Genomic DNA, 576,716 nt, shown 5'->3' with positions numbered 1-576,716 from the left:
TGAGTGGATTTAGGGACGATGACTCTAAGTGAAGTAAGTCACACAGAAAAGGACACTTATCCTAAGATATCACTTATAGAGGGAATGTCAAAATCGCTACACCTGAACTGAATTCCAAAACACAACAGAGTCACACATTTAGAAAACACACTATGGCTGCTTAACGGGAAAGGTGAGGTGGGGCGATGCATAAAACAAGGGTTTGAAATTAGCTCAGATACCGTTCCACAAGCCAAATATGTAATAGACAAGACCTACTCCCTGCTCAGTGAACTGGACTCAACACCCCCTATTCACCACCCAAGAATATATCTGACTAGGAAGAGTCTTAAAACCTATGTATTGATATCTCTCTGGAAGTGAATCAAGAGGGTGTAAAGCGGCATAAACACAGCAAGGAAAAGAAGCTAAACCCCCTTATAAAAATTGACTACTTAAAAAAAAAACCCATAAAACAAAGACAGTGAAAGAGAGAGAAATTCTTACAAAATCCGTTCAGGGGCTCTGATGCAACCTGGATTGACCATATCTAGACCCACAGCTGGATGAGACATAAGGCTGGACACTCTTGGGGCTCAGAGGATTGGTGAGGTTGGGCGAGCAAACGCAGACCCTTTGAAGTAATACTGCGTGGTACCCATCCCATGGGTCCCAAATCTCCAGGTGCAACGGCATCTTCCTACATCGAAAACATGCATGGGAAACCCAGAAGATGGTACACCGTGTGATCGGGAAAGGTTTCTAAAACGCACCTCATTTCTCCTCTCCTTGTGCTCGGGTTCGCCATTCCAGCCGCTTCACTAACAATCTCCCTACTTGGAGAATCAGCACCGTTGACCTCCTGTTTCGTACAGGTCGCAATTTGTCCTGAGGATGAACGGGAAGAGGGGGAACCAATGAGAGACTAGCTCTAGGTGTTGGGACAGGCACAGGTCACTCTATTTTCCCATCAGGAAGAAGAATGAACCACAGGCTCAGCCTGCCCCCCGGAACCAGAATAGGGCCTGAAGCAATCCTGCGCTTTTGCGGCCAGCTCCCAAAAAAGCGAGTTGACAAATGGAGCTCAGGGGCACTGCAATTCACAAACCTGCAGAGTTGTAAATGATAACTCTCGTCCACAAATATATTGAGGGAAGGCAACGAAGAGGATTTGAAAGCAAGGCAGAATTGCAGGAAACCGGTTTCAGGAGGTAGATTCCACTCGCCTTGAAAGCACATGAAAAGCGGCAAAGCGTTGACAATGATGCCCTTGGCCAAAAAGGGCGTATGCGTTTTTTCCTGAATATATTCAGGAAAAAACGCATACGCCCTTTTTGGCCAACCAAGCAAGCCGGAAATGCAAATCGGCGCTACAAAGAAGTCTGGCTTGCCAGCGGTCAAAAGGGCCATGCTGAAAAAAGTGTAAAAACCGGAAATGCAGGACAGGCCATGGAGACATGGGAGCCTTGCTACGCTGATGGGCGGGGTGGAAATTGCCAACAGCCACTCTGGAGAAGTGTACGCTGCGTCCGGAAACATGTAATAAACACAACTTAGAGAGCATAGGGCACTTCCACTCATGGGCGTAGAAATCGGGAAACCTAAAAATCAACAAGACACAGGCACCCCAAAGTTTAGGGCTGCTCTGTTTCCAAGAACTTCCACTTCGGTACACCTTAAATATCCCAGGAAAGAGAAAAATGGATAAAGAAGTTGTGGTACTTATGCACAATGGAATATCACTCAGCCATGAAATCAGTGTCATAAGGCTAGTAGCAGCATGATGAGTGGATTTAGGGACGATGACTCTAAGTGAAGTAAGTCACACAGAAAAGGACACTTATCCTAAGATATCACTTATAGAGGGAATGTCAAAATCGCTACACCTGAACTGAATTCCAAAACACAACAGAGTCACACATTTAGAAAACACACTATGGCTGCTTAACGGGAAAGGTGAGGTGGGGCGATGCATAAAACAAGGGTTTGAAATTAGCTCAGATACCGTTCCACAAGCCAAATATGTAATAGACAAGACCTACTCCCTGCTCAGTGAACTGGACTCAACACCCCCTATTCACCACCCAAGAATATATCTGACTAGGAAGAGTCTTAAAACCTATGTATTGATATCTCTCTGGAAGTGAATCAAGAGGGTGTAAAGCGGCATAAACACAGCAAGGAAAAGAAGCTAAACCCCCTTATAAAAATTGACTACTTAAAAAAAAAACCCATAAAACAAAGACAGTGAAAGAGAGAGAAATTCTTACAAAATCCGTTCAGGGGCTCTGATGCAACCTGGATTGACCATATCTAGACCCACAGCTGGATGAGACATAAGGCTGCACACTCTTGGGGCTCAGAGGATTGGTGAGGTTGGGCGAGCAAACGCAGACCCTTTGAAGTAATACTGCGTGGTACCCATCCCATGGGTCCCAAATCTCCAGGTGCAACGGCATCTTCCTACATCGAAAACATGCATGGGAAACCCAGAAGATGGTACAATGTGTGATCGGGAAAGGTTTCTAAAACGCACCTCATTTCTCCTCTCCTTGTGCTCGGGTTCGCCATTCCAGCCGCTTTACTAACAATCTCCCTACTTGGAGAATCAGCACCGTTAACCTCCTGTTTCGTACAGGTTGCAATTTGTCCTGAGGATGAACGGGAAGAGGGGGAACCAATGAGAGACTAGCTCTAGATGTTGGGACAGGCACAGGTCACTCTATTTTCCCATCAGGAAGAAGAATGAACCACAGGCTCAGCCTATCCCCCCGGAACCAGAATAGGGCCTGAAGCAATCCTGCGCTTTTGCGGCCAGCTCCCAAAAAAGCGAGTTGACAAATGGAGCTCAGGGGCACTGCAATTCACAAACCTGCAGAGTTGTAAATGATAACTCTCGTCCACAAATATATTGAGGGAAGGCAACGAAGAGGATTTGAAAGCAAGGCAGAATTGCAGGAAACCGGTTTCAGGATGTAGATTCGACTCGCCTTGAAAGCACATGAAAAGCGGCAAAGCGTTGACAATGATGCCCTTGGCCAAAAAGGGCGTATGCGTTTTTTCCTGAATATATTCAGGAAAAAACGCATACGCCCTTTTTGGCCAACCAAGCAAGCCGGAAATGCAAATCGGCGCTACAAAGAAGTCTGGCTTGCCAGCGGTCAAAAGGGCCATGCTGAAAAAAGTGTAAAAACCGGAAATGCAGGACAGGCCATGGAGACATGGGAGCCTTGCTACGCTGATGGGCGGGGTGGAAATTGCCAACAGCCACTCTGGAGAAGTGTACGCTGCGTCCTGAAACATGTAATAAACACAACTTAGAGAGCATAGGGCACTTCCACTCATGGGCGTAGAAATCGGGAAACCTAAAAATCAACAAGACACAGGCACCCCAAAGTTTAGGGCTGCTCTGTTTCCAAGAACCTCCACTTCGGTACACCTTAAATATCCCAGGAAAGAGAAAAATGGATAAAGAAGTTGTGGTACTTATGCACAATGGAATATCACTCAGCCATGAAATCAGTGTCATAAGGCTAGTAGCAGCATGATGAGTGGATTTAGGGACGATGACTCTAAGTGAAGTAAGTCACACAGAAAAGGACACTTATCCTAAGATATCACTTATAGAGGGAATGTCAAAATCGCTACACCTGAACTGAATTCCAAAACACAACAGAGTCACACATTTAGAAAACACACTATGGCTGCTTAACGGGAAAGGTGAGGTGGGGCGATGCATAAAACAAGGGTTTGAAATTAGCTCAGATACCGTTCCACAAGCCAAATATGTAATAGACAAGACCTACTCCCTGCTCAGTGAACTGGACTCAACACCCCCTGTTCACCACCCAAGAATATATCTGACTAGGAAGAGTCTTAAAACCTATGTATTGATATCTCTCTGGAAGTGAATCAAGAGGGTGTAAAGCGGCATAAACACAGCAAGGAAAAGAAGCTAAACCCCCTTATAAAAATTGACTACTTAAAAAAAAAACCCATAAAACAAAGACAGTGAAAGAGAGAGAAATTCTTACAAAATCCGTTCAGGGGCTCTGATGCAACCTGGATTGACCATATCTAGACCCACAGCTGGATGAGACATAAGGCTGGACACTCTTGGGGCTCAGAGGATTGGTGAGGTTGGGCGAGCAAACGCAGACCCTTTGAAGTAATACTGCGTGGTACCCATCCCATGGGTCCCAAATCTCCAGGTGCAACGGCATCTTCCTACATCGAAAACATGCATGGGAAACCCAGAAGATGGTACAATGTGTGATCGGGAAAGGTTTCTAAAACGCACCTCATTTCTCCTCTCCTTGTGCTCGGGTTCGCCATTCCAGCCGCTTTACTAACAATCTCCCTACTTGGAGAATCAGCACCGTTAACCTCCTGTTTCGTACAGGTTGCAATTTGTCCTGAGGATGAACGGGAAGAGGGGGAACCAATGAGAGACTAGCTCTAGATGTTGGGACAGGCACAGGTCACTCTATTTTCCCATCAGGAAGAAGAATGAACCACAGGCTCAGCCTATCCCCCCGGAACCAGAATAGGGCCTGAAGCAATCCTGCGCTTTTGCGGCCAGCTCCCAAAAAAGCGAGTTGACAAATGGAGCTCAGGGGCACTGCAATTCACAAACCTGCAGAGTTGTAAATGATAACTCTCGTCCACAAATATATTGAGGGAAGGCAACGAAGAGGATTTGAAAGCAAGGCAGAATTGCAGGAAACCGGTTTCAGGAGGTAGATTCCACTCGCCTTGAAAGCACATGAAAAGCGGCAAAGCGTTGACAATGATGCCCTTGGCCAAAAAGGGCGTATGCGTTTTTTCCTGAATATATTCAGGAAAAAACGCATACGCCCTTTTTGGCCAACCAAGCAAGCCGGAAATGCAAATCGGCGCTACAAAGAAGTCTGGCTTGCCAGCGGTCAAAAGGGCCATGCTGAAAAAAGTGTAAAAACCGGAAATGCAGGACAGGCCATGGAGACATGGGAGCCTTGCTACGCTGATGGGCGGGGTGGAAATTGCCAACAGCCACTCTGGAGAAGTGTACGCTGCGTCCTGAAACATGTAATAAACACAACTTAGAGAGCATAGGGCACTTCCACTCATGGGCGTAGAAATCGGGAAACCTAAAAATCAACAAGACACAGGCACCCCAAAGTTTAGGGCTGCTCTGTTTCCAAGAACCTCCACTTCGGTACACCTTAAATATCCCAGGAAAGAGAAAAATGGATAAAGAAGTTGTGGTACTTATGCACAATGGAATATCACTCAGCCATGAAATCAGTGTCATAAGGCTAGTAGCAGCATGATGAGTGGATTTAGGGACGATGACTCTAAGTGAAGTAAGTCACACAGAAAAGGACACTTATCCTAAGATATCACTTATAGAGGGAATGTCAAAATCGCTACACCTGAACTGAATTCCAAAACACAACAGAGTCACACATTTAGAAAACACACTATGGCTGCTTAACGGGAAAGCTGAGGTGGGGCGATGCATAAAACAAGGGTTTGAAATTAGTTCAGATACCGTTCCACAAGCCAAATATGTAATAGACAAGACCTACTCCCTGCTCAGTGAACTGGACTCAACACCCCCTATTCACCGCCCAAGAATATATCTGACTAGGAAGAGTCTTAAAACCTATTTATTGATATCTCTCTGGAATTGAATCAAGAGGGTGTAAAGCGGCATAAACACAGCAGGGAAAAGCAGCTAAATCCCGTTATAAAAATAAGCTACTTAAAAAAAAAAACCCATAAAACAAAGACAGTGAAAGAGAGAGAAATTCTTACAAAATCCGTTCAGGGGCTCTGATGCAACCTGGATTGACCATATCTAGACCCACAGCTGGATGAGACATAAGGCTGGACACTCTTGGGGCTGAGAGGATTGGTGAGGTTGGGTGAGCAAACGCAGACCCTTTAAAGTAATACTGCGTGGTACCCATGCCATGGGTCCCAAATCTCCAGGTTCAAGGGCATCTTCCTACATCGAAAACATGCCTGGGAAACCCAGAAGATGGTACACCGTGTGATCGGGAAAGGTTTCTAAAACGCACCTCATTTCTCCTCTCCTTGTGCTCGGGTTCGCCATTCCAGCCGCTTCACTAACAATCTCCCTACGTGGAGAATCAGCACCGTTGACCTCCTGTTTCGTACAGGTCGCAATTTGTCCCGAGGATGAACGGGAAGAGGGGGAACCAATGAGAGACTAGCTCTAGGTGTTGGGACAGGCACAGGTCACTCTATTTTCCCATCAGGAAGAAGAATGAACCACAGGCTCAGCCTGCCCCCCGGAACCAGAATAGGGCCTGAAGCAATCCTGCGCTTTTGCGGCCAGCTCCCAAAAAAGCGAGTTGACAAATGGAGCTCAGGGGCACTGCAATTCACAAACCTGCAGAGTTGTAAATGATAACTCTCGTCCACAAATATATTGAGGGAAGGCAACGAAGAGGATTTGAAAGCAAGGCAGAATTGCAGGAAACCGGTTTCAGGAGGTAGATTCGACTCGCCTTGAAAGCACATGAAAAGCGGCAAAGCGTTGACAATGATGCCCTTGGCCAAAAAGGGCGTATGCGTTTTTTCCTGAATATATTCAGGAAAAAACGCATACGCCCTTTTTGGCCAACCAAGCAAGCCGGAAATGCAAATCGGCGCTACAAAGAAGTCTGGCTTGCCAGCGGTCAAAAGGGCCATGCTGAAAAAAGTGTAAAAACCGGAAATGCAGGACAGGCCATGGAGACATGGGAGCCTTGCTACGCTGATGGGCGGGGTGGAAATTGCCAACAGCCACTCTGGAGAAGTGTACGCTGCGTCCTGAAACATGTAATAAACACAACTTAGAGAGCATAGGGCACTTCCACTCATGGGCGTAGAAATCGGGAAACCTAAAAATCAACAAGACACAGGCACCCCAAAGTTTAGGGCTGCTCTGTTTCCAAGAACCTCCACTTCGGTACACCTTAAATATCCCAGGAAAGAGAAAAATGGATAAAGAAGTTGTGGTACTTATGCACAATGGAATATCACTCAGCCATGAAATCAGTGTCATAAGGCTAGTAGCAGCATGATGAGTGGATTTAGGGACGATGACTCTAAGTGAAGTAAGTCACACAGAAAAGGACACTTATCCTAAGATATCACTTATAGAGGGAATGTCAAAATCGCTACACCTGAACTGAATTCCAAAACACAACAGAGTCACACATTTAGAAAACACACTATGGCTGCTTAACGGGAAAGGTGAGGTGGGGCGATGCATAAAACAAGGGTTTGAAATTAGCTCAGATACCGTTCCACAAGCCAAATATGTAATAGACAAGACCTACTCCCTGCTCAGTGAACTGGACTCAACACCCCCTATTCACCACCCAAGAATATATCTGACTAGGAAGAGTCTTAAAACCTATGTATTGATATCTCTCTGGAAGTGAATCAAGAGGGTGTAAAGCGGCATAAACACAGCAAGGAAAAGAAGCTAAACCCCCTTATAAAAATTGACTACTTAAAAAAAACCCCATAAAACAAAGACAGTGAAAGAGAGAGAAATTCTTACAAAATCCGTTCAGGGGCTCTGATGCAACCTGGATTGACCATATCTAGACCCACAGCTGGATGAGACATAAGGCTGGACACTCTTGGGGCTGAGAGGATTGGTGAGGTTGGGTGAGCAAACGCAGACCCTTTAAAGTAATACTGCGTGGTACCCATGCCATGGGTCCCAAATCTCCAGGTTCAAGGGCATCTTCCTACATCGAAAACATGCCTGGGAAACCCAGAAGATGGTACACCGTGTGATCGGGAAAGGTTTCTAAAACGCACCTCATTTCTCCTCTCCTTGTGCTCGGGTTCGCCATTCCAGCCGCTTCACTAACAATCTCCCTACGTGGAGAATCAGCACCGTTGACCTCCTGTTTCGTACAGGTCGCAATTTGTCCCGAGGATGAACGGGAAGAGGGGGAACCAATGAGAGACTAGCTCTAGGTGTTGGGACAGGCACAGGTCACTCTATTTTCCCATCAGGAAGAAGAATGAACCACAGGCTCAGCCTGCCCCCCGGAACCAGAATAGGGCCTGAAGCAATCCTGCGCTTTTGCGGCCAGCTCCCAAAAAAGCGAGTTGACAAATGGAGCTCAGGGGCACTGCAATTCACAAACCTGCAGAGTTGTAAATGATAACTCTCGTCCACAAATATATTGAGGGAAGGCAACGAAGAGGATTTGAAAGCAAGGCAGAATTGCAGGAAACCGGTTTCAGGAGGTAGATTCGACTCGCCTTGAAAGCACATGAAAAGCGGCAAAGCGTTGACAATGATGCCCTTGGCCAAAAAGGGCGTATGCGTTTTTTCCTGAATATATTCAGGAAAAAACGCATACGCCCTTTTTGGCCAACCAAGCAAGCCGGAAATGCAAATCGGCGCTACAAAGAAGTCTGGCTTGCCAGCGGTCAAAAGGGCCATGCTGAAAAAAGTGTAAAAACCGGAAATGCAGGACAGGCCATGGAGACATGGGAGCCTTGCTACGCTGATGGGCGGGGTGGAAATTGCCAACAGCCACTCTGGAGAAGTGTATGCTGCGTCCTGAAACATGTAATAAACACAACTTAGAGAGCATAGGGCACTTCCACTCATGGGCGTAGAAATCGGGAAACCTAAAAATCAACAAGACACAGGCACCCCAAAGTTTAGGGCTGCTCTGTTTCCAAGAACCTCCACTTCGGTACACCTTAAATATCCCAGGAAAGAGAAAAATGGATAAAGAAGTTGTGGTACTTATGCACAATGGAATATCACTCAGCCATGAAATCAGTGTCATAAGGTTAGTAGCAGCATGATGAGTGGATTTAGGGACGATGACTCTAAGTGAAGTAAGTCACACAGAAAAGGACACTTATCCTAAGATATCACTTATAGAGGGAATGTCAAAATCGCTACACCTGAACTGAATTCCAAAACACAACAGAGTCACACATTTAGAAAACACACTATGGCTGCTTAAAGGGAAAGGTGAGGTGGGGCGATGCATAAAACAAGGGTTTGAAATTAGCTCAGATACCGTTCCACAAGCTAAATATGTAATAGACAAGACCTACTCCCTGCTCAGTGAACTGGACTCAACACCCCCTATTCACCACCCAAGAATATATCTGACTAGGAAGAGTCTTAAAACCTATGTATTTATATCTCTCTGGAAGTGAATCAAGAGGGTGTAAAGCGGCATAAACACAGCAGGGAAAAGCAGCTAAATCCCGTTATAAAAATAAGCTACTTAAAAAAAAAAACCCATAAAACAAAGACAGTGAAAGAGAGAGAAATTCTTACAAAATCCGTTCAGGGGCTCTGATGCAACCTGGATTGACCATATCTAGACCCACAGCTGGATGAGACATAAGGCTGGACACTCTTGGGGCTGAGAGGATTGGTGAGGTTGGGTGAGCAAACGCAGACCCTTTAAAGTAATACTGCGTGGTACCCATGCCATGGGTCCCAAATCTCCAGGTTCAAGGGCATCTTCCTACATCGAAAACATGCCTGGGAAACCCAGAAGATGGTACACCGTGTGATCGGGAAAGGTTTCTAAAACGCACCTCATTTCTCCTCTCCTTGTGCTCGGGTTCGCCATTCCAGCCGCTTCACTAACAATCTCCCTACGTGGAGAATCAGCACCGTTGACCTCCTGTTTCGTACAGGTCGCAATTTGTCCCGAGGATGAACGGGAAGAGGGGGAACCAATGAGAGACTAGCTCTAGGTGTTGGGACAGGCACAGGTCACCCTATTTTCCCATCAGGAAGAAGAATGAACCACAGGCTCAGCCTGCCCCCCGGAACCAGAATAAGGCCTGAAGCAATCCTGCGCTTTTGCGGCCAGCTCCCAAAAAAGCGAGTTGACAAATGGAGCTCAGGGGCACTGCAATTCACAAACCTGCAGAGTTGTAAATGATAACTCTCGTCCACAAATATATTGAGGGAAGGCAACAAAGAGGATTTGAAAGCAAGGCAGAATTGCAGGAAACCGGTTTCAGGAGGTAGATTCGACTCGCCTTGAAAGCACATGAAAAGCGGCAAAGCGTTGACAATGATGCCCTTGGCCAAAAAGGGCGTATGCGTTTTTTCCTGAATATATTCAGGAAAAAACGCATACGCCCTTTTTGGCCAACCAAGCAAGCCGGAAAGGCAAATCGGCGCTACAAAGAAGTCTGGCTTGCCAGAGGTCAAAAGGGCCATGCTGAAAAAAGTGTAAAAACCGGAAATGCAGGACAGGCCATGGAGACATGGGAGCCTTGCTACGCTGATGGGCGGGATGGAAATTGCCAACAGCCACTCTGGAGAAGTGTACGCTGCGTCCTGAAACATGGAATAAACACAGCTTAGAGAGCATAGGGCACTTCCACTCATGGGCGTAGAAATCGGGAAACCTAAAAATCAACAAGACACAGGCACCCCAAAGTTTAGGGCTGCTCTGTTTCCAAGAACCTCCACTTCGGTACACCTTAAATATCCCAGGAAAGAGAAAAATGGATAAAGAAGTTGTGGTACTTATGCACAATGGAATATCACTCAGCCATAAATCAGTGTCATAAGGCTAGTAGCAGCATGATGAGTGGATTTAGGGACGATGACTCTAAGTGAAGTAAGTCACACAGAAAAGGACACTTATCCTAAGATATCACTTATAGAGGGAATGTCAAAATCGCTACACCTGAACTGAATTCCAAAACACAACAGAGTCACACATTTAGAAAACACACTATGGCTGCTTAACGGGAAAGGTGAGGTGGGGCGATGCATAAAACAAGGGTTTGAAATTAGCTCAGATACCGTTCCACAAGCCAAATATGTAATAGACAAGACCTACTCCCTGCTCAGTGAACTGGACTCAACACCCCCTATTCACCACCCAAGAATATATCTGACTAGGAAGAGTCTTAAAACCTATGTATTGATATCTCTCTGGAAGTGAATCAAGAGGGTGTAAAGCGGCATAAACACAGCAAGGAAAAGAAGCTAAACCCCCTTATAAAAATTGACTACTTAAAAAAAAAAACCCATAAAACAAAGACAGTGAAAGAGAGAGAAATTCTTACAAAATCCGTTCAGGGGCTCTGATGCAACCTGGATTGACCATATCTAGACCCACAGCTGGATGAGACATAAGGCTGGACACTCTTGGGGCTCAGAGGATTGGTGAGGTTGGGCGAGCAAACGCAGACCCTTTGAAGTAATACTGCGTGGTACCCATCCCATGGGTCCCAAATCTCCAGGTGCAACGGCATCTTCCTACATCGAAAACATGCATGGGAAACCCAGAAGATGGTACAATGTGTGATCGGGAAAGGTTTCTAAAACGCACCTCATTTCTCCTCTCCTTGTGCTCGGGTTCGCCATTCCAGCCGCTTTACTAACAATCTCCCTACTTGGAGAATCAGCACCGTTAACCTCCTGTTTCGTACAGGTTGCAATTTGTCCTGAGGATGAACGGGAAGAGGGGGAACCAATGAGAGACTAGCTCTAGATGTTGGGACAGGCACAGGTCACTCTATTTTCCCATCAGGAAGAAGAATGAACCACAGGCTCAGCCTACCCCCCCGGAACCAGAATAGGGCCTGAAGCAATCCTGCGCTTTTGCGGCCAGCTCCCAAAAAAGCGAGTTGACAAATGGAGCTCAGGGGCACTGCAATTCACAAACCTGCAGAGTTGTAAATGATAACTCTCGTCCACAAATATACTGAGGGAAGGCAACGAAGAGGATTTGAAAGCAAGGCAGAATTGCAGGAAACCGGTTTCAGGATGTAGATTCGACTCGCCTTGAAAGCACATGAAAAGCGGCAAAGCGTTGACAATGATGCCCTTGGCCAAAAAGGGCGTATGCGTTTTTTCCTGAATATATTCAGGAAAAAACGCATACGCCCTTTTTGGCCAACCAAGCAAGCCGGAAAGGCAAATCGGCGCTACAAAGAAGTCTGGCTTGCCAGAGGTCAAAAGGGCCATGCTGAAAAAAGTGTAAAAACCGGAAATGCAGGACAGGCCATGGAGACATGGGAGCCTTGCTACGCTGATGGGCGGGATGGAAATTGCCAACAGCCACTCTGGAGAAGTGTACGCTGCGTCCTGAAACATGGAATAAACACAGCTTAGAGAGCATAGGGCACTTCCACTCATGGGCGTAGAAATCGGGAAACCTAAAAATCAACAAGACACAGGCACCCCAAAGTTTAGGGCTGCTCTGTTTCCAAGAACCTCCACTTCGGTACACCTTAAATATCCCAGGAAAGAGAAAAATGGATAAAGAAGTTGTGGTACTTATGCACAATGGAATATCACTCAGCCATAAATCAGTGTCATAAGGCTAGTAGCAGCATGATGAGTGGATTTAGGGACGATGACTCTAAGTGAAGTAAGTCACACAGAAAAGGACACTTATCCTAAGATATCACTTATAGAGGGAATGTCAAAATCGCTACACCTGAACTGAATTCCAAAACACAACAGAGTCACACATTTAGAAAACACACTATGGCTGCTTAACGGGAAAGGTGAGGTGGGGCGATGCATAAAACAAGGGTTTGAAATTAGCTCAGATAGCGTTCCACAAGCCAAATATGTAATAGACAAGACGTACTCCCTGCTCAGTGAACTGGACTCAACACCCCCTATTCACCACCGAAGAATATATCTGACTAGGAAGAGTCTTAAAACCTATGTATTGATATCTCTCTGGAAGTGAACCAAGAGGGTGTAAAGCGGCATAAACACAGCAAGGAAATGAAGCTAAACCCCCTTATAAAAATTGACTACTTAAAAAAAAAAACCCATAAAACAAAGACAGTGAAAGAGAGAGAAATTCTTACAAAATCCGTTCAGGGGCTCTGATGCAACCTGGATTGACCATATCTAGACCCACAGCTGGATGAGACATAAGGCTGGACACTCTTGGGGCTGAGAGGATTGGTGAGGTTGGGTGAGCAAACGCAGACCCTTTAAAGTAATACTGCGTGGTACCCATGCCATGGGTCCCAAATCTCCAGGTTCAAGGGCATCTTCCTACATCGAAAACATGCCTGGGAAACCCAGAAGATGGTACAACGTGTGATCGGGAAAGGTTTCTAAAACGCACCTCATTTCTCCTCTCCTTGTGCTCGGGTTCGCCATTCCAGCCGCTTCACTAACAATCTCCCTACGTGGAGAATCAGCACCGTTGACCTCCTGTTTCGTACAGGTCGCAATTTGTCCCGAGGATGAACGGGAAGAGGGGGAACCAATTAGAGACTAGCTCTAGGTGTTGGGACAGGCACAGGTCACCCTATTTTCCCATCAGGAAGAAGAATGAACCACAGGCTCAGCCTGCCCCCCGGAACCAGTATAAGGCCTGAAGCAATCCTGCGCTTTTGCGGCCAGCTCCCAAAAAAGCGAGTTGACAAATGGAGCTCAGGGGCACTGCAATTCACAAACCTGCAGAGTTGTAAATGATAACTCTCGTCCACAAATATATTGAGGGAAGGCAACAAAGAGGATTTGAAAGCAAGGCAGAATTGCAGGAAACCGGTTTCAGGAGGTAGATTCGACTCGCCTTGAAAGCACATGAAAAGCGGCAAAGCGTTGACAATGATGCCCTTGGCCAAAAAGGGCGTATGCGTTTTTTCCTGAATATATTCAGGAAAAAACGCATACGCCCTTTTTGGCCAACCAAGCAAGCCGGAAAGGCAAATCGGCGCTACAAAGAAGTCTGGCTTGCCAGAGGTCAAAAGGGCCATGCTGAAAAAAGTGTAAAAACCGGAAATGCAGGACAGGCCATGGAGACATGGGAGCCTTGCTACGCTGATGGGCGGGATGGAAATTGCCAACAGCCACTCTGGAGAAGTGTACGCTGCGTCCTGAAACATGGAATAAACACAGCTTAGAGAGCATAGGGCACTTCCACTCATGGGCGTAGAAATCGGGAAACCTAAAAATCAACAAGACACAGGCACCCCAAAGTTTAGGGCTGCTCTGTTTCCAAGAACCTCCACTTCGGTACACCTTAAATATCCCAGGAAAGAGAAAAATGGATAAAGAAGTTGTGGTACTTATGCACAATGGAATATCACTCAGCCATAAATCAGTGTCATAAGGCTAGTAGCAGCATGATGAGTGGATTTAGGGACGATGACTCTAAGTGAAGTAAGTCACACAGAAAAGGACACTTATCCTAAGATATCACTTATAGAGGGAATGTCAAAATCGCTACACCTGAACTGAATTCCAAAACACAACAGAGTCACACATTTAGAAAACACACTATGGCTGCTTAACGGGAAAGGTGAGGTGGGGCGATGCATAAAACAAGGGTTTGAAATTAGCTCAGATACCGTTCCACAAGCCAAATATGTAATAGACAAGACCTACTCCCTGCTCAGTGAACTGGACTCAACACCCCCTATTCACCACCCAAGAATATATCTGACTAGGAAGAGTCTTAAAACCTATGTATTGATATCTCTCTGGAAGTGAATCAAGAGGGTGTAAAGCGGCATAAACACAGCAAGGAAAAGAAGCTAAACCCCCTTATAAAAATTGACTACTTAAAAAAAAAACCCATAAAACAAAGACAGTGAAAGAGAGAGAAATTCTTACAAAATCCGTTCAGGGGCTCTGATGCAACCTGGATTGACCATATCTAGACCCACAGCTGGATGAGACATAAGGCTGGACACTCTTGGGGCTCAGAGGATTGGTGAGGTTGGGCGAGCAAACGCAGACCCTTTGAAGTAATACTGCGTGGTACCCATCCCATGGGTCCCAAATCTCCAGGTGCAACGGCATCTTCCTACATCGAAAACATGCATGGGAAACCCAGAAGATGGTACAATGTGTGATCGGGAAAGGTTTCTAAAACGCACCTCATTTCTCCTCTCCTTGTGCTCGGGTTCGCCATTCCAGCCGCTTTACTAACAATCTCCCTACTTGGAGAATCAGCACCGTTAACCTCCTGTTTCGTACAGGTTGCAATTTGTCCTGAGGATGAACGGGAAGAGGGGGAACCAATGAGAGACTAGCTCTAGATGTTGGGACAGGCACAGGTCACTCTATTTTCCCATCAGGAAGAAGAATGAACCACAGGCTCAGCCTACCCCCCCGGAACCAGAATAGGGCCTGAAGCAATCCTGCGCTTTTGCGGCCAGCTCCCAAAAAAGCGAGTTGACAAATGGAGCTCAGGGGCACTGCAATTCACAAACCTGCAGAGTTGTAAATGATAACTCTCGTCCACAAATATATTGAGGGAAGGCAACGAAGAGGATTTGAAAGCAAGGCAGAATTGCAGGAAACCGGTTTCAGGAGGTAGATTCGACTCGCCTTGAAAGCACATGAAAAGCGGCAAAGCGTTGACAATGATGCCCTTGGCCAAAAAGGGCGTATGCGTTTTCTCCTGAATATATTCAGGAAAAAACGCATACGCCCTTTTTGGCCAACCAAGCAAGCCGGAAAGGCAAATCGGCGCTACAAAGAAGTCTGGCTTGCCAGAGGTCAAAAGGGCCATGCTGAAAAAAGTGTAAAAACCGGAAATGCAGGACAGGCCATGGAGACATGGGAGCCTTGCTACGCTGATGGGCGGGATGGAAATTGCCAACAGCCACTCTGGAGAAGTGTACGCTGCGTCCTGAAACATGGAATAAACACAGCTTAGAGAGCATAGGGCACTTCCACTCATGGGCGTAGAAATCGGGAAACCTAAAAATCAACAAGACACAGGCACCCCAAAGTTTAGGGCTGCTCTGTTTCCAAGAACCTCCACTTCGGTACACCTTAAATATCCCAGGAAAGAGAAAAATGGATAAAGAAGTTGTGGTACTTATGCACAATGGAATATCACTCAGCCATAAATCAGTGTCATAAGGCTAGTAGCAGCATGATGAGTGGATTTAGGGACGATGACTCTAAGTGAAGTAAGTCACACAGAAAAGGACACTTATCCTAAAATATCACTTATAGAGGGAATGTCAAAATCGCTACACCTGAACTGAATTCCAAAACACAACAGAGTCACACATTTAGAAAACACACTATGGCTGCTTAAAGGGAAAGGTGAGGTGGGGCGATGCATAAAACAAGGGTTTGAAATTAGCTCAGATACCGTTCCACAAGCCAAATATGTAATAGACAAGACCTACTCCCTGCTCAGTGAACTGGACTCAACACCCCCTATTCACCACCCAAGAATATATCTGACTAGGAAGAGTCTTAAAACCTATGTATTGATATCTCTCTGGAAGTGAATCAAGAGGGTGTAAAGCGGCATAAACACAGCAAGGAAAAGAAGCTAAACCCCCTTATAAAAATTGACTACTTAAAAAAAAAAACCCATAAAACAAAGACAGTGAAAGAGAGAGAAATTCTTACAAAATCCGTTCAGGGGCTCTGATGCAACCTGGATTGACCATATCTAGACCCACAGCTGGATGAGACATAAGGCTGGACACTCTTGGGGCTGAGAGGATTGGTGAGGTTGGGTGAGCAAACGCAGACCCTTTAAAGTAATACTGCGTGGTACCCATGCCATGGGTCCCAAATCTCCAGGTTCAAGGGCATCTTCCTACATCGAAAACATGCCTGGGAAACCCAGAAGATGGTACACCGTGTGATCGGGAAAGGTTTCTAAAACGCACCTCATTTCTCCTCTCCTTGTGCTCGGGTTCGCCATTCCAGCCGCTTCACTAACAATCTCCCTACTTGGAGAATCAGCACCGTTGACCTCCTGTTTCGTACAGGTCGCAATTTGTCCTGAGGATGAACGGGAAGAGGGGGAACCAATGAGAGACTAGCTCTAGGTGTTGGGACAGGCACAGGTCACTCTATTTTCCCATCAGGAAGAAGAATGAACCACAGGCTCAGCCTGCCCCCCGGAACCAGAATAGGGCCTGAAGCAATCCTGCGCTTTTGCGGCCAGCTCCCAAAAAAGCGAGTTGACAAATGGAGCTCAGGGGCACTGCAATTCACAAACCTGCAGAGTTGTAAATGATAACTCTCGTCCACAAATATATTGAGGGAAGGCAACGAAGAGGATTTGAAAGCAAGGCAGAATTGCAGGAAACCGGTTTCAGGAGGTAGATTCCACTCGCCTTGAAAGCACATGAAAAGCGGCAAAGCGTTGACAATGATGCCCTTGGCCAAAAAGGGCGTATGCGTTTTTTCCTGAATATATTCAGGAAAAAACGCATACGCCCTTTTTGGCCAACCAAGCAAGCCGGAAATGCAAATCGGCGCTACAAAGAAGTCTGGCTTGCCAGCGGTCAAAAGGGCCATGCTGAAAAAAGTGTAAAAACCGGAAATGCAGGACAGGCCATGGAGACATGGGAGCCTTGCTACGCTGATGGGCGGGGTGGAAATTGCCAACAGCCACTCTGGAGAAGTGTACGCTGCGTCCGGAAACATGTAATAAACACAACTTAGAGAGCATAGGGCACTTCCACTCATGGGCGTAGAAATCGGGAAACCTAAAAATCAACAAGACACAGGCACCCCAAAGTTTAGGGCTGCTCTGTTTCCAAGAACCTCCACTTCGGTACACCTTAAATATCCCAGGAAAGAGAAAAATGGATAAAGAAGTTGTGGTACTTATGCACAATGGAATATCACTCAGCCATGAAATCAGTGTCATAAGGCTAGTAGCAGCATGATGAGTGGATTTAGGGACGATGACTCTAAGTGAAGTAAGTCACACAGAAAAGGACACTTATCCTAAGATATCACTTATAGAGGGAATGTCAAAATCGCTACACCTGAACTGAATTCCAAAACACAACAGAGTCACACATTTAGAAAACACACTATGGCTGCTTAACGGGAAAGGTGAGGTGGGGCGATGCATAAAACAAGGGTTTGAAATTAGCTCAGATACCGTTCCACAAGCCAAATATGTAATAGACAAGACCTACTCCCTGCTCAGTGAACTGGACTCAACACCCCCTATTCACCACCCAAGAATATATCTGACTAGGAAGAGTCTTAAAACCTATGTATTGATATCTCTCTGGAAGTGAATCAAGAGGGTGTAAAGCGGCATAAACACAGCAAGGAAAAGAAGCTAAACCCCCTTATAAAAATTGACTACTTAAAAAAAAAACCCATAAAACAAAGACAGTGAAAGAGAGAGAAATTCTTACAAAATCCGTTCAGGGGCTCTGATGCAACCTGGATTGACCATATCTAGACCCACAGCTGGATGAGACATAAGGCTGGACACTCTTGGGGCTCAGAGGATTGGTGAGGTTGGGCGAGCAAACGCAGACCCTTTGAAGTAATACTGCGTGGTACCCATCCCATGGGTCCCAAATCTCCAGGTGCAACGGCATCTTCCTACATCGAAAACATGCATGGGAAACCCAGAAGATGGTACAATGTGTGATCGGGAAAGGTTTCTAAAACGCACCTCATTTCTCCTCTCCTTGTGCTCGGGTTCGCCATTCCAGCCGCTTTACTAACAATCTCCCTACTTGGAGAATCAGCACCGTTAACCTCCTGTTTCGTACAGGTTGCAATTTGTCCTGAGGATGAACGGGAAGAGGGGGAACCAATGAGAGACTAGCTCTAGATGTTGGGACAGGCACAGGTCACTCTATTTTCCCATCAGGAAGAAGAATGAACCACAGGCTCAGCCTATCCCCCCGGAACCAGAATAGGGCCTGAAGCAATCCTGCGCTTTTGCGGCCAGCTCCCAAAAAAGCGAGTTGACAAATGGAGCTCAGGGGCACTGCAATTCACAAACCTGCAGAGTTGTAAATGATAACTCTCGTCCACAAATATATTGAGGGAAGGCAACGAAGAGGATTTGAAAGCAAGGCAGAATTGCAGGAAACCGGTTTCAGGAGGTAGATTCCACTCGCCTTGAAAGCACATGAAAAGCGGCAAAGCGTTGACAATGATGCCCTTGGCCAAAAAGGGCGTATGCGTTTTTTCCTGAATATATTCAGGAAAAAACGCATACGCCCTTTTTGGCCAACCAAGCAAGCCGGAAATGCAAATCGGCGCTACAAAGAAGTCTGGCTTGCCAGCGGTCAAAAGGGCCATGCTGAAAAAAGTGTAAAAACCGGAAATGCAGGACAGGCCATGGAGACATGGGAGCCTTGCTACGCTGATGGGCGGGGTGGAAATTGCCAACAGCCACTCTGGAGAAGTGTACGCTGCGTCCTGAAACATGTAATAAACACAACTTAGAGAGCATAGGGCACTTCCACTCATGGGCGTAGAAATCGGGAAACCTAAAAATCAACAAGACACAGGCACCCCAAAGTTTAGGGCTGCTCTGTTTCCAAGAACCTCCACTTCGGTACACCTTAAATATCCCAGGAAAGAGAAAAATGGATAAAGAAGTTGTGGTACTTATGCACAATGGAATATCACTCAGCCATGAAATCAGTGTCATAAGGCTAGTAGCAGCATGATGAGTGGATTTAGGGACGATGACTCTAAGTGAAGTAAGTCACACAGAAAAGGACACTTATCCTAAGATATCACTTATAGAGGGAATGTCAAAATCGCTACACCTGAACTGAATTCCAAAACACAACAGAGTCACACATTTAGAAAACACACTATGGCTGCTTAACGGGAAAGCTGAGGTGGGGCGATGCATAAAACAAGGGTTTGAAATTAGTTCAGATACCGTTCCACAAGCCAAATATGTAATAGACAAGACCTACTCCCTGCTCAGTGAACTGGACTCAACACCCCCTATTCACCGCCCAAGAATATATCTGACTAGGAAGAGTCTTAAAACCTATTTATTGATATCTCTCTGGAATTGAATCAAGAGGGTGTAAAGCGGCATAAACACAGCAGGGAAAAGCAGCTAAATCCCGTTATAAAAATAAGCTACTTAAAAAAAAAAACCCATAAAACAAAGACAGTGAAAGAGAGAGAAATTCTTACAAAATCCGTTCAGGGGCTCTGATGCAACCTGGATTGACCATATCTAGACCCACAGCTGTATGAGACATAAGGCTGGACACTCTTGGGGCTGAGAGGATTGGTGAGGTTGGGTGAGCAAACGCAGACCCTTTAAAGTAATACTGCGTGGTACCCATGCCATGGGTCCCAAATCTCCAGGTTCAAGGGCATCTTCCTACATCGAAAACATGCCTGGGAAACCCAGAAGATGGTACACCGTGTGATCGGGAAAGGTTTCTAAAACGCACCTCATTTCTCCTCTCCTTGTGCTCGGGTTCGCCATTCCAGCCGCTTCACTAACAATCTCCCTACGTGGAGAATCAGCACCGTTGACCTCCTGTTTCGTACAGGTCGCAATTTGTCCCGAGGATGAACGGGAAGAGGGGGAACCAATGAGAGACTAGCTCTAGGTGTTGGGACAGGCACAGGTCACTCTATTTTCCCATCAGGAAGAAGAATGAACCACAGGCTCAGCCTGCCCCCCGGAACCAGAATAGGGCCTGAAGCAATCCTGCGCTTTTGCGGCCAGCTCCCAAAAAAGCGAGTTGACAAATGGAGCTCAGGGGCACTGCAATTCACAAACCTGCAGAGTTGTAAATGATAACTCTCGTCCACAAATATATTGAGGGAAGGCAACGAAGAGGATTTGAAAGCAAGGCAGAATTGCAGGAAACCGGTTTCAGGAGGTAGATTCGACTCGCCTTGAAAGCACATGAAAAGCGGCAAAGCGTTGACAATGATGCCCTTGGCCAAAAAGGGCGTATGCGTTTTTTCCTGAATATATTCAGGAAAAAACGCATACGCCCTTTTTGGCCAACCAAGCAAGCCGGAAATGCAAATCGGCGCTACAAAGAAGTCTGGCTTGCCAGCGGTCAAAAGGGCCATGCTGAAAAAAGTGTAAAAACCGGAAATGCAGGACAGGCCATGGAGACATGGGAGCCTTGCTACGCTGATGGGCGGGGTGGAAATTGCCAACAGCCACTCTGGAGAAGTGTACGCTGCGTCCTGAAACATGTAATAAACACAACTTAGAGAGCATAGGGCACTTCCACTCATGGGCGTAGAAATCGGGAAACCTAAAAATCAACAAGACACAGGCACCCCAAAGTTTAGGGCTGCTCTGTTTCCAAGAACCTCCACTTCGGTACACCTTAAATATCCCAGGAAAGAGAAAAATGGATAAAGAAGTTGTGGTACTTATGCACAATGGAATATCACTCAGCCATGAAATCAGTGTCATAAGGCTAGTAGCAGCATGATGAGTGGATTTAGGGACGATGACTCTAAGTGAAGTAAGTCACACAGAAAAGGACACTTATCCTAAGATATCACTTATAGAGGGAATGTCAAAATCGCTACACCTGAACTGAATTCCAAAACACAACAGAGTCACACATTTAGAAAACACACTATGGCTGCTTAACGGGAAAGGTGAGGTGGGGCGATGCATAAAACAAGGGTTTGAAATTAGCTCAGATACCGTTCCACAAGCCAAATATGTAATAGACAAGACCTACTCCCTGCTCAGTGAACTGGACTCAACACCCCCTATTCACCACCCAAGAATATATCTGACTAGGAAGAGTCTTAAAACCTATGTATTGATATCTCTCTGGAAGTGAATCAAGAGGGTGTAAAGCGGCATAAACACAGCAAGGAAATGAAGCTAAACCCCCTTATAAAAATTGACTACTTAAAAAAAAAAACCCATAAAACAAAGACAGTGAAAGAGAGAGAAATTCTTACAAAATCCGTTCAGGGGCTCTGATGCAACCTGGATTGACCATATCTAGACCCACAGCTGGATGAGACATAAGGCTGGACACTCTTGGGGCTGAGAGGATTGGTGAGGTTGGGTGAGCAAACGCAGACCCTTTAAAGTAATACTGCGTGGTACCCATGCCATGGGTCCCAAATCTCCAGGTTCAAGGGCATCTTCCTACATCGAAAACATGCCTGGGAAACCCAGAAGATGGTACACCGTGTGATCGGGAAAGGTTTCTAAAACGCACCTCATTTCTCCTCTCCTTGTGCTCGGGTTCGCCATTCCAGCCGCTTCACTAACAATCTCCCTACGTGGAGAATCAGCACCGTTGACCTCCTGTTTCGTACAGGTCGCAATTTGTCCCGAGGATGAACGGGAAGAGGGGGAACCAATTAGAGACTAGCTCTAGGTGTTGGGACAGGCACAGGTCACCCTATTTTCCCATCAGGAAGAAGAATGAACCACAGGCTCAGCCTGCCCCCCGGAACCAGTATAAGGCCTGAAGCAATCCTGCGCTTTTGCGGCCAGCTCCCAAAAAAGCGAGTTGACAAATGGAGCTCAGGGGCACTGCAATTCACAAACCTGCAGAGTTGTAAATGATAACTCTCGTCCACAAATATATTGAGGGAAGGCAACAAAGAGGATTTGAAAGCAAGGCAGAATTGCAGGAAACCGGTTTCAGGAGGTAGATTCGACTCGCCTTGAAAGCACATGAAAAGCGGCAAAGCGTTGACAATGATGCCCTTGGCCAAAAAGGGCGTATGCGTTTTTTCCTGAATATATTCAGGAAAAAACGCATACGCCCTTTTTGGCCAACCAAGCAAGCCGGAAAGGCAAATCGGCGCTACAAAGAAGTCTGGCTTGCCAGAGGTCAAAAGGGCCATGCTGAAAAAAGTGTAAAAACCGGAAATGCAGGACAGGCCATGGAGACATGGGAGCCTTGCTACGCTGATGGGCGGGATGGAAATTGCCAACAGCCACTCTGGAGAAGTGTACGCTGCGTCCTGAAACATGGAATAAACACAGCTTAGAGAGCATAGGGCACTTCCACTCATGGGCGTAGAAATCGGGAAACCTAAAAATCAACAAGACACAGGCACCCCAAAGTTTAGGGCTGCTCTGTTTCCAAGAACCTCCACTTCGGTACACCTTAAATATCCCAGGAAAGAGAAAAATGGATAAAGAAGTTGTGGTACTTATGCACAATGGAATATCACTCAGCCATAAATCAGTGTCATAAGGCTAGTAGCAGCATGATGAGTGGATTTAGGGACGATGACTCTAAGTGAAGTAAGTCACACAGAAAAGGACACTTATCCTAAGATATCACTTATAGAGGGAATGTCAAAATCGCTACACCTGAACTGAATTCCAAAACACAACAGAGTCACACATTTAGAAAACACACTATGGCTGCTTAACGGGAAAGGTGAGGTGGGGCGATGCATAAAACAAGGGTTTGAAATTAGTTCAGATACCGTTCCACAAGCCAAATATGTAATAGACAAGACCTACTCCCTGCTCAGTGAACTGGACTCAACACCCCCTATTCACCGCCCAAGAATATATCTGACTAGGAAGAGTCTTAAAACCTATTTATTGATATCTCTCTGGAATTGAATCAAGAGGGTGTAAAGCGGCATAAACACAGCAGGGAAAAGCAGCTAAATCCCGTTATAAAAATAAGCTACTTAAAAAAAAAAACCCATAAAACAAAGACAGTGAAAGAGAGAGAAATTCTTACAAAATCCGTTCAGGGGCTCTGATGCAACCTGGATTGACCATATCTAGACCCACAGCTGGATGAGACATAAGGCTGGACACTCTTGGGGCTCAGAGGATTGGTGAGGTTGGGTGAGCAAACGCAGACCCTTTAAAGTAATACTGCGTGGTACCCATGCCATGGGTCCCAAATCTCCAGGTTCAAGGGCATCTTCCTACATCGAAAACATGCCTGGGAAACCCAGAAGATGGTACAACGTGTGATCGGGAAAGGTTTCTAAAACGCACCTCATTTCTCCTCTCCTTGTGCTCGGGTTCGCCATTCCAGCCGCTTCACTAACAATCTCCCTACGTGGAGAATCAGCACCGTTGACCTCCTGTTTCGTACAGGTCGCAATTTGTCCCGAGGATGAACGGGAAGAGGGGGAACCAATTAGAGACTAGCTCTAGGTGTTGGGACAGGCACAGGTCACCCTATTTTCCCATCAGGAAGAAGAATGAACCACAGGCTCAGCCTGTCCCCCGGAACCAGTATAAGGCCTGAAGCAATCCTGCGCTTTTGCGGCCAGCTCCCAAAAAAGCGAGTTGACAAATGGAGCTCAGGGGCACTGCAATTCACAAACCTGCAGAGTTGTAAATGATAACTCTCGTCCACAAATATATTGAGGGAAGGCAACAAAGAGGATTTGAAAGCAAGGCAGAATTGCAGGAAACCGGTTTCAGGAGGTAGATTCGACTCGCCTTGAAAGCACATGAAAAGCGGCAAAGCGTTGACAATGATGCCCTTGGCCAAAAAGGGCGTATGCGTTTTTTCCTGAATATATTCAGGAAAAAACGCATACGCCCTTTTTGGCCAACCAAGCAAGCCGGAAAGGCAAATCGGCGCTACAAAGAAGTCTGGCTTGCCAGAGGTCAAAAGGGCCATGCTGAAAAAAGTGTAAAAACCGGAAATGCAGGACAGGCCATGGAGACATGGGAGCCTTGCTACGCTGATGGGCGGGATGGAAATTGCCAACAGCCACTCTGGAGAAGTGTACGCTGCGTCCTGAAACATGGAATAAACACAGCTTAGAGAGCATAGGGCACTTCCACTCATGGGCGTAGAAATCGGGAAACCTAAAAATCAACAAGACACAGGCACCCCAAAGTTTAGGGCTGCTCTGTTTCCAAGAACCTCCACTTCGGTACACCTTAAATATCCCAGGAAAGAGAAAAATGGATAAAGAAGTTGTGGTACTTATGCACAATGGAATATCACTCAGCCATAAATCAGTGTCATAAGGCTAGTAGCAGCATGATGAGTGGATTTAGGGACGATGACTCTAAGTGAAGTAAGTCACACAGAAAAGGACACTTATCCTAAGATATCACTTATAGAGGGAATGTCAAAATCGCTACACCTGAACTGAATTCCAAAACACAACAGAGTCACACATTTAGAAAACACACTATGGCTGCTTAACGGGAAAGGTGAGGTGGGGCGATGCATAAAACAAGGGTTTGAAATTAGCTCAGATACCGTTCCACAAGCCAAATATGTAATAGACAAGACCTACTCCCTGTTCAGTGAACTGGACTCAACACCCCCTATTCACCACCCAAGAATATATCTGACTAGGAAGAGTCTTAAAACCTATGTATTGATATCTCTCTGGAAGTGAATCAAGAGGGTGTAAAGCGGCATAAACACAGCAAGGAAAAGAAGCTAAACCCCCTTATAAAAATTGACTACTTAAAAAAAAACCCATAAAACAAAGACAGTGAAAGAGAGAGAAATTCTTACAAAATCCGTTCAGGGGCTCTGATGCAACCTGGATTGACCATATCTAGACCCACAGCTGGATGAGACATAAGGCTGGACACTCTTGGGGCTCAGAGGATTGGTGAGGTTGGGCGAGCAAACGCAGACCCTTTGAAGTAATACTGCGTGGTACCCATCCCATGGGTCCCAAATCTCCAGGTGCAACGGCATCTTCCTACATCGAAAACATGCATGGGAAACCCAGAAGATGGTACAATGTGTGATCGGGAAAGGTTTCTAAAACGCACCTCATTTCTCCTCTCCTTGTGCTCGGGTTCGCCATTCCAGCCGCTTTACTAACAATCTCCCTACTTGGAGAATCAGCACCGTTAACCTCCTGTTTCGTACAGGTTGCAATTTGTCCTGAGGATGAACGGGAAGAGGGGGAACCAATGAGAGACTAGCTCTAGATGTTGGGACAGGCACAGGTCACTCTATTTTCCCATCAGGAAGAAGAATGAACCACAGGCTCAGCCTACCCCCCCGGAACCAGAATAGGGCCTGAAGCAATCCTGCGCTTTTGCGGCCAGCTCCCAAAAAAGCGAGTTGACAAATGGAGCTCAGGGGCACTGCAATTCACAAACCTGCAGAGTTGTAAATGATAACTCTCGTCCACAAATATATTGAGGGAAGGCAACGAAGAGGATTTGAAAGCAAGGCAGAATTGCAGGAAACCGGTTTCAGGAGGTAGATTCGACTCGCCTTGAAAGCACATGAAAAGCGGCAAAGCGTTGACAATGATGCCCTTGGCCAAAAAGGGCGTATGCGTTTTCTCCTGAATATATTCAGGAAAAAACGCATACGCCCTTTTTGGCCAACCAAGCAAGCCGGAAAGGCAAATCGGCGCTACAAAGAAGTCTGGCTTGCCAGAGGTCAAAAGGGCCATGCTGAAAAAAGTGTAAAAACCGGAAATGCAGGACAGGCCATGGAGACATGGGAGCCTTGCTACGCTGATGGGCGGGATGGAAATTGCCAACAGCCACTCTGGAGAAGTGTACGCTGCGTCCTGAAACATGGAATAAACACAGCTTAGAGAGCATAGGGCACTTCCACTCATGGGCGTAGAAATCGGGAAACCTAAAAATCAACAAGACACAGGCACCCCAAAGTTTAGGGCTGCTCTGTTTCCAAGAACCTCCACTTCGGTACACCTTAAATATCCCAGGAAAGAGAAAAATGGATAAAGAAGTTGTGGTACTTATGCACAATGGAATATCACTCAGCCATAAATCAGTGTCATAAGGCTAGTAGCAGCATGATGAGTGGATTTAGGGACGATGACTCTAAGTGAAGTAAGTCACACAGAAAAGGACACTTATCCTAAAATATCACTTATAGAGGGAATGTCAAAATCGCTACACCTGAACTGAATTCCAAAACACAACAGAGTCACACATTTAGAAAACACACTATGGCTGCTTAAAGGGAAAGGTGAGGTGGGGCGATGCATAAAACAAGGGTTTGAAATTAGCTCAGATACCGTTCCACAAGCCAAATATGTAATAGACAAGACCTACTCCCTGCTCAGTGAACTGGACTCAACACCCCCTATTCACCACCCAAGAATATATCTGACTAGGAAGAGTCTTAAAACCTATGTATTGATATCTCTCTGGAAGTGAATCAAGAGGGTGTAAAGCGGCATAAACACAGCAAGGAAAAGAAGCTAAACCCCCTTATAAAAATTGACTACTTAAAAAAAAAAACCCATAAAACAAAGACAGTGAAAGAGAGAGAAATTCTTACAAAATCCGTTCAGGGGCTCTGATGCAACCTGGATTGACCATATCTAGACCCACAGCTGGATGAGACATAAGGCTGGACACTCTTGGGGCTGAGAGGATTGGTGAGGTTGGGTGAGCAAACGCAGACCCTTTAAAGTAATACTGCGTGGTACCCATGCCATGGGTCCCAAATCTCCAGGTTCAAGGGCATCTTCCTACATCGAAAACATGCCTGGGAAACCCAGAAGATGGTACACCGTGTGATCGGGAAAGGTTTCTAAAACGCACCTCATTTCTCCTCTCCTTGTGCTCGGGTTCGCCATTCCAGCCGCTTCACTAACAATCTCCCTACTTGGAGAATCAGCACCGTTAACCTCCTGTTTCGTACAGGTCGCAATTTGTCCTGAGGATGAACGGGAAGAGGGGGAACCAATGAGAGACTAGCTCTAGGTGTTGGGACAGGCACAGGTCACTCTATTTTCCCATCAGGAAGAAGAATGAACCACAGGCTCAGCCTGCCCCCCGGAACCAGAATAGGGCCTGAAGCAATCCTGCGCTTTTGCGGCCAGCTCCCAAAAAAGCGAGTTGACAAATGGAGCTCAGGGGCACTGCAATTCACAAACCTGCAGAGTTGTAAATGATAACTCTCGTCCACAAATATATTGAGGGAAGGCAACGAAGAGGATTTGAAAGCAAGGCAGAATTGCAGGAAACCGGTTTCAGGAGGTAGATTCGACTCGCCTTGAAAGCACATGAAAAGCGGCAAAGCGTTGACAATGATGCCCTTGGCCAAAAAGGGCGTATGCGTTTTTTCCTGAATATATTCAGGAAAAAACGCATACGCCCTTTTTGGCCAACCAAGCAAGCCGGAAATGCAAATCGGCGCTACAAAGAAGTCTGGCTTGCCAGCGGTCAAAAGGGCCATGCTGAAAAAAGTGTAAAAACCGGAAATGCAGGACAGGCCATGGAGACATGGGAGCCTTGCTACGCTGATGGGCGGGGTGGAAATTGCCAACAGCCACTCTGGAGAAGTGTACGCTGCGTCCTGAAACATGTAATAAACACAACTTAGAGAGCATAGGGCACTTCCACTCATGGGCGTAGAAATCGGGAAACCTAAAAATCAACAAGCCACAGGCACCCCAAAGTTTAGGGCTGCTCTGTTTCCAAGAACCTCCACTTCGGTACACCTTAAATATCCCAGGAAAGAGAAAAATGGATAAAGAAGTTGTGGTACTTATGCACAATGGAATATCACTCAGCCATGAAATCAGTGTCATAAGGCTAGTAGCAGCATGATGAGTGGATTTAGGGACGATGACTCTAAGTGAAGTAAGTCACACAGAAAAGGACACTTATCCTAAGATATCACTTATAGAGGGAATGTCAAAATCGCTACACCTGAACTGAATTCCAAAACACAACAGAGTCACACATTTAGAAAACACACTATGGCTGCTTAACGGGAAAGGTGAGGTGGGGCGATGCATAAAACAAGGGTTTGAAATTAGCTCAGATACCGTTCCACAAGCCAAATATGTAATAGACAAGACCTACTCCCTGCTCAGTGAACTGGACTCAACACCCCCTATTCACCACCCAAGAATATATCTGACTAGGAAGAGTCTTAAAACCTATGTATTGATATCTCTCTGGAAGTGAATCAAGAGGGTGTAAAGCGGCATAAACACAGCAAGGAAAAGAAGCTAAACCCCCTTATAAAAATTGACTACTTAAAAAAAAAACCCATAAAACAAAGACAGTGAAAGAGAGAGAAATTCTTACAAAATCCGTTCAGGGGCTCTGATGCAACCTGGATTGACCATATCTAGACCCACAGCTGGATGAGACATAAGGCTGGACACTCTTGGGGCTCAGAGGATTGGTGAGGTTGGGCGAGCAAACGCAGACCCTTTGAAGTAATACTGCGTGGTACCCATCCCATGGGTCCCAAATCTCCAGGTGCAACGGCATCTTCCTACATCGAAAACATGCATGGGAAACCCAGAAGATGGTACAATGTGTGATCGGGAAAGGTTTCTAAAACGCACCTCATTTCTCCTCTCCTTGTGCTCGGGTTCGCCATTCCAGCCGCTTTACTAACAATCTCCCTACTTGGAGAATCAGCACCGTTAACCTCCTGTTTCGTACAGGTTGCAATTTGTCCTGAGGATGAACGGGAAGAGGGGGAACCAATGAGAGACTAGCTCTAGATGTTGGGACAGGCACAGGTCACTCTATTTTCCCATCAGGAAGAAGAATGAACCACAGGCTCAGCCTATCCCCCCGGAACCAGAATAGGGCCTGAAGCAATCCTGCGCTTTTGCGGCCAGCTCCCAAAAAAGCGAGTTGACAAATGGAGCTCAGGGGCACTGCAATTCACAAACCTGCAGAGTTGTAAATGATAACTCTCGTCCACAAATATATTGAGGGAAGGCAACGAAGAGGATTTGAAAGCAAGGCAGAATTGCAGGAAACCGGTTTCAGGAGGTAGATTCGACTCGCCTTGAAAGCACATGAAAAGCGGCAAAGCGTTGACAATGATGCCCTTGGCCAAAAAGGGCGTATGCGTTTTTTCCTGAATATATTCAGGAAAAAACGCATACGCCCTTTTTGGCCAACCAAGCAAGCCGGAAATGCAAATCGGCGCTACAAAGAAGTCTGGCTTGCCAGCGGTCAAAAGGGCCATGCTGAAAAAAGTGTAAAAACCGGAAATGCAGGACAGGCCATGGAGACATGGGAGCCTTGCTACGCTGATGGGCGGGGTGGAAATTGCCAACAGCCACTCTGGAGAAGTGTACGCTGCGTCCTGAAACATGTAATAAACACAACTTAGAGAGCATAGGGCACTTCCACTCATGGGCGTAGAAATCGGGAAACCTAAAAATCAACAAGACACAGGCACCCCAAAGTTTAGGGCTGCTCTGTTTCCAAGAACCTCCACTTCGGTACACCTTAAATATCCCAGGAAAGAGAAAAATGGATAAAGAAGTTGTGGTACTTATGCACAATGGAATATCACTCAGCCATGAAATCAGTGTCATAAGGCTAGTAGCAGCATGATGAGTGGATTTAGGGACGATGACTCTAAGTGAAGTAAGTCACACAGAAAAGGACACTTATCCTAAGATATCACTTATAGAGGGAATGTCAAAATCGCTACACCTGAACTGAATTCCAAAACACAACAGAGTCACACATTTAGAAAACACACTATGGCTGCTTAACGGGAAAGCTGAGGTGGGGCGATGCATAAAACAAGGGTTTGAAATTAGTTCAGATACCGTTCCACAAGCCAAATATGTAATAGACAAGACCTACTCCCTGCTCAGTGAACTGGACTCAACACCCCCTATTCACCGCCCAAGAATATATCTGACTAGGAAGAGTCTTAAAACCTATTTATTGATATCTCTCTGGAATTGAATCAAGAGGGTGTAAAGCGGCATAAACACAGCAGGGAAAAGCAGCTAAATCCCGTTATAAAAATAAGCTACTTAAAAAAAAAAACCCATAAAACAAAGACAGTGAAAGAGAGAGAAATTCTTACAAAATCCGTTCAGGGGCTCTGATGCAACCTGGATTGACCATATCTAGACCCACAGCTGGATGAGACATAAGGCTGGACACTCTTGGGGCTGAGAGGATTGGTGAGGTTGGGTGAGCAAACGCAGACCCTTTAAAGTAATACTGCGTGGTACCCATGCCATGGGTCCCAAATCTCCAGGTTCAAGGGCATCTTCCTACATCGAAAACATGCCTGGGAAACCCAGAAGATGGTACACCGTGTGATCGGGAAAGGTTTCTAAAACGCACCTCATTTCTCCTCTCCTTGTGCTCGGGTTCGCCATTCCAGCCGCTTCACTAACAATCTCCCTACGTGGAGAATCAGCACCGTTGACCTCCTGTTTCGTACAGGTCGCAATTTGTCCCGAGGATGAACGGGAAGAGGGGGAACCAATGAGAGACTAGCTCTAGGTGTTGGGACAGGCACAGGTCACTCTATTTTCCCATCAGGAAGAAGAATGAACCACAGGCTCAGCCTGCCCCCCGGAACCAGAATAGGGCCTGAAGCAATCCTGCGCTTTTGCGGCCAGCTCCCAAAAAAGCGAGTTGACAAATGGAGCTCAGGGGCACTGCAATTCACAAACCTGCAGAGTTGTAAATGATAACTCTCGTCCACAAATATATTGAGGGAAGGCAACGAAGAGGATTTGAAAGCAAGGCAGAATTGCAGGAAACCGGTTTCAGGAGGTAGATTCGACTCGCCTTGAAAGCACATGAAAAGCGGCAAAGCGTTGACAATGATGCCCTTGGCCAAAAAGGGCGTATGCGTTTTTTCCTGAATATATTCAGGAAAAAACGCATACGCCCTTTTTGGCCAACCAAGCAAGCCGGAAATGCAAATCGGCGCTACAAAGAAGTCTGGCTTGCCAGCGGTCAAAAGGGCCATGCTGAAAAAAGTGTAAAAACCGGAAATGCAGGACAGGCCATGGAGACATGGGAGCCTTGCTACGCTGATGGGCGGGGTGGAAATTGCCAACAGCCACTCTGGAGAAGTGTACGCTGCGTCCTGAAACATGTAATAAACACAACTTAGAGAGCATAGGGCACTTCCACTCATGGGCGTAGAAATCGGGAAACCTAAAAATCAACAAGACACAGGCACCCCAAAGTTTAGGGCTGCTCTGTTTCCAAGAACCTCCACTTCGGTACACCTTAAATATCCCAGGAAAGAGAAAAATGGATAAAGAAGTTGTGGTACTTATGCACAATGGAATATCACTCAGCCATGAAATCAGTGTCATAAGGCTAGTAGCAGCATGATGAGTGGATTTAGGGACGATGACTCTAAGTGAAGTAAGTCACACAGAAAAGGACACTTATCCTAAGATATCACTTATAGAGGGAATGTCAAAATCGCTACACCTGAACTGAATTCCAAAACACAACAGAGTCACACATTTAGAAAACACACTATGGCTGCTTAACGGGAAAGGTGAGGTGGGGCGATGCATAAAACAAGGGTTTGAAATTAGCTCAGATACCGTTCCACAAGCCAAATATGTAATAGACAAGACCTACTCCCTGCTCAGTGAACTGGACTCAACACCCCCTATTCACCACCCAAGAATATATCTGACTAGGAAGAGTCTTAAAACCTATGTATTGATATCTCTCTGGAAGTGAATCAAGAGGGTGTAAAGCGGCATAAACACAGCAAGGAAAAGAAGCTAAACCCCCTTATAAAAATTGACTACTTAAAAAAAAAACCCATAAAACAAAGACAGTGAAAGAGAGAGAAATTCTTACAAAATCCGTTCAGGGGCTCTGATGCAACCTGGATTGACCATATCTAGACCCACAGCTGGATGAGACATAAGGCTGGACACTCTTGGGGCTCAGAGGATTGGTGAGGTTGGGCGAGCAAACGCAGACCCTTTGAAGTAATACTGCGTGGTACCCATCCCATGGGTCCCAAATCTCCAGGTGCAACGGCATCTTCCTACATCGAAAACATGCATGGGAAACCCAGAAGATGGTACAATGTGTGATCGGGAAAGGTTTCTAAAACGCACCTCATTTCTCCTCTCCTTGTGCTCGGGTTCGCCATTCCAGCCGCTTTACTAACAATCTCCCTACTTGGAGAATCAGCACCGTTAACCTCCTGTTTCGTACAGGTTGCAATTTGTCCTGAGGATGAACGGGAAGAGGGGGAACCAATGAGAGACTAGCTCTAGATGTTGGGACAGGCACAGGTCACTCTATTTTCCCATCAGGAAGAAGAATGAACCACAGGCTCAGCCTATCCCCCCGGAACCAGAATAGGGCCTGAAGCAATCCTGCGCTTTTGCGGCCAGCTCCCAAAAAAGCGAGTTGACAAATGGAGCTCAGGGGCACTGCAATTCACAAACCTGCAGAGTTGTAAATGATAACTCTCGTCCACAAATATATTGAGGGAAGGCAACGAAGAGGATTTGAAAGCAAGGCAGAATTGCAGGAAACCGGTTTCAGGAGGTAGATTCGACTCGCCTTGAAAGCACATGAAAAGCGGCAAAGCGTTGACAATGATGCCCTTGGCCAAAAAGGGCGTATGCGTTTTTTCCTGAATATATTCAGGAAAAAACGCATACGCCCTTTTTGGCCAACCAAGCAAGCCGGAAATGCAAATCGGCGCTACAAAGAAGTCTGGCTTGCCAGCGGTCAAAAGGGCCATGCTGAAAAAAGTGTAAAAACCGGAAATGCAGGACAGGCCATGGAGACATGGGAGCCTTGCTACGCTGATGGGCGGGGTGGAAATTGCCAACAGCCACTCTGGAGAAGTGTACGCTGCGTCCTGAAACATGTAATAAACACAACTTAGAGAGCATAGGGCACTTCCACTCATGGGCGTAGAAATCGGGAAACCTAAAAATCAACAAGACACAGGCACCCCAAAGTTTAGGGCTGCTCTGTTTCCAAGAACCTCCACTTCGGTACACCTTAAATATCCCAGGAAAGAGAAAAATGGATAAAGAAGTTGTGGTACTTATGCACAATGGAATATCACTCAGCCATGAAATCAGTGTCATAAGGCTAGTAGCAGCATGATGAGTGGATTTAGGGACGATGACTCTAAGTGAAGTAAGTCACACAGAAAAGGACACTTATCCTAAGATATCACTTATAGAGGGAATGTCAAAATCGCTACACCTGAACTGAATTCCAAAACACAACAGAGTCACACATTTAGAAAACACACTATGGCTGCTTAACGGGAAAGGTGAGGTGGGGCGATGCATAAAACAAGGGTTTGAAATTAGTTCAGATACCGTTCCACAAGCCAAATATGTAATAGACAAGACCTACTCCCTGCTCAGTGAACTGGACTCAACACCCCCTATTCACCACCCAAGAATATATCTGACTAGGAAGAGTCTTAAAACCTATTTATTGATATCTCTCTGGAATTGAATCAAGAGGGTGTAAAGCGGCATAAACACAGCAGGGAAAAGCAGCTAAATCCCGTTATAAAAATAAGCTACTTAAAAAAAAAACCCATAAAACAAAGACAGTGAAAGAGAGAGAAATTCTTACAAAATCCGTTCAGGGGCTCTGATGCAACCTGGATTGACCATATCTAGACCCACAGCTGGATGAGACATAAGGCTGGACACTCTTGGGGCTGAGAGGATTGGTGAGGTTGGGTGAGCAAACGCAGACCCTTTAAAGTAATACTGCGTGGTACCCATGCCATGGGTCCCAAATCTCCAGGTTCAAGGGCATCTTCCTACATCGAAAACATGCCTGGGAAACCCAGAAGATGGTACACCGTGTGATCGGGAAAGGTTTCTAAAACGCACCTCATTTCTCCTCTCCTTGTGCTCGGGTTCGCCATTCCAGCCGCTTCACTAACAATCTCCCTACGTGGAGAATCAGCACCGTTGACCTCCTGTTTCGTACAGGTCGCAATTTGTCCCGAGGATGAACGGGAAGAGGGGGAACCAATGAGAGACTAGCTCTAGGTGTTGGGACAGGCACAGGTCACTCTATTTTCCCATCAGGAAGAAGAATGAACCACAGGCTCAGCCTGCCCCCCGGAACCAGAATAGGGCCTGAAGCAATCCTGCGCTTTTGCGGCCAGCTCCCAAAAAAGCGAGTTGACAAATGGAGCTCAGGGGCACTGCAATTCACAAACCTGCAGAGTTGTAAATGATAACTCTCGTCCACAAATATATTGAGGGAAGGCAACGAAGAGGATTTGAAAGCAAGGCAGAATTGCAGGAAACCGGTATCAGGAGGTAGATTCGACTCGCCTTGAAAGCACATGAAAAGCGGCAAAGCGTTGACAATGATGCCCTTGGCCAAAAAGGGCGTATGCGTTTTTTCCTGAATATATTCAGGAAAAAACGCATACGCCCTTTTTGGCCAAGCAAGCAAGCCGGAAATGCAAATCGGCGCTACAAAGAAGTCTGGCTTGCCAGCGGTCAAAAGGGCCATGCTGAAAAAAGTGTAAAAACCGGAAATGCAGGACAGGCCATGGAGACATGGGAGCCTTGCTACGCTGATGGGCGGGGTGGAAATTGCCAACAGCCACTCTGGAGAAGTGTACGCTGCGTCCTGAAACATGTAATAAACACAACTTAGAGAGCATAGGGCACTTCCACTCATGGGCGTAGAAATCGGGAAACCTAAAAATCAACAAGACACAGGCACCCCAAAGTTTAGGGCTGCTCTGTTTCCAAGAACCTCCACTTCGGTACACCTTAAATATCCCAGGAAAGAGAAAAATGGATAAAGAAGTTGTGGTACTTATGCACAATGGAATATCACTCAGCCATGAAATCAGTGTCATAAGGCTAGTAGCAGCATGATGAGTGGATTTAGGGACGATGACTCTAAGTGAAGTAAGTCACACAGAAAAGGACACTTATCCTAAGATATCACTTATAGAGGGAATGTCAAAATCGCTACACCTGAACTGAATTCCAAAACACAACAGAGTCACACATTTAGAAAACACACTATGGCTGCTTAACGGGAAAGCTGAGGTGGGGCGATGCATAAAACAAGGGTTTGAAATTAGTTCAGATACCGTTCCACAAGCCAAATATGTAATAGACAAGACCTACTCCCTGCTCAGTGAACTGGACTCAACACCCCCTATTCACCGCCCAAGAATATATCTGACTAGGAAAAGTCTTAAAACCTATTTATTGATATCTCTCTGGAATTGAATCAAGAGGGTGTAAAGCGGCATAAACACAGCAGGGAAAAGCAGCTAAATCCCGTTATAAAAATAAGCTACTTAAAAAAAAAAACCCATAAAACAAAGACAGTGAAAGAGAGAGAAATTCTTACAAAATCCGTTCAGGGGCTCTGATGCAACCTGGATTGACCATATCTAGACCCACAGCTGGATGAGACATAAGGCTGGACACTCTTGGGGCTGAGAGGATTGGTGAGGTTGGGTGAGCAAACGCAGACCCTTTAAAGTAATACTGCGTGGTACCCATGCCATGGGTCCCAAATCTCCAGGTTCAAGGGCATCTTCCTACATCGAAAACATGCCTGGGAAACCCAGAAGATGGTACACCGTGTGATCGGGAAAGGTTTCTAAAACGCACCTCATTTCTCCTCTCCTTGTGCTCGGGTTCGCCATTCCAGCCGCTTCACTAACAATCTCCCTACGTGGAGAATCAGCACCGTTGACCTCCTGTTTCGTACAGGTCGCAATTATTCCCGAGGATGAACGGGAAGAGGGGGAACCAATTAGAGACTAGCTCTAGGTGTTGGGACAGGCACAGGTCACCCTATTTTCCCATCAGGAAGAAGAATGAACCACAGGCTCAGCCTGCCCCCCGGAACCAGAATAAGGCCTGAAGCAATCCTGCGCTTTTGCGGCCAGCTCCCAAAAAAGCGAGTTGACAAATGGAGCTCAGGGGCACTGCAATTCACAAAACTGCAGAGTTGTAAATGATAACTCTCGTCCACAAATATATTGAGGGAAGGCAACAAAGAGGATTTGAAAGCAAGGCAGAATTGCAGGAAACCGGTTTCAGGAGGTAGATTCGACTCGCCTTGAAAGCACATGAAAAGCGGCAAAGCGTTGACAATGATGCCCTTGGCCAAAAAGGGCGTATGCGTTTTTTCCTGAATATATTCAGGAAAAAACGCATACGCCCTTTTTGGCCAACCAAGCAAGCCGGAAAGGCAAATCGGCGCTACAAAGAAGTCTGGCTTGCCAGAGGTCAAAAGGGCCATGCTGAAAAAAGTGTAAAAACCGGAAATGCAGGACAGGCCATGGAGACATGGGAGCCTTGCTACGCTGATGGGCGGGATGGAAATTGCCAACAGCCACTCTGGAGAAGTGTACGCTGCGTCCTGAAACATGGAATAAACACAGCTTAGAGAGCATAGGGCACTTCCACTCATGGGCGTAGAAATCGGGAAACCTAAAAATCAACAAGACACAGGCACCCCAAAGTTTAGGGCTGCTCTGTTTCCAAGAACCTCCACTTCGGTACACCTTAAATATCCCAGGAAAGAGAAAAATGGATAAAGAAGTTGTGGTACTTATGCACAATGGAATATCACTCAGCCATAAATCAGTGTCATAAGGCTAGTAGCAGCATGATGAGTGGATTTAGGGACGATGACTCTAAGTGAAGTAAGTCACACAGAAAAGGACACTTATCCTAAGATATCACCTATAGAGGGAATGTCAAAATCGCTACACCTGAACTGAATTCCAAAACACAACAGAGTCACACATTTAGAAAACACACTATGGCTGCTTAACGGGAAAGGTGAGGTGGGGCGATGCATAAAACAAGGGTTTGAAATTAGCTCAGATACCGTTCCACAAGCCAAATATGTAATAGACAAGACCTACTCCCTGCTCAGTGAACTGGACTCAACACCCCCTATTCACCACCGAAGAATATATCTGACTAGGAAGAGTCTTAAAACCTATGTATTGATATCTCTCTGGAAGTGAATCAAGAGGGTGTAAAGCGGCATAAACACAGCAAGGAAAAGAAGCTAAACCCCCTTATAAAAATTGACTACTTAAAAAAAAAAACCCATAAAACAAAGACAGTGAAAGAGAGAGAAATTCTTACAAAATCCGTTCAGGGGCTCTGATGCAACCTGGATTGACCATATCTAGACCCACAGCTGGATGAGACATAAGGCTGGACACTCTTGGGGCTCAGAGGATTGGTGAGGTTGGGCGAGCAAACGCAGACCCTTTGAAGTAATACTGCGTGGTACCCATCCCATGGGTCCCAAATCTCCAGGTGCAACGGCATCTTCCTACATCGAAAACATGCATGGGAAACCCAGAAGATGGTACAATGTGTGATCGGGAAAGGTTTCTAAAACGCACCTCATTTCTCCTCTCCTTGTGCTCGGGTTCGCCATTCCAGCCGCTTTACTAACAATCTCCCTACTTGGAGAATCAGCACCGTTAACCTCCTGTTTCGTACAGGTTGCAATTTGTCCTGAGGATGAACGGGAAGAGGGGGAACCAATGAGAGACTAGCTCTAGATGTTGGGACAGGCACAGGTCACTCTATTTTCCCATCAGGAAGAAGAATGAACCACAGGCTCAGCCTACCCCCCCGGAACCAGAATAGGGCCTGAAGCAATCCTGCGCTTTTGCGGCCAGCTCCCAAAAAAGCGAGTTGACAAATGGAGCTCAGGGGCACTGCAATTCACAAACCTGCAGAGTTGTAAATGATAACTCTCGTCCACAAATATATTGAGGGAAGGCAACGAAGAGGATTTGAAAGCAAGGCAGAATTGCAGGAAACCGGTTTCAGGATGTAGATTCGACTCGCCTTGAAAGCACATGAAAAGCGGCAAAGCGTTGACAATGATGCCCTTGGCCAAAAAGGGCGTATGCGTTTTTTCCTGAATATATTCAGGAAAAAACGCATACGCCCTTTTTGGCCAACCAAGCAAGCCGGAAAGGCAAATCGGCGCTACAAAGAAGTCTGGCTTGCCAGAGGTCAAAAGGGCCATGCTGAAAAAAGTGTAAAAACCGGAAATGCAGGACAGGCCATGGAGACATGGGAGCCTTGCTACGCTGATGGGCGGGATGGAAATTGCCAACAGCCACTCTGGAGAAGTGTACGCTGCGTCCTGAAACATGGAATAAACACAGCTTAGAGAGCATAGGGCACTTCCACTCATGGGCGTAGAAATCGGGAAACCTAAAAATCAACAAGACACAGGCACCCCAAAGTTTAGGGCTGCTCTGTTTCCAAGAACCTCCACTTCGGTACACCTTAAATATCCCAGGAAAGAGAAAAATGGATAAAGAAGTTGTGGTACTTATGCACAATGGAATATCACTCAGCCATAAATCAGTGTCATAAGGCTAGTAGCAGCATGATGAGTGGATTTAGGGACGATGACTCTAAGTGAAGTAAGTCACACAGAAAAGGACACTTATCCTAAGATATCACTTATAGAGGGAATGTCAAAATCGCTACACCTGAACTGAATTCCAAAACACAACAGAGTCACACATTTAGAAAACACACTATGGCTGCTTAACGGGAAAGGTGAGGTGGGGCGATGCATAAAACAAGGGTTTGAAATTAGCTCAGATACCGTTCCACAAGCCAAATATGTAATAGACAAGACCTACTCCCTGCTCAGTGAACTGGACTCAACACCCCCTATTCACCACCGAAGAATATATCTGACTAGGAAGAGTCTTAAAACCTATGTATTGATATCTCTCTGGAAGTGAATCAAGAGGGTGTAAAGCGGCATAAACACAGCAAGGAAAAGAAGCTAAACCCCCTTATAAAAATTGACTACTTAAAAAAAAAAACCCATAAAACAAAGACAGTGAAAGAGAGAGAAATTCTTACAAAATCCGTTCAGGGGCTCTGATGCAACCTGGATTGACCATATCTAGACCCACAGCTGGATGAGACATAAGGCTGGACACTCTTGGGGCTCAGAGGATTGGTGAGGTTGGGCGAGCAAACGCAGACCCTTTGAAGTAATACTGCGTGGTACCCATCCCATGGGTCCCAAATCTCCAGGTGCAACGGCATCTTCCTACATCGAAAACATGCATGGGAAACCCAGAAGATGGTACAATGTGTGATCGGGAAAGGTTTCTAAAACGCACCTCATTTCTCCTCTCCTTGTGCTCGGGTTCGCCATTCCAGCCGCTTTACTAACAATCTCCCTACTTGGAGAATCAGCACCGTTAACCTCCTGTTTCGTACAGGTTGCAATTTGTCCTGAGGATGAACGGGAAGAGGGGGAACCAATGAGAGACTAGCTCTAGATGTTGGGACAGGCACAGGTCACTCTATTTTCCCATCAGGAAGAAGAATGAACCACAGGCTCAGCCTACCCCCCCGGAACCAGAATAGGGCCTGAAGCAATCCTGCGCTTTTGCGGCCAGCTCCCAAAAAAGCGAGTTGACAAATGGAGCTCAGGGGCACTGCAATTCACAAACCTGCAGAGTTGTAAATGATAACTCTCGTCCACAAATATATTGAGGGAAGGCAACGAAGAGGATTTGAAAGCAAGGCAGAATTGCAGGAAACCGGTTTCAGGATGTAGATTCGACTCGCCTTGAAAGCACATGAAAAGCGGCAAAGCGTTGACAATGATGCCCTTGGCCAAAAAGGGCGTATGCGTTTTTTCCTGAATATATTCAGGAAAAAACGCATACGCCCTTTTTGGCCAACCAAGCAAGCCGGAAAGGCAAATCGGCGCTACAAAGAAGTCTGGCTTGCCAGAGGTCAAAAGGGCCATGCTGAAAAAAGTGTAAAAACCGGAAATGCAGGACAGGCCATGGAGACATGGGAGCCTTGCTACGCTGATGGGCGGGATGGAAATTGCCAACAGCCACTCTGGAGAAGTGTACGCTGCGTCCTGAAACATGGAATAAACACAGCTTAGAGAGCATAGGGCACTTCCACTCATGGGCGTAGAAATCGGGAAACCTAAAAATCAACAAGACACAGGCACCCCAAAGTTTAGGGCTGCTCTGTTTCCAAGAACCTCCACTTCGGTACACCTTAAATATCCCAGGAAAGAGAAAAATGGATAAAGAAGTTGTGGTACTTATGCACAATGGAATATCACTCAGCCATAAATCAGTGTCATAAGGCTAGTAGCAGCATGATGAGTGGATTTAGGGACGATGACTCTAAGTGAAGTAAGTCACACAGAAAAGGACACTTATCCTAAGATATCACTTATAGAGGGAATGTCAAAATCGCTACACCTGAAATGAATTCCAAAACACAACAGAGTCACACATTTAGAAAACACACTATGGCTGCTTAACGGGAAAGGTGAGGTGGGGCGATGCATAAAACAAGGGTTTGAAATTAGCTCAGATACCGTTCCACAAGCCAAATATGTAATAGACAAGACCTACTCCCTGCTCAGTGAACTGGACTCAACACCCCCTATTCACCACCGAAGAATATATCTGACTAGGAAGAGTCTTAAAACCTATGTATTGATATCTCTCTGGAAGTGAATCAAGAGGGTGTAAAGCGGCATAAACACAGCAAGGAAAAGAAGCTAAACCCCCTTATAAAAATTGACTACTTAAAAAAAAAAACCCATAAAACAAAGACAGTGAAAGAGAGAGAAATTCTTACAAAATCCGTTCAGGGGCTCTGATGCAACCTGGATTGACCATATCTAGACCCACAGCTGGATGAGACATAAGGCTGGACACTCTTGGGGCTCAGAGGATTGGTGAGGTTGGGCGAGCAAACGCAGACCCTTTGAAGTAATACTGCGTGGTACCCATCCCATGGGTCCCAAATCTCCAGGTGCAACGGCATCTTCCTACATCGAAAACATGCATGGGAAACCCAGAAGATGGTACAATGTGTGATCGGGAAAGGTTTCTAAAATGCACCTCATTTCTCCTCTCCTTGTGCTCGGGTTCGCCATTCCAGCCGCTTTACTAACAATCTCCCTACTTGGAGAATCAGCACCGTTAACCTCCTGTTTCGTACAGGTTGCAATTTGTCCTGAGGATGAACGGGAAGAGGGGGAACCAATGAGAGACTAGCTCTAGATGTTGGGACAGGCACAGGTCACTCTATTTTCCCATCAGGAAGAAGAATGAACCACAGGCTCAGCCTACCCCCCCGGAACCAGAATAGGGCCTGAAGCAATCCTGCGCTTTTGCGGCCAGCTCCCAAAAAAGCGAGTTGACAAATGGAGCTCAGGGGCACTGCAATTCACAAACCTGCAGAGTTGTAAATGATAACTCTCGTCCACAAATATATTGAGGGAAGGCAACGAAGAGGATTTGAAAGCAAGGCAGAATTGCAGGAAACCGGTTTCAGGATGTAGATTCGACTCGCCTTGAAAGCACATGAAAAGCGGCAAAGCGTTGACAATGATGCCCTTGGCCAAAAAGGGCGTATGCGTTTTTTCCTGAATATATTCAGGAAAAAACGCATACGCCCTTTTTGGCCAACCAAGCAAGCCGGAAAGGCAAATCGGCGCTACAAAGAAGTCTGGCTTGCCAGAGGTCAAAAGGGCCATGCTGAAAAAAGTGTAAAAACCGGAAATGCAGGACAGGCCATGGAGACATGGGAGCCTTGCTACGCTGATGGGCGGGATGGAAATTGCCAACAGCCACTCTGGAGAAGTGTACGCTGCGTCCTGAAACATGGAATAAACACAGCTTAGAGAGCATAGGGCACTTCCACTCATGGGCGTAGAAATCGGGAAACCTAAAAATCAACAAGACACAGGCACCCCAAAGTTTAGGGCTGCTCTGTTTCCAAGAACCTCCACTTCGGTACACCTTAAATATCCCAGAAAAGAGAAAAATGGATAAAGAAGTTGTGGTACTTATGCACAATGGAATATCACTCAGCCATAAATCAGTGTCATAAGGCTAGTAGCAGCATGATGAGTGGATTTAGGGACGATGACTCTAAGTGAAGTAAGTCACACAGAAAAGGACACTTATCCTAAGATATCACTTATAGAGGGAATGTCAAAATCGCTACACCTGAACTGAATTCCAAAACACAACAGAGTCACACATTTAGAAAACACACTATGGCTGCTTAAAGGGAAAGGTGAGGTGGGGCGATGCATAAAACAAGGGTTTGAAATTAGCTCAGATACCGTTCCACAAGCCAAATATGTAATAGACAAGACGTACTCCCTGCTCAGTGAACTGGACTCAACACCCCCTATTCACCACCCAAGAATATATCTGACTAGGAAGAGTCTTAAAACCTATGTATTGATATCTCTCTGGAAGTGAATCAAGAGGGTGTAAAGCGGCATAAACACAGCAAGGAAAAGAAGCTAAACCCCCTTATAAAAATTGACTACTTAAAAAAAAAAAAACCCATAAAACAAAGACAGTGAAAGAGAGAGAAATTCTTACAAAATCCGTTCAGGGGCTCTGATGCAACCTGGATTGACCATATCTAGACCCACAGCTGGATGAGACATAAGGCTGGACACTCTTGGGGCTGAGAGGATTGGTGAGGTTGGGTGAGCAAACGCAGACCCTTTAAAGTAATACTGCGTGGTACCCATGCCATGGGTCCCAAATCTCCAGGTTCAAGGGCATCTTCCTACATCGAAAACATGCCTGGGAAACCCAGAAGATGGTACACCGTGTGATCGGGAAAGGTTTCTAAAACGCACCTCATTTCTCCTCTCCTTGTGCTCGGGTTCGCCATTCCAGCCGCTTCACTAACAATCTCCCTACGTGGAGAATCAGCACCGTTGACCTCCTGTTTCGTACAGGTCGCAATTTGTCCCGAGGATGAACGGGAAGAGGGGGAACCAATGAGAGACTAGCTCTAGGTGTTGGGACAGGCACAGGTCACTCTATTTTCCCATCAGGAAGAAGAATGAACCACAGGCTCAGCCTGCCCCCCGGAACCAGAATAGGGCCTGAAGCAATCCTGCGCTTTTGCGGCCAGCTCCCAAAAAAGCGAGTTGACAAATGGAGCTCAGGGGCACTGCAATTCACAAACCTGCAGAGTTGTAAATGATAACTCTCGTCCACAAATATATTGAGGGAAGGCAACGAAGAGGATTTGAAAGCAAGGCAGAATTGCAGGAAACCGGTTTCAGGAGGTAGATTCGACTCGCCTTGAAAGCACATGAAAAGCGGCAAAGCGTTGACAATGATGCCCTTGGCCAAAAAGGGCGTATGCGTTTTTTCCTGAATATATTCAGGAAAAAACGCATACGCCCTTTTTGGCCAAGCAAGCAAGCCGGAAATGCAAATCGGCGCTACAAAGAAGTCTGGCTTGCCAGCGGTCAAAAGGGCCATGCTGAAAAAAGTGTAAAAACCGGAAATGCAGGACAGGCCATGGAGACATGGGAGCCTTGCTACGCTGATGGGCAGGGTGGAAATTGCCAACAGCCACTCTGGAGAAGTGTACGCTGCGTCCTGAAACATGTAATAAACACAACTTAGAGAGCATAGGGCACTTCCACTCATGGCCGTAGAAATCGGGAAACCTAAAAATCAACAAGACACAGGCACCCCAAAGTTTAGGGCTGCTCTGTTTCCAAGAACCTCCACTTCGGTACACCTTAAATATCCCAGGAAAGAGAAAAATGGATAAAGAAGTTGTGGTACTTATGCACAATGGAATATCACTCAGCCATGAAATCAGTGTCATAAGGCTAGTAGCAGCATGATGAGTGGATTTAGGGACGATGACTCTAAGTGAAGTAAGTCACACAGAAAAGGACACTTATCCTAAGATATCACTTATAGAGGGAATGTCAAAATCGCTACACCTGAACTGAATTCCAAAACACAACAGAGTCACACATTTAGAAAACACACTATGGCTGCTTAACGGGAAAGGTGAGGTGGGGCGATGCATAAAACAAGGGTTTGAAATTAGTTCAGATACCGTTCCACAAGCCAAATATGTAATAGACAAGACCTACTCCCTGCTCAGTGAACTGGACTCAACACCCCCTATTCACCGCCCAAGAATATATCTGACTAGGAAGAGTCTTAAAACCTATTTATTGATATCTCTCTGGAATTGAATCAAGAGGGTGTAAAGCGGCATAAACACAGCAGGGAAAAGCAGCTAAATCCCGTTATAAAAATAAGCTACTTAAAAAAAAAAACCCATAAAACAAAGACAGTGAAAGAGAGAGAAATTCTTACAAAATCCGTTCAGGGGCTCTGATGCAACCTGGATTGACCATATCTAGACCCACAGCTGGATGAGACATAAGGCTGGACACTCTTGGGGCTCAGAGGATTGGTGAGGTTGGGTGAGCAAACGCAGACCCTTTAAAGTAATACTGCGTGGTACCCATGCCATGGGTCCCAAATCTCCAGGTTCAAGGGCATCTTCCTACATCGAAAACATGCCTGGGAAACCCAGAAGATGGTACAACGTGTGATCGGGAAAGGTTTCTAAAACGCACCTCATTTCTCCTCTCCTTGTGCTCGGGTTCGCCATTCCAGCCGCTTCACTAACAATCTCCCTACGTGGAGAATCAGCACCGTTGACCTCCTGTTTCGTACAGGTCGCAATTTGTCCCGAGGATGAACGGGAAGAGGGGGAACCAATTAGAGACTAGCTCTAGGTGTTGGGACAGGCACAGGTCACCCTATTTTCCCATCAGGAAGAAGAATGAACCACAGGCTCAGCCTGCCCCCCGGAACCAGTATAAGGCCTGAAGCAATCCTGCGCTTTTGCGGCCAGCTCCCAAAAAAGCGAGTTGACAAATGGAGCTCAGGGGCACTGCAATTCACAAACCTGCAGAGTTGTAAATGATAACTCTCGTCCACAAATATATTGAGGGAAGGCAACGAAGAGGATTTGAAAGCAAGGCAGAATTGCAGGAAACCGGTTTCAGGATGTAGATTCGACTCGCCTTGAAAGCACATGAAAAGCGGCAAAGCGTTGACAATGATGCCCTTGGCCAAAAAGGGCGTATGCGTTTTTTCCTGAATATATTCAGGAAAAAACGCATACGCCCTTTTTGGCCAACCAAGCAAGCCGGAAAGGCAAATCGGCGCTACAAAGAAGTCTGGCTTGCCAGAGGTCAAAAGGGCCATGCTGAAAAAAGTGTAAAAACCGGAAATGCAGGACAGGCCATGGAGACATGGGAGCCTTGCTACGCTGATGGGCGGGATGGAAATTGCCAACAGCCACTCTGGAGAAGTGTACGCTGCGTCCTGAAACATGGAATAAACACAGCTTAGAGAGCATAGGGCACTTCCACTCATGGGCGTAGAAATCGGGAAACCTAAAAATCAACAAGACACAGGCACCCCAAAGTTTAGGGCTGCTCTGTTTCCAAGAACCTCCACTTCGGTACACCTTAAATATCCCAGGAAAGAGAAAAATGGATAAAGAAGTTGTGGTACTTATGCACAATGGAATATCACTCAGCCATAAATCAGTGTCATAAGGCTAGTAGCAGCATGATGAGTGGATTTAGGGACGATGACTCTAAGTGAAGTAAGTCACACAGAAAAGGACACTTATCCTAAGATATCACTTATAGAGGGAATGTCAAAATCGCTACACCTGAACTGAATTCCAAAACACAACAGAGTCACACATTTAGAAAACACACTATGGCTGCTTAAAGGGAAAGGTGAGGTGGGGCGATGCATAAAACAAGGGTTTGAAATTAGCTCAGATACCGTTCCACAAGCCAAATATGTAATAGACAAGACCAACTCCCTGCTCAGTGAACTGGACTCAACACCCCCTATTCACCACCCAAGAATATATCTGACTAGGAAGAGTCTTAAAACCTATGTATTGATATCTCTCTGGAAGTGAATCAAGAGGGTGTAAAGCGGCATAAACACAGCAAGGAAAAGAAGCTAAACCCCCTTATAAAAATTGACTACTTAAAAAAAAAAAAACCCATAAAACAAAGACAGTGAAAGAGAGAGAAATTCTTACAAAATCCGTTCAGGGGCTCTGATGCAACCTGGATTGACCATATCTAGACCCACAGCTGGATGAGACATAAGGCTGGACACTCTTGGGGCTGAGAGGATTGGTGAGGTTGGGTGAGCAAACGCAGACCCTTTAAAGTAATACTGCGTGGTACCCATGCCATGGGTCCCAAATCTCCAGGTTCAAGGGCATCTTCCTACATCGAAAACATGCCTGGGAAACCCAGAAGATGGTACACCGTGTGATCGGGAAAGGTTTCTAAAACGCACCTCATTTCTCCTCTCCTTGTGCTCGGGTTCGCCATTCCAGCCGCTTCACTAACAATCTCCCTACGTGGAGAATCAGCACCGTTGACCTCCTGTTTCGTACAGGTCGCAATTTGTCCCGAGGATGAACGGGAAGAGGGGGAACCAATGAGAGACTAGCTCTAGGTGTTGGGACAGGCACAGGTCACTCTATTTTCCCATCAGGAAGAAGAATGAACCACAGGCTCAGCCTGCCCCCCGGAACCAGAATAGGGCCTGAAGCAATCCTGCGCTTTTGCGGCCAGCTCCCAAAAAAGCGAGTTGACAAATGGAGCTCAGGGGCACTGCAATTCACAAACCTGCAGAGTTGTAAATGATAACTCTCGTCCACAAATATATTGAGGGAAGGCAACGAAGAGGATTTGAAAGCAAGGCAGAATTGCAGGAAACCGGTTTCAGGAGGTAGATTCGACTCGCCTTGAAAGCACATGAAAAGCGGCAAAGCGTTGACAATGATGCCCTTGGCCAAAAAGGGCGTATGCGTTTTTTCCTGAATATATTCAGGAAAAAACGCATACGCCCTTTTTGGCCAAGCAAGCAAGCCGGAAATGCAAATCGGCGCTACAAAGAAGTCTGGCTTGCCAGCGGTCAAAAGGGCCATGCTGAAAAAAGTGTAAAAACCGGAAATGCAGGACAGGCCATGGAGACATGGGAGCCTTGCTACGCTGATGGGCGGGGTGGAAATTGCCAACAGCCACTCTGGAGAAGTGTACGCTGCGTCCTGAAACATGTAATAAACACAACTTAGAGAGCATAGGGCACTTCCACTCATGGGCGTAGAAATCGGGAAACCTAAAAATCAACAAGACACAGGCACCCCAAAGTTTAGGGCTGCTCTGTTTCCAAGAACCTCCACTTCGGTACACCTTAAATATCCCAGGAAAGAGAAAAATGGATAAAGAAGTTGTGGTACTTATGCACAATGGAATATCACTCAGCCATGAAATCAGTGTCATAAGGCTAGTAGCAGCATGATGAGTGGATTTAGGGACGATGACTCTAAGTGAAGTAAGTCACACAGAAAAGGACACTTATCCTAAGATATCACTTATAGAGGGAATGTCAAAATCGCTACACCTGAACTGAATTCCAAAACACAACAGAGTCACACATTTAGAAAACACACTATGGCTGCTTAAAGGGAAAGGTGAGGTGGGGCGATGCATAAAACAAGGGTTTGAAATTAGTTCAGATACCGTTCCACAAGCCAAATATGTAATAGACAAGACCTACTCCCTGCTCAGTGAACTGGACTCAACACCCCCTATTCACCGCCCAAGAATATATCTGACTAGGAAGAGTCTTAAAACCTATGTATTGATATCTCTCTGGAATTGAATCAAGAGGGTGTAAAGCGGCATAAACACAGCAGGGAAAAGCAGCTAAATCCCGTTATAAAAATAAGCTACTTAAAAAAAAAAACCCATAAAACAAAGACAGTGAAAGAGAGAGAAATTCTTACAAAATCCGTTCAGGGGCTCTGATGCAACCTGGATTGACCATATCTAGACCCACAGCTGGATGAGACATAAGGCTGGACACTCTTGGGGCTGAGAGGATTGGTGAGGTTGGGTGAGCAAACGCAGACCCTTTAAAGTAATACTGCGTGTTACCCATGCCATGGGTCCCAAATCTCCAGGTTCAAGGGCATCTTCCTACATCGAAAACATGCCTGGGAAACCCAGAAGATGGTACACCGTGTGATCGGGAAAGGTTTCTAAAACGCACCTCATTTCTCCTCTCCTTGTGCTCGGGTTCGCCATTCCAGCCGCTTCACTAACAATCTCCCTACGTGGAGAATCAGCACCGTTGACCTCCTGTTTCGTACAGGTCGCAATTTGTCCCGAGGATGAACGGAAAGAGGGGGAACCAATGAGAGACTAGCTCTAGGTGTTGGGACAGGCACAGGTCACCCTATTTTCCCATCAGGAAGAAGAATGAACCACAGGCTCAGCCTGCCCCCCGGAACCAGAATAAGGCCTGAAGCAATCCTGCGCTTTTGCGGCCAGCTCCCAAAAAAGCGAGTTGACAAATGGAGCTCAGGGGCACTGCAATTCACAAACCTGCAGAGTTGTAAATGATAACTCTCGTCCACAAATATATTGAGGGAAGGCAACTAAGAGGATTTGAAAGCAAGGCAGAATTGCAGGAAACCGGTTTCAGGAGGTAGATTCGACTCGCCTTGAAAGCACATGAAAAGCGGCAAAGCGTTGACAATGATGCCCTTGGCCAAAAAGGGCGTATGCGTTTTTTCCTGAATATATTCAGGAAAAAACGCATACGCCCTTTTTGGCCAACCAAGCAAGCCGGAAAGGCAAATCGGCGCTACAAAGAAGTCTGGCTTGCCAGAGGTCAAAAGGGCCATGCTGAAAAAAGTGTAAAAACCGGAAATGCAGGACAGGCCATGGAGACATGGGAGCCTTGCTACGCTGATGGGCGGGATGGAAATTGCCAACAGCCACTCTGGAGAAGTGTACGCTGCGTCCTGAAACATGGAATAAACACAGCTTAGAGAGCATAGGGCACTTCCACTCATGGGCGTAGAAATCGGGAAACCTAAAAATCAGCAAGACACAGGCACCCCAAAGTTTAGGGCTGCTCTGTTTCCAAGAACCTCCACTTCGGTACACCTTAAATATCCCAGGAAAGAGAAAAATGGATAAAGAAGTTGTGGTACTTATGCACAATGGAATATCACTCAGCCATAAATCAGTGTCATAAGGCTAGTAGCAGCATGATGAGTGGATTTAGGGACGATGACTCTAAGTGAAGTAAGTCACACAGAAAAGGACACTTATCCTAAGATATCACTTATAGAGGGAATGTCAAAATCGCTACACCTGAACTGAATTCCAAAACACAACAGAGTCACACATTTAGAAAACACACTATGGCTGCTTAACGGGAAAGGTGAGGTGTGGCGATGCATAAAACAAGGGTTTGAAATTAGCTCAGATACCGTTCCACAAGCCAAATATGTAATAGACAAGACCAACTCCCTGCTCAGTGAACTGGACTCAACACCCCCTATTCACCACCCAAGAATATATCTGACTAGGAAGAGTCTTAAAACCTATGTATTGATATCTCTCTGGAAGTGAATCAAGAGGGTGTAAAGCGGCATAAACACAGCAGGGAAAAGCAGCTAAATCCCGTTATAAAAATAAGCTACTTAAAAAAAAAAACCCATAAAACAAAGACAGTGAAAGAGAGAGAAATTCTTACAAAATCCGTTCAGGGGCTCTGATGCAACCTGGATTGACCATATCTAGACCCACAGCTGGATGAGACATAAGGCTGGACACTCTTGGGGCTCAGAGGATTGGTGAGGTTGGGCGAGCAAACGCAGACCCTTTGAAGTAATACTGCGTGGTACCCATCCCATGGGTCCCAAATCTCCAGGTGCAACGGCATCTTCCTACATCGAAAACATGCATGGGAAACCCAGAAGATGGTACAATGTGTGATCGGGAAAGGTTTCTAAAACGCACCTCATTTCTCCTCTCCTTGTGCTCGGGTTCGCCATTCCAGCCGCTTTACTAACAATCTCCCTACTTGGAGAATCAGCACCGTTAACCTCCTGTTTCGTACAGGTTGCAATTTGTCCTGAGGATGAACGGGAAGAGGGGGAACCAATGAGAGACTAGCTCTAGATGTTGGGACAGGCACAGGTCACTCTATTTTCCCATCAGGAAGAAGAATGAACCACAGGCTCAGCCTACCCCCCCGGAACCAGAATAGGGCCAGAAGCAATCCTGCGCTTTTGCGGCCAGCTCCCAAAAAAGCGAGTTGACAAATGGAGCTCAGGGGCACTGCAATTCACAAACCTGCAGAGTTGTAAATGATAACTCTCGTCCACAAATATATTGAGGGAAGGCAACGAAGAGGATTTGAAAGCAAGGCAGAATTGCAGGAAACCGGTTTCAGGATGTAGATTCGACTCGCCTTGAAAGCACATGAAAAGCGGCAAAGCGTTGACAATGATGCCCTTGGCCAAAAAGGGCGTATGCGTTTTCTCCTGAATATATTCAGGAAAAAACGCATACGCCCTTTTTGGCCAACCAGGCAAGCCGGAAAGGCAAATCGGCGCTACAAAGAAGTCTGGCTTGCCAGAGGTCAAAAGGGCCATGCTGAAAAAAGTGTAAAAACCGGAAATGCAGGACAGGCCATGGAGACATGGGAGCCTTGCTACGCTGATGGGCGGGGTGGAAATTGCCAACAGCCACTCTGGAGAAGTGTACGCTGCGTCCTGAAACATGGAATAAACACAGCTTAGAGAGCATAGGGCACTTCCACTCATGGGCGTAGAAATCGGGAAACCTAAAAATCAACAAGACACAGGCACCCCAAAGTTTAGGGCTGCTCTGTTTCCAAGAACCTCCACTTCGGTACACCTTAAATATCCCAGGAAAGAGAAAAATGGATAAAGAAGTTGTGGTACTTATGCACAATGGAATATCACTCAGCCATAAATCAGTGTCATAAGGCTAGTAGCAGCATGATGAGTGGATTTAGGGACGATGACTCTAAGTGAAGTAAGTCACACAGAAAAGGACACTTATCCTAAAATATCACTTATAGAGGGAATGTCAAAATCGCTACACCTGAACTGAATTCCAAAACACAACAGAGTCACACATTTAGAAAACACACTATGGCTGCTTAAAGGGAAAGGTGAGGTGGGGCGATGCATAAAACAAGGGTTTGAAATTAGCTCAGATACCGTTCCACAAGCCAAATATGTAATAGACAAGACCTACTCCCTGCTCAGTGAACTGGACTCAACACCCCCTATTCACCACCCAAGAATATATCTGACTAGGAAGAGTCTTAAAACCTATGTATTGATATCTCTCTGGAAGTGAATCAAGAGGGTGTAAAGCGGCATAAACACAGCAAGGAAAAGAAGCTAAACCCCCTTATAAAAATTGACTACTTAAAAAAAAAAACCCATAAAACAAAGACAGTGAAAGAGAGAGAAATTCTTACAAAATCCGTTCAGGGGCTCTGATGCAACCTGGATTGACCATATCTAGACCCACAGCTGGATGAGACATAAGGCTGGACACTCTTGGGGCTGAGAGGATTGGTGAGGTTGGGTGAGCAAACGCAGACCCTTTAAAGTAATACTGCGTGGTACCCATGCCATGGGTCCCAAATCTCCAGGTTCAAGGGCATCTTCCTACATCGAAAACATGCCTGGGAAACCCAGAAGATGGTACACCGTGTGATCGGGAAAGGTTTCTAAAACGCACCTCATTTCTCCTCTCCTTGTGCTCGGGTTCGCCATTCCAGCCGCTTCACTAACAATCTCCCTACGTGGAGAATCAGCACCGTTGACCTCCTGTTTCGTACAGGTCGCAATTTGTCCCGAGGATGAACGGGAAGAGGGGGAACCAATGAGAGACTAGCTCTAGGTGTTGGGACAGGCACAGGTCACTCTATTTTCCCATCAGGAAGAAGAATGAACCACAGGCTCAGCCTGCCCCCCGGAACCAGAATAGGGCCTGAAGCAATCCTGCGCTTTTGCGGCCAGCTCCCAAAAAAGCGAGTTGACAAATGGAGCTCAGGGGCACTGCAATTCACAAACCTGCAGAGTTGTAAATGATAACTCTCGTCCACAAATATATTGAGGGAAGGCAACGAAGAGGATTTGAAAGCAAGGCAGAATTGCAGGAAACCGGTTTCAGGAGGTAGATTCGACTCGCCTTGAAAGCACATGAAAAGCGGCAAAGCGTTGACAATGATGCCCTTGGCCAAAAAGGGCGTATGCGTTTTCTCCTGAATATATTCAGGAAAAAACGCATACGCCCTTTTTGGCCAACCAAGCAAGCCGGAAAGGCAAATCGGTGCTACAAAGAAGTCTGGCTTGCCAGAGGTCAAAAGGGCCATGCTGAAAAAAGTGTAAAAACCGGAAATGCAGGACAGGCCATGGAGACATGGGAGCCTTGCTACGCTGATGGGCAGGATGGAAATTGCCAACAGCCACTCTGGAGAAGTGTACGCTGCGTCCTGAAACATGGAATAAACACAGCTTAGAGAGCATAGGGCACTTCCACTCATGGGCGTAGAAATCGGGAAACCTAAAATTCAACAAGACACAGGCACCCCAAAGTTTAGGGCTGCTCTGTTTCCAAGAACCTCCACTTCGGTACACCTTAAATATCCCAGGAAAGAGAAAAATGGATAAAGAAGTTGTGGTACTTATGCACAATGGAATATCACTCAGCCATAAATCAGTGTCATAAGGCTAGTAGCAACATGATGAGTGGATTTAGGGACGATGCTCTAAGTGAAGTAAGTCACACAGAAAAGGACACTTATCCTAAGATATCACTTATAGAGGGAATGTCAAAATCGCTACACCTGAACTGAATTCCAAAACAGAACAGAGTCACACATTTAGAAAACACACTATGGCTGCTTAACGGGAAAGCTGAGGTGGGGCGATGCATAAAACAAGGGTTTGAAATTAGCTCAGATACCGTTCCACAAGCCAAATATGTAATAGACAAGACCTACTCCCTGCTCAGTGAACTGGACTCAACACCCCCTATTCACCGCCCAAGAATATATCTGACTAGGAAGAGTCTTAAAACCTATGTATTGATATCTCTCTGGAAGTGAATCAAGAGGGTGTAAAGCGGCATAAACACAGCAGGGAAAAGCAGCTAAATCCCGATATAAAAATAAGCTACTTAAAAAAAAAAACCCATAAAACAAAGACAGTGAAAGAGAGAGAAATTCTTACAAAATCCGTTCAGGGGCTCTGATGCAACCTGGATTGACCATATCTAGACCCACAGCTGGATGAGACATAAGGCTGGACACTCTTGGGGCTCAGAGGATTGGTGAGGTTGGGCGAGCAAACGCAGACCTTTTGAAGTAATACTGCGTGGTACCCATCCCATGGGTCCCAAATCTCCAGGTGCAACGGCATCTTCCTACATCGAAAACATGCATGGGAAACCCAGAAGATGGTACAATGTGTGATCGGGAAAGGTTTCTAAAACGCACCTCATTTCTCCTCTCCTTGTGCTCGGGTTCGCCATTCCAGCCGCTTTACTAACAATCTCCCTACTTGGAGAATCAGCACCGTTAACCTCCTGTTTCGTACAGGTTGCAATTTGTCCTGAGGATGAACGGGAAGAGGGGGAACCAATGAGAGACTAGCTCTAGATGTTGGGACAGGCACAGGTCACTCTATTTTCCCATCAGGAAGAAGAATGAACCACAGGCTCAGCCTACCCCCCCGGAACCAGAATAGGGCCTGAAGCAATCCTGCGCTTTTGCGGCCAGCTCCCAAAAAAGCGAGTTGACAAATGGAGCTCAGGGGCACTGCAATTCACAAACCTGCAGAGTTGTAAATGATAACTCTCGTCCACAAATATATTGAGGGAAGGCAACGAAGAGGATTTGAAAGCAAGGCAGAATTGCAGGAAACCGGTTTCAGGAGGTAGATTCGACTCGCCTTGAAAGCACATGAAAAGCGGCAAAGCGTTGACAATGATGCCCTTGGCCAAAAAGGGCGTATGCGTTTTCTCCTGAATATATTCAGGAAAAAACGCATACGCCCTTTTTGGCCAACCAAGCAAGCCGGAAAGGCAAATCGGCGCTACAAAGAAGTCTGGCTTGCCAGAGGTCAAAAGGGCCATGCTGAAAAAAGTGTAAAAACCGGAAATGCAGGACAGGCCATGGAGACATGGGAGCCTTGCTACGCTGATGGGCGGGATGGAAATTGCCAACAGCCACTCTGGAGAAGTGTACGTTGCGTCCTGAAACATGGAATAAACACAGCTTAGAGAGCATAGGGCACTTCCACTCATGGGCGTAGAAATCGGGAAACCTAAAAATCAACAAGACACAGGCACCCCAAAGTTTAGGGCTGCTCTGTTTCCAAGAACCTCCACTTCGGTACACCTTAAATATCCCAGGAAAGAGAAAAATGGATAAAGAAGTTGTGGTACTTATGCACAATGGAATATCACTCAGCCATAAATCAGTGTCATAAGGCTAGTAGCAGCATGATGAGTGGATTTAGGGACGATGACTCTAAGTGAAGTAAGTCACACAGAAAAGGACACTTATCCTAAAATATCACTTATAGAGGGAATGTCAAAATCGCTACACCTGAACTGAATTCCAAAACACAACAGAGTCACACATTTAGAAAACACACTATGGCTGCTTAAAGGGAAAGGTGAGGTGGGGCGATGCATAAAACAAGGGTTTGAAATTAGCTCAGATACCGTTCCACAAGCCAAATATGTAATAGACAAGACCTACTCCCTGCTCAGTGAACTGGACTCAACACCCCCTATTCACCACCCAAGAATATATCTGACTAGGAAGAGTCTTAAAACCTATGTATAGATATCTCTCTGGAAGTGAATCAAGAGGGTGTAAAGCGGCATAAACACAGCAAGGAAAAGAAGCTAAACCCCCTTATAAAAATTGACTACTTAAAAAAAAAAACCCATAAAACAAAGACAGTGAAAGAGAGAGAAATTCTTACAAAATCCGTTCAGGGGCTCTGATGCAACCTGGATTGACCATATCTAGACCCACAGCTGGATGAGACATAAGGCTGGACACTCTTGGGGCTGAGAGGATTGGTGAGGTTGGGTGAGCAAACGCAGACCCTTTAAAGTAATACTGCGTGGTACCCATGCCATGGGTCCCAAATCTCCAGGTTCAAGGGCATCTTCCTACATCGAAAACATGCCTGGGAAACCCAGAAGATGGTACACCGTGTGATCGGGAAAGGTTTCTAAAACGCACCTCATTTCTCCTCTCCTTGTGCTCGGGTTCGCCATTCCAGCCGCTTCACTAACAATCTCCCTACGTGGAGAATCAGCACCGTTGACCTCCTGTTTCGTACAGGTCGCAATTTGTCCCGAGGATGAACGGGAAGAGGGGGAACCAATGAGAGACTAGCTCTAGGTGTTGGGACAGGCACAGGTCACTCTATTTTCCCATCAGGAAGAAGAATGAACCACAGGCTCAGCCTGCCCCCCGGAACCAGAATAGGGCCTGAAGCAATCCTGCGCATTTGCGGCCAGCTCCCAAAAAAGCGAGTTGACAAATGGAGCTCAGGGGCACTGCAATTCACAAACCTGCAGAGTTGTAAATGATAACTCTCGTCCACAAATATATTGAGGGAAGGCAACGAAGAGGATTTGAAAGCAAGGCAGAATTGCAGGAAACCGGTTTCAGGAGGTAGATTCGACTCGCCTTGAAAGCACATGAAAAGCGGCAAAGCGTTGACAATGATGCCCTTGGCCAAAAAGGGCGTATGCGTTTTTTCCTGAATATATTCAGGAAAAAACGCATACGCCCTTTTTGGCCAACCAAGCAAGCCGGAAATGCAAATCGGCGGTACAAAGAAGTCTGGCTTGCCAGCGGTCAAAAGGGCCATGCTGAAAAAAGTGTAAAAACCGGAAATGCAGGACAGGCCATGGAGACATGGGAGCCTTGCTACGCTGATGGGCGGGGTGGAAATTGCCAACAGCCACTCTGGAGAAGTGTACGCTGCGTCCTGAAACATGTAATAAACACAACTTAGAGAGCATAGGGCACTTCCACTCATGGGCGTAGAAATCGGGAAACCTAAAAATCAACAAGACACAGGCACCCCAAAGTTTAGGGCTGCTCTGTTTCCAAGAACCTCCACTTCGGTACACCTTAAATATCCCAGGAAAGGGAAAAATGGATAAAGAAGTTGTGGTACTTATGCACAATGGAATATCACTCAGCCATGAAATCAGTGTCATAAGGCTAGTAGCAGCATGATGAGTGGATTTAGGGACGATGACTCTAAGTGAAGTAAGTCACACAGAAAAGGACACTTATCCTAAGATATCACTTATAGAGGGAATGTCAAAATCGCTACACCTGAACTGAATTCCAAAACACAACAGAGTCACACATTTAGAAAACACACTATGGCTGCTTAACGGGAAAGGTGAGGTGGGGCGATGCATAAAACAAGGGTTTGAAATTAGTTCAGATACCGTTCCACAAGCCAAATATGTAATAGACAAGACCTACTCCCTGCTCAGTGAACTGGACTCAACACCCCCTATTCACCACCCAAGAATATATCTGACTAGGAAGAGTCTTAAAACCTATGTATTGATATCTCTCTGGAAGTGAATCAAGAGGGTGTAAAGCGGCATAAACACAGCAGGGAAAAGCAGCTAAACCCCCTTATAAAAATTGACTACTTAAAAAAAAAAACCCATAAAACAAAGACAGTGAAAGAGAGAGAAATTCTTACAAAATCCGTTCAGGGGCTCTGATGCAACCTGGATTGACCATATCTAGACCCACAGCTGGATGAGACATAAGGCTGGACACTCTTGGGGCTGAGAGGATTGGTGAGGTTGGGTGAGCAAACGCAGACCGTTTAAAGTAATACTGCGTGGTACCCATGCCATGGGTCCCAAATCTCCAGGTTCAAGGGCATCTTCCTACATCGAAAACATGCCTGGGAAACCCAGAAGATGGTACACCGTGTGATCGGGAAAGGTTTCTAAAACGCACCTCATTTCTCCTCTCCTTGTGCTCGGGTTCGCCATTCCAGCCGCTTCACTAACAATCTCCCTACGTGGAGAATCAGCACCGTTGACCTCCTGTTTCGTAAAGGTCGCAATTTGTCCCGAGGATGAACGGGAAGAGGGGGAACCAATTAGAGACTAGCTCTAGGTGTTGGGACAGGCACAGGTCACCCTATTTTCCCATCAGGAAGAAGAATGAACCACAGGCTCAGCCTGCCCCCCGGAACCAGAATAAGGCCTGAAGCAATCCTGCGCTTTTGCGGCCAGCTCCCAAAAAAGCGAGTTGACAAATGGAGCTCAGGGGCACTGCAATTCACAAACCTGCAGAGTTGTAAATGATAACTCTCGTCCACAAATATACTGAGGGAAGGCAACAAAGAGGATTTGAAAGCAAGGCAGAATTGCAGGAAACCGGTTTCAGGAGGTAGATTCGACTCGCCTTGAAAGCACATGAAAAGCGGCAAAGCGTTGACAATGATGCCCTTGGCCAAAAAGGGCGTATGCGTTTTTTCCTGAATATATTCAGGAAAAAACGCATACGCCCTTTTTGGCCAACCAAGCAAGCCGGAAAGGCAAATCGGCGCTACAAAGAAGTCTGGCTTGCCAGAGGTCAAAAGGGCCATGCTGAAAAAAGTGTAAAAACCGGAAATGCAGGACAGGCCATGGAGACATGGGAGCCTTGCTACGCTGATGGGCGGGATGGAAATTGCCAACAGCCACTCTGGAGAAGTGTACGCTGCGTCCTGAAACATGGAATAAACACAGCTTAGAGAGCATAGGGCACTTCCACTCATGGGCGTAGAAATCGGGAAACCTAAAAATCAACAAGACACAGGCACCCCAATGTTTAGGGCTGCTCTGTTTCCAAGAACCTCCACTTCGGTAAACCTTAAATATCCCAGGAAAGAGAAAAATGGATAAAGAAGTTGTGGTACTTATGCACAATGGAATATCACTCAGCCATAAATCAGTGTCATAAGGCTAGTAGCAGCATGATGAGTGGATTTAGGGACGATGACTCTAAGTGAAGTAAGTCACACAGAAGAGGACACTTATCCTAAGATATCACTTATAGAGGGAATGTCAAAATCGCTACACCTGAACTGAATTCCAAAACACAACAGAGTCACACATTTAGAAAACACACTATGGCTGCTTAACGGGAAAGGTGAGGTGGGGCGATGCATAAAACAAGGGTTTGAAATTAGCTCAGATAGCGTTCCACAAGCCAAATATGTAATAGACAAGACGTACTCCCTGCTCAGTGAACTGGACTCAACACCCCCTATTCACCACCGAAGAATATATCTGACTAGGAAGAGTCTTAAAACCTATGTATTGATATCTCTCTGGAAGTGAATCAAGAGGGTGTAAAGCGGCATAAACACAGCAAGGAAAAGAAGCTAAACCCCCTTATAAAAATTGACTACTTAAAAAAAAAACCCATAAAACAAAGACAGTGAAAGAGAGAGAAATTCTTACAAAATCCGTTCAGGGGCTCTGATGCAACCTGGATTGACCATATCTAGACCCACAGCTGGATGAGACATAAGGCTGGACACTCTTGGGGCTCAGAGGATTGGTGAGGTTGGGCGAGCAAACGCAGACCCTTTGAAGTAATACTGCGTGGTACCCATCCCATGGGTCCCAAATCTCCAGGTGCAACGGCATCTTCCTACATCGAAAACATGCCTGGGAAACCCAGAAGATGGTACACCGTGTGATCGGGAAAGGTTTCTAAAACGCACCTCATTTCTCCTCTCCTTGTGCTCGGGTTCGCCATTCCAGCCGCTTCACTAACAATCTCCCTACGTGGAGAATCAGCACCGTTGACCTCCTGTTTCGTACAGGTCGCAATTTGTCCCGAGGATGAACGGGAAGAGGGGGAACCAATGAGAGACTAGCTCTAGGTGTTGGGACAGGCACAGGTCACTCTATTTTCCCATCAGGAAGAAGAATGAACCACAGGCTCAGCCTGCCCCCCGGAACCAGAATAGGGCCTGAAGCAATCCTGCGCTTTTGCGGCCAGCTCCCAAAAAAGCGAGTTGACAAATGGAGCTCAGGGGCACTGCAATTCACAAACCTGCAGAGTTGTAAATGATAACTCTCGTCCACAAATATATTGAGGGAAGGCAACGAAGAGGATTTGAAAGCAAGGCAGAATTGCAGGAAACCGGTTTCAGGAGGTAGATTCGACTCGCCTTGAAAGCACATGAAAAGCGGCAAAGCGTTGACAATGATGCCCTTGGCCAAAAAGGGCGTATGCGTTTTTTCCTGAATATATTCAGGAAAAAACGCATACGCCCTTTTTGGCCAACCAAGCAAGCCGGAAATGCAAATCGGCGCTACAAAGAAGTCTGGCTTGCCAGCGGTCAAAAGGGCCATGCTGAAAAAAGTGTAAAAACCGGAAATGCAGGACAGGCCATGGAGACATGGGAGCCTTGCTACGCTGATGGGCGGGGTGGAAATTGCCAACAGCACTCTGGAGAAGTGTACGCTGCGTCCTGAAACATGTAATAAACACAACTTAGAGAGCATAGGGCACTTCCACTCATGGGCGTAGAAATCGGGAAACCTAAAAATCAACAAGACACAGGCACCCCAAAGTTTAGGGCTGCTCTGTTTCCAAGAACCTCCACTTCGGTACACCTTAAATATCCCAGGAAAGAGAAAAATGGATAAAGAAGTTGTGGTACTTATGCACAATGGAATATCACTCAGCCATGAAATCAGTGTCATAAGGCTAGTAGCAGCATGATGAGTGGATTTAGGGACGATGACTCTAAGTGAAGTAAGTCACACAGAAAAGGACACTTATCCTAAGATATCACTTATAGAGGGAATGTCAAAATCGCTACACCTGAACTGAATTCCAAAACACAACAGAGTCACACATTTAGAAAACACACTATGGCTGCTTAACGGGAAAGGTGAGGTGGGGCGATGCATAAAACAAGGGTTTGAAATTAGTTCAGATACCGTTCCACAAGCCAAATATGTAATAGACAAGACCTACTCCCTGCTCAGTGAACTGGACTCAACACCCCCTATTCACCGCCCAAGAATATATCTGACTAGGAAGAGTCTTAAAACCTATGTATTGATATCTCTCTGGAATTGAATCAAGAGGGTGTAAAGCGGCATAAACACAGCAGGGAAAAGCAGCTAAATCCCGTTATAAAAATAAGCTACTTAAAAAAAAAAACCCATAAAACAAAGACAGTGAAAGAGAGAGAAATTCTTACAAAATCCGTTCAGGGGCTCTGATGCAACCTGGATTGACCATATCTAGACCCACAGCTGGATGAGACATAAGGCTGGACACTCTTGGGGCTGAGAGGATTGGTGAGGTTGGGTGAGCAAACGCAGACCCTTTAAAGTAATACTGCGTGTTACCCATGCCATGGGTCCCAAATCTCCAGGTTCAAGGGCATCTTCCTACATCGAAAACATGCCTGGGAAACCCAGAAGATGGTACACCGTGTGATCGGGAAAGGTTTCTAAAACGCACCTCATTTCTCCTCTCCTTGTGCTCGGGTTCGCCATTCCAGCCGCTTCACTAACAATCTCCCTACGTGGAGAATCAGCACCGTTGACCTCCTGTTTCGTACAGGTCGCAATTTGTCCCGAGGATGAACGGGAAGAGGGGGAACCAATGAGAGACTAGCTCTAGGTGTTGGGACAGGCACAGGTCACCCTATTTTCCCATCAGGAAGAAGAATGAACCACAGGCTCAGCCTGCCCCCCGGAACCAGAATAAGGCCTGAAGCAATCCTGCGCTTTTGCGGCCAGCTCCCAAAAAAGCGAGTTGACAAATGGAGCTCAGGGGCACTGCAATTCACAAACCTGCAGAGTTGTAAATGATAACTCTCGTCCACAAATATATTGAGGGAAGGCAACAAAGAGGATTTGAAAGCAAGGCAGAATTGCAGGAAACCGGTTTCAGGAGGTAGATTCGACTCGCCTTGAAAGCACATGAAAAGCGGCAAAGCGTTGACAATGATGCCCTTGGCCAAAAAGGGCGTATGCGTTTTTTCCTGAATATATTCAGGAAAAAACGCATACGCCCTTTTTGGCCAACCAAGCAAGCCGGAAAGGCAAATCGGCGCTACAAAAAGTCTGGCTTGCCAGAGGTCAAAAGGGCCATGCTGAAAAAAGTGTAAAAACCGGAAATGCAGGACAGGCCATGGAGACATGGGAGCCTTGCTACGCTGATGGGCGGGATGGAAATTGCCAACAGCCACTCTGGAGAAGTGTACGCTGCGTCCTGAAACATGGAATAAACACAGCTTAGAGAGCATAGGGCACTTCCACTCATGGGCGTAGAAATCGGGAAACCTAAAAATCAGCAAGACACAGGCACCCCAAAGTTTAGGGCTGCTCTGTTTCCAAGAACCTCCACTTCGGTACACCTTAAATATCCCAGGAAAGAGAAAAATGGATAAAGAAGTTGTGGTACTTATGCACAATGGAATATCACTCAGCCATAAATCAGTGTCATAAGGCTAGTAGCAGCATGATGAGTGGATTTAGGGACGATGACTCTAAGTGAAGTTAGTCACACAGAAAAGGACACTTATCCTAAGATATCACTTATAGAGGGAATGTCAAAATCGCTACACCTGAACTGAATTCCAAAACACAACAGAGTCACACATTTAGAAAACACACTATGGCTGCTTAACGGGAAAGGTGAGGTGTGGCGATGCATAAAACAAGGGTTTGAAATTAGCTCAGATACCGTTCCACAAGCCAAATATGTAATAGACAAGACCAACTCCCTGCTCAGTGAACTGGACTCAACACCCCCTATTCACCACCCAAGAATATATCTGACTAGGAAGAGTCTTAAAACCTATGTATTGATATCTCTCTGGAAGTGAATCAAGAGGGTGTAAAGCGGCATAAACACAGCAAGGAAAAGAAGCTAAACCCCCTTATAAAAATTGACTACTTAAAAAAAAAAAAACCCATAAAACAAAGACAGTGAAAGAGAGAGAAATTCTTACAAAATCCGTTCAGGGGCTCTGATGCAACCTGGATTGACCATATCTAGACCCACAGCTGGATGAGACATAAGGCTGGACACTCTTGGGGCTGAGAGGATTGGTGAGGTTGGGTGAGCAAACGCAGACCCTTTAAAGTAATACTGCGTGGTACCCATGCCATGGGTCCCAAATCTCCAGGTTCAAGGGCATCTTCCTACATCGAAAACATGCCTGGGAAACCCAGAAGATGGTACACCGTGTGATCGGGAAAGGTTTCTAAAACGCACCTCATTTCTCCTCTCCTTGTGCTCGGGTTCGCCATTCCAGCCGCTTCACTAACAATCTCCCTACGTGGAGAATCAGCACCGTTGACCTCCTGTTTCGTACAGGTCGCAATTTGTCCCGAGGATGAACGGGAAGAGGGGGAACCAATGAGAGACTAGCTCTAGGTGTTGGGACAGGCACAGGTCACTCTATTTTCCCATCAGGAAGAAGAATGAACCACAGGCTCAGCCTGCCCCCCGGAACCAGAATAGGGCCTGAAGCAATCCTGCGCTTTTGCGGCCAGCTCCCAAAAAAGCGAGTTGACAAATGGAGCTCAGGGGCACTGCAATTCACAAACCTGCAGAGTTGTAAATGATAACTCTCGTCCACAAATATATTGAGGGAAGGCAACGAAGAGGATTTGAAAGCAAGGCAGAATTGCAGGAAACCGGTTTCAGGAGGTAGATTCGACTCGCCTTGAAAGCACATGAAAAGCGGCAAAGCGTTGACAATGATGCCCTTGGCCAAAAAGGGCGTATGCGTTTTTTCCTGAATATATTCAGGAAAAAACGCATACGCCCTTTTTGGCCAACCAAGCAAGCCGGAAATGCAAATCGGCGCTACAAAGAAGTCTGGCTTGCCAGCGGTCAAAAGGGCCATGCTGAAAAAAGTGTAAAAACCGGAAATGCAGGACAGGCCATGGAGACATGGGAGCCTTGCTACGCTGATGGGCGGGGTGGAAACTGCCAACAGCCACTCTGGAGAAGTGTACGCTGCGTCCTGAAACATGTAATAAACACAACTTAGAGAGCATAGGGCACTTCCACTCATGGGCGTAGAAATCGGGAAACCTAAAAATCAACAAGACACAGGCACCCCAAAGTTTAGGGCTGCTCTGTTTCCAAGAACCTCCACTTCGGTACACCTTAAATATCCCAGGAAAGAGAAAAATGGATAAAGAAGTTGTGGTACTTATGCACAATGGAATATCACTCAGCCATGAAATCAGTGTCATAAGGCTAGTAGCAGCATGATGAGTGGATTTAGGGACGATGACTCTAAGTGAAGTAAGTCACACAGAAAAGGACACTTATCCTAAGATATCACTTATAGAGGGAATGTCAAAATCGCTACACCTGAACTGAATTCCAAAACACAACAGAGTCACACATTTAGAAAACACACTATGGCTGCTTAACGGGAAAGGTGAGGTGGGGCGATGCATAAAACAAGGGTTTGAAATTAGTTCAGATACCGTTCCACAAGCCAAATATGTAATAGACAAGACCTACTCCCTGCTCAGTGAACTGGACTCAACACCCCCTATTCACCGCCCAAGAATATATCTGACTAGGAAGAGTCTTAAAACCTATGTATTGATATCTCTCTGGAATTGAATCAAGAGGGTGTAAAGCGGCATAAACACAGCAGGGAAAAGCAGCTAAATCCCGTTATAAAAATAAGCTACTTAAAAAAAAAAACCCATAAAACAAAGACAGTGAAAGAGAGAGAAATTCTTACAAAATCCGTTCAGGGGCTCTGATGCAACCTGGATTGACCATATCTAGACCCACAGCTGGATGAGACATAAGGCTGGACACTCTTGGGGCTGAGAGGATTGGTGAGGTTGGGTGAGCAAACGCAGACCCTTTAAAGTAATACTGCGTGGTACCCATGCCATGGGTCCCAAATCTCCAGGTTCAAGGGCATCTTCCTACATCGAAAACATGCCTGGGAAACCCAGAAGATGGTACACCGTGTGATCGGGAAAGGTTTCTAAAACGCACCTCATTTCTCCTCTCCTTGTGCTCGGGTTCGCCATTCCAGCCGCTTCACTAACAATCTCCCTACGTGGAGAATCAGCACCGTTGACCTCCTGTTTCGTACAGGTCGCAATTTGTCCCGAGGATGAACGGGAAGAGGGGGAACCAATGAGAGACTAGCTCTAGGTGTTGGGACAGGCACAGGTCACTCTATTTTCCCATCAGGAAGAAGAATGAACCACAGGCTCAGCCTGCCCCCCGGAACCAGAATAGGGCCTGAAGCAATCCTGCGCTTTTGCGGCCAGCTCCCAAAAAAGCGAGTTGACAAATGGAGCTCAGGGGCACTGCAATTCACAAACCTGCAGAGTTGTAAATGATAACTCTCGTCCACAAATATATTGAGGGAAGGCAACGAAGAGGATTTGAAAGCAAGGCAGAATTGCAGGAAACCGGTTTCAGGAGGTAGATTCGACTCGCCTTGAAAGCACATGAAAAGCGGCAAAGCGTTGACAATGATGCCCTTGGCCAAAAAGGGCGTATGCGTTTTTTCCTGAATATATTCAGGAAAAAACGCATACGCCCTTTTTGGCCAACCAAGCAAGCCGGAAATGCAAATCGGCGCTACAAAGAAGTCTGGCTTGCCAGCGGTCAAAAGGGCCATGCTGAAAAAAGTGTAAAAACCGGAAATGCAGGACAGGCCATGGAGACATGGGAGCCTTGCTACGCTGATGGGCGGGGTGGAAATTGCCAACAGCCACTCTGGAGAAGTGTACGCTGCGTCCTGAAACATGTAATAAACACAACTTAGAGAGCATAGGGCACTTCCACTCACGGGCGTAGAAATCGGGAAACCTAAAAATCAACAAGACACAGGCACCCCAAAGTTTAGGGCTGCTCTGTTTCCAAGAACCTCCACTTCGGTACACCTTAAATATCCCAGGAAAGAGAAAAATGGATAAAGAAGTTGTGGTACTTATGCACAATGGAATATCACTCAGCCATGAAATCAGTGTCATAAGGCTAGTAGCAGCATGATGAGTGGATTTAGGGACGATGACTCTAAGTGAAGTAAGTCACACAGAAAAGGACACTTATCCTAAGATATCACTTATAGAGGGAATGTCAAAATCGCTACACCTGAACTGAATTCCAAAACACAACAGAGTCACACATTTAGAAAACACACTATGGCTGCTTAACGGGAAAGGTGAGGTGGGGCGATGCATAAAACAAGGGTTTGAAATTAGTTCAGATACCGTTCCACAAGCCAAATATGTAATAGACAAGACCTACTCCCTGCTCAGTGAACTGGACTCAACACCCCCTATTCACCACCCAAGAATATATCTGACTAGGAAGAGTCTTAAAACCTATGTATTGATATCTCTCTGGAAGTGAATCAAGAGGGTGTAAAGCGGCATAAACACAGCAGGGAAAAGCAGCTAAATCCCGTTATAAAAATAAGCTACTTAAAAAAAAAACCCATAAAACAAAGACAGTGAAAGAGAGAGAAATTCTTACAAAATCCGTTCAGGGGCTCTGATGCAACCTGGATTGACCATATCTAGACCCACAGCTGGATGAGACATAAGGCTGGACACTCTTGGGGCTGAGAGGATTGGTGAGGTTGGGTGAGCAAACGCAGACCCTTTAAAGTAATACTGCGTGGTACCCATGCCATGGGTCCCAAATCTCCAGGTTCAAGGGCATCTTCCTACATCGAAAACATGCCTGGGAAACCCAGAAGATGGTACACCGTGTGATCGGGAAAGGTTTCTAAAACGCACCTCATTTCTCCTCTCCTTGTGCTCGGGTTCGCCATTCCAGCCGCTTCACTAACAATCTCCCTACGTGGAGAATCAGCACCGTTGACCTCCTGTTTCGTACAGGTCGCAATTTGTCCCGAGGATGAACGGGAAGAGGGGGAACCAATGAGAGACTAGCTCTAGGTGTTGGGACAGGCACAGGTCACTCTATTTTCCCATCAGGAAGAAGAATGAACCACAGGCTCAGCCTGCCCCCCGGAACCAGAATAGGGCCTGAAGCAATCCTGCGCTTTTGCGGCCAGCTCCCAAAAAAGCGAGTTGACAAATGGAGCTCAGGGGCACTGCAATTCACAAACCTGCAGAGTTGTAAATGATAACTCTCGTCCACAAATATATTGAGGGAAGGCAACGAAGAGGATTTGAAAGCAAGGCAGAATTGCAGGAAACCGGTTTCAGGAGGTAGATTCGACTCGCCTTGAAAGCACATGAAAAGCGGCAAAGCGTTGACAATGATGCCCTTGGCCAAAAAGGGCGTATGCGTTTTTTCCTGAATATATTCAGGAAAAAACGCATACGCCCTTTTTGGCCAACCAAGCAAGCCGGAAATGCAAATCGGCGCTACAAAGAAGTCTGGCTTGCCAGCGGTCAAAAGGGCCATGCTGAAAAAAGTGTAAAAACCGGAAATGCAGGACAGGCCATGGAGACATGGGAGCCTTGCTACGCTGATGGGCGGGGTGGAAATTGCCAACAGCCACTCTGGAGAAGTGTACGCTGCGTCCTGAAACATGTAATAAACACAACTTAGAGAGCATAGGGCACTTCCACTCATGGGCGTAGAAATCGGGAAACCTAAAAATCAACAAGACACAGGCACCCCAAAGTTTAGGGCTGCTCTGTTTCCAAGAACCTCCACTTCGGTACACCTTAAATATCCCAGGAAAGAGAAAAATGGATAAAGAAGTTGTGGTACTTATGCACAATGGAATATCACTCAGCCATGAAATCAGTGTCATAAGGCTAGTAGCAGCATGATGAGTGGATTTAGGGACGATGACTCTAAGTGAAGTAAGTCACACAGAAAAGGACACTTATCCTAAGATATCACTTATAGAGGGAATGTCAAAATCGCTACACCTGAACTGAATTCCAAAACACAACAGAGTCACACATTTAGAAAACACACTATGGCTGCTTAACGGGAAAGGTGAGGTGGGGCGATGCATAAAACAAGGGTTTGAAATTAGTTCAGATACCGTTCCACAAGCCAAATATGTAATAGACAAGACCTACTCCCTGCTCAGTGAACTGGACTCAACACCCCCTATTCACCGCCCAAGAATATATCTGACTAGGAAGAGTCTTAAAACCTATGTATTGATATCTCTCTGGAATTGAATCAAGAGGGTGTAAAGCGGCATAAACACAGCAGGGAAAAGCAGCTAAATCCCGTTATAAAAATAAGCTACTTAAAAAAAAAAACCCATAAAACAAAGACAGTGAAAGAGAGAGAAATTCTTACAAAATCCGTTCAGGGGCTCTGATGCAACCTGGATTGACCATATCTAGACCCACAGCTGGATGAGACATAAGGCTGGACACTCTTGGGGCTGAGAGGATTGGTGAGGTTGGGTGAGCAAACGCAGACCCTTTAAAGTAATACTGCGTGGTACCCATGCCATGGGTCCCAAATCTCCAGGTTCAAGGGCATCTTCCTACATCGAAAACATGCCTGGGAAACCCAGAAGATGGTACACCGTGTGATCGGGAAAGGTTTCTAAAACGCACCTCATTTCTCCTCTCCTTGTGCTCGGGTTCGCCATTCCAGCCGCTTCACTAACAATCTCCCTACGTGGAGAATCAGCACCGTTGACCTCCTGTTTCGTACAGGTCGCAATTTGTCCCGAGGATGAACGGGAAGAGGGGGAACCAATGAGAGACTAGCTCTAGGTGTTGGGACAGGCACAGGTCACTCTATTTTCCCATCAGGAAGAAGAATGAACCACAGGCTCAGCCTGCCCCCCGGAACCAGAATAGGGCCTGAAGCAATCCTGCGCTTTTGCGGCCAGCTCCCAAAAAAGCGAGTTGACAAATGGAGCTCAGGGGCACTGCAATTCACAAACCTGCAGAGTTGTAAATGATAACTCTCGTCCACAAATATATTGAGGGAAGGCAACGAAGAGGATTTGAAAGCAAGGCAGAATTGCAGGAAACCGGTTTCAGGATGTAGATTCGACTCTCCTTGAAAGCACATGAAAAGCGGCAAAGCGTTGACAATGATGCCCTTGGCCAAAAAGGGCGTATGCGTTTTCTCCTGAATATATTCAGGAAAAAACGCATACGCCCTTTTTGGCCAACCAAGCAAGCCGGAAAGGCAAATCGGTGCTACAAAGAAGTCTGGCTTGCCAGAGGTCAAAAGGGCCATGCTGAAAAAAGTGTAAAAACCGGAAATGCAGGACAGGCCATGGAGACATGGGAGCCTTGCTACGCTGATGGGCGGGATGGAAATTGCCAACAGCCACTCTGGAGAAGTGTACGCTGCGTCCTGAAACATGGAATAAACACAGCTTAGAGAGCATAGGGCACTTCCACTCATGGGCGTAGAAATCGGGAAACCTAAAATTCAACAAGACACAGGCACCCCAAAGTTTAGGGCTGCTCTGTTTCCAAGAACCTCCACTTCGGTACACCTTAAATATCCCAGGAAAGAGAAAAATGGATAAAGAAGTTGTGGTACTTATGCACAATGGAATATCACTCAGCCATAAATCAGTGTCATAAGGCTAGTAGCAACATGATGAGTGGATTTAGGGACGATGACTCTAAGTGAAGTAAGTCACACAGAAAAGGACACTTATCCTAAGATATCACTTATAGAGGGAATGTCAAAATCGCTACACCTGAACTGAATTCCAAAACAGAACAGAGTCACACATTTAGAAAACACACTATGGCTGCTTAACGGGAAAGCTGAGGTGGGGCGATGCATAAAACAAGGGTTTGAAATTAGCTCAGATACCGTTCCACAAGCCAAATATGTAATAGACAAGACCTACTCCCTGCTCAGTGAACTGGACTCAACACCCCCTATTCACCGCCCAAGAATATATCTGACTAGGAAGAGTCTTAAAACCTATGTATTGATATCTCTCTGGAAGTGAATCAAGAGGGTGTAAAGCGGCATAAACACAGCAGGGAAAAGCAGCTAAATCCCGATATAAAAATAAGCTACTTAAAAAAAAAACCCATAAAACAAAGACAGTGAAAGAGAGAGAAATTCTTACAAAATCCGTTCAGGGGCTCTGATGCAACCTGGATTGACCATATCTAGACCCACAGCTGGATGAGACATAAGGCTGGACACTCTTGGGGCTCAGAGGATTGGTGAGGTTGGGCGAGCAAACGCAGACCTTTTGAAGTAATACTGCGTGGTACCCATCCCATGGGTCCCAAATCTCCAGGTGCAACGGCATCTTCCTACATCGAAAACATGCATGGGAAACCCAGAAGATGGTACAATGTGTGATCGGGAAAGGTTTCTAAAACGCACCTCATTTCTCCTCTCCTTGTGCTCGGGTTCGCCATTCCAGCCGCTTTACTAACAATCTCCCTACTTGGAGAATCAGCACCGTTAACCTCCTGTTTCGTACAGGTTGCAATTTGTCCTGAGGATGAACGGGAAGAGGGGGAACCAGTGAGAGACTAGCTCTAGATGTTGGGACAGGCACAGGTCACTCTATTTTCCCATCAGGAAGAAGAATGAACCACAGGCTCAGCCTACCCCCCCGGAACCAGAATAGGGCCTGAAGCAATCCTGCGCTTTTGCGGCCAGCTCCCAAAAAAGCGAGTTGACAAATGGAGCTCAGGGGCACTGCAATTCACAAACCTGCAGAGTTGTAAATGATAACTCTCGTCCACAAATATATTGAGGGAAGGCAACGAAGAGGATTTGAAAGCAAGGCAGAATTGCAGGAAACCGGTTTCAGGATGTAGATTCGACTCGCCTTGAAAGCACATGAAAAGCGGCAAAGCGTTGACAATGATGCCCTTGGCCAAAAAGGGCGTATGCGTTTTTTCCTGAATATATTCAGGAAAAAACGCATACGCCCTTTTTGGCCAACCAAGCAAGCCGGAAATGCAAATCGGCGCTACAAAGAAGTCTGGCTTGCCAGCGGTCAAAAGGGCCATGCTGAAAAAAGTGTAAAAACCGGAAATGCAGGACAGGCCATGGAGACATGGGAGCCTTGCTACGCTGATGGGCGGGGTGGAAATTGCCAACAGCCACTCTGGAGAAGTGTACGCTGCGTCCTGAAACATGTAATAAACACAACTTAGAGAGCATAGGGCACTTCCACTCATGGGCGTAGAAATCGGGAAACCTAAAAATCAACAAGACACAGGCACCCCAAAGTTTAGGGCTGCTCTGTTTCCAAGAACCTCCACTTCGGTACACCTTAAATATCCCAGGAAAGGGAAAAATGGATAAAGAAGTTGTGGTACTTATGCACAATGGAATATCACTCAGCCATGAAATCAGTGTCATAAGGCTAGTAGCAGCATGATGAGTGGATTTAGGGACGATGACTCTAAGTGAAGTAAGTCACACAGAAAAGGACACTTATCCTAAGATATCACTTATAGAGGGAATGTCAAAATCGCTACACCTGAACTGAATTCCAAAACACAACAGAGTCACACATTTAGAAAACACACTATGGCTGCTTAACGGGAAAGGTGAGGTGGGGCGATGCATAAAACAAGGGTTTGAAATTAGTTCAGATACCGTTCCACAAGCCAAATATGTAATAGACAAGACCTACTCCCTGCTCAGTGAACTGGACTCAACACCCCCTATTCACCGCCCAAGAATATATCTGACTAGGAAGAGTCTTAAAACCTATGTATTGATATCTCTCTGGAAGTGAATCAAGAGGGTGTAAAGCGGCATAAACACAGCAGGGAAAAGCAGCTAAATCCCGTTATAAAAATAAGCTACTTAAAAAAAAAACCCATAAAACAAAGACAGTGAAAGAGAGAGAAATTCTTACAAAATCCGTTCAGGGGCTCTGATGCAACCTGGATTGACCATATCTAGACCCACAGCTGGATGAGACATAAGGCTGGACACTCTTGGGGCTGAGAGGATTGGTGAGGTTGGGTGAGCAAACGCAGACCCTTTAAAGTAATACTGCGTGGTACCCATGCCATGGGTCCCAAATCTCCAGGTTCAAGGGCATCTTCCTACATCGAAAACATGCCTGGGAAACCCAGAAGATGGTACACCGTGTGATCGGGAAAGGTTTCTAAAACGCACCTCATTTCTCCTCTCCTTGTGCTCGGGTTCGCCATTCCAGCCGCTTCACTAACAATCTCCCTACGTGGAGAATCAGCACCGTTGACCTCCTGTTTCGTACAGGTCGCAATTTGTCCCGAGGATGAACGGGAAGAGGGGGAACCAATTAGAGACTAGCTCTAGGTGTTGGGACAGGCACAGGTCACCCTATTTTCCCATCAGGAAGAAGAATGAACCACAGGCTCAGCCTGCCCCCCGGAACCAGAATAAGGCCTGAAGCAATCCTGCGCTTTTGCGGCCAGCTCCCAAAAAAGCGAGTTGACAAATGGAGCTCAGGGGCACTGCAATTCACAAACCTGCAGAGTTGTAAATGATAACTCTCGTCCACAAATATATTGAGGGAAGGCAACAAAGAGGATTTGAAAGCAAGGCAGAATTGCAGGAAACCGGTTTCAGGAGGTAGATTCGACTCGCCTTGAAAGCACATGAAAAGCGGCAAAGCGTTGACAATGATGCCCTTGGCCAAAAAGGGCGTATGCGTTTTTTCCTGAATATATTCAGGAAAAAACGCATACGCCCTTTTTGGCCAACCAAGCATGCCGGAAAGGCAAATCGGCGCTACAAAGAAGTCTGGCTTGCCAGAGGTCAAAAGGGCCATGCTGAAAAAAGTGTAAAAACCGGAAATGCAGGACAGGCCATGGAGACATGGGAGCCTTGCTACGCTGATGGGCGGGATGGAAATTGCCAACAGCCACTCTGGAGAAGTGTACGCTGCGTCCTGAAACATGGAATAAACACAGCTTAGAGAGCATAGGGCACTTCCACTCATGGGCGTAGAAATCGGGAAACCTAAAAATCAACAAGACACAGGCACCCCAATGTTTAGGGCTGCTCTGTTTCCAAGAACCTCCACTTCGGTAAACCTTAAATATCCCAGGAAAGAGAAAAATGGATAAAGAAGTTGTGGTACTTATGCACAATGGAATATCACTCAGCCATAAATCAGTGTCATAAGGCTAGTAGCAGCATGATGAGTGGATTTAGGGACGATGACTCTAAGTGAAGTAAGTCACACAGAAGAGGACACTTATCCTAAGATATCACTTATAGAGGGAATGTCAAAATCGCTACACCTGAACTGAATTCCAAAACACAACAGAGTCACACATTTAGAAAACACACTATGGCTGCTTAACGGGAAAGGTGAGGTGGGGCGATGCATAAAACAAGGGTTTGAAATTAGCTCAGATAGCGTTCCACAAGCCAAATATGTAATAGACAAGACGTACTCCCTGCTCAGTGAACTGGACTCAACACCCCCTATTCACCACCGAAGAATATATCTGACTAGGAAGAGTCTTAAAACCTATGTATTGATATCTCTCTGGAAGTGAATCAAGAGGGTGTAAAGCGGCATAAACACAGCAAGGAAAAGAAGCTAAACCCCCTTATAAAAATTGACTACTTAAAAAAAAAACCCATAAAACAAAGACAGTGAAAGAGAGAGAAATTCTTACAAAATCCGTTCAGGGGCACTGATGCAACCTGGATTGACCATATCTAGACCCACAGCTGGATGAGACATAAGGCTGGACACTCTTGGGGCTCAGAGGATTGGTGAGGTTGGGCGAGCAAACGCAGACCCTTTGAAGTAATACTGCGTGGTACCCATCCCATGGGTCCCAAATCTCCAGGTGCAACGGCATCTTCCTACATCGAAAACATGCCTGGGAAACCCAGAAGACGGTACACCGTGTGATCGGGAAAGGTTTCTAAAACGCACCTCATTTCTCCTCTCCTTGTGCTCGGGTTCGCCATTCCAGCCGCTTCACTAACAATCTCCCTACGTGGAGAATCAGCACCGTTGACCTCCTGTTTCGTACAGGTCGCAATTTGTCCCGAGGATGAACGGGAAGAGGGGGAACCAATGAGAGACTAGCTCTAGGTGTTGGGACAGGCACAGGTCACTCTATTTTCCCATCAGGAAGAAGAATGAACCACAGGCTCAGCCTGCCCCCCGGAACCAGAATAGGGCCTGAAGCAATCCTGCGCTTTTGCGGCCAGCTCCCAAAAAAGCGAGTTGACAAATGGAGCTCAGGGGCACTGCAATTCACAAACCTGCAGAGTTGTAAATGATAACTCTCGTCCACAAATATATTGAGGGAAGGCAACGAAGAGGATTTGAAAGCAAGGCAGAATTGCAGGAAACCGGTTTCAGGAGGTAGATTCGACTCGCCTTGAAAGCACATGAAAAGCGGCAAAGCGTTGACAATGATGCCCTTGGCCAAAAAGGGCGTATGCGTTTTTTCCTGAATATATTCAGGAAAAAACGCATACGCCCTTTTTGGCCAACCAAGCAAGCCGGAAATGCAAATCGGCGCTACAAAGAAGTCTGGCTTGCCAGCGGTCAAAAGGGCCATGCTGAAAAAAGTGTAAAAACCGGAAATGCAGGACAGGCCATGGAGACATGGGAGCCTTGCTACGCTGATGGGCGGGGTGGAAATTGCCAACAGCACTCTGGAGAAGTGTACGCTGCGTCCTGAAACATGTAATAAACACAACTTAGAGAGCATAGGGCACTTCCACTCATGGGCGTAGAAATCGGGAAACCTAAAAATCAACAAGACACAGGCACCCCAAAGTTTAGGGCTGCTCTGCTTCCAAGAACCTCCACTTCGGTACACCTTAAATATCCCAGGAAAGAGAAAAATGGATAAAGAAGTTGTGGTACTTATGCACAATGGAATATCACTCAGCCATGAAATCAGTGTCATAAGGCTAGTAGCAGCATGATGAGTGGATTTAGGGACGATGACTCTAAGTGAAGTAAGTCACACAGAAAAGGACACTTATCCTAAGATATCACTTATAGAGGGAATGTCAAAATCGCTACACCTGAACTGAATTCCAAAACAGAACAGAGTCACACATTTAGAAAACACACTATGGCTGCTTAACGGGAAAGGTGAGGTGTGGCGATGCATAAAACAAGGGTTTGAAATTAGCTCAGATACCGTTCCACAAGCCAAATATGTAATAGACAAGACCAACTCCCTGCTCAGTGAACTGGACTCAACACCCCCTATTCACCACCCAAGAATATATCTGACTAGGAAGAGTCTTAAAACCTATGTATTGATATCTCTCTGGAAGTGAATCAAGAGGGTGTAAAGCGGCATAAACACAGCAAGGAAAAGAAGCTAAACCCCCTTATAAAAATTGACTACTTAAAAAAAAAAAACCCATAAAACAAAGACAGTGAAAGAGAGAGAATTTCTTACAAAATCCGTTCAGGGGCTCTGATGCAACCTGGATTGACCATATCTAGACCCACAGCTGGATGAGACATAAGGCTGGACACTCTTGGGGCTGAGAGGATTGGTGAGGTTGGGTGAGCAAACGCAGACCCTTTAAAGTAATACTGCGTGGTACCCATGCCATGGGTCCCAAATCTCCAGGTTCAAGGGCATCTTCCTACATCGAAAACATGCCTGGGAAACCCAGAAGACGGTACACCGTGTGATCGGGAAAGGTTTCTAAAACGCACCTCATTTCTCCTCTCCTTGTGCTCGGGTTCGCCATTCCAGCCGCTTCACTAACAATCTCCCTACGTGGAGAATCAGCACCGTTGACCTCCTGTTTCGTACAGGTCGCAATTTGTCCCGAGGATGAACGGGAAGAGGGGGAACCAATGAGAGACTAGCTCTAGGTGTTGGGACAGGCACAGGTCACTCTATTTTCCCATCAGGAAGAAGAATGAACCACAGGCTCAGCCTGCCCCCCGGAACCAGAATAGGGCCTGAAGCAATCCTGCGCTTTTGCGGCCAGCTCCCAAAAAAGCGAGTTGACAAATGGAGCTCAGGGGCACTGCAATTCACAAACCTGCAGAGTTGTAAATGATAACTCTCGTCCACAAATATATTGAGGGAAGGCAACGAAGAGGATTTGAAAGCAAGGCAGAATTGCAGGAAACCGGTTTCAGGAGGTAGATTCGACTCGCCTTGAAAGCACATGAAAAGCGGCAAAGCGTTGACAATGATGCCCTTGGCCAAAAAGGGCGTATGCGTTTTTTCCTGAATATATTCAGGAAAAAACGCATACGCCCTTTTTGGCCAACCAAGCAAGCCGGAAATGCAAATCGGCGCTACAAAGAAGTCTGGCTTGCCAGCGGTCAAAAGGGCCATGCTGAAAAAAGTGTAAAAACCGGAAATGCAGGACAGGCCATGGAGACATGGGAGCCTTGCTACGCTGATGGGCGGGGTGGAAATTGCCTACAGCCACTCTCGAGAAGTGTACGCTGCGTCCTGAAACATGTAATAAACACAACTTAGAGAGCATAGGGCACTTCCACTCATGGGCGTAGAAATCGGGAAACCTAAAAATCAACAAGACACAGGCACCCCAAAGTTTAGGGCTGCTCTGTTTCCAAGAACCTCCACTTCGGTACACCTTAAATATCCCAGGAAAGAGAAAAATGGATAAAGAAGTTGTGGTACTTATGCACAATGGAATATCACTCAGACATGAAATCAGTGTCATAAGGCTAGTAGCAGCATGATGAGTGGATTTAGGGACGATGACTCTAAGTGAAGTAAGTCACACAGAAAAGGACACTTATCCTAAGATATCACTTATAGAGGGAATGTCAAAATCGCTACACCTGAACTGAATTCCAAAACACAACAGAGTCACACATTTAGAAAACACACTATGGCTGCTTAACGGGAAAGGTGAGGTGGGGCGATGCATAAAACAAGGGTTTGAAATTAGTTCAGATACCGTTCCACAAGCCAAATATGTAATAGACAAGACCTACTCCCTGCTCAGTGAACTGGACTCAACACCCCCTATTCACCGCCCAAGAATATATCTGACTAGGAAGAGTCTTAAAACCTATGTATTGATATCTCTCTGGAATTGAATCAAGAGGGTGTAAAGCGGCATAAACACAGCAGGGAAAAGCAGCTAAATCCCGTTATAAAAATAAGCTACTTAAAAAAAAAACCCATAAAACAAAGACAGTGAAAGAGAGAGAAATTCTTACAAAATCCGTTCAGGGGCTCTGATGCAACCTGGATTGACCATATCTAGACCCACAGCTGGATGAGACATAAGGCTGGACACTCTTGGGGCTGAGAGGATTGGTGAGGTTGGGTGAGCAAACGCAGACCCTTTAAAGTAATACTGCGTGGTACCCATGCCATGGGTCCCAAATCTCCAGGTTCAAGGGCATCTTCCTACATCGAAAACATGCCTGGGAAACCCAGAAGATGGTACACCGTGTGATCGGGAAAGGTTTCTAAAACGCACCTCATTTCTCCTCTCCTTGTGCTCGGGTTCGCCATTCCAGCCGCTTCACTAACAATCTCCCTACGTGGAGAATCAGCACCGTTGACCTCCTGTTTCGTACAGGTCGCAATTTGTCCCGAGGATGAACGGGAAGAGGGGGAACCAATGAGAGACTATCTCTAGGTGTTGGGACAGGCACAGGTCACTCTATTTTCCCATCAGGAAGAAGAATGAACCACAGGCTCAGCCTGCCCCCCGGAACCAGAATAGGGCCTGAAGCAATCCTGCGCTTTTGCGGCCAGCTCCCAAAAAAGCGAGTTGACAAATGGAGCTCAGGGGCACTGCAATTCACAAACCTGCAGAGTTGTAAATGATAACTCTCGTCCACAAATATATTGAGGGAAGGCAACGAAGAGGATTTGAAAGCAAGGCAGAATTGCAGGAAACCGGTTTCAGGAGGTAGATTCGACTCGCCTTGAAAGCACATGAAAAGCGGCAAAGCGTTGACAATGATGCCCTTGGCCAAAAAGGGCGTATGCGTTTTTTCCTGAATATATTCAGGAAAAAACGCATACGCCCTTTTTGGCCAACCAAGCAAGCCGGAAATGCAAATCGGCGCTACAAAGAAGTCTGGCTTGCCAGCGGTCAAAAGGGCCATGCTGAAAAAAGTGTAAAAACCGGAAATGCAGGACAGGCCATGGAGACATGGGAGCCTTGCTACGCTGATGGGCGGGGTGGAAATTGCCTACAGCCACTCTGGAGAAGTGTACGCTGCGTCCTGAAACATGTAATAAACACAACTTAGAGAGCATAGGGCACTTCCACTCACGGGCGTAGAAATCGGGAAACCTAAAAATCAACAAGACACAGGCACCCCAAAGTTTAGGGCTGCTCTGTTTCCAAGAACCTCCACTTCGGTACACCTTAAATATCCCAGGAAAGAGAAAAATGGATAAAGAAGTTGTGGTACTTATGCACAATGGAATATCACTCAGCCATAAATCAGTGTCATAAGGCTAGTAGCAGCATGATGAGTGGATTTAGGGACGATGACTCTAAGTGAAGTAAGTCACACAGAAAAGGACACTTATCCTAAGATATCACTTATAGAGGGAATGTCAAAATCGCTACACCTGAACTGAATTCCAAAACACAACAGAGTCACACATTTAGAAAACACACTATGGCTGCTTAACGGGAAAGGTGAGGTGGGGCGATGCATAAAACAAGGGTTTGAAATTAGTTCAGATACCGTTCCACAAGCCAAATATGTAATAGACAAGACCTACTCCCTGCTCAGTGAACTGGACTCAACACCCCCTATTCACCGCCCAAGAATATATCTGACTAGGAAGAGTCTTAAAACCTATGTATTGATATCTCTCTGGAAGTGAATCAAGAGGGTGTAAAGCGGCATAAACACAGCAGGGAAAAGCAGCTAAATCCCGTTATAAAAATAAGCTACTTAAAAAAAAAAACCCATAAAACAAAGACAGTGAAAGAGAGAGAAATTCTTACAAAATCCGTTCAGGGGCTCTGATGCAACCTGGATTGACCATATCTAGACCCACAGCTGGATGAGACATAAGGCTGGACACTCTTGGGGCTGAGAGGATTGGTGAGGTTGGGTGAGCAAACGCAGACCCTTTAAAGTAATACTGCGTGGTACCCATGCCATGGGTCCCAAATCTCCAGGTTCAAGGGCATCTTCCTACATCGAAAACATGCCTGGGAAACCCAGAAGATGGTACACCGTGTGATCGGGAAAGGTTTCTAAAACGCACCTCATTTCTCCTCTCCTTGTGCTCGGGTTCGCCATTCCAGCCGCTTCACTAACAATCTCCCTACGTGGAGAATCAGCACCGTTGACCTCTTGTTTCGTACAGGTCGCAATTTGTCCCGAGGATGAACGGGAAGAGGGGGAACCAATTAGAGACTAGCTCTAGGTGTTGGGACAGGCACAGGTCACCCTATTTTCCCATCAGGAAGAAGAATGAACCACAGGCTCAGCCTGCCCCCCGGAACCAGAATAAAGCCTGAAGCAATCCTGCGCTTTTGCGGCCAGCTCCCAAAAAAGCGAGTTGACAAATGGAGCTCAGGGGCACTGCAATTCACAAAACTGCAGAGTTGTAAATGATAACTCTCGTCCACAAATATATTGAGGGAAGGCAACAAAGAGGATTTGAAAGCAAGGCAGAATTGCAGGAAACCGGTTTCAGGAGGTAGATTCGACTCGCCTTGAAAGCACATGAAAAGCGGCAAAGCGTTGACAATGATGCCCTTGGCCAAAAAGGGCGTATGCGTTTTTTCCTGAATATATTCAGGAAAAAACGCATACGCCCTTTTTGGCCAACCAAGCAAGCCGGAAAGGCAAATCGGCGCTACAACGAAGTCTGGCTTGCCAGAGGTCAAAAGGGCCATGCTGAAAAAAGTGTAAAAACCGGAAATGCAGGACAGGCCATGGAGACATGGGAGCCTTGCTACGCTGATGGACGGGATGGAAATTGCCAACAGCCACTCTGGAGAAGTGTACGCTGCGTCCTGAAACATGGAATAAACACAGCTTAGAGAGCATAGGGCACTTCCACTCATGGGCGTAGAAATCGGGAAACCTAAAAATCAGCAAGACACAGGCACCCCAAAGTTTAGGGCTGCTCTGTTTCCAAGAACCTCCACTTCGGTACACCTTAAATATCCCAGGAAAGAGAAAAATGGATAAAGAAGTTGTGGTACTTATGCACAATGGAATATCACTCAGCCATAAATCAGTGTCATAAGGCTAGTAGCAGCATGATGAGTGGATTTAGGGACGATGACTCTAAGTGAAGTAAGTCACACAGAAAAGGACACTTATCCTAAGATATCACTTATAGAGGGAATGTCAAAATCGCTACACCTGAACTGAATTCCAAAACACAACAGAGTCACACATTTAGAAAACACACTATGGCTGCTTAACGGGAAAGGTGAGGTGTGGCGATGCATAAAACAAGGGTTTGAAATTAGCTCAGATACCGTTCCACAAGCCAAATATGTAATAGACAAGACCTACTCCCTGCTCAGTGAACTGGACTCAACACCCCCTATTCACCACCGAAGAATATATCTGACTAGGAAGAGTCTTAAAACCTATGTATTGATATCTCTCTGGAAGTGAATCAAGAGGGTGTAAAGCGGCATAAACACAGCAAGGAAAAGAAGCTAAACCCCCTTATAAAAATTGACTACTTAAAAAAAAAAAACCCATAAAACAAAGACAGTGAAAGAGAGAGAAATTCTTACAAAATCCGTTCAGGGGCTCTGATGCAACCTGGATTGACCATATCTAGACCCACAGATGGATGAGACATAAGGCTGGACACTCTTGGGGCTGAGAGGATTGGTGAGGTTGGGTGAGCAAACGCAGACCCTTTAAAGTAATACTGCGTGGTACCCATGCCATGGGTCCCAAATCTCCAGGTTCAAGGGCATCTTCCTACATCGAAAACATGCCTGGGAAACCCAGAAGATGGTACACCGTGTGATCGGGAAAGGTTTCTAAAACGCACCTCATTTCTCCTCTCCTTGTGCTCGGGTTCGCCATTCCAGCCGCTTCACTAACAATCTCCCTACGTGGAGAATCAGCACCGTTGACCTCCTGTTTCGTACAGGTCGCAATTTGTCCCGAGGATGAACGGGAAGAGGGGGAACCAATGAGAGACTAGCTCTAGGTGTTGGGACAGGCACAGGTCACTCTATTTTCCCATCAGGAAGAAGAATGAACCACAGGCTCAGCCTGCCCCCCGGAACCAGAATAGGGCCTGAAGCAATCCTGCGCTTTTGCGGCCAGCTCCCAAAAAAGCGAGTTGACAAATGGAGCTCAGGGGCACTGCAATTCACAAACCTGCAGAGTTGTAAATGATAACTCTCGTCCACAAATATATTGAGGGAAGGCAACGAAGAGGATTTGAAAGCAAGGCAGAATTGCAGGAAACCGGTTTCAGGAGGTAGATTCCACTCGCCTTGAAAGCACATGAAAAGCGGCAAAGCGTTGACAATGATGCCCTTGGCCAAAAAGGGCGTATGCGTTTTTTCCTGAATATATTCAGGAAAAAACGCATACGCCCTTTTTGGCCAACCAAGCAAGCCGGAAATGCAAATCGGCGCTACAAAGAAGTCTGGCTTGCCAGCGGTCAAAAGGGCCATGCTGAAAAAAGTGTAAAAACCGGAAATGCAGGACAGGCCATGGAGACATGGGAGCCTTGCTACGCTGATGGGCGGGGTGGAAATTGCCAACAGCACTCTGGAGAAGTGTACGCTGCGTCCTGAAACATGTAATAAACACAACTTAGAGAGCATAGGGCACTTCCACTCATGGGCGTAGAAATCGGGAAACCTAAAAATCAACAAGACACAGGCACCCCAAAGTTTAGGGCTGCTCTGTTTCCAAGAACCTCCACTTCGGTACACCTTAAATATCCCAGGAAAGAGAAAAATGGATAAAGAAGTTGTGGTACTTATGCACAATGGAATATCACTCAGCCATGAAATCAGTGTCATAAGGCTAGTAGCAGCATGATGAATGGATTTAGGGACAATGACTCTAAGTGAAGTAAGTCACACAGAAAAGGAAACTTATCCTAGGTTATCACTTGTAGAGGGAATGTCAAAATCGCTACACCTGAACTGAATTCTAAAACAGAACAGAGTCACACATTTAGAAAACACACTATGGCTGCTTAACGGGAAAGCTGAGGTGGGGCGATGCATAAAACAAGGGTTTGAAATTAGTTCAGATACCGTTCCACAAGCCAAATATGTAATAGACAAGACCTACTCCCTGCTCAGTGAACTGGACTCAACACCCCCTATTCACCGCCCAAGAATATATCTGACTAGGAAGAGTCTTAAAACCTATGTATTGATATCTCTCTGGAAGTGAATCAAGAGGGTGTAAAGCGGCATAAACACAGCAGGGAAAAGCAGCTAAATCCCGTTATAAAAATAAGCTACTTAAAAAAAAAAACCCATAAAACAAAGACAGTGAAAGAGAGAGAAATTCTTACAAAATCCGTTCAGGGACTCTGATGCAACCTGGATTGACCATATCTAGACCCACAGCTGGATGAGACATAAGGCTGGACACTCTTGGGGCTGAGAGGATTGGTGAGGTTGGGTGAGCAAACGCAGACCCTTTAAAGTAATACTGCGTGGTACCCATGCCATGGGTCCCAAATCTCCAGGTTCAAGGGCATCTTCCTACATCGAAAACATGCCTGGGAAACCCAGAAGATGGTACACCGTGTGATCGGGAAAGGTTTCTAAAACGCACCTCATTTCTCCTCTCCTTGTGCTCGGGTTCGCCATTCCAGCCGCTTCACTAACAATCTCCCTACGTGGAGAATCAGCACCGTTGACCTCCTGTTTCGTACAGGTCGCAATTTGTCCCGAGGATGAACGGGAAGAGGGGGAACCAATTAGAGACTAGCTCTAGGTGTTGGGACAGGCACAGGTCACCCTATTTTCCCATCAGGAAGAAGAATTAACCACAGGCTCAGCCTGCCCCCCGGAACCAGAATAAGGCCTGAAGCAATCCTGCGCTTTTGCGGCCAGCTCCCAAAAAAGCGAGTTGACAAATGGAGCTCAGGGGCACTGCAATTCACAAACCTGCAGAGTTGTAAATGATAACTCTCGTCCACAAATATATTGAGGGAAGGCAACAAAGAGGATTTGAAAGCAAGGCAGAATTGCAGGAAACCGGTTTCAGGAGGTAGATTCGACTCGCCTTGAAAGCACATGAAAAGCGGCAAAGCGTTGACAATGATGCCCTTGGCCAAAAAGGGCGTATGCGTTTTTTCCTGAATATATTCAGGAAAAAACGCATACGCCCTTTTTGGCCAACCAAGCATGCCGGAAAGGCAAATCGGCGCTACAAAGAAGTCTGGCTTGCCAGAGGTCAAAAGGGCCATGCTGAAAAAAGTGTAAAAACCGGAAATGCAGGACAGGCCATGGAGACATGGGAGCCTTGCTACGCTGATGGGCGGGATGGAAATTGCCAACAGCCACTCTGGAGAAGTGTACGCTGCGTCCTGAAACATGGAATAAACACAGCTTAGAGAGCATAGGGCACTTCCACTCATGGGCGTAGAAATCGGGAAACCTAAAAATCAACAAGACACAGGCACCCCAATGTTTAGGGCTGCTCTGTTTCCAAGAACCTCCACTTCGGTAAACCTTAAATATCCCAGGAAAGAGAAAAATGGATAAAGAAGTTGTGGTACTTATGCACAATGGAATATCACTCAGCCATAAATCAGTGTCATAAGGCTAGTAGCAGCATGATGAGTGGATTTAGGGACGATGACTCTAAGTGAAGTAAGTCACACAGAAGAGGAAACTTATCCTAAGATATCACTTATAGAGGGAATGTCAAAATCGCTACACCTGAACTGAATTCCAAAACACAACAGAGTCACACATTTAGAAAACACACTATGGCTGCTTAACGGGAAAGGTGAGGTGGGGCGATGCATAAAACAAGGGTTTGAAATTAGCTCAGATAGCGTTCCACAAGCCAAATATGTAATAGACAAGACGTACTCCCTGCTCAGTGAACTGGACTCAACACCCCCTATTCACCACCGAAGAATATATCTGACTAGGAAGAGTCTTAAAACCTATGTATTGATATCTCTCTGGAAGTGAATCAAGAGGGTGTAAAGCGGCATAAACACAGCAAGGAAAAGAAGCTAAACCCCCTTATAAAAATTGACTACTTAAAAAAAAAAAACCCATAAAACAAAGACAGTGAAAGAGAGAGAATTTCTTACAAAATCCGTTCAGGGGCTCTGATGCAACCTGGATTGACCATATCTAGACCCACAGCTGGATGAGACATAAGGCTGGACACTCTTGGGGCTGAGAGGATTGGTGAGGTTGGGTGAGCAAACGCAGACCCTTTAAAGTAATACTGCGTGGTACCCATGCCATGGGTCCCAAATCTCCAGGTTCAAGGGCATCTTCCTACATCGAAAACATGCCTGGGAAACCCAGAAGATGGTACACCGTGTGATCGGGAAAGGTTTCTAAAACGCACCTCATTTCTCCTCTCCTTGTGCTCGGGTTCGCCATTCCAGCCGCTTCACTAACAATCTCCCTACGTGGAGAATCAGCACCGTTGACCTCCTGTTTCGTACAGGTCGCAATTTGTCCCGAGGATGAACGGGAAGAGGGGGAACCAATGAGAGACTAGCTCTAGGTGTTGGGACAGGCACAGGTCACTCTATTTTCCCATCAGGAAGAAGAATGAACCACAGGCTCAGCCTGCCCCCCGGAACCAGAATAGGGCCTGAAGCAATCCTGCGCTTTTGCGGCCAGCTCCCAAAAAAGCGAGTTGACAAATGGAGCTCAGGGGCACTGCAATTCACAAACCTGCAGAGTTGTAAATGATAACTCTCGTCCACAAATATATTGAGGGAAGGCAACGAAGAGGATTTGAAAGCAAGGCAGAATTGCAGGAAACCGGTTTCAGGAGGTAGATTCGACTCGCCTTGAAAGCACATGAAAAGCGGCAAAGCGTTGACAATGATGCCCTTGGCCAAAAAGGGCGTATGCGTTTTTTCCTGAATATATTCAGGAAAAAACGCATACGCCCTTTTTGGCCAACCAAGCAAGCCGGAAATGCAAATCGGCGCTACAAAGAAGTCTGGCTTGCCAGCGGTCAAAAGGGCCATGCTGAAAAAAGTGTAAAAACCGGAAATGCAGGACAGGCCATGGAGACATGGGAGCCTTGCTACGCTGATGGGCGGGGTGGAAATTGCCTACAGCCACTCTCGAGAAGTGTACGCTGCGTCCTGAAACATGTAATAAACACAACTTAGAGAGCATAGGGCACTTCCACTCATGGGCGTAGAAATCGGGAAACCTAAAAATCAACAAGACACAGGCACCCCAAAGTTTAGGGCTGCTCTGTTTCCAAGAACCTCCACTTCGGTACACCTTAAATATCCCAGGAAAGAGAAAAATGGATAAAGAAGTTGTGGTACTTATGCACAATGGAATATCACTCAGACATGAAATCAGTGTCATAAGGCTAGTAGCAGCATGATGAGTGGATTTAGGGACGATGACTCTAAGTGAAGTAAGTCACACAGAAAAGGACACTTATCCTAAGATATCACTTATAGAGGGAATGTCAAAATCGCTACACCTGAACTGAATTCCAAAACACAACAGAGTCACACATTTAGAAAACACACTATGGCTGCTTAACGGGAAAGGTGAGGTGGGGCGATGCATAAAACAAGGGTTTGAAATTAGTTCAGATACCGTTCCACAAGCCAAATATGTAATAGACAAGACCTACTCCCTGCTCAGTGAACTGGACTCAACACCCCCTATTCACCGCCCAAGAATATATCTGACTAGGAAGAGTCTTAAAACCTATGTATTGATATCTCTCTGGAATTGAATCAAGAGGGTGTAAAGCGGCATAAACACAGCAGGGAAAAGCAGCTAAATCCCGTTATAAAAATAAGCTACTTAAAAAAAAAACCCATAAAACAAAGACAGTGAAAGAGAGAGAAATTCTTACAAAATCCGTTCAGGGGCTCTGATGCAACCTGGATTGACCATATCTAGACCCACAGCTGGATGAGACATAAGGCTGGACACTCTTGGGGCTGAGAGGATTGGTGAGGTTGGGTGAGCAAACGCAGACCCTTTAAAGTAATACTGCGTGGTACCCATGCCATGGGTCCCAAATCTCCAGGTTCAAGGGCATCTTCCTACATCGAAAACATGCCTGGGAAACCCAGAAGATGGTACACCGTGTGATCGGGAAAGGTTTCTAAAACGCACCTCATTTCTCCTCTCCTTGTGCTCGGGTTCGCCATTCCAGCCGCTTCACTAACAATCTCCCTACGTGGAGAATCAGCACCGTTGACCTCCTGTTTCGTACAGGTCGCAATTTGTCCCGAGGATGAACGGGAAGAGGGGGAACCAATGAGAGACTAGCTCTAGGTGTTGGGACAGGCACAGGTCACTCTATTTTCCCATCAGGAAGAAGAATGAACCACAGGCTCAGCCTGCCCCCCGGAACCAGAATAGGGCCTGAAGCAATCCTGCGCTTTTGCGGCCAGCTCCCAAAAAAGCGAGTTGACAAATGGAGCTCAGGGGCACTGCAATTCACAAACCTGCAGAGTTGTAAATGATAACTCTCGTCCACAAATATATTGAGGGAAGGCAACGAAGAGGATTTGAAAGCAAGGCAGAATTGCAGGAAACCGGTTTCAGGAGGTAGATTCGACTCGCCTTGAAAGCACATGAAAAGCGGCAAAGCGTTGACAATGATGCCCTTGGCCAAAAAGGGCGTATGTGTTTTTTCCTGAATATATTCAGGAAAAAACGCATACGCCCTTTTTGGCCAACCAAGCAAGCCGGAAATGCAAATCGGCGCTACAAAGAAGTCTGGCTTGCCAGCGGTCAAAAGGGCCATGCTGAAAAAAGTGTAAAAACCGGAAATGCAGGACAGGCCATGGAGACATGGGAGCCTTGCTACGCTGATGGGCGGGGTGGAAATTGCCTACAGCCACTCTGGAGAAGTGTACGCTGCGTCCTGAAACATGTAATAAACACAACTTAGAGAGCATAGGGCACTTCCACTCACGGGCGTAGAAATCGGGAAACCTAAAAATCAACAAGACACAGGCACCCCAAAGTTTAGGGCTGCTCTGTTTCCAAGAACCTCCACTTCGGTACACCTTAAATATCCCAGGAAAGAGAAAAATGGATAAAGAAGTTGTGGTACTTATGCACAATGGAATATCACTCAGCCATAAATCAGTGTCATAAGGCTAGTAGCAGCATGATGAGTGGATTTAGGGACGATGACTCTAAGTGAAGTAAGTCACACAGAAAAGGACACTTATCCTAAGATATCACTTATAGAGGGAATGTCAAAATCGCTACACCTGAACTGAATTCCAAAACACAACAGAGTCACACATTTAGAAAACACACTATGGCTGCTTAACGGGAAAGGTGAGGTGGGGCGATGCATAAAACAAGGGTTTGAAATTAGTTCAGATACCGTTCCACAAGCCAAATATGTAATAGACAAGACCTACTCCCTGCTCAGTGAACTGGACTCAACACCCCCTATTCACCGCCCAAGAATATATCTGACTAGGAAGAGTCTTAAAACCTATGTATTGATATCTCTCTGGAAGTGAATCAAGAGGGTGTAAAGCGGCATAAACACAGCAGGGAAAAGCAGCTAAATCCCGTTATAAAAATAAGCTACTTAAAAAAAAAACCCATAAAACAAAGACAGTGAAAGAGAGAGAAATTCTTACAAAATCCGTTCAGGGGCTCTGATGCAACCTGGATTGACCATATCTAGACCCACAGCTGGATGAGACATAAGGCTGGACACTCTTGGGGCTGAGAGGATTGGTGAGGTTGGGTGAGCAAACGCAGACCCTTTAAAGTAATACTGCGTGGTACCCATGCCATGGGTCCCAAATCTCCAGGTTCAAGGGCATCTTCCTACATCGAAAACATGCCTGGGAAACCCAGAAGATGGTACACCGTGTGATCGGGAAAGGTTTCTAAAACGCACCTCATTTCTCCTCTCCTTGTGCTCGGGTTCGCCATTCCAGCCGCTTCACTAACAATCTCCCTACGTGGAGAATCAGCACCGTTGACCTCTTGTTTCGTACAGGTCGCAATTTGTCCCGAGGATGAACGGGAAGAGGGGGAACCAATTAGAGACTAGCTCTAGGTGTTGGGACAGGCACAGGTCACCCTATTTTCCCATCAGGAAGAAGAATGAACCACAGGCTCAGCCTGCCCCCCGGAACCAGAATAAGGCCTGAAGCAATCCTGCGCTTTTGCGGCCAGCTCCCAAAAAAGCGAGTTGACAAATGGAGCTCAGGGGCACTGCAATTCACAAAACTGCAGAGTTGTAAATGATAACTCTCGTCCACAAATATATTGAGGGAAGGCAACAAAGAGGATTTGAAAGCAAGGCAGAATTGCAGGAAACCGGTTTCAGGAGGTAGATTCGACTCGCCTTGAAAGCACATGAAAAGCGGCAAAGCGTTGACAATGATGCCCTTGGCCAAAAAGGGCGTATGCGTTTTTTCCTGAATATATTCAGGAAAAAACGCATACGCCCTTTTTGGCCAACCAAGCAAGCCGGAAAGGCAAATCGGCGCTACAACGAAGTCTGGCTTGCCAGAGGTCAAAAGGGCCATGCTGAAAAAAGTGTAAAAACCGGAAATGCAGGACAGGCCATGGAGACATGGGAGCCTTGCTACGCTGATGGGCGGGATGGAAATTGCCAACAGCCACTCTGGAGAAGTGTACGCTGCGTCCTGAAACATGGAATAAACACAGCTTAGAGAGCATAGGGCACTTCCACTCATGGGCGTAGAAATCGGGAAACCTAAAAATCAGCAAGACACAGGCACCCCAAAGTTTAGGGCTGCTCTGTTTCCAAGAACCTCCACTTCGGTACACCTTAAATATCCCAGGAAAGAGAAAAATGGATAAAGAAGTTGTGGTACTTATGCACAATGGAATATCACTCAGCCATAAATCAGTGTCATAAGGCTAGTAGCAGCATGATGAGTGGATTTAGGGACGATGACTCTAAGTGAAGTAAGTCACACAGAAAAGGACACTTATCCTAAGATATCACTTATAGAGGGAATGTCAAAATCGCTACACCTGAACTGAATTCCAAAACACAACAGAGTCACACATTTAGAAAACACACTATGGCTGCTTAACGGGAAAGGTGAGGTGTGGCGATGCATAAAACAAGGGTTTGAAATTAGCTCAGATACCGTTCCACAAGCCAAATATGTAATAGACAAGACCTACTCCCTGCTCAGTGAACTGGACTCAACACCCCCTATTCACCACCGAAGAATATATCTGACTAGGAAGAGTCTTAAAACCTATGTATTGATATCTCTCTGGAAGTGAATCAAGAGGGTGTAAAGCGGCATAAACACAGCAAGGAAAAGAAGCTAAACCCCCTTATAAAAATTGACTACTTAAAAAAAAAAAACCCATAAAACAAAGACAGTGAAAGAGAGAGAAATTCTTACAAAATCCGTTCAGGGGCTCTGATGCAACCTGGATTGACCATATCTAGACCCACAGATGGATGAGACATAAGGCTGGACACTCTTGGGGCTGAGAGGATTGGTGAGGTTGGGTGAGCAAACGCAGACCCTTTAAAGTAATACTGCGTGGTACCCATGCCATGGGTCCCAAATCTCCAGGTTCAAGGGCATCTTCCTACATCGAAAACATGCCTGGGAAACCCAGAAGATGGTACACCGTGTGATCGGGAAAGGTTTCTAAAACGCACCTCATTTCTCCTCTCCTTGTGCTCGGGTTCGCCATTCCAGCCGCTTCACTAACAATCTCCCTACGTGGAGAATCAGCACCGTTGACCTCCTGTTTCGTACAGGTCGCAATTTGTCCCGAGGATGAACGGGAAGAGGGGGAACCAATGAGAGACTAGCTCTAGGTGTTGGGACAGGCACAGGTCACTCTATTTTCCCATCAGGAAGAAGAATGAACCACAGGCTCAGCCTGCCCCCCGGAACCAGAATAGGGCCTGAAGCAATCCTGCGCTTTTGCGGCCAGCTCCCAAAAAAGCGAGTTGACAAATGGAGCTCAGGGGCACTGCAATTCACAAACCTGCAGAGTTGTAAATGATAACTCTCGTCCACAAATATATTGAGGGAAGGCAACGAAGAGGATTTGAAAGCAAGGCAGAATTGCAGGAAACCGGTTTCAGGAGGTAGATTCGACTCGCCTTGAAAGCACATGAAAAGCGGCAAAGCGTTGACAATGATGCCCTTGGCCAAAAAGGGCGTATGCGTTTTTTCCTGAATATATTCAGGAAAAAACGCATACGCCCTTTTTGGCCAACCAAGCAAGCCGGAAATGCAAATCGGCGCTACAAAGAAGTCTGGCTTGCCAGCGGTCAAAAGGGCCATGCTGAAAAAAGTGTAAAAACCGGAAATGCAGGACAGGCCATGGAGACATGGGAGCCTTGCTACGCTGATGGGCGGGGTGGAAATTGCCAACAGCACTCTGGAGAAGTGTACGCTGCGTCCTGAAACATGTAATAAACACAACTTAGAGAGCATAGGGCACTTCCACTCATGGGCGTAGAAATCGGGAAACCTAAAAATCAACAAGACACAGGCACCCCAAAGTTTAGGGCTGCTCTGTTTCCAAGAACCTCCACTTCGGTACACCTTAAATATCCCAGGAAAGAGAAAAATGGATAAAGAAGTTGTGGTACTTATGCACAATGGAATATCACTCAGCCATGAAATCAGTGTCATAAGGCTAGTAGCAGCATGATGAATGGATTTAGGGACAATGACTCTAAGTGAAGTAAGTCACACAGAAAAGGAAACTTATCCTAGGTTATCACTTGTAGAGGGAATGTCAAAATCGCTACACCTGAACTGAATTCTAAAACAGAACAGAGTCACACATTTAGAAAACACACTATGGCTGCTTAACGGGAAAGCTGAGGTGGGGCGATGCATAAAACAAGGGTTTGAAATTAGCTCAGATACCGTTCCACAAGCCAAATATTTAATAGACAAGACCTACTCCCTGCTCAGTGAACTGGACTCAACACCCCCTATTCACCGCCCAAGAATATATCTGACTAAGAAGAGTCTTAAAACCTATGTATTGATATCTCTCTGGAAGTGAATCAAGAGGGTGTAAAGCGGCATAAACACAGCAGGGAAAAGCAGCTAAACCCCATTATAAAAATAGACTACTTAAAAAAAAAACCCCCATAAAACAAAGACAGTGAAAGAGAGAGAAATTCTTACAAAATCCGTTCAGGGGCTCTGATGCAACCTGGATTGACCATATCTAGACCCACAGCTGGATGAGACATAAGGCTGGACACTCTTGGGGCTGAGAGGATTGGTGAGGTTGGGTGAGCAAACGCAGACCCTTTAAAGTAATACTGCGTGGTACCCATGCCATGGGTCCCAAATCTCCAGGTTCAAGGGCATCTTCCTACATCGAAAACATGCCTGGGAAACCCAGAAGATGGTACACCGTGTGATCGGGAAAGGTTTCTAAAACGCACCTCATTTCTCCTCTCCTTGTGCTCGGGTTCGCCATTCCAGCCGCTTCACTAACAATCTCCCTACGTGGAGAATCAGCACCGTTGACCTCCTGTTTCCTACAGGTCGCAATTTGTCCCGAGGATGAACGGGAAGAGGGGGAACCAATGAGAGACTAGCTCTAGGTGTTGGGACAGGCACAGGTCACTCTATTTTCCCATCAGGAAGAAGAATGAACCACAGGCTCAGCCTGCCCCCCGGAACCAGAATAGGGCCTGAAGCAATCCTGCGCTTTTGAGGCCAGCTCCCAAAAAAGCGAGTTGACAAATGGAGCTCAGGGGCACTGCAATTCACAAACCTGCAGAGTTGTAAATGATAACTCTTGTCCACAAATATATTGAGGGAAGGCAACGAAGAGGATTTGAAAGCAAGGCAGAATTGCAGGAAACCGGTTTCAGGAGGTAGATTCGACTCGCCGTGAAAGCACATGAAAAGCGGCAAAGCGTTGACAATGATGCCCTTGGCCAAAAAGGGCGTATGTGTTTTTTCCTGAATATATTCAGGAAAAAACGCATACGCCCTTTTTGGCCAACCAAGCAAGCCGGAAAGGCAAATCGGCGCTACAAAGAAGTCTGGCTTGCCAGCGGTCAAAAGGGCCATGCTGAAAAATGTGTAAAAACCAGAAATGCAGGACAGGCAATGGAGACATGGGAGCCTTGCTACGCTGATGGGCGGGGTGGAAATTGCCAACAGCCACTCTGGAGAAGTGTACGCTGCGTCCTGAAACATGGAATAAACACAGCTTAGAGAGCATAGGGCACTTCCACTCATGGGCGTAGAAATCGGGAAACCTAAAATTCAACAAGACACAGGCACCCCAAAGTTTAGGGCTGCTCTGTTTCCAAGAACCTCCACTTCGGTACACCTTAAATATCCCAGGAAAGAGAAAAATGGATAAAGAAGTTGTGGTACTTATGCACAATGGAATATCACTCAGCCATAAATCAGTGTCATAAGGCTAGTAGCAACATGATGAGTGGATTTAGGGACGATGACTCTAAGTGAAGTAAGTCACACAGAAAAGGACACTTATCCTAAGATATCACTTATAGAGGGAATGTCAAAATCGCTACACCTGAACTGAATTCCAAAACAGAACAGAGTCACACATTTAGAAAACACACTATGGCTGCTTAACGGGAAAGCTGAGGTGGGGCGATGCATAAAACAAGGGTTTGAAATTAGCTCAGATACCGTTCCACAAGCCAAATATTTAATAGACAAGACCTACTCCCTGCTCAGTGAACTGGACTCAACACCCCCTATTCACCGCCCAAGAATATATCTGACTAAGAAGAGTCTTAAAACCTATGTATTGATATCTCTCTGGAAGTGAATCAAGAGGGTGTAAAGCGGCATAAACACAGCAGGGAAAAGCAGCTAAACCCCATTATAAAAATAGACTACTTAAAAAAAAACCCCCATAAAACAAAGACAGTGAAAGAGAGAGAAATTCTTACAAAATCCGTTCAGGGGCTCTGATGCAACCTGGATTGACCATATCTAGACCCACAGCTGGATGAGACATAAGGCTGGACACTCTTGGGGCTGAGAGGATTGGTGAGGTTGGGTGAGCAAACGCAGACCCTTTAAAGTAATACTGCGTGGTACCCATGCCATGGGTCCCAAATCTCCAGGTTCAAGGGCATCTTCCTACATCGAAAACATGCCTGGGAAACCCAGAAGATGGTACACCGTGTGATCGGGAAAGGTTTCTAAAACGCACCTCATTTCTCCTCTCCTTGTGCTCGGGTTCGCCATTCCAGCCGCTTCACTAACAATCTCCCTACGTGGAGAATCAGCACCGTTGACCTCCTGTTTCGTACAGGTCGCAATTTGTCCCGAGGATGAACGGGAAGAGGGGGAACCAATTAGAGACTAGCTCTAGGTGTTGGGACAGGCACAGGTCACCCTATTTTCCCATCAGGAAGAAGAATGAACCACAGGCTCAGCCTGCCCCCCGGAACCAGAATAAGGCCTGAAGCAATCCTGCGCTTTTGCGGCCAGCTCCCAAAAAAGCGAGTTGACAAATGGAGCTCAGGGGCACTGCAATTCACAAAACTGCAGAGTTGTAAATGATAACTCTCGTCCACAAATATATTGAGGGAAGGCAACAAAGAGGATTTGAAAGCAAGGCAGAATTGCAGGAAACCGGTTTCAGGAGGTAGATTCGACTCGCCTTGAAAGCACATGAAAAGCGGCAAAGCGTTGACAATGATGCCCTTGGCCAAAAAGGGCGTATGCGTTTTTTCCTGAATATATTCAGGAAAAAACGCATACGCCCTTTTTGGCCAACCAAGCAAGCCGGAAAGGCAAATCGGCGCTACAAAGAAGTCTGGCTTGCCAGAGGTCAAAAGGGCCATGCTGAAAAAAGTGTAAAAACCGGAAATGCAGGACAGGCCATGGAGACATGGGAGCCTTGCTACGCTGATGGGCGGGGTGGAAATTGCCAACAGCACTCTGGAGAAGTGTACGCTGCGTCCTGAAACATGTAATAAACACAACTTAGAGAGCATAGGGCACTTCCACTCATGGGCGTAGAAATCGGGAAACCTAAAAATCAACAAGACACAGGCACCCCAAAGTTTAGGGCTGCTCTGTTTCCAAGAACCTCCACTTCGGTACACCTTAAATATCCCAGGAAAGAGAAAAATGGATAAAGAAGTTGTGGTACTTATGCACAATGGAATATCACTCAGCCATGAAATCAGTGTCATAAGGCTAGTAGCAGCATGATGAATGGATTTAGGGACAATGACTCTAAGTGAAGTAAGTCACACAGAAAAGGAAACTTATCCTAGGTTATCACTTGTAGAGGGAATGTCAAAATCGCTACACCTGAACTGAATTCTAAAACAGAACAGAGTCACACATTTAGAAAACACACTATGGCTGCTTAACGGGAAAGCTGAGGTGGGGCGATGCATAAAACAAGGGTTTGAAATTAGCTCAGATACCGTTCCACAAGCCAAATATTTAATAGACAAGACCTACTCCCTGCTCAGTGAACTGGACTCAACACCCCCTATTCACCGCCCAAGAATATATCTGACTAAGAAGAGTCTTAAAACCTATGTATTGATATATCTCTGGAAGTGAATCAAGAGGGTGTAAAGCGGCATAAACACAGCAGGGAAAAGCAGCTAAACCCCATTATAAAAATAGACTACTTAAAAAAAAAACCCCATAAAACAAAGACAGTGAAAGAGAGAGAAATTCTTACAAAATCCGTTCAGGGGCTCTGATGCAACCTGGATTGACCATATCTAGACCCACAGCTGGATGAGACATAAGGCTGGACACTCTTGGGGCTCAGAGGATTGGTGAGGTTGGGTGAGCAAACGCAGACCCTTTAAAGTAATACTGCGTGGTACCCATGCCATGGGTCCCAAATCTCCAGGTTCAAGGGCATCTTCCTACATCGAAAACATGCCTGGGAAACCCAGAAGATGGTACACCGTGTGATCGGGAAAGGTTGCTAAAACGCACCTCATTTCTCCTCTCCTTGTGCTCGGGTTCGCCATTCCAGCCGCTTCACTAACAATCTCCCTACTTGGAGAATCAGCACCGTTGACCTCCTGTTTCGTACAGGTTGCAATTTGTCCTGAGGATGAACGGGAAGAGGGGGAACCAATGAGAGACTAGCTCTAGATGTTGGGACAGGCACAGGTCACTCTATTTTCCCATCAGGAAGAAGAATGAACCACAGGCTCAGCCTGCCCCCCCGGAACCAGAATAGGGCCTGAAGCAATCCTGCGCTTTTGCGGCCAGCTCCCAAAAAAGCGAGTTGACAAATGGAGCTCAGGGGCACTGCAATTCACAAACCTGCAGAGTTGTAAATGATAACTCTCGTCCACAAATATATTGAGGGAAGGCAACGAAGAGGATTTGAAAGCAAGGCAGAATTGCAGGAAACCGGTTTCAGGATGGAGATTCGACTCGCCTTGAAAGCACATGAAAAGCGGCAAAGCGTTGACAATGATGCCCTTGGCCAAAAAGGGCGTATGCGTTTTTTCCTGAATATATTCAGGAAAAAACGCATACGCCCTTTTTGGCCAACCAAGCAAGCCGGAAAGGCAAATCGGCGCTACAAAGAAGTCTGGCTTGCCAGAGGTCAAAAGGGCCATGCTGAAAAAAGTGTAAAAACCGGAAATGCAGGACAGGCCATGGAGACATGGGAGCCTTGCTACGCTGATGGGCGGGATGGAAATTGCCAACAGCCACTCTGGAGAAGTGTACGCTGCGTCCTGAAACATGGAATAAACACAGCTTAGAGAGCATAGGGCACTTCCACTCATGGGCGTAGAAATCGGGAAACCTAAAAATCAACAAGACACAGGCACCCCAAAGTTTAGGGCTGCTCTGTTTCCAAGAACCTCCACTTCGGTACACCTTAAATATCCCAGGAAAGAGAAAAATGGATAAAGAAGTTGTGGTACTTATGCACAATGGAATATCACTCAGCCATAAATCAGTGTCATAAGGCTAGTAGCAGCATGATGAGTGGATTTAGGGACGATGACTCTAAGTGAAGTAAGTCACACAGAAAAGGACACTTATCCTAAGATATCACTTATAGAGGGAATGTCAAAATCGCTACACCTGAACTGAATTCCAAAACACAACAGAGTCACACATTTAGAAAACACACTATGGCTGCTTAACGGGAAAGGTGAGGTGTGGCGATGCATAAAACAAGGGTTTGAAATTAGCTCAGATACCGTTCCACAAGCCAAATATGTAATAGACAAGACCTACTCCCTGCTCAGTGAACTGGACTCAACACCCCCTATTCACCACCGAAGAATATATCTGACTAGGAAGAGTCTTAAAACCTATGTATTGATATCTCTCTGGAAGTGAATCAAGAGGGTGTAAAGCGGCATAAACACAGCAAGGAAAAGAAGCTAAACCCCCTTATAAAAATTGACTACTTAAAAAAAAAAAACCCATAAAACAAAGACAGTGAAAGAGAGAGAAATTCTTACAAAATCCGTTCAGGGGCTCTGATGCAACCTGGATTGACCATATCTAGACCAACAGCTGGATGAGACATAAGGCTGGACACTCTTGGGGCTGAGAGGATTGGTGAGGTTGGGTGAGCAAACGCAGACCCTTTAAAGTAATACTGCGTGGTACCCATGCCATGGGTCCCAAATCTCCAGGTTCAAGGGCATCTTCCTACATCGAAAACATGCCTGGGAAACCCAGAAGATGGTACACCGTGTGATCGGGAAAGGTTTCTAAAACGCACCTCATTTCTCCTCTCCTTGTGCTCGGGTTCGCCATTCCAGCCGCTTCACTAACAATCTCCCTACGTGGAGAATCAGCACCGTTGACCTCCTGTTTCGTACAGGTCGCAATTTGTCCCGAGGATGAACGGGAAGAGGGGGAACCAATGAGAGACTAGCTCTAGGTGTTGGGACAGGCACAGGTCACTCTATTTTCCCATCAGGAAGAAGAATGAACCACAGGCTCAGCCTGCCCCCCGGAACCAGAATAGGGCCTGAAGCAATCCTGCGCTTTTGCGGCCAGCTCCCAAAAAAGCGAGTTGACAAATGGAGCTCAGGGGCACTGCAATTCACAAACCTGCAGAGTTGTAAATGATAACTCTCGTCCACAAATATATTGAGGGAAGGCAACGAAGAGGATTTGAAAGCAAGGCAGAATTGCAGGAAACCGGTTTCAGGAGGTAGATTCGACTCGCCTTGAAAGCACATGAAAAGCGGCAAAGCGTTGACAATGATGCCCTTGGCCAAAAAGGGCGTATGCGTTTTTTCCTGAATATATTCAGGAAAAAACGCATACGCCCTTTTTGGCCAACCAAGCAAGCCGGAAATGCAAATCGGCGCTACAAAGAAGTCTGGCTTGCCAGCGGTCAAAAGGGCCATGCTGAAAAAAGTGTAAAAACCGGAAATGCAGGACAGGCCATGGAGACATGGGAGCCTTGCTACGCTGATGGGCGGGGTGGAAATTGCCAACAGCACTCTGGAGAAGTGTACGCTGCGTCCTGAAACATGTAATAAACACAACTTAGAGAGCATAGGGCACTTCCACTCACGGGCGTAGAAATCGGGAAACCTAAAAATCAACAAGACACAGGCACCCCAAAGTTTAGGGCTGCTCTGTTTCCAAGAACCTCCACTTCGGTACACCTTAAATATCCCAGGAAAGAGAAAAATGGATAAAGAAGTTGTGGTACTTATGCACAATGGAATATCACTCAGCCATGAAATCAGTGTCATAAGGCTAGTAGCAGCATGATGAATGGATTTAGGGACAATGACTCTAAGTGAAGTAAGTCACACAGAAAAGGAAACTTATCCTAAGTTATCACTTGTAGAGGGAATGTCAAAATCGCTACACCTGAACTGAATTCCAAAACAGAACAGAGTCACACATTTAGAAAACACACTATGGCTGCTTAACGGGAAAGCTGAGGTGGGGCGATGCATAAAACAAGGGTTTGAAATTAGCTCAGATACCGTTCCACAAGCCAAATATTTAATAGACAAGACCTACTCCCTGCTCAGTGAACTGGACTCAACACCCCCTATTCACCGCCCAAGAATATATCTGACTAAGAAGAGTCTTAAAACCTATGTATTGATATATCTCTGGAAGTGAATCAAGAGGGTGTAAAGCGGCATAAACACAGCAGGGAAAAGCAGCTAAATCCCGATATAAAAATAAGCTACTTAAAAAAAAAACCCATAAAACAAAGACAGTGAAAGAGAGAGAAATTCTTACAAAATCCGTTCAGGGGCTCTGATGCAACCTGGATTGACCATATCTAGACCCACAGCTGGATGAGACATAAGGCTGGACACTCTTGGGGCTGAGAGGATTGGTGAGGTTGGGTGAGCAAACGCAGACCCTTTAAAGTAATACTGCGTGGTACCCATGCCATGGGTCCCAAATCTCCAGGTTCAAGGGCATCTTCCTACATCGAAAACATGCCTGGGAAACCCAGAAGATGGTACACCGTGTGATCGGGAAAGGTTTCTAAAACGCACCTCATTTCTCCTCTCCTTGTGCTCGGGTTCGCCATTCCAGCCGCTTCACTAACAATCTCCCTACGTGGAGAATCAGCACCGTTGACCTCCTGTTTCGTACAGGTCGCAATTTGTCCCGAGGATGAACGGGAAGAGGGGGAACCAATGAGAGACTAGCTCTAGGTGTTGGGACAGGCACAGGTCACCCTATTTTCCCATCAGGAAGAAGAATGAACCACAGGCTCAGCCTGCCCCCCGGAACCAGAATAAGGCCTGAAGCAATCCTGCGCTTTTGCGGCCAGCTCCCAAAAAAGCGAGTTGACAAATGGAGCTCAGGGGCACTGCAATTCACAAACCTGCAGAGTTGTAAATGATAACTCTCGTCCACAAATATATTGAGGGAAGGCAACAAAGAGGATTTGAAAGCAAGGCAGAATTGCAGGAAACCGGTTTCAGGAGGTAGATTCGACTCGCCTTGAAAGCACATGAAAAGCGGCAAAGCGTTGACAATGATGCCCTTGGCCAAAAAGGGCGTATGCGTTTTTTCCTGAATATATTCAGGAAAAAACGCATACGCCCTTTTTGGCCAACCAAGCAAGCCGGAAAGGCAAATCGGCGCTACAAAGAAGTCTGGCTTGCCAGAGGTCAAAAGGGCCATGCTGAAAAAAGTGTAAAAACCGGAAATGCAGGACAGGCCATGGAGACATGGGAGCCTTGCTACGCTGATGGGCGGGATGGAAATTGCCAACAGCCACTCTGGAGAAGTGTACGCTGCGTCCTGAAACATGGAATAAACACAGCTTAGAGAGCATAGGGCACTTCCACTCATGGGCGTAGAAATCGGGAAACCTAAAAATCAGCAAGACACAGGCACCCCAAAGTTTAGGGCTGCTCTGTTTCCAAGAACCTCCACTTCGGTACACCTTAAATATCCCAGGAAAGAGAAAAATGGATAAAGAAGTTGTGGTACTTATGCACAATGGAATATCACTCAGCCATAAATCAGTGTCATAAGGCTAGTAGCAGCATGATGAGTGGATTTAGGGACGATGACTCTAAGTGAAGTAAGTCACACAGAAAAGGACACTTATCCTAAGATATCACTTATAGAGGGAATGTCAAAATCGCTACACCTGAACTGAATTCCAAAACACAACAGAGTCACACATTTAGAAAACACACTATGGCTGCTTAACGGGAAAGGTGAGGTGTGGCGATGCATAAAACAAGGGTTTGAAATTAGCTCAGATACCGTTCCACAAGCCAAATATGTAATAGACAAGACCTACTCCCTGCTCAGTGAACTGGACTCAACACCCCCTATTCACCACCGAAGAATATATCTGACTAGGAAGAGTCTTAAAACCTATGTATTGATATCTCTCTGGAAGTGAATCAAGAGGGTGTAAAGCGGCATAAACACAGCAAGGAAAAGAAGCTAAACCCCCTTATAAAAATTGACTACTTAAAAAAAAAAACCCATAAAACAAAGACAGTGAAAGAGAGAGAAATTCTTACAAAATCCGTTCAGGGGCTCTGATGCAACCTGGATTGACCATATCTAGACCCACAGATGGATGAGACATAAGGCTGGACACTCTTGGGGCTGAGAGGATTGGTGAGGTTGGGTGAGCAAACGCAGACCCTTTAAAGTAATACTGCGTGGTACCCATGCCATGGGTCCCAAATCTCCAGGTTCAAGGGCATCTTCCTACATCGAAAACATGCCTGGGAAACCCAGAAGATGGTACACCGTGTGATCGGGAAAGGTTTCTAAAACGCACCTCATTTCTCCTCTCCTTGTGCTCGGGTTCGCCATTCCAGCCGCTTCACTAACAATCTCCCTACGTGGAGAATCAGCACCGTTGACCTCCTGTTTCGTACAGGTCGCAATTTGTCCCGAGGATGAACGGGAAGAGGGGGAACCAATTAGAGACTAGCTCTAGGTGTTGGGACAGGCACAGGTCACCCTATTTTCCCATCAGGAAGAAGAATGAACCACAGGCTCAGCCTGCCCCCCGGAACCAGAATAAGGCCTGAAGCAATCCTGCGCTTTTGCGGCCAGCTCCCAAAAAAGCGAGTTGACAAATGGAGCTCAGGGGCACTGCAATTCACAAAACTGCAGAGTTGTAAATGATAACTCTCGTCCACAAATATATTGAGGGAAGGCAACAAAGAGGATTTGAAAGCAAGGCAGAATTGCAGGAAACCGGTTTCAGGAGGTAGATTCGACTCGCCTTGAAAGCACATGAAAAGCGGCAAAGCGTTGACAATGATGCCCTTGGCCAAAAAGGGCGTATGCGTTTTTTCCTGAATATATTCAGGAAAAAACGCATACGCCCTTTTTGGCCAACCAAGCAAGCCGGAAAGGCAAATCGGCGCTACAAAGAAGTCTGGCTTGCCAGAGGTCAAAAGGGCCATGCTGAAAAAAGTGTAAAAACCGGAAATGCAGGACAGGCCATGGAGACATGGGAGCCTTGCTACGCTGATGGGCGGGATGGAAATTGCCAACAGCCACTCTGGAGAAGTGTACGCTGCGTCCTGAAACATGGAATAAACACAGCTTAGAGAGCATAGGGCACTTCCACTCATGGGCGTAGAAATCGGGAAACCTAAAAATCAGCAAGACACAGGCACCCCAAAGTTTAGGGCTGCTCTGTTTCCAAGAACCTCCACTTCGGTACACCTTAAATATCCCAGGAAAGAGAAAAATGGATAAAGAAGTTGTGGTACTTATGCACAATGGAATATCACTCAGCCATAAATCAGTGTCATAAGGCTAGTAGCAGCATGATGAGTGGATTTAGGGACGATGACTCTAAGTGAAGTAAGTCACACAGAAAAGGACACTTATCCTAAGATATCACTTATAGAGGGAATGTCAAAATCGCTACACCTGAACTGAATTCCAAAACACAACAGAGTCACACATTTAGAAAACACACTATGGCTGCTTAACGGGAAAGGTGAGGTGTGGCGATGCATAAAACAAGGGTTTGAAATTAGCTCAGATACCGTTCCACAAGCCAAATATGTAATAGACAAGACCTACTCCCTGCTCAGTGAACTGGACTCAACACCCCCTATTCACCACCGAAGAATATATCTGACTAGGAAGAGTCTTAAAACCTATGTATTGATATCTCTCTGGAAGTGAATCAAGAGGGTGTAAAGCGGCATAAACACAGCAAGGAAAAGAAGCTAAACCCCCTTATAAAAATTGACTACTTAAAAAAAAAAAACCCATAAAACAAAGACAGTGAAAGAGAGAGAAATTCTTACAAAATCCGTTCAGGGGCTCTGATGCAACCTGGATTGACCATATCTAGACCCACAGATGGATGAGACATAAGGCTGGACACTCTTGGGGCTGAGAGGATTGGTGAGGTTGGGTGAGCAAACGCAGACCCTTTAAAGTAATACTGCGTGGTACCCATGCCATGGGTCCCAAATCTCCAGGTTCAAGGGCATCTTCCTACATCGAAAACATGCCTGGGAAACCCAGAAGATGGTACACCGTGTGATCGGGAAAGGTTTCTAAAACGCACCTCATTTCTCCTCTCCTTGTGCTCGGGTTCGCCATTCCAGCCGCTTCACTAACAATCTCCCTACGTGGAGAATCAGCACCGTTGACCTCCTGTTTCGTACAGGTCGCAATTTGTCCCGAGGATGAACGGGAAGAGGGGGAACCAATGAGAGACTAGCTCTAGGTGTTGGGACAGGCACAGGTCACCCTATTTTCCCATCAGGAAGAAGAATGAACCACAGGCTCAGCCTGCCCCCCGGAACCAGAATAAGGCCTGAAGCAATCCTGCGCTTTTGCGGCCAGCTCCCAAAAAAGCGAGTTGACAAATGGAGCTCAGGGGCACTGCAATTCACAAACCTGCAGAGTTGTAAATGATAACTCTCGTCCACAAATATATTGAGGGAAGGCAACAAAGAGGATTTGAAAGCAAGGCAGAATTGCAGGAAACCGGTTTCAGGAGGTAGATTCGACTCGCCTTGAAAGCACATGAAAAGCGGCAAAGCGTTGACAATGATGCCCTTGGCCAAAAAGGGCGTATGCGTTTTTTCCTGAATATATTCAGGAAAAAACGCATACGCCCTTTTTGGCCAACCAAGCAAGCCGGAAAGGCAAATCGGCGCTACAAAGAAGTCTGGCTTGCCAGAGGTCAAAAGGGCCATGCTGAAAAAAGTGTAAAAACCGGAAATGCAGGACAGGCCATGGAGACATGGGAGCCTTGCTACGCTGATGGGCGGGATGGAAATTGCCAACAGCCACTCTGGAGAAGTGTACGCTGCGTCCTGAAACATGGAATAAACACAGCTTAGAGAGCATAGGGCACTTCCACTCATGGGCGTAGAAATCGGGAAACCTAAAAATCAGCAAGACACAGGCACCCCAAAGTTTAGGGCTGCTCTGTTTCCAAGAACCTCCACTTCGGTACACCTTAAATATCCCAGGAAAGAGAAAAATGGATAAAGAAGTTGTGGTACTTATGCACAATGGAATATCACTCAGCCATAAATCAGTGTCATAAGGCTAGTAGCAGCATGATGAGTGGATTTAGGGACGATGACTCTAAGTGAAGTAAGTCACACAGAAAAGGACACTTATCCTAAGATATCACTTATAGAGGGAATGTCAAAATCGCTACACCTGAACTGAATTCCAAAACACAACAGAGTCACACATTTAGAAAACACACTATGGCTGCTTAACGGGAAAGGTGAGGTGTGGCGATGCATAAAACAAGGGTTTGAAATTAGCTCAGATACCGTTCCACAAGCCAAATATGTAATAGACAAGACCTACTCCCTGCTCAGTGAACTGGACTCAACACCCCCTATTCACCACCGAAGAATATATCTGACTAGGAAGAGTCTTAAAACCTATGTATTGATATCTCTCTGGAAGTGAATCAAGAGGGTGTAAAGCGGCATAAACACAGCAAGGAAAAGAAGCTAAACCCCCTTATAAAAATTGACTACTTAAAAAAAAAAAACCCATAAAACAAAGACAGTGAAAGAGAGAGAAATTCTTACAAAATCCGTTCAGGGGCTCTGATGCAAACTGGATTGACCATATCTAGACCCACAGATGGATGAGACATAAGGCTGGACACTCTTGGGGCTGAGAGGATTGGTGAGGTTGGGTGAGCAAACGCAGACCCTTTAAAGTAATACTGCGTGGTACCCATGCCATGGGTCCCAAATCTCCAGGTTCAAGGGCATCTTCCTACATCGAAAACATGCCTGGGAAACCCAGAAGATGGTACACCGTGTGATCGGGAAAGGTTTCTAAAACGCACCTCATTTCTCCTCTCCTTGTGCTCGGGTTCGCCATTCCAGCCGCTTCACTAACAATCTCCCTACGTGGAGAATCAGCACCGTTGACCTCCTGTTTCGTACAGGTCGCAATTTGTCCCGAGGATGAACGGGAAGAGGGGGAACCAATGAGAGACTAGCTCTAGGTGTTGGGACAGGCACAGGTCACTCTATTTTCCCATCAGGAAGAAGAATGAACCACAGGCTCAGCCTGCCCCCCGGAACCAGAATAGGGCCTGAAGCAATCCTGCGCTTTTGCGGCCAGCTCCCAAAAAAGCGAGTTGACAAATGGAGCTCAGGGGCACTGCAATTCACAAACCTGCAGAGTTGTAAATGATAACTCTTGTCCACAAATATATTGAGGGAAGGCAACGAAGAGGATTTGAAAGCAAGGCAGAATTGCAGGAAACCGGTTTCAGGAGGTAGATTCGACTCGCCTTGAAAGCACATGAAAAGCGGCAAAGCGTTGACAATGATGCCCTTGGCCAAAAAGGGCGTATGCGTTTTTTCCTGAATATATTCAGGAAAAAACGCATACGCCCTTTTTGGCCAACCAAGCAAGCCGGAAAGGCAAATCGGCGCTACAAAGAAGTCTGGCTTGCCAGCGGTCAAAAGGGCCATGCTGAAAAATGTGTAAAAACCAGAAATGCAGGACAGGCCATGGAGACATGGGAGCCTTGCTACGCTGATGGGCGGGGTGGAAATTGCCAAGAGCCACTCTGGAGAAGTGTACGCTGCGTCCTGAAACATGGAATAAACACAGCTTAGAGAGCATAGGGCACTTCCACTCATGGGCGTAGAAATCGGGAAACCTAAAATTCAACAAGACACAGGCACCCCAAAGTTTAGGGCTGCTCTGTTTCCAAGAACCTCCACTTCGGTACACCTTAAATATCCCAGGAAAGAGAAAAATGGATAAAGAAGTTGTGGTACTTATGCACAATGCAATATCACTCAGCCATAAATCAGTGTCATAAGGCTAGTAGCAACATGATGAGTGGATTTAGGGACGATGACTCTAAGTGAAGTAAGTCACACAGAAAAGGACACTTATCCTAAGATATCACTTATAGAGGGAATGTCAAAATCGCTACACCTGAACTGAATTCCAAAACAGAACAGAGTCACACATTTAGAAAACACACTATGGCTGCTTAACGGGAAAGCTGAGGTGGGGCGATGCATAAAAAAAGGGTTTGAAATTAGCTCAGATACCGTTCCACAAGCCAAATATGTAATAGACAAGACCTACTCCCTGCTCAGTGAACTGGACTCAACACCCCCTATTCACCGCCCAAGAATATATCTGACTAGGAAGAGTCTTAAAACCTATGTATTGATATCTCTCTGGAAGTGAATCAAGAGGGTGTAAAGCGGCATAAACACAGCAGGGAAAAGCAGCTAAATCCCGATATAAAAATAAGCTACTTAAAAAAAAAAACCCATAAAACAAAGACAGTGAAAGAGAGAGAAATTCTTACAAAATCCGTTCAGGGGCTCTGATGCAACCTGGATTGACCATATCTAGACCCACAGCTGGATGAGACATAAGGCTGGACACTCTTGGGGCTGAGAGGATTGGTGAGGTTGGGTGAGCAAACGCAGACCCTTTAAAGTAATACTGCGTGGTACCCATGCCATGGGTCCCAAATCTCCAGGTTCAAGGGCATCTTCCTACATCAAAAACATGCCTGGGAAACCCAGAAGATGGTACACCGTGTGATCGGGAAAGGTTTCTAAAACGCACCTCATTTCTCCTCTCCTTGTGCTCGGGTTCGCCATTCCAGCCGCTTCACTAACAATCTCCCTACGTGGAGAATCAGCACCGTTGACCTCCTGTTTCGTACAGGTCGCAATTTGTCCCGAGGATGAACGGGAAGAGGGGGAACCAATGAGAGACTAGCTCTAGGTGTTGGGACAGGCACAGGTCACTCTATTTTCCCATCAGGAAGAAGAATGAACCACAGGCTCAGCCTGCCCCCCGGAACCAGAATAGGGCCTGAAGCAATCCTGCGCTTTTGCGGCCAGCTCCCAAAAAAGCGAGTTGACAAATGGAGCTCAGGGGCACTGCAATTCACAAACCTGCAGAGTTGTAAATGATAACTCTCGTCCACAAATATATTGAGGGAAGGCAACGAAGAGGATTTGAAAGCAAGGCAGAATTGCAGGAAACCGGTTTCAGGAGGTAGATTCGACTCGCCTTGAAAGCACATGAAAAGCGGCAAAGCGTTGACAATGATGCCCTTGGCCAAAAAGGGCGTATGCGTTTTTTCCTGAATATATTCAGGAAAAAACGCATACGCCCTTTTTGGCCAACCAAGCAAGCCGGAAATGCAAATCGGCGCTACAAAGAAGTCTGGCTTGCCAGCGGTCAAAAGGGCCATGCTGAAAAAAGTGTAAAAACCGGAAATGCAGGACAGGCCATGGAGACATGGGAGCCTTGCTACGCTGATGGGCGGGGTGGAAATTGCCAACAGCACTCTGGAGAAGTGTACGCTGCGTCCTGAAACATGTAATAAACACAACTTAGAGAGCATAGGGCACTTCCACTCACGGGCGTAGAAATCGGGAAACCTAAAAATCAACAAGACACAGGCACCCCAAAGTTTAGGGCTGCTCTGTTTCCAAGAACCTCCACTTCGGTACACCTTAAATATCCCAGGAAAGAGAAAAATGGATAAAGAAGTTGTGGTACTTATGCACAATGGAATATCACTCAGCCATGAAATCAGTGTCATAAGGCTAGTAGCAGCATGATGAATGGATTTAGGGACAATGACTCTAAGTGAAGTAAGTCACACAGAAAAGGAAACTTATCCTAAGTTATCACTTGTAGAGGGAATGTCAAAATCGCTACACCTGAACTGAATTCTAAAACAGAACAGAGTCACACATTTAGAAAACACACTATGGCTGCTTAACGGGAAAGCTGAGGTGGGGCGATGCATAAAACAAGGGTTTGAAATTAGCTCAGATACCGTTCCACAAGCCAAATATTTAATAGACAAGACCTACTCCCTGCTCAGTGAACTGGACTCAACACCCCCTATTCACCGCCCAAGAATATATCTGACTAAGAAGAGTCTTAAAACCTATGTATTGATATCTCTCTGGAAGTGAATCAAGAGGGTGTAAAGCGGCATAAACACAGCAGGGAAAAGCAGCTAAACCCCATTATAAAAATAGACTACTTAAAAAAAAAACCCCATAAAACAAAGACAGTGAAAGAGAGAGAAATTCTTACAAAATCCGTTCAGGGGCTCTGATGCAACCTGGATTGACCATATCTAGACCCACAGCTGGATGAGACATAAGGCTGGACACTCTTGGGGCTGAGAGGATTGGTGAGGTTGGGTGAGCAAACGCAGACCCTTTAAAGTAATACTGCGTGGTACCCATGCCATGGGTCCCAAATCTCCAGGTTCAAGGGCATCTTCCTACATCGAAAACATGCCTGGGAAACCCAGAAGATGGTACACCGTGTGATCGGGAAAGGTTTCTAAAACGCACCTCATTTCTCCTCTCCTTGTGCTCGGGTTCGCCATTCCAGCCGCTTCACTAACAATCTCCCTACGTGGAGAATCAGCACCGTTGACCTCCTGTTTCGTACAGGTCGCAATTTGTCCCGAGGATGAACGGGAAGAGGGGGAACCAATGAGAGACTAGCTCTAGGTGTTGGGACAGGCACAGGTCACTCTATTTTCCCATCAGGAAGAAGAATGAACCACAGGCTCAGCCTGCCCCCCGGAACCAGAATAGGGCCTGAAGCAATCCTGCGCTTTTGCGGCCAGCTCCCAAAAAAGCGAGTTGACAAATGGAGCTCAGGGGCACTGCAATTCACAAACCTGCAGAGTTGTAAATGATAACTCTTGTCCACAAATATATTGAGGGAAGGCAACGAAGAGGATTTGAAAGCAAGGCAGAATTGCAGGAAACCGGTTTCAGGAGGTAGATTCGACTCGCCTTGAAAGCACATGAAAAGCGGCAAAGCGTTGACAATGATGCCCTTGGCCAAAAAGGGCGTATGCGTTTTTTCCTGAATATATTCAGGAAAAAACGCATACGCCCTTTTTGGCCAACCAAGCAAGCCGGAAAGGCAAATCGGCGCTACAAAGAAGTCTGGCTTGCCAGCGGTCAAAAGGGCCATGCTGAAAAATGTGTAAAAACCAGAAATGCAGGACAGGCCATGGAGACATGGGAGCCTTGCTACGCTGATGGGCGGGGTGGAAATTGCCAAGAGCCACTCTGGAGAAGTGTACGCTGCGTCCTGAAACATGGAATAAACACAGCTTAGAGAGCATAGGGCACTTCCACTCATGGGCGTAGAAATCGGGAAACCTAAAATTCAACAAGACACAGGCACCCCAAAGTTTAGGGCTGCTCTGTTTCCAAGAACCTCCACTTCGGTACACCTTAAATATCCCAGGAAAGAGAAAAATGGATAAAGAAGTTGTGGTACTTATGCACAATGCAATATCACTCAGCCATAAATCAGTGTCATAAGGCTAGTAGCAACATGATGAGTGGATTTAGGGACGATGACTCTAAGTGAAGTAAGTCACACAGAAAAGGACACTTATCCTAAGATATCACTTATAGAGGGAATGTCAAAATCGCTACACCTGAACTGAATTCCAAAACAGAACAGAGTCACACATTTAGAAAACACACTATGGCTGCTTAACGGGAAAGCTGAGGTGGGGCGATGCATAAAAAAAGGGTTTGAAATTAGCTCAGATACCGTTCCACAAGCCAAATATGTAATAGACAAGACCTACTCCCTGCTCAGTGAACTGGACTCAACACCCCCTATTCACCGCCCAAGAATATATCTGACTAGGAAGAGTCTTAAAACCTATGTATTGATATCTCTCTGGAAGTGAATCAAGAGGGTGTAAAGCAGCATAAACACAGCAGGGAAAAGCAGCTAAATCCCGATATAAAAATAAGCTACTTAAAAAAAAAAACCCATAAAACAAAGACAGTGAAAGAGAGAGAAATTCTTACAAAATCCGTTCAGGGGCTCTGATGCAACCTGGATTGACCATATCTAGACCCACAGCTGGATGAGACATAAGGCTGGACACTCTTGGGGCTGAGAGGATTGGTGAGGTTGGGTGAGCAAACGCAGACCCTTTAAAGTAATACTGCGTGGTACCCATGCCATGGGTCCCAAATCTCCAGGTTCAAGGGCATCTTCCTACATCAAAAACATGCCTGGGAAACCCAGAAGATGGTACACCGTGTGATCGGGAAAGGTTTCTAAAACACACCTCATTTCTCCTCTCCTTGTGCTCGGGTTCGCCATTCCAGCCGCTTCACTAACAATCTCCCTACGTGGAGAATCAGCACCGTTGACCTCCTGTTTCGTACAGGTCGCAATTTGTCCCGAGGATGAACGGGAAGAGGGGGAACCAATGAGAGACTAGCTCTAGGTGTTGGGACAGGCACAGGTCACTCTATTTTCCCATCAGGAAGAAGAATGAACCACAGGCTCAGCCTGCCCCCCGGAACCAGAATAGGGCCTGAAGCAATCCTGCGCTTTTGCGGCCAGCTCCCAAAAAAGCGAGTTGACAAATGGAGCTCAGGGGCACTGCAATTCACAAACCTGCAGAGTTGTAAATGATAACTCTCGTCCACAAATATATTGAGGGAAGGCAACGAAGAGGATTTGAAAGCAAGGCAGAATTGCAGGAAACCGGTTTCAGGAGGTAGATTCGACTCGCCTTGAAAGCACATGAAAAGCGGCAAAGCGTTGACAATGATGCCCTTGGCCAAAAAGGGCGTATGCGTTTTTTCCTGAATATATTCAGGAAAAAACGCATACGCCCTTTTTGGCCAACCAAGCAAGCCGGAAATGCAAATCGGCGCTACAAAGAAGTCTGGCTTGCCAGCGGTCAAAAGGGCCATGCTGAAAAAAGTGTAAAAACCGGAAATGCAGGACAGGCCATGGAGACATGGGAGCCTTGCTACGCTGATGGGCGGGGTGGAAATTGCCAACAGCACTCTGGAGAAGTGTACGCTGCGTCCTGAAACATGTAATAAACACAACTTAGAGAGCATAGGGCACTTCCACTCACGGGCGTAGAAATCGGGAAACCTAAAAATCAACAAGACACAGGCACCCCAAAGTTTAGGGCTGCTCTGTTTCCAAGAACCTCCACTTCGGTACACCTTAAATATCCCAGGAAAGAGAAAAATGGATAAAGAAGTTGTGGTACTTATGCACAATGGAATATCACTCAGCCATGAAATCAGTGTCATAAGGCTAGTAGCAGCATGATGAATGGATTTAGGGACAATGACTCTAAGTGAAGTAAGTCACACAGAAAAGGAAACTTATCCTAAGTTATCACTTGTAGAGGGAATGTCAAAATCGCTACACCTGAACTGAATTCTAAAACAGAACAGAGTCACACATTTAGAAAACACACTATGGCTGCTTAACGGGAAAGCTGAGGTGGGGCGATGCATAAAACAAGGGTTTGAAATTAGCTCAGATACCGTTCCACAAGCCAAATATTTAATAGACAAGACCTACTCCCTGCTCAGTGAACTGGACTCAACACCCCCTATTCACCGCCCAAGAATATATCTGACTAAGAAGAGTCTTAAAACCTATGTATTGATATCTCTCTGGAAGTGAATCAAGAGGGTGTAAAGCGGCATAAACACAGCAGGGAAAGCAGCTAAACCCCATTATAAAAATAGACTACTTAAAAAAAAAAACCCATAAAACAAAGACAGTGAAAGAGAGAAATTCTTACAAAATCCGTTCAGGGGCTCTGATGCAACCTGGATTGACCATATCTAGACCCACAGCTGGATGAGACATAAGGCTGGACACTCTTGGGGCTGAGAGGATTGGTGAGGTTGGGTGAGCAAACGCAGACCCTTTAAAGTAATACTGCGTGGTACCCATGCCATGGGTCCCAAATCTCCAGGTTCAAGGGCATCTTCCTACATCGAAAACATGCCTGGGAAACCCAGAAGATGGTACACCGTGTGATCGGGAAAGGTTTCTAAAACGCACCTCATTTCTCCTCTCCTTGTGCTCGGGTTCGCCATTCCAGCCGCTTCACTAACAATCTCCCTACGTGGAGAATCAGCACCGTTGACCTCCTGTTTCGTACAGGTCGCAATTTGTCCCGAGGATGAACGGGAAGAGGGGGAACCAATGAGAGACTAGCTCTAGGTGATGGGACAGGCACAGGTCACTCTATTTTCCCATCAGGAAGAAGAATGAACCACAGGCTCAGCCTGCCCCCCGGAACCAGAATAGGGCCTGAAGCAATCCTGCGCTTTTGCGGCCAGCTCCCAAAAAAGCGAGTTGACAAATGGAGCTCAGGGGCACTGCAATTCACAAACCTGCAGAGTTGTAAATGATAACTCTCGTCCACAAATATATTGAGGGAAGGCAACGAAGAGGATTTGAAAGCAAGGCAGAATTGCAGGAAACCGGTTTCAGGAGGTAGATTCGACTCGCCTTGAAAGCACATGAAAAGCGGCAAAGCGTTGACAATGATGCCCTTGGCCAAAAAGGGCGTATGCGTTTTTTCCTGAATATATTCAGGAAAAAACGCATACGCCCTTTTTGGCCAACCAAGCAAGCCGGAAAGGCAAATCGGCGCTACAAAGAAGTCTGGCTTGCCAGCGGTCAAAAGGGCCATGCTGAAAAATGTGTAAAAACCAGAAATGCAGGACAGGCCATGGAGACATGGGAGCCTTGCTACGCTGATGGGCGGGGTGGAAATTGCCAACAGCCACTCTGGAGAAGTGTACGCTGCGTCCTGAAACATGGAATAAACACAGCTTAGAGAGCATAGGGCACTTCCACTCACGGGCGTAGAAATCGGGAAACCTAAAATTCAACAAGACACAGGCACCCCAAAGTTTAGGGCTGCTCTGTTTCCAAGAACCTCCACTTCGGTACACCTTAAATATCCCAGGAAAGGGAAAAATGGATAAAGAAGTTGTGGTACTTATGCACAATGGAATATCACTCAGCCATAAATCAGTGTCATAAGGCTAGTAGAAACATGATGAGTGGATTTAGGGACGATGACTCTAAGTGAAGTAAGTCACACAGAAAAGGACACTTATCCTAAGATATCACTTATAGAGGGAATGTCAAAATCGCTACACCTGAACTGAATTCCAAAACAGAACAGAGTCACACATTTAGAAAACACACTATGGCTGCTTAACGGGAAAGGTGAGGTGGGGCGATGCATAAAACAAGGGTTTGAAATTAGCTCAGATACCGTTCCACAAGCCAAATATGTAATAGACAAGACCTACTCCCTGCTCAGTGAACTGGACTCAACACCCCCTATTCACCGCCCAAGAATATATCTGACTAGGAAGAGTCTTAAAACCTATGTATTGATATCTCTCTGGAAGTGAATCAAGAGGGTGTACAGCGGCATAAACACAGCAGGGAAAAGCAGCTAAATCCCGATATAAAAATAAGCTACTTAAAAAAAAAAACCCATAAAACAAAGACAGTGAAAGAGAGAGAAATTCTTACAAAATCCGTTCAGGGGCTCTGATGCAACCTGGATTGACCATATCTAGACCCACAGCTGGATGAGACATAAGGCTGGACACTCTTGGGGCTGAGAGGATTGGTGAGGTTGGGTGAGCAAACGCAGACCCTTTAAAGTAATACTGCGTGGTACCCATGCCATGGGTCCCAAATCTCCAGGTTCAAGGGCATCTTCCTACATCGAAAACATGCCTGGGAAACCCAGAAGATGGTACACCGTGTGATCGGGAAAGGTTTCTAAAACACACCTCATTTCTCCTCTCCTTGTGCTCGGGTTCGCCATTCCAGCCGCTTCACTAACAATCTCCCTACGTGGAGAATCAGCACCGTTGACCTCCTGTTTCGTACAGGTCGCAATTTGTCCCGAGGATGAACGGGAAGAGGGGGAACCAATGAGAGACTAGCTCTAGGTGATGGGACAGGCACAGGTCACTCTATTTTCCCATCAGGAAGAAGAATGAACCACAGGCTCAGCCTGCCCCCCGGAACCAGAATAGGGCCTGAAGCAATCCTGCGCTTTTGAGGCCAGCTCCCAAAAAAGCGAGTTGACAAATGGAGCTCAGGGGCACTGCAATTCACAAACCTGCAGAGTTGTAAATGATAACTCTTGTCCACAAATATATTGAGGGAAGGCAACGAAGAGGATTTGAAAGCAAGGCAGAATTGCAGGAAACCGGTTTCAGGAGGTAGATTCGACTCGCCTTGAAAGCACATGAAAAGCGGCAAAGCGTTGACAATGATGCCCTTGGCCAAAAAGGGCGTATGCGTTTTTTCCTGAATATATTCAGGAAAAAACGCATACGCCCTTTTTGGCCAACCAAGCAAGCCGGAAAGGCAAATCGGCGCTACAAAGAAGTCTGGCTTGCCAGCGGTCAAAAGGGCCATGCTGAAAAATGTGTAAAAACCAGAAATGCAGGACAGGCCATGGAGACATGGGAGCCTTGCTACGCTGATGGGCGGGGTGGAAATTGCCAACAGCCACTCTGGAGAAGTGTACGCTGCGTCCTGAAACATGGAATAAACACAGCTTAGAGAGCATAGGGCACTTCCACTCATGGGCGTAGAAATCGGGAAACCTAAAATTCAACAAGACACAGGCACCCCAAAGTTTAGGGCTGCTCTGTTTCCAAGAACCTCCACTTCGGTACACCTTAAATATCCCAGGAAAGGGAAAAATGGATAAAGAAGTTGTGGTACTTATGCACAATGGAATATCACTCAGCCATAAATCAGTGTCATAAGGCTAGTAGAAACATGATGAGTGGATTTAGGGACGATGACTCTAAGTGAAGTAAGTCACACAGAAAAGGACACTTATCCTAAGATATCACTTATAGAGGGAATGTCAAAATCGCTACACCTGAACTGAATTCCAAAACAGAACAGAGTCACACATTTAGAAAACACACTATGGCTGCTTAACGGGAAAGGTGAGGTGGGGCGATGCATAAAACAAGGGTTTGAAATTAGCTCAGATACCGTTCCACAAGCCAAATATGTAATAGACAAGACCTACTCCCTGCTCAGTGAACTGGACTCAACACCCCCTATTCACCGCCCAAGAATATATCTGACTAGGAAGAGTCTTAAAACCTATGTATTGATATCTCTCTGGAAGTGAATCAAGAGGGTGTACAGCGGCATAAACACAGCAGGGAAAAGCAGCTAAATCCCGATATAAAAATAAGCTACTTAAAAAAAAAAACCCATAAAACAAAGACAGTGAAAGAGAGAGAAATTCTTACAAAATCCGTTCAGGGGCTCTGATGCAACCTGGATTGACCATATCTAGACCCACAGCTGGATGAGACATAAGGCTGGACACTCTTGGGGCTGAGAGGATTGGTGAGGTTGGGTGAGCAAACGCAGACCCTTTAAAGTAATACTGCGTGGTACCCATGCCATGGGTCCCAAATCTCCAGGTTCAAGGGCATCTTCCTACATCGAAAACATGCCTGGGAAACCCAGAAGATGGTACACCGTGTGATCGGGAAAGGTTTCTAAAACGCACCTCATTTCTCCTCTCCTTCTGCTCGGGTTCGCCATTCCAGCCGCTTCACTAACAATCTCCCTACGTGGAGAATCAGCACCGTTGACCTCCTGTTTCGTACAGGTCGCAATTTGTCCCGAGGATGAACGGGAAGAGGGGGAACCAATGAGAGACTAGCTCTAGGTGTTGGGACAGGCACAGGTCACTCTATTTTCCCATCAGGAAGAAGAATGAACCACAGGCTCAGCCTGCCCCCCGGAACCAGAATAGGGCCTGAAGCAATCCTGCGCTTTTGCGGCCAGCTCCCAAAAAAGCGAGTTGACAAATGGAGCTCAGGGGCACTGCAATTCACAAACCTGCAGAGTTGTAAATGATAACTCTCGTCCACAAATATATTGAGGGAAGGCAACGAAGAGGATTTGAAAGCAAGGCAGAATTGCAGGAAACCGGTTTCAGGAGGTAGATTCGACTCGCCTTGAAAGCACATGAAAAGCGGCAAAGCGTTGACAATGATGCCCTTGGCCAAAAAGGGCGTATGCGTTTTTTCCTGAATATATTCAGGAAAAAACGCATACGCCCTTTTTGGCCAACCAAGCAAGCCGGAAAGGCAAATCGGCGCTACAAAGAAGTCTGGCTTGCCAGCGGTCAAAAGGGCCATGCTGAAAAATGTGTAAAAACCAGAAATGCAGGACAGGCCATGGAGACATGGGAGCCTTGCTACGCTGATGGGCGGGGTGGAAATTGCCAAGAGCCACTCTGGAGAAGTGTACGCTGCGTCCTGAAACATGGAATAAACACAGCTTAGAGAGCATAGGGCACTTCCACTCATGGGCGTAGAAATCGGGAAACCTAAAATTCAACAAGACACAGGCACCCCAAAGTTTAGGGCTGCTCTGTTTCCAAGAACCTCCACTTCGGTACACCTTAAATATCCCAGGAAAGAGAAAAATGGATAAAGAAGTTGTGGTACTTATGCACAATGCAATATCACTCAGCCATAAATCAGTGTCATAAGGCTAGTAGCAACATGATGAGTGGATTTAGGGACGATGACTCTAAGTGAAGTAAGTCACACAGAAAAGGACACTTATCCTAAGATATCACTTATAGAGGGAATGTCAAAATCGCTACACCTGAACTGAATTCCAAAACAGAACAGAGTCACACATTTAGAAAACACACTATGGCTGCTTAACGGGAAAGCTGAGGTGGGGCGATGCATAAAACAAGGGTTTGAAATTAGCTCAGATACCGTTCCACAAGCCAAATATGTAATAGACAAGACCTACTCCCTGCTCAGTGAACTGGACTCAACACCCCCTATTCACCGCCCAAGAATATATCTGACTAAGAAGAGTCTTAAAACCTATGTATTGATATCTCTCTGGAAGTGAATCAAGAGGGTGTAAAGCAGCATAAACACAGCAGGGAAAAGCAGCTAAATCCCGATATAAAAATAGACTACTTAAAAAAAAAAACCCATAAAACAAAGACAGTGAAAGAGAGAGAAATTCTTACAAAATCCGTTCAGGGGCTCTGATGCAACCTGGATTGACCATATCTAGACCCACAGCTGGATGAGACATAAGGCTGGACACTCTTGGGGCTGAGAGGATTGGTGAGGTTGGGTGAGCAAACGCAGACCCTTTAAAGTAATACTGCGTGGTACCCATGCCATGGGTCCCAAATCTCCAGGTTCAAGGGCATCTTCCTACATCAAAAACATGCCTGGGAAACCCAGAAGATGGTACACCGTGTGATCGGGAAAGGTTTCTAAAACACACCTCATTTCTCCTCTCCTTGTGCTCGGGTTCGCCATTCCAGCCGCTTCACTAACAATCTCCCTACGTGGAGAATCAGCACCGTTGACCTCCTGTTTCGTACAGGTCGCAATTTGTCCCGAGGATGAACGGGAAGAGGGGGAACCAATGAGAGACTAGCTCTAGGTGTTGGGACAGGCACAGGTCACTCTATTTTCCCATCAGGAAGAAGAATGAACCACAGGCTCAGCCTGCCCCCCGGAACCAGAATAGGGCCTGAAGCAATCCTGCGCTTTTGCGGCCAGCTCCCAAAAAAGCGAGTTGACAAATGGAGCTCAGGGGCACTGCAATTCACAAACCTGCAGAGTTGTAAATGATAACTCTCGTCCACAAATATATTGAGGGAAGGCAACGAAGAGGATTTGAAAGCAAGGCAGAATTGCAGGAAACCGGTTTCAGGAGGTAGATTCGACTCGCCTTGAAAGCACATGAAAAGCGGCAAAGCGTTGACAATGATGCCCTTGGCCAAAAAGGGCGTATGCGTTTTTTCCTGAATATATTCAGGAAAAAACGCATACGCCCTTTGTGGCCAACCAAGCAAGCCGGAAATGCAAATCGGCGCTACAAAGAAGTCTGGCTTGCCAGCGGTCAAAAGGGCCATGCTGAAAAAAGTGTAAAAACCGGAAATGCAGGACAGGCCATGGAGACATGGGAGCCTTGCTACGCTGATGGGCGGGGTGGAAATTGCCAACAGCACTCTGGAGAAGTGTACGCTGCGTCCTGAAACATGTAATAAACACAACTTAGAGAGCATAGGGCACTTCCACTCATGGGCGTAGAAATCGGGAAACCTAAAAATCAACAAGACACAGGCACCCCAAAGTTTAGGGCTGCTCTGTTTCCAAGAACCTCCACTTCGGTACACCTTAAATATCCCAGGAAAGAGAAAAATGGATAAAGAAGTTGTGGTACTTATGCACAATGGAATATCACTCAGCCATGAAATTAGTGTCATAAGGCTAGTAGCAGCATGATGAATGGATTTAGGGACAATGACTCTAAGTGAAGTAAGTCACACAGAAAAGGAAACTTATCCTAAGTTATCACTTGTAGAGGGAATGTCAAAATCGCTACACCTGAACTGAATTCTAAAACAGAACAGAGTCACACATTTAGAAAACACACTATGGCTGCTTAACGGGAAAGCTGAGGTGGGGCGATGCATAAAACAAGGGTTTGAAATTAGCTCAGATACCGTTCCACAAGCCAAATATTTAATAGACAAGACCTACTCCCTGCTCAGTGAACTGGACTCAACACCCCCTATTCACCGCCCAAGAATATATCTGACTAAGAAGAGTCTTAAAACCTATGTATTGATATCTCTCTGGAAGTGAATCAAGAGGGTGTAAAGCGGCATAAACACAGCAGGGAAAAGCAGCTAAACCCCATTATAAAAATAGACTACTTAAAAAAAAAACCCCATAAAACAAAGACAGTGAAAGAGAGAAATTCTTACAAAATCCGTTCAGGGGCTCTGATGCAACCTGGATTGACCATATCTAGACCCACAGCTGGATGAGACATAAGGCTGGACACTCTTGGGGCTGAGAGGATTGGTGAGGTTGGGTGAGCAAACGCAGACCCTTTAAAGTAATACTGCGTGGTACCCATGCCATGGGTCCCAAATCTCCAGGTTCAAGGGCATCTTCCTACATCGAAAACATGCCTGGGAAACCCAGAAGATGGTACACCGTGTGATCGGGAAAGGTTTCTAAAACGCACCTCATTTCTCCTCTCCTTGTGCTCGGGTTCGCCATTCCAGCCGCTTCACTAACAATCTCCCTACGTGGAGAATCAGCACCGTTGACCTCCTGTTTCGTACAGGTCGCAATTTGTCCCGAGGATGAACGGGAAGAGGGGGAACCAATGAGAGACTAGCTCTAGGTGATGGGACAGGCACAGGTCACTCTATTTTCCCATCAGGAAGAAGAATGAACCACAGGCTCAGCCTGCCCCCCGGAACCAGAATAGGGCCTGAAGCAATCCTGCGCTTTTGCGGCCAGCTCCCAAAAAAGCGAGTTGACAAATGGAGCTCAGGGGCACTGCAATTCACAAACCTGCAGAGTTGTAAATGATAACTCTCGTCCACAAATATATTGAGGGAAGGCAACGAAGAGGATTTGAAAGCAAGGCAGAATTGCAGGAAACCGGTTTCAGGAGGTAGATTCGACTCGCCTTGAAAGCACATGAAAAGCGGCAAAGCGTTGACAATGATGCCCTTGGCCAAAAAGGGCGTATGCGTTTTTTCCTGAATATATTCAGGAAAAAACGCATACGCCCTTTTTGGCCAACCAAGCAAGCCGGAAAGGCAAATCGGCGCTACAAAGAAGTCTGGCTTGCCAGCGGTCAAAAGGGCCATGCTGAAAAATGTGTAAAAACCAGAAATGCAGGACAGGCCATGGAGACATGGGAGCCTTGCTACGCTGATGGGCGGGGTGGAAATTGCCAACAGCCACTCTGGAGAAGTGTACGCTGCGTCCTGAAACATGGAATAAACACAGCTTAGAGAGCATAGGGCACTTCCACTCACGGGCGTAGAAATCGGGAAACCTAAAATTCAACAAGACACAGGCACTCCAAAGTTTAGGGCTGCTCTGTTTCCAAGAACCTCCACTTCGGTACACCTTAAATATCCCAGGAAAGGGAAAAATGGATAAAGAAGTTGTGGTACTTATGCACAATGGAATATCACTCAGCCATAAATCAGTGTCATAAGGCTAGTAGAAACATGATGAGTGGATTTAGGGACGATGACTCTAAGTGAAGTAAGTCACACAGAAAAGGACACTTATCCTAAGATATCACTTATAGAGGGAATGTCAAAATCGCTACACCTGAACTGAATTCCAAAACAGAACAGAGTCACACATTTAGAAAACACACTATGGCTGCTTAACGGGAAAGGTGAGGTGGGGCGATGCATAAAACAAGGGTTTGAAATTAGCTCAGATACCGTTCCACAAGCCAAATATGTAATAGACAAGACCTACTCCCTGCTCAGTGAACTGGACTCAACACCCCCTATTCACCGCCCAAGAATATATCTGACTAAGAAGAGTCTTAAAACCTATGTATTGATATCTCTCTGGAAGTGAATCAAGAGGGTGTAAAGCGGCATAAACACAGCAGGGAAAAGCAGCTAAATCCCGTTATAAAAATAAGCTATTTAAAAAAAAAAACCCATAAAACAAAGACAGTGAAAGAGAGAGAAATTCTTACAAAATCCGTTCAGGGGCTCTGATGCAACCTGGATTGACCATATCTAGACCCACAGCTGGATGAGACATAAGGCTGGACACTCTTAGGGCTGAGAGGATTGGTGAGGTTGGGTGAGCAAACGCAGACCCTTTAAAGTAATACTGCGTGGTACCCATGCCATGGGTCCCAAATCTCCAGGTTCAAGGGCATCTTCCTACATCGAAAACATGCCTGGGAAACCCAGAAGATGGTACACCGTGTGATCGGGAAAGGTTTCTAAAACGCACCTCATTTCTCCTCTCCTTGTGCTCGGGTTCGCCATTCCAGCCGCTTCACTAACAATCTCCCTACGTGGAGAATCAGCACCGTTGACCTCCTGTTTCGTACAGGTCGCAATTTGTCCCGAGGATGAACGGGAAGAGGGGGAACCAATTAGAGACTAGCTCTAGGTGTTGGGACAGGCACAGGTCACCCTATTTTCCCATCAGGAAGAAGAATGAACCACAGGCTCAGCCTGCCCCCCGGAACCAGAATAAGGCCTGAAGCAATCCTGCGCTTTTGCGGCCAGCTCCCAAAAAAGCGAGTTGACAAATGGAGCTCAGGGGCACTGCAATTCACAAAACTGCAGAGTTGTAAATGATAACTCTCGTCCACAAATATATTGAGGGAAGGCAACAAAGAGGATTTGAAAGCAAGGCAGAATTGCAGGAAACCGGTTTCAGGAGGTAGATTCGACTCGCCTTGAAAGCACATGAAAAGCGGCAAAGCGTTGACAATGATGCCCTTGGCCAAAAAGGGCGTATGCGTTTTTTCCTGAATATATTCAGGAAAAAACGCATACGCCCTTTTTGGCCAACCAAGCAAGCCGGAAAGGCAAATCGGCGCTACAAAGAAGTCTGGCTTGCCAGAGGTCAAAAGGGCCATGCTGAAAAAAGTGTAAAAACCGGAAATGCAGGACAGGCCATGGAGACATGGGAGCCTTGCTACGCTGATGGGCGGGATGGAAATTGCCAACAGCCACTCTGGAGAAGTGTACGCTGCGTCCTGAAACATGGAATAAACACAGCTTAGAGAGCATAGGGCACTTCCACTCATGGGCGTAGAAATCGGGAAACCTAAAAATCAGCAAGACACAGGCACCCCAAAGTTTAGGGCTGCTCTGTTTCCAAGAACCTCCACTTCGGTACACCTTAAATATCCCAGGAAAGAGAAAAATGGATAAAGAAGTTGTGGTACTTATGCACAATGGAATATCACTCAGCCATAAATCAGTGTCATAAGGCTAGTAGCAGCATGATGAGTGGATTTAGGGACGATGACTCTAAGTGAAGTAAGTCACACAGAAAAGGACACTTATCCTAAGATATCACTTATAGAGGGAATGTCAAAATCGCTACACCTGAACTGAATTCCAAAACACAACAGAGTCACACATTTAGAAAACACACTATGGCTGCTTAACGGGAAAGCTGAGGTGGGGCGATGCATAAAACAAGGGTTTGAAATTAGCTCAGATACCGTTCCACAAGCCAAATATGTAATAGACAAGACCTACTCCCTGCTCAGTGAACTGGACTCAACACCCCCTATTCACCGCCCAAGAATATATCTGACTAAGAAGAGTCTTAAAACCTATGTATTGATATCTCTCTGGAAGTGAATCAAGAGGGTGTAAAGCAGCATAAACACAGCAGGGAAAAGCAGCTAAATCCCGATATAAAAATAGACTACTTAAAAAAAAAAACCCATAAAACAAAGACAGTGAAAGAGAGAGAAATTCTTACAAAATCCGTTCAGGGGCTCTGATGCAACCTGGATTGACCATATCTAGACCCACAGCTGGATGAGACATAAGGCTGGACACTCTTGGGGCTGAGAGGATTGGTGAGGTTGGGTGAGCAAACGCAGACCCTTTAAAGTAATACTGCGTGGTACCCATGCCATGGGTCCCAAATCTCCAGGTTCAAGGGCATCTTCCTACATCAAAAACATGCCTGGGAAACCCAGAAGATGGTACACCGTGTGATCGGGAAAGGTTTCTAAAACACACCTCATTTCTCCTCTCCTTGTGCTCGGGTTCGCCATTCCAGCCGCTTCACTAACAATCTCCCTACGTGGAGAATCAGCACCGTTGACCTCCTGTTTCGTACAGGTCGCAATTTGTCCCGAGGATGAACGGGAAGAGGGGGAACCAATGAGAGACTAGCTCTAGGTGTTGGGACAGGCACAGGTCACTCTATTTTCCCATCAGGAAGAAGAATGAACCACAGGCTCAGCCTGCCCCCCGGAACCAGAATAGGGCCTGAAGCAATCCTGCGCTTTTGCGGCCAGCTCCCAAAAAAGCGAGTTGACAAATGGAGCTCAGGGGCACTGCAATTCACAAACCTGCAGAGTTGTAAATGATAACTCTCGTCCACAAATATATTGAGGGAAGGCAACGAAGAGGATTTGAAAGCAAGGCAGAATTGCAGGAAACCGGTTTCAGGAGGTAGATTCGACTCGCCTTGAAAGCACATGAAAAGCGGCAAAGCGTTGACAATGATGCCCTTGGCCAAAAAGGGCGTATGCGTTTTTTCCTGAATATATTCAGGAAAAAACGCATACGCCCTTTGTGGCCAACCAAGCAAGCCGGAAATGCAAATCGGCGCTACAAAGAAGTCTGGCTTGCCAGCGGTCAAAAGGGCCATGCTGAAAAAAGTGTAAAAACCGGAAATGCAGGACAGGCCATGGAGACATGGGAGCCTTGCTACGCTGATGGGCGGGGTGGAAATTGCCAACAGCACTCTGGAGAAGTGTACGCTGCGTCCTGAAACATGTAATAAACACAACTTAGAGAGCATAGGGCACTTCCACTCATGGGCGTAGAAATCGGGAAACCTAAAAATCAACAAGACACAGGCACCCCAAAGTTTAGGGCTGCTCTGTTTCCAAGAACCTCCACTTCGGTACACCTTAAATATCCCAGGAAAGAGAAAAATGGATAAAGAAGTTGTGGTACTTATGCACAATGGAATATCACTCAGCCATGAAATTAGTGTCATAAGGCTAGTAGCAGCATGATGAATGGATTTAGGGACAATGACTCTAAGTGAAGTAAGTCACACAGAAAAGGAAACTTATCCTAAGTTATCACTTGTAGAGGGAATGTCAAAATCGCTACACCTGAACTGAATTCTAAAACAGAACAGAGTCACACATTTAGAAAACACACTATGGCTGCTTAACGGGAAAGCTGAGGTGGGGCGATGCATAAAACAAGGGTTTGAAATTAGCTCAGATACCGTTCCACAAGCCAAATATTTAATAGACAAGACCTACTCCCTGCTCAGTGAACTGGACTCAACACCCCCTATTCACCGCCCAAGAATATATCTGACTAAGAAGAGTCTTAAAACCTATGTATTGATATCTCTCTGGAAGTGAATCAAGAGGGTGTAAAGCGGCATAAACACAGCAGGGAAAAGCAGCTAAACCCCATTATAAAAATAGACTACTTAAAAAAAAAACCCCATAAAACAAAGACAGTGAAAGAGAGAAATTCTTACAAAATCCGTTCAGGGGCTCTGATGCAACCTGGATTGACCATATCTAGACCCACAGCTGGATGAGACATAAGGCTGGACACTCTTGGGGCTGAGAGGATTGGTGAGGTTGGGTGAGCAAACGCAGACCCTTTAAAGTAATACTGCGTGGTACCCATGCCATGGGTCCCAAATCTCCAGGTTCAAGGGCATCTTCCTACATCGAAAACATGCCTGGGAAACCCAGAAGATGGTACACCGTGTGATCGGGAAAGGTTTCTAAAACGCACCTCATTTCTCCTCTCCTTGTGCTCGGGTTCGCCATTCCAGCCGCTTCACTAACAATCTCCCTACGTGGAGAATCAGCACCGTTGACCTCCTGTTTCGTACAGGTCGCAATTTGTCCCGAGGATGAACGGGAAGAGGGGGAACCAATGAGAGACTAGCTCTAGGTGATGGGACAGGCACAGGTCACTCTATTTTCCCATCAGGAAGAAGAATGAACCACAGGCTCAGCCTGCCCCCCGGAACCAGAATAGGGCCTGAAGCAATCCTGCGCTTTTGCGGCCAGCTCCCAAAAAAGCGAGTTGACAAATGGAGCTCAGGGGCACTGCAATTCACAAACCTGCAGAGTTGTAAATGATAACTCTCGTCCACAAATATATTGAGGGAAGGCAACGAAGAGGATTTGAAAGCAAGGCAGAATTGCAGGAAACCGGTTTCAGGAGGTAGATTCGACTCGCCTTGAAAGCACATGAAAAGCGGCAAAGCGTTGACAATGATGCCCTTGGCCAAAAAGGGCGTATGCGTTTTTTCCTGAATATATTCAGGAAAAAACGCATACGCCCTTTTTGGCCAACCAAGCAAGCCGGAAAGGCAAATCGGCGCTACAAAGAAGTCTGGCTTGCCAGCGGTCAAAAGGGCCATGCTGAAAAATGTGTAAAAACCAGAAATGCAGGACAGGCCATGGAGACATGGGAGCCTTGCTACGCTGATGGGCGGGGTGGAAATTGCCAACAGCCACTCTGGAGAAGTGTACGCTGCGTCCTGAAACATGGAATAAACACAGCTTAGAGAGCATAGGGCACTTCCACTCACGGGCGTAGAAATCGGGAAACCTAAAATTCAACAAGACACAGGCACTCCAAAGTTTAGGGCTGCTCTGTTTCCAAGAACCTCCACTTCGGTACACCTTAAATATCCCAGGAAAGGGAAAAATGGATAAAGAAGTTGTGGTACTTATGCACAATGGAATATCACTCAGCCATAAATCAGTGTCATAAGGCTAGTAGAAACATGATGAGTGGATTTAGGGACGATGACTCTAAGTGAAGTAAGTCACACAGAAAAGGACACTTATCCTAAGATATCACTTATAGAGGGAATGTCAAAATCGCTACACCTGAACTGAATTCCAAAACAGAACAGAGTCACACATTTAGAAAACACACTATGGCTGCTTAACGGGAAAGGTGAGGTGGGGCGATGCATAAAACAAGGGTTTGAAATTAGCTCAGATACCGTTCCACAAGCCAAATATGTAATAGACAAGACCTACTCCCTGCTCAGTGAACTGGACTCAACACCCCCTATTCACCGCCCAAGAATATATCTGACTAAGAAGAGTCTTAAAACCTATGTATTGATATCTCTCTGGAAGTGAATCAAGAGGGTGTAAAGCGGCATAAACACAGCAGGGAAAAGCAGCTAAATCCCGTTATAAAAATAAGCTATTTAAAAAAAAAAACCCATAAAACAAAGACAGTGAAAGAGAGAGAAATTCTTACAAAATCCGTTCAGGGGCTCTGATGCAACCTGGATTGACCATATCTAGACCCACAGCTGGATGAGACATAAGGCTGGACACTCTTAGGGCTGAGAGGATTGGTGAGGTTGGGTGAGCAAACGCAGACCCTTTAAAGTAATACTGCGTGGTACCCATGCCATGGGTCCCAAATCTCCAGGTTCAAGGGCATCTTCCTACATCGAAAACATGCCTGGGAAACCCAGAAGATGGTACACCGTGTGATCGGGAAAGGTTTCTAAAACGCACCTCATTTCTCCTCTCCTTGTGCTCGGGTTCGCCATTCCAGCCGCTTCACTAACAATCTCCCTACGTGGAGAATCAGCACCGTTGACCTCCTGTTTCGTACAGGTCGCAATTTGTCCCGAGGATGAACGGGAAGAGGGGGAACCAATTAGAGACTAGCTCTAGGTGTTGGGACAGGCACAGGTCACCCTATTTTCCCATCAGGAAGAAGAATGAACCACAGGCTCAGCCTGCCCCCCGGAACCAGAATAAGGCCTGAAGCAATCCTGCGCTTTTGCGGCCAGCTCCCAAAAAAGCGAGTTGACAAATGGAGCTCAGGGGCACTGCAATTCACAAAACTGCAGAGTTGTAAATGATAACTCTCGTCCACAAATATATTGAGGGAAGGCAACAAAGAGGATTTGAAAGCAAGGCAGAATTGCAGGAAACCGGTTTCAGGAGGTAGATTCGACTCGCCTTGAAAGCACATGAAAAGCGGCAAAGCGTTGACAATGATGCCCTTGGCCAAAAAGGGCGTATGCGTTTTTTCCTGAATATATTCAGGAAAAAACGCATACGCCCTTTTTGGCCAACCAAGCAAGCCGGAAAGGCAAATCGGCGCTACAAAGAAGTCTGGCTTGCCAGAGGTCAAAAGGGCCATGCTGAAAAAAGTGTAAAAACCGGAAATGCAGGACAGGCCATGGAGACATGGGAGCCTTGCTACGCTGATGGGCGGGATGGAAATTGCCAACAGCCACTCTGGAGAAGTGTACGCTGCGTCCTGAAACATGGAATAAACACAGCTTAGAGAGCATAGGGCACTTCCACTCATGGGCGTAGAAATCGGGAAACCTAAAAATCAGCAAGACACAGGCACCCCAAAGTTTAGGGCTGCTCTGTTTCCAAGAACCTCCACTTCGGTACACCTTAAATATCCCAGGAAAGAGAAAAATGGATAAAGAAGTTGTGGTACTTATGCACAATGGAATATCACTCAGCCATAAATCAGTGTCATAAGGCTAGTAGCAGCATGATGAGTGGATTTAGGGACGATGACTCTAAGTGAAGTAAGTCACACAGAAAAGGACACTTATCCTAAGATATCACTTATAGAGGGAATGTCAAAATCGCTACACCTGAACTGAATTCCAAAACACAACAGAGTCACACATTTAGAAAACACACTATGGCTGCTTAACGGGAAAGGTGAGGTGGGGCGATGCATAAAACAAGGGTTTGAAATTAGTTCAGATACCGTTCCACAAGCCAAATATGTAACAGACAAGACCTACTCCCTGCTCAGTGAACTGGACTCAACACCCCCTATTCACCACCCAAGAATATATCTGACTAGGAAGAGTCTTAAAACCTATGTATTGATATCTCTCTGGAAGTGAATCAAGAGGGCGTAAAGCGGCATAAACACAGCAAGGAAAAGAAGCTAAACCCCCTTATAAAAATTGACTACTTAAGAAAAAAAACCCCTTAAAACAAAGACAGTGAAAGAGAGAGAAATTCTTACAAAATCCGTTCAGGGGCTCTGATGCAACCTGGATTGACCATATCTAGACCCACAGCTGGATGAGACATAAGGCTGGACACTCTTGGGGCTGAGAGGATTGGTGAGGTTGGGTGAGCAAACGCAGACCCTTTAAAGTAATACTGCGTGGTACCCATGCCATGGGTCCCAAATCTCCAGGTTCAAGGGCATCTTCCTACATCGAAAACATGCCTGGGAAACCCAGAAGATGGTACACCGTGTGATCGGGAAAGGTTTCTAAAACGCACCTCATTTCTCCTCTCCTTGTGCTCGGGTTCGCCATTCCAGCCGCTTCACTAACAATCTCCCTACGTGGAGAATCAGCACCGTTGACCTCCTGTTTCGTACAGGTCGCAATTTGTCCCGAGGATGAACGGGAAGAGGGGGAACCAATGAGAGACTAGCTCTAGGTGTTGGGACAGGCACAGGTCACTCTATTTTCCCATCAGGAAGAAGAATGAACCACAGGCTCAGCCTGCCCCCCGGAACCAGAATAGGGCCTGAAGCAATCCTAAGCTTTTGCGGCCAGCTCCCAAAAAAGCGAGTTGACAAATGGAGCTCAGGGGCACTGCAATTCACAAACCTGCAGAGTTGTAAATGATAACTCTCGTCCACAAATATATTGAGGGAAGGCAACGAAGAGGATTTGAAAGCAAGGCAGAATTGCAGGAAACCGGTTTCAGGAGGTAGATTCGACTCGCCTTGAAAGCACATGAAAAGCGGCAAAGCGTTGACAATGATGCCCTTGGCCAAAAAGGGCGTATGCGTTTTTTCCTGAATATATTCAGGAAAAAACGCATACGCCCTTTTTGGCCAACCAAGCAAGCCGGAAATGCAAATCGGCGCTACAAAGAAGTCTGGCTTGCCAGCGGTCAAAAGGGCCATGCTGAAAAAAGTATAAAAACCGGAAATGCAGGACAGGCCATGGAGACATGGGAGCCTTGCTACGCTGATGGGCGGGGTGGAAATTGCCAACAGCACTCTGGAGAAGTGTACGCTGCGTCCTGAAACATGTAATAAACACAACTTAGAGAGCATAGGGCACTTCCACTCACGGGCGTAGAAATCGGGAAACCTAAAAATCAACAAGACACAGGCACCCCAAAGTTTAGGGCTGCTCTGTTTCCAAGAACCTCCACTTCGGTACACCTTAAATATCCCAGGAAAGAGAAAAATGGATAAAGAAGTTGTGGTACTTATGCACAATGGAATATCACTCAGCCATGAAATCAGTGTCATAAGGCTAGTAGCAGCATGATGAATGGATTTAGGGACAATGACTCTAAGTGAAGTAAGTCACACAGAAAAGGAAACTTATCCTAAGTTATCACTTGTAGAGGGAATGTCAAAATCGCTACACCTGAACTGAATTCTAAAACAGAACAGAGTCACACATTTAGAAAACACACTATGGCTGCTTAACGGGAAAGCTGAGGTGGGGCGATGCATAAAACAAGGGTTTGAAATTAGCTCAGATACCGTTCCACAAGCCAAATATTTAATAGACAAGACCTACTCCCTGCTCAGTGAACTGGACTCAACACCCCCTATTCACCGCCCAAGAATATATCTGACTAAGAAGAGTCTTAAAACCTATGTATTGATATCTCTCTGGAAGTGAATCAAGAGGGTGTAAAGCGGCATAAACACAGCAGGGAAAAGCAGCTAAACCCCATTATAAAAATAGACTACTTAAAAAAAAAAACCCCATAAAACAAAGACAGTGAAAGAGAGAGAAATTCTTACAAAATCCGTTCAGGGGCTCTGATGCAACCTGGATTGACCATATCTAGACCCACAGCTGGATGAGACATAAGGCTGGACACTCTTGGGGCTGAGAGGATTGGTGAGGTTGGGTGAGCAAACGCAGACCCTTTAAAGTAATACTGCGTGGTACCCATGCCATGGGTCCCAAATCTCCAGGTTCAAGGGCATCTTCCTACATCGAAAACATGCCTGGGAAACCCAGAAGATGGTACACCGTGTGATCGGGAAAGGTTTCTAAAACGCACCTCATTTCTCCTCTCCTTGTGCTCGGGTTCGCCATTCCAGCCGCTTCACTAACAATCTCCCTACGTGGAGAATCAGCACCGTTGACCTCCTGTTTCGTACAGGTCGCAATTTGTCCCGAGGATGAACGGGAAGAGGGGGAACCAATGAGAGACTAGCTCTAGGTGTTGGGACAGGCACAGGTCACTCTATTTTCCCATCAGGAAGAAGAATGAACCACAGGCTCAGCCTGCCCCCCGGAACCAGAATAGGGCCTGAAGCAATCCTGCGCTTTTGCGGCCAGCTCCCAAAAAAGCGAGTTGACAAATGGAGCTCAGGGGCACTGCAATTCACAAACCTGCAGAGTTGTAAATGATAACTCTTGTCCACAAATATATTGAGGGAAGGCAACGAAGAGGATTTGAAAGCAAGGCAGAATTGCAGGAAACCGGTTTCAGGAGGTAGATTCGACTCGCCTTGAAAGCACATGAAAAGCGGCAAAGCGTTGACAATGATGCCCTTGGCCAAAAAGGGCGTATGCGTTTTTTCCTGAATATATTCAGGAAAAAACGCATACGCCCTTTTTGGCCAACCAAGCAAGCCGGAAAGGCAAATCGGCACTACAAAGAAGTCTGGCTTGCCAGCGGTCAAAAGGGCCATGCTGAAAAATGTGTAAAAACCAGAAATGCAGGACAGGCCATGGAGACATGGGAGCCTTGCTACGCTGATGGGCGGGGTGGAAATTGCCAAGAGCCACTCTGGAGAAGTGTACGCTGCGTCCTGAAACATGGAATAAACACAGCTTAGAGAGCATAGGGCACTTCCACTCATGGGCGTAGAAATCGGGAAACCTAAAATTCAACAAGACACAGGCACCCCAAAGTTTAGGGCTGCTCTGTTTCCAAGAACCTCCACTTCGGTACACCTTAAATATCCCAGGAAAGAGAAAAATGGATAAAGAAGTTGTGGTACTTATGCACAATGCAATATCACTCAGCCATAAATCAGTGTCATAAGGCTAGTAGCAACATGATGAGTGGATTTAGGGACGATGACTCTAAGTGAAGTAAGTCACACAGAAAAGGACACTTATCCTAAGATATCACTTATAGAGGGAATGTCAAAATCGCTACACCTGAACTGAATTCCAAAACAGAACAGAGTCACACATTTAGAAAACACACTATGGCTGCTTAACGGGAAAGCTGAGGTGGGGCGATGCATAAAACAAGGGTTTGAAATTAGCTCAGATACCGTTCCACAAGCCAAATATGTAATAGACAAGACCTACTCCCTGCTCAGTGAACTGGACTCAACACCCCCTATTCACCGCCCAAGAATATATCTGACTAGGAAGAGTCTTAAAACCTATGTATTGATATCTCTCTGGAAGTGAATCAAGAGGGTGTAAAGCAGCATAAACACAGCAGGGAAAAGCAGCTAAATCCCGATATAAAAATAAGCTACTTAAAAAAAAAAACCCATAAAACAAAGACAGTGAAAGAGAGAGAAATTCTTACAAAATCCGTTCAGGGGCTCTGATGCAACCTGGATTGACCATATCTAGACCCACAGCTGGATGAGACATAAGGCTGGACACTCTTGGGGCTGAGAGGATTGGTGAGGTTGGGTGAGCAAACGCAGACCCTTTAAAGTAATACTGCGTGGTACCCATGCCATGGGTCCCAAATCTCCAGGTTCAAGGGCATCTTCCTACATCAAAAACATGCCTGGGAAACCCAGAAGATGGTACACCGTGTGATCGGGAAAGGTTTCTAAAACACACCTCATTTCTCCTCTCCTTGTGCTCGGGTTCGCCATTCCAGCCGCTTCACTAACAATCTCCCTACGTGGAGAATCAGCACCGTTGACCTCCTGTTTCGTACAGGTCGCAATTTGTCCCGAGGATGAACGGGAAGAGGGGGAACCAATGAGAGACTAGCTCTAGGTGTTGGGACAGGCACAGGTCACTCTATTTTCCCATCAGGAAGAAGAATGAACCACAGGCTCAGCCTGCCCCCCGGAACCAGAATAGGGCCTGAAGCAATCCTGCGCTTTTGCGGCCAGCTCCCAAAAAAGCGAGTTGACAAATGGAGCTCAGGGGCACTGCAATTCACAAACCTGCAGAGTTGTAAATGATAACTCTCGTCCACAAATATATTGAGGGAAGGCAACGAAGAGGATTTGAAAGCAAGGCAGAATTGCAGGAAACCGGTTTCAGGAGGTAGATTCGACTCGCCTTGAAAGCACATGAAAAGCGGCAAAGCGTTGACAATGATGCCCTTGGCCAAAAAGGGCGTATGCGTTTTTTCCTGAATATATTCAGGAAAAAACGCATACGCCCTTTGTGGCCAACCAAGCAAGCCGGAAATGCAAATCGGCGCTACAAAGAAGTCTGGCTTGCCAGCGGTCAAAAGGGCCATGCTGAAAAAAGTGTAAAAACCGGAAATGCAGGACAGGCCATGGAGACATGGGAGCCTTGCTACGCTGATGGGCGGGGTGGAAATTGCCAACAGCACTCTGGAGAAGTGTACGCTGCGTCCTGAAACATGTAATAAACACAACTTAGAGAGCATAGGGCACTTCCACTCATGGGCGTAGAAATCGGGAAACCTAAAAATCAACAAGACACAGGCACCCCAAAGTTTAGGGCTGCTCTGTTTCCAAGAACCTCCACTTCGGTACACCTTAAATATCCCAGGAAAGAGAAAAATGGATAAAGAAGTTGTGGTACTTATGCACAATGGAATATCACTCAGCCATGAAATTAGTGTCATAAGGCTAGTAGCAGCATGATGAATGGATTTAGGGACAATGACTCTAAGTGAAGTAAGTCACACAGAAAAGGAAACTTATCCTAAGTTATCACTTGTAGAGGGAATGTCAAAATCGCTACACCTGAACTGAATTCTAAAACAGAACAGAGTCACACATTTAGAAAACACACTATGGCTGCTTAACGGGAAAGCTGAGGTGGGGCGATGCATAAAACAAGGGTTTGAAATTAGCTCAGATACCGTTCCACAAGCCAAATATTTAATAGACAAGACCTACTCCCTGCTCAGTGAACTGGACTCAACACCCCCTATTCACCGCCCAAGAATATATCTGACTAAGAAGAGTCTTAAAACCTATGTATTGATATCTCTCTGGAAGTGAATCAAGAGGGTGTAAAGCGGCATAAACACAGCAGGGAAAAGCAGCTAAACCCCATTATAAAAATAGACTACTTAAAAAAAAACCCCATAAAACAAAGACAGTGAAAGAGAGAGAAATTCTTACAAAATCCGTTCAGGGGCTCTGATGCAACCTGGATTGACCATATCTAGACCCACAGCTGGATGAGACATAAGGCTGGACACTCTTGGGGCTGAGAGGATTGGTGAGGTTGGGTGAGCAAACGCAGACCCTTTAAAGTAATACTGCGTGGTACCCATGCCATGGGTCCCAAATCTCCAGGTTCAAGGGCATCTTCCTACATCGAAAACATGCCTGCGAAACCCAGAAGATGGTACACCGTGTGATCGGGAAAGGTTGCTAAAACGCACCTCATTTCTCCTCTCCTTGTGCTCGGGTTCGCCATTCCAGCCGCTTCACTAACAATCTCCCTACGTGGAGAATCAGCACCGTTGACCTCCTGTTTCGTACAGGTCGCAATTTGTCCCGAGGATGAACGGGAAGAGGGGGAACCAATTAGAGACTAGCTCTAGGTGTTGGGACAGGCACAGGTCACCCTATTTTCCCATCAGGAAGAAGAATGAACCACAGGCTCAGCCTGCCCCCCGGAACCAGAATAAGGCCTGAAGCAATCCTGCGCTTTTGCGGCCAGCTCCCAAAAAAGCGAGTTGACAAATGGAGCTCAGGGGCACTGCAATTCACAAAACTGCAGAGTTGTAAATGATAACTCTCGTCCACAAATATATTGAGGGAAGGCAACAAAGAGGATTTGAAAGCAAGGCAGAATTGCAGGAAACCGGTTTCAGGAGGTAGATTCGACTCGCCTTGAAAGCACATGAAAAGCGGCAAAGCGTTGACAATGATGCCCTTGGCCAAAAAGGGCGTATGCGTTTTTTCCTGAATATATTCAGGAAAAAACGCATACGCCCTTTTTGGCCAACCAAGCAAGCCGGAAAGGCAAATCGGCGCTACAAAGAAGTCTGGCTTGCCAGAGGTCAAAAGGGCCATGCTGAAAAAAGTGTAAAAACCGGAAATGCAGGACAGGCCATGGAGACATGGGAGCCTTGCTACGCTGATGGGCGGGATGGAAATTGCCAACAGCCACTCTGGAGAAGTGTACGCTGCGTCCTGAAACATGGAATAAACACAGCTTAGAGAGCATAGGGCACTTCCACTCATGGGCGTAGAAATCGGGAAACCTAAAAATCAGCAAGACACAGGCACCCCAAAGTTTAGGGCTGCTCTGTTTCCAAGAACCTCCACTTCGGTACACCTTAAATATCCCAGGAAAGAGAAAAATGGATAAAGAAGTTGTGGTACTTATGCACAATGGAATATCACTCAGCCATAAATCAGTGTCATAAGGCTAGTAGCAGCATGATGAGTGGATTTAGGGACGATGACTCTAAGTGAAGTAAGTCACACAGAAAAGGACACTTATCCTAAGATATCACTTATAGAGGGAATGTCAAAATCGCTACACCTGAACTGAATTCCAAAACACAACAGAGTCACACATTTAGAAAACACACTATGGCTGCTTAACGGGAAAGGTGAGGTGTGGCGATGCATAAAACAAGGGTTTGAAATTAGCTCAGATACCGTTCCACAAGCCAAATATGTAATAGACAAGACCTACTCCCTGCTCAGTGAACTGGACTCAACACCCCCTATTCACCACCGAAGAATATATCTGACTAGGAAGAGTCTTAAAACCTATGTATTGATATCTCTCTGGAAGTGAATCAAGAGGGTGTAAAGCGGCATAAACACAGCAAGGAAAAGAAGCTAAACCCCCTTATAAAAATTGACTACTTAAAAAAAAAAAACCCATAAAACAAAGACAGTGAAAGAGAGAGAAATTCTTACAAAATCCGTTCAGGGGCTCTGATGCAACCTGGATTGACCATATCTAGACCCACAGATGGATGAGACATAAGGCTGGACACTCTTGGGGCTGAGAGGATTGGTGAGGTTGGGTGAGCAAACGCAGACCCTTTAAAGTAATACTGCGTGGTACCCATGCCATGGGTCCCAAATCTCCAGGTTCAAGGGCATCTTCCTACATCGAAAACATGCCTGGGAAACCCAGAAGATGGTACACCGTGTGATCGGGAAAGGTTTCTAAAACGCACCTCATTTCTCCTCTCCTTGTGCTCGGGTTCGCCATTCCAGCCGCTTCACTAACAATCTCCCTACGTGGAGAATCAGCACCGTTGACCTCCTGTTTCGTACAGGTCGCAATTTGTCCCGAGGATGAACGGGAAGAGGGGGAACCAATTAGAGACTAGCTCTAGGTGTTGGGACAGGCACAGGTCACCCTATTTTCCCATCAGGAAGAAGAATGAACCACAGGCTCAGCCTGCCCCCCGGAACCAGAATAAGGCCTGAAGCAATCCTGCGCTTTTGCGGCCAGCTCCCAAAAAAGCGAGTTGACAAATGGAGCTCAGGGGCACTGCAATTCACAAACCTGCAGAGTTGTAAATGATAACTCTCGTCCACAAATATATTGAGGGAAGGCAACAAAGAGGATTTGAAAGCAAGGCAGAATTGCAGGAAACCGGTTTCAGGAGGTAGATTCGACTCGCCTTGAAAGCACATGAAAAGCGGCAAAGCGTTGACAATGATGCCCTTGGCCAAAAAGGGCGTATGCGTTTTTTCCTGAATATATTCAGGAAAAAACGCATACGCCCTTTTTGGCCAACCAAGCAAGCCGGAAAGGCAAATCGGCGCTACAAAGAAGTCTGGCTTGCCAGAGGTCAAAAGGGCCATGCTGAAAAAAGTGTAAAAACCGGAAATGCAGGACAGGCCATGGAGACATGGGAGCCTTGCTACGCTGATGGGCGGGATGGAAATTGCCAACAGCCACTCTGGAGAAGTGTACGCTGCGTCCTGAAACATGGAATAAACACAGCTTAGAGAGCATAGGGCACTTCCACTCATGGGCGTAGAAATCGGGAAACCTAAAAATCAGCAAGACACAGGCACCCCAAAGTTTAGGGCTGCTCTGTTTCCAAGAACCTCCACTTCGGTACACCTTAAATATCCCAGGAAAGAGAAAAATGGATAAAGAAGTTGTGGTACTTATGCACAATGGAATATCACTCAGCCATAAATCAGTGTCATAAGGCTAGTAGCAGCATGATGAGTGGATTTAGGGACGATGACTCTAAGTGAAGTAAGTCACACAGAAAAGGACACTTATCCTAAGATATCACTTATAGAGGGAATGTCAAAATCGCTACACCTGAACTGAATTCCAAAACACAACAGAGTCACACATTTAGAAAACACACTATGGCTGCTTAACGGGAAAGGTGAGGTGTGGCGATGCATAAAACAAGGGTTTGAAATTAGCTCAGATACCGTTCCACAAGCCAAATATGTAATAGACAAGACCTACTCCCTGCTCAGTGAACTGGACTCAACACCCCCTATTCACCACCGAAGAATATATCTGACTAGGAAGAGTCTTAAAACCTATGTATTGATATCTCTCTGGAAGTGAATCAAGAGGGTGTAAAGCGGCATAAACACAGCAAGGAAAAGAAGCTAAACCCCCTTATAAAAATTGACTACTTAAAAAAAAAAAACCCATAAAACAAAGACAGTGAAAGAGAGAGAAATTCTTACAAAATCCGTTCAGGGGCTCTGATGCAACCTGGATTGACCATATCTAGACCCACAGATGGATGAGACATAAGGCTGGACACTCTTGGGGCTGAGAGGATTGGTGAGGTTGGGTGAGCAAACGCAGACCCTTTAAAGTAATACTGCGTGGTACCCATGCCATGGGTCCCAAATCTCCAGGTTCAAGGGCATCTTCCTACATCGAAAACATGCCTGGGAAACCCAGAAGATGGTACACCGTGTGATCGGGAAAGGTTTCTAAAACGCACCTCATTTCTCCTCTCCTTGTGCTCGGGTTCGCCATTCCAGCCGCTTCACTAACAATCTCCCTACGTGGAGAATCAGCACCGTTGACCTCCTGTTTCGTACAGGTCGCAATTTGTCCCGAGGATGAACGGGAAGAGGGGGAACCAATTAGAGACTAGCTCTAGGTGTTGGGACAGGCACAGGTCACCCTATTTTCCCATCAGGAAGAAGAATGAACCACAGGCTCAGCCTGCCCCCCGGAACCAGAATAAGGCCTGAAGCAATCCTGCGCTTTTGCGGCCAGCTCCCAAAAAAGCGAGTTGACAAATGGAGCTCAGGGGCACTGCAATTCACAAACCTGCAGAGTTGTAAATGATAACTCTCGTCCACAAATATATTGAGGGAAGGCAACAAAGAGGATTTGAAAGCAAGGCAGAATTGCAGGAAACCGGTTTCAGGAGGTAGATTCGACTCGCCTTGAAAGCACATGAAAAGCGGCAAAGCGTTGACAATGATGCCCTTGGCCAAAAAGGGCGTATGCGTTTTTTCCTGAATATATTCAGGAAAAAACGCATACGCCCTTTTTGGCCAACCAAGCAAGCCGGAAAGGCAAATCGGCGCTACAAAGAAGTCTGGCTTGCCAGAGGTCAAAAGGGCCATGCTGAAAAAAGTGTAAAAACCGGAAATGCAGGACAGGCCATGGAGACATGGGAGCCTTGCTACGCTGATGGGCGGGATGGAAATTGCCAACAGCCACTCTGGAGAAGTGTACGCTGCGTCCTGAAACATGGAATAAACACAGCTTAGAGAGCATAGGGCACTTCCACTCATGGGCGTAGAAATCGGGAAACCTAAAAATCAGCAAGACACAGGCACCCCAAAGTTTAGGGCTGCTCTGTTTCCAAGAACCTCCACTTCGGTACACCTTAAATATCCCAGGAAAGAGAAAAATGGATAAAGAAGTTGTGGTACTTATGCACAATGGAATATCACTCAGCCATAAATCAGTGTCATAAGGCTAGTAGCAGCATGATGAGTGGATTTAGGGACGATGACTCTAAGTGAAGTAAGTCACACAGAAAAGGACACTTATCCTAAGATATCACTTATAGAGGGAATGTCAAAATCGCTACACCTGAACTGAATTCCAAAACACAACAGAGTCACACATTTAGAAAACACACTATGGCTGCTTAACGGGAAAGGTGAGGTGTGGCGATGCATAAAACAAGGGTTTGAAATTAGCTCAGATACCGTTCCACAAGCCAAATATGTAATAGACAAGACCTACTCCCTGCTCAGTGAACTGGACTCAACACCCCCTATTCACCACCGAAGAATATATCTGACTAGGAAGAGTCTTAAAACCTATGTATTGATATCTCTCTGGAAGTGAATCAAGAGGGTGTAAAGCGGCATAAACACAGCAAGGAAAAGAAGCTAAACCCCCTTATAAAAATTGACTACTTAAAAAAAAAAAACCCATAAAACAAAGACAGTGAAAGAGAGAGAAATTCTTACAAAATCCGTTCAGGGGCTCTGATGCAAACTGGATTGACCATATCTAGACCCACAGATGGATGAGACATAAGGCTGGACACTCTTGGGGCTGAGAGGATTGGTGAGGTTGGGTGAGCAAACGCAGACCCTTTAAAGTAATACTGCGTGGTACCCATGCCATGGGTCCCAAATCTCCAGGTTCAAGGGCATCTTCCTACATCGAAAACATGCCTGGGAAACCCAGAAGATGGTACACCGTGTGATCGGGAAAGGTTTCTAAAACGCACCTCATTTCTCCTCTCCTTGTGCTCGGGTTCGCCATTCCAGCCGCTTCACTAACAATCTCCCTACGTGGAGAATCAGCACCGTTGACCTCCTGTTTCGTACAGGTCGCAATTTGTCCCGAGGATGAACGGGAAGAGGGGGAACCAATGAGAGACTAGCTCTAGGTGTTGGGACAGGCACAGGTCACTCTATTTTCCCATCAGGAAGAAGAATGAACCACAGGCTCAGCCTGCCCCCCGGAACCAGAATAGGGCCTGAAGCAATCCTGCGCTTTTGCGGCCAGCTCCCAAAAAAGCGAGTTGACAAATGGAGCTCAGGGGCACTGCAATTCACAAACCTGCAGAGTTGTAAATGATAACTCTCGTCCACAAATATATTGAGGGAAGGCAACGAAGAGGATTTGAAAGCAAGGCAGAATTGCAGGAAACCGGTTTCAGGAGGTAGATTCGACTCGCCTTGAAAGCACACGAAAAGCGGCAAAGCGTTGACAATGATGCCCTTGGCCAAAAAGGGCGTATGCGTTTTTTCCTGAATATATTCAGGAAAAAACGCATACGCCCTTTTTGGCCAACCAAGCAAGCCGGAAAGGCAAATCGGCGCTACAAAGAAGTCTGGCTTGCCAGCGGTCAAAAGGGCCATGCTGAAAAATGTGTAAAAACCAGAAATGCAGGACAGGCCATGGAGACATGGGAGCCTTGCTACGCTGATGGGCGGGGTGGAAATTGCCAAGAGCCACTCTGGAGAAGTGTACGCTGCGTCCTGAAACATGGAATAAACACAGCTTAGAGAGCATAGGGCACTTCCACTCATGGGCGTAGAAATCGGGAAACCTAAAATTCAACAAGACACAGGCACCCCAAAGTTTAGGGCTGCTCTGTTTCCAAGAACCTCCACTTCGGTACACCTTAAATATCCCAGGAAAGAGAAAAATGGATAAAGAAGTTGTGGTACTTATGCACAATGGAATATCACTCAGCCATAAATCAGTGTCATAAGGCTAGTAGCAACATGATGAGTGGATTTAGGGACGATGACTCTAAGTGAAGTAAGTCACACAGAAAAGGACACTTATCCTAAGATATCACTTATAGAGGGAATGTCAAAATCGCTACACCTGAACTGAATTCCAAAACAGAACAGAGTCACACATTTAGAAAACATACTATGGCTGCTTAACGGGAAAGCTGAGGTGGGGCGATGCATAAAACAAGGGTTTGAAATTAGCTCAGATACCGTTCCACAAGCCAAATATGTAATAGACAAGACCTACTCCCTGCTCAGTGAACTGGACTCAACACCCCCTATTCACCGCCCAAGAATATATCTGACTAGGAAGAGTCTTAAAACCTATGTATTGATATCTCTCTGGAAGTGAATCAAGAGGGTGTAAAGCGGCATAAACACAGCAGGGAAAAGCAGCTAAATCCCGATATAAAAATAAGCTACTTAAAAAAAAAACCCATAAAACAAAGACAGTGAAAGAGAGAGAAATTCTTACAAAATCCGTTCAGGGGCTCTGATGCAACCTGGATTGACCATATCTAGACCCACAGCTGGATGAGACATAAGGCTGGACACTCTTGGGGCTGAGAGGATTGGTGAGGTTGGGTGAGCAAACGCAGACCCTTTAAAGTAATACTGCGTGGTACCCATGCCATGGGTCCCAAATCTCCAGGTTCAAGGGCATCTTCCTACATCAAAAACATGCCTGGGAAACCCAGAAGATGGTACACCGTGTGATCGGGAAAGGTTTCTAAAACGCACCTCATTTCTCCTCTCCTTGTGCTCGGGTTCGCCATTCCAGCCGCTTCACTAACAATCTCCCTACGTGGAGAATCAGCACCGTTGACCTCCTGTTTCGTACAGGTCGCAATTTGTCCCGAGGATGAACGGGAAGAGGGGGAACCAATGAGAGACTAGCTCTAGGTGTTGGGACAGGCACAGGTCACTCTATTTTCCCATCAGGAAGAAGAATGAACCACAGGCTCAGCCTGCCCCCCGGAACCAGAATAGGGCCTGAAGCAATCCTAAGCTTTTGCGGCCAGCTCCCAAAAAAGCGAGTTGACAAATGGAGCTCAGGGGCACTGCAATTCACAAACCTGCAGAGTTGTAAATGATAACTCTCGTCCACAAATATATTGAGGGAAGGCAACGAAGAGGATTTGAAAGCAAGGCAGAATTGCAGGAAACCGGTTTCAGGAGGTAGATTCGACTCGCCTTGAAAGCACATGAAAAGCGGCAAAGCGTTGACAATGATGCCCTTGGCCAAAAAGGGCGTATGCGTTTTTTCCTGAATATATTCAGGAAAAAACGCATACGCCCTTTTTGGCCAACCAAGCAAGCCGGAAATGCAAATCGGCGCTACAAAGAAGTCTGGCTTGCCAGCGGTCAAAAGGGCCATGCTGAAAAAAGTATAAAAACCGGAAATGCAGGACAGGCCATGGAGACATGGGAGCCTTGCTACGCTGATGGGCGGGGTGGAAATTGCCAACAGCACTCTGGACAAGTGTACGCTGCGTCCTGAAACATGTAATAAACACAACTTAGAGAGCATAGGGCACTTCCACTCACGGGCGTAGAAATCGGGAAACCTAAAAATCAACAAGACACAGGCACCCCAAAGTTTAGGGCTGCTCTGTTTCCAAGAACCTCCACTTCGGTACACCTTAAATATCCCAGGAAAGAGAAAAATGGATAAAGAAGTTGTGGTACTTATGCACAATGGAATATCACTCAGCCATGAAATCAGTGTCATAAGGCTAGTAGCAGCATGATGAATGGATTTAGGGACAATGACTCTAAGTGAAGTAAGTCACACAGAAAAGGAAACTTATCCTAAGTTATCACTTGTAGAGGGAATGTCAAAATCGCTACACCTGAACTGAATTCTAAAACAGAACAGAGTCACACATTTAGAAAACACACTATGGCTGCTTAACGGGAAAGCTGAGGTGGGGCGATGCATAAAACAAGGGTTTGAAATTAGCTCAGATACCGTTCCACAAGCCAAATATTTAATAGACAAGACCTACTCCCTGCTCAGTGAACTGGACTCAACACCCCCTATTCACCGCCCAAGAATATATCTGACTAAGAAGAGTCTTAAAACCTATGTATTGATATCTCTCTGGAAGTGAATCAACAGGGTGTAAAGCGGCATAAACACAGCAGGGAAAAGCAGCTAAACCCCATTATAAAAATAGACTACTTAAAAAAAAACCCCATAAAACAAAGACAGTGAAAGAGAGAGAAATTCTTACAAAATCCGTTCAGGGGCTCTGATGCAACCTGGATTGACCATATCTAGACCCACAGCTGGATGAGACATAAGGCTGGACACTCTTGGGGCTGAGAGGATTGGTGAGGTTGGGTGAGCAAACGCAGACCCTTTAAAGTAATACTGCGTGGTACCCATGCCATGGGTCCCAAATCTCCAGGTTCAAGGGCATCTTCCTACATCGAAAACATGCCTGCGAAACCCAGAAGATGGTACACCGTGTGATCGGGAAAGGTTGCTAAAACGCACCTCATTTCTCCTCTCCTTGTGCTCGGGTTCGCCATTCCAGCCGCTTCACTAACAATCTCCCTACGTGGAGAATCAGCACCGTTGACCTCCTGTTTCGTACAGGTCGCAATTTGTCCCGAGGATGAACGGGAAGAGGGGGAACCAATTAGAGACTAGCTCTAGGTGTTGGGACAGGCACAGGTCACTCTATTTTCCCATCAGGAAGAAGAATGAACCACAGGCTCAGCCTGCCCCCCGGAACCAGAATAAGGCCTGAAGCAATCCTGCGCTTTTGCGGCCAGCTCCCAAAAAAGCGAGTTGACAAATGGAGCTCAGGGGCACTGCAATTCACAAAACTGCAGAGTTGTAAATGATAACTCTCGTCCACAAATATATTGAGGGAAGGCAACAAAGAGGATTTGAAAGCAAGGCAGAATTGCAGGAAACCGGTTTCAGGAGGTAGATTCGACTCGCCTTGAAAGCACATGAAAAGCGGCAAAGCGTTGACAATGATGCCCTTGGCCAAAAAGGGCGTATGCGTTTTTTCCTGAATATATTCAGGAAAAAACGCATACGCCCTTTTTGGCCAACCAAGCAAGCCGGAAAGGCAAATCGGCGCTACAAAGAAGTCTGGCTTGCCAGAGGTCAAAAGGGCCATGCTGAAAAAAGTGTAAAAACCGGAAATGCAGGACAGGCCATGGAGACATGGGAGCCTTGCTACGCTGATGGGCGGGATGGAAATTGCCAACAGCCACTCTGGAGAAGTGTACGCTGCGTCCTGAAACATGGAATAAACACAGCTTAGAGAGCATAGGGCACTTCCACTCATGGGCGTAGAAATCGGGAAACCTAAAAATCAGCAAGACACAGGCACCCCAAAGTTTAGGGCTGCTCTGTTTCCAAGAACCTCCACTTCGGTACACCTTAAATATCCCAGGAAAGAGAAAAATGGATAAAGAAGTTGTGGTACTTATGCACAATGGAATATCACTCAGCCATAAATCAGTGTCATAAGGCTAGTAGCAGCATGATGAGTGGATTTAGGGACGATGACTCTAAGTGAAGTAAGTCACACAGAAAAGGACACTTATCCTAAGATATCACTTATAGAGGGAATGTCAAAATCGCTACACCTGAACTGAATTCCAAAACACAACAGAGTCACACATTTAGAAAACACACTATGGCTGCTTAACGGGAAAGGTGAGGTGTGGCGATGCATAAAACAAGGGTTTGAAATTAGCTCAGATACCGTTCCACAAGCCAAATATGTAATAGACAAGACCTACTCCCTGCTCAGTGAACTGGACTCAACACCCCCTATTCACCACCGAAGAATATATCTGACTAGGAAGAGTCTTAAAACCTATGTATTGATATCTCTCTGGAAGTGAATCAAGAGGGTGTAAAGCGGCATAAACACAGCAAGGAAAAGAAGCTAAACCCCCTTATAAAAATTGACTACTTAAAAAAAAAAAACCCATAAAACAAAGACAGTGAAAGAGAGAGAAATTCTTACAAAATCCGTTCAGGGGCTCTGATGCAACCTGGATTGACCATATCTAGACCCACAGATGGATGAGACATAAGGCTGGACACTCTTGGGGCTGAGAGGATTGGTGAGGTTGGGTGAGCAAACGCAGACCCTTTAAAGTAATACTGCGTGGTACCCATGCCATGGGTCCCAAATCTCCAGGTTCAAGGGCATCTTCCTACATCGAAAACATGCCTGGGAAACCCAGAAGATGGTACACCGTGTGATCGGGAAAGGTTTCTAAAACGCACCTCATTTCTCCTCTCCTTGTGCTCGGGTTCGCCATTCCAGCCGCTTCACTAACAATCTCCCTACGTGGAGAATCAGCACCGTTGACCTCCTGTTTCGTACAGGTCGCAATTTGTCCCGAGGATGAACGGGAAGAGGGGGAACCAATTAGAGACTAGCTCTAGGTGTTGGGACAGGCACAGGTCACCCTATTTTCCCATCAGGAAGAAGAATGAACCACAGGCTCAGCCTGCCCCCCGGAACCAGAATAAGGCCTGAAGCAATCCTGCGCTTTTGCGGCCAGCTCCCAAAAAAGCGAGTTGACAAATGGAGCTCAGGGGCACTGCAATTCACAAACCTGCAGAGTTGTAAATGATAACTCTCGTCCACAAATATATTGAGGGAAGGCAACAAAGAGGATTTGAAAGCAAGGCAGAATTGCAGGAAACCGGTTTCAGGAGGTAGATTCGACTCGCCTTGAAAGCACATGAAAAGCGGCAAAGCGTTGACAATGATGCCCTTGGCCAAAAAGGGCGTATGCGTTTTTTCCTGAATATATTCAGGAAAAAACGCATACGCCCTTTTTGGCCAACCAAGCAAGCCGGAAAGGCAAATCGGCGCTACAAAGAAGTCTGGCTTGCCAGAGGTCAAAAGGGCCATGCTGAAAAAAGTGTAAAAACCGGAAATGCAGGACAGGCCATGGAGACATGGGAGCCTTGCTACGCTGATGGGCGGGATGGAAATTGCCAACAGCCACTCTGGAGAAGTGTACGCTGCGTCCTGAAACATGGAATAAACACAGCTTAGAGAGCATAGGGCACTTCCACTCATGGGCGTAGAAATCGGGAAACCTAAAAATCAGCAAGACACAGGCACCCCAAAGTTTAGGGCTGCTCTGTTTCCAAGAACCTCCACTTCGGTACACCTTAAATATCCCAGGAAAGAGAAAAATGGATAAAGAAGTTGTGGTACTTATGCACAATGGAATATCACTCAGCCATAAATCAGTGTCATAAGGCTAGTAGCAGCATGATGAGTGGATTTAGGGACGATGACTCTAAGTGAAGTAAGTCACACAGAAAAGGACACTTATCCTAAGATATCACTTATAGAGGGAATGTCAAAATCGCTACACCTGAACTGAATTCCAAAACACAACAGAGTCACACATTTAGAAAACACACTATGGCTGCTTAACGGGAAAGGTGAGGTGTGGCGATGCATAAAACAAGGGTTTGAAATTAGCTCAGATACCGTTCCACAAGCCAAATATGTAATAGACAAGACCTACTCCCTGCTCAGTGAACTGGACTCAACACCCCCTATTCACCACCGAAGAATATATCTGACTAGGAAGAGTCTTAAAACCTATGTATTGATATCTCTCTGGAAGTGAATCAAGAGGGTGTAAAGCGGCATAAACACAGCAAGGAAAAGAAGCTAAACCCCCTTATAAAAATTGACTACTTAAAAAAAAAAAACCCATAAAACAAAGACAGTGAAAGAGAGAGAAATTCTTACAAAATCCGTTCAGGGGCTCTGATGCAACCTGGATTGACCATATCTAGACCCACAGATGGATGAGACATAAGGCTGGACACTCTTGGGGCTGAGAGGATTGGTGAGGTTGGGTGAGCAAACGCAGACCCTTTAAAGTAATACTGCGTGGTACCCATGCCATGGGTCCCAAATCTCCAGGTTCAAGGGCATCTTCCTACATCGAAAACATGCCTGGGAAACCCAGAAGATGGTACACCGTGTGATCGGGAAAGGTTTCTAAAACGCACCTCATTTCTCCTCTCCTTGTGCTCGGGTTCGCCATTCCAGCCGCTTCACTAACAATCTCCCTACGTGGAGAATCAGCACCGTTGACCTCCTGTTTCGTACAGGTCGCAATTTGTCCCGAGGATGAACGGGAAGAGGGGGAACCAATGAGAGACTAGCTCTAGGTGTTGGGACAGGCACAGGTCACTCTATTTTCCCATCAGGAAGAAGAATGAACCACAGGCTCAGCCTGCCCCCCGGAACCAGAATAGGGCCTGAAGCAATCCTGCGCTTTTGCGGCCAGCTCCCAAAAAAGCGAGTTGACAAATGGAGCTCAGGGGCACTGCAATTCACAAACCTGCAGAGTTGTAAATGATAACTCTCGTCCACAAATATATTGAGGGAAGGCAACGAAGAGGATTTGAAAGCAAGGCAGAATTGCAGGAAACCGGTTTCAGGAGGTAGATTCGACTCGCCTTGAAAGCACACGAAAAGCGGCAAAGCGTTGACAATGATGCCCTTGGCCAAAAAGGGCGTATGCGTTTTTTCCTGAATATATTCAGGAAAAAACGCATACGCCCTTTTTGGCCAACCAAGCAAGCCGGAAAGGCAAATCGGCGCTACAAAGAAGTCTGGCTTGCCAGCGGTCAAAAGGGCCATGCTGAAAAATGTGTAAAAACCAGAAATGCAGGACAGGCCATGGAGACATGGGAGCCTTGCTACGCTGATGGGCGGGGTGGAAATTGCCAAGAGCCACTCTGGAGAAGTGTACGCTGCGTCCTGAAACATGGAATAAACACAGCTTAGAGAGCATAGGGCACTTCCACTCATGGGCGTAGAAATCGGGAAACCTAAAATTCAACAAGACACAGGCACCCCAAAGTTTAGGGCTGCTCTGTTTCCAAGAACCTCCACTTCGGTACACCTTAAATATCCCAGGAAAGAGAAAAATGGATAAAGAAGTTGTGGTACTTATGCACAATGGAATATCACTCAGCCATAAATCAGTGTCATAAGGCTAGTAGCAACATGATGAGTGGATTTAGGGACGATGACTCTAAGTGAAGTAAGTCACACAGAAAAGGACACTTATCCTAAGATATCACTTATAGAGGGAATGTCAAAATCGCTACACCTGAACTGAATTCCAAAACAGAACAGAGTCACACATTTAGAAAACATACTATGGCTGCTTAACGGGAAAGCTGAGGTGGGGCGATGCATAAAACAAGGGTTTGAAATTAGCTCAGATACCGTTCCACAAGCCAAATATGTAATAGACAAGACCTACTCCCTGCTCAGTGAACTGGACTCAACACCCCCTATTCACCGCCCAAGAATATATCTGACTAGGAAGAGTCTTAAAACCTATGTATTGATATCTCTCTGGAAGTGAATCAAGAGGGTGTAAAGCGGCATAAACACAGCAGGGAAAAGCAGCTAAATCCCGATATAAAAATAAGCTACTTAAAAAAAAAACCCATAAAACAAAGACAGTGAAAGAGAGAGAAATTCTTACAAAATCCGTTCAGGGGCTCTGATGCAACCTGGATTGACCATATCTAGACCCACAGCTGGATGAGACATAAGGCTGGACACTCTTGGGGCTGAGAGGATTGGTGAGGTTGGGTGAGCAAACGCAGACCCTTTAAAGTAATACTGCGTGGTACCCATGCCATGGGTCCCAAATCTCCAGGTTCAAGGGCATCTTCCTACATCAAAAACATGCCTGGGAAACCCAGAAGATGGTACACCGTGTGATCGGGAAAGGTTTCTAAAACGCACCTCATTTCTCCTCTCCTTGTGCTCGGGTTCGCCATTCCAGCCGCTTCACTAACAATCTCCCTACGTGGAGAATCAGCACCGTTGACCTCCTGTTTCGTACAGGTCGCAATTTGTCCCGAGGATGAACGGGAAGAGGGGGAACCAATGAGAGACTAGCTCTAGGTGTTGGGACAGGCACAGGTCACTCTATTTTCCCATCAGGAAGAAGAATGAACCACAGGCTCAGCCTGCCCCCCGGAACCAGAATAGGGCCTGAAGCAATCCTAAGCTTTTGCGGCCAGCTCCCAAAAAAGCGAGTTGACAAATGGAGCTCAGGGGCACTGCAATTCACAAACCTGCAGAGTTGTAAATGATAACTCTCGTCCACAAATATATTGAGGGAAGGCAACGAAGAGGATTTGAAAGCAAGGCAGAATTGCAGGAAACCGGTTTCAGGAGGTAGATTCGACTCGCCTTGAAAGCACATGAAAAGCGGCAAAGCGTTGACAATGATGCCCTTGGCCAAAAAGGGCGTATGCGTTTTTTCCTGAATATATTCAGGAAAAAACGCATACGCCCTTTTTGGCCAACCAAGCAAGCCGGAAATGCAAATCGGCGCTACAAAGAAGTCTGGCTTGCCAGCGGTCAAAAGGGCCATGCTGAAAAAAGTATAAAAACCGGAAATGCAGGACAGGCCATGGAGACATGGGAGCCTTGCTACGCTGATGGGCGGGGTGGAAATTGCCAACAGCACTCTGGAGAAGTGTACGCTGCGTCCTGAAACATGTAATAAACACAACTTAGAGAGCATAGGGCACTTCCACTCACGGGCGTAGAAATCGGGAAACCTAAAAATCAACAAGACACAGGCACCCCAAAGTTTAGGGCTGCTCTGTTTCCAAGAACCTCCACTTCGGTACACCTTAAATATCCCAGGAAAGAGAAAAATGGATAAAGAAGTTGTGGTACTTATGCACAATGGAATATCACTCAGCCATGAAATCAGTGTCATAAGGCTAGTAGCAGCATGATGAATGGATTTAGGGACAATGACTCTAAGTGAAGTAAGTCACACAGAAAAGGAAACTTATCCTAAGTTATCACTTGTAGAGGGAATGTCAAAATCGCTACACCTGAACTGAATTCTAAAACAGAACAGAGTCACACATTTAGAAAACACACTATGGCTGCTTAACGGGAAAGCTGAGGTGGGGCGATGCATAAAACAAGGGTTTGAAATTAGCTCAGATACCGTTCCACAAGCCAAATATTTAATAGACAAGACCTACTCCCTGCTCAGTGAACTGGACTCAACACCCCCTATTCACCGCCCAAGAATATATCTGACTAAGAAGAGTCTTAAAACCTATGTATTGATATCTCTCTGGAAGTGAATCAAGAGGGTGTAAAGCGGCATAAACACAGCAGGGAAAAGCAGCTAAACCCCATTATAAAAATAGACTACTTAAAAAAAAAACCCCATAAAACAAAGACAGTGAAAGAGAGAGAAATTCTTACAAAATCCGTTCAGGGGCTCTGATGCAACCTGGATTGACCATATCTAGACCCACAGCTGGATGAGACATAAGGCTGGACACTCTTGGGGCTGAGAGGATTGGTGAGGTTGGGTGAGCAAACGCAGACCCTTTAAAGTAATACTGCGTGGTACCCATGCCATGGGTCCCAAATCTCCAGGTTCAAGGGCATCTTCCTACATCGAAAACATGCCTGGGAAACCCAGAAGATGGTACACCGTGTGATCGGGAAAGGTTTCTAAAACGCACCTCATTTCTCCTCTCCTTGTGCTCGGGTTCGCCATTCCAGCCGCTTCACTAACAATCTCCCTACGTGGAGAATCAGCACCGTTGACCTCCTGTTTCGTACAGGTCGCAATTTGTCCCGAGGATGAACGGGAAGAGGGGGAACCAATGAGAGACTAGCTCTAGGTGTTGGGACAGGCACAGGTCACTCTATTTTCCCATCAGGAAGAAGAATGAACCACAGGCTCAGCCTGCCCCCCGGAACCAGAATAGGGCCTGAAGCAATCCTGCGCTTTTGCGGCCAGCTCCCAAAAAAGCGAGTTGACAAATGGAGCTCAGGGGCACTGCAATTCACAAACCTGCAGAGTTGTAAATGATAACTCTTGTCCACAAATATATTGAGGGAAGGCAACGAAGAGGATTTGAAAGCAAGGCAGAATTGCAGGAAACCGGTTTCAGGAGGTAGATTCGACTCGCCTTGAAAGCACATGAAAAGCGGCAAAGCGTTGACAATGATGCCCTTGGCCAAAAAGGGCGTATGCGTTTTTTCCTGAATATATTCAGGAAAAAACGCATACGCCCTTTTTGGCCAACCAAGCAAGCCGGAAAGGCAAATCGGCGCTACAAAGAAGTCTGGCTTGCCAGCGGTCAAAAGGGCCATGCTGAAAAATGTGTAAAAACCAGAAATGCAGGACAGGCCATGGAGACATGGGAGCCTTGCTACGCTGATGGGCGGGGTGGAAATTGCCAAGAGCCACTCTGGAGAAGTGTACGCTGCGTCCTGAAACATGGAATAAACACAGCTTAGAGAGCATAGGGCACTTCCACTCATGGGCGTAGAAATCGGGAAACCTAAAATTCAACAAGACACAGGCACCCCAAAGTTTAGGGCTGCTCTGTTTCCAAGAACCTCCACTTCGGTACACCTTAAATATCCCAGGAAAGAGAAAAATGGATAAAGAAGTTGTGGTACTTATGCACAATGCAATATCACTCAGCCATAAATCAGTGTCATAAGGCTAGTAGCAACATGATGAGTGGATTTAGGGACGATGACTCTAAGTGAAGTAAGTCACACAGAAAAGGACACTTATCCTAAGATATCACTTATAGAGGGAATGTCAAAATCGCTACACCTGAACTGAATTCCAAAACAGAACAGAGTCACACATTTAGAAAACACACTATGGCTGCTTAACGGGAAAGCTGAGGTGGGGCGATGCATAAAACAAGGGTTTGAAATTAGCTCAGATACCGTTCCACAAGCCAAATATGTAATAGACAAGACCTACTCCCTGCTCAGTGAACTGGACTCAACACCCCCTATTCACCGCCCAAGAATATATCTGACTAGGAAGAGTCTTAAAACCTATGTATTGATATCTCTCTGGAAGTGAATCAAGAGGGTGTAAAGCAGCATAAACACAGCAGGGAAAAGCAGCTAAATCCCGATATAAAAATAAGCTACTTAAAAAAAAAACCCCATAAAACAAAGACAGTGAAAGAGAGAGAAATTCTTACAAAATCCGTTCAGGGGCTCTGATGCAACCTGGATTGACCATATCTAGACCCACAGCTGGATGAGACATAAGGCTGGACACTCTTGGGGCTGAGAGGATTGGTGAGGTTGGGTGAGCAAACGCAGACCCTTTAAAGTAATACTGCGTGGTACCCATGCCATGGGTCCCAAATCTCCAGGTTCAAGGGCATCTTCCTACATCAAAAACATGCCTGGGAAACCCAGAAGATGGTACACCGTGTGATCGGGAAAGGTTTCTAAAACACACCTCATTTCTCCTCTCCTTGTGCTCGGGTTCGCCATTCCAGCCGCTTCACTAACAATCTCCCTACGTGGAGAATCAGCACCGTTGACCTCCTGTTTCGTACAGGTCGCAATTTGTCCCGAGGATGAACGGGAAGAGGGGGAACCAATGAGAGACTAGCTCTAGGTGTTGGGACAGGCACAGGTCACTCTATTTTCCCATCAGGAAGAAGAATGAACCACAGGCTCAGCCTGCCCCCCGGAACCAGAATAGGGCCTGAAGCAATCCTGCGCTTTTGCGGCCAGCTCCCAAAAAAGCGAGTTGACAAATGGAGCTCAGGGGCACTGCAATTCACAAACCTGCAGAGTTGTAAATGATAACTCTCGTCCACAAATATATTGAGGGAAGGCAACGAAGAGGATTTGAAAGCAAGGCAGAATTGCAGGAAACCGGTTTCAGGAGGTAGATTCGACTCGCCTTGAAAGCACATGAAAAGCGGCAAAGCGTTGACAATGATGCCCTTGGCCAAAAAGGGCGTATGCGTTTTTTCCTGAATATATTCAGGAAAAAACGCATACGCCCTTTTTGGCCAACCAAGCAAGCCGGAAAGGCAAATCGGCGCTACAAAGAAGTCTGGCTTGCCAGCGGTCAAAAGGGCCATGCTGAAAAAAGTGTAAAAACCGGAAATGCAGGACAGGCCATGGAGACATGGGAGCCTTGCTACGCTGATGGGCGGGGTGGAAATTGCCAACAGCACTCTGGAGAAGTGTACGCTGCGTCCTGAAACATGTAATAAACACAACTTAGAGAGCATAGGGCACTTCCACTCACGGGCGTAGAAATCGGGAAACCTAAAAATCAACAAGACACAGGCACCCCAAAGTTTAGGGCTGCTCTGTTTCCAAGAACCTCCACTTCGGTACACCTTAAATATCCCAGGAAAGAGAAAAATGGATAAAGAAGTTGTGGTACTTATGCACAATGGAATATCACTCAGCCATGAAATCAGTGTCATAAGGCTAGTAGCAGCATGATGAATGGATTTAGGGACAATGACTCTAAGTGAAGTAAGTCACACAGAAAAGGAAACTTATCCTAAGTTATCACTTGTAGAGGGAATGTCAAAATCGCTACACCTGAACTGAATTCTAAAACAGAACAGAGTCACACATTTAGAAAACACACTATGGCTGCTTAACGGGAAAGCTGAGGTGGGGCGATGCATAAAACAAGGGTTTGAAATTAGCTCAGATACCGTTCCACAAGCCAAATATTTAATAGACAAGACCTACTCCCTGCTCAGTGAACTGGACTCAACACCCCCTATTCACCGCCCAAGAATATATCTGACTAAGAAGAGTCTTAAAACCTATGTATTGATATCTCTCTGGAAGTGAATCAAGAGGGTGTAAAGCGGCATAAACACAGCAGGGAAAAGCAGCTAAACCCCATTATAAAAATAGACTACTTAAAAAAAAAACCCCATAAAACAAAGACAGTGAAAGAGAGAAATTCTTACAAAATCCGTTCAGGGGCTCTGATGCAACCTGGATTGACCATATCTAGACCCACAGCTGGATGAGACATAAGGCTGGACACTCTTGGGGCTGAGAGGATTGGTGAGGTTGGGTGAGCAAACGCAGACCCTTTAAAGTAATACTGCGTGGTACCCATGCCATGGGTCCCAAATCTCCAGGTTCAAGGGCATCTTCCTACATCGAAAACATGCCTGGGAAACCCAGAAGATGGTACACCGTGTGATCGGGAAAGGTTTCTAAAACGCACCTCATTTCTCCTCTCCTTGTGCTCGGGTTCGCCATTCCAGCCGCTTCACTAACAATCTCCCTACGTGGAGAATCAGCACCGTTGACCTCCTGTTTCGTACAGGTCGCAATTTGTCCCGAGGATGAACGGGAAGAGGGGGAACCAATGAGAGACTAGCTCTAGGTGATGGGACAGGCACAGGTCACTCTATTTTCCCATCAGGAAGAAGAATGAACCACAGGCTCAGCCTGCCCCCCGGAACCAGAATAGGGCCTGAAGCAATCCTGCGCTTTTGCGGCCAGCTCCCAAAAAAGCGAGTTGACAAATGGAGCTCAGGGGCACTGCAATTCACAAACCTGCAGAGTTGTAAATGATAACTCTCGTCCACAAATATATTGAGGGAAGGCAACGAAGAGGATTTGAAAGCAAGGCAGAATTGCAGGAAACCGGTTTCAGGAGGTAGATTCGACTCGCCTTGAAAGCACATGAAAAGCGGCAAAGCGTTGACAATGATGCCCTTGGCCAAAAAGGGCGTATGCGTTTTTTCCTGAATATATTCAGGAAAAAACGCATACGCCCTTTTTGGCCAACCAAGCAAGCCGGAAAGGCAAATCGGCGCTACAAAGAAGTCTGGCTTGCCAGCGGTCAAAAGGGCCATGCTGAAAAATGTGTAAAAACCAGAAATGCAGGACAGGCCATGGAGACATGGGAGCCTTGCTACGCTGATGGGCGGGGTGGAAATTGCCAACAGCCACTCTGGAGAAGTGTACGCTGCGTCCTGAAACATGGAATAAACACAGCTTAGAGAGCATAGGGCACTTCCACTCACGGGCGTAGAAATCGGGAAACCTAAAATTCAACAAGACACAGGCACCCCAAAGTTTAGGGCTGCTCTGTTTCCAAGAACCTCCACTTCGGTACACCTTAAATATCCCAGGAAAGGGAAAAATGGATAAAGAAGTTGTGGTACTTATGCACAATGGAATATCACTCAGCCATAAATCAGTGTCATAAGGCTAGTAGAAACATGATGAGTGGATTTAGGGACGATGACTCTAAGTGAAGTAAGTCACACAGAAAAGGACACTTATCCTAAGATATCACTTATAGAGGGAATGTCAAAATCGCTACACCTGAACTGAATTCCAAAACAGAACAGAGTCACACATTTAGAAAACACACTATGGCTGCTTAACGGGAAAGGTGAGGTGGGGCGATGCATAAAACAAGGGTTTGAAATTAGCTCAGATACCGTTCCACAAGCCAAATATGTAATAGACAAGACCTACTCCCTGCTCAGTGAACTGGACTCAACACCCCCTATTCACCGCCCAAGAATATATCTGACTAGGAAGAGTCTTAAAACCTATGTATTGATATCTCTCTGGAAGTGAATCAAGAGGGTGTACAGCGGCATAAACACAGCAGGGAAAAGCAGCTAAATCCCGATATAAAAATAAGCTACTTAAAAAAAAAAACCCATAAAACAAAGACAGTGAAAGAGAGAGAAATTCTTACAAAATCCGTTCAGGGGCTCTGATGCAACCTGGATTGACCATATCTAGACCCACAGCTGGATGAGACATAAGGCTGGACACTCTTGGGGCTGAGAGGATTGGTGAGGTTGGGTGAGCAAACGCAGACCCTTTAAAGTAATACTGCGTGGTACCCATGCCATGGGTCCCAAATCTCCAGGTTCAAGGGCATCTTCCTACATCGAAAACATGCCTGGGAAACCCAGAAGATGGTACACCGTGTGATCGGGAAAGGTTTCTAAAACGCACCTCATTTCTCCTCTCCTTGTGCTCGGGTTCGCCATTCCAGCCGCTTCACTAACAATCTCCCTACGTGGAGAATCAGCACCGTTGACCTCCTGTTTCGTACAGGTCGCAATTTGTCCCGAGGATGAACGGGAAGAGGGGGAACCAATGAGAGACTAGCTCTAGGTGATGGGACAGGCACAGGTCACTCTATTTTCCCATCAGGAAGAAGAATGAACCACAGGCTCAGCCTGCCCCCCGGAACCAGAATAGGGCCTGAAGCAATCCTGCGCTTTTGAGGCCAGCTCCCAAAAAAGCGAGTTGACAAATGGAGCTCAGGGGCACTGCAATTCACAAACCTGCAGAGTTGTAAATGATAACTCTTGTCCACAAATATATTGAGGGAAGGCAACGAAGAGGATTTGAAAGCAAGGCAGAATTGCAGGAAACCGGTTTCAGGAGGTAGATTCGACTCGCCTTGAAAGCACATGAAAAGCGGCAAAGCGTTGACAATGATGCCCTTGGCCAAAAAGGGCGTATGCGTTTTTTCCTGAATATATTCAGGAAAAAACGCATACGCCCTTTTTGGCCAACCAAGCAAGCCGGAAAGGCAAATCGGCGCTACAAAGAAGTCTGGCTTGCCAGCGGTCAAAAGGGCCATGCTGAAAAAAGTGTAAAAACCGGAAATGCAGGACAGGCCATGGAGACATGGGAGCCTTGCTACGCTGATGGGCGGGGTGGAAATTGCCAACAGCACTCTGGAGAAGTGTACGCTGCGTCCTGAAACATGTAATAAACACAACTTAGAGAGCATAGGGCACTTCCACTCATGGGCGTAGAAATCGGGAAACCTAAAAATCAACAAGACACAGGCACCCCAAAGTTTAGGGCTGCTCTGTTTCCAAGAACCTCCACTTCGGTACACCTTAAATATCCCAGGAAAGAGAAAAATGGATAAAGAAGTTGTGGTACTTATGCACAATGGAATATCACTCAGCCATGAAATTAGTGTCATAAGGCTAGTAGCAGCATGATGAATGGATTTAGGGACAATGACTCTAAGTGAAGTAAGTCACACAGAAAAGGAAACTTATCCTAAGTTATCACTTGTAGAGGGAATGTCAAAATCGCTACACCTGAACTGAATTCTAAAACAGAACAGAGTCACACATTTAGAAAACACACTATGGCTGCTTAACGGGAAAGCTGAGGTGGGGCGATGCATAAAACAAGGGTTTGAAATTAGCTCAGATACCGTTCCACAAGCCAAATATGTAATAGACAAGACCTACTCCCTGCTCAGTGAACTGGACTCAACACCCCCTATTCACCGCCCAAGAATATATCTGACTAAGAAGAGTCTTAAAACCTATGTATTGATATCTCTCTGGAAGTGAATCAAGAGGGTGTAAAGCGGCATAAACACAGCAGGGAAAAGCAGCTAAACCCCATTATAAAAATAGACTACTTAAAAAAAAACCCCATAAAACAAAGACAGTGAAAGAGAGAGAAATTCTTACAAAATCCGTTCAGGGGCTCTGATGCAACCTGGATTGACCATATCTAGACCCACAGCTGGATGAGACATAAGGCTGGACACTCTTGGGGCTGAGAGGATTGGTGAGGTTGGGTGAGCAAACGCAGACCCTTTAAAGTAATACTGCGTGGTACCCATGCCATGGGTCCCAAATCTCCAGGTTCAAGGGCATCTTCCTACATCGAAAACATGCCTGGGAAACCCAGAAGATGGTACACCGTGTGATCGGGAAAGGTTTCTAAAACGCACCTCATTTCTCCTCTCCTTGTGCTCGGGTTCGCCATTCCAGCCGCTTCACTAACAATCTCCCTACGTGGAGAATCAGCACCGTTGACCTCCTGTTTCGTACAGGTCGCAATTTGTCCCGAGGATGAACGGGAAGAGGGGGAACCAATGAGAGACTAGCTCTAGGTGTTGGGACAGGCACAGGTCACTCTATTTTCCCATCAGGAAGAAGAATGAACCACAGGCTCAGCCTGCCCCCCGGAACCAGAATAGGGCCTGAAGCAATCCTGCGCTTTTGCGGCCAGCTCCCAAAAAAGCGAGTTGACAAATGGAGCTCAGGGGCACTGCAATTCACAAACCTGCAGAGTTGTAAATGATAACTCTCGTCCACAAATATATTGAGGGAAGGCAACAAAGAGGATTTGAAAGCAAGGCAGAATTGCAGGAAACCGGTTTCAGGAGGTAGATTCGACTCGCCTTGAAAGCACATGAAAAGCGGCAAAGCGTTGACAATGATGCCCTTGGCCAAAAAGGGCGTATGCGTTTTTTCCTGAATATATTCAGGAAAAAACGCATACGCCCTTTGTGGCCAACCAAGCAAGCCGGAAATGCAAATCGGCGCTACAAAGAAGTCTGGCTTGCCAGCGGTCAAAAGGGCCATGCTGAAAAAAGTGTAAAAACCGGAAATGCAGGACAGGCCATGGAGACATGGGAGCCTTGCTACGCTGATGGGCGGGGTGGAAATTGCCAACAGCACTCTGGAGAAGTGTACGCTGCGTCCTGAAACATGTAATAAACACAACTTAGAGAGCATAGGGCACTTCCACTCATGGGCGTAGAAATCGGGAAACCTAAAAATCAACAAGACACAGGCACCCCAAAGTTTAGGGCTGCTCTGTTTCCAAGAACCTCCACTTCGGTACACCTTAAATATCCCAGGAAAGAGAAAAATGGATAAAGAAGTTGTGGTACTTATGCACAATGGAATATCACTCAGCCATGAAATTAGTGTCATAAGGCTAGTAGCAGCATGATGAATGGATTTAGGGACAATGACTCTAAGTGAAGTAAGTCACACAGAAAAGGAAACTTATCCTAAGTTATCACTTGTAGAGGGAATGTCAAAATCGCTACACCTGAACTGAATTCTAAAACAGAACAGAGTCACACATTTAGAAAACACACTATGGCTGCTTAACGGGAAAGCTGAGGTGGGGCGATGCATAAAACAAGGGTTTGAAATTAGCTCAGATACCGTTCCACAAGCCAAATATTTAATAGACAAGACCTACTCCCTGCTCAGTGAACTGGACTCAACACCCCCTATTCACCGCCCAAGAATATATCTGACTAAGAAGAGTCTTAAAACCTATGTATTGATATCTCTCTGGAAGTGAATCAAGAGGGTGTAAAGCGGCATAAACACAGCAGGGAAAAGCAGCTAAACCCCATTATAAAAATAGACTACTTAAAAAAAAAACCCCATAAAACAAAGACAGTGAAAGAGAGAGAAATTCTTACAAAATCCGTTCAGGGGCTCTGATGCAACCTGGATTGACCATATCTAGACCCACAGCTGGATGAGACATAAGGCTGGACACTCTTGGGGCTGAGAGGATTGGTGAGGTTGGGTGAGCAAACGCAGACCCTTTAAAGTAATACTGCGTGGTACCCATGCCATGGGTCCCAAATCTCCAGGTTCAAGGGCATCTTCCTACATCGAAAACATGCCTGGGAAACCCAGAAGATGGTACACCGTGTGATCGGGAAAGGTTTCTAAAACGCACCTCATTTCTCCTCTCCTTGTGCTCGGGTTCGCCATTCCAGCCGCTTCACTAACAATCTCCCTACGTGGAGAATCAGCACCGTTGACCTCCTGTTTCGTACAGGTCGCAATTTGTCCCGAGGATGAACGGGAAGAGGGGGAACCAATGAGAGACTAGCTCTAGGTGTTGGGACAGGCACAGGTCACTCTATTTTCCCATCAGGAAGAAGAATGAACCACAGGCTCAGCCTGCCCCCCGGAACCAGAATAGGGCCTGAAGCAATCCTGCGCTTTTGAGGCCAGCTCCCAAAAAAGCGAGTTGACAAATGGAGCTCAGGGGCACTGCAATTCACAAACCTGCAGAGTTGTAAATGATAACTCTCGTCCACAAATATATTGAGGGAAGGCAACAAAGAGGATTTGAAAGCAAGGCAGAATTGCAGGAAACCGGTTTCAGGAGGTAGATTCGAGTCGCCTTGAAAGCACATGAAAAGCGGCAAAGCGTTGACAATGATGCCCTTGGCCAAAAAGGGCGTATGCGTTTTTTCCTGAATATATTCAGGAAAAAACGCATACGCCCTTTTTGGCCAACCAAGCAAGCCGGAAAGGCAAATCGGCGCTACAAAGAAGTCTGGCTTGCCAGAGGTCAAAAGGGCCATGCTGAAAAAAGTGTAAAAACCGGAAATGCAGGACAGGCCATGGAGACATGGGAGCCTTGCTACGCTGATGGGCGGGATGGAAATTGCCAACAGCCACTCTGGAGAAGTGTACGCTGCGTCCTGAAACATGGAATAAACACAGCTTAGAGAGCATAGGGCACTTCCACTCATGGGCGTAGAAATCGGGAAACCTAAAAATCAACAAGACACAGGCACCCCAAAGTTTAGGGCTCCTCTGTTTCCAAGAACCTCCACTTCGGTACACCTTAAATATCCCAGGAAAGAGAAAAATGGATAAAGAAGTTGTGGTACTTATGCACAATGGAATATCACTCAGCCATAAATCAGTGTCATAAGGCTAGTAGCAGCATGATGAGTGGATTTAGGGACGATGACTCTAAGTGAAGTAAGTCACACAGAAAAGGACACTTATCCTAAGATATCACTTATAGAGGGAATGTCAAAATCGCTACACCTGAACTGAATTCCAAAACACAACAGAGTCACACATTTAGAAAACACACTATGGCTGCTTAACGGGAAAGGTGAGGTGGGGCGATGCATAAAACAAGGGTTTGAAATTAGCTCAGATACCGTTCCACAAGTCAAATATGTAATAGACAAGACCTACTCCCTGCTCAGTGAACTGGACTCAACACCCCCTATTCACCACCGAAGAATATATCTGACTAGGAAGAGTCTTAAAACCTATGTATTGATATCTCTCTGGAAGTGAATCAAGAGGGTGTAAAGTGGCATAAACACAGCAAGGAAAAGAAGCTAAACCCCCTTATAAAAATTGACTACTTAAAAAAAAAACCCATAAAACAAAGACAGTGAAAGAGAGAGAAATTCTTACAAAATCCGTTCAGGGGCTCTGATGCAACCTGGATTGACCATATCTAGACCCACAGCTGGATGAGACATAAGGCTGGACACTCTTGGGGCTGAGAGGATTGGTGAGGTTGGGTGAGCAAACGCAGACCCTTTAAAGTAATACTGCGTGGTACCCATGCCATGGGTCCCAAATCTCCAGGTTCAAGGGCATCTTCCTACATCGAAAACATGCCTGGGAAACCCAGAAGATGGTACACCGTGTGATCGGGAAAGGTTTCTAAAACGCACCTCATTTCTCCTCTCCTTGTGCTCGGGTTCGCCATTCCAGCCGCTTCACTAACAATCTCCCTACGTGGAGAATCAGCACCGTTGACCTCCTGTTTCGTACAGGTCGCAATTTGTCCCGAGGATGAACGGGAAGAGGGGGAACCAATGAGAGACTAGCTCTAGGTGTTGGGACAGGCACAGGTCACTCTATTTTCCCATCAGGAAGAAGAATGAACCACAGGCTCAGCCTGCCCCCCGGAACCAGAATAGGGCCTGAAGCAATCCTGCGCTTTTGCGGCCAGCTCCCAAAAAAGCGAGTTGACAAATGGAGCTCAGGGGCACTGCAATTCACAAACCTGCAGAGTTGTAAATGATAACTCTCGTCCACAAATATATTGAGGGAAGGCAACGAAGAGGATTTGAAAGCAAGGCAGAATTGCAGGAAACCGGTTTCAGGAGGTAGATTCGACTCGCCTTGAAAGCACATGAAAAGCGGCAAAGCGTTGACAATGATGCCCTTGGCCAAAAAGGGCGTATGCGTTTTTTCCTGAATATATTCAGGAAAAAACGCATACGCCCTTTTTGGCCAACCAAGCAAGCCGGAAAGGCAAATCGGCGCTACAAAGAAGTCTGGCTTGCCAGCGGTCAAAAGGGCCATGCTGAAAAAAGTGTAAAACCCGGAAATGCAGGACAGGCCATGGAGACATGGGAGCCTTGCTACGCTGATGGGCGGGGTGGAAATTGCCAACAGCACTCTGGAGAAGTGTACGCTGCGTCCTGAAACGTATAATAAACACAGCTTAGAGAGCATAGGGCACTTCCACTCACGGGCGTAGAAATCGGGAAACCTAAAAATCAACAAGATACAGGCACCCCAAAGTTTAGGGCAGCTCTGTTTCCAAGAACCTCCACTTCGGTACACCTTAAATATCCCAGGAAAGAGAAAAATGGATAAAGAAGTTGTGGTACTTATGCACAATGCAATATCACTCAGCCATAAATCAGTGTCATAAGGCTAGTAGCAACATGATGAGTGGATTTAGGGACGATGACTCTAAGTGAAGTAAGTCACACAGAAAAGGACACTTATCCTAAGATATCACTTATAGAGGGAATGTCAAAATCGCTACACCTGAACTGAATTCCAAAACAGAACAGAGTCACACATTTAGAAAACACACTATGGCTGCTTAACGGGAAAGCTGAGGTGGGGCGATGCATAAAACAAGGGTTTGAAATTAGCTCAGATACCGTTCCACAAGCCAAATATATAATAGACAAGACCTACTCCCTGCTCAGTGAACTGGACTCAACACCCCCTATTCACCGCCCAAGAATATATCTGACTAGGAAGAGTCTTAAAACCTATGTGTTGATATCTCTCTGGAAGTGAATCAAGAGGGTGTAAAGCAGCATAAACACAGCAGGGAAAAGCAGCTAAATCCCGATATAAAAATAAGCTACTTAAAAAAAAAAACCCATAAAACAAAGACAGTGAAAGAGAGAGAAATTCTTACAAAATCCGTTCAGGGGCTCTGATGCAACCTGGATTGACCATATCTAGACCCACAGCTGGATGAGACATAAGGCTGGACACTCTTGGGGCTGAGAGGATTGGTGAGGTTGGGTGAGCAAACGCAGACCCTTTAAAGTAATACTGCGTGGTACCCATGCCATGGGTCCCAAATCTCCAGGTTCAAGGGCATCTTCCTACATCAAAAACATGCCTGGGAAACCCAGAAGATGGTACACCGTGTGATCGGGAAAGGTTTCTAAAACACACCTCATTTCTCCTCTCCTTGTGCTCGGGTTCGCCATTCCAGCCGCTTCACTAACAATCTCCCTACGTGGAGAATCAGCACCGTTGACCTCCTGTTTCGTACAGGTCGCAATTTGTCCCGAGGATGAACGGGAAGAGGGGGAACCAATGAGAGACTAGCTCTAGGTGTTGGGACAGGCACAGGTCACTCTATTTTCCCATCAGGAAGAAGAATGAACCACAGGCTCAGCCTGCCCCCCGGAACCAGAATAGGGCCTGAAGCAATCCTGCGCTTTTGCGGCCAGCTCCCAAAAAAGCGAGTTGACAAATGGAGCTCAGGGGCACTGCAATTCACAAACCTGCAGAGTTGTAAATGATAACTCTCGTCCACAAATATATTGAGGGAAGGCAACGAAGAGGATTTGAAAGCAAGGCAGAATTGCAGGAAACCGGTTTCAGGAGGTAGATTCGACTCGCCTTGAAAGCACATGAAAAGCGGCAAAGCGTTGACAATGATGCCCTTGGCCAAAAAGGGCGTATGCGTTTTTTCCTGAATATATTCAGGAAAAAACGCATACGCCCTTTTTGGCCAACCAAGCAAGCCGGAAATGCAAATCGGCGCTACAAAGAAGTCTGGCTTGCCAGCGGTCAAAAGGGCCATGCTGAAAAAAGTGTAAAAACCGGAAATGCAGGACAGGCCATGGAGACATGGGAGCCTTGCTACGCTGATGGGCGGGGTGGAAATTGCCAACAGCACTCTGGAGAAGTGTACGCTGCGTCCTGAAACATGTAATAAACACAACTTAGAGAGCATAGGGCACTTCCACTCACGGGCGTAGAAATCGGGAAACCTAAAAATCAACAAGACACAGGCACCCCAAAGTTTAGGGCTGCTCTGTTTCCAAGAACCTCCACTTCGGTACACCTTAAATATCCCAGGAAAGAGAAAAATGGATAAAGAAGTTGTGGTACTTATGCACAATGGAATATCACTCAGCCATGAAATTAGTGTCATAAGGCTAGTAGCAGCATGATGAATGGATTTAGGGACAATGACTCTAAGTGAAGTAAGTCACACAGAAAAGGAAACTTATCCTAAGTTATCACTTGTAGAGGGAATGTCAAAATCGCTACACCTGAACTGAATTCTAAAACAGAACAGAGTCACACATTTAGAAAACACACTATGGCTGCTTAACGGGAAAGCTGAGGTGGGGCGATGCATAAAACAAGGGTTTGAAATTAGCTCAGATACCGTTCCACAAGCCAAATATTTAATAGACAAGACCTACTCCCTGCTCAGTGAACTGGACTCAACACCCCCTATTCACCGCCCAAGAATATATCTGACTAAGAAGAGTCTTAAAACCTATGTATTGATATCTCTCTGGAAGTGAATCAAGAGGGTGTAAAGCGGCATAAACACAGCAGGGAAAAGCAGCTAAACCCCATTATAAAAATAGACTACTTAAAAAAAAAACCCCATAAAACAAAGACAGTGAAAGAGAGAAATTCTTACAAAATCCGTTCAGGGGCTCTGATGCAACCTGGATTGACCATATCTAGACCCACAGCTGGATGAGACATAAGGCTGGACACTCTTGGGGCTGAGAGGATTGGTGAGGTTGGGTGAGCAAACGCAGACCCTTTAAAGTAATACTGCGTGGTACCCATGCCATGGGTCCCAAATCTCCAGGTTCAAGGGCATCTTCCTACATCGAAAACATGCCTGGGAAACCCAGAAGATGGTACACCGTGTGATCGGGAAAGGTTTCTAAAACGCACCTCATTTCTCCTCTCCTTGTGCTCGGGTTCGCCATTCCAGCCGCTTCACTAACAATCTCCCTACGTGGAGAATCAGCACCGTTGACCTCCTGTTTCGTACAGGTCGCAATTTGTCCCGAGGATGAACGGGAAGAGGGGGAACCAATGAGAGACTAGCTCTAGGTGATGGGACAGGCACAGGTCACTCTATTTTCCCATCAGGAAGAAGAATGAACCACAGGCTCAGCCTGCCCCCCGGAACCAGAATAGGGCCTGAAGCAATCCTGCGCTTTTGCGGCCAGCTCCCAAAAAAGCGAGTTGACAAATGGAGCTCAGGGGCACTGCAATTCACAAACCTGCAGAGTTGTAAATGATAACTCTCGTCCACAAATATATTGAGGGAAGGCAACGAAGAGGATTTGAAAGCAAGGCAGAATTGCAGGAAACCGGTTTCAGGAGGTAGATTCGACTCGCCTTGAAAGCACATGAAAAGCGGCAAAGCGTTGACAATGATGCCCTTGGCCAAAAAGGGCGTATGCGTTTTTTCCTGAATATATTCAGGAAAAAACGCATACGCCCTTTTTGGCCAACCAAGCAAGCCGGAAAGGCAAATCGGCGCTACAAAGAAGTCTGGCTTGCCAGCGGTCAAAAGGGCCATGCTGAAAAATGTGTAAAAACCAGAAATGCAGGACAGGCCATGGAGACATGGGAGCCTTGCTACGCTGATGGGCGGGGTGGAAATTGCCAACAGCCACTCTGGAGAAGTGTACGCTGCGTCCTGAAACATGGAATAAACACAGCTTAGAGAGCATAGGGCACTTCCACTCACGGGCGTAGAAATCGGGAAACCTAAAATTCAACAAGACACAGGCACCCCAAAGTTTAGGGCTGCTCTGTTTCCAAGAACCTCCACTTCGGTACACCTTAAATATCCCAGGAAAGGGAAAAATGGATAAAGAAGTTGTGGTACTTATGCACAATGGAATATCACTCAGCCATAAATCAGTGTCATAAGGCTAGTAGAAACATGATGAGTGGATTTAGGGACGATGACTCTAAGTGAAGTAAGTCACACAGAAAAGGACACTTATCCTAAGATATCACTTATAGAGGGAATGTCAAAATCGCTACACCTGAACTGAATTCCAAAACAGAACAGAGTCACACATTTAGAAAACACACTATGGCTGCTTAACGGGAAAGGTGAGGTGGGGCGATGCATAAAACAAGGGTTTGAAATTAGCTCAGATACCGTTCCACAAGCCAAATATGTAATAGACAAGACCTACTCCCTGCTCAGTGAACTGGACTCAACACCCCCTATTCACCGCCCAAGAATATATCTGACTAGGAAGAGTCTTAAAACCTATGTATTGATATCTCTCTGGAAGTGAATCAAGAGGGTGTACAGCGGCATAAACACAGCAGGGAAAAGCAGCTAAATCCCGATATAAAAATAAGCTACTTAAAAAAAAAAACCCATAAAACAAAGACAGTGAAAGAGAGAGAAATTCTTACAAAATCCGTTCAGGGGCTCTGATGCAACCTGGATTGACCATATCTAGACCCACAGCTGGATGAGACATAAGGCTGGACACTCTTGGGGCTGAGAGGATTGGTGAGGTTGGGTGAGCAAACGCAGACCCTTTAAAGTAATACTGCGTGGTACCCATGCCATGGGTCCCAAATCTCCAGGTTCAAGGGCATCTTCCTACATCGAAAACATGCCTGGGAAACCCAGAAGATGGTACACCGTGTGATCGGGAAAGGTTTCTAAAACGCACCTCATTTCTCCTCTCCTTGTGCTCGGGTTCGCCATTCCAGCCGCTTCACTAACAATCTCCCTACGTGGAGAATCAGCACCGTTGACCTCCTGTTTCGTACAGGTCGCAATTTGTCCCGAGGATGAACGGGAAGAGGGGGAACCAATGAGAGACTAGCTCTAGGTGATGGGACAGGCACAGGTCACTCTATTTTCCCATCAGGAAGAAGAATGAACCACAGGCTCAGCCTGCCCCCCGGAACCAGAATAGGGCCTGAAGCAATCCTGCGCTTTTGAGGCCAGCTCCCAAAAAAGCGAGTTGACAAATGGAGCTCAGGGGCACTGCAATTCACAAACCTGCAGAGTTGTAAATGATAACTCTTGTCCACAAATATATTGAGGGAAGGCAACGAAGAGGATTTGAAAGCAAGGCAGAATTGCAGGAAACCGGTTTCAGGAGGTAGATTCGACTCGCCTTGAAAGCACATGAAAAGCGGCAAAGCGTTGACAATGATGCCCTTGGCCAAAAAGGGCGTATGCGTTTTTTCCTGAATATATTCAGGAAAAAACGCATACGCCCTTTTTGGCCAACCAAGCAAGCCGGAAAGGCAAATCGGCGCTACAAAGAAGTCTGGCTTGCCAGCGGTCAAAAGGGCCATGCTGAAAAATGTGTAAAAACCAGAAATGCAGGACAGGCCATGGAGACATGGGAGCCTTGCTACGCTGATGGGCGGGGTGGAAATTGCCAACAGCCACTCTGGAGAAGTGTACGCTGCGTCCTGAAACATGGAATAAACACAGCTTAGAGAGCATAGGGCACTTCCACTCATGGGCGTAGAAATCGGGAAACCTAAAATTCAACAAGACACAGGCACCCCAAAGTTTAGGGCTGCTCTGTTTCCAAGAACCTCCACTTCGGTACACCTTAAATATCCCAGGAAAGGGAAAAATGGATAAAGAAGTTGTGGTACTTATGCACAATGGAATATCACTCAGCCATAAATCAGTGTCATAAGGCTAGTAGAAACATGATGAGTGGATTTAGGGACGATGACTCTAAGTGAAGTAAGTCACACAGAAAAGGACACTTATCCTAAGATATCACTTATAGAGGGAATGTCAAAATCGCTACACCTGAACTGAATTCCAAAACAGAACAGAGTCACACATTTAGAAAACACACTATGGCTGCTTAACGGGAAAGGTGAGGTGGGGCGATGCATAAAACAAGGGTTTGAAATTAGCTCAGATACCGTTCCACAAGCCAAATATGTAATAGACAAGACCTACTCCCTGCTCAGTGAACTGGACTCAACACCCCCTATTCACCGCCCAAGAATATATCTGACTAGGAAGAGTCTTAAAACCTATGTATTGATATCTCTCTGGAAGTGAATCAAGAGGGTGTACAGCGGCATAAACACAGCAGGGAAAAGCAGCTAAATCCCGATATAAAAATAAGCTACTTAAAAAAAAAAACCCATAAAACAAAGACAGTGAAAGAGAGAGAAATTCTTACAAAATCCGTTCAGGGGCTCTGATGCAACCTGGATTGACCATATCTAGACCCACAGCTGGATGAGACATAAGGCTGGACACTCTTGGGGCTGAGAGGATTGGTGAGGTTGGGTGAGCAAACGCAGACCCTTTAAAGTAATACTGCGTGGTACCCATGCCATGGGTCCCAAATCTCCAGGTTCAAGGGCATCTTCCTACATCGAAAACATGCCTGGGAAACCCAGAAGATGGTACACCGTGTGATCGGGAAAGGTTTCTAAAACGCACCTCATTTCTCCTCTCCTTCTGCTCGGGTTCGCCATTCCAGCCGCTTCACTAACAATCTCCCTACGTGGAGAATCAGCACCGTTGACCTCCTGTTTCGTACAGGTCGCAATTTGTCCCGAGGATGAACGGGAAGAGGGGGAACCAATGAGAGACTAGCTCTAGGTGTTGGGACAGGCACAGGTCACTCTATTTTCCCATCAGGAAGAAGAATGAACCACAGGCTCAGCCTGCCCCCCGGAACCAGAATAGGGCCTGAAGCAATCCTGCGCTTTTGCGGCCAGCTCCCAAAAAAGCGAGTTGACAAATGGAGCTCAGGGGCACTGCAATTCACAAACCTGCAGAGTTGTAAATGATAACTCTCGTCCACAAATATATTGAGGGAAGGCAACGAAGAGGATTTGAAAGCAAGGCAGAATTGCAGGAAACCGGTTTCAGGAGGTAGATTCGACTCGCCTTGAAAGCACATGAAAAGCGGCAAAGCGTTGACAATGATGCCCTTGGCCAAAAAGGGCGTATGCGTTTTTTCCTGAATATATTCAGGAAAAAACGCATACGCCCTTTGTGGCCAACCAAGCAAGCCGGAAATGCAAATCGGCGCTACAAAGAAGTCTGGCTTGCCAGCGGTCAAAAGGGCCATGCTGAAAAAAGTGTAAAAACCGGAAATGCAGGACAGGCCATGGAGACATGGGAGCCTTGCTACGCTGATGGGCGGGGTGGAAATTGCCAACAGCACTCTGGAGAAGTGTACGCTGCGTCCTGAAACATGTAATAAACACAACTTAGAGAGCATAGGGCACTTCCACTCATGGGCGTAGAAATCGGGAAACCTAAAAATCAACAAGACACAGGCACCCCAAAGTTTAGGGCTGCTCTGTTTCCAAGAACCTCCACTTCGGTACACCTTAAATATCCCAGGAAAGAGAAAAATGGATAAAGAAGTTGTGGTACTTATGCACAATGGAATATCACTCAGCCATGAAATTAGTGTCATAAGGCTAGTAGCAGCATGATGAATGGATTTAGGGACAATGACTCTAAGTGAAGTAAGTCACACAGAAAAGGAAACTTATCCTAAGTTATCACTTGTAGAGGGAATGTCAAAATCGCTACACCTGAACTGAATTCTAAAACAGAACAGAGTCACACATTTAGAAAACACACTATGGCTGCTTAACGGGAAAGCTGAGGTGGGGCGATGCATAAAACAAGGGTTTGAAATTAGCTCAGATACCGTTCCACAAGCCAAATATGTAATAGACAAGACCTACTCCCTGCTCAGTGAACTGGACTCAACACCCCCTATTCACCGCCCAAGAATATATCTGACTAAGAAGAGTCTTAAAACCTATGTATTGATATCTCTCTGGAAGTGAATCAAGAGGGTGTAAAGCGGCATAAACACAGCAGGGAAAAGCAGCTAAACCCCATTATAAAAATAGACTACTTAAAAAAAAACCCCATAAAACAAAGACAGTGAAAGAGAGAGAAATTCTTACAAAATCCGTTCAGGGGCTCTGATGCAACCTGGATTGACCATATCTAGACCCACAGCTGGATGAGACATAAGGCTGGACACTCTTGGGGCTGAGAGGATTGGTGAGGTTGGGTGAGCAAACGCAGACCCTTTAAAGTAATACTGCGTGGTACCCATGCCATGGGTCCCAAATCTCCAGGTTCAAGGGCATCTTCCTACATCGAAAACATGCCTGGGAAACCCAGAAGATGGTACACCGTGTGATCGGGAAAGGTTTCTAAAACGCACCTCATTTCTCCTCTCCTTGTGCTCGGGTTCGCCATTCCAGCCGCTTCACTAACAATCTCCCTACGTGGAGAATCAGCACCGTTGACCTCCTGTTTCGTACAGGTCGCAATTTGTCCCGAGGATGAACGGGAAGAGGGGGAACCAATGAGAGACTAGCTCTAGGTGTTGGGACAGGCACAGGTCACTCTATTTTCCCATCAGGAAGAAGAATGAACCACAGGCTCAGCCTGCCCCCCGGAACCAGAATAGGGCCTGAAGCAATCCTGCGCTTTTGCGGCCAGCTCCCAAAAAAGCGAGTTGACAAATGGAGCTCAGGGGCACTGCAATTCACAAACCTGCAGAGTTGTAAATGATAACTCTCGTCCACAAATATATTGAGGGAAGGCAACAAAGAGGATTTGAAAGCAAGGCAGAATTGCAGGAAACCGGTTTCAGGAGGTAGATTCGACTCGCCTTGAAAGCACATGAAAAGCGGCAAAGCGTTGACAATGATGCCCTTGGCCAAAAAGGGCGTATGCGTTTTTTCCTGAATATATTCAGGAAAAAACGCATACGCCCTTTGTGGCCAACCAAGCAAGCCGGAAATGCAAATCGGCGCTACAAAGAAGTCTGGCTTGCCAGCGGTCAAAAGGGCCATGCTGAAAAAAGTGTAAAAACCGGAAATGCAGGACAGGCCATGGAGACATGGGAGCCTTGCTACGCTGATGGGCGGGGTGGAAATTGCCAACAGCACTCTGGAGAAGTGTACGCTGCGTCCTGAAACATGTAATAAACACAACTTAGAGAGCATAGGGCACTTCCACTCATGGGCGTAGAAATCGGGAAACCTAAAAATCAACAAGACACAGGCACCCCAAAGTTTAGGGCTGCTCTGTTTCCAAGAACCTCCACTTCGGTACACCTTAAATATCCCAGGAAAGAGAAAAATGGATAAAGAAGTTGTGGTACTTATGCACAATGGAATATCACTCAGCCATGAAATTAGTGTCATAAGGCTAGTAGCAGCATGATGAATGGATTTAGGGACAATGACTCTAAGTGAAGTAAGTCACACAGAAAAGGAAACTTATCCTAAGTTATCACTTGTAGAGGGAATGTCAAAATCGCTACACCTGAACTGAATTCTAAAACAGAACAGAGTCACACATTTAGAAAACACACTATGGCTGCTTAACGGGAAAGCTGAGGTGGGGCGATGCATAAAACAAGGGTTTGAAATTAGCTCAGATACCGTTCCACAAGCCAAATATTTAATAGACAAGACCTACTCCCTGCTCAGTGAACTGGACTCAACACCCCCTATTCACCGCCCAAGAATATATCTGACTAAGAAGAGTCTTAAAACCTATGTATTGATATCTCTCTGGAAGTGAATCAAGAGGGTGTAAAGCGGCATAAACACAGCAGGGAAAAGCAGCTAAACCCCATTATAAAAATAGACTACTTAAAAAAAAAACCCCATAAAACAAAGACAGTGAAAGAGAGAGAAATTCTTACAAAATCCGTTCAGGGGCTCTGATGCAACCTGGATTGACCATATCTAGACCCACAGCTGGATGAGACATAAGGCTGGACACTCTTGGGGCTGAGAGGATTGGTGAGGTTGGGTGAGCAAACGCAGACCCTTTAAAGTAATACTGCGTGGTACCCATGCCATGGGTCCCAAATCTCCAGGTTCAAGGGCATCTTCCTACATCGAAAACATGCCTGGGAAACCCAGAAGATGGTACACCGTGTGATCGGGAAAGGTTTCTAAAACGCACCTCATTTCTCCTCTCCTTGTGCTCGGGTTCGCCATTCCAGCCGCTTCACTAACAATCTCCCTACGTGGAGAATCAGCACCGTTGACCTCCTGTTTCGTACAGGTCGCAATTTGTCCCGAGGATGAACGGGAAGAGGGGGAACCAATGAGAGACTAGCTCTAGGTGTTGGGACAGGCACAGGTCACTCTATTTTCCCATCAGGAAGAAGAATGAACCACAGGCTCAGCCTGCCCCCCGGAACCAGAATAGGGCCTGAAGCAATCCTGCGCTTTTGCGTCCAGCTCCCAAAAAAGCGAGTTGACAAATGGAGCTCAGGGGCACTGCAATTCACAAACCTGCAGAGTTGTAAATGATAACTCTCGTCCACAAATATATTGAGGGAAGGCAACAAAGAGGATTTGAAAGCAAGGCAGAATTGCAGGAAACCGGTTTCAGGAGGTAGATTCGAGTCGCCTTGAAAGCACATGAAAAGCGGCAAAGCGTTGACAATGATGCCCTTGGCCAAAAAGGGCGTATGCGTTTTTTCCTGAATATATTCAGGAAAAAACGCATACGCCCTTTTTGGCCAACCAAGCAAGCCGGAAAGGCAAATCGGCGCTACAAAGAAGTCTGGCTTGCCAGAGGTCAAAAGGGCCATGCTGAAAAAAGTGTAAAAACCGGAAATGCAGGACAGGCCATGGAGACATGGGAGCCTTGCTACGCTGATGGGCGGGATGGAAATTGCCAACAGCCACTCTGGAGAAGTGTACGCTGCGTCCTGAAACATGGAATAAACATAGCTTAGAGAGCATAGGGCACTTCCACTCATGGGCGTAGAAATCGGGAAACCTAAAAATCAACAAGACACAGGCACCCCAAAGTTTAGGGCTCCTCTGTTTCCAAGAACCTCCACTTCGGTACACCTTAAATATCCCAGGAAAGAGAAAAATGGATAAAGAAGTTGTGGTACTTATGCACAATGGAATATCACTCAGCCATAAATCAGTGTCATAAGGCTAGTAGCAGCATGATGAGTGGATTTAGGGACGATGACTCTAAGTGAAGTAAGTCACACAGAAAAGGACACTTATCCTAAGATATCACTTATAGAGGGAATGTCAAAATCGCTACACCTGAACTGAATTCCAAAACACAACAGAGTCACACATTTAGAAAACACACTATGGCTGCTTAACGGGAAAGGTGAGGTGGGGCGATGCATAAAACAAGGGTTTGAAATTAGCTCAGATACCGTTCCACAAGTCAAATATGTAATAGACAAGACCTACTCCCTGCTCAGTGAACTGGACTCAACACCCCCTATTCACCACCGAAGAATATATCTGACTAGGAAGAGTCTTAAAACCTATGTATTGATATCTCTCTGGAAGTGAATCAAGAGGGTGTAAAGTGGCATAAACACAGCAAGGAAAAGAAGCTAAACCCCCTTATAAAAATTGACTACTTAAAAAAAAAACCCATAAAACAAAGACAGTGAAAGAGAGAGAAATTCTTACAAAATCCGTTCAGGGGCTCTGATGCAACCTGGATTGACCATATCTAGACCCACAGCTGGATGAGACATAAGGCTGGACACTCTTGGGGCTGAGAGGATTGGTGAGGTTGGGTGAGCAAACGCAGACCCTTTAAAGTAATACTGCGTGGTACCCATGCCATGGGTCCCAAATCTCCAGGTTCAAGGGCATCTTCCTACATCGAAAACATGCCTGGGAAACCCAGAAGATGGTACACCGTGTGATCGGGAAAGGTTTCTAAAACGCACCTCATTTCTCCTCTCCTTGTGCTCGGGTTCGCCATTCCAGCCGCTTCACTAACAATCTCCCTACGTGGAGAATCAGCACCGTTGACCTCCTGTTTCGTACAGGTCGCAATTTGTCCCGAGGATGAACGGGAAGAGGGGGAACCAATGAGAGACTAGCTCTAGGTGTTGGGACAGGCACAGGTCACTCTATTTTCCCATCAGGAAGAAGAATGAACCACAGGCTCAGCCTGCCCCCCGGAACCAGAATAGGGCCTGAAGCAATCCTGCGCTTTTGCGGCCAGCTCCCAAAAAAGCGAGTTGACAAATGGAGCTCAGGGGCACTGCAATTCACAAACCTGCAGAGTTGTAAATGATAACTCTCGTCCACAAATATATTGAGGGAAGGCAACGAAGAGGATTTGAAAGCAAGGCAGAATTGCAGGAAACCGGTTTCAGGAGGTAGATTCGACTCGCCTTGAAAGCACATGAAAAGCGGCAAAGCGTTGACAATGATGCCCTTGGCCAAAAAGGGCGTATGCGTTTTTTCCTGAATATATTCAGGAAAAAACGCATACGCCCTTTTTGGCCAACCAAGCAAGCCGGAAAGGCAAATCGGCGCTACAAAGAAGTCTGGCTTGCCAGCGGTCAAAAGGGCCATGCTGAAAAAAGTGTAAAACCCGGAAATGCAGGACAGGCCATGGAGACATGGGAGCCTTGCTACGCTGATGGGCGGGGTGGAAATTGCCAACAGCACTCTGGAGAAGTGTACGCTGCGTCCTGAAACGTATAATAAACACAGCTTAGAGAGCATAGGGCACTTCCACTCACGGGCGTAGAAATCGGGAAACCTAAAAATCAACAAGATACAGGCACCCCAAAGTTTAGGGCTGCTCTGTTTCCAAGAACCTCCACTTCGGTACACCTTAAATATCCCAGGAAAGAGAAAAATGGATAAAGAAGTTGTGGTACTTATGCACAATGGAATATCACTCAGCCATGAAATCAGTGTCATAAGGCTAGTAGCAGCATGATGAATGGATTTAGGGACAATGACTCTAAGTGAAGTAAGTCACACAGAAAAGGAAACTTATCCTAAGTTATCACTTGTAGAGGGAATGTCAAAATCGCTACACCTGAACTGAATTCTAAAACAGAACAGAGTCACACATTTAGAAAACACACTATGGCTGCTTAACGGGAAAGCTGAGGTGGGGCGATGCATAAAACAAGGGTTTGAAATTAGCTCAGATACCGTTCCACAAGCCAAATATTTAATAGACAAGACCTACTCCCTGCTCAGTGAACTGGACTCAACACCCCCTATTCACCGCCCAAGAATATATCTGACTAAGAAGAGTCTTAAAACCTATGTATTGATATCTCTCTGGAAGTGAATCAAGAGGGTGTAAAGCGGCATAAACACAGCAGGGAAAAGCAGCTAAACCCCATTATAAAAATAGACTACTTAAAAAAAAAACCCCATAAAACAAAGACAGTGAAAGAGAGAGAAATTCTTACAAAATCCGTTCAGGGGCTCTGATGCAACCTGGATTGACCATATCTAGACCCACAGCTGGATGAGACATAAGGCTGGACACTCTTGGGGCTGAGAGGATTGGTGAGGTTGGGTGAGCAAACGCAGACCCTTTAAAGTAATACTGTGTGGTACCCATGCCATGGGTCCCAAATCTCCAGGTTCAAGGGCATCTTCCTACATCGAAAACATGCCTGCGAATCCCAGAAGATGGTACACCGTGTGATCGGGAAAGGTTGCTAAAACGCACCTCATTTCTCCTCTCCTTGTGCTCGGGTTCGCCATTCCAGCCGCTTCACTAACAATCTCCCTACGTGGAGAATCAGCACCGTTGACCTCCTGTTTCGTACAGGTCGCAATTTGTCCCGAGGATGAACGGGAAGAGGGGGAACCAATTAGAGACTAGCTCTAGGTGTTGGGACAGGCACAGGTCACCCTATTTTCCCATCAGGAAGAAGAATGAACCACAGGCTCAGCCTGCCCCCCGGAACCAGAATAAGGCCTGAAGCAATCCTGCGCTTTTGCGGCCAGCTCCCAAAAAAGCGAGTTGACAAATGGAGCTCAGGGGCACTGCAATTCACAAACCTGCAGAGTTGTAAATGATAACTCTCGTCCACAAATATATTGAGGGAAGGCAACAAAGAGGATTTGAAAGCAAGGCAGAATTGCAGGAAACCGGTTTCAGGAGGTAGATTCGACTCGCCTTGAAAGCACATGAAAAGCGGCAAAGCGTTGACAATGATGCCCTTGGCCAAAAAGGGCGTATGCGTTTTTTCCTGAATATATTCAGGAAAAAACGCATACGCCCTTTTTGGCCAACCAAGCAAGCCGGAAAGGCAAATCGGCGCTACAAAGAAGTCTGGCTTGCCAGAGGTCAAAAGGGCCATGCTGAAAAAAGTGTAAAAACCGGAAATGCAGGACAGGCCATGGAGACATGGGAGCCTTGCTACGCTGATGGGCGGGATGGAAATTGCCAACAGCCACTCTGGAGAAGTGTACGCTGCGTCCTGAAACATGGAATAAACACAGCTTAGAGAGCATAGGGCACTTCCACTCATGGGCGTAGAAATCGGGAAACCTAAAAATCAACAAGACACAGGCACCCCAAAGTTTAGGGCTGCTCTGTTTCCAAGAACCTCCACTTCGGTACACCTTAAATATCCCAGGAAAGAGAAAAATGGATAAAGAAGTTGTGGTACTTATGCACAATGGAATATCACTCAGCCATAAATCAGTGTCATAAGGCTAGTAGCAGCATGATGAGTGGATTTAGGGACGATGACTCTAAGTGAAGTAAGTCACACAGAAAAGGACACTTATCCTAAGATATCACTTATAGAGGGAATGTCAAAATCGCTACACATGAACTGAATTCCAAAACACAACAGAGTCACACATTTAGAAAACACACTATGGCTGCTTAACGGGAAAGGTGAGGTGGGGCGATGCATAAAACAAGGGTTTGAAATTAGCTCAGATACCGTTCCACAAGCCAAATATGTAATAGACAAGACCTACTCCCTGTTCAGTGAACTGGACTCAACACCCCCTATTCACCACCGAAGAATATATCTGACTAGGAAGAGTCTTAAAACCTATGTATTGATATCTCTCTGGAAGTGAATCAAGAGGGTGTAAAGCGGCATAAACACAGCAAGGAAAAGAAGCTAAACCCCCTTATAAAAATTGACTACTTAAAAAAAAAACCCATAAAACAAAGACAGTGAAAGAGAGAGAAATTCTTACAAAATCCGTTCAGGGGCTCTGATGCAACCTGGATTGACCATATCTAGACCCACAGCTGGATGAGACATAAGGCTGGACACTCTTGGGGCTGAGAGGATTGGTGAGGTTGGGTGAGCAAACGCAGACCCTTTAAAGTAATACTGCGTGGTACCCATGCCATGGGTCCCAAATCTCCAGGTTCAAGGGCATCTTCCTACATCGAAAACATGCCTGGGAAACCCAGAAGATGGTACACCGTGTGATCGGGAAAGGTTTCTAAAACGCACCTCATTTCTCCTCTCCTTGTGCTCGGGTTCGCCATTCCAGCCGCTTCACTAACAATCTCCCTACGTGGAGAATCAGCACCGTTGACCTCCTGTTTCGTACAGGTCGCAATTTGTCCCGAGGATGAACGGGAAGAGGGGGAACCAATGAGAGACTAGCTCTAGGTGTTGGGACAGGCACAGGTCACTCTATTTTCCCATCAGGAAGAAGAATGAACCACAGGCTCAGCCTGCCCCCCGGAACCAGAATAGGGCCTGAAGCAATCCTGCGCTTTTGCGGCCAGCTCCCAAAAAAGCGAGTTGACAAATGGAGCTCAGGGGCACTGCAATTCACAAACCTGCAGAGTTGTAAATGATAACTCTCGTCCACAAATATATTGAGGGAAGGCAACGAAGAGGATTTGAAAGCAAGGCAGAATTGCAGGAAACCGGTTTCAGGAGGTAGATTCGACTCGCCTTGAAAGCACATGAAAAGCGGCAAAGCGTTGACAATGATGCCCTTGGCCAAAAAGGGCGTATGCGTTTTTTCCTGAATATATTCAGGAAAAAACGCATACGCCCTTTTTGGCCAACCAAGCAAGCCGGAAAGGCAAATCGGCGCTACAAAGAAGTCTGGCTTGCCAGCGGTCAAAAGGGCCATGCTGAAAAAAGTGTAAAACCCGGAAATGCAGGACAGGCCATGGAGACATGGGAGCCTTGCTACGCTGATGGGCGGGGTGGAAATTGCCAACAGCACTCTGGAGAAGTGTACGCTGCGTCCTGAAACGTATAATAAACACAGCTTAGAGAGCATAGGGCACTTCCACTCACGGGCGTAGAAATCGGGAAACCTAAAAATCAACAAGATACAGGCACCCCAAAGTTTAGGGCTGCTCTGTTTCCAAGAACCTCCACTTCGGTACACCTTAAATATCCCAGGAAAGAGAAAAATGGATAAAGAAGTTGTGGTACTTATGCACAATGGAATATCACTCAGCCATGAAATCAGTGTCATAAGGCTAGTAGCAGCATGATGAATGGATTTAGGGACAATGACTCTAAGTGAAGTAAGTCACACAGAAAAGGAAACTTATCCTAAGTTATCACTTGTAGAGGGAATGTCAAAATCGCTACACCTGAACTGAATTCTAAAACAGAACAGAGTCACACATTTAGAAAACACACTATGGCTGCTTAACGGGAAAGCTGAGGTGGGGCGATGCATAAAACAAGGGTTTGAAATTAGCTCAGATACCGTTCCACAAGCCAAATATTTAATAGACAAGACCTACTCCCTGCTCAGTGAACTGGACTCAACACCCCCTATTCACCGCCCAAGAATATATCTGACTAAGAAGAGTCTTAAAACCTATGTATTGATATCTCTCTGGAAGTGAATCAAGAGGGTGTAAAGCGGCATAAACACAGCAGGGAAAAGCAGCTAAACCCCATTATAAAAATAGACTACTTAAAAAAAAAACCCCATAAAACAAAGACAGTGAAAGAGAGAGAAATTCTTACAAAATCCGTTCAGGGGCTCTGATGCAACCTGGATTGACCATATCTAGACCCACAGCTGGATGAGACATAAGGCTGGACACTCTTGGGGCTGAGAGGATTGGTGAGGTTGGGTGAGCAAACGCAGACCCTTTAAAGTAATACTGTGTGGTACCCATGCCATGGGTCCCAAATCTCCAGGTTCAAGGGCATCTTCCTACATCGAAAACATGCCTGCGAAACCCAGAAGATGGTACACCGTGTGATCGGGAAAGGTTGCTAAAACGCACCTCATTTCTCCTCTCCTTGTGCTCGGGTTCGCCATTCCAGCCGCTTCACTAACAATCTCCCTACGTGGAGAATCAGCACCGTTGACCTCCTGTTTCGTACAGGTCGCAATTTGTCCCGAGGATGAACGGGAAGAGGGGGAACCAATTAGAGACTAGCTCTAGGTGTTGGGACAGGCACAGGTCACCCTATTTTCCCATCAGGAAGAAGAATGAACCACAGGCTCAGCCTGCCCCCCGGAACCAGAATAAGGCCTGAAGCAATCCTGCGCTTTTGCGGCCAGCTCCCAAAAAAGCGAGTTGACAAATGGAGCTCAGGGGCACTGCAATTCACAAACCTGCAGAGTTGTAAATGATAACTCTCGTCCACAAATATATTGAGGGAAGGCAACAAAGAGGATTTGAAAGCAAGGCAGAATTGCAGGAAACCGGTTTCAGGAGGTAGATTCGACTCGCCTTGAAAGCACATGAAAAGCGGCAAAGCGTTGACAATGATGCCCTTGGCCAAAAAGGGCGTATGCGTTTTTTCCTGAATATATTCAGGAAAAAACGCATACGCCCTTTTTGGCCAACCAAGCAAGCCGGAAAGGCAAATCGGCGCTACAAAGAAGTCTGGCTTGCCAGAGGTCAAAAGGGCCATGCTGAAAAAAGTGTAAAAACCGGAAATGCAGGACAGGCCATGGAGACATGGGAGCCTTGCTACGCTGATGGGCGGGATGGAAATTGCCAACAGCCACTCTGGAGAAGTGTACGCTGCGTCCTGAAACATGGAATAAACACAGCTTAGAGAGCATAGGGCACTTCCACTCATGGGCGTAGAAATCGGGAAACCTAAAAATCAACAAGACACAGGCACCCCAAAGTTTAGGGCTGCTCTGTTTCCAAGAACCTCCACTTCGGTACACCTTAAATATCCCAGGAAAGAGAAAAATGGATAAAGAAGTTGTGGTACTTATGCACAATGGAATATCACTCAGCCATAAATCAGTGTCATAAGGCTAGTAGCAGCATGATGAGTGGATTTAGGGACGATGACTCTAAGTGAAGTAAGTCACACAGAAAAGGACACTTATCCTAAGATATCACTTATAGAGGGAATGTCAAAATCGCTACACATGAACTGAATTCCAAAACACAACAGAGTCACACATTTAGAAAACACACTATGGCTGCTTAACGGGAAAGGTGAGGTGGGGCGATGCATAAAACAAGGGTTTGAAATTAGCTCAGATACCGTTCCACAAGCCAAATATGTAATAGACAAGACCTACTCCCTGCTCAGTGAACTGGACTCAACACCCCCTATTCACCACCGAAGAATATATCTGACTAGGAAGAGTCTTAAAACCTATGTATTGATATCTCTCTGGAAGTGAATCAAGAGGGTGTAAAGCGGCATAAACACAGCAAGGAAAAGAAGCTAAACCCCCTTATAAAAATTGACTACTTAAAAAAAAAACCCATAAAACAAAGACAGTGAAAGAGAGAGAAATTCTTACAAAATCCGTTCAGGGGCTCTGATGCAACCTGGATTGACCATATCTAGACCCACAGCTGGATGAGACATAAGGCTGGACACTCTTGGGGCTGAGAGGATTGGTGAGGTTGGGTGAGCAAACGCAGACCCTTTAAAGTAATACTGCGTGGTACCCATGCCATGGGTCCCAAATCTCCAGGTTCAAGGGCATCTTCCTACATCGAAAACATGCCTGGGAAACCCAGAAGATGGTACACCGTGTGATCGGGAAAGGTTTCTAAAACGCACCTCATTTCTCCTCTCCTTGTGCTCGGGTTCGCCATTCCAGCCGCTTCACTAACAATCTCCCTACGTGGAGAATCAGCACCGTTGACCTCCTGTTTCGTACAGGTCGCAATTTGTCCCGAGGATGAACGGGAAGAGGGGGAACCAATGAGAGACTAGCTCTAGGTGTTGGGACAGGCACAGGTCACTCTATTTTCCCATCAGGAAGAAGAATGAACCACAGGCTCAGCCTGCCCCCCGGAACCAGAATAGGGCCTGAAGCAATCCTGCGCTTTTGCGGCCAGCTCCCAAAAAAGCGAGTTGACAAATGGAGCTCAGGGGCACTGCAATTCACAAACCTGCAGAGTTGTAAATGATAACTCTCGTCCACAAATATATTGAGGGAAGGCAACGAAGAGGATTTGAAAGCAAGGCAGAATTGCAGGAAACCGGTTTCAGGAGGTAGATTCGACTCGCCTTGAAAGCACATGAAAAGCGGCAAAGCGTTGACAATGATGCCCTTGGCCAAAAAGGGCGTATGCGTTTTTTCCTGAATATATTCAGGAAAAAACGCATACGCCCTTTTTGGCCAACCAAGCAAGCCGGAAATGCAAATCGGCGCTACAAAGAAGTCTGGCTTGCCAGCGGTCAAAAGGGCCATGCTGAAAAAAGTGTAAAAACCGGAAATGCAGGACAGGCCATGGAGACATGGGAGCCTTGCTACGCTGATGGGCGGGGTGGAAATTGCCAACAGCACTCTGGAGAAGTGTACGCTGCGTCCTGAAACATGTAATAAACACAACTTAGAGAGCATAGGGCACTTCCACTCATGGGCGTAGAAATCGGGAAACCTAAAAATCAACAAGACACAGGCACCCCAAAGTTTAGGGCTGCTCTGTTTCCAAGAACCTCCACTTCGGTACACCTTAAATATCCCAGGAAAGAGAAAAATGGATAAAGAAGTTGTGGTACTTATGCACAATGGAATATCACTCAGCCATGAAATTAGTGTCATAAGGCTAGTAGCAGCATGATGAATGGATTTAGGGACAATGACTCTAAGTGAAGTAAGTCACACAGAAAAGGAAACTTATCCTAAGTTATCACTTGTAGAGGGAATGTCAAAATCGCTACACCTGAACTGAATTCTAAAACAGAACAGAGTCACACATTTAGAAAACACACTATGGCTGCTTAACGGGAAAGCTGAGGTGGGGCGATGCATAAAACAAGGGTTTGAAATTAGCTCAGATACCGTTCCACAAGCCAAATATTTAATAGACAAGACCTACTCCCTGCTCAGTGAACTGGACTCAACACCCCCTATTCACCGCCCAAGAATATATCTGACTAAGAAGAGTCTTAAAACCTATGTATTGATATCTCTCTGGAAGTGAATCAAGAGGGTGTAAAGCGGCATAAACACAGCAGGGAAAAGCAGCTAAACCCCATTATAAAAATAGACTACTTAAAAAAAAAACCCCATAAAACAAAGACAGTGAAAGAGAGAGAAATTCTTACAAAATCCGTTCAGGGGCTCTGATGCAACCTGGATTGACCATATCTAGACCCACAGCTGGATGAGACATAAGGCTGGACACTCTTGGGGCTGAGAGGATTGGTGAGGTTGGGTGAGCAAACGCAGACCCTTTAAAGTAATACTGCGTGGTACCCATGCCATGGGTCCCAAATCTCCAGGTTCAAGGGCATCTTCCTACATCGAAAACATGCCTGGGAAACCCAGAAGATGGTACACCGTGTGATCGGGAAAGGTTTCTAAAACGCACCTCATTTCTCCTCTCCTTGTGCTCGGGTTCGCCATTCCAGCCGCTTCACTAACAATCTCCCTACATGGAGAATCAGCACCGTTGACCTCCTGTTTCGTACAGGTCGCAATTTGTCCCGAGGATGAACGGGAAGAGGGGGAACCAATGAGAGACTAGCTCTAGGTGTTGGGACAGGCACAGGTCACTCTATTTTCCCATCAGGAAGAAGAATGAACCACAGGCTCAGCCTGCCCCCTGGAACCAGAATAGGGCCTGAAGCAATCCTGCGCTTTTGCGGCCAGCTCCCAAAAAAGCGAGTTGACAAATGGAGCTCAGGGGCACTGCAATTCACAAACCTGCAGAGTTGTAAATGATAACTCTCGTCCACAAATATATTGAGGGAAGGCAACGAAGAGGATTTGAAAGCAAGGCAGAATTGCAGGAAACCGGTTTCAGGAGGTAGATTCGACTCGCCTTGAAAGCACATGAAAAGCGGCAAAGCGTTGACAATGATGCCCTTGGCCAAAAAGGGCGTATGCGTTTTTTCCTGAATATATTCAGGAAAAAACGCATACGCCCTTTTTGGCCAACCAAGCAAGCCGGAAATGCAAATCGGCGCTACAAAGAAGTCTGGCTTGCCAGCGGTCAAAAGGGCCATGCTGAAAAAAGTGTAAAAACCGGAAATGCAGGACAGGCCATGGAGACATGGGAGCCTTGCTACGCTGATGGGCGGGGTGGAAATTGCCAACAGCCACTCTGGAGAAGTGTACGCTGCGTCCTGAAACATGGAATAAACACAGCTTAGAGAGCATAGGGCACTTCCACTCATGGGCGTAGAAATCGGGAAACCTAAAAATCAACAAGACACAGGCACCCCAAAGTTTAGGGCTGCTCTGTTTCCAAGAATCTCCACTTCGGTACACCTTAAATATCCCAGGAAAGAGAAAAATGGATAAAGAAGTTGTGGTACTTATGCACAATGGAATATCACTCAGCCATGAAATCAGTGTCATAAGGCTAGTAGCAGCATGATGAGTGGATTTAGGGACGATGACTCTAAGTGAAGTAAGTCACACAGAAAAGGACACTTATCCTAAGATATGACTTATAGAGGGAATGTCAAAATCGCTACACCTGAACTGAATTCCAAAACAGAACAGAGTCACACATTTAGAAAACACACTATGGCTGCTTAAAGGGAAAGGTGAGGTGGGGCGATGCATAAAACAAGGGTTTGAAATTAGCTCAGATACCGTTCCACAAGCCAAATATGTAACAGACAAGACCTACTCCCTGCTCAGTGAACTGGACTCAACACCCCCTATTCACCACCCAAGAATATATCTGACTAGGAAGAGTCTTAAAACCTATGTATTGATATCTCTCTGGAAGTGAATCAAGAGGGCGTAAAGCGGCATAAACACAGCAAGGAAAAGAAGCTAAACCCCCTTATAAAAATTGACTACTTAAGAAAAAAAACCCCATAAAACAAAGACAGTGAAAGAGAGAGAAATTCTTACAAAATCCGTTCAGGGGCTCTGATGCAACCTGGATTGACCATATCTAGACCCACAGCTGGATGAGACATAAGGCTGGACACTCTTGGGGCTGAGAGGATTGGTGAGGTTGGGTGAGCAAACGCAGACCCTTTAAAGTAATACTGCGTGGTACCCATGCCATGGGTCCCAAATCTCCAGGTTCAAGGGCATCCTCCTACATCGAAAACATGCCTGGGAAACCCAGAAGATGGTACACCGTGTGATCGGGAAAGGTTTCTAAAACGCACCTCATTTCTCCTCTCCTTGTGCTCGGGTTCGCCATTCCAGCCGCTTCACTAACAATCTCCCTACGTGGAGAATCAGCACCGTTGACCTCCTGTTTCGTACAGGTCGCAATTTGTCCCGAGGATGAACGGGAAGAGGGGGAACCAATGAGAGACTAGCTCTAGGTGTTGGGACAGGCACAGGTCACTCTATTTTCCCATCAGGAAGAAGAATGAACCACAGGCTCAGCCTGCCCCCCGGAACCAGAATAGGGCCTGAAGCAATCCTGCGCTTTTGCGGCCAGCTCCCAAAAAAGCGAGTTGACAAATGGAGCTCAGGGGCACTGCAATTCACAAACCTGCAGAGTTGTAAATGATAACTCTCGTCCACAAATATATTGAGGGAAGGCAACGAAGAGGATTTGAAAGCAAGGCAGAATTGCAGGAAACCGGTTTCAGGAGGTAGATTCGACTCGCCTTGAAAGCACATGAAAAGCGGCAAAGCGTTGACAATGATGCCCTTGGCCAAAAAGGGCGTATGCGTTTTTTCCTGAATATATTCAGGAAAAAACGCATACGCCCTTTTTGGCCAACCAAGCAAGCCGGAAAGGCAAATCGGCGCTACAAAGAAGTCTGGCTTGCCAGCGGTCAAAAGGGCCATGCTGAAAAAAGTGTAAAAACCGGAAATGCAGGACAGCCCATGGAGACATGGGAGCCTTGCTACGCTGATGGGCGGGATAGAAATTGCCAACAGCCACTCTGGAGAAGTGTACGCTGCGTCCTGAAACATGGAATAAACACAGCTTAGAGAGCATAGGGCACTTCCACTCATGGGCGTAGAAATCGGGAAACCTAAAAATCAACAAGACACAGGCACCCCAAAGTTTAGGGCTGCTCTGTTTCCAAGAACCTCCACTTCGGTACACCTTAAATATCCCAGGAAAGAGAAAAATGGATAAAGAAGTTGTGGTACTTATGCACAATGGAATATCACTCAGCCATGAAATCAGTGTCATAAGGCTAGTAGCAGCATGATGAGTGGATTTAGGGACGATGACTCTAAGTGAAGTAAGTCACACAGAAAAGGACACTTATCCTAAGATATGACTTATAGAGGGAATGTCAAAATCGCTACACCTGAACTGAATTCCAAAACAGAACAGAGTCACACATTTAGAAAACACACTATGGCTGCTTAAAGGGAAAGGTGAGGTGGGGCGATGCATAAAACAAGGGTTTGAAATTAGCTCAGATACCGTTCCACAAGCCAAATATGTAACAGACAAGACCTACTCCCTGCTCAGTGAACTGGACTCAACACCCCCTATTCACCACCCAAGAATATATCTGACTAGGAAGAGTCTTAAAACCTATGTATTGATATCTCTCTGGAAGTGAATCAAGAGGGCGTAAAGCGGCATAAACACAGCAAGGAAAAGAAGCTAAACCCCCTTATAAAAATTGACTACTTAAGAAAAAAAACCCCATAAAACAAAGACAGTGAAAGAGAGAGAAATTCTTACAAAATCCGTTCAGGGGCTCTGATGCAACCTGGATTGACCATATCTAGACCCACAGCTGGATGAGACATAAGGCTGGACACTCTTGGGGCTGAGAGGATTGGTGAGGTTGGGTGAGCAAACGCAGACCCTTTAAAGTAATACTGCGTGGTACCCATGCCATGGGTCCCAAATCTCCAGGTTCAAGGGCATCTTCCTACATCGAAAACATGCCTGGGAAACCCAGAAGATGGTACACCGTGTGATCGGGAAAGGTTTCTAAAACGCACCTCATTTCTCCTCTCCTTGTGCTCGGGTTCGCCATTCCAGCCGCTTCACTAACAATCTCCCTACGTGGAGAATCAGCACCGTTGACCTCCTGTTTCGTACAGGTCGCAATTTGTCCCGAGGATGAACGGGAAGAGGGGGAACCAATGAGAGACTAGCTCTAGGTGTTGGGACAGGCACAGGTCACTCTATTTTCCCATCAGGAAGAAGAATGAACCACAGGCTCAGCCTGCCCCCCGGAACCAGAATAGGGCCTGAAGCAATCCTGCGCTTTTGCGGCCAGCTCCCAAAAAAGCGAGTTGACACATGGAGCTCAGGGGCACTGCAATTCACAAACCTGCAGAGTTATAAATGATAACTCTCGTCCACAAATATATTGAGGGAAGGCAACGAAGAGGATTTGAAAGCAAGGCAGAATTGCAGGAAACCGATTTCAGGAGGTAGATTCGACTCGCCTTGAAAGCACATGAAAAGCGGCAAAGCGTTGACAATGATGCCCTTGGCCAAAAAGGGCGTATGCGTTTTTTCCTGAATATATTCAGGAAAAAACGCATACGCCCTTTTTGGCCAACCAAGCAAGCCGGAAAGGCAAATCGGCGCTACAAAGAAGTCTCGCTTGCCAGCGGTCAAAAGGGCCATGCTGAAAAATGTGTAAAAACCAGAAATGCAGGACAGGCCATGGAGACATGGGAGCCTTGTTACGCTGATGGGCGGGGTGGAAATTGCCAACAGCCACTCTGGAGAAGTGTACGCTGCGTCCTGAAACATGGAATAAACACAGCTTAGAGAGCATAGGGCACTTCCACTCATGGGCGTAGAAATCGGGAAACCTAAAAATCAACAAGACACAGGCACCCCAAAGTTTAGGGCTGCTTTGTTTCCAAGAACCTCCACTTCGGTACACCTTAAATATCCCAGGAAAGAGAAAAATGGATAAAGAAGTTGTGGTACTTATGCACAATGGAATATCACTCAGCCATGAAATCAGTGTCATAAGGCTAGTAGCAGCATGATGAATGGATTTAGGGACAATGACTCTAAGTGAAGTAAGTCACACAGAAAAGGAAACTTATCCTAAGTTATCACTTGTAGAGGGAATGTCAAAATCGCTACACCTGAATTGAATTGCAAAACAGAACAGAGTCACACATTTAGAAAACACACTATGGCTGCTTAACGGGAAAGCTGAGGTGGGGCGATGCATAAAACAAGGGTTTGAAATTAGCTCAGATACCGTTCCACAAGCCAAATATTTAATAGACAAGACCTACTCCCTGCTCAGTGAACTGGACTCAACACCCCCTATTCACCGCCCAAGAATATATCTGACTAGGAAGAGTCTTAAAACCTATGTATTGATATCTCTCTGGAAGTGAATCAAGAGGGTGTAAAGCGGCATAAACACAGCAAGGAAAAGAAGCTAAACCCCCTTATAAAAATTGACTACTTAAAAAAAATAACCATAAAACAAAGACAGTGAAAGAGAGAGAAATTCTTACAAAATCCGTTCAGGGGCTCTGATGCAAACTGCATTGACCATATCTAGACCCACAGCTGGATGAGACATAAGGCTGGACACTCTTGGGGCTGAGAGGATTGGTGAGGTTGGGTGAGCAAACGCAGACCCTTTAAAGTAATACTGTGTGGTACCCATGCCATGGGTCCCAAATCTCCAGGTTCAAGGGCATCTTCCTACATCGAAAACATGCCTGGGAAACCCAGAAGATGGTACACCGTGTGATCGGGAAAGGTTTCTAAAACGCACCTCATTTCTCCTCTCCTTGTGCTCGGGTTCGCCATTCCAGCCGCTTCACTAACAATCTCCCTACGTGGAGAATCAGCACCGTTGACCTCCTGTTTCGTACAGGTCGCAATTTGTCCCGAGGATGAACGGGAAGAGGGGGAACCAATTAGAGACTAGCTCTAGGTGTTGGGACAGGCACAGGTCACCCTATTTTCCCATCAGGAAGAAGAATGAACCACAGGCTCAGCCTGCCCCCCGGAACCAGAATAAGGCCTGAAGCAATCCTGCGCTTTTGCGGCCAGCTCCCAAAAAAGCGAGTTGACAAATGGAGCTCAGGGGCACTGCAATTCACAAACCTGCAGAGTTGTAAATGATAACTCTCGTCCACAAATATATTGAGGGAAGGCAACAAAGAGGATTTGAAAGCAAGGCAGAATTGCAGGAAACCGGTTTCAGGAGGTAGATTCGACTCGCCTTGAAAGCACATGAAAAGCGGCAAAGCGTTGACAATGATGCCCTTGGCCAAAAAGGGCGTATGCGTTTTTTCCTGAATATATTCAGGAAAAAACGCATACGCCCTTTTTGGCCAACCAAGCAAGCCGGAAAGGCAAATCGGCGCTACAAAGAAGTCTGGCTTGCCAGAGGTCAAAAGGGCCATGCTGAAAAAAGTGTAAAAACCGGAAATGCAGGACAGGCCATGGAGACATGGGAGCCTTGCTACGCTGATGGGCGGGATGGAAATTGCCAACAGCCACTCTGGAGAAGTGTACGCTGCGTCCTGAAACATGGAATAAACACAGCTTAGAGAGCATAGGGCACTTCCACTCATGGGCGTAGAAATCGGGAAACCTAAAAATCAACAAGACACAGGCACCCCAAAGTTTAGGGCTGCTCTGTTTCCAAGAACCTCCACTTCGGTACACCTTAAATATCCCAGGAAAGAGAAAAATGGATAAAGAAGTTGTGGTACTTATGCACAATGGAATATCACTCAGCCATAAATCAGTGTCATAAGGCTAGTAGCAGCATGATGAGTGGATTTAGGGACGATGACTCTAAGTGAAGTAAGTCACACAGAAAAGGACACTTATCCTAAGATATCACTTATAGAGGGAATGTCAAAATCGCTACACCTGAACTGAATTCCAAAACACAACAGAGTCACACATTTAGAAAACACACTATGGCTGCTTAACAGGAAAGGTGAGGTGGGGCGATGCATAAAACAAGGGTTTGAAATTAGCTCAGATACCGTTCCACAAGCCAAATATGTAATAGACAAGACCTACTCCCTGTTCAGTGAACTGGACTCAACACCCCCTATTCACCACCGAAGAATATATCTGACTAGGAAGAGTCTTAAAACCTATGTATTGATATCTCTCTGGAAGTGAATCAAGAGGGTGTAAAGCGGCATAAACACAGCAAGGAAAAGAAGCTAAACCCCCTTATAAAAATTGACTACTTAAAAAAAAAAACCCATAAAACAAAGACAGTGAAAGAGAGAGAAATTCTTACAAAATCCGTTCAGGGGCTCTGATGCAACCTGGATTGACCATATCTAGACCCACAGCTGGATGAGACATAAGGCTGGACACTCTTGGGGCTGAGAGGATTGGTGAGGTTGGGTGAGCAAACGCAGACCCTTTAAAGTAATACTGCGTGGTACCCATGCCATGGGTCCCAAATCTCCAGGTTCAAGGGCATCTTCCTACATCGAAAACATGCCTGGGAAACCCAGAAGATGGTACACCGTGTGATCGGGAAAGGTTTCTAAAACGCACCTCATTTCTCCTCTCCTTGTGCTCGGGTTCGCCATTCCAGCCGCTTCACTAACAATCTCCCTACGTGGAGAATCAGCACCGTTGACCTCCTGTTTCGTACAGGTCGCAATTTGTCCCGAGGATGAACGGGAAGAGGGGGAACCAATGAGAGACTAGCTCTAGGTGTTGGGACAGGCACAGGTCACTTTATTTTCCCATCAGGAAGAAGAATGAACCACAGGCTCAGCCTGCCCCCCGGAACCAGAATAGGGCCTGAAGCAATCCTGCGCTTTTGCGGCCAGCTCCCAAAAAAGCGAGTTGACAAATGGAGCTCAGGGGCACTGCAATTCACAAACCTGCAGAGTTGTAAATGATAACTCTCGTCCACAAATATATTGAGGGAAGGCAACGAAGAGGATTTGAAAGCAAGGCAGAATTGCAGGAAACCGGTTTCAGGAGGTAGATTCGACTCGCCTTGAAAGCACATGAAAAGCGGCAAAGCGTTGACAATGATGCCCTTGGCCAAAAAGGGCGTATGCGTTTTTTCCTGAATATATTCAGGAAAAAACGCATACGCCCTTTTTGGCCAACCAAGCAAGCCGGAAATGCAAATCGGCGCTACAAAGAAGTCTGGCTTGCCAGCGGTCAAAAGGGCCATGCTGAAAAAAGTGTAAAAACCGGAAATGCAGGACAGGCCATGGAGACATGGGAGCCTTGCTACGCTGATGGGCGGGGTGGAAATTGCCAACAGCACTCTGGAGAAGTGTACGCTGCGTCCTGAAACATGTAATAAACACAACTTAGAGAGCATAGGGCACTTCCACTCATGGCCGTAGAAATCGGGAAACCTAAAAATCAACAAGACACAGGCACCCCAAAGTTTAGGGCTGCTCTGTTTCCAAGAACCTCCACTTCGGTACACCTTAAATATCCCAGGAAAGAGAAAAATGGATAAAGAAGTTGTGGTACTTATGCACAATGCAATATCACTCAGCCATAAATCAGTGTCATAAGGCTAGTAGCAACATGATGAGTGGATTTAGGGACGATGACTCTAAGTGAAGTAAGTCACACAGAAAAGGACACTTATCCTAAGATATCACTTATAGAGGGAATGTCAAAATCGCTACACCTGAACTGAATTCCAAAACAGAACAGAGTCACACATTTAGAAAACACACTATGGCTGCTTAACGGGAAAGCTGAGGTGGGGCGATGCATAAAACAAGGGTTTGAAATTAGCTCAGATACCGTTCCACAAGCCAAATATGTAATAGACAAGACCTACTCCCTGCTCAGTGAACTGGACTCAACACCCCCTATTCACCGCCCAAGAATATATCTGACTAGGAAGAGTCTTAAAACCTATGTATTGATATCTCTCTGGAAGTGAATCAAGAGGGTGTAAAGCGGCATAAACACAGCAGGCAGAAGCAGCTAAATCCCGATATAAAAATAAGCTACTTAAAAAAAAAAAACCCATAAAACAAAGACAGTGAAAGAGAGAGAAATTCTTACAAAATCCGTTCAGGGGCTCTGATGCAACCTGGATTGACCATATCTAGACCCACAGCTGGATGAGACATAAGGCTGGACACTCTTGGAGCTGAGAGGATTGGTGAGGTTGGGTGAGCAAACGCAGACCCTTTAAAGTAATACTGAGTGGTACCCATGCCATGGGTCCCAAATCTCCAGGTTCAAGGGCATCTTCCTACATCAAAAACATGCCTGGGAAACCCAGAAGATGGTACACCGTGTGATCGGGAAAGGTTTCTAAAACACACCTCATTTCTCCTCTCCTTGTGCTCGGGTTCGCCATTCCAGCCGCTTCACTAACAATCTCCCTACGTGGAGAATCAGCACCGTTGACCTCCTGTTTCGTACAGGTCGCAATTTGTCCCGAGGATGAACGGGAAGAGGGGGAACCAATGAGAGACTAGCTCTAGGTGTTGGGACAGGCACAGGTCACTCTATTTTCCCATCAGGAAGAAGAATGAACCACAGGCTCAGCCTGCCCCCCGGAACCAGAATAGGGCCTGAAGCAATCCTGCGCTTTTGCGGCCAGCTCCCAAAAAAGCGAGTTGACAAATGGAGCTCAGGGGCACTGCAATTCACAAACCTGCAGAGTTGTAAATGATAACTCTCGTCCACAAATATATTGAGGGAAGGCAACGAAGAGGATTTGAAAGCAAGGCAGAATTGCAGGAAACCGGTTTCAGGAGGTAGATTCGACTCGCCTTGAAAGCACATGAAAAGCGGCAAAGCGTTGACAATGATGCCCTTGGCCAAAAAGGGCGTATGCGTTTTTTCCTGAATATATTCAGGAAAAAACGCATACGCCCTTTTTGGCCAACCAAGCAAGCCGGAAAGGCAAATCGGCGCTACAAAGAAGTCTGGCTTGCCAGCGGTCAAAAGGGCCATGCTGAAAAAAGTGTAAAAACCGGAAATGCAGGACAGCCCATGGAGACATGGGAGCCTTGCTACGCTGATGGGCGGGATGGAAATTGCCAACAGCCACTCTGGAGAAGTGTACGCTGCGTCCTGAAACATGGAATAAACACAGCTTAGAGAGCATAGGGCACTTCCACTCATGGGCGTAGAAATCGGGAAACCTAAAAATCAACAAGACACAGGCACCCCAAAGTTTAGGGCTGCTCTGTTTCCAAGAACCTCCACTTCGGTACACCTTAAATATCCCAGGAAAGAGAAAAATGGATAAAGAAGTTGTGGTACTTATGCACAATGGAATATCACTCAGCCATGAAATCAGTGTCATAAGGCTAGTAGCAGCATGATGAGTGGATTTAGGGACGATGACTCTAAGTGAAGTAAGTCACACAGAAAAGGACACTTATCCTAAGATATGACTTATAGAGGGAATGTCAAAATCGCTACACCTGAACTGAATTCCAAAACAGAACAGAGTCACACATTTAGAAAACACACTATGGCTGCTTAAAGGGAAAGGTGAGGTGGGGCGATGCATAAAACAAGGGTTTGAAATTAGCTCAGATACCGTTCCACAAGCCAAATATGTAACAGACAAGACCTACTCCCTGCTCAGTGAACTGGACTCAACACCCCCTATTCACCACCCAAGAATATATCTGACTAGGAAGAGTCTTAAAACCTATGTATTGATATCTCTCTGGAAGTGAATCAAGAGGGCGTAAAGCGGCATAAACACAGCAAGGAAAAGAAGCTAAACCCCCTTATAAAAATTGACTACTTAAGAAAAAAAACCCCATAAAACAAAGACAGTGAAAGAGAGAGAAATTCTTACAAAATCCGTTCAGGGGCTCTGATGCAACCTGGATTGACCATATCTAGACCCACAGCTGGATGAGACATAAGGCTGGACACTCTTGGGGCTGAGAGGATTGGTGAGGTTGGGTGAGCAAACGCAGACCCTTTAAAGTAATACTGCGTGGTACCCATGCCATGGGTCCCAAATCTCCAGGTTCAAGGGCATCTTCCTACATCGAAAACATGCCTGGGAAACCCAGAAGATGGTACACCGTGTGATCGGGAAAGGTTTCTAAAACGCACCTCATTTCTCCTCTCCTTGTGCTCGGGTTCGCCATTCCAGCCGCTTCACTAACAATCTCCCTACGTGGAGAATCAGCACCGTTGACCTCCTGTTTCGTACAGGTCGCAATTTGTCCCGAGGATGAACGGGAAGAGGGGGAACCAATGAGAGACTAGCTCTAGGTGTTGGGACAGGCACAGGTCACTCTATTTTCCCATCAGGAAGAAGAATGAACCACAGGCTCAGCCTGCCCCCCGGAACCAGAATAGGGCCTGAAGCAATCCTGCGCTTTTGCGGCCAGCTCCCAAAAAAGCGAGTTGGCACATGGAGCTCAGGGGCACTGCAATTCACAAACCTGCAGAGTTATAAATGATAACTCTCGTCCACAAATATATTGAGGGAAGGCAACGAAGAGGATTTGAAAGCAAGGCAGAATTGCAGGAAACCGATTTCAGGAGGTAGATTCGACTCGCCTTGAAAGCACATGAAAAGCGGCAAAGCGTTGACAATGATGCCCTTGGCCAAAAAGGGCGTATGCGTTTTTTCCTGAATATATTCAGGAAAAAACGCATACGCCCTTTTTGGCCAACCAAGCAAGCCGGAAAGGCAAATCGGCGCTACAAAGAAGTCTCGCTTGCCAGCGGTCAAAAGGGCCATGCTGAAAAATGTGTAAAAACCAGAAATGCAGGACAGGCCATGGAGACATGGGAGCCTTGCTACGCTGATGGGCGGGGTGGAAATTGCCAACAGCCACTCTGGAGAAGTGTACGCTGCGTCCTGAAACATGGAATAAACACAGCTTAGAGAGCATAGGGCACTTCCACTCACGGGCGTAGAAATCGGGAAACCTAAAATTCAACAAGACACAGGCATCCCAAAGTTTGGGGCTGCTCTGTTTCCAAGAACCTCCACTTCGGTACACCTTAAATATCCCAGGAAAGGGAAAAATGGATAAAGAATTTGTGGTACTTATGCACAATGGAATATCACTCAGCCATAAATCAGTGTCATAAGGCTAGTAGAAACATGATGAGTGGATTTAGGGACGATGACTCTAAGTGAAGTAAGTCACACAGAAAAGGACACTTATCCTAAGATATCACTTATAGAGGGAATGTCAAAATCGCTACACCTGAACTGAATTCCAAAACAGAACAGAGTCACACATTTAGAAAACACACTATGGCTGCTTAACGGGAAAGGTGAGGTGGGGCGATGCATAAAACAAGGGTTTGAAATTAGCTCAGATACCGTTCCACAAGCCAAATATGTAATAGACAAGACCTACTCCCTGCTCAGTGAACTGGACTCAACACCCCCTATTCACCGCCCAAGAATATATCTGACTAGGAAGAGTCTTAAAACCTATGTATTGATATCTCTCTGGAAGTGAATCAAGAGGGTGTACAGCGGCATAAACACAGCAGGGAAAAGCAGCTAAATCCCGATATAAAAATAAGCTACTTAAAAAAAAAAACCCATAAAACAAAGACAGTGAAAGAGAGAGAAATTCTTACAAAATCCGTTCAGGGGCTCTGATGCAACCTGGATTGACCATATCTAGACCCACAGCTGGATGAGACATAAGGCTGGACACTCTTGGGGCTGAGAGGATTGGTGAGGTTGGGTGAGCAAACGCAGACCCTTTAAAGTAATACTGCGTGGTACCCATGCCATGGGTCCCAAATCTCCAGGTTCAAGGGCATCTTCCTACATCGAAAACATGCCTGGGAAACCCAGAAGATGGTACACCGTGTGATCGGGAAAGGTTTCTAAAACGCACCTCATTTCTCCTCTCCTTGTGCTCGGGTTCGCCATTCCAGCCGCTTCACTAACAATCTCCCTACGTGGAGAATCAGCACCGTTGACCTCCTGTTTCGTACAGGTCGCAATTTGTCCCGAGGATGAACGGGAAGAGGGGGAACCAATGAGAGACTAGCTCTAGGTGTTGGGACAGGCACAGGTCACTCTATTTTCCCATCAGGAAGAAGAATGAACCACAGGCTCAGCCTGCCCCCCGGAACCAGAATAGGGCCTGAAGCAATCCTGCGCTTTTGAGGCCAGCTCCCAAAAAAGCGAGTTGACAAATGGAGCTCAGGGGCACTGCAATTCACAAACCTGCAGAGTTGTAAATGATAACTCTTGTCCACAAATATATTGAGGGAAGGCAACGAAGAGGATTTGAAAGCAAGGCAGAATTGCAGGAAACCGGTTTCAGGAGGTAGATTCGACTCGCCTTGAAAGCACATGAAAAGCGGCAAAGCGTTGACAATGATGCCCTTGGCCAAAAAGGGCGTATGCGTTTTTTCCTGAATATATTCAGGAAAAAACGCATACGCCCTTTTTGGCCAACCAAGCAAGCCGGAAAGGCAAATCGGCGCTACAAAGAAGTCTGGCTTGCCAGCGGTCAAAAGGGCCATGCTGAAAAATGTGTAAAAACCAGAAATGCAGGACAGGCCATGGAGACATGGGAGCCTTGCTACGCTGATGGGCGGGGTGGAAATTGCCAACAGCCACTCTGGAGAAGTGTACGCTGCGTCCTGAAACATGGAATAAACACAGCTTAGAGAGCATAGGGCACTTCCACTCATGGGCGTAGAAATCGGGAAACCTAAAATTCAACAAGACACAGGCACCCCAAAGTTTAGGGCTGCTCTGTTTCCAAGAACCTCCACTTCGGTACACCTTAAATATCCCAGGAAAGAGAAAAATGGATAAAGAAGTTGTGGTACTTATGCACAATGGAATATCACTCAGCCATAAATCAGTGTCATAAGGCTAGTAGAAACATGATGAGTGGATTTAGGGACGATGACTCTAAGTGAAGTAAGTCACACAGAAAAGGACACTTATCCTAAGATATCACTTATAGAGGGAATGTCAAAATCGCTACACCTGAACTGAATTCCAAAACAGAACAGAGTCACACATTTAGAAAACACACTATGGCTGCTTAACGGGAAAGGTGAGGTGGGGCGATGCATAAAACAAGGGTTTGAAATTAGCTCAGATACCGTTCCACAAGCCAAATATGTAATAGACAAGACCTACTCCCTGCTCAGTGAACTGGACTCAACACCCCCTATTCACCGCCCAAGAATATATCTGACTAGGAAGAGTCTTAAAACCTATGTATTGATATCTCTCTGGAAGTGAATCAAGAGGGTGTACAGCGGCATAAACACAGCAGGGAAAAGCAGCTAAATCCCGATATAAAAATAAGCTACTTAAAAAAAAAAACCCATAAAACAAAGACAGTGAAAGAGAGAGAAATTCTTACAAAATCCGTTCAGGGGCTCTGATGCAACCTGGATTGACCATATCTAGACCCACAGCTGGATGAGACATAAGGCTGGACACTCTTGGGGCTGAGAGGATTGGTGAGGTTGGGTGAGCAAACGCAGACCCTTTAAAGTAATACTGCGTGGTACCCATGCCATGGGTCCCAAATCTCCAGGTTCAAGGGCATCTTCCTACATCGAAAACATGCCTGGGAAACCCAGAAGATGGTACACCGTGTGATCGGGAAAGGTTTCTAAAACGCACCTCATTTCTCCTCTCCTTCTGCTCGGGTTCGCCATTCCAGCCGCTTCACTAACAATCTCCCTACGTGGAGAATCAGCACCGTTGACCTCCTGTTTCGTACAGGTCGCAATTTGTCCCGAGGATGAACGGGAAGAGGGGGAACCAATGAGAGACTAGCTCTAGGTGTTGGGACAGGCACAGGTCACTCTATTTTCCCATCAGGAAGAAGAATGAACCACAGGCTCAGCCTGCCCCCCGGAACCAGAATAGGGCCTGAAGCAATCCTGCGCTTTTGCGGCCAGCTCCCAAAAAAGCGAGTTGACAAATGGAGCTCAGGGGCACTGCAATTCACAAACCTGCAGAGTTGTAAATGATAACTCTCGTCCACAAATATATTGAGGGAAGGCAACGAAGAGGATTTGAAAGCAAGGCAGAATTGCAGGAAACCGGTTTCAGGAGGTAGATTCGACTCGCCTTGAAAGCACATGAAAAGCGGCAAAGCGTTGACAATGATGCCCTTGGCCAAAAAGGGCGTATGCGTTTTTTCCTGAATATATTCAGGAAAAAACGCATACGCCCTTTTTGGCCAACCAAGCAAGCCGGAAATGCAAATCGGCGCTACAAAGAAGTCTGGCTTGCCAGCGGTCAAAAGGGCCATGCTGAAAAAAGTGTAAAAACCGGAAATGCAGGACAGGCCATGGAGACATGGGAGCCTTGCTACGCTGATGGGCGGGGTGGAAATTGCCAACAGCACTCTGGAGAAGTGTACGCTGCGTCCTGAAACATGTAATAAACACAACTTAGAGAGCATAGGGCACTTCCACTCACGGGCGTAGAAATCGGGAAACCTAAAAATCAACAAGACACAGGCACCCCAAAGTTTAGGGCTGCTCTGTTTCCAAGAACCTCCACTTCGGTACACCTTAAATATCCCAGGAAAGAGAAAAATGGATAAAGAAGTTGTGGTACTTATGCACAATGGAATATCACTCAGCCATGAAATCAGTGTCATAAGGCTAGTAGCAGCATGATGAATGGATTTAGGGACAATGACTCTAAGTGAAGTAAGTCACACAGAAAAGGAAACTTATCCTAAGTTATCACTTGTAGAGGGAATGTCAAAATCGCTACACCTGAACTGAATTCTAAAACAGAACAGAGTCACACATTTAGAAAACACACTATGGCTGCTTAACGGGAAAGGTGAGGTGGGGCGATGCATAAAACAAGGGTTTGAAATTAGCTCAGATACCGTTCCACAAGCCAAATATGTAATAGACAAGACCTACTCCCTGCTCAGTGAACTGGACTCAACACCCCCTATTCACCGCCCAAGAATATATCTGACTAAGAAGAGTCTTAAAACCTATGTATTGATATCTCTCTGGAAGTGAATCAAGAGGGTGTAAAGCGGCATAAACACAGCAGGGAAAAGCAGCTAAACCCCATTATAAAAATAGACTACTTAAAAAAAAAACCCATAAAACAAAGACAGTGAAAGAGAGAGAAATTCTTACAAAATCCGTTCAGGGGCTCTGATGCAACCTGGATTGACCATATCTAGACCCACAGCTGGATGAGACATAAGGCTGGACACTCTTGGGGCTGAGAGGATTGGTGAGGTTGGGTGAGCAAACGCAGACCCTTTAAAGTAATACTGCGTGGTACCCATGCCATGGGTCCCAAATCTCCAGGTTCAAGGGCATCTTCCTACATCGAAAACATGCCTGGGAAACCCAGAAGATGGTACACCGTGTGATCGGGAAAGGTTTCTAAAACGCACCTCATTTCTCCTCTCCTTGTGCTCGGGTTCGCCATTCCAGCCGCTTCACTAACAATCTCCCTACGTGGAGAATCAGCACCGTTGACCTCCTGTTTCGTACAGGTCGCAATTTGTCCCGAGGATGAACGGGAAGAGGGGGAACCAATGAGAGACTAGCTCTAGGTGTTGGGACAGGCACAGGTCACTCTATTTTCCCATCAGGAAGAAGAATGAACCACAGGCTCAGCCTGCCCCCCGGAACCAGAATAGGGCCTGAAGCAATCCTGCGCTTTTGCGGCCAGCTCCCAAAAAAGCGAGTTGACAAATGGAGCTCAGGGGCACTGCAATTCACAAACCTGCAGAGTTGTAAATGATAACTCTCGTCCACAAATATATTGAGGGAAGGCAACGAAGAGGATTTGAAAGCAAGGCAGAATTGCAGGAAACCGGTTTCAGGAGGTAGATTCGACTCGCCTTGAAAGCACATGAAAAGCGGCAAAGCGTTGACAATGATGCCCTTGGCCAAAAAGGGCGTATGCGTTTTTTCCTGAATATATTCAGGAAAAAACGCATACGCCCTTTGTGGCCAACCAAGCAAGCCGGAAATGCAAATCGGCGCTACAAAGAAGTCTGGCTTGCCAGCGGTCAAAAGGGCCATGCTGAAAAAAGTGTAAAAACCGGAAATGCAGGACAGGCCATGGAGACATGGGAGCCTTGCTACGCTGATGGGCGGGGTGGAAATTGCCAACAGCACTCTGGAGAAGTGTACGCTGCGTCCTGAAACATGTAATAAACACAACTTAGAGAGCATAGGGCACTTCCACTCATGGGCGTAGAAATCGGGAAACCTAAAAATCAACAAGACACAGGCACCCCAAAGTTTAGGGCTGCTCTGTTTCCAAGAACCTCCACTTCGGTACACCTTAAATATCCCAGGAAAGAGAAAAATGGATAAAGAAGTTGTGGTACTTATGCACAATGGAATATCACTCAGCCATGAAATCAGTGTCATAAGGCTAGTAGCAGCATGATGAATGGATTTAGGGACAATGACTCTAAGTGAAGTAAGTCACACAGAAAAGGAAACTTATCCTAAGTTATCACTTGTAGAGGGAATGTCAAAATCGCTACACCTGAACTGAATTCTAAAACAGAACAGAGTCACACATTTAGAAAACACACTATGGCTGCTTAACGGGAAAGCTGAGGTGGGGCGATGCATAAAACAAGGGTTTGAAATTAGCTCAGATACCGTTCCACAAGCCAAATATTTAATAGACAAGACCTACTCCCTGCTCAGTGAACTGGACTCAACACCCCCTATTCACCACCCAAGAATATATCTGACTAAGAAGAGTCTTAAAACCTATGTATTGATATCTCTCTGGAAGTGAATCAAGAGGGTGTAAAGCGGCATAAACACAGCAGGGAAAAGCAGCTAAACCCCATTATAAAAATAGACTACTTAAAAAAAAAACCCCATAAAACAAAGACAGTGAAAGAGAGAGAAATTCTTACAAAATCCGTTCAGGGGCTCTGATGCAACCTGGATTGACCATATCTAGACCCACAGCTGGATGAGACATAAGGCTGGACACTCTTGGGGCTGAGAGGATTGGTGAGGTTGGGTGAGCAAACGCAGACCCTTTAAAGTAATACTGCGTGGTACCCATGCCATGGGTCCCAAATCTCCAGGTTCAAGGGCATCTTCCTACATCGAAAACATGCCTGCGAAACCCAGAAGATGGTACACCGTGTGATCGGGAAAGGTTGCTAAAACGCACCTCATTTCTCCTCTCCTTGTGCTCGGGTTCGCCATTCCAGCCGCTTCACTAACAATCTCCCTACGTGGAGAATCAGCACCGTTGACCTCCTGTTTCGTACAGGTCGCAATTTGTCCCGAGGATGAACGGGAAGAGGGGGAACCAATGAGAGACTAGCTCTAGGTGTTGGGACAGGCACAGGTCACTCTATTTTCCCATCAGGAAGAAGAATGAACCACAGGCTCAGCCTGCCCCCCGGAACCAGAATAGGGCCTGAAGCAATCCTGCGCTTTTGCGGCCAGCTCCCAAAAAAGCGAGTTGACAAATGGAGCTCAGGGGCACTGCAATTCACAAACCTGCAGAGTTGTAAATGATAACTCTCGTCCACAAATATATTGAGGGAAGGCAACGAAGAGGATTTGAAAGCAAGGCAGAATTGCAGGAAACCGGTTTCAGGAGGTAGATTCGACTCGCCTTGAAAGCACATGAAAAGCGGCAAAGCGTTGACAATGATGCCCTTGGCCAAAAAGGGCGTATGCGTTTTTTCCTGAATATATTCAGGAAAAAACGCATACGCCCTTTTTGGCCAACCAAGCAAGCCGGAAATGCAAATCGGCGCTACAAAGAAGTCTGGCTTGCCAGCGGTCAAAAGGGCCATGCTGAAAAAAGTGTAAAAACCGGAAATGCAGGACAGGCCATGGAGACATGGGAGCCTTGCTACGCTGATGGACGGGGTGGAAATTGCCAACAGCACTCTGGAGAAGTGTACGCTGCGTCCTGAAACATGTAATAAACACAACTTAGAGAGCATAGGGCACTTCCACTCACGCGCGTAGAAATCGGGAAACCTAAAAATCAACAAGATACAGGCACTCCAAAGTTTAGGGCTGCTCTGTTTCCAAGAACCTCCACTTCGGTACACCTTAAATATCCCAGGAAAGAGAAAAATGGATAAAGAAGTTGTGGTACTTATGCACAATGGAATATCACTCAGCCATGAAATCAGTGTCATAAGGCTAGTAGCAGCATGAAGAATGGATTTAGGGACAATGACTCTAAGTGAAGTAAGTCACACAGAAAAGGAAACTTATCCTAAGTTATCACTTGTAGAGGGAATGTCAAAATCGCTACACCTGAACTGAATTCTAAAACAGAACAGAGTCACACATTTAGAAAACACACTATGGCTGCTTAACGGGAAAGCTGAGGTGGGGCGATGCATAAAACAAGGGTTTGAAATTAGCTCAGATACCGTTCCACAAGCCAAATATTTAATAGACAAGACCTACTCCCTGCTCAGTGAACTGGACTCAACACCCCCTATTCACCGCCCAAGAATATATCTGACTAAGAAGAGTCTTCAAACCTATGTATTGATATCTCTCTGGAAGTGAATCAAGAGGGTGTAAAGCGGCATAAACACAGCAGGGAAAAGCAGCTAAACCCCATTATAAAAATAGACTACTTAAAAAAAAAACCCCATAAAACAAAGACAGTGAAAGAGAGAGAAATTCTTACAAAATCCGTTCAGGGGCTCTGATGCAACCTGGATTGACCATATCTAGACCCACAGCTGGATGAGACATAAGGCTGGACACTCTTGGGGCTGAGAGGATTGGTGAGGTTGGGTGAGCAAACGCAGACCCTTTAAAGTAATACTGCGTGGTACCCATGCCATGGGTCCCAAATCTCCAGGTTCAAGGGCATCTTCCTACATCGAAAACATGCCTGGGAAACCCAGAAGATGGTACACCGTGTGATCGGGAAAGGTTTCTAAAACGCACCTCATTTCTCCTCTCCTTCTGCTCGGGTTCGCCATTCCAGCCGCTTCACTAACAATCTCCCTACGTGGAGAATCAGCACCGTTGACCTCCTGTTTCGTACAGGTCGCAATTTGTCCCGAGGATGAACGGGAAGAGGGGGAACCAATGAGAGACTAGCTCTAGGTGTTGGGACAGGCACAGGTCACTCTATTTTCCCATCAGGAAGAAGAATGAACCACAGGCTCAGCCTGCCCCCCGGAACCAGAATAGGGCCTGAAGCAATCCTGCGCTTTTGCGGCCAGCTCCCAAAAAAGCGAGTTGACAAATGGAGCTCAGGGGCACTGCAATTCACAAACCTGCAGAGTTGTAAATGATAACTCTCGTCCACAAATATATTGAGGGAAGGCAACGAAGAGGATTTGAAAGCAAGGCAGAATTGCAGGAAACCGGTTTCAGGAGGTAGATTCGACTCGCCTTGAAAGCACATGAAAAGCGGCAAAGCGTTGACAATGATGCCCTTGGCCAAAAAGGGCGTATGCGTTTTTTCCTGAATATATTCAGGAAAAAACGCATACGCCCTTTTTGGCCAACCAAGCAAGCCGGAAATGCAAATCGGCGCTACAAAGAAGTCTGGCTTGCCAGCGGTCAAAAGGGCCATGCTGAAAAAAGTGTAAAAACCGGAAATGCAGGACAGGCCATGGAGACATGGGAGCCTTGCTACGCTGATGGGCGGGGTGGAAATTGCCAACAGCACTCTGGAGAAGTGTACGCTGCGTCCTGAAACATGTAATAAACACAACTTAGAGAGCATAGGGCACTTCCACTCACGGGCGTAGAAATCGGGAAACCTAAAAATCAACAAGACACAGGCACCCCAAAGTTTAGGGCTGCTCTGTTTCCAAGAACCTCCACTTCGGTACACCTTAAATATCCCAGGAAAGAGAAAAATGGATAAAGAAGTTGTGGTACTTATGCACAATGGAATATCACTCAGCCATGAAATCAGTGTCATAAGGCTAGTAGCAGCATGATGAATGGATTTAGGGACAATGACTCTAAGTGAAGTAAGTCACACAGAAAAGGAAACTTATCCTAAGTTATCACTTGTAGAGGGAATGTCAAAATCGCTACACCTGAACTGAATTCTAAAACAGAACAGAGTCACACATTTAGAAAACACACTATGGCTGCTTAACGGGAAAGGTGAGGTGGGGCGATGCATAAAACAAGGGTTTGAAATTAGCTCAGATACCGTTCCACAAGCCAAATATGTAATAGACAAGACCTACTCCCTGCTCAGTGAACTGGACTCAACACCCCCTATTCACCGCCCAAGAATATATCTGACTAAGAAGAGTCTTAAAACCTATGTATTGATATCTCTCTGGAAGTGAATCAAGAGGGTGTAAAGCGGCATAAACACAGCAGGGAAAAGCAGCTAAACCCCATTATAAAAATAGACTACTTAAAAAAAAAACCCATAAAACAAAGACAGTGAAAGAGAGAGAAATTCTTACAAAATCCGTTCAGGGGCTCTGATGCAACCTGGATTGACCATATCTAGACCCACAGCTGGATGAGACATAAGGCTGGACACTCTTGGGGCTGAGAGGATTGGTGAGGTTGGGTGAGCAAACGCAGACCCTTTAAAGTAATACTGCGTGGTACCCATGCCATGGGTCCCAAATCTCCAGGTTCAAGGGCATCTTCCTACATCGAAAACATGCCTGGGAAACCCAGAAGATGGTACACCGTGTGATCGGGAAAGGTTTCTAAAACGCACCTCATTTCTCCTCTCCTTGTGCTCGGGTTCGCCATTCCAGCCGCTTCACTAACAATCTCCCTACGTGGAGAATCAGCACCGTTGACCTCCTGTTTCGTACAGGTCGCAATTTGTCCCGAGGATGAACGGGAAGAGGGGGAACCAATGAGAGACTAGCTCTAGGTGTTGGGACAGGCACAGGTCACTCTATTTTCCCATCAGGAAGAAGAATGAACCACAGGCTCAGCCTGCCCCCCGGAACCAGAATAGGGCCTGAAGCAATCCTGCGCTTTTGCGGCCAGCTCCCAAAAAAGCGAGTTGACAAATGGAGCTCAGGGGCACTGCAATTCACAAACCTGCAGAGTTGTAAATGATAACTCTCGTCCACAAATATATTGAGGGAAGGCAACGAAGAGGATTTGAAAGCAAGGCAGAATTGCAGGAAACCGGTTTCAGGAGGTAGATTCGACTCGCCTTGAAAGCACATGAAAAGCGGCAAAGCGTTGACAATGATGCCCTTGGCCAAAAAGGGCGTATGCGTTTTTTCCTGAATATATTCAGGAAAAAACGCATACGCCCTTTGTGGCCAACCAAGCAAGCCGGAAATGCAAATCGGCGCTACAAAGAAGTCTGGCTTGCCAGCGGTCAAAAGGGCCATGCTGAAAAAAGTGTAAAAACCGGAAATGCAGGACAGGCCATGGAGACATGGGAGCCTTGCTACGCTGATGGGCGGGGTGGAAATTGCCAACAGCACTCTGGAGAAGTGTACGCTGCGTCCTGAAACATGTAATAAACACAACTTAGAGAGCATAGGGCACTTCCACTCATGGGCGTAGAAATCGGGAAACCTAAAAATCAACAAGACACAGGCACCCCAAAGTTTAGGGCTGCTCTGTTTCCAAGAACCTCCACTTCGGTACACCTTAAATATCCCAGGAAAGAGAAAAATGGATAAAGAAGTTGTGGTACTTATGCACAATGGAATATCACTCAGCCATGAAATCAGTGTCATAAGGCTAGTAGCAGCATGATGAATGGATTTAGGGACAATGACTCTAAGTGAAGTAAGTCACACAGAAAAGGAAACTTATCCTAAGTTATCACTTGTAGAGGGAATGTCAAAATCGCTACACCTGAACTGAATTCTAAAACAGAACAGAGTCACACATTTAGAAAACACACTATGGCTGCTTAACGGGAAAGCTGAGGTGGGGCGATGCATAAAACAAGGGTTTGAAATTAGCTCAGATACCGTTCCACAAGCCAAATATTTAATAGACAAGACCTACTCCCTGCTCAGTGAACTGGACTCAACACCCCCTATTCACCACCCAAGAATATATCTGACTAAGAAGAGTCTTAAAACCTATGTATTGATATCTCTCTGGAAGTGAATCAAGAGGGTGTAAAGCGGCATAAACACAGCAGGGAAAAGCAGCTAAACCCCATTATAAAAATAGACTACTTAAAAAAAAAACCCCATAAAACAAAGACAGTGAAAGAGAGAGAAATTCTTACAAAATCCGTTCAGGGGCTCTGATGCAACCTGGATTGACCATATCTAGACCCACAGCTGGATGAGACATAAGGCTGGACACTCTTGGGGCTGAGAGGATTGGTGAGGTTGGGTGAGCAAACGCAGACCCTTTAAAGTAATACTGCGTGGTACCCATGCCATGGGTCCCAAATCTCCAGGTTCAAGGGCATCTTCCTACATCGAAAACATGCCTGCGAAACCCAGAAGATGGTACACCGTGTGATCGGGAAAGGTTGCTAAAACGCACCTCATTTCTCCTCTCCTTGTGCTCGGGTTCGCCATTCCAGCCGCTTCACTAACAATCTCCCTACGTGGAGAATCAGCACCGTTGACCTCCTGTTTCGTACAGGTCGCAATTTGTCCCGAGGATGAACGGGAAGAGGGGGAACCAATGAGAGACTAGCTCTAGGTGTTGGGACAGGCACAGGTCACTCTATTTTCCCATCAGGAAGAAGAATGAACCACAGGCTCAGCCTGCCCCCCGGAACCAGAATAGGGCCTGAAGCAATCCTGCGCTTTTGCGGCCAGCTCCCAAAAAAGCGAGTTGACAAATGGAGCTCAGGGGCACTGCAATTCACAAACCTGCAGAGTTGTAAATGATAACTCTCGTCCACAAATATATTGAGGGAAGGCAACGAAGAGGATTTGAAAGCAAGGCAGAATTGCAGGAAACCGGTTTCAGGAGGTAGATTCGACTCGCCTTGAAAGCACATGAAAAGCGGCAAAGCGTTGACAATGATGCCCTTGGCCAAAAAGGGCGTATGCGTTTTTTCCTGAATATATTCAGGAAAAAACGCATACGCCCTTTTTGGCCAACCAAGCAAGCCGGAAATGCAAATCGGCGCTACAAAGAAGTCTGGCTTGCCAGCGGTCAAAAGGGCCATGCTGAAAAAAGTGTAAAAACCGGAAATGCAGGACAGGCCATGGAGACATGGGAGCCTTGCTACGCTGATGGACGGGGTGGAAATTGCCAACAGCACTCTGGAGAAGTGTACGCTGCGTCCTGAAACATGTAATAAACACAACTTAGAGAGCATAGGGCACTTCCACTCACGCGCGTAGAAATCGGGAAACCTAAAAATCAACAAGATACAGGCACTCCAAAGTTTAGGGCTGCTCTGTTTCCAAGAACCTCCACTTCGGTACACCTTAAATATCCCAGGAAAGAGAAAAATGGATAAAGAAGTTGTGGTACTTATGCACAATGGAATATCACTCAGCCATGAAATCAGTGTCATAAGGCTAGTAGCAGCATGAAGAATGGATTTAGGGACAATGACTCTAAGTGAAGTAAGTCACACAGAAAAGGAAACTTATCCTAAGTTATCACTTGTAGAGGGAATGTCAAAATCGCTACACCTGAACTGAATTCTAAAACAGAACAGAGTCACACATTTAGAAAACACACTATGGCTGCTTAACGGGAAAGCTGAGGTGGGGCGATGCATAAAACAAGGGTTTGAAATTAGCTCAGATACCGTTCCACAAGCCAAATATTTAATAGACAAGACCTACTCCCTGCTCAGTGAACTGGACTCAACACCCCCTATTCACCGCCCAAGAATATATCTGACTAAGAAGAGTCTTCAAACCTATGTATTGATATCTCTCTGGAAGTGAATCAAGAGGGTGTAAAGCGGCATAAACACAGCAGGGAAAAGCAGCTAAACCCCATTATAAAAATAGACTACTTAAAAAAAAAACCCCATAAAACAAAGACAGTGAAAGAGAGAGAAATTCTTACAAAATCCGTTCAGGGGCTCTGATGCAACCTGGATTGACCATATCTAGACCCACAGCTGGATGAGACATAAGGCTGGACACTCTTGGGGCTGAGAGGATTGGTGAGGTTGGGTGAGCAAACGCAGACCCTTTAAAGTAATACTGCGTGGTACCCATGCCATGGGTCCCAAATCTCCAGGTTCAAGGGCATCTTCCTACATCGAAAACATGCCTGGGAAACCCAGAAGATGGTACACCGTGTGATCGGGAAAGGTTTCTAAAACGCACCTCATTTCTCCTCTCCTTGTGCTCGGGTTCGCCATTCCAGCCGCTTCACTAACAATCTCCCTACGTGGAGAATCAGCACCGTTGACCTCCTGTTTCGTACAGGTCGCAATTTGTCCCGAGGATGAACGGGAAGAGGGGGAACCAATGAGAGACTAGCTCTAGGTGTTGGGACAGGCACAGGTCACTCTATTTTCCCATCAGGAAGAAGAATGAACCACAGGCTCAGCCTGCCCCCCGGAACCAGAATAGGGCCTGAAGCAATCCTGCGCTTTTGCGGCCAGCTCCCAAAAAAGCGAGTTGACAAATGGAGCTCAGGGGCACTGCAATTCACAAACCTGCAGAGTTGTAAATGATAACTCTTGTCCACAAATATATTGAGGGAAGGCAACGAAGAGGATTTGAAAGCAAGGCAGAATTGCAGGAAACCGGTTTCAGGAGGTAGATTCGACTCGCCTTGAAAGCACATGAAAAGCGGCAAAGCGTTGACAATGATGCCCTTGGCCAAAAAGGGCGTATGCGTTTTTTCCTGAATATATTCAGGAAAAAACGCATACGCCCTTTTTGGCCAACCAAGCAAGCCGGAAAGGCAAATCGGCGCTACAAAGAAGTCTGGCTTGCCAGCGGTCAAAAGGGCCATGCTGAAAAAAGTGTAAAAACCGGAAATGCAGGACAGGCCATGGAGACATGGGAGCCTTGCTACGCTGATGGGCGGGGTGGAAATTGCCAACAGCACTCTGGAGAAGTGTACGCTGCGTCCTGAAACATGTAATAAACACAACTTAGAGAGCATAGGGCACTTCCACTCATGGGCGTAGAAATCGGGAAACCTAAAAATCAACAAGACACAGGCACCCCAAAGTTTAGGGCTGCTCTGTTTCCAAGAACCTCCACTTCGGTACACCTTAAATATCCCAGGAAAGAGAAAAATGGATAAAGAAGTTGTGGTACTTATGCACAATGGAATATCACTCAGCCATGAAATTAGTGTCATAAGGCTAGTAGCAGCATGATGAATGGATTTAGGGACAATGACTCTAAGTGAAGTAAGTCACGCAGAAAAGGAAACTTATCCTAAGTTATCACTTGTAGAGGGAATGTCAAAATCGCTACACCTGAACTGAATTCTAAAACAGAACAGAGTCACACATTTAGAAAACACACTATGGCTGCTTAACGGGAAAGCTGAGGTGGGGCGATGCATAAAACAAGGGTTTGAAATTAGCTCAGATACCGTTCCACAAGCCAAATATTTAATAGACAAGACCTACTCCCTGCTCAGTGAACTGGACTCAACACCCCCTATTCACCGCCCAAGAATATATCTGACTAAGAAGAGTCTTAAAACCTATGTATTGATATCTCTCTGGAAGTGAATCAAGAGGGTGTAAAGCGGCATAAACACAGCAGGGAAAAGCAGCTAAACCCCATTATAAAAATAGACTACTTAAAAAAAAAACCCCATAAAACAAAGACAGTGAAAGAGAGAGAAATTCTTACAAAATCCGTTCAGGGGCTCTGATGCAACCTGGATTGACCATATCTAGACCCACAGCTGGATGAGACATAAGGCTGGACACTCTTGGGGCTGAGAGGATTGGTGAGGTTGGGTGAGCAAACGCAGACCCTTTAAAGTAATACTGCGTGGTACCCATGCCATGGGTCCCAAATCTCCAGGTTCAAGGGCATCTTCCTACATCGAAAACATGCCTGGGAAACCCAGAAGATGGTACACCGTGTGATCGGGAAAGGTTTCTAAAACGCACCTCATTTCTCCTCTCCTTGTGCTCGGGTTCGCCATTCCAGCCGCTTCACTAACAATCTCCCTACGTGGAGAATCAGCACCGTTGACCTCCTGTTTCGTACAGGTCGCAATTTGTCCTGAGGATGAACGGGAAGAGGGGGAACCAATGAGAGACTAGCTCTAGGTGTTGGGACAGGCACAGGTCACTCTATTTTCCCATCAGGAAGAAGAATGAACCACAGGCTCAGCCTGCCCCCCGGAACCAGAATAGGGCCTGAAGCAATCCTGCGCTTTTGCGTCCAGCTCCCAAAAAAGCGAGTTGACAAATGGAGCTCAGGGGCACTGCAATTCACAAACCTGCAGAGTTGTAAATGATAACTCTCGTCCACAAATATATTGAGGGAAGGCAACAAAGAGGATTTGAAAGCAAGGCAGAATTGCAGGAAACCGGTTTCAGGAGGTAGATTCGAGTCGCCTTGAAAGCACATGAAAAGCGGCAAAGCGTTGACAATGATGCCCTTGGCCAAAAAGGGCGTATGCGTTTTTTCCTGAATATATTCAGGAAAAAACGCATACGCCCTTTTTGGCCAACCAAGCAAGCCGGAAAGGCAAATCGGCGCTACAAAGAAGTCTGGCTTGCCAGAGGTCAAAAGGGCCATGCTGAAAAAAGTGTAAAAACCGGAAATGCAGGACAGGCCATGGAGACATGGGAGCCTTGCTACGCTGATGGGCGGGATGGAAATTGCCAACAGCCACTCTGGAGAAGTGTACGCTGCGTCCTGAAACATGGAATAAACACAGCTTAGAGAGCATAGGGCACTTCCACTCATGGGCGTAGAAATCGGGAAACCTAAAAATCAACAAGACACAGGCACCCCAAAGTTTAGGGCTCCTCTGTTTCCAAGAACCTCCACTTCGGTACACCTTAAATATCCCAGGAAAGAGAAAAATGGATAAAGAAGTTGTGGTACTTATGCACAATGGAATATCACTCAGCCATAAATCAGTGTCATAAGGCTAGTAGCAGCATGATGAGTGGATTTAGGGACGATGACTCTAAGTGAAGTAAGTCACACAGAAAAGGACACTTATCCTAAGATATCACTTATAGAGGGAATGTCAAAATCGCTACACCTGAACTGAATTCCAAAACACAACAGAGTCACACATTTAGAAAACACACTATGGCTGCTTAACGGGAAAGGTGAGGTGGGGCGATGCATAAAACAAGGGTTTGAAATTAGCTCAGATACCGTTCCACAAGCCAAATATGTAATAGACAAGACCTACTCCCTGCTCAGTGAACTGGACTCAACACCCCCTATTCACCACCGAAGAATATATCTGACTAGGAAGAGTCTTAAAACCTATGTATTGATATCTCTCTGGAAGTGAATCAAGAGGGTGTAAAGTGGCATAAACACAGCAAGGAAAAGAAGCTAAACCCCCTTATAAAAATTGACTACTTAAAAAAAAAACCCATAAAACAAAGACAGTGAAAGAGAGAGAAATTCTTACAAAATCCGTTCAGGGGCTCTGATGCAACCTGGATTGACCATATCTAGACCCACAGCTGGATGAGACATAAGGCTGGACACTCTTGGGGCTGAGAGGATTGGTGAGGTTGGGTGAGCAAACGCAGACCCTTTAAAGTAATACTGCGTGGTACCCATGCCATGGGTCCCAAATCTCCAGGTTCAAGGGCATCTTCCTACATCGAAAACATGCCTGGGAAACCCAGAAGATGGTACACCGTGTGATCGGGAAAGGTTTCTAAAACGCACCTCATTTCTCCTCTCCTTGTGCTCGGGTTCGCCATTCCAGCCGCTTCACTAACAATCTCCCTACGTGGAGAATCAGCACCGTTGACCTCCTGTTTCGTACAGGTCGCAATTTGTCCCGAGGATGAACGGGAAGAGGGGGAACCAATGAGAGACTAGCTCTAGGTGTTGGGACAGGCACAGGTCACTCTATTTTCCCATCAGGAAGAAGAATGAACCACAGGCTCAGCCTGCCCCCCGGAACCAGAATAGGGCCTGAAGCAATCCTGCGCTTTTGCGGCCAGCTCCCAAAAAAGCGAGTTGACAAATGGAGCTCAGGGGCACTGCAATTCACAAACCTGCAGAGTTGTAAATGATAACTCTCGTCCACAAATATATTGAGGGAAGGCAACGAAGAGGATTTGAAAGCAAGGCAGAATTGCAGGAAACCGGTTTCAGGAGGTAGATTCGACTCGCCTTGAAAGCACATGAAAAGCGGCAAAGCGTTGACAATGATGCCCTTGGCCAAAAAGGGCGTATGCGTTTTTTCCTGAATATATTCAGGAAAAAACGCATACGCCCTTTTTGGCCAACCAAGCAAGCCGGAAATGCAAATCGGCGCTACAAAGAAGTCTGGCTTGCCAGCGGTCAAAAGGGCCATGCTGAAAAAAGTGTAAAACCCGGAAATGCAGGACAGGCCATGGAGACATGGGAGCCTTGCTACGCTGATGGGCGGGGTGGAAATTGCCAACAGCACTCTGGAGAAGTGTACGCTGCGTCCTGAAACGTATAATAAACACAGCTTAGAGAGCATAGGGCACTTCCACTCACGGGCGTAGAAATCGGGAAACCTAAAAATCAACAAGATACAGGCACCCCAAAGTTTAGGGCTGCTCTGTTTCCAAGAACCTCCACTTCGGTACACCTTAAATATCCCAGGAAAGAGAAAAATGGATAAAGAAGTTGTGGTACTTATGCACAATGGAATATCACTCAGCCATGAAATCAGTGTCATAAGGCTAGTAGCAGCATGATGAATGGATTTAGGGACAATGACTCTAAGTGAAGTAAGTCACACAGAAAAGGAAACTTATCCTAAGTTATCACTTGTAGAGGGAATGTCAAAATCGCTACACCTGAACTGAATTCTAAAACAGAACAGAGTCACACATTTAGAAAACACACTATGGCTGCTTAACGGGAAAGCTGAGGTGGGGCGATGCATAAAACAAGGGTTTGAAATTAGCTCAGATACCGTTCCACAAGCCAAATATTTAATAGACAAGACCTACTCCCTGCTCAGTGAACTGGACTCAACACCCCCTATTCACCGCCCAAGAATATATCTGACTAAGAAGAGTCTTAAAACCTATGTATTGATATCTCTCTGGAAGTGAATCAAGAGGGTGTAAAGCGGCATAAACACAGCAGGGAAAAGCAGCTAAACCCCATTATAAAAATAGACTACTTAAAAAAAAAACCCCATAAAACAAAGACAGTGAAAGAGAGAGAAATTCTTACAAAATCCGTTCAGGGGCTCTGATGCAACCTGGATTGACCATATCTAGACCCACAGCTGGATGAGACATAAGGCTGGACACTCTTGGGGCTGAGAGGATTGGTGAGGTTGGGTGAGCAAACGCAGACCCTTTAAAGTAATACTGTGTGGTACCCATGCCATGGGTCCCAAATCTCCAGGTTCAAGGGCATCTTCCTACATCGAAAACATGCCTGCGAAACCCAGAAGATGGTACACCGTGTGATCGGGAAAGGTTGCTAAAACGCACCTCATTTCTCCTCTCCTTGTGCTCGGGTTCGCCATTCCAGCCGCTTCACTAACAATCTCCCTACGTGGAGAATCAGCACCGTTGACCTCCTGTTTCGTACAGGTCGCAATTTGTCCCGAGGATGAACGGGAAGAGGGGGAACCAATTAGAGACTAGCTCTAGGTGTTGGGACAGGCACAGGTCACCCTATTTTCCCATCAGGAAGAAGAATGAACCACAGGCTCAGCCTGCCCCCCGGAACCAGAATAAGGCCTGAAGCAATCCTGCGCTTTTGCGGCCAGCTCCCAAAAAAGCGAGTTGACAAATGGAGCTCAGGGGCACTGCAATTCACAAACCTGCAGAGTTGTAAATGATAACTCTCGTCCACAAATATATTGAGGGAAGGCAACAAAGAGGATTTGAAAGCAAGGCAGAATTGCAGGAAACCGGTTTCAGGAGGTAGATTCGACTCGCCTTGAAAGCACATGAAAAGCGGCAAAGCGTTGACAATGATGCCCTTGGCCAAAAAGGGCGTATGCGTTTTTTCCTGAATATATTCAGGAAAAAACGCATACGCCCTTTTTGGCCAACCAAGCAAGCCGGAAAGGCAAATCGGCGCTACAAAGAAGTCTGGCTTGCCAGAGGTCAAAAGGGCCATGCTGAAAAAAGTGTAAAAACCGGAAATGCAGGACAGGCCATGGAGACATGGGAGCCTTGCTACGCTGATGGGCGGGATGGAAATTGCCAACAGCCACTCTGGAGAAGTGTACGCTGCGTCCTGAAACATGGAATAAACACAGCTTAGAGAGCATAGGGCACTTCCACTCATGGGCGTAGAAATCGGGAAACCTAAAAATCAACAAGACACAGGCACCCCAAAGTTTAGGGCTGCTCTGTTTCCAAGAACCTCCACTTCGGTACACCTTAAATATCCCAGGAAAGAGAAAAATGGATAAAGAAGTTGTGGTACTTATGCACAATGGAATATCACTCAGCCATAAATCAGTGTCATAAGGCTAGTAGCAGCATGATGAGTGGATTTAGGGACGATGACTCTAAGTGAAGTAAGTCACACAGAAAAGGACACTTATCCTAAGATATCACTTATAGAGGGAATGTCAAAATCGCTACACATGAACTGAATTCCAAAACACAACAGAGTCACACATTTAGAAAACACACTATGGCTGCTTAACGGGAAAGGTGAGGTGGGGCGATGCATAAAACAAGGGTTTGAAATTAGCTCAGATACCGTTCCACAAGCCAAATATGTAATAGACAAGACCTACTCCCTGTTCAGTGAACTGGACTCAACACCCCCTATTCACCACCGAAGAATATATCTGACTAGGAAGAGTCTTAAAACCTATGTATTGATATCTCTCTGGAAGTGAATCAAGAGGGTGTAAAGCGGCATAAACACAGCAAGGAAAAGAAGCTAAACCCCCTTATAAAAATTGACTACTTAAAAAAAAAACCCATAAAACAAAGACAGTGAAAGAGAGAGAAATTCTTACAAAATCCGTTCAGGGGCTCTGATGCAACCTGGATTGACCATATCTAGACCCACAGCTGGATGAGACATAAGGCTGGACACTCTTGGGGCTGAGAGGATTGGTGAGGTTGGGTGAGCAAACGCAGACCCTTTAAAGTAATACTGCGTGGTACCCATGCCATGGGTCCCAAATCTCCAGGTTCAAGGGCATCTTCCTACATCGAAAACATGCCTGGGAAACCCAGAAGATGGTACACCGTGTGATCGGGAAAGGTTTCTAAAACGCACCTCATTTCTCCTCTCCTTGTGCTCGGGTTCGCCATTCCAGCCGCTTCACTAACAATCTCCCTACGTGGAGAATCAGCACCGTTGACCTCCTGTTTCGTACAGGTCGCAATTTGTCCCGAGGATGAACGGGAAGAGGGGGAACCAATGAGAGACTAGCTCTAGGTGTTGGGACAGGCACAGGTCACTCTATTTTCCCATCAGGAAGAAGAATGAACCACAGGCTCAGCCTGCCCCCCGGAACCAGAATAGGGCCTGAAGCAATCCTGCGCTTTTGCGGCCAGCTCCCAAAAAAGCGAGTTGACAAATGGAGCTCAGGGGCACTGCAATTCACAAACCTGCAGAGTTGTAAATGATAACTCTCGTCCACAAATATATTGAGGGAAGGCAACGAAGAGGATTTGAAAGCAAGGCAGAATTGCAGGAAACCGGTTTCAGGAGGTAGATTCGACTCGCCTTGAAAGCACATGAAAAGCGGCAAAGCGTTGACAATGATGCCCTTGGCCAAAAAGGGCGTATGCGTTTTTTCCTGAATATATTCAGGAAAAAACGCATACGCCCTTTTTGGCCAACCAAGCAAGCCGGAAATGCAAATCGGCGCTACAAAGAAGTCTGGCTTGCCAGCGGTCAAAAGGGCCATGCTGAAAAAAGTGTAAAACCCGGAAATGCAGGACAGGCCATGGAGACATGGGAGCCTTGCTACGCTGATGGGCGGGGTGGAAATTGCCAACAGCACTCTGGAGAAGTGTACGCTGCGTCCTGAAACGTATAATAAACACAGCTTAGAGAGCATAGGGCACTTCCACTCACGGGCGTAGAAATCGGGAAACCTAAAAATCAACAAGATACAGGCACCCCAAAGTTTAGGGCTGCTCTGTTTCCAAGAACCTCCACTTCGGTACACCTTAAATATCCCAGGAAAGAGAAAAATGGATAAAGAAGTTGTGGTACTTATGCACAATGGAATATCACTCAGCCATGAAATCAGTGTCATAAGGCTAGTAGCAGCATGATGAATGGATTTAGGGACAATGACTCTAAGTGAAGTAAGTCACACAGAAAAGGAAACTTATCCTAAGTTATCACTTGTAGAGGGAATGTCAAAATCGCTACACCTGAACTGAATTCTAAAACAGAACAGAGTCACACATTTAGAAAATACACTATGGCTGCTTAACGGGAAAGCTGAGGTGGGGCGATGCATAAAACAAGGGTTTGAAATTAGCTCAGATACCGTTCCACAAGCCAAATATTTAATAGACAAGACCTACTCCCTGCTCAGTGATCTGGACTCAACACCCCCTATTCACCGCCCAAGAATATATCTGACTAAGAAGAGTCTTAAAACCTATGTATTGATATCTCTCTGGAAGTGAATCAAGAGGGTGTAAAGCGGCATAAACACAGCAGGGAAAAGCAGCTAAACCCCATTATAAAAATAGACTACTTAAAAAAAAAACCCCATAAAACAAAGACAGTGAAAGAGAGAGAAATTCTTACAAAATCCGTTCAGGGGCTCTGATGCAAACTGCATTGACCATATCTAGACCCACAGCTGGATGAGACATAAGGCTGGACACTCTTGGGGCTGAGAGGATTGGTGAGGTTGGGTGAGCAAACGCAGACCCTTTAAAGTAATACTGTGTGGTACCCATGCCATGGGTCCCAAATCTCCAGGTTCAAGGGCATCTTCCTACATCGAAAACATGCCTGCGAAACCCAGAAGATGGTACACCGTGTGATCGGGAAAGGTTGCTAAAACGCACCTCATTTCTCCACTCCTTGTGCTCGGGTTCGCCATTCCAGCCGCTTCACTAACAATCTCCCTACGTGGAGAATCAGCACCGTTGACCTCCTGTTTCGTACAGGTCGCAATTTGTCCCGAGGATGAACGGGAAGAGGGGGAACCAATTAGAGACTAGCTCTAGGTGTTGGGACAGGCACAGGTCACCCTATTTTCCCATCAGGAAGAAGAATGAACCACAGGCTCAGCCTGCCCCCCGGAACCAGAATAAGGCCTGAAGCAATCCTGCGCTTTTGCGGCCAGCTCCCAAAAAAGCGAGTTGACAAATGGAGCTCAGGGGCACTGCAATTCACAAACCTGCAGAGTTGTAAATGATAACTCTCGTCCACAAATATATTGAGGGAAGGCAACAAAGAGGATTTGAAAGCAAGGCAGAATTGCAGGAAACCGGTTTCAGGAGGTAGATTCGACTCGCCTTGAAAGCACATGAAAAGCGGCAAAGCGTTGACAATGATGCCCTTGGCCAAAAAGGGCGTATGCGTTTTTTCCTGAATATATTCAGGAAAAAACGCATACGCCCTTTTTGGCCAACCAAGCAAGCCGGAAAGGCAAATCGGCGCTACAAAGAAGTCTGGCTTGCCAGAGGTCAAAAGGGCCATGCTGAAAAAAGTGTAAAAACCGGAAATGCAGGACAGGCCATGGAGACATGGGAGCCTTGCTACGCTGATGGGCGGGATGGAAATTGCCAACAGCCACTCTGGAGAAGTGTACGCTGCGTCCTGAAACATGGAATAAACACAGCTTAGAGAGCATAGGGCACTTCCACTCATGGGCGTAGAAATCGGGAAACCTAAAAATCAACAAGACACAGGCACCCCAAAGTTTAGGGCTGCTCTGTTTCCAAGAACCTCCACTTCGGTACACCTTAAATATCCCAGGAAAGAGAAAAATGGATAAAGAAGTTGTGGTACTTATGCACAATGGAATATCACTCAGCCATAAATCAGTGTCATAAGGCTAGTAGCAGCATGATGAGTGGATTTAGGGACGATGACTCTAAGTGAAGTAAGTCACACAGAAAAGGACACTTATCCTAAGATATCACTTATAGAGGGAATGTCAAAATCGCTACACATGAACTGAATTCCAAAACACAACAGAGTCACACATTTAGAAAACACACTATGGCTGCTTAACGGGAAAGGTGAGGTGGGGCGATGCATAAAACAAGGGTTTGAAATTAGCTCAGATACCGTTCCACAAGCCAAATATGTAATAGACAAGACCTACTCCCTGCTCAGTGAACTGGACTCAACACCCCCTATTCACCACCGAAGAATATATCTGACTAGGAAGAGTCTTAAAACCTATGTATTGATATCTCTCTGGAAGTGAATCAAGAGGGTGTAAAGCGGCATAAACACAGCAAGGAAAAGAAGCTAAACCCCCTTATAAAAATTGACTACTTAAAAAAAAAACCCATAAAACAAAGACAGTGAAAGAGAGAGAAATTCTTACAAAATCCGTTCAGGGGCTCTGATGCAACCTGGATTGACCATATCTAGACCCACAGCTGGATGAGACATAAGGCTGGACACTCTTGGGGCTGAGAGGATTGGTGAGGTTGGGTGAGCAAACGCAGACCCTTTAAAGTAATACTGCGTGGTACCCATGCCATGGGTCCCAAATCTCCAGGTTCAAGGGCATCTTCCTACATCGAAAACATGCCTGGGAAACCCAGAAGATGGTACACCGTGTGATCGGGAAAGGTTTCTAAAACGCACCTCATTTCTCCTCTCCTTGTGCTCGGGTTCGCCATTCCAGCCGCTTCACTAACAATCTCCCTACGTGGAGAATCAGCACCGTTGACCTCCTGTTTCGTACAGGTCGCAATTTGTCCCGAGGATGAACGGGAAGAGGGGGAACCAATGAGAGACTAGCTCTAGGTGTTGGGACAGGCACAGGTCACTCTATTTTCCCATCAGGAAGAAGAATGAACCACAGGCTCAGCCTGCCCCCCGGAACCAGAATAGGGCCTGAAGCAATCCTGCGCTTTTGCGGCCAGCTCCCAAAAAAGCGAGTTGACAAATGGAGCTCAGGGGCACTGCAATTCACAAACCTGCAGAGTTGTAAATGATAACTCTCGTCCACAAATATATTGAGGGAAGGCAACGAAGAGGATTTGAAAGCAAGGCAGAATTGCAGGAAACCGGTTTCAGGAGGTAGATTCGACTCGCCTTGAAAGCACATGAAAAGCGGCAAAGCGTTGACAATGATGCCCTTGGCCAAAAAGGGCGTATGCGTTTTTTCCTGAATATATTCAGGAAAAAACGCATACGCCCTTTTTGGCCAACCAAGCAAGCCGGAAATGCAAATCGGCGCTACAAAGAAGTCTGGCTTGCCAGCGGTCAAAAGGGCCATGCTGAAAAAAGTGTAAAAACCGGAAATGCAGGACAGGCCATGGAGACATGGGAGCCTTGCTACGCTGATGGGCGGGGTGGAAATTGCCAACAGCACTCTGGAGAAGTGTACGCTGCGTCCTGAAACATGTAATAAACACAACTTAGAGAGCATAGGGCACTTCCACTCATGGGCGTAGAAATCGGGAAACCTAAAAATCAACAAGACACAGGCACCCCAAAGTTTAGGGCTGCTCTGTTTCCAAGAACCTCCACTTCGGTACACCTTAAATATCCCAGGAAAGAGAAAAATGGATAAAGAAGTTGTGGTACTTATGCACAATGGAATATCACTCAGCCATGAAATTAGTGTCATAAGGCTAGTAGCAGCATGATGAATGGATTTAGGGACAATGACTCTAAGTGAAGTAAGTCACACAGAAAAGGAAACTTATCCTAAGTTATCACTTGTAGAGGGAATGTCAAAATCGCTACACCTGAACTGAATTCTAAAACAGAACAGAGTCACACATTTAGAAAACACACTATGGCTGCTTAACGGGAAAGCTGAGGTGGGGCGATGCATAAAACAAGGGTTTGAAATTAGCTCAGATACCGTTCCACAAGCCAAATATTTAATAGACAAGACCTACTCCCTGCTCAGTGAACTGGACTCAACACCCCCTATTCACCGCCCAAGAATATATCTGACTAAGAAGAGTCTTAAAACCTATGTATTGATATCTCTCTGGAAGTGAATCAAGAGGGTGTAAAGCGGCATAAACACAGCAGGGAAAAGCAGCTAAACCCCATTATAAAAATAGACTACTTAAAAAAAAAACCCCATAAAACAAAGACAGTGAAAGAGAGAGAAATTCTTACAAAATCCGTTCAGGGGCTCTGATGCAACCTGGATTGACCATATCTAGACCCACAGCTGGATGAGACATAAGGCTGGACACTCTTGGGGCTGAGAGGATTGGTGAGGTTGGGTGAGCAAACGCAGACCCTTTAAAGTAATACTGCGTGGTACCCATGCCATGGGTCCCAAATCTCCAGGTTCAAGGGCATCTTCCTACATCGAAAACATGCCTGGGAAACCCAGAAGATGGTACACCGTGTGATCGGGAAAGGTTTCTAAAACGCACCTCATTTCTCCTCTCCTTGTGCTCGGGTTCGCCATTCCAGCCGCTTCACTAACAATCTCCCTACATGGAGAATCAGCACCGTTGACCTCCTGTTTCGTACAGGTCGCAATTTGTCCCGAGGATGAACGGGAAGAGGGGGAACCAATGAGAGACTAGCTCTAGGTGTTGGGACAGGCACAGGTCACTCTATTTTCCCATCAGGAAGAAGAATGAACCACAGGCTCAGCCTGCCCCCTGGAACCAGAATAGGGCCTGAAGCAATCCTGCGCTTTTGCGGCCAGCTCCCAAAAAAGCGAGTTGACAAATGGAGCTCAGGGGCACTGCAATTCACAAACCTGCAGAGTTGTAAATGATAACTCTCGTCCACAAATATATTGAGGGAAGGCAACGAAGAGGATTTGAAAGCAAGGCAGAATTGCAGGAAACCGGTTTCAGGAGGTAGATTCGACTCGCCTTGAAAGCACATGAAAAGCGGCAAAGCGTTGACAATGATGCCCTTGGCCAAAAAGGGCGTATGCGTTTTTTCCTGAATATATTCAGGAAAAAACACATACGCCCTTTTTGGCCAACCAAGCAAGCCGGAAATGCAAATCGGCGCTACAAAGAAGTCTGGCTTGCCAGCGGTCAAAAGGGCCATGCTGAAAAAAGTGTAAAAACCGGAAATGCAGGACAGGCCATGGAGACATGGGAGCCTTGCTACGCTGATGGGCGGGGTGGAAATTGCCAACAGCCACTCTGGAGAAGTGTACGCTGCGTCCTGAAACATGGAATAAACACAGCTTAGAGAGCATAGGGCACTTCCACTCATGGGCGTAGAAATCGGGAAACCTAAAAATCAACAAGACACAGGCACCCCAAAGTTTAGGGCTGCTCTGTTTCCAAGAATCTCCACTTCGGTACACCTTAAATATCCCAGGAAAGAGAAAAATGGATAAAGAAGTTGTGGTACTTATGCACAATGGAATATCACTCAGCCATGAAATCAGTGTCATAAGGCTAGTAGCAGCATGATGAGTGGATTTAGGGACGATGACTCTAAGTGAAGTAAGTCACACAGAAAAGGACACTTATCCTAAGATATGACTTATAGAGGGAATGTCAAAATCGCTACACCTGAACTGAATTCCAAAACAGAACAGAGTCACACATTTAGAAAACACACTATGGCTGCTTAAAGGGAAAGGTGAGGTGGGGCGATGCATAAAACAAGGGTTTGAAATTAGCTCAGATACCGTTCCACAAGCCAAATATGTAACAGACAAGACCTACTCCCTGCTCAGTGAACTGGACTCAACACCCCCTATTCACCACCCAAGAATATATCTGACTAGGAAGAGTCTTAAAACCTATGTATTGATATCTCTCTGGAAGTGAATCAAGAGGGCGTAAAGCGGCATAAACACAGCAAGGAAAAGAAGCTAAACCCCCTTATAAAAATTGACTACTTAAGAAAAAAAACCCCATAAAACAAAGACAGTGAAAGAGAGAGAAATTCTTACAAAATCCGTTCAGGGGCTCTGATGCAACCTGGATTGACCATATCTAGACCCACAGCTGGATGAGACATAAGGCTGGACACTCTTGGGGCTGAGAGGATTGGTGAGGTTGGGTGAGCAAACGCAGACCCTTTAAAGTAATACTGCGTGGTACCCATGCCATGGGTCCCAAATCTCCAGGTTCAAGGGCATCCTCCTACATCGAAAACATGCCTGGGAAACCCAGAAGATGGTACACCGTGTGATCGGGAAAGGTTTCTAAAACGCACCTCATTTCTCCTCTCCTTGTGCTCGGGTTCGCCATTCCAGCCGCTTCACTAACAATCTCCCTACGTGGAGAATCAGCACCGTTGACCTCCTGTTTCGTACAGGTCGCAATTTGTCCCGAGGATGAACGGGAAGAGGGGGAACCAATGAGAGACTAGCTCTAGGTGTTGGGACAGGCACAGGTCACTCTATTTTCCCATCAGGAAGAAGAATGAACCACAGGCTCAGCCTGCCCCCCGGAACCAGAATAGGGCCTGAAGCAATCCTGCGCTTTTGCGGCCAGCTCCCAAAAAAGCGAGTTGACAAATGGAGCTCAGGGGCACTGCAATTCACAAACCTGCAGAGTTGTAAATGATAACTCTCGTCCACAAATATATTGAGGGAAGGCAACGAAGAGGATTTGAAAGCAAGGCAGAATTGCAGGAAACCGGTTTCAGGAGGTAGATTCGACTCGCCTTGAAAGCACATGAAAAGCGGCAAAGCGTTGACAATGATGCCCTTGGCCAAAAAGGGCGTATGCGTTTTTTCCTGAATATATTCAGGAAAAAACGCATACGCCCTTTTTGGCCAACCAAGCAAGCCGGAAAGGCAAATCGGCGCTACAAAGAAGTCTGGCTTGCCAGCGGTCAAAAGGGCCATGCTGAAAAAAGTGTAAAAACCGGAAATGCAGGACAGCCCATGGAGACATGGGAGCCTTGCTACGCTGATGGGCGGGATGGAAATTGCCAACAGCCACTCTGGAGAAGTGTACGCTGCGTCCTGAAACATGGAATAAACACAGCTTAGAGAGCATAGGGCACTTCCACTCATGGGCGTAGAAATCGGGAAACCTAAAAATCAACAACACACAGGCACCCCAAAGTTTAGGGCTGCTCTGTTTCCAAGAACCTCCACTTCGGTACACCTTAAATATCCCAGGAAAGAGAAAAATGGATAAAGAAGTTGTGGTACTTATGCACAATGGAATATCACTCAGCCATGAAATCAGTGTCATAAGGCTAGTAGCAGCATGATGAGTGGATTTAGGGACGATGACTCTAAGTGAAGTAAGTCACACAGAAAAGGACACTTATCCTAAGATATGACTTATAGAGGGAATGTCAAAATCGCTACACCTGAACTGAATTCCAAAACAGAACAGAGTCACACATTTAGAAAACACACTATGGCTGCTTAAAGGGAAAGGTGAGGTGGGGCGATGCATAAAACAAGGGTTTGAAATTAGCTCAGATACCGTTCCACAAGCCAAATATGTAACAGACAAGACCTACTCCCTGCTCAGTGAACTGGACTCAACACCCCCTATTCACCACCCAAGAATATATCTGACTAGGAAGAGTCTTAAAACCTATGTATTGATATCTCTCTGGAAGTGAATCAAGAGGGCGTAAAGCGGCATAAACACAGCAAGGAAAAGAAGCTAAACCCCCTTATAAAAATTGACTACTTAAGAAAAAAAACCCCATAAAACAAAGACAGTGAAAGAGAGAGAAATTCTTACAAAGTCCGTTCAGGGGCTCTGATGCAACCTGGATTGACCATATCTAGACCCACAGCTGGATGAGACATAAGGCTGGACACTCTTGGGGCTGAGAGGATTGGTGAGGTTGGGTGAGCAAACGCAGACCCTTTAAAGTAATACTGCGTGGTACCCATGCCATGGGTCCCAAATCTCCAGGTTCAAGGGCATCTTCCTACATCGAAAACATGCCTGGGAAACCCAGAAGATGGTACACCGTGTGATCGGGAAAGGTTTCTAAAACGCACCTCATTTCTCCTCTCCTTGTGCTCGGGTTCGCCATTCCAGCCGCTTCACTAACAATCTCCCTACGTGGAGAATCAGCACCGTTGACCTCCTGTTTCGTACAGGTCGCAATTTGTCCCGAGGATGAACGGGAAGAGGGGGAACCAATGAGAGACTAGCTCTAGGTGTTGGGACAGGCACAGGTCACTCTATTTTCCCATCAGGAAGAAGAATGAACCACAGGCTCAGCCTGCCCCCCGGAACCAGAATAGGGCCTGAAGCAATCCTGCGCTTTTGCGGCCAGCTCCCAAAAAAGCGAGTTGACACATGGAGCTCAGGGGCACTGCAATTCACAAACCTGCAGAGTTATAAATGATAACTCTCGTCCACAAATATATTGAGGGAAGGCAACGAAGAGGATTTGAAAGCAAGGCAGAATTGCAGGAAACCGATTTCAGGAGGTAGATTCGACTCGCCTTGAAAGCACATGAAAAGCGGCAAAGCGTTGACAATGATGCCCTTGGCCAAAAAGGGCGTATGCGTTTTTTCCTGAATATATTCAGGAAAAAACGCATACGCCCTTTTTGGCCAACCAAGCAAGCCGGAAAGGCAAATCGGCGCTACAAAGAAGTCTCGCTTGCCAGCGGTCAAAAGGGCCATGCTGAAAAATGTGTAAAACCAGAAATGCAGGACAGGCCATGGAGACATGGGAGCCTTGTTACGCTGATGGGCGGGGTGGAAATTGCCAACAGCCACTCTGGAGAAGTGTACGCTGCGTCCTGAAACATGTAATAAACACAGCTTAGAGAGCATAGGGCACTTCCACTCATGGGCGTAGAAATCGGGAAACCTAAAAATCAACAAGACACAGGCACCCCAAAGTTTAGGGCTGCTTTGTTTCCAAGAACCTCCACTTCGGTACACCTCAAATATCCCAGGAAAGAGAAAAATGGATAAAGAAGTTGTGGTACTTATGCACAATGGAATATCACTCAGCCATGAAATCAGTGTCATAAGGCTAGTAGCAGCATGATGAATGGATTTAGGGACAATGACTCTAAGTGAAGTAAGTCACACAGAAAAGGAAACTTATCCTAAGTTATCACTTGTAGAGGGAATGTCAAAATCGCTACACCTGAATTGAATTGCAAAACAGAACAGAGTCACACATTTAGAAAACACACTATGGCTGCTTAACGGGAAAGCTGAGGTGGGGCGATGCATAAAACAAGGGTTTGAAATTAGCTCAGATACCGTTCCACAAGCCAAATATTTAATAGACAAGACCTACTCCCTGCTCAGTGAACTGGACTCAACACCCCCTATTCACCGCCCAAGAATATATCTGACTAGGAAGAGTCTTAAAACCTATGTATTGATATCTCTCTGGAAGTGAATCAAGAGGGTGTAAAGCGGCATAAACACAGCAAGGAAAAGAAGCTAAACCCCCTTATAAAAATTGACTACTTAAAAAAAAAAACCATAAAACAAAGACAGTGAAAGAGAGAGAAATTCTTACAAAATCCGTTCAGGGGCTCTGATGCAAACTGCATTGACCATATCTAGACCCACAGCTGGATGAGACATAAGGCTGGACACTCTTGGGGCTGAGAGGATTGGTGAGGTTGGGTGAGCAAACGCAGACCCTTTAAAGTAATACTGTGTGGTACCCATGCCATGGGTCCCAAATCTCCAGGTTCAAGGGCATCTTCCTACATCGAAAACATGCCTGGGAAACCCAGAAGATGGTACACCGTGTGATCGGGAAAGGTTTCTAAAACGCACCTCATTTCTCCTCTCCTTGTGCTCGGGTTCGCCATTCCAGCCGCTTCACTAACAATCTCCCTACGTGGAGAATCAGCACCGTTGACCTCCTGTTTCGTACAGGTCGCAATTTGTCCCGAGGATGAACGGGAAGAGGGGGAACCAATTAGAGACTAGCTCTAGGTGTTGGGACAGGCACAGGTCACCCTATTTTCCCATCAGGAAGAAGAATGAACCACAGGCTCAGCCTGCCCCCCGGAACCAGAATAAGGCCTGAAGCAATCCTGCGCTTTTGCGGCCAGCTCCCAAAAAAGCGAGTTGACAAATGGAGCTCAGGGGCACTGCAATTCACAAACCTGCAGAGTTGTAAATGATAACTCTCGTCCACAAATATATTGAGGGAAGGCAACAAAGAGGATTTGAAAGCAAGGCAGAATTGCAGGAAACCGGTTTCAGGAGGTAGATTCGACTCGCCTTGAAAGCACATGAAAAGCGGCAAAGCGTTGACAATGATGCCCTTGGCCAAAAAGGGCGTATGCGTTTTTTCCTGAATATATTCAGGAAAAAACGCATACGCCCTTTTTGGCCAACCAAGCAAGCCGGAAAGGCAAATCGGCGCTACAAAGAAGTCTGGCTTGCCAGAGGTCAAAAGGGCCATGCTGAAAAAAGTGTAAAAACCGGAAATGCAGGACAGGCCATGGAGACATGGGAGCCTTGCTACGCTGATGGGCGGGATGGAAATTGCCAACAGCCACTCTGGAGAAGTGTACGCTGCGTCCTGAAACATGGAATAAACACAGCTTAGAGAGCATAGGGCACTTCCACTCATGGGCGTAGAAATCGGGAAACCTAAAAATCAACAAGACACAGGCACCCCAAAGTTTAGGGCTGCTCTGTTTCCAAGAACCTCCACTTCGGTACACCTTAAATATCCCAGGAAAGAGAAAAATGGATAAAGAAGTTGTGGTACTTATGCACAATGGAATATCACTCAGCCATAAATCAGTGTCATAAGGCTAGTAGCAGCATGATGAGTGGATTTAGGGACGATGACTCTAAGTGAAGTAAGTCACACAGAAAAGGACACTTATCCTAAGATATCACTTATAGAGGGAATGTCAAAATCGCTACACCTGAACTGAATTCCAAAACACAACAGAGTCACACATTTAGAAAACACACTATGGCTGCTTAACAGGAAAGGTGAGGTGGGGCGATGCATAAAACAAGGGTTTGAAATTAGCTCAGATACCGTTCCACAAGCCAAATATGTAATAGACAAGACCTACTCCCTGTTCAGTGAACTGGACTCAACACCCCCTATTCACCACCGAAGAATATATCTGACTAGGAAGAGTCTTAAAACCTATGTATTGATATCTCTCTGGAAGTGAATCAAGAGGGTGTAAAGCGGCATAAACACAGCAAGGAAAAGAAGCTAAACCCCCTTATAAAAATTGACTACTTAAAAAAAAAAACCCATAAAACAAAGACAGTGAAAGAGAGAGAAATTCTTACAAAATCCGTTCAGGGGCTCTGATGCAACCTGGATTGACCATATCTAGACCCACAGCTGGATGAGACATAAGGCTGGACACTCTTGGGGCTGAGAGGATTGGTGAGGTTGGGTGAGCAAACGCAGACCCTTTAAAGTAATACTGCGTGGTACCCATGCCATGGGTCCCAAATCTCCAGGTTCAAGGGCATCTTCCTACATCGAAAACATGCCTGGGAAACCCAGAAGATGGTACACCGTGTGATCGGGAAAGGTTTCTAAAACGCACCTCATTTCTCCTCTCCTTGTGCTCGGGTTCGCCATTCCAGCCGCTTCACTAACAATCTCCCTACGTGGAGAATCAGCACCGTTGACCTCCTGTTTCGTACAGGTCGCAATTTGTCCCGAGGATGAACGGGAAGAGGGGGAACCAATGAGAGACTAGCTCTAGGTGTTGGGACAGGCACAGGTCACTCTATTTTCCCATCAGGAAGAAGAATGAACCACAGGCTCAGCCTGCCCCCCGGAACCAGAATAGGGCCTGAAGCAATCCTGCGCTTTTGCGGCCAGCTCCCAAAAAAGCGAGTTGACAAATGGAGCTCAGGGGCACTGCAATTCACAAACCTGCAGAGTTGTAAATGATAACTCTCGTCCACAAATATATTGAGGGAAGGCAACGAAGAGGATTTGAAAGCAAGGCAGAATTGCAGGAAACCGGTTTCAGGAGGTAGATTCGACTCGCCTTGAAAGCACATGAAAAGCGGCAAAGCGTTGACAATGATGCCCTTGGCCAAAAAGGGCGTATGCGTTTTTTCCTGAATATATTCAGGAAAAAACGCATACGCCCTTTTTGGCCAACCAAGCAAGCCGGAAAGGCAAATCGGCGCTACAAAGAAGTCTGGCTTGCCAGCGGTCAAAAGGGCCATGCTGAAAAAAGTGTAAAAACCGGAAATGCAGGACAGGCCATGGAGACATGGGAGCCTTGCTACGCTGATGGGCGGGGTGGAAATTGCCAACAGCACTCTGGAGAAGTGTACGCTGCGTCCTGAAACATGTAATAAACACAACTTAGAGAGCATAGGGCACTTCCACTCATGGCCGTAGAAATCGGGAAACCTAAAAATCAACAAGACACAGGCACCCCAAAGTTTAGGGCTGCTCTGTTTCCAAGAACCTCCACTTCGGTACACCTTAAATATCCCAGGAAAGAGAAAAATGGATAAAGAAGTTGTGGTACTTATGCACAATGCAATATCACTCAGCCATAAATCAGTGTCATAAGGCTAGTAGCAACATGATGAGTGGATTTAGGGACGATGACTCTAAGTGAAGTAAGTCACACAGAAAAGGACACTTATCCTAAGATATCACTTATAGAGGGAATGTCAAAATCGCTACACCTGAACTGAATTCCAAAACAGAAGAGAGTCACACATTTAGAAAACACACTATGGCTGCTTAAAGGGAAAGGTGAGGTGGGGCGATGCATAAAACAAGGGTTTGAAATTAGCTCAGATACCGTTCCACAAGCCAAATATGTAACAGACAAGACCTACTCCCTGCTCAGTGAACTGGACTCAACACCCCCTATTCACCACCCAAGAATATATCTGACTAGGAAGAGTCTTAAAACCTATGTATTGATATCTCTCTGGAAGTGAATCAAGAGGGCGTAAAGCGGCATAAACACAGCAAGGAAAAGAAGCTAAACCCCCTTATAAAAATTGACTACTTAAGAAAAAAAACCCCATAAAACAAAGACAGTGAAAGAGAGAGAAATTCTTACAAAATCCGTTCAGGGGCTCTGATGCAACCTGGATTGACCATATCTAGACCCACAGCTGGATGAGACATAAGGCTGGACACTCTCGGGGCTGAGAGGATTGGTGAGGTTGGGTGAGCAAACGCAGACCCTTTAAAGTAATACTGCGTGGTACCCATGCCATGGGTCCCAAATCTCCAGGTTCAAGGGCATCTTCCTACATCGAAAACATGCCTGGGAAACCCAGAAGATGGTACACCGTGTGATCGGGAAAGGTTGCTAAAACGCACCTCATTTCTCCTCTCCTTGTGCTCGGGTTCGCCATTCCAGCCGCTTCACTAACAATCTCCCTACGTGGAGAATCAGCACCGTTGACCTCCTGTTTCGTACAGGTCGCAATTTGTCCCGAGGATGAACGGGAAGAGGGGGAACCAATGAGAGACTAGCTCTAGGTGTTGGGACAGGCACAGGTCACTCTATTTTCCCATCAGGAAGAAGAATGAACCACAGGCTCAGCCTGCCCCCCGGAACCAGAATAGGGCCTGAAGCAATCCTGCGCTTTTGCGGCCAGCTCCCAAAAAAGCGAGTTGGCACATGGAGCTCAGGGGCACTGCAATTCACAAACCTGCAGAGTTATAAATGATAACTCTCGTCCACAAATATATTGAGGGAAGGCAACGAAGAGGATTTGAAAGCAAGGCAGAATTGCAGGAAACCGATTTCAGGAGGTAGATTCGACTCGCCTTGAAAGCACATGAAAAGCGGCAAAGCGTTGACAATGATGCCCTTGGCCAAAAAGGGCGTATGCGTTTTTTCCTGAATATATTCAGGAAAAAACGCATACGCCCTTTTTGGCCAACCAAGCAAGCCGGAAAGGCAAATCGGCGCTACAAAGAAGTCTCGCTTGCCAGCGGTCAAAAGGGCCATGCTGAAAAATGTGTAAAAACCAGAAATGCAGGACAGGCCATGGAGACATGGGAGCCTTGTTACGCTGATGGGCGGGGTGGAAATTGCCAACAGCCACTCTGGAGAAGTGTACGCTGCGTCCTGAAACATGTAATAAACACAGCTTAGAGAGCATAGGGCACTTCCACTCATGGGCGTAGAAATCGGGAAACCTAAAAATCAACAAGACACAGGCACCCCAAAGTTTAGGGCTGCTTTGTTTCCAAGAACCTCCACTTCGGTACACCTTAAATATCCCAGGAAAGAGAAAAATGGATAAAGAAGTTGTGGTACTTATGCACAATGGAATATCACTCAGCCATGAAATCAGTGTCATAAGGCTAGTAGCAGCATGATGAATGGATTTAGGGACAATGACTCTAAGTGAAGTAAGTCACACAGAAAAGGAAACTTATCCTAAGTTATCACTTGTAGAGGGAATGTCAAAATCGCTACACCTGAATTGAATTGCAAAACAGAACAGAGTCACACATTTAGAAAACACACTATGGCTGCTTAACGGGAAAGCTGAGGTGGGGCGATGCATAAAACAAGGGTTTGAAATTAGCTCAGATACCGTTCCACAAGCCAAATATTTAATAGACAAGACCTACTCCCTGCTCAGTGAACTGGACTCAACACCCCCTATTCACCGCCCAAGAATATATCTGACTAGGAAGAGTCTTAAAACCTATGTATTGATATCTCTCTGGAAGTGAATCAAGAGGGTGTAAAGCGGCATAAACACAGCAAGGAAAAGAAGCTAAACCCCCTTATAAAAATTGACTACTTAAAAAAAAATACCATAAAACAAAGACAGTGAAAGAGAGAGAAATTCTTACAAAATCCGTTCAGGGGCTCTGATGCAAACTGCATTGACCATATCTAGACCCACAGCTGGATGAGACATAAGGCTGGACACTCTTGGGGCTGAGAGGATTGGTGAGGTTGGGTGAGCAAACGCAGACCCTTTAAAGTAATACTGTGTGGTACCCATGCCATGGGTCCCAAATCTCCAGGTTCAAGGGCATCTTCCTACATCGAAAACATGCCTGGGAAACCCAGAAGATGGTACACCGTGTGATCGGGAAAGGTTTCTAAAACGCACCTCATTTCTCCTCTCCTTGTGCTCGGGTTCGCCATTCCAGCCGCTTCACTAACAATCTCCCTACGTGGAGAATCAGCACCGTTGACCTCCTGTTTCGTACAGGTCGCAATTTGTCCCGAGGATGAACGGGAAGAGGGGGAACCAATTAGAGACTAGCTCTAGGTGTTGGGACAGGCACAGGTCACCCTATTTTCCCATCAGGAAGAAGAATGAACCACAGGCTCAGCCTGCCCCCCGGAACCAGAATAAGGCCTGAAGCAATCCTGCGCTTTTGCGGCCAGCTCCCAAAAAAGCGAGTTGACAAATGGAGCTCAGGGGCACTGCAATTCACAAACCTGCAGAGTTGTAAATGATAACTCTCGTCCACAAATATATTGAGGGAAGGCAACAAAGAGGATTTGAAAGCAAGGCAGAATTGCAGGAAACCGGTTTCAGGAGGTAGATTCGACTCGCCTTGAAAGCACATGAAAAGCGGCAAAGCGTTGACAATGATGCCCTTGGCCAAAAAGGGCGTATGCGTTTTTTCCTGAATATATTCAGGAAAAAACGCATACGCCCTTTTTGGCCAACCAAGCAAGCCGGAAAGGCAAATCGGCGCTACAAAGAAGTCTGGCTTGCCAGAGGTCAAAAGGGCCATGCTGAAAAAAGTGTAAAAACCGGAAATGCAGGACAGGCCATGGAGACATGGGAGCCTTGCTACGCTGATGGGCGGGATGGAAATTGCCAACAGCCACTCTGGAGAAGTGTACGCTGCGTCCTGAAACATGGAATAAACACAGCTTAGAGAGCATAGGGCACTTCCACTCATGGGCGTAGAAATCGGGAAACCTAAAAATCAACAAGACACAGGCACCCCAAAGTTTAGGGCTGCTCTGTTTCCAAGAACCTCCACTTCGGTACACCTTAAATATCCCAGGAAAGAGAAAAATGGATAAAGAAGTTGTGGTACTTATGCACAATGGAATATCACTCAGCCATAAATCAGTGTCATAAGGCTAGTAGCAGCATGATGAGTGGATTTAGGGACGATGACTCTAAGTGAAGTAAGTCACACAGAAAAGGACACTTATCCTAAGATATCACTTATAGAGGGAATGTCAAAATCGCTACACCTGAACTGAATTCCAAAACACAACAGAGTCACACATTTAGAAAACACACTATGGCTGCTTAACAGGAAAGGTGAGGTGGGGCGATGCATAAAACAAGGGTTTGAAATTAGCTCAGATACCGTTCCACAAGCCAAATATGTAATAGACAAGACCTACTCCCTGTTCAGTGAACTGGACTCAACACCCCCTATTCACCACCGAAGAATATATCTGACTAGGAAGAGTCTTAAAACCTATGTATTGATATCTCTCTGGAAGTGAATCAAGAGGGTGTAAAGCGGCATAAACACAGCAAGGAAAAGAAGCTAAACCCCCTTATAAAAATTGACTACTTAAAAAAAAAAACCCATAAAACAAAGACAGTGAAAGAGAGAGAAATTCTTACAAAATCCGTTCAGGGGCTCTGATGCAACCTGGATTGACCATATCTAGACCCACAGCTGGATGAGACATAAGGCTGGACACTCTTGGGGCTGAGAGGATTGGTGAGGTTGGGTGAGCAAACGCAGACCCTTTAAAGTAATACTGCGTGGTACCCATGCCATGGGTCCCAAATCTCCAGGTTCAAGGGCATCTTCCTACATCGAAAACATGCCTGGGAAACCCAGAAGATGGTACACCGTGTGATCGGGAAAGGTTTCTAAAACGCACCTCATTTCTCCTCTCCTTGTGCTCGGGTTCGCCATTCCAGCCGCTTCACTAACAATCTCCCTACGTGGAGAATCAGCACCGTTGACCTCCTGTTTCGTACAGGTCGCAATTTGTCCCGAGGATGAACGGGAAGAGGGGGAACCAATGAGAGACTAGCTCTAGGTGTTGGGACAGGCACAGGTCACTCTATTTTCCCATCAGGAAGAAGAATGAACCACAGGCTCAGCCTGCCCCCCGGAACCAGAATAGGGCCTGAAGCAATCCTGCGCTTTTGCGGCCAGCTCCCAAAAAAGCGAGTTGACAAATGGAGCTCAGGGGCACTGCAATTCACAAACCTGCAGAGTTGTAAATGATAACTCTCGTCCACAAATATATTGAGGGAAGGCAACGAAGAGGATTTGAAAGCAAGGCAGAATTGCAGGAAACCGGTTTCAGGAGGTAGATTCGACTCGCCTTGAAAGCACATGAAAAGCGGCAAAGCGTTGACAATGATGCCCTTGGCCAAAAAGGGCGTATGCGTTTTTTCCTGAATATATTCAGGAAAAAACGCATACGCCCTTTTTGGCCAACCAAGCAAGCCGGAAATGCAAATCGGCGCTACAAAGAAGTCTGGCTTGCCAGCGGTCAAAAGGGCCATGCTGAAAAAAGTGTAAAAACCGGAAATGCAGGACAGGCCATGGAGACATGGGAGCCTTGCTACGCTGATGGGCGGGGTGGAAATTGCCAACAGCACTCTGGAGAAGTGTACGCTGCGTCCTGAAACATGTAATAAACACAACTTAGAGAGCATAGGGCACTTCCACTCATGGCCGTAGAAATCGGGAAACCTAAAAATCAACAAGACACAGGCACCCCAAAGTTTAGGGCTGCTCTGTTTCCAAGAACCTCCACTTCGGTACACCTTAAATATCCCAGGAAAGAGAAAAATGGATAAAGAAGTTGTGGTACTTATGCACAATGCAATATCACTCAGCCATAAATCAGTGTCATAAGGCTAGTAGCAACATGATGAGTGGATTTAGGGACGATGACTCTAAGTGAAGTAAGTCACACAGAAAAGGACACTTATCCTAAGATATCACTTATAGAGGGAATGTCAAAATCGCTACACCTGAACTGAATTCCAAAACAGAACAGAGTCACACATTTAGAAAACACACTATGGCTGCTTAACGGGAAAGCTGAGGTGGGGCGATGCATAAAACAAGGGTTTGAAATTAGCTCAGATACCGTTCCACAAGCCAAATATGTAATAGACAAGACCTACTCCCTGCTCAGTGAACTGGACTCAACACCCCCTATTCACCGCCCAAGAATATATCTGACTAGGAAGAGTCTTAAAACCTATGTATTGATATCTCTCTGGAAGTGAATCAACAGGGTGTAAAGCGGCATAAACACAGCAGGGAAAAGCAGCTAAATCCCGATATAAAAATAAGCTACTTAAAAAAAAAAAACCCATAAAACAAAGACAGTGAAAGAGAGAGAAATTCTTACAAAATCCGTTCAGGGGCTCTGATGCAACCTGGATTGACCATATCTAGACCCACAGCTGGATGAGACATAAGGCTGGACACTCTTGGGGCTGAGAGGATTGGTGAGGTTGGGTGAGCAAACGCAGACCCTTTAAAGTAATACTGCGTGGTACCCATGCCATGGGTCCCAAATCTCCAGGTTCAAGGGCATCTTCCTACATCAAAAACATGCCTGGGAAACCCAGAAGATGGTACACCGTGTGATCGGGAAAGGTTTCTAAAACACACCTCATTTCTCCTCTCCTTGTGCTCGGGTTCGCCATTCCAGCCGCTTCACTAACAATCTCCCTACGTGGAGAATCAGCACCGTTGACCTCCTGTTTCGTACAGGTCGCAATTTGTCCCGAGGATGAACGGGAAGAGGGGGAACCAATGAGAGACTAGCTCTAGGTGTTGGGACAGGCACAGGTCACTCTATTTTCCCATCAGGAAGAAGAATGAACCACAGGCTCAGCCTGCCCCCCGGAACCAGAATAGGGCCTGAAGCAATCCTGCGCTTTTGCGGCCAGCTCCCAAAAAAGCGAGTTGACAAATGGAGCTCAGGGGCACTGCAATTCACAAACCTGCAGAGTTGTAAATGATAACTCTCGTCCACAAATATATTGAGGGAAGGCAACGAAGAGGATTTGAAAGCAAGGCAGAATTGCAGGAAACCGGTTTCAGGAGGTAGATTCGACTCGCCTTGAAAGCACATGAAAAGCGGCAAAGCGTTGACAATGATGCCCTTGGCCAAAAAGGGCGTATGCGTTTTTTCCTGAATATATTCAGGAAAAAACGCATACGCCCTTTTTGGCCAACCAAGCAAGCCGGAAATGCAAATCGGCGCTACAAAGAAGAATGGCTTGCCAGCGGTCAAAAGGGCCATGCTGAAAAAAGTGTAAAAACCGGAAATGCAGGACAGGCCATGGAGACATGGGAGCCTTGCTACGCTGATGGGCGGGGTGGAAATTGCCAACAGCACTCTGGAGAAGTGTACGCTGCGTCCTGAAACATGTAATAAACACAACTTAGAGAGCATAGGGCACTTCCACTCACGGGCGTAGAAATCGGGAAACCTAAAAATCAACAAGACACAGGCACCCCAAAGTTTAGGGCTGCTCTGTTTCCAAGAACCTCCACTTCGGTACACCTTAAATATCCCAGGAAAGAGAAAAATGGATAAAGAAGTTGTGGTACTTATGCACAATGGAATATCACTCAGCCATGAAATCAGTGTCATAAGGCTAGTAGCAGCATGATGAATGGATTTAGGGACAATGACTCTAAGTGAAGTAAGTCACACAGAAAAGGAAACTTATCCTAAGTTATCACTTGTAGAGGGAATGTCAAAATCGCTACACCTGAACTGAATTCTAAAACAGAACAGAGTCACACATTTAGAAAACACACTATGGCTGCTTAACGGGAAAGCTGAGGTGGGGCGATGCATAAAACAAGGGTTTGAAATTAGCTCAGATACCGTTCCACAAGCCAAATATTTAATAGACAAGACCTACTCCCTGCTCAGTGAACTGGACTCAACACCCCCTATTCACCGCCCAAGAATATATCTGACTAAGAAGAGTCTTAAAACCTATGTATTGATATCTCTCTGGAAGTGAATCAAGAGGGTGTAAAGCGGCATAAACACAGCAGGGAAAAGCAGCTAAACCCCATTATAAAAATAGACTACTTAAAAAAAAAACCCCATAAAACAAAGACAGTGAAAGAGAGAGAAATTCTTACAAAATCCGTTCAGGGGCTCTGATGCAACCTGGATTGACCATATCTAGACCCACAGCTGGATGAGACATAAGGCTGGACACTCTTGGGGCTGAGAGGATTGGTGAGGTTGGGTGAGCAAACGCAGACCCTTTAAAGTAATACTGCGTGGTACCCATGCCATGGGTCCCAAATCTCCAGGTTCAAGGGCATCTTCCTACATCGAAAACATGCCTGGGAAACCCAGAAGATGGTACACCGTGTGATCGGGAAAGGTTTCTAAAACGCACCTCATTTCTCCTCTCCTTGTGCTCGGGTTCGCCATTCCAGCCGCTTCACTAACAATCTCCCTACGTGGAGAATCAGCACCGTTGACCTCCTGTTTCGTACAGGTCGCAATTTGTCCCGAGGATGAACGGGAAGAGGGGGAACCAATGAGAGACTAGCTCTAGGTGTTGGGACAGGCACAGGTCACTCTATTTTCCCATCAGGAAGAAGAATGAACCACAGGCTCAGCCTGCCCCCCGGAACCAGAATAGGGCCTGAAGCAATCCTGCGCTTTTGAGGCCAGCTCCCAAAAAAGCGAGTTGACAAATGGAGCTCAGGGGCACTGCAATTCACAAACCTGCAGAGTTGTAAATGATAACTCTCGTCCACAAATATATTGAGGGAAGGCAACGAAGAGGATTTGAAAGCAAGGCAGAATTGCAGGAAACCGGTTTCAGGAGGTAGATTCGACTCGCCTTGAAAGCACATGAAAAGCGGCAAAGCGTTGACAATGATGCCCTTGGCCAAAAAGGGCGTATGCGTTTTTTCCTGAATATATTCAGGAAAAAACGCATACGCCCTTTGTGGCCAACCAAGCAAGCCGGAAATGCAAATCGGCGCTACAAAGAAGTCTGGCTTGCCAGCGGTCAAAAGGGCCATGCTGAAAAAAGTGTAAAAACCGGAAATGCAGGACAGGCCATGGAGACATGGGAGCCTTGCTACGCTGATGGGCGGGGTGGAAATTGCCAACAGCACTCTGGAGAAGTGTACGCTGCGTCCTGAAACATGTAATAAACACAACTTAGAGAGCATAGGGCACTTCCACTCATGGGCGTAGAAATCGGGAAACCTAAAAATCAACAAGACACAGGCACCCCAAAGTTTAGGGCTGCTCTGTTTCCAAGAACCTCCACTTCGGTACACCTTAAATATCCCAGGAAAGAGAAAAATGGATAAAGAAGTTGTGGTACTTATGCACAATGGAATATCACTCAGCCATGAAATCAGTGTCATAAGGCTAGTAGCAGCATGATGAATGGATTTAGGGACAATGACTCTAAGTGAAGTAAGTCACACAGAAAAGGAAACTTATCCTAAGTTATCACTTGTAGAGGGAATGTCAAAATCGCTACACCTGAACTGAATTCTAAAACAGAACAGAGTCACACATTTAGAAAACACACTATGGCTGCTTAACGGGAAAGCTGAGGTGGGGCGATGCATAAAAGAAGGGTTTGAAATTAGCTCAGATACCGTTCCACAAGCCAAATATTTAATAGACAAGACCTACTCCCTGCTCAGTGAACTGGACTCAACACCCCCTATTCACCGCCCAAGAATATATCTGACTAAGAAGAGTCTTAAAACCTATGTATTGATATCTCTCTGGAAGTGAATCAAGAGGGTGTAAAGCGGCATAAACACAGCAGGGAAAAGCAGCTAAACCCCATTATAAAAATAGACTACTTAAAAAAAAAACCCCATAAAACAAAGACAGTGAAAGAGAGAGAAATTCTTACAAAATCCGTTCAGGGGCTCTGATGCAACCTGGATTGACCATATCTAGACCCACAGCTGGATGAGACATAAGGCTGGACACTCTTGGGGCTGAGAGGATTGGTGAGGTTGGGTGAGCAAACGCAGACCCTTTAAAGTAATACTGCGTGGTACCCATGCCATGGGTCCCAAATCTCCAGGTTCAAGGGCATCTTCCTACATCGAAAACATGCCTGCGAAACCCAGAAGATGGTACACCGTGTGATCGGGAAAGGTTTCTAAAACGCACCTCATTTCTCCTCTCCTTGTGCTCGGGTTCGCCATTCCAGCCGCTTCACTAACAATCTCCCTACGTGGAGAATCAGCACCGTTGACCTCCTGTTTCGTACAGGTCGCAATTTGTCCCGAGGATGAACGGGAAGAGGGGGAACCAATGAGAGACTAGCTCTAGGTGTTGGGACAGGCACAGGTCACTCTATTTTCCCATCAGGAAGAAGAATGAACCACAGGCTCAGCCTGCCCCCCGGAACCAGAATAGGGCCTGAAGCAATCCTGCGCTTTTGCGGCCAGCTCCCAAAAAAGCGAGTTGACAAATGGAGCTCAGGGGCACTGCAATTCACAAACCTGCAGAGTTGTAAATGATAACTCTCGTCCACAAATATATTGAGGGAAGGCAACGAAGAGGATTTGAAAGCAAGGCAGAATTGCAGGAAACCGGTTTCAGGAGGTAGATTCGACTCGCCTTGAAAGCACATGAAAAGCGGCAAAGCGTTGACAATGATGCCCTTGGCCAAAAAGGGCGTATGCGTTTTTTCCTGAATATATTCAGGAAAAAACGCATACGCCCTTTTTGGCCAACCAAGCAAGCCGGAAATGCAAATCGGCGCTACAAAGAAGTCTGGCTTGCCAGCGGTCAAAAGGGCCATGCTGAAAAAAGTGTAAAAACCGGAAATGCAGGACAGGCCATGGAGACATGGGAGCCTTGCTACGCTGATGGACGGGGTGGAAATTGCCAACAGCACTCTGGAGAAGTGTACGCTGCGTCCTGAAACATGTAATAAACACAACTTAGAGAGCATAGGGCACTTCCACTCACGCGCGTAGAAATCGGGAAACCTAAAAATCAACAAGATACAGGCACTCCAAAGTTTAGGGCTGCTCTGTTTCCAAGAACCTCCACTTCGGTACACCTTAAATATCCCAGGAAAGAGAAAAATGGATAAAGAAGTTGTGGTACTTATGCACAATGGAATATCACTCAGCCATGAAATCAGTGTCATAAGGCTAGTAGCAGCATGAAGAATGGATTTAGGGACAATGACTCTAAGTGAAGTAAGTCACACAGAAAAGGAAACTTATCCTAAGTTATCACTTGTAGAGGGAATGTCAAAATCGCTACACCTGAACTGAATTCTAAAACAGAACAGAGTCACACATTTAGAAAACACACTATGGCTGCTTAACGGGAAAGCTGAGGTGGGGCGATGCATAAAACAAGGGTTTGAAATTAGCTCAGATACCGTTCCACAAGCCAAATATTTAATAGACAAGACCTACTCCCTGCTCAGTGAACTGGACTCAACACCCCCTATTCACCGCCCAAGAATATATCTGACTAAGAAGAGTCTTCAAACCTATGTATTGATATCTCTCTGGAAGTGAATCAAGAGGGTGTAAAGCGGCATAAACACAGCAGGGAAAAGCAGCTAAACCCCATTATAAAAATAGACTACTTAAAAAAAAAACCCCATAAAACAAAGACAGTGAAAGAGAGAGAAATTCTTACAAAATCCGTTCAGGGGCTCTGATGCAACCTGGATTGACCATATCTAGACCCACAGCTGGATGAGACATAAGGCTGGACACTCTTGGGGCTGAGAGGATTGGTGAGGTTGGGTGAGCAAACGCAGACCCTTTAAAGTAATACTGCGTGGTACCCATGCCATGGGTCCCAAATCTCCAGGTTCAAGGGCATCTTCCTACATCGAAAACATGCCTGGGAAACCCAGAAGATGGTACACCGTGTGATCGGGAAAGGTTTCTAAAACGCACCTCATTTCTCCTCTCCTTGTGCTCGGGTTCGCCATTCCAGCCGCTTCACTAACAATCTCCCTACGTGGAGAATCAGCACCGTTGACCTCCTGTTTCGTACAGGTCGCAATTTGTCCCGAGGATGAACGGGAAGAGGGGGAACCAATGAGAGACTAGCTCTAGGTGTTGGGACAGGCACAGGTCACTCTATTTTCCCATCAGGAAGAAGAATGAACCACAGGCTCAGCCTGCCCCCCGGAACCAGAATAGGGCCTGAAGCAATCCTGCGCTTTTGCGGCCAGCTCCCAAAAAAGCGAGTTGACAAATGGAGCTCAGGGGCACTGCAATTCACAAACCTGCAGAGTTGTAAATGATAACTCTTGTCCACAAATATATTGAGGGAAGGCAACGAAGAGGATTTGAAAGCAAGGCAGAATTGCAGGAAACCGGTTTCAGGAGGTAGATTCGACTCGCCTTGAAAGCACATGAAAAGCGGCAAAGCGTTGACAATGATGCCCTTGGCCAAAAAGGGCGTATGCGTTTTTTCCTGAATATATTCAGGAAAAAACGCATACGCCCTTTTTGGCCAACCAAGCAAGCCGGAAAGGCAAATCGGCGCTACAAAGAAGTCTGGCTTGCCAGCGGTCAAAAGGGCCATGCTGAAAAAAGTGTAAAAACCGGAAATGCAGGACAGGCCATGGAGACATGGGAGCCTTGCTACGCTGATGGGCGGGGTGGAAATTGCCAACAGCACTCTGGAGAAGTGTACGCTGCGTCCTGAAACATGTAATAAACACAACTTAGAGAGCATAGGGCACTTCCACTCATGGGCGTAGAAATCGGGAAACCTAAAAATCAACAAGACACAGGCACCCCAAAGTTTAGGGCTGCTCTGTTTCCAAGAACCTCCACTTCGGTACACCTTAAATATCCCAGGAAAGAGAAAAATGGATAAAGAAGTTGTGGTACTTATGCACAATGGAATATCACTCAGCCATGAAATTAGTGTCATAAGGCTAGTAGCAGCATGATGAATGGATTTAGGGACAATGACTCTAAGTGAAGTAAGTCACGCAGAAAAGGAAACTTATCCTAAGTTATCACTTGTAGAGGGAATGTCAAAATCGCTACACCTGAACTGAATTCTAAAACAGAACAGAGTCACACATTTAGAAAACACACTATGGCTGCTTAACGGGAAAGCTGAGGTGGGGCGATGCATAAAACAAGGGTTTGAAATTAGCTCAGATACCGTTCCACAAGCCAAATATTTAATAGACAAGACCTACTCCCTGCTCAGTGAACTGGACTCAACACCCCCTATTCACCGCCCAAGAATATATCTGACTAAGAAGAGTCTTAAAACCTATGTATTGATATCTCTCTGGAAGTGAATCAAGAGGGTGTAAAGCGGCATAAACACAGCAGGGAAAAGCAGCTAAACCCCATTATAAAAATAGACTACTTAAAAAAAAAACCCCATAAAACAAAGACAGTGAAAGAGAGAGAAATTCTTACAAAATCCGTTCAGGGGCTCTGATGCAACCTGGATTGACCATATCTAGACCCACAGCTGGATGAGACATAAGGCTGGACACTCTTGGGGCTGAGAGGATTGGTGAGGTTGGGTGAGCAAACGCAGACCCTTTAAAGTAATACTGCGTGGTACCCATGCCATGGGTCCCAAATCTCCAGGTTCAAGGGCATCTTCCTACATCGAAAACATGCCTGGGAAACCCAGAAGATGGTACACCGTGTGATCGGGAAAGGTTTCTAAAACGCACCTCATTTCTCCTCTCCTTGTGCTCGGGTTCGCCATTCCAGCCGCTTCACTAACAATCTCCCTACGTGGAGAATCAGCACCGTTGACCTCCTGTTTCGTACAGGTCGCAATTTGTCCTGAGGATGAACGGGAAGAGGGGGAACCAATGAGAGACTAGCTCTAGGTGTTGGGACAGGCACAGGTCACTCTATTTTCCCATCAGGAAGAAGAATGAACCACAGGCTCAGCCTGCCCCCCGGAACCAGAATAGGGCCTGAAGCAATCCTGCGCTTTTGCGTCCAGCTCCCAAAAAAGCGAGTTGACAAATGGAGCTCAGGGGCACTGCAATTCACAAACCTGCAGAGTTGTAAATGATAACTCTCGTCCACAAATATATTGAGGGAAGGCAACAAAGAGGATTTGAAAGCAAGGCAGAATTGCAGGAAACCGGTTTCAGGAGGTAGATTCGAGTCGCCTTGAAAGCACATGAAAAGCGGCAAAGCGTTGACAATGATGCCCTTGGCCAAAAAGGGCGTATGCGTTTTTTCCTGAATATATTCAGGAAAAAACGCATACGCCCTTTTTGGCCAACCAAGCAAGCCGGAAAGGCAAATCGGCGCTACAAAGAAGTCTGGCTTGCCAGAGGTCAAAAGGGCCATGCTGAAAAAAGTGTAAAAACCGGAAATGCAGGACAGGCCATGGAGACATGGGAGCCTTGCTACGCTGATGGGCGGGATGGAAATTGCCAACAGCCACTCTGGAGAAGTGTACGCTGCGTCCTGAAACATGGAATAAACACAGCTTAGAGAGCATAGGGCACTTCCACTCATGGGCGTAGAAATCGGGAAACCTAAAAATCAACAAGACACAGGCACCCCAAAGTTTAGGGCTCCTCTGTTTCCAAGAACCTCCACTTCGGTACACCTTAAATATCCCAGGAAAGAGAAAAATGGATAAAGAAGTTGTGGTACTTATGCACAATGGAATATCACTCAGCCATAAATCAGTGTCATAAGGCTAGTAGCAGCATGATGAGTGGATTTAGGGACGATGACTCTAAGTGAAGTAAGTCACACAGAAAAGGACACTTATCCTAAGATATCACTTATAGAGGGAATGTCAAAATCGCTACACCTGAACTGAATTCCAAAACACAACAGAGTCACACATTTAGAAAACACACTATGGCTGCTTAACGGGAAAGGTGAGGTGGGGCGATGCATAAAACAAGGGTTTGAAATTAGCTCAGATACCGTTCCACAAGCCAAATATGTAATAGACAAGACCTACTCCCTGCTCAGTGAACTGGACTCAACACCCCCTATTCACCACCGAAGAATATATCTGACTAGGAAGAGTCTTAAAACCTATGTATTGATATCTCTCTGGAAGTGAATCAAGAGGGTGTAAAGTGGCATAAACACAGCAAGGAAAAGAAGCTAAACCCCCTTATAAAAATTGACTACTTAAAAAAAAAACCCATAAAACAAAGACAGTGAAAGAGAGAGAAATTCTTACAAAATCCGTTCAGGGGCTCTGATGCAACCTGGATTGACCATATCTAGACCCACAGCTGGATGAGACATAAGGCTGGACACTCTTGGGGCTGAGAGGATTGGTGAGGTTGGGTGAGCAAACGCAGACCCTTTAAAGTAATACTGCGTGGTACCCATGCCATGGGTCCCAAATCTCCAGGTTCAAGGGCATCTTCCTACATCGAAAACATGCCTGGGAAACCCAGAAGATGGTACACCGTGTGATCGGGAAAGGTTTCTAAAACGCACCTCATTTCTCCTCTCCTTGTGCTCGGGTTCGCCATTCCAGCCGCTTCACTAACAATCTCCCTACGTGGAGAATCAGCACCGTTGACCTCCTGTTTCGTACAGGTCGCAATTTGTCCCGAGGATGAACGGGAAGAGGGGGAACCAATGAGAGACTAGCTCTAGGTGTTGGGACAGGCACAGGTCACTCTATTTTCCCATCAGGAAGAAGAATGAACCACAGGCTCAGCCTGCCCCCCGGAACCAGAATAGGGCCTGAAGCAATCCTGCGCTTTTGCGGCCAGCTCCCAAAAAAGCGAGTTGACAAATGGAGCTCAGGGGCACTGCAATTCACAAACCTGCAGAGTTGTAAATGATAACTCTCGTCCACAAATATATTGAGGGAAGGCAACGAAGAGGATTTGAAAGCAAGGCAGAATTGCAGGAAACCGGTTTCAGGAGGTAGATTCGACTCACCTTGAAAGCACATGAAAAGCGGCAAAGCGTTGACAATGATGCCCTTGGCCAAAAAGGGCGTATGCGTTTTTTCCTGAATATATTCAGGAAAAAACGCATACGCCCTTTTTGGCCAACCAAGCAAGCCGGAAATGCAAATCGGCGCTACAAAGAAGTCTGGCTTGCCAGCGGTCAAAAGGGCCATGCTGAAAAAAGTGTAAAACCCGGAAATGCAGGACAGGCCATGGAGACATGGGAGCCTTGCTACGCTGATGGGCGGGGTGGAAATTGCCAACAGCACTCTGGAGAAGTGTACGCTGCGTCCTGAAACGTATAATAAACACAGCTTAGAGAGCATAGGGCACTTCCACTCACGGGCGTAGAAATCGGGAAACCTAAAAATCAACAAGATACAGGCACCCCAAAGTTTAGGGCTGCTCTGTTTCCAAGAACCTCCACTTCGGTACACCTTAAATATCCCAGGAAAGAGAAAAATGGATAAAGAAGTTGTGGTACTTATGCACAATGGAATATCACTCAGCCATGAAATCAGTGTCATAAGGCTAGTAGCAGCATGATGAATGGATTTAGGGACAATGACTCTAAGTGAAGTAAGTCACACAGAAAAGGAAACTTATCCTAAGTTATCACTTGTAGAGGGAATGTCAAAATCGCTACACCTGAACTGAATTCTAAAACAGAACAGAGTCACACATTTAGAAAACACACTATGGCTGCTTAACGGGAAAGCTGAGGTGGGGCGATGCATAAAACAAGGGTTTGAAATTAGCTCAGATACCGTTCCACAAGCCAAATATTTAATAGACAAGACCTACTCCCTGCTCAGTGAACTGGACTCAACACCCCCTATTCACCGCCCAAGAATATATCTGACTAAGAAGAGTCTTAAAACCTATGTATTGATATCTCTCTGGAAGTGAATCAAGAGGGTGTAAAGCGGCATAAACACAGCAGGGAAAAGCAGCTAAACCCCATTATAAAAATAGACTACTTAAAAAAAAAACCCCATAAAACAAAGACAGTGAAAGAGAGAGAAATTCTTACAAAATCCGTTCAGGGGCTCTGATGCAACCTGGATTGACCATATCTAGACCCACAGCTGGATGAGACATAAGGCTGGACACTCTTGGGGCTGAGAGGATTGGTGAGGTTGGGTGAGCAAACGCAGACCCTTTAAAGTAATACTGTGTGGTACCCATGCCATGGGTCCCAAATCTCCAGGTTCAAGGGCATCTTCCTACATCGAAAACATGCCTGCGAAACCCAGAAGATGGTACACCGTGTGATCGGGAAAGGTTGCTAAAACGCACCTCATTTCTCCTCTCCTTGTGCTCGGGTTCGCCATTCCAGCCGCTTCACTAACAATCTCCCTACGTGGAGAATCAGCACCGTTGACCTCCTGTTTCGTACAGGTCGCAATTTGTCCCGAGGATGAACGGGAAGAGGGGGAACCAATTAGAGACTAGCTCTAGGTGTTGGGACAGGCACAGGTCACCCTATTTTCCCATCAGGAAGAAGAATGAACCACAGGCTCAGCCTGCCCCCCGGAACCAGAATAAGGCCTGAAGCAATCCTGCGCTTTTGCGGCCAGCTCCCAAAAAAGCGAGTTGACAAATGGAGCTCAGGGGCACTGCAATTCACAAACCTGCAGAGTTGTAAATGATAACTCTCGTCCACAAATATATTGAGGGAAGGCAACAAAGAGGATTTGAAAGCAAGGCAGAATTGCAGGAAACCGGTTTCAGGAGGTAGATTCGACTCGCCTTGAAAGCACATGAAAAGCGGCAAAGCGTTGACAATGATGCCCTTGGCCAAAAAGGGCGTATGCGTTTTTTCCTGAATATATTCAGGAAAAAACGCATACGCCCTTTTTGGCCAACCAAGCAAGCCGGAAAGGCAAATCGGCGCTACAAAGAAGTCTGGCTTGCCAGAGGTCAAAAGGGCCATGCTGAAAAAAGTGTAAAAACCGGAAATGCAGGACAGGCCATGGAGACATGGGAGCCTTGCTACGCTGATGGGCGGGATGGAAATTGCCAACAGCCACTCTGGAGAAGTGTACGCTGCGTCCTGAAACATGGAATAAACACAGCTTAGAGAGCATAGGGCACTTCCACTCATGGGCGTAGAAATCGGGAAACCTAAAAATCAACAAGACACAGGCACCCCAAAGTTTAGGGCTGCTCTGTTTCCAAGAACCTCCACTTCGGTACACCTTAAATATCCCAGGAAAGAGAAAAATGGATAAAGAAGTTGTGGTACTTATGCACAATGGAATATCACTCAGCCATAAATCAGTGTCATAAGGCTAGTAGCAGCATGATGAGTGGATTTAGGGACGATGACTCTAAGTGAAGTAAGTCACACAGAAAAGGACACTTATCCTAAGATATCACTTATAGAGGGAATGTCAAAATCGCTACACATGAACTGAATTCCAAAACACAACAGAGTCACACATTTAGAAAACACACTATGGCTGCTTAACGGGAAAGGTGAGGTGGGGCGATGCATAAAACAAGGGTTTGAAATTAGCTCAGATACCGTTCCACAAGCCAAATATGTAATAGACAAGACCTACTCCCTGTTCAGTGAACTGGACTCAACACCCCCTATTCACCACCGAAGAATATATCTGACTAGGAAGAGTCTTAAAACCTATGTATTGATATCTCTCTGGAAGTGAATCAAGAGGGTGTAAAGCGGCATAAACACAGCAAGGAAAAGAAGCTAAACCCCCTTATAAAAATTGACTACTTAAAAAAAAAACCCATAAAACAAAGACAGTGAAAGAGAGAGAAATTCTTACAAAATCCGTTCAGGGGCTCTGATGCAACCTGGATTGACCATATCTAGACCCACAGCTGGATGAGACATAAGGCTGGACACTCTTGGGGCTGAGAGGATTGGTGAGGTTGGGTGAGCAAACGCAGACCCTTTAAAGTAATACTGCGTGGTACCCATGCCATGGGTCCCAAATCTCCAGGTTCAAGGGCATCTTCCTACATCGAAAACATGCCTGGGAAACCCAGAAGATGGTACACCGTGTGATCGGGAAAGGTTTCTAAAACGCACCTCATTTCTCCTCTCCTTGTGCTCGGGTTCGCCATTCCAGCCGCTTCACTAACAATCTCCCTACGTGGAGAATCAGCACCGTTGACCTCCTGTTTCGTACAGGTCGCAATTTGTCCCGAGGATGAACGGGAAGAGGGGGAACCAATGAGAGACTAGCTCTAGGTGTTGGGACAGGCACAGGTCACTCTATTTTCCCATCAGGAAGAAGAATGAACCACAGGCTCAGCCTGCCCCCCGGAACCAGAATAGGGCCTGAAGCAATCCTGCGCTTTTGCGGCCAGCTCCCAAAAAAGCGAGTTGACAAATGGAGCTCAGGGGCACTGCAATTCACAAACCTGCAGAGTTGTAAATGATAACTCTCGTCCACAAATATATTGAGGGAAGGCAACGAAGAGGATTTGAAAGCAAGGCAGAATTGCAGGAAACCGGTTTCAGGAGGTAGATTCGACTCGCCTTGAAAGCACATGAAAAGCGGCAAAGCGTTGACAATGATGCCCTTGGCCAAAAAGGGCGTATGCGTTTTTTCCTGAATATATTCAGGAAAAAACGCATACGCCCTTTTTGGCCAACCAAGCAAGCCGGAAATGCAAATCGGCGCTACAAAGAAGTCTGGCTTGCCAGCGGTCAAAAGGGCCATGCTGAAAAAAGTGTAAAACCCGGAAATGCAGGACAGGCCATGGAGACATGGGAGCCTTGCTACGCTGATGGGCGGGGTGGAAATTGCCAACAGCACTCTGGAGAAGTGTACGCTGCGTCCTGAAACGTATAATAAACACAGCTTAGAGAGCATAGGGCACTTCCACTCACGGGCGTAGAAATCGGGAAACCTAAAAATCAACAAGATACAGGCACCCCAAAGTTTAGGGCTGCTCTGTTTCCAAGAACCTCCACTTCGGTACACCTTAAATATCCCAGGAAAGAGAAAAATGGATAAAGAAGTTGTGGTACTTATGCACAATGGAATATCACTCAGCCATGAAATCAGTGTCATAAGGCTAGTAGCAGCATGATGAATGGATTTAGGGACAATGACTCTAAGTGAAGTAAGTCACACAGAAAAGGAAACTTATCCTAAGTTATCACTTGTAGAGGGAATGTCAAAATCGCTACACCTGAACTGAATTCTAAAACAGAACAGAGTCACACATTTAGAAAACACACTATGGCTGCTTAACGGGAAAGCTGAGGTGGGGCGATGCATAAAACAAGGGTTTGAAATTAGCTCAGATACCGTTCCACAAGCCAAATATTTAATAGACAAGACCTACTCCCTGCTCAGTGAACTGGACTCAACACCCCCTATTCACCGCCCAAGAATATATCTGACTAAGAAGAGTCTTAAAACCTATGTATTGATATCTCTCTGGAAGTGAATCAAGAGGGTGTAAAGCGGCATAAACACAGCAGGGAAAAGCAGCTAAACCCCATTATAAAAATAGACTACTTAAAAAAAAAACCCCATAAAACAAAGACAGTGAAAGAGAGAGAAATTCTTACAAAATCCGTTCAGGGGCTCTGATGCAACCTGGATTGACCATATCTAGACCCACAGCTGGATGAGACATAAGGCTGGACACTCTTGGGGCTGAGAGGATTGGTGAGGTTGGGTGAGCAAACGCAGACCCTTTAAAGTAATACTGTGTGGTACCCATGCCATGGGTCCCAAATCTCCAGGTTCAAGGGCATCTTCCTACATCGAAAACATGCCTGCGAAACCCAGAAGATGGTACACCGTGTGATCGGGAAAGGTTGCTAAAACGCACCTCATTTCTCCACTCCTTGTGCTCGGGTTCGCCATTCCAGCCGCTTCACTAACAATCTCCCTACGTGGAGAATCAGCACCGTTGACCTCCTGTTTCGTACAGGTCGCAATTTGTCCCGAGGATGAACGGGAAGAGGGGGAACCAATTAGAGACTAGCTCTAGGTGTTGGGACAGGCACAGGTCACCCTATTTTCCCATCAGGAAGAAGAATGAACCACAGGCTCAGCCTGCCCCCCGGAACCAGAATAAGGCCTGAAGCAATCCTGCGCTTTTGCGGCCAGCTCCCAAAAAAGCGAGTTGACAAATGGAGCTCAGGGGCACTGCAATTCACAAACCTGCAGAGTTGTAAATGATAACTCTCGTCCACAAATATATTGAGGGAAGGCAACAAAGAGGATTTGAAAGCAAGGCAGAATTGCAGGAAACCGGTTTCAGGAGGTAGATTCGACTCGCCTTGAAAGCACATGAAAAGCGGCAAAGCGTTGACAATGATGCCCTTGGCCAAAAAGGGCGTATGCGTTTTTTCCTGAATATATTCAGGAAAAAACGCATACGCCCTTTTTGGCCAACCAAGCAAGCCGGAAAGGCAAATCGGCGCTACAAAGAAGTCTGGCTTGCCAGAGGTCAAAAGGGCCATGCTGAAAAAAGTGTAAAAACCGGAAATGCAGGACAGGCCATGGAGACATGGGAGCCTTGCTACGCTGATGGGCGGGATGGAAATTGCCAACAGCCACTCTGGAGAAGTGTACGCTGCGTCCTGAAACATGGAATAAACACAGCTTAGAGAGCATAGGGCACTTCCACTCATGGGCGTAGAAATCGGGAAACCTAAAAATCAACAAGACACAGGCACCCCAAAGTTTAGGGCTGCTCTGTTTCCAAGAACCTCCACTTCGGTACACCTTAAATATCCCAGGAAAGAGAAAAATGGATAAAGAAGTTGTGGTACTTATGCACAATGGAATATCACTCAGCCATAAATCAGTGTCATAAGGCTAGTAGCAGCATGATGAGTGGATTTAGGGACGATGACTCTAAGTGAAGTAAGTCACACAGAAAAGGACACTTATCCTAAGATATCACTTATAGAGGGAATGTCAAAATCGCTACACATGAACTGAATTCCAAAACACAACAGAGTCACACATTTAGAAAACACACTATGGCTGCTTAACGGGAAAGGTGAGGTGGGGCGATGCATAAAACAAGGGTTTGAAATTAGCTCAGATACCGTTCCACAAGCCAAATATGTAATAGACAAGACCTACTCCCTGCTCAGTGAACTGGACTCAACACCCCCTATTCACCACCGAAGAATATATCTGACTAGGAAGAGTCTTAAAACCTATGTATTGATATCTCTCTGGAAGTGAATCAAGAGGGTGTAAAGCGGCATAAACACAGCAAGGAAAAGAAGCTAAACCCCCTTATAAAAATTGACTACTTAAAAAAAAAACCCATAAAACAAAGACAGTGAAAGAGAGAGAAATTCTTACAAAATCCGTTCAGGGGCTCTGATGCAACCTGGATTGACCATATCTAGACCCACAGCTGGATGAGACATAAGGCTGGACACTCTTGGGGCTGAGAGGATTGGTGAGGTTGGGTGAGCAAACGCAGACCCTTTAAAGTAATACTGCGTGGTACCCATGCCATGGGTCCCAAATCTCCAGGTTCAAGGGCATCTTCCTACATCGAAAACATGCCTGGGAAACCCCGAAGATGGTACACCGTGTGATCGGGAAAGGTTTCTAAAACGCACCTCATTTCTCCTCTCCTTGTGCTCGGGTTCGCCATTCCAGCCGCTTCACTAACAATCTCCCTACGTGGAGAATCAGCACCGTTGACCTCCTGTTTCGTACAGGTCGCAATTTGTCCCGAGGATGAACGGGAAGAGGGGGAACCAATGAGAGACTAGCTCTAGGTGTTGGGACAGGCACAGGTCACTCTATTTTCCCATCAGGAAGAAGAATGAACCACAGGCTCAGCCTGCCCCCCGGAACCAGAATAGGGCCTGAAGCAATCCTGCGCTTTTGCGGCCAGCTCCCAAAAAAGCGAGTTGACAAATGGAGCTCAGGGGCACTGCAATTCACAAACCTGCAGAGTTGTAAATGATAACTCTCGTCCACAAATATATTGAGGGAAGGCAACGAAGAGGATTTGAAAGCAAGGCAGAATTGCAGGAAACCGGTTTCAGGAGGTAGATTCGACTCGCCTTGAAAGCACATGAAAAGCGGCAAAGCGTTGACAATGATGCCCTTGGCCAAAAAGGGCGTATGCGTTTTTTCCTGAATATATTCAGGAAAAAACGCATACGCCCTTTTTGGCCAACCAAGCAAGCCGGAAATGCAAATCGGCGCTACAAAGAAGTCTGGCTTGCCAGCGGTCAAAAGGGCCATGCTGAAAAAAGTGTAAAAACCGGAAATGCAGGACAGGCCATGGAGACATGGGAGCCTTGCTACGCTGATGGGCGGGGTGGAAATTGCCAACAGCACTCTGGAGAAGTGTACGCTGCGTCCTGAAACATGTAATAAACACAACTTAGAGAGCATAGGGCACTTCCACTCATGGGCGTAGAAATCGGGAAACCTAAAAATCAACAAGACACAGGCACCCCAAAGTTTAGGGCTGCTCTGTTTCCAAGAACCTCCACTTCGGTACACCTTAAATATCCCAGGAAAGAGAAAAATGGATAAAGAAGTTGTGGTACTTATGCACAATGGAATATCACTCAGCCATAAATCAGTGTCATAAGGCTAGTAGCAGCATGATGAGTGGATTTAGGGACGATGACTCTAAGTGAAGTAAGTCACACAGAAAAGGAAACTTATCCTAAGTTATCACTTGTAGAGGGAATGTCAAAATCGCTACACCTGAACTGAATTCTAAAACAGAACAGAGTCACACATTTAGAAAACACACTATGGCTGCTTAACGGGAAAGCTGAGGTGGGGCGATGCATAAAACAAGGGTTTGAAATTAGCTCAGATACCGTTCCACAAGCCAAATATTTAATAGACAAGACCTACTCCCTGCTCAGTGAACTGGACTCAACACCCCCTATTCACCGCCCAAGAATATATCTGACTAAGAAGAGTCTTAAAACCTATGTATTGATATCTCTCTGGAAGTGAATCAAGAGGGTGTAAAGCGGCATAAACACAGCAGGGAAAAGCAGCTAAACCCCATTATAAAAATAGACTACTTAAAAAAAAAACCCCATAAAACAAAGACAGTGAAAGAGAGAGAAATTCTTACAAAATCCGTTCAGGGGCTCTGATGCAACCTGGATTGACCATATCTAGACCCACAGCTGGATGAGACATAAGGCTGGACACTCTTGGGGCTGAGAGGATTGGTGAGGTTGGGTGAGCAAACGCAGACCCTTTAAAGTAATACTGCGTGGTACCCATGCCATGGGTCCCAAATCTCCAGGTTCAAGGGCATCTTCCTACATCGAAAACATGCCTGGGAAACCCAGAAGATGGTACACCGTGTGATCGGGAAAGGTTTCTAAAACGCACCTCATTTCTCCTCTCCTTGTGCTCGGGTTCGCCATTCCAGCCGCTTCACTAACAATCTCCCTACATGGAGAATCAGCACCGTTGACCTCCTGTTTCGTACAGGTCGCAATTTGTCCCGAGGATGAACGGGAAGAGGGGGAACCAATGAGAGACTAGCTCTAGGTGTTGGGACAGGCACAGGTCACTCTATTTTCCCATCAGGAAGAAGAATGAACCACAGGCTCAGCCTGCCCCCTGGAACCAGAATAGGGCCTGAAGCAATCCTGCGCTTTTGCGGCCAGCTCCCAAAAAAGCGAGTTGACAAATGGAGCTCAGGGGCACTGCAATTCACAAACCTGCAGAGTTGTAAATGATAACTCTCGTCCACAAATATATTGAGGGAAGGCAACGAAGAGGATTTGAAAGCAAGGCAGAATTGCAGGAAACCGGTTTCAGGAGGTAGATTCGACTCGCCTTGAAAGCACATGAAAAGCGGCAAAGCGTTGACAATGATGCCCTTGGCCAAAAAGGGCGTATGCGTTTTTTCCTGAATATATTCAGGAAAAAACACATACGCCCTTTTTGGCCAACCAAGCAAGCCGGAAATGCAAATCGGCGCTACAAAGAAGTCTGGCTTGCCAGCGGTCAAAAGGGCCATGCTGAAAAAAGTGTAAAAACCGGAAATGCAGGACAGGCCATGGAGACATGGGAGCCTTGCTACGCTGATGGGCGGGGTGGAAATTGCCAACAGCCACTCTGGAGAAGTGTACGCTGCGTCCTGAAACATGGAATAAACACAGCTTAGAGAGCATAGGGCACTTCCACTCATGGGCGTAGAAATCGGGAAACCTAAAAATCAACAAGACACAGGCACCCCAAAGTTTAGGGCTGCTCTGTTTCCAAGAATCTCCACTTCGGTACACCTTAAATATCCCAGGAAAGAGAAAAATGGATAAAGAAGTTGTGGTACTTATGCACAATGGAATATCACTCAGCCATGAAATCAGTGTCATAAGGCTAGTAGCAGCATGATGAGTGGATTTAGGGACGATGACTCTAAGTGAAGTAAGTCACACAGAAAAGGACACTTATCCTAAGATATGACTTATAGAGGGAATGTCAAAATCGCTACACCTGAACTGAATTCCAAAACAGAACAGAGTCACACATTTAGAAAACACACTATGGCTGCTTAAAGGGAAAGGTGAGGTGGGGCGATGCATAAAACAAGGGTTTGAAATTAGCTCAGATACCGTTCCACAAGCCAAATATGTAACAGACAAGACCTACTCCCTGCTCAGTGAACTGGACTCAACACCCCCTATTCACCACCCAAGAATATATCTGACTAGGAAGAGTCTTAAAACCTATGTATTGATATCTCTCTGGAAGTGAATCAAGAGGGCGTAAAGCGGCATAAACACAGCAAGGAAAAGAAGCTAAACCCCCTTATAAAAATTGACTACTTAAGAAAAAAAACCCCATAAAACAAAGACAGTGAAAGAGAGAGAAATTCTTACAAAATCCGTTCAGGGGCTCTGATGCAACCTGGATTGACCATATCTAGACCCACAGCTGGATGAGACATAAGGCTGGACACTCTTGGGGCTGAGAGGATTGGTGAGGTTGGGTGAGCAAACGCAGACCCTTTAAAGTAATACTGCGTGGTACCCATGCCATGGGTCCCAAATCTCCAGGTTCAAGGGCATCCTCCTACATCGAAAACATGCCTGGGAAACCCAGAAGATGGTACACCGTGTGATCGGGAAAGGTTTCTAAAACGCACCTCATTTCTCCTCTCCTTGTGCTCGGGTTCGCCATTCCAGCCGCTTCACTAACAATCTCCCTACGTGGAGAATCAGCACCGTTGACCTCCTGTTTCGTACAGGTCGCAATTTGTCCCGAGGATGAACGGGAAGAGGGGGAACCAATGAGAGACTAGCTCTAGGTGTTGGGACAGGCACAGGTCACTCTATTTTCCCATCAGGAAGAAGAATGAACCACAGGCTCAGCCTGCCCCCCGGAACCAGAATAGGGCCTGAAGCAATCCTGCGCTTTTGCGGCCAGCTCCCAAAAAAGCGAGTTGACAAATGGAGCTCAGGGGCACTGCAATTCACAAACCTGCAGAGTTGTAAATGATAACTCTCGTCCACAAATATATTGAGGGAAGGCAACGAAGAGGATTTGAAAGCAAGGCAGAATTGCAGGAAACCGGTTTCAGGAGGTAGATTCGACTCGCCTTGAAAGCACATGAAAAGCGGCAAAGCGTTGACAATGATGCCCTTGGCCAAAAAGGGCGTATGCGTTTTTTCCTGAATATATTCAGGAAAAAACGCATACGCCCTTTTTGGCCAACCAAGCAAGCCGGAAAGGCAAATCGGCGCTACAAAGAAGTCTGGCTTGCCAGCGGTCAAAAGGGCCATGCTGAAAAAAGTGTAAAAACCGGAAATGCAGGACAGCCCATGGAGACATGGGAGCCTTGCTACGCTGATGGGCGGGATGGAAATTGCCAACAGCCACTCTGGAGAAGTGTACGCTGCGTCCTGAAACATGGAATAAACACAGCTTAGAGAGCATAGGGCACTTCCACTCATGGGCGTAGAAATCGGGAAACCTAAAAATCAACAAGACACAGGCACCCCAAAGTTTAGGGCTGCTCTGTTTCCAAGAACCTCCACTTCGGTACACCTTAAATATCCCAGGAAAGAGAAAAATGGATAAAGAAGTTGTGGTACTTATGCACAATGGAATATCACTCAGCCATGAAATCAGTGTCATAAGGCTAGTAGCAGCATGATGAGTGGATTTAGGGACGATGACTCTAAGTGAAGTAAGTCACACAGAAAAGGACACTTATCCTAAGATATGACTTATAGAGGGAATGTCAAAATCGCTACACCTGAACTGAATTCCAAAACAGAACAGAGTCACACATTTAGAAAACACACTATGGCTGCTTAAAGGGAAAGGTGAGGTGGGGCGATGCATAAAACAAGGGTTTGAAATTAGCTCAGATACCGTTCCACAAGCCAAATATGTAACAGACAAGACCTACTCCCTGCTCAGTGAACTGGACTCAACACCCCCTATTCACCACCCAAGAATATATCTGACTAGGAAGAGTCTTAAAACCTATGTATTGATATCTCTCTGGAAGTGAATCAAGAGGGCGTAAAGCGGCATAAACACAGCAAGGAAAAGAAGCTAAACCCCCTTATAAAAATTGACTACTTAAGAAAAAAAACCCCATAAAACAAAGACAGTGAAAGAGAGAGAAATTCTTACAAAGTCCGTTCAGGGGCTCTGATGCAACCTGGATTGACCATATCTAGACCCACAGCTGGATGAGACATAAGGCTGGACACTCTTGGGGCTGAGAGGATTGGTGAGGTTGGGTGAGCAAACGCAGACCCTTTAAAGTAATACTGCGTGGTACCCATGCCATGGGTCCCAAATCTCCAGGTTCAAGGGCATCTTCCTACATCGAAAACATGCCTGGGAAACCCAGAAGATGGTACACCGTGTGATCGGGAAAGGTTTCTAAAACGCACCTCATTTCTCCTCTCCTTGTGCTCGGGTTCGCCATTCCAGCCGCTTCACTAACAATCTCCCTACGTGGAGAATCAGCACCGTTGACCTCCTGTTTCGTACAGGTCGCAATTTGTCCCGAGGATGAACGGGAAGAGGGGGAACCAATGAGAGACTAGCTCTAGGTGTTGGGACAGGCACAGGTCACTCTATTTTCCCATCAGGAAGAAGAATGAACCACAGGCTCAGCCTGCCCCCCGGAACCAGAATAGGGCCTGAAGCAATCCTGCGCTTTTGCGGCCAGCTCCCAAAAAAGCGAGTTGACACATGGAGCTCAGGGGCACTGCAATTCACAAACCTGCAGAGTTATAAATGATAACTCTCGTCCACAAATATATTGAGGGAAGGCAACGAAGAGGATTTGAAAGCAAGGCAGAATTGCAGGAAACCGATTTCAGGAGGTAGATTCGACTCGCCTTGAAAGCACATGAAAAGCGGCAAAGCGTTGACAATGATGCCCTTGGCCAAAAAGGGCGTATGCGTTTTTTCCTGAATATATTCAGGAAAAAACGCATACGCCCTTTTTGGCCAACCAAGCAAGCCGGAAAGGCAAATCGGCGCTACAAAGAAGTCTCGCTTGCCAGCGGTCAAAAGGGCCATGCTGAAAAATGTGTAAAAACCAGAAATGCAGGACAGGCCATGGAGACATGGGAGCCTTGTTACGCTGATGGGCGGGGTGGAAATTGCCAACAGCCACTCTGGAGAAGTGTACGCTGCGTCCTGAAACATGTAATAAACACAGCTTAGAGAGCATAGGGCACTTCCACTCATGGGCGTAGAAATCGGGAAACCTAAAAATCAACAAGACACAGGCACCCCAAAGTTTAGGGCTGCTTTGTTTCCAAGAACCTCCACTTCGGTACACCTCAAATATCCCAGGAAAGAGAAAAATGGATAAAGAAGTTGTGGTACTTATGCACAATGGAATATCACTCAGCCATGAAATCAGTGTCATAAGGCTAGTAGCAGCATGATGAATGGATTTAGGGACAATGACTCTAAGTGAAGTAAGTCACACAGAAAAGGAAACTTATCCTAAGTTATCACTTGTAGAGGGAATGTCAAAATCGCTACACCTGAATTGAATTGCAAAACAGAACAGAGTCACACATTTAGAAAACACACTATGGCTGCTTAACGGGAAAGCTGAGGTGGGGCGATGCATAAAACAAGGGTTTGAAATTAGCTCAGATACCGTTCCACAAGCCAAATATTTAATAGACAAGACCTACTCCCTGCTCAGTGAACTGGACTCAACACCCCCTATTCACCGCCCAAGAATATATCTGACTAGGAAGAGTCTTAAAACCTATGTATTGATATCTCTCTGGAAGTGAATCAAGAGGGTGTAAAGCGGCATAAACACAGCAAGGAAAAGAAGCTAAACCCCCTTATAAAAATTGACTACTTAAAAAAAAAAACCATAAAACAAAGACAGTGAAAGAGAGAGAAATTCTTACAAAATCCGTTCAGGGGCTCTGATGCAAACTGCATTGACCATATCTAGACCCACAGCTGGATGAGACATAAGGCTGGACACTCTTGGGGCTGAGAGGATTGGTGAGGTTGGGTGAGCAAACGCAGACCCTTTAAAGTAATACTGTGTGGTACCCATGCCATGGGTCCCAAATCTCCAGGTTCAAGGGCATCTTCCTACATCGAAAACATGCCTGGGAAACCCAGAAGATGGTACACCGTGTGATCGGGAAAGGTTTCTAAAACGCACCTCATTTCTCCTCTCCTTGTGCTCGGGTTCGCCATTCCAGCCGCTTCACTAACAATCTCCCTACGTGGAGAATCAGCACCGTTGACCTCCTGTTTCGTACAGGTCGCAATTTGTCCCGAGGATGAACGGGAAGAGGGGGAACCAATTAGAGACTAGCTCTAGGTGTTGGGACAGGCACAGGTCACCCTATTTTCCCATCAGGAAGAAGAATGAACCACAGGCTCAGCCTGCCCCCCGGAACCAGAATAAGGCCTGAAGCAATCCTGCGCTTTTGCGGCCAGCTCCCAAAAAAGCGAGTTGACAAATGGAGCTCAGGGGCACTGCAATTCACAAACCTGCAGAGTTGTAAATGATAACTCTCGTCCACAAATATATTGAGGGAAGGCAACAAAGAGGATTTGAAAGCAAGGCAGAATTGCAGGAAACCGGTTTCAGGAGGTAGATTCGACTCGCCTTGAAAGCACATGAAAAGCGGCAAAGCGTTGACAATGATGCCCTTGGCCAAAAAGGGCGTATGCGTTTTTTCCTGAATATATTCAGGAAAAAACGCATACGCCCTTTTTGGCCAACCAAGCAAGCCGGAAAGGCAAATCGGCGCTACAAAGAAGTCTGGCTTGCCAGAGGTCAAAAGGGCCATGCTGAAAAAAGTGTAAAAACCGGAAATGCAGGACAGGCCATGGAGACATGGGAGCCTTGCTACGCTGATGGGCGGGATGGAAATTGCCAACAGCCACTCTGGAGAAGTGTACGCTGCGTCCTGAAACATGGAATAAACACAGCTTAGAGAGCATAGGGCACTTCCACTCATGGGCGTAGAAATCGGGAAACCTAAAAATCAACAAGACACAGGCACCCCAAAGTTTAGGGCTGCTCTGTTCCCAAGAACCTCCACTTCGGTACACCTTAAATATCCCAGGAAAGAGAAAAATGGATAAAGAAGTTGTGGTACTTATGCACAATGGAATATCACTCAGCCATAAATCAGTGTCATAAGGCTAGTAGCAGCATGATGAGTGGATTTAGGGACGATGACTCTAAGTGAAGTAAGTCACACAGAAAAGGACACTTATCCTAAGATATCACTTATAGAGGGAATGTCAAAATCGCTACACCTGAACTGAATTCCAAAACACAACAGAGTCACACATTTAGAAAACACACTATGGCTGCTTAACAGGAAAGGTGAGGTGGGGCGATGCATAAAACAAGGGTTTGAAATTAGCTCAGATACCGTTCCACAAGCCAAATATGTAATAGACAAGACCTACTCCCTGTTCAGTGAACTGGACTCAACACCCCCTATTCACCACCGAAGAATATATCTGACTAGGAAGAGTCTTAAAACCTATGTATTGATATCTCTCTGGAAGTGAATCAAGAGGGTGTAAAGCGGCATAAACACAGCAAGGAAAAGAAGCTAAACCCCCTTATAAAAATTGACTACTTAAAAAAAAAAACCCATAAAACAAAGACAGTGAAAGAGAGAGAAATTCTTACAAAATCCGTTCAGGGGCTCTGATGCAACCTGGATTGACCATATCTAGACCCACAGCTGGATGAGACATAAGGCTGGACACTCTTGGGGCTGAGAGGATTGGTGAGGTTGGGTGAGCAAACGCAGACCCTTTAAAGTAATACTGCGTGGTACCCATGCCATGGGTCCCAAATCTCCAGGTTCAAGGGCATCTTCCTACATCGAAAACATGCCTGGGAAACCCAGAAGATGGTACACCGTGTGATCGGGAAAGGTTTCTAAAACGCACCTCATTTCTCCTCTCCTTGTGCTCGGGTTCGCCATTCCAGCCGCTTCACTAACAATCTCCCTACGTGGAGAATCAGCACCGTTGACCTCCTGTTTCGTACAGGTCGCAATTTGTCCCGAGGATGAACGGGAAGAGGGGGAACCAATGAGAGACTAGCTCTAGGTGTTGGGACAGGCACAGGTCACTCTATTTTCCCATCAGGAAGAAGAATGAACCACAGGCTCAGCCTGCCCCCCGGAACCAGAATAGGGCCTGAAGCAATCCTGCGCTTTTGCGGCCAGCTCCCAAAAAAGCGAGTTGACAAATGGAGCTCAGGGGCACTGCAATTCACAAACCTGCAGAGTTGTAAATGATAACTCTCGTCCACAAATATATTGAGGGAAGGCAACGAAGAGGATTTGAAAGCAAGGCAGAATTGCAGGAAACCGGTTTCAGGAGGTAGATTCGACTCGCCTTGAAAGCACATGAAAAGCGGCAAAGCGTTGACAATGATGCCCTTGGCCAAAAAGGGCGTATGCGTTTTTTCCTGAATATATTCAGGAAAAAACGCATACGCCCTTTTTGGCCAACCAAGCAAGCCGGAAAGGCAAATCGGCGCTACAAAGAAGTCTGGCTTGCCAGCGGTCAAAAGGGCCATGCTGAAAAAAGTGTAAAAACCGGAAATGCAGGACAGGCCATGGAGACATGGGAGCCTTGCTACGCTGATGGGCGGGGTGGAAATTGCCAACAGCACTCTGGAGAAGTGTACGCTGCGTCCTGAAACATGTAATAAACACAACTTAGAGAGCATAGGGCACTTCCACTCATGGCCGTAGAAATCGGGAAACCTAAAAATCAACAAGACACAGGCACCCCAAAGTTTAGGGCTGCTCTGTTTCCAAGAACCTCCACTTCGGTACACCTTAAATATCCCAGGAAAGAGAAAAATGGATAAAGAAGTTGTGGTACTTATGCACAATGCAATATCACTCAGCCATAAATCAGTGTCATAAGGCTAGTAGCAACATGATGAGTGGATTTAGGGACGATGACTCTAAGTGAAGTAAGTCACACAGAAAAGGACACTTATCCTAAGATATCACTTATAGAGGGAATGTCAAAATCGCTACACCTGAACTGAATTCCAAAACAGAACAGAGTCACACATTTAGAAAACACACTATGGCTGCTTAAAGGGAAAGGTGAGGTGGGGCGATGCATAAAACAAGGGTTTGAAATTAGCTCAGATACCGTTCCACAAGCCAAATATGTAACAGACAAGACCTACTCCCTGCTCAGTGAACTGGACTCAACACCCCCTATTCACCACCCAAGAATATATCTGACTAGGAAGAGTCTTAAAACCTATGTATTGATATCTCTCTGGAAGTGAATCAAGAGGGCGTAAAGCGGCATAAACACAGCAAGGAAAAGAAGCTAAACCCCCTTATAAAAATTGACTACTTAAGAAAAAAAACCCCATAAAACAAAGACAGTGAAAGAGAGAGAAATTCTTACAAAATCCGTTCAGGGGCTCTGATGCAACCTGGATTGACCATATCTAGACCCACAGCTGGATGAGACATAAGGCTGGACACTCTCGGGGCTGAGAGGATTGGTGAGGTTGGGTGAGCAAACGCAGACCCTTTAAAGTAATACTGCGTGGTACCCATGCCATGGGTCCCAAATCTCCAGGTTCAAGGGCATCTTCCTACATCGAAAACATGCCTGGGAAACCCAGAAGATGGTACACCGTGTGATCGGGAAAGGTTGCTAAAACGCACCTCATTTCTCCTCTCCTTGTGCTCGGGTTCGCCATTCCAGCCGCTTCACTAACAATCTCCCTACGTGGAGAATCAGCACCGTTGACCTCCTGTTTCGTACAGGTCGCAATTTGTCCCGAGGATGAACGGGAAGAGGGGGAACCAATGAGAGACTAGCTCTAGGTGTTGGGACAGGCACAGGTCACTCTATTTTCCCATCAGGAAGAAGAATGAACCACAGGCTCAGCCTGCCCCCCGGAACCAGAATAGGGCCTGAAGCAATCCTGCGCTTTTGCGGCCAGCTCCCAAAAAAGCGAGTTGGCACATGGAGCTCAGGGGCACTGCAATTCACAAACCTGCAGAGTTATAAATGATAACTCTCGTCCACAAATATATTGAGGGAAGGCAACGAAGAGGATTTGAAAGCAAGGCAGAATTGCAGGAAACCGATTTCAGGAGGTAGATTCGACTCGCCTTGAAAGCACATGAAAAGCGGCAAAGCGTTGACAATGATGCCCTTGGCCAAAAAGGGCGTATGCGTTTTTTCCTGAATATATTCAGGAAAAAACGCATACGCCCTTTTTGGCCAACCAAGCAAGCCGGAAAGGCAAATCGGCGCTACAAAGAAGTCTCGCTTGCCAGCGGTCAAAAGGGCCATGCTGAAAAATGTGTAAAAACCAGAAATGCAGGACAGGCCATGGAGACATGGGAGCCTTGTTACGCTGATGGGCGGGGTGGAAATTGCCAACAGCCACTCTGGAGAAGTGTACGCTGCGTCCTGAAACATGTAATAAACACAGCTTAGAGAGCATAGGGCACTTCCACTCATGGGCGTAGAAATCGGGAAACCTAAAAATCAACAAGACACAGGCACCCCAAAGTTTAGGGCTGCTTTGTTTCCAAGAACCTCCACTTCGGTACACCTTAAATATCCCAGGAAAGAGAAAAATGGATAAAGAAGTTGTGGTACTTATGCACAATGGAATATCACTCAGCCATGAAATCAGTGTCATAAGGCTAGTAGCAGCATGATGAATGGATTTAGGGACAATGACTCTAAGTGAAGTAAGTCACACAGAAAAGGAAACTTATCCTAAGTTATCACTTGTAGAGGGAATGTCAAAATCGCTACACCTGAATTGAATTGCAAAACAGAACAGAGTCACACATTTAGAAAACACACTATGGCTGCTTAACGGGAAAGCTGAGGTGGGGCGATGCATAAAACAAGGGTTTGAAATTAGCTCAGATACCGTTCCACAAGCCAAATATTTAATAGACAAGACCTACTCCCTGCTCAGTGAACTGGACTCAACACCCCCTATTCACCGCCCAAGAATATATCTGACTAGGAAGAGTCTTAAAACCTATGTATTGATATCTCTCTGGAAGTGAATCAAGAGGGTGTAAAGCGGCATAAACACAGCAAGGAAAAGAAGCTAAACCCCCTTATAAAAATTGACTACTTAAAAAAAAATACCATAAAACAAAGACAGTGAAAGAGAGAGAAATTCTTACAAAATCCGTTCAGGGGCTCTGATGCAAACTGCATTGACCATATCTAGACCCACAGCTGGATGAGACATAAGGCTGGACACTCTTGGGGCTGAGAGGATTGGTGAGGTTGGGTGAGCAAACGCAGACCCTTTAAAGTAATACTGTGTGGTACCCATGCCATGGGTCCCAAATCTCCAGGTTCAAGGGCATCTTCCTACATCGAAAACATGCCTGGGAAACCCAGAAGATGGTACACCGTGTGATCGGGAAAGGTTTCTAAAACGCACCTCATTTCTCCTCTCCTTGTGCTCGGGTTCGCCATTCCAGCCGCTTCACTAACAATCTCCCTACGTGGAGAATCAGCACCGTTGACCTCCTGTTTCGTACAGGTCGCAATTTGTCCCGAGGATGAACGGGAAGAGGGGGAACCAATTAGAGACTAGCTCTAGGTGTTGGGACAGGCACAGGTCACCCTATTTTCCCATCAGGAAGAAGAATGAACCACAGGCTCAGCCTGCCCCCCGGAACCAGAATAAGGCCTGAAGCAATCCTGCGCTTTTGCGGCCAGCTCCCAAAAAAGCGAGTTGACAAATGGAGCTCAGGGGCACTGCAATTCACAAACCTGCAGAGTTGTAAATGATAACTCTCGTCCACAAATATATTGAGGGAAGGCAACAAAGAGGATTTGAAAGCAAGGCAGAATTGCAGGAAACCGGTTTCAGGAGGTAGATTCGACTCGCCTTGAAAGCACATGAAAAGCGGCAAAGCGTTGACAATGATGCCCTTGGCCAAAAAGGGCGTATGCGTTTTTTCCTGAATATATTCAGGAAAAAACGCATACGCCCTTTTTGGCCAACCAAGCAAGCCGGAAAGGCAAATCGGCGCTACAAAGAAGTCTGGCTTGCCAGAGGTCAAAAGGGCCATGCTGAAAAAAGTGTAAAAACCGGAAATGCAGGACAGGCCATGGAGACATGGGAGCCTTGCTACGCTGATGGGCGGGATGGAAATTGCCAACAGCCACTCTGGAGAAGTGTACGCTGCGTCCTGAAACATGGAATAAACACAGCTTAGAGAGCATAGGGCACTTCCACTCATGGGCGTAGAAATCGGGAAACCTAAAAATCAACAAGACACAGGCACCCCAAAGTTTAGGGCTGCTCTGTTTCCAAGAACCTCCACTTCGGTACACCTTAAATATCCCAGGAAAGAGAAAAATGGATAAAGAAGTTGTGGTACTTATGCACAATGGAATATCACTCAGCCATAAATCAGTGTCATAAGGCTAGTAGCAGCATGATGAGTGGATTTAGGGACGATGACTCTAAGTGAAGTAAGTCACACAGAAAAGGACACTTATCCTAAGATATCACTTATAGAGGGAATGTCAAAATCGCTACACCTGAACTGAATTCCAAAACACAACAGAGTCACACATTTAGAAAACACACTATGGCTGCTTAACAGGAAAGGTGAGGTGGGGCGATGCATAAAACAAGGGTTTGAAATTAGCTCAGATACCGTTCCACAAGCCAAATATGTAATAGACAAGACCTACTCCCTGTTCAGTGAACTGGACTCAACACCCCCTATTCACCACCGAAGAATATATCTGACTAGGAAGAGTCTTAAAACCTATGTATTGATATCTCTCTGGAAGTGAATCAAGAGGGTGTAAAGCGGCATAAACACAGCAAGGAAAAGAAGCTAAACCCCCTTATAAAAATTGACTACTTAAAAAAAAAAACCCATAAAACAAAGACAGTGAAAGAGAGAGAAATTCTTACAAAATCCGTTCAGGGGCTCTGATGCAACCTGGATTGACCATATCTAGACCCACAGCTGGATGAGACATAAGGCTGGACACTCTTGGGGCTGAGAGGATTGGTGAGGTTGGGTGAGCAAACGCAGACCCTTTAAAGTAATACTGCGTGGTACCCATGCCATGGGTCCCAAATCTCCAGGTTCAAGGGCATCTTCCTACATCGAAAACATGCCTGGGAAACCCAGAAGATGGTACACCGTGTGATCGGGAAAGGTTTCTAAAACGCACCTCATTTCTCCTCTCCTTGTGCTCGGGTTCGCCATTCCAGCCGCTTCACTAACAATCTCCCTACGTGGAGAATCAGCACCGTTGACCTCCTGTTTCGTACAGGTCGCAATTTGTCCCGAGGATGAACGGGAAGAGGGGGAACCAATGAGAGACTAGCTCTAGGTGTTGGGACAGGCACAGGTCACTCTATTTTCCCATCAGGAAGAAGAATGAACCACAGGCTCAGCCTGCCCCCCGGAACCAGAATAGGGCCTGAAGCAATCCTGCGCTTTTGCGGCCAGCTCCCAAAAAAGCGAGTTGACAAATGGAGCTCAGGGGCACTGCAATTCACAAACCTGCAGAGTTGTAAATGATAACTCTCGTCCACAAATATATTGAGGGAAGGCAACGAAGAGGATTTGAAAGCAAGGCAGAATTGCAGGAAACCGGTTTCAGGAGGTAGATTCGACTCGCCTTGAAAGCACATGAAAAGCGGCAAAGCGTTGACAATGATGCCCTTGGCCAAAAAGGGCGTATGCGTTTTTTCCTGAATATATTCAGGAAAAAACGCATACGCCCTTTTTGGCCAACCAAGCAAGCCGGAAATGCAAATCGGCGCTACAAAGAAGTCTGGCTTGCCAGCGGTCAAAAGGGCCATGCTGAAAAAAGTGTAAAAACCGGAAATGCAGGACAGGCCATGGAGACATGGGAGCCTTGCTACGCTGATGGGCGGGGTGGAAATTGCCAACAGCACTCTGGAGAAGTGTACGCTGCGTCCTGAAACATGTAATAAACACAACTTAGAGAGCATAGGGCACTTCCACTCATGGCCGTAGAAATCGGGAAACCTAAAAATCAACAAGACACAGGCACCCCAAAGTTTAGGGCTGCTCTGTTTCCAAGAACCTCCACTTCGGTACACCTTAAATATCCCAGGAAAGAGAAAAATGGATAAAGAAGTTGTGGTACTTATGCACAATGCAATATCACTCAGCCATAAATCAGTGTCATAAGGCTAGTAGCAACATGATGAGTGGATTTAGGGACGATGACTCTAAGTGAAGTAAGTCACACAGAAAAGGACACTTATCCTAAGATATCACTTATAGAGGGAATGTCAAAATCGCTACACCTGAACTGAATTCCAAAACAGAACAGAGTCACACATTTAGAAAACACACTATGGCTGCTTAACGGGAAAGCTGAGGTGGGGCGATGCATAAAACAAGGGTTTGAAATTAGCTCAGATACCGTTCCACAAGCCAAATATGTAATAGACAAGACCTACTCCCTGCTCAGTGAACTGGACTCAACACCCCCTATTCACCGCCCAAGAATATATCTGACTAGGAAGAGTCTTAAAACCTATGTATTGATATCTCTCTGGAAGTGAATCAACAGGGTGTAAAGCGGCATAAACACAGCAGGGAAAAGCAGCTAAATCCCGATATAAAAATAAGCTACTTAAAAAAAAAAAACCCATAAAACAAAGACAGTGAAAGAGAGAGAAATTCTTACAAAATCCGTTCAGGGGCTCTGATGCAACCTGGATTGACCATATCTAGACCCACAGCTGGATGAGACATAAGGCTGGACACTCTTGGGGCTGAGAGGATTGGTGAGGTTGGGTGAGCAAACGCAGACCCTTTAAAGTAATACTGCGTGGTACCCATGCCATGGGTCCCAAATCTCCAGGTTCAAGGGCATCTTCCTACATCAAAAACATGCCTGGGAAACCCAGAAGATGGTACACCGTGTGATCGGGAAAGGTTTCTAAAACACACCTCATTTCTCCTCTCCTTGTGCTCGGGTTCGCCATTCCAGCCGCTTCACTAACAATCTCCCTACGTGGAGAATCAGCACCGTTGACCTCCTGTTTCGTACAGGTCGCAATTTGTCCCGAGGATGAACGGGAAGAGGGGGAACCAATGAGAGACTAGCTCTAGGTGTTGGGACAGGCACAGGTCACTCTATTTTCCCATCAGGAAGAAGAATGAACCACAGGCTCAGCCTGCCCCCCGGAACCAGAATAGGGCCTGAAGCAATCCTGCGCTTTTGCGGCCAGCTCCCAAAAAAGCGAGTTGACAAATGGAGCTCAGGGGCACTGCAATTCACAAACCTGCAGAGTTGTAAATGATAACTCTCGTCCACAAATATATTGAGGGAAGGCAACGAAGAGGATTTGAAAGCAAGGCAGAATTGCAGGAAACCGGTTTCAGGAGGTAGATTCGACTCGCCTTGAAAGCACATGAAAAGCGGCAAAGCGTTGACAATGATGCCCTTGGCCAAAAAGGGCGTATGCGTTTTTTCCTGAATATATTCAGGAAAAAACGCATACGCCCTTTTTGGCCAACCAAGCAAGCCGGAAATGCAAATCGGCGCTACAAAGAAGAATGGCTTGCCAGCGGTCAAAAGGGCCATGCTGAAAAAAGTGTAAAAACCGGAAATGCAGGACAGGCCATGGAGACATGGGAGCCTTGCTACGCTGATGGGCGGGGTGGAAATTGCCAACAGCACTCTGGAGAAGTGTACGCTGCGTCCTGAAACATGTAATAAACACAACTTAGAGAGCATAGGGCACTTCCACTCACGGGCGTAGAAATCGGGAAACCTAAAAATCAACAAGACACAGGCACCCCAAAGTTTAGGGCTGCTCTGTTTCCAAGAACCTCCACTTCGGTACACCTTAAATATCCCAGGAAAGAGAAAAATGGATAAAGAAGTTGTGGTACTTATGCACAATGGAATATCACTCAGCCATGAAATCAGTGTCATAAGGCTAGTAGCAGCATGATGAATGGATTTAGGGACAATGACTCTAAGTGAAGTAAGTCACACAGAAAAGGAAACTTATCCTAAGTTATCACTTGTAGAGGGAATGTCAAAATCGCTACACCTGAACTGAATTCTAAAACAGAACAGAGTCACACATTTAGAAAACACACTATGGCTGCTTAACGGGAAAGCTGAGGTGGGGCGATGCATAAAACAAGGGTTTGAAATTAGCTCAGATACCGTTCCACAAGCCAAATATTTAATAGACAAGACCTACTCCCTGCTCAGTGAACTGGACTCAACACCCCCTATTCACCGCCCAAGAATATATCTGACTAAGAAGAGTCTTAAAACCTATGTATTGATATCTCTCTGGAAGTGAATCAAGAGGGTGTAAAGCGGCATAAACACAGCAGGGAAAAGCAGCTAAACCCCATTATAAAAATAGACTACTTAAAAAAAAAACCCCATAAAACAAAGACAGTGAAAGAGAGAGAAATTCTTACAAAATCCGTTCAGGGGCTCTGATGCAACCTGGATTGACCATATCTAGACCCACAGCTGGATGAGACATAAGGCTGGACACTCTTGGGGCTGAGAGGATTGGTGAGGTTGGGTGAGCAAACGCAGACCCTTTAAAGTAATACTGCGTGGTACCCATGCCATGGGTCCCAAATCTCCAGGTTCAAGGGCATCTTCCTACATCGAAAACATGCCTGGGAAACCCAGAAGATGGTACACCGTGTGATCGGGAAAGGTTTCTAAAACGCACCTCATTTCTCCTCTCCTTGTGCTCGGGTTCGCCATTCCAGCCGCTTCACTAACAATCTCCCTACGTGGAGAATCAGCACCGTTGACCTCCTGTTTCGTACAGGTCGCAATTTGTCCCGAGGATGAACGGGAAGAGGGGGAACCAATGAGAGACTAGCTCTAGGTGTTGGGACAGGCACAGGTCACTCTATTTTCCCATCAGGAAGAAGAATGAACCACAGGCTCAGCCTGCCCCCCGGAACCAGAATAGGGCCTGAAGCAATCCTGCGCTTTTGAGGCCAGCTCCCAAAAAAGCGAGTTGACAAATGGAGCTCAGGGGCACTGCAATTCACAAACCTGCAGAGTTGTAAATGATAACTCTTGTCCACAAATATATTGAGGGAAGGCAACGAAGAGGATTTGAAAGCAAGGCAGAATTGCAGGAAACCGGTTTCAGGAGGTAGATTCGACTCGCCTTGAAAGCACATGAAAAGCGGCAAAGCGTTGACAATGATGCCCTTGGCCAAAAAGGGCGTATGCGTTTTTTCCTGAATATATTCAGGAAAAAACGCATACGCCCTTTTTGGCCAACCAAGCAAGCCGGAAAGGCAAATCGGCGCTACAAAGAAGTCTGGCTTGCCAGCGGTCAAAAGGGCCATGCTGAAAAATGTGTAAAAACCAGAAATGCAGGACAGGCCATGGAGACATGGGAGCCTTGCTACGCTGATGGGCGGGGTGGAAATTGCCAACAGCCACTCTGGAGAAGTGTACGCTGCGTCCTGAAACATGGAATAAACACAGCTTAGAGAGCATAGGGCACTTCCACTCATGGGCGTAGAAATCGGGAAACCTAAAATTCAACAAGACACAGGCACCCCAAAGTTTAGGGCTGCTCTGTTTCCAAGAACCTCCACTTCGGTACACCTTAAATATCCCAGGAAAGAGAAAAATGGATAAAGAAGTTGTGGTACTTATGCACAATGCAATATCACTCAGCCATAAATCAGTGTCATAAGGCTAGTAGAAACATGATGAGTGGATTTAGGGACGATGACTCTAAGTGAAGTAAGTCACACAGAAAAGGACACTTATCCTAAGATATCACTTATAGAGGGAATGTCAAAATCGCTACACCTGAACTGAATTCCAAAACAGAACAGTGTCACACATTTAGAAAACACACTATGGCTGCTTAACGGGAAAGGTGAGGTGGGGCGATGCATAAAACAAGGGTTTGAAATTAGCTCAGATACCGTTCCACAAGCCAAATATGTAATAGACAAGACCTACTCCCTGCTCAGTGAACTGGACTCAACACCCCCTATTCACCGCCCAAGAATATATCTGACTAGGAAGAGTCTTAAAACCTATGTATTGATATCTCTCTGGAAGTGAATCAAGAGGGTGTAAAGCGGCATAAACACAGCAAGGAAAAGAAGCTAAACCCCCTTATAAAAATTGACTACTTAAAAAAAAAAACCCATAAAACAAAGACAGTGAAAGAGAGAGAAATTCTTACAAAATCCGTTCAGGGGCTCTGATGCAAACTGCATTGACCATATCTAGACCCACAGCTGGATGAGACATAAGGCTGGACACTCTTGGGGCTGAGAGGATTGGTGAGGTTGGGTGAGCAAACGCAGACCCTTTAAAGTAATACTGTGTGGTACCCATGCCATGGGTCCCAAATCTCCAGGTTCAAGGGCATCTTCCTACATCGAAAACATGCCTGGGAAACCCAGAAGATGGTACACCGTGTGATCGGGAAAGGTTTCTAAAACGCACCTCATTTCTCCTCTCCTTGTGCTCGGGTTCGCCATTCCAGCCGCTTCACTAACAATCTCCCTACGTGGAGAATCAGCACCGTTGACCTCCTGTTTCGTACAGGTCGCAATTTGTCCCGAGGATGAACGGGAAGAGGGGGAACCAATTAGAGACTAGCTCTAGGTGTTGGGACAGGCACAGGTCACCCTATTTTCCCATCAGGAAGAAGAATGAACCACAGGCTCAGCCTGCCCCCCGGAACCAGAATAAGGCCTGAAGCAATCCTGCGCTTTTGCGGCCAGCTCCCAAAAAAGCGAGTTGACAAATGGAGCTCAGGGGCACTGCAATTCACAAACCTGCAGAGTTGTAAATGATAACTCTCGTCCACAAATATATTGAGGGAAGGCAACAAAGAGGATTTGAAAGCAAGGCAGAATTGCAGGAAACCGGTTTCAGGAGGTAGATTCGACTCGCCTTGAAAGCACATGAAAAGCGGCAAAGCGTTGACAATGATGCCCTTGGCCAAAAAGGGCGTATGCGTTTTTTCCTGAATATATTCAGGAAAAAACGCATACGCCCTTTTTGGCCAACCAAGCAAGCCGGAAAGGCAAATCGGCGCTACAAAGAAGTCTGGCTTGCCAGAGGTCAAAAGGGCCATGCTGAAAAAAGTGTAAAAACCGGAAATGCAGGACAGGCCATGGAGACATGGGAGCCTTGCTACGCTGATGGGCGGGATGGAAATTGCCAACAGCCACTCTGGAGAAGTGTACGCTGCGTCCTGAAACATGGAATAAACACAGCTTAGAGAGCATAGGGCACTTCCACTCATGGGCGTAGAAATCGGGAAACCTAAAAATCAACAAGACACAGGCACCCCAAAGTTTAGGGCTGCTCTGTTCCCAAGAACCTCCACTTCGGTACACCTTAAATATCCCAGGAAAGAGAAAAATGGATAAAGAAGTTGTGGTACTTATGCACAATGGAATATCACTCAGCCATAAATCAGTGTCATAAGGCTAGTAGCAGCATGATGAGTGGATTTAGGGACGATGACTCTAAGTGAAGTAAGTCACACAGAAAAGGACACTTATCCTAAGATATCACTTATAGAGGGAATGTCAAAATCGCTACACCTGAACTGAATTCCAAAACACAACAGAGTCACACATTTAGAAAACACACTATGGCTGCTTAACAGGAAAGGTGAGGTGGGGCGATGCATAAAACAAGGGTTTGAAATTAGCTCAGATACCGTTCCACAAGCCAAATATGTAATAGACAAGACCTACTCCCTGTTCAGTGAACTGGACTCAACACCCCCTATTCACCACCGAAGAATATATCTGACTAGGAAGAGTCTTAAAACCTATGTATTGATATCTCTCTGGAAGTGAATCAAGAGGGTGTAAAGCGGCATAAACACAGCAAGGAAAAGAAGCTAAACCCCCTTATAAAAATTGACTACTTAAAAAAAAAAACCCATAAAACAAAGACAGTGAAAGAGAGAGAAATTCTTACAAAATCCGTTCAGGGGCTCTGATGCAACCTGGATTGACCATATCTAGACCCACAGCTGGATGAGACATAAGGCTGGACACTCTTGGGGCTGAGAGGATTGGTGAGGTTGGGTGAGCAAACGCAGACCCTTTAAAGTAATACTGCGTGGTACCCATGCCATGGGTCCCAAATCTCCAGGTTCAAGGGCATCTTCCTACATCGAAAACATGCCTGGGAAACCCAGAAGATGGTACACCGTGTGATCGGGAAAGGTTTCTAAAACGCACCTCATTTCTCCTCTCCTTGTGCTCGGGTTCGCCATTCCAGCCGCTTCACTAACAATCTCCCTACGTGGAGAATCAGCACCGTTGACCTCCTGTTTCGTACAGGTCGCAATTTGTCCCGAGGATGAACGGGAAGAGGGGGAACCAATGAGAGACTAGCTCTAGGTGTTGGGACAGGCACAGGTCACTCTATTTTCCCATCAGGAAGAAGAATGAACCACAGGCTCAGCCTGCCCCCCGGAACCAGAATAGGGCCTGAAGCAATCCTGCGCTTTTGCGGCCAGCTCCCAAAAAAGCGAGTTGACAAATGGAGCTCAGGGGCACTGCAATTCACAAACCTGCAGAGTTGTAAATGATAACTCTCGTCCACAAATATATTGAGGGAAGGCAACGAAGAGGATTTGAAAGCAAGGCAGAATTGCAGGAAACCGGTTTCAGGAGGTAGATTCGACTCGCCTTGAAAGCACATGAAAAGCGGCAAAGCGTTGACAATGATGCCCTTGGCCAAAAAGGGCGTATGCGTTTTTTCCTGAATATATTCAGGAAAAAACGCATACGCCCTTTTTGGCCAACCAAGCAAGCCGGAAAGGCAAATCGGCGCTACAAAGAAGTCTGGCTTGCCAGCGGTCAAAAGGGCCATGCTGAAAAAAGTGTAAAAACCGGAAATGCAGGACAGGCCATGGAGACATGGGAGCCTTGCTACGCTGATGGGCGGGGTGGAAATTGCCAACAGCACTCTGGAGAAGTGTACGCTGCGTCCTGAAACATGTAATAAACACAACTTAGAGAGCATAGGGCACTTCCACTCATGGCCGTAGAAATCGGGAAACCTAAAAATCAACAAGACACAGGCACCCCAAAGTTTAGGGCTGCTCTGTTTCCAAGAACCTCCACTTCGGTACACCTTAAATATCCCAGGAAAGAGAAAAATGGATAAAGAAGTTGTGGTACTTATGCACAATGCAATATCACTCAGCCATAAATCAGTGTCATAAGGCTAGTAGCAACATGATGAGTGGATTTAGGGACGATGACTCTAAGTGAAGTAAGTCACACAGAAAAGGACACTTATCCTAAGATATCACTTATAGAGGGAATGTCAAAATCGCTACACCTGAACTGAATTCCAAAACAGAACAGAGTCACACATTTAGAAAACACACTATGGCTGCTTAAAGGGAAAGGTGAGGTGGGGCGATGCATAAAACAAGGGTTTGAAATTAGCTCAGATACCGTTCCACAAGCCAAATATGTAACAGACAAGACCTACTCCCTGCTCAGTGAACTGGACTCAACACCCCCTATTCACCACCCAAGAATATATCTGACTAGGAAGAGTCTTAAAACCTATGTATTGATATCTCTCTGGAAGTGAATCAAGAGGGCGTAAAGCGGCATAAACACAGCAAGGAAAAGAAGCTAAACCCCCTTATAAAAATTGACTACTTAAGAAAAAAAACCCCATAAAACAAAGACAGTGAAAGAGAGAGAAATTCTTACAAAATCCGTTCAGGGGCTCTGATGCAACCTGGATTGACCATATCTAGACCCACAGCTGGATGAGACATAAGGCTGGACACTCTCGGGGCTGAGAGGATTGGTGAGGTTGGGTGAGCAAACGCAGACCCTTTAAAGTAATACTGCGTGGTACCCATGCCATGGGTCCCAAATCTCCAGGTTCAAGGGCATCTTCCTACATCGAAAACATGCCTGGGAAACCCAGAAGATGGTACACCGTGTGATCGGGAAAGGTTGCTAAAACGCACCTCATTTCTCCTCTCCTTGTGCTCGGGTTCGCCATTCCAGCCGCTTCACTAACAATCTCCCTACGTGGAGAATCAGCACCGTTGACCTCCTGTTTCGTACAGGTCGCAATTTGTCCCGAGGATGAACGGGAAGAGGGGGAACCAATGAGAGACTAGCTCTAGGTGTTGGGACAGGCACAGGTCACTCTATTTTCCCATCAGGAAGAAGAATGAACCACAGGCTCAGCCTGCCCCCCGGAACCAGAATAGGGCCTGAAGCAATCCTGCGCTTTTGCGGCCAGCTCCCAAAAAAGCGAGTTGGCACATGGAGCTCAGGGGCACTGCAATTCACAAACCTGCAGAGTTATAAATGATAACTCTCGTCCACAAATATATTGAGGGAAGGCAACGAAGAGGATTTGAAAGCAAGGCAGAATTGCAGGAAACCGATTTCAGGAGGTAGATTCGACTCGCCTTGAAAGCACATGAAAAGCGGCAAAGCGTTGACAATGATGCCCTTGGCCAAAAAGGGCGTATGCGTTTTTTCCTGAATATATTCAGGAAAAAACGCATACGCCCTTTTTGGCCAACCAAGCAAGCCGGAAAGGCAAATCGGCGCTACAAAGAAGTCTCGCTTGCCAGCGGTCAAAAGGGCCATGCTGAAAAATGTGTAAAAACCAGAAATGCAGGACAGGCCATGGAGACATGGGAGCCTTGTTACGCTGATGGGCGGGGTGGAAATTGCCAACAGCCACTCTGGAGAAGTGTACGCTGCGTCCTGAAACATGTAATAAACACAGCTTAGAGAGCATAGGGCACTTCCACTCATGGGCGTAGAAATCGGGAAACCTAAAAATCAACAAGACACAGGCACCCCAAAGTTTAGGGCTGCTTTGTTTCCAAGAACCTCCACTTCGGTACACCTTAAATATCCCAGGAAAGAGAAAAATGGATAAAGAAGTTGTGGTACTTATGCACAATGGAATATCACTCAGCCATGAAATCAGTGTCATAAGGCTAGTAGCAGCATGATGAATGGATTTAGGGACAATGACTCTAAGTGAAGTAAGTCACACAGAAAAGGAAACTTATCCTAAGTTATCACTTGTAGAGGGAATGTCAAAATCGCTACACCTGAATTGAATTGCAAAACAGAACAGAGTCACACATTTAGAAAACACACTATGGCTGCTTAACGGGAAAGCTGAGGTGGGGCGATGCATAAAACAAGGGTTTGAAATTAGCTCAGATACCGTTCCACAAGCCAAATATTTAATAGACAAGACCTACTCCCTGCTCAGTGAACTGGACTCAACACCCCCTATTCACCGCCCAAGAATATATCTGACTAGGAAGAGTCTTAAAACCTATGTATTGATATCTCTCTGGAAGTGAATCAAGAGGGTGTAAAGCGGCATAAACACAGCAAGGAAAAGAAGCTAAACCCCCTTATAAAAATTGACTACTTAAAAAAAAATACCATAAAACAAAGACAGTGAAAGAGAGAGAAATTCTTACAAAATCCGTTCAGGGGCTCTGATGCAAACTGCATTGACCATATCTAGACCCACAGCTGGATGAGACATAAGGCTGGACACTCTTGGGGCTGAGAGGATTGGTGAGGTTGGGTGAGCAAACGCAGACCCTTTAAAGTAATACTGTGTGGTACCCATGCCATGGGTCCCAAATCTCCAGGTTCAAGGGCATCTTCCTACATCGAAAACATGCCTGGGAAACCCAGAAGATGGTACACCGTGTGATCGGGAAAGGTTTCTAAAACGCACCTCATTTCTCCTCTCCTTGTGCTCGGGTTCGCCATTCCAGCCGCTTCACTAACAATCTCCCTACGTGGAGAATCAGCACCGTTGACCTCCTGTTTCGTACAGGTCGCAATTTGTCCCGAGGATGAACGGGAAGAGGGGGAACCAATTAGAGACTAGCTCTAGGTGTTGGGACAGGCACAGGTCACCCTATTTTCCCATCAGGAAGAAGAATGAACCACAGGCTCAGCCTGCCCCCCGGAACCAGAATAAGGCCTGAAGCAATCCTGCGCTTTTGCGGCCAGCTCCCAAAAAAGCGAGTTGACAAATGGAGCTCAGGGGCACTGCAATTCACAAACCTGCAGAGTTGTAAATGATAACTCTCGTCCACAAATATATTGAGGGAAGGCAACAAAGAGGATTTGAAAGCAAGGCAGAATTGCAGGAAACCGGTTTCAGGAGGTAGATTCGACTCGCCTTGAAAGCACATGAAAAGCGGCAAAGCGTTGACAATGATGCCCTTGGCCAAAAAGGGCGTATGCGTTTTTTCCTGAATATATTCAGGAAAAAACGCATACGCCCTTTTTGGCCAACCAAGCAAGCCGGAAAGGCAAATCGGCGCTACAAAGAAGTCTGGCTTGCCAGAGGTCAAAAGGGCCATGCTGAAAAAAGTGTAAAAACCGGAAATGCAGGACAGGCCATGGAGACATGGGAGCCTTGCTACGCTGATGGGCGGGATGGAAATTGCCAACAGCCACTCTGGAGAAGTGTACGCTGCGTCCTGAAACATGGAATAAACACAGCTTAGAGAGCATAGGGCACTTCCACTCATGGGCGTAGAAATCGGGAAACCTAAAAATCAACAAGACACAGGCACCCCAAAGTTTAGGGCTGCTCTGTTTCCAAGAACCTCCACTTCGGTACACCTTAAATATCCCAGGAAAGAGAAAAATGGATAAAGAAGTTGTGGTACTTATGCACAATGGAATATCACTCAGCCATAAATCAGTGTCATAAGGCTAGTAGCAGCATGATGAGTGGATTTAGGGACGATGACTCTAAGTGAAGTAAGTCACACAGAAAAGGACACTTATCCTAAGATATCACTTATAGAGGGAATGTCAAAATCGCTACACCTGAACTGAATTCCAAAACACAACAGAGTCACACATTTAGAAAACACACTATGGCTGCTTAACAGGAAAGGTGAGGTGGGGCGATGCATAAAACAAGGGTTTGAAATTAGCTCAGATACCGTTCCACAAGCCAAATATGTAATAGACAAGACCTACTCCCTGTTCAGTGAACTGGACTCAACACCCCCTATTCACCACCGAAGAATATATCTGACTAGGAAGAGTCTTAAAACCTATGTATTGATATCTCTCTGGAAGTGAATCAAGAGGGTGTAAAGCGGCATAAACACAGCAAGGAAAAGAAGCTAAACCCCCTTATAAAAATTGACTACTTAAAAAAAAAAACCCATAAAACAAAGACAGTGAAAGAGAGAGAAATTCTTACAAAATCCGTTCAGGGGCTCTGATGCAACCTGGATTGACCATATCTAGACCCACAGCTGGATGAGACATAAGGCTGGACACTCTTGGGGCTGAGAGGATTGGTGAGGTTGGGTGAGCAAACGCAGACCCTTTAAAGTAATACTGCGTGGTACCCATGCCATGGGTCCCAAATCTCCAGGTTCAAGGGCATCTTCCTACATCGAAAACATGCCTGGGAAACCCAGAAGATGGTACACCGTGTGATCGGGAAAGGTTTCTAAAACGCACCTCATTTCTCCTCTCCTTGTGCTCGGGTTCGCCATTCCAGCCGCTTCACTAACAATCTCCCTACGTGGAGAATCAGCACCGTTGACCTCCTGTTTCGTACAGGTCGCAATTTGTCCCGAGGATGAACGGGAAGAGGGGGAACCAATGAGAGACTAGCTCTAGGTGTTGGGACAGGCACAGGTCACTCTATTTTCCCATCAGGAAGAAGAATGAACCACAGGCTCAGCCTGCCCCCCGGAACCAGAATAGGGCCTGAAGCAATCCTGCGCTTTTGCGGCCAGCTCCCAAAAAAGCGAGTTGACAAATGGAGCTCAGGGGCACTGCAATTCACAAACCTGCAGAGTTGTAAATGATAACTCTCGTCCACAAATATATTGAGGGAAGGCAACGAAGAGGATTTGAAAGCAAGGCAGAATTGCAGGAAACCGGTTTCAGGAGGTAGATTCGACTCGCCTTGAAAGCACATGAAAAGCGGCAAAGCGTTGACAATGATGCCCTTGGCCAAAAAGGGCGTATGCGTTTTTTCCTGAATATATTCAGGAAAAAACGCATACGCCCTTTTTGGCCAACCAAGCAAGCCGGAAATGCAAATCGGCGCTACAAAGAAGTCTGGCTTGCCAGCGGTCAAAAGGGCCATGCTGAAAAAAGTGTAAAAACCGGAAATGCAGGACAGGCCATGGAGACATGGGAGCCTTGCTACGCTGATGGGCGGGGTGGAAATTGCCAACAGCACTCTGGAGAAGTGTACGCTGCGTCCTGAAACATGTAATAAACACAACTTAGAGAGCATAGGGCACTTCCACTCATGGCCGTAGAAATCGGGAAACCTAAAAATCAACAAGACACAGGCACCCCAAAGTTTAGGGCTGCTCTGTTTCCAAGAACCTCCACTTCGGTACACCTTAAATATCCCAGGAAAGAGAAAAATGGATAAAGAAGTTGTGGTACTTATGCACAATGCAATATCACTCAGCCATAAATCAGTGTCATAAGGCTAGTAGCAACATGATGAGTGGATTTAGGGACGATGACTCTAAGTGAAGTAAGTCACACAGAAAAGGACACTTATCCTAAGATATCACTTATAGAGGGAATGTCAAAATCGCTACACCTGAACTGAATTCCAAAACAGAACAGAGTCACACATTTAGAAAACACACTATGGCTGCTTAACGGGAAAGCTGAGGTGGGGCGATGCATAAAACAAGGGTTTGAAATTAGCTCAGATACCGTTCCACAAGCCAAATATGTAATAGACAAGACCTACTCCCTGCTCAGTGAACTGGACTCAACACCCCCTATTCACCGCCCAAGAATATATCTGACTAGGAAGAGTCTTAAAACCTATGTATTGATATCTCTCTGGAAGTGAATCAACAGGGTGTAAAGCGGCATAAACACAGCAGGGAAAAGCAGCTAAATCCCGATATAAAAATAAGCTACTTAAAAAAAAAAAACCCATAAAACAAAGACAGTGAAAGAGAGAGAAATTCTTACAAAATCCGTTCAGGGGCTCTGATGCAACCTGGATTGACCATATCTAGACCCACAGCTGGATGAGACATAAGGCTGGACACTCTTGGGGCTGAGAGGATTGGTGAGGTTGGGTGAGCAAACGCAGACCCTTTAAAGTAATACTGCGTGGTACCCATGCCATGGGTCCCAAATCTCCAGGTTCAAGGGCATCTTCCTACATCAAAAACATGCCTGGGAAACCCAGAAGATGGTACACCGTGTGATCGGGAAAGGTTTCTAAAACACACCTCATTTCTCCTCTCCTTGTGCTCGGGTTCGCCATTCCAGCCGCTTCACTAACAATCTCCCTACGTGGAGAATCAGCACCGTTGACCTCCTGTTTCGTACAGGTCGCAATTTGTCCCGAGGATGAACGGGAAGAGGGGGAACCAATGAGAGACTAGCTCTAGGTGTTGGGACAGGCACAGGTCACTCTATTTTCCCATCAGGAAGAAGAATGAACCACAGGCTCAGCCTGCCCCCCGGAACCAGAATAGGGCCTGAAGCAATCCTGCGCTTTTGCGGCCAGCTCCCAAAAAAGCGAGTTGACAAATGGAGCTCAGGGGCACTGCAATTCACAAACCTGCAGAGTTGTAAATGATAACTCTCGTCCACAAATATATTGAGGGAAGGCAACGAAGAGGATTTGAAAGCAAGGCAGAATTGCAGGAAACCGGTTTCAGGAGGTAGATTCGACTCGCCTTGAAAGCACATGAAAAGCGGCAAAGCGTTGACAATGATGCCCTTGGCCAAAAAGGGCGTATGCGTTTTTTCCTGAATATATTCAGGAAAAAACGCATACGCCCTTTTTGGCCAACCAAGCAAGCCGGAAATGCAAATCGGCGCTACAAAGAAGAATGGCTTGCCAGCGGTCAAAAGGGCCATGCTGAAAAAAGTGTAAAAACCGGAAATGCAGGACAGGCCATGGAGACATGGGAGCCTTGCTACGCTGATGGGCGGGGTGGAAATTGCCAACAGCACTCTGGAGAAGTGTACGCTGCGTCCTGAAACATGTAATAAACACAACTTAGAGAGCATAGGGCACTTCCACTCACGGGCGTAGAAATCGGGAAACCTAAAAATCAACAAGACACAGGCACCCCAAAGTTTAGGGCTGCTCTGTTTCCAAGAACCTCCACTTCGGTACACCTTAAATATCCCAGGAAAGAGAAAAATGGATAAAGAAGTTGTGGTACTTATGCACAATGGAATATCACTCAGCCATGAAATCAGTGTCATAAGGCTAGTAGCAGCATGATGAATGGATTTAGGGACAATGACTCTAAGTGAAGTAAGTCACACAGAAAAGGAAACTTATCCTAAGTTATCACTTGTAGAGGGAATGTCAAAATCGCTACACCTGAACTGAATTCTAAAACAGAACAGAGTCACACATTTAGAAAACACACTATGGCTGCTTAACGGGAAAGCTGAGGTGGGGCGATGCATAAAACAAGGGTTTGAAATTAGCTCAGATACCGTTCCACAAGCCAAATATTTAATAGACAAGACCTACTCCCTGCTCAGTGAACTGGACTCAACACCCCCTATTCACCGCCCAAGAATATATCTGACTAAGAAGAGTCTTAAAACCTATGTATTGATATCTCTCTGGAAGTGAATCAAGAGGGTGTAAAGCGGCATAAACACAGCAGGGAAAAGCAGCTAAACCCCATTATAAAAATAGACTACTTAAAAAAAAAACCCCATAAAACAAAGACAGTGAAAGAGAGAGAAATTCTTACAAAATCCGTTCAGGGGCTCTGATGCAACCTGGATTGACCATATCTAGACCCACAGCTGGATGAGACATAAGGCTGGACACTCTTGGGGCTGAGAGGATTGGTGAGGTTGGGTGAGCAAACGCAGACCCTTTAAAGTAATACTGCGTGGTACCCATGCCATGGGTCCCAAATCTCCAGGTTCAAGGGCATCTTCCTACATCGAAAACATGCCTGGGAAACCCAGAAGATGGTACACCGTGTGATCGGGAAAGGTTTCTAAAACGCACCTCATTTCTCCTCTCCTTGTGCTCGGGTTCGCCATTCCAGCCGCTTCACTAACAATCTCCCTACGTGGAGAATCAGCACCGTTGACCTCCTGTTTCGTACAGGTCGCAATTTGTCCCGAGGATGAACGGGAAGAGGGGGAACCAATGAGAGACTAGCTCTAGGTGTTGGGACAGGCACAGGTCACTCTATTTTCCCATCAGGAAGAAGAATGAACCACAGGCTCAGCCTGCCCCCCGGAACCAGAATAGGGCCTGAAGCAATCCTGCGCTTTTGAGGCCAGCTCCCAAAAAAGCGAGTTGACAAATGGAGCTCAGGGGCACTGCAATTCACAAACCTGCAGAGTTGTAAATGATAACTCTTGTCCACAAATATATTGAGGGAAGGCAACGAAGAGGATTTGAAAGCAAGGCAGAATTGCAGGAAACCGGTTTCAGGAGGTAGATTCGACTCGCCTTGAAAGCACATGAAAAGCGGCAAAGCGTTGACAATGATGCCCTTGGCCAAAAAGGGCGTATGCGTTTTTTCCTGAATATATTCAGGAAAAAACGCATACGCCCTTTTTGGCCAACCAAGCAAGCCGGAAAGGCAAATCGGCGCTACAAAGAAGTCTGGCTTGCCAGCGGTCAAAAGGGCCATGCTGAAAAATGTGTAAAAACCAGAAATGCAGGACAGGCCATGGAGACATGGGAGCCTTGCTACGCTGATGGGCGGGGTGGAAATTGCCAACAGCCACTCTGGAGAAGTGTACGCTGCGTCCTGAAACATGGAATAAACACAGCTTAGAGAGCATAGGGCACTTCCACTCATGGGCGTAGAAATCGGGAAACCTAAAATTCAACAAGACACAGGCACCCCAAAGTTTAGGGCTGCTCTGTTTCCAAGAACCTCCACTTCGGTACACCTTAAATATCCCAGGAAAGAGAAAAATGGATAAAGAAGTTGTGGTACTTATGCACAATGCAATATCACTCAGCCATAAATCAGTGTCATAAGGCTAGTAGAAACATGATGAGTGGATTTAGGGACGATGACTCTAAGTGAAGTAAGTCACACAGAAAAGGACACTTATCCTAAGATATCACTTATAGAGGGAATGTCAAAATCGCTACACCTGAACTGAATTCCAAAACAGAACAGTGTCACACATTTAGAAAACACACTATGGCTGCTTAACGGGAAAGGTGAGGTGGGGCGATGCATAAAACAAGGGTTTGAAATTAGCTCAGATACCGTTCCACAAGCCAAATATGTAATAGACAAGACCTACTCCCTGCTCAGTGAACTGGACTCAACACCCCCTATTCACCGCCCAAGAATATATCTGACTAGGAAGAGTCTTAAAACCTATGTATTGATATCTCTCTGGAAGTGAATCAAGAGGGTGTACAGCGGCATAAACACAGCAAGGAAAAGAAGCTAAACCCCCTTATAAAAATTGACTACTTAAAAAAAAAACCCATAAAACAAAGACAGTGAAAGAGAGAGAAATTCTTACAAAATCCGTTCAGGGGCTCTGATGCAACCTGGATTGACCATATCTAGACCCACAGCTGGATGAGACATAAGGCTGGACACTCTTGGGGCTGAGAGGATTGGTGAGGTTGGGTGAGCAAACGCAGACCCTTTAAAGTAATACTGCGTGGTACCCATGCCATGGGTCCCAAATCTCCAGGTTCAAGGGCATCTTCCTACATCGAAAACATGCCTGGGAAACCCAGAAGATGGTACACCGTGTGATCGGGAAAGGTTTCTAAAACGCACCTCATTTCTCCTCTCCTTGTGCTCGGGTTCGCCATTCCAGCCGCTTCACTAACAATCTCCCTACGTGGAGAATCAGCACCGTTGACCTCCTGTTTCGTACAGGTCGCAATTTGTCCCGAGGATGAACGGGAAGAGGGGGAACCAATGAGAGACTAGCTCTAGGTGTTGGGACAGGCACAGGTCACTCTATTTTCCCATCAGGAAGAAGAATGAACCACAGGCTCAGCCTGCCCCCCGGAACCAGAATAGGGCCTGAAGCAATCCTGCGCTTTTGCGGCCAGCTCCCAAAAAAGCGAGTTGACAAATGGAGCTCAGGGGCACTGCAATTCACAAACCTGCAGAGTTGTAAATGATAACTCTCGTCCACAAATATATTGAGGGAAGGCAACGAAGAGGATTTGAAAGCAAGGCAGAATTGCAGGAAACCGGTTTCAGGAGGTAGATTCGACTCGCCTTGAAAGCACATGAAAAGCGGCAAAGCGTTGACAATGATGCCCTTGGCCAAAAAGGGCGTATGCGTTTTTTCCTGAATATATTCAGGAAAAAACGCATACGCCCTTTTTGGCCAACCAAGCAAGCCGGAAATGCAAATCGGCGCTACAAAGAAGTCTGGCTTGCCAGCGGTCAAAAGGGCCATGCTGAAAAAAGTGTAAAACCCGGAAATGCAGGACAGGCCATGGAGACATGGGAGCCTTGCTACGCTGATGGGCGGGGTGGAAATTGCCAACAGCACTCTGGAGAAGTGTACGCTGCGTCCTGAAACGTATAATAAACACAGCTTAGAGAGCATAGGGCACTTCCACTCACGGGCGTAGAAATCGGGAAACCTAAAAATCAACAAGATACAGGCACCCCAAAGTTTAGGGCTGCTCTGTTTCCAAGAACCTCCACTTCGGTACACCTTAAATATCCCAGGAAAGAGAAAAATGGATAAAGAAGTTGTGGTACTTATGCACAATGGAATATCACTCAGCCATGAAATCAGTGTCATAAGGCTAGTAGCAGCATGATGAATGGATTTAGGGACAATGACTCTAAGTGAAGTAAGTCACACAGAAAAGGAAACTTATCCTAAGTTATCACTTGTAGAGGGAATGTCAAAATCGCTACACCTGAACTGAATTCTAAAACAGAACAGAGTCACACATTTAGAAAACACACTATGGCTGCTTAACGGGAAAGCTGAGGTGGGGCGATGCATAAAACAAGGGTTTGAAATTAGCTCAGATACCGTTCCACAAGCCAAATATTTAATAGACAAGACCTACTCCCTGCTCAGTGAACTGGACTCAACACCCCCTATTCACCGCCCAAGAATATATCTGACTAAGAAGAGTCTTAAAACCTATGTATTGATATCTCTCTGGAAGTGAATCAAGAGGGTGTAAAGCGGCATAAACACAGCAGGGAAAAGCAGCTAAACCCCATTATAAAAATAGACTACTTAAAAAAAAAACCCCATAAAACAAAGACAGTGAAAGAGAGAGAAATTCTTACAAAATCCGTTCAGGGGCTCTGATGCAACCTGGATTGACCATATCTAGACCCACAGCTGGATGAGACATAAGGCTGGACACTCTTGGGGCTGAGAGGATTGGTGAGGTTGGGTGAGCAAACGCAGACCCTTTAAAGTAATACTGTGTGGTACCCATGCCATGGGTCCCAAATCTCCAGGTTCAAGGGCATCTTCCTACATCGAAAACATGCCTGCGAAACCCAGAAGATGGTACACCGTGTGATCGGGAAAGGTTGCTAAAACGCACCTCATTTCTCCTCTCCTTGTGCTCGGGTTCGCCATTCCAGCCGCTTCACTAACAATCTCCCTACGTGGAGAATCAGCACCGTTGACCTCCTGTTTCGTACAGGTCGCAATTTGTCCCGAGGATGAACGGGAAGAGTGGGAACCAATTAGAGACTAGCTCTAGGTGTTGGGACAGGCACAGGTCACCCTATTTTCCCATCAGGAAGAAGAATGAACCACAGGCTCAGCCTGCCCCCCGGAACCAGAATAAGGCCTGAAGCAATCCTGCGCTTTTGCGGCCAGCTCCCAAAAAAGCGAGTTGACAAATGGAGCTCAGGGGCACTGCAATTCACAAACCTGCAGAGTTGTAAATGATAACTCTCGTCCACAAATATATTGAGGGAAGGCAACAAAGAGGATTTGAAAGCAAGGCAGAATTGCAGGAAACCGGTTTCAGGAGGTAGATTCGACTCGCCTTGAAAGCACATGAAAAGCGGCAAAGCGTTGACAATGATGCCCTTGGCCAAAAAGGGCGTATGCGTTTTTTCCTGAATATATTCAGGAAAAAACGCATACGCCCTTTTTGGCCAACCAAGCAAGCCGGAAAGGCAAATCGGCGCTACAAAGAAGTCTGGCTTGCCAGAGGTCAAAAGGGCCATGCTGAAAAAAGTGTAAAAACCGGAAATGCAGGACAGGCCATGGAGACATGGGAGCCTTGCTACGCTGATGGGCGGGATGGAAATTGCCAACAGCCACTCTGGAGAAGTGTACGCTGCGTCCTGAAACATGGAATAAACACAGCTTAGAGAGCATAGGGCACTTCCACTCATGGGCGTAGAAATCGGGAAACCTAAAAATCAACAAGACACAGGCACCCCAAAGTTTAGGGCTGCTCTGTTTCCAAGAACCTCCACTTCGGTACACCTTAAATATCCCAGGAAAGAGAAAAATGGATAAAGAAGTTGTGGTACTTATGCACAATGGAATATCACTCAGCCATAAATCAGTGTCATAAGGCTAGTAGCAGCATGATGAGTGGATTTAGGGACGATGACTCTAAGTGAAGTAAGTCACACAGAAAAGGACACTTATCCTAAGATATCACTTATAGAGGGAATGTCAAAATCGCTACACCTGAACTGAATTCCAAAACACAACAGAGTCACACATTTAGAAAACACACTATGGCTGCTTAACAGGAAAGGTGAGGTGGGGCGATGCATAAAACAAGGGTTTGAAATTAGCTCAGATACCGTTCCACAAGCCAAATATGTAATAGACAAGACCTACTCCCTGTTCAGTGAACTGGACTCAACACCCCCTATTCACCACCGAAGAATATATCTGACTAGGAAGAGTCTTAAAACCTATGTATTGATATCTCTCTGGAAGTGAATCAAGAGGGTGTAAAGCGGCATAAACACAGCAAGGAAAAGAAGCTAAACCCCCTTATAAAAATTGACTACTTAAAAAAAAAACCCATAAAACAAAGACAGTGAAAGAGAGAGAAATTCTTACAAAATCCGTTCAGGGGCTCTGATGCAACCTGGATTGACCATATCTAGACCCACAGCTGGATTAGACATAAGGCTGGACACTCTTGGGGCTGAGAGGATTGGTGAGGTTGGGTGAGCAAACGCAGACCCTTTAAAGTAATACTGCGTGGTACCCATGCCATGGGTCCCAAATCTCCAGGTTCAAGGGCATCTTCCTACATCGAAAACATGCCTGGGAAACCCAGAAGATGGTACACCGTGTGATCGGGAAAGGTTTCTAAAACGCACCTCATTTCTCCTCTCCTTGTGCTCGGGTTCGCCATTCCAGCCGCTTCACTAACAATCTCCCTACGTGGAGAATCAGCACCGTTGACCTCCTGTTTCGTACAGGTCGCAATTTGTCCCGAGGATGAACGGGAAGAGGGGGAACCAATGAGAGACTAGCTCTAGGTGTTGGGACAGGCACAGGTCACCCTATTTTCCCATCAGGAAGAAGAATGAACCACAGGCTCAGCCTGCCCCCCGGAACCAGAATAGGGCCTGAAGCAATCCTGCGCTTTTGCGGCCAGCTCCCAAAAAAGCGAGTTGACAAATGGAGCTCAGGGGCACTGCAATTCACAAACCTGCAGAGTTGTAAATGATAACTCTCGTCCACAAATATATTGAGGGAAGGCAACGAAGAGGATTTGAAAGCAAGGCAGAATTGCAGGAAACCGGTTTCAGGAGGTAGATTCGACTCGCCTTGAAAGCACATGAAAAGCGGCAAAGCGTTGACAATGATGCCCTTGGCCAAAAAGGGCGTATGCGTTTTTTCCTGAATATATTCAGGAAAAAACGCATACGCCCTTTTTGGCCAACCAAGCAAGCCGGAAATGCAAATCGGCGCTACAAAGAAGTCTGGCTTGCCAGCGGTCAAAAGGGCCATGCTGAAAAAAGTGTAAAACCCGGAAATGCAGGACAGGCCATGGAGACATGGGAGCCTTGCTACGCTGATGGGCGGGGTGGAAATTGCCAACAGCACTCTGGAGAAGTGTACGCTGCGTCCTGAAACGTATAATAAACACAGCTTAGAGAGCATAGGGCACTTCCACTCACGGGCGTAGAAATCGGGAAACCTAAAAATCAACAAGATACAGGCACCCCAAAGTTTAGGGCTGCTCTGTTTCCAAGAACCTCCACTTCGGTACACCTTAAATATCCCAGGAAAGAGAAAAATGGATAAAGAAGTTGTGGTACTTATGCACAATGGAATATCACTCAGCCATGAAATCAGTGTCATAAGGCTAGTAGCAGCATGATGAATGGATTTAGGGACAATGACTCTAAGTGAAGTAAGTCACACAGAAAAGGAAACTTATCCTAAGTTATCACTTGTAGAGGGAATGTCAAAATCGCTACACCTGAACTGAATTCTAAAACAGAACAGAGTCACACATTTAGAAAACACACTATGGCTGCTTAACGGGAAAGCTGAGGTGGGGCGATGCATAAAACAAGGGTTTGAAATTAGCTCAGATACCGTTCCACAAGCCAAATATTTAATAGACAAGACCTACTCCCTGCTCAGTGAACTGGACTCAACACCCCCTATTCACCGCCCAAGAATATATCTGACTAAGAAGAGTCTTAAAACCTATGTATTGATATCTCTCTGGAAGTGAATCAAGAGGGTGTAAAGCGGCATAAACACAGCAGGGAAAAGCAGCTAAACCCCATTATAAAAATAGACTACTTAAAAAAAAAACCCCATAAAACAAAGACAGTGAAAGAGAGAGAAATTCTTACAAAATCCGTTCAGGGGCTCTGATGCAACCTGGATTGACCATATCTAGACCCACAGCTGGATGAGACATAAGGCTGGACACTCTTGGGGCTGAGAGGATTGGTGAGGTTGGGTGAGCAAACGCAGACCCTTTAAAGTAATACTGTGTGGTACCCATGCCATGGGTCCCAAATCTCCAGGTTCAAGGGCATCTTCCTACATCGAAAACATGCCTGCGAAACCCAGAAGATGGTACACCGTGTGATCGGGAAAGGTTGCTAAAACGCACCTCATTTCTCCTCTCCTTGTGCTCGGGTTCGCCATTCCAGCCGCTTCACTAACAATCTCCCTACGTGGAGAATCAGCACCGTTGACCTCCTGTTTCGTACAGGTCGCAATTTGTCCCGAGGATGAACGGGAAGAGTGGGAACCAATTAGAGACTAGCTCTAGGTGTTGGGACAGGCACAGGTCACCCTATTTTCCCATCAGGAAGAAGAATGAACCACAGGCTCAGCCTGCCCCCCGGAACCAGAATAAGGCCTGAAGCAATCCTGCGCTTTTGCGGCCAGCTCCCAAAAAAGCGAGTTGACAAATGGAGCTCAGGGGCACTGCAATTCACAAACCTGCAGAGTTGTAAATGATAACTCTCGTCCACAAATATATTGAGGGAAGGCAACAAAGAGGATTTGAAAGCAAGGCAGAATTGCAGGAAACCGGTTTCAGGAGGTAGATTCGACTCGCCTTGAAAGCACATGAAAAGCGGCAAAGCGTTGACAATGATGCCCTTGGCCAAAAAGGGCGTATGCGTTTTTTCCTGAATATATTCAGGAAAAAACGCATACGCCCTTTTTGGCCAACCAAGCAAGCCGGAAAGGCAAATCGGCGCTACAAAGAAGTCTGGCTTGCCAGAGGTCAAAAGGGCCATGCTGAAAAAAGTGTAAAAACCGGAAATGCAGGACAGGCCATGGAGACATGGGAGCCTTGCTACGCTGATGGGCGGGATGGAAATTGCCAACAGCCACTCTGGAGAAGTGTACGCTGCGTCCTGAAACATGGAATAAACACAGCTTAGAGAGCATAGGGCACTTCCACTCATGGGCGTAGAAATCGGGAAACCTAAAAATCAACAAGACACAGGCACCCCAAAGTTTAGGGCTGCTCTGTTTCCAAGAACCTCCACTTCGGTACACCTTAAATATCCCAGGAAAGAGAAAAATGGATAAAGAAGTTGTGGTACTTATGCACAATGGAATATCACTCAGCCATAAATCAGTGTCATAAGGCTAGTAGCAGCATGATGAGTGGATTTAGGGACGATGACTCTAAGTGAAGTAAGTCACACAGAAAAGGACACTTATCCTAAGATATCACTTATAGAGGGAATGTCAAAATCGCTACACATGAACTGAATTCCAAAACACAACAGAGTCACACATTTAGAAAACACACTATGGCTGCTTAACGGGAAAGGTGAGGTGGGGCGATGCATAAAACAAGGGTTTGAAATTAGCTCAGATACCGTTCCACAAGCCAAATATGTAATAGACAAGACCTACTCCCTGTTCAGTGAACTGGACTCAACACCCCCTATTCACCACCGAAGAATATATCTGACTAGGAAGAGTCTTAAAACCTATGTATTGATATCTCTCTGGAAGTGAATCAAGAGGGTGTAAAGCGGCATAAACACAGCAAGGAAAAGAAGCTAAACCCCCTTATAAAAATTGACTACTTAAAAAAAAAACCCATAAAACAAAGACAGTGAAAGAGAGAGAAATTCTTACAAAATCCGTTCAGGGGCTCTGATGCAACCTGGATTGACCATATCTAGACCCACAGCTGGATTAGACATAAGGCTGGACACTCTTGGGGCTGAGAGGATTGGTGAGGTTGGGTGAGCAAACGCAGACCCTTTAAAGTAATACTGCGTGGTACCCATGCCATGGGTCCCAAATCTCCAGGTTCAAGGGCATCTTCCTACATCGAAAACATGCCTGGGAAACCCAGAAGATGGTACACCGTGTGATCGGGAAAGGTTTCTAAAACGCACCTCATTTCTCCTCTCCTTGTGCTCGGGTTCGCCATTCCAGCCGCTTCACTAACAATCTCCCTACGTGGAGAATCAGCACCGTTGACCTCCTGTTTCGTACAGGTCGCAATTTGTCCCGAGGATGAACGGGAAGAGGGGGAACCAATGAGAGACTAGCTCTAGGTGTTGGGACAGGCACAGGTCACCCTATTTTCCCATCAGGAAGAAGAATGAACCACAGGCTCAGCCTGCCCCCCGGAACCAGAATAGGGCCTGAAGCAATCCTGCGCTTTTGCGGCCAGCTCCCAAAAAAGCGAGTTGACAAATGGAGCTCAGGGGCACTGCAATTCACAAACCTGCAGAGTTGTAAATGATAACTCTCGTCCACAAATATATTGAGGGAAGGCAACGAAGAGGATTTGAAAGCAAGGCAGAATTGCAGGAAACCGGTTTCAGGAGGTAGATTCGACTCGCCTTGAAAGCACATGAAAAGCGGCAAAGCGTTGACAATGATGCCCTTGGCCAAAAAGGGCGTATGCGTTTTTTCCTGAATATATTCAGGAAAAAACGCATACGCCCTTTTTGGCCAACCAAGCAAGCCGGAAATGCAAATCGGCGCTACAAAGAAGTCTGGCTTGCCAGCGGTCAAAAGGGCCATGCTGAAAAAAGTGTAAAACCCGGAAATGCAGGACAGGCCATGGAGACATGGGAGCCTTGCTACGCTGATGGGCGGGGTGGAAATTGCCAACAGCACTCTGGAGAAGTGTACGCTGCGTCCTGAAACGTATAATAAACACAGCTTAGAGAGCATAGGGCACTTCCACTCACGGGCGTAGAAATCGGGAAACCTAAAAATCAACAAGATACAGGCACCCCAAAGTTTAGGGCTGCTCTGTTTCCAAGAACCTCCACTTCGGTACACCTTAAATATCCCAGGAAAGAGAAAAATGGATAAAGAAGTTGTGGTACTTATGCACAATGGAATATCACTCAGCCATGAAATCAGTGTCATAAGGCTAGTAGCAGCATGATGAATGGATTTAGGGACAATGACTCTAAGTGAAGTAAGTCACACAGAAAAGGAAACTTATCCTAAGTTATCACTTGTAGAGGGAATGTCAAAATCGCTACACCTGAACTGAATTCTAAAACAGAACAGAGTCACACATTTAGAAAACACACTATGGCTGCTTAACGGGAAAGCTGAGGTGGGGCGATGCATAAAACAAGGGTTTGAAATTAGCTCAGATACCGTTCCACAAGCCAAATATTTAATAGACAAGACCTACTCCCTGCTCAGTGAACTGGACTCAACACCCCCTATTCACCGCCCAAGAATATATCTGACTAAGAAGAGTCTTAAAACCTATGTATTGATATCTCTCTGGAAGTGAATCAAGAGGGTGTAAAGCGGCATAAACACAGCAGGGAAAAGCAGCTAAACCCCATTATAAAAATAGACTACTTAAAAAAAAAACCCCATAAAACAAAGACAGTGAAAGAGAGAGAAATTCTTACAAAATCCGTTCAGGGGCTCTGATGCAACCTGGATTGACCATATCTAGACCCACAGCTGGATGAGACATAAGGCTGGACACTCTTGGGGCTGAGAGGATTGGTGAGGTTGGGTGAGCAAACGCAGACCCTTTAAAGTAATACTGTGTGGTACCCATGCCATGGGTCCCAAATCTCCAGGTTCAAGGGCATCTTCCTACATCGAAAACATGCCTGCGAAACCCAGAAGATGGTACACCGTGTGATCGGGAAAGGTTGCTAAAACGCACCTCATTTCTCCACTCCTTGTGCTCGGGTTCGCCATTCCAGCCGCTTCACTAACAATCTCCCTACGTGGAGAATCAGCACCGTTGACCTCCTGTTTCGTACAGGTCGCAATTTGTCCCGAGGATGAACGGGAAGAGGGGGAACCAATTAGAGACTAGCTCTAGGTGTTGGGACAGGCACAGGTCACCCTATTTTCCCATCAGGAAGAAGAATGAACCACAGGCTCAGCCTGCCCCCCGGAACCAGAATAAGGCCTGAAGCAATCCTGCGCTTTTGCGGCCAGCTCCCAAAAAAGCGAGTTGACAAATGGAGCTCAGGGGCACTGCAATTCACAAACCTGCAGAGTTGTAAATGATAACTCTCGTCCACAAATATATTGAGGGAAGGCAACAAAGAGGATTTGAAAGCAAGGCAGAATTGCAGGAAACCGGTTTCAGGAGGTAGATTCGACTCGCCTTGAAAGCACATGAAAAGCGGCAAAGCGTTGACAATGATGCCCTTGGCCAAAAAGGGCGTATGCGTTTTTTCCTGAATATATTCAGGAAAAAACGCATACGCCCTTTTTGGCCAACCAAGCAAGCCGGAAAGGCAAATCGGCGCTACAAAGAAGTCTGGCTTGCCAGAGGTCAAAAGGGCCATGCTGAAAAAAGTGTAAAAACCGGAAATGCAGGACAGGCCATGGAGACATGGGAGCCTTGCTACGCTGATGGGCGGGATGGAAATTGCCAACAGCCACTCTGGAGAAGTGTACGCTGCGTCCTGAAACATGGAATAAACACAGCTTAGAGAGCATAGGGCACTTCCACTCATGGGCGTAGAAATCGGGAAACCTAAAAATCAACAAGACACAGGCACCCCAAAGTTTAGGGCTGCTCTGTTTCCAAGAACCTCCACTTCGGTACACCTTAAATATCCCAGGAAAGAGAAAAATGGATAAAGAAGTTGTGGTACTTATGCACAATGGAATATCACTCAGCCATAAATCAGTGTCATAAGGCTAGTAGCAGCATGATGAGTGGATTTAGGGACGATGACTCTAAGTGAAGTAAGTCACACAGAAAAGGACACTTATCCTAAGATATCACTTATAGAGGGAATGTCAAAATCGCTACACATGAACTGAATTCCAAAACACAACAGAGTCACACATTTAGAAAACACACTATGGCTGCTTAACGGGAAAGGTGAGGTGGGGCGATGCATAAAACAAGGGTTTGAAATTAGCTCAGATACCGTTCCACAAGCCAAATATGTAATAGACAAGACCTACTCCCTGCTCAGTGAACTGGACTCAACACCCCCTATTCACCACCGAAGAATATATCTGACTAGGAAGAGTCTTAAAACCTATGTATTGATATCTCTCTGGAAGTGAATCAAGAGGGTGTAAAGCGGCATAAACACAGCAAGGAAAAGAAGCTAAACCCCCTTATAAAACTTGACTACTTAAAAAAAAAACCCATAAAACAAAGACAGTGAAAGAGAGAGAAATTCTTACAAAATCCGTTCAGGGGCTCTGATGCAACCTGGATTGACCATATCTAGACCCACAGCTGGATGAGACATAAGGCTGGACACTCTTGGGGCTGAGAGGATTGGTGAGGTTGGGTGAGCAAACGCAGACCCTTTAAAGTAATACTGCGTGGTACCCATGCCATGGGTCCCAAATCTCCAGGTTCAAGGGCATCTTCCTACATCGAAAACATGCCTGGGAAACCCAGAAGATGGTACACCGTGTGATCGGGAAAGGTTTCTAAAACGCACCTCATTTCTCCTCTCCTTGTGCTCGGGTTCGCCATTCCAGCCGCTTCACTAACAATCTCCCTACGTGGAGAATCAGCACCGTTGACCTCCTGTTTCGTACAGGTCGCAATTTGTCCCGAGGATGAACGGGAAGAGGGGGAACCAATGAGAGACTAGCTCTAGGTGTTGGGACAGGCACAGGTCACTCTATTTTCCCATCAGGAAGAAGAATGAACCACAGGCTCAGCCTGCCCCCCGGAACCAGAATAGGGCCTGAAGCAATCCTGCGCTTTTGCGGCCAGCTCCCAAAAAAGCGAGTTGACAAATGGAGCTCAGGGGCACTGCAATTCACAAACCTGCAGAGTTGTAAATGATAACTCTCGTCCACAAATATATTGAGGGAAGGCAACGAAGAGGATTTGAAAGCAAGGCAGAATTGCAGGAAACCGGTTTCAGGAGGTAGATTCGACTCGCCTTGAAAGCACATGAAAAGCGGCAAAGCGTTGACAATGATGCCCTTGGCCAAAAAGGGCGTATGCGTTTTTTCCTGAATATATTCAGGAAAAAACGCATACGCCCTTTTTGGCCAACCAAGCAAGCCGGAAATGCAAATCGGCGCTACAAAGAAGTCTGGCTTGCCAGCGGTCAAAAGGGCCATGCTGAAAAAAGTGTAAAAACCGGAAATGCAGGACAGGCCATGGAGACATGGGAGCCTTGCTACGCTGATGGGCGGGGTGGAAATTGCCAACAGCACTCTGGAGAAGTGTACGCTGCGTCCTGAAACATGTAATAAACACAACTTAGAGAGCATAGGGCACTTCCACTCATGGGCGTAGAAATCGGGAAACCTAAAAATCAACAAGACACAGGCACCCCAAAGTTTAGGGCTGCTCTGTTTCCAAGAACCTCCACTTCGGTACACCTTAAATATCCCAGGAAAGAGAAAAATGGATAAAGAAGTTGTGGTACTTATGCACAATGGAATATCACTCAGCCATGAAATTAGTGTCATAAGGCTAGTAGCAGCATGATGAATGGATTTAGGGACAATGACTCTAAGTGAAGTAAGTCACACAGAAAAGGAAACTTATCCTAAGTTATCACTTGTAGAGGGAATGTCAAAATCGCTACACCTGAACTGAATTCTAAAACAGAACAGAGTCACACATTTAGAAAACACACTATGGCTGCTTAACGGGAAAGCTGAGGTGGGGCGATGCATAAAACAAGGGTTTGAAATTAGCTCAGATACCGTTCCACAAGCCAAATATTTAATAGACAAGACCTACTCCCTGCTCAGTGAACTGGACTCAACACCCCCTATTCACCGCCCAAGAATATATCTGACTAAGAAGAGTCTTAAAACCTATGTATTGATATCTCTCTGGAAGTGAATCAAGAGGGTGTAAAGCGGCATAAACACAGCAGGGAAAAGCAGCTAAACCCCATTATAAAAATAGACTACTTAAAAAAAAAACCCCATAAAACAAAGACAGTGAAAGAGAGAGAAATTCTTACAAAATCCGTTCAGGGGCTCTGATGCAACCTGGATTGACCATATCTAGACCCACAGCTGGATGAGACATAAGGCTGGACACTCTTGGGGCTGAGAGGATTGGTGAGGTTGGGTGAGCAAACGCAGACCCTTTAAAGTAATACTGCGTGGTACCCATGCCATGGGTCCCAAATCTCCAGGTTCAAGGGCATCTTCCTACATCGAAAACATGCCTGGGAAACCCAGAAGATGGTACACCGTGTGATCGGGAAAGGTTTCTAAAACGCACCTCATTTCTCCTCTCCTTGTGCTCGGGTTCGCCATTCCAGCCGCTTCACTAACAATCTCCCTACATGGAGAATCAGCACCGTTGACCTCCTGTTTCGTACAGGTCGCAATTTGTCCCGAGGATGAACGGGAAGAGGGGGAACCAATGAGAGACTAGCTCTAGGTGTTGGGACAGGCACAGGTCACTCTATTTTCCCATCAGGAAGAAGAATGAACCACAGGCTCAGCCTGCCCCCTGGAACCAGAATAGGGCCTGAAGCAATCCTGCGCTTTTGCGGCCAGCTCCCAAAAAAGCGAGTTGACAAATGGAGCTCAGGGGCACTGCAATTCACAAACCTGCAGAGTTGTAAATGATAACTCTCGTCCACAAATATATTGAGGGAAGGCAACGAAGAGGATTTGAAAGCAAGGCAGAATTGCAGGAAACCGGTTTCAGGAGGTAGATTCGACTCGCCTTGAAAGCACATGAAAAGCGGCAAAGCGTTGACAATGATGCCCTTGGCCAAAAAGGGCGTATGCGTTTTTTCCTGAATATATTCAGGAAAAAACGCATACGCCCTTTTTGGCCAACCAAGCAAGCCGGAAATGCAAATCGGCGCTACAAAGAAGTCTGGCTTGCCAGCGGTCAAAAGGGCCATGCTGAAAAAAGTGTAAAAACCGGAAATGCAGGACAGGCCATGGAGACATGGGAGCCTTGCTACGCTGATGGGCGGGGTGGAAATTGCCAACAGCCACTCTGGAGAAGTGTACGCTGCGTCCTGAAACATGGAATAAACACAGCTTAGAGAGCATAGGGCACTTCCACTCATGGGCGTAGAAATCGGGAAACCTAAAAATCAACAAGACACAGGCACCCCAAAGTTTAGGGCTGCTCTGTTTCCAAGAATCTCCACTTCGGTACACCTTAAATATCCCAGGAAAGAGAAAAATGGATAAAGAAGTTGTGGTACTTATGCACAATGGAATATCACTCAGCCATGAAATCAGTGTCATAAGGCTAGTAGCAGCATGATGAGTGGATTTAGGGACGATGACTCTAAGTGAAGTAAGTCACACAGAAAAGGACACTTATCCTAAGATATGACTTATAGAGGGAATGTCAAAATCGCTACACCTGAACTGAATTCCAAAACAGAACAGAGTCACACATTTAGAAAACACACTATGGCTGCTTAAAGGGAAAGGTGAGGTGGGGCGATGCATAAAACAAGGGTTTGAAATTAGCTCAGATACCGTTCCACAAGCCAAATATGTAACAGACAAGACCTACTCCCTGCTCAGTGAACTGGACTCAACACCCCCTATTCACCACCCAAGAATATATCTGACTAGGAAGAGTCTTAAAACCTATGTATTGATATCTCTCTGGAAGTGAATCAAGAGGGCGTAAAGCGGCATAAACACAGCAAGGAAAAGAAGCTAAACCCCCTTATAAAAATTGACTACTTAAGAAAAAAAACCCCATAAAACAAAGACAGTGAAAGAGAGAGAAATTCTTACAAAATCCGTTCAGGGGCTCTGATGCAACCTGGATTGACCATATCTAGACCCACAGCTGGATGAGACATAAGGCTGGACACTCTTGGGGCTGAGAGGATTGGTGAGGTTGGGTGAGCAAACGCAGACCCTTTAAAGTAATACTGCGTGGTACCCATGCCATGGGTCCCAAATCTCCAGGTTCAAGGGCATCCTCCTACATCGAAAACATGCCTGGGAAACCCAGAAGATGGTACACCGTGTGATCGGGAAAGGTTTCTAAAACGCACCTCATTTCTCCTCTCCTTGTGCTCGGGTTCTCCATTCCAGCCGCTTCACTAACAATCTCCCTACGTGGAGAATCAGCACCGTTGACCTCCTGTTTCGTACAGGTCGCAATTTGTCCCGAGGATGAACGGGAAGAGGGGGAACCAATGAGAGACTAGCTCTAGGTGTTGGGACAGGCACAGGTCACTCTATTTTCCCATCAGGAAGAAGAATGAACCACAGGCTCAGCCTGCCCCCCGGAACCAGAATAGGGCCTGAAGCAATCCTGCGCTTTTGCGGCCAGCTCCCAAAAAAGCGAGTTGACAAATGGAGCTCAGGGGCACTGCAATTCACAAACCTGCAGAGTTGTAAATGATAACTCTCGTCCACAAATATATTGAGGGAAGGCAACGAAGAGGATTTGAAAGCAAGGCAGAATTGCAGGAAACCGGTTTCAGGAGGTAGATTCGACTCGCCTTGAAAGCACATGAAAAGCGGCAAAGCGTTGACAATGATGCCCTTGGCCAAAAAGGGCGTATGCGTTTTTTCCTGAATATATTCAGGAAAAAACGCATACGCCCTTTTTGGCCAACCAAGCAAGCCGGAAAGGCAAATCGGCGCTACAAAGAAGTCTCGCTTGCCAGCGGTCAAAAGGGCCATGCTGAAAAAAGTGTAAAAACCGGAAATGCAGGACAGCCCATGGAGACATGGGAGCCTTGCTACGCTGATGGGCGGGATGGAAATTGCCAACAGCCACTCTGGAGAAGTGTACGCTGCGTCCTGAAACATGGAATAAACACAGCTTAGAGAGCATAGGGCACTTCCACTCATGGGCGTAGAAATCGGGAAACCTAAAAATCAACAAGACACAGGCACCCCAAAGTTTAGGGCTGCTCTGTTTCCAAGAACCTCCACTTCGGTACACCTTAAATATCCCAGGAAAGAGAAAAATGGATAAAGAAGTTGTGGTACTTATGCACAATGGAATATCACTCAGCCATGAAATCAGTGTCATAAGGCTAGTAGCAGCATGATGAGTGGATTTAGGGACGATGACTCTAAGTGAAGTAAGTCACACAGAAAAGGACACTTATCCTAAGATATGACTTATAGAGGGAATGTCAAAATCGCTACACCTGAACTGAATTCCAAAACAGAACAGAGTCACACATTTAGAAAACACACTATGGCTGCTTAAAGGGAAAGGTGAGGTGGGGCGATGCATAAAACAAGGGTTTGAAATTAGCTCAGATACCGTTCCACAAGCCAAATATGTAACAGACAAGACCTACTCCCTGCTCAGTGAACTGGACTCAACACCCCCTATTCACCACCCAAGAATATATCTGACTAGGAAGAGTCTTAAAACCTATGTATTGATATCTCTCTGGAAGTGAATCAAGAGGGCGTAAAGCGGCATAAACACAGCAAGGAAAAGAAGCTAAACCCCCTTATAAAAATTGACTACTTAAGAAAAAAAACCCCATAAAACAAAGACAGTGAAAGAGAGAGAAATTCTTACAAAATCCGTTCAGGGGCTCTGATGCAACCTGGATTGACCATATCTAGACCCACAGCTGGATGAGACATAAGGCTGGACACTCTTGGGGCTGAGAGGATTGGTGAGGTTGGGTAAGCAAACGCAGACCCTTTAAAGTAATACTGCGTGGTACCCATGCCATGGGTCCCAAATCTCCAGGTTCAAGGGCATCTTCCTACATCGAAAACATGCCTGGGAAACCCAGAAGATGGTACACCGTGTGATCGGGAAAGGTTTCTAAAACGCACCTCATTTCTCCTCTCCTTGTGCTCGGGTTCGCCATTCCAGCCGCTTCACTAACAATCTCCCTACGTGGAGAATCAGCACCGTTGACCTCCTGTTTCGTACAGGTCGCAATTTGTCCCGAGGATGAACGGGAAGAGTGGGAACCAATTAGAGACTAGCTCTAGGTGTTGGGACAGGCACAGGTCACCCTATTTTCCCATCAGGAAGAAGAATGAACCACAGGCTCAGCCTGCCCCCCGGAACCAGAATAAGGCCTGAAGCAATCCTGCGCTTTTGCGGCCAGCTCCCAAAAAAGCGAGTTGACAAATGGAGCTCAGGGGCACTGCAATTCACAAACCTGCAGAGTTGTAAATGATAACTCTCGTCCACAAATATATTGAGGGAAGGCAACAAAGAGGATTTGAAAGCAAGGCAGAATTGCAGGAAACCGGTTTCAGGAGGTAGATTCGACTCGCCTTGAAAGCACATGAAAAGCGGCAAAGCGTTGACAATGATGCCCTTGGCCAAAAAGGGCGTATGCGTTTTTTCCTGAATATATTCAGGAAAAAACGCATACGCCCTTTTTGGCCAACCAAGCAAGCCGGAAAGGCAAATCGGCGCTACAAAGAAGTCTGGCTTGCCAGAGGTCAAAAGGGCCATGCTGAAAAAAGTGTAAAAACCGGAAATGCAGGACAGGCCATGGAGACATGGGAGCCTTGCTACGCTGATGGGCGGGATGGAAATTGCCAACAGCCACTCTGGAGAAGTGTACGCTGCGTCCTGAAACATGGAATAAACACAGCTTAGAGAGCATAGGGCACTTCCACTCATGGGCGTAGAAATCGGGAAACCTAAAAATCAACAAGACACAGGCACCCCAAAGTTTAGGGCTGCTCTGTTTCCAAGAACCTCCACTTCGGTACACCTTAAATATCCCAGGAAAGAGAAAAATGGATAAAGAAGTTGTGGTACTTATGCACAATGGAATATCACTCAGCCATAAATCAGTGTCATAAGGCTAGTAGCAGCATGATGAGTGGATTTAGGGACGATGACTCTAAGTGAAGTAAGTCACACAGAAAAGGACACTTATCCTAAGATATCACTTATAGAGGGAATGTCAAAATCGCTACACATGAACTGAATTCCAAAACACAACAGAGTCACACATTTAGAAAACACACTATGGCTGCTTAACGGGAAAGGTGAGGTGGGGCGATGCATAAAACAAGGGTTTGAAATTAGCTCAGATACCGTTCCACAAGCCAAATATGTAATAGACAAGACCTACTCCCTGTTCAGTGAACTGGACTCAACACCCCCTATTCACCACCGAAGAATATATCTGACTAGGAAGAGTCTTAAAACCTATGTATTGATATCTCTCTGGAAGTGAATCAAGAGGGTGTAAAGCGGCATAAACACAGCAAGGAAAAGAAGCTAAACCCCCTTATAAAAATTGACTACTTAAAAAAAAAACCCATAAAACAAAGACAGTGAAAGAGAGAGAAATTCTTACAAAATCCGTTCAGGGGCTCTGATGCAACCTGGATTGACCATATCTAGACCCACAGCTGGATTAGACATAAGGCTGGACACTCTTGGGGCTGAGAGGATTGGTGAGGTTGGGTGAGCAAACGCAGACCCTTTAAAGTAATACTGCGTGGTACCCATGCCATGGGTCCCAAATCTCCAGGTTCAAGGGCATCTTCCTACATCGAAAACATGCCTGGGAAACCCAGAAGATGGTACACCGTGTGATCGGGAAAGGTTTCTAAAACGCACCTCATTTCTCCTCTCCTTGTGCTCGGGTTCGCCATTCCAGCCGCTTCACTAACAATCTCCCTACGTGGAGAATCAGCACCGTTGACCTCCTGTTTCGTACAGGTCGCAATTTGTCCCGAGGATGAACGGGAAGAGGGGGAACCAATGAGAGACTAGCTCTAGGTGTTGGGACAGGCACAGGTCACCCTATTTTCCCATCAGGAAGAAGAATGAACCACAGGCTCAGCCTGCCCCCCGGAACCAGAATAGGGCCTGAAGCAATCCTGCGCTTTTGCGGCCAGCTCCCAAAAAAGCGAGTTGACAAATGGAGCTCAGGGGCACTGCAATTCACAAACCTGCAGAGTTGTAAATGATAACTCTCGTCCACAAATATATTGAGGGAAGGCAACGAAGAGGATTTGAAAGCAAGGCAGAATTGCAGGAAACCGGTTTCAGGAGGTAGATTCGACTCGCCTTGAAAGCACATGAAAAGCGGCAAAGCGTTGACAATGATGCCCTTGGCCAAAAAGGGCGTATGCGTTTTTTCCTGAATATATTCAGGAAAAAACGCATACGCCCTTTTTGGCCAACCAAGCAAGCCGGAAATGCAAATCGGCGCTACAAAGAAGTCTGGCTTGCCAGCGGTCAAAAGGGCCATGCTGAAAAAAGTGTAAAACCCGGAAATGCAGGACAGGCCATGGAGACATGGGAGCCTTGCTACGCTGATGGGCGGGGTGGAAATTGCCAACAGCACTCTGGAGAAGTGTACGCTGCGTCCTGAAACGTATAATAAACACAGCTTAGAGAGCATAGGGCACTTCCACTCACGGGCGTAGAAATCGGGAAACCTAAAAATCAACAAGATACAGGCACCCCAAAGTTTAGGGCTGCTCTGTTTCCAAGAACCTCCACTTCGGTACACCTTAAATATCCCAGGAAAGAGAAAAATGGATAAAGAAGTTGTGGTACTTATGCACAATGGAATATCACTCAGCCATGAAATCAGTGTCATAAGGCTAGTAGCAGCATGATGAATGGATTTAGGGACAATGACTCTAAGTGAAGTAAGTCACACAGAAAAGGAAACTTATCCTAAGTTATCACTTGTAGAGGGAATGTCAAAATCGCTACACCTGAACTGAATTCTAAAACAGAACAGAGTCACACATTTAGAAAACACACTATGGCTGCTTAACGGGAAAGCTGAGGTGGGGCGATGCATAAAACAAGGGTTTGAAATTAGCTCAGATACCGTTCCACAAGCCAAATATTTAATAGACAAGACCTACTCCCTGCTCAGTGAACTGGACTCAACACCCCCTATTCACCGCCCAAGAATATATCTGACTAAGAAGAGTCTTAAAACCTATGTATTGATATCTCTCTGGAAGTGAATCAAGAGGGTGTAAAGCGGCATAAACACAGCAGGGAAAAGCAGCTAAACCCCATTATAAAAATAGACTACTTAAAAAAAAAACCCCATAAAACAAAGACAGTGAAAGAGAGAGAAATTCTTACAAAATCCGTTCAGGGGCTCTGATGCAACCTGGATTGACCATATCTAGACCCACAGCTGGATGAGACATAAGGCTGGACACTCTTGGGGCTGAGAGGATTGGTGAGGTTGGGTGAGCAAACGCAGACCCTTTAAAGTAATACTGCGTGGTACCCATGCCATGGGTCCCAAATCTCCAGGTTCAAGGGCATCTTCCTACATCGAAAACATGCCTGGGAAACCCAGAAGATGGTACACCGTGTGATCGGGAAAGGTTTCTAAAACGCACCTCATTTCTCCTCTCCTTGTGCTCGGGTTCGCCATTCCAGCCGCTTCACTAACAATCTCCCTACATGGAGAATCAGCACCGTTGACCTCCTGTTTCGTACAGGTCGCAATTTGTCCCGAGGATGAACGGGAAGAGGGGGAACCAATGAGAGACTAGCTCTAGGTGTTGGGACAGGCACAGGTCACTCTATTTTCCCATCAGGAAGAAGAATGAACCACAGGCTCAGCCTGCCCCCTGGAACCAGAATAGGGCCTGAAGCAATCCTGCGCTTTTGCGGCCAGCTCCCAAAAAAGCGAGTTGACAAATGGAGCTCAGGGGCACTGCAATTCACAAACCTGCAGAGTTGTAAATGATAACTCTCGTCCACAAATATATTGAGGGAAGGCAACGAAGAGGATTTGAAAGCAAGGCAGAATTGCAGGAAACCGGTTTCAGGAGGTAGATTCGACTCGCCTTGAAAGCACATGAAAAGCGGCAAAGCGTTGACAATGATGCCCTTGGCCAAAAAGGGCGTATGCGTTTTTTCCTGAATATATTCAGGAAAAAACGCATACGCCCTTTTTGGCCAACCAAGCAAGCCGGAAATGCAAATCGGCGCTACAAAGAAGTCTGGCTTGCCAGCGGTCAAAAGGGCCATGCTGAAAAAAGTGTAAAAACCGGAAATGCAGGACAGGCCATGGAGACATGGGAGCCTTGCTACGCTGATGGGCGGGGTGGAAATTGCCAACAGCCACTCTGGAGAAGTGTACGCTGCGTCCTGAAACATGGAATAAACACAGCTTAGAGAGCATAGGGCACTTCCACTCATGGGCGTAGAAATCGGGAAACCTAAAAATCAACAAGACACAGGCACCCCAAAGTTTAGGGCTGCTCTGTTTCCAAGAATCTCCACTTCGGTACACCTTAAATATCCCAGGAAAGAGAAAAATGGATAAAGAAGTTGTGGTACTTATGCACAATGGAATATCACTCAGCCATGAAATCAGTGTCATAAGGCTAGTAGCAGCATGATGAGTGGATTTAGGGACGATGACTCTAAGTGAAGTAAGTCACACAGAAAAGGACACTTATCCTAAGATATGACTTATAGAGGGAATGTCAAAATCGCTACACCTGAACTGAATTCCAAAACAGAACAGAGTCACACATTTAGAAAACACACTATGGCTGCTTAAAGGGAAAGGTGAGGTGGGGCGATGCATAAAACAAGGGTTTGAAATTAGCTCAGATACCGTTCCACAAGCCAAATATGTAACAGACAAGACCTACTCCCTGCTCAGTGAACTGGACTCAACACCCCCTATTCACCACCCAAGAATATATCTGACTAGGAAGAGTCTTAAAACCTATGTATTGATATCTCTCTGGAAGTGAATCAAGAGGGCGTAAAGCGGCATAAACACAGCAAGGAAAAGAAGCTAAACCCCCTTATAAAAATTGACTACTTAAGAAAAAAAACCCCATAAAACAAAGACAGTGAAAGAGAGAGAAATTCTTACAAAATCCGTTCAGGGGCTCTGATGCAACCTGGATTGACCATATCTAGACCCACAGCTGGATGAGACATAAGGCTGGACACTCTTGGGGCTGAGAGGATTGGTGAGGTTGGGTGAGCAAACGCAGACCCTTTAAAGTAATACTGCGTGGTACCCATGCCATGGGTCCCAAATCTCCAGGTTCAAGGGCATCCTCCTACATCGAAAACATGCCTGGGAAACCCAGAAGATGGTACACCGTGTGATCGGGAAAGGTTTCTAAAACGCACCTCATTTCTCCTCTCCTTGTGCTCGGGTTCTCCATTCCAGCCGCTTCACTAACAATCTCCCTACGTGGAGAATCAGCACCGTTGACCTCCTGTTTCGTACAGGTCGCAATTTGTCCCGAGGATGAACGGGAAGAGGGGGAACCAATGAGAGACTAGCTCTAGGTGTTGGGACAGGCACAGGTCACTCTATTTTCCCATCAGGAAGAAGAATGAACCACAGGCTCAGCCTGCCCCCCGGAACCAGAATAGGGCCTGAAGCAATCCTGCGCTTTTGCGGCCAGCTCCCAAAAAAGCGAGTTGACAAATGGAGCTCAGGGGCACTGCAATTCACAAACCTGCAGAGTTGTAAATGATAACTCTCGTCCACAAATATATTGAGGGAAGGCAACGAAGAGGATTTGAAAGCAAGGCAGAATTGCAGGAAACCGGTTTCAGGAGGTAGATTCGACTCGCCTTGAAAGCACATGAAAAGCGGCAAAGCGTTGACAATGATGCCCTTGGCCAAAAAGGGCGTATGCGTTTTTTCCTGAATATATTCAGGAAAAAACGCATACGCCCTTTTTGGCCAACCAAGCAAGCCGGAAAGGCAAATCGGCGCTACAAAGAAGTCTCGCTTGCCAGCGGTCAAAAGGGCCATGCTGAAAAAAGTGTAAAAACCGGAAATGCAGGACAGCCCATGGAGACATGGGAGCCTTGCTACGCTGATGGGCGGGATGGAAATTGCCAACAGCCACTCTGGAGAAGTGTACGCTGCGTCCTGAAACATGGAATAAACACAGCTTAGAGAGCATAGGGCACTTCCACTCATGGGCGTAGAAATCGGGAAACCTAAAAATCAACAAGACACAGGCACCCCAAAGTTTAGGGCTGCTCTGTTTCCAAGAACCTCCACTTCGGTACACCTTAAATATCCCAGGAAAGAGAAAAATGGATAAAGAAGTTGTGGTACTTATGCACAATGGAATATCACTCAGCCATGAAATCAGTGTCATAAGGCTAGTAGCAGCATGATGAGTGGATTTAGGGACGATGACTCTAAGTGAAGTAAGTCACACAGAAAAGGACACTTATCCTAAGATATGACTTATAGAGGGAATGTCAAAATCGCTACACCTGAACTGAATTCCAAAACAGAACAGAGTCACACATTTAGAAAACACACTATGGCTGCTTAAAGGGAAAGGTGAGGTGGGGCGATGCATAAAACAAGGGTTTGAAATTAGCTCAGATACCGTTCCACAAGCCAAATATGTAACAGACAAGACCTACTCCCTGCTCAGTGAACTGGACTCAACACCCCCTATTCACCACCCAAGAATATATCTGACTAGGAAGAGTCTTAAAACCTATGTATTGATATCTCTCTGGAAGTGAATCAAGAGGGCGTAAAGCGGCATAAACACAGCAAGGAAAAGAAGCTAAACCCCCTTATAAAAATTGACTACTTAAGAAAAAAAACCCCATAAAACAAAGACAGTGAAAGAGAGAGAAATTCTTACAAAATCCGTTCAGGGGCTCTGATGCAACCTGGATTGACCATATCTAGACCCACAGCTGGATGAGACATAAGGCTGGACACTCTTGGGGCTGAGAGGATTGGTGAGGTTGGGTGAGCAAACGCAGACCCTTTAAAGTAATACTGCGTGGTACCCATGCCATGGGTCCCAAATCTCCAGGTTCAAGGGCATCTTCCTACATCGAAAACATGCCTGGGAAACCCAGAAGATGGTACACCGTGTGATCGGGAAAGGTTTCTAAAACGCACCTCATTTCTCCTCTCCTTGTGCTCGGGTTCGCCATTCCAGCCGCTTCACTAACAATCTCCCTACGTGGAGAATCAGCACCGTTGACCTCCTGTTTCGTACAGGTCGCAATTTGTCCCGAGGATGAACGGGAAGAGTGGGAACCAATTAGAGACTAGCTCTAGGTGTTGGGACAGGCACAGGTCACCCTATTTTCCCATCAGGAAGAAGAATGAACCACAGGCTCAGCCTGCCCCCCGGAACCAGAATAAGGCCTGAAGCAATCCTGCGCTTTTGCGGCCAGCTCCCAAAAAAGCGAGTTGACAAATGGAGCTCAGGGGCACTGCAATTCACAAACCTGCAGAGTTGTAAATGATAACTCTCGTCCACAAATATATTGAGGGAAGGCAACAAAGAGGATTTGAAAGCAAGGCAGAATTGCAGGAAACCGGTTTCAGGAGGTAGATTCGACTCGCCTTGAAAGCACATGAAAAGCGGCAAAGCGTTGACAATGATGCCCTTGGCCAAAAAGGGCGTATGCGTTTTTTCCTGAATATATTCAGGAAAAAACGCATACGCCCTTTTTGGCCAACCAAGCAAGCCGGAAAGGCAAATCGGCGCTACAAAGAAGTCTGGCTTGCCAGAGGTCAAAAGGGCCATGCTGAAAAAAGTGTAAAAACCGGAAATGCAGGACAGGCCATGGAGACATGGGAGCCTTGCTACGCTGATGGGCGGGATGGAAATTGCCAACAGCCACTCTGGAGAAGTGTACGCTGCGTCCTGAAACATGGAATAAACACAGCTTAGAGAGCATAGGGCACTTCCACTCATGGGCGTAGAAATCGGGAAACCTAAAAATCAACAAGACACAGGCACCCCAAAGTTTAGGGCTGCTCTGTTTCCAAGAACCTCCACTTCGGTACACCTTAAATATCCCAGGAAAGAGAAAAATGGATAAAGAAGTTGTGGTACTTATGCACAATGGAATATCACTCAGCCATAAATCAGTGTCATAAGGCTAGTAGCAGCATGATGAGTGGATTTAGGGACGATGACTCTAAGTGAAGTAAGTCACACAGAAAAGGACACTTATCCTAAGATATCACTTATAGAGGGAATGTCAAAATCGCTACACATGAACTGAATTCCAAAACACAACAGAGTCACACATTTAGAAAACACACTATGGCTGCTTAACGGGAAAGGTGAGGTGGGGCGATGCATAAAACAAGGGTTTGAAATTAGCTCAGATACCGTTCCACAAGCCAAATATGTAATAGACAAGACCTACTCCCTGTTCAGTGAACTGGACTCAACACCCCCTATTCACCACCGAAGAATATATCTGACTAGGAAGAGTCTTAAAACCTATGTATTGATATCTCTCTGGAAGTGAATCAAGAGGGTGTAAAGCGGCATAAACACAGCAAGGAAAAGAAGCTAAACCCCCTTATAAAAATTGACTACTTAAAAAAAAAACCCATAAAACAAAGACAGTGAAAGAGAGAGAAATTCTTACAAAATCCGTTCAGGGGCTCTGATGCAACCTGGATTGACCATATCTAGACCCACAGCTGGATTAGACATAAGGCTGGACACTCTTGGGGCTGAGAGGATTGGTGAGGTTGGGTGAGCAAACGCAGACCCTTTAAAGTAATACTGCGTGGTACCCATGCCATGGGTCCCAAATCTCCAGGTTCAAGGGCATCTTCCTACATCGAAAACATGCCTGGGAAACCCAGAAGATGGTACACCGTGTGATCGGGAAAGGTTTCTAAAACGCACCTCATTTCTCCTCTCCTTGTGCTCGGGTTCGCCATTCCAGCCGCTTCACTAACAATCTCCCTACGTGGAGAATCAGCACCGTTGACCTCCTGTTTCGTACAGGTCGCAATTTGTCCCGAGGATGAACGGGAAGAGGGGGAACCAATGAGAGACTAGCTCTAGGTGTTGGGACAGGCACAGGTCACCCTATTTTCCCATCAGGAAGAAGAATGAACCACAGGCTCAGCCTGCCCCCCGGAACCAGAATAGGGCCTGAAGCAATCCTGCGCTTTTGCGGCCAGCTCCCAAAAAAGCGAGTTGACAAATGGAGCTCAGGGGCACTGCAATTCACAAACCTGCAGAGTTGTAAATGATAACTCTCGTCCACAAATATATTGAGGGAAGGCAACGAAGAGGATTTGAAAGCAAGGCAGAATTGCAGGAAACCGGTTTCAGGAGGTAGATTCGACTCGCCTTGAAAGCACATGAAAAGCGGCAAAGCGTTGACAATGATGCCCTTGGCCAAAAAGGGCGTATGCGTTTTTTCCTGAATATATTCAGGAAAAAACGCATACGCCCTTTTTGGCCAACCAAGCAAGCCGGAAATGCAAATCGGCGCTACAAAGAAGTCTGGCTTGCCAGCGGTCAAAAGGGCCATGCTGAAAAAAGTGTAAAACCCGGAAATGCAGGACAGGCCATGGAGACATGGGAGCCTTGCTACGCTGATGGGCGGGGTGGAAATTGCCAACAGCACTCTGGAGAAGTGTACGCTGCGTCCTGAAACGTATAATAAACACAGCTTAGAGAGCATAGGGCACTTCCACTCACGGGCGTAGAAATCGGGAAACCTAAAAATCAACAAGATACAGGCACCCCAAAGTTTAGGGCTGCTCTGTTTCCAAGAACCTCCACTTCGGTACACCTTAAATATCCCAGGAAAGAGAAAAATGGATAAAGAAGTTGTGGTACTTATGCACAATGGAATATCACTCAGCCATGAAATCAGTGTCATAAGGCTAGTAGCAGCATGATGAATGGATTTAGGGACAATGACTCTAAGTGAAGTAAGTCACACAGAAAAGGAAACTTATCCTAAGTTATCACTTGTAGAGGGAATGTCAAAATCGCTACACCTGAACTGAATTCTAAAACAGAACAGAGTCACACATTTAGAAAACACACTATGGCTGCTTAACGGGAAAGCTGAGGTGGGGCGATGCATAAAACAAGGGTTTGAAATTAGCTCAGATACCGTTCCACAAGCCAAATATTTAATAGACAAGACCTACTCCCTGCTCAGTGAACTGGACTCAACACCCCCTATTCACCGCCCAAGAATATATCTGACTAAGAAGAGTCTTAAAACCTATGTATTGATATCTCTCTGGAAGTGAATCAAGAGGGTGTAAAGCGGCATAAACACAGCAGGGAAAAGCAGCTAAACCCCATTATAAAAATAGACTACTTAAAAAAAAAACCCCATAAAACAAAGACAGTGAAAGAGAGAGAAATTCTTACAAAATCCGTTCAGGGGCTCTGATGCAACCTGGATTGACCATATCTAGACCCACAGCTGGATGAGACATAAGGCTGGACACTCTTGGGGCTGAGAGGATTGGTGAGGTTGGGTGAGCAAACGCAGACCCTTTAAAGTAATACTGTGTGGTACCCATGCCATGGGTCCCAAATCTCCAGGTTCAAGGGCATCTTCCTACATCGAAAACATGCCTGCGAAACCCAGAAGATGGTACACCGTGTGATCGGGAAAGGTTGCTAAAACGCACCTCATTTCTCCACTCCTTGTGCTCGGGTTCGCCATTCCAGCCGCTTCACTAACAATCTCCCTACGTGGAGAATCAGCACCGTTGACCTCCTGTTTCGTACAGGTCGCAATTTGTCCCGAGGATGAACGGGAAGAGGGGGAACCAATTAGAGACTAGCTCTAGGTGTTGGGACAGGCACAGGTCACCCTATTTTCCCATCAGGAAGAAGAATGAACCACAGGCTCAGCCTGCCCCCCGGAACCAGAATAAGGCCTGAAGCAATCCTGCGCTTTTGCGGCCAGCTCCCAAAAAAGCGAGTTGACAAATGGAGCTCAGGGGCACTGCAATTCACAAACCTGCAGAGTTGTAAATGATAACTCTCGTCCACAAATATATTGAGGGAAGGCAACAAAGAGGATTTGAAAGCAAGGCAGAATTGCAGGAAACCGGTTTCAGGAGGTAGATTCGACTCGCCTTGAAAGCACATGAAAAGCGGCAAAGCGTTGACAATGATGCCCTTGGCCAAAAAGGGCGTATGCGTTTTTTCCTGAATATATTCAGGAAAAAACGCATACGCCCTTTTTGGCCAACCAAGCAAGCCGGAAAGGCAAATCGGCGCTACAAAGAAGTCTGGCTTGCCAGAGGTCAAAAGGGCCATGCTGAAAAAAGTGTAAAAACCGGAAATGCAGGACAGGCCATGGAGACATGGGAGCCTTGCTACGCTGATGGGCGGGATGGAAATTGCCAACAGCCACTCTGGAGAAGTGTACGCTGCGTCCTGAAACATGGAATAAACACAGCTTAGAGAGCATAGGGCACTTCCACTCATGGGCGTAGAAATCGGGAAACCTAAAAATCAACAAGACACAGGCACCCCAAAGTTTAGGGCTGCTCTGTTTCCAAGAACCTCCACTTCGGTACACCTTAAATATCCCAGGAAAGAGAAAAATGGATAAAGAAGTTGTGGTACTTATGCACAATGGAATATCACTCAGCCATAAATCAGTGTCATAAGGCTAGTAGCAGCATGATGAGTGGATTTAGGGACGATGACTCTAAGTGAAGTAAGTCACACAGAAAAGGACACTTATCCTAAGATATCACTTATAGAGGGAATGTCAAAATCGCTACACATGAACTGAATTCCAAAACACAACAGAGTCACACATTTAGAAAACACACTATGGCTGCTTAACGGGAAAGGTGAGGTGGGGCGATGCATAAAACAAGGGTTTGAAATTAGCTCAGATACCGTTCCACAAGCCAAATATGTAATAGACAAGACCTACTCCCTGCTCAGTGAACTGGACTCAACACCCCCTATTCACCACCGAAGAATATATCTGACTAGGAAGAGTCTTAAAACCTATGTATTGATATCTCTCTGGAAGTGAATCAAGAGGGTGTAAAGCGGCATAAACACAGCAAGGAAAAGAAGCTAAACCCCCTTATAAAAATTGACTACTTAAAAAAAAAACCCATAAAACAAAGACAGTGAAAGAGAGAGAAATTCTTACAAAATCCGTTCAGGGGCTCTGATGCAACCTGGATTGACCATATCTAGACCCACAGCTGAATGAGACATAAGGCTGGACACTCTTGGGGCTGAGAGGATTGGTGAGGTTGGGTGAGCAAACGCAGACCCTTTAAAGTAATACTGCGTGGTACCCATGCCATGGGTCCCAAATCTCCAGGTTCAAGGGCATCTTCCTACATCGAAAACATGCCTGGGAAACCCAGAAGATGGTACACCGTGTGATCGGGAAAGGTTTCTAAAACGCACCTCATTTCTCCTCTCCTTGTGCTCGGGTTCGCCATTCCAGCCGCTTCACTAACAATCTCCCTACGTGGAGAATCAGCACCGTTGACCTCCTGTTTCGTACAGGTCGCAATTTGTCCCGAGGATGAACGGGAAGAGGGGGAACCAATGAGAGACTAGCTCTAGGTGTTGGGACAGGCACAGGTCACTCTATTTTCCCATCAGGAAGAAGAATGAACCACAGGCTCAGCCTGCCCCCCGGAACCAGAATAGGGCCTGAAGCAATCCTGCGCTTTTGCGGCCAGCTCCCAAAAAAGCGAGTTGACAAATGGAGCTCAGGGGCACTGCAATTCACAAACCTGCAGAGTTGTAAATGATAACTCTCGTCCACAAATATATTGAGGGAAGGCAACGAAGAGGATTTGAAAGCAAGGCAGAATTGCAGGAAACCGGTTTCAGGAGGTAGATTCGACTCGCCTTGAAAGCACATGAAAAGCGGCAAAGCGTTGACAATGATGCCCTTGGCCAAAAAGGGCGTATGCGTTTTTTCCTGAATATATTCAGGAAAAAACGCATACGCCCTTTTTGGCCAACCAAGCAAGCCGGAAATGCAAATCGGCGCTACAAAGAAGTCTGGCTTGCCAGCGGTCAAAAGGGCCATGCTGAAAAAAGTGTAAAAACCGGAAATGCAGGACAGGCCATGGAGACATGGGAGCCTTGCTACGCTGATGGGCGGGGTGGAAATTGCCAACAGCACTCTGGAGAAGTGTACGCTGCGTCCTGAAACATGTAATAAACACAACTTAGAGAGCATAGGGCACTTCCACTCATGGGCGTAGAAATCGGGAAACCTAAAAATCAACAAGACACAGGCACCCCAAAGTTTAGGGCTGCTCTGTTTCCAAGAACCTCCACTTCGGTACACCTTAAATATCCCAGGAAAGAGAAAAATGGATAAAGAAGTTGTGGTACTTATGCACAATGGAATATCACTCAGCCATGAAATTAGTGTCATAAGGCTAGTAGCAGCATGATGAATGGATTTAGGGACAATGACTCTAAGTGAAGTAAGTCACACAGAAAAGGACACTTATCCTAAGTTATCACTTGTAGAGGGAATGTCAAAATCGCTACACCTGAACTGAATTCTAAAACAGAACAGAGTCACACATTTAGAAAACACACTATGGCTGCTTAACGGGAAAGCTGAGGTGGGGCGATGCATAAAACAAGGGTTTGAAATTAGCTCAGATACCGTTCCACAAGCCAAATATTTAATAGACAAGACCTACTCCCTGCTCAGTGAACTGGACTCAACACCCCCTATTCACCGCCCAAGAATATATCTGACTAAGAAGAGTCTTAAAACCTATGTATTGATATCTCTCTGGAAGTGAATCAAGAGGGTGTAAAGCGGCATAAACACAGCAGGGAAAAGCAGCTAAACCCCATTATAAAAATAGACTACTTAAAAAAAAAACCCCATAAAACAAAGACAGTGAAAGAGAGAGAAATTCTTACAAAATCCGTTCAGGGGCTCTGATGCAACCTGGATTGACCATATCTAGACCCACAGCTGGATGAGACATAAGGCTGGACACTCTTGGGGCTGAGAGGATTGGTGAGGTTGGGTGAGCAAACGCAGACCCTTTAAAGTAATACTGCGTGGTACCCATGCCATGGGTCCCAAATCTCCAGGTTCAAGGGCATCTTCCTACATCGAAAACATGCCTGGGAAACCCAGAAGATGGTACACCGTGTGATCGGGAAAGGTTTCTAAAACGCACCTCATTTCTCCTCTCCTTGTGCTCGGGTTCGCCATTCCAGCCGCTTCACTAACAATCTCCCTACATGGAGAATCAGCACCGTTGACCTCCTGTTTCGTACAGGTCGCAATTTGTCCCGAGGATGAACGGGAAGAGGGGGAACCAATGAGAGACTAGCTCTAGGTGTTGGGACAGGCACAGGTCACTCTATTTTCCCATCAGGAAGAAGAATGAACCACAGGCTCAGCCTGCCCCCTGGAACCAGAATAGGGCCTGAAGCAATCCTGCGCTTTTGCGGCCAGCTCCCAAAAAAGCGAGTTGACAAATGGAGCTCAGGGGCACTGCAATTCACAAACCTGCAGAGTTGTAAATGATAACTCTCGTCCACAAATATATTGAGGGAAGGCAACGAAGAGGATTTGAAAGCAAGGCAGAATTGCAGGAAACCGGTTTCAGGAGGTAGATTCGACTCGCCTTGAAAGCACATGAAAAGCGGCAAAGCGTTGACAATGATGCCCTTGGCCAAAAAGGGCGTATGCGTTTTTTCCTGAATATATTCAGGAAAAAACGCATACGCCCTTTTTGGCCAACCAAGCAAGCCGGAAATGCAAATCGGCGCTACAAAGAAGTCTGGCTTGCCAGCGGTCAAAAGGGCCATGCTGAAAAAAGTGTAAAAACCGGAAATGCAGGACAGGCCATGGAGACATGGGAGCCTTGCTACGCTGATGGGCGGGGTGGAAATTGCCAACAGCCACTCTGGAGAAGTGTACGCTGCGTCCTGAAACATGGAATAAACACAGCTTAGAGAGCATAGGGCACTTCCACTCATGGGCGTAGAAATCGGGAAACCTAAAAATCAACAAGACACAGGCACCCCAAAGTTTAGGGCTGCTCTGTTTCCAAGAATCTCCACTTCGGTACACCTTAAATATCCCAGGAAAGAGAAAAATGGATAAAGAAGTTGTGGTACTTATGCACAATGGAATATCACTCAGCCATGAAATCAGTGTCATAAGGCTAGTAGCAGCATGATGAGTGGATTTAGGGACGATGACTCTAAGTGAAGTAAGTCACACAGAAAAGGACACTTATCCTAAGATATGACTTATAGAGGGAATGTCAAAATCGCTACACCTGAACTGAATTCCAAAACAGAACAGAGTCACACATTTAGAAAACACACTATGGCTGCTTAAAGGGAAAGGTGAGGTGGGGCGATGCATAAAACAAGGGTTTGAAATTAGCTCAGATACCGTTCCACAAGCCAAATATGTAACAGACAAGACCTACTCCCTGCTCAGTGAACTGGACTCAACACCCCCTATTCACCACCCAAGAATATATCTGACTAGGAAGAGTCTTAAAACCTATGTATTGATATCTCTCTGGAAGTGAATCAAGAGGGCGTAAAGCGGCATAAACACAGCAAGGAAAAGAAGCTAAACCCCCTTATAAAAATTGACTACTTAAGAAAAAAAACCCCATAAAACAAAGACAGTGAAAGAGAGAGAAATTCTTACAAAATCCGTTCAGGGGCTCTGATGCAACCTGGATTGACCATATCTAGACCCACAGCTGGATGAGACATAAGGCTGGACACTCTTGGGGCTGAGAGGATTGGTGAGGTTGGGTGAGCAAACGCAGACCCTTTAAAGTAATACTGCGTGGTACCCATGCCATGGGTCCCAAATCTCCAGGTTCAAGGGCATCTTCCTACATCGAAAACATGCCTGGGAAACCCAGAAGATGGTACACCGTGTGATCGGGAAAGGTTTCTAAAACGCACCTCATTTCTCCTCTCCTTGTGCTCGGGTTCGCCATTCCAGCCGCTTCACTAACAATCTCCCTACATGGAGAATCAGCACCGTTGACCTCCTGTTTCGTACAGGTCGCAATTTGTCCCGAGGATGAACGGGAAGAGGGGGAACCAATGAGAGACTAGCTCTAGGTGTTGGGACAGGCACAGGTCACTCTATTTTCCCATCAGGAAGAAGAATGAACCACAGGCTCAGCCTGCCCCCTGGAACCAGAATAGGGCCTGAAGCAATCCTGCGCTTTTGCGGCCAGCTCCCAAAAAAGCGAGTTGACAAATGGAGCTCAGGGGCACTGCAATTCACAAACCTGCAGAGTTGTAAATGATAACTCTCGTCCACAAATATATTGAGGGAAGGCAACGAAGAGGATTTGAAAGCAAGGCAGAATTGCAGGAAACCGGTTTCAGGAGGTAGATTCGACTCGCCTTGAAAGCACATGAAAAGCGGCAAAGCGTTGACAATGATGCCCTTGGCCAAAAAGGGCGTATGCGTTTTTTCCTGAATATATTCAGGAAAAAACGCATACGCCCTTTTTGGCCAACCAAGCAAGCCGGAAATGCAAATCGGCGCTACAAAGAAGTCTGGCTTGCCAGCGGTCAAAAGGGCCATGCTGAAAAAAGTGTAAAAACCGGAAATGCAGGACAGGCCATGGAGACATGGGAGCCTTGCTACGCTGATGGGCGGGGTGGAAATTGCCAACAGCCACTCTGGAGAAGTGTACGCTGCGTCCTGAAACATGGAATAAACACAGCTTAGAGAGCATAGGGCACTTCCACTCATGGGCGTAGAAATCGGGAAACCTAAAAATCAACAAGACACAGGCACCCCAAAGTTTAGGGCTGCTCTGTTTCCAAGAATCTCCACTTCGGTACACCTTAAATATCCCAGGAAAGAGAAAAATGGATAAAGAAGTTGTGGTACTTATGCACAATGGAATATCACTCAGCCATGAAATCAGTGTCATAAGGCTAGTAGCAGCATGATGAGTGGATTTAGGGACGATGACTCTAAGTGAAGTAAGTCACACAGAAAAGGACACTTATCCTAAGATATGACTTATAGAGGGAATGTCAAAATCGCTACACCTGAACTGAATTCCAAAACAGAACAGAGTCACACATTTAGAAAACACACTATGGCTGCTTAAAGGGAAAGGTGAGGTGGGGCGATGCATAAAACAAGGGTTTGAAATTAGCTCAGATACCGTTCCACAAGCCAAATATGTAACAGACAAGACCTACTCCCTGCTCAGTGAACTGGACTCAACACCCCCTATTCACCACCCAAGAATATATCTGACTAGGAAGAGTCTTAAAACCTATGTATTGATATCTCTCTGGAAGTGAATCAAGAGGGCGTAAAGCGGCATAAACACAGCAAGGAAAAGAAGCTAAACCCCCTTATAAAAATTGACTACTTAAGAAAAAAAACCCCATAAAACAAAGACAGTGAAAGAGAGAGAAATTCTTACAAAATCCGTTCAGGGGCTCTGATGCAACCTGGATTGACCATATCTAGACCCACAGCTGGATGAGACATAAGGCTGGACACTCTTGGGGCTGAGAGGATTGGTGAGGTTGGGTGAGCAAACGCAGACCCTTTAAAGTAATACTGCTTGGTACCCATGCCATGGGTCCCAAATCTCCAGGTTCAAGGGCATCCTCCTACATCGAAAACATGCCTGGGAAACCCAGAAGATGGTACACCGTGTGATCGGGAAAGGTTTCTAAAACGCACCTCATTTCTCCTCTCCTTGTGCTCGGGTTCTCCATTCCAGCCGCTTCACTAACAATCTCCCTACGTGGAGAATCAGCACCGTTGACCTCCTGTTTCGTACAGGTCGCAATTTGTCCCGAGGATGAACGGGAAGAGGGGGAACCAATGAGAGACTAGCTCTAGGTGTTGGGACAGGCACAGGTCACTCTATTTTCCCATCAGGAAGAAGAATGAACCACAGGCTCAGCCTGCCCCCCGGAACCAGAATAGGGCCTGAAGCAATCCTGCGCTTTTGCGGCCAGCTCCCAAAAAAGCGAGTTGACAAATGGAGCTCAGGGGCACTGCAATTCACAAACCTGCAGAGTTGTAAATGATAACTCTCGTCCACAAATATATTGAGGGAAGGCAACGAAGAGGATTTGAAAGCAAGGCAGAATTGCAGGAAACCGGTTTCAGGAGGTAGATTCGACTCGCCTTGAAAGCACATGAAAAGCGGCAAAGCGTTGACAATGATGCCCTTGGCCAAAAAGGGCGTATGCGTTTTTTCCTGAATATATTCAGGAAAAAACGCATACGCCCTTTTTGGCCAACCAAGCAAGCCGGAAAGGCAAATCGGCGCTACAAAGAAGTCTCGCTTGCCAGCGGTCAAAAGGGCCATGCTGAAAAAAGTGTAAAAACCGGAAATGCAGGACAGCCCATGGAGACATGGGAGCCTTGCTACGCTGATGGGCGGGATGGAAATTGCCAACAGCCACTCTGGAGAAGTGTACGCTGCGTCCTGAAACATGGAATAAACACAGCTTAGAGAGCATAGGGCACTTCCACTCATGGGCGTAGAAATCGGGAAACCTAAAAATCAACAAGACACAGGCACCCCAAAGTTTAGGGCTGCTCTGTTTCCAAGAACCTCCACTTCGGTACACCTTAAATATCCCAGGAAAGAGAAAAATGGATAAAGAAGTTGTGGTACTTATGCACAATGGAATATCACTCAGCCATGAAATCAGTGTCATAAGGCTAGTAGCAGCATGATGAGTGGATTTAGGGACGATGACTCTAAGTGAAGTAAGTCACACAGAAAAGGACACTTATCCTAAGATATGACTTATAGAGGGAATGTCAAAATCGCTACACCTGAACTGAATTCCAAAACAGAACAGAGTCACACATTTAGAAAACACACTATGGCTGCTTAAAGGGAAAGGTGAGGTGGGGCGATGCATAAAACAAGGGTTTGAAATTAGCTCAGATACCGTTCCACAAGCCAAATATGTAACAGACAAGACCTACTCCCTGCTCAGTGAACTGGACTCAACACCCCCTATTCACCACCCAAGAATATATCTGACTAGGAAGAGTCTTAAAACCTATGTATTGATATCTCTCTGGAAGTGAATCAAGAGGGCGTAAAGCGGCATAAACACAGCAAGGAAAAGAAGCTAAACCCCCTTATAAAAATTGACTACTTAAGAAAAAAAACCCCATAAAACAAAGACAGTGAAAGAGAGAGAAATTCTTACAAAATCCGTTCAGGGGCTCTGATGCAACCTGGATTGACCATATCTAGACCCACAGCTGGATGAGACATAAGGCTGGACACTCTTGGGGCTGAGAGGATTGGTGAGGTTGGGTGAGCAAACGCAGACCCTTTAAAGTAATACTGCGTGGTACCCATGCCATGGGTCCCAAATCTCCAGGTTCAAGGGCATCTTCCTACATCGAAAACATGCCTGGGAAACCCAGAAGATGGTACACCGTGTGATCGGGAAAGGTTTCTAAAACGCACCTCATTTCTCCTCTCCTTGTGCTCGGGTTCGCCATTCCAGCCGCTTCACTAACAATCTCCCTACGTGGAGATTCAGCACCGTTGACCTCCTGTTTCGTACAGGTCGCAATTTGTCCCGAGGATGAACGGGAAGAGGGGGAACCAATGAGAGACTAGCTCTAGGTGTTGGGACAGGCACAGGTCACTCTATTTTCCCATCAGGAAGAAGAATGAACCACAGGCTCAGCCTGCCCCCCGGAACCAGAATAGGGCCTGAAGCAATCCTGCGCTTTTGCGGCCAGCTCCCAAAAAAGCGAGTTGACACATGGAGCTCAGGGGCACTGCAATTCACAAACCTGCAGAGTTATAAATGATAACTATCGTCCACAAATATATTGAGGGAAGGCAACGAAGAGGATTTGAAAGCAAGGCAGAATTGCAGGAAACCGATTTCAGGAGGTAGATTCGACTCGCCTTGAAAGCACATGAAAAGCGGCAAAGCGTTGACAATGATGCCCTTGGCCAAAAAGGGCGTATGCGTTTTTTCCTGAATATATTCAGGAAAAAACGCATACGCCCTTTTTGGCCAACCAAGCAAGCCGGAAAGGCAAATCGGCGCTACAAAGAAGTCTCGCTTGCCAGCGGTCAAAAGGGCCATGCTGAAAAATGTGTAAAAACCAGAAATGCAGGACAGGCCATGGAGACATGGGAGCCTTGTTACGCTGATGGGCGGGGTGGAAATTGCCAACAGCCACTCTGGAGAAGTGTACGCTGCGTCCTGAAACATGTAATAAACACAGCTTAGAGAGCATAGGGCACTTCCACTCATGGGCGTAGAAATCGGGAAACCTAAAAATCAACAAGACACAGGCACCCCAAAGTTTAGGGCTGCTCTGTTTCCAAGAACCTCCACTTCGGTACACCTTAAATATCCCAGGAAAGAGAAAAATGGATAAAGAAGTTGTGGTACTTATGCACAATGGAATATCACTCAGCCATGAAATCAGTGTCATAAGGCTAGTAGCAGCATGATGAATGGATTTAGGGACAATGACTCTAAGTGAAGTAAGTCACACAGAAAAGGAAACTTATCCTAAGTTATCACTTGTAGAGGGAATGTCAAAATCGCTACACCTGAACTGAATTGCAAAACAGAACAGAGTCACACATTTAGAAAACACACTATGGCTGCTTAACGGGAAAGCTGAGGTGGGGCGATGCATAAAACAAGGGTTTGAAATTAGCTCAGATACCGTTCCACAAGCCAAATATTTAATAGACAAGACCTACTCCCTGCTCAGTGAACTGGACTCAACACCCCCTATTCACCGCCCAAGAATATATCTGACTAGGAAGAGTCTTAAAACCTATGTATTGATATCTCTCTGGAAGTGAATCAAGAGGGTGTAAAGCGGCATAAACACAGCAAGGAAAAGAAGCTAAACCCCCTTATAAAAATTGACTACTTAAAAAAAAAAACCATAAAACAAAGACAGTGAAAGAGAGAGAAATTCTTACAAAATCCGTTCAGGGGCTCTGATGCAAACTGCATTGACCATATCTAGACCCACAGCTGGATGAGACATAAGGCTGGACACTCTTGGGGCTGAGAGGATTGGTGAGGTTGGGTGAGCAAACGCAGACCCTTTAAAGTAATACTGTGTGGTACCCATGCCATGGGTCCCAAATCTCCAGGTTCAAGGGCATCTTCCTACATCGAAAACATGCCTGCGAAACCCAGAAGATGGTACACCGTGTGATCGGGAAAGGTTGCTAAAACGCACCTCATTTCTCCTCTCCTTGTGCTCGGGTTCGCCATTCCAGCCGCTTCACTAACAATCTCCCTACGTGGAGAATCAGCACCGTTGACCTCCTGTTTCGTACAGGTCGCAATTTGTCCCGAGGATGAACGGGAAGAGGGGGAACCAATTAGAGACTAGCTCTAGGTGTTGGGACAGGCACAGGTCACCCTATTTTCCCATCAGGAAGAAGAATGAACCACAGGCTCAGCCTGCCCCCCGGAACCAGAATAAGGCCTGAAGCAATCCTGCGCTTTTGCGGCCAGCTCCCAAAAAAGCGAGTTGACAAATGGAGCTCAGGGGCACTGCAATTCACAAACCTGCAGAGTTGTAAATGATAACTCTCGTCCACAAATATATTGAGGGAAGGCAACAAAGAGGATTTGAAAGCAAGGCAGAATTGCAGGAAACCGGTTTCAGGAGGTAGATTCGACTCGCCTTGAAAGCACATGAAAAGCGGCAAAGCGTTGACAATGATGCCCTTGGCCAAAAAGGGCGTATGCGTTTTTTCCTGAATATATTCAGGAAAAAACGCATACGCCCTTTTTGGCCAACCAAGCAAGCCGGAAAGGCAAATCGGCGCTACAAAGAAGTCTGGCTTGCCAGAGGTCAAAAGGGCCATGCTGAAAAAAGTGTAAAAACCGGAAATGCAGGACAGGCCATGGAGACATGGGAGCCTTGCTACGCTGATGGGCGGGATGGAAATTGCCAACAGCCACTCTGGAGAAGTGTACGCTGCGTCCTGAAACATGGAATAAACACAGCTTAGAGAGCATAGGGCACTTCCACTCATGGGCGTAGAAATCGGGAAACCTAAAAATCAACAAGACACAGGCACCCCAAAGTTTAGGGCTGCTCTGTTTCCAAGAACCTCCACTTCGGTACACCTTAAATATCCCAGGAAAGAGAAAAATGGATAAAGAAGTTGTGGTACTTATGCACAATGGAATATCACTCAGCCATAAATCAGTGTCATAAGGCTAGTAGCAGCATGATGAGTGGATTTAGGGACGATGACTCTAAGTGAAGTAAGTCACACAGAAAAGGACACTTATCCTAAGATATCACTTATAGAGGGAATGTCAAAATCGCTACACCTGAACTGAATTCCAAAACACAACAGAGTCACACATTTAGAAAACACACTATGGCTGCTTAACAGGAAAGGTGAGGTGGGGCGATGCATAAAACAAGGGTTTGAAATTAGCTCAGATACCGTTCCACAAGCCAAATATGTAATAGACAAGACCTACTCCCTGCTCAGTGAACTGGACTCAACACCCCCTATTCACCACCGAAGAATATATCTGACTAGGAAGAGTCTTAAAACCTATGTATTGATATCTCTCTGGAAGTGAATCAAGAGGGTGTAAAGCGGCATAAACACAGCAAGGAAAAGAAGCTAAACCCCCTTATAAAAATTGACTACTTAAAAAAAAAACCCATAAAACAAAGACAGTGAAAGAGAGAGAAATTCTTACAAAATCCGTTCAGGGGCTCTGATGCAACCTGGATTGACCATATCTAGACCCACAGCTGGATGAGACATAAGGCTGGACACTCTTGGGGCTGAGAGGATTGGTGAGGTTGGGTGAGCAAACGCAGACCCTTTAAAGTAATACTGCGTGGTACCCATGCCATGGGTCCCAAATCTCCAGGTTCAAGGGCATCTTCCTACATCGAAAACATGCCTGGGAAACCCAGAAGATGGTACACCGTGTGATCGGGAAAGGTTTCTAAAACGCACCTCATTTCTCCTCTCCTTGTGCTCGGGTTCGCCATTCCAGCCGCTTCACTAACAATCTCCCTACGTGGAGAATCAGCACCGTTGACCTCCTGTTTCGTACAGGTCGCAATTTGTCCCGAGGATGAACGGGAAGAGGGGGAACCAATGAGAGACTAGCTCTAGGTGTTGGGACAGGCACAGGTCACTCTATTTTCCCATCAGGAAGAAGAATGAACCACAGGCTCAGCCTGCCCCCCGGAACCAGAATAGGGCCTGAAGCAATCCTGCGCTTTTGCGGCCAGCTCCCAAAAAAGCGAGTTGACAAATGGAGCTCAGGGGCACTGCAATTCACAAACCTGCAGAGTTGTAAATGATAACTCTCGTCCACAAATATATTGAGGGAAGGCAACGAAGAGGATTTGAAAGCAAGGCAGAATTGCAGGAAACCGGTTTCAGGAGGTAGATTCGACTCAACTTGAAAGCACATGAAAAGCGGCAAAGCGTTGACAATGATGCCCTTGGCCAAAAAGGGCGTATGCGTTTTTTCCTGAATATATTCAGGAAAAAACGCATACGCCCTTTTTGGCCAACCAAGCAAGCCGGAAATGCAAATCGGCGCTACAAAGAAGTCTGGCTTGCCAGCGGTCAAAAGGGCCATGCTGAAAAAAGTGTAAAAACCGGAAATGCAGGACAGGCCATGGAGACATGGGAGCCTTGCTACGCTGATGGGCGGGGTGGAAATTGCCAACAGCACTCTGGAGAAGTGTACGCTGCGTCCTGAAACATGTAATAAACACAACTTAGAGAGCATAGGGCACTTCCACTCATGGGCGTAGAAATCGGGAAACCTAAAAATCAACAAGACACAGGCACCCCAAAGTTTAGGGCTGCTCTGTTTCCAAGAACCTCCACTTCGGTACACCTTAAATATCCCAGGAAAGAGAAAAATGGATAAAGAAGTTGTGGTACTTATGCACAATGGAATATCACTCAGCCATGAAATTAGTGTCATAAGGCTAGTAGCAGCATGATGAATGGATTTAGGGACAATGACTCTAAGTGAAGTAAGTCACACAGAAAAGGAAACTTATCCTAAGTTATCACTTGTAGAGGGAATGTCAAAATCGCTACACCTGAACTGAATTCTAAAACAGAACAGAGTCACACATTTAGAAAACACACTATGGCTGCTTAACGGGAAAGCTGAGGTGGGGCGATGCATAAAACAAGGGTTTGAAATTAGCTCAGATACCGTTCCACAAGCCAAATATTTAATAGACAAGACCTACTCCCTGCTCAGTGAACTGGACTCAACACCCCCTATTCACCGCCCAAGAATATATCTGACTAAGAAGAGTCTTAAAACCTATGTATTGATATCTCTCTGGAAGTGAATCAAGAGGGTGTAAAGCGGCATAAACACAGCAGGGAAAAGCAGCTAAACCCCATTATAAAAATAGACTACTTAAAAAAAAAACCCCATAAAACAAAGACAGTGAAAGAGAGAGAAATTCTTACAAAATCCGTTCAGGGGCTCTGATGCAACCTGGATTGACCATATCTAGACCCACAGCTGGATGAGACATAAGGCTGGACACTCTTGGGGCTGAGAGGATTGGTGAGGTTGGGTGAGCAAACGCAGACCCTTTAAAGTAATACTGCGTGGTACCCATGCCATGGGTCCCAAATCTCCAGGTTCAAGGGCATCTTCCTACATCGAAAACATGCCTGGGAAACCCAGAAGATGGTACACCGTGTGATCGGGAAAGGTTTCTAAAACGCACCTCATTTCTCCTCTCCTTGTGCTCGGGTTCGCCATTCCAGCCGCTTCACTAACAATCTCCCTACATGGAGAATCAGCACCGTTGACCTCCTGTTTCGTACAGGTCGCAATTTGTCCCGAGGATGAACGGGAAGAGGGGGAACCAATGAGAGACTAGCTCTAGGTGTTGGGACAGGCACAGGTCACTCTATTTTCCCATCAGGAAGAAGAATGAACCACAGGCTCAGCCTGCCCCCTGGAACCAGAATAGGGCCTGAAGCAATCCTGCGCTTTTGCGGCCAGCTCCCAAAAAAGCGAGTTGACAAATGGAGCTCAGGGGCACTGCAATTCACAAACCTGCAGAGTTGTAAATGATAACTCTCGTCCACAAATATATTGAGGGAAGGCAACGAAGAGGATTTGAAAGCAAGGCAGAATTGCAGGAAACCGGTTTCAGGAGGTAGATTCGACTCGCCTTGAAAGCACATGAAAAGCGGCAAAGCGTTGACAATGATGCCCTTGGCCAAAAAGGGCGTATGCGTTTTTTCCTGAATATATTCAGGAAAAAACGCATACGCCCTTTTTGGCCAACCAAGCAAGCCGGAAATGCAAATCGGCGCTACAAAGAAGTCTGGCTTGCCAGCGGTCAAAAGGGCCATGCTGAAAAAAGTGTAAAAACCGGAAATGCAGGACAGGCCATGGAGACATGGGAGCCTTGCTACGCTGATGGGCGGGGTGGAAATTGCCAACAGCCACTCTGGAGAAGTGTACGCTGCGTCCTGAAACATGGAATAAACACAGCTTAGAGAGCATAGGGCACTTCCACTCATGGGCGTAGAAATCGGGAAACCTAAAAATCAACAAGACACAGGCACCCCAAAGTTTAGGGCTGCTCTGTTTCCAAGAATCTCCACTTCGGTACACCTTAAATATCCCAGGAAAGAGAAAAATGGATAAAGAAGTTGTGGTACTTATGCACAATGGAATATCACTCAGCCATGAAATCAGTGTCATAAGGCTAGTAGCAGCATGATGAGTGGATTTAGGGACGATGACTCTAAGTGAAGTAAGTCACACAGAAAAGGACACTTATCCTAAGATATGACTTATAGAGGGAATGTCAAAATCGCTACACCTGAACTGAATTCCAAAACAGAACAGAGTCACACATTTAGAAAACACACTATGGCTGCTTAAAGGGAAAGGTGAGGTGGGGCGATGCATAAAACAAGGGTTTGAAATTAGCTCAGATACCGTTCCACAAGCCAAATATGTAACAGACAAGACCTACTCCCTGCTCAGTGAACTGGACTCAACACCCCCTATTCACCACCCAAGAATATATCTGACTAGGAAGAGTCTTAAAACCTATGTATTGATATCTCTCTGGAAGTGAATCAAGAGGGCGTAAAGCGGCATAAACACAGCAAGGAAAAGAAGCTAAACCCCCTTATAAAAATTGACTACTTAAGAAAAAAAACCCCATAAAACAAAGACAGTGAAAGAGAGAGAAATTCTTACAAAATCCGTTCAGGGGCTCTGATGCAACCTGGATTGACCATATCTAGACCCACAGCTGGATGAGACATAAGGCTGGACACTCTTGGGGCTGAGAGGATTGGTGAGGTTGGGTGAGCAAACGCAGACCCTTTAAAGTAATACTGCGTGGTACCCATGCCATGGGTCCCAAATCTCCAGGTTCAAGGGCATCCTCCTACATCGAAAACATGCCTGGGAAACCCAGAAGATGGTACACCGTGTGATCGGGAAAGGTTTCTAAAACGCACCTCATTTCTCCTCTCCTTGTGCTCGGGTTCGCCATTCCAGCCGCTTCACTAACAATCTCCCTACGTGGAGAATCAGCACCGTTGACCTCCTGTTTCGTACAGGTCGCAATTTGTCCCGAGGATGAACGGGAAGAGGGGGAACCAATGAGAGACTAGCTCTAGGTGTTGGGACAGGCACAGGTCACTCTATTTTCCCATCAGGAAGAAGAATGAACCACAGGCTCAGCCTGCCCCCCGGAACCAGAATAGGGCCTGAAGCAATCCTGCGCTTTTGCGGCCAGCTCCCAAAAAAGCGAGTTGACAAATGGAGCTCAGGGGCACTGCAATTCACAAACCTGCAGAGTTGTAAATGATAACTCTCGTCCACAAATATATTGAGGGAAGGCAACGAAGAGGATTTGAAAGCAAGGCAGAATTGCAGGAAACCGGTTTCAGGAGGTAGATTCGACTCGCCTTGAAAGCACATGAAAAGCGGCAAAGCGTTGACAATGATGCCCTTGGCCAAAAAGGGCGTATGCGTTTTTTCCTGAATATATTCAGGAAAAAACGCATACGCCCTTTTTGGCCAACCAAGCAAGCCGGAAAGGCAAATCGGCGCTACAAAGAAGTCTGGCTTGCCAGCGGTCAAAAGGGCCATGCTGAAAAAAGTGTAAAAACCGGAAATGCAGGACAGCCCATGGAGACATGGGAGCCTTGCTACGCTGATGGGCGGGATAGAAATTGCCAACAGCCACTCTGGAGAAGTGTACGCTGCGTCCTGAAACATGGAATAAACACAGCTTAGAGAGCATAGGGCACTTCCACTCATGGGCGTAGAAATCGGGAAACCTAAAAATCAACAAGACACAGGCACCCCAAAGTTTAGGGCTGCTCTGTTTCCAAGAACCTCCACTTCGGTACACCTTAAATATCCCAGGAAAGAGAAAAATGGATAAAGAAGTTGTGGTACTTATGCACAATGGAATATCACTCAGCCATGAAATCAGTGTCATAAGGCTAGTAGCAGCATGATGAGTGGATTTAGGGACGATGACTCTAAGTGAAGTAAGTCACACAGAAAAGGACACTTATCCTAAGATATGACTTATAGAGGGAATGTCAAAATCGCTACACCTGAACTGAATTCCAAAACAGAACAGAGTCACACATTTAGAAAACACACTATGGCTGCTTAAAGGGAAAGGTGAGGTGGGGCGATGCATAAAACAAGGGTTTGAAATTAGCTCAGATACCGTTCCACAAGCCAAATATGTAACAGACAAGACCTACTCCCTGCTCAGTGAACTGGACTCAACACCCCCTATTCACCACCCAAGAATATATCTGACTAGGAAGAGTCTTAAAACCTATGTATTGATATCTCTCTGGAAGTGAATCAAGAGGGCGTAAAGCGGCATAAACACAGCAAGGAAAAGAAGCTAAACCCCCTTATAAAAATTGACTACTTAAGAAAAAAAACCCCATAAAACAAAGACAGTGAAAGAGAGAGAAATTCTTACAAAATCCGTTCAGGGGCTCTGATGCAACCTGGATTGACCATATCTAGACCCACAGCTGGATGAGACATAAGGCTGGACACTCTTGGGGCTGAGAGGATTGGTGAGGTTGGGTGAGCAAACGCAGACCCTTTAAAGTAATACTGCGTGGTACCCATGCCATGGGTCCCAAATCTCCAGGTTCAAGGGCATCTTCCTACATCGAAAACATGCCTGGGAAACCCAGAAGATGGTACACCGTGTGATCGGGAAAGGTTTCTAAAACGCACCTCATTTCTCCTCTCCTTGTGCTCGGGTTCGCCATTCCAGCCGCTTCACTAACAATCTCCCTACGTGGAGAATCAGCACCGTTGACCTCCTGTTTCGTACAGGTCGCAATTTGTCCCGAGGATGAACGGGAAGAGGGGGAACCAATGAGAGACTAGCTCTAGGTGTTGGGACAGGCACAGGTCACTCTATTTTCCCATCAGGAAGAAGAATGAACCACAGGCTCAGCCTGCCCCCCGGAACCAGAATAGGGCCTGAAGCAATCCTGCGCTTTTGCGGCCAGCTCCCAAAAAAGCGAGTTGACACATGGAGCTCAGGGGCACTGCAATTCACAAACCTGCAGAGTTATAAATGATAACTCTCGTCCACAAATATATTGAGGGAAGGCAACGAAGAGGATTTGAAAGCAAGGCAGAATTGCAGGAAACCGATTTCAGGAGGTAGATTCGACTCGCCTTGAAAGCACATGAAAAGCGGCAAAGCGTTGACAATGATGCCCTTGGCCAAAAAGGGCGTATGCGTTTTTTCCTGAATATATTCAGGAAAAAACGCATACGCCCTTTTTGGCCAACCAAGCAAGCCGGAAAGGCAAATCGGCGCTACAAAGAAGTCTCGCTTGCCAGCGGTCAAAAGGGCCATGCTGAAAAATGTGTAAAAACCAGAAATGCAGGACAGGCCATGGAGACATGGGAGCCTTGTTACGCTGATGGGCGGGGTGGAAATTGCCAACAGCCACTCTGGAGAAGTGTACGCTGCGTCCTGAAACATGGAATAAACACAGCTTAGAGAGCATAGGGCACTTCCACTCATGGGCGTAGAAATCGGGAAACCTAAAAATCAACAAGACACAGGCACCCCAAAGTTTAGGGCTGCTTTGTTTCCAAGAACCTCCACTTCGGTACACCTTAAATATCCCAGGAAAGAGAAAAATGGATAAAGAAGTTGTGGTACTTATGCACAATGGAATATCACTCAGCCATGAAATCAGTGTCATAAGGCTAGTAGCAGCATGATGAATGGATTTAGGGACAATGACTCTAAGTGAAGTAAGTCACACAGAAAAGGAAACTTATCCTAAGTTATCACTTGTAGAGGGAATGTCAAAATCGCTACACCTGAATTGAATTGCAAAACAGAACAGAGTCACACATTTAGAAAACACACTATGGCTGCTTAACGGGAAAGCTGAGGTGGGGCGATGCATAAAACAAGGGTTTGAAATTAGCTCAGATACCGTTCCACAAGCCAAATATTTAATAGACAAGACCTACTCCCTGCTCAGTGAACTGGACTCAACACCCCCTATTCACCGCCCAAGAATATATCTGACTAGGAAGAGTCTTAAAACCTATGTATTGATATCTCTCTGGAAGTGAATCAAGAGGGTGTAAAGCGGCATAAACACAGCAAGGAAAAGAAGCTAAACCCCCTTATAAAAATTGACTACTTAAAAAAAATAACCATAAAACAAAGACAGTGAAAGAGAGAGAAATTCTTACAAAATCCGTTCAGGGGCTCTGATGCAAACTGCATTGACCATATCTAGACCCACAGCTGGATGAGACATAAGGCTGGACACTCTTGGGGCTGAGAGGATTGGTGAGGTTGGGTGAGCAAACGCAGACCCTTTAAAGTAATACTGTGTGGTACCCATGCCATGGGTCCCAAATCTCCAGGTTCAAGGGCATCTTCCTACATCGAAAACATGCCTGGGAAACCCAGAAGATGGTACACCGTGTGATCGGGAAAGGTTTCTAAAACGCACCTCATTTCTCCTCTCCTTGTGCTCGGGTTCGCCATTCCAGCCGCTTCACTAACAATCTCCCTACGTGGAGAATCAGCACCGTTGACCTCCTGTTTCGTACAGGTCGCAATTTGTCCCGAGGATGAACGGGAAGAGGGGGAACCAATTAGAGACTAGCTCTAGGTGTTGGGACAGGCACAGGTCACCCTATTTTCCCATCAGGAAGAAGAATGAACCACAGGCTCAGCCTGCCCCCCGGAACCAGAATAAGGCCTGAAGCAATCCTGCGCTTTTGCGGCCAGCTCCCAAAAAAGCGAGTTGACAAATGGAGCTCAGGGGCACTGCAATTCACAAACCTGCAGAGTTGTAAATGATAACTCTCGTCCACAAATATATTGAGGGAAGGCAACAAAGAGGATTTGAAAGCAAGGCAGAATTGCAGGAAACCGGTTTCAGGAGGTAGATTCGACTCGCCTTGAAAGCACATGAAAAGCGGCAAAGCGTTGACAATGATGCCCTTGGCCAAAAAGGGCGTATGCGTTTTTTCCTGAATATATTCAGGAAAAAACGCATACGCCCTTTTTGGCCAACCAAGCAAGCCGGAAAGGCAAATCGGCGCTACAAAGAAGTCTGGCTTGCCAGAGGTCAAAAGGGCCATGCTGAAAAAAGTGTAAAAACCGGAAATGCAGGACAGGCCATGGAGACATGGGAGCCTTGCTACGCTGATGGGCGGGATGGAAATTGCCAACAGCCACTCTGGAGAAGTGTACGCTGCGTCCTGAAACATGGAATAAACACAGCTTAGAGAGCATAGGGCACTTCCACTCATGGGCGTAGAAATCGGGAAACCTAAAAATCAACAAGACACAGGCACCCCAAAGTTTAGGGCTGCTCTGTTTCCAAGAACCTCCACTTCGGTACACCTTAAATATCCCAGGAAAGAGAAAAATGGATAAAGAAGTTGTGGTACTTATGCACAATGGAATATCACTCAGCCATAAATCAGTGTCATAAGGCTAGTAGCAGCATGATGAGTGGATTTAGGGACGATGACTCTAAGTGAAGTAAGTCACACAGAAAAGGACACTTATCCTAAGATATCACTTATAGAGGGAATGTCAAAATCGCTACACCTGAACTGAATTCCAAAACACAACAGAGTCACACATTTAGAAAACACACTATGGCTGCTTAACAGGAAAGGTGAGGTGGGGCGATGCATAAAACAAGGGTTTGAAATTAGCTCAGATACCGTTCCACAAGCCAAATATGTAATAGACAAGACCTACTCCCTGTTCAGTGAACTGGACTCAACACCCCCTATTCACCACCGAAGAATATATCTGACTAGGAAGAGTCTTAAAACCTATGTATTGATATCTCTCTGGAAGTGAATCAAGAGGGTGTAAAGCGGCATAAACACAGCAAGGAAAAGAAGCTAAACCCCCTTATAAAAATTGACTACTTAAAAAAAAAAACCCATAAAACAAAGACAGTGAAAGAGAGAGAAATTCTTACAAAATCCGTTCAGGGGCTCTGATGCAACCTGGATTGACCATATCTAGACCCACAGCTGGATGAGACATAAGGCTGGACACTCTTGGGGCTGAGAGGATTGGTGAGGTTGGGTGAGCAAACGCAGACCCTTTAAAGTAATACTGCGTGGTACCCATGCCATGGGTCCCAAATCTCCAGGTTCAAGGGCATCTTCCTACATCGAAAACATGCCTGGGAAACCCAGAAGATGGTACACCGTGTGATCGGGAAAGGTTTCTAAAACGCACCTCATTTCTCCTCTCCTTGTGCTCGGGTTCGCCATTCCAGCCGCTTCACTAACAATCTCCCTACGTGGAGAATCAGCACCGTTGACCTCCTGTTTCGTACAGGTCGCAATTTGTCCCGAGGATGAACGGGAAGAGGGGGAACCAATGAGAGACTAGCTCTAGGTGTTGGGACAGGCACAGGTCACTCTATTTTCCCATCAGGAAGAAGAATGAACCACAGGCTCAGCCTGCCCCCCGGAACCAGAATAGGGCCTGAAGCAATCCTGCGCTTTTGCGGCCAGCTCCCAAAAAAGCGAGTTGACAAATGGAGCTCAGGGGCACTGCAATTCACAAACCTGCAGAGTTGTAAATGATAACTCTCGTCCACAAATATATTGAGGGAAGGCAACGAAGAGGATTTGAAAGCAAGGCAGAATTGCAGGAAACCGGTTTCAGGAGGTAGATTCGACTCGCCTTGAAAGCACATGAAAAGCGGCAAAGCGTTGACAATGATGCCCTTGGCCAAAAAGGGCGTATGCGTTTTTTCCTGAATATATTCAGGAAAAAACGCATACGCCCTTTTTGGCCAACCAAGCAAGCCGGAAATGCAAATCGGCGCTACAAAGAAGTCTGGCTTGCCAGCGGTCAAAAGGGCCATGCTGAAAAAAGTGTAAAAACCGGAAATGCAGGACAGGCCATGGAGACATGGGAGCCTTGCTACGCTGATGGGCGGGGTGGAAATTGCCAACAGCACTCTGGAGAAGTGTACGCTGCGTCCTGAAACATGTAATAAACACAACTTAGAGAGCATAGGGCACTTCCACTCATGGCCGTAGAAATCGGGAAACCTAAAAATCAACAAGACACAGGCACCCCAAAGTTTAGGGCTGCTCTGTTTCCAAGAACCTCCACTTCGGTACACCTTAAATATCCCAGGAAAGAGAAAAATGGATAAAGAAGTTGTGGTACTTATGCACAATGCAATATCACTCAGCCATAAATCAGTGTCATAAGGCTAGTAGCAACATGATGAGTGGATTTAGGGACGATGACTCTAAGTGAAGTAAGTCACACAGAAAAGGACACTTATCCTAAGATATCACTTATAGAGGGAATGTCAAAATCGCTACACCTGAACTGAATTCCAAAACAGAACAGAGTCACACATTTAGAAAACACACTATGGCTGCTTAACGGGAAAGCTGAGGTGGGGCGATGCATAAAACAAGGGTTTGAAATTAGCTCAGATACCGTTCCACAAGCCAAATATGTAATAGACAAGACCTACTCCCTGCTCAGTGAACTGGACTCAACACCCCCTATTCACCGCCCAAGAATATATCTGACTAGGAAGAGTCTTAAAACCTATGTATTGATATCTCTCTGGAAGTGAATCAAGAGGGTGTAAAGCGGCATAAACACAGCAGGCAGAAGCAGCTAAATCCCGATATAAAAATAAGCTACTTAAAAAAAAAAAACCCATAAAACAAAGACAGTGAAAGAGAGAGAAATTCTTACAAAATCCGTTCAGGGGCTCTGATGCAACCTGGATTGACCATATCTAGACCCACAGCTGGATGAGACATAAGGCTGGACACTCTTGGAGCTGAGAGGATTGGTGAGGTTGGGTGAGCAAACGCAGACCCTTTAAAGTAATACTGCGTGGTACCCATGCCATGGGTCCCAAATCTCCAGGTTCAAGGGCATCTTCCTACATCAAAAACATGCCTGGGAAACCCAGAAGATGGTACACCGTGTGATCGGGAAAGGTTTCTAAAACACACCTCATTTCTCCTCTCCTTGTGCTCGGGTTCGCCATTCCAGCCGCTTCACTAACAATCTCCCTACGTGGAGAATCAGCACCGTTGACCTCCTGTTTCGTACAGGTCGCAATTTGTCCCGAGGATGAACGGGAAGAGGGGGAACCAATGAGAGACTAGCTCTAGGTGTTGGGACAGGCACAGGTCACTCTATTTTCCCATCAGGAAGAAGAATGAACCACAGGCTCAGCCTGCCCCCCGGAACCAGAATAGGGCCTGAAGCAATCCTGCGCTTTTGCGGCCAGCTCCCAAAAAAGCGAGTTGACAAATGGAGCTCAGGGGCACTGCAATTCACAAACCTGCAGAGTTGTAAATGATAACTCTCGTCCACAAATATATTGAGGGAAGGCAACGAAGAGGATTTGAAAGCAAGGCAGAATTGCAGGAAACCGGTTTCAGGAGGTAGATTCGACTCGCCTTGAAAGCACATGAAAAGCGGCAAAGCGTTGACAATGATGCCCTTGGCCAAAAAGGGCGTATGCGTTTTTTCCTGAATATATTCAGGAAAAAACGCATACGCCCTTTTTGGCCAACCAAGCAAGCCGGAAAGGCAAATCGGCGCTACAAAGAAGTCTGGCTTGCCAGCGGTCAAAAGGGCCATGCTGAAAAAAGTGTAAAAACCGGAAATGCAGGACAGCCCATGGAGACATGGGAGCCTTGCTACGCTGATGGGCGGGATGGAAATTGCCAACAGCCACTCTGGAGAAGTGTACGCTGCGTCCTGAAACATGGAATAAACACAGCTTAGAGAGCATAGGGCACTTCCACTCATGGGCGTAGAAATCGGGAAACCTAAAAATCAACAAGACACAGGCACCCCAAAGTTTAGGGCTGCTCTGTTTCCAAGAACCTCCACTTCGGTACACCTTAAATATCCCAGGAAAGAGAAAAATGGATAAAGAAGTTGTGGTACTTATGCACAATGGAATATCACTCAGCCATGAAATCAGTGTCATAAGGCTAGTAGCAGCATGATGAGTGGATTTAGGGACGATGACTCTAAGTGAAGTAAGTCACACAGAAAAGGACACTTATCCTAAGATATGACTTATAGAGGGAATGTCAAAATCGCTACACCTGAACTGAATTCCAAAACAGAACAGAGTCACACATTTAGAAAACACACTATGGCTGCTTAAAGGGAAAGGTGAGGTGGGGCGATGCATAAAACAAGGGTTTGAAATTAGCTCAGATACCGTTCCACAAGCCAAATATGTAACAGACAAGACCTACTCCCTGCTCAGTGAACTGGACTCAACACCCCCTATTCACCACCCAAGAATATATCTGACTAGGAAGAGTCTTAAAACCTATGTATTGATATCTCTCTGGAAGTGAATCAAGAGGGCGTAAAGCGGCATAAACACAGCAAGGAAAAGAAGCTAAACCCCCTTATAAAAATTGACTACTTAAGAAAAAAAACCCCATAAAACAAAGACAGTGAAAGAGAGAGAAATTCTTACAAAATCCGTTCAGGGGCTCTGATGCAACCTGGATTGACCATATCTAGACCCACAGCTGGATGAGACATAAGGCTGGACACTCTTGGGGCTGAGAGGATTGGTGAGGTTGGGTGAGCAAACGCAGACCCTTTAAAGTAATACTGCGTGGTACCCATGCCATGGGTCCCAAATCTCCAGGTTCAAGGGCATCTTCCTACATCGAAAACATGCCTGGGAAACCCAGAAGATGGTACACCGTGTGATCGGGAAAGGTTTCTAAAACGCACCTCATTTCTCCTCTCCTTGTGCTCGGGTTCGCCATTCCAGCCGCTTCACTAACAATCTCCCTACGTGGAGAATCAGCACCGTTGACCTCCTGTTTCGTACAGGTCGCAATTTGTCCCGAGGATGAACGGGAAGAGGGGGAACCAATGAGAGACTAGCTCTAGGTGTTGGGACAGGCACAGGTCACTCTATTTTCCCATCAGGAAGAAGAATGAACCACAGGCTCAGCCTGCCCCCCGGAACCAGAATAGGGCCTGAAGCAATCCTGCGCTTTTGCGGCCAGCTCCCAAAAAAGCGAGTTGGCACATGGAGCTCAGGGGCACTGCAATTCACAAACCTGCAGAGTTATAAATGATAACTCTCGTCCACAAATATATTGAGGGAAGGCAACGAAGAGGATTTGAAAGCAAGGCAGAATTGCAGGAAACCGATTTCAGGAGGTAGATTCGACTCGCCTTGAAAGCACATGAAAAGCGGCAAAGCGTTGACAATGATGCCCTTGGCCAAAAAGGGCGTATGCGTTTTTTCCTGAATATATTCAGGAAAAAACGCATACGCCCTTTTTGGCCAACCAAGCAAGCCGGAAAGGCAAATCGGCGCTACAAAGAAGTCTCGCTTGCCAGCGGTCAAAAGGGCCATGCTGAAAAATGTGTAAAAACCAGAAATGCAGGACAGGCCATGGAGACATGGGAGCCTTGCTACGCTGATGGGCGGGGTGGAAATTGCCAACAGCCACTCTGGAGAAGTGTACGCTGCGTCCTGAAACATGGAATAAACACAGCTTAGAGAGCATAGGGCACTTCCACTCACGGGCGTAGAAATCGGGAAACCTAAAATTCAACAAGACACAGGCATCCCAAAGTTTGGGGCTGCTCTGTTTCCAAGAACCTCCACTTCGGTACACCTTAAATATCCCAGGAAAGGGAAAAATGGATAAAGAATTTGTGGTACTTATGCACAATGGAATATCACTCAGCCATAAATCAGTGTCATAAGGCTAGTAGAAACATGATGAGTGGATTTAGGGACGATGACTCTAAGTGAAGTAAGTCACACAGAAAAGGACACTTATCCTAAGATATCACTTATAGAGGGAATGTCAAAATCGCTACACCTGAACTGAATTCCAAAACAGAACAGAGTCACACATTTAGAAAACACACTATGGCTGCTTAACGGGAAAGGTGAGGTGGGGCGATGCATAAAACAAGGGTTTGAAATTAGCTCAGATACCGTTCCACAAGCCAAATATGTAATAGACAAGACCTACTCCCTGCTCAGTGAACTGGACTCAACACCCCCTATTCACCGCCCAAGAATATATCTGACTAGGAAGAGTCTTAAAACCTATGTATTGATATCTCTCTGGAAGTGAATCAAGAGGGTGTACAGCGGCATAAACACAGCAGGGAAAAGCAGCTAAATCCCGATATAAAAATAAGCTACTTAAAAAAAAAAACCCATAAAACAAAGACAGTGAAAGAGAGAGAAATTCTTACAAAATCCGTTCAGGGGCTCTGATGCAACCTGGATTGACCATATCTAGACCCACAGCTGGATGAGACATAAGGCTGGACACTCTTGGGGCTGAGAGGATTGGTGAGGTTGGGTGAGCAAACGCAGACCCTTTAAAGTAATACTGCGTGGTACCCATGCCATGGGTCCCAAATCTCCAGGTTCAAGGGCATCTTCCTACATCGAAAACATGCCTGGGAAACCCAGAAGATGGTACACCGTGTGATCGGGAAAGGTTTCTAAAACGCACCTCATTTCTCCTCTCCTTGTGCTCGGGTTCGCCATTCCAGCCGCTTCACTAACAATCTCCCTACGTGGAGAATCAGCACCGTTGACCTCCTGTTTCGTACAGGTCGCAATTTGTCCCGAGGATGAACGGGAAGAGGGGGAACCAATGAGAGACTAGCTCTAGGTGATGGGACAGGCACAGGTCACTCTATTTTCCCATCAGGAAGAAGAATGAACCACAGGCTCAGCCTGCCCCCCGGAACCAGAATAGGGCCTGAAGCAATCCTGCGCTTTTGAGGCCAGCTCCCAAAAAAGCGAGTTGACAAATGGAGCTCAGGGGCACTGCAATTCACAAACCTGCAGAGTTGTAAATGATAACTCTTGTCCACAAATATATTGAGGGAAGGCAACGAAGAGGATTTGAAAGCAAGGCAGAATTGCAGGAAACCGGTTTCAGGAGGTAGATTCGACTCGCCTTGAAAGCACATGAAAAGCGGCAAAGCGTTGACAATGATGCCCTTGGCCAAAAAGGGCGTATGCGTTTTTTCCTGAATATATTCAGGAAAAAACGCATACGCCCTTTTTGGCCAACCAAGCAAGCCGGAAAGGCAAATCGGCGCTACAAAGAAGTCTGGCTTGCCAGCGGTCAAAAGGGCCATGCTGAAAAATGTGTAAAAACCAGAAATGCAGGACAGGCCATGGAGACATGGGAGCCTTGCTACGCTGATGGGCGGGGTGGAAATTGCCAACAGCCACTCTGGAGAAGTGTACGCTGCGTCCTGAAACATGGAATAAACACAGCTTAGAGAGCATAGGGCACTTCCACTCATGGGCGTAGAAATCGGGAAACCTAAAATTCAACAAGACACAGGCACCCCAAAGTTTAGGGCTGCTCTGTTTCCAAGAACCTCCACTTCGGTACACCTTAAATATCCCAGGAAAGAGAAAAATGGATAAAGAAGTTGTGGTACTTATGCACAATGGAATATCACTCAGCCATAAATCAGTGTCATAAGGCTAGTAGAAACATGATGAGTGGATTTAGGGACGATGACTCTAAGTGAAGTAAGTCACACAGAAAAGGACACTTATCCTAAGATATCACTTATAGAGGGAATGTCAAAATCGCTACACCTGAACTGAATTCCAAAACAGAACAGAGTCACACATTTAGAAAACACACTATGGCTGCTTAACGGGAAAGGTGAGGTGGGGCGATGCATAAAACAAGGGTTTGAAATTAGCTCAGATACCGTTCCACAAGCCAAATATGTAATAGACAAGACCTACTCCCTGCTCAGTGAACTGGACTCAACACCCCCTATTCACCGCCCAAGAATATATCTGACTAGGAAGAGTCTTAAAACCTATGTATTGATATCTCTCTGGAAGTGAATCAAGAGGGTGTACAGCGGCATAAACACAGCAGGGAAAAGCAGCTAAATCCCGATATAAAAATAAGCTACTTAAAAAAAAAAACCCATAAAACAAAGACAGTGAAAGAGAGAGAAATTCTTACAAAATCCGTTCAGGGGCTCTGATGCAACCTGGATTGACCATATCTAGACCCACAGCTGGATGAGACATAAGGCTGGACACTCTTGGGGCTGAGAGGATTGGTGAGGTTGGGTGAGCAAACGCAGACCCTTTAAAGTAATACTGCGTGGTACCCATGCCATGGGTCCCAAATCTCCAGGTTCAAGGGCATCTTCCTACATCGAAAACATGCCTGGGAAACCCAGAAGATGGTACACCGTGTGATCGGGAAAGGTTTCTAAAACGCACCTCATTTCTCCTCTCCTTCTGCTCGGGTTCGCCATTCCAGCCGCTTCACTAACAATCTCCCTACGTGGAGAATCAGCACCGTTGACCTCCTGTTTCGTACAGGTCGCAATTTGTCCCGAGGATGAACGGGAAGAGGGGGAACCAATGAGAGACTAGCTCTAGGTGTTGGGACAGGCACAGGTCACTCTATTTTCCCATCAGGAAGAAGAATGAACCACAGGCTCAGCCTGCCCCCCGGAACCAGAATAGGGCCTGAAGCAATCCTGCGCTTTTGCGGCCAGCTCCCAAAAAAGCGAGTTGACAAATGGAGCTCAGGGGCACTGCAATTCACAAACCTGCAGAGTTGTAAATGATAACTCTCGTCCACAAATATATTGAGGGAAGGCAACGAAGAGGATTTGAAAGCAAGGCAGAATTGCAGGAAACCGGTTTCAGGAGGTAGATTCGACTCGCCTTGAAAGCACATGAAAAGCGGCAAAGCGTTGACAATGATGCCCTTGGCCAAAAAGGGCGTATGCGTTTTTTCCTGAATATATTCAGGAAAAAACGCATACGCCCTTTGTGGCCAACCAAGCAAGCCGGAAATGCAAATCGGCGCTACAAAGAAGTCTGGCTTGCCAGCGGTCAAAAGGGCCATGCTGAAAAAAGTGTAAAAACCGGAAATGCAGGACAGGCCATGGAGACATGGGAGCCTTGCTACGCTGATGGGCGGGGTGGAAATTGCCAACAGCACTCTGGAGAAGTGTACGCTGCGTCCTGAAACATGTAATAAACACAACTTAGAGAGCATAGGGCACTTCCACTCATGGGCGTAGAAATCGGGAAACCTAAAAATCAACAAGACACAGGCACCCCAAAGTTTAGGGCTGCTCTGTTTCCAAGAACCTCCACTTCGGTACACCTTAAATATCCCAGGAAAGAGAAAAATGGATAAAGAAGTTGTGGTACTTATGCACAATGGAATATCACTCAGCCATGAAATCAGTGTCATAAGGCTAGTAGCAGCATGATGAATGGATTTAGGGACAATGACTCTAAGTGAAGTAAGTCACACAGAAAAGGAAACTTATCCTAAGTTATCACTTGTAGAGGGAATGTCAAAATCGCTACACCTGAACTGAATTCTAAAACAGAACAGAGTCACACATTTAGAAAACACACTATGGCTGCTTAACGGGAAAGCTGAGGTGGGGCGATGCATAAAAGAAGGGTTTGAAATTAGCTCAGATACCGTTCCACAAGCCAAATATTTAATAGACAAGACCTACTCCCTGCTCAGTGAACTGGACTCAACACCCCCTATTCACCGCCCAAGAATATATCTGACTAAGAAGAGTCTTAAAACCTATGTATTGATATCTCTCTGGAAGTGAATCAAGAGGGTGTAAAGCGGCATAAACACAGCAGGGAAAAGCAGCTAAACCCCATTATAAAAATAGACTACTTAAAAAAAAAACCCCATAAAACAAAGACAGTGAAAGAGAGAGAAATTCTTACAAAATCCGTTCAGGGGCTCTGATGCAACCTGGATTGACCATATCTAGACCCACAGCTGGATGAGACATAAGGCTGGACACTCTTGGGGCTGAGAGGATTGGTGAGGTTGGGTGAGCAAACGCAGACCCTTTAAAGTAATACTGCGTGGTACCCATGCCATGGGTCCCAAATCTCCAGGTTCAAGGGCATCTTCCTACATCGAAAACATGCCTGCGAAACCCAGAAGATGGTACACCGTGTGATCGGGAAAGGTTGCTAAAACGCACCTCATTTCTCCTCTCCTTGTGCTCGGGTTCGCCATTCCAGCCGCTTCACTAACAATCTCCCTACGTGGAGAATCAGCACCGTTGACCTCCTGTTTCGTACAGGTCGCAATTTGTCCCGAGGATGAACGGGAAGAGGGGGAACCAATGAGAGACTAGCTCTAGGTGTTGGGACAGGCACAGGTCACTCTATTTTCCCATCAGGAAGAAGAATGAACCACAGGCTCAGCCTGCCCCCCGGAACCAGAATAGGGCCTGAAGCAATCCTGCGCTTTTGCGGCCAGCTCCCAAAAAAGCGAGTTGACAAATGGAGCTCAGGGGCACTGCAATTCACAAACCTGCAGAGTTGTAAATGATAACTCTCGTCCACAAATATATTGAGGGAAGGCAACGAAGAGGATTTGAAAGCAAGGCAGAATTGCAGGAAACCGGTTTCAGGAGGTAGATTCGACTCGCCTTGAAAGCACATGAAAAGCGGCAAAGCGTTGACAATGATGCCCTTGGCCAAAAAGGGCGTATGCGTTTTTTCCTGAATATATTCAGGAAAAAACGCATACGCCCTTTTTGGCCAACCAAGCAAGCCGGAAATGCAAATCGGCGCTACAAAGAAGTCTGGCTTGCCAGCGGTCAAAAGGGCCATGCTGAAAAAAGTGTAAAAACCGGAAATGCAGGACAGGCCATGGAGACATGGGAGCCTTGCTACGCTGATGGACGGGGTGGAAATTGCCAACAGCACTCTGGAGAAGTGTACGCTGCGTCCTGAAACATGTAATAAACACAACTTAGAGAGCATAGGGCACTTCCACTCACGCGCGTAGAAATCGGGAAACCTAAAAATCAACAAGATACAGGCACTCCAAAGTTTAGGGCTGCTCTGTTTCCAAGAACCTCCACTTCGGTACACCTTAAATATCCCAGGAAAGAGAAAAATGGATAAAGAAGTTGTGGTACTTATGCACAATGGAATATCACTCAGCCATGAAATCAGTGTCATAAGGCTAGTAGCAGCATGAAGAATGGATTTAGGGACAATGACTCTAAGTGAAGTAAGTCACACAGAAAAGGAAACTTATCCTAAGTTATCACTTGTAGAGGGAATGTCAAAATCGCTACACCTGAACTGAATTCTAAAACAGAACAGAGTCACACATTTAGAAAACACACTATGGCTGCTTAACGGGAAAGCTGAGGTGGGGCGATGCATAAAACAAGGGTTTGAAATTAGCTCAGATACCGTTCCACAAGCCAAATATTTAATAGACAAGACCTACTCCCTGCTCAGTGAACTGGACTCAACACCCCCTATTCACCGCCCAAGAATATATCTGACTAAGAAGAGTCTTCAAACCTATGTATTGATATCTCTCTGGAAGTGAATCAAGAGGGTGTAAAGCGGCATAAACACAGCAGGGAAAAGCAGCTAAACCCCATTATAAAAATAGACTACTTAAAAAAAAAACCCCATAAAACAAAGACAGTGAAAGAGAGAGAAATTCTTACAAAATCCGTTCAGGGGCTCTGATGCAACCTGGATTGACCATATCTAGACCCACAGCTGGATGAGACATAAGGCTGGACACTCTTGGGGCTGAGAGGATTGGTGAGGTTGGGTGAGCAAACGCAGACCCTTTAAAGTAATACTGCGTGGTACCCATGCCATGGGTCCCAAATCTCCAGGTTCAAGGGCATCTTCCTACATCGAAAACATGCCTGGGAAACCCAGAAGATGGTACACCGTGTGATCGGGAAAGGTTTCTAAAACGCACCTCATTTCTCCTCTCCTTGTGCTCGGGTTCGCCATTCCAGCCGCTTCACTAACAATCTCCCTACGTGGAGAATCAGCACCGTTGACCTCCTGTTTCGTACAGGTCGCAATTTGTCCCGAGGATGAACGGGAAGAGGGGGAACCAATGAGAGACTAGCTCTAGGTGTTGGGACAGGCACAGGTCACTCTATTTTCCCATCAGGAAGAAGAATGAACCACAGGCTCAGCCTGCCCCCCGGAACCAGAATAGGGCCTGAAGCAATCCTGCGCTTTTGCGGCCAGCTCCCAAAAAAGCGAGTTGACAAATGGAGCTCAGGGGCACTGCAATTCACAAACCTGCAGAGTTGTAAATGATAACTCTTGTCCACAAATATATTGAGGGAAGGCAACGAAGAGGATTTGAAAGCAAGGCAGAATTGCAGGAAACCGGTTTCAGGAGGTAGATTCGACTCGCCTTGAAAGCACATGAAAAGCGGCAAAGCGTTGACAATGATGCCCTTGGCCAAAAAGGGCGTATGCGTTTTTTCCTGAATATATTCAGGAAAAAACGCATACGCCCTTTTTGGCCAACCAAGCAAGCCGGAAAGGCAAATCGGCGCTACAAAGAAGTCTGGCTTGCCAGCGGTCAAAAGGGCCATGCTGAAAAAAGTGTAAAAACCGGAAATGCAGGACAGGCCATGGAGACATGGGAGCCTTGCTACGCTGATGGGCGGGGTGGAAATTGCCAACAGCACTCTGGAGAAGTGTACGCTGCGTCCTGAAACATGTAATAAACACAACTTAGAGAGCATAGGGCACTTCCACTCATGGGCGTAGAAATCGGGAAACCTAAAAATCAACAAGACACAGGCACCCCAAAGTTTAGGGCTGCTCTGTTTCCAAGAACCTCCACTTCGGTACACCTTAAATATCCCAGGAAAGAGAAAAATGGATAAAGAAGTTGTGGTACTTATGCACAATGGAATATCACTCAGCCATGAAATTAGTGTCATAAGGCTAGTAGCAGCATGATGAATGGATTTAGGGACAATGACTCTAAGTGAAGTAAGTCACGCAGAAAAGGAAACTTATCCTAAGTTATCACTTGTAGAGGGAATGTCAAAATCGCTACACCTGAACTGAATTCTAAAACAGAACAGAGTCACACATTTAGAAAACACACTATGGCTGCTTAACGGGAAAGCTGAGGTGGGGCGATGCATAAAACAAGGGTTTGAAATTAGCTCAGATACCGTTCCACAAGCCAAATATTTAATAGACAAGACCTACTCCCTGCTCAGTGAACTGGACTCAACACCCCCTATTCACCGCCCAAGAATATATCTGACTAAGAAGAGTCTTAAAACCTATGTATTGATATCTCTCTGGAAGTGAATCAAGAGGGTGTAAAGCGGCATAAACACAGCAGGGAAAAGCAGCTAAACCCCATTATAAAAATAGACTACTTAAAAAAAAAACCCCATAAAACAAAGACAGTGAAAGAGAGAGAAATTCTTACAAAATCCGTTCAGGGGCTCTGATGCAACCTGGATTGACCATATCTAGACCCACAGCTGGATGAGACATAAGGCTGGACACTCTTGGGGCTGAGAGGATTGGTGAGGTTGGGTGAGCAAACGCAGACCCTTTAAAGTAATACTGCGTGGTACCCATGCCATGGGTCCCAAATCTCCAGGTTCAAGGGCATCTTCCTACATCGAAAACATGCCTGGGAAACCCAGAAGATGGTACACCGTGTGATCGGGAAAGGTTTCTAAAACGCACCTCATTTCTCCTCTCCTTGTGCTCGGGTTCGCCATTCCAGCCGCTTCACTAACAATCTCCCTACGTGGAGAATCAGCACCGTTGACCTCCTGTTTCGTACAGGTCGCAATTTGTCCTGAGGATGAACGGGAAGAGGGGGAACCAATGAGAGACTAGCTCTAGGTGTTGGGACAGGCACAGGTCACTCTATTTTCCCATCAGGAAGAAGAATGAACCACAGGCTCAGCCTGCCCCCCGGAACCAGAATAGGGCCTGAAGCAATCCTGCGCTTTTGCGTCCAGCTCCCAAAAAAGCGAGTTGACAAATGGAGCTCAGGGGCACTGCAATTCACAAACCTGCAGAGTTGTAAATGATAACTCTCGTCCACAAATATATTGAGGGAAGGCAACAAAGAGGATTTGAAAGCAAGGCAGAATTGCAGGAAACCGGTTTCAGGAGGTAGATTCGAGTCGCCTTGAAAGCACATGAAAAGCGGCAAAGCGTTGACAATGATGCCCTTGGCCAAAAAGGGCGTATGCGTTTTTTCCTGAATATATTCAGGAAAAAACGCATACGCCCTTTTTGGCCAACCAAGCAAGCCGGAAAGGCAAATCGGCGCTACAAAGAAGTCTGGCTTGCCAGAGGTCAAAAGGGCCATGCTGAAAAAAGTGTAAAAACCGGAAATGCAGGACAGGCCATGGAGACATGGGAGCCTTGCTACGCTGATGGGCGGGATGGAAATTGCCAACAGCCACTCTGGAGAAGTGTACGCTGCGTCCTGAAACATGGAATAAACACAGCTTAGAGAGCATAGGGCACTTCCACTCATGGGCGTAGAAATCGGGAAACCTAAAAATCAACAAGACACAGGCACCCCAAAGTTTAGGGCTCCTCTGTTTCCAAGAACCTCCACTTCGGTACACCTTAAATATCCCAGGAAAGAGAAAAATGGATAAAGAAGTTGTGGTACTTATGCACAATGGAATATCACTCAGCCATAAATCAGTGTCATAAGGCTAGTAGCAGCATGATGAGTGGATTTAGGGACGATGACTCTAAGTGAAGTAAGTCACACAGAAAAGGACACTTATCCTAAGATATCACTTATAGAGGGAATGTCAAAATCGCTACACCTGAACTGAATTCCAAAACACAACAGAGTCACACATTTAGAAAACACACTATGGCTGCTTAACGGGAAAGGTGAGGTGGGGCGATGCATAAAACAAGGGTTTGAAATTAGCTCAGATACCGTTCCACAAGCCAAATATGTAATAGACAAGACCTACTCCCTGCTCAGTGAACTGGACTCAACACCCCCTATTCACCACCGAAGAATATATCTGACTAGGAAGAGTCTTAAAACCTATGTATTGATATCTCTCTGGAAGTGAATCAAGAGGGTGTAAAGTGGCATAAACACAGCAAGGAAAAGAAGCTAAACCCCCTTATAAAAATTGACTACTTAAAAAAAAAACCCATAAAACAAAGACAGTGAAAGAGAGAGAAATTCTTACAAAATCCGTTCAGGGGCTCTGATGCAACCTGGATTGACCATATCTAGACCCACAGCTGGATGAGACATAAGGCTGGACACTCTTGGGGCTGAGAGGATTGGTGAGGTTGGGTGAGCAAACGCAGACCCTTTAAAGTAATACTGCGTGGTACCCATGCCATGGGTCCCAAATCTCCAGGTTCAAGGGCATCTTCCTACATCGAAAACATGCCTGGGAAACCCAGAAGATGGTACACCGTGTGATCGGGAAAGGTTTCTAAAACGCACCTCATTTCTCCTCTCCTTGTGCTCGGGTTCGCCATTCCAGCCGCTTCACTAACAATCTCCCTACGTGGAGAATCAGCACCGTTGACCTCCTGTTTCGTACAGGTCGCAATTTGTCCCGAGGATGAACGGGAAGAGGGGGAACCAATGAGAGACTAGCTCTAGGTGTTGGGACAGGCACAGGTCACTCTATTTTCCCATCAGGAAGAAGAATGAACCACAGGCTCAGCCTGCCCCCCGGAACCAGAATAGGGCCTGAAGCAATCCTGCGCTTTTGCGGCCAGCTCCCAAAAAAGCGAGTTGACAAATGGAGCTCAGGGGCACTGCAATTCACAAACCTGCAGAGTTGTAAATGATAACTCTCGTCCACAAATATATTGAGGGAAGGCAACGAAGAGGATTTGAAAGCAAGGCAGAATTGCAGGAAACCGGTTTCAGGAGGTAGATTCGACTCGCCTTGAAAGCACATGAAAAGCGGCAAAGCGTTGACAATGATGCCCTTGGCCAAAAAGGGCGTATGCGTTTTTTCCTGAATATATTCAGGAAAAAACGCATACGCCCTTTTTGGCCAACCAAGCAAGCCGGAAATGCAAATCGGCGCTACAAAGAAGTCTGGCTTGCCAGCGGTCAAAAGGGCCATGCTGAAAAAAGTGTAAAACCCGGAAATGCAGGACAGGCCATGGAGACATGGGAGCCTTGCTACGCTGATGGGCGGGGTGGAAATTGCCAACAGCACTCTGGAGAAGTGTACGCTGCGTCCTGAAACGTATAATAAACACAGCTTAGAGAGCATAGGGCACTTCCACTCACGGGCGTAGAAATCGGGAAACCTAAAAATCAACAAGATACAGGCACCCCAAAGTTTAGGGCTGCTCTGTTTCCAAGAACCTCCACTTCGGTACACCTTAAATATCCCAGGAAAGAGAAAAATGGATAAAGAAGTTGTGGTACTTATGCACAATGGAATATCACTCAGCCATGAAATCAGTGTCATAAGGCTAGTAGCAGCATGATGAATGGATTTAGGGACAATGACTCTAAGTGAAGTAAGTCACACAGAAAAGGAAACTTATCCTAAGTTATCACTTGTAGAGGGAATGTCAAAATCGCTACACCTGAACTGAATTCTAAAACAGAACAGAGTCACACATTTAGAAAACACACTATGGCTGCTTAACGGGAAAGCTGAGGTGGGGCGATGCATAAAACAAGGGTTTGAAATTAGCTCAGATACCGTTCCACAAGCCAAATATTTAATAGACAAGACCTACTCCCTGCTCAGTGAACTGGACTCAACACCCCCTATTCACCGCCCAAGAATATATCTGACTAAGAAGAGTCTTAAAACCTATGTATTGATATCTCTCTGGAAGTGAATCAAGAGGGTGTAAAGCGGCATAAACACAGCAGGGAAAAGCAGCTAAACCCCATTATAAAAATAGACTACTTAAAAAAAAAACCCCATAAAACAAAGACAGTGAAAGAGAGAGAAATTCTTACAAAATCCGTTCAGGGGCTCTGATGCAACCTGGATTGACCATATCTAGACCCACAGCTGGATGAGACATAAGGCTGGACACTCTTGGGGCTGAGAGGATTGGTGAGGTTGGGTGAGCAAACGCAGACCCTTTAAAGTAATACTGTGTGGTACCCATGCCATGGGTCCCAAATCTCCAGGTTCAAGGGCATCTTCCTACATCGAAAACATGCCTGCGAAACCCAGAAGATGGTACACCGTGTGATCGGGAAAGGTTGCTAAAACGCACCTCATTTCTCCTCTCCTTGTGCTCGGGTTCGCCATTCCAGCCGCTTCACTAACAATCTCCCTACGTGGAGAATCAGCACCGTTGACCTCCTGTTTCGTACAGGTCGCAATTTGTCCCGAGGATGAACGGGAAGAGGGGGAACCAATTAGAGACTAGCTCTAGGTGTTGGGACAGGCACAGGTCACCCTATTTTCCCATCAGGAAGAAGAATGAACCACAGGCTCAGCCTGCCCCCCGGAACCAGAATAAGGCCTGAAGCAATCCTGCGCTTTTGCGGCCAGCTCCCAAAAAAGCGAGTTGACAAATGGAGCTCAGGGGCACTGCAATTCACAAACCTGCAGAGTTGTAAATGATAACTCTCGTCCACAAATATATTGAGGGAAGGCAACAAAGAGGATTTGAAAGCAAGGCAGAATTGCAGGAAACCGGTTTCAGGAGGTAGATTCGACTCGCCTTGAAAGCACATGAAAAGCGGCAAAGCGTTGACAATGATGCCCTTGGCCAAAAAGGGCGTATGCGTTTTTTCCTGAATATATTCAGGAAAAAACGCATACGCCCTTTTTGGCCAACCAAGCAAGCCGGAAAGGCAAATCGGCGCTACAAAGAAGTCTGGCTTGCCAGAGGTCAAAAGGGCCATGCTGAAAAAAGTGTAAAAACCGGAAATGCAGGACAGGCCATGGAGACATGGGAGCCTTGCTACGCTGATGGGCGGGATGGAAATTGCCAACAGCCACTCTGGAGAAGTGTACGCTGCGTCCTGAAACATGGAATAAACACAGCTTAGAGAGCATAGGGCACTTCCACTCATGGGCGTAGAAATCGGGAAACCTAAAAATCAACAAGACACAGGCACCCCAAAGTTTAGGGCTGCTCTGTTTCCAAGAACCTCCACTTCGGTACACCTTAAATATCCCAGGAAAGAGAAAAATGGATAAAGAAGTTGTGGTACTTATGCACAATGGAATATCACTCAGCCATAAATCAGTGTCATAAGGCTAGTAGCAGCATGATGAGTGGATTTAGGGACGATGACTCTAAGTGAAGTAAGTCACACAGAAAAGGACACTTATCCTAAGATATCACTTATAGAGGGAATGTCAAAATCGCTACACATGAACTGAATTCCAAAACACAACAGAGTCACACATTTAGAAAACACACTATGGCTGCTTAACGGGAAAGGTGAGGTGGGGCGATGCATAAAACAAGGGTTTGAAATTAGCTCAGATACCGTTCCACAAGCCAAATATGTAATAGACAAGACCTACTCCCTGTTCAGTGAACTGGACTCAACACCCCCTATTCACCACCGAAGAATATATCTGACTAGGAAGAGTCTTAAAACCTATGTATTGATATCTCTCTGGAAGTGAATCAAGAGGGTGTAAAGCGGCATAAACACAGCAAGGAAAAGAAGCTAAACCCCCTTATAAAAATTGACTACTTAAAAAAAAAACCCATAAAACAAAGACAGTGAAAGAGAGAGAAATTCTTACAAAATCCGTTCAGGGGCTCTGATGCAACCTGGATTGACCATATCTAGACCCACAGCTGGATGAGACATAAGGCTGGACACTCTTGGGGCTGAGAGGATTGGTGAGGTTGGGTGAGCAAACGCAGACCCTTTAAAGTAATACTGCGTGGTACCCATGCCATGGGTCCCAAATCTCCAGGTTCAAGGGCATCTTCCTACATCGAAAACATGCCTGGGAAACCCAGAAGATGGTACACCGTGTGATCGGGAAAGGTTTCTAAAACGCACCTCATTTCTCCTCTCCTTGTGCTCGGGTTCGCCATTCCAGCCGCTTCACTAACAATCTCCCTACGTGGAGAATCAGCACCGTTGACCTCCTGTTTCGTACAGGTCGCAATTTGTCCCGAGGATGAACGGGAAGAGGGGGAACCAATGAGAGACTAGCTCTAGGTGTTGGGACAGGCACAGGTCACTCTATTTTCCCATCAGGAAGAAGAATGAACCACAGGCTCAGCCTGCCCCCCGGAACCAGAATAGGGCCTGAAGCAATCCTGCGCTTTTGCGGCCAGCTCCCAAAAAAGCGAGTTGACAAATGGAGCTCAGGGGCACTGCAATTCACAAACCTGCAGAGTTGTAAATGATAACTCTCGTCCACAAATATATTGAGGGAAGGCAACGAAGAGGATTTGAAAGCAAGGCAGAATTGCAGGAAACCGGTTTCAGGAGGTAGATTCGACTCGCCTTGAAAGCACATGAAAAGCGGCAAAGCGTTGACAATGATGCCCTTGGCCAAAAAGGGCGTATGCGTTTTTTCCTGAATATATTCAGGAAAAAACGCATACGCCCTTTTTGGCCAACCAAGCAAGCCGGAAATGCAAATCGGCGCTACAAAGAAGTCTGGCTTGCCAGCGGTCAAAAGGGCCATGCTGAAAAAAGTGTAAAAACCGGAAATGCAGGACAGGCCATGGAGACATGGGAGCCTTGCTACGCTGATGGGCGGGGTGGAAATTGCCAACAGCACTCTGGAGAAGTGTACGCTGCGTCCTGAAACATGTAATAAACACAACTTAGAGAGCATAGGGCACTTCCACTCATGGGCGTAGAAATCGGGAAACCTAAAAATCAACAAGACACAGGCACCCCAAAGTTTAGGGCTGCTCTGTTTCCAAGAACCTCCACTTCGGTACACCTTAAATATCCCAGGAAAGAGAAAAATGGATAAAGAAGTTGTGGTACTTATGCACAATGGAATATCACTCAGCCATGAAATTAGTGTCATAAGGCTAGTAGCAGCATGATGAATGGATTTAGGGACAATGACTCTAAGTGAAGTAAGTCACACAGAAAAGGAAACTTATCCTAAGTTATCACTTGTAGAGGGAATGTCAAAATCGCTACACCTGAACTGAATTCTAAAACAGAACAGAGTCACACATTTAGAAAACACACTATGGCTGCTTAACGGGAAAGCTGAGGTGGGGCGATGCATAAAACAAGGGTTTGAAATTAGCTCAGATACCGTTCCACAAGCCAAATATTTAATAGACAAGACCTACTCCCTGCTCAGTGAACTGGACTCAACACCCCCTATTCACCGCCCAAGAATATATCTGACTAAGAAGAGTCTTAAAACCTATGTATTGATATCTCTCTGGAAGTGAATCAAGAGGGTGTAAAGCGGCATAAACACAGCAGGGAAAAGCAGCTAAACCCCATTATAAAAATAGACTACTTAAAAAAAAAACCCCATAAAACAAAGACAGTGAAAGAGAGAGAAATTCTTACAAAATCCGTTCAGGGGCTCTGATGCAACCTGGATTGACCATATCTAGACCCACAGCTGGATGAGACATAAGGCTGGACACTCTTGGGGCTGAGAGGATTGGTGAGGTTGGGTGAGCAAACGCAGACCCTTTAAAGTAATACTGCGTGGTACCCATGCCATGGGTCCCAAATCTCCAGGTTCAAGGGCATCTTCCTACATCGAAAACATGCCTGGGAAACCCAGAAGATGGTACACCGTGTGATCGGGAAAGGTTTCTAAAACGCACCTCATTTCTCCTCTCCTTGTGCTCGGGTTCGCCATTCCAGCCGCTTCACTAACAATCTCCCTACATGGAGAATCAGCACCGTTGACCTCCTGTTTCGTACAGGTCGCAATTTGTCCCGAGGATGAACGGGAAGAGGGGGAACCAATGAGAGACTAGCTCTAGGTTTTGGGACAGGCACAGGTCACTCTATTTTCCCATCAGGAAGAAGAATGAACCACAGGCTCAGCCTGCCCCCTGGAACCAGAATAGGGCCTGAAGCAATCCTGCGCTTTTGCGGCCAGCTCCCAAAAAAGCGAGTTGACAAATGGAGCTCAGGGGCACTGCAATTCACAAACCTGCAGAGTTGTAAATGATAACTCTCGTCCACAAATATATTGAGGGAAGGCAACGAAGAGGATTTGAAAGCAAGGCAGAATTGCAGGAAACCGGTTTCAGGAGGTAGATTCGACTCGCCTTGAAAGCACATGAAAAGCGGCAAAGCGTTGACAATGATGCCCTTGGCCAAAAAGGGCGTATGCGTTTTTTCCTGAATATATTCAGGAAAAAACACATACGCCCTTTTTGGCCAACCAAGCAAGCCGGAAATGCAAATCGGCGCTACAAAGAAGTCTGGCTTGCCAGCGGTCAAAAGGGCCATGCTGAAAAAAGTGTAAAAACCGGAAATGCAGGACAGGCCATGGAGACATGGGAGCCTTGCTACGCTGATGGGCGGGGTGGAAATTGCCAACAGCCACTCTGGAGAAGTGTACGCTGCGTCCTGAAACATGGAATAAACACAGCTTAGAGAGCATAGGGCACTTCCACTCATGGGCGTAGAAATCGGGAAACCTAAAAATCAACAAGACACAGGCACCCCAAAGTTTAGGGCTGCTCTGTTTCCAAGAATCTCCACTTCGGTACACCTTAAATATCCCAGGAAAGAGAAAAATGGATAAAGAAGTTGTGGTACTTATGCACAATGGAATATCACTCAGCCATGAAATCAGTGTCATAAGGCTAGTAGCAGCATGATGAGTGGATTTAGGGACGATGACTCTAAGTGAAGTAAGTCACACAGAAAAGGACACTTATCCTAAGATATGACTTATAGAGGGAATGTCAAAATCGCTACACCTGAACTGAATTCCAAAACACAACAGAGTCACACATTTAGAAAACACACTATGGCTGCTTAAAGGGAAAGGTGAGGTGGGGCGATGCATAAAACAAGGGTTTGAAATTAGCTCAGATACCGTTCCACAAGCCAAATATGTAACAGACAAGACCTACTCCCTGCTCAGTGAACTGGACTCAACACCCCCTATTCACCACCCAAGAATATATCTGACTAGGAAGAGTCTTAAAACCTATGTATTGATATCTCTCTGGAAGTGAATCAAGAGGGCGTAAAGCGGCATAAACACAGCAAGGAAAAGAAGCTAAACCCCCTTATAAAAATTGACTACTTAAGAAAAAAAACCCCATAAAACAAAGACAGTGAAAGAGAGAGAAATTCTTACAAAATCCGTTCAGGGGCTCTGATGCAACCTGGATTGACCATATCTAGACCCACAGCTGGATGAGACATAAGGCTGGACACTCTTGGGGCTGAGAGGATTGGTGAGGTTGGGTGAGCAAACGCAGACCCTTTAAAGTAATACTGCGTGGTACCCATGCCATGGGTCCCAAATCTCCAGGTTCAAGGGCATCCTCCTACATCGAAAACATGCCTGGGAAACCCAGAAGATGGTACACCGTGTGATCGGGAAAGGTTTCTAAAACGCACCTCATTTCTCCTCTCCTTGTGCTCGGGTTCGCCATTCCAGCCGCTTCACTAACAATCTCCCTACGTGGAGAATCAGCACCGTTGACCTCCTGTTTCGTACAGGTCGCAATTTGTCCCGAGGATGAACGGGAAGAGGGGGAACCAATGAGAGACTAGCTCTAGGTGTTGGGACAGGCACAGGTCACTCTATTTTCCCATCAGGAAGAAGAATGAACCACAGGCTCAGCCTGCCCCCCGGAACCAGAATAGGGCCTGAAGCAATCCTGCGCTTTTGCGGCCAGCTCCCAAAAAAGCGAGTTGACAAATGGAGCTCAGGGGCACTGCAATTCACAAACCTGCAGAGTTGTAAATGATAACTCTCGTCCACAAATATATTGAGGGAAGGCAACGAAGAGGATTTGAAAGCAAGGCAGAATTGCAGGAAACCGGTTTCAGGAGGTAGATTCGACTCGCCTTGAAAGCACATGAAAAGCGGCAAAGCGTTGACAATGATGCCCTTGGCCAAAAAGGGCGTATGCGTTTTTTCCTGAATATATTCAGGAAAAAACGCATACGCCCTTTTTGGCCAACCAAGCAAGCCGGAAAGGCAAATCGGCGCTACAAAGAAGTCTGGCTTGCCAGCGGTCAAAAGGGCCATGCTGAAAAAAGTGTAAAAACCGGAAATGCAGGACAGCCCATGGAGACATGGGAGCCTTGCTACGCTGATGGGCGGGATGGAAATTGCCAACAGCCACTCTGGAGAAGTGTACGCTGCGTCCTGAAACATGGAATAAACACAGCTTAGAGAGCATAGGGCACTTCCACTCATGGGCGTAGAAATCGGGAAACCTAAAAATCAACAAGACACAGGCACCCCAAAGTTTAGGGCTGCTCTGTTTCCAAGAACCTCCACTTCGGTACACCTTAAATATCCCAGGAAAGAGAAAAATGGATAAAGAAGTTGTGGTACTTATGCACAATGGAATATCACTCAGCCATGAAATCAGTGTCATAAGGCTAGTAGCAGCATGATGAGTGGATTTAGGGACGATGACTCTAAGTGAAGTAAGTCACACAGAAAAGGACACTTATCCTAAGATATGACTTATAGAGGGAATGTCAAAATCGCTACACCTGAACTGAATTCCAAAACACAACAGAGTCACACATTTAGAAAACACACTATGGCTGCTTAAAGGGAAAGGTGAGGTGGGGCGATGCATAAAACAAGGGTTTGAAATTAGCTCAGATACCGTTCCACAAGCCAAATATGTAACAGACAAGACCTACTCCCTGCTCAGTGAACTGGACTCAACACCCCCTATTCACCACCCAAGAATATATCTGACTAGGAAGAGTCTTAAAACCTATGTATTGATATCTCTCTGGAAGTGAATCAAGAGGGCGTAAAGCGGCATAAACACAGCAAGGAAAAGAAGCTAAACCCCCTTATAAAAATTGACTACTTAAGAAAAAAAACCCCATAAAACAAAGACAGTGAAAGAGAGAGAAATTCTTACAAAGTCCGTTCAGGGGCTCTGATGCAACCTGGATTGACCATATCTAGACCCACAGCTGGATGAGACATAAGGCTGGACACTCTTGGGGCTGAGAGGATTGGTGAGGTTGGGTGAGCAAACGCAGACCCTTTAAAGTAATACTGCGTGGTACCCATGCCATGGGTCCCAAATCTCCAGGTTCAAGGGCATCTTCCTACATCGAAAACATGCCTGGGAAACCCAGAAGATGGTACACCGTGTGATCGGGAAAGGTTTCTAAAACGCACCTCATTTCTCCTCTCCTTGTGCTCGGGTTCGCCATTCCAGCCGCTTCACTAACAATCTCCCTACGTGGAGAATCAGCACCGTTGACCTCCTGTTTCGTACAGGTCGCAATTTGTCCCGAGGATGAACGGGAAGAGGGGGAACCAATGAGAGACTAGCTCTAGGTGTTGGGACAGGCACAGGTCACTCTATTTTCCCATCAGGAAGAAGAATGAACCACAGGCTCAGCCTGCCCCCCGGAACCAGAATAGGGCCTGAAGCAATCCTGCGCTTTTGCGGCCAGCTCCCAAAAAAGCGAGTTGACACATGGAGCTCAGGGGCACTGCAATTCACAAACCTGCAGAGTTATAAATGATAACTCTCGTCCACAAATATATTGAGGGAAGGCAACGAAGAGGATTTGAAAGCAAGGCAGAATTGCAGGAAACCGATTTCAGGAGGTAGATTCGACTCGCCTTGAAAGCACATGAAAAGCGGCAAAGCGTTGACAATGATGCCCTTGGCCAAAAAGGGCGTATGCGTTTTTTCCTGAATATATTCAGGAAAAAACGCATACGCCCTTTTTGGCCAACCAAGCAAGCCGGAAAGGCAAATCGGCGCTACAAAGAAGTCTCGCTTGCCAGCGGTCAAAAGGGCCATGCTGAAAAATGTGTAAAAACCAGAAATGCAGGACAGGCCATGGAGACATGGGAGCCTTGTTACGCTGATGGGCGGGGTGGAAATTGCCAACAGCCACTCTGGAGAAGTGTACGCTGCGTCCTGAAACATGTAATAAACACAGCTTAGAGAGCATAGGGCACTTCCACTCATGGGCGTAGAAATCGGGAAACCTAAAAATCAACAAGACACAGGCACCCCAAAGTTTAGGGCTGCTTTGTTTCCAAGAACCTCCACTTCGGTACACCTCAAATATCCCAGGAAAGAGAAAAATGGATAAAGAAGTTGTGGTACTTATGCACAATGGAATATCACTCAGCCATGAAATCAGTGTCATAAGGCTAGTAGCAGCATGATGAATGGATTTAGGGACAATGACTCTAAGTGAAGTAAGTCACACAGAAAAGGAAACTTATCCTAAGTTATCACTTGTAGAGGGAATGTCAAAATCGCTACACCTGAATTGAATTGCAAAACAGAACAGAGTCACACATTTAGAAAACACACTATGGCTGCTTAACGGGAAAGCTGAGGTGGGGCGATGCATAAAACAAGGGTTTGAAATTAGCTCAGATACCGTTCCACAAGCCAAATATTTAATAGACAAGACCTACTCCCTGCTCAGTGAACTGGACTCAACACCCCCTATTCACCGCCCAAGAATATATCTGACTAGGAAGAGTCTTAAAACCTATGTATTGATATCTCTCTGGAAGTGAATCAAGAGGGTGTAAAGCGGCATAAACACAGCAAGGAAAAGAAGCTAAACCCCCTTATAAAAATTGACTACTTAAAAAAAAAAACCATAAAACAAAGACAGTGAAAGAGAGAGAAATTCTTACAAAATCCGTTCAGGGGCTCTGATGCAAACTGCATTGACCATATCTAGACCCACAGCTGGATGAGACATAAGGCTGGACACTCTTGGGGCTGAGAGGATTGGTGAGGTTGGGTGAGCAAACGCAGACCCTTTAAAGTAATACTGTGTGGTACCCATGCCATGGGTCCCAAATCTCCAGGTTCAAGGGCATCTTCCTACATCGAAAACATGCCTGGGAAACCCAGAAGATGGTACACCGTGTGATCGGGAAAGGTTTCTAAAACGCACCTCATTTCTCCTCTCCTTGTGCTCGGGTTCGCCATTCCAGCCGCTTCACTAACAATCTCCCTACGTGGAGAATCAGCACCGTTGACCTCCTGTTTCGTACAGGTCGCAATTTGTCCCGAGGATGAACGGGAAGAGGGGGAACCAATTAGAGACTAGCTCTAGGTGTTGGGACAGGCACAGGTCACCCTATTTTCCCATCAGGAAGAAGAATGAACCACAGGCTCAGCCTGCCCCCCGGAACCAGAATAAGGCCTGAAGCAATCCTGCGCTTTTGCGGCCAGCTCCCAAAAAAGCGAGTTGACAAATGGAGCTCAGGGGCACTGCAATTCACAAACCTGCAGAGTTGTAAATGATAACTCTCGTCCACAAATATATTGAGGGAAGGCAACAAAGAGGATTTGAAAGCAAGGCAGAATTGCAGGAAACCGGTTTCAGGAGGTAGATTCGACTCGCCTTGAAAGCACATGAAAAGCGGCAAAGCGTTGACAATGATGCCCTTGGCCAAAAAGGGCGTATGCGTTTTTTCCTGAATATATTCAGGAAAAAACGCATACGCCCTTTTTGGCCAACCAAGCAAGCCGGAAAGGCAAATCGGCGCTACAAAGAAGTCTGGCTTGCCAGAGGTCAAAAGGGCCATGCTGAAAAAAGTGTAAAAACCGGAAATGCAGGACAGGCCATGGAGACATGGGAGCCTTGCTACGCTGATGGGCGGGATGGAAATTGCCAACAGCCACTCTGGAGAAGTGTACGCTGCGTCCTGAAACATGGAATAAACACAGCTTAGAGAGCATAGGGCACTTCCACTCATGGGCGTAGAAATCGGGAAACCTAAAAATCAACAAGACACAGGCACCCCAAAGTTTAGGGCTGCTCTGTTCCCAAGAACCTCCACTTCGGTACACCTTAAATATCCCAGGAAAGAGAAAAATGGATAAAGAAGTTGTGGTACTTATGCACAATGGAATATCACTCAGCCATAAATCAGTGTCATAAGGCTAGTAGCAGCATGATGAGTGGATTTAGGGACGATGACTCTAAGTGAAGTAAGTCACACAGAAAAGGACACTTATCCTAAGATATCACTTATAGAGGGAATGTCAAAATCGCTACACCTGAACTGAATTCCAAAACACAACAGAGTCACACATTTAGAAAACACACTATGGCTGCTTAACAGGAAAGGTGAGGTGGGGCGATGCATAAAACAAGGGTTTGAAATTAGCTCAGATACCGTTCCACAAGCCAAATATGTAATAGACAAGACCTACTCCCTGTTCAGTGAACTGGACTCAACACCCCCTATTCACCACCGAAGAATATATCTGACTAGGAAGAGTCTTAAAACCTATGTATTGATATCTCTCTGGAAGTGAATCAAGAGGGTGTAAAGCGGCATAAACACAGCAAGGAAAAGAAGCTAAACCCCCTTATAAAAATTGACTACTTAAAAAAAAAAACCCATAAAACAAAGACAGTGAAAGAGAGAGAAATTCTTACAAAATCCGTTCAGGGGCTCTGATGCAACCTGGATTGACCATATCTAGACCCACAGCTGGATGAGACATAAGGCTGGACACTCTTGGGGCTGAGAGGATTGGTGAGGTTGGGTGAGCAAACGCAGACCCTTTAAAGTAATACTGCGTGGTACCCATGCCATGGGTCCCAAATCTCCAGGTTCAAGGGCATCTTCCTACATCGAAAACATGCCTGGGAAACCCAGAAGATGGTACACCGTGTGATCGGGAAAGGTTTCTAAAACGCACCTCATTTCTCCTCTCCTTGTGCTCGGGTTCGCCATTCCAGCCGCTTCACTAACAATCTCCCTACGTGGAGAATCAGCACCGTTGACCTCCTGTTTCGTACAGGTCGCAATTTGTCCCGAGGATGAACGGGAAGAGGGGGAACCAATGAGAGACTAGCTCTAGGTGTTGGGACAGGCACAGGTCACTCTATTTTCCCATCAGGAAGAAGAATGAACCACAGGCTCAGCCTGCCCCCCGGAACCAGAATAGGGCCTGAAGCAATCCTGCGCTTTTGCGGCCAGCTCCCAAAAAAGCGAGTTGACAAATGGAGCTCAGGGGCACTGCAATTCACAAACCTGCAGAGTTGTAAATGATAACTCTCGTCCACAAATATATTGAGGGAAGGCAACGAAGAGGATTTGAAAGCAAGGCAGAATTGCAGGAAACCGGTTTCAGGAGGTAGATTCGACTCGCCTTGAAAGCACATGAAAAGCGGCAAAGCGTTGACAATGATGCCCTTGGCCAAAAAGGGCGTATGCGTTTTTTCCTGAATATATTCAGGAAAAAACGCATACGCCCTTTTTGGCCAACCAAGCAAGCCGGAAAGGCAAATCGGCGCTACAAAGAAGTCTGGCTTGCCAGCGGTCAAAAGGGCCATGCTGAAAAAAGTGTAAAAACCGGAAATGCAGGACAGGCCATGGAGACATGGGAGCCTTGCTACGCTGATGGGCGGGGTGGAAATTGCCAACAGCACTCTGGAGAAGTGTACGCTGCGTCCTGAAACATGTAATAAACACAACTTAGAGAGCATAGGGCACTTCCACTCATGGCCGTAGAAATCGGGAAACCTAAAAATCAACAAGACACAGGCACCCCAAAGTTTAGGGCTGCTCTGTTTCCAAGAACCTCCACTTCGGTACACCTTAAATATCCCAGGAAAGAGAAAAATGGATAAAGAAGTTGTGGTACTTATGCACAATGCAATATCACTCAGCCATAAATCAGTGTCATAAGGCTAGTAGCAACATGATGAGTGGATTTAGGGACGATGACTCTAAGTGAAGTAAGTCACACAGAAAAGGACACTTATCCTAAGATATCACTTATAGAGGGAATGTCAAAATCGCTACACCTGAACTGAATTCCAAAACAGAACAGAGTCACACATTTAGAAAACACACTATGGCTGCTTAAAGGGAAAGGTGAGGTGGGGCGATGCATAAAACAAGGGTTTGAAATTAGCTCAGATACCGTTCCACAAGCCAAATATGTAACAGACAAGACCTACTCCCTGCTCAGTGAACTGGACTCAACACCCCCTATTCACCACCCAAGAATATATCTGACTAGGAAGAGTCTTAAAACCTATGTATTGATATCTCTCTGGAAGTGAATCAAGAGGGCGTAAAGCGGCATAAACACAGCAAGGAAAAGAAGCTAAACCCCCTTATAAAAATTGACTACTTAAGAAAAAAAACCCCATAAAACAAAGACAGTGAAAGAGAGAGAAATTCTTACAAAATCCGTTCAGGGGCTCTGATGCAACCTGGATTGACCATATCTAGACCCACAGCTGGATGAGACATAAGGCTGGACACTCTCGGGGCTGAGAGGATTGGTGAGGTTGGGTGAGCAAACGCAGACCCTTTAAAGTAATACTGCGTGGTACCCATGCCATGGGTCCCAAATCTCCAGGTTCAAGGGCATCTTCCTACATCGAAAACATGCCTGGGAAACCCAGAAGATGGTACACCGTGTGATCGGGAAAGGTTGCTAAAACGCACCTCATTTCTCCTCTCCTTGTGCTCGGGTTCGCCATTCCAGCCGCTTCACTAACAATCTCCCTACGTGGAGAATCAGCACCGTTGACCTCCTGTTTCGTACAGGTCGCAATTTGTCCCGAGGATGAACGGGAAGAGGGGGAACCAATGAGAGACTAGCTCTAGGTGTTGGGACAGGCACAGGTCACTCTATTTTCCCATCAGGAAGAAGAATGAACCACAGGCTCAGCCTGCCCCCCGGAACCAGAATAGGGCCTGAAGCAATCCTGCGCTTTTGCGGCCAGCTCCCAAAAAAGCGAGTTGGCACATGGAGCTCAGGGGCACTGCAATTCACAAACCTGCAGAGTTATAAATGATAACTCTCGTCCACAAATATATTGAGGGAAGGCAACGAAGAGGATTTGAAAGCAAGGCAGAATTGCAGGAAACCGATTTCAGGAGGTAGATTCGACTCGCCTTGAAAGCACATGAAAAGCGGCAAAGCGTTGACAATGATGCCCTTGGCCAAAAAGGGCGTATGCGTTTTTTCCTGAATATATTCAGGAAAAAACGCATACGCCCTTTTTGGCCAACCAAGCAAGCCGGAAAGGCAAATCGGCGCTACAAAGAAGTCTCGCTTGCCAGCGGTCAAAAGGGCCATGCTGAAAAATGTGTAAAAACCAGAAATGCAGGACAGGCCATGGAGACATGGGAGCCTTGTTACGCTGATGGGCGGGGTGGAAATTGCCAACAGCCACTCTGGAGAAGTGTACGCTGCGTCCTGAAACATGTAATAAACACAGCTTAGAGAGCATAGGGCACTTCCACTCATGGGCGTAGAAATCGGGAAACCTAAAAATCAACAAGACACAGGCACCCCAAAGTTTAGGGCTGCTTTGTTTCCAAGAACCTCCACTTCGGTACACCTTAAATATCCCAGGAAAGAGAAAAATGGATAAAGAAGTTGTGGTACTTATGCACAATGGAATATCACTCAGCCATGAAATCAGTGTCATAAGGCTAGTAGCAGCATGATGAATGGATTTAGGGACAATGACTCTAAGTGAAGTAAGTCACACAGAAAAGGAAACTTATCCTAAGTTATCACTTGTAGAGGGAATGTCAAAATCGCTACACCTGAATTGAATTGCAAAACAGAACAGAGTCACACATTTAGAAAACACACTATGGCTGCTTAACGGGAAAGCTGAGGTGGGGCGATGCATAAAACAAGGGTTTGAAATTAGCTCAGATACCGTTCCACAAGCCAAATATTTAATAGACAAGACCTACTCCCTGCTCAGTGAACTGGACTCAACACCCCCTATTCACCGCCCAAGAATATATCTGACTAGGAAGAGTCTTAAAACCTATGTATTGATATCTCTCTGGAAGTGAATCAAGAGGGTGTAAAGCGGCATAAACACAGCAAGGAAAAGAAGCTAAACCCCCTTATAAAAATTGACTACTTAAAAAAAAATACCATAAAACAAAGACAGTGAAAGAGAGAGAAATTCTTACAAAATCCGTTCAGGGGCTCTGATGCAAACTGCATTGACCATATCTAGACCCACAGCTGGATGAGACATAAGGCTGGACACTCTTGGGGCTGAGAGGATTGGTGAGGTTGGGTGAGCAAACGCAGACCCTTTAAAGTAATACTGTGTGGTACCCATGCCATGGGTCCCAAATCTCCAGGTTCAAGGGCATCTTCCTACATCGAAAACATGCCTGGGAAACCCAGAAGATGGTACACCGTGTGATCGGGAAAGGTTTCTAAAACGCACCTCATTTCTCCTCTCCTTGTGCTCGGGTTCGCCATTCCAGCCGCTTCACTAACAATCTCCCTACGTGGAGAATCAGCACCGTTGACCTCCTGTTTCGTACAGGTCGCAATTTGTCCCGAGGATGAACGGGAAGAGGGGGAACCAATTAGAGACTAGCTCTAGGTGTTGGGACAGGCACAGGTCACCCTATTTTCCCATCAGGAAGAAGAATGAACCACAGGCTCAGCCTGCCCCCCGGAACCAGAATAAGGCCTGAAGCAATCCTGCGCTTTTGCGGCCAGCTCCCAAAAAAGCGAGTTGACAAATGGAGCTCAGGGGCACTGCAATTCACAAACCTGCAGAGTTGTAAATGATAACTCTCGTCCACAAATATATTGAGGGAAGGCAACAAAGAGGATTTGAAAGCAAGGCAGAATTGCAGGAAACCGGTTTCAGGAGGTAGATTCGACTCGCCTTGAAAGCACATGAAAAGCGGCAAAGCGTTGACAATGATGCCCTTGGCCAAAAAGGGCGTATGCGTTTTTTCCTGAATATATTCAGGAAAAAACGCATACGCCCTTTTTGGCCAACCAAGCAAGCCGGAAAGGCAAATCGGCGCTACAAAGAAGTCTGGCTTGCCAGAGGTCAAAAGGGCCATGCTGAAAAAAGTGTAAAAACCGGAAATGCAGGACAGGCCATGGAGACATGGGAGCCTTGCTACGCTGATGGGCGGGATGGAAATTGCCAACAGCCACTCTGGAGAAGTGTACGCTGCGTCCTGAAACATGGAATAAACACAGCTTAGAGAGCATAGGGCACTTCCACTCATGGGCGTAGAAATCGGGAAACCTAAAAATCAACAAGACACAGGCACCCCAAAGTTTAGGGCTGCTCTGTTTCCAAGAACCTCCACTTCGGTACACCTTAAATATCCCAGGAAAGAGAAAAATGGATAAAGAAGTTGTGGTACTTATGCACAATGGAATATCACTCAGCCATAAATCAGTGTCATAAGGCTAGTAGCAGCATGATGAGTGGATTTAGGGACGATGACTCTAAGTGAAGTAAGTCACACAGAAAAGGACACTTATCCTAAGATATCACTTATAGAGGGAATGTCAAAATCGCTACACCTGAACTGAATTCCAAAACACAACAGAGTCACACATTTAGAAAACACACTATGGCTGCTTAACAGGAAAGGTGAGGTGGGGCGATGCATAAAACAAGGGTTTGAAATTAGCTCAGATACCGTTCCACAAGCCAAATATGTAATAGACAAGACCTACTCCCTGTTCAGTGAACTGGACTCAACACCCCCTATTCACCACCGAAGAATATATCTGACTAGGAAGAGTCTTAAAACCTATGTATTGATATCTCTCTGGAAGTGAATCAAGAGGGTGTAAAGCGGCATAAACACAGCAAGGAAAAGAAGCTAAACCCCCTTATAAAAATTGACTACTTAAAAAAAAAAACCCATAAAACAAAGACAGTGAAAGAGAGAGAAATTCTTACAAAATCCGTTCAGGGGCTCTGATGCAACCTGGATTGACCATATCTAGACCCACAGCTGGATGAGACATAAGGCTGGACACTCTTGGGGCTGAGAGGATTGGTGAGGTTGGGTGAGCAAACGCAGACCCTTTAAAGTAATACTGCGTGGTACCCATGCCATGGGTCCCAAATCTCCAGGTTCAAGGGCATCTTCCTACATCGAAAACATGCCTGGGAAACCCAGAAGATGGTACACCGTGTGATCGGGAAAGGTTTCTAAAACGCACCTCATTTCTCCTCTCCTTGTGCTCGGGTTCGCCATTCCAGCCGCTTCACTAACAATCTCCCTACGTGGAGAATCAGCACCGTTGACCTCCTGTTTCGTACAGGTCGCAATTTGTCCCGAGGATGAACGGGAAGAGGGGGAACCAATGAGAGACTAGCTCTAGGTGTTGGGACAGGCACAGGTCACTCTATTTTCCCATCAGGAAGAAGAATGAACCACAGGCTCAGCCTGCCCCCCGGAACCAGAATAGGGCCTGAAGCAATCCTGCGCTTTTGCGGCCAGCTCCCAAAAAAGCGAGTTGACAAATGGAGCTCAGGGGCACTGCAATTCACAAACCTGCAGAGTTGTAAATGATAACTCTCGTCCACAAATATATTGAGGGAAGGCAACGAAGAGGATTTGAAAGCAAGGCAGAATTGCAGGAAACCGGTTTCAGGAGGTAGATTCGACTCGCCTTGAAAGCACATGAAAAGCGGCAAAGCGTTGACAATGATGCCCTTGGCCAAAAAGGGCGTATGCGTTTTTTCCTGAATATATTCAGGAAAAAACGCATACGCCCTTTTTGGCCAACCAAGCAAGCCGGAAATGCAAATCGGCGCTACAAAGAAGTCTGGCTTGCCAGCGGTCAAAAGGGCCATGCTGAAAAAAGTGTAAAAACCGGAAATGCAGGACAGGCCATGGAGACATGGGAGCCTTGCTACGCTGATGGGCGGGGTGGAAATTGCCAACAGCACTCTGGAGAAGTGTACGCTGCGTCCTGAAACATGTAATAAACACAACTTAGAGAGCATAGGGCACTTCCACTCATGGCCGTAGAAATCGGGAAACCTAAAAATCAACAAGACACAGGCACCCCAAAGTTTAGGGCTGCTCTGTTTCCAAGAACCTCCACTTCGGTACACCTTAAATATCCCAGGAAAGAGAAAAATGGATAAAGAAGTTGTGGTACTTATGCACAATGCAATATCACTCAGCCATAAATCAGTGTCATAAGGCTAGTAGCAACATGATGAGTGGATTTAGGGACGATGACTCTAAGTGAAGTAAGTCACACAGAAAAGGACACTTATCCTAAGATATCACTTATAGAGGGAATGTCAAAATCGCTACACCTGAACTGAATTCCAAAACAGAACAGAGTCACACATTTAGAAAACACACTATGGCTGCTTAACGGGAAAGCTGAGGTGGGGCGATGCATAAAACAAGGGTTTGAAATTAGCTCAGATACCGTTCCACAAGCCAAATATGTAATAGACAAGACCTACTCCCTGCTCAGTGAACTGGACTCAACACCCCCTATTCACCGCCCAAGAATATATCTGACTAGGAAGAGTCTTAAAACCTATGTATTGATATCTCTCTGGAAGTGAATCAACAGGGTGTAAAGCGGCATAAACACAGCAGGGAAAAGCAGCTAAATCCCGATATAAAAATAAGCTACTTAAAAAAAAAAAACCCATAAAACAAAGACAGTGAAAGAGAGAGAAATTCTTACAAAATCCGTTCAGGGGCTCTGATGCAACCTGGATTGACCATATCTAGACCCACAGCTGGATGAGACATAAGGCTGGACACTCTTGGGGCTGAGAGGATTGGTGAGGTTGGGTGAGCAAACGCAGACCCTTTAAAGTAATACTGCGTGGTACCCATGCCATGGGTCCCAAATCTCCAGGTTCAAGGGCATCTTCCTACATCAAAAACATGCCTGGGAAACCCAGAAGATGGTACACCGTGTGATCGGGAAAGGTTTCTAAAACACACCTCATTTCTCCTCTCCTTGTGCTCGGGTTCGCCATTCCAGCCGCTTCACTAACAATCTCCCTACGTGGAGAATCAGCACCGTTGACCTCCTGTTTCGTACAGGTCGCAATTTGTCCCGAGGATGAACGGGAAGAGGGGGAACCAATGAGAGACTAGCTCTAGGTGTTGGGACAGGCACAGGTCACTCTATTTTCCCATCAGGAAGAAGAATGAACCACAGGCTCAGCCTGCCCCCCGGAACCAGAATAGGGCCTGAAGCAATCCTGCGCTTTTGCGGCCAGCTCCCAAAAAAGCGAGTTGACAAATGGAGCTCAGGGGCACTGCAATTCACAAACCTGCAGAGTTGTAAATGATAACTCTCGTCCACAAATATATTGAGGGAAGGCAACGAAGAGGATTTGAAAGCAAGGCAGAATTGCAGGAAACCGGTTTCAGGAGGTAGATTCGACTCGCCTTGAAAGCACATGAAAAGCGGCAAAGCGTTGACAATGATGCCCTTGGCCAAAAAGGGCGTATGCGTTTTTTCCTGAATATATTCAGGAAAAAACGCATACGCCCTTTTTGGCCAACCAAGCAAGCCGGAAATGCAAATCGGCGCTACAAAGAAGAATGGCTTGCCAGCGGTCAAAAGGGCCATGCTGAAAAAAGTGTAAAAACCGGAAATGCAGGACAGGCCATGGAGACATGGGAGCCTTGCTACGCTGATGGGCGGGGTGGAAATTGCCAACAGCACTCTGGAGAAGTGTACGCTGCGTCCTGAAACATGTAATAAACACAACTTAGAGAGCATAGGGCACTTCCACTCACGGGCGTAGAAATCGGGAAACCTAAAAATCAACAAGACACAGGCACCCCAAAGTTTAGGGCTGCTCTGTTTCCAAGAACCTCCACTTCGGTACACCTTAAATATCCCAGGAAAGAGAAAAATGGATAAAGAAGTTGTGGTACTTATGCACAATGGAATATCACTCAGCCATGAAATCAGTGTCATAAGGCTAGTAGCAGCATGATGAATGGATTTAGGGACAATGACTCTAAGTGAAGTAAGTCACACAGAAAAGGAAACTTATCCTAAGTTATCACTTGTAGAGGGAATGTCAAAATCGCTACACCTGAACTGAATTCTAAAACAGAACAGAGTCACACATTTAGAAAACACACTATGGCTGCTTAACGGGAAAGCTGAGGTGGGGCGATGCATAAAACAAGGGTTTGAAATTAGCTCAGATACCGTTCCACAAGCCAAATATTTAATAGACAAGACCTACTCCCTGCTCAGTGAACTGGACTCAACACCCCCTATTCACCGCCCAAGAATATATCTGACTAAGAAGAGTCTTAAAACCTATGTATTGATATCTCTCTGGAAGTGAATCAAGAGGGTGTAAAGCGGCATAAACACAGCAGGGAAAAGCAGCTAAACCCCATTATAAAAATAGACTACTTAAAAAAAAAACCCCATAAAACAAAGACAGTGAAAGAGAGAGAAATTCTTACAAAATCCGTTCAGGGGCTCTGATGCAACCTGGATTGACCATATCTAGACCCACAGCTGGATGAGACATAAGGCTGGACACTCTTGGGGCTGAGAGGATTGGTGAGGTTGGGTGAGCAAACGCAGACCCTTTAAAGTAATACTGCGTGGTACCCATGCCATGGGTCCCAAATCTCCAGGTTCAAGGGCATCTTCCTACATCGAAAACATGCCTGGGAAACCCAGAAGATGGTACACCGTGTGATCGGGAAAGGTTTCTAAAACGCACCTCATTTCTCCTCTCCTTGTGCTCGGGTTCGCCATTCCAGCCGCTTCACTAACAATCTCCCTACGTGGAGAATCAGCACCGTTGACCTCCTGTTTCGTACAGGTCGCAATTTGTCCCGAGGATGAACGGGAAGAGGGGGAACCAATGAGAGACTAGCTCTAGGTGTTGGGACAGGCACAGGTCACTCTATTTTCCCATCAGGAAGAAGAATGAACCACAGGCTCAGCCTGCCCCCCGGAACCAGAATAGGGCCTGAAGCAATCCTGCGCTTTTGAGGCCAGCTCCCAAAAAAGCGAGTTGACAAATGGAGCTCAGGGGCACTGCAATTCACAAACCTGCAGAGTTGTAAATGATAACTCTCGTCCACAAATATATTGAGGGAAGGCAACGAAGAGGATTTGAAAGCAAGGCAGAATTGCAGGAAACCGGTTTCAGGAGGTAGATTCGACTCGCCTTGAAAGCACATGAAAAGCGGCAAAGCGTTGACAATGATGCCCTTGGCCAAAAAGGGCGTATGCGTTTTTTCCTGAATATATTCAGGAAAAAACGCATACGCCCTTTGTGGCCAACCAAGCAAGCCGGAAATGCAAATCGGCGCTACAAAGAAGTCTGGCTTGCCAGCGGTCAAAAGGGCCATGCTGAAAAAAGTGTAAAAACCGGAAATGCAGGACAGGCCATGGAGACATGGGAGCCTTGCTACGCTGATGGGCGGGGTGGAAATTGCCAACAGCACTCTGGAGAAGTGTACGCTGCGTCCTGAAACATGTAATAAACACAACTTAGAGAGCATAGGGCACTTCCACTCATGGGCGTAGAAATCGGGAAACCTAAAAATCAACAAGACACAGGCACCCCAAAGTTTAGGGCTGCTCTGTTTCCAAGAACCTCCACTTCGGTACACCTTAAATATCCCAGGAAAGAGAAAAATGGATAAAGAAGTTGTGGTACTTATGCACAATGGAATATCACTCAGCCATGAAATCAGTGTCATAAGGCTAGTAGCAGCATGATGAATGGATTTAGGGACAATGACTCTAAGTGAAGTAAGTCACACAGAAAAGGAAACTTATCCTAAGTTATCACTTGTAGAGGGAATGTCAAAATCGCTACACCTGAACTGAATTCTAAAACAGAACAGAGTCACACATTTAGAAAACACACTATGGCTGCTTAACGGGAAAGCTGAGGTGGGGCGATGCATAAAAGAAGGGTTTGAAATTAGCTCAGATACCGTTCCACAAGCCAAATATTTAATAGACAAGACCTACTCCCTGCTCAGTGAACTGGACTCAACACCCCCTATTCACCGCCCAAGAATATATCTGACTAAGAAGAGTCTTAAAACCTATGTATTGATATCTCTCTGGAAGTGAATCAAGAGGGTGTAAAGCGGCATAAACACAGCAGGGAAAAGCAGCTAAACCCCATTATAAAAATAGACTACTTAAAAAAAAAACCCCATAAAACAAAGACAGTGAAAGAGAGAGAAATTCTTACAAAATCCGTTCAGGGGCTCTGATGCAACCTGGATTGACCATATCTAGACCCACAGCTGGATGAGACATAAGGCTGGACACTCTTGGGGCTGAGAGGATTGGTGAGGTTGGGTGAGCAAACGCAGACCCTTTAAAGTAATACTGCGTGGTACCCATGCCATGGGTCCCAAATCTCCAGGTTCAAGGGCATCTTCCTACATCGAAAACATGCCTGCGAAACCCAGAAGATGGTACACCGTGTGATCGGGAAAGGTTGCTAAAACGCACCTCATTTCTCCTCTCCTTGTGCTCGGGTTCGCCATTCCAGCCGCTTCACTAACAATCTCCCTACGTGGAGAATCAGCACCGTTGACCTCCTGTTTCGTACAGGTCGCAATTTGTCCCGAGGATGAACGGGAAGAGGGGGAACCAATGAGAGACTAGCTCTAGGTGTTGGGACAGGCACAGGTCACTCTATTTTCCCATCAGGAAGAAGAATGAACCACAGGCTCAGCCTGCCCCCCGGAACCAGAATAGGGCCTGAAGCAATCCTGCGCTTTTGCGGCCAGCTCCCAAAAAAGCGAGTTGACAAATGGAGCTCAGGGGCACTGCAATTCACAAACCTGCAGAGTTGTAAATGATAACTCTCGTCCACAAATATATTGAGGGAAGGCAACGAAGAGGATTTGAAAGCAAGGCAGAATTGCAGGAAACCGGTTTCAGGAGGTAGATTCGACTCGCCTTGAAAGCACATGAAAAGCGGCAAAGCGTTGACAATGATGCCCTTGGCCAAAAAGGGCGTATGCGTTTTTTCCTGAATATATTCAGGAAAAAACGCATACGCCCTTTTTGGCCAACCAAGCAAGCCGGAAATGCAAATCGGCGCTACAAAGAAGTCTGGCTTGCCAGCGGTCAAAAGGGCCATGCTGAAAAAAGTGTAAAAACCGGAAATGCAGGACAGGCCATGGAGACATGGGAGCCTTGCTACGCTGATGGACGGGGTGGAAATTGCCAACAGCACTCTGGAGAAGTGTACGCTGCGTCCTGAAACATGTAATAAACACAACTTAGAGAGCATAGGGCACTTCCACTCACGCGCGTAGAAATCGGGAAACCTAAAAATCAACAAGATACAGGCACTCCAAAGTTTAGGGCTGCTCTGTTTCCAAGAACCTCCACTTCGGTACACCTTAAATATCCCAGGAAAGAGAAAAATGGATAAAGAAGTTGTGGTACTTATGCACAATGGAATATCACTCAGCCATGAAATCAGTGTCATAAGGCTAGTAGCAGCATGAAGAATGGATTTAGGGACAATGACTCTAAGTGAAGTAAGTCACACAGAAAAGGAAACTTATCCTAAGTTATCACTTGTAGAGGGAATGTCAAAATCGCTACACCTGAACTGAATTCTAAAACAGAACAGAGTCACACATTTAGAAAACACACTATGGCTGCTTAACGGGAAAGCTGAGGTGGGGCGATGCATAAAACAAGGGTTTGAAATTAGCTCAGATACCGTTCCACAAGCCAAATATTTAATAGACAAGACCTACTCCCTGCTCAGTGAACTGGACTCAACACCCCCTATTCACCGCCCAAGAATATATCTGACTAAGAAGAGTCTTCAAACCTATGTATTGATATCTCTCTGGAAGTGAATCAAGAGGGTGTAAAGCGGCATAAACACAGCAGGGAAAAGCAGCTAAACCCCATTATAAAAATAGACTACTTAAAAAAAAAACCCCATAAAACAAAGACAGTGAAAGAGAGAGAAATTCTTACAAAATCCGTTCAGGGGCTCTGATGCAACCTGGATTGACCATATCTAGACCCACAGCTGGATGAGACATAAGGCTGGACACTCTTGGGGCTGAGAGGATTGGTGAGGTTGGGTGAGCAAACGCAGACCCTTTAAAGTAATACTGCGTGGTACCCATGCCATGGGTCCCAAATCTCCAGGTTCAAGGGCATCTTCCTACATCGAAAACATGCCTGGGAAACCCAGAAGATGGTACACCGTGTGATCGGGAAAGGTTTCTAAAACGCACCTCATTTCTCCTCTCCTTGTGCTCGGGTTCGCCATTCCAGCCGCTTCACTAACAATCTCCCTACGTGGAGAATCAGCACCGTTGACCTCCTGTTTCGTACAGGTCGCAATTTGTCCCGAGGATGAACGGGAAGAGGGGGAACCAATGAGAGACTAGCTCTAGGTGTTGGGACAGGCACAGGTCACTCTATTTTCCCATCAGGAAGAAGAATGAACCACAGGCTCAGCCTGCCCCCCGGAACCAGAATAGGGCCTGAAGCAATCCTGCGCTTTTGCGGCCAGCTCCCAAAAAAGCGAGTTGACAAATGGAGCTCAGGGGCACTGCAATTCACAAACCTGCAGAGTTGTAAATGATAACTCTTGTCCACAAATATATTGAGGGAAGGCAACGAAGAGGATTTGAAAGCAAGGCAGAATTGCAGGAAACCGGTTTCAGGAGGTAGATTCGACTCGCCTTGAAAGCACATGAAAAGCGGCAAAGCGTTGACAATGATGCCCTTGGCCAAAAAGGGCGTATGCGTTTTTTCCTGAATATATTCAGGAAAAAACGCATACGCCCTTTTTGGCCAACCAAGCAAGCCGGAAAGGCAAATCGGCGCTACAAAGAAGTCTGGCTTGCCAGCGGTCAAAAGGGCCATGCTGAAAAAAGTGTAAAAACCGGAAATGCAGGACAGGCCATGGAGACATGGGAGCCTTGCTACGCTGATGGGCGGGGTGGAAATTGCCAACAGCACTCTGGAGAAGTGTACGCTGCGTCCTGAAACATGTAATAAACACAACTTAGAGAGCATAGGGCACTTCCACTCATGGGCGTAGAAATCGGGAAACCTAAAAATCAACAAGACACAGGCACCCCAAAGTTTAGGGCTGCTCTGTTTCCAAGAACCTCCACTTCGGTACACCTTAAATATCCCAGGAAAGAGAAAAATGGATAAAGAAGTTGTGGTACTTATGCACAATGGAATATCACTCAGCCATGAAATTAGTGTCATAAGGCTAGTAGCAGCATGATGAATGGATTTAGGGACAATGACTCTAAGTGAAGTAAGTCACGCAGAAAAGGAAACTTATCCTAAGTTATCACTTGTAGAGGGAATGTCAAAATCGCTACACCTGAACTGAATTCTAAAACAGAACAGAGTCACACATTTAGAAAACACACTATGGCTGCTTAACGGGAAAGCTGAGGTGGGGCGATGCATAAAACAAGGGTTTGAAATTAGCTCAGATACCGTTCCACAAGCCAAATATTTAATAGACAAGACCTACTCCCTGCTCAGTGAACTGGACTCAACACCCCCTATTCACCGCCCAAGAATATATCTGACTAAGAAGAGTCTTAAAACCTATGTATTGATATCTCTCTGGAAGTGAATCAAGAGGGTGTAAAGCGGCATAAACACAGCAGGGAAAAGCAGCTAAACCCCATTATAAAAATAGACTACTTAAAAAAAAAACCCCATAAAACAAAGACAGTGAAAGAGAGAGAAATTCTTACAAAATCCGTTCAGGGGCTCTGATGCAACCTGGATTGACCATATCTAGACCCACAGCTGGATGAGACATAAGGCTGGACACTCTTGGGGCTGAGAGGATTGGTGAGGTTGGGTGAGCAAACGCAGACCCTTTAAAGTAATACTGTGTGGTACCCATGCCATGGGTCCCAAATCTCCAGGTTCAAGGGCATCTTCCTACATCGAAAACATGCCTGCGAAACCCAGAAGATGGTACACCGTGTGATCGGGAAAGGTTGCTAAAACGCACCTCATTTCTCCTCTCCTTGTGCTCGGGTTCGCCATTCCAGCCGCTTCACTAACAATCTCCCTACGTGGAGAATCAGCACCGTTGACCTCCTGTTTCGTACAGGTCGCAATTTGTCCCGAGGATGAACGGGAAGAGGGGGAACCAATTAGAGACTAGCTCTAGGTGTTGGGACAGGCACAGGTCACCCTATTTTCCCATCAGGAAGAAGAATGAACCACAGGCTCAGCCTGCCCCCCGGAACCAGAATAAGGCCTGAAGCAATCCTGCGCTTTTGCGGCCAGCTCCCAAAAAAGCGAGTTGACAAATGGAGCTCAGGGGCACTGCAATTCACAAACCTGCAGAGTTGTAAATGATAACTCTCGTCCACAAATATATTGAGGGAAGGCAACAAAGAGGATTTGAAAGCAAGGCAGAATTGCAGGAAACCGGTTTCAGGAGGTAGATTCGACTCGCCTTGAAAGCACATGAAAAGCGGCAAAGCGTTGACAATGATGCCCTTGGCCAAAAAGGGCGTATGCGTTTTTTCCTGAATATATTCAGGAAAAAACGCATACGCCCTTTTTGGCCAACCAAGCAAGCCGGAAAGGCAAATCGGCGCTACAAAGAAGTCTGGCTTGCCAGAGGTCAAAAGGGCCATGCTGAAAAAAGTGTAAAAACCGGAAATGCAGGACAGGCCATGGAGACATGGGAGCCTTGCTACGCTGATGGGCGGGATGGAAATTGCCAACAGCCACTCTGGAGAAGTGTACGCTGCGTCCTGAAACATGGAATAAACACAGCTTAGAGAGCATAGGGCACTTCCACTCATGGGCGTAGAAATCGGGAAACCTAAAAATCAACAAGACACAGGCACCCCAAAGTTTAGGGCTGCTCTGTTTCCAAGAACCTCCACTTCGGTACACCTTAAATATCCCAGGAAAGAGAAAAATGGATAAAGAAGTTGTGGTACTTATGCACAATGGAATATCACTCAGCCATAAATCAGTGTCATAAGGCTAGTAGCAGCATGATGAGTGGATTTAGGGACGATGACTCTAAGTGAAGTAAGTCACACAGAAAAGGACACTTATCCTAAGATATCACTTATAGAGGGAATGTCAAAATCGCTACACATGAACTGAATTCCAAAACACAACAGAGTCACACATTTAGAAAACACACTATGGCTGCTTAACGGGAAAGGTGAGGTGGGGCGATGCATAAAACAAGGGTTTGAAATTAGCTCAGATACCGTTCCACAAGCCAAATATGTAATAGACAAGACCTACTCCCTGTTCAGTGAACTGGACTCAACACCCCCTATTCACCACCGAAGAATATATCTGACTAGGAAGAGTCTTAAAACCTATGTATTGATATCTCTCTGGAAGTGAATCAAGAGGGTGTAAAGCGGCATAAACACAGCAAGGAAAAGAAGCTAAACCCCCTTATAAAAATTGACTACTTAAAAAAAAAACCCATAAAACAAAGACAGTGAAAGAGAGAGAAATTCTTACAAAATCCGTTCAGGGGCTCTGATGCAACCTGGATTGACCATATCTAGACCCACAGCTGGATGAGACATAAGGCTGGACACTCTTGGGGCTGAGAGGATTGGTGAGGTTGGGTGAGCAAACGCAGACCCTTTAAAGTAATACTGCGTGGTACCCATGCCATGGGTCCCAAATCTCCAGGTTCAAGGGCATCTTCCTACATCGAAAACATGCCTGGGAAACCCAGAAGATGGTACACCGTGTGATCGGGAAAGGTTTCTAAAACGCACCTCATTTCTCCTCTCCTTGTGCTCGGGTTCGCCATTCCAGCCGCTTCACTAACAATCTCCCTACGTGGAGAATCAGCACCGTTGACCTCCTGTTTCGTACAGGTCGCAATTTGTCCCGAGGATGAACGGGAAGAGGGGGAACCAATGAGAGACTAGCTCTAGGTGTTGGGACAGGCACAGGTCACTCTATTTTCCCATCAGGAAGAAGAATGAACCACAGGCTCAGCCTGCCCCCCGGAACCAGAATAGGGCCTGAAGCAATCCTGCGCTTTTGCGGCCAGCTCCCAAAAAAGCGAGTTGACAAATGGAGCTCAGGGGCACTGCAATTCACAAACCTGCAGAGTTGTAAATGATAACTCTCGTCCACAAATATATTGAGGGAAGGCAACGAAGAGGATTTGAAAGCAAGGCAGAATTGCAGGAAACCGGTTTCAGGAGGTAGATTCGACTCGCCTTGAAAGCACATGAAAAGCGGCAAAGCGTTGACAATGATGCCCTTGGCCAAAAAGGGCGTATGCGTTTTTTCCTGAATATATTCAGGAAAAAACGCATACGCCCTTTTTGGCCAACCAAGCAAGCCGGAAATGCAAATCGGCGCTACAAAGAAGTCTGGCTTGCCAGCGGTCAAAAGGGCCATGCTGAAAAAAGTGTAAAACCCGGAAATGCAGGACAGGCCATGGAGACATGGGAGCCTTGCTACGCTGATGGGCGGGGTGGAAATTGCCAACAGCACTCTGGAGAAGTGTACGCTGCGTCCTGAAACGTATAATAAACACAGCTTAGAGAGCATAGGGCACTTCCACTCACGGGCGTAGAAATCGGGAAACCTAAAAATCAACAAGATACAGGCACCCCAAAGTTTAGGGCTGCTCTGTTTCCAAGAACCTCCACTTCGGTACACCTTAAATATCCCAGGAAAGAGAAAAATGGATAAAGAAGTTGTGGTACTTATGCACAATGGAATATCACTCAGCCATGAAATCAGTGTCATAAGGCTAGTAGCAGCATGATGAATGGATTTAGGGACAATGACTCTAAGTGAAGTAAGTCACACAGAAAAGGAAACTTATCCTAAGTTATCACTTGTAGAGGGAATGTCAAAATCGCTACACCTGAACTGAATTCTAAAACAGAACAGAGTCACACATTTAGAAAACACACTATGGCTGCTTAACGGGAAAGCTGAGGTGGGGCGATGCATAAAACAAGGGTTTGAAATTAGCTCAGATACCGTTCCACAAGCCAAATATTTAATAGACAAGACCTACTCCCTGCTCAGTGATCTGGACTCAACACCCCCTATTCACCGCCCAAGAATATATCTGACTAAGAAGAGTCTTAAAACCTATGTATTGATATCTCTCTGGAAGTGAATCAAGAGGGTGTAAAGCGGCATAAACACAGCAGGGAAAAGCAGCTAAACCCCATTATAAAAATAGACTACTTAAAAAAAAAACCCCATAAAACAAAGACAGTGAAAGAGAGAGAAATTCTTACAAAATCCGTTCAGGGGCTCTGATGCAACCTGGATTGACCATATCTAGACCCACAGCTGGATGAGACATAAGGCTGGACACTCTTGGGGCTGAGAGGATTGGTGAGGTTGGGTGAGCAAACGCAGACCCTTTAAAGTAATACTGTGTGGTACCCATGCCATGGGTCCCAAATCTCCAGGTTCAAGGGCATCTTCCTACATCGAAAACATGCCTGCGAAACCCAGAAGATGGTACACCGTGTGATCGGGAAAGGTTGCTAAAACGCACCTCATTTCTCCACTCCTTGTGCTCGGGTTCGCCATTCCAGCCGCTTCACTAACAATCTCCCTACGTGGAGAATCAGCACCGTTGACCTCCTGTTTCGTACAGGTCGCAATTTGTCCCGAGGATGAACGGGAAGAGGGGGAACCAATTAGAGACTAGCTCTAGGTGTTGGGACAGGCACAGGTCACCCTATTTTCCCATCAGGAAGAAGAATGAACCACAGGCTCAGCCTGCCCCCCGGAACCAGAATAAGGCCTGAAGCAATCCTGCGCTTTTGCGGCCAGCTCCCAAAAAAGCGAGTTGACAAATGGAGCTCAGGGGCACTGCAATTCACAAACCTGCAGAGTTGTAAATGATAACTCTCGTCCACAAATATATTGAGGGAAGGCAACAAAGAGGATTTGAAAGCAAGGCAGAATTGCAGGAAACCGGTTTCAGGAGGTAGATTCGACTCGCCTTGAAAGCACATGAAAAGCGGCAAAGCGTTGACAATGATGCCCTTGGCCAAAAAGGGCGTATGCGTTTTTTCCTGAATATATTCAGGAAAAAACGCATACGCCCTTTTTGGCCAACCAAGCAAGCCGGAAAGGCAAATCGGCGCTACAAAGAAGTCTGGCTTGCCAGAGGTCAAAAGGGCCATGCTGAAAAAAGTGTAAAAACCGGAAATGCAGGACAGGCCATGGAGACATGGGAGCCTTGCTACGCTGATGGGCGGGATGGAAATTGCCAACAGCCACTCTGGAGAAGTGTACGCTGCGTCCTGAAACATGGAATAAACACAGCTTAGAGAGCATAGGGCACTTCCACTCATGGGCGTAGAAATCGGGAAACCTAAAAATCAACAAGACACAGGCACCCCAAAGTTTAGGGCTGCTCTGTTTCCAAGAACCTCCACTTCGGTACACCTTAAATATCCCAGGAAAGAGAAAAATGGATAAAGAAGTTGTGGTACTTATGCACAATGGAATATCACTCAGCCATAAATCAGTGTCATAAGGCTAGTAGCAGCATGATGAGTGGATTTAGGGACGATGACTCTAAGTGAAGTAAGTCACACAGAAAAGGACACTTATCTTAAGATATCACTTATAGAGGGAATGTCAAAATCGCTACACATGAACTGAATTCCAAAACACAACAGAGTCACACATTTAGAAAACACACTATGGCTGCTTAACGGGAAAGGTGAGGTGGGGCGATGCATAAAACAAGGGTTTGAAATTAGCTCAGATACCGTTCCACAAGCCAAATATGTAATAGACAAGACCTACTCCCTGCTCAGTGAACTGGACTCAACACCCCCTATTCACCACCGAAGAATATATCTGACTAGGAAGAGTCTTAAAACCTATGTATTGATATCTCTCTGAAAGTGAATCAAGAGGGTGTAAAGCGGCATAAACACAGCAAGGAAAAGAAGCTAAACCCCCTTATAAAAATTGACTACTTAAAAAAAAAACCCATAAAACAAAGACAGTGAAAGAGAGAGAAATTCTTACAAAATCCGTTCAGGGGCTCTGATGCAACCTGGATTGACCATATCTAGACCCACAGCTGGATGAGACATAAGGCTGGACACTCTTGGGGCTGAGAGGATTGGTGAGGTTGGGTGAGCAAACGCAGACCCTTTAAAGTAATACTGCGTGGTACCCATGCCATGGGTCCCAAATCTCCAGGTTCAAGGGCATCTTCCTACATCGAAAACATGCCTGGGAAACCCCGAAGATGGTACACCGTGTGATCGGGAAAGGTTTCTAAAACGCACCTCATTTCTCCTCTCCTTGTGCTCGGGTTCGCCATTCCAGCCGCTTCACTAACAATCTCCCTACGTGGAGAATCAGCACCGTTGACCTCCTGTTTCGTACAGGTCGCAATTTGTCCCGAGGATGAACGGGAAGAGGGGGAACCAATGAGAGACTAGCTCTAGGTGTTGGGACAGGCACAGGTCACTCTATTTTCCCATCAGGAAGAAGAATGAACCACAGGCTCAGCCTGCCCCCCGGAACCAGAATAGGGCCTGAAGCAATCCTGCGCTTTTGCGGCCAGCTCCCAAAAAAGCGAGTTGACAAATGGAGCTCAGGGGCACTGCAATTCACAAACCTGCAGAGTTGTAAATGATAACTCTCGTCCACAAATATATTGAGGGAAGGCAACGAAGAGGATTTGAAAGCAAGGCAGAATTGCAGGAAACCGGTTTCAGGAGGTAGATTCGACTCGCCTTGAAAGCACATGAAAAGCGGCAAAGCGTTGACAATGATGCCCTTGGCCAAAAAGGGCGTATGCGTTTTTTCCTGAATATATTCAGGAAAAAACGCATACGCCCTTTTTGGCCAACCAAGCAAGCCGGAAATGCAAATCGGCGCTACAAAGAAGTCTGGCTTGCCAGCGGTCAAAAGGGCCATGCTGAAAAAAGTGTAAAAACCGGAAATGCAGGACAGGCCATGGAGACATGGGAGCCTTGCTACGCTGATGGGCGGGGTGGAAATTGCCAACAGCACTCTGGAGAAGTGTACGCTGCGTCCTGAAACATGTAATAAACACAACTTAGAGAGCATAGGGCACTTCCACTCATGGGCGTAGAAATCGGGAAACCTAAAAATCAACAAGACACAGGCACCCCAAAGTTTAGGGCTGCTCTGTTTCCAAGAACCTCCACTTCGGTACACCTTAAATATCCCAGGAAAGAGAAAAATGGATAAAGAAGTTGTGGTACTTATGCACAATGGAATATCACTCAGCCATGAAATTAGTGTCATAAGGCTAGTAGCAGCATGATGAATGGATTTAGGGACAATGACTCTAAGTGAAGTAAGTCACACAGAAAAGGAAACTTATCCTAAGTTATCACTTGTAGAGGGAATGTCAAAATCGCTACACCTGAACTGAATTCTAAAACAGAACAGAGTCACACATTTAGAAAACACACTATGGCTGCTTAACGGGAAAGCTGAGGTGGGGCGATGCATAAAACAAGGGTTTGAAATTAGCTCAGATACCGTTCCACAAGCCAAATATTTAATAGACAAGACCTACTCCCTGCTCAGTGAACTGGACTCAACACCCCCTATTCACCGCCCAAGAATATATCTGACTAAGAAGAGTCTTAAAACCTATGTATTGATATCTCTCTGGAAGTGAATCAAGAGGGTGTAAAGCGGCATAAACACAGCAGGGAAAAGCAGCTAAACCCCATTATAAAAATAGACTACTTAAAAAAAAAACCCCATAAAACAAAGACAGTGAAAGAGAGAGAAATTCTTACAAAATCCGTTCAGGGGCTCTGATGCAACCTGGATTGACCATATCTAGACCCACAGCTGGATGAGACATAAGGCTGGACACTCTTGGGGCTGAGAGGATTGGTGAGGTTGGGTGAGCAAACGCAGACCCTTTAAAGTAATACTGCGTGGTACCCATGCCATGGGTCCCAAATCTCCAGGTTCAAGGGCATCTTCCTACATCGAAAACATGCCTGGGAAACCCAGAAGATGGTACACCGTGTGATCGGGAAAGGTTTCTAAAACGCACCTCATTTCTCCTCTCCTTGTGCTCGGGTTCGCCATTCCAGCCGCTTCACTAACAATCTCCCTACATGGAGAATCAGCACCGTTGACCTCCTGTTTCGTACAGGTCGCAATTTGTCCCGAGGATGAACGGGAAGAGGGGGAACCAATGAGAGACTAGCTCTAGGTGTTGGGACAGGCACAGGTCACTCTATTTTCCCATCAGGAAGAAGAATGAACCACAGGCTCAGCCTGCCCCCTGGAACCAGAATAGGGCCTGAAGCAATCCTGCGCTTTTGCGGCCAGCTCCCAAAAAAGCGAGTTGACAAATGGAGCTCAGGGGCACTGCAATTCACAAACCTGCAGAGTTGTAAATGATAACTCTCGTCCACAAATATATTGAGGGAAGGCAACGAAGAGGATTTGAAAGCAAGGCAGAATTGCAGGAAACCGGTTTCAGGAGGTAGATTCGACTCGCCTTGAAAGCACATGAAAAGCGGCAAAGCGTTGACAATGATGCCCTTGGCCAAAAAGGGCGTATGCGTTTTTTCCTGAATATATTCAGGAAAAAACACATACGCCCTTTTTGGCCAACCAAGCAAGCCGGAAATGCAAATCGGCGCTACAAAGAAGTCTGGCTTGCCAGCGGTCAAAAGGGCCATGCTGAAAAAAGTGTAAAAACCGGAAATGCAGGACAGGCCATGGAGACATGGGAGCCTTGCTACGCTGATGGGCGGGGTGGAAATTGCCAACAGCCACTCTGGAGAAGTGTACGCTGCGTCCTGAAACATGGAATAAACACAGCTTAGAGAGCATAGGGCACTTCCACTCATGGGCGTAGAAATCGGGAAACCTAAAAATCAACAAGACACAGGCACCCCAAAGTTTAGGGCTGCTCTGTTTCCAAGAATCTCCACTTCGGTACACCTTAAATATCCCAGGAAAGAGAAAAATGGATAAAGAAGTTGTGGTACTTATGCACAATGGAATATCACTCAGCCATGAAATCAGTGTCATAAGGCTAGTAGCAGCATGATGAGTGGATTTAGGGACGATGACTCTAAGTGAAGTAAGTCACACAGAAAAGGACACTTATCCTAAGATATGACTTATAGAGGGAATGTCAAAATCGCTACACCTGAACTGAATTCCAAAACAGAACAGAGTCACACATTTAGAAAACACACTATGGCTGCTTAAAGGGAAAGGTGAGGTGGGGCGATGCATAAAACAAGGGTTTGAAATTAGCTCAGATACCGTTCCACAAGCCAAATATGTAACAGACAAGACCTACTCCCTGCTCAGTGAACTGGACTCAACACCCCCTATTCACCACCCAAGAATATATCTGACTAGGAAGAGTCTTAAAACCTATGTATTGATATCTCTCTGGAAGTGAATCAAGAGGGCGTAAAGCGGCATAAACACAGCAAGGAAAAGAAGCTAAACCCCCTTATAAAAATTGACTACTTAAGAAAAAAAACCCCATAAAACAAAGACAGTGAAAGAGAGAGAAATTCTTACAAAATCCGTTCAGGGGCTCTGATGCAACCTGGATTGACCATATCTAGACCCACAGCTGGATGAGACATAAGGCTGGACACTCTTGGGGCTGAGAGGATTGGTGAGGTTGGGTGAGCAAACGCAGACCCTTTAAAGTAATACTGCGTGGTACCCATGCCATGGGTCCCAAATCTCCAGGTTCAAGGGCATCCTCCTACATCGAAAACATGCCTGGGAAACCCAGAAGATGGTACACCGTGTGATCGGGAAAGGTTTCTAAAACGCACCTCATTTCTCCTCTCCTTGTGCTCGGGTTCGCCATTCCAGCCGCTTCACTAACAATCTCCCTACGTGGAGAATCAGCACCGTTGACCTCCTGTTTCGTACAGGTCGCAATTTGTCCCGAGGATGAACGGGAAGAGGGGGAACCAATGAGAGACTAGCTCTAGGTGTTGGGACAGGCACAGGTCACTCTATTTTCCCATCAGGAAGAAGAATGAACCACAGGCTCAGCCTGCCCCCCGGAACCAGAATAGGGCCTGAAGCAATCCTGCGCTTTTGCGGCCAGCTCCCAAAAAAGCGAGTTGACAAATGGAGCTCAGGGGCACTGCAATTCACAAACCTGCAGAGTTGTAAATGATAACTCTCGTCCACAAATATATTGAGGGAAGGCAACGAAGAGGATTTGAAAGCAAGGCAGAATTGCAGGAAACCGGTTTCAGGAGGTAGATTCGACTCGCCTTGAAAGCACATGAAAAGCGGCAAAGCGTTGACAATGATGCCCTTGGCCAAAAAGGGCGTATGCGTTTTTTCCTGAATATATTCAGGAAAAAACGCATACGCCCTTTTTGGCCAACCAAGCAAGCCGGAAAGGCAAATCGGCGCTACAAAGAAGTCTGGCTTGCCAGCGGTCAAAAGGGCCATGCTGAAAAAAGTGTAAAAACCGGAAATGCAGGACAGCCCATGGAGACATGGGAGCCTTGCTACGCTGATGGGCGGGATGGAAATTGCCAACAGCCACTCTGGAGAAGTGTACGCTGCGTCCTGAAACATGGAATAAACACAGCTTAGAGAGCATAGGGCACTTCCACTCATGGGCGTAGAAATCGGGAAACCTAAAAATCAACAAGACACAGGCACCCCAAAGTTTAGGGCTGCTCTGTTTCCAAGAACCTCCACTTCGGTACACCTTAAATATCCCAGGAAAGAGAAAAATGGATAAAGAAGTTGTGGTACTTATGCACAATGGAATATCACTCAGCCATGAAATCAGTGTCATAAGGCTAGTAGCAGCATGATGAGTGGATTTAGGGACGATGACTCTAAGTGAAGTAAGTCACACAGAAAAGGACACTTATCCTAAGATATGACTTATAGAGGGAATGTCAAAATCGCTACACCTGAACTGAATTCCAAAACAGAACAGAGTCACACATTTAGAAAACACACTATGGCTGCTTAAAGGGAAAGGTGAGGTGGGGCGATGCATAAAACAAGGGTTTGAAATTAGCTCAGATACCGTTCCACAAGCCAAATATGTAACAGACAAGACCTACTCCCTGCTCAGTGAACTGGACTCAACACCCCCTATTCACCACCCAAGAATATATCTGACTAGGAAGAGTCTTAAAACCTATGTATTGATATCTCTCTGGAAGTGAATCAAGAGGGCGTAAAGCGGCATAAACACAGCAAGGAAAAGAAGCTAAACCCCCTTATAAAAATTGACTACTTAAGAAAAAAAACCCCATAAAACAAAGACAGTGAAAGAGAGAGAAATTCTTACAAAGTCCGTTCAGGGGCTCTGATGCAACCTGGATTGACCATATCTAGACCCACAGCTGGATGAGACATAAGGCTGGACACTCTTGGGGCTGAGAGGATTGGTGAGGTTGGGTGAGCAAACGCAGACCCTTTAAAGTAATACTGCGTGGTACCCATGCCATGGGTCCCAAATCTCCAGGTTCAAGGGCATCTTCCTACATCGAAAACATGCCTGGGAAACCCAGAAGATGGTACACCGTGTGATCGGGAAAGGTTTCTAAAACGCACCTCATTTCTCCTCTCCTTGTGCTCGGGTTCGCCATTCCAGCCGCTTCACTAACAATCTCCCTACGTGGAGAATCAGCACCGTTGACCTCCTGTTTCGTACAGGTCGCAATTTGTCCCGAGGATGAACGGGAAGAGGGGGAACCAATGAGAGACTAGCTCTAGGTGTTGGGACAGGCACAGGTCACTCTATTTTCCCATCAGGAAGAAGAATGAACCACAGGCTCAGCCTGCCCCCCGGAACCAGAATAGGGCCTGAAGCAATCCTGCGCTTTTGCGGCCAGCTCCCAAAAAAGCGAGTTGACACATGGAGCTCAGGGGCACTGCAATTCACAAACCTGCAGAGTTATAAATGATAACTCTCGTCCACAAATATATTGAGGGAAGGCAACGAAGAGGATTTGAAAGCAAGGCAGAATTGCAGGAAACCGATTTCAGGAGGTAGATTCGACTCGCCTTGAAAGCACATGAAAAGCGGCAAAGCGTTGACAATGATGCCCTTGGCCAAAAAGGGCGTATGCGTTTTTTCCTGAATATATTCAGGAAAAAACGCATACGCCCTTTTTGGCCAACCAAGCAAGCCGGAAAGGCAAATCGGCGCTACAAAGAAGTCTCGCTTGCCAGCGGTCAAAAGGGCCATGCTGAAAAATGTGTAAAAACCAGAAATGCAGGACAGGCCATGGAGACATGGGAGCCTTGTTACGCTGATGGGCGGGGTGGAAATTGCCAACAGCCACTCTGGAGAAGTGTACGCTGCGTCCTGAAACATGTAATAAACACAGCTTAGAGAGCATAGGGCACTTCCACTCATGGGCGTAGAAATCGGGAAACCTAAAAATCAACAAGACACAGGCACCCCAAAGTTTAGGGCTGCTTTGTTTCCAAGAACCTCCACTTCGGTACACCTCAAATATCCCAGGAAAGAGAAAAATGGATAAAGAAGTTGTGGTACTTATGCACAATGGAATATCACTCAGCCATGAAATCAGTGTCATAAGGCTAGTAGCAGCATGATGAATGGATTTAGGGACAATGACTCTAAGTGAAGTAAGTCACACAGAAAAGGAAACTTATCCTAAGTTATCACTTGTAGAGGGAATGTCAAAATCGCTACACCTGAATTGAATTGCAAAACAGAACAGAGTCACACATTTAGAAAACACACTATGGCTGCTTAACGGGAAAGCTGAGGTGGGGCGATGCATAAAACAAGGGTTTGAAATTAGCTCAGATACCGTTCCACAAGCCAAATATTTAATAGACAAGACCTACTCCCTGCTCAGTGAACTGGACTCAACACCCCCTATTCACCGCCCAAGAATATATCTGACTAGGAAGAGTCTTAAAACCTATGTATTGATATCTCTCTGGAAGTGAATCAAGAGGGTGTAAAGCGGCATAAACACAGCAAGGAAAAGAAGCTAAACCCCCTTATAAAAATTGACTACTTAAGAAAAAAAACCATAAAACAAAGACAGTGAAAGAGAGAGAAATTCTTACAAAATCCGTTCAGGGGCTCTGATGCAAACTGCATTGACCATATCTAGACCCACAGCTGGATGAGACATAAGGCTGGACACTCTTGGGGCTGAGAGGATTGGTGAGGTTGGGTGAGCAAACGCAGACCCTTTAAAGTAATACTGTGTGGTACCCATGCCATGGGTCCCAAATCTCCAGGTTCAAGGGCATCTTCCTACATCGAAAACATGCCTGGGAAACCCAGAAGATGGTACACCGTGTGATCGGGAAAGGTTTCTAAAACGCACCTCATTTCTCCTCTCCTTGTGCTCGGGTTCGCCATTCCAGCCGCTTCACTAACAATCTCCCTACGTGGAGAATCAGCACCGTTGACCTCCTGTTTCGTACAGGTCGCAATTTGTCCCGAGGATGAACGGGAAGAGGGGGAACCAATGAGAGACTAGCTCTAGGTGTTGGGACAGGCACAGGTCACCCTATTTTCCCATCAGGAAGAAGAATGAACCACAGGCTCAGCCTGCCCCCCGGAACCAGAATAAGGCCTGAAGCAATCCTGCGCTTTTGCGGCCAGCTCCCAAAAAAGCGAGTTGACAAATGGAGCTCAGGGGCACTGCAATTCACAAACCTGCAGAGTTGTAAATGATAACTCTCGTCCACAAATATATTGAGGGAAGGCAACAAAGAGGATTTGAAAGCAAGGCAGAATTGCAGGAAACCGGTTTCAGGAGGTAGATTCGACTCGCCTTGAAAGCACATGAAAAGCGGCAAAGCGTTGACAATGATGCCCTTGGCCAAAAAGGGCGTATGCGTTTTTTCCTGAATATATTCAGGAAAAAACGCATACGCCCTTTTTGGCCAACCAAGCAAGCCGGAAAGGCAAATCGGCGCTACAAAGAAGTCTGGCTTGCCAGAGGTCAAAAGGGCCATGCTGAAAAAAGTGTAAAAACCGGAAATGCAGGACAGGCCATGGAGACATGGGAGCCTTGCTACGCTGATGGGCGGGATGGAAATTGCCAACAGCCACTCTGGAGAAGTGTACGCTGCGTCCTGAAACATGGAATAAACACAGCTTAGAGAGCATAGGGCACTTCCACTCATGGGCGTAGAAATCGGGAAACCTAAAAATCAACAAGACACAGGCACCCCAAAGTTTAGGGCTGCTCTGTTCCCAAGAACCTCCACTTCGGTACACCTTAAATATCCCAGGAAAGAGAAAAATGGATAAAGAAGTTGTGGTACTTATGCACAATGGAATATCACTCAGCCATAAATCAGTGTCATAAGGCTAGTAGCAGCATGATGAGTGGATTTAGGGACGATGACTCTAAGTGAAGTAAGTCACACAGAAAAGGACACTTATCCTAAGATATCACTTATAGAGGGAATGTCAAAATCGCTACACCTGAACTGAATTCCAAAACACAACAGAGTCACACATTTAGAAAACACACTATGGCTGCTTAACAGGAAAGGTGAGGTGGGGCGATGCATAAAACAAGGGTTTGAAATTAGCTCAGATACCGTTCCACAAGCCAAATATGTAATAGACAAGACCTACTCCCTGTTCAGTGAACTGGACTCAACACCCCCTATTCACCACCGAAGAATATATCTGACTAGGAAGAGTCTTAAAACCTATGTATTGATATCTCTCTGGAAGTGAATCAAGAGGGTGTAAAGCGGCATAAACACAGCAAGGAAAAGAAGCTAAACCCCCTTATAAAAATTGACTACTTAAAAAAAAAAACCCATAAAACAAAGACAGTGAAAGAGAGAGAAATTCTTACAAAATCCGTTCAGGGGCTCTGATGCAACCTGGATTGACCATATCTAGACCCACAGCTGGATGAGACATAAGGCTGGACACTCTTGGGGCTGAGAGGATTGGTGAGGTTGGGTGAGCAAACGCAGACCCTTTAAAGTAATACTGCGTGGTACCCATGCCATGGGTCCCAAATCTCCAGGTTCAAGGGCATCTTCCTACATCGAAAACATGCCTGGGAAACCCAGAAGATGGTACACCGTGTGATCGGGAAAGGTTTCTAAAACGCACCTCATTTCTCCTCTCCTTGTGCTCGGGTTCGCCATTCCAGCCGCTTCACTAACAATCTCCCTACGTGGAGAATCAGCACCGTTGACCTCCTGTTTCGTACAGGTCGCAATTTGTCCCGAGGATGAACGGGAAGAGGGGGAACCAATGAGAGACTAGCTCTAGGTGTTGGGACAGGCACAGGTCACTCTATTTTCCCATCAGGAAGAAGAATGAACCACAGGCTCAGCCTGCCCCCCGGAACCAGAATAGGGCCTGAAGCAATCCTGCGCTTTTGCGGCCAGCTCCCAAAAAAGCGAGTTGACAAATGGAGCTCAGGGGCACTGCAATTCACAAACCTGCAGAGTTGTAAATGATAACTCTCGTCCACAAATATATTGAGGGAAGGCAACGAAGAGGATTTGAAAGCAAGGCAGAATTGCAGGAAACCGGTTTCAGGAGGTAGATTCGACTCGCCTTGAAAGCACATGAAAAGCGGCAAAGCGTTGACAATGATGCCCTTGGCCAAAAAGGGCGTATGCGTTTTTTCCTGAATATATTCAGGAAAAAACGCATACGCCCTTTTTGGCCAACCAAGCAAGCCGGAAAGGCAAATCGGCGCTACAAAGAAGTCTGGCTTGCCAGCGGTCAAAAGGGCCATGCTGAAAAAAGTGTAAAAACCGGAAATGCAGGACAGGCCATGGAGACATGGGAGCCTTGCTACGCTGATGGGCGGGGTGGAAATTGCCAACAGCACTCTGGAGAAGTGTACGCTGCGTCCTGAAACATGTAATAAACACAACTTAGAGAGCATAGGGCACTTCCACTCATGGCCGTAGAAATCGGGAAACCTAAAAATCAACAAGACACAGGCACCCCAAAGTTTAGGGCTGCTCTGTTTCCAAGAACCTCCACTTCGGTACACCTTAAATATCCCAGGAAAGAGAAAAATGGATAAAGAAGTTGTGGTACTTATGCACAATGCAATATCACTCAGCCATAAATCAGTGTCATAAGGCTAGTAGCAACATGATGAGTGGATTTAGGGACGATGACTCTAAGTGAAGTAAGTCACACAGAAAAGGACACTTATCCTAAGATATCACTTATAGAGGGAATGTCAAAATCGCTACACCTGAACTGAATTCCAAAACAGAACAGAGTCACACATTTAGAAAACACACTATGGCTGCTTAAAGGGAAAGGTGAGGTGGGGCGATGCATAAAACAAGGGTTTGAAATTAGCTCAGATACCGTTCCACAAGCCAAATATGTAACAGACAAGACCTACTCCCTGCTCAGTGAACTGGACTCAACACCCCCTATTCACCACCCAAGAATATATCTGACTAGGAAGAGTCTTAAAACCTATGTATTGATATCTCTCTGGAAGTGAATCAAGAGGGCGTAAAGCGGCATAAACACAGCAAGGAAAAGAAGCTAAACCCCCTTATAAAAATTGACTACTTAAGAAAAAAAACCCCATAAAACAAAGACAGTGAAAGAGAGAGAAATTCTTACAAAATCCGTTCAGGGGCTCTGATGCAACCTGGATTGACCATATCTAGACCCACAGCTGGATGAGACATAAGGCTGGACACTCTCGGGGCTGAGAGGATTGGTGAGGTTGGGTGAGCAAACGCAGACCCTTTAAAGTAATACTGCGTGGTACCCATGCCATGGGTCCCAAATCTCCAGGTTCAAGGGCATCTTCCTACATCGAAAACATGCCTGGGAAACCCAGAAGATGGTACACCGTGTGATCGGGAAAGGTTGCTAAAACGCACCTCATTTCTCCTCTCCTTGTGCTCGGGTTCGCCATTCCAGCCGCTTCACTAACAATCTCCCTACGTGGAGAATCAGCACCGTTGACCTCCTGTTTCGTACAGGTCGCAATTTGTCCCGAGGATGAACGGGAAGAGGGGGAACCAATGAGAGACTAGCTCTAGGTGTTGGGACAGGCACAGGTCACTCTATTTTCCCATCAGGAAGAAGAATGAACCACAGGCTCAGCCTGCCCCCCGGAACCAGAATAGGGCCTGAAGCAATCCTGCGCTTTTGCGGCCAGCTCCCAAAAAAGCGAGTTGGCACATGGAGCTCAGGGGCACTGCAATTCACAAACCTGCAGAGTTATAAATGATAACTCTCGTCCACAAATATATTGAGGGAAGGCAACGAAGAGGATTTGAAAGCAAGGCAGAATTGCAGGAAACCGATTTCAGGAGGTAGATTCGACTCGCCTTGAAAGCACATGAAAAGCGGCAAAGCGTTGACAATGATGCCCTTGGCCAAAAAGGGCGTATGCGTTTTTTCCTGAATATATTCAGGAAAAAACGCATACGCCCTTTTTGGCCAACCAAGCAAGCCGGAAAGGCAAATCGGCGCTACAAAGAAGTCTCGCTTGCCAGCGGTCAAAAGGGCCATGCTGAAAAATGTGTAAAAACCAGAAATGCAGGACAGGCCATGGAGACATGGGAGCCTTGTTACGCTGATGGGCGGGGTGGAAATTGCCAACAGCCACTCTGGAGAAGTGTACGCTGCGTCCTGAAACATGTAATAAACACAGCTTAGAGAGCATAGGGCACTTCCACTCATGGGCGTAGAAATCGGGAAACCTAAAAATCAACAAGACACAGGCACCCCAAAGTTTAGGGCTGCTTTGTTTCCAAGAACCTCCACTTCGGTACACCTTAAATATCCCAGGAAAGAGAAAAATGGATAAAGAAGTTGTGGTACTTATGCACAATGGAATATCACTCAGCCATGAAATCAGTGTCATAAGGCTAGTAGCAGCATGATGAATGGATTTAGGGACAATGACTCTAAGTGAAGTAAGTCACACAGAAAAGGAAACTTATCCTAAGTTATCACTTGTAGAGGGAATGTCAAAATCGCTACACCTGAATTGAATTGCAAAACAGAACAGAGTCACACATTTAGAAAACACACTATGGCTGCTTAACGGGAAAGCTGAGGTGGGGCGATGCATAAAACAAGGGTTTGAAATTAGCTCAGATACCGTTCCACAAGCCAAATATTTAATAGACAAGACCTACTCCCTGCTCAGTGAACTGGACTCAACACCCCCTATTCACCGCCCAAGAATATATCTGACTAGGAAGAGTCTTAAAACCTATGTATTGATATCTCTCTGGAAGTGAATCAAGAGGGTGTAAAGCGGCATAAACACAGCAAGGAAAAGAAGCTAAACCCCCTTATAAAAATTGACTACTTAAAAAAAAATACCATAAAACAAAGACAGTGAAAGAGAGAGAAATTCTTACAAAATCCGTTCAGGGGCTCTGATGCAAACTGCATTGACCATATCTAGACCCACAGCTGGATGAGACATAAGGCTGGACACTCTTGGGGCTGAGAGGATTGGTGAGGTTGGGTGAGCAAACGCAGACCCTTTAAAGTAATACTGTGTGGTACCCATGCCATGGGTCCCAAATCTCCAGGTTCAAGGGCATCTTCCTACATCGAAAACATGCCTGGGAAACCCAGAAGATGGTACACCGTGTGATCGGGAAAGGTTTCTAAAACGCACCTCATTTCTCCTCTCCTTGTGCTCGGGTTCGCCATTCCAGCCGCTTCACTAACAATCTCCCTACGTGGAGAATCAGCACCGTTGACCTCCTGTTTCGTACAGGTCGCAATTTGTCCCGAGGATGAACGGGAAGAGGGGGAACCAATTAGAGACTAGCTCTAGGTGTTGGGACAGGCACAGGTCACCCTATTTTCCCATCAGGAAGAAGAATGAACCACAGGCTCAGCCTGCCCCCCGGAACCAGAATAAGGCCTGAAGCAATCCTGCGCTTTTGCGGCCAGCTCCCAAAAAAGCGAGTTGACAAATGGAGCTCAGGGGCACTGCAATTCACAAACCTGCAGAGTTGTAAATGATAACTCTCGTCCACAAATATATTGAGGGAAGGCAACAAAGAGGATTTGAAAGCAAGGCAGAATTGCAGGAAACCGGTTTCAGGAGGTAGATTCGACTCGCCTTGAAAGCACATGAAAAGCGGCAAAGCGTTGACAATGATGCCCTTGGCCAAAAAGGGCGTATGCGTTTTTTCCTGAATATATTCAGGAAAAAACGCATACGCCCTTTTTGGCCAACCAAGCAAGCCGGAAAGGCAAATCGGCGCTACAAAGAAGTCTGGCTTGCCAGAGGTCAAAAGGGCCATGCTGAAAAAAGTGTAAAAACCGGAAATGCAGGACAGGCCATGGAGACATGGGAGCCTTGCTACGCTGATGGGCGGGATGGAAATTGCCAACAGCCACTCTGGAGAAGTGTACGCTGCGTCCTGAAACATGGAATAAACACAGCTTAGAGAGCATAGGGCACTTCCACTCATGGGCGTAGAAATCGGGAAACCTAAAAATCAACAAGACACAGGCACCCCAAAGTTTAGGGCTGCTCTGTTTCCAAGAACCTCCACTTCGGTACACCTTAAATATCCCAGGAAAGAGAAAAATGGATAAAGAAGTTGTGGTACTTATGCACAATGGAATATCACTCAGCCATAAATCAGTGTCATAAGGCTAGTAGCAGCATGATGAGTGGATTTAGGGACGATGACTCTAAGTGAAGTAAGTCACACAGAAAAGGACACTTATCCTAAGATATCACTTATAGAGGGAATGTCAAAATCGCTACACCTGAACTGAATTCCAAAACACAACAGAGTCACACATTTAGAAAACACACTATGGCTGCTTAACAGGAAAGGTGAGGTGGGGCGATGCAGAAAACAAGGGTTTGAAATTAGCTCAGATACCGTTCCACAAGCCAAATATGTAATAGACAAGACCTACTCCCTGTTCAGTGAACTGGACTCAACACCCCCTATTCACCACCGAAGAATATATCTGACTAGGAAGAGTCTTAAAACCTATGTATTGATATCTCTCTGGAAGTGAATCAAGAGGGTGTAAAGCGGCATAAACACAGCAAGGAAAAGAAGCTAAACCCCCTTATAAAAATTGACTACTTAAAAAAAAAAACCCATAAAACAAAGACAGTGAAAGAGAGAGAAATTCTTACAAAATCCGTTCAGGGGCTCTGATGCAACCTGGATTGACCATATCTAGACCCACAGCTGGATGAGACATAAGGCTGGACACTCTTGGGGCTGAGAGGATTGGTGAGGTTGGGTGAGCAAACGCAGACCCTTTAAAGTAATACTGCGTGGTACCCATGCCATGGGTCCCAAATCTCCAGGTTCAAGGGCATCTTCCTACATCGAAAACATGCCTGGGAAACCCAGAAGATGGTACACCGTGTGATCGGGAAAGGTTTCTAAAACGCACCTCATTTCTCCTCTCCTTGTGCTCGGGTTCGCCATTCCAGCCGCTTCACTAACAATCTCCCTACGTGGAGAATCAGCACCGTTGACCTCCTGTTTCGTACAGGTCGCAATTTGTCCCGAGGATGAACGGGAAGAGGGGGAACCAATGAGAGACTAGCTCTAGGTGTTGGGACAGGCACAGGTCACTCTATTTTCCCATCAGGAAGAAGAATGAACCACAGGCTCAGCCTGCCCCCCGGAACCAGAATAGGGCCTGAAGCAATCCTGCGCTTTTGCGGCCAGCTCCCAAAAAAGCGAGTTGACAAATGGAGCTCAGGGGCACTGCAATTCACAAACCTGCAGAGTTGTAAATGATAACTCTCGTCCACAAATATATTGAGGGAAGGCAACGAAGAGGATTTGAAAGCAAGGCAGAATTGCAGGAAACCGGTTTCAGGAGGTAGATTCGACTCGCCTTGAAAGCACATGAAAAGCGGCAAAGCGTTGACAATGATGCCCTTGGCCAAAAAGGGCGTATGCGTTTTTTCCTGAATATATTCAGGAAAAAACGCATACGCCCTTTTTGGCCAACCAAGCAAGCCGGAAATGCAAATCGGCGCTACAAAGAAGTCTGGCTTGCCAGCGGTCAAAAGGGCCATGCTGAAAAAAGTGTAAAAACCGGAAATGCAGGACAGGCCATGGAGACATGGGAGCCTTGCTACGCTGATGGGCGGGGTGGAAATTGCCAACAGCACTCTGGAGAAGTGTACGCTGCGTCCTGAAACATGTAATAAACACAACTTAGAGAGCATAGGGCACTTCCACTCATGGCCGTAGAAATCGGGAAACCTAAAAATCAACAAGACACAGGCACCCCAAAGTTTAGGGCTGCTCTGTTTCCAAGAACCTCCACTTCGGTACACCTTAAATATCCCAGGAAAGAGAAAAATGGATAAAGAAGTTGTGGTACTTATGCACAATGCAATATCACTCAGCCATAAATCAGTGTCATAAGGCTAGTAGCAACATGATGAGTGGATTTAGGGACGATGACTCTAAGTGAAGTAAGTCACACAGAAAAGGACACTTATCCTAAGATATCACTTATAGAGGGAATGTCAAAATCGCTACACCTGAACTGAATTCCAAAACAGAACAGAGTCACACATTTAGAAAACACACTATGGCTGCTTAACGGGAAAGCTGAGGTGGGGCGATGCATAAAACAAGGGTTTGAAATTAGCTCAGATACCGTTCCACAAGCCAAATATGTAATAGACAAGACCTACTCCCTGCTCAGTGAACTGGACTCAACACCCCCTATTCACCGCCCAAGAATATATCTGACTAGGAAGAGTCTTAAAACCTATGTATTGATATCTCTCTGGAAGTGAATCAACAGGGTGTAAAGCGGCATAAACACAGCAGGGAAAAGCAGCTAAATCCCGATATAAAAATAAGCTACTTAAAAAAAAAAAACCCATAAAACAAAGACAGTGAAAGAGAGAGAAATTCTTACAAAATCCGTTCAGGGGCTCTGATGCAACCTGGATTGACCATATCTAGACCCACAGCTGGATGAGACATAAGGCTGGACACTCTTGGGGCTGAGAGGATTGGTGAGGTTGGGTGAGCAAACGCAGACCCTTTAAAGTAATACTGCGTGGTACCCATGCCATGGGTCCCAAATCTCCAGGTTCAAGGGCATCTTCCTACATCAAAAACATGCCTGGGAAACCCAGAAGATGGTACACCGTGTGATCGGGAAAGGTTTCTAAAACACACCTCATTTCTCCTCTCCTTGTGCTCGGGTTCGCCATTCCAGCCGCTTCACTAACAATCTCCCTACGTGGAGAATCAGCACCGTTGACCTCCTGTTTCGTACAGGTCGCAATTTGTCCCGAGGATGAACGGGAAGAGGGGGAACCAATGAGAGACTAGCTCTAGGTGTTGGGACAGGCACAGGTCACTCTATTTTCCCATCAGGAAGAAGAATGAACCACAGGCTCAGCCTGCCCCCCGGAACCAGAATAGGGCCTGAAGCAATCCTGCGCTTTTGCGGCCAGCTCCCAAAAAAGCGAGTTGACAAATGGAGCTCAGGGGCACTGCAATTCACAAACCTGCAGAGTTGTAAATGATAACTCTCGTCCACAAATATATTGAGGGAAGGCAACGAAGAGGATTTGAAAGCAAGGCAGAATTGCAGGAAACCGGTTTCAGGAGGTAGATTCGACTCGCCTTGAAAGCACATGAAAAGCGGCAAAGCGTTGACAATGATGCCCTTGGCCAAAAAGGGCGTATGCGTTTTTTCCTGAATATATTCAGGAAAAAACGCATACGCCCTTTTTGGCCAACCAAGCAAGCCGGAAATGCAAATCGGCGCTACAAAGAAGAATGGCTTGCCAGCGGTCAAAAGGGCCATGCTGAAAAAAGTGTAAAAACCGGAAATGCAGGACAGGCCATGGAGACATGGGAGCCTTGCTACGCTGATGGGCGGGGTGGAAATTGCCAACAGCACTCTGGAGAAGTGTACGCTGCGTCCTGAAACATGTAATAAACACAACTTAGAGAGCATAGGGCACTTCCACTCACGGGCGTAGAAATCGGGAAACCTAAAAATCAACAAGACACAGGCACCCCAAAGTTTAGGGCTGCTCTGTTTCCAAGAACCTCCACTTCGGTACACCTTAAATATCCCAGGAAAGAGAAAAATGGATAAAGAAGTTGTGGTACTTATGCACAATGGAATATCACTCAGCCATGAAATCAGTGTCATAAGGCTAGTAGCAGCATGATGAATGGATTTAGGGACAATGACTCTAAGTGAAGTAAGTCACACAGAAAAGGAAACTTATCCTAAGTTATCACTTGTAGAGGGAATGTCAAAATCGCTACACCTGAACTGAATTCTAAAACAGAACAGAGTCACACATTTAGAAAACACACTATGGCTGCTTAACGGGAAAGCTGAGGTGGGGCGATGCATAAAACAAGGGTTTGAAATTAGCTCAGATACCGTTCCACAAGCCAAATATTTAATAGACAAGACCTACTCCCTGCTCAGTGAACTGGACTCAACACCCCCTATTCACCGCCCAAGAATATATCTGACTAAGAAGAGTCTTAAAACCTATGTATTGATATCTCTCTGGAAGTGAATCAAGAGGGTGTAAAGCGGCATAAACACAGCAGGGAAAAGCAGCTAAACCCCATTATAAAAATAGACTACTTAAAAAAAAAACCCCATAAAACAAAGACAGTGAAAGAGAGAGAAATTCTTACAAAATCCGTTCAGGGGCTCTGATGCAACCTGGATTGACCATATCTAGACCCACAGCTGGATGAGACATAAGGCTGGACACTCTTGGGGCTGAGAGGATTGGTGAGGTTGGGTGAGCAAACGCAGACCCTTTAAAGTAATACTGCGTGGTACCCATGCCATGGGTCCCAAATCTCCAGGTTCAAGGGCATCTTCCTACATCGAAAACATGCCTGGGAAACCCAGAAGATGGTACACCGTGTGATCGGGAAAGGTTTCTAAAACGCACCTCATTTCTCCTCTCCTTGTGCTCGGGTTCGCCATTCCAGCCGCTTCACTAACAATCTCCCTACGTGGAGAATCAGCACCGTTGACCTCCTGTTTCGTACAGGTCGCAATTTGTCCCGAGGATGAACGGGAAGAGGGGGAACCAATGAGAGACTAGCTCTAGGTGTTGGGACAGGCACAGGTCACTCTATTTTCCCATCAGGAAGAAGAATGAACCACAGGCTCAGCCTGCCCCCCGGAACCAGAATAGGGCCTGAAGCAATCCTGCGCTTTTGAGGCCAGCTCCCAAAAAAGCGAGTTGACAAATGGAGCTCAGGGGCACTGCAATTCACAAACCTGCAGAGTTGTAAATGATAACTCTTGTCCACAAATATATTGAGGGAAGGCAACGAAGAGGATTTGAAAGCAAGGCAGAATTGCAGGAAACCGGTTTCAGGAGGTAGATTCGACTCGCCTTGAAAGCACATGAAAAGCGGCAAAGCGTTGACAATGATGCCCTTGGCCAAAAAGGGCGTATGCGTTTTTTCCTGAATATATTCAGGAAAAAACGCATACGCCCTTTTTGGCCAACCAAGCAAGCCGGAAAGGCAAATCGGCGCTACAAAGAAGTCTGGCTTGCCAGCGGTCAAAAGGGCCATGCTGAAAAATGTGTAAAAACCAGAAATGCAGGACAGGCCATGGAGACATGGGAGCCTTGCTACGCTGATGGGCGGGGTGGAAATTGCCAACAGCCACTCTGGAGAAGTGTACGCTGCGTCCTGAAACATGGAATAAACACAGCTTAGAGAGCATAGGGCACTTCCACTCATGGGCGTAGAAATCGGGAAACCTAAAATTCAACAAGACACAGGCACCCCAAAGTTTAGGGCTGCTCTGTTTCCAAGAACCTCCACTTCGGTACACCTTAAATATCCCAGGAAAGAGAAAAATGGATAAAGAAGTTGTGGTACTTATGCACAATGCAATATCACTCAGCCATAAATCAGTGTCATAAGGCTAGTAGAAACATGATGAGTGGATTTAGGGACGATGACTCTAAGTGAAGTAAGTCACACAGAAAAGGACACTTATCCTAAGATATCACTTATAGAGGGAATGTCAAAATCGCTACACCTGAACTGAATTCCAAAACAGAACAGAGTCACACATTTAGAAAACACACTATGGCTGCTTAACGGGAAAGGTGAGGTGGGGCGATGCATAAAACAAGGGTTTGAAATTAGCTCAGATACCGTTCCACAAGCCAAATATGTAATAGACAAGACCTACTCCCTGCTCAGTGAACTGGACTCAACACCCCCTATTCACCGCCCAAGAATATATCTGACTAGGAAGAGTCTTAAAACCTATGTATTGATATCTCTCTGGAAGTGAATCAAGAGGGTGTACAGCGGCATAAACACAGCAGGGAAAAGCAGCTAAATCCCGATATAAAAATAAGCTACTTAAAAAAAAAAACCCATAAAACAAAGACAGTGAAAGAGAGAGAAATTCTTACAAAATCCGTTGAGGGGCTCTGATGCAACCTGGATTGACCATATCTAGACCCACAGCTGGATGAGACATAAGGCTGGACACTCTTGGGGCTGAGAGGATTGGTGAGGTTGGGTGAGCAAACGCAGACCCTTTAAAGTAATACTGCGTGGTACCCATGCCATGGGTCCCAAATCTCCAGGTTCAAGGGCATCTTCCTACATCAAAAACATGCCTGGGAAACCCAGAAGATGGTACACCGTGTGATCGGGAAAGGTTTCTAAAACACACCTCATTTCTCCTCTCCTTGTGCTCGGGTTCGCCATTCCAGCCGCTTCACTAACAATCTCCCTACGTGGAGAATCAGCACCGTTGACCTCCTGTTTCGTACAGGTCGCAATTTGTCCCGAGGATGAACGGGAAGAGGGGGAACCAATGAGAGACTAGCTCTAGGTGTTGGGACAGGCACAGGTCACTCTATTTTCCCATCAGGAAGAAGAATGAACCACAGGCTCAGCCTGCCCCCCGGAACCAGAATAGGGCCTGAAGCAATCCTGCGCTTTTGCGGCCAGCTCCCAAAAAAGCGAGTTGACAAATGGAGCTCAGGGGCACTGCAATTCACAAACCTGCAGAGTTGTAAATGATAACTCTCGTCCACAAATATATTGAGGGAAGGCAACGAAGAGGATTTGAAAGCAAGGCAGAATTGCAGGAAACCGGTTTCAGGAGGTAGATTCGACTCGCCTTGAAAGCACATGAAAAGCGGCAAAGCGTTGACAATGATGCCCTTGGCCAAAAAGGGCGTATGCGTTTTTTCCTGAATATATTCAGGAAAAAACGCATACGCCCTTTTTGGCCAACCAAGCAAGCCGGAAAGGCAAATCGGCGCTACAAAGAAGTCTGGCTTGCCAGCGGTCAAAAGGGCCATGCTGAAAAAAGTGTAAAAACCGGAAATGCAGGACAGCCCATGGAGACATGGGAGCCTTGCTACGCTGATGGGCGGGATGGAAATTGCCAACAGCCACTCTGGAGAAGTGTACGCTGCGTCCTGAAACATGGAATAAACACAGCTTAGAGAGCATAGGGCACTTCCACTCATGGGCGTAGAAATCGGGAAACCTAAAAATCAACAAGACACAGGCACCCCAAAGTTTAGGGCTGCTCTGTTTCCAAGAACCTCCACTTCGGTACACCTTAAATATCCCAGGAAAGAGAAAAATGGATAAAGAAGTTGTGGTACTTATGCACAATGGAATATCACTCAGCCATGAAATCAGTGTCATAAGGCTAGTAGCAGCATGATGAGTGGATTTAGGGACGATGACTCTAAGTGAAGTAAGTCACACAGAAAAGGACACTTATCCTAAGATATGACTTATAGAGGGAATGTCAAAATCGCTACACCTGAACTGAATTCCAAAACACAACAGAGTCACACATTTAGAAAACACACTATGGCTGCTTAAAGGGAAAGGTGAGGTGGGGCGATGCATAAAACAAGGGTTTGAAATTAGCTCAGATACCGTTCCACAAGCCAAATATGTAACAGACAAGACCTACTCCCTGCTCAGTGAACTGGACTCAACACCCCCTATTCACCACCCAAGAATATATCTGACTAGGAAGAGTCTTAAAACCTATGTATTGATATCTCTCTGGAAGTGAATCAAGAGGGCGTAAAGCGGCATAAACACAGCAAGGAAAAGAAGCTAAACCCCCTTATAAAAATTGACTACTTAAGAAAAAAAACCCCATAAAACAAAGACAGTGAAAGAGAGAGAAATTCTTACAAAGTCCGTTCAGGGGCTCTGATGCAACCTGGATTGACCATATCTAGACCCACAGCTGGATGAGACATAAGGCTGGACACTCTTGGGGCTGAGAGGATTGGTGAGGTTGGGTGAGCAAACGCAGACCCTTTAAAGTAATACTGCGTGGTACCCATGCCATGGGTCCCAAATCTCCAGGTTCAAGGGCATCTTCCTACATCGAAAACATGCCTGGGAAACCCAGAAGATGGTACACCGTGTGATCGGGAAAGGTTTCTAAAACGCACCTCATTTCTCCTCTCCTTGTGCTCGGGTTCGCCATTCCAGCCGCTTCACTAACAATCTCCCTACGTGGAGAATCAGCACCGTTGACCTCCTGTTTCGTACAGGTCGCAATTTGTCCCGAGGATGAACGGGAAGAGGGGGAACCAATGAGAGACTAGCTCTAGGTGTTGGGACAGGCACAGGTCACTCTATTTTCCCATCAGGAAGAAGAATGAACCACAGGCTCAGCCTGCCCCCCGGAACCAGAATAGGGCCTGAAGCAATCCTGCGCTTTTGCGGCCAGCTCCCAAAAAAGCGAGTTGACACATGGAGCTCAGGGGCACTGCAATTCACAAACCTGCAGAGTTATAAATGATAACTCTCGTCCACAAATATATTGAGGGAAGGCAACGAAGAGGATTTGAAAGCAAGGCAGAATTGCAGGAAACCGATTTCAGGAGGTAGATTCGACTCGCCTTGAAAGCACATGAAAAGCGGCAAAGCGTTGACAATGATGCCCTTGGCCAAAAAGGGCGTATGCGTTTTTTCCTGAATATATTCAGGAAAAAACGCATACGCCCTTTTTGGCCAACCAAGCAAGCCGGAAAGGCAAATCGGCGCTACAAAGAAGTCTCGCTTGCCAGCGGTCAAAAGGGCCATGCTGAAAAATGTGTAAAAACCAGAAATGCAGGACAGGCCATGGAGACATGGGAGCCTTGTTACGCTGATGGGCGGGGTGGAAATTGCCAACAGCCACTCTGGAGAAGTGTACGCTGCGTCCTGAAACATGTAATAAACACAGCTTAGAGAGCATAGGGCACTTCCACTCATGGGCGTAGAAATCGGGAAACCTAAAAATCAACAAGACACAGGCACCCCAAAGTTTAGGGCTGCTTTGTTTCCAAGAACCTCCACTTCGGTACACCTCAAATATCCCAGGAAAGAGAAAAATGGATAAAGAAGTTGTGGTACTTATGCACAATGGAATATCACTCAGCCATGAAATCAGTGTCATAAGGCTAGTAGCAGCATGATGAATGGATTTAGGGACAATGACTCTAAGTGAAGTAAGTCACACAGAAAAGGAAACTTATCCTAAGTTATCACTTGTAGAGGGAATGTCAAAATCGCTACACCTGAATTGAATTGCAAAACAGAACAGAGTCACACATTTAGAAAACACACTATGGCTGCTTAACGGGAAAGCTGAGGTGGGGCGATGCATAAAACAAGGGTTTGAAATTAGCTCAGATACCGTTCCACAAGCCAAATATTTAATAGACAAGACCTACTCCCTGCTCAGTGAACTGGACTCAACACCCCCTATTCACCGCCCAAGAATATATCTGACTAGGAAGAGTCTTAAAACCTATGTATTGATATCTCTCTGGAAGTGAATCAAGAGGGTGTAAAGCGGCATAAACACAGCAAGGAAAAGAAGCTAAACCCCCTTATAAAAATTGACTACTTAAAAAAAAAAACCATAAAACAAAGACAGTGAAAGAGAGAGAAATTCTTACAAAATCCGTTCAGGGGCTCTGATGCAAACTGCATTGACCATATCTAGACCCACAGCTGGATGAGACATAAGGCTGGACACTCTTGGGGCTGAGAGGATTGGTGAGGTTGGGTGAGCAAACGCAGACCCTTTAAAGTAATACTGTGTGGTACCCATGCCATGGGTCCCAAATCTCCAGGTTCAAGGGCATCTTCCTACATCGAAAACATGCCTGGGAAACCCAGAAGATGGTACACCGTGTGATCGGGAAAGGTTTCTAAAACGCACCTCATTTCTCCTCTCCTTGTGCTCGGGTTCGCCATTCCAGCCGCTTCACTAACAATCTCCCTACGTGGAGAATCAGCACCGTTGACCTCCTGTTTCGTACAGGTCGCAATTTGTCCCGAGGATGAACGGGAAGAGGGGGAACCAATTAGAGACTAGCTCTAGGTGTTGGGACAGGCACAGGTCACCCTATTTTCCCATCAGGAAGAAGAATGAACCACAGGCTCAGCCTGCCCCCCGGAACCAGAATAAGGCCTGAAGCAATCCTGCGCTTTTGCGGCCAGCTCCCAAAAAAGCGAGTTGACAAATGGAGCTCAGGGGCACTGCAATTCACAAACCTGCAGAGTTGTAAATGATAACTCTCGTCCACAAATATATTGAGGGAAGGCAACAAAGAGGATTTGAAAGCAAGGCAGAATTGCAGGAAACCGGTTTCAGGAGGTAGATTCGACTCGCCTTGAAAGCACATGAAAAGCGGCAAAGCGTTGACAATGATGCCCTTGGCCAAAAAGGGCGTATGCGTTTTTTCCTGAATATATTCAGGAAAAAACGCATACGCCCTTTTTGGCCAACCAAGCAAGCCGGAAAGGCAAATCGGCGCTACAAAGAAGTCTGGCTTGCCAGAGGTCAAAAGGGCCATGCTGAAAAAAGTGTAAAAACCGGAAATGCAGGACAGGCCATGGAGACATGGGAGCCTTGCTACGCTGATGGGCGGGATGGAAATTGCCAACAGCCACTCTGGAGAAGTGTACGCTGCGTCCTGAAACATGGAATAAACACAGCTTAGAGAGCATAGGGCACTTCCACTCATGGGCGTAGAAATCGGGAAACCTAAAAATCAACAAGACACAGGCACCCCAAAGTTTAGGGCTGCTCTGTTCCCAAGAACCTCCACTTCGGTACACCTTAAATATCCCAGGAAAGAGAAAAATGGATAAAGAAGTTGTGGTACTTATGCACAATGGAATATCACTCAGCCATAAATCAGTGTCATAAGGCTAGTAGCAGCATGATGAGTGGATTTAGGGACGATGACTCTAAGTGAAGTAAGTCACACAGAAAAGGACACTTATCCTAAGATATCACTTATAGAGGGAATGTCAAAATCGCTACACCTGAACTGAATTCCAAAACACAACAGAGTCACACATTTAGAAAACACACTATGGCTGCTTAACAGGAAAGGTGAGGTGGGGCGATGCATAAAACAAGGGTTTGAAATTAGCTCAGATACCGTTCCACAAGCCAAATATGTAATAGACAAGACCTACTCCCTGTTCAGTGAACTGGACTCAACACCCCCTATTCACCACCGAAGAATATATCTGACTAGGAAGAGTCTTAAAACCTATGTATTGATATCTCTCTGGAAGTGAATCAAGAGGGTGTAAAGCGGCATAAACACAGCAAGGAAAAGAAGCTAAACCCCCTTATAAAAATTGACTACTTAAAAAAAAAAACCCATAAAACAAAGACAGTGAAAGAGAGAGAAATTCTTACAAAATCCGTTCAGGGGCTCTGATGCAACCTGGATTGACCATATCTAGACCCACAGCTGGATGAGACATAAGGCTGGACACTCTTGGGGCTGAGAGGATTGGTGAGGTTGGGTGAGCAAACGCAGACCCTTTAAAGTAATACTGCGTGGTACCCATGCCATGGGTCCCAAATCTCCAGGTTCAAGGGCATCTTCCTACATCGAAAACATGCCTGGGAAACCCAGAAGATGGTACACCGTGTGATCGGGAAAGGTTTCTAAAACGCACCTCATTTCTCCTCTCCTTGTGCTCGGGTTCGCCATTCCAGCCGCTTCACTAACAATCTCCCTACGTGGAGAATCAGCACCGTTGACCTCTTGTTTCGTACAGGTCGCAATTTGTCCCGAGGATGAACGGGAAGAGGGGGAACCAATGAGAGACTAGCTCTAGGTGTTGGGACAGGCACAGGTCACTCTATTTTCCCATCAGGAAGAAGAATGAACCACAGGCTCAGCCTGCCCCCCGGAACCAGAATAGGGCCTGAAGCAATCCTGCGCTTTTGCGGCCAGCTCCCAAAAAAGCGAGTTGACAAATGGAGCTCAGGGGCACTGCAATTCACAAACCTGCAGAGTTGTAAATGATAACTCTCGTCCACAAATATATTGAGGGAAGGCAACGAAGAGGATTTGAAAGCAAGGCAGAATTGCAGGAAACCGGTTTCAGGAGGTAGATTCGACTCGCCTTGAAAGCACATGAAAAGCGGCAAAGCGTTGACAATGATGCCCTTGGCCAAAAAGGGCGTATGCGTTTTTTCCTGAATATATTCAGGAAAAAACGCATACGCCCTTTTTGGCCAACCAAGCAAGCCGGAAAGGCAAATCGGCGCTACAAAGAAGTCTGGCTTGCCAGCGGTCAAAAGGGCCATGCTGAAAAAAGTGTAAAAACCGGAAATGCAGGACAGGCCATGGAGACATGGGAGCCTTGCTACGCTGATGGGCGGGGTGGAAATTGCCAACAGCACTCTGGAGAAGTGTACGCTGCGTCCTGAAACATGTAATAAACACAACTTAGAGAGCATAGGGCACTTCCACTCATGGCCGTAGAAATCGGGAAACCTAAAAATCAACAAGACACAGGCACCCCAAAGTTTAGGGCTGCTCTGTTTCCAAGAACCTCCACTTCGGTACACCTTAAATATCCCAGGAAAGAGAAAAATGGATAAAGAAGTTGTGGTACTTATGCACAGTGCAATATCACTCAGCCATAAATCAGTGTCATAAGGCTAGTAGCAGCATGATGAGTGGATTTAGGGACGATGACTCTAAGTGAAGTAAGTCACACAGAAAAGGACACTTATCCTAAGATATCACTTATAGAGGGAATGTCAAAATCGCTACACCTGAACTGAATTCCAAAACACAACAGAGTCACACATTTAGAAAACACACTATGGCTGCTTAACAGGAAAGGTGAGGTGGGGCGATGCAGAAAACAAGGGTTTGAAATTAGCTCAGATACCGTTCCACAAGCCAAATATGTAATAGACAAGACCTACTCCCTGTTCAGTGAACTGGACTCAACACCCCCTATTCACCACCGAAGAATATATCTGACTAGGAAGAGTCTTAAAACCTATGTATTGATATCTCTCTGGAAGTGAATCAAGAGGGTGTAAAGCGGCATAAACACAGCAAGGAAAAGAAGCTAAACCCCCTTATAAAAATTGACTACTTAAAAAAAAAAACCCATAAAACAAAGACAGTGAAAGAGAGAGAAATTCTTACAAAATCCGTTCAGGGGCTCTGATGCAACCTGGATTGACCATATCTAGACCCACAGCTGGATGAGACATAAGGCTGGACACTCTTGGGGCTGAGAGGATTGGTGAGGTTGGGTGAGCAAACGCAGACCCTTTAAAGTAATACTGCGTGGTACCCATGCCATGGGTCCCAAATCTCCAGGTTCAAGGGCATCTTCCTACATCGAAAACATGCCTGGGAAACCCAGAAGATGGTACACCGTGTGATCGGGAAAGGTTTCTAAAACGCACCTCATTTCTCCTCTCCTTGTGCTCGGGTTCGCCATTCCAGCCGCTTCACTAACAATCTCCCTACGTGGAGAATCAGCACCGTTGACCTCCTGTTTCGTACAGGTCGCAATTTGTCCCGAGGATGAACGGGAAGAGGGGGAACCAATGAGAGACTAGCTCTAGGTGTTGGGACAGGCACAGGTCACTCTATTTTCCCATCAGGAAGAAGAATGAACCACAGGCTCAGCCTGCCCCCCGGAACCAGAATAGGGCCTGAAGCAATCCTGCGCTTTTGCGGCCAGCTCCCAAAAAAGCGAGTTGACAAATGGAGCTCAGGGGCACTGCAATTCACAAACCTGCAGAGTTGTAAATGATAACTCTCGTCCACAAATATATTGAGGGAAGGCAACGAAGAGGATTTGAAAGCAAGGCAGAATTGCAGGAAACCGGTTTCAGGAGGTAGATTCGACTCGCCTTGAAAGCACATGAAAAGCGGCAAAGCGTTGACAATGATGCCCTTGGCCAAAAAGGGCGTATGCGTTTTTTCCTGAATATATTCAGGAAAAAACGCATACGCCCTTTTTGGCCAACCAAGCAAGCCGGAAATGCAAATCGGCGCTACAAAGAAGTCTGGCTTGCCAGCGGTCAAAAGGGCCATGCTGAAAAAAGTGTAAAAACCGGAAATGCAGGACAGGCCATGGAGACATGGGAGCCTTGCTACGCTGATGGGCGGGGTGGAAATTGCCAACAGCACTCTGGAGAAGTGTACGCTGCGTCCTGAAACATGTAATAAACACAACTTAGAGAGCATAGGGCACTTCCACTCATGGCCGTAGAAATCGGGAAACCTAAAAATCAACAAGACACAGGCACCCCAAAGTTTAGGGCTGCTCTGTTTCCAAGAACCTCCACTTCGGTACACCTTAAATATCCCAGGAAAGAGAAAAATGGATAAAGAAGTTGTGGTACTTATGCACAATGCAATATCACTCAGCCATAAATCAGTGTCATAAGGCTAGTAGCAACATGATGAGTGGATTTAGGGACGATGACTCTAAGTGAAGTAAGTCACACAGAAAAGGACACTTATCCTAAGATATCACTTATAGAGGGAATGTCAAAATCGCTACACCTGAACTGAATTCCAAAACAGAACAGAGTCACACATTTAGAAAACACACTATGGCTGCTTAACGGGAAAGCTGAGGTGGGGCGATGCATAAAACAAGGGTTTGAAATTAGCTCAGATACCGTTCCACAAGCCAAATATGTAATAGACAAGACCTACTCCCTGCTCAGTGAACTGGACTCAACACCCCCTATTCACCGCCCAAGAATATATCTGACTAGGAAGAGTCTTAAAACCTATGTATTGATATCTCTCTGGAAGTGAATCAACAGGGTGTAAAGCGGCATAAACACAGCAGGGAAAAGCAGCTAAATCCCGATATAAAAATAAGCTACTTAAAAAAAAAAAACCCATAAAACAAAGACAGTGAAAGAGAGAGAAATTCTTACAAAATCCGTTCAGGGGCTCTGATGCAACCTGGATTGACCATATCTAGACCCACAGCTGGATGAGACATAAGGCTGGACACTCTTGGGGCTGAGAGGATTGGTGAGGTTGGGTGAGCAAACGCAGACCCTTTAAAGTAATACTGCGTGGTACCCATGCCATGGGTCCCAAATCTCCAGGTTCAAGGGCATCTTCCTACATCAAAAACATGCCTGGGAAACCCAGAAGATGGTACACCGTGTGATCGGGAAAGGTTTCTAAAACACACCTCATTTCTCCTCTCCTTGTGCTCGGGTTCGCCATTCCAGCCGCTTCACTAACAATCTCCCTACGTGGAGAATCAGCACCGTTGACCTCCTGTTTCGTACAGGTCGCAATTTGTCCCGAGGATGAACGGGAAGAGGGGGAACCAATGAGAGACTAGCTCTAGGTGTTGGGACAGGCACAGGTCACTCTATTTTCCCATCAGGAAGAAGAATGAACCACAGGCTCAGCCTGCCCCCCGGAACCAGAATAGGGCCTGAAGCAATCCTGCGCTTTTGCGGCCAGCTCCCAAAAAAGCGAGTTGACAAATGGAGCTCAGGGGCACTGCAATTCACAAACCTGCAGAGTTGTAAATGATAACTCTCGTCCACAAATATATTGAGGGAAGGCAACGAAGAGGATTTGAAAGCAAGGCAGAATTGCAGGAAACCGGTTTCAGGAGGTAGATTCGACTCGCCTTGAAAGCACATGAAAAGCGGCAAAGCGTTGACAATGATGCCCTTGGCCAAAAAGGGCGTATGCGTTTTTTCCTGAATATATTCAGGAAAAAACGCATACGCCCTTTTTGGCCAACCAAGCAAGCCGGAAATGCAAATCGGCGCTACAAAGAAGAATGGCTTGCCAGCGGTCAAAAGGGCCATGCTGAAAAAAGTGTAAAAACCGGAAATGCAGGACAGGCCATGGAGACATGGGAGCCTTGCTACGCTGATGGGCGGGGTGGAAATTGCCAACAGCACTCTGGAGAAGTGTACGCTGCGTCCTGAAACATGTAATAAACACAACTTAGAGAGCATAGGGCACTTCCACTCACGGGCGTAGAAATCGGGAAACCTAAAAATCAACAAGACACAGGCACCCCAAAGTTTAGGGCTGCTCTGTTTCCAAGAACCTCCACTTCGGTACACCTTAAATATCCCAGGAAAGAGAAAAATGGATAAAGAAGTTGTGGTACTTATGCACAATGGAATATCACTCAGCCATGAAATCAGTGTCATAAGGCTAGTAGCAGCATGATGAATGGATTTAGGGACAATGACTCTAAGTGAAGTAAGTCACACAGAAAAGGAAACTTATCCTAAGTTATCACTTGTAGAGGGAATGTCAAAATCGCTACACCTGAACTGAATTCTAAAACAGAACAGAGTCACACATTTAGAAAACACACTATGGCTGCTTAACGGGAAAGCTGAGGTGGGGCGATGCATAAAACAAGGGTTTGAAATTAGCTCAGATACCGTTCCACAAGCCAAATATTTAATAGACAAGACCTACTCCCTGCTCAGTGAACTGGACTCAACACCCCCTATTCACCGCCCAAGAATATATCTGACTAAGAAGAGTCTTAAAACCTATGTATTGATATCTCTCTGGAAGTGAATCAAGAGGGTGTAAAGCGGCATAAACACAGCAGGGAAAAGCAGCTAAACCCCATTATAAAAATAGACTACTTAAAAAAAAAACCCCATAAAACAAAGACAGTGAAAGAGAGAGAAATTCTTACAAAATCCGTTCAGGGGCTCTGATGCAACCTGGATTGACCATATCTAGACCCACAGCTGGATGAGACATAAGGCTGGACACTCTTGGGGCTGAGAGGATTGGTGAGGTTGGGTGAGCAAACGCAGACCCTTTAAAGTAATACTGCGTGGTACCCATGCCATGGGTCCCAAATCTCCAGGTTCAAGGGCATCTTCCTACATCGAAAACATGCCTGGGAAACCCAGAAGATGGTACACCGTGTGATCGGGAAAGGTTTCTAAAACGCACCTCATTTCTCCTCTCCTTGTGCTCGGGTTCGCCATTCCAGCCGCTTCACTAACAATCTCCCTACGTGGAGAATCAGCACCGTTGACCTCCTGTTTCGTACAGGTCGCAATTTGTCCCGAGGATGAACGGGAAGAGGGGGAACCAATGAGAGACTAGCTCTAGGTGTTGGGACAGGCACAGGTCACTCTATTTTCCCATCAGGAAGAAGAATGAACCACAGGCTCAGCCTGCCCCCCGGAACCAGAATAGGGCCTGAAGCAATCCTGCGCTTTTGAGGCCAGCTCCCAAAAAAGCGAGTTGACAAATGGAGCTCAGGGGCACTGCAATTCACAAACCTGCAGAGTTGTAAATGATAACTCTTGTCCACAAATATATTGAGGGAAGGCAACGAAGAGGATTTGAAAGCAAGGCAGAATTGCAGGAAACCGGTTTCAGGAGGTAGATTCGACTCGCCTTGAAAGCACATGAAAAGCGGCAAAGCGTTGACAATGATGCCCTTGGCCAAAAAGGGCGTATGCGTTTTTTCCTGAATATATTCAGGAAAAAACGCATACGCCCTTTTTGGCCAACCAAGCAAGCCGGAAAGGCAAATCGGCGCTACAAAGAAGTCTGGCTTGCCAGCGGTCAAAAGGGCCATGCTGAAAAATGTGTAAAAACCAGAAATGCAGGACAGGCCATGGAGACATGGGAGCCTTGCTACGCTGATGGGCGGGGTGGAAATTGCCAACAGCCACTCTGGAGAAGTGTACGCTGCGTCCTGAAACATGGAATAAACACAGCTTAGAGAGCATAGGGCACTTCCACTCATGGGCGTAGAAATCGGGAAACCTAAAATTCAACAAGACACAGGCACCCCAAAGTTTAGGGCTGCTCTGTTTCCAAGAACCTCCACTTCGGTACACCTTAAATATCCCAGGAAAGAGAAAAATGGATAAAGAAGTTGTGGTACTTATGCACAATGCAATATCACTCAGCCATAAATCAGTGTCATAAGGCTAGTAGAAACATGATGAGTGGATTTAGGGACGATGACTCTAAGTGAAGTAAGTCACACAGAAAAGGACACTTATCCTAAGATATCACTTATAGAGGGAATGTCAAAATCGCTACACCTGAACTGAATTCCAAAACAGAACAGAGTCACACATTTAGAAAACACACTATGGCTGCTTAACGGGAAAGGTGAGGTGGGGCGATGCATAAAACAAGGGTTTGAAATTAGCTCAGATACCGTTCCACAAGCCAAATATGTAATAGACAAGACCTACTCCCTGCTCAGTGAACTGGACTCAACACCCCCTATTCACCGCCCAAGAATATATCTGACTAGGAAGAGTCTTAAAACCTATGTATTGATATCTCTCTGGAAGTGAATCAAGAGGGTGTACAGCGGCATAAACACAGCAGGGAAAAGCAGCTAAATCCCGATATAAAAATAAGCTACTTAAAAAAAAAAACCCATAAAACAAAGACAGTGAAAGAGAGAGAAATTCTTACAAAATCCGTTGAGGGGCTCTGATGCAACCTGGATTGACCATATCTAGACCCACAGCTGGATGAGACATAAGGCTGGACACTCTTGGGGCTGAGAGGATTGGTGAGGTTGGGTGAGCAAACGCAGACCCTTTAAAGTAATACTGCGTGGTACCCATGCCATGGGTCCCAAATCTCCAGGTTCAAGGGCATCTTCCTACATCAAAAACATGCCTGGGAAACCCAGAAGATGGTACACCGTGTGATCGGGAAAGGTTTCTAAAACACACCTCATTTCTCCTCTCCTTGTGCTCGGGTTCGCCATTCCAGCCGCTTCACTAACAATCTCCCTACGTGGAGAATCAGCACCGTTGACCTCCTGTTTCGTACAGGTCGCAATTTGTCCCGAGGATGAACGGGAAGAGGGGGAACCAATGAGAGACTAGCTCTAGGTGTTGGGACAGGCACAGGTCACTCTATTTTCCCATCAGGAAGAAGAATGAACCACAGGCTCAGCCTGCCCCCCGGAACCAGAATAGGGCCTGAAGCAATCCTGCGCTTTTGCGGCCAGCTCCCAAAAAAGCGAGTTGACAAATGGAGCTCAGGGGCACTGCAATTCACAAACCTGCAGAGTTGTAAATGATAACTCTCGTCCACAAATATATTGAGGGAAGGCAACGAAGAGGATTTGAAAGCAAGGCAGAATTGCAGGAAACCGGTTTCAGGAGGTAGATTCGACTCGCCTTGAAAGCACATGAAAAGCGGCAAAGCGTTGACAATGATGCCCTTGGCCAAAAAGGGCGTATGCGTTTTTTCCTGAATATATTCAGGAAAAAACGCATACGCCCTTTTTGGCCAACCAAGCAAGCCGGAAATGCAAATCGGCGCTACAAAGAAGTCTGGCTTGCCAGCGGTCAAAAGGGCCATGCTGAAAAAAGTGTAAAAACCGGAAATGCAGGACAGGCCATGGAGACATGGGAGCCTTGCTACGCTGACAGGCGGGGTGGAAATTGCCAACAGCCACTCTGCAGAAGTGTACGCTGCGTCCTGAAACATGGAATAAACACAGCTTAGAGAGCATAGGGCACTTCCACTCATGGGCGTAGAAATCGGGAAACCTAAAAATCAACAAGACACAGGCACCCCAAAGTTTAGGGCTCCTCTGTTTCCAAGAACCTCCACTTCGGTACACCTTAAATATCCCAGGAAAGAGAAAAATGGATAAAGAAGTTGTGGTACTTATGCACAATGGAATATCACTCAGCCATAAATCAGTGTCATAAGGCTAGTAGCAGCATGATGAGTGGATTTAGGGACGATGACTCTAAGTGAAGTAAGTCACACAGAAAAGGACACTTATCCTAAGATATCACTTATAGAGGGAATGTCAAAATCGCTACACCTGAACTGAATTCCAAAACACAACAGAGTCACACATTTAGAAAACACACTATGGCTGCTTAACGGGAAAGGTGAGGTGGGGCGATGCATAAAACAAGGGTTTGAAATTAGCTCAGATACCGTTCCACAAGCCAAATATGTAATAGACAAGACCTACTCCCTGCTCAGTGAACTGGACTCAACACCCCCTATTCACCACCGAAGAATATATCTGACTAGGAAGAGTCTTAAAACCTATGTATTGATATCTCTCTGGAAGTGAATCAAGAGGGTGTAAAGTGGCATAAACACAGCAAGGAAAAGAAGCTAAACCCCCTTATAAAAATTGACTACTTAAAAAAAAAACCCATAAAACAAAGACAGTGAAAGAGAGAGAAATTCTTACAAAATCCGTTCAGGGGCTCTGATGCAACCTGGATTGACCATATCTAGACCCACAGCTGGATGAGACATAAGGCTGGACACTCTTGGGGCTGAGAGGATTGGTGAGGTTGGGTGAGCAAACGCAGACCCTTTAAAGTAATACTGCGTGGTACCCATGCCATGGGTCCCAAATCTCCAGGTTCAAGGGCATCTTCCTACATCGAAAACATGCCTGGGAAACCCAGAAGATGGTACACCGTGTGATCGGGAAAGGTTTCTAAAACGCACCTCATTTCTCCTCTCCTTGTGCTCGGGTTCGCCATTCCAGCCGCTTCACTAACAATCTCCCTACGTGGAGAATCAGCACCGTTGACCTCCTGTTTCGTACAGGTCGCAATTTGTCCCGAGGATGAACGGGAAGAGGGGGAACCAATGAGAGACTAGCTCTAGGTGTTGGGACAGGCACAGGTCACTCTATTTTCCCATCAGGAAGAAGAATGAACCACAGGCTCAGCCTGCCCCCCGGAACCAGAATAGGGCCTGAAGCAATCCTGCGCTTTTGCGGCCAGCTCCCAAAAAAGCGAGTTGACAAATGGAGCTCAGGGGCACTGCAATTCACAAACCTGCAGAGTTGTAAATGATAACTCTCGTCCACAAATATATTGAGGGAAGGCAACGAAGAGGATTTGAAAGCAAGGCAGAATTGCAGGAAACCGGTTTCAGGAGGTAGATTCGACTCGCCTTGAAAGCACATGAAAAGCGGCAAAGCGTTGACAATGATGCCCTTGGCCAAAAAGGGCGTATGCGTTTTTTCCTGAATATATTCAGGAAAAAACGCATACGCCCTTTTTGGCCAACCAAGCAAGCCGGAAATGCAAATCGGCGCTACAAAGAAGTCTGGCTTGCCAGCGGTCAAAAGGGCCATGCTGAAAAAAGTGTAAAACCCGGAAATGCAGGACAGGCCATGGAGACATGGGAGCCTTGCTACGCTGATGGGCGGGGTGGAAATTGCCAACAGCACTCTGGAGAAGTGTACGCTGCGTCCTGAAACGTATAATAAACACAGCTTAGAGAGCATAGGGCACTTCCACTCACGGGCGTAGAAATCGGGAAACCTAAAAATCAACAAGATACAGGCACCCCAAAGTTTAGGGCTGCTCTGTTTCCAAGAACCTCCACTTCGGTACACCTTAAATATCCCAGGAAAGAGAAAAATGGATAAAGAAGTTGTGGTACTTATGCACAATGGAATATCACTCAGCCATGAAATCAGTGTCATAAGGCTAGTAGCAGCATGATGAATGGATTTAGGGACAATGACTCTAAGTGAAGTAAGTCACACAGAAAAGGAAACTTATCCTAAGTTATCACTTGTAGAGGGAATGTCAAAATCGCTACACCTGAACTGAATTCTAAAACAGAACAGAGTCACACATTTAGAAAACACACTATGGCTGCTTAACGGGAAAGCTGAGGTGGGGCGATGCATAAAACAAGGGTTTGAAATTAGCTCAGATACCGTTCCACAAGCCAAATATTTAATAGACAAGACCTACTCCCTGCTCAGTGAACTGGACTCAACACCCCCTATTCACCGCCCAAGAATATATCTGACTAAGAAGAGTCTTAAAACCTATGTATTGATATCTCTCTGGAAGTGAATCAAGAGGGTGTAAAGCGGCATAAACACAGCAGGGAAAAGCAGCTAAACCCCATTATAAAAATAGACTACTTAAAAAAAAAACCCCATAAAACAAAGACAGTGAAAGAGAGAGAAATTCTTACAAAATCCGTTCAGGGGCTCTGATGCAACCTGGATTGACCATATCTAGACCCACAGCTGGATGAGACATAAGGCTGGACACTCTTGGGGCTGAGAGGATTGGTGAGGTTGGGTGAGCAAACGCAGACCCTTTAAAGTAATACTGTGTGGTACCCATGCCATGGGTCCCAAATCTCCAGGTTCAAGGGCATCTTCCTACATCGAAAACATGCCTGCGAAACCCAGAAGATGGTACACCGTGTGATCGGGAAAGGTTGCTAAAACGCACCTCATTTCTCCTCTCCTTGTGCTCGGGTTCGCCATTCCAGCCGCTTCACTAACAATCTCCCTACGTGGAGAATCAGCACCGTTGACCTCCTGTTTCGTACAGGTCGCAATTTGTCCCGAGGATGAACGGGAAGAGTGGGAACCAATTAGAGACTAGCTCTAGGTGTTGGGACAGGCACAGGTCACCCTATTTTCCCATCAGGAAGAAGAATGAACCACAGGCTCAGCCTGCCCCCCGGAACCAGAATAAGGCCTGAAGCAATCCTGCGCTTTTGCGGCCAGCTCCCAAAAAAGCGAGTTGACAAATGGAGCTCAGGGGCACTGCAATTCACAAACCTGCAGAGTTGTAAATGATAACTCTCGTCCACAAATATATTGAGGGAAGGCAACAAAGAGGATTTGAAAGCAAGGCAGAATTGCAGGAAACCGGTTTCAGGAGGTAGATTCGACTCGCCTTGAAAGCACATGAAAAGCGGCAAAGCGTTGACAATGATGCCCTTGGCCAAAAAGGGCGTATGCGTTTTTTCCTGAATATATTCAGGAAAAAACGCATACGCCCTTTTTGGCCAACCAAGCAAGCCGGAAAGGCAAATCGGCGCTACAAAGAAGTCTGGCTTGCCAGAGGTCAAAAGGGCCATGCTGAAAAAAGTGTAAAAACCGGAAATGCAGGACAGGCCATGGAGACATGGGAGCCTTGCTACGCTGATGGGCGGGATGGAAATTGCCAACAGCCACTCTGGAGAAGTGTACGCTGCGTCCTGAAACATGGAATAAACACAGCTTAGAGAGCATAGGGCACTTCCACTCATGGGCGTAGAAATCGGGAAACCTAAAAATCAACAAGACACAGGCACCCCAAAGTTTAGGGCTGCTCTGTTTCCAAGAACCTCCACTTCGGTACACCTTAAATATCCCAGGAAAGAGAAAAATGGATAAAGAAGTTGTGGTACTTATGCACAATGGAATATCACTCAGCCATAAATCAGTGTCATAAGGCTAGTAGCAGCATGATGAGTGGATTTAGGGACGATGACTCTAAGTGAAGTAAGTCACACAGAAAAGGACACTTATCCTAAGATATCACTTATAGAGGGAATGTCAAAATCGCTACACCTGAACTGAATTCCAAAACACAACAGAGTCACACATTTAGAAAACACACTATGGCTGCTTAACAGGAAAGGTGAGGTGGGGCGATGCATAAAACAAGGGTTTGAAATTAGCTCAGATACCGTTCCACAAGCCAAATATGTAATAGACAAGACCTACTCCCTGTTCAGTGAACTGGACTCAACACCCCCTATTCACCACCGAAGAATATATCTGACTAGGAAGAGTCTTAAAACCTATGTATTGATATCTCTCTGGAAGTGAATCAAGAGGGTGTAAAGCGGCATAAACACAGCAAGGAAAAGAAGCTAAACCCCCTTATAAAAATTGACTACTTAAAAAAAAAACCCATAAAACAAAGACAGTGAAAGAGAGAGAAATTCTTACAAAATCCGTTCAGGGGCTCTGATGCAACCTGGATTGACCATATCTAGACCCACAGCTGGATTAGACATAAGGCTGGACACTCTTGGGGCTGAGAGGATTGGTGAGGTTGGGTGAGCAAACGCAGACCCTTTAAAGTAATACTGCGTGGTACCCATGCCATGGGTCCCAAATCTCCAGGTTCAAGGGCATCTTCCTACATCGAAAACATGCCTGGGAAACCCAGAAGATGGTACACCGTGTGATCGGGAAAGGTTTCTAAAACGCACCTCATTTCTCCTCTCCTTGTGCTCGGGTTCGCCATTCCAGCCGCTTCACTAACAATCTCCCTACGTGGAGAATCAGCACCGTTGACCTCCTGTTTCGTACAGGTCGCAATTTGTCCCGAGGATGAACGGGAAGAGGGGGAACCAATGAGAGACTAGCTCTAGGTGTTGGGACAGGCACAGGTCACCCTATTTTCCCATCAGGAAGAAGAATGAACCACAGGCTCAGCCTGCCCCCCGGAACCAGAATAGGGCCTGAAGCAATCCTGCGCTTTTGCGGCCAGCTCCCAAAAAAGCGAGTTGACAAATGGAGCTCAGGGGCACTGCAATTCACAAACCTGCAGAGTTGTAAATGATAACTCTCGTCCACAAATATATTGAGGGAAGGCAACGAAGAGGATTTGAAAGCAAGGCAGAATTGCAGGAAACCGGTTTCAGGAGGTAGATTCGACTCGCCTTGAAAGCACATGAAAAGCGGCAAAGCGTTGACAATGATGCCCTTGGCCAAAAAGGGCGTATGCGTTTTTTCCTGAATATATTCAGGAAAAAACGCATACGCCCTTTTTGGCCAACCAAGCAAGCCGGAAATGCAAATCGGCGCTACAAAGAAGTCTGGCTTGCCAGCGGTCAAAAGGGCCATGCTGAAAAAAGTGTAAAACCCGGAAATGCAGGACAGGCCATGGAGACATGGGAGCCTTGCTACGCTGATGGGCGGGGTGGAAATTGCCAACAGCACTCTGGAGAAGTGTACGCTGCGTCCTGAAACGTATAATAAACACAGCTTAGAGAGCATAGGGCACTTCCACTCACGGGCGTAGAAATCGGGAAACCTAAAAATCAACAAGATACAGGCACCCCAAAGTTTAGGGCTGCTCTGTTTCCAAGAACCTCCACTTCGGTACACCTTAAATATCCCAGGAAAGAGAAAAATGGATAAAGAAGTTGTGGTACTTATGCACAATGGAATATCACTCAGCCATGAAATCAGTGTCATAAGGCTAGTAGCAGCATGATGAATGGATTTAGGGACAATGACTCTAAGTGAAGTAAGTCACACAGAAAAGGAAACTTATCCTAAGTTATCACTTGTAGAGGGAATGTCAAAATCGCTACACCTGAACTGAATTCTAAAACAGAACAGAGTCACACATTTAGAAAACACACTATGGCTGCTTAACGGGAAAGCTGAGGTGGGGCGATGCATAAAACAAGGGTTTGAAATTAGCTCAGATACCGTTCCACAAGCCAAATATTTAATAGACAAGACCTACTCCCTGCTCAGTGAACTGGACTCAACACCCCCTATTCACCGCCCAAGAATATATCTGACTAAGAAGAGTCTTAAAACCTATGTATTGATATCTCTCTGGAAGTGAATCAAGAGGGTGTAAAGCGGCATAAACACAGCAGGGAAAAGCAGCTAAACCCCATTATAAAAATAGACTACTTAAAAAAAAAACCCCATAAAACAAAGACAGTGAAAGAGAGAGAAATTCTTACAAAATCCGTTCAGGGGCTCTGATGCAACCTGGATTGACCATATCTAGACCCACAGCTGGATGAGACATAAGGCTGGACACTCTTGGGGCTGAGAGGATTGGTGAGGTTGGGTGAGCAAACGCAGACCCTTTAAAGTAATACTGTGTGGTACCCATGCCATGGGTCCCAAATCTCCAGGTTCAAGGGCATCTTCCTACATCGAAAACATGCCTGCGAAACCCAGAAGATGGTACACCGTGTGATCGGGAAAGGTTGCTAAAACGCACCTCATTTCTCCTCTCCTTGTGCTCGGGTTCGCCATTCCAGCCGCTTCACTAACAATCTCCCTACGTGGAGAATCAGCACCGTTGACCTCCTGTTTCGTACAGGTCGCAATTTGTCCCGAGGATGAACGGGAAGAGTGGGAACCAATTAGAGACTAGCTCTAGGTGTTGGGACAGGCACAGGTCACCCTATTTTCCCATCAGGAAGAAGAATGAACCACAGGCTCAGCCTGCCCCCCGGAACCAGAATAAGGCCTGAAGCAATCCTGCGCTTTTGCGGCCAGCTCCCAAAAAAGCGAGTTGACAAATGGAGCTCAGGGGCACTGCAATTCACAAACCTGCAGAGTTGTAAATGATAACTCTCGTCCACAAATATATTGAGGGAAGGCAACAAAGTGGATTTGAAAGCAAGGCAGAATTGCAGGAAACCGGTTTCAGGAGGTAGATTCGACTCGCCTTGAAAGCACATGAAAAGCGGCAAAGCGTTGACAATGATGCCCTTGGCCAAAAAGGGCGTATGCGTTTTTTCCTGAATATATTCAGGAAAAAACGCATACGCCCTTTTTGGCCAACCAAGCAAGCCGGAAAGGCAAATCGGCGCTACAAAGAAGTCTGGCTTGCCAGAGGTCAAAAGGGCCATGCTGAAAAAAGTGTAAAAACCGGAAATGCAGGACAGGCCATGGAGACATGGGAGCCTTGCTACGCTGATGGGCGGGATGGAAATTGCCAACAGCCACTCTGGAGAAGTGTACGCTGCGTCCTGAAACATGGAATAAACACAGCTTAGAGAGCATAGGGCACTTCCACTCATGGGCGTAGAAATCGGGAAACCTAAAAATCAACAAGACACAGGCACCCCAAAGTTTAGGGCTGCTCTGTTTCCAAGAACCTCCACTTCGGTACACCTTAAATATCCCAGGAAAGAGAAAAATGGATAAAGAAGTTGTGGTACTTATGCACAATGGAATATCACTCAGCCATAAATCAGTGTCATAAGGCTAGTAGCAGCATGATGAGTGGATTTAGGGACGATGACTCTAAGTGAAGTAAGTCACACAGAAAAGGACACTTATCCTAAGATATCACTTATAGAGGGAATGTCAAAATCGCTACACATGAACTGAATTCCAAAACACAACAGAGTCACACATTTAGAAAACACACTATGGCTGCTTAACGGGAAAGGTGAGGTGGGGCGATGCATAAAACAAGGGTTTGAAATTAGCTCAGATACCGTTCCACAAGCCAAATATGTAATAGACAAGACCTACTCCCTGTTCAGTGAACTGGACTCAACACCCCCTATTCACCACCGAAGAATATATCTGACTAGGAAGAGTCTTAAAACCTATGTATTGATATCTCTCTGGAAGTGAATCAAGAGGGTGTAAAGCGGCATAAACACAGCAAGGAAAAGAAGCTAAACCCCCTTATAAAAATTGACTACTTAAAAAAAAAACCCATAAAACAAAGACAGTGAAAGAGAGAGAAATTCTTACAAAATCCGTTCAGGGGCTCTGATGCAACCTGGATTGACCATATCTAGACCCACAGCTGGATTAGACATAAGGCTGGACACTCTTGGGGCTGAGAGGATTGGTGAGGTTGGGTGAGCAAACGCAGACCCTTTAAAGTAATACTGCGTGGTACCCATGCCATGGGTCCCAAATCTCCAGGTTCAAGGGCATCTTCCTACATCGAAAACATGCCTGGGAAACCCAGAAGATGGTACACCGTGTGATCGGGAAAGGTTTCTAAAACGCACCTCATTTCTCCTCTCCTTGTGCTCGGGTTCGCCATTCCAGCCGCTTCACTAACAATCTCCCTACGTGGAGAATCAGCACCGTTGACCTCCTGTTTCGTACAGGTCGCAATTTGTCCCGAGGATGAACGGGAAGAGGGGGAACCAATGAGAGACTAGCTCTAGGTGTTGGGACAGGCACAGGTCACCCTATTTTCCCATCAGGAAGAAGAATGAACCACAGGCTCAGCCTGCCCCCCGGAACCAGAATAGGGCCTGAAGCAATCCTGCGCTTTTGCGGCCAGCTCCCAAAAAAGCGAGTTGACAAATGGAGCTCAGGGGCACTGCAATTCACAAACCTGCAGAGTTGTAAATGATAACTCTCGTCCACAAATATATTGAGGGAAGGCAACGAAGAGGATTTGAAAGCAAGGCAGAATTGCAGGAAACCGGTTTCAGGAGGTAGATTCGACTCGCCTTGAAAGCACATGAAAAGCGGCAAAGCGTTGACAATGATGCCCTTGGCCAAAAAGGGCGTATGCGTTTTTTCCTGAATATATTCAGGAAAAAACGCATACGCCCTTTTTGGCCAACCAAGCAAGCCGGAAATGCAAATCGGCGCTACAAAGAAGTCTGGCTTGCCAGCGGTCAAAAGGGCCATGCTGAAAAAAGTGTAAAACCCGGAAATGCAGGACAGGCCATGGAGACATGGGAGCCTTGCTACGCTGATGGGCGGGGTGGAAATTGCCAACAGCACTCTGGAGAAGTGTACGCTGCGTCCTGAAACGTATAATAAACACAGCTTAGAGAGCATAGGGCACTTCCACTCACGGGCGTAGAAATCGGGAAACCTAAAAATCAACAAGATACAGGCACCCCAAAGTTTAGGGCTGCTCTGTTTCCAAGAACCTCCACTTCGGTACACCTTAAATATCCCAGGAAAGAGAAAAATGGATAAAGAAGTTGTGGTACTTATGCACAATGGAATATCACTCAGCCATGAAATCAGTGTCATAAGGCTAGTAGCAGCATGATGAATGGATTTAGGGACAATGACTCTAAGTGAAGTAAGTCACACAGAAAAGGAAACTTATCCTAAGTTATCACTTGTAGAGGGAATGTCAAAATCGCTACACCTGAACTGAATTCTAAAACAGAACAGAGTCACACATTTAGAAAACACACTATGGCTGCTTAACGGGAAAGCTGAGGTGGGGCGATGCATAAAACAAGGGTTTGAAATTAGCTCAGATACCGTTCCACAAGCCAAATATTTAATAGACAAGACCTACTCCCTGCTCAGTGAACTGGACTCAACACCCCCTATTCACCGCCCAAGAATATATCTGACTAAGAAGAGTCTTAAAACCTATGTATTGATATCTCTCTGGAAGTGAATCAAGAGGGTGTAAAGCGGCATAAACACAGCAGGGAAAAGCAGCTAAACCCCATTATAAAAATAGACTACTTAAAAAAAAAACCCCATAAAACAAAGACAGTGAAAGAGAGAGAAATTCTTACAAAATCCGTTCAGGGGCTCTGATGCAACCTGGATTGACCATATCTAGACCCACAGCTGGATGAGACATAAGGCTGGACACTCTTGGGGCTGAGAGGATTGGTGAGGTTGGGTGAGCAAACGCAGACCCTTTAAAGTAATACTGTGTGGTACCCATGCCATGGGTCCCAAATCTCCAGGTTCAAGGGCATCTTCCTACATCGAAAACATGCCTGCGAAACCCAGAAGATGGTACACCGTGTGATCGGGAAAGGTTGCTAAAACGCACCTCATTTCTCCACTCCTTGTGCTCGGGTTCGCCATTCCAGCCGCTTCACTAACAATCTCCCTACGTGGAGAATCAGCACCGTTGACCTCCTGTTTCGTACAGGTCGCAATTTGTCCCGAGGAAGAACGGGAAGAGGGGGAACCAATTAGAGACTAGCTCTAGGTGTTGGGACAGGCACAGGTCACCCTATTTTCCCATCAGGAAGAAGAATGAACCACAGGCTCAGCCTGCCCCCCGGAACCAGAATAAGGCCTGAAGCAATCCTGCGCTTTTGCGGCCAGCTCCCAAAAAAGCGAGTTGACAAATGGAGCTCAGGGGCACTGCAATTCACAAACCTGCAGAGTTGTAAATGATAACTCTCGTCCACAAATATATTGAGGGAAGGCAACAAAGAGGATTTGAAAGCAAGGCAGAATTGCAGGAAACCGGTTTCAGGAGGTAGATTCGACTCGCCTTGAAAGCACATGAAAAGCGGCAAAGCGTTGACAATGATGCCCTTGGCCAAAAAGGGCGTATGCGTTTTTTCCTGAATATATTCAGGAAAAAACGCATACGCCCTTTTTGGCCAACCAAGCAAGCCGGAAAGGCAAATCGGCGCTACAAAGAAGTCTGGCTTGCCAGAGGTCAAAAGGGCCATGCTGAAAAAAGTGTAAAAACCGGAAATGCAGGACAGGCCATGGAGACATGGGAGCCTTGCTACGCTGATGGGCGGGATGGAAATTGCCAACAGCCACTCTGGAGAAGTGTACGCTGCGTCCTGAAACATGGAATAAACACAGCTTAGAGAGCATAGGGCACTTCCACTCATGGGCGTAGAAATCGGGAAACCTAAAAATCAACAAGACACAGGCACCCCAAAGTTTAGGGCTGCTCTGTTTCCAAGAACCTCCACTTCGGTACACCTTAAATATCCCAGGAAAGAGAAAAATGGATAAAGAAGTTGTGGTACTTATGCACAATGGAATATCACTCAGCCATAAATCAGTGTCATAAGGCTAGTAGCAGCATGATGAGTGGATTTAGGGACGATGACTCTAAGTGAAGTAAGTCACACAGAAAAGGACACTTATCCTAAGATATCACTTATAGAGGGAATGTCAAAATCGCTACACATGAACTGAATTCCAAAACACAACAGAGTCACACATTTAGAAAACACACTATGGCTGCTTAACGGGAAAGGTGAGGTGGGGCGATGCATAAAACAAGGGTTTGAAATTAGCTCAGATACCGTTCCACAAGCCAAATATGTAATAGACAAGACCTACTCCCTGCTCAGTGAACTGGACTCAACACCCCCTATTCACCACCGAAGAATATATCTGACTAGGAAGAGTCTTAAAACCTATGTATTGATATCTCTCTGGAAGTGAATCAAGAGGGTGTAAAGCGGCATAAACACAGCAAGGAAAAGAAGCTAAACCCCCTTATAAAAATTGACTACTTAAAAAAAAAACCCATAAAACAAAGACAGTGAAAGAGAGAGAAATTCTTACAAAATCCGTTCAGGGGCTCTGATGCAACCTGGATTGACCATATCTAGACCCACAGCTGGATGAGACATAAGGCTGGACACTCTTGGGGCTGAGAGGATTGGTGAGGTTGGGTGAGCAAACGCAGACCCTTTAAAGTAATACTGCGTGGTACCCATGCCATGGGTCCCAAATCTCCAGGTTCAAGGGCATCTTCCTACATCGAAAACATGCCTGGGAAACCCAGAAGATGGTACACCGTGTGATCGGGAAAGGTTTCTAAAACGCACCTCATTTCTCCTCTCCTTGTGCTCGGGTTCGCCATTCCAGCCGCTTCACTAACAATCTCCCTACGTGGAGAATCAGCACCGTTGACCTCCTGTTTCGTACAGGTCGCAATTTGTCCCGAGGATGAACGGGAAGAGGGGGAACCAATGAGAGACTAGCTCTAGGTGTTGGGACAGGCACAGGTCACTCTATTTTCCCATCAGGAAGAAGAATGAACCACAGGCTCAGCCTGCCCCCCGGAACCAGAATAGGGCCTGAAGCAATCCTGCGCTTTTGCGGCCAGCTCCCAAAAAAGCGAGTTGACAAATGGAGCTCAGGGGCACTGCAATTCACAAACCTGCAGAGTTGTAAATGATAACTCTCGTCCACAAATATATTGAGAGAAGGCAACGAAGAGGATTTGAAAGCAAGGCAGAATTGCAGGAAACCGGTTTCAGGAGGTAGATTCGACTCGCCTTGAAAGCACATGAAAAGCGGCAAAGCGTTGACAATGATGCCCTTGGCCAAAAAGGGCGTATGCGTTTTTTCCTGAATATATTCAGGAAAAAACGCATACGCCCTTTTTGGCCAACCAAGCAAGCCGGAAATGCAAATCGGCGCTACAAAGAAGTCTGGCTTGCCAGCGGTCAAAAGGGCCATGCTGAAAAAAGTGTAAAAACCGGAAATGCAGGACAGGCCATGGAGACATGGGAGCCTTGCTACGCTGATGGGCGGGGTGGAAATTGCCAACAGCACTCTGGAGAAGTGTACGCTGCGTCCTGAAACATGTAATAAACACAACTTAGAGAGCATAGGGCACTTCCACTCATGGGCGTAGAAATCGGGAAACCTAAAAATCAACAAGACACAGGCACCCCAAAGTTTAGGGCTGCTCTGTTTCCAAGAACCTCCACTTCGGTACACCTTAAATATCCCAGGAAAGAGAAAAATGGATAAAGAAGTTGTGGTACTTATGCACAATGGAATATCACTCAGCCATGAAATTAGTGTCATAAGGCTAGTAGCAGCATGATGAATGGATTTAGGGACAATGACTCTAAGTGAAGTAAGTCACACAGAAAAGGAAACTTATCCTAAGTTATCACTTGTAGAGGGAATGTCAAAATCGCTACACCTGAACTGAATTCTAAAACAGAACAGAGTCACACATTTAGAAAACACACTATGGCTGCTTAACGGGAAAGCTGAGGTGGGGCGATGCATAAAACAAGGGTTTGAAATTAGCTCAGATACCGTTCCACAAGCCAAATATTTAATAGACAAGACCTACTCCCTGCTCAGTGAACTGGACTCAACACCCCCTATTCACCGCCCAAGAATATATCTGACTAAGAAGAGTCTTAAAACCTATGTATTGATATCTCTCTGGAAGTGAATCAAGAGGGTGTAAAGCGGCATAAACACAGCAGGGAAAAGCAGCTAAACCCCATTATAAAAATAGACTACTTAAAAAAAAAACCCCATAAAACAAAGACAGTGAAAGAGAGAGAAATTCTTACAAAATCCGTTCAGGGGCTCTGATGCAACCTGGATTGACCATATCTAGACCCACAGCTGGATGAGACATAAGGCTGGACACTCTTGGGGCTGAGAGGATTGGTGAGGTTGGGTGAGCAAACGCAGACCCTTTAAAGTAATACTGCGTGGTACCCATGCCATGGGTCCCAAATCTCCAGGTTCAAGGGCATCTTCCTACATCGAAAACATGCCTGGGAAACCCAGAAGATGGTACACCGTGTGATCGGGAAAGGTTTCTAAAACGCACCTCATTTCTCCTCTCCTTGTGCTCGGGTTCGCCATTCCAGCCGCTTCACTAACAATCTCCCTACATGGAGAATCAGCACCGTTGACCTCCTGTTTCGTACAGGTCGCAATTTGTCCCGAGGATGAACGGGAAGAGGGGGAACCAATGAGAGACTAGCTCTAGGTGTTGGGACAGGCACAGGTCACTCTATTTTCCCATCAGGAAGAAGAATGAACCACAGGCTCAGCCTGCCCCCTGGAACCAGAATAGGGCCTGAAGCAATCCTGCGCTTTTGCGGCCAGCTCCCAAAAAAGCGAGTTGACAAATGGAGCTCAGGGGCACTGCAATTCACAAACCTGCAGAGTTGTAAATGATAACTCTCGTCCACAAATATATTGAGGGAAGGCAACGAAGAGGATTTGAAAGCAAGGCAGAATTGCAGGAAACCGGTTTCAGGAGGTAGATTCGACTCGCCTTGAAAGCACATGAAAAGCGGCAAAGCGTTGACAATGATGCCCTTGGCCAAAAAGGGCGTATGCGTTTTTTCCTGAATATATTCAGGAAAAAACGCATACGCCCTTTTTGGCCAACCAAGCAAGCCGGAAATGCAAATCGGCGCTACAAAGAAGTCTGGCTTGCCAGCGGTCAAAAGGGCCATGCTGAAAAAAGTGTAAAAACCGGAAATGCAGGACAGGCCATGGAGACATGGGAGCCTTGCTACGCTGATGGGCGGGGTGGAAATTGCCAACAGCCACTCTGGAGAAGTGTACGCTGCGTCCTGAAACATGGAATAAACACAGCTTAGAGAGCATAGGGCACTTCCACTCATGGGCGTAGAAATCGGGAAACCTAAAAATCAACAAGACACAGGCACCCCAAAGTTTAGGGCTGCTCTGTTTCCAAGAATCTCCACTTCGGTACACCTTAAATATCCCAGGAAAGAGAAAAATGGATAAAGAAGTTGTGGTACTTATGCACAATGGAATATCACTCAGCCATGAAATCAGTGTCATAAGGCTAGTAGCAGCATGATGAGTGGATTTAGGGACGATGACTCTAAGTGAAGTAAGTCACACAGAAAAGGACACTTATCCTAAGATATGACTTATAGAGGGAATGTCAAAATCGCTACACCTGAACTGAATTCCAAAACAGAACAGAGTCACACATTTAGAAAACACACTATGGCTGCTTAAAGGGAAAGGTGAGGTGGGGCGATGCATAAAACAAGGGTTTGAAATTAGCTCAGATACCGTTCCACAAGCCAAATATGTAACAGACAAGACCTACTCCCTGCTCAGTGAACTGGACTCAACACCCCCTATTCACCACCCAAGAATATATCTGACTAGGAAGAGTCTTAAAACCTATGTATTGATATCTCTCTGGAAGTGAATCAAGAGGGCGTAAAGCGGCATAAACACAGCAAGGAAAAGAAGCTAAACCCCCTTATAAAAATTGACTACTTAAGAAAAAAAACCCCATAAAACAAAGACAGTGAAAGAGAGAGAAATTCTTACAAAATCCGTTCAGGGGCTCTGATGCAACCTGGATTGACCATATCTAGACCCACAGCTGGATGAGACATAAGGCTGGACACTCTTGGGGCTGAGAGGATTGGTGAGGTTGGGTGAGCAAACGCAGACCCTTTAAAGTAATACTGCGTGGTACCCATGCCATGGGTCCCAAATCTCCAGGTTCAAGGGCATCCTCCTACATCGAAAACATGCCTGGGAAACCCAGAAGATGGTACACCGTGTGATCGGGAAAGGTTTCTAAAACGCACCTCATTTCTCCTCTCCTTGTGCTCGGGTTCTCCATTCCAGCCGCTTCACTAACAATCTCCCTACGTGGAGAATCAGCACCGTTGACCTCCTGTTTCGTACAGGTCGCAATTTGTCCCGAGGATGAACGGGAAGAGGGGGAACCAATGAGAGACTAGCTCTAGGTGTTGGGACAGGCACAGGTCACTCTATTTTCCCATCAGGAAGAAGAATGAACCACAGGCTCAGCCTGCCCCCCGGAACCAGAATAGGGCCTGAAGCAATCCTGCGCTTTTGCGGCCAGCTCCCAAAAAAGCGAGTTGACAAATGGAGCTCAGGGGCACTGCAATTCACAAACCTGCAGAGTTGTAAATGATAACTCTCGTCCACAAATATATTGAGGGAAGGCAACGAAGAGGATTTGAAAGCAAGGCAGAATTGCAGGAAACCGGTTTCAGGAGGTAGATTCGACTCGCCTTGAAAGCACATGAAAAGCGGCAAAGCGTTGACAATGATGCCCTTGGCCAAAAAGGGCGTATGCGTTTTTTCCTGAATATATTCAGGAAAAAACGCATACGCCCTTTTTGGCCAACCAAGCAAGCCGGAAAGGCAAATCGGCGCTACAAAGAAGTCTCGCTTGCCAGCGGTCAAAAGGGCCATGCTGAAAAAAGTGTAAAAACCGGAAATGCAGGACAGCCCATGGAGACATGGGAGCCTTGCTACGCTGATGGGCGGGATGGAAATTGCCAACAGCCACTCTGGAGAAGTGTACGCTGCGTCCTGAAACATGGAATAAACACAGCTTAGAGAGCATAGGGCACTTCCACTCATGGGCGTAGAAATCGGGAAACCTAAAAATCAACAAGACACAGGCACCCCAAAGTTTAGGGCTGCTCTGTTTCCAAGAACCTCCACTTCGGTACACCTTAAATATCCCAGGAAAGAGAAAAATGGATAAAGAAGTTGTGGTACTTATGCACAATGGAATATCACTCAGCCATGAAATCAGTGTCATAAGGCTAGTAGCAGCATGATGAGTGGATTTAGGGACGATGACTCTAAGTGAAGTAAGTCACACAGAAAAGGACACTTATCCTAAGATATGACTTATAGAGGGAATGTCAAAATCGCTACACCTGAACTGAATTCCAAAACAGAACAGAGTCACACATTTAGAAAACACACTATGGCTGCTTAAAGGGAAAGGTGAGGTGGGGCGATGCATAAAACAAGGGTTTGAAATTAGCTCAGATACCGTTCCACAAGCCAAATGTGTAACAGACAAGACCTACTCCCTGCTCAGTGAACTGGACTCAACACCCCCTATTCACCACCCAAGAATATATCTGACTAGGAAGAGTCTTAAAACCTATGTATTGATATCTCTCTGGAAGTGAATCAAGAGGGCGTAAAGCGGCATAAACACAGCAAGGAAAAGAAGCTAAACCCCCTTATAAAAATTGACTACTTAAGAAAAAAAACCCCATAAAACAAAGACAGTGAAAGAGAGAGAAATTCTTACAAAATCCGTTCTGGGGCTCTGATGCAACCTGGATTGACCATATCTAGACCCACAGCTGGATGAGACATAAGGCTGGACACTCTTGGGGCTGAGAGGATTGGTGAGGTTGGGTGAGCAAACGCAGACCCTTTAAAGTAATACTGCGTGGTACCCATGCCATGGGTCCCAAATCTCCAGGTTCAAGGGCATCTTCCTACATCGAAAACATGCCTGGGAAACCCAGAAGATGGTACACCGTGTGATCGGGAAAGGTTTCTAAAACGCACCTCATTTCTCCTCTCCTTGTGCTCGGGTTCGCCATTCCAGCCGCTTCACTAACAATCTCCCTACGTGGAGAATCAGCACCGTTGACCTCCTGTTTCGTACAGGTCGCAATTTGTCCCGAGGATGAACGGGAAGAGTGGGAACCAATTAGAGACTAGCTCTAGGTGTTGGGACAGGCACAGGTCACCCTATTTTCCCATCAGGAAGAAGAATGAACCACAGGCTCAGCCTGCCCCCCGGAACCAGAATAAGGCCTGAAGCAATCCTGCGCTTTTGCGGCCAGCTCCCAAAAAAGCGAGTTGACAAATGGAGCTCAGGGGCACTGCAATTCACAAACCTGCAGAGTTGTAAATGATAACTCTCGTCCACAAATATATTGAGGGAAGGCAACAAAGAGGATTTGAAAGCAAGGCAGAATTGCAGGAAACCGGTTTCAGGAGGTAGATTCGACTCGCCTTGAAAGCACATGAAAAGCGGCAAAGCGTTGACAATGATGCCCTTGGCCAAAAAGGGCGTATGCGTTTTTTCCTGAATATATTCAGGAAAAAACGCATACGCCCTTTTTGGCCAACCAAGCAAGCCGGAAAGGCAAATCGGCGCTACAAAGAAGTCTGGCTTGCCAGAGGTCAAAAGGGCCATGCTGAAAAAAGTGTAAAAACCGGAAATGCAGGACAGGCCATGGAGACATGGGAGCCTTGCTACGCTGATGGGCGGGATGGAAATTGCCAACAGCCACTCTGGAGAAGTGTACGCTGCGTCCTGAAACATGGAATAAACACAGCTTAGAGAGCATAGGGCACTTCCACTCATGGGCGTAGAAATCGGGAAACCTAAAAATCAACAAGACACAGGCACCCCAAAGTTTAGGGCTGCTCTGTTTCCAAGAACCTCCACTTCGGTACACCTTAAATATCCCAGGAAAGAGAAAAATGGATAAAGAAGTTGTGGTACTTATGCACAATGGAATATCACTCAGCCATAAATCAGTGTCATAAGGCTAGTAGCAGCATGATGAGTGGATTTAGGGACGATGACTCTAAGTGAAGTAAGTCACACAGAAAAGGACACTTATCCTAAGATATCACTTATAGAGGGAATGTCAAAATCGCTACACATGAACTGAATTCCAAAACACAACAGAGTCACACATTTAGAAAACACACTATGGCTGCTTAACGGGAAAGGTGAGGTGGGGCGATGCATAAAACAAGGGTTTGAAATTAGCTCAGATACCGTTCCACAAGCCAAATATGTAATAGACAAGACCTACTCCCTGTTCAGTGAACTGGACTCAACACCCCCTATTCACCACCGAAGAATATATCTGACTAGGAAGAGTCTTAAAACCTATGTATTGATATCTCTCTGGAAGTGAATCAAGAGGGTGTAAAGCGGCATAAACACAGCAAGGAAAAGAAGCTAAACCCCCTTATAAAAATTGACTACTTAAAAAAAAAACCCATAAAACAAAGACAGTGATAGAGAGAGAAATTCTTACAAAATCCGTTCAGGGGCTCTGATGCAACCTGGATTGACCATATCTAGACCCACAGCTGGATTAGACATAAGGCTGGACACTCTTGGGGCTGAGAGGATTGGTGAGGTTGGGTGAGCAAACGCAGACCCTTTAAAGTAATACTGCGTGGTACCCATGCCATGGGTCCCAAATCTCCAGGTTCAAGGGCATCTTCCTACATCGAAAACATGCCTGGGAAACCCAGAAGATGGTACACCGTGTGATCGGGAAAGGTTTCTAAAACGCACCTCATTTCTCCTCTCCTTGTGCTCGGGTTCGCCATTCCAGCCGCTTCACTAACAATCTCCCTACGTGGAGAATCAGCACCGTTGACCTCCTGTTTCGTACAGGTCGCAATTTGTCCCGAGGATGAACGGGAAGAGGGGGAACCAATGAGAGACTAGCTCTAGGTGTTGGGACAGGCACAGGTCACCCTATTTTCCCATCAGGAAGAAGAATGAACCACAGGCTCAGCCTGCCCCCCGGAACCAGAATAGGGCCTGAAGCAATCCTGCGCTTTTGCGGCCAGCTCCCAAAAAAGCGAGTTGACAAATGGAGCTCAGGGGCACTGCAATTCACAAACCTGCAGAGTTGTAAATGATAACTCTCGTCCACAAATATATTGAGGGAAGGCAACGAAGAGGATTTGAAAGCAAGGCAGAATTGCAGGAAACCGGTTTCAGGAGGTAGATTCGACTCGCCTTGAAAGCACATGAAAAGCGGCAAAGCGTTGACAATGATGCCCTTGGCCAAAAAGGGCGTATGCGTTTTTTCCTGAATATATTCAGGAAAAAACGCATACGCCCTTTTTGGCCAACCAAGCAAGCCGGAAATGCAAATCGGCGCTACAAAGAAGTCTGGCTTGCCAGCGGTCAAAAGGGCCATGCTGAAAAAAGTGTAAAACCCGGAAATGCAGGACAGGCCATGGAGACATGGGAGCCTTGCTACGCTGATGGGCGGGGTGGAAATTGCCAACAGCACTCTGGAGAAGTGTACGCTGCGTCCTGAAACGTATAATAAACACAGCTTAGAGAGCATAGGGCACTTCCACTCACGGGCGTAGAAATCGGGAAACCTAAAAATCAACAAGATACAGGCACCCCAAAGTTTAGGGCTGCTCTGTTTCCAAGAACCTCCACTTCGGTACACCTTAAATATCCCAGGAAAGAGAAAAATGGATAAAGAAGTTGTGGTACTTATGCACAATGGAATATCACTCAGCCATGAAATCAGTGTCATAAGGCTAGTAGCAGCATGATGAATGGATTTAGGGACAATGACTCTAAGTGAAGTAAGTCACACAGAAAAGGAAACTTATCCTAAGTTATCACTTGTAGAGGGAATGTCAAAATCGCTACACCTGAACTGAATTCTAAAACAGAACAGAGTCACACATTTAGAAAACACACTATGGCTGCTTAACGGGAAAGCTGAGGTGGGGCGATGCATAAAACAAGGGTTTGAAATTAGCTCAGATACCGTTCCACAAGCCAAATATTTAATAGACAAGACCTACTCCCTGCTCAGTGAACTGGACTCAACACCCCCTATTCACCGCCCAAGAATATATCTGACTAAGAAGAGTCTTAAAACCTATGTATTGATATCTCTCTGGAAGTGAATCAAGAGGGTGTAAAGCGGCATAAACACAGCAGGGAAAAGCAGCTAAACCCCATTATAAAAATAGACTACTTAAAAAAAAAACCCCATAAAACAAAGACAGTGAAAGAGAGAGAAATTCTTACAAAATCCGTTCAGGGGCTCTGATGCAACCTGGATTGACCATATCTAGACCCACAGCTGGATGAGACATAAGGCTGGACACTCTTGGGGCTGAGAGGATTGGTGAGGTTGGGTGAGCAAACGCAGACCCTTTAAAGTAATACTGTGTGGTACCCATGCCATGGGTCCCAAATCTCCAGGTTCAAGGGCATCTTCCTACATCGAAAACATGCCTGCGAAACCCAGAAGATGGTACACCGTGTGATCGGGAAAGGTTGCTAAAACGCACCTCATTTCTCCACTCCTTGTGCTCGGGTTCGCCATTCCAGCCGCTTCACTAACAATCTCCCTACGTGGAGAATCAGCACCGTTGACCTCCTGTTTCGTACAGGTCGCAATTTGTCCCGAGGATGAACGGGAAGAGGGGGAACCAATTAGAGACTAGCTCTAGGTGTTGGGACAGGCACAGGTCACCCTATTTTCCCATCAGGAAGAAGAATGAACCACAGGCTCAGCCTGCCGCCCGGAACCAGAATAAGGCCTGAAGCAATCCTGCGCTTTTGCGGCCAGCTCCCAAAAAAGCGAGTTGACAAATGGAGCTCAGGGGCACTGCAATTCACAAACCTGCAGAGTTGTAAATGATAACTCTCGTCCACAAATATATTGAGGGAAGGCAACAAAGAGGATTTGAAAGCAAGGCAGAATTGCAGGAAACCGGTTTCAGGAGGTAGATTCGACTCGCCTTGAAAGCACATGAAAAGCGGCAAAGCGTTGACAATGATGCCCTTGGCCAAAAAGGGCGTATGCGTTTTTTCCTGAATATATTCAGGAAAAAACGCATACGCCCTTTTTGGCCAACCAAGCAAGCCGGAAATGCAAATCGGCGCTACAAAGAAGTCTGGCTTGCCAGCGGTCAAAAGGGCCATGCTGAAAAAAGTGTAAAAACCGGAAATGCAGGACAGGCCATGGAGACATGGGAGCCTTGCTACGCTGATGGGCGGGGTGGAAATTGCCAACAGCACTCTGGAGAAGTGTACGCTGCGTCCTGAAACATGTAATAAACACAACTTAGAGAGCATAGGGCACTTCCACTCATGGGCGTAGAAATCGGGAAACCTAAAAATCAACAAGACACAGGCACCCCAAAGTTTAGGGCTGCTCTGTTTCCAAGAACCTCCACTTCGGTACACCTTAAATATCCCAGGAAAGAGAAAAATGGATAAAGAAGTTGTGGTACTTATGCACAATGGAATATCACTCAGCCATGAAATTAGTGTCATAAGGCTAGTAGCAGCATGATGAATGGATTTAGGGACAATGACTCTAAGTGAAGTAAGTCACACAGAAAAGGAAACTTATCCTAAGTTATCACTTGTAGAGGGAATGTCAAAATCGCTACACCTGAACTGAATTCTAAAACAGAACAGAGTCACACATTTAGAAAACACACTATGGCTGCTTAACGGGAAAGCTGAGGTGGGGCGATGCATAAAACAAGGGTTTGAAATTAGCTCAGATACCGTTCCACAAGCCAAATATTTAATAGACAAGACCTACTCCCTGCTCAGTGAACTGGACTCAACACCCCCTATTCACCGCCCAAGAATATATCTGACTAAGAAGAGTCTTAAAACCTATGTATTGATATCTCTCTGGAAGTGAATCAAGAGGGTGTAAAGCGGCATAAACACAGCAGGGAAAAGCAGCTAAACCCCATTATAAAAATAGACTACTTAAAAAAAAAACCCCATAAAACAAAGACAGTGAAAGAGAGAGAAATTCTTACAAAATCCGTTCAGGGGCTCTGATGCAACCTGGATTGACCATATCTAGACCCACAGCTGGATGAGACATAAGGCTGGACACTCTTGGGGCTGAGAGGATTGGTGAGGTTGGGTGAGCAAACGCAGACCCTTTAAAGTAATACTGCGTGGTACCCATGCCATGGGTCCCAAATCTCCAGGTTCAAGGGCATCTTCCTACATCGAAAACATGCCTGGGAAACCCAGAAGATGGTACACCGTGTGATCGGGAAAGGTTTCTAAAACGCACCTCATTTCTCCTCTCCTTGTGCTCGGGTTCGCCATTCCAGCCGCTTCACTAACAATCTCCCTACATGGAGAATCAGCACCGTTGACCTCCTGTTTCGTACAGGTCGCAATTTGTCCCGAGGATGAACGGGAAGAGGGGGAACCAATGAGAGACTAGCTCTAGGTGTTGGGACAGGCACAGGTCACTCTATTTTCCCATCAGGAAGAAGAATGAACCACAGGCTCAGCCTGCCCCCTGGAACCAGAATAGGGCCTGAAGCAATCCTGCGCTTTTGCGGCCAGCTCCCAAAAAAGCGAGTTGACAAATGGAGCTCAGGGGCACTGCAATTCACAAACCTGCAGAGTTGTAAATGATAACTCTCGTCCACAAATATATTGAGGGAAGGCAACGAAGAGGATTTGAAAGCAAGGCAGAATTGCAGGAAACCGGTTTCAGGAGGTAGATTCGACTCGCCTTGAAAGCACATGAAAAGCGGCAAAGCGTTGACAATGATGCCCTTGGCCAAAAAGGGCGTATGCGTTTTTTCCTGAATATATTCAGGAAAAAACGCATACGCCCTTTTTGGCCAACCAAGCAAGCCGGAAATGCAAATCGGCGCTACAAAGAAGTCTGGCTTGCCAGCGGTCAAAAGGGCCATGCTGAAAAAAGTGTAAAAACCGGAAATGCAGGACAGGCCATGGAGACATGGGAGCCTTGCTACGCTGATGGGCGGGGTGGAAATTGCCAACAGCCACTCTGGAGAAGTGTACGCTGCGTCCTGAAACATGGAATAAACACAGCTTAGAGAGCATAGGGCACTTCCACTCATGGGCGTAGAAATCGGGAAACCTAAAAATCAACAAGACACAGGCACCCCAAAGTTTAGGGCTGCTCTGTTTCCAAGAATCTCCACTTCGGTACACCTTAAATATCCCAGGAAAGAGAAAAATGGATAAAGAAGTTGTGGTACTTATGCACAATGGAATATCACTCAGCCATGAAATCAGTGTCATAAGGCTAGTAGCAGCATGATGAGTGGATTTAGGGACGATGACTCTAAGTGAAGTAAGTCACACAGAAAAGGACACTTATCCTAAGATATGACTTATAGAGGGAATGTCAAAATCGCTACACCTGAACTGAATTCCAAAACAGAACAGAGTCACACATTTAGAAAACACACTATGGCTGCTTAAAGGGAAAGGTGAGGTGGGGCGATGCATAAAACAAGGGTTTGAAATTAGCTCAGATACCGTTCCACAAGCCAAATATGTAACAGACAAGACCTACTCCCTGCTCAGTGAACTGGACTCAACACCCCCTATTCACCACCCAAGAATATATCTGACTAGGAAGAGTCTTAAAACCTATGTATTGATATCTCTCTGGAAGTGAATCAAGAGGGCGTAAAGCGGCATAAACACAGCAAGGAAAAGAAGCTAAACCCCCTTATAAAAATTGACTACTTAAGAAAAAAAACCCCATAAAACAAAGACAGTGAAAGAGAGAGAAATTCTTACAAAATCCGTTCAGGGGCTCTGATGCAACCTGGATTGACCATATCTAGACCCACAGCTGGATGAGACATAAGGCTGGACACTCTTGGGGCTGAGAGGATTGGTGAGGTTGGGTGAGCAAACGCAGACCCTTTAAAGTAATACTGCGTGGTACCCATGCCATGGGTCCCAAATCTCCAGGTTCAAGGGCATCCTCCTACATCGAAAACATGCCTGGGAAACCCAGAAGATGGTACACCGTGTGATCGGGAAAGGTTTCTAAAACGCACCTCATTTCTCCTCTCCTTGTGCTCGGGTTCTCCATTCCAGCCGCTTCACTAACAATCTCCCTACGTGGAGAATCAGCACCGTTGACCTCCTGTTTCGTACAGGTCGCAATTTGTCCCGAGGATGAACGGGAAGAGGGGGAACCAATGAGAGACTAGCTCTAGGTGTTGGGACAGGCACAGGTCACTCTATTTTCCCATCAGGAAGAAGAATGAACCACAGGCTCAGCCTGCCCCCCGGAACCAGAATAGGGCCTGAAGCAATCCTGCGCTTTTGCGGCCAGCTCCCAAAAAAGCGAGTTGACAAATGGAGCTCAGGGGCACTGCAATTCACAAACCTGCAGAGTTGTAAATGATAACTCTCGTCCACAAATATATTGAGGGAAGGCAACGAAGAGGATTTGAAAGCAAGGCAGAATTGCAGGAAACCGGTTTCAGGAGGTAGATTCGACTCGCCTTGAAAGCACATGAAAAGCGGCAAAGCGTTGACAATGATGCCCTTGGCCAAAAAGGGCGTATGCGTTTTTTCCTGAATATATTCAGGAAAAAACGCATACGCCCTTTTTGGCCAACCAAGCAAGCCGGAAAGGCAAATCGGCGCTACAAAGAAGTCTCGCTTGCCAGCGGTCAAAAGGGCCATGCTGAAAAAAGTGTAAAAACCGGAAATGCAGGACAGCCCATGGAGACATGGGAGCCTTGCTACGCTGATGGGCGGGATGGAAATTGCCAACAGCCACTCTGGAGAAGTGTACGCTGCGTCCTGAAACATGGAATAAACACAGCTTAGAGAGCATAGGGCACTTCCACTCATGGGCGTAGAAATCGGGAAACCTAAAAATCAACAAGACACAGGCACCCCAAAGTTTAGGGCTGCTCTGTTTCCAAGAACCTCCACTTCGGTACACCTTAAATATCCCAGGAAAGAGAAAAATGGATAAAGAAGTTGTGGTACTTATGCACAATGGAATATCACTCAGCCATGAAATCAGTGTCATAAGGCTAGTAGCAACATGATGAGTGGATTTAGGGACGATGACTCTAAGTGAAGTAAGTCACACAGAAAAGGACACTTATCCTAAGATATGACTTATAGAGGGAATGTCAAAATCGCTACACCTGAACTGAATTCCAAAACAGAACAGAGTCACACATTTAGAAAACACACTATGGCTGCTTAAAGGGAAAGGTGAGGTGGGGCGATGCATAAAACAAGGGTTTGAAATTAGCTCAGATACCGTTCCACAAGCCAAATATGTAACAGACAAGACCTACTCCCTGCTCAGTGAACTGGACTCAACACCCCCTATTCACCACCCAAGAATATATCTGACTAGGAAGAGTCTTAAAACCTATGTATTGATATCTCTCTGGAAGTGAATCAAGAGGGCGTAAAGCGGCATAAACACAGCAAGGAAAAGAAGCTAAACCCCCTTATAAAAATTGACTACTTAAGAAAAAAAACCCCATAAAACAAAGACAGTGAAAGAGAGAGAAATTCTTACAAAATCCGTTCAGGGGCTCTGATGCAACCTGGATTGACCATATCTAGACCCACAGCTGGATGAGACATAAGGCTGGACACTCTTGGGGCTGAGAGGATTGGTGAGGTTGGGTGAGCAAACGCAGACCCTTTAAAGTAATACTGCGTGGTACCCATGCCATGGGTCCCAAATCTCCAGGTTCAAGGGCATCTTCCTACATCGAAAACATGCCTGGGAAACCCAGAAGATGGTACACCGTGTGATCGGGAAAGGTTTCTAAAACGCACCTCATTTCTCCTCTCCTTGTGCTCGGGTTCGCCATTCCAGCCGCTTCACTAACAATCTCCCTACGTGGAGATTCAGCACCGTTGACCTCCTGTTTCGTACAGGTCGCAATTTGTCCCGAGGATGAACGGGAAGAGGGGGAACCAATGAGAGACTAGCTCTAGGTGTTGGGACAGGCACAGGTCACTCTATTTTCCCATCAGGAAGAAGAATGAACCACAGGCTCAGCCTGCCCCCCGGAACCAGAATAGGGCCTGAAGCAATCCTGCGCTTTTGCGGCCAGCTCCCAAAAAAGCGAGTTGACACATGGAGCTCAGGGGCACTGCAATTCACAAACCTGCAGAGTTATAAATGATAACTATCGTCCACAAATATATTGAGGGAAGGCAACGAAGAGGATTTGAAAGCAAGGCAGAATTGCAGGAAACCGATTTCAGGAGGTAGATTCGACTCGCCTTGAAAGCACATGAAAAGCGGCAAAGCGTTGACAATGATGCCCTTGGCCAAAAAGGGCGTATGCGTTTTTTCCTGAATATATTCAGGAAAAAACGCATACGCCCTTTTTGGCCAACCAAGCAAGCCGGAAAGGCAAATCGGCGCTACAAAGAAGTCTCGCTTGCCAGCGGTCAAAAGGGCCATGCTGAAAAATGTGTAAAAACCAGAAATGCAGGACAGGCCATGGAGACATGGGAGCCTTGTTACGCTGATGGGCGGGGTGGAAATTGCCAACAGCCACTCTGGAGAAGTGTACGCTGCGTCCTGAAACATGTAATAAACACAGCTTAGAGAGCATAGGGCACTTCCACTCATGGGCGTAGAAATCGGGAAACCTAAAAATCAACAAGACACAGGCACCCCAAAGTTTAGGGCTGCTCTGTTTCCAAGAACCTCCACTTCGGTACACCTTAAATATCCCAGGAAAGAGAAAAATGGATAAAGAAGTTGTGGTACTTATGCACAATGGAATATCACTCAGCCATGAAATCAGTGTCATAAGGCTAGTAGCAGCATGATGAATGGATTTAGGGACAATGACTCTAAGTGAAGTAAGTCACACAGAAAAGGAAACTTATCCTAAGTTATCACTTGTAGAGGGAATGTCAAAATCGCTACACCTGAATTGAATTGCAAAACAGAACAGAGTCACACATTTAGAAAACACACTATGGCTGCTTAACGGGAAAGCTGAGGTGGGGCGATGCATAAAACAAGGGTTTGAAATTAGCTCAGATACCGTTCCACAAGCCAAATATTTAATAGACAAGACCTACTCCCTGCTCAGTGAACTGGACTCAACACCCCCTATTCACCGCCCAAGAATATATCTGACTAGGAAGAGTCTTAAAACCTATGTATTGATATCTCTCTGGAAGTGAATCAAGAGGGTGTAAAGCGGCATAAACACAGCAAGGAAAAGAAGCTAAACCCCCTTATAAAAATTGACTACTTAAAAAAAAAAACCATAAAACAAAGACAGTGAAAGAGAGAGAAATTCTTACAAAATCCGTTCAGGGGCTCTGATGCAAACTGCATTGACCATATCTAGACCCACAGCTGGATGAGACATAAGGCTGGACACTCTTGGGGCTGAGAGGATTGGTGAGGTTGGGTGAGCAAACGCAGACCCTTTAAAGTAATACTGTGTGGTACCCATGCCATGGGTCCCAAATCTCCAGGTTCAAGGGCATCTTCCTACATCGAAAACATGCCTGGGAAACCCAGAAGATGGTACACCGTGTGATCGGGAAAGGTTTCTAAAACGCACCTCATTTCTCCTCTCCTTGTGCTCGGGTTCGCCATTCCAGCCGCTTCACTAACAATCTCCCTACGTGGAGAATCAGCACCGTTGACCTCCTGTTTCGTACAGGTCGCAATTTGTCCCGAGGATGAACGGGAAGAGGGGGAACCAATTAGAGACTAGCTCTAGGTGTTGGGACAGGCACAGGTCACCCTATTTTCCCATCAGGAAGAAGAATGAACCACAGGCTCAGCCTGCCCCCCGGAACCAGAATAAGGCCTGAAGCAATCCTGCGCTTTTGCGGCCAGCTCCCAAAAAAGCGAGTTGACAAATGGAGCTCAGGGGCACTGCAATTCACAAACCTGCAGAGTTGTAAATGATAACTCTCGTCCACAAATATATTGAGGGAAGGCAACAAAGAGGATTTGAAAGTAAGGCAGAATTGCAGGAAACCGGTTTCAGGAGGTAGATTCGACTCGCCTTGAAAGCACATGAAAAGCGGCAAAGCGTTGACAATGATGCCCTTGGCCAAAAAGGGCGTATGCGTTTTTTCCTGAATATATTCAGGAAAAAACGCATACGCCCTTTTTGGCCAACCAAGCAAGCCGGAAAGGCAAATCGGCGCTACAAAGAAGTCTGGCTTGCCAGAGGTCAAAAGGAGCATGCTGAAAAAAGTGTAAAAACCGGAAATGCAGGACAGGCCATGGAGACATGGGAGCCTTGCTACGCTGATGGGCGGGATGGAAATTGCCAACAGCCACTCTGGAGAAGTGTACGCTGCGTCCTGAAACATGGAATAAACACAGCTTAGAGAGCATAGGGCACTTCCACTCATGGGCGTAGAAATCGGGAAACCTAAAAATCAACAAGACACAGGCACCCCAAAGTTTAGGGCTGCTCTGTTTCCAAGAACCTCCACTTCGGTACACCTTAAATATCCCAGGAAAGAGAAAAATGGATAAAGAAGTTGTGGTACTTATGCACAATGGAATATCACTCAGCCATAAATCAGTGTCATAAGGCTAGTAGCAGCATGATGAGTGGATTTAGGGACGATGACTCTAAGTGAAGTAAGTCACACAGAAAAGGACACTTATCCTAAGATATCACTTATAGAGGGAATGTCAAAATCGCTACACCTGAACTGAATTCCAAAACACAACAGAGTCACACATTTAGAAAACACACTATGGCTGCTTAACAGGAAAGGTGAGGTGGGGCGATGCAGAAAACAAGGGTTTGAAATTAGCTCAGATACCGTTCCACAAGCCAAATATGTAATAGACAAGACCTACTCCCTGTTCAGTGAACTGGACTCAACACCCCCTATTCACCACCGAAGAATATATCTGACTAGGAAGAGTCTTAAAACCTATGTATTGATATCTCTCTGGAAGTGAATCAAGAGGGTGTAAAGCGGCATAAACACAGCAAGGAAAAGAAGCTAAACCCCCTTATAAAAATTGACTACTTAAAAAAAAAACCCCATAAAACAAAGACAGTGAAAGAGAGAGAAATTCATACAAAATCCGTTCAGGGGCTCTGATGCAACCTGGATTGACCATATCTAGACCCACAGCTGGATGAGACATAAGGCTGGACACTCTTGGGGCTGAGAGGATTGGTGAGGTTGGGTGAGCAAACGCAGACCCTTTAAAGTAATACTGCGTGGTACCCATGCCATGGGTCCCAAATCTCCAGGTTCAAGGGCATCTTCCTACATCGAAAACATGCCTGGGAAACCCAGAAGATGGTACACCGTGTGATCGGGAAAGGTTTCTAAAACGCACCTCATTTCTCCTCTCCTTGTGCTCGGGTTCGCCATTCCAGCCGCTTCACTAACAATCTCCCTACGTGGAGAATCAGCACCGTTGACCTCCTGTTTCGTACAGGTCGCAATTTGTCCCGAGGATGAACGGGAAGAGGGGGAACCAATGAGAGACTAGCTCTAGGTGTTGGGACAGGCACAGGTCACTCTATTTTCCCATCAGGAAGAAGAATGAACCACAGGCTCAGCCTGCCCCCCGGAACCAGAATAGGGCCTGAAGCAATCCTGCGCTTTTGCGGCCAGCTCCCAAAAAAGCGAGTTGACAAATGGAGCTCAGGGGCACTGCAATTCACAAACCTGCAGAGTTGTAAATGATAACTCTCGTCCACAAATATATTGAGGGAAGGCAACGAAGAGGATTTGAAAGCAAGGCAGAATTGCAGGAAACCGGTTTCAGGAGGTAGATTCGACTCGCCTTGAAAGCACATGAAAAGCGGCAAAGCGTTGACAATGATGCCCTTGGCCAAAAAGGGCGTATGCGTTTTTTCCTGAATATATTCAGGAAAAAACGCATACGCCCTTTTTGGCCAACCAAGCAAGCCGGAAATGCAAATCGGCGCTACAAAGAAGTCTGGCTTGCCAGCGGTCAAAAGGGCCATGCTGAAAAAAGTGTAAAAACCGGAAATGCAGGACAGGCCATGGAGACATGGGAGCCTTGCTACGCTGATGGGCGGGGTGGAAATTGCCAACAGCACTCTGGAGAAGTGTACGCTGCGTCCTGAAACATGTAATAAACACAACTTAGAGAGCATAGGGCACTTCCACTCATGGCCGTAGAAATCGGGAAACCTAAAAATCAACAAGACACAGGCACCCCAAAGTTTAGGGCTGCTCTGTTTCCAAGAACCTCCACTTCGGTACACCTTAAATATCCCAGGAAAGAGAAAAATGGATAAAGAAGTTGTGGTACTTATGCACAATGCAATATCACTCAGCCATAAATCAGTGTCATAAGGCTAGTAGCAACATGATGAGTGGATTTAGGGACGATGACTCTAAGTGAAGTAAGTCACACAGAAAAGGACACTTATCCTAAGATATCACTTATAGAGGGAATGTCAAAATCGCTACACCTGAACTGAATTCCAAAACAGAACAGAGTCACACATTTAGAAAACACACTATGGCTGCTTAACGGGAAAGCTGAGGTGGGGCGATGCATAAAACAAGGGTTTGAAATTAGCTCAGATACCGTTCCACAAGCCAAATATGTAATAGACAAGACCTACTCCCTGCTCAGTGAACTGGACTCAACACCCCCTATTCACCGCCCAAGAATATATCTGACTAGGAAGAGTCTTAAAACCTATGTATTGATATCTCTCTGGAAGTGAATCAAGAGGGTGTAAAGCGGCATAAACACAGCAGGGAAAAGCAGCTAAATCCCGATATAAAAATAAGCTACTTAAAAAAAAAAAACCCATAAAACAAAGACAGTGAAAGAGAGAGAAATTCTTACAAAATCCGTTCAGGGGCTCTGATGCAACCTGGATTGACCATATCTAGACCCACAGCTGGATGAGACATAAGGCTGGACACTCTTGGGGCTGAGAGGATTGGTGAGGTTGGGTGAGCAAACGCAGACCCTTTAAAGTAATACTGCGTGGTACCCATGCCATGGGTCCCAAATCTCCAGGTTCAAGGGCATCTTCCTACATCAAAAACATGCCTGGGAAACCCAGAAGATGGTACACCGTGTGATCGGGAAAGGTTTCTAAAACACACCTCATTTCTCCTCTCCTTGTGCTCGGGTTCGCCATTCCAGCCGCTTCACTAACAATCTCCCTACGTGGAGAATCAGCACCGTTGACCTCCTGTTTCGTACAGGTCGCAATTTGTCCCGAGGATGAACGGGAAGAGGGGGAACCAATGAGAGACTAGCTCTAGGTGTTGGGACAGGCACAGGTCACTCTATTTTCCCATCAGGAAGAAGAATGAACCACAGGCTCAGCCTGCCCCCCGGAACCAGAATAGGGCCTGAAGCAATCCTGCGCTTTTGCGGCCAGCTCCCAAAAAAGCGAGTTGACAAATGGAGCTCAGGGGCACTGCAATTCACAAACCTGCAGAGTTGTAAATGATAACTCTCGTCCACAAATATATTGAGGGAAGGCAACGAAGAGGATTTGAAAGCAAGGCAGAATTGCAGGAAACCGGTTTCAGGAGGTAGATTCGACTCGCCTTGAAAGCACATGAAAAGCGGCAAAGCGTTGACAATGATGCCCTTGGCCAAAAAGGGCGTATGCGTTTTTTCCTGAATATATTCAGGAAAAAACGCATACGCCCTTTTTGGCCAACCAAGCAAGCCGGAAATGCAAATCGGCGCTACAAAGAAGAATGGCTTGCCAGCGGTCAAAAGGGCCATGCTGAAAAAAGTGTAAAAACCGGAAATGCAGGACAGGCCATGGAGACATGGGAGCCTTGCTACGCTGATGGGCGGGGTGGAAATTGCCAACAGCACTCTGGAGAAGTGTACGCTGCGTCCTGAAACATGTAATAAACACAACTTAGAGAGCATAGGGCACTTCCACTCATGGGCGTAGAAATCGGGAAACCTAAAAATCAACAAGACACAGGCACCCCAAAGTTTAGGGCTGCTCTGTTTCCAAGAACCTCCACTTCGGTACACCTTAAATATCCCAGGAAAGAGAAAAATGGATAAAGAAGTTGTGGTACTTATGCACAATGGAATATCACTCAGCCATGAAATCAGTGTCATAAGGCTAGTAGCAGCATGATGAATGGATTTAGGGACAATGACTCTAAGTGAAGTAAGTCACACAGAAAAGGAAACTTATCCTAAGTTATCACTTGTAGAGGGAATGTCAAAATCGCTACACCTGAACTGAATTCTAAAACAGAACAGAGTCACACATTTAGAAAACACACTATGGCTGCTTAACGGGAAAGCTGAGGTGGGGCGATGCATAAAACAAGGGTTTGAAATTAGCTCAGATACCGTTCCACAAGCCAAATATTTAATAGACAAGACCTACACCCTGCTCAGTGAACTGGACTCAACACCCCCTATTCACCGCCCAAGAATATATCTGACTAAGAAGAGTCTTAAAACCTATGTATTGATATCTCTCTGGAAGTGAATCAAGAGGGTGTAAAGCGGCATAAACACAGCAGGGAAAAGCAGCTAAACCCCATTATAAAAATAGACTACTTAAAAAAAAAACCCCATAAAACAAAGACAGTGAAAGAGAGAGAAATTCTTACAAAATCCGTTCAGGGGCTCTGATGCAACCTGGATTGACCATATCTAGACCCACAGCTGGATGAGACATAAGGCTGGACACTCTTGGGGCTGAGAGGATTGGTGAGGTTGGGTGAGCAAACGCAGACCCTTTAAAGTAATACTGCGTGGTACCCATGCCATGGGTCCCAAATCTCCAGGTTCAAGGGCATCTTCCTACATCGAAAACATGCCTGGGAAACCCAGAAGATGGTACACCGTGTGATCGGGAAAGGTTTCTAAAACGCACCTCATTTCTCCTCTCCTTGTGCTCGGGTTCGCCATTCCAGCCGCTTCACTAACAATCTCCCTACGTGGAGAATCAGCACCGTTGACCTCCTGTTTCGTACAGGTCGCAATTTGTCCCGAGGATGAACGGGAAGAGGGGGAACCAATGAGAGACTAGCTCTAGGTGTTGGGACAGGCACAGGTCACTCTATTTTCCCATCAGGAAGAAGAATGAACCACAGGCTCAGCCTGCCCCCCGGAACCAGAATAGGGCCTGAAGCAATCCTGCGCTTTTGAGGCCAGCTCCCAAAAAAGCGAGTTGACAAATGGAGCTCAGGGGCACTGCAATTCACAAACCTGCAGAGTTGTAAATGATAACTCTTGTCCACAAATATATTGAGGGAAGGCAACGAAGAGGATTTGAAAGCAAGGCAGAATTGCAGGAAACCGGTTTCAGGAGGTAGATTCGACTCGCCTTGAAAGCACATGAAAAGCGGCAAAGCGTTGACAATGATGCCCTTGGCCAAAAAGGGCGTATGCGTTTTTTCCTGAATATATTCAGGAAAAAACGCATACGCCCTTTTTGGCCAACCAAGCAAGCCGGAAAGGCAAATCGGCGCTACAAAGAAGTCTGGCTTGCCAGCGGTCAAAAGGGCCATGCTGAAAAATGTGTAAAAACCAGAAATGCAGGACAGGCCATGGAGACATGGGAGCCTTGCTACGCTGATGGGCGGGGTGGAAATTGCCAACAGCCACTCTGGAGAAGTGTACGCTGCGTCCTGAAACATGGAATAAACACAGCTTAGAGAGCATAGGGCACTTCCACTCATGGGCGTAGAAATCGGGAAACCTAAAATTCAACAAGACACAGGCACCCCAAAGTTTAGGGCTGCTCTGTTTCCAAGAACCTCCACTTCGGTACACCTTAAATATCCCAGGAAAGAGAAAAATGGATAAAGAAGTTGTGGTACTTATGCACAATGCAATATCACTCAGCCATAAATCAGTGTCATAAGGCTAGTAGAAACATGATGAGTGGATTTAGGGACGATGACTCTAAGTGAAGTAAGTCACACAGAAAAGGACACTTATCCTAAGATATCACTTATAGAGGGAATGTCAAAATCGCTACACCTGAACTGAATTCCAAAACAGAACAGAGTCACACATTTAGAAAACACACTATGGCTGCTTAACGGGAAAGGTGAGGTGGGGCGATGCATAAAACAAGGGTTTGAAATTAGCTCAGATACCGTTCCACAAGCCAAATATGTAATAGACAAGACCTACTCCCTGCTCAGTGAACTGGACTCAACACCCCCTATTCACCGCCCAAGAATATATCTGACTAGGAAGAGTCTTAAAACCTATGTATTGATATCTCTCTGGAAGTGAATCAAGAGGGTGTACAGCGGCATAAACACAGCAGGGAAAAGCAGCTAAATCCCGATATAAAAATAAGCTACTTAAAAAAAAAAACCCATAAAACAAAGACAGTGAAAGAGAGAGAAATTCTTACAAAATCCGTTGAGGGGCTCTGATGCAACCTGGATTGACCATATCTAGACCCACAGCTGGATGAGACATAAGGCTGGACACTCTTGGGGCTGAGAGGATTGGTGAGGTTGGGTGAGCAAACGCAGACCCTTTAAAGTAATACTGCGTGGTACCCATGCCATGGGTCCCAAATCTCCAGGTTCAAGGGCATCTTCCTACATCAAAAACATGCCTGGGAAACCCAGAAGATGGTACACCGTGTGATCGGGAAAGGTTTCTAAAACACACCTCATTTCTCCTCTCCTTGTGCTCGGGTTCGCCATTCCAGCCGCTTCACTAACAATCTCCCTACGTGGAGAATCAGCACCGTTGACCTCCTGTTTCGTACAGGTCGCAATTTGTCCCGAGGATGAACGGGAAGAGGGGGAACCAATGAGAGACTAGCTCTAGGTGTTGGGACAGGCACAGGTCACTCTATTTTCCCATCAGGAAGAAGAATGAACCACAGGCTCAGCCTGCCCCCCGGAACCAGAATAGGGCCTGAAGCAATCCTGCGCTTTTGCGGCCAGCTCCCAAAAAAGCGAGTTGACAAATGGAGCTCAGGGGCACTGCAATTCACAAACCTGCAGAGTTGTAAATGATAACTCTCGTCCACAAATATATTGAGGGAAGGCAACGAAGAGGATTTGAAAGCAAGGCAGAATTGCAGGAAACCGGTTTCAGGAGGTAGATTCGACTCGCCTTGAAAGCACATGAAAAGCGGCAAAGCGTTGACAATGATGCCCTTGGCCAAAAAGGGCGTATGCGTTTTTTCCTGAATATATTCAGGAAAAAACGCATACGCCCTTTTTGGCCAACCAAGCAAGCCGGAAATGCAAATCGGCGCTACAAAGAAGAATGGCTTGCCAGCGGTCAAAAGGGCCATGCTGAAAAAAGTGTAAAAACCGGAAATGCAGGACAGGCCATGGAGACATGGGAGCCTTGCTACGCTGATGGGCGGGGTGGAAATTGCCAACAGCACTCTGGAGAAGTGTACGCTGCGTCCTGAAACATGTAATAAACACAACTTAGAGAGCATAGGGCACTTCCACTCACGGGCGTAGAAATCGGGAAACCTAAAAATCAACAAGACACAGGCACCCCAAAGTTTAGGGCTGCTCTGTTTCCAAGAACCTCCACTTCGGTACACCTTAAATATCCCAGGAAAGAGAAAAATGGATAAAGAAGTTGTGGTACTTATGCACAATGGAATATCACTCAGCCATGAAATCAGTGTCATAAGGCTAGTAGCAGCATGATGAATGGATTTAGGGACAATGACTCTAAGTGAAGTAAGTCACACAGAAAAGGAAACTTATCCTAAGTTATCACTTGTAGAGGGAATGTCAAAATCGCTACACCTGAACTGAATTCTAAAACAGAACAGAGTCACACATTTAGAAAACACACTATGGCTGCTTAACGGGAAAGCTGAGGTGGGGCGATGCATAAAACAAGGGTTTGAAATTAGCTCAGATACCGTTCCACAAGCCAAATATTTAATAGACAAGACCTACTCCCTGCTCAGTGAACTGGACTCAACACCCCCTATTCACCGCCCAAGAATATATCTGACTAAGAAGAGTCTTAAAACCTATGTATTGATATCTCTCTGGAAGTGAATCAAGAGGGTGTAAAGCGGCATAAACACAGCAGGGAAAAGCAGCTAAACCCCATTATAAAAATAGACTACTTAAAAAAAAAACCCCATAAAACAAAGACAGTGAAAGAGAGAGAAATTCTTACAAAATCCGTTCAGGGGCTCTGATGCAACCTGGATTGACCATATCTAGACCCACAGCTGGATGAGACATAAGGCTGGACACTCTTGGGGCTGAGAGGATTGGTGAGGTTGGGTGAGCAAACGCAGACCCTTTAAAGTAATACTGCGTGGTACCCATGCCATGGGTCCCAAATCTCCAGGTTCAAGGGCATCTTCCTACATCGAAAACATGCCTGGGAAACCCAGAAGATGGTACACCGTGTGATCGGGAAAGGTTTCTAAAACGCACCTCATTTCTCCTCTCCTTGTGCTCGGGTTCGCCATTCCAGCCGCTTCACTAACAATCTCCCTACGTGGAGAATCAGCACCGTTGACCTCCTGTTTCGTACAGGTCGCAATTTGTCCCGAGGATGAACGGGAAGAGGGGGAACCAATGAGAGACTAGCTCTAGGTGTTGGGACAGGCACAGGTCACTCTATTTTCCCATCAGGAAGAAGAATGAACCACAGGCTCAGCCTGCCCCCCGGAACCAGAATAGGGCCTGAAGCAATCCTGCGCTTTTGAGGCCAGCTCCCAAAAAAGCGAGTTGACAAATGGAGCTCAGGGGCACTGCAATTCACAAACCTGCAGAGTTGTAAATGATAACTCTTGTCCACAAATATATTGAGGGAAGGCAACGAAGAGGATTTGAAAGCAAGGCAGAATTGCAGGAAACCGGTTTCAGGAGGTAGATTCGACTCGCCTTGAAAGCACATGAAAAGCGGCAAAGCGTTGACAATGATGCCCTTGGCCAAAAAGGGCGTATGCGTTTTTTCCTGAATATATTCAGGAAAAAACGCATACGCCCTTTTTGGCCAACCAAGCAAGCCGGAAAGGCAAATCGGCGCTACAAAGAAGTCTGGCTTGCCAGCGGTCAAAAGGGCCATGCTGAAAAATGTGTAAAAACCAGAAATGCAGGACAGGCCATGGAGACATGGGAGCCTTGCTACGCTGATGGGCGGGGTGGAAATTGCCAACAGCCACTCTGGAGAAGTGTACGCTGCGTCCTGAAACATGGAATAAACACAGCTTAGAGAGCATAGGGCACTTCCACTCATGGGCGTAGAAATCGGGAAACCTAAAATTCAACAAGACACAGGCACCCCAAAGTTTAGGGCTGCTCTGTTTCCAAGAACCTCCACTTCGGTACACCTTAAATATCCCAGGAAAGAGAAAAATGGATAAAGAAGTTGTGGTACTTATGCACAATGCAATATCACTCAGCCATAAATCAGTGTCATAAGGCTAGTAGAAACATGATGAGTGGATTTAGGGACGATGACTCTAAGTGAAGTAAGTCACACAGAAAAGGACACTTATCCTAAGATATCACTTATAGAGGGAATGTCAAAATCGCTACACCTGAACTGAATTCCAAAACAGAACAGAGTCACACATTTAGAAAACACACTATGGCTGCTTAACGGGAAAGGTGAGGTGGGGCGATGCATAAAACAAGGGTTTGAAATTAGCTCAGATACCGTTCCACAAGCCAAATATGTAATAGACAAGACCTACTCCCTGCTCAGTGAACTGGACTCAACACCCCCTATTCACCGCCCAAGAATATATCTGACTAGGAAGAGTCTTAAAACCTATGTATTGATATCTCTCTGGAAGTGAATCAAGAGGGTGTACAGCGGCATAAACACAGCAGGGAAAAGCAGCTAAATCCCGATATAAAAATAAGCTACTTAAAAAAAAAAACCCATAAAACAAAGACAGTGAAAGAGAGAGAAATTCTTACAAAATCCGTTCAGGGGCTCTGATGCAACCTGGATTGACCATATCTAGACCCACAGCTGGATGAGACATAAGGCTGGACACTCTTGGGGCTGAGAGGATTGGTGAGGTTGGGTGAGCAAACGCAGACCCTTTAAAGTAATACTGCGTGGTACCCATGCCATGGGTCCCAAATCTCCAGGTTCAAGGGCATCTTCCTACATCGAAAACATGCCTGGGAAACCCAGAAGATGGTACACCGTGTGATCGGGAAAGGTTTCTAAAACGCACCTCATTTCTCCTCTCCTTGTGCTCGGGTTCGCCATTCCAGCCGCTTCACTAACAATCTCCCTACGTGGAGAATCAGCACCGTTGACCTCCTGTTTCGTACAGGTCGCAATTTGTCCCGAGGATGAACGGGAAGAGGGGGAACCAATGAGAGACTAGCTCTAGGTGTTGGGACAGGCACAGGTCACTCTATTTTCCCATCAGGAAGAAGAATGAACCACAGGCTCAGCCTGCCCCCCGGAACCAGAATAGGGCCTGAAGCAATCCTGCGCTTTTGCGGCCAGCTCCCAAAAAAGCGAGTTGACAAATGGAGCTCAGGGGCACTGCAATTCACAAACCTGCAGAGTTGTAAATGATAACTCTCGTCCACAAATATATTGAGGGAAGGCAACGAAGAGGATTTGAAAGCAAGGCAGAATTGCAGGAAACCGGTTTCAGGAGGTAGATTCGACTCGCCTTGAAAGCACATGAAAAGCGGCAAAGCGTTGACAATGATGCCCTTGGCCAAAAAGGGCGTATGCGTTTTTTCCTGAATATATTCAGGAAAAAACGCATACGCCCTTTTTGGCCAACCAAGCAAGCCGGAAATGCAAATCGGCGCTACAAAGAAGTCTGGCTTGCCAGCGGTCAAAAGGGCCATGCTGAAAAAAGTGTAAAAACCGGAAATGCAGGACAGGCCATGGAGACATGGGAGCCTTGCTACGCTGATGGGCGGGGTGGAAATTGCCAACAGCACTCTGGAGAAGTGTACGCTGCGTCCTGAAACATGTAATAAACACAACTTAGAGAGCATAGGGCACTTCCACTCATGGCCGTAGAAATCGGGAAACCTAAAAATCAACAAGACACAGGCACCCCAAAGTTTAGGGCTGCTCTGTTTCCAAGAACCTCCACTTCGGTACACCTTAAATATCCCAGGAAAGAGAAAAATGGATAAAGAAGTTGTGGTACTTATGCACAATGGAATATCACTCAGCCATGAAATTAGTGTCATAAGGCTAGTAGCAGCATGATGAATGGATTTAGGGACAATGACTCTAAGTGAAGTAAGTCACACAGAAAAGGAAACTTATCCTAAGTTATCACTTGTAGAGGGAATGTCAAAATCGCTACACCTGAACTGAATTCTAAAACAGAACAGAGTCACACATTTAGAAAACACACTATGGCTGCTTAACGGGAAAGCTGAGGTGGGGCGATGCATAAAACAAGGGTTTGAAATTAGCTCAGATACCGTTCCACAAGCCAAATATTTAATAGACAAGACCTACTCCCTGCTCAGTGAACTGGACTCAACACCCCCTATTCACCGCCCAAGAATATATCTGACTAAGAAGAGTCTTAAAACCTATGTATTGATATCTCTCTGGAAGTGAATCAAGAGGGTGTAAAGCGGCATAAACACAGCAGGGAAAAGCAGCTAAACCCCATTATAAAAATAGACTACTTAAAAAAAAACCCCATAAAACAAAGACAGTGAAAGAGAGAGAAATTCTTACAAAATCCGTTCAGGGGCTCTGATGCAACCTGGATTGACCATATCTAGACCCACAGCTGGATGAGACATAAGGCTGGACACTCTTGGGGCTGAGAGGATTGGTGAGGTTGGGTGAGCAAACGCAGACCCTTTAAAGTAATACTGCGTGGTACCCATGCCATGGGTCCCAAATCTCCAGGTTCAAGGGCATCTTCCTACATCGAAAACATGCCTGGGAAACCCAGAAGATGGTACACCGTGTGATCGGGAAAGGTTTCTAAAACGCACCTCATTTCTCCTCTCCTTGTGCTCGGGTTCGCCATTCCAGCCGCTTCACTAACAATCTCCCTACGTGGAGAATCAGCACCGTTGACCTCCTGTTTCGTACAGGTCGCAATTTGTCCCGAGGATGAACGGGAAGAGGGGGAACCAATGAGAGACTAGCTCTAGGTGTTGGGACAGGCACAGGTCACTCTATTTTCCCATCAGGAAGAAGAATGAACCACAGGCTCAGCCTGCCCCCCGGAACCAGAATAGGGCCTGAAGCAATCCTGCGCTTTTGCGGCCAGCTCCCAAAAAAGCGAGTTGACAAATGGAGCTCAGGGGCACTGCAATTCACAAACCTGCAGAGTTGTAAATGATAACTCTCGTCCACAAATATATTGAGGGAAGGCAACGAAGAGGATTTGAAAGCAAGGCAGAATTGCAGGAAACCGGTTTCAGGAGGTAGATTCGACTCGCCTTGAAAGCACATGAAAAGCGGCAAAGCGTTGACAATGATGCCCTTGGCCAAAAAGGGCGTATGCGTTTTTTCCTGAATATATTCAGGAAAAAACGCATACGCCCTTTTTGGCCAACCAAGCAAGCCGGAAATGCAAATCGGCGCTACAAAGAAGTCTGGCTTGCCAGAGGTCAAAAGGGCCATGCTGAAAAAAGTGTAAAAACCGGAAATGCAGGACAGGCCATGGAGACATGGGAGCCTTGCTACGCTGATGGGCGGGGTGGAAATTGCCAACAGCACTCTGGAGAAGTGTACGCTGCGTCCTGAAACATGTAATAAACACAACTTAGAGAGCATAGGGCACTTCCACTCATGGCCGTAGAAATCGGGAAACCTAAAAATCAACAAGACACAGGCACCCCAAAGTTTAGGGCTGCTCTGTTTCCAAGAACCTCCACTTCGGTACACCTTAAATATCCCAGGAAAGAGAAAAATGGATAAAGAAGTTGTGGTACTTATGCACAATGCAATATCACTCAGCCATAAATCAGTGTCATAAGGCTAGTAGCAACATGATGAGTGGATTTAGGGACGATGACTCTAAGTGAAGTAAGTCACACAGAAAAGGACACTTATCCTAAGATATCACTTATAGAGGGAATGTCAAAATCGCTACACCTGAACTGAATTCCAAAACAGAACAGAGTCACACATTTAGAAAACACACTATGGCTGCTTAACGGGAAAGCTGAGGTGGGGCGATGCATAAAACAAGGGTTTGAAATTAGCTCAGATACCGTTCCACAAGCCAAATATGTAATAGACAAGACCTACTCCCTGCTCAGTGAACTGGACTCAACACCCCCTATTCACCGCCCAAGAATATATCTGACTAGGAAGAGTCTTAAAACCTATGTATTGATATCTCTCTGGAAGTGAATCAAGAGGGTGTAAAGCGGCATAAACACAGCAGGGAAAAGCAGCTAAATCCCGATATAAAAATAAGCTACTTAAAAAAAAAAACCCATAAAACAAAGACAGTGAAAGAGAGAGAAATTCTTACAAAATCCGTTCAGGGGCTCTGATGCAACCTGGATTGACCATATCTAGACCCACAGCTGGATGAGACATAAGGCTGGACACTCTTGGGGCTGAGAGGATTGGTGAGGTTGGGTGAGCAAACGCAGACCCTTTAAAGTAATACTGCGTGGTACCCATGCCATGGGTCCCAAATCTCCAGGTTCAAGGGCATCTTCCTACATCAAAAACATGCCTGGGAAACCCAGAAGATGGTACACCGTGTGATCGGGAAAGGTTTCTAAAACACACCTCATTTCTCCTCTCCTTGTGCTCGGGTTCGCCATTCCAGCCGCTTCACTAACAATCTCCCTACGTGGAGAATCAGCACCGTTGACCTCCTGTTTCGTACAGGTCGCAATTTGTCCCGAGGATGAACGGGAAGAGGGGGAACCAATGAGAGACTAGCTCTAGGTGTTGGGACAGGCACAGGTCACTCTATTTTCCCATCAGGAAGAAGAATGAACCACAGGCTCAGCCTGCCCCCCGGAACCAGAATAGGGCCTGAAGCAATCCTGCGCTTTTGCGGCCAGCTCCCAAAAAAGCGAGTTGACAAATGGAGCTCAGGGGCACTGCAATTCACAAACCTGCAGAGTTGTAAATGATAACTCTCGTCCACAAATATATTGAGGGAAGGCAACGAAGAGGATTTGAAAGCAAGGCAGAATTGCAGGAAACCGGTTTCAGGAGGTAGATTCGACTCGCCTTGAAAGCACATGAAAAGCGGCAAAGCGTTGACAATGATGCCCTTGGCCAAAAAGGGCGTATGCGTTTTTTCCTGAATATATTCAGGAAAAAACGCATACGCCCTTTTTGGCCAACCAAGCAAGCCGGAAATGCAAATCGGCGCTACAAAGAAGAATGGCTTGCCAGCGGTCAAAAGGGCCATGCTGAAAAAAGTGTAAAAACCGGAAATGCAGGACAGGCCATGGAGACATGGGAGCCTTGCTACGCTGATGGGCGGGGTGGAAATTGCCAACAGCACTCTGGAGAAGTGTACGCTGCGTCCTGAAACATGTAATAAACACAACTTAGAGAGCATAGGGCACTTCCACTCACGGGCGTAGAAATCGGGAAACCTAAAAATCAACAAGACACAGGCACCCCAAAGTTTAGGGCTGCTCTGTTTCCAAGAACCTCCACTTCGGTACACCTTAAATATCCCAGGAAAGAGAAAAATGGATAAAGAAGTTGTGGTACTTATGCACAATGGAATATCACTCAGCCATGAAATCAGTGTCATAAGGCTAGTAGCAGCATGATGAATGGATTTAGGGACAATGACTCTAAGTGAAGTAAGTCACACAGAAAAGGAAACTTGTCCTAAGTTATCACTTGTAAAGGGAATGTCAAAATCGCTACACCTGAACTGAATTCTAAAACAGAACAGAGTCACACATTTAGAAAACACACTATGGCTGCTTAACGGGAAAGCTGAGGTGGGGCGATGCATAAAACAAGGGTTTGAAATTAGCTCAGATACCGTTCCACAAGCCAAATATTTAATAGACAAGACCTACTCCCTGCTCAGTGAACTGGACTCAACACCCCCTATTCACCGCCCAAGAATATATCTGACTAAGAAGAGTCTTAAAACCTATGTATTGATATCTCTCTGGAAGTGAATCAAGAGGGTGTAAAGCGGCATAAACACAGCAGGGAAAAGCAGCTAAACCCCATTATAAAAATAGACTACTTAAAAAAAAAACCCCATAAAACAAAGACAGTGAAAGAGAGAGAAATTCTTACAAAATCCGTTCAGTGGCTCTGATGCAACCTGGATTGACCATATCTAGACCCACAGCTGGATGAGACATAAGGCTGGACACTCTTGGGGCTGAGAGGATTGGTGAGGTTGGGTGAGCAAACGCAGACCCTTTAAAGTAATACTGCGTGGTACCCATGCCATGGGTCCCAAATCTCCAGGTTCAAGGGCATCTTCCTACATCGAAAACATGCCTGGGAAACCCAGAAGATGGTACACCGTGTGATCGGGAAAGGTTTCTAAAACGCACCTCATTTCTCCTCTCCTTGTGCTCGGGTTCGCCATTCCAGCCGCTTCACTAACAATCTCCCTACGTGGAGAATCAGCACCGTTGACCTCCTGTTTCGTACAGGTCGCAATTTGTCCCGAGGATGAACGGGAAGAGGGGGAACCAATGAGAGACTAGCTCTAGGTGTTGGGACAGGCACAGGTCACTCTATTTTCCCATCAGGAAGAAGAATGAACCACAGGCTCAGCCTGCCCCCCGGAACCAGAATAGGGCCTGAAGCAATCCTGCGCTTTTGAGGCCAGCTCCCAAAAAAGCGAGTTGACAAATGGAGCTCAGGGGCACTGCAATTCACAAACCTGCAGAGTTGTAAATGATAACTCTTGTCCACAAATATATTGAGGGAAGGCAACGAAGAGGATTTGAAAGCAAGGCAGAATTGCAGGAAACCGGTTTCAGGAGGTAGATTCGACTCGCCTTGAAAGCACATGAAAAGCGGCAAAGCGTTGACAATGATGCCCTTGGCCAAAAAGGGCGTATGCGTTTTTTCCTGAATATATTCAGGAAAAAACGCATACGCCCTTTTTGGCCAACCAAGCAAGCCGGAAAGGCAAATCGGCGCTACAAAGAAGTCTGGCTTGCCAGCGGTCAAAAGGGCCATGCTGAAAAATGTGTAAAAACCAGAAATGCAGGACAGGCCATGGAGACATGGGAGCCTTGCTACGCTGATGGGCGGGGTGGAAATTGCCAACAGCCACTCTGGAGAAGTGTACGCTGCGTCCTGAAACATGGAATAAACACAGCTTAGAGAGCATAGGGCACTTCCACTCATGGGCGTAGAAATCGGGAAACCTAAAATTCAACAAGACACAGGCACCCCAAAGTTTAGGGCTGCTCTGTTTCCAAGAACCTCCACTTCGGTACACCTTAAATATCCCAGGAAAGAGAAAAATGGATAAAGAAGTTGTGGTACTTATGCACAATGCAATATCACTCAGCCATAAATCAGTGTCATAAGGCTAGTAGAAACATGATGAGTGGATTTAGGGACGATGACTCTAAGTGAAGTAAGTCACACAGAAAAGGACACTTATCCTAAGATATCACTTATAGAGGGAATGTCAAAATCGCTACACCTGAACTGAATTCCAAAACAGAACAGAGTCACACATTTAGAAAACACACTATGGCTGCTTAACGGGAAAGGTGAGGTGGGGCGATGCATAAAACAAGGGTTTGAAATTAGCTCAGATACCGTTCCACAAGCCAAATATGTAATAGACAAGACCTACTCCCTGCTCAGTGAACTGGACTCAACACCCCCTATTCACCGCCCAAGAATATATCTGACTAGGAAGAGTCTTAAAACCTATGTATTGATATCTCTCTGGAAGTGAATCAAGAGGGTGTACAGCGGCATAAACACAGCAGGGAAAAGCAGCTAAATCCCGATATAAAAATAAGCTACTTAAAAAAAAAACCCATAAAACAAAGACAGTGAAAGAGAGAGAAATTCTTACAAAATCCGTTCAGGGGCTCTGATGCAACCTGGATTGACCATATCTAGACCCACAGCTGGATGAGACATAAGGCTGGACACTCTTGGGGCTGAGAGGATTGGTGAGGTTGGGTGAGCAAACGCAGACCCTTTAAAGTAATACTGCGTGGTACCCATGCCATGGGTCCCAAATCTCCAGGTTCAAGGGCATCTTCCTACATCGAAAACATGCCTGGGAAACCCAGAAGATGGTACACCGTGTGATCGGGAAAGGTTTCTAAAACGCACCTCATTTCTCCTCTCCTTGTGCTCGGGTTCGCCATTCCAGCCGCTTCACTAACAATCTCCCTACGTGGAGAATCAGCACCGTTGACCTCCTGTTTCGTACAGGTCGCAATTTGTCCCGAGGATGAACGGGAAGAGGGGGAACCAATGAGAGACTAGCTCTAGGTGTTGGGACAGGCACAGGTCACTCTATTTTCCCATCAGGAAGAAGAATGAACCACAGGCTCAGCCTGCCCCCCGGAACCAGAATAGGGCCTGAAGCAATCCTGCGCTTTTGCGGCCAGCTCCCAAAAAAGCGAGTTGACAAATGGAGCTCAGGGGCACTGCAATTCACAAACCTGCAGAGTTGTAAATGATAACTCTCGTCCACAAATATATTGAGGGAAGGCAACGAAGAGGATTTGAAAGCAAGGCAGAATTGCAGGAAACCGGTTTCAGGAGGTAGATTCGACTCGCCTTGAAAGCACATGAAAAGCGGCAAAGCGTTGACAATGATGCCCTTGGCCAAAAAGGGCGTATGCGTTTTTTCCTGAATATATTCAGGAAAAAACGCATACGCCCTTTTTGGCCAACCAAGCAAGCCGGAAATGCAAATCGGCGCTACAAAGAAGTCTGGCTTGCCAGCGGTCAAAAGGGCCATGCTGAAAAAAGTGTAAAAACCGGAAATGCAGGACAGGCCATGGAGACATGGGAGCCTTGCTACGCTGATGGGCGGGGTGGAAATTGCCAACAGCACTCTGGAGAAGTGTACGCTGCGTCCTGAAACATGTAATAAACACAGCTTAGAGAGCATAGGGCACTTCCACTCATGGCCGTAGAAATCGGGAAACCTAAAAATCAACAAGACACAGGCACCCCAAAGTTTAGGGCTGCTCTGTTTCCAAGAACCTCCACTTCGGTACACCTTAAATATCCCAGGAAAGAGAAAAATGGATAAAGAAGTTGTGGTACTTATGCACAATGGAATATCACTCAGCCATGAAATTAGTGTCATAAGGCTAGTAGCAGCATGATGAATGGATTTAGGGACAATGACTCTAAGTGAAGTAAGTCACACAGAAAAGGAAACTTATCCTAAGTTATCACTTGTAGAGGGAATGTCAAAATCGCTACACCTGAACTGAATTCTAAAACAGAACAGAGTCACACATTTAGAAAACACACTATGGCTGCTTAACGGGAAAGCTGAGGTGGGGCGATGCATAAAACAAGGGTTTGAAATTAGCTCAGATACCGTTCCACAAGCCAAATATTTAATAGACAAGACCTACTCCCTGCTCAGTGAACTGGACTCAACACCCCCTATTCACCGCCCAAGAATATATCTGACTAAGAAGAGTCTTAAAACCTATGTATTGATATCTCTCTGGAAGTGAATCAAGAGGGTGTAAAGCGGCATAAACACAGCAGGGAAAAGCAGCTAAACCCCATTATAAAAATAGACTACTTAAAAAAAAACCCCATAAAACAAAGACAGTGAAAGAGAGAGAAATTCTTACAAAATCCGTTCAGGGGCTCTGATGCAACCTGGATTGACCATATCTAGACCCACAGCTGGATGAGACATAAGGCTGGACACTCTTGGGGCTGAGAGGATTGGTGAGGTTGGGTGAGCAAACGCAGACCCTTTAAAGTAATACTGCGTGGTACCCATGCCATGGGTCCCAAATCTCCAGGTTCAAGGGCATCTTCCTACATCGAAAACATGCCTGGGAAACCCAGAAGATGGTACACCGTGTGATCGGGAAAGGTTTCTAAAACGCACCTCATTTCTCCTCTCCTTGTGCTCGGGTTCGCCATTCCAGCCGCTTCACTAACAATCTCCCTACGTGGAGAATCACCACCGTTGACCTCCTGTTTCGTACAGGTCGCAATTTGTCCCGAGGATGAACGGGAAGAGGGGGAACCAATGAGAGACTAGCTCTAGGTGTTGGGACAGGCACAGGTCACTCTATTTTCCCATCAGGAAGAAGAATGAACCACAGGCTCAGCCTGCCCCCCGGAACCAGAATAGGGCCTGAAGCAATCCTGCGCTTTTGCGGCCAGCTCCCAAAAAAGCGAGTTGACAAATGGAGCTCAGGGGCACTGCAATTCACAAACCTGCAGAGTTGTAAATGATAACTCTCGTCCACAAATATATTGAGGGAAGGCAACGAAGAGGATTTGAAAGCAAGGCAGAATTGCAGGAAACCGGTTTCAGGAGGTAGATTCGACTCGCCTTGAAAGCACATGAAAAGCGGCAAAGCGTTGACAATGATGCCCTTGGCCAAAAAGGGCGTATGCGTTTTTTCCTGAATATATTCAGGAAAAAACGCATACGCCCTTTTTGGCCAACCAAGCAAGCCGGAAATGCAAATCGGCGCTACAAAGAAGTCTGGCTTGCCAGCGGTCAAAAGGGCCATGCTGAAAAAAGTGTAAAAACCGGAAATGCAGGACAGGCCATGGAGACATGGGAGCCTTGCTACGCTGATGGGCGGGGTGGAAATTGCCAACAGCACTCTGGAGAAGTGTACGCTGCGTCCTGAAACATGTAATAAACACAACTTAGAGAGCATAGGGCACTTCCACTCATGGCCGTAGAAATCGGGAAACCTAAAAATCAACAAGACACAGGCACCCCAAAGTTTAGGGCTGCTCTGTTTCCAAGAACCTCCACTTCGGTACACCTTAAATATCCCAGGAAAGAGAAAAATGGATAAAGAAGTTGTGGTACTTATGCACAATGCAATATCACTCAGCCATAAATCAGTGTCATAAGGCTAGTAGCAACATGATGAGTGGATTTAGGGACGATGACTCTAAGTGAAGTAAGTCACACAGAAAAGGACACTTATCCTAAGATATCACTTATAGAGGGAATGTCAAAATCGCTACACCTGAACTGAATTCCAAAACAGAACAGAGTCACACATTTAGAAAACACACTATGGCTGCTTAACGGGAAAGCTGAGGTGGGGCGATGCATAAAACAAGGGTTTGAAATTAGCTCAGATACCGTTCCACAAGCCAAATATGTAATAGACAAGACCTACTCCCTGCTCAGTGAACTGGACTCAACACCCCCTATTCACCGCCCAAGAATATATCTGACTAGGAAGAGTCTTAAAACCTATGTATTGATATCTCTCTGGAAGTGAATCAAGAGGGTGTACAGCGGCATAAACACAGCAGGGAAAAGCAGCTAAATCCCGATATAAAAATAAGCTACTTAAAAAAAAAAACCCATAAAACAAAGACAGTGAAAGAGAGAGAAATTCTTACAAAATCCGTTCAGGGACTCTGATGCAACCTGGATTGACCATATCTAGACCCACAGCTGGATGAGACATAAGGCTGGACACTCTTGGGGCTGAGAGGATTGGTGAGGTTGGGTGAGCAAACGCAGACCCTTTAAAGTAATACTGCGTGGTACCCATGCCATGGGTCCCAAATCTCCAGGTTCAAGGGCATCTTCCTACATCAAAAACATGCCTGGGAAACCCAGAAGATGGTACACCGTGTGATCGGGAAAGGTTTCTAAAACACACCTCATTTCTCCTCTCCTTGTGCTCGGGTTCGCCATTCCAGCCGCTTCACTAACAATCTCCCTACGTGGAGAATCAGCACCGTTGACCTCCTGTTTCGTACAGGTCGCAATTTGTCCCGAGGATGAACGGGAAGAGGGGGAACCAATGAGAGACTAGCTCTAGGTGTTGGGACAGGCACAGGTCACTCTATTTTCCCATCAGGAAGAAGAATGAACCACAGGCTCAGCCTGCCCCCCGGAACCAGAATAGGGCCTGAAGCAATCCTGCGCTTTTGCGGCCAGCTCCCAAAAAAGCGAGTTGACAAATGGAGCTCAGGGGCACTGCAATTCACAAACCTGCAGAGTTGTAAATGATAACTCTCGTCCACAAATATATTGAGGGAAGGCAACGAAGAGGATTTGAAAGCAAGGCAGAATTGCAGGAAACCGGTTTCAGGAGGTAGATTCGACTCGCCTTGAAAGCACATGAAAAGCGGCAAAGCGTTGACAATGATGCCCTTGGCCAAAAAGGGCGTATGCGTTTTTTCCTGAATATATTCAGGAAAAAACGCATACGCCCTTTTTGGCCAACCAAGCAAGCCGGAAATGCAAATCGGCGCTACAAAGAAGAATGGCTTTCCAGCGGTCAAAAGGGCCATGCTGAAAAAAGTGTAAAAACCGGAAATGCAGGACAGGCCATGGAGACATGGGAGCCTTGCTACGCTGATGGGCGGGGTGGAAATTGCCAACAGCACTCTGGAGAAGTGTACGCTGCGTCCTGAAACATGTAATAAACACAACTTAGAGAGCATAGGGCACTTCCACTCACGGGCGTAGAAATCGGGAAACCTAAAAATCAACAAGACACAGGCACCCCAAAGTTTAGGGCTGCTCTGTTTCCAAGAACCTCCACTTCGGTACACCTTAAATATCCCAGGAAAGAGAAAAATGGATAAAGAAGTTGTGGTACTTATGCACAATGGAATATCACTCAGCCATGAAATCAGTGTCATAAGGCTAGTAGCAGCATGATGAATGGATTTAGGGACAATGACTCTAAGTGAAGTAAGTCACACAGAAAAGGAAACTTATCCTAAGTTATCACTTGTAGAGGGAATGTCAAAATCGCTACACCTGAACTGAATTCTAAAACAGAACAGAGTCACACATTTAGAAAACACACTATGGCTGCTTAACGGGAAAGCTGAGGTGGGGCGATGCATAAAACAAGGGTTTGAAATTAGCTCAGATACCGTTCCACAAGCCAAATATTTAATAGACAAGACCTACTCCCTGCTCAGTGAACTGGACTCAACACCCCCTATTCACCGCCCAAGAATATATCTGACTAAGAAGAGTCTTAAAACCTATGTATTGATATCTCTCTGGAAGTGAATCAAGAGGGTGTAAAGCGGCATAAACACAGCAGGGAAAAGCAGCTAAACCCCATTATAAAAATAGACTACTTAAAAAAAAAACCCCATAAAACAAAGACAGTGAAAGAGAGAGAAATTCTTACAAAATCCGTTCAGGGGCTCTGATGCAACCTGGATTGACCATATCTAGACCCACAGCTGGATGAGACATAAGGCTGGACACTCTTGGGGCTGAGAGGATTGGTGAGGTTGGGTGAGCAAACGCAGACCCTTTAAAGTAATACTGCGTGGTACCCATGCCATGGGTCCCAAATCTCCAGGTTCAAGGGCATCTTCCTACATCGAAAACATGCCTGGGAAACCCAGAAGATGGTACACCGTGTGATCGGGAAAGGTTTCTAAAACGCACCTCATTTCTCCTCTCCTTGTGCTCGGGTTCGCCATTCCAGCCGCTTCACTAACAATCTCCCTACGTGGAGAATCAGCACCGTTGACCTCCTGTTTCGTACAGGTCGCAATTTGTCCCGAGGATGAACGGGAAGAGGGGGAACCAATGAGAGACTAGCTCTAGGTGTTGGGACAGGCACAGGTCACTCTATTTTCCCATCAGGAAGAAGAATGAACCACAGGCTCAGCCTGCCCCCCGGAACCAGAATAGGGCCTGAAGCAATCCTGCGCTTTTGCGGCCAGCTCCCAAAAAAGCGAGTTGACAAATGGAGCTCAGGGGCACTGCAATTCACAAACCTGCAGAGTTGTAAATGATAACTCTTGTCCACAAATATATTGAGGGAAGGCAACGAAGAGGATTTGAAAGCAAGGCAGAATTGCAGGAAACCGGTTTCAGGAGGTAGATTCGACTCGCCTTGAAAGCACATGAAAAGCGGCAAAGCGTTGACAATGATGCCCTTGGCCAAAAAGGGCGTATGCGTTTTTTCCTGAATATATTCAGGAAAAAACGCATACGCCCTTTTTGGCCAACCAAGCAAGCCGGAAAGGCAAATCGGCGCTACAAAGAAGTCTGGCTTGCCAGCGGTCAAAAGGGCCATGCTGAAAAATGTGTAAAAACCAGAAATGCAGGACAGGCCATGGAGACATGGGAGCCTTGCTACGCTGATGGGCGGGGTGGAAATTGCCAACAGCCACTCTGGAGAAGTGTACGCTGCGTCCTGAAACATGGAATAAACACAGCTTAGAGAGCATAGGGCACTTCCACTCATGGGCGTAGAAATCGGGAAACCTAAAATTCAACAAGACACAGGCACCCCAAAGTTTAGGGCTGCTCTGTTTCCAAGAACCTCCACTTCGGTACACCTTAAATATCCCAGGAAAGAGAAAAATGGATAAAGAAGTTGTGGTACTTATGCACAATGGAATATCACTCAGCCATAAATCAGTGTCATAAGGCTAGTAGCAGCATGATGAGTGGATTTAGGGACGATGACTCTAAGTGAAGTAAGTCACACAGAAAAGGAAACTTATCCTAAGTTATCACTTGTAGAGGGAATGTCAAAATCGCTACACCTGAACTGAATTCTAAAACAGAACAGAGTCACACATTTAGAAAACACACTATGGCTGCTTAACGGGAAAGCTGAGGTGGGGCGATGCATAAAACAAGGGTTTGAAATTAGCTCAGATACCGTTCCACAAGCCAAATATTTAATAGACAAGACCTACTCCCTGCTCAGTGAACTGGACTCAACACCCCCTATTCACCGCCCAAGAATATATCTGACTAAGAAGAGTCTTAAAACCTATGTATTGATATCTCTCTGGAAGTGAATCAAGAGGGTGTAAAGCGGCATAAACACAGCAGGGAAAAGCAGCTAAACCCCATTATAAAAATAGACTACTTAAAAAAAAACCCCATAAAACAAAGACAGTGAAAGAGAGAGAAATTCTTACAAAATCCGTTGAGGGGCTCTGATGCAACCTGGATTGACCATATCTAGACCCACAGCTGGATGAGACATAAGGCTGGACACTCTTGGGGCTGAGAGGATTGGTGAGGTTGGGTGAGCAAACGCAGACCCTTTAAAGTAATACTGCGTGGTACCCATGCCATGGGTCCCAAATCTCCAGGTTCAAGGGCATCTTCCTACATCGAAAACATGCCTGGGAAACCCAGAAGATGGTACACCGTGTGATCGGGAAAGGTTTCTAAAACGCACCTCATTTCTCCTCTCCTTGTGCTCGGGTTCGCCATTCCAGCCGCTTCACTAACAATCTCCCTACGTGGAGAATCAGCACCGTTGACCTCCTGTTTCGTACAGGTCGCAATTTGTCCCGAGGATGAACGGGAAGAGGGGGAACCAATGAGAGACTAGCTCTAGGTGTTGGGACAGGCACAGGTCACTCTATTTTCCCATCAGGAAGAAGAATGAACCACAGGCTCAGCCTGCCCCCCGGAACCAGAATAGGGCCTGAAGCAATCCTGCGCTTTTGCGGCCAGCTCCCAAAAAAGCGAGTTGACAAATGGAGCTCAGGGGCACTGCAATTCACAAACCTGCAGAGTTGTAAATGATAACTCTCGTCCACAAATATATTGAGGGAAGGCAACGAAGAGGATTTGAAAGCAAGGCAGAATTGCAGGAAACCGGTTTCAGGAGGTAGATTCGACTCGCCTTGAAAGCACATGAAAAGCGGCAAAGCGTTGACAATGATGCCCTTGGCCAAAAAGGGCGTATGCGTTTTTTCCTGAATATATTCAGGAAAAAACGCATACGCCCTTTTTGGCCAACCAAGCAAGCCGGAAATGCAAATCGGCGCTACAAAGAAGTCTGGCTTGCCAGCGGTCAAAAGGGCCATGCTGAAAAAAGTGTAAAAACCGGAAATGCAGGACAGGCCATGGAGACATGGGAGCCTTGCTACGCTGATGGGCGGGGTGGAAATTGCCAACAGCACTCTGGAGAAGTGTACGCTGCGTCCTGAAACGTATAATAAACACAGCTTAGAGAGCATAGGGCACTTCCACTCACGCGCGTAGAAATCGGGAAACCTAAAAATCAACAAGATACAGGCACCCCAAAGTTTAGGGCTGCTCTGTTTCCAAGAACCTCCACTTCGGTACACCTTAAATATCCCAGGAAAGAGAAAAATGGATAAAGAAGTTGTGGTACTTATGCACAATGGAATATCACTCAGCCATGAAATCAGTGTCATAAGGCTAGTAGCAGCATGATGAATGGATTTAGGGACAATGACTCTAAGTGAAGTAAGTCACACAGAAAAGGAAACTTATCCTAAGTTATCACTTGTAGAGGGAATGTCAAAATCGCTACACCTGAACTGAATTCTAAAACAGAACAGAGTCACACATTTAGAAAACACACTATGGCTGCTTAACGGGAAAGCTGAGGTGGGGCGATGCATAAAACAAGGGTTTGAAATTAGCTCAGATACCGTTCCACAAGCCAAATATTTAATAGACAAGACCTACTCCCTGCTCAGTGAACTGGACTCAACACCCCCTATTCACCGCCCAAGAATATATCTGACTAAGAAGAGTCTTAAAACCTATGTATTGATATCTCTCTGGAAGTGAATCAAGAGGGTGTAAAGCGGCATAAACACAGCAGGGAAAAGCAGCTAAACCCCATTATAAAAATAGATTACTTAAAAAAAAACCCCATAAAACAAAGACAGTGAAAGAGAGAGAAATTCTTACAAAATCCGTTCAGGGGCTCTGATGCAACCTGGATTGACCATATCTAGACCCACAGCTGGATGAGACATAAGGCTGGACACTCTTGGGGCTGAGAGGATTGGTGAGGTTGGGTGAGCAAACGCAGACCCTTTAAAGTAATACTGCGTGGTACCCATGCCATGGGTCCCAAATCTCCAGGTTCAAGGGCATCTTCCTACATCGAAAACATGCCTGGGAAACCCAGAAGATGGTACACCGTGTGATCGGGAAAGGTTTCTAAAACGCACCTCATTTCTCCTCTCCTTGTGCTCGGGTTCGCCATTCCAGCCGCTTCACTAACAATCTCCCTACGTGGAGAATCAGCACCGTTGACCTCCTGTTTCGTACAGGTCGCAATTTGTCCCGAGGATGAACGGGAAGAGGGGGAACCAATGAGAGACTAGCTCTAGGTGTTGGGACAGGCACAGGTCACTCTATTTTCCCATCAGGAAGAAGAATGAACCACAGGCTCAGCCTGCCCCCCGGAACCAGAATAGGGCCTGAAGCAATCCTGCGCTTTTGAGGCCAGCTCCCAAAAAAGCGAGTTGACAAATGGAGCTCAGGGGCACTGCAATTCACAAACCTGCAGAGTTGTAAATGATAACTCTTGTCCACAAATATATTGAGGGAAGGCAACGAAGAGGATTTGAAAGCAAGGCAGAATTGCAGGAAACCAGTTTCAGGAGGTAGATTCGACTCGCCTTGAAAGCACATGAAAAGCGGCAAAGCGTTGACAATGATGCCCTTGGCCAAAAAGGGCGTATGCGTTTTTTCCTGAATATATTCAGGAAAAAACGCATACGCCCTTTTTGGCCAACCAAGCAAGCCGGAAAGGCAAATCGGCGCTACAAAGAAGTCTGGCTTGCCAGCGGTCAAAAGGGCCATGCTGAAAAATGTGTAAAAACCAGAAATGCAGGACAGGCCATGGAGACATGGGAGCCTTGCTACGCTGATGGGCGGGGTGGAAATTGCCAACAGCCACTCTGGAGAAGTGTACGCTGCGTCCTGAAACATGGAATAAACACAGCTTAGAGAGCATAGGGCACTTCCACTCATGGGCGTAGAAATCGGGAAACCTAAAATTCAACAAGACACAGGCACCCCAAAGTTTAGGGCTGCTCTGTTTCCAAGAACCTCCACTTCGGTACACCTTAAATATCCCAGGAAAGAGAAAAATGGATAAAGAAGTTGTGGTACTTATGCACAATGGAATATCACTCAGCCATAAATCAGTGTCATAAGGCTAGTAGAAACATGATGAGTGGATTTAGGGACGATGACTCTAAGTGAAGTAAGTCACACAGAAAAGGACACTTATCCTAAGATATCACTTATAGAGGGAATGTCAAAATCGCTACACCTGAACTGAATTCCAAAACAGAACAGAGTCACACATTTAGAAAACACACTATGGCTGCTTAACGGGAAAGGTGAGGTGGGGCGATGCATAAAACAAGGGTTTGAAATTAGCTCAGATACCGTTCCACAAGCCAAATATGTAATAGACAAGACCTACTCCCTGCTCAGTGAACTGGACTCAACACCCCCTATTCACCGCCCAAGAATATATCTGACTAAGAAGAGTGTTAAAACCTATGTATTGATATCTCTCTGGAAGTGAATCAAGAGGGTGTAAAGCGGCATAAACACAGCAGGGAAAAGCAGCTAAATCCCGATATAAAAATAAGCTACTTAAAAAAAAAAACCCCATAAAACAAAGACAGTGAAAGAGAGAGAAATTCTTACAAAATCCGTTCAGGGGCTCTGATGCAACCTGGATTGACCATATCTAGACCCACAGCTGGATGAGACATAAGGCTGGACACTCTTGGGGCTGAGAGGATTGGTGAGGTTGGGTGAGCAAACGCAGACCCTTTAAAGTAATACTGCGTGGTACCCATGCCATGGGTCCCAAATCTCCAGGTTCAAGGGCATCTTCCTACATCGAAAACATGCCTGGGAAACCCAGAAGATGGTACACCGTGTGATCGGGAAAGGTTTCTAAAACGCACCTCATTTCTCCTCTCCTTGTGCTCGGGTTCGCCATTCCAGCCGCTTCACTAACAATCTCCCTACGTGGAGAATCAGCACCGTTGACCTCCTGTTTCGTACAGGTCGCAATTTGTCCCGAGGATGAACGGGAAGAGGGGGAACCAATGAGAGACTAGCTCTAGGTGTTGGGACAGGCACAGGTCACTCTATTTTCCCATCAGGAAGAAGAATGAACCACAGGCTCAGCCTGCCCCCCGGAACCAGAATAGGGCCTGAAGCAATCCTGCGCTTTTGCGGCCAGCTCCCAAAAAAGCGAGTTGACAAATGGAGCTCAGGGGCACTGCAATTCACAAACCTGCAGAGTTGTAAATGATAACTCTCGTCCACAAATATATTGAGGGAAGGCAACGAAGAGGATTTGAAAGCAAGGCAGAATTGCAGGAAACCGGTTTCAGGAGGTAGATTCGACTCGCCTTGAAAGCACATGAAAAGCGGCAAAGCGTTGACAATGATGCCCTTGGCCAAAAAGGGCGTATGCGTTTTTTCCTGAATATATTCAGGAAAAAACGCATACGCCCTTTTTGGCCAACCAAGCAAGCCGGAAATGCAAATCGGCGCTACAAAGAAGTCTGGCTTGCCAGCGGTCAAAAGGGCCATGCTGAAAAAAGTGTAAAAACCGGAAATGCAGGACAGGCCATGGAGACATGGGAGCCTTGCTACGCTGATGGGCGGGGTGGAAATTGCCAACAGCACTCTGGAGAAGTGTACGCTGCGTCCTGAAACATGTAATAAACACAACTTAGAGAGCATAGGGCACTTCCACTCATGGGCGTAGAAATCGGGAAACCTAAAAATCAACAAGACACAGGCACCCCAAAGTTTAGGGCTGCTCTGTTTCCAAGAACCTCCACTTCGGTACACCTTAAATATCCCAGGAAAGAGAAAAATGGATAAAGAAGTTGTGGTACTTATGCACAATGGAATATCACTCAGCCATGAAATTAGTGTCATAAGGCTAGTAGCAGCATGATGAATGGATTTAGGGACAATGACTCTAAGTGAAGTAAGTCACACAGAAAAGGAAACTTATCCTAAGTTATCACTTGTAGAGGGAATGTCAAAATCGCTACACCTGAACTGAATTCTAAAACAGAACAGAGTCACACATTTAGAAAACACACTATGGCTGCTTAACGGGAAAGCTGAGGTGGGGCGATGCATAAAACAAGGGTTTGAAATTAGCTCAGATACCGTTCCACAAGCCAAATATTTAATAGACAAGACCTACTCCCTGCTCAGTGAACTGGACTCAACACCCCCTATTCACCGCCCAAGAATATATCTGACTAAGAAGAGTCTTAAAACCTATGTATTGATATCTCTCTGGAAGTGAATCAAGAGGGTGTAAAGCGGCATAAACACAGCAGGGAAAAGCAGCTAAACCCCATTATAAAAATAGACTACTTAAAAAAAAAACCCCATAAAACAAAGACAGTGAAAGAGAGAGAAATTCTTACAAAATCCGTTCAGGGGCTCTGATGCAACCTGGATTGACCATATCTAGACCCACAGCTGGATGAGACATAAGGCTGGACACTCTTGGGGCTGAGAGGATTGGTGAGGTTGGGTGAGCAAACGCAGACCCTTTAAAGTAATACTGTGTGGTACCCATGCCATGGGTCCCAAATCTCCAGGTTCAAGGGCATCTTCCTACATCGAAAACATGCCTGCGAAACCCAGAAGATGGTACACCGTGTGATCGGGAAAGGTTTCTAAAACGCACCTCATTTCTCCTCTCCTTGTGCTCGGGTTCGCCATTCCAGCCGCTTCACTAACAATCTCCCTACGTGGAGAATCAGCACCGTTGACCTCCTGTTTCGTACAGGTCGCAATTTGTCCCGAGGATGAACGGGAAGAGGGGGAACCAATTAGAGACTAGCTCTAGGTGTTGGGACAGGCACAGGTCACTCTATTTTCCCATCAGGAAGAAGAATGAACCACAGGCTCAGCCTGCCCCCTGGAACCAGAATAAGGCCTGAAGCAATCCTGCGCTTTTGCGGCCAGCTCCCAAAAAAGCGAGTTGACAAATGGAGCTCAGGGGCACTGCAATTCACAAACCTGCAGAGTTGTAAATGATAACTCTCGTCCACAAATATATTGAGGGAAGGCAACAAAGAGGATTTGAAAGCAAGGCAGAATTGCAGGAAACCGGTTTCAGGAGGTAGATTCGACTCGCCTTGAAAGCACATGAAAAGCGGCAAAGCGTTGACAATGATGCCCTTGGCCAAAAAGGGCGTATGCGTTTTTTCCTGAATATATTCAGGAAAAAACGCATACGCCCTTTTTGGCCAACCAAGCAAGCCGGAAAGGCAAATCGGCGCTACAAAGAAGTCTGGCTTGCCAGAGGTCAAAAGGGCCATGCTGAAAAAAGTGTAAAAACCGGAAATGCAGGACAGGCCATGGAGACATGGGAGCCTTGCTACGCTGATGGGCGGGATGGAAATTGCCAACAGCCACTCTGGAGAAGTGTACGCTGCGTCCTGAAACATGGATTAAACACAGCTTAGAGAGCATAGGGCACTTCCACTCATGGGCGTAGAAATCGGGAAACCTAAAAATCAACAAGACACAGGCACCGCAAAGTTTAGGGCTGCTCTGTTTCCAAGAACCTCCACTTCGGTACACCTTAAATATCCCAGGAAAGAGAAAAATGGATAAAGAAGTTGTGGTACTTATGCACAATGGAATATCACTCAGCCATAAATCAGTGTCATAAGGCTAGTAGCAGCATGATGAGTGGATTTAGGGACGATGACTCTAAGTGAAGTAAGTCACACAGAAAAGGACACTTATCCTAAGATATCACTTATAGAGGGAATGTCAAAATCGCTACACCTGAACTGAATTCCAAAACACAACAGAGTCACACATTTAGAAAACACACTATGGCTGCTTAACGGGAAAGGTGAGGTGGGGCGATGCATAAAACAAGGGTTTGAAATTAGCTCAGATACCGTTCCACAAGCCAAATATGTAATAGACAAGACCTACTCCCTGCTCAGTGAACTGGACTCAACACCCCCTATTCACCACCGAAGAATATATCTGACTAGGAAGAGTCTTAAAACCTATGTATTGATATCTCTCTGGAAGTGAATCAAGAGGGTGTAAAGCGGCATAAACACAGCAAGGAAAAGAAGCTAAACCCCCTTATAAAAATTGACTACTTAAAAAAAAAACCCATAAAACAAAGACAGTGAAAGAGAGAGAAATTCTTACAAAATCCGTTCAGGGGCTCTGATGCAACCTGGATTGACCATATCTAGACCCACAGCTGGATGAGACATAAGGCTGGACACTCTTGGGGCTGAGAGGATTGGTGAGGTTGGGTGAGCAAACGCAGACCCTTTAAAGTAATACTGCGTGGTACCCATGCCATGGGTCCCAAATCTCCAGGTTCAAGGGCATCTTCCTACATCGAAAACATGCCTGGGAAACCCAGAAGATGGTACACCGTGTGATCGGGAAAGGTTTCTAAAACGCACCTCATTTCTCCTCTCCTTGTGCTCGGGTTCGCCATTCCAGCCGCTTCACTAACAATCTCCCTACGTGGAGAATCAGCACCGTTGACCTCCTGTTTCGTACAGGTCGCAATTTGTCCCGAGGATGAACGGGAAGAGGGGGAACCAATGAGAGACTAGCTCTAGGTGTTGGGACAGGCACAGGTCACTCTATTTTCCCATCAGGAAGAAGAATGAACCACAGGCTCAGCCTGCCCCCTGGAACCAGAATAGGGCCTGAAGCAATCCTGCGCTTTTGCGGCCAGCTCCCAAAAAAGCGAGTTGACAAATGGAGCTCAGGGGCACTGCAATTCACAAACCTGCAGAGTTGTAAATGATAACTCTCATCCACAAATATATTGAGGGAAGGCAACGAAGAGGATTTGAAAGCAAGGCAGAATTGCAGGAAACCGGTTTCAGGAGGTAGATTCGACTCGCCTTGAAAGCACATGAAAAGCGGCAAAGCGTTGACAATGATGCCCTTGGCCAAAAAGGGCGTATGCGTTTTTTCCTGATTATTCAGGAAAAAACGCATACGCCCTTTTTGGCCAACCAAGCAAGCCGGAAATGCAAATCGGCGCTACAAAGAAGTCTGGCTTGCCAGCGGTCAAAAGGGCCATGCTGAAAAAAGTGTAAAAACCGGAAATGCAGGACAGGCCATGGAGACATGGGAGCCTTGCTACGCTGATGGGCGGGGTGGAAATTGCCAACAGCCACTCTGGAGAAGTGTACGCTGCGTCCTGAAACATGTAATAAACACAACTTAGAGAGCATAGGGCACTTCCACTCATGGCCGTAGAAATCGGGAAACCTAAAAATCAACAAGTCACAGGCACCCCAAAGTTTAGGGCTGCTCTGTTTCCAAGAACCTCCACTTCGGTACACCTTAAATATCCCAGGAAAGAGAAAAATGGATAAAGAAGTTGTGGTACTTATGCACAATGGAATATCACTCAGCCATGAAATCAGTGTCATAAGGCTAGTAGCAGCATGATGAGTGGATTTAGGGACGATGACTCTAAGTGAAGTAAGTCACACAGAAAAGGACACTTATCCTAAGATATCACTTATAGAGGGAATGTCAAAATCGCTACACCTGAACTGAATTCCAAAACACAACAGAGTCACACATTTAGAAAACACACTATGGCTGCTTAACGGGAAAGGTGAGGTGGGGCGATGCATAAAACAAGGGTTTGAAATTAGTTCAGATACCGTTCCACAAGCCAAATATGTAATAGACAAGACCTACTCCCTGCTCAGTGAACTGGACTCAACACCCCCTATTCACCGCCCAAGAATATATCTGACTAGGAAGAGTCTTAAAACCTATGTATTGATATCTCTCTGGAATTGAATCAAGAGGGTGTAAAGCGGCATAAACACAGCAGGGAAAAGCAGCTAAATCCCGTTATAAAAATAAGCTACTTAAAAAAAAAACCCATAAAACAAAGACAGTGAAAGAGAGAGAAATTCTTACAAAATCCGTTCAGGGGCTCTGATGCAACCTGGATTGACCATATCTAGACCCACAGCTGGATGAGACATAAGGCTGAACACTCTTGGGGCTGAGAGGATTGGTGAGGTTGGGTGAGCAAACGCAGACCCTTTAAAGTAATACTGCGTGGTACCCATGCCATGGGTCCCAAATCTCCAGGTTCAAGGGCATCTTCCTACATCGAAAACATGCCTGGGAAACCCAGAAGATGGTACACCGTGTGATCGGGAAAGGTTTCTAAAACGCACCTCATTTCTCCTCTCCTTGTGCTCGGGTTCGCCATTCCAGCCGCTTCACTAACAATCTCCCTACGTGGAGAATCAGCACCGTTGACCTCCTGTTTCGTACAGGTCGCAATTTGTCCCGAGGATGAACGGGAAGAGGGGGAACCAATGAGAGACTAGCTCTAGGTGTTGGGACAGGCACAGGTCACTCTATTTTCCCATCAGGAAGAAGAATGAACCACAGGCTCAGCCTGCCCCCCGGAACTAGAATAGGGCCTGAAGCAATCCTGCGCTTTTGCGGCCAGCTCCCAAAAAAGCGAGTTGACAAATGGAGCTCAGGGGCACTGCAATTCACAAACCTGCAGAGTTGTAAATGATAACTCTCGTCCACAAATATATTGAGGGAAGGCAACGAAGAGGATTTGAAAGCAAGGCAGAATTGCAGGAAACCGATCTCAGGAGGTAGATTCGACTCGCCTTGAAAGCACATGAAAAGCGGCAAAGCGTTGACAATGATGCCCTTGGCCAAAAAGGGCGTATGCGTTTTTTCCTGAATATATTCAGGAAAAAACGCATACGCCCTTTTTGGCCAACCAAGCAAGCCGGAAATGCAAATCGGCGCTACAAAGAAGTCTGGCTTGCCAGCGGTCAAAAGGGCCATGCTGAAAAAAGTGTAAAAACTGGAAATGCAGGACAGGCCATGGAGACATGGGAGCCTTGCTACGCTGATGGGCGGGGTGGAAATTGCCAACAGCACTCTGGAGAAGTGTACGCTGCGTCCTGAAACATGTAATAAACACAACTTAGAGAGCATAGGGCACTTCCACTCATGGGCGTAGAAATCGGGAAACCTAAAAATCAACAAGACACAGGCACCCCAAAGTTTAGGGCTGCTCTGTTTCCAAGAACCTCCACTTCGGTACACCTTAAATATCCCAGGAAAGAGAAAAATGGATAAAGAAGTTGTGGTACTTATGCACAATGGAATATCACTCAGCCATGAAATTAGTGTCATAAGGCTAGTAGCAGCATGATGAGTGGATTTAGGGACGATGACTCTAAGTGAAGTAAGTCACACAGAAAAGGACACTTATCCTAAGATATCACTTATAGAGGGAATGTCAAAATCGCTACACCTGAACTGAATTCCAAAACAGAACAGAGTCACACATTTAGAAAACACACTATGGCTGCTTAACGGGAAAGGTGAGGTGGGGCGATGCATAAAACAAGGGTTTGAAATTAGCTCAGATACCGTTCCACAAGCCAAATATGTAATAGACAAGACCTACTCCCTGCTCAGTGAACTGGACTCAACACCCCCTATTCACCGCCCAAGAATATATCTGACTAGGAAGAGTCTTAAAATCTATGTATTGATATCTCTCTGGAAGTGAATCAAGAGGGTGTAAAGCGGCATAAACACAGCAAGGAAAAGCAGCTAAATCCCGATATAAAAATAAGCTACTTAAAAAAAAAAACCCATAAAACAAAGACAGTGAAAGAGAGAGAAATTCTTACAAAATCCGTTCAGGGGCTCTGATGCAACCTGGATTGACCATATCTAGACCCACAGCTGGATGAGACATAAGGCTGGACACTCTTGGGGCTGAGAGGATTGGTGAGGTTGGGTGAGCAAACGCAGACCCTTTAAAGTAATACTGCGTGGTACCCATGCCATGGGTCCCAAATCTCCAGGTTCAAGGGCATCTTCCTACATCGAAAACATGCCTGGGAAACCCAGAAGATGGTACACCGTGTGATCGGGAAAGGTTTCTAAAACGCACCTCATTTCTCCTCTCCTTGTGCTCGGGTTCGCCATTCCAGCCGCTTCACTAACAATCTCCCTACGTGGAGAATCAGCACCGTTGACCTCCTGTTTCGTACAGGTCGCAATTTGTCCCGAGGATGAACGGGAAGAGGGGGAACCAATGAGAGACTAGCTCTAGGTGTTGGGACAGGCACAGGTCACTCTATTTTCCCATCAGGAAGAAGAATGAACCACAGGCTCAGCCTGCCCCCCGGAACCAGAATAGGGCCTGAAGCAATCCTGCGCTTTTGCGGCCAGCTCCCAAAAAAGCGAGTTGACAAATGGAGCTCAGGGGCACTGCAATTCACAAACCTGCAGAGTTGTAAATGATAACTCTCGTCCACAAATATATTGAGGGAAGGCAACGAAGAGGATTTGAAAGCAAGGCAGAATTGCAGGAAACCGGTTTCAGGAGGTAGATTCGACTCGCCTTGAAAGCACATGAAAAGCGGCAAAGCGTTGACAATGATGCCCTTGGCCAAAAAGGGCGTATGCGTTTTTTCCTGAATATATTCAGGAAAAAACGCATACGCCCTTTTTGGCCAACCAAGCAAGCCGGAAAGGCAAATCGGCGCTACAAAGAAGTCTGGCTTGCCAGCGGTCAAAAGGGCCATGCTGAAAAAAGTGTAAAAACCGGAAATGCAGGACAGCCCATGGAGACATGGGAGCCTTGCTACGCTGATGGGCGGGATGGAAATTGCCAACAGCCACTCTGGAGAAGTGTACGCTGCGTCCTGAAACATGGAATAAACACAGCTTAGAGAGCATAGGGCACTTCCACTCATGGGCGTAGAAATCGGGAAACCTAAAAATCAACAAGACACAGGCACCCCAAAGTTTAGGGCTGCTCTGTTTCCAAGAACCTCCACTTCGGTACACCTTAAATATCCCAGGAAAGAGAAAAATGGATAAAGAAGTTGTGGTACTTATGCACAATGGAATATCACTCAGCCATGAAATCAGTGTCATAAGGCTAGTAGCAGCATGATGAGTGGATTTAGGGACGATGACTCTAAGTGAAGTAAGTCACACAGAAAAGGACACTTATCCTAAGATATGACTTATAGAGGGAATGTCAAAATCGCTACACCTGAACTGAATTCCAAAACAGAACAGAGTCACACATTTAGAAAACACACTATGGCTGCTTAAAGGGAAAGGTGAGGTGGGGCGATGCATAAAACAAGGGTTTGAAATTAGCTCAGATACCGTTCCACAAGCCAAATATGTAACAGACAAGACCTACTCCCTGCTCAGTGAACTGGACTCAACACCCCCTATTCACCACCCAAGAATATATCTGACTAGGAAGAGTCTTAAAACCTATGTATTGATATCTCTCTGGAAGTGAATCAAGAGGGCGTAAAGCGGCATAAACACAGCAAGGAAAAGAAGCTAAACCCCCTTATAAAAATTGACTACTTAAGAAAAAAAAACCCATAAAACAAAGACAGTGAAAGAGAGAGAAATTCTTACAAAATCCGTTCAGGGGCTCTGATGCAACCTGGATTGACCATATCTAGACCCACAGCTGGATGAGACATAAGGCTGGACACTCTTGGGGCTGAGAGGATTGGTGAGGTTGGGTGAGCAAACGCAGACCCTTTAAAGTAATACTGCGTGGTACCCATGCCATGGGTCCCAAATCTCCAGGTTCAAGGGCATCTTCCTACATCGAAAACATGCCTGGGAAACCCAGAAGATGGTACACCGTGTGATCGGGAAAGGTTTCTAAAACGCACCTCATTTCTCCTCTCCTTGTGCTCGGGTTCGCCATTCCAGCCGCTTCACTAACAATCTCCCTACGTGGAGAATCAGCCCAGTTGACCTCCTGTTTCGTACAGGTCGCAATTTGTCCCGAGGATGAACGGGAAGAGGGGGAACCAATGAGAGACTAGCTCTAGGTGTTGGGACAGGCACAGGTCACTCTATTTTCCCATCAGGAAGAAGAATGAACCACAGGCTCAGCCTGCCCCCCCGGAACCAGAATAGGGCCTGAAGCAATCCTGCGCTTTTGCGGCCAGCTCCCAAAAAAGCGAGTTGACAAATGGAGCTCAGGGGCACTGCAATTCACAAACCTGCAGAGTTGTAAATGATAACTCTCGTCCAAAAATATATTGAGGGAAGGCAACGAAGAGGATTTGAAAGCAAGGCAGAATTGCAGGAAACCGGTTTCAGGAGGTAGATTCGACTCGCCTTGAAAGCACATGAAAAGCGGCAAAGCGTTGACAATGATGCCCTTGGCCAAAAAGGGCGTATGCGTTTTTTCCTGAATATATTCAGGAAAAAACGCATACGCCCTTTTTGGCCAACCAAGCAAGCCGGAAAGGCAAATCGGCGCTACTAAGAAGTCTGGCTTGCCAGCGGTCAAAAGGGCCATGCTGAAAAAAGTGTAAAAACCGGAAATGCAGGACAGGCCATGGAGACATGGGAGCCTTGCTACGCTGATGGGCGGGATGGAAATTGCCAACAGCCACTCTGGAGAAGTGTACGCTGCGTCCTGAAACATGGAATAAACACAGCTTAGAGAGCATAGGGCACTTCCACTCATGGGCGTAGAAATCGGGAAACCTAAAAATCAACAAGACACAGGCACCCCAAAGTTTAGGGCTGCTCTGTTTCCAAGAACCTCCACTTCGGTACACCTTAAATATCCCAGGAAAGAGAAAAATGGATAAAGAAGTTGTGGTACTTATGCACAATGGAATATCACTCAGCCATGAAATCAGTGTCATAAGGCTAGTAGCAGCATGAAGAATGGATTTAGGGACAATGACTCTAAGTGAAGTAAGTCACACAGAAAAGGAAACTTATCCTAAGTTATCACTTGTAGAGGGAATGTCAAAATCGCTACACCTGAACTGAATTCTAAAACAGAACAGAGTCACACATTTAGAAAACACACTATGGCTGCTTAACGGGAAAGCTGAGGTGGGGCGATGCATAAAACAAGGGTTTGAAATTAGCTCAGATACCGTTCCACAAGCCAAATATTTAATAGACAAGACCTACTCCCTGCTCAGTGAACTGGACTCAACACCCCCTATTCACCGCCCAAGAATATATCTGACTAAGAAGAGTCTTAAAACCTATGTATTGATATCTCTCTGGAAGTGAATCAAGAGGGTGTAAAGCGGCATAAACACAGCAGGGAAAAGCAGCTAAACCCCATTATAAAAATAGATTACTTAAAAAAAAAACCCCATAAAACAAAGACAGTGAAAGAGAGAGAAATTCTTACAAAATCCGTTCAGGGGCTCTGATGCAACCTGGATTGACCATATCTAGACCCACAGCTGGATGAGACATAAGGCTGGACACTCTTGGGGCTGAGAGGATTGGTGAGGTTGGGTGAGCAAACGCAGACCCTTTAAAGTAATACTGCGTGGTACCCATGCCATGGGTCCCAAATCTCCAGGTTCAAGGGCATCTTCCTACATCGAAAACATGCCTGGGAAACCCAGAAGATGGTACACCGTGTGATCGGGAAAGGTTTCTAAAACGCACCTCATTTCTCCTCTCCTTGTGCTCGGGTTCGCCATTCCAGCCGCTTCACTAACAATCTCCCTACGTGGAGAATCAGCACCGTTGACCTCCTGTTTCGTACAGGTCGCAATTTGTCCCGAGGATGAACGGGAAGAGGGGGAACCAATGAGAGACTAGCTCTAGGTGTTGGGACAGGCACAGGTCACTCTATTTTCCCATCAGGAAGAAGAATGAACCACAGGCTCAGCCTGCCCCCCGGAACCAGAATAGGGCCTGAAGCAATCCTGCGCTTTTGCGGCCAGCTCCCAAAAAAGCGAGTTGACAAATGGAGCTCAGGGGCACTGCAATTCACAAACCTGCAGAGTTGTAAATGATAACTCTTGTCCACAAATATATTGAGGGAAGGCAACGAAGAGGATTTGAAATCAAGGCAGAATTGCAGGAAACCGGTTTCAGGAGGTAGATTCGACTCGCCTTGAAAGCACATGAAAAGCGGCAAAGCGTTGACAATGATGCCCTTGGCCAAAAAGGGCGTATGCGTTTTTTCCTGAATATATTCAGGAAAAAACGCATACGCCCTTTTTGGCCAACCAAGCAAGCCGGAAAGGCAAATCGGCGCTACAAAGAAGTCTGGCTTGCCAGCGGTCAAAAGGGCCATGCTGAAAAATGTGTAAAAACCAGAAATGCAGGACAGGCCATGGAGACATGGGAGCCTTGCTACGCTGATGGGCGGGGTGGAAATTGCCAACAGCCACTCTGGAGAAGTGTACGCTGCGTCCTGAAACATGGAATAAACACAGCTTAGAGAGCATAGGGCACTTCCACTCATGGGCGTAGAAATCGGGAAACCTAAAATTCAACAAGACACAGGCACCCCAAAGTTTAGGGCTGCTCTGTTTCCAAGAACCTCCACTTCGGTACACCTTAAATATCCCAGGAAAGAGAAAAATGGATAAAGAAGTTGTGGTACTTATGCACAATGGAATATCACTCAGCCATAAATCAGTGTCATAAGGCTAGTAGAAACATGATGAGTGGATTTAGGGACGATGACTCTAAGTGAAGTAAGTCACACAGAAAAGGACACTTATCCTAAGATATCACTTATAGAGGGAATGTCAAAATCGCTACACCTGAACTGAATTCCAAAACAGAACAGAGTCACACATTTAGAAAACACACTATGGCTGCTTAACGGGAAAGGTGAGGTGGGGCGATGCATAAAACAAGGGTTTGAAATTAGCTCAGATACCGTTCCACAAGCCGAATATGTAATAGACAAGACCTACTCCCTGCTCAGTGAACTGGACTCAACACCCCCTATTCACCGCCCAAGAATATATCTGACTAGGAAGAGTCTTAAAACCTATGTATTGATATCTCTCTGGAAGTGAATCAAGAGGGTGTAAAGCGGCATAAACACAGCAGGGAAAAGCAGCTAAATCCCGATATAAAAATAAGCTACTTAAAAAAAAAACCCATAAAACAAAGACAGTGAAAGAGAGAGAAATTCTTACAAAATCCGTTCAGGGGCTCTGATGCAACCTGGATTGACCATATCTAGACCCACAGCTGGATGAGACATAAGGCTGGACACTCTTGGGGCTGAGAGGATTGGTGAGGTTGGGTGAGCAAACGCAGACCCTTTAAAGTAATACTGCGTGGTACCCATGCCATGGGTCCCAAATCTCCAGGTTCAAGGGCATCTTCCTACATCGAAAACATGCCTGGGAAACCCAGAAGATGGTACACCGTGTGATCGGGAAAGGTTTCTAAAACGCACCTCATTTCTCCTCTCCTTGTGCTCGGGTTCGCCATTCCAGCCGCTTCACTAACAATCTCCCTACGTGGAGAATCAGCACCATTGACCTCCTGTTTCGTACAGGTCGCAATTTGTCCCGAGGATGAACGGGAAGAGGGGGAACCAATGAGAGACTAGCTCTAGGTGTTGGGACAGGCACAGGTCACTCTATTTTCCCATCAGGAAGAAGAATGAACCACAGGCTCAGCCTGCCCCCCGGAACCAGAATAGGGCCTGAAGCAATCCTGCGCTTTTGCGGCCAGCTCCCAAAAAAGCGAGTTGACAAATGGAGCTCAGGGGCACTGCAATTCACAAACCTGCAGAGTTGTAAATGATAACTCTCGTCCACAAATATATTGAGGGAAGGCAACGAAGAGGATTTGAAAGCAAGGCAGAATTGCAGGAAACCGGTTTCAGGAGGTAGATTCGACTCGCCTTGAAAGCACATGAAAAGCGGCAAAGCGTTGACAATGATGCCCTTGGCCAAAAAGGGCGTATGCGTTTTTTCCTGAATATATTCAGGAAAAAACGCATACGCCCTTTTTGGCCAACCAAGCAAGCCGGAAATGCAAATCGGCGCTACAAAGAAGTCTGGCTTGCCAGCGGTCAAAAGGGCCATGCTGAAAAAAGTGTAAAAACCGGAAATGCAGGACAGGCCATGGAGACATGGGAGCCTTGCTACGCTGATGGGCGGGGTGGAAATTGCCAACAGCACTCTGGAGAAGTGTACGCTGCGTCCTGAAACATGTAATAAACACAACTTAGAGAGCATAGGGCACTTCCACTCATGGGCGTAGAAATCGGGAAACCTAAAAATCAACAAGACACAGGCACCCCAAAGTTTAGGGCTGCTCTGTTTCCAAGAACCTCCACTTCGGTACACCTTAAATATCCCAGGAAAGAGAAAAATGGATAAAGAAGTTGTGGTACTTATGCACAATGGAATATCACTCAGCCATGAAATTAGTGTCATAAGGCTAGTAGCAGCATGATGAATGGATTTAGGGACAATGACTCTAAGTGAAGTAAGTCACGCAGAAAAGGAAACTTATCCTAAGTTATCACTTGTAGAGGGAATGTCAAAATCGCTACACCTGAACTGAATTCTAAAACAGAACAGAGTCACACATTTAGAAAACACACTATGGCTGCTTAACGGGAAAGCTGAGGTGGGGCGATGCATAAAACAAGGGTTTGAAATTAGCTCAGATACCGTTCCACAAGCCAAATATTTAATAGACAAGACCTACTCCCTGCTCAGTGAACTGGACTCAACACCCCCTATTCACCGCCCAAGAATATATCTGACTAAGAAGAGTCTTAAAACCTATGTATTGATATCTCTCTGGAAGTGAATCAAGAGGGTGTAAAGCGGCATAAACACAGCAGGGAAAAGCAGCTAAACCCCATTATAAAAATAGACTACTTAAAAAAAAAACCCCATAAAACAAAGACAGTGAAAGAGAGAGAAATTCTTACAAAATCCGTTCAGGGGCTCTGATGCAACCTGGATTGACCATATCTAGACCCACAGCTGGATGAGACATAAGGCTGGACACTCTTGGGGCTGAGAGGATTGGTGAGGTTGGGTGAGCAAACGCAGACCCTTTAAAGTAATACTGCGTGGTACCCATGCCATGGGTCCCAAATCTCCAGGTTCAAGGGCATCTTCCTACATCGAAAACATGCCTGGGAAACCCAGAAGATGGTACACCGTGTGATCGGGAAAGGTTTCTAAAACGCACCTCATTTCTCCTCTCCTTGTGCTCGGGTTCGCCATTCCAGCCGCTTCACTAACAATCTCCCTACGTGGAGAATCAGCACCGTTGACCTCCTGTTTCGTACAGGTCGCAATTTGTCCTGAGGATGAACGGGAAGAGGGGGAACCAATGAGAGACTAGCTCTAGGTGTTGGGACAGGCACAGGTCACTCTATTTTCCCATCAGGAAGAAGAATGAACCACAGGCTCAGCCTGCCCCCCGGAACCAGAATAGGGCCTGAAGCAATCCTGCGCTTTTGCGGCCAGCTCCCAAAAAAGCGAGTTGACAAATGGAGCTCAGGGGCACTGCAATTCACAAACCTGCAGAGTTGTAAATGATAACTCTCGTCCACAAATATATTGAGGGAAGGCAACAAAGAGGATTTGAAAGCAAGGCAGAATTGCAGGAAACCGGTTTCAGGAGGTAGATTCGACTCGCCTTGAAAGCACATGAAAAGCGGCAAAGCGTTGACAATGATGCCCTTGGCCAAAAAGGGCGTATGCGTTTTTTCCTGAATATATTCAGGAAAAAACGCATACGCCCTTTTTGGCCAACCAAGCAAGCCGGAAAGGCAAATCGGCGCTACAAAGAAGTCTGGCTTGCCAGAGGTCAAAAGGGCCATGCTGAAAAAAGTGTAAAAACCGGAAATGCAGGACAGGCCATGGAGACATGGGAGCCTTGCTACGCTGATGGGCGGGATGGAAATTGCCAACAGCCACTCTGGAGAAGTGTACGCTGCGTCCTGAAACATGGAATAAACACAGCTTAGAGAGCATAGGGCACTTCCACTCATGGGCGTAGAAATCGGGAAACCTAAAAATCAACAAGACACAGGCACCCCAAAGTTTAGGGCTGCTCTGTTTCCAAGAACCTCCACTTCGGTACACCTTAAATATCCCAGGAAAGAGAAAAATGGATAAAGAAGTTGTGGTACTTATGCACAATGGAATATCACTCAGCCATAAATCAGTGTCATAAGGCTAGTAGCAGCATGATGAGTGGATTTAGGGACGATGACTCTAAGTGAAGTAAGTCACACAGAAAAGGACACTTATCCTAAGATATCACTTATAGAGGGAATGTCAAAATCGCTACACCTGAACTGAATTCCAAAACAGAACAGAGTCACACATTTAGAAAACACACTATGGCTGCTTAACGGGAAAGGTGAGGTGGGGCGATGCATAAAACAAGGGTTTGAAATTAGCTCAGATACCGTTCCACAAGCCAAATATGTAATAGACAAGACCTACTCCCTGCTCAGTGAACTGGACTCAACACCCCCTATTCACCACCGAAGAATATATCTGACTAGGAAGAGTCTTAAAACCTATGTATTGATATCTCTCTGGAAGTGAATCAAGAGGGTGTAAAGCGGCATAAACACAGCAAGGAAAAGAAGCTAAACCCCCTTATAAAAATTGACTACTTAAAAAAAAAACCCATAAAACAAAGACAGTGAAAGAGAGAGAAATTCTTACAAAATCCGTTCAGGGGCTCTGATGCAACCTGGATTGACCATATCTAGACCCACAGCTGGATGAGACATAAGGCTGGACACTCTTGGGGCTGAGAGGATTGGTGAGGTTGGGTGAGCAAACGCAGACCCTTTAAAGTAATACTGCGTGGTACCCATGCCATGGGTCCCAAATCTCCAGGTTCAAGGGCATCTTCCTACATCGAAAACATGCCTGGGAAACCCAGAAGATGGTACACCGTGTGATCGGGAAAGGTTTCTAAAACGCACCTCATTTCTCCTCTCCTTGTGCTCGGGTTCGCCATTCCAGCCGCTTCACTAACAATCTCCCTACGTGGAGAATCAGCACCGTTGACCTCCTGTTTCGTACAGGTCGCAATTTGTCCCGAGGATGAACGGGAAGAGGGGGAACCAATGAGAGACTAGCTCTAGGTGTTGGGACAGGCACAGGTCACTCTATTTTCCCATCAGGAAGAAGAATGAACCACAGGCTCAGCCTGCCCCCCGGAACCAGAATAGGGCCTGAAGCAATCCTGCGCTTTTGCGGCCAGCTCCCAAAAAAGCGAGTTGACAAATGGAGCTCAGGGGCACTGCAATTCACAAACCTGCAGAGTTGTAAATGATAACTCTCGTCCACAAATATATTGAGGGAAGGCAACGAAGAGGATTTGAAAGCAAGGCAGAATTGCAGGAAACCGGTTTCAGGAGGTAGATTCGACTCGCCTTGAAAGCACATGAAAAGCGGCAAAGCGTTGACAATGATGCCCTTGGCCAAAAAGGGCGTATGCGTTTTTTCCTGAATATATTCAGGAAAAAACGCATACGCCCTTTTTGGCCAACCAAGCAAGCCGGAAATGCAAATCGGCGCTACAAAGAAGTCTGGCTTGCCAGCGGTCAAAAGGGCCATGCTGAAAAAAGTGTAAAAACCGGAAATGCAGGACAGGCCATGGAGACATGGGAGCCTTGCTACGCTGATGGGCGGGGTGGAAATTGCCAACAGCACTCTGGAGAAGTGTACGCTGCGTCCTGAAACGTATAATAAACACAGCTTAGAGAGCATAGGGCACTTCCACTCACGCGCGTAGAAATCGGGAAACCTAAAAATCAACAAGATACAGGCACCCCAAAGTTTAGGGCTGCTCTGTTTCCAAGAACCTCCACTTCGGTACACCTTAAATATCCCAGGAAAGAGAAAAATGGATAAAGAAGTTGTGGTACTTATGCACAATGGAATATCACTCAGCCATGAAATCAGTGTCATAAGGCTAGTAGCAGCATGATGAATGGATTTAGGGACAATGACTCTAAGTGAAGTAAGTCACACAGAAAAGGAAACTTATCCTAAGTTATCACTTGTAGAGGGAATGTCAAAATCGCTACACCTGAACTGAATTCTAAAACAGAACAGAGTCACACATTTAGAAAACACACTATGGCTGCTTAACGGGAAAGCTGAGGTGGGGCGATGCATAAAACAAGGGTTTGAAATTAGCTCAGATACCGTTCCACAAGCCAAATATTTAATAGACAAGACCTACTCCCTGCTCAGTGAACTGGACTCAACACCCCCTATTCACCGCCCAAGAATATATCTGACTAAGAAGAGTCTTAAAACCTATGTATTGATATCTCTCTGGAAGTGAATCAAGAGGGTGTAAAGCGGCATAAACACAGCAGGGAAAAGCAGCTAAACCCCATTATAAAAATAGATTACTTAAAAAAAAAACCCCATAAAACAAAGACAGTGAAAGAGAGAGAAATTCTTACAAAATCCGTTCAGGGGCTCTGATGCAACCTGGATTGACCATATCTAGACCCACAGCTGGATGAGACATAAGGCTGGACACTCTTGGGGCTGAGAGGATTGGTGAGGTTGGGTGAGCAAACGCAGACCCTTTAAAGTAATACTGCGTGGTACCCATGCCATGGGTCCCAAATCTCCAGGTTCAAGGGCATCTTCCTACATCGAAAACATGCCTGGGAAACCCAGAAGATGGTACACCGTGTGATCGGGAAAGGTTTCTAAAACGCACCTCATTTCTCCTCTCCTTGTGCTCGGGTTCGCCATTCCAGCCGCTTCACTAACAATCTCCCTACGTGGAGAATCAGCACCGTTGACCTCCTGTTTCGTACAGGTCGCAATTTGTCCCGAGGATGAACGGGAAGAGGGGGAACCAATGAGAGACTAGCTCTAGGTGTTGGGACAGGCACAGGTCACTCTATTTTCCCATCAGGAAGAAGAATGAACCACAGGCTCAGCCTGCCCCCCGGAACCAGAATAGGGCCTGAAGCAATCCTGCGCTTTTGAGGCCAGCTCCCAAAAAAGCGAGTTGACAAATGGAGCTCAGGGGCACTGCAATTCACAAACCTGCAGAGTTGTAAATGATAACTCTTGTCCACAAATATATTGAGGGAAGGCAACGAAGAGGATTTGAAAGCAAGGCAGAATTGCAGGAAACCGGTTTCAGGAGGTAGATTCGACTCGCCTTGAAAGCACATGAAAAGCGGCAAAGCGTTGACAATGATGCCCTTGGCCAAAAAGGGCGTATGCGTTTTTTCCTGAATATATTCAGGAAAAAACGCATACGCCCTTTTTGGCCAACCAAGCAAGCCGGAAAGGCAAATCGGCGCTACAAAGAAGTCTGGCTTGCCAGCGGTCAAAAGGGCCATGCTGAAAAATGTGTAAAAACCAGAAATGCAGGACAGGCCATGGAGACATGGGAGCCTTGCTACGCTGATGGGCGGGGTGGAAATTGCCAACAGCCACTCTGGAGAAGTGTACGCTGCGTCCTGAAACATGGAATAAACACAGCTTAGAGAGCATAGGGCACTTCCACTCATGGCCGTAGAAATCGGGAAACCTAAAATTCAACAAGACACAGGCACCCCAAAGTTTAGGGCTGCTCTGTTTCCAAGAACCTCCACTTCGGTACACCTTAAATATCCCAGGAAAGAGAAAAATGGATAAAGAAGTTGTGGTACTTATGCACAATGGAATATCACTCAGCCATAAATCAGTGTCATAAGGCTAGTAGAAACATGATGAGTGGATTTAGGGACGATGACTCTAAGTGAAGTAAGTCACACAGAAAAGGACACTTATCCTAAGATATCACTTATAGAGGGAATGTCAAAATCGCTACACCTGAACTGAATTCCAAAACAGAACAGAGTCACACATTTAGAAAACACACTATGGCTGCTTAACGGGAAAGGTGAGGTGGGGCGATGCATAAAACAAGGGTTTGAAATTAGCTCAGATACCGTTCCACAAGCCAAATATGTAATAGACAAGACCTACTCCCTGCTCAGTGAACTGGACTCAACACCCCCTATTCACCGCCCAAGAATATATCTGACTAAGAAGAGTGTTAAAACCTATGTATTGATATCTCTCTGGAAGTGAATCAAGAGGGTGTAAAGCGGCATAAACACAGCAGGGAAAAGCAGCTAAATCCCGATATAAAAATAAGCTACTTAAAAAAAAAACCCCCATAAAACAAAGACAGTGAAAGAGAGAGAAATTCTTACAAAATCCGTTCAGGGGCTCTGATGCAACCTGGATTGACCATATCTAGACCCACAGCTGGATGAGACATAAGGCTGGACACTCTTGGGGCTGAGAGGATTGGTGAGGTTGGGTGAGCAAACGCAGACCCTTTAAAGTAATACTGCGTGGTACCCATGCCATGGGTCCCAAATCTCCAGGTTCAAGGGCATCTTCCTACATCGAAAACATGCCTGGGAAACCCAGAAGATGGTACACCGTGTGATCGGGAAAGGTTTCTAAAACGCACCTCATTTCTCCTCTCCTTGTGCTCGGGTTCGCCATTCCAGCCGCTTCACTAACAATCTCCCTACGTGGAGAATCAGCACCGTTGACCTCCTGTTTCGTACAGGTCGCAATTTGTCCCGAGGATGAACGGGAAGAGGGGGAACCAATGAGAGACTAGCTCTAGGTGTTGGGACAGGCACAGGTCACTCTATTTTCCCATCAGGAAGAAGAATGAACCACAGGCTCAGCCTGCCCCCCGGAACCAGAATAGGGCCTGAAGCAATCCTGCGCTTTTGCGGCCAGCTCCCAAAAAAGCGAGTTGACAAATGGAGCTCAGGGGCACTGCAATTCACAAACCTGCAGAGTTGTAAATGATAACTCTCGTCCACAAATATATTGAGGGAAGGCAACGAAGAGGATTTGAAAGCAAGGCAGAATTGCAGGAAACCGGTTTCAGGAGGTAGATTCGACTCGCCTTGAAAGCACATGAAAAGCGGCAAAGCGTTGACAATGATGCCCTTGGCCAAAAAGGGCGTATGCGTTTTTTCCTGAATATATTCAGGAAAAAACGCATACGCCCTTTTTGGCCAACCAAGCAAGCCGGAAATGCAAATCGGCGCTACAAAGAAGTCTGGCTTGCCAGCGGTCAAAAGGGCCATGCTGAAAAAAGTGTAAAAACCGGAAATGCAGGACAGGCCATGGAGACATGGGAGCCTTGCTACGCTGATGGGCGGGGTGGAAATTGCCAACAGCACTCTGGAGAAGTGTACGCTGCGTCCTGAAACATGTAATAAACACAACTTAGAGAGCATAGGGCACTTCCACTCATGGGCGTAGAAATCGGGAAACCTAAAAATCAACAAGACACAGGCACCCCAAAGTTTAGGGCTGCTCTGTTTCCAAGAACCTCCACTTCGGTACACCTTAAATATCCCAGGAAAGAGAAAAATGGATAAAGAAGTTGTGGTACTTATGCACAATGGAATATCACTCAGCCATGAAATTAGTGTCATAAGGCTAGTAGCAGCATGATGAATGGATTTAGGGACAATGACTCTAAGTGAAGTAAGTCACACAGAAAAGGAAACTTATCCTAAGTTATCACTTGTAGAGGGAATGTCAAAATCGCTACACCTGAACTGAATTCTAAAACAGAACAGAGTCACACATTTAGAAAACACACTATGGCTGCTTAACGGGAAAGCTGAGGTGGGGCGATGCATAAAACAAGGGTTTGAAATTAGCTCAGATACCGTTCCACAAGCCAAATATTTAATAGACAAGACCTACTCCCTGCTCAGTGAACTGGACTCAACACCCCCTATTCACCGCCCAAGAATATATCTGACTAAGAAGAGTCTTAAAACCTATGTATTGATATCTCTCTGGAAGTGAATCAAGAGGGTGTAAAGCGGCATAAACACAGCAGGGAAAAGCAGCTAAACCCCATTATAAAAATAGACTACTTAAAAAAAAAACCCCATAAAACAAAGACAGTGAAAGAGAGAGAAATTCTTACAAAATCCGTTCAGGGGCTCTGATGCAACCTGGATTGACCATATCTAGACCCACAGCTGGATGAGACATAAGGCTGGACACTCTTGGGGCTGAGAGGATTGGTGAGGTTGGGTGAGCAAACGCAGACCCTTTAAAGTAATACTGTGTGGTACCCATGCCATGGGTCCCAAATCTCCAGGTTCAAGGGCATCTTCCTACATCGAAAACATGCCTGGGAAACCCAGAAGATGGTACACCGTGTGATCGGGAAAGGTTTCTAAAACGCACCTCATTTCTCCTCTCCTTGTGCTCGGGTTCGCCATTCCAGCCGCTTCACTAACAATCTCCCTACGTGGAGAATCAGCACCGTTGACCTCCTGTTTCGTACAGGTCGCAATTTGTCCCGAGGATGAACGGGAAGAGGGGGAACCAATGAGAGACTAGCTCTAGGTGTTGGGACAGGCACAGGTCACTCTATTTTCCCATCAGGAAGAAGAATGAACCACAGGCTCAGCCTGCCCCCCGGAACCAGAATAGGGCCTGAAGCAATCCTGCGCTTTTGCGGCCAGCTCCCAAAAAAGCGAGTTGACAAATGGAGCTCAGGGGCACTGCAATTCACAAACCTGCAGAGTTGTAAATGATAACTCTCGTCCACAAATATATTGAGGGAAGGCAACGAAGAGGATTTGAAAGCAAGGCAGAATTGCAGGAAACCGGTTTCAGGAGGTAGATTCGACTCGCCTTGAAAGCACATGAAAAGCGGCAAAGCGTTGACAATGATGCCCTTGGCCAAAAAGGGCGTATGCGTTTTTTCCTGAATATATTCAGGAAAAAACGCATACGCCCTTTTTGGCCAACCAAGCAAGCCGGAAATGCAAATCGGCGCTACAAAGAAGTCTGGCTTGCCAGCGGTCAAAAGGGCCATGCTGAAAAAAGTGTAAAAACCGGAAATGCAGGACAGGCCATGGAGACATGGGAGCCTTGCTACGCTGATGGGCGGGGTGGAAATTGCCAACAGCACTCTGGAGAAGTGTACGCTGCGTCCTGAAACGTATAATAAACACAGCTTAGAGAGCATAGGGCACTTCCACTCACGCGCGTAGAAATCGGGAAACCTAAAAATCAACAAGATACAGGCACCCCAAAGTTTAGGGCTGCTCTGTTTCCAAGAACCTCCACTTCGGTACACCTTAAATATCCCAGGAAAGAGAAAAATGGATAAAGAAGTTGTGGTACTTATGCACAATGGAATATCACTCAGCCATGAAATCAGTGTCATAAGGCTAGTAGCAGCATGATGAATGGATTTAGGGACAATGACTCTAAGTGAAGTAAGTCACACAGAAAAGGAAACTTATCCTAAGTTATCACTTGTAGAGGGAATGTCAAAATCGCTACACCTGAACTGAATTCTAAAACAGAACAGAGTCACACATTTAGAAAACACACTATGGCTGCTTAACGGGAAAGCTGAGGTGGGGCGATGCATAAAACAAGGGTTTGAAATTAGCTCAGATACCGTTCCACAAGCCAAATATTTAATAGACAAGACCTACTCCCTGCTCAGTGAATTGGACTCAACACCCCCTATTCACCGCCCAAGAATATATCTGACTAAGAAGAGTCTTAAAACCTATGTATTGATATCTCTCTGGAAGTGAATCAAGAGGGTGTAAAGCGGCATAAACACAGCAGGGAAAAGCAGCTAAACCCCATTATAAAAATAGATTACTTAAAAAAAAAACCCCATAAAACAAAGACAGTGAAAGAGAGAGAAATTCTTACAAAATCCGTTCAGGGGCTCTGATGCAACCTGGATTGACCATATCTAGACCCACAGCTGGATGAGACATAAGGCTGGACACTCTTGGGGCTGAGAGGATTGGTGAGGTTGGGTGAGCAAACGCAGACCCTTTAAAGTAATACTGCGTGGTACCCATGCCATGGGTCCCAAATCTCCAGGTTCAAGGGCATCTTCCTACATCGAAAACATGCCTGGGAAACCCAGAAGATGGTACACCGTGTGATCGGGAAAGGTTTCTAAAACGCACCTCATTTCTCCTCTCCTTGTGCTCGGGTTCGCCATTCCAGCCGCTTCACTAACAATCTCCCTACGTGGAGAATCAGCACCGTTGACCTCCTGTTTCGTACAGGTCGCAATTTGTCCCGAGGATGAACGGGAAGAGGGGGAACCAATGAGAGACTAGCTCTAGGTGTTGGGACAGGCACAGGTCACTCTATTTTCCCATCAGGAAGAAGAATGAACCACAGGCTCAGCCTGCCCCCCGGAACCAGAATAGGGCCTGAAGCAATCCTGCGCTTTTGAGGCCAGCTCCCAAAAAAGCGAGTTGACAAATGGAGCTCAGGGGCACTGCAATTCACAAACCTGCAGAGTTGTAAATGATAACTCTTGTCCACAAATATATTGAGGGAAGGCAACGAAGAGGATTTGAAAGCAAGGCAGAATTGCAGGAAACCGGTTTCAGGAGGTAGATTCGACTCGCCTTGAAAGCACATGAAAAGCGGCAAAGCGTTGACAATGATGCCCTTGGCCAAAAAGGGCGTATGCGTTTTTTCCTGAATATATTCAGGAAAAAACGCATACGCCCTTTTTGGCCAACCAAGCAAGCCGGAAAGGCAAATCGGCGCTACAAAGAAGTCTGGCTTGCCAGCGGTCAAAAGGGCCATGCTGAAAAATGTGTAAAAACCAGAAATGCAGGACAGGCCATGGAGACATGGGAGCCTTGCTACGCTGATGGGCGGGGTGGAAATTGCCAACAGCCACTCTGGAGAAGTGTACGCTGCGTCCTGAAACATGGAATAAACACAGCTTAGAGAGCATAGGGCACTTCCACTCATGGCCGTAGAAATCGGGAAACCTAAAATTCAACAAGACACAGGCACCCCAAAGTTTAGGGCTGCTCTGTTTCCAAGAACCTCCACTTCGGTACACCTTAAATATCCCAGGAAAGAGAAAAATGGATAAAGAAGTTGTGGTACTTATGCACAATGGAATATCACTCAGCCATAAATCAGTGTCATAAGGCTAGTAGAAACATGATGAGTGGATTTAGGGACGATGACTCTAAGTGAAGTAAGTCACACAGAAAAGGACACTTATCCTAAGATATCACTTATAGAGGGAATGTCAAAATCGCTACACCTGAACTGAATTCCAAAACAGAACAGAGTCACACATTTAGAAAACACACTATGGCTGCTTAACGGGAAAGGTGAGGTGGGGCGATGCATAAAACAAGGGTTTGAAATTAGCTCAGATACCGTTCCACAAGCCAAATATGTAATAGACAAGACCTACTCCCTGCTCAGTGAACTGGACTCAACACCCCCTATTCACCGCCCAAGAATATATCTGACTAAGAAGAGTGTTAAAACCTATGTATTGATATCTCTCTGGAAGTGAATCAAGAGGGTGTAAAGCGGCATAAACACAGCAGGGAAAAGCAGCTAAATCCCGATATAAAAATAAGCTACTTAAAAAAAAAACCCCCATAAAACAAAGACAGTGAAAGAGAGAGAAATTCTTACAAAATCCGTTCAGGGGCTCTGATGCAACCTGGATTGACCATATCTAGACCCACAGCTGGATGAGACATAAGGCTGGACACTCTTGGGGCTGAGAGGATTGGTGAGGTTGGGTGAGCAAACGCAGACCCTTTAAAGTAATACTGCGTGGTACCCATGCCATGGGTCCCAAATCTCCAGGTTCAAGGGCATCTTCCTACATCGAAAACATGCCTGGGAAACCCAGAAGATGGTACACCGTGTGATCGGGAAAGGTTTCTAAAACGCACCTCATTTCTCCTCTCCTTGTGCTCGGGTTCGCCATTCCAGCCGCTTCACTAACAATCTCCCTACGTGGAGAATCAGCACCGTTGACCTCCTGTTTCGTACAGGTCGCAATTTGTCCCGAGGATGAACGGGAAGAGGGGGAACCAATGAGAGACTAGCTCTAGATGTTGGGACAGGCACAGGTCACTCTATTTTCCCATCAGGAAGAAGAATGAACCACAGGCTCAGCCTGCCCCCCGGAACCAGAATAGGGCCTGAAGCAATCCTGCGCTTTTGCGGCCAGCTCCCAAAAAAGCGAGTTGACAAATGGAGCTCAGGGGCACTGCAATTCACAAACCTGCAGAGTTGTAAATGATAACTCTCGTCCACAAATATATTGAGGGAAGGCAACGAAGAGGATTTGAAAGCAAGGCAGAATTGCAGGAAACCGGTTTCAGGAGGTAGATTCGACTCGCCTTGAAAGCACATGAAAAGCGGCAAAGCGTTGACAATGATGCCCTTGGCCAAAAAGGGCGTATGCGTTTTTTCCTGAATATATTCAGGAAAAAACGCATACGCCCTTTTTGGCCAACCAAGCAAGCCGGAAATGCAAATCGGCGCTACAAAGAAGTCTGGCTTGCCAGCGGTCAAAAGGGCCATGCTGAAAAAAGTGTAAAAACCGGAAATGCAGGACAGGCCATGGAGACATGGGAGCCTTGCTACGCTGATGGGCGGGGTGGAAATTGCCAACAGCACTCTGGAGAAGTGTACGCTGCGTCCTGAAACATGTAATAAACACAACTTAGAGAGCATAGGGCACTTCCACTCATGGGCGTAGAAATCGGGAAACCTAAAAATCAACAAGACACAGGCACCCCAAAGTTTAGGGCTGCTCTGTTTCCAAGAACCTCCACTTCGGTACACCTTAAATATCCCAGGAAAGAGAAAAATGGATAAAGAAGTTGTGGTACTTATGCACAATGGAATATCACTCAGCCATGAAATTAGTGTCATAAGGCTAGTAGCAGCATGATGAATGGATTTAGGGACAATGACTCTAAGTGAAGTAAGTCACACAGAAAAGGAAACTTATCCTAAGTTATCACTTGTAGAGGGAATGTCAAAATCGCTACACCTGAACTGAATTCTAAAACAGAACAGAGTCACACATTTAGAAAACACACTATGGCTGCTTAACGGGAAAGCTGAGGTGGGGCGATGCATAAAACAAGGGTTTGAAATTAGCTCAGATACCGTTCCACAAGCCAAATATTTAATAGACAAGACCTACTCCCTGCTCAGTGAACTGGACTCAACACCCCCTATTCACCGCCCAAGAATATATCTGACTAAGAAGAGTCTTAAAACCTATGTATTGATATCTCTCTGGAAGTGAATCAAGAGGGTGTAAAGCGGCATAAACACAGCAGGGAAAAGCAGCTAAACCCCATTATAAAAATAGACTACTTAAAAAAAAAACCCCATAAAACAAAGACAGTGAAAGAGAGAGAAATTCTTACAAAATCCGTTCAGGGGCTCTGATGCAACCTGGATTGACCATATCTAGACCCACAGCTGGATGAGACATAAGGCTGGACACTCTTGGGGCTGAGAGGATTGGTGAGGTTGGGTGAGCAAACGCAGACCCTTTAAAGTAATACTGTGTGGTACCCATGCCATGGGTCCCAAATCTCCAGGTTCAAGGGCATCTTCCTACATCGAAAACATGCCTGCGAAACCCAGAAGATGGTACACCGTGTGATCGGGAAAGGTTTCTAAAACGCACCTCATTTCTCCTCTCCTTGTGCTCGGGTTCGCCATTCCAGCCGCTTCACTAACAATCTCCCTACGTGGAGAATCAGCACCGTTGACCTCCTGTTTCGTACAGGTCGCAATTTGTCCCGAGGATGAACGGGAAGAGGGGGAACCAATTAGAGACTAGCTCTAGGTGTTGGGACAGGCACAGGTCACTCTATTTTCCCATCAGGAAGAAGAATGAACCACAGGCTCAGCCTGCCCCCTGGAACCAGAATAAGGCCTGAAGCAATCCTGCGCTTTTGCGGCCAGCTCCCAAAAAAGCGAGTTGACAAATGGAGCTCAGGGGCACTGCAATTCACAAACCTGCAGAGTTGTAAATGATAACTCTCGTCCACAAATATATTGAGGGAAGGCAACAAAGAGGATTTGAAAGCAAGGCAGAATTGCAGGAAACCGGTTTCAGGAGGTAGATTCGACTCGCCTTGAAAGCACATGAAAAGCGGCAAAGCGTTGACAATGATGCCCTTGGCCAAAAAGGGCGTATGCGTTTTTTCCTGAATATATTCAGGAAAAAACGCATACGCCCTTTTTGGCCAACCAAGCAAGCCGGAAAGGCAAATCGGCGCTACAAAGAAGTCTGGCTTGCCAGAGGTCAAAAGGGCCATGCTGAAAAAAGTGTAAAAACCGGAAATGCAGGACAGGCCATGGAGACATGGGAGCCTTGCTACGCTGATGGGCGGGATGGAAATTGCCAACAGCCACTCTGGAGAAGTGTACGCTGCGTCCTGAAACATGGAATAAACACAGCTTAGAGAGCATAGGGCACTTCCACTCATGGGCGTAGAAATCGGGAAACCTAAAAATCAACAAGACACAGGCACCGCAAAGTTTAGGGCTGCTCTGTTTCCAAGAACCTCCACTTCGGTACACCTTAAATATCCCAGGAAAGAGAAAAATGGATAAAGAAGTTGTGGTACTTATGCACAATGGAATATCACTCAGCCATAAATCAGTGTCATAAGGCTAGTAGCAGCATGATGAGTGGATTTAGGGACGATGACTCTAAGTGAAGTAAGTCACACAGAAAAGGACACTTATCCTAAGATATCACTTATAGAGGGAATGTCAAAATCGCTACACCTGAACTGAATTCCAAAACACAACAGAGTCACACATTTAGAAAACACACTATGGCTGCTTAACGGGAAAGGTGAGGTGGGGCGATGCATAAAACAAGGGTTTGAAATTAGCTCAGATACCGTTCCACAAGCCAAATATGTAATAGACAAGACCTACTCCCTGCTCAGTGAACTGGACTCAACACCCCCTATTCACCACCGAAGAATATATCTGACTAGGAAGAGTCTTAAAACCTATGTATTGATATCTCTCTGGAAGTGAATCAAGAGGGTGTAAAGCGGCATAAACACAGCAAGGAAAAGAAGCTAAACCCCCTTATAAAAATTGACTACTTAAAAAAAAAAACCCATAAAACAAAGACAGTGAAAGAGAGAGAAATTCTTACAAAATCCGTTCAGGGGCTCTGATGCAACCTGGATTGACCATATCTAGACCCACAGCTGGATGAGACATAAGGCTGGACACTCTTGGGGCTGAGAGGATTGGTGAGGTTGGGTGAGCAAACGCAGACCCTTTAAAGTAATACTGCGTGGTACCCATGCCATGGGTCCCAAATCTCCAGGTTCAAGGGCATCTTCCTACATCGAAAACATGCCTGGGAAACCCAGAAGATGGTACACCGTGTGATCGGGAAAGGTTTCTAAAACGCACCTCATTTCTCCTCTCCTTGTGCTCGGGTTCGCCATTCCAGCCGCTTCACTAACAATCTCCCTACGTGGAGAATCAGCACCGTTGACCTCCTGTTTCGTACAGGTCGCAATTTGTCCCGAGGATGAACGGGAAGAGGGGGAACCAATGAGAGACTAGCTCTAGGTGTTGGGACAGGCACAGGTCACTCTATTTTCCCATCAGGAAGAAGAATGAACCACAGGCTCAGCCTGCCCCCTGGAACCAGAATAGGGCCTGAAGCAATCCTGCGCTTTTGCGGCCAGCTCCCAAAAAAGCGAGTTGACAAATGGAGCTCAGGGGCACTGCAATTCACAAACCTGCAGAGTTGTAAATGATAACTCTCATCCACAAATATATTGAGGGAAGGCAACGAAGAGGATTTGAAAGCAAGGCAGAATTGCAGGAAACCGGTTTCAGGAGGTAGATTCGACTCGCCTTGAAAGCACATGAAAAGCGGCAAAGCGTTGACAATGATGCCCTTGGCCAAAAAGGGCGTATGCGTTTTTTCCTGAATATATTCAGGAAAAAACGCATACGCCCTTTTTGGCCAACCAAGCAAGCCGGAAATGCAAATCGGCGCTACAAAGAAGTCTGGCTTGCCAGCGGTCAAAAGGGCCATGCTGAAAAAAGTGTAAAAACCGGAAATGCAGGACAGGCCATGGAGACATGGGAGCCTTGCTACGCTGATGGGCGGGGTGGAAATTGCCAACAGCCACTCTGGAGAAGTGTACGCTGCGTCCTGAAACATGTAATAAACACAACTTAGAGAGCATAGGGCACTTCCACTCATGGCCGTAGAAATCGGGAAACCTAAAAATCAACAAGTCACAGGCACCCCAAAGTTTAGGGCTGCTCTGTTTCCAAGAACCTCCACTTCGGTACACCTTAAATATCCCAGGAAAGAGAAAAATGGATAAAGAAGTTGTGGTACTTATGCACAATGGAATATCACTCAGCCATGAAATCAGTGTCATAAGGCTAGTGGCAGCATGATGAGTGGATTTAGGGACGATGACTCTAAGTGAAGTAAGTCACACAGAAAAGGACACTTATCCTAAGATATCACTTATAGAGGGAATGTCAAAATCGCTACACCTGAACTGAATTCCAAAACACAACAGAGTCACACATTTAGAAAACACACTATGGCTGCTTAACGGGAAAGGTGAGGTGGGGCGATGCATAAAACAAGGGTTTGAAATTAGTTCAGATACCGTTCCACAAGCCAAATATGTAATAGACAAGACCTACTCCCTGCTCAGTGAACTGGACTCAACACCCCCTATTCACCGCCCAAGAATATATCTGACTAGGAAGAGTCTTAAAACCTATGTATTGATATCTCTCTGGAATTGAATCAAGAGGGTGTAAAGCGGCATAAACACAGCAGGGAAAAGCAGCTAAATCCCGTTATAAAAATAAGCTACTTAAAAAAAAAACCCATAAAACAAAGACAGTGAAAGAGAGAGAAATTCTTACAAAATCCGTTCAGGGGCTCTGATGCAACCTGGATTGACCATATCTAGACCCACAGCTGGATGAGACATAAGGCTGGACACTCTTGGGGCTGAGAGGATTGGTGAGGTTGGGTGAGCAAACGCAGACCCTTTAAAGTAATACTGCGTGGTACCCATGCCATGGGTCCCAAATCTCCAGGTTCAAGGGCATCTTCCTACATCGAAAACATGCCTGGGAAACCCAGAAGATGGTACACCGTGTGATCGGGAAAGGTTTCTAAAACGCACCTCATTTCTCCTCTCCTTGTGCTCGGGTTCGCCATTCCAGCCGCTTCACTAACAATCTCCCTACGTGGAGAATCAGCACCGTTGACCTCCTGTTTCGTACAGGTCGCAATTTGTCCCGAGGATGAACGGGAAGAGGGGGAACCAATGAGAGACTAGCTCTAGGTGTTGGGACAGGCACAGGTCACTCTATTTTCCCATCAGGAAGAAGAATGAACCACAGGCTCAGCCTGCCCCCCGGAACTAGAATAGGGCCTGAAGCAATCCTGCGCTTTTGCGGCCAGCTCCCAAAAAAGCGAGTTGACAAATGGAGCTCAGGGGCACTGCAATTCACAAACCTGCAGAGTTGTAAATGATAACTCTCGTCCACAAATATATTGAGGGAAGGCAACGAAGAGGATTTGAAAGCAAGTCAGAATTGCAGGAAACCGATCTCAGGAGGTAGATTCGACTCGCCGTGAAAGCACATGAAAAGCGGCAAAGCGTTGACAATGATGCCCTTGGCCAAAAAGGGCGTATGCGTTTTTTCCTGAATATATTCAGGAAAAAACGCATACGCCCTTTTTGGCCAACCAAGCAAGCCGGAAATGCAAATCGGCGCTACAAAGAAGTCTGGCTTGCCAGCGGTCAAAAGGGCCATGCTGAAAAAAGTGTAAAAACTGGAAATGCAGGACAGGCCATGGAGACATGGAAGCCTTGCTACGCTGATGGGCGGGGTGGAAATTGCCAACAGCACTCTGGAGAAGTGTACGCTGCGTCCTGAAACATGTAATAAACACAACTTAGAGAGCATAGGGCACTTCCACTCATGGGCGTAGAAATCGGGAAACCTAAAAATCAACAAGACACAGGCACCCCAAAGTTTAGGGCTGCTCTGTTTCCAAGAACCTCCACTTCGGTACACCTTAAATATCCCAGGAAAGAGAAAAATGGATAAAGAAGTTGTGGTACTTATGCACAATGGAATATCACTCAGCCATGAAATTAGTGTCATAAGGCTAGTAGCAGCATGATGAGTGGATTTAGGGACGATGACTCTAAGTGAAGTAAGTCACACAGAAAAGGACACTTATCCTAAGATATCACTTATAGAGGGAATGTCAAAATCGCTACACCTGAACTGAATTCCAAAACAGAACAGAGTCACACATTTAGAAAACACACTATGGCTGCTTAACGGGAAAGGTGAGGTGGGGCGATGCATAAAACAAGGGTTTGAAATTAGCTCAGATACCGTTCCACAAGCCAAATATGTAATAGACAAGACCTACTCCCTGCTCAGTGAACTGGACTCAACACCCCCTATTCACCGCCCAAGAATATATCTGACTAGGAAGAGTCTTAAAACCTATGTATTGATATCTCTCTGGAAGTGAATCAAGAGGGTGTAAAGCGGCATAAACACAGCAAGGAAAAGCAGCTAAATCCCGATATAAAAATAAGCTACTTAAAAAAAAAAACCCATAAAACAAAGACAGTGAAAGAGAGAGAAATTCTTACAAAATCCGTTCAGGGGCTCTGATGCAACCTGGATTGACCATATCTAGACCCACAGCTGGATGAGACATAAGGCTGGACACTCTTGGGGCTGAGAGGATTGGTGAGGTTGGGTGAGCAAACGCAGACCCTTTAAAGTAATACTGCGTGGTACCCATGCCATGGGTCCCAAATCTCCAGGTTCAAGGGCATCTTCCTACATCGAAAACATGCCTGGGAAACCCAGAAGATGGTACACCGTGTGATCGGGAAAGGTTTCTAAAACGCACCTCATTTCTCCTCTCCTTGTGCTCGGGTTCGCCATTCCAGCCGCTTCACTAACAATCTCCCTACGTGGAGAATCAGCACCGTTGACCTCCTGTTTCGTACAGGTCGCAATTTGTCCCGAGGATGAACGGGAAGAGGGGGAACCAATGAGAGACTAGCTCTAGGTGTTGGGACAGGCACAGGTCACTCTATTTTCCCATCAGGAAGAAGAATGAACCACAGGCTCAGCCTGCCCCCCGGAACCAGAATAGGGCCTGAAGCAATCCTGCGCTTTTGCGGCCAGCTCCCAAAAAAGCGAGTTGACAAATGGAGCTCAGGGGCACTGCAATTCACAAACCTGCAGAGTTGTAAATGATAACTCTCGTCCACAAATATATTGAGGGAAGGCAACGAAGAGGATTTGAAAGCAAGGCAGAATTGCAGGAAACCGGTTTCAGGAGGTAGATTCGACTCGCCTTGAAAGCACATGAAAAGCGGCAAAGCGTTGACAATGATGCCCTTGGCCAAAAAGGGCGTATGCGTTTTTTCCTGAATATATTCAGGAAAAAACGCATACGCCCTTTTTGGCCAACCAAGCAAGCCGGAAAGGCAAATCGGCGCTACAAAGAAGTCTGGCTTGCCAGCGGTCAAAAGGGCCATGCTGAAAAAAGTGTAAAAACCGGAAATGCAGGACAGCCCATGGAGACATGGGAGCCTTGCTACGCTGATGGGCGGGATGGAAATTGCCAACAGCCACTCTGGAGAAGTGTACGCTGCGTCCTGAAACATGGAATAAACACAGCTTAGAGAGCATAGGGCACTTCCACTCATGGGCGTAGAAATCGGGAAACCTAAAAATCAACAAGACACAGGCACCCCAAAGTTTAGGGCTGCTCTGTTTCCAAGAACCTCCACTTCGGTACACCTTAAATATCCCAGGAAAGAGAAAAATGGATAAAGAAGTTGTGGTACTTATGCACAATGGAATATCACTCAGCCATGAAATCAGTGTCATAAGGCTAGTAGCAGCATGATGAGTGGATTTAGGGACGATGACTCTAAGTGAAGTAAGTCACACAGAAAAGGACACTTATCCTAAGATATGACTTATAGAGGGAATGTCAAAATCGCTACACCTGAACTGAATTCCAAAACAGAACAGAGTCACACATTTAGAAAACACACTATGGCTGCTTAAAGGGAAAGGTGAGGTGGGGCGATGCATAAAACAAGGGTTTGAAATTAGCTCAGATACCGTTCCACAAGCCAAATATGTAACAGACAAGACTTACTCCCTGCTCAGTGAACTGGACTCAACACCCCCTATTCACCACCCAAGAATATATCTGACTAGGAAGAGTCTTAAAACCTATGTATTGATATCTCTCTGGAAGTGAATCAAGAGGGCGTAAAGCGGCATAAACACAGCAAGGAAAAGAAGCTAAACCCCCTTATAAAAATTGACTACTTAAGAAAAAAAAACCCATAAAACAAAGACAGTGAAAGAGAGAGAAATTCTTACAAAATCCGTTCAGGGGCTCTGATGCAACCTGGATTGACCATATCTAGACCCACAGCTGGATGAGACATAAGGCTGGACACTCTTGGGGCTGAGAGGATTGGTGAGGTTGGGTGAGCAAACGCAGACCCTTTAAAGTAATACTGCGTGGTACCCATGCCATGGGTCCCAAATCTCCAGGTTCAAGGGCATCTTCCTACATCGAAAACATGCCTGGGAAACCCAGAAGATGGTACACCGTGTGATCGGGAAAGGTTTCTAAAACGCACCTCATTTCTCCTCTCCTTGTGCTCGGGTTCGCCATTCCAGCCGATTCACTAACAATCTCCCTACGTGGAGAATCAGCCCAGTTGACCTCCTGTTTCGTACAGGTCGCAATTTGTCCCGAGGATGAACGGGAAGAGGGGGAACCAATGAGAGACTAGCTCTAGGTGTTGGGACAGGCACAGGTCACTCTATTTTCCCATCAGGAAGAAGAATGAACCACAGGCTCAGCCTGCCCCCCCGGAACCAGAATAGGGCCTGAAGCAATCCTGCGCTTTTGCGGCCAGCTCCCAAAAAAGCGAGTTGACACATGGAGCTCAGGGGCACTGCAATTCACAAACCTGCAGAGTTATAAATGATAACTCTCGTCCACAAATATATTGAGGGAAGGCAACGAAGAGGATTTGAAAGCAAGGCAGAATTGCAGGAAACCGATTTCAGGAGGTAGATTCGACTCGCCTTGAAAGCACATGAAAAGCGGCAAAGCGTTGACAATGATGCCCTTGGCCAAAAAGGGCGTATGCGTTTTTTCCTGAATATATTCAGGAAAAAACGCATACGCCCTTTTTGGCCAACCAAGCAAGCCGGAAAGGCAAATCGGCGCTACAAAGAAGTCTCGCTTGCCAGCGGTCAAAAGGGCCATGCTGAAAAATGTGTAAAAACCAGAAATGCAGGACAGGCCATGGAGACATGGGAGCCTTGTTACGCTGATGGGCGGGGTGGAAATTGCCAACAGCCACTCTGGAGAAGTGTACGCTGCGTCCTGAAACATGTAATAAACACAGCTTAGAGACCATAGGGCACTTCCACTCATGGGCGTAGAAATCGGGAAACCTAAAAATCAACAAGACACAGGCACCCCAAAGTTTAGGGCTGCTCTGTTTCCAAGAACCTCCACTTCGGTACACCTTAAATATCCCAGGAAAGAGAAAAATGGATAAAGAAGTTGTGGTACTTATGCACAATGGAATATCACTCAGCCATGAAATCAGTGTCATAAGGCTAGTAGCAGCATGATGAGTGGATTTAGGGACGATGACACTAAGTGAAGTAAGTCACAAAGAAAAGGAAACTTATCCTAAGTTATCACTTGTAGAGGGAATGTCAAAATCGCTACACCTGAATTGAATTGCAAAACAGAACAGAGTCACACATTTAGAAAACACACTATGGCTGCTTAACGGGAAAGCTGAGGTGGGGCGATGCATAAAACAAGGGTTTGAAATTAGCTCAGATACCGTTCCACAAGCCAAATATTTAATAGACAAGACCTACTCCCTGCTCAGTGAACTGGACTCAACACCCCCTATTCACCGCCCAAGAATATATCTGACTAGGAAGAGTCTTAAAACCTATGTATTGATATCTCTCTGGAAGTGAATCAAGAGGGTGTAAAGCGGCATAAACACAGCAAGGAAAAGAAGCTAAACCCCCTTATAAAAATTGACTACTTAAAAAAAAAAACCATAAAACAAAGACAGTGAAAGAGAGAGAAATTCTTACAAAATCCGTTCAGGGGCTCTGATGCAAACTGCATTGACCATATCTAGACCCACAGCTGGATGAGACATAAGGCTGGACACTCTTGGGGCTGAGAGGATTGGTGAGGTTGGGTGAGCAAACGCAGACCCTTTAAAGTAATACTGTGTGGTACCCATGCCATGGGTCCCAAATCTCCAGGTTCAAGGGCATCTTCCTACATCGAAAACATGCCTGGGAAACCCAGAAGATGGTACACCGTGTGATCGGGAAAGGTTTCTAAAACGCACCTCATTTCTCCTCTCCTTGTGCTCGGGTTCGCCATTCCAGCCGCTTCACTAACAATCTCCCTACGTGGAGAATCAGCACCGTTGACCTCCTGTTTCGTACAGGTCGCAATTTGTCCCGAGGATGAACGGGAAGAGGGGGAACCAATTAGAGACTAGCTCTAGGTGTTGGGACAGGCACAGGTCACCCTATTTTCCCATCAGGAAGAAGAATGAACCACAGGCTCAGCCTGCCCCCCGGAACCAGAATAAGGCCTGAAGCAATCCTGCGCTTTTGCGGCCAGCTCCCAAAAAAGCGAGTTGACAAATGGAGCTCAGGGGCACTGCAATTCACAAACCTGCAGAGTTGTAAATGATAACTCTCGTCCACAAATATATTGAGGGAAGGCAACAAAGAGGATTTGAAAGCAAGGCAGAATTGCAGGAAACCGGTTTCAGGAGGTAGATTCGACTCGCCTTGAAAGCACATGAAAAGCGGCAAAGCGTTGACAATGATGCCCTTGGCCAAAAAGGGCGTATGCGTTTTTTCCTGAATATATTCAGGAAAAAACGCATACGCCCTTTTTGGCCAACCAAGCAAGCCGGAAAGGCAAATCGGCGCTACTAAGAAGTCTGGCTTGCCAGCGGTCAAAAGGGCCATGCTGAAAAAAGTGTAAAAACCGGAAATGCAGGACAGGCCATGGAGACATGGGAGCCTTGCTACGCTGATGGGCGGGATGGAAATTGCCAACAGCCACTCTGGAGAAGTGTACGCTGCGTCCTGAAACATGGAATAAACACAGCTTAGAGAGCATAGGGCACTTCCACTCATGGGCGTAGAAATCGGGAAACCTAAAAATCAACAAGACACAGGCACCCCAAAGTTTAGGGCTGCTCTGTTTCCAAGAACCTCCACTTCGGTACACCTTAAATATCCCAGGAAAGAGAAAAATGGATAAAGAAGTTGTGGTACTTATGCACAATGGAATATCACTCAGCCATAAATCAGTGTCATAAGGCTAGTAGCAGCATGATGAGTGGATTTAGGGACGATGACTCTAAGTGAAGTAAGTCACACAGAAAAGGACACTTATCCTAAGATATCACTTATAGAGGGAATGTCAAAATCGCTACACCTGAACTGAATTCCAAAACACAACAGAGTCACACATTTAGAAAACACACTATGGCTGCTTAACAGGAAAGGTGAGGTGGGGCGATGCATAAAACAAGGGTTTGAAATTAGCTCAGATACCGTTCCACAAGCCAAATATGTAATAGACAAGACCTACTCCCTGTTCAGTGAACTGGACTCAACACCCCCTATTCACCACCGAAGAATATATCTGACTAGGAAGAGTCTTAAAACCTATGTATTGATATCTCTCTGGAAGTGAATCAAGAGGGTGTAAAGCGGCATAAACACAGCAAGGAAAAGAAGCTAAACCCCCTTATAAAAATTGACTACTTAAAAAAAAAAACCCATAAAACAAAGACAGTGAAAGAGAGAGAAATTCTTACAAAATCCGTTCAGGGGCTCTGATGCAACCTGGATTGACCATATCTAGACCCACAGCTGGATGAGACATAAGGCTGGACACTCTTGGGGCTGAGAGGATTGGTGAGGTTGGGTGAGCAAACGCAGACCCTTTAAAGTAATACTGCGTGGTACCCATGCCATGGGTCCCAAATCTCCAGGTTCAAGGGCATCTTCCTACATCGAAAACATGCCTGGGAAACCCAGAAGATGGTACACCGTGTGATCGGGAAAGGTTTCTAAAACGCACCTCATTTCTCCTCTCCTTGTGCTCGGGTTCGCCATTCCAGCCGCTTCACTAACAATCTCCCTACGTGGAGAATCAGCACCGTTGACCTCCTGTTTCGTACAGGTCGCAATTTGTCCCGAGGATGAACGGGAAGAGGGGGAACCAATGAGAGACTAGCTCTAGGTGTTGGGACAGGCACAGGTCACCCTATTTTCCCATCAGGAAGAAGAATGAACCACAGGCTCAGCCTGCCCCCTGGAACCAGAATAGGGCCTGAAGCAATCCTGCGCTTTTGCGGCCAGCTCCCAAAAAAGCGAGTTGACAAATGGAGCTCAGGGGCACTGCAATTCACAAACCTGCAGAGTTGTAAATGATAACTCTCGTCCACAAATATATTGAGGGAAGGCAACGAAGAGGATTTGAAAGCAAGGCAGAATTGCAGGAAACCGGTTTCAGGAGGTAGATTCGACTCGCCGTGAAAGCACATGAAAAGCGGCAAAGCGTTGACAATGATGCCCTTGGCCAAAAAGGGCGTATGCGTTTTTTCCTGAATATATTCAGGAAAAAACGCATACGCCCTTTTTGGCCAACCAAGCAAGCCGGAAATGCAAATCGGCGCTACAAAGAAGTCTGGCTTGCCAGCGGTCAAAAGGGCCATGCTGAAAAAAGTGTAAAAACCGGAAATGCAGGACAGGCCATGGAGACATGGGAGCCTTGCTACGCTGATGGGCGGGGTGGAAATTGCCAACAGCCACTCTGGAGAAGTGTACGCTGCGTCCTGAAACATGTAATAAACACAACTTAGAGAGCATAGGGCACTTCCACTCATGGCCGTAGAAATCGGGAAACCTAAAAATCAACAAGACACAGGCACCCCAAAGTTTAGGGCTGCTCTGTTTCCAAGAACCTCCACTTCGGTACACCTTAAATATCCCAGGAAAGAGAAAAATGGATAAAGAAGTTGTGGTACTTATGCACAATGGAATATCACTCAGCCATGAAATCAGTGTCATAAGGCTAGTAGCAGCATGATGAGTGGATTTAGGGACGATGACTCTAAGTGAAGTAAGTCACACAGAAAAGGACACTTATCCTAAGATATCACTTATAGAGGGAATGTCAAAATCGCTACACCTGAACTGAATTCCAAAACACAACAGAGTCACACATTTAGAAAACACACTATGGCTGCTTAACGGGAAAGGTGAGGTGGGGCGATGCATAAAACAAGGGTTTGAAATTAGTTCAGATACCGTTCCACAAGCCAAATATGTAATAGACAAGACCTACTCCCTGCTCAGTGAACTGGACTCAACACCCCCTATTCACCGCCCAAGAATATATCTGACTAGGAAGAGTCTTAAAACCTATGTATTGATATCTCTCTGGAATTGAATCAAGAGGGTGTAAAGCGGCATAAACACAGCAGGGAAAAGCAGCTAAATCCCGTTATAAAAATAAGCTACTTAAAAAAAAAAACCCATAAAACAAAGACAGTGAAAGAGAGAGAAATTCTTACAAAATCCGTTCAGGGGCTCTGATGCAACCTGGATTGACCATATCTAGACCCACAGCTGGATGAGACATAAGGCTGGACACTCTTGGGGCTGAGAGGATTGGTGAGGTTGGGTGAGCAAACGCAGACCCTTTAAAGTAATACTGCGTGGTACCCATGCCATGGGTCCCAAATCTCCAGGTTCAAGGGCATCTTCCTACATCGAAAACATGCCTGGGAAACCCAGAAGATGGTACACCGTGTGATCGGGAAAGGTTTCTAAAACGCACCTCATTTCTCCTCTCCTTGTGCTCGGGTTCGCCATTCCAGCCGCTTCACTAACAATCTCCCTACGTGGAGAATCAGCACCGTTGACCTCCTGTTTCGTACAGGTCGCAATTTGTCCCGAGGATGAACGGGAAGAGGGGGAACCAATGAGAGGCTAGCTCTAGGTGTTGGGACAGGCACAGGTCACTCTATTTTCCCATCAGGAAGAAGAATGAACCACAGGCTCAGCCTGCCCCCCGGAACCAGAATAGGGCCTGAAGCAATCCTGCGCTTTTGCGGCCAGCTCCCAAAAAAGCGAGTTGACAAATGGAGCTCAGGGGCACTGCAATTCACAAACCTGCAGAGTTGTAAATGATAACTCTCGTCCACAAATATATTGAGGGAAGGCAACGAAGAGGATTTGAAAGCAAGGCAGAATTGCAGGAAACCGGTTTCAGGAGGTAGATTCGACTCGCCGTGAAAGCACATGAAAAGCGGCAAAGCGTTGACAATGATGCCCTTGGCCAAAAAGGGCGTATGCGTTTTTTCCTGAATATATTCAGGAAAAAACGCATACGCCCTTTTTGGCCAACCAAGCAAGCCGGAAATGCAAATCGGCGGTACAAAGAAGTCTGGCTTGCCAGCGGTCAAAAGGGCCATGCTGAAAAAAGTGTAAAAACCGGAAATGCAGGACAGGCCATGGAGACATGGGAGCCTTGCTACGCTGATGGGCGGGGTGGAAATTGCCAACAGCACTCTGGAGAAGTGTACGCTGCGTCCTGAAACATGTAATAAACACAACTTAGAGAGCATAGGGCACTTCCACTCATGGGCGTAGAAATCGGGAAACCTAAAAATCAACAAGACACAGGCACCCCAAAGTTTAGGGCTGCTCTGTTTCCAAGAACCTCCACTTCGGTACACCTTAAATATCCCAGGAAAGAGAAAAATGGATAAAGAAGTTGTGGTACTTATGCACAATGGAATATCACTCAGCCATGAAATTAGTGTCATAAGGCTAGTAGCAGCATGATGAATGGATTTAGGGACAATGACTCTAAGTGAAGTAAGTCACACAGAAAAGGAAACTTATCCTAAGTTATCACTTGTAGAGGGAATGTCAAAATCGCTACACCTGAACTGAATTCTAAAACAGAACAGAGTCACACATTTAGAAAACACACTATGGCTGCTTAACGGGAAAGCTGAGGTGGGGCGATGCATAAAACAAGGGTTTGAAATTAGCTCAGATACCGTTCCACAAGCCAAATATTTAATAGACAAGACCTACTCCCTGCTCAGTGAACTGGACTCAACACCCCCTATTCACCGCCCAAGAATATATCTGACTAAGAAGAGTCTTAAAACCTATGTATTGATATCTCTCTGGAAGTGAATCAAGAGGGTGTAAAGCGGCATAAACACAGCAGGGAAAAGCAGCTAAACCCCATTATAAAAATAGACTACTTAAAAAAAAAACCCCATAAAACAAAGACAGTGAAAGAGAGAGAAATTCTTACAAAATCCGTTCAGGGGCTCTGATGCAACCTGGATTGACCATATCTAGACCCACAGCTGGATGAGACATAAGGCTGGACACTCTTGGGGCTGAGAGGATTGGTGAGGTTGGGTGAGCAAACGCAGACCCTTTAAAGTAATACTGCGTGGTACCCATGCCATGGGTCCCAAATCTCCAGGTTCAAGGGCATCTTCCTACATCGAAAACATGCCTGGGAAACCCAGAAGATGGTACACCGTGTGATCGGGAAAGGTTTCTAAAACGCACCTCATTTCTCCTCTCCTTGTGCTCGGGTTCGCCATTCCAGCCGCTTCACTAACAATCTCCCTACGTGGAGAATCAGCACCGTTGACCTCCTGTTTCGTACAGGTCGCAATTTGTCCCGAGGATGAACGGGAAGAGGGGGAACCAATGAGAGACTAGCTCTAGGTGTTGGGACAGGCACAGGTCACCCTATTTTCCCATCAGGAAGAAGAATGAACCACAGGCTCAGCCTGCCCCCTGGAACCAGAATAGGGCCTGAAGCAATCCTGCGCTTTTGCGGCCAGCTCCCAAAAAACCGAGTTGACAAATGGAGCTCAGGGGCACTGCAATTCACAAACCTGCAGAGTTGTAAATGATAACTCTCGTCCACAAATATATTGAGGGAAGGCAACGAAGAGGATTTGAAAGCAAGGCAGAATTGCAGGAAACCGGTTTCAGGAGGTAGATTCGACTCGCCGTGAAAGCACATGAAAAGCGGCAAAGCGTTGACAATGATGCCCTTGGCCAAAAAGGGCGTATGCGTTTTTTCCTGAATATATTCAGGAAAAAACGCATACGCCCTTTTTGGCCAACCAAGCAAGCCGGAAATGCAAATCGGCGCTACAAAGAAGTCTGGCTTGCCAGCGGTCAAAAGGGCCATGCTGAAAAAAGTGTAAAAACCGGAAATGCAGGACAGGCCATGGAGACATGGGAGCCTTGCTACGCTGATGGGCGGGGTGGAAATTGCCAACAGCCACTCTGGAGAAGTGTACGCTGCGTCCTGAAACATGTAATAAACACAACTTAGAGAGCATAGGGCACTTCCACTCATGGCCGTAGAAATCGGGAAACCTAAAAATCAACAAGACACAGGCACCCCAAAGTTTAGGGCTGCTCTGTTTCCAAGAACCTCCACTTCGGTACACCTTAAATATCCCAGGAAAGAGAAAAATGGATAAAGAAGTTGTGGTACTTATGCACAATGGAATATCACTCAGCCATGAAATCAGTGTCATAAGGCTAGTAGCAGCATGATGAGTGGATTTAGGGACGATGACTCTAAGTGAAGTAAGTCACACAGAAAAGGACACTTATCCTAAGATATCACTTATAGAGGGAATGTCAAAATCGCTACACCTGAACTGAATTCCAAAACACAACAGAGTCACACATTTAGAAAACACACTATGGCTGCTTAACGGGAAAGGTGAGGTGGGGCGATGCATAAAACAAGGGTTTGAAATTAGTTCAGATACCGTTCCACAAGCCAAATATGTAATAGACAAGACCTACTCCCTGCTCAGTGAACTGGACTCAACACCCCCTATTCACCGCCCAAGAATATATCTGACTAGGAAGAGTCTTAAAACCTATGTATTGATATCTCTCTGGAAGTGAATCAAGAGGGTGTAAAGCGGCATAAACACAGCAGGGAAAAGCAGCTAAATCCCGTTATAAAAATAAGCTACTTAAAAAAAAAAACCCATAAAACAAAGACAGTGAAAGAGAGAGAAATTCTTACAAAATCCGTTCAGGGGCTCTGATGCAACCTGGATTGACCATATCTAGACCCACAGCTGGATGAGACATAAGGCTGGACACTCTTGGGGCTGAGAGGATTGGTGAGGTTGGGTGAGCAAACGCAGACCCTTTAAAGTAATACTGCGTGGTACCCATGCCATGGGTCCCAAATCTCCAGGTTCAAGGGCATCTTCCTACATCGAAAACATGCCTGGGAAACCCAGAAGATGGTACACCGTGTGATCGGGAAAGGTTTCTAAAACGCACCTCATTTCTCCTCTCCTTGTGCTCGGGTTCGCCATTCCAGCCGCTTCACTAACAATCTCCCTACGTGGAGAATCAGCACCGTTGACCTCCTGTTTCGTACAGGTCGCAATTTGTCCCGAGGATGAACGGGAAGAGGGGGAACCAATGAGAGACTAGCTCTAGGTGTTGGGACAGGCACAGGTCACTCTATTTTCCCATCAGGAAGAAGAATGAACCACAGGCTCAGCCTGCCCCCCGGAACCAGAATAGGGCCTGAAGCAATCCTGCGCTTTTGCGGCCAGCTCCCAAAAAAGCGAGTTGACAAATGGAGCTCAGGGGCACTGCAATTCACAAACCTGCAGAGTTGTAAATGATAACTCTCGTCCACAAATATATTGAGGGAAGGCAACGAAGAGGATTTGAAAGCAAGGCAGAATTGCAGGAAACCGGTTTCAGGAGGTAGATTCGACTCGCCTTGAAAGCACATGAAAAGCGGCAAAGCGTTGACAATGATGCCCTTGGCCAAAAAGGGCGTATGCGTTTTTTCCTGAATATATTCAGGAAAAAACGCATACGCCCTTTTTGGCCAACCAAGCAAGCCGGAAAGGCAAATCGGCGCTACAAAGAAGTCTCGCTTGCCAGAGGTCAAAAGGGCCATGCTGAAAAAAGTGTAAAAACCGGAAATGCAGGACAGGCCATGGAGACATGGGAGCCTTGCTACGCTGATGGGCGGGGTGGAAATTGCCAACAGCCACTCTGGAGAAGTGTACGCTTCGTCCTGAAACATGTAATAAACACAGCTTAGAGAGCATAGGGCACTTCCACTCATGGGCGTAGAAATCGGGAAACCTAAAATTCAACAAGACACAGGCACCGCAAAGTTTAGGGCTGCTCTGTTTCCAAGAACCTCCACTTCGGTACACCTTAAATATCCCAGGAAAGAGAAAAATGGATAAAGAAGTTGTGGTACTTATGCACAATGGAATATCACTCAGCCATAAATCAGTGTCATAAGGCTAGTAGCAGCATGATGAGTGGATTTAGGGACGATGACTCTAAGTGAAGTAAGTCACACAGAAAAGGACACTTATCCTAAGATATCACTTATAGACGGAATGTCAAAATCGCTACACCTGAACTGAATTCCAAAACAGAACAGAGTCACACATTTAGAAACACACTATGGCTGCTTAACGGGAAAGGTGAGGTGGGGCGATGCATAAAACAAGGGTTTGAAATTAGCTCAGATACCGTTCCACAAGCCAAATATGTAATAGACAAGACCTACTCCCTGCTCAGTGAACTGGACTCAACACCCCCTATTCACCGCCCAAGAATATATCTGACTAGGAAGAGTCTTAAAACCTATGTATTGATATCTCTCTGGAAGTGAATCAAGAGGGTGTAAAGCGGCATAAACACAGCAGGGAAAAGCAGCTAATCCCGATATAAAAATAAGCTACTTAAAAAAAAAAACCCATAAAACAAAGACAGTGAAAGAGAGAGAAATTCTTACAAAATCCGTTCAGGGGCTCTGATGCAACCTGGATTGACCATATCTAGACCCACAGCTGGATGAGACATAAGGCTGGACACTCTTGGGGCTGAGAGGATTGGTGAGGTTGGGTGAGCAAACGCAGACCCTTTAAAGTAATACTGCGTGGTACCCATGCCATGGGTCCCAAATCTCCAGGTTCAAGGGCATCTTCCTACATCGAAAACATGCCTGGGAAACCCAGAAGATGGTACACCGTGTGATCGGGAAAGGTTTCTAAAACGCACCTCATTTCTCCTCTCCTTGTGCTCGGGTTCGCCATTCCAGCCGCTTCACTAACAATCTCCCTACGTGGAGAATCAGCACCGTTGACCTCCTGTTTCGTACAGGTCGCAATTTGTCCCGAGGATGAACGGGAAGAGGGGGAACCAATGAGAGACTAGCTCTAGGTGTTGGGACAGGCACAGGTCACTCTATTTTCCCATCAGGAAGAAGAATGAACCACAGGCTCAGCCTGCCCCCCGGAACCAGAATAGGGCCTGAAGCAATCCTGCGCTTTTGCGGCCAGCTACCAAAAAAGTGAGTTGACAAATGGAGCTCAGGGGCACTGCAATTCACAAACCTGCAGAGTTGTAAATGATAACTCTCGTCCACAAATATATTGAGGGAAGGCAACGAAGAGGATTTGAAAGCAAGGCAGAATTGCAGGAAACCGGTTTCAGGAGGTAGATTCGACTCGCCTTGAAAGCACATGAAAAGCGGCAAAGCGTTGAGAATGATGCCCTTGGCTAAAAAGGGCGTATGCGTTTTTTCCTGAATATATTCAGGAAAAAACGCATACGCCCTTTTTGGCCAACCAAGCAAGCCGGAAAGGCAAATCGGCGCTACAAAGAAGTCTCGCTTGCCAGAGGTCAAAAGGGCCATGCTGAAAAAAGTGTAAAAACCGGAAATGCAGGACAGGCCATGGAGACATGGGAGCCTTGCTACGCTGATGGGCGGGGTGGAAATTGCCAACAGCCACTCTGGAGAAGTGTACGCTGCGTCCTGAAACATGTAATAAGCACAGCTTAGAGAGCATAGGGCACTTCCACTCATGGGCGTAGAAATCGGGAAACCTAAAATTCAAAAAGACACAGGCACCCCAAAGTTTAGGGCTGCTCTGTTTCCAAGAACCTCCACTTCGGTACACCTTAAATATCCCAGGAAAGAGAAAAATGGATAAAGAAGTTGTGGTACTTATGCACAATGGAATATCACTCAGCCATAAATCAGTGTCATAAGGCTAGTAGCAGCATGATGAGTGGATTTAGGGACGATGACTCTAAGTGAAGTAAGTCACACAGAAAAGGACACTTATCCTTAAGATATCACTTATAGAGGGAATATCAAAATCGCTACACCTGAATTGAATTGCAAAACAGAACAGAGTCACACATTTAGAAAACACACTATGGCTGCTTAACGGGAAAGCTGAGGTGGGGCGATTCATAAAACAAGGGTTTGAAATTAGCTCAGATACCGTTCCACAAGCCAAATATGTAATAGACAAGACCTACTCCCTGCTCAGTGAACTGGACTCAACACCCCCTATTCACCGCCCGAGAATATATCTGACTAGGAAGAGTCTTAAAACCTATGTATTGATATCTCTCTGGAATTGAATCAAGAGGGTGTAAAGCGGCATAAACACAGCAGGGAAAAGCAGCTAAACCCCATTATAAAAATTGACTACTTAAAAAAAAAACCCCATAAAACAAAGACAGTGAAAGAGAGAGAAATTCTTACAAAATCCGTTCAGGGGCTCTGATGCAACCTGGATTGACCATATCTAGACCCACAGCTGGATGAGACATAAGGCTGGACACTCTTGGGGCTGAGAGGATTGGTGAGGTTGGGTGAGCAAACGCAGACCCTTTAAAGTAATACTGCGTGGTACCCATGCCATGGGTCCCAAATCTCCAGGTTCAAGGGCATCTTCCTACATCGAAAACATGCCTGGGAAACCCAGAAGATGGTACACCGTGTGATCGGGAAAGGTTTCTAAAACGCACCTCATTTCTCCTCTCCTTGTGCTCGGGTTCGCCATTCCAGCCGCTTCACTAACAATCTCCCTACGTGGAGAATCAGCACCGTTGACCTCCTGTTTCGTACAGGTCGCAATTTGTCCCGAGGATGAACGGGAAGAGGGGGAACCAATGAGAGACTAGCTCTAGGTGTTGGGACAGGCACAGGTCACTCTATTTTCCCATCAGGAAGAAGAATGAACCACAGGCTCAGCCTGCCCCCTGGAACCAGAATAGGGCCTGAAGCAATCCTGCGCTTTTGCGGCCAGCTCCCAAAAAAGCGAGTTGACAAATGGAGCTCAGGGGCACTGCAATTCACAAACCTGCAGAGTTGTAAATGATAACTCTTGTCCACAAATATATTGAGGGAAGGCAACGAAGAGGATTTGAAAGCAAGGCAGAATTGCAGGAAACCGGTTTCAGGAGGTAGATTCGACTCGCCTTGAAAGCACATGAAAAGCGGCAAAGCGTTGAGAATGATGCCCTTGGCCAAAAAGGGCGTATGCTTTTTTTCCTGAATATATTCAGGAAAAAACGCATACGCCCTTTTTGGCCAAGCAAGCAAGGCGGAAAGGCAAATCGGCGCTACAAAGAAGTCTCGCTTGCCAGCGGTCAAAAGGGCCATGCTGAAAAAAGTGTAAAAACCAGAATTGCAGGACAGGCCATGGAGACATGGGAGCCTTGCTACGCTGATTGGCGGGGTGGAAATTGCCAACAGCCACTCTGGAGAAGTGTACGCTGCGTCCGGAAAAATGTAATAAACACAGCTTAGAGAGCATAGGGCACTTCCACTCATGGGCGTAGAAATCGGGAAACCTAAAAATCAACAAGACACAGGCACCCCAAAGTTTAGGGCTGCTCTGTTTCCAAGAACCTCCACTTCGGTACACCTTAAATATCCCAGGAAAGAGAAAAATGGATAAAGAAGTTGTGGTACTTATGCACAATGGAATATCACTCAGCCATAAATCAGTGTCATAAGGCTAGTAGCAGCATGATGAGTGGATTTAGGGACGATGACTCTAAGTGAAGTAAGTCACACAGAAAAGGACACTTATCCTAAGATATCACTTATAGACGGAATGTCAAAATCGCTACACCTGAACTGAATTCCAAAACAGAACAGAGTCACACATTTAGAAACACACTATGGCTGCTTAACGGGAAAGGTGAGGTGGGGCGATGCATAAAACAAGGGTTTGAAATTAGCTCAGATACCGTTCCACAAGCCAAATATGTAATAGACAAGACCTACTCCCTGCTCAGTGAACTGGACTCAACACCCCCTATTCACCGCCCAAGAATATATCTGACTAGGAAGAGTCTTAAAACCTATGTATTGATATCTCTCTGGAAGTGAATCAAGAGGGTGTAAAGCGGCATAAACACAGCAGGGAAAAGCAGCTAATCCCGATATAAAAATAAGCTACTTAAAAAAAAAACCCATAAAACAAAGACAGTGAAAGAGAGAGAAATTCTTACAAAATCCGTTCAGGGGCTCTGATGCAACCTGGATTGACCATATCTAGACCCACAGCTGGATGAGACATAAGGCTGGACACTCTTGGGGCTGAGAGGATTGGTGAGGTTGGGTGAGCAAACGCAGACCCTTTAAAGTAATACTGCGTGGTACCCATGCCATGGGTCCGAAATCTCCAGGTTCAAGGGCATCTTCCTACATCGAAAACATGCCTGGGAAACCCAGAAGATGGTACACCGTGTGATCGGGAAAGGTTTCTAAAACGCACCTCATTTCTCCTCTCCTTGTGCTCGGGTTCGCCATTCCAGCCGCTTCACTAACAATCTCCCTACGTGGAGAATCAGCACCGTTGACCTCCTGTTTCGTACAGGTCGCAATTTGTCCCGAGGATGAACGGGAAGAGGGGGAACCAATGAGAGACTAGCTCTAGGTGTTGGGACAGGCACAGGTCACTCTATTTTCCCATCAGGAAGAAGAATGAACCACAGGCTCAGCCTGCCCCCCGGAACCAGAATAGGGCCTGAAGCAATCCTGCGCTTTTGCGGCCAGCTCCCAAAAAAGCGAGTTGACAAATGGAGCTCAGGGGCACTGCAATTCACAAACCTGCAGAGTTGTAAATGATAACTCTCGTCCACAAATATATTGAGGGAAGGCAACGAAGAGGATTTGAAAGCAAGGCAGAATTGCAGGAAACTGGTTTCAGGAGGTAGATTCGACTCGCCTTGAAAGCACATGAAAAGCGGCAAAGCGTTGACAATGATGCCCTTGGCCAAAAAGGGCGTATGCGTTTTTTCCTGAATATATTCAGGAAAAAACGCATACGCCCTTTTTGGCCAACCAAGCAAGCCGGAAAGGCAAATCGGCGCTACAAAGAAGTCTCGCTTGCCAGCGGTCAAAAGGGCCATGCTGAAAAATGTGTAAAAACCAGAAATGCAGGACAGGCCATGGAGACATGGGAGCCTTGCTACGCTGATGGGCGGGGTGGAAATTGCCAACAGCCACTCTGGAGAAGTGTACGCTGCGTCCTGAAACGTATAATAAACACAGCTTAGAGAGCATAGGGCACTTCCACTCATGGGCGTAGAAATCGGGAAACCTAAAAATCAACAAGACACAGGCACCCCAAAGTTTAGGGCTGCTCTGTTTCCAAGAACCTCCACTTCGGTACACCTTAAATATCCCAGGAAAGAGAAAAATGGATAAAGAAGTTGTGGTACTTATGCACAATGGAATATCACTCAGCCATAAATCAGTGTCATAAGGCTAGTAGCAGCATGATGAGTGGATTTAGGGACGATGACTCTAAGTGAAGTAAGTCACACAGAAAAGGAAACTTATCCTAAGTTATCACTTGTAGAGGGAATGTCAAAATCGCTACACCTGAATTGAATTGCAAAACAGAACAGAGTCACACATTTAGAAAACACACTATGGCTGCTTAACGGGAAAGCTGAGGTGGGGCGGTGCATAAAACAAGGGTTTGAAATTAGCTCAGATACCGTTCCACAAGCCAAATATTTAATAGACAAGACCTACTCCCTGCTCAGTGAACTGGACTCAACACCCCCTATTCACCGCCCAAGAATATATCTGACTAGGAAGAGTCTTAAAACCTATGTATTGATATCTCTCTGGAAGTGAATCAAGAGGGTGTAAAGCAGCATAAACACAGCAGGGAAAAGCAGCTAAATCCCGATATAAAAATAAGCTACTTAAAAAAAAAACCCATAAAACAAAGACAGTGAAAGAGAGAGAAATTCTTACAAAATCCGTTCAGGGGCTCTGATGCAACCTGGATTGACCATATCTAGACCCACAGCTGGATGAGACATAAGGCTGGACACTCTTGGGGCTGAGAGGATTGGTGAGGTTGGGTGAGCAAACGCAGACCCTTTAAAGTAATACTGCGTGGTACCCATGCTATGGGTCCCAAATCTCCAGGTTCAAGGGCATCTTCCTACATCGAAAACATGCCTGGGAAACCCAGAAGATGGTACACCGTGTGATCGGGAAAGGTTTCTAAAACGCACCTCATTTCTCCTCTCTTTGTGCTCGGGTTGGCCATTCCAGCCGCTTCACTAACAATCTCCCTACGTGGAGAATCAGCACCGTTGACCTCCTGTTTCCTACAGGTCGCAATTTGTCCCGAGGATGAACGGGAAGAGGGGGAACCAATTAGAGACTAGCTCTAGGTGTTGGGACAGGCACAGGTCACCCTATTTTCCCATCAGGAAGAAGAATGAACCACAGGCTCAGCCTGCCCCCCGGAACCAGAATAAGGCCTGAAGCAATCCTGCGCTTTTGCGGCCAGCTCCCAAAAAAGCGAGTTGACAAATGGAGCTCAGGGGCACTGCAATTCACAAACCTGCAGAGTTGTAAATGATAACTCTCGTCCACAAATATATTGAGGGAAGGCAACGAAGAGGATTTGAAAGCAAGGCAGAATTGCAGGAAACCGGTTTCAGGAGGTAGATTCGACTCGCCTTGAAAGCACATGAAAAGCGGCAAAGCGTTGACAATGATGCCCTTGGCCAAAAAGGGCGTATGCGTTTTTTCCTAAATATATTCAGGAAAAAACGCATACGCCCTTTTTGGCCAACCAAGCAAGCCGGAAAGGCAAATCGGCGCTACAAAGAAGTCTGGCTTGCCAGAGGTCAAAAGGGCCATGCTGAAAAAAGTGTAAAAACCGGAAATGCAGGACAGGCCATGGAGACATGGGAGCCTTGCTACGCTGATGGGCGGGATGGAAATTGCCAACAGCCACTCTGGAGAAGTGTACGCTGCGTCCTGAAACATGTAATAAACACAGCTTAGAGAGCATAGGGCACTTCCACTCATGGGCGTAGAAATCGGGAAACCTAAAAATCAACAAGACACAGGCACCCCAAAGTTTAGGGCTGCTCTGTTTCCAAGAACCTCCACTTCGGTACACCTTAAATATCCCAGGAAAGAGAAAAATGGATAAAGAAGTTGTGGTACTTATGCACAATGGAATATCACTCAGCCATGAAATCAGTGTCATAAGGCTAGTAGCAGCATGATGAGTGGATTTAGGGACAATGACTCTAAGTGAAGTAAGTCACACAGAAAAGGAAACTTATCCTAAGTTATCACTTGTAGAGGGAATGTCAAAATCGCTACACCTGAACTGAATTCCAAAACAGAACAGAGTCACACATTTAGAAAACACACTATGGCTGCTTAACGGGAAAGGTGAGGTGGGGCGATGCATAAAACAAGGGTTTGAAATTAGCTCAGATACCGTTCCACAAGCCAAATATGTAATAGACAACACCTACTCCCTGCTCAGTGAACTGGACTCAACACCCCCTATTCACCGCCCAAGAATATATCTGACTAGGAAGAGTCTTCAAACCTATGTATTGATATCTCTCTGGAAGTGAATCAAGAGGGTGTAAAGCGTCATAAACACAGCAGGGAAAAGCAGCTAAACCCATTATAAAAATAGACTACTTAAAAAAAAAAACCCCATAAAACAAAGACAGTGAAAGAGAGAGAAATTCTTACAAAATCCGTTCAGGGGCTCTGATACAACCTGGATTGACCATATCTAGACCCACAGCTGGATGAGACATAAGGCTGGACACTCTTGGGGCTGAGAGGATTGGTGAGGTTTGGTGAGCAAACGCAGACCTTTTAAAGTAATACTGCATGGTACCCATGCCATGGGTCCCAGATCTCCAGGTTCAAGGGCATCTTCCTACATCGAAAACATGCCTGGGAAACCCAGAAGATGGTACACCGTCTGATCGGGAAAGGTTTCTAAAACGCACCTCATTTCTCCTCTCCTTGTGCTCGGGTTCGCCATTCCAGCCGCTTCACTAACAATCTCCCTACGTGGAGAATCAGCACCGTTGACCTCCTGTTTCGTACAGGTCGCAATTTGTCCCGAGGATGAACGGGAAGAGGGGGAACCAATGAGAGACTAGCTCTAGGTGTTGGGACAGGCACAGGTCACTCTATTTTCCCATCAGGAAGAAGAATGAACCACAGGCTCAGCCTGGACCCCGGAACCAGAATAGGGCCTGAAGCAATCCTGCGCTTTTGCGGCCAGCTCCCAAAAAAGCGAGTTGACAAATGGAGCTCAGGGGCACTGCAATTCACAAACCTGCAGAGTTGTAAATGATAACTCTCGTCCACAAATATATTGAGGGAAGGCAACGAAGAGGATTTGAAAGCAAGGCAGAATTGCAGGAAACCGGTTTCAGGAGGTAGATTCGACTCGCCTTGAAAGCACATGAAAAGCGGCAAAGCGTTGACAATGATGCCCTTGGCCAAAAAGGGCGTATGCGTTTTTTCCTGAATATATTCAGGAAAAAACGCATACGCCCTTTTTGGCCAACCAAGCAAGCCGGAAAGGCAAATCGGCGCTACAAAGAAGTCTCGCTTGCCAGAGGTCAAAAGGGCCATGCTGAAAAAAGTGTAAAAACCGGAAATGCAGGACAGCCCATGGAGACATGGGAGCCTTGCTACGCTGATGGGCGGGATGGAAATTGCCAACAGCCACTCTGGAGAAGTGTACGCTGCGTCCTGAAACATGTAATAAACACAGCTTAGAGAGCATAGGGCACTTCCACTCATGGGCGAAGAAATCGGGAAACCTAAAAATCAAAAAGACACAGGCACCCCAAAGTTTAGGGCTGCTCTGTTTCCAAGAACCTCCACTTCGGTACACCTTAAATATCCCAGGAAAGAGAAAAATGGATAAAGAAGTTGTGGTACTTATGCACAATGGAATATCACTCAGCCATAAATCAGTGTCATAAGGCTAGTAGCAGCATGATGAGTGGATTTAGGGACGATGACTCTAAGTGAAGTAAGTCACACAGAAAAGGACACTTATCCTAAGATATCACTTATAGAGGGAATGTCAAAACCGCTACACCTGAACTGAATTCCAAAACACAACAGAGTCACACATTTAGAAAACACACTATGGCTGCTTAACGGGAAAGCTGAGGTGGGGCGATGCATAAAACAAGGGTTTGAAATTAGCTCAGATACCGTTCCACAAGCCAAATATGTAATAGACAAGACCTACTCCCTGCTCAGTGAACTGGACTCAACACCCCCTATTCACCACCCAAGAATATATCTGACTAGGAAGAGTCTTAAAACCTATGTATTGATATCTCTCTGGAAGTGAATCAAGAGGGTGTAAAGCGGCATAAACACAGCAAGGAAAAGAAGCTAAACCCCCTTATAAAAATTGACTACTTAAAAAAAAAACCCATAAAACAAAGACAGTGAAAGAGAGAGAAATTCTTACAAAATCCGTTCAGGGGCTCTGATGCAACCTGCATTGACCATATCTAGACCCACAGCTGGATGAGACATAAGGCTGGACACTCTTGGGGCTGAGAGGATTGGTGAGGTTGGGTGAGCAAACGCAGACCCTTTAAAGTAATACTGCGTGGTACCCATGCCATGGGTCCCAAATCTCCAGGTTCAAGGGCATCTTCCTACATCGAAAACATGCCTGGGAAACCCAGAAGATGGTACACCGTGTGATCGGGAAAGGTTTCTAAAACGCACCTCATTTCTCCTCTCCTTGTGCTCGGGTTCACCATTCCAGCCTCTTCACTAACAATCTCCCTACGTGCAGAATAAGCACCGTTGACCTCCTGTTTCGTACAGGTCGCAATTTGTCCCGACGATGAACGGGAAGAGGGGGAACCAATGAGAGACTAGCTCTAGGTGTTGGGACAGGCACAGGTCACTCTATTTTCCCATCAGGAAGAAGAATGAACCACAGGCTCAGCCTGCCCCCCGGAACCAGAATAGGGCCTGAAGCAATCCTGCGCTTTTGCGGCCAGCTCCCAAAAAAGCGAGTTGACAAATGGAGCTCAGGGGCACTGCAATTCACAAACCTGCAGAGTTATAAATGATAACTCTCGTCCACAAATATATTGAGGGAAGGCAACGAAGAGGATTTGAAAGCAAGGCAGAATTGCAGGAAACCGATTTCAGGAGGTAGATTCGACTCGCCTTGAAAGCACATGAAAAGCGGCAAAGCGTTGACAATGATGCCCTTGGCCAAAAAGGGCGTATGCGTTTTTTCCTGAATATATTCAGGAAAAAACGCATACGCCCTTTTTGGCCAACCAAGCAAGCCGGAAAGGCAAATCGGCGCTACAAAGAAGTCTCGCTTGCCAGCGGTCAAAAGGGCCATGCTGAAAAAAGTGTAAAAACCAGAAATGCAGGACAGGCCATGGAGACATGGGAGCCTTGCTACGCTGATGGGCGGGGTGGAAATTGCCAACAGCCACTCTGGAGAAGTGTACGCTGCGTCCTGAAACATGTAATAAACACAGCTTAGAGAGCATAGGGCACTTCCACTCATGGGCGTAGAAATCGGGAAACCTAAAAATCAACAAGACACAGGCACCCCAAAGTTTAGGGCTGCTCTGTTTCCAAGAACCTCCACTTCGGTACACCTTAAATATCCCAGGAAAGACAAAAATGGATAAAGATGTTGTGGTACTTATGCACAATGGAATATCACTCAGCCATAAATCAATGTCATAAGGCTAGTAGCAGCATGATGAGTGGATTTACGGACGATGACTCTAAGTGAAGTAAGTCACACAGAAAAGGACACTTATCCTAAGATATCACTTATAGAGGGAATGTCAAAATCGCTACACCTGAACTGAATTCCAAAACAGAACAGAGTCACAGATTTAGAAAACACACTATGGCTGCTTAACGGGAAACGTGAGGTGGGGCGATGCATAAAACAAGGGTTTGAAATTAGCTAAGATACCGTTCCACAAGCCAAATATGTAATAGACAAGACCTACTCCCTGCTCAGGGAACTGGACTCAACACCCCTATTCACCGCCCAAGAATATAGCTGACTAGGAAGAGTCTTAAAACCTATGTATTGATATCTCTCTGGAAATGAATCAAGAGGGTGTAAAGCGGCATAAACACAGCAAGGAAAAGCAGCTAAACCCCATTATAAAAATTGACTACTTAAAAAAAAAAACCCCATAAAACAAAGACAGTGAAAGAGAGAGAAATTCTTACAAAATCCGTTCAGGGGCTCTGATGCAACCTGGATTGACCATATCTAGACCCACAGCTGGATGAGACATAAGGCTGGACATTCTTGGGGCTGAGAGGATTGGTGAGGTTGGGTGAGCAAACGCAGACCCTTTAAAGTAATACTGCGTGGTACCCATGCCATGGGTCCCAAATCTCCAGGTTCAAGGGCATCTTCCTACATCGAAAACATGCCTGGGAAACCCAGAAGATGGTACACCGTGTGATCGGGAAAGGTTTCTAAAACGCACCTCATTTCTCCTCTCCTTGTGCTCGGGTTCGCCATTCCAGCCGCTTCACTAACAATCTCCCTACGTGGAGAATCAGCACCGTTGACCTCCTGTTTCGTACAGGTCGCAATTTGTCCTGAGGATGAACGGGAAGAGGGGGAACCAATGAGAGACTAGCTCTAGGTGTTGGGACAGGCACAGGTCACTTTATTTTCCCATCAGGAAGAAGAATGAACCACAGGCTCAGCCTGCCCCCCGGAACCAGAATAGGGCCTGAAGCAATCCTGCGCTTTTGCGGCCAGCTCCCAAAAAAGCGAGTTGACAAATGGAGCTCAGGGGCACTGCAATTCACAAACCTGCAGAGTTATAAATGATAACTCTCGTCCACAAATATATTGAGGGAAGGCAACGAAGAGGATTTGAAAGCAAGGCAGAATTGCAGGAAACCGATTTCAGGAGGTAGATTCGACTCGCCTTGAAAGCACATGAAAAGCGGCAAAGCGTTGACAATGATGCCCTTGGCCAAAAAGTTCGTATGCGTTTTTTCCTGAATATATTCAGGAAAAAACGCATACGCCCTTTTAGGCCAACCAAGCAAGCCGGAAAGGCAAATCGGCGCTACAAAGAAGTCTCGCTTGCCAGCGGTCAAAAGGGCCATGCTGAAAAAAGTGTAAAAACCAGAAATGCAGGACAGGCCATGGAGACATGGGAGCCTTGCTACGCTGATGGGCGGGGTGGAAATTGCCAACAGCCACTCTGGAGAAGTGTACGCTGCGTCCTGAAACATGTAATAAACACAGCTTAGAGAGCATAGGGCACTTCCACTCATGGGCGTAGAAATCGGGAAACCTAAAAATCAAAAAGACACAGGCACCCCAAAGTTTAGGGCTGCTCTGTTTCCAAGAACCTCCACTTCGGTACACCTTAAATATCCCAGGAAAGAGAAAAATGGATAAAGAAGTTGTGGTACTTATGCACAATGGAATATCACTCAGCCATGAAATCAGTGTCATAAGGCTAGTAGCAGCATGATGAGTGGATTTAGGGACAATGACTCTAAGTGAAGTAAGTCACACAGAAAAGGAAACTTATCCTAAGTTATCAATTGTAGAGGGAATGTCAAAATCGCTACACCTGAACTGAATTCCAAAACAGAACAGAGTCACACATTTAGAAAACACACTATGGCTGCTTAAGGGGAAAGCTGAGGTGGGGCGATGCATAAAACAAGGGTTTGAAATTAGCTCAAATACCGTTCCACAAGCCAAATATGTAACAGACAAGACCTACTCCCTGCTCAGTGAACTGGACTCAACACCCCCTATTCACCGCCCAAGAATATATCTGACTAGGAAGAGTCTTCAAACCTATGTATTGATATCTCTCTGGAAGTGAATCAAGAGGGTGTAAAGCGTCATAAACACAGCAGGGAAAGGCATCTAAACCCCATTATAAAAATAGATTACTTAAAAAAAAACCCCATAAAACAAAGACAGTGAAAGAGAGAGAAATTCTTACAAAATCCGTTCAGGGGCTCTGATGCAACCTGGATTGACCATATCTAGACCCACAGCTGGATGAGACATAAGGCTGGACACTCTTGGGGCTGAGAGGATTGGTGAGGTTGGGTGAGCAAACGCAGACCCTTTAAAGTAATACTGCGTGGTACCCATGCCATGGGTCCCAAATCTCCAGGTTCAAGGGCATCTTCCTACATGGAAAACATGCCTGGGAAACCCAGAAGATGGTACACCGTGTGATCGGGAAAGGTTTCTAAAACGCACCTCATTTCTCCTCTCCTTGTGCTCAGGTTCGCCATTCCAGCCGCTTCACTAACAATCTCCCTACGTGGAGAATCAGCACCGTTGACCTCCTGTTTCGTACAGGTCGCAATTTGTCCCGAGGATGAACGGGAAGAGGGGGAACCAATGAGAGACTAGCTCTAGGTGTTGGGACAGGCACAGGTCACTCTATTTTCCCATCAGGAAGAAGAATGAACCACAGGCTCAGCCTGCCCCCCGGAACCAGAATAGGGCCTGAAGCAATCCTGCGCTTTTGCGGCCAGCTCCCAAAAAAGCGAGTTGACAAATGGAGCTCAGGGGCACTGCAATTCACAAACCTGCAGAGTTATAAATGATAACTCTCGTCCACAAATATATTGAGGGAAGGCAACGAAGAGGATTTGAAAGCAAGGCAGAATTGCAGGAAACCGATTTCAGGAGGTAGATTCGACTCGCCTTGAAAGCACATGAAAAGCGGCAAAGCGTTGACAATGATGCCCTTGGCCAAAAAGTTCGTATGCGTTTTTTCCTGAATATATTCAGGAAAAAACGCATACGCCCTTTTAGGCCAACCAAGCAAGCCGGAAAGGCAAATCGGCGCTACAAAGAAGTCTGGCTTGCCAGCGGTCAAAAGGGCCATGCTGAAAAAAGTGTAAAAACCAGAAATGCAGGACAGGCCATGGAGACTTGGGAGCCTTGGTACGCTGATGGGCGGGGTGGAAATTGCCAACAGCCACTCTGGAGAAGTGTACGCTGCGTCCTGAAACATGTAATAAACACAGCTTAGAGAGCATAGGGCACTTCCACTCATGGGCGTAGAAATCGGGAAACCTTAAAATCAACAAGACACAGGCACCCCAAAGTTTAGGGCTGCTCTGTTTCCAAGAACCTCCACTTCGGTACACCTTAAATATCCCAGGAAAGAGAAAAATGGATAAAGAAGTTGTGGTACTTATGCACAATGGAATATCACTCAGCCATGAAATCAGTGTCATAAGGCTAGTAGCAGCATGATGAGTGGATTTAGGGACGATGACACTAAGTGAAGTAAGTCACACAGAAAAGGAAACTTATCCTAAGTTATCACTTGTAGAGGGAATGTCAAAATCGCTACACCTGAACTGAATTCCAAAACAGAACAGAGTCACACATTTAGAAAACACACTATGGCTGCTTAACGGGAAAGGTGAGGTGGGGCGATGCATAAAACAAGGGTTTGAAATTAGCTCAGATACCGTTCCACAAGCCAAATATGTAATAGACAACACCTACTCCCTGCTCAGTGAACTGGACTCAACACCCCCTATTCACCGCCCAAGAATATATCTGACTAGGAAGAGAATTAAAACCTATGTATTGATATCTCTCTGGAAGTGAATCAAGAGGGTGTAAAGCGGCATAAACACAGCAGGGAAAAGCAGCTAAACCCCATTATAAAAATAGACTACTTAAAAAAAAAAACCCCATAAAACAAAGACAGTGAAAGAGAGAGAAATTCTTACAAAATCCGTTCAGGGGCTCTGATGCAACCTGGATTGACCATATCTAGACCCACAGCTGGATGAGACATAAGGCTGGACACTCTTGGGGCTGAGAGGATTGGTGAGGTTGGGTGAGCAAACGCAGACCCTTTAAAGTAATACTGCGTGGTACCCATGCCATGGGTCCCAAATCTCCAGGTTCAAGGGCATCTTCCTACATCGAAAACATGCCTGGGAAACCCAGAAGATGCTACACCGTGTGATCGGGAAAGGTTTCTAAAACGCACCTCATTTCTCCTCTCCTTGTGCTCGGGTTCGCCATTCCAGCCGCTTCACTAACAATCTCCCTACGTGGAGAATCAGCACCGTTGACCTCCTGTTTCGTACAGGTCGCAATTTGTCCTGAGGATGAACGGGAAGAGGGGAAACAAATGAGAGACTAGCTCTAGGTGTTGGGACAGGCACAGGTCACTTTATTTTCCCATCAGGAAGAAGAATGAACCACAGGCTCAGCCTGCCCCCCGGAACCAGAATAGGGCCTGAAGCAATCCTGTGCTTTTGCGGCCAGCTCCCAAAAAAGCGAGTTGACAAATGGAGCTCAGGGGCACTGCAATTCACAAACCTGCAGAGTTATAAATGATAACTCTCGTCCACAAATATATTGAGGGAAGGCAACAAAGAGGATTTGAAAGCAAGGCAGAATTGCAGGAAACCGATTTCAGGAGGTAGATTCGACTCGCCTTGAAAGCACATGAAAAGCGGCAAAGCGTTGACAATGATGCCCTTGGCCAAAAAGGGCGTATGCGTTTTTTCCTGAATATATTCAGGAAAAAACGCATACGCCCTTTTTGGCCAACCAAGCAAGCCGGAAAGGCAAATCGGCGCTACAAAGAAGTCTCGCTTGCCAGCGGTCAAAAGGGCCATGCTGAAAAAAGTGTAAAAACCAGAAATGCAGGACAGGCCATGGAGACATGGGAGCCTTGCTACGCTGATGGGCGGGGTGGAAATTGCCAACAGCCACTCTGGAGAAGTGTACGCTGCGTCCTGAAACATGTAATAAACACAGCTTAGAGAGCATAGGGCACTTCCACTCATGGGCGTAGAAATCGGGAAACCTAAAAATCAACAAGACACAGGCACCCCAGAGTTTAGGGCTGCTCTGTTTCCAAGAACCTCCACTTCGGTACACCTTAAATATCCCAGGAAAGAGAAAAATGGATAAAGAAGTTGTGGTACTTATGCACAATGGAATATCACTCAGCCATGAAATCAGTGTCATAAGGCTAGTAGCAGCATGATGAGTGGATTTAGGGACAATGACTCTAAGTGAAGTAAGTCACACAGAAAAGGAAACTTATCCTAAGTTATCAATTGTAGAGGGAATGTCAAAATCGCTACACCTGAACTGAATTCCAAAACAGAACAGAGTCACACATTTAGAAAACACACTATGGCTGCTTAACGGGAAAGGTGAGGTGGGGCGATGCATAAAACAAGGGTTTGAAATTAGCTCAGATACCGTTCCACAAGCGAAATATGTAACAGACAAGACCTACTCCCTGCTCAGTGAACTGGACTCAACACCCCCTATTCACCGCCCAAGAATATATCTGACTAGGAAGAGTCTTAAAACCTATGTATTGATATCTCTCTGGAAGTGAATCGAGAGGGTGTAAAGCGGCATAAACACAGCAGGGAAAGGCAGCTAAACCCCATTATAAAAATAGATTACTTAAAAAAAAACCCCATAAAACAAAGACAGTGAAAGAGAGAGAAATTCTTACAAAATCCGTTCAGGGGCTCTGATGCAACCTGGATTGACCATATCTAGACCCACAGCTGGATGAGACATAAGGCTGGACCCTCTTGGGGCTGAGAGGATTGGTGAGGTTGGGTGAGCAAACGCAGACCCTTTAAAGTAATACTGCGTGGTACCCATGCCATGGGTCCCAAATCTCCAGGTTCAAGGGCATCTTCCTACATCGAAAACATGCCTGGGAAACCCAGAAGATGGTACACCGTGTGATCGGGAAAGGTTTCTAAAACGCACCTCATTTCTCCTCTCCTTGTGCTCAGGTTCGCCATTCCAGCCGCTTCACTAACAATCTCCCTACGTGGAGAATCAGCACCGTTGACCTCCTGTTTCGTACAGGTCGCAATTTGTCCCGAGGATGAACGGGAAGAGGGGGAACCAATGAGAGACTAGCTCTAGGTGTTGGGACAGGCACAGGTCACTCTATTTTCCCATCAGGAAGAAGAATGAACCACAGGCTCAGCCTGCCCCCCGGAACCAGAATAGGGCCTGAAGCAATCCTGCGCTTTTGCGGCCAGCTCCCAAAAAAGCGAGTTGACAAATGGAGCTCAGGGGCACTGCAATTCACAAACCTGCAGAGTTATAAATGATAACTCTCGTCCAAAAATATATTGAGGGAAGGCAACGAAGAGGATTTGAAAGCAAGGCAGAATTGCAGGAAAAAGATTTCAGGAGGTAGATTCGACTCGCCTTGAAAGCACATGAAAAGCGGCAAAGCGTTGACAATGATGCCCTTGGCCAAAAAGGGCGTATGCGGTTTTTCCTGAATATATTCAGGAAAAAACGCATACGCCCTTTTTGGCCAACCAAGCAAGCCGGAAAGGCAAATCGGCGCTACAAAGAAGTCTGGCTTGCCAGAGGTCAAAAGGGCCATGCTGAAAAAAGTGTAAAAACCAGAAATGCAGGACAGGCCATGGAGACATGGGAGCCTTGCTACGCTGATGGGCGGGGTGGAAATTGCCAACAGCCACTCTGGAGAAGTGTACGCTGCGTCCTGAAACATGTAATAAACACAGCTTAGAGAGCATAGGGCACTTCCACTCATGGGCGTAGAAATCGGGAAACCTTAAAATCAACAAGACACAGGCACCCCAAAGTTTAGGGCTGCTCTGTTTCCAAGAACCTCCACTTCGGTACACCTTAAATATCCCAGGAAAGAGAAAAATGGATAAAGAAGTTGTGGTACTTATGCACAATGGAATATCACTCAGCCATGAAATCAGTGTCATAAGGCTAGTAGCAGCATGATGAGTGGATTTAGGGACGATGACACTAAGTGAAGTAAGTCACACAGAAAAGGAAACTTATCCTAAGTTATCACTTGTAGAGGGAATGTCAAAATCGCTACACCTGAACTGAATTCCAAAACAGAACAGAGTCACACATTTAGAAAACACACTATGGCTGCTTAACGGGAAAGGTGAGGTGGGGCGATGCATAAAACAAGGGTTTGAAATTAGCTCAGATACCGTTCCACAAGCCAAATATGTAATAGACAACACCTACTCCCTGCTCAGTGAACTGGACTCAACACCCCCTATTCACCGCCCAAGAATATATCTGACTAGGAAGAGAATTAAAACCTATGTATTGATATCTCTCTGGAAGTGAATCAAGAGGGTGTAAAGCGGCATAAACACAGCAGGGAAAAGCAGCTAAACCCCATTATAAAAATAGACTACTTAAAAAAAAAAACCCCATAAAACAAAGACAGTGAAAGAGAGAGAAATTCTTACAAAATCCGTTCAGGGGCTCTGATGCAACCTGGATTGACCATATCTAGACCCACAGCTGGATGAGACATAAGGCTGGACACTCTTGGGGCTGAGAGGATTGGTGAGGTTGGGTGAGCAAACGCAGACCCTTTAAAGTAATACTGCGTGGTACCCATGCCATGGGTCCCAAATCTCCAGGTTCAAGGGCATCTTCCTACATCGAAAACATGCCTGGGAAACCCAGAAGATGCTACACCGTGTGATCGGGAAAGGTTTCTAAAACGCACCTCATTTCTCCTCTCCTTGTGCTCGGGTTCGCCATTCCAGCCGCTTCACTAACAATCTCCCTACGTGGAGAATCAGCACCGTTGACCTCCTGTTTCGTACAGGTCGCAATTTGTCCTGAGGATGAACGGGAAGAGGGGAAACAAATGAGAGACTAGCTCTAGGTGTTGGGACAGGCACAGGTCACTTTATTTTCCCATCAGGAAGAAGAATGAACCACAGGCTCAGCCTGCCCCCCGGAACCAGAATAGGGCCTGAAGCAATCCTGTGCTTTTGCGGCCAGCTCCCAAAAAAGCGAGTTGACAAATGGAGCTCAGGGGCACTGCAATTCACAAACCTGCAGAGTTATAAATGATAACTCTCGTCCACAAATATATTGAGGGAAGGCAACGAAGAGGATTTGAAAGCAAGGCAGAATTGCAGGAAACCGATTTCAGGAGGTAGATTCGACTCGCCTTGAAAGCACATGAAAAGCGGCAAAGCGTTGACAATGATGCCCTTGGCCAAAAAGGGCGTATGCGTTTTTTCCTGAATATATTCAGGAAAAAACGCATACGCCCTTTTTGGCCAACCAAGCAAGCCGGAAAGGCAAATCGGCGCTACAAAGAAGTCTCGCTTGCCAGCGGTCAAAAGGGCCATGCTGAAAAAAGTGTAAAAACCAGAAATGCAGGACAGGCCATGGAGACATGGGAGCCTTGCTACGCTGATGGGCGGGGTGGAAATTGCCAACAGCCACTCTGGAGAAGTGTACGCTGCGTCCTGAAACATGTAATAAACACAGCTTAGAGAGCATAGGGCACTTCCACTCATGGGCGTAGAAATCGGGAAACCTAAAAATCAACAAGACACAGGCACCCCAGAGTTTAGGGCTGCTCTGTTTCCAAGAACCTCCACTTCGGTACACCTTAAATATCCCAGGAAAGAGAAAAATGGATAAAGAAGTTGTGGTACTTATGCACAATGGAATATCACTCAGCCATGAAATCAGTGTCATAAGGCTAGTAGCAGCATGATGAGTGGATTTAGGGACAATGACTCTAAGTGAAGTAAGTCACACAGAAAAGGAAACTTATCCTAAGTTATCAATTGTAGAGGGAATGTCAAAATCGCTACACCTGAACTGAATTCCAAAACAGAACAGAGTCACACATTTAGAAAACACACTATGGCTGCTTAACGGGAAAGCTGAGGTGGGGCGATGCATAAAACAAGGGTTTGAAATTAGCTCAGATACCGTTCCACAAGCGAAATATGTAACAGACAAGACCTACTCCCTGCTCAGTGAACTGGACTCAACACCCCCTATTCACCGCCCAAGAATATATCTGACTAGGAAGAGTCTTAAAACCTATGTATTGATATCTCTCTGGAAGTGAATCGAGAGGGTGTAAAGCGGCATAAACACAGCAGGGAAAGGCAGCTAAACCCCATTATAAAAATAGATTACTTAAAAAAAAACCCCATAAAACAAAGACAGTGAAAGAGAGAGAAATTCTTACAAAATCCGTTCAGGGGCTCTGATGCAACCTGGATTGACCATATCTAGACCCACAGCTGGATGAGACATAAGGCTGGACCCTCTTGGGGCTGAGAGGATTGGTGAGGTTGGGTGAGCAAACGCAGACCCTTTAAAGTAATACTGCGTGGTACCCATGCCATGGGTCCCAAATCTCCAGGTTCAAGGGCATCTTCCTACATCGAAAACATGCCTGGGAAACCCAGAAGATGGTACACCGTGTGATCGGGAAAGGTTTCTAAAACGCACCTCATTTCTCCTCTCCTTGTGCTCAGGTTCGCCATTCCAGCCGCTTCACTAACAATCTCCCTACGTGGAGAATCAGCACCGTTGACCTCCTGTTTCGTACAGGTCGCAATTTGTCCCGAGGATGAACGGGAAGAGGGGGAACCAATGAGAGACTAGCTCTAGGTGTTGGGACAGGCACAGGTCACTCTATTTTCCCATCAGGAAGAAGAATGAACCACAGGCTCAGCCTGCCCCCCGGAACCAGAATAGGGCCTGAAGCAATCCTGCGCTTTTGCGGCCAGCTCCCAAAAAAGCGAGTTGACAAATGGAGCTCAGGGGCACTGCAATTCACAAACCTGCAGAGTTATAAATGATAACTCTCGTCCAAAAATATATTGAGGGAAGGCAACGAAGAGGATTTGAAAGCAAGGCAGAATTGCAGGAAAAAGATTTCAGGAGGTAGATTCGACTCGCCTTGAAAGCACATGAAAAGCGGCAAAGCGTTGACAATGATGCCCTTGGCCAAAAAGGGCGTATGCGGTTTTTCCTGAATATATTCAGGAAAAAACGCATACGCCCTTTTTGGCCAACCAAGCAAGCCGGAAAGGCAAATCGGCGCTACAAAGAAGTCTGGCTTGCCAGAGGTCAAAAGGGCCATGCTGAAAAAAGTGTAAAAACCAGAAATGCAGGACAGGCCATGGAGACATGGGAGCCTTGCTACGCTGATGGGCGGGGTGGAAATTGCCAACAGCCACTCTGGAGAAGTGTACGCTGCGTCCTGAAACATGTAATAAACACAGCTTAGAGAGCATAGGGCACTTCCACTCATGGGCGTAGAAATCGGGAAACCTTAAAATCAACAAGACACAGGCACCCCAAAGTTTAGGGCTGCTCTGTTTCCAAGAACCTCCACTTCGGTACACCTTAAATATCCCAGGAAAGAGAAAAATGGATAAAGAAGTTGTGGTACTTATGCACAATGGAATATCACTCAGCCATAAATCAGTGTCATAAGGCTAGTAGCAGCATGATGAGTGGATTTAGGGACGATGACTCTAAGTGAAGTAAGTCACACAGAAAAGGACACTTATCCTAAGATATCACTTATAAAGGGAATGTCAAAATCGCTACACCTGAACTGAATTCCAAAACAGAACAGAGTCACACATTTAGAAAACACACTATGGCTGCTTAAAGGGAAAGGTGAGGTGGGGCGATGCATAAAACAAGGGTTTGAAATTAGCTCAGATACCGTTCCACAAGCCAAATATGTAATAGACAACACCTACTCCCTGCTCAGTGAACTGGACACAACACCCCCTATTCACCGCCCAAGAATATATCTGACTAGGAAGAGAATTAAAACCTATGTATTGATATCTCTCTGGAAGTGAATCAAGAGGGTGTAAAGCGGCATAAACACAGCAGGGAAAAGCAGCTAAACCCCATTATAAAAATAGACTACTTAAAAAAAAAAACCCCATAAAACAAAGACAGTGAAAGAGAGAGAAATTCTTACAAAATCCGTTCAGGGGCTCTGATGCAAACTGGATTGACCATATCTAGACCCACAGCTGGATGAGACATAAGGCTGGACACTCTTGGGGCTGAGAGGATTGGTGAGGTTGGGTGAGCAAACGCAGACCCTTTAAAGTAATACTGCGTGGTACCCATGCCATGGGTCCCAAATCTCCAGGTTCAAGGGCATCTTCCTACATCGAAAACATGCCTGGGAAACCCAGAAGATGCTACACCGTGTGATCGGGAAAGGTTTCTAAAACGCACCTCATTTCTCCTCTCCTTGTGCTCGGGTTCGCCATTCCAGCCGCTTCACTAACAACCTCCCTACCTGGAGAATCAGCACCGTTGACCTCCTGTTTCGTACAGGTCGCAATTTGTCCTGAGGATGAACGGGAAGAGGGGGAACCAATGAGAGACTAGCTCTAGGTGTTGGGACAGGCACAGGTCACTCTATTTTCCCATCAGGAAGAAGAATGAACCACAGGCTCAGCCTGCCCCCCGGAACCAGAATAGGGCCTGAAGCAATCCTGCACTTTTGCGGCCAGCTCCCAAAAAAGCGAGTTGACAAATGGAGCTCAGGGGCACTGCAATTCACAAACCTGCAGAGTTATAAATGATAACTCTCGTCCACAAATATATTGAGGGAAGGCAACGAAGAGGATTTGAAAGCAAGGCAGAATTGCAGGAAACCGATTTCAGGAGGTAGATTCGACTCGCCTTGAAAGCACATGAAAAGCGGCAAAGCGTTGACAATGATGCCCTTGGCCAAAAAGGGCGTATGCGTTTTTTCCTGAATATATTCAGGAAAAAACGCATACGCCCTTTTTGGCCAACCAAGCAAGCCGGAAAGGCAAATCGGCGCTACAAAGAAGTCTCGCTTGCCAGCGGTCAAAAGGGCCATGCTGAAAAAGGTGTAAAAACCGGAAATGCAGGACAGGCCATGGAGACATGGGAGCCTTGCTACGCTGATGGGCGGGATGGAAATTGCCAACAGCCACTCTGGAGAAGTGTACGCTGCGTCCTGAAACATGTAATAAACACAGCTTAGAGAGCATAGGGCACTTCCACTCATGGGCGTAGAAATCGGGAAACCTAAAAATCAACAAGACACAGGCACCCCAAAGTTTAGGGCTGCTCTGTTTCCAAGAACCTCCACTTCGGTACACCTTAAATATCCCAGGAAAGAGAAAAATGGATAAAGAAGTTGTGGTACTTATGCACAATGGAATATCACTCAGCCATGAAATCAGTGTCATAAGGCTAGTAGCAGCATGATGAGTGGATTTAGGGACGATGACACTAAGTGAAGTAAGTCACACAGAAAAGGAAACTTATCCTAAGTTATCACTTGTAGAGGGAATGTCAAAATCGCTACACCTGAACTGAATTCCAAAACAGAACAGAGTCACACATTTAGAAAACACACTATGGCTGCTTAACGGGAAAGGTGAGGTGGGGCGATGCATAAAACAAGGGTTTGAAATTAGCTCAGATACCGTTCCACAAGCCAAATATGTAATAGACAACACCTACTCCCTGCTCAGTGAACTGGACTCAACACACCCTATTCACCGCCCAAGAATATATCTGACTAGGAAGAGAATTAAAACCTATGTATTGATATCTCTCTGGAAGTGAATCAAGAGGGTGTAAAGCGGCATAAACACAGCAGGGAAAAGCAGCTAAACCCCATTATAAAAATAGACTACTTAAAAAAAAAAACCCCATAAAACAAAGACAGTGAAAGAGAGAGAAATTCTTACAAAATCCGTTCAGGGGCTCTGATGCAACCTGGATTGACCATATCTAGACCCACAGCTGGATGAGACATAAGGCTGGACACTCTTGGGGCTGAGAGGATTGGTGAGGTTGGGTGAGCAAACGCAGACCCTTTAAAGTAATACTGCATGGTACCCATGCCATGGGTCCCAAATCTCCAGGTTCAAGGGCATCTTCCTACATCGAAAACATGCCTGGGAAACCCAGAAGATGGTACACCGTGTGATCGGGAAAGGTTTCTAAAACGCACCTCATTTCTCCTCTCCTTGTGCTCGGGTTCGCCATTCCAGCCGCTTCACTAACAATCTCCCTACCTGGAGAATCAGCACCATTGACCTCCTGTTTCGTACAGGTCGCAATTTTTCCTGAGGATGAACGGGAAGAGGGGGAACCAATGAGAGACTAGCTCTAGGTGTTGGGACAGGCACAGGTCACTCTATTTTCCCATCAGGAAGAAGAATGAACCACAGGCTCAGCCTGCCCCCCGGAACCAGAATAGGGCCTGAAGCAATCCTGCACTTTTGCGGCCAGCTCCCAAAAAAGCGAGTTGACAAATGGAGCTCAGGGGCACTGCAATTCACAAACCTGCAGAGTTGTAAATGATAACTCTCGTCCACAAATATATTGAGGGAAGGCAACGAAGAGGATTTGAAAGCAAGGCAGAATTGCAGGAAACCGATTTCAGGAGGTAGATTCGACTCGCCTTGAAAGCACATGAAAAGCGGCAAAGCGTTGACAATGATGCCCTTGGCCAAAAAGGGCGTATGCGTTTTTTCCTGAATATATTCAGGAAAAAACGCATACGCCCTTTTTGGCCAACCAAGCAAGCCGGAAAGGCAAATCGGCGCTACAAAGAAGTCTCGCTTGCCAGCGGTCAAAAGGGCCATGCTGAAAAAAGTGTAAAAACCGGAAATGCAGGACAGGCCATGGAGACATGGGAGCCTTGCTACGCTGATGGGCGGGATGGAAATTGCCAACAGCCACTCTGGAGAAGTGTACGCTGCGTCCTGAAACATGTAATAAACACAGCTTAGAGAGCATAGGGCACTTCCACTCATGGGCATAGAAATCGGGAAACCTAAAAATCAACAAGACACAGGCACCCCAAAGTTTAGGGCTGCTCTGTTTCCAAGAACCTCCACTTCGGTACACCTTAAATATCCCAGGAAAGAGAAAAATGGATAAAGAAGTTGTGGTACTTATGCACAATGGAATATCACTCAGCCATGAAATCAGTGTCATAAGGCTAGTAGCAGCATGATGAGTGGATTTAGGGACGATGACTCTAAGTGAAGTAAGTCACACAGAAAAGGAAACTTATCCTAAGTTATCACTTGTAGAGGGAATGTCAAAATCGCTACACCTGAACTGAATTCCAAAACAGAACAGAGTCACACATTTAGAAAACACACTATGGCTGCTTAACGGGAAAGGTGAGGTGGGGCGATGCATAAAACAAGGGTTTGAAATTAGCTCAGATACCGTTCCACAAGCCAAATATATAATAGACAACACCTACTCCCTGCTCAGTGAACTGGACTCAACACCCCCTATTCACCGCCCAAGAATATATCTGACTAGGAAGAGAATTAAAACCTATGTATTGATATCTCTCTGGAAGTGAATCAAGAGGGTGTAAAGCGGCATAAACACAGCAGGGAAAAGCAGCTAAACCCCATTATAAAAATAGACTACTTAAAAAAAAAAAACCCCATAAAACAAAGACAGTGAAAGAGAGAGAAATTCTTACAAAATCCGTTCAGGGGCTCTGATGCAACCTGGATTGACCATATCTAGACCCACAGCTGGATGAGACATAAGGCTGGACACTCTTGGGGCTGAGAGGATTGGTGAGGTTGGGTGAGCAAACGCAGACCCTTTAAAGTAATACTGCATGGTACCCATGCCATGGGTCCCAAATCTCCAGGTTCAAGGGCATCTTCCTACATCGAAAACATGCCTGGGAAACCCAGAAGATGGTACACCGTGTGATCGGGAAAGGTTTCTAAAACGCACCTCATTTCTCCTCTCCTTGTGCTCGGGTTCGCCATTCCAGCCGCTTCACTAACAATCTCCCTACCTGGAGAATCAGCACCATTGACCTCCTGTTTCGTACAGGTCGCAATTTTTCCTGAGGATGAACGGGAAGAGGGGGAACCAATGAGAGACTAGCTCTAGGTGTTGGGACAGGCACAGGTCACTCTATTTTCCCATCAGGAAGAAGAATGAACCACAGGCTCAGCCTGCCCCCCGGAACCAGAATAGGGCCTGAAGCAATCCTGCACTTTTGCGGCCAGCTCCCAAAAAAGCGAGTTGACAAATGGAGCTCAGGGGCACTGCAATTCACAAACCTGCAGAGTTGTAAATGATAACTCTCGTCCACAAATATATTGAGGGAAGGCAACGAAGAGGATTTGAAAGCAAGGCAGAATTGCAGGAAACCGATTTCAGGAGGTAGATTCGACTCGCCTTGAAAGCACATGAAAAGCGGCAAAGCGTTGACAATGATGCCCTTGGCCAAAAAGGGCGTATGCGTTTTTTCCTGAATATATTCAGGAAAAAACGCATACGCCCTTTTTGGCCAACCAAGCAAGCCGGAAACGCAAATCGGCGCTACAAAGAAGTCTCGCTTGCCAGCGGTCAAAAGGGCCATGCTGAAAAAAGTGTAAAAACCGGAAATGCAGGACAGGCCATGGAGACATGGGAGCCTTGCTACGCTGATGGGCGGGATGGAAATTGCCAACAGCCACTCTGGAGAAGTGTACGCTGCGTCCTGAAACATGTAATAAACACAGCTTAGAGAGCATAGGGCACTTCCACTCATGGGCATAGAAATCGGGAAACCTAAAAATCAACAAGACACAGGCACCCCAAAGTTTAGGGCTGCTCTGTTTCCAAGAACCTCCACTTCGGTACACCTTAAATATCCCAGGAAAGAGAAAAATGGATAAAGAAGTTGTGGTACTTATGCACAATGGAATATCACTCAGCCATGAAATCAGTGTCATAAGGCTAGTAGCAGCATGATGAGTGGATTTAGGGACGATGACTCTAAGTGAAGTAAGTCACACAGAAAAGGAAACTTATCCTAAGTTATCACTTGTAGAGGGAATGTCAAAATCGCTACACCTGAACTGAATTCCAAAACAGAACAGAGTCACACATTTAGAAAACACACTATGGCTGCTTAACGGGAAAGGTGAGGTGGGGCGATGCATAAAACAAGGGTTTGAAATTAGCTCAGATACCGTTCCACAAGCCAAATATATAATAGACAACACCTACTCCCTGCTCAGTGAACTGGACTCAAAACCCCCTATTCACCGCCCAAGAATATATCTGACTAGGAAGAGAATTAAAACCTATGTATTGATATCTCTCTGGAAGTGAATCAAGAGGGTGTAAAGCGGCATAAACACAGCAGGGAAAAGCAGCTAAACCCCATTATAAAAATAGACTACTTAAAAAAAAAAAACCCCATAAAACAAAGACAGTGAAAGAGAGAGAAATTCTTACAAAATCCGTTCAGGGGCTCTGATGCAACCTGGATTGACCATATCTAGACCCACAGCTGGATGAGACATAAGGCTGGACACTCTTGGGGCTGAGAGGATTGGTGAGGTTGGGTGAGCAAACGCAGACCCTTTAAAGTAATACTGCATGGTACCCATGCCATGGGTCCCAAATCTCCAGGTTCAAGGGCATCTTCCTACATCGAAAACATGCCTGGGAAACCCAGAAGATGGTACACCGTGTGATCGGGAAAGGTTTCTAAAACGCACCTCATTTCTCCTCTCCTTGTGCTCGGGTTCGCCATTCCAGCCGCTTCACTAACAATCTCCCTACCTGGAGAATCAGCACCGTTGACCTCCTGTTTCGTACAGGTCGCAATTTGTCCTGAGGATGAACGGGAAGAGGGGGAACCAATGAGAGACTAGCTCTAGGTGTTGGGACAGGCACAGGTCACTCTATTTTCCCATCAGGAAGAAGAATGAACCACAGGCTCAGCCTGCCCCCCGGAACCAGAATAGGGCCTGAAGCAATCCTGCACTTTTGCGGCCAGCTCCCAAAAAAGCGAGTTGACAAATGGAGCTCAGGGGCACTGCAATTCACAAACCTGCAGAGTTATAAATGATAACTCTCGTCCACAAATATATTGAGGGAAGGCAACGAAGAGGATTTGAAAGCAAGGCAGAATTGCAGGAAACCGATTTCAGGAGGTAGATTCGACTCGCCTTGAAAGCACATGAAAAGCGGCAAAGCGTTGACAATGATGCCCTTGGCCAAAAAGGGCGTATGCGTTTTTTCCTGAATATATTCAGGAAAAAACGCATACGCCCTTTTTGGCCAACCAAGCAAGCCGGAAACGCAAATCGGCGCTACAAAGAAGTCTCGCTTGCCAGCGGTCAAAAGGGCCATGCTGAAAAAAGTGTAAAAACCGGAAATGCAGGACAGGCCATGGAGACATGGGAGCCTTGCTACGCTGATGGGCGGGATGGAAATTGCCAACAGCCACTCTGGAGAAGTGTACGCTGCGTCCTGAAACATGTAATAAACACAGCTTAGAGAGCATAGGGCACTTCCACTCATGGGCATAGAAATCGGGAAACCTAAAAATCAACAAGACACAGGCACCCCAAAGTTTAGGGCTGCTCTGTTTCCAAGAACCTCCACTTCGGTACACCTTAAATATCCCAGGAAAGAGAAAAATGGATAAAGAAGTTGTGGTACTTATGCACAATGGAATATCACTCAGCCATGAAATCAGTGTCATAAGGCTAGTAGCAGCATGATGAGTGGATTTAGGGACGATGACTCTAAGTGAAGTAAGTCACACAGAAAAGGAAACTTATCCTAAGTTATCACTTGTAGAGGGAATGTCAAAATCGCTACACCTGAACTGAATTCCAAAACAGAACAGAGTCACACATTTAGAAAACACACTATGGCTGCTTAACGGGAAAGCTGAGGTGGGGCGATGCATAAAACAAGGGTTTGAAATTAGCTCAGATACCGTTCCACAAGCCAAATATGTAATAGACAACACCTACTCCCTGCTCAGTGAACTGGACACAACACCCCCTATTCACCGCCCAAGAATATATCTGACTAGGAAGAGAATTAAAACCTATGTATTGATATCTCTCTGGAAGTGAATCAAGAGGGTGTAAAGCGGCATAAACACAGCAGGGAAAAGCAGCTAAACCCCATTATAAAAATAGACTACTTAAAAAAAAAAACCCCATAAAACAAAGACAGTGAAAGAGAGAGAAATTCTTACAAAATCCGTTCAGGGGCTCTGATGCAAACTGGATTGACCATATCTAGACCCACAGCTGGATGAGACATAAGGCTGGACACTCTTGGGGCTGAGAGGATTGGTGAGGTTGGGTGAGCAAACGCAGACCCTTTAAAGTAATACTGCATGGTACCCATGCCATGGGTCCCAAATCTCCAGGTTCAAGGGCATCTTCCTACATCGAAAACATGCCTGGGAAACCCAGAAGATGGTACACCGTGTGATCGGGAAAGGTTTCTAAAACGCACCTCATTTCTCCTCTCCTTGTGCTCGGGTTCGCCATTCCAGCCGCTTCACTAACAATCTCCCTACCTGGAGAATCAGCACCGTTGACCTCCTGTTTCGTACAGGTCGCAATTTGTCCTGAGGATGAACGGGAAGAGGGGGAACCAATGAGAGACTAGCTCTAGGTGTTGGGACAGGCACAGGTCACTCTATTTTCCCATCAGGAAGAAGAATGAACCACAGGCTCAGCCTGCCCCCCGGAACCAGAATAGGGCCTGAAGCAATCCTGCACTTTTGCGGCCAGCTCCCAAAAAAGCGAGTTGACAAATGGAGCTCAGGGGCACTGCAATTCACAAACCTGCAGAGTTATAAATGATAACTCTCGTCCACAAATATATTGAGGGAAGGCAACGAAGAGGATTTGAAAGCAAGGCAGAATTGCAGGAAACCGATTTCAGGAGGTAGATTCGACTCGCCTTGAAAGCACATGAAAAGCGGCAAAGCGTTGACAATGATGCCCTTGGCCAAAAAGGGCGTATGCGTTTTTTCCTGAATATATTCAGGAAAAAACGCATACGCCCTTTTTGGCCAACCAAGCAAGCCGGAAAGGCAAATCGGCGCTACAAAGAAGTCTCGCTTGCCAGCGGTCAAAAGGGCCATGCTGAAAAAAGTGTAAAAACCGGAAATGCAGGACAGGCCATGGAGACATGGGAGCCTTGCTACGCTGATGGGCGGGGTGGAAATTGCCAACAGCCACTCTGGAGAAGTGTACGCTGCGTCCTGAAACATGTAATAAACACAGCTTAGAGAGCATAGGGCACTTCCACTCATGGGCGTAGAAATCGGGAAACCTAAAAATCAACAAGACACAGGCACCCCAAAGTTTAGGGCTGCTCTGTTTCCAAGAACCTCCACTTCGGTACACCTTAAATATCCCAGGAAAGAGAAAAATGGATAAAGAAGTTGTGGTACTTATGCACAATGGAATATCACTCAGCCATGAAATCAGTGTCATAAGGCTAGTAGCAGCATGATGAGTGGATTTAGGGACGATGACTCTAAGTGAAGTAAGTCACACAAAAAAGGACACTTATCCTAAGATATCACTTATAGAGGGAATGTCAAAATCGCTACACCTGAACTGAATTCCAAAATAGAACAGAATCACACATTTAGAAAACACACTATGGCTGCTTAACGGGAAAGGTGAGGTGGGGCGATGCATAAAACAAGGGTTTGAAATTAGCTCAGATACTGTTCCACAAGCCAAATATGTAACAGACAAGACCTACTCCCTGCTCAGTGAACTGGACTCAACACCCCCTATTCACCACCCAAGAATATATCTGACTAGGAAGAGTCTTCAAACCTATGTATTGATATCTCTCTGGAAGTGAATCAAGAGGGTGTAAAGCGGCATAAACACAGCAAGGAAAAGAGGCTAAACCCCCTTATAAAAATTGACTACTTAAAAAACAAAACCCCATAAAACAAAGACAGTGAAAGAGAGAGAAATTCTTACAAAATCCGTTCAGGGGCTCTGATGCAACCTGGATTGACCATATCTAGACCCACAGCTGGATTAGACATAAGGCTGGACACTCTTGGGGCTGAGAGGATTGGTGAGGTTGGGTGAGCAAACGCAGACCCTTTAAAGTAATACTGCGTGGTACCCATGCCATGGGTCCCAAATCTCCAGGTTCAAGGGCATCTTCCTACATCGAAAACATGCCTGGGAAACCCAGAAGATGGTACACCGTGTGATCGGGAAAGGTTTCTAAAACGCACCTCATTTCTCCTCTCCTTGTGCTCGGGTTCGCCATTCCAGCCGCTTCACTAACAATCTCCCTACGTGGAGAATCAGCACCGTTGACCTCCTGTTTCGTACAGGTTGCCATTTGTCCTCAGGATGAACGGGAAGAGGGGGAACCAATGAGAGACTAGCTCTAGGTGTTGGGACAGGCACAGGTCACTCTATTTTCCCATCAGGAAGAAGAATGAACCACAGGCTCAGCCTGCCCCCCGGAACCAGAATAGGGCCTGAAGCAATCCTGCGCTTTTGCGGCCAGCTCCCAAAAAAGCGAGTTGACAAATGGAGCTCAGGGGCACTGCAATTCACAAACCTGCAGAGTTATAAATGATAACTCTCGTCCAAAAATATATTGAGGGAAGGCAACGAAGAGGATTTGAAAGCAAGGCAGAATTGCAGGAAAAAGATTTCAGGAGGTAGATTCGACTCGCCTTGAAAGCACATGAAAAGCGGCAAAGCGTTGACAATGATGCCCTTGGCCAAAAAGGGCGTATGCGGTTTTTCCTGAATATATTCAGGAAAAAACGCATACGCCCTTTTTGGCCAACCAAGCAAGCCGGAAAGGCAAATCGGCGCTACAAAGAAGTCTGGCTTGCCAGAGGTCAAAAGGGCCATGCTGAAAAAAGTGTAAAAACCAGAAATGCAGGACAGGCCATGGAGACATGGGAGCCTTGCTACGCTGATGGGCGGGGTGGAAATTGCCAACAGCCACTCTGGAGAAGTGTACGCTGCGTCCTGAAACATGTAATAAACACAGCTTAGAGAGCATAGGGCACTTCCACTCATGGGCGTAGAAATCGGGAAACCTTAAAATCAACAAGACACAGGCACCCCAAAGTTTAGGGCTGCTCTGTTTCCAAGAACCTCCACTTCGGTACACCTTAAATATCCCAGGAAAGAGAAAAATGGATAAAGAAGTTGTGGTACTTATGCACAATGGAATATCACTCAGCCATAAATCAGTGTCATAAGGCTAGTAGCAGCATGATGAGTGGATTTAGGGACGATGACTCTAAGTGAAGTAAGTCACACAGAAAAGGACACTTATCCTAAGATATCACTTATAAAGGGAATGTCAAAATCGCTACACCTGAACTGAATTCCAAAACAGAACAGAGTCACACATTTAGAAAACACACTATGGCTGCTTAACGGGAAAGGTGAGGTGGGGCGATGCATAAAACAAGGGTTTGAAATTAGCTCAGATACCGTTCCACAAGCCAAATATGTAATAGACAACACCTACTCCCTGCTCAGTGAACTGGACTCAACACACCCTATTCACCGCCCAAGAATATATCTGACTAGGAAGAGAATTAAAACCTATGTATTGATATCTCTCTGGAAGTGAATCAAGAGGGTGTAAAGCGGCATAAACACAGCAGGGAAAAGCAGCTAAACCCCATTATAAAAATAGACTACTTAAAAAAAAAAACCCCATAAAACAAAGACAGTGAAAGAGAGAGAAATTCTTACAAAATCCGTTCAGGGGCTCTGATGCAACCTGGATTGACCATATCTAGACCCACAGCTGGATGAGACATAAGGCTGGACACTCTTGGGGCTGAGAGGATTGGTGAGGTTGGGTGAGCAAACGCAGACCCTTTAAAGTAATACTGCATGGTACCCATGCCATGGGTCCCAAATCTCCAGGTTCAAGGGCATCTTCCTACATCGAAAACATGCCTGGGAAACCCAGAAGATGGTACACCGTGTGATCGGGAAAGGTTTCTAAAACGCACCTCATTTCTCCTCTCCTTGTGCTCGGGTTCGCCATTCCAGCCGCTTCACTAACAATCTCCCTACCTGGAGAATCAGCACCATTGACCTCCTGTTTCGTACAGGTCGCAATTTTTCCTGAGGATGAACGGGAAGAGGGGGAACCAATGAGAGACTAGCTCTAGGTGTTGGGACAGGCACAGGTCACTCTATTTTCCCATCAGGAAGAAGAATGAACCACAGGCTCAGCCTGCCCCCCGGAACCAGAATAGGGCCTGAAGCAATCCTGCACTTTTGCGGCCAGCTCCCAAAAAAGCGAGTTGACAAATGGAGCTCAGGGGCACTGCAATTCACAAACCTGCAGAGTTGTAAATGATAACTCTCGTCCACAAATATATTGAGGGAAGGCAACGAAGAGGATTTGAAAGCAAGGCAGAATTGCAGGAAACCGATTTCAGGAGGTAGATTCGACTCGCCTTGAAAGCACATGAAAAGCGGCAAAGCGTTGACAATGATGCCCTTGGCCAAAAAGGGCGTATGCGTTTTTTCCTGAATATATTCAGGAAAAAACGCATACGCCCTTTTTGGCCAACCAAGCAAGCCGGAAAGGCAAATCGGCGCTACAAAGAAGTCTCGCTTGCCAGCGGTCAAAAGGGCCATGCTGAAAAAAGTGTAAAAACCGGAAATGCAGGACAGGCCATGGAGACATGGGAGCCTTGCTACGCTGATGGGCGGGATGGAAATTGCCAACAGCCACTCTGGAGAAGTGTACGCTGCGTCCTGAAACATGTAATAAACACAGCTTAGAGAGCATAGGGCACTTCCACTCATGGGCATAGAAATCGGGAAACCTAAAAATCAACAAGACACAGGCACCCCAAAGTTTAGGGCTGCTCTGTTTCCAAGAACCTCCACTTCGGTACACCTTAAATATCCCAGGAAAGAGAAAAATGGATAAAGAAGTTGTGGTACTTATGCACAATGGAATATCACTCAGCCATGAAATCAGTGTCATAAGGCTAGTAGCAGCATGATGAGTGGATTTAGGGACGATGACTCTAAGTGAAGTAAGTCACACAGAAAAGGAAACTTATCCTAAGTTATCACTTGTAGAGGGAATGTCAAAATCGCTACACCTGAACTGAATTCCAAAACAGAACAGAGTCACACATTTAGAAAACACACTATGGCTGCTTAACGGGAAAGGTGAGGTGGGGCGATGCATAAAACAAGGGTTTGAAATTAGCTCAGATACCGTTCCACAAGCCAAATATATAATAGACAACACCTACTCCCTGCTCAGTGAACTGGACTCAACACCCCCTATTCACCGCCCAAGAATATATCTGACTAGGAAGAGTCTTCAAACCTATGTATTGATATCTCTCTGGAAGTGAATCAAGAGGGTGTAAAGCGGCATAAACACAGCAGGGAAAAGCAGCTAAACCCCATTATAAAAATAGACTACTTAAAAAAAAAAAACCCCATAAAACAAAGACAGTGAAAGAGAGAGAAATTCTTACAAAATCCGTTCAGGGGCTCTGATGCAACCTGGATTGACCATATCTAGACCCACAGCTGGATGAGACATAAGGCTGGACACTCTTGGGGCTGAGAGGATTGGTGAGGTTGGGTGAGCAAACGCAGACCCTTTAAAGTAATACTGCATGGTACCCATGCCATGGGTCCCAAATCTCCAGGTTCAAGGGCATCTTCCTACATCGAAAACATGCCTGGGAAACCCAGAAGATGGTACACCGTGTGATCGGGAAAGGTTTCTAAAACGCACCTCATTTCTCCTCTCCTTGTGCTCGGGTTCGCCATTCCAGCCGCTTCACTAACAATCTCCCTACCTGGAGAATCAGCACCATTGACCTCCTGTTTCGTACAGGTCGCAATTTTTCCTGAGGATGAACGGGAAGAGGGGGAACCAATGAGAGACTAGCTCTAGGTGTTGGGACAGGCACAGGTCACTCTATTTTCCCATCAGGAAGAAGAATGAACCACAGGCTCAGCCTGCCCCCCGGAACCAGAATAGGGCCTGAAGCAATCCTGCACTTTTGCGGCCAGCTCCCAAAAAAGCGAGTTGACAAATGGAGCTCAGGGGCACTGCAATTCACAAACCTGCAGAGTTGTAAATGATAACTCTCGTCCACAAATATATTGAGGGAAGGCAACGAAGAGGATTTGAAAGCAAGGCAGAATTGCAGGAAACCGATTTCAGGAGGTAGATTCGACTCGCCTTGAAAGCACATGAAAAGCGGCAAAGCGTTGACAATGATGCCCTTGGCCAAAAAGGGCGTATGCGTTTTTTCCTGAATATATTCAGGAAAAAACGCATACGCCCTTTTTGGCCAACCAAGCAAGCCGGAAACGCAAATCGGCGCTACAAAGAAGTCTCGCTTGCCAGCGGTCAAAAGGGCCATGCTGAAAAAAGTGTAAAAACCGGAAATGCAGGACAGGCCATGGAGACATGGGAGCCTTGCTACGCTGATGGGCGGGATGGAAATTGCCAACAGCCACTCTGGAGAAGTGTACGCTGCGTCCTGAAACATGTAATAAACACAGCTTAGAGAGCATAGGGCACTTCCACTCATGGGCATAGAAATCGGGAAACCTAAAAATCAACAAGACACAGGCACCCCAAAGTTTAGGGCTGCTCTGTTTCCAAGAACCTCCACTTCGGTACACCTTAAATATCCCAGGAAAGAGAAAAATGGATAAAGAAGTTGTGGTACTTATGCACAATGGAATATCACTCAGCCATGAAATCAGTGTCATAAGGCTAGTAGCAGCATGATGAGTGGATTTAGGGACGATGACTCTAAGTGAAGTAAGTCACACAGAAAAGGAAACTTATCCTAAGTTATCACTTGTAGAGGGAATGTCAAAATCGCTACACCTGAACTGAATTCCAAAACAGAACAGAGTCACACATTTAGAAAACACACTATGGCTGCTTAACAGGAAAGCTGAGGTGGGGCGATGCATAAAACAAGGGTTTGAAATTAGCTCAGATACCGTTCCACAAGCCAAATATGTAATAGACAACACCTACTCCCTGCTCAGTGAACTGGACACAACACCCCCTATTCACCGCCCAAGAATATATCTGACTAGGAAGAGAATTAAAACCTATGTATTGATATCTCTCTGGAAGTGAATCAAGAGGGTGTAAAGCGGCATAAACACAGCAGGGAAAAGCAGCTAAACCCCATTATAAAAATAGACTACTTAAAAAAAAAAACCCCATAAAACAAAGACAGTGAAAGAGAGAGAAATTCTTACAAAATCCGTTCAGGGGCTCTGATGCAAACTGGATTGACCATATCTAGACCCACAGCTGGATGAGACATAAGGCTGGACACTCTTGGGGCTGAGAGGATTGGTGAGGTTGGGTGAGCAAACGCAGACCCTTTAAAGTAATACTGCATGGTACCCATGCCATGGGTCCCAAATCTCCAGGTTCAAGGGCATCTTCCTACATCGAAAACATGCCTGGGAAACCCAGAAGATGGTACACCGTGTGATCGGGAAAGGTTTCTAAAACGCACCTCATTTCTCCTCTCCTTGTGCTCGGGTTCGCCATTCCAGCCGCTTCACTAACAATCTCCCTACCTGGAGAATCAGCACCGTTGACCTCCTGTTTCGTACAGGTCGCAATTTGTCCTGAGGATGAACGGGAAGAGGGGGAACCAATGAGAGACTAGCTCTAGGTGTTGGGACAGGCACAGGTCACTCTATTTTCCCATCAGGAAGAAGAATGAACCACAGGCTCAGCCTGCCCCCCGGAACCAGAATAGGGCCTGAAGCAATCCTGCACTTTTGCGGCCAGCTCCCAAAAAAGCGAGTTGACAAATGGAGCTCAGGGGCACTGCAATTCACAAACCTGCAGAGTTATAAATGATAACTCTCGTCCACAAATATATTGAGGGAAGGCAACGAAGAGGATTTGAAAGCAAGGCAGAATTGCAGGAAACCGATTTCAGGAGGTAGATTCGACTCGCCTTGAAAGCACATGAAAAGCGGCAAAGCGTTGACAATGATGCCCTTGGCCAAAAAGGGCGTATGCGTTTTTTCCTGAATATATTCAGGAAAAAACGCATACGCCCTTTTTGGCCAACCAAGCAAGCCGGAAAGGCAAATCGGCGCTACAAAGAAGTCTCGCTTGCCAGCGGTCAAAAGGGCCATGCTGAAAAAAGTGTAAAAACCGGAAATGCAGGACAGGCCATGGAGACATGGGAGCCTTGCTACGCTGATGGGCGGGGTGGAAATTGCCAACAGCCACTCTGGAGAAGTGTACGCTGCGTCCTGAAACATGTAATAAACACAGCTTAGAGAGCATAGGGCACTTCCACTCATGGGCGTAGAAATCGGGAAACCTAAAAATCAACAAGACACAGGCACCCCAAAGTTTAGGGCTGCTCTGTTTCCAAGAACCTCCACTTCGGTACACCTTAAATATCCCAGGAAAGAGAAAAATGGATAAAGAAGTTGTGGTACTTATGCACAATGGAATATCACTCAGCCATGAAATCAGTGTCATAAGGCTAGTAGCAGCATGATGAGTGGATTTAGGGACGATGACTCTAAGTGAAGTAAGTCACACAAAAAAGGACACTTATCCTAAGATATCACTTATAGAGGGAATGTCAAAATCGCTACACCTGAACTGAATTCCAAAATAGAACAGAATCACACATTTAGAAAACACACTATGGCTGCTTAACGGGAAAGGTGAGGTGGGGCGATGCATAAAACAAGGGTTTGAAATTAGCTCAGATACTGTTCCACAAGCCAAATATGTAACAGACAAGACCTACTCCCTGCTCAGTGAACTGGACTCAACACCCCCTATTCACCACCCAAGAATATATCTGACTAGGAAGAGTCTTCAAACCTATGTATTGATATCTCTCTGGAAGTGAATCAAGAGGGTGTAAAGCGGCATAAACACAGCAAGGAAAAGAGGCTAAACCCCCTTATAAAAATTGACTACTTAAAAAACAAAACCCCATAAAACAAAGACAGTGAAAGAGAGAGAAATTCTTACAAAATCCGTTCAGGGGCTCTGATGCAACCTGGATTGACCATATCTAGACCCACAGCTGGATTAGACATAAGGCTGGACACTCTTGGGGCTGAGAGGATTGGTGAGGTTGGGTGAGCAAACGCAGACCCTTTAAAGTAATACTGCGTGGTACCCATGCCATGGGTCCCAAATCTCCAGGTTCAAGGGCATCTTCCTACATCGAAAACATGCCTGGGAAACCCAGAAGATGGTACACCGTGTGATCGGGAAAGGTTTCTAAAACGCACCTCATTTCTCCTCTCCTTGTGCTCGGGTTCGCCATTCCAGCCGCTTCACTAACAATCTCCCTACGTGGAGAATCAGCACCGTTGACCTCCTGTTTCGTACAGGTTGCCATTTGTCCTCAGGATGAACGGGAAGAGGGGGAACCAATGAGAGACTAGCTCTAGGTGTTGGGACAGGCACAGGTCACTCTATTTTCCCATCAGGAAGAAGAATGAACCACAGGCTCAGCCTGCCCCCCGGAACCAGAATAGGGCCTGAAGCAATCCTGCGCTTTTGCGGCCAGCTCCCAAAAAAGCGAGTTGACAAATGGAGCTCAGGGGCACTGCAATTCACAAACCTGCAGAGTTATAAATGATAACTCTCGTCCAAAAATATATTGAGGGAAGGCAACGAAGAGGATTTGAAAGCAAGGCAGAATTGCAGGAAAAAGATTTCAGGAGGTAGATTCGACTCGCCTTGAAAGCACATGAAAAGCGGCAAAGCGTTGACAATGATGCCCTTGGCCAAAAAGGGCGTATGCGGTTTTTCCTGAATATATTCAGGAAAAAACGCATACGCCCTTTTTGGCCAACCAAGCAAGCCGGAAAGGCAAATCGGCGCTACAAAGAAGTCTGGCTTGCCAGAGGTCAAAAGGGCCATGCTGAAAAAAGTGTAAAAACCAGAAATGCAGGACAGGCCATGGAGACATGGGAGCCTTGCTACGCTGATGGGCGGGGTGGAAATTGCCAACAGCCACTCTGGAGAAGTGTACGCTGCGTCCTGAAACATGTAATAAACACAGCTTAGAGAGCATAGGGCACTTCCACTCATGGGCGTAGAAATCGGGAAACCTTAAAATCAACAAGACACAGGCACCCCAAAGTTTAGGGCTGCTCTGTTTCCAAGAACCTCCACTTCGGTACACCTTAAATATCCCAGGAAAGAGAAAAATGGATAAAGAAGTTGTGGTACTTATGCACAATGGAATATCACTCAGCCATAAATCAGTGTCATAAGGCTAGTAGCAGCATGATGAGTGGATTTAGGGACGATGACTCTAAGTGAAGTAAGTCACACAGAAAAGGACACTTATCCTAAGATATCACTTATAAAGGGAATGTCAAAATCGCTACACCTGAACTGAATTCCAAAACAGAACAGAGTCACACATTTAGAAAACACACTATGGCTGCTTAACGGGAAAGGTGAGGTGGGGCGATGCATAAAACAAGGGTTTGAAATTAGCTCAGATACCGTTCCACAAGCCAAATATGTAATAGACAACACCTACTCCCTGCTCAGTGAACTGGACTCAACACCCCCTATTCACCGCCCAAGAATATATCTGACTAGGAAGAGAATTAAAACCTATGTATTGATATCTCTCTGGAAGTGAATCAAGAGGGTGTAAAGCGGCATAAACACAGCAGGGAAAAGCAGCTAAACCCCATTATAAAAATAGACTACTTAAAAAAAAAAACCCCATAAAACAAAGACAGTGAAAGAGAGAGAAATTCTTACAAAATCCGTTCAGGGGCTCTGATGCAACCTGGATTGACCATATCTAGACCCACAGCTGGATGAGACATAAGGCTGGACACTCTTGGGGCTGAGAGGATTGGTGAGGTTGGGTGAGCAAACGCAGACCCTTTAAAGTAATACTGCATGGTACCCATGCCATGGGTCCCAAATCTCCAGGTTCAAGGGCATCTTCCTACATCGAAAACATGCCTGGGAAACCCAGAAGATGGTACACCGTGTGATCGGGAAAGGTTTCTAAAACGCACCTCATTTCTCCTCTCCTTGTGCTCGGGTTCGCCATTCCAGCCGCTTCACTAACAATCTCCCTACCTGGAGAATCAGCACCATTGACCTCCTGTTTCGTACAGGTCGCAATTTTTCCTGAGGATGAACGGGAAGAGGGGGAACCAATGAGAGACTAGCTCTAGGTGTTGGGACAGGCACAGGTCACTCTATTTTCCCATCAGGAAGAAGAATGAACCACAGGCTCAGCCTGCCCCCCGGAACCAGAATAGGGCCTGAAGCAATCCTGCACTTTTGCGGCCAGCTCCCAAAAAAGCGAGTTGACAAATGGAGCTCAGGGGCACTGCAATTCACAAACCTGCAGAGTTGTAAATGATAACTCTCGTCCACAAATATATTGAGGGAAGGCAACGAAGAGGATTTGAAAGCAAGGCAGAATTGCAGGAAACCGATTTCAGGAGGTAGATTCGACTCGCCTTGAAAGCACATGAAAAGCGGCAAAGCGTTGACAATGATGCCCTTGGCCAAAAAGGGCGTATGCGTTTTTTCCTGAATATATTCAGGAAAAAACGCATACGCCCTTTTTGGCCAACCAAGCAAGCCGGAAAGGCAAATCGGCGCTACAAAGAAGTCTCGCTTGCCAGCGGTCAAAAGGGCCATGCTGAAAAAGGTGTAAAAACCGGAAATGCAGGACAGGCCATGGAGACATGGGAGCCTTGCTACGCTGATGGGCGGGATGGAAATTGCCAACAGCCACTCTGGAGAAGTGTACGCTGCGTCCTGAAACATGTAATAAACACAGCTTAGAGAGCATAGGGCACTTCCACTCATGGGCGTAGAAATCGGGAAACCTAAAAATCAACAAGACACAGGCACCCCAAAGTTTAGGGCTGCTCTGTTTCCAAGAACCTCCACTTCGGTACACCTTAACTATCCCAGGAAAGAGAAAAATGGATAAAGAAGTTGTGGTACTTATGCACAATGGAATATCACTCAGCCATGAAATCAGTGTCATAAGGCTAGTAGCAGCATGATGAGTGGATTTAGGGACGATGACTCTAAGTGAAGTAAGTCACACAGAAAAGGAAACTTATCCTAAGTTATCACTTGTAGAGGGAATGTCAAAATCGCTACACCTGAACTGAATTCCAAAACAGAACAGAGTCACACATTTAGAAAACACACTATGGCTGCTTAACGGGAAAGGTGAGGTGGGGCGATGCATAAAACAAGGGTTTGAAATTAGCTCAGATACCGTTCCACAAGCCAAATATGTAATAGACAACACCTACTCCCTGCTCAGTGAACTGGACTCAACACCCCCTATTCACCGCCCAAGAATATATCTGACTAGGAAGAGAATTAAAACCTATGTATTGATATCTCTCTGGAAGTGAATCAAGAGGGTGTAAAGCGGCATAAACACAGCAGGGAAAAGCAGCTAAACCCCATTATAAAAATAGACTACTTAAAAAAAAAAAACCCCATAAAACAAAGACAGTGAAAGAGAGAGAAATTCTTACAAAATCCGTTCAGGGGCTCTGATGCAACCTGGATTGACCATATCTAGACCCACAGCTGGATGAGACATAAGGCTGGACACTCTTGGGGCTGAGAGGATTGGTGAGGTTGGGTGAGCTAACGCAGACCCTTTAAAGTAATACTGCATGGTACCCATGCCATGGGTCCCAAATCTCCAGGTTCAAGGGCATCTTCCTACATCGAAAACATGCCTGGGAAACCCAGAAGATGGTACACCGTGTGATCGGGAAAGGTTTCTAAAACGCACCTCATTTCTCCTCTCCTTGTGCTCGGGTTCGCCATTCCAGCCGCTTCACTAACAATCTCCCTACCTGGAGAATCAGCACCATTGACCTCCTGTTTCGTACAGGTCGCAATTTTTCCTGAGGATGAACGGGAAGAGGGGGAACCAATGAGAGACTAGCTCTAGGTGTTGGGACAGGCACAGGTCACTCTATTTTCCCATCAGGAAGAAGAATGAACCACAGGCTCAGCCTGCCCCCCGGAACCAGAATAGGGCCTGAAGCAATCCTGCACTTTTGCGGCCAGCTCCCAAAAAAGCGAGTTGACAAATGGAGCTCAGGGGCACTGCAATTCACAAACCTGCAGAGTTGTAAATGATAACTCTCGTCCACAAATATATTGAGGGAAGGCAACGAAGAGGATTTGAAAGCAAGGCAGAATTGCAGGAAACCGATTTCAGGAGGTAGATTCGACTCGCCTTGAAAGCACATGAAAAGCGGCAAAGCGTTGACAATGATGCCCTTGGCCAAAAAGGGCGTATGCGTTTTTTCCTGAATATATTCAGGAAAAAACGCATACGCCCTTTTTGGCCAACCAAGCAAGCCGGAAAGGCAAATCGGCGCTACAAAGAAGTCTCGCTTGCCAGCGGTCAAAAGGGCCATGCTGAAAAAAGTGTAAAAACCGGAAATGCAGGACAGGCCATGGAGACATGGGAGCCTTGCTACGCTGATGGGCGGGATGGAAATTGCCAACAGCCACTCTGGAGAAGTGTACGCTGCGTCCTGAAACATGTAATAAACACAGCTTAGAGAGCATAGGGCACTTCCACTCATGGGCATAGAAATCGGGAAACCTAAAAATCAACAAGACACAGGCACCCCAAAGTTTAGGGCTGCTCTGTTTCCAAGAACCTCCACTTCGGTACACCTTAAATATCCCAGGAAAGAGAAAAATGGATAAAGAAGTTGTGGTACTTATGCACAATGGAATATCACTCAGCCATGAAATCAGTGTCATAAGGCTAGTAGCAGCATGATGAGTGGATTTAGGGACGATGACTCTAAGTGAAGTAAGTCACACAGAAAAGGAAACTTATCCTAAGTTATCACTTGTAGAGGGAATGTCAAAATCGCTACACCTGAACTGAATTCCAAAACAGAACAGAGTCACACATTTAGAAAACACACTATGGCTGCTTAACGGGAAAGGTGAGGTGGGGCGATGCATAAAACAAGGGTTTGAAATTAGCTCAGATACCGTTCCACAAGCCAAATATATAATAGACAACACCTACTCCCTGCTCAGTGAACTGGACTCAACACCCCCTATTCACCGCCCAAGAATATATCTGACTAGGAAGAGAATTAAAACCTATGTATTGATATCTCTCTGGAAGTGAATCAAGAGGGTGTAAAGCGGCATAAACACAGCAGGGAAAAGCAGCTAAACCCCATTATAAAAATAGACTACTTAAAAAAAAAAAACCCCATAAAACAAAGACAGTGAAAGAGAGAGAAATTCTTACAAAATCCGTTCAGGGGCTCTGATGCAACCTGGATTGACCATATCTAGACCCACAGCTGGATGAGACATAAGGCTGGACACTCTTGGGGCTGAGAGGATTGGTGAGGTTGGGTGAGCAAACGCAGACCCTTTAAAGTAATACTGCATGGTACCCATGCCATGGGTCCCAAATCTCCAGGTTCAAGGGCATCTTCCTACATCGAAAACATGCCTGGGAAACCCAGAAGATGGTACACCGTGTGATCGGGAAAGGTTTCTAAAACGCACCTCATTTCTCCTCTCCTTGTGCTCGGGTTCGCCATTCCAGCCGCTTCACTAACAATCTCCCTACCTGGAGAATCAGCACCGTTGACCTCCTGTTTCGTACAGGTCGCAATTTGTCCTGAGGATGAACGGGAAGAGGGGGAACCAATGAGAGACTAGCTCTAGGTGTTGGGACAGGCACAGGTCACTCTATTTTCCCATCAGGAAGAAGAATGAACCACAGGCTCAGCCTGCCCCCCGGAACCAGAATAGGGCCTGAAGCAATCCTGCACTTTTGCGGCCAGCTCCCAAAAAAGCGAGTTGACAAATGGAGCTCAGGGGCACTGCAATTCACAAACCTGCAGAGTTATAAATGATAACTCTCGTCCACAAATATATTGAGGGAAGGCAACGAAGAGGATTTGAAAGCAAGGCAGAATTGCAGGAAACCGATTTCAGGAGGTAGATTCGACTCGCCTTGAAAGCACATGAAAAGCGGCAAAGCGTTGACAATGATGCCCTTGGCCAAAAAGGGCGTATGCGTTTTTTCCTGAATATATTCAGGAAAAAACGCATACGCCCTTTTTGGCCAACCAAGCAAGCCGGAAACGCAAATCGGCGCTACAAAGAAGTCTCGCTTGCCAGCGGTCAAAAGGGCCATGCTGAAAAAAGTGTAAAAACCGGAAATGCAGGACAGGCCATGGAGACATGGGAGCCTTGCTACGCTGATGGGCGGGATGGAAATTGCCAACAGCCACTCTGGAGAAGTGTACGCTGCGTCCTGAAACATGTAATAAACACAGCTTAGAGAGCATAGGGCACTTCCACTCATGGGCATAGAAATCGGGAAACCTAAAAATCAACAAGACACAGGCACCCCAAAGTTTAGGGCTGCTCTGTTTCCAAGAACCTCCACTTCGGTACACCTTAAATATCCCAGGAAAGAGAAAAATGGATAAAGAAGTTGTGGTACTTATGCACAATGGAATATCACTCAGCCATGAAATCAGTGTCATAAGGCTAGTAGCAGCATGATGAGTGGATTTAGGGACGATGACTCTAAGTGAAGTAAGTCACACAGAAAAGGAAACTTATCCTAAGTTATCACTTGTAGAGGGAATGTCAAAATCGCTACACCTGAACTGAATTCCAAAACAGAACAGAGTCACACATTTAGAAAACACACTATGGCTGCTTAACGGGAAAGCTGAGGTGGGGCGATGCATAAAACAAGGGTTTGAAATTAGCTCAGATACCGTTCCACAAGCCAAATATGTAATAGACAACACCTACTCCCTGCTCAGTGAACTGGACACAACACCCCCTATTCACCGCCCAAGAATATATCTGACTAGGAAGAGAATTAAAACCTATGTATTGATATCTCTCTGGAAGTGAATCAAGAGGGTGTAAAGCGGCATAAACACAGCAGGGAAAAGCAGCTAAACCCCATTATAAAAATAGACTACTTAAAAAAAAAACCCCATAAAACAAAGACAGTGAAAGAGAGAGAAATTCTTACAAAATCCGTTCAGGGGCTCTGATGCAACCTGGATTGACCATATCTAGACCCACAGCTGGATGAGACATAAGGCTGGACACTCTTGGGGCTGAGAGGATTGGTGAGGTTGGGTGAGCAAACGCAGACCCTTTAAAGTAATACTGCATGGTACCCATGCCATGGGTCCCAAATCTCCAGGTTCAAGGGCATCTTCCTACATCGAAAACATGCCTGGGAAACCCAGAAGATGGTACACCGTGTGATCGGGAAAGGTTTCTAAAACGCACCTCATTTCTCCTCTCCTTGTGCTCGGGTTCGCCATTCCAGCCGCTTCACTAACAATCTCCCTACCTGGAGAATCAGCACCGTTGACCTCCTGTTTCGTACAGGTCGCAATTTGTCCTGAGGATGAACGGGAAGAGGGGGAACCAATGAGAGACTAGCTCTAGGTGTTGGGACAGGCACAGGTCACTCTATTTTCCCATCAGGAAGAAGAATGAACCACAGGCTCAGCCTGCCCCCCGGAACCAGAATAGGGCCTGAAGCAATCCTGCACTTTTGCGGCCAGCTCCCAAAAAAGCGAGTTGACAAATGGAGCTCAGGGGCACTGCAATTCACAAACCTGCAGAGTTATAAATGATAACTCTCGTCCACAAATATATTGAGGGAAGGCAACGAAGAGGATTTGAAAGCAAGGCAGAATTGCAGGAAACCGATTTCAGGAGGTAGATTCGACTCGCCTTGAAAGCACATGAAAAGCGGCAAAGCGTTGACAATGATGCCCTTGGCCAAAAAGGGCGTATGCGTTTTTTCCTGAATATATTCAGGAAAAAACGCATACGCCCTTTTTGGCCAACCAAGCAAGCCGGAAAGGCAAATCGGCGCTACAAAGAAGTCTCGCTTGCCAGCGGTCAAAAGGGCCATGCTGAAAAAAGTGTAAAAACCGGAAATGCAGGACAGGCCATGGAGACATGGGAGCCTTGCTACGCTGATGGGCGGGGTGGAAATTGCCAACAGCCACTCTGGAGAAGTGTACGCTGCGTCCTGAAACATGTAATAAACACAGCTTAGAGAGCATAGGGCACTTCCACTCATGGGCGTAGAAATCGGGAAACCTAAAAATCAACAAGACACAGGCACCCCAAAGTTTAGGGCTGCTCTGTTTCCAAGAACCTCCACTTCGGTACACCTTAAATATCCCAGGAAAGAGAAAAATGGATAAAGAAGTTGTGGTACTTATGCACAATGGAATATCACTCAGCCATGAAATCAGTGTCATAAGGCTAGTAGCAGCATGATGAGTGGATTTAGGGACGATGACTCTAAGTGAAGTAAGTCACACAAAAAAGGACACTTATCCTAAGATATCACTTATAGAGGGAATGTCAAAATCGCTACACCTGAACTGAATTCCAAAATAGAACAGAATCACACATTTAGAAAACACACTATGGCTGCTTAACGGGAAAGGTGAGGTGGGGCGATGCATAAAACAAGGGTTTGAAATTAGCTCAGATACTGTTCCACAAGCCAAATATGTAACAGACAAGACCTACTCCCTGCTCAGTGAACTGGACTCAACACCCCCTATTCACCACCCAAGAATATATCTGACTAGGAAGAGTCTTCAAACCTATGTATTGATATCTCTCTGGAAGTGAATCAAGAGGGTGTAAAGCGGCATAAACACAGCAAGGAAAAGAGGCTAAACCCCCTTATAAAAATTGACTACTTAAAAAACAAAACCCCATAAAACAAAGACAGTGAAAGAGAGAGAAATTCTTACAAAATCCGTTCAGGGGCTCTGATGCAACCTGGATTGACCATATCTAGACCCACAGCTGGATTAGACATAAGGCTGGACACTCTTGGGGCTGAGAGGATTGGTGAGGTTGGGTGAGCAAACGCAGACCCTTTAAAGTAATACTGCGTGGTACCCATGCCATGGGTCCCAAATCTCCAGGTTCAAGGGCATCTTCCTACATCGAAAACATGCCTGGGAAACCCAGAAGATGGTACACCGTGTGATCGGGAAAGGTTTCTAAAACGCACCTCATTTCTCCTCTCCTTGTGCTCGGGTTCGCCATTCCAGCCGCTTCACTAACAATCTCCCTACGTGGAGAATCAGCACCGTTGACCTCCTGTTTCGTACAGGTTGCCATTTGTCCTCAGGATGAACGGGAAGAGGGGGAACCAATGAGAGACTAGCTCTAGGTGTTGGGACAGGCACAGGTCACTCTATTTTCCCATCAGGAAGAAGAATGAACCACAGGCTCAGCCTGGACCCCGGAACCAGAATAGGGCCTGAAGCAATCCTGCGCTTTTGCTGCCAGCTCCCAAAAAAGCGAGTTGACAAATGGAGCTCAGGGGCACTGCAATTCACAAACCTGCAGAGTTGTAAATGATAACTCTTGTCCACAAATATATTGAGGGAAGGCAACGAAGAGGATTTGAAAGTAAGGCAGAATTGCAGGAAACCGGTTTCAGGAGGTAGATTCGACTCGCCTTGAAAGCACATGAAAAGCGGCAAAGCGTTGACAATGATGCCCTTGGCCAAAAAGGGCGTATGCGTTTTTTCCTGAATATATTCAGGAAAAAACGCATACGCCCTTTTTGGCCAACCAAGCAAGCCGGAAAGGCAAATCGGCGCTACAAAGAAGTCTGGCTTGCCAGAGGTCAAAAGGGCCATGCTGAAAAAAGTGTAAAAACCGGAAATGCAGGACAGGCCATGGAGACATGGGAGCCTTGCTACGCTGATGGGCGGGGTGGAAATTGCCAACAGCCACTCTGGAGAAGTGTACGCTGCGTTCTGAAACATGGAATAAACACAGCTTAGAGAGCATAGGGCACTTCCACTCATGGGTGTAGAAATCGGGAAACCTAAAAATCAACAAGACACAGGCACCCCAAAGTTTAGGGCTGCTCTGTTTCCAAGAACCTCCACTTCGGTACACCTTAAATATCCCAGGAAAGAGAAAAATGGATAAAGAAGTTGTGGTACTTATGCACAATGGAATATCACTCAGCCATGAAATCAGTGTCATAAGGCTAGTAGCAGCATGATGAGTGGATTTAGGGACGATGACTCTAAGTGAAGTAAGTCACACAGAAAAGGAAACTTATCCTAAGTTATCACTTGTAGAGGGAATGTCAAAATCGCTACACCTGAACTGAATTCCAAAACAGAACAGAGTCACACATTTAGAAAACACACTATGGCTGCTTAACGGGAAAGGTGAGGTGGGGCGATGCATAAAACAAGGGTTTGAAATTAGCTCAGATACCGTTCCACAAGCCAAATATGTAACAGACAAGTCCTAATCCCTGCTCAGTGAACTGGACTCAACACCCCCTATTCACCGCCCAAGAATATATCTGACTAGGAAGAGTCTTAAAACCTATGTATTGATATCTCTCTGGAAGTGAATCAAGAGGGTGTAAAGCGGCATAAACACAGCAGGGAAAGGCAGCTAAACCCCATTATAAAAATAGATTACTTAAAAAAAAAACCCATAAAACAAAGACAGTGAAAGAGAGAGAAATTCTTACAAAATCCGATCAGGGGCTCTGATGCAACCTACATTGGCCATATCTAGACCCACAGCTGGATGAGACATAAGGCTGGACACTCTTGGGGCTGAGAGGATTGGTGAGGTTGGGTGAGCAAACGCAGACCCTTTAAAGTAATACTGCATGGTACCCATGCCATGGGTCCCAAATCTCCAGGTTCAAGGGCATCTTCCTACATCGAACACATGCCTGGGAAACCCAGAAGATGGTACACCGTGTGATCGGGAAAGGTTTCTAAAACGCACCTCATTTCTCCTCTCCTTGTGCACGGGTTCGCCATTCCAGCCGCTTCACTAAAAATCTCCCTACGTGGAGAATCAGCACCGTTGACCTCCTGTTTCGTACAGGTCGCAATTTGTCCCGAGGATGAACGGGAAGAGGGGGAACCAATGAGAGACTAGCTCTAGGTGTTGGGACAGGCACAGGTCACCCTATTTTCCCATCAGGAAGAAGAATGAACCACAGGCTCAGCCTGCCCCCCGGAACCAGAATAGGGCCTGAAGCAATCCTGCGCTTTTGCGGCCAGCTCCCAAAAAAGCGAGTTGACAAATGGAGCTCAGGGGCACTGCAATTCACAAACCTGCAGAGTTGTAAATGATAACTCTCGTCCACAAATATATTGAGGGAAGGCAACGAAGAGGATTTGAAAGCAAGGCAGAATTGCAGGAAACCGGTTTCAGGATGTAGATTCGACTCGCCTTGAAAGCACATGAAAAGCGGCAAAGCGTTGACAATGATGCCCTTGGCCAAAAAGGGCGTATGCGTTTTTTCCTGAATATATTCAGGAAAAAACGCATACGCCCTTTTTGGCCAACCAAGCAAGCCGGAAAGGCAAATCGGCGCTACAAAGAAGTCTCGCTTGCCAGCGGTCAAAAGGGCCATGCTGAAAAAAGTGTAAAAACCGGAAATGCAGGACAGGCCATGGAGACATGGGAGCCTTGCTACGCTGATGGGCGGGGTGGAAATTGCCAACAGCCACTCTGGAGAAGTGTACGCTGCGTTCTGAAACATGGAATAAACACAGCTTAGAGAGCATAGGGCACTTCCACTCATGGGCGTAGAAATCGGGAAACCTAAAAATCAACAAGACACAGGCACCCCAAAGTTTAGGGCTGCTCTGTTTCCAAGAACCTCCACTTCGGTACACCTTAAATATCCCAGGAAAGAGAAAAATGGATAAAGAAGTTGTGGTACTTATGCACAATGGAATATCACTCAGCCATGAAATCAGTGTCATAAGGCTAGTAGCAGCATGATGAGTGCATTTAGGGACAATGACTCTAAGTGAAGTAAGTCACACAGAAAAGGAAACTTATCCTAAGTTATCACTTGTAGAGGGAATGTCAAAATCGCTACACCTGAACTGAATTCCAAAACAGAACAGAGTCACACATTTAGAAAACACATTATGGCTGCTTAACGGGAAAGCTGAGGTGGGGCGATGCATAAAACAAGGGTTTGAAATTAGCTCAGATACCGTTCCACAAGCCAAATATGTAATAGAAAAGACCTACTCCCTGCTCAGTGAAGTGGACTAAAGACCCCCTATTCACCACCCAAGAATATATCTGACTAGGAAGAGTCTTAAAACCTATGTATTGATATCTCTCTGGAAGTGAATCAAGAGGGTGTAAAACGGCATAAACACAGCAAGGAAAAGAAGCTAAACCCCCTTATAAAAATTGACTACTTAAAAAAAAAAACCCATAAAACAAAGACAGTGAAAGAGAGAGAAATTCTTACAAAATCCGTTCAGGGGCTCTGATGCAACCTGGATTGACCATATCTAGACCCACAGCTGGATGAGACATAAGGCTGGACACTCTTGGGGCTGAGAGGATTGGTGAGGTTGGGTGAGCAAACGCAGACCCTTTAAAGTAATACTGCGTGGTACCCATGCCATGGGTCCCAAATCTCCAGGTTCAAGGGCATCTTCCTACATCGAAAACATGCCTGGGAAACCCAGAAGATGCTACACCGTGTGATCGGGAAAGGTTTCTAAAACGCACCTCATTTCTCCTCTCCTTGTGCTCGGGTTCGCCATTCCAGCCGCTTCACTAACAATCTCCCTACCTGGAGAATCAGCACCGTTGACCTCCTGTTTCGTACAGGTCGCAATTTGTCCTGAGGATGAACGGGAAGAGGGGGAACCAATGAGAGACTAGCTCTAGGTGTTGGGACAGGCACAGGTCACTCTATTTTCCCATCAGGAAGAAGAATGAACCACAGGCTCAGCCTGCCCCCCGGAACCAGAATAGGGCCTGAAGCAATCCTGCACTTTTGCGGCCAGCTCCCATAAAAGCGAGTTGACAAATGGAGCTCAGGGGCGCTGCAATTCACAAACCTGCAGAGGTATAAATGATAACTCTCGTCCACAAATATATTGAGGGAAGGCAACGAAGAGGATTTGAAAGCAAGGCAGAATTGCAGGAAACCGATTTCAGGAGGTAGATTCGACTCGCCTTGAAAGCACATGAAAAGCGGCAAAGCGTTGACAATGATGCCCTTGGCCAAAAAGGGCGTATGCGTTTTTTCCTGAATATATTCAGGAAAAAACGCATACGCCCTTTTTGGCCAACCAAGCAAGCCGGAAGGGCAAATCAGCGCTACAAAGAAGTCTCGCTTGCCCTCGGTCAAAAGGGCCATGCTGAAAAATGTGTAAAAACCAGAAAAGCAGGACAGGCCATGGAGACATGGGAGCCTTGCTACGCTGATGGGCGGGATGGAAATTGCCAACAGGCACTCTGGAGAAGTGTACGGTGTGTCCTGAAACAAGTAATAAACACAGCTTAGAGAGCATAGGGCACTTCCACTCATGGGCGTATAAATTGGGAAAACTAAAAATCAACAAGACACAGGCACCCCAAACTTTATGGCTGCTCTGTTTCCAAGAACCTCCACTTCGGTACACCTTCAATATACCAAGAAAGAGAAAAGTGGATAAAGAAATGGTGGTACTTGGCACAATGGAATATCACTCAGCCATGAAATCAGTGTCATAAGGCTAGTTAGCAGCATGATGAGTGGATTTAGGTACGATGATTCTAAGTGAAATAAGTCACACAGAAAAAGACACTTATCCTAAGATATCGCTTATAGAGGGAATGTCAAAATCGCTACACTTGAACTGAATTAAAAAACAGAACAGAGTCACACCTTTAGAAGACACACTATGGCTGCTTAACGGGAAAGGTGAGGTGGGGTGATGCATAAAACAAGGGTTTGAAATGAGCTCAGAGACCGTTCCATAAGCCAAATATGTAATAGACAAGGCCTACTCCCTGCTCAGTGAACTGGACTCAACACCCCCTAGTCACCGCTCAAGAATATATCTGACTAGTAAGAATCTGAAAACCTATGTATCGATATCTCTCTGCAAGTGAATCAAGAGGGTGTAAAGCGGCATAAACACAGCAGGGAAAAGCAGCCAAGCCCCATTCTAAACACAAATTACTTTAAAAAACCCACAAAACAAAGACAGTGAAAGAGAGAGAAATTCTTACAATATCCGTTCAGGGTCTCTAATGCAACCTGGATTGACCATATCTAGACCCACAGCTGGATGAGACATAAGGCTGGACACTCTTGGGGCTGAGAGGATTGGTGAGGTTGGGTGAGCAAACGCAGATACTTTAAAGTAATGCTGCTGGGTACCCACCCCTTGGGTCTCAAATCTCCAGGTACAAGGGCATCTTCCTACATCAAAACATGCATGGGAAACCCAGAAGATGGTATGCCGTGAGATCGGGAAAGGTTTCTAAAATGCACCTCATTTCTCCTCTCCTTGTGCTCGGGTTCGCCATTCCAGCCGCTTGACTAACCATCTCCCTACTTGGAGAATCAGCACCTTTAACCTCCTGTTTCGTACAGGTTGCAATTTGTCCTGAGGATGAACGGGAAGACGGGGAACCAACGAGAGACTAGCCCTAGGCGTTGGGACAGGCACAGGGCACTCCATTTTCCCATCAGGAAGAAGAATGAACCACAGGCTCAGCCTGCCCCCCAGAACCAAAATAGGGCCTGAAGCAATCCTGCGCTTTTGCGGCCAGCTCCCAAAAAAGCGAGTAGACAAATGGAGCTCAGGGGCACTGCAATTCACAAACGTGCAGAGTTATAAATGATAACTCGCGTCCACAAATATATTGAGGGAAGGCAACGAAGAGGATTTGAAAGCAAGGCAGATTTGCAGGAAACAGATTTCAGGAGGTAGATTCCACTCGCCTTTAAAGCACATGAAAAGCGGCAAAACGTTGACAATGATGCCCTTGGCCAAAAAGGGCGTATGCGTTTTTTCCTGAATATATTCAGGAAAAAACGCATACGCCCTTTTTGGCCAACCAAGCAAGCCGGAAGGGCAAATCAGCGCTACAAAGAAGTCTCGCTTGCCCTCGGTCAAAAGGGCCATGCTGAAAAAAGTGTAAAAACCAGAAAAGCAGGACAGGCCATGGAGACATGGGAGCCTTGCTACGCTGATGGGCGGGATGGAAATTGCCAACAGGCACTCTGGAGAAGTGTACGGTGTGTCCTGAAACAAGTAATAAACACAGCTTAGAGAGCATAGGGCACTTCCACTCATGGGCGTATAAATTGGGAAAACTAAAAATCAACAAGACACAGGCACCCCAAACTTTACGGCTGCTCTGTTTCCAAGAACCTCCACTTCGGTACACTTTCAATATCCCAGGAAAGAGAAAAATGGATAAAGAAATGGTGGTACTTGGCACAATGGAATATAACTCAGCCATGAAATCAGTGTCATAAGGCTACTTAGCAGCATGATGAGTGGATTTAGGTACGATGATTCTAAGTGAAATAAGTCACACAGAAAAAGACACTTATCCTAAGATATCGCTTATAGAGGGAATGTCAAAATCGCTACAATTGAACTGAATTACAAAACAGAACAGAGTCACACCTATAGAAGACACACTATGGCTCCTTAACGGGAAAGGTGAGGTGGGGTGATGCATAAAACAAGGGTTTGAAATTAGCTCAGAGACCGTTCCAGAAGCCAAATATGTAGTAGACAAGGCCTACTCCCTGCCCAGTTAAGTGGACTCAACATCCCCTAGTCACTGCACAAGAATATTTCTGACTAGGAAGAATTTGAAAACCTATGTATCGATATCTCTCTGAAAGTGAATAAAGGGGGTGTAAAGCGGCATAAACACAGCAGGGAAAAGCAGCCAAGCCCCATTCTAAACATAAATTACTTTAAAACACCCACAAAACAAAGACAGTGAAAGAGAGAGAAATTCTTACAAAATCCGTTCAGGGTGTCTTATGCAACCTGGATTTACCATATCTAGACCCACAGCTGGATGAGACATAAGGCTGGACACTCTTGGGGCTGAGAGGATTGGTGAGGTTGGGTGAGCAAACGCAGATTCTTTAAAGTAATACCGCGGGTTACCCACCCCATGGGTCTCAAATCTCCAGGTACAAGGGCATCTTCCTACATCAAAACATGCATGGGAAACCCAGAAGATGGTATGCCGTGAGATCGGGAAAGGTTTCTAAAACGCACCTCATTTCTCCTTTCCTTGTGCTCGGGTTCGCCATTCCAGCCCCTTGACTAACCATCTCCCTATTTGGAGAATCAGCACCTTTAATCTCCTGTTTCGTACAGGTCGCAATTTGTCCCGAGGATGAACGGGAAGAGGGGGAACCAATTAGAGACTAGCTCTAGGTGTTGGGACAGGCACAGGTCACTCTATTTTCCCATCAGGAAGAAGAATGAACCACAGGCTCAGCCTGCCCCCTGGAACCAGAATAAGGCCTGAAGCAATCCTGCGCTTTTGCGGCCAGCTCCCAAAAAAGCGAGTTGACAAATGGAGCTCAGGGGCACTGCAATTCACAAACCTGCAGAGTTGTAAATGATAACTCTCGTCCACAAATATATTGAGGGAAGGCAACAAAGAGGATTTGAAAGCAAGGCAGAATTGCAGGAAACCGGTTTCAGGAGGTAGATTCGACTCGCCTTGAAAGCACATGAAAAGCGGCAAAGCGTTGACAATGATGCCCTTGGCCAAAAAGGGCGTATGCGTTTTTTCCTGAATATATTCAGGAAAAAACGCATACGCCCTTTTTGGCCAACCAAGCAAGCCGGAAAGGCAAATCGGCGCTACAAAGAAGTCTGGCTTGCCAGAGGTCAAAAGGGCCATGCTGAAAAAAGTGTAAAAACCGGAAATGCAGGACAGGCCATGGAGACATGGGAGCCTTGCTACGCTGATGGGCGGGATGGAAATTGCCAACAGCCACTCTGGAGAAGTGTACGCTGCGTCCTGAAACATGGATTAAACACAGCTTAGAGAGCATAGGGCACTTCCACTCATGGGCGTAGAAATCGGGAAACCTAAAAATCAACAAGTCACAGGCACCCCAAAGTTTAGGGCTGCTCTGTTTCCAAGAACCTCCACTTCGGTACACCTTAAATATCCCAGGAAAGAGAAAAATGGATAAAGAAGTTGTGGTACTTATGCACAATGGAATATCACTCAGCCATGAAATCAGTGTCATAAGGCTAGTAGCAGCATGATGAGTGGATTTAGGGACGATGACTCTAAGTGAAGTAAGTCACACAGAAAAGGACACTTATCCTAAGATATCACTTATAGAGGGAATGTCAAAATCGCTACACCTGAACTGAATTCCAAAACACAACAGAGTCACACATTTAGAAAACACACTATGGCTGCTTAACGGGAAAGGTGAGGTGGGGCGATGCATAAAACAAGGGTTTGAAATTAGTTCAGATACCGTTCCACAAGCCAAATATGTAATAGACAAGACCTACTCCCTGCTCAGTGAACTGGACTCAACACCCCCTATTCACCGCCCAAGAATATATCTGACTAGGAAGAGTCTTAAAACCTATGTATTGATATCTCTCTGGAATTGAATCAAGAGGGTGTAAAGCGGCATAAACACAGCAGGGAAAAGCAGCTAAATCCCGTTATAAAAATAAGCTACTTAAAAAAAAAACCCATAAAACAAAGACAGTGAAAGAGAGAGAAATTCTTACAAAATCCGTTCAGGGGCTCTGATGCAACCTGGATTGACCATATCTAGACCCACAGCTGGATGAGACATAAGGCTGGACACTCTTGGGGCTGAGAGGATTGGTGAGGTTGGGTGAGCAAACGCAGACCCTTTAAAGTAATACTGCGTGGTACCCATGCCATGGGTCCCAAATCTCCAGGTTCAAGGGCATCTTCCTACATCGAAAACATGCCTGGGAAACCCAGAAGATGGTACACCGTGTGATCGGGAAAGGTTTCTAAAACGCACCTCATTTCTCCTCTCCTTGTGCTCGGGTTCGCCATTCCAGCCGCTTCACTAACAATCTCCCTACGTGGAGAATCAGCACCGTTGACCTCCTGTTTCGTACAGGTCGCAATTTGTCCCGAGGATGAACGGGAAGAGGGGGAACCAATGAGAGACTAGCTCTAGGTGTTGGGACAGGCACAGGTCACTCTATTTTCCCATCAGGAAGAAGAATGAACCACAGGCTCAGCCTGCCCCCCGGAACTAGAATAGGGCCTGAAGCAATCCTGCGCTTTTGCGGCCAGCTCCCAAAAAAGCGAGTTGACAAATGGAGCTCAGGGGCACTGCAATTCACAAACCTGCAGAGTTGTAAATGATAACTCTCGTCCACAAATATATTGAGGGAAGGCAACGAAGAGGATTTGAAAGCAAGGCAGAATTGCAGGAAACCGATCTCAGGAGGTAGATTCGACTCGCCTTGAAAGCACATGAAAAGCGGCAAAGCGTTGACAATGATGCCCTTGGCCAAAAAGGGCGTATGCGTTTTTTCCTGAATATATTCAGGAAAAAACGCATACGCCCTTTTTGGCCAACCAAGCAAGCCGGAAATGCAAATCGGCGCTACAAAGAAGTCTGGCTTGCCAGCGGTCAAAAGGGCCATGCTGAAAAAAGTGTAAAAACTGGAAATGCAGGACAGGCCATGGAGACATGGGAGCCTTGCTACGCTGATGGGCGGGGTGGAAATTGCCAACAGCACTCTGGAGAAGTGTACGCTGCGTCCTGAAACATGTAATAAACACAACTTAGAGAGCATAGGGCACTTCCACTCATGGGCGTAGAAATCGGGAAACCTAAAAATCAACAAGACACAGGCACCCCAAAGTTTAGGGCTGCTCTGTTTCCAAGAACCTCCACTTCGGTACACCTTAAATATCCCAGGAAAGAGAAAAATGGATAAAGAAGTTGTGGTACTTATGCACAATGGAATATCACTCAGCCATGAAATTAGTGTCATAAGGCTAGTAGCAGCATGATGAGTGGATTTAGGGACGATGACTCTAAGTGAAGTAAGTCACACAGAAAAGGACACTTATCCTAAGATATCACTTATAGAGGGAATGTCAAAATCGCTACACCTGAACTGAATTCCAAAACAGAACAGAGTCACACATTTAGAAAACACACTATGGCTGCTTAACGGGAAAGGTGAGGTGGGGCGATGCATAAAACAAGGGTTTGAAATTAGCTCAGATACCGTTCCACAAGCCAAATATGTAATAGACAAGACCTACTCCCTGCTCAGTGAACTGGACTCAACACCCCCTATTCACCGCCCAAGAATATATCTGACTAGGAAGAGTCTTAAAACCTATGTATTGATATCTCTCTGGAAGTGAATCAAGAGGGTGTAAAGCGGCATAAACACAGCAAGGAAAAGCAGCTAAATCCCGATATAAAAATAAGCTACTTAAAAAAAAAAACCCATAAAACAAAGACAGTGAAAGAGAGAGAAATTCTTACAAAATCCGTTCAGGGGCTCTGATGCAACCTGGATTGACCATATCTAGACCCACAGCTGGATGAGACATAAGGCTGGACACTCTTGGGGCTGAGAGGATTGGTGAGGTTGGGTGAGCAAACGCAGACCCTTTAAAGTAATACTGCGTGGTACCCATGCCATGGGTCCCAAATCTCCAGGTTCAAGGGCATCTTCCTACATCGAAAACATGCCTGGGAAACCCAGAAGATGGTACACCGTGTGATCGGGAAAGGTTTCTAAAACGCACCTCATTTCTCCTCTCCTTGTGCTCGGGTTCGCCATTCCAGCCGCTTCACTAACAATCTCCCTACGTGGAGAATCAGCACCGTTGACCTCCTGTTTCGTACAGGTCGCAATTTGTCCCGAGGATGAACGGGAAGAGGGGGAACCAATGAGAGACTAGCTCTAGGTGTTGGGACAGGCACAGGTCACTCTATTTTCCCATCAGGAAGAAGAATGAACCACAGGCTCAGCCTGCCCCCCGGAACCAGAATAGGGCCTGAAGCAATCCTGCGCTTTTGCGGCCAGCTCCCAAAAAAGCGAGTTGACAAATGGAGCTCAGGGGCACTGCAATTCACAAACCTGCAGAGTTGTAAATGATAACTCTCGTCCACAAATATATTGAGGGAAGGCAACGAAGAGGATTTGAAAGCAAGGCAGAATTGCAGGAAACCGGTTTCAGGAGGTAGATTCGACTCGCCTTGAAAGCACATGAAAAGCGGCAAAGCGTTGACAATGATGCCCTTGGCCAAAAAGGGCGTATGCGTTTTTTCCTGAATATATTCAGGAAAAAACGCATACGCCCTTTTTGGCCAACCAAGCAAGCCGGAAAGGCAAATCGGCGCTACAAAGAAGTCTGGCTTGCCAGCGGTCAAAAGGGCCATGCTGAAAAAAGTGTAAAAACCGGAAATGCAGGACAGCCCATGGAGACATGGGAGCCTTGCTACGCTGATGGGCGGGATGGAAATTGCCAACAGCCACTCTGGAGAAGTGTACGCTGCGTCCTGAAACATGGAATAAACACAGCTTAGAGAGCATAGGGCACTTCCACTCATGGGCGTAGAAATCGGGAAACCTAAAAATCAACAAGACACAGGCACCCCAAAGTTTAGGGCTGCTCTGTTTCCAAGAACCTCCACTTCGGTACACCTTAAATATCCCAGGAAAGAGAAAAATGGATAAAGAAGTTGTGGTACTTATGCACAATGGAATATCACTCAGCCATGAAATCAGTGTCATAAGGCTAGTAGCAGCATGATGAGTGGATTTAGGGACGATGACTCTAAGTGAAGTAAGTCACACAGAAAAGGACACTTATCCTAAGATATGACTTATAGAGGGAATGTCAAAATCGCTACACCTGAACTGAATTCCAAAACAGAACAGAGTCACACATTTAGAAAACACACTATGGCTGCTTAAAGGGAAAGGTGAGGTGGGGCGATGCATAAAACAAGGGTTTGAAATTAGCTCAGATACCGTTCCACAAGCCAAATATGTAACAGACAAGACCTACTCCCTGCTCAGTGAACTGGACTCAACACCCCCTATTCACCACCCAAGAATATATCTGACTAGGAAGAGTCTTAAAACCTATGTATTGATATCTCTCTGGAAGTGAATCAAGAGGGCGTAAAGCGGCATAAACACAGCAAGGAAAAGAAGCTAAACCCCCTTATAAAAATTGACTACTTAAGAAAAAAAAACCCATAAAACAAAGACAGTGAAAGAGAGAGAAATTCTTACAAAATCCGTTCAGGGGCTCTGATGCAACCTGGATTGACCATATCTAGACCCACAGCTGGATGAGACATAAGGCTGGACACTCTTGGGGCTGAGAGGATTGGTGAGGTTGGGTGAGCAAACGCAGACCCTTTAAAGTAATACTGCGTGGTACCCATGCCATGGGTCCCAAATCTCCAGGTTCAAGGGCATCTTCCTACATCGAAAACATGCCTGGGAAACCCAGAAGATGGTACACCGTGTGATCGGGAAAGGTTTCTAAAACGCACCTCATTTCTCCTCTCCTTGTGCTCGGGTTCGCCATTCCAGCCGCTTCACTAACAATCTCCCTACGTGGAGAATCAGCCCAGTTGACCTCCTGTTTCGTACAGGTCGCAATTTGTCCCGAGGATGAACGGGAAGAGGGGGAACCAATGAGAGACTAGCTCTAGGTGTTGGGACAGGCACAGGTCACTCTATTTTCCCATCAGGAAGAAGAATGAACCACAGGCTCAGCCTGCCCCCCCGGAACCAGAATAGGGCCTGAAGCAATCCTGCGCTTTTGCGGCCAGCTCCCAAAAAAGCGAGTTGACAAATGGAGCTCAGGGGCACTGCAATTCACAAACCTGCAGAGTTGTAAATGATAACTCTCGTCCAAAAATATATTGAGGGAAGGCAACGAAGAGGATTTGAAAGCAAGGCAGAATTGCAGGAAACCGGTTTCAGGAGGTAGATTCGACTCGCCTTGAAAGCACATGAAAAGCGGCAAAGCGTTGACAATGATGCCCTTGGCCAAAAAGGGCGTATGCGTTTTTTCCTGAATATATTCAGGAAAAAACGCATACGCCCTTTTTGGCCAACCAAGCAAGCCGGAAAGGCAAATCGGCGCTACTAAGAAGTCTGGCTTGCCAGCGGTCAAAAGGGCCATGCTGAAAAAAGTGTAAAAACCGGAAATGCAGGACAGGCCATGGAGACATGGGAGCCTTGCTACGCTGATGGGCGGGATGGAAATTGCCAACAGCCACTCTGGAGAAGTGTACGCTGCGTCCTGAAACATGGAATAAACACAGCTTAGAGAGCATAGGGCACTTCCACTCATGGGCGTAGAAATCGGGAAACCTAAAAATCAACAAGACACAGGCACCCCAAAGTTTAGGGCTGCTCTGTTTCCAAGAACCTCCACTTCGGTACACCTTAAATATCCCAGGAAAGAGAAAAATGGATAAAGAAGTTGTGGTACTTATGCACAATGGAATATCACTCAGCCATGAAATCAGTGTCATAAGGCTAGTAGCAGCATGAAGAATGGATTTAGGGACAATGACTCTAAGTGAAGTAAGTCACACAGAAAAGGAAACTTATCCTAAGTTATCACTTGTAGAGGGAATGTCAAAATCGCTACACCTGAACTGAATTCTAAAACAGAACAGAGTCACACATTTAGAAAACACACTATGGCTGCTTAACGGGAAAGCTGAGGTGGGGCGATGCATAAAACAAGGGTTTGAAATTAGCTCAGATACCGTTCCACAAGCCAAATATTTAATAGACAAGACCTACTCCCTGCTCAGTGAACTGGACTCAACACCCCCTATTCACCGCCCAAGAATATATCTGACTAAGAAGAGTCTTAAAACCTATGTATTGATATCTCTCTGGAAGTGAATCAAGAGGGTGTAAAGCGGCATAAACACAGCAGGGAAAAGCAGCTAAACCCCATTATAAAAATAGATTACTTAAAAAAAAAACCCCATAAAACAAAGACAGTGAAAGAGAGAGAAATTCTTACAAAATCCGTTCAGGGGCTCTGATGCAACCTGGATTGACCATATCTAGACCCACAGCTGGATGAGACATAAGGCTGGACACTCTTGGGGCTGAGAGGATTGGTGAGGTTGGGTGAGCAAACGCAGACCCTTTAAAGTAATACTGCGTGGTACCCATGCCATGGGTCCCAAATCTCCAGGTTCAAGGGCATCTTCCTACATCGAAAACATGCCTGGGAAACCCAGAAGATGGTACACCGTGTGATCGGGAAAGGTTTCTAAAACGCACCTCATTTCTCCTCTCCTTGTGCTCGGGTTCGCCATTCCAGCCGCTTCACTAACAATCTCCCTACGTGGAGAATCAGCACCGTTGACCTCCTGTTTCGTACAGGTCGCAATTTGTCCCGAGGATGAACGGGAAGAGGGGGAACCAATGAGAGACTAGCTCTAGGTGTTGGGACAGGCACAGGTCACTCTATTTTCCCATCAGGAAGAAGAATGAACCACAGGCTCAGCCTGCCCCCCGGAACCAGAATAGGGCCTGAAGCAATCCTGCGCTTTTGCGGCCAGCTCCCAAAAAAGCGAGTTGACAAATGGAGCTCAGGGGCACTGCAATTCACAAACCTGCAGAGTTGTAAATGATAACTCTTGTCCACAAATATATTGAGGGAAGGCAACGAAGAGGATTTGAAATCAAGGCAGAATTGCAGGAAACCGGTTTCAGGAGGTAGATTCGACTCGCCTTGAAAGCACATGAAAAGCGGCAAAGCGTTGACAATGATGCCCTTGGCCAAAAAGGGCGTATGCGTTTTTTCCTGAATATATTCAGGAAAAAACGCATACGCCCTTTTTGGCCAACCAAGCAAGCCGGAAAGGCAAATCGGCGCTACAAAGAAGTCTGGCTTGCCAGCGGTCAAAAGGGCCATGCTGAAAAATGTGTAAAAACCAGAAATGCAGGACAGGCCATGGAGACATGGGAGCCTTGCTACGCTGATGGGCGGGGTGGAAATTGCCAACAGCCACTCTGGAGAAGTGTACGCTGCGTCCTGAAACATGGAATAAACACAGCTTAGAGAGCATAGGGCACTTCCACTCATGGGCGTAGAAATCGGGAAACCTAAAATTCAACAAGACACAGGCACCCCAAAGTTTAGGGCTGCTCTGTTTCCAAGAACCTCCACTTCGGTACACCTTAAATATCCCAGGAAAGAGAAAAATGGATAAAGAAGTTGTGGTACTTATGCACAATGGAATATCACTCAGCCATAAATCAGTGTCATAAGGCTAGTAGAAACATGATGAGTGGATTTAGGGACGATGACTCTAAGTGAAGTAAGTCACACAGAAAAGGACACTTATCCTAAGATATCACTTATAGAGGGAATGTCAAAATCGCTACACCTGAACTGAATTCCAAAACAGAACAGAGTCACACATTTAGAAAACACACTATGGCTGCTTAACGGGAAAGGTGAGGTGGGGCGATGCATAAAACAAGGGTTTGAAATTAGCTCAGATACCGTTCCACAAGCCGAATATGTAATAGACAAGACCTACTCCCTGCTCAGTGAACTGGACTCAACACCCCCTATTCACCGCCCAAGAATATATCTGACTAGGAAGAGTCTTAAAACCTATGTATTGATATCTCTCTGGAAGTGAATCAAGAGGGTGTAAAGCGGCATAAACACAGCAGGGAAAAGCAGCTAAATCCCGATATAAAAATAAGCTACTTAAAAAAAAAACCCATAAAACAAAGACAGTGAAAGAGAGAGAAATTCTTACAAAATCCGTTCAGGGGCTCTGATGCAACCTGGATTGACCATATCTAGACCCACAGCTGGATGAGACATAAGGCTGGACACTCTTGGGGCTGAGAGGATTGGTGAGGTTGGGTGAGCAAACGCAGACCCTTTAAAGTAATACTGCGTGGTACCCATGCCATGGGTCCCAAATCTCCAGGTTCAAGGGCATCTTCCTACATCGAAAACATGCCTGGGAAACCCAGAAGATGGTACACCGTGTGATCGGGAAAGGTTTCTAAAACGCACCTCATTTCTCCTCTCCTTGTGCTCGGGTTCGCCATTCCAGCCGCTTCACTAACAATCTCCCTACGTGGAGAATCAGCACCGTTGACCTCCTGTTTCGTACAGGTCGCAATTTGTCCCGAGGATGAACGGGAAGAGGGGGAACCAATGAGAGACTAGCTCTAGGTGTTGGGACAGGCACAGGTCACTCTATTTTCCCATCAGGAAGAAGAATGAACCACAGGCTCAGCCTGCCCCCCGGAACCAGAATAGGGCCTGAAGCAATCCTGCGCTTTTGCGGCCAGCTCCCAAAAAAGCGAGTTGACAAATGGAGCTCAGGGGCACTGCAATTCACAAACCTGCAGAGTTGTAAATGATAACTCTCGTCCACAAATATATTGAGGGAAGGCAACGAAGAGGATTTGAAAGCAAGGCAGAATTGCAGGAAACCGGTTTCAGGAGGTAGATTCGACTCGCCTTGAAAGCACATGAAAAGCGGCAAAGCGTTGACAATGATGCCCTTGGCCAAAAAGGGCGTATGCGTTTTTTCCTGAATATATTCAGGAAAAAACGCATACGCCCTTTTTGGCCAACCAAGCAAGCCGGAAATGCAAATCGGCGCTACAAAGAAGTCTGGCTTGCCAGCGGTCAAAAGGGCCATGCTGAAAAAAGTGTAAAAACCGGAAATGCAGGACAGGCCATGGAGACATGGGAGCCTTGCTACGCTGATGGGCGGGGTGGAAATTGCCAACAGCACTCTGGAGAAGTGTACGCTGCGTCCTGAAACATGTAATAAACACAACTTAGAGAGCATAGGGCACTTCCACTCATGGGCGTAGAAATCGGGAAACCTAAAAATCAACAAGACACAGGCACCCCAAAGTTTAGGGCTGCTCTGTTTCCAAGAACCTCCACTTCGGTACACCTTAAATATCCCAGGAAAGAGAAAAATGGATAAAGAAGTTGTGGTACTTATGCACAATGGAATATCACTCAGCCATGAAATTAGTGTCATAAGGCTAGTAGCAGCATGATGAATGGATTTAGGGACAATGACTCTAAGTGAAGTAAGTCACGCAGAAAAGGAAACTTATCCTAAGTTATCACTTGTAGAGGGAATGTCAAAATCGCTACACCTGAACTGAATTCTAAAACAGAACAGAGTCACACATTTAGAAAACACACTATGGCTGCTTAACGGGAAAGCTGAGGTGGGGCGATGCATAAAACAAGGGTTTGAAATTAGCTCAGATACCGTTCCACAAGCCAAATATTTAATAGACAAGACCTACTCCCTGCTCAGTGAACTGGACTCAACACCCCCTATTCACCGCCCAAGAATATATCTGACTAAGAAGAGTCTTAAAACCTATGTATTGATATCTCTCTGGAAGTGAATCAAGAGGGTGTAAAGCGGCATAAACACAGCAGGGAAAAGCAGCTAAACCCCATTATAAAAATAGACTACTTAAAAAAAAAACCCCATAAAACAAAGACAGTGAAAGAGAGAGAAATTCTTACAAAATCCGTTCAGGGGCTCTGATGCAACCTGGATTGACCATATCTAGACCCACAGCTGGATGAGACATAAGGCTGGACACTCTTGGGGCTGAGAGGATTGGTGAGGTTGGGTGAGCAAACGCAGACCCTTTAAAGTAATACTGCGTGGTACCCATGCCATGGGTCCCAAATCTCCAGGTTCAAGGGCATCTTCCTACATCGAAAACATGCCTGGGAAACCCAGAAGATGGTACACCGTGTGATCGGGAAAGGTTTCTAAAACGCACCTCATTTCTCCTCTCCTTGTGCTCGGGTTCGCCATTCCAGCCGCTTCACTAACAATCTCCCTACGTGGAGAATCAGCACCGTTGACCTCCTGTTTCGTACAGGTCGCAATTTGTCCTGAGGATGAACGGGAAGAGGGGGAACCAATGAGAGACTAGCTCTAGGTGTTGGGACAGGCACAGGTCACTCTATTTTCCCATCAGGAAGAAGAATGAACCACAGGCTCAGCCTGCCCCCCGGAACCAGAATAGGGCCTGAAGCAATCCTGCGCTTTTGCGGCCAGCTCCCAAAAAAGCGAGTTGACAAATGGAGCTCAGGGGCACTGCAATTCACAAACCTGCAGAGTTGTAAATGATAACTCTCGTCCACAAATATATTGAGGGAAGGCAACAAAGAGGATTTGAAAGCAAGGCAGAATTGCAGGAAACCGGTTTCAGGAGGTAGATTCGACTCGCCTTGAAAGCACATGAAAAGCGGCAAAGCGTTGACAATGATGCCCTTGGCCAAAAAGGGCGTATGCGTTTTTTCCTGAATATATTCAGGAAAAAACGCATACGCCCTTTTTGGCCAACCAAGCAAGCCGGAAAGGCAAATCGGCGCTACAAAGAAGTCTGGCTTGCCAGAGGTCAAAAGGGCCATGCTGAAAAAAGTGTAAAAACCGGAAATGCAGGACAGGCCATGGAGACATGGGAGCCTTGCTACGCTGATGGGCGGGATGGAAATTGCCAACAGCCACTCTGGAGAAGTGTACGCTGCGTCCTGAAACATGGAATAAACACAGCTTAGAGAGCATAGGGCACTTCCACTCATGGGCGTAGAAATCGGGAAACCTAAAAATCAACAAGACACAGGCACCCCAAAGTTTAGGGCTGCTCTGTTTCCAAGAACCTCCACTTCGGTACACCTTAAATATCCCAGGAAAGAGAAAAATGGATAAAGAAGTTGTGGTACTTATGCACAATGGAATATCACTCAGCCATAAATCAGTGTCATAAGGCTAGTAGCAGCATGATGAGTGGATTTAGGGACGATGACTCTAAGTGAAGTAAGTCACACAGAAAAGGACACTTATCCTAAGATATCACTTATAGAGGGAATGTCAAAATCGCTACACCTGAACTGAATTCCAAAACAGAACAGAGTCACACATTTAGAAAACACACTATGGCTGCTTAACGGGAAAGGTGAGGTGGGGCGATGCATAAAACAAGGGTTTGAAATTAGCTCAGATACCGTTCCACAAGCCAAATATGTAATAGACAAGACCTACTCCCTGCTCAGTGAACTGGACTCAACACCCCCTATTCACCACCGAAGAATATATCTGACTAGGAAGAGTCTTAAAACCTATGTATTGATATCTCTCTGGAAGTGAATCAAGAGGGTGTAAAGCGGCATAAACACAGCAAGGAAAAGAAGCTAAACCCCCTTATAAAAATTGACTACTTAAAAAAAAAACCCATAAAACAAAGACAGTGAAAGAGAGAGAAATTCTTACAAAATCCGTTCAGGGGCTCTGATGCAACCTGGATTGACCATATCTAGACCCACAGCTGGATGAGACATAAGGCTGGACACTCTTGGGGCTGAGAGGATTGGTGAGGTTGGGTGAGCAAACGCAGACCCTTTAAAGTAATACTGCGTGGTACCCATGCCATGGGTCCCAAATCTCCAGGTTCAAGGGCATCTTCCTACATCGAAAACATGCCTGGGAAACCCAGAAGATGGTACACCGTGTGATCGGGAAAGGTTTCTAAAACGCACCTCATTTCTCCTCTCCTTGTGCTCGGGTTCGCCATTCCAGCCGCTTCACTAACAATCTCCCTACGTGGAGAATCAGCACCGTTGACCTCCTGTTTCGTACAGGTCGCAATTTGTCCCGAGGATGAACGGGAAGAGGGGGAACCAATGAGAGACTAGCTCTAGGTGTTGGGACAGGCACAGGTCACTCTATTTTCCCATCAGGAAGAAGAATGAACCACAGGCTCAGCCTGCCCCCCGGAACCAGAATAGGGCCTGAAGCAATCCTGCGCTTTTGCGGCCAGCTCCCAAAAAAGCGAGTTGACAAATGGAGCTCAGGGGCACTGCAATTCACAAACCTGCAGAGTTGTAAATGATAACTCTCGTCCACAAATATATTGAGGGAAGGCAACGAAGAGGATTTGAAAGCAAGGCAGAATTGCAGGAAACCGGTTTCAGGAGGTAGATTCGACTCGCCTTGAAAGCACATGAAAAGCGGCAAAGCGTTGACAATGATGCCCTTGGCCAAAAAGGGCGTATGCGTTTTTTCCTGAATATATTCAGGAAAAAACGCATACGCCCTTTTTGGCCAACCAAGCAAGCCGGAAATGCAAATCGGCGCTACAAAGAAGTCTGGCTTGCCAGCGGTCAAAAGGGCCATGCTGAAAAAAGTGTAAAAACCGGAAATGCAGGACAGGCCATGGAGACATGGGAGCCTTGCTACGCTGATGGGCGGGGTGGAAATTGCCAACAGCACTCTGGAGAAGTGTACGCTGCGTCCTGAAACGTATAATAAACACAGCTTAGAGAGCATAGGGCACTTCCACTCACGCGCGTAGAAATCGGGAAACCTAAAAATCAACAAGATACAGGCACCCCAAAGTTTAGGGCTGCTCTGTTTCCAAGAACCTCCACTTCGGTACACCTTAAATATCCCAGGAAAGAGAAAAATGGATAAAGAAGTTGTGGTACTTATGCACAATGGAATATCACTCAGCCATGAAATCAGTGTCATAAGGCTAGTAGCAGCATGATGAATGGATTTAGGGACAATGACTCTAAGTGAAGTAAGTCACACAGAAAAGGAAACTTATCCTAAGTTATCACTTGTAGAGGGAATGTCAAAATCGCTACACCTGAACTGAATTCTAAAACAGAACAGAGTCACACATTTAGAAAACACACTATGGCTGCTTAACGGGAAAGCTGAGGTGGGGCGATGCATAAAACAAGGGTTTGAAATTAGCTCAGATACCGTTCCACAAGCCAAATATTTAATAGACAAGACCTACTCCCTGCTCAGTGAACTGGACTCAACACCCCCTATTCACCGCCCAAGAATATATCTGACTAAGAAGAGTCTTAAAACCTATGTATTGATATCTCTCTGGAAGTGAATCAAGAGGGTGTAAAGCGGCATAAACACAGCAGGGAAAAGCAGCTAAACCCCATTATAAAAATAGATTACTTAAAAAAAAAACCCCATAAAACAAAGACAGTGAAAGAGAGAGAAATTCTTACAAAATCCGTTCAGGGGCTCTGATGCAACCTGGATTGACCATATCTAGACCCACAGCTGGATGAGACATAAGGCTGGACCCTCTTGGGGCTGAGAGGATTGGTGAGGTTGGGTGAGCAAACGCAGACCCTTTAAAGTAATACTGCGTGGTACCCATGCCATGGGTCCCAAATCTCCAGGTTCAAGGGCATCTTCCTACATCGAAAACATGCCTGGGAAACCCAGAAGATGGTACACCGTGTGATCGGGAAAGGTTTCTAAAACGCACCTCATTTCTCCTCTCCTTGTGCTCGGGTTCGCCATTCCAGCCGCTTCACTAACAATCTCCCTACGTGGAGAATCAGCACCGTTGACCTCCTGTTTCGTACAGGTCGCAATTTGTCCCGAGGATGAACGGGAAGAGGGGGAACCAATGAGAGACTAGCTCTAGGTGTTGGGACAGGCACAGGTCACTCTATTTTCCCATCAGGAAGAAGAATGAACCACAGGCTCAGCCTGCCCCCCGGAACCAGAATAGGGCCTGAAGCAATCCTGCGCTTTTGAGGCCAGCTCCCAAAAAAGCGAGTTGACAAATGGAGCTCAGGGGCACTGCAATTCACAAACCTGCAGAGTTGTAAATGATAACTCTTGTCCACAAATATATTGAGGGAAGGCAACAAAGAGGATTTGAAAGCAAGGCAGAATTGCAGGAAACCGGTTTCAGGAGGTAGATTCGACTCGCCTTGAAAGCACATGAAAAGCGGCAAAGCGTTGACAATGATGCCCTTGGCCAAAAAGGGCGTATGCGTTTTTTCCTGAATATATTCAGGAAAAAACGCATACGCCCTTTTTGGCCAACCAAGCAAGCCGGAAAGGCAAATCGGCGCTACAAAGAAGTCTGGCTTGCCAGCGGTCAAAAGGGCCATGCTGAAAAATGTGTAAAAACCAGAAATGCAGGACAGGCCATGGAGACATGGGAGCCTTGCTACGCTGATGGGCGGGGTGGAAATTGCCAACAGCCACTCTGGAGAAGTGTACGCTGCGTCCTGAAACATGGAATAAACACAGCTTAGAGAGCATAGGGCACTTCCACTCATGGCCGTAGAAATCGGGAAACCTAAAATTCAACAAGACACAGGCACCCCAAAGTTTAGGGCTGCTCTGTTTCCAAGAACCTCCACTTCGGTACACCTTAAATATCCCAGGAAAGAGAAAAATGGATAAAGAAGTTGTGGTACTTATGCACAATGGAATATCACTCAGCCATAAATCAGTGTCATAAGGCTAGTAGAAACATGATGAGTGGATTTAGGGACGATGACTCTAAGTGAAGTAAGTCACACAGAAAAGGACACTTATCCTAAGATATCACTTATAGAGGGAATGTCAAAATCGCTACACCTGAACTGAATTCCAAAACAGAACAGAGTCACACATTTAGAAAACACACTATGGCTGCTTAACGGGAAAGGTGAGGTGGGGCGATGCATAAAACAAGGGTTTGAAATTAGCTCAGATACCGTTCCACAAGCCAAATATGTAATAGACAAGACCTACTCCCTGCTCAGTGAACTGGACTCAACACCCCCTATTCACCGCCCAAGAATATATCTGACTAAGAAGAGTGTTAAAACCTATGTATTGATATCTCTCTGGAAGTGAATCAAGAGGGTGTAAAGCGGCATAAACACAGCAGGGAAAAGCAGCTAAATCCCGATATAAAAATAAGCTACTTAAAAAAAAAACCCCCATAAAACAAAGACAGTGAAAGAGAGAGAAATTCTTACAAAATCCGTTCAGGGGCTCTGATGCAACCTGGATTGACCATATCTAGACCCACAGCTGGATGAGACATAAGGCTGGACACTCTTGGGGCTGAGAGGATTGGTGAGGTTGGGTGAGCAAACGCAGACCCTTTAAAGTAATACTGCGTGGTACCCATGCCATGGGTCCCAAATCTCCAGGTTCAAGGGCATCTTCCTACATCGAAAACATGCCTGGGAAACCCAGAAGATGGTACACCGTGTGATCGGGAAAGGTTTCTAAAACGCACCTCATTTCTCCTCTCCTTGTGCTCGGGTTCGCCATTCCAGCCGCTTCACTAACAATCTCCCTACGTGGAGAATCAGCACCGTTGACCTCCTGTTTCGTACAGGTCGCAATTTGTCCCGAGGATGAACGGGAAGAGGGGGAACCAATGAGAGACTAGCTCTAGGTGTTGGGACAGGCACAGGTCACTCTATTTTCCCATCAGGAAGAAGAATGAACCACAGGCTCAGCCTGCCCCCCGGAACCAGAATAGGGCCTGAAGCAATCCTGCGCTTTTGCGGCCAGCTCCCAAAAAAGCGAGTTGACAAATGGAGCTCAGGGGCACTGCAATTCACAAACCTGCAGAGTTGTAAATGATAACTCTCGTCCACAAATATATTGAGGGAAGGCAACGAAGAGGATTTGAAAGCAAGGCAGAATTGCAGGAAACCGGTTTCAGGAGGTAGATTCGACTCGCCTTGAAAGCACATGAAAAGCGGCAAAGCGTTGACAATGATGCCCTTGGCCAAAAAGGGCGTATGCGTTTTTTCCTGAATATATTCAGGAAAAAACGCATACGCCCTTTTTGGCCAACCAAGCAAGCCGGAAATGCAAATCGGCGCTACAAAGAAGTCTGGCTTGCCAGCGGTCAAAAGGGCCATGCTGAAAAAAGTGTAAAAACCGGAAATGCAGGACAGGCCATGGAGACATGGGAGCCTTGCTACGCTGATGGGCGGGGTGGAAATTGCCAACAGCACTCTGGAGAAGTGTACGCTGCGTCCTGAAACATGTAATAAACACAACTTAGAGAGCATAGGGCACTTCCACTCATGGGCGTAGAAATCGGGAAACCTAAAAATCAACAAGACACAGGCACCCCAAAGTTTAGGGCTGCTCTGTTTCCAAGAACCTCCACTTCGGTACACCTTAAATATCCCAGGAAAGAGAAAAATGGATAAAGAAGTTGTGGTACTTATGCACAATGGAATATCACTCAGCCATGAAATTAGTGTCATAAGGCTAGTAGCAGCATGATGAATGGATTTAGGGACAATGACTCTAAGTGAAGTAAGTCACACAGAAAAGGAAACTTATCCTAAGTTATCACTTGTAGAGGGAATGTCAAAATCGCTACACCTGAACTGAATTCTAAAACAGAACAGAGTCACACATTTAGAAAACACACTATGGCTGCTTAACGGGAAAGCTGAGGTGGGGCGATGCATAAAACAAGGGTTTGAAATTAGCTCAGATACCGTTCCACAAGCCAAATATTTAATAGACAAGACCTACTCCCTGCTCAGTGAACTGGACTCAACACCCCCTATTCACCGCCCAAGAATATATCTGACTAAGAAGAGTCTTAAAACCTATGTATTGATATCTCTCTGGAAGTGAATCAAGAGGGTGTAAAGCGGCATAAACACAGCAGGGAAAAGCAGCTAAACCCCATTATAAAAATAGACTACTTAAAAAAAAAACCCCATAAAACAAAGACAGTGAAAGAGAGAGAAATTCTTACAAAATCCGTTCAGGGGCTCTGATGCAACCTGGATTGACCATATCTAGACCCACAGCTGGATGAGACATAAGGCTGGACACTCTTGGGGCTGAGAGGATTGGTGAGGTTGGGTGAGCAAACGCAGACCCTTTAAAGTAATACTGTGTGGTACCCATGCCATGGGTCCCAAATCTCCAGGTTCAAGGGCATCTTCCTACATCGAAAACATGCCTGGGAAACCCAGAAGATGGTACACCGTGTGATCGGGAAAGGTTTCTAAAACGCACCTCATTTCTCCTCTCCTTGTGCTCGGGTTCGCCATTCCAGCCGCTTCACTAACAATCTCCCTACGTGGAGAATCAGCACCGTTGACCTCCTGTTTCGTACAGGTCGCAATTTGTCCCGAGGATGAACGGGAAGAGGGGGAACCAATGAGAGACTAGCTCTAGGTGTTGGGACAGGCACAGGTCACTCTATTTTCCCATCAGGAAGAAGAATGAACCACAGGCTCAGCCTGCCCCCCGGAACCAGAATAGGGCCTGAAGCAATCCTGCGCTTTTGCGGCCAGCTCCCAAAAAAGCGAGTTGACAAATGGAGCTCAGGGGCACTGCAATTCACAAACCTGCAGAGTTGTAAATGATAACTCTCGTCCACAAATATATTGAGGGAAGGCAACGAAGAGGATTTGAAAGCAAGGCAGAATTGCAGGAAACCGGTTTCAGGAGGTAGATTCGACTCGCCTTGAAAGCACATGAAAAGCGGCAAAGCGTTGACAATGATGCCCTTGGCCAAAAAGGGCGTATGCGTTTTTTCCTGAATATATTCAGGAAAAAACGCATACGCCCTTTTTGGCCAACCAAGCAAGCCGGAAATGCAAATCGGCGCTACAAAGAAGTCTGGCTTGCCAGCGGTCAAAAGGGCCATGCTGAAAAAAGTGTAAAAACCGGAAATGCAGGACAGGCCATGGAGACATGGGAGCCTTGCTACGCTGATGGGCGGGGTGGAAATTGCCAACAGCACTCTGGAGAAGTGTACGCTGCGTCCTGAAACGTATAATAAACACAGCTTAGAGAGCATAGGGCACTTCCACTCACGCGCGTAGAAATCGGGAAACCTAAAAATCAACAAGATACAGGCACCCCAAAGTTTAGGGCTGCTCTGTTTCCAAGAACCTCCACTTCGGTACACCTTAAATATCCCAGGAAAGAGAAAAATGGATAAAGAAGTTGTGGTACTTATGCACAATGGAATATCACTCAGCCATGAAATCAGTGTCATAAGGCTAGTAGCAGCATGATGAATGGATTTAGGGACAATGACTCTAAGTGAAGTAAGTCACACAGAAAAGGAAACTTATCCTAAGTTATCACTTGTAGAGGGAATGTCAAAATCGCTACACCTGAACTGAATTCTAAAACAGAACAGAGTCACACATTTAGAAAACACACTATGGCTGCTTAACGGGAAAGCTGAGGTGGGGCGATGCATAAAACAAGGGTTTGAAATTAGCTCAGATACCGTTCCACAAGCCAAATATTTAATAGACAAGACCTACTCCCTGCTCAGTGAACTGGACTCAACACCCCCTATTCACCGCCCAAGAATATATCTGACTAAGAAGAGTCTTAAAACCTATGTATTGATATCTCTCTGGAAGTGAATCAAGAGGGTGTAAAGCGGCATAAACACAGCAGGGAAAAGCAGCTAAACCCCATTATAAAAATAGATTACTTAAAAAAAAAACCCCATAAAACAAAGACAGTGAAAGAGAGAGAAATTCTTACAAAATCCGTTCAGGGGCTCTGATGCAACCTGGATTGACCATATCTAGACCCACAGCTGGATGAGACATAAGGCTGGACACTCTTGGGGCTGAGAGGATTGGTGAGGTTGGGTGAGCAAACGCAGACCCTTTAAAGTAATACTGCGTGGTACCCATGCCATGGGTCCCAAATCTCCAGGTTCAAGGGCATCTTCCTACATCGAAAACATGCCTGGGAAACCCAGAAGATGGTACACCGTGTGATCGGGAAAGGTTTCTAAAACGCACCTCATTTCTCCTCTCCTTGTGCTCGGGTTCGCCATTCCAGCCGCTTCACTAACAATCTCCCTACGTGGAGAATCAGCACCGTTGACCTCCTGTTTCGTACAGGTCGCAATTTGTCCCGAGGATGAACGGGAAGAGGGGGAACCAATGAGAGACTAGCTCTAGGTGTTGGGACAGGCACAGGTCACTCTATTTTCCCATCAGGAAGAAGAATGAACCACAGGCTCAGCCTGCCCCCCGGAACCAGAATAGGGCCTGAAGCAATCCTGCGCTTTTGAGGCCAGCTCCCAAAAAAGCGAGTTGACAAATGGAGCTCAGGGGCACTGCAATTCACAAACCTGCAGAGTTGTAAATGATAACTCTTGTCCACAAATATATTGAGGGAAGGCAACGAAGAGGATTTGAAAGCAAGGCAGAATTGCAGGAAACCGGTTTCAGGAGGTAGATTCGACTCGCCTTGAAAGCACATGAAAAGCGGCAAAGCGTTGACAATGATGCCCTTGGCCAAAAAGGGCGTATGCGTTTTTTCCTGAATATATTCAGGAAAAAACGCATACGCCCTTTTTGGCCAACCAAGCAAGCCGGAAAGGCAAATCGGCGCTACAAAGAAGTCTGGCTTGCCAGCGGTCAAAAGGGCCATGCTGAAAAATGTGTAAAAACCAGAAATGCAGGACAGGCCATGGAGACATGGGAGCCTTGCTACGCTGATGGGCGGGGTGGAAATTGCCAACAGCCACTCTGGAGAAGTGTACGCTGCGTCCTGAAACATGGAATAAACACAGCTTAGAGAGCATAGGGCACTTCCACTCATGGCCGTAGAAATCGGGAAACCTAAAATTCAACAAGACACAGGCACCCCAAAGTTTAGGGCTGCTCTGTTTCCAAGAACCTCCACTTCGGTACACCTTAAATATCCCAGGAAAGAGAAAAATGGATAAAGAAGTTGTGGTACTTATGCACAATGCAATATCACTCAGCCATAAATCAGTGTCATAAGGCTAGTAGAAACATGATGAGTGGATTTAGGGACGATGACTCTAAGTGAAGTAAGTCACACAGAAAAGGACACTTATCCTAAGATATCACTTATAGAGGGAATGTCAAAATCGCTACACCTGAACTGAATTCCAAAACAGAACAGAGTCACACATTTAGAAAACACACT

Source organism: Eubalaena glacialis, chromosome 12 (genome assembly GCF_028564815.1).
Source record: "Eubalaena glacialis isolate mEubGla1 chromosome 12, mEubGla1.1.hap2.+ XY, whole genome shotgun sequence".
In the NCBI taxonomy this organism is placed as follows: Eukaryota; Metazoa; Chordata; class Mammalia; order Artiodactyla; family Balaenidae; genus Eubalaena; species Eubalaena glacialis.
This window is presented reverse-complemented; position numbering follows the sequence as displayed.